This window comes from Dasypus novemcinctus, chromosome 25 (assembly GCF_030445035.2).
Source record: "Dasypus novemcinctus isolate mDasNov1 chromosome 25, mDasNov1.1.hap2, whole genome shotgun sequence".
Lineage (NCBI taxonomy): Eukaryota > Metazoa > Chordata > Mammalia > Cingulata > Dasypodidae > Dasypus > Dasypus novemcinctus.
In genome coordinates this window covers 54528483-55105198 of record NC_080697.1, presented here as the reverse complement: position 1 = coordinate 55105198, position 576716 = coordinate 54528483, and the positions used below count along the sequence as shown (strand labels likewise).

At 38.3% G+C, this 576716-nt stretch overlaps 2 protein-coding genes across 8 annotated transcripts; one reads left to right on the top strand and one right to left on the bottom strand.

The window, feature by feature from the left end:
• Positions 1-99598: 99598 nt before the first annotated feature.
• On the bottom strand, positions 99599-368052 carry MCPH1 (microcephalin 1). Of its 6 annotated transcripts, none has more exons than XM_004472356.5 (14): positions 367666-368052; positions 365726-365817; positions 360826-360947; positions 331709-331796; positions 328493-328607; positions 326293-326436; positions 324847-324936; positions 321683-322813; positions 312898-313007; positions 282171-282208; positions 279397-279559; positions 240747-240824; positions 111563-111800; positions 99599-101370 (listed from the first exon to the last, which is right to left on the bottom strand). In XM_004472356.5, the coding sequence occupies exons 1-14, from the start codon at positions 367703-367705 to the stop codon at positions 101312-101314; spliced, it is 2508 nt and encodes an 835-aa protein (XP_004472413.2). In that variant the 5' UTR covers positions 367706-368052; the 3' UTR covers positions 99599-101311. The 6 variants fall into 6 exon arrangements, with proteins under 6 accessions (XP_004472413.2, XP_058144002.1, XP_023438521.2 ...); XM_023582753.3 differs by having other exon boundaries at positions 101183-101370; positions 111503-111800; XM_023582755.3 differs by lacking the exon at positions 367666-368052 and adding an exon at positions 367238-367301 and having other exon boundaries at positions 101183-101370; positions 111503-111800.
• On the top strand, positions 188701-238712 carry ANGPT2 (angiopoietin 2). 2 transcript variants are annotated; one of them, XM_004472361.5, is made up of 9 exons: positions 188701-189489; positions 215459-215614; positions 219210-219331; positions 221712-221938; positions 224071-224201; positions 229050-229151; positions 229710-229876; positions 233845-233975; positions 237726-238712. In XM_004472361.5, the coding sequence occupies exons 1-9, from the start codon at positions 189205-189207 to the stop codon at positions 237884-237886; spliced, it is 1482 nt and encodes a 493-aa protein (XP_004472418.1). In that variant the 5' UTR covers positions 188701-189204; the 3' UTR covers positions 237887-238712. The 2 variants fall into 2 exon arrangements, with proteins under 2 accessions (XP_004472418.1, XP_004472417.1); XM_004472360.5 differs by having other exon boundaries at positions 188704-189489; positions 224068-224201.
• Positions 368053-576716: the final 208664 nt, after the last annotated feature.

The following is a 576716-nucleotide window of genomic DNA, read 5'->3' as shown; positions in this document are numbered from 1 at the left end:
AGAGATGATCAAGATCCCTGTAGACAATATTATGGCATAGGGCTGGAGAGTTGATATACCCCTGAGACAGGACAGTGAAGGTATACCGCTGGCCTTGCCAGCTGAAAGCAAACTGTTTCTGGTGGTCCTTACTAATGGCAATTGAGAAAAAAGCATTCACAAGATCAATAGCTGCATACTAGGTACCAGGGATGTGTTGATTTGCTCAAGCAATGATAGCATATCTGGGACAGCAGCTATGATTGGAGTCACCACCTGGCTAAGTTTACCATATGCTACTCTTATCCTCCAAGATCCGTCTGTTTTCTGCACACGCCAAATTGGAGAGTTGAATGGGGATGCGGTGGGAATCACCACCCCTGCATCCTTCAGATCCTTGATGATGGCGCTAATCTCTGTAATCCCTCAAGGAATTTGGTATTGCTTTTGACTTACTATTTTGCTGGGTAGGCATGGTTCTAGTGGATTCCGCTTGGCCTTTCCTACCATATTAACCTTCATTTCACAGTCAGGGATTCAGTGTGGGGATTCTGCCAGTTACTGAGTATATCTATTCCAATTATGCATTCTGGAAGTAGGGAAATAACCACAGAATGGGTCCAGGGATCCACTGGACCCACTGTGAGATGAACCTGAGCTAAAACTGACCTCCATAAGCCCCTACTCTGACTGGTGGACCACAGCGACATTTTGGGTCTCCTGGAATTAATGTCATTTCTGAGCCAGTGTCTAATAATCCCTGAAATGTCTGATCATTTCCTCTCATTAACTTTGTAACATCTGTTGGATTTGTAATGAAGCGTTATTTACCATACCTGATATTGATCATTTTTATTTTCTCTCTTTTACTTTCCTCAATTAGCCAGACAAGGTTGTTGTTGTTTTTGTTTGTTTGATCAATTTTATTATTTTCAAAGAATCAACTTTGGCTTCATTGATTACTATACTTCTGCTTTGTTTCACTGATTTCTGTTCTAACTTTTAAAATTTCCTTTCTTCTACTTTCTTTGATTATAATTTGCTGTTATTTATAGATTCTTGAGTTGAAGCATAGATAACTAAATTATTATCTTTTTCTCTACTAATATGTGAATTTAACCCATACATTTCCCACTAAGTACCCCTTTAACTGTATTTCACAAATTAGGATATTTTGTATCTCTGTTACTCATTTAAAACTTTTTTTCTAATTTCTAATGTGATATCTTCTTTGATCAAGGGTAATTTAGAATTGCATTGCTTAATTTTCAAACATTTGGGAATTTTCTAGTTTCCTTTGTTAACTTCTACTTTAATTGTAATGTGTAATAAAATAAACTATGTGATTTTAACCCTTTGAAATTTGTTGTGGTTTGCTTTATGGTCTTGTGTATCTATTTTGATAAATGTACCAAAAGCTGAGAAAAATAACCTGTTTTCTGTAGCAGTTGGGTATAATGGTTGTATATGTATAATTATGGTTGTAGATGTATTTATAGTCTCCTTTTGGTTCTATTACTTTTTGTTTTATATATTTTGAAGATATATTATTAATTGCATTAGTAGCACCTAGTTTGATCTTTCCACTGAATTACTCTTTTAATTATAATGGCATGCTCCTTTATTCTATACTTTCTGACTTAAAATTTACTTTGCCTGATATAAATATAGTCACATTAGGTTTTCTTTTGCTGAGTGTTTGAATATCTTCTTTTTTTAAAAAAAGGATTTAGCACTTTATTTATTCCCCTCCCCCCCCCCCACTGTTTTTGCTGTCTTTGTCCATTTGCTATGTGATCTTCTGTATCTATTTCTCTTTTTGTCTTTTCTTCTCATTTTTTCTCCTCTAGGATTCACCAGGATTTGATCCTGGGGACCTCTGATGTGGAGAGAGATTCCCTGTCAATTGTACCACCTCAGTTCCTCGTCTCTGCTGCACTTCACCTTAACTCTCCCCTTCATCTCTCTTTTGTTGCATCATCATCTTGCTTTATGACTCACTTGCTTGGGCACTCGGCTCACCGGGCAAGCACTTGCACAAGCACACCTTTTTTTTAATAATATCTACCAGGAGACCCCAGAGATCAAACCGAGATCTTCCCGTATGGTAGGCAGAAGCTCAGTCACTTGAGCCACAGTGCTTCCCTGAATATCTTCTTATTCCTTTTAATTTCAACCTGTATCCTTATATTTACAGTATGTCTCTTGTAAATAGCACATAGTTTGGACTTTTATTATTATTATTATTATTATTAATTGTTGTAGAAAAATGGTGCTCACTGGGACATGGAGACTGATTGCAGGCAGAAAGTTTATTGGGAAGCTCTCCCAATGAAGGGGGTCTGAAGAACAGACTTCAGGCCACTTCTAGAAACGGAGGATTTGAATTTTTACAGTACATTCCTACATGGGAAATGATAGTCAGTGGGAGGGGGTTAAGGGTCTGAGTGAGGTGCAGGGACCAATAGGAAGCCCTGGAGGTGAAAATTTTCCCTGATATGGCTAGAGGGTAGTGGGTTAGGGAGTTATGTTTTCTTGGAACACTGGAGGAGCAGGTGTTCCTTTGATCTGCAGGGAGTGAAGGTCTCTATCTCCTTTTACTCCCCTTTTCACATGGTTTCTTTGTTCAACCTTTGGGGAAGTGCCGTGCTTTCTGACACGTAGGCTTATGGGGGGGCTTGTCTTTCCTCAATGCATGTCAGGGGGAACTGAGTCACAGCTTGTTAATTATTGCAAACCTAGTGAGGGGGAACTTTTAACATTAATTCAACCTACTAATTGACATTTATTTGGAGTGTTTAGTCTATGATCTTGCTATTTTTAAAGAAAAATTTGTCCTAGCTCTCCTTTGTTTCCCTAGTCCTATTCACCTGCCCTTTCCATTTTTTAAGAAAAAGAAAACAATGTACTTTTATTAAACTATAAGTAGAACAGAGAAGTACTATATGTGGGTAACGTAACAGTCAAATAACTTAAGAATGACATTAACTATTTTTTTCAATACTTTTTAAATTGGAAAAGTCACCATAGTTGGAGAGAACAAACAGAAATGAACTTTTATTAATTAAGGAACAAAGAATTCTATAATTAAGCAACAAATAAGATAAGAAACATATTAGGTGTAAGGGACTTAGAGAAATGGCAGCACTGATTTTAAATGTTTAATATCTGTTTGGGGAAGCGGTCTTGGCCCAATAGATAGGGCGTCCGCCTACCACATGGGAGGTCTGTGGTTCAAACCCTGGGCCTCCTTGACCCGTGTGGAGCTGGCCCTTGCATGGTGCTGATGTTGCACAAGGAGTGCCCTGCCACACAGGGGTGTCCCCTGCATAGGGGAGCCCCACGCGCAAGGAGTGTGCCCCGTAAGGAGAGCCACCCAGCGCGAAAGAAAGTGCAGCCTGCCCAGGAGCAGCGGACGCACACATGAAGAGCTGACGCAGCAAGATGACACAATAAGAATAGACACAGATTCCTGGTGCCGCTGACAACAATACGACAATGGAAGTAGACACAGAAGAACCCACAGTGAATAGACACAGAGAGCAGACAACTGGGGTGGTGGGAGGGAAGGGGAGAGAAATAAATAAAAGATAATAAAATAAAATAAATAAAAATAAAATGTTTGTTTTTTTATAAAGGACATTTATTTGGGGTAGGAGCTTACAGATACTAGGCCTAAATAAAATCTGTTTATCACAAGGAATGGATTGGAAAAACCTGATAAATGAGATGAACTTCTTACAGCAAAATACCTTTTCTCTCAAGAAAAGTGTGTTTTTAAAAAAATAAAGTTTCTTTTAAATTTTGGGTTATTTTAGATTTATAAAATTGCAAAGTTAGTACAGAATCCTTATATACACTTCACTCAGTGTCCCCTAAAGTTAATATTTATATAATCATGGTACTTTGTCAAAACTAAGATATTCATATTAGCACAGTACTATTAAGTAAACTCTAGACTTTATTCATATTTCGCCAGTTTTTCCACTAATGTTCTATTTTTGTTCCAGGACCCAATCCAAGATACCCTATTGCTTTTAACCTTTTTTTTTTTTAATTATTTTTTTTCCATTTTTCCCTCTATTATATTTTTAGCTATAGAATCTAATATCATTCATTTTTAAACATCTGGCTTTGAACAAGTTAAATTCTTAGTTTATCTTCCAGAATGAGCTGGTTGCTTATACTTGGATAATGGAGTAATAATCACTGGCTATATGTGATTATTATCTAAAAAACAGTTACAGGTGGAATGTGCCTGTAACAATGACAGCATCTTTGTAAAATGATGGATCTCCAGCTCTGCTTTGGGATGGCAGTTAGGCTGCGGGGCTTGTTATCGTTTGGGGTATCCTAGCTATGTTACTCAGCCGGAGGGGTGCTGATACAAAATACCAGAAATCAGTTGGTTTTTATAAAGGGTATTTATTTGAGGTAGGAGCTTACAGATACCAGGCCATAAAGCATAAATTACTTCCCTCACCAAAGTCTATTTTCACGTGTTGGATCAAGATGGCTGCCAATGTCTGCAAGGGCTCAGGCTTCCTGGGTTCCTCTCTTCCAGGGTCTTGCTTCTCTCTGGGTTCAAGAGTCCTTTCTTTCCAGGGCTTGCTTCTTCCTGAGCTCAGGGTTCTCTCTTCCTGGGGCTGGCTTCTCTTTCCTCTGCTTGCTGACTTCCTGGGGCTCCAGCTTAAGACTTCAGCAACAAACTCCAACATCAGAAACCCTCAACTCTGTTCTTTGCCTTACCTTTTATCTGTGAGTCCCCACCCACCAAGGGGCAGGGACTCAAGGCCCTAATGACGTGGCCCAATCAAAACCCAAATGATAACTTAATCATGCCCAGGTACAGACCAAATTACAAACATAATCCAATATCTATTTTTGGAATTCATAACCACATCAAACTGCTATACTAGCTTATGATATTAAGGCTGTACCATGTGCATATTTCTAAAGAAGATGGAAAACATCCCAGACACTGCAAGTTTCCTCAAGAAGTACTGTAGGAAAGACTGTCAAAGGGTGGCCCAGCCTCCTCTTGAAGACCAGCAGGTCAAGAGCCACAGTCCTGAGTCTGTCAAGGCCACACAGCTGCCCAGCCCCACCTCTGGGGCCTGCTTACCGCTCATTTGTGCGTTCTGTCTCCCATTTAGCTTGTGTGATTAAATATGTGCTACATCATACCTTTAAATTTAGCTTCACTATGCTTCAGTTTATCTGGCAGATAAAGTAGACTTTAGAGGAAGCCTTCTGATTTCTTTCCTTGCACCTTAACTTTAATTTTATTTGAGCACATCCAGTAGGAGAAAAATAACAACTAAAGACATGATTTCAGATTAAGTTATTAATTTTCAAACTAAAGTATGGAATCAAAGGTTTAAAGCTTCTTCAATTTGCCGTCTACAGCAACTAGAGGGATGAAGGCCTAGATTTTGGTTCCAAATTTCTTTGTCAGTTACTGGGAAATTGCAGTTATCGTTGTCTTTAACACTGCCATATCTATTTCCCCAATCACAATCTATTTTTCTTTATTTCTAAGAACTGAAAATACTTCATATTTGCTAGGAACTGTGAATTTTTATATTCAATGTTTAAGGCCTTTTACACTTTAAGGCAAATGTAAATTACTTCATTTTTCAAAATTTTTTCCTTCTAAATCTCTTAGAAACTTCTGAAACAATAAGGCTCTTAAGATTCAACCAGGGGAAGCGGACTTGGCCCAGTGGTTGGGGCGTCCACCTACCACATGGGAGATCCATGGTTCAAACCCCGGGCCTCCTCCACCCATGTGGAACTGGCCCACGAGCAGTGCTGATGTGCACAAGGAGTGCCGTGCCACGCAGGGGTGTCCCCCGCATAGGGGTGCCCCACGCGCAAGGAGTGTGCCCTGTAAGGAGAGCCGCCCAGTGCGAAAGAATGTGCAGCCTGCCCAGGAATGGTGCTGCACACACGGAAAGCTGACACAAGAAGATGACACAACAAAAAAAGCACACATTCCCATGCCACTGACAACAACAGAAGTGGACAAAAGAGAACACGCAGTGAATGGACACAGAGAACAGACAACTGAAGGGCGGAGAAGGGGAGAGAAATTTAAAAAAAATTCTCTAAAAAAAAAAGATTCAACCATAGCATTTTTTCAATCTGTAATTTCCTAATAATGTCTGTCACTTGAACAAATTATTCTCTTTCTTTTTAAAGATATATACTTTGGAAATGCTCCTTTCCCCTAGGACTTTCTGTTAAGAACATGCTACCTTTGGAGACAGACCATTTGAAAGAGCTATAGCTATTTGTGACTGGACATCAATTACTCTTCTATTCTACTATAAAATTCCCACAATAATTCTCCTTCACTTCTGCCTATCCCTCCTATCAACACCTATCAACTCCTCTCGACACCTCTCTACACCTATCAATACCTATCAACTCCTATCAACACCTGTCAACACCTGTTGCAGCAGTTTGAGATTATTGATGAATTCCAAAAAGAAATATTGGATTATGTTTGTAAACTGATCTTTTCCTCTGGGCATATTAGATTATAATGGATTCAGAGGTACTTGATTAAGTAATCAGGTAGGGCATTCAGTCCCCACCCTTTGGTGGGCAGGATCTCAGATACAAAGCACGGCAAAGGACAGAGGTGGGGAGATTTTATTGTTGGACCTTTGATGTTGGGGTTTGATGCTGAAGTCTTAAGCTGGAGCCCCAGGGAGAGAGACAGAGCTGTTTGCTTGATAGTCTACAGCTGACCTTATGGAGAGAGGCAAAGCCTAGAGAGCCTCATAGTCTACAGCTGATCTTGTGGAGAAAACAGAGGAGCTGAGCCCAGAGGAACCCAGGAAACCTGAACCCTCACAGACATCGGCAGTCAATTTCTCCAAAACATGAAAATAGACTTTGGTGAGGGAACTAACTTATGCTTTATGGCCTGGTATCTGTAAGCTTCTACCCCAAATAAATACCCTTTATAAAAACCAACCAATTTCTGGTATTTTGCACCAGCACCCCTTTGGCTGATTAATACACACCTCTTGCCTTGACCCGTGGCCATTTTATGATTCAGCCTTACGAGTGTCTTTTTTAAAAAAACATTTTTTTATTGAAGTATACCATTTGGTCAGCCATAACTATCTCAAAGGACAGTTCAGAAAGCTCCCATTGTTACTGGTTATGTATTGTTGTGTATGTATTTTAGTTATGTATTGTTCACATGATATAAAAAGCTCCCTCACATCCTTTATTTTCTATACCACATGCTGTTACTATTTTTGTTATCAAAACTTTAAACCTAGCTTTTTAAATGATTTTTTAATTTTGAAAACCCATGCCAATTGCTATGGTTTTCTGAATAGCATCTTATTTTCAACTTAATCTCCTCTGCTAAGAGTTTTATTTATTATTGTTTAATATCACAACTGAGCATATTCCATTTAAGTCTTTCAAAATCCTGGTATGTCTATAGGGTTTTAGCCATTAATTAAGTCATAAGCAAAACGTATATCATTCTCACAACATTATTTCACCTTTAGACCCTACATATAATGTAGGTTAAATTCCATTTTATCTTAATCACATCAATATTTTTCTTCTTTATTCTTCTTTGACCAATATGAATCAATTCATCAATCATGATCTTACCACGTGCCACACTGGACCATGCGCCAATAATATCACATCAGAACACAGACATAGTTTTATGCCTTCATGTTGCTAACAGCCTAGTAAAGGAGACAGATGGGTTTTATTTACTATATGTACAGTCACTGATTAAAACTAAAAACTCTGAGGAGAATACAAAAAGCAATTACCTGAAGACTAGGAAAAGTAAATAAGAGAAAACAGATTGACAGGGAAGTAAAAACTTGAAAAATGACCAGTACCAATGAGTTTCCAGGATTTTTTTCTTCCATTGTTACTGACTTTGACCTCAGACTGGCAGCCTGGGTGGCAGAACTTTGCGGTGGATGCAGTGAGCAAAACACTAAGAGAAACCCTCTCTGGTCATAAAACCAAGAGAAGGGGCCCTCATGAGCTGAAGAGTGCATGGAAGTGAGAAATCTTGGCTTTCTGTTTTCCTTTCTCTTATCTCTTTTTGCCCATCCGTGAAGCCATCTCTACTCTCAGAGCTCCACGGCTGCACTGGCAACGTGGGTACCTAAAGCCCCAAGAGAAAACTATGTTTGTGGTCAGAGGAACCAGGGAAAGGAGCCTCTGAGGACAGAAGATGAGGAGGAAGCCCAGCCAGGAGTTAGAAGAAGCACAAAGAAGAGTGAGTTGGAGAAGGGGACCCCTTAATTCTGTCCATGAACCAGTACATGTCCCAAGCTCATCCAGGAGCTGTACATGCACAAAACAGATGCAAAGAGGCATAGCAAGGCCTTGGGGAACTGAATTAGGATATAAACCACTGCCCATGGTTCAGACCAACACCTGATGGGCTCGTGCATGGGGCAACTCAACAGCCTAGCAGGGGTGTGGGAAACTGAATTGAGATAAAAAACATTGCCCATTCAAGGCAAAACAGAACGTGTAGTCTGAACCTAGCTGGGCCAACTGCTTGTTAAAACAAATAAACAACAGAAGTCAGTATTCTCAAAAGATTTAAACAAGACCCAAGAGACTCACATAATATTCAATATGTCCATGACGCAGTGCAAAATTATTCAATATACAGAGAACCAGGAAAATATGATAATTTCTCAAGGGAAAGACAATCAACAATTGCCAGCTCTGAGATGACCCAGATATTGGAATTAGCAAAGTCTTCAAGTGGCTGTTATAACCATGCTTGAAATAAATGAAAATAAAGAAAGAAGTTCCAAACAGAGAAATAGAAACTATAAAAACCAAATGAAGATTTTAGGACTAAAATATGTAGTATAAAAAATTTAAAATTTCACTGCATGGGCTTAAGAGCAGAATGGAGATGACAGATGAAGACAGTACAAGGAGATCAATAGAAATTACCCAATCTGAAGACCAGGAAGGAAAAACAAATTAAAACAAATGAAGAACCTCAGGGACCTGTGAGACAATTTCAGAATATCTAACATTTGTGTCACTGGAATCCCAGAAGGAGAAGGAAAGAGATTGGTGCACAAAAATTATTTTTAAAATAATGGCATGCAACCTTCTATGGTCAATTTTTTTTTTTGACAAGGGTGCCAGCTACACTCAGTGAGGAAAAGAATAGTGCTGGGATACATGCGAAAACATGGATGCGCCTTGAAGACATCATGTTGGGTGAATAAGTCAAACATAAAAGGACAAATATCGTATGATCTTACTGATATGAATTAATTAAAATAATCAAATTCAGAGTAAAAAACTAGAATACAGGTTGCCAGGAGCCAAGGTAGGAGTGGGAAATGGGGGGTTAATACTAAATTAGTACAGTTTCTGTTTGTGGTGATAGAAATGTTTTAGTAATGGATGGGTGATAGTAGCAGAAACATTATGAATGTAATTAATGCCACAGAATTATGTACTTGAAATTGATTAATGTGGGAAATTTTAAGTTATGTATGTTACCAGAATAAATATTTGAAAGACCCCATAAAACTGTATAACACAGAGAGTGAAACCTAATGTAAACTATGGGCTAAAGTTAATAATATAATTGTAATAATATTGCTTAATCAATTGTAACAATGGTACCATACTGTATTAGTCAGGGCTCTCAAGGGAAACAAAATCAATGGGAGATATAAATGGTATAAGATTTTATAAAATTCTCTCACGTGACCTTGGGGATGCACAAGTCCAAATTCTTGGGCAGGCTGCAAACCAGGGGTTCCGATGAAGGTCCTTGATGAGTTCCCAGGAGACATTGGGTATCAAAAGTTAAGCCGGAAAATTCTCTCTGAATGCTGAAATCACTTCCCCTTTTAAGGCATTCAACTGATTGGATAAAAAGTCACTAATGGCTGATGGCCATCTTCTTGGTTGATCATAGATATAATCAGCTATCTATGTCATAAATTCACTGGTGACTAAAGTCCATAAATGTCCTTGTATGACAATTAACCCAGTGCTTACTTGAGCAATATAACATAAAAGGGGGGAGGTTAAAGGGACCAATATGGCTTTATGGCTTCTGCATTTGACTTAAAATGAGAAAATATTAACTATAAGTAGAGCATATAAGGTTGAGTAGGTACATTATAATAAATACTCAGAGCTACCACTCTGAAAAATAATATGAATAATATGAGAGATAGCCAAAGGCGGGTGGCTGAATTACAGTGGAATATTAAAGAATAACCAAGCAATCCAGAAGGCAGGAAAAGAGGAGCAGGGGTGCAAGAAAGTAAGGTGGACATGCAGAAAACAAAGAATAAAATGGTAGCCCTAAATCAACCACAGCGGTAACATTAGATGGAAATAGTCTTAAGACACCCATCAAAACGTAGAGATTGTCAGTGGATTAAAAACCAAGACTTCATTATGTACTGTGTACAAAACACCCTCCTTAAATGTAATGATAATGATAGTTTAAAAAGTAAAAAGATGGGTAAAAGTAATATGCAAGGAAAAGTCCAAATAAAGTTAGAGTGGTTATATAAACACTAATAAATAAATTTCAGGGCAAGGGAAATTACTAGGGATAAAGGGAATTACATAATGATCAATGGGCCATGTCAGCAAGAAGACAGAACAATCTTAAAAGTGTATGCCTTTGAACAGATCTTCGAAGCCTTCAAGCTATCCCAGCTGACAATAAGTGGAACAGAAATGAGCAGATGAATTTACAGATTCAAAGGCAAAATAAATGTCATGGTCTATGCAGATATTACCAGTAATAATAATAATATTGCCTTCCTTCATTTACTTATTTAATTCTTTCATGTTTGTTTAATGTCAGTTGATCTAATAAATACCTTTGACTCTCTCACATACACAGACATAGGGTACAGTTACCTTTAGTTGAATTGGGTATAAGTCTACATCCCACCCACCACACTCCCACTCCAACCTCCCCCCCGTCCCCCCAGCACTGCTGTAAAAATGGAGATTTGCAAATAGGATATCACTTTTAGAAAATAGTTACCAAAGTCTTTTTGTTGTTTTTTTTTTTAAGATTTATTTATTTATTTCTCCCCTTCCCCCACCCCACCCCTGTTGTCTGTTCTCTGTGTCTGTTTGCTGCGTCTTCTATCTGCTTCTGTTGTTGTCAGCAGCATGGGAATCTGTTTCTTTTTGCTGCATCATCTTGTGTCAGCTCATCTTGTTGTGTCATCTCTCCGTGTGTGTGATGCCATTCTTAGGCAGGCTGCACTTTGTCGTGCGCTGGGCGGCTCTCCTTATGGGGTGCACTCCTTGCGCGTGGGGCTCCCCTACACGGGGGGCACCCCTGCATGGCATGGCACTCCCTGTGCACATCAGCACTGCACATGGGCCAGCTCCACATGGGTCAAGGAGGCCCAGGGTTTGAACCACGGACCTCCCATGTGGTAGACAGATGCCCTAACCACTGGGCCAAGTCCACTGCCCCAAAGTCTTTTTGTACATTTAAGTCTTAGTGTAAAATTTTTGACACCCCCCCCAAACCTACTGCATTGCATATTCCTCTAGCTTTTCACCTATTTTCTCCTTCTGTCTTCCCCCACTCTCATCTGTTTAACTGCAGAAACAATCCTTCTTCTAATGCTGATTATTTTGTCATCTTCTCCCATATCTCTCTATCTCTAAATGTTTCATTAGCACCTATGAGGAAATCATGCTGTTGACTAAGTTGACTTCATAAAGTAAATAAATTAAAAATAAGATAAATTGAAATAAAAGTGATTTTGGTATTCTCCTGTCTAAAAACTTCCTTATAATAAGCCACATGAAAATGATTCCCTCCTTTGGGAACATAGAGTACTGTTAAATTATCATCCATTTTCTTAAATAAGATTTCTAAGGACACTGTACATTTCCTCTAAGATATTTGCAGAAAAAGAGAATGAATAACATACAAATTCCTGATTGAGGCCACCTTTTGGAGTTCTTTTTGACTTCTATGTCTTCATAAATAGACTAGGAAGAAACTCTTCCTTTGTATTCCACATAAAGCAAAAGAACGTCATAATGTAAATTCACAGAGGTTAAGTAAATTCTGCTGTGGGCCTGCCTTGTTGGCCCTGACTCAGAAACAGTGGGGGTCCTAGACCCCTTCTCTGCTGGAACGAAGGCCTCATGACTCAGCTTTCATCTGACCCCCAATCACTGATCAAACAAATCAGCTCATGTCCAGTTAAAGATTTCATCCTTCAAGGCAGAGGGCCAAAAACAACATGGGTGTTATTTAGATACTATTTTGAGGATTGCATTTGATAAGAATGAGGGATATGAACTCTGGAGTCCTAAATTTCCATCTCAGTGTGATCTTTCTGAAAGAGTAGAGATATCTCTGATATTGGCAGATCCTAAAGCATTTTTCTCTCTGCTGCCCAAGAGATAAAGTCCAAACTCATCACAATATATAAATGCTCTGCAGTATAGCCGTGACCGCTCTCTCCAGCTTCATCTCTTTTTCCTACCAATCCCACCTATGTATTTTTGGTTTAGTCATTCTGAATGTCCTGCTGTTCCTTGAACATGACCTGTAATAGTCAGGGTTCTCTAAGGAAACAGAACTGACAGGAGATACCTGTAAGTAGTATGAGATTGTATAAAATCATCTCATGCCACCGTGGGGATGCACAAGTCCAAATTCTGCAGGACAGGCTGCATGACAGGGTCTCTGATGAAGGTCCTTGCTGAGCTGTCTGAAGTGGAGGTGGGAATTCTCTTGACTGCTGAAATCACTTCTCCTTTTAAAGCTTTCAACTTATTAGATAGATGCCCCTCATTGCTGAAGGCAATCTCCTCAGTTGACTGCAGGTGTAACCAGCCATGTATGCAATCAGCTCACTCATGATTAAAGTGCATGAAGGGCCCTTGTATTACCCTTAGCCCAATGTTTGCTAGACCAGACAGCTGGGCACCATTACCTGGCTGAGTTGATACATTAGCCAAATCATCACATGGCCCACGACTTGCTCTTTTTAATCTCCTATTTATTCTGCTAGGAATGCCCTTTTCTGGCATTTCTATGTGTGTCCAGTCCCTACTTATCCTTTCCATTGCTAGCCTTTCACACTAAGACAACACTGAATATTTTATTCTCCCAGGGCATCCTGCTTCCACCTAAGACAGCACTTCTCACCTTATACTTACGCTACATACGTAGTGCTCAATAAATGGTGATTTATTGTTGCAGTTGTTAAATTCATATCTGCCTACTCATATGCTCCTTGAGGTAGGAAATTATTCATCTTTATATCCCAATGTCACAACCTATGGTTTAATTTATTAGATCTCTTCTATAATAAAATATAGAAGCATAATAAACATAACATGCCAAATGCAGGTATATATTATTGGTATTATATATACCAGCTTGGGGCTTTCTGCTTACATCAGGACTATCAGTTAAATAGAGTGAATTTCAAGATGTATATTTTTACCACAATAAAGTATTATCTAGTTTTAAACAGAAGTGTGTGGGATACCATGACATTCAATCAAATATCTTGTTCAGAGTTCAAGAAGTGTTTGCTGATTTTTGTAAATAAAGCCTCTGGCCAGGATCCCATCGTGATGTTCTCTGCTCTGCCTCCCCTCTGGCCAGCCAGTGGGGTCCACTGGCCAGGTTTAAGTGCATGAAATTCTAAATAGTCTCTTGGAAGAGACAACGGCTGACCTTGTCGGAGATGGGGCTCCAGTATTTGGAGGACAAGCGCAGACAGTGCTCTCGGTGAGAAGGAGGCTCCCTCTGAGCTACCGGGAGTCGGGAGCAGCTGCTTGGCCGAGGCCCTGGGAACGGGGAATGGGATTAGGAGACGGCTATTTAGAATATCGCATGGCACAGCATCACACAAAGTGTTTTTAAGGGCAAAATAGCACCCTCCTTTCCATCAAAGCAACATCACTGCCAGGTTTCTAAAGAGAAAGATACAATGTGCAGAAATTAAAAACAAACATGCAAAATAAAAGCCATTAACATAGCAAATAAAAATAGTGTACAACTAGAGTTGAGGCAGGAAACCAAGAAGGTGAAGTTATTCTGTTCATTTACTAATGTATACTAATGTATTAAGGAATGTAGGCTGGTTATGCTGCAGTAACAATTAACCAGTGGCATGCTGGTAACTATTTAACAGGCTATCTGGAAAAAACACATTTGTGTGTGTGTGTATATATGTATGTTTATTATAAATTTTATCGATATAAAGGATATGCAGCATGAAATGTATAAATCATATTAAAATACACAAGACTCATCCTATTTATTGTACATTGCATACAGCTAATTGATTCTCAGAGTACTTTAATTTTTGTAAAATTCTCATGCTTGTAGCCAGCCTATGGCTGCGGTGGTCTAACGGGTATAGTTCTGATATGAACGTTGTTGGCTGATATTTTCATGGATGTTAATGAGGAAGCCCAAAATGGAACAATAGAGAGTTATGTCAGAATCTCACTCATTTGTTTCCTGAATTGGACAATAGTTTTCTGGAAGAATATTTCCTCCAATTTTTGAGCTATTCACAGTGTTAACAGCTGCAGACATGACACATTTTTAAGTTAAATCCACATGATTAACATTTTCTCCATCACTTTCTTAAGTCTAGACAAGCAACAAAATAATCACTAAGCAAACTTTAGTTTGTAGTACAAGCCAGTTTCGATGGTGTAACTGCTCACACCACGGCTGAACACAAATTTGGGGAGAGGCATGGCAGCTTACCATTATATAGTATTTCAACCATTCAGACACAATAGATATAAATAACCTCAAGAACATAAGAGTAGTAATAGAACAATAAAATATTGAAATATTTTAATGTAATTGTTTCTAATTGTCACTTTGTATAATTTAACTTTAAATAATGGAGCACCAAATTCCCAGAAAATTGAATAATCAGCTCTTTTTTTTTTTAAAGATTTATTTATTTATTTCTCTCCCCTCCCCGCTTCCCCCTCCCTCCCCGGCCCAGTTGTCTGTTCTCTGTGTCTATCTGCTGCATGTTCTTCTTTGTCCGCTTCTGTTGTTATCAGTGGCATGGGAATCTGTGTTTCTTTTTGTTGCATCATCTTGTTGTGTCAGCTCTCCGTGTGTGTGGTACCATTCCTGGGCAGGCTGCGCTTTGTTTCGCACTGGGCGGCTCTCCTTACGGGGCGTACTCCTTGCGCGTGGGGCTCCCCTACACAGGGGACACCCCTGCGTGGCAGGGCACTCCTTGCGCACATCAGCACTGCGCATGGGCCAGCTCGACATGGGTCAAGGAGGCCCGGGGTTTGAACCGTGGACCTCCCATGTGGTAGACAGATGCCCTAACCACTGGGCCAAGTCTGCTTCCCCAACAATCAGCTCTTGTGAATGGGTACCAGCAGACTCCAGCTCACCACTGTGTTGGCAGTAAGTTTTCTAGGACCCTTCTGTAGCAGTTTGATGTAATTGACGAATTCCAAAGAGAAACATTGGAGTATGCTTGTAATCTGATCTGTACCTGGGCATGACCGGTTATGATTAGGGTGTTGCCGATAAAAGGCAAGGCGAAGAACAGAGTTGGGATTTCTGATGTTAGAGTTTCATGTTGAAGACCCAGGAAGTCAGCATGCAGAAGAAAGAGAAGCCAGCACCAGGGAGGAAGGAACCTTGAAGCCAGAGTAAAGCAAGTCCCAGGAACATAGGAACCCAGGAAGCCTGAACCCTTGCAGATGTGGGCAGCCCATCTTGCCCCAAATAGACTTTGGTGAGGGAAGTAACTTATGCTTTATTGCCTGGTATCTGTTAGCTCCTACCCTTTATAAAAACCAACCAATTTCTGGTACTTTGCGTCAACACCCCTTTGGCTGATAATACACCATCTCATCCATTGGGGGCATAACCACCTGTCCCCAAACGTGAAACAGCAGAGCGTTAGTACGCATGCGGTGGGCCTGCTGGGCTCACCTGGGGCGTTGCACTGCGGTGGTGCCAGCCAAAGCCGCTGGCTGCGGACCTCAGCACCCTCCAGTTTCAGCCCGGGGCTGCCGTCCACCCTCCCGCAGGGCGGCCCGCGTCTCCCTGTTGGCTCAAGGCCTCCAGCGTGGCCGCGGAGCTGCCAGGCTTCTGCAGGGGCCTAGGGCAGGCACAGCCGCAGGGCCGGCCAGGGCCCCTCCTGAATGCAGGAGCAGCTCGCGCACAGGATGGGAGGATGCTGCAGCTCTCTTTGGAGGTCATCCACCCCACTTCTCCAGCTATCTTGTTCGGGGGCGGGGGAACCCACCGCAATTTATTCTCCAACTCACAGGCAGCCTCAGCAGGTAAGCCCACGGGGCTTAGGCCGAGAAAGCCTCCGGGGGTTCTCCGTATCCACAGCTGCTTCACAGCAGGAACAGGTGATTTATCGTGTTCACTTACAATTCCAGAAGGCGGTCTGTGTATATACTTGGATCCTAAAGACAGGTGCGATAATTAAGGGACAGGCTTTGCTCCCGTCTTGGTCCACATGTCAGTTTGCAGGCCTTCCCCATCTAGGCGAAAGACTTCTCTGCCCCAGAAGTTAGGGCATTTCTTTCTCCCTCCTTGTTAAACCGTCAGAGCAATGTTTCAACGCTTGCTTAATGTTATCACATGTACAGAAGGGGATCTGAAAAGAAGAAAAAATCACAAAAACACCTCGACCGTCTGGCTGCTCACATCAATAAACCTCTCAGGTTTGAGACAGGGGCTAGGGGCAGTTGAGCCATCATCAAATAAGAAAGCGGAGACTATGGCTACAAAAATAACTAACTGCATAAATAAATGGTAGGTAAATTAAAGGTTTCACACCCAGGACTTGCCTGTTTCAACTGCGTACCCTTCACGCAATCCTCAGGATAGAACTTCATAATTACTTGGTATTAGTCAGTCACTAAGGACATTTTTAAAAATTAGCCTGTGAACGTGTAGTAAGAAACGCGACCTTTCTTGAGAGTTTCTTCTCAAGACTGAAAACTGACTGGTTTATTTTCTGTCTTCCCCACCGTTCATCATCTGGAGGCCGGAGCCTTACCTGTTGTCACCGCTGTGTCCTCAGCCTCCAGAGTCGGGCCTGGTGCACGGAAGGCACTAGGCGTAGATTTATGTGGCAGCACCAAACTCCCTTCTTAACTCTCTGCTCTTTCTAGCCCTTGCTCACACGCTTGTGTGTAGACCTGGCCTCCGTAGAAATGCTGCCAATGGCCTGAATGTTGGTGAAATGCACCGAGAGTAAGGATGTCTGTAAGACCTGGGGATATGGAAACGACGTCCTCCCTCCCTCCCTCCCTCTTTCCTTCCTTCCTTTTTCCTTTTAACTGCTGAGTTTTACTTCTCTTAAGCAATTGGTTTGCTTTTTTTCTTTTGGACACTGTGACTTGTTCAACTGATCCTTTGATGCCAGAAAGCTTGCCAGGTGGCAAGATTTTAAATCTTCCAAGCATACATTTTGCTTTCTTGTCTATTTTGGTTTCCATTTTAGGTTCCTGCCCTAGCATTCCTTTTGCCTCATCTTTAGCACTTCAAAATTTTTTAATGAATAAAAGAAAAAGTGATTTGGAGTTCTTATCTTGTCCCATTTTTATATAGTGATTTATATGATTATATGTCATGTATAAGTTTAATCGCTTGGGTCCCTGTTTTCCCACAGCATTTTATCCATACCTCTTTATTCTTGTTTACCATTCCTTGCTATATTGTGAGTTCCTTATGAATCCGGACAATGCTTATTTTATCCTGTATTTTCAGCATCTAGAACAGTGCTAGTTACATAAAAGCTACTGGCTGAACGACAGAATGACAGAAAGAAGAGAGGTTGTTTTGAAGATACCCACTATATCTATAGCTTTAAAAATCACTAATAATTTTAAAATCTTTTAAAGCCCTTTTTCTTTTTCTTTTTTTTCTTACCAAAATACATCTCAATGACATACTTTTTCACTAACATTATCTGTTCTCATTAATTTTGCTTTCTTCCAAGTCAGGAATCTTCACCAGTAGAGGTTGCTAGAAGGCAGGCTTTAGGTCAACCTCTAGAGAGATTCCCTGAGGCAATTTTGCACTGCTCTGGCTTCACTCTAACTGCCACAGGCATGTGTCATGGGAAAGCTTTTACTGACAGGAATTTTACAAAGAATTAAGAATCTTTGGGTCTTTTTTACAGGATGTTTTATGAATATTCTTTTAAACAGATGTAAGACAAATAGCCTGGATACCCGAAAACTGAGGTGAATTCCCACCCCTTTTTCTGGATGTTAATGTGAAAGGAAAATTGAAAGAAATTAATTTTTTTCACTTTGTATCCACCCACTACACAATTTAATTAGATTCTCAAGAAAATAAGAATAAATTCCAGCGAAGTTAAATCAGAACTCTTAAGCGAATGGTCTGGATTTTGGTTTCACTTTGTTTTTAGGAGAAAATTCCCAAGTAAAAAGAGAAAATGGATGAAGATACTAAAAGCCTAATTTTAAAGGTACATTTCTTAGAAATATCTGTTTAATGAATTTATCGAATCATTTTAATTTTAGTCTTTTCAGTATCTAATGAACGTTTACAGTTGCTAATTGGTTTGTTAAAGGGTTTTGTTAAACTCCTTCAGCAGAGTTCTGCATGTGATCTCACTTTATTCCCAAAGGTTATCCAAGAAAGGAAGTGGAGAATGTTCTTTTAAAAAGCATGAAGTGGGAAAATGTTTAAAAGTATTTATAGCAGCACTTAGCTATGGAAATCCCAGACTTTACCATCTATTTATAGTTATTCTTTGGGTTAAAAGGGTGAAACCAGCAATCTTGAAAACTCTGCATGCTTTTATCCAGTGGTTACAATAAGAAGCTGCCTTTTTGTGGTTATTATAGCAAGATACTTACAAGAGTAATTCTGGCAGTGACAATAAATACATCATGGTTAGAAAAAGAAAAAACCTGTTTATAATTTAAAAGAGCAATGTTTTGCCCGATTAAGTGATTATTATTTGGATTTCTAGTGTTTTCAAATTTTCTGCAAATTGGAATCTGTCTCCAGCCTGTGGGATTCCTAATGATAAATGGAAAGGATAGTGAGTTTACAAAAACTTGCAAATTGTCTAAAGAATGAATGGCCAACTCTGGTTGATTAATTGTAACAAAAAGAAGGCCGGGTAGAATTACCAATTTGAAACAGCAGATTTTAATATTCCTCTGAGAAATACCAAATGCTGAAAATGTCATCAGACTCTAACAGCAAATTCACCTCTGGTCTTGAACATATGGTCCAGAATCTGCACGTAGGCAAGCGTGAAATACATGCTGCTCAACCCCTGGTAATCTGCTTGTTAGTTTCTTAATGTATTTTTCTGGAAGCAAAAAGCCCAGTTGGGAGGTAACTGTAATGGAATATTAAGAGACTGTGAGAGGAAGGAAAGGAAGGGGGACAGCGTCATTTTGAGAAGTGCAATCACTAGGACTTGTTGAGGTTTGAATGGGTTAAGTATGAACTTTTTCCAACTGATGGAAAAACTTTGCCTCAATAATAAAGTGGCCTTTGGCTGTGTATAAAAATTTAGAGGCAATTAAGAATGGATAAACACAGTGGTGGAGAAACGACAAAAGCATGGCGCTCCCTCCATTTCTTTGCATATGCCTCATATAAAATCCTATCTAACTGGTAGAATTTCTTAAACATTACTAACGCAAAACTGTATTGTAAAACCCAATGTACTTTTGTGTCGGTCAGTTTAGACAGAAAAATCAGGTCTCTAAATTGCAATTGTATGTGCAAAATGCATGGAAGTCGTTTCATCTGCTGACCCCTCCACCCTGGCTTTTTTTCAAATTAAACTCCATTTGGCTGCCTGGAGAGCATATTTTTAACTTCAACATAAGTCTTATTTTGAATCTGGGATGTTAATGTTTTCTGAGCTGGAGGAGTAAATTTGTCCAATAACTTCTTTTCCACCCTGCTATGCCCAGTCTACCTCAGTGATGCCTTCTTTTCAGTTCCCAGAGCTTAGACCATCGTTTTGTTACTTAATTACATGCTGCCTTAGGCCACCTCTGCTGCCCTTGTCCTTTCTGTTTATTCTTCTAGCCGCCACTTCAGAAGCCCTTGTTTCATTTGCTGTTTGCACCACAGTAACCTTTCCTCTACAGCTTCATTCCCTCTTGTTAAATAGTTGAGGGATTTCATTGAAAACCACACATGCTGCTTTAATCAGAAGAATCCTAGGGTGAAAAATTAGCCTGGAGTCTTCCACATATTTCTGCCTTCAATATTTTGCATAATTCTGGACAGTCGCTTAGCTTCTCTAAGGCGCTGTATCCTCTGGGCTGAAGTGAAAGAATTGGGCCAGAGATTTTCTAAGACCCATCCAGCTCTAATGTTATTTTCTAAAAAATATCCAGCCCTCCCTGTCCAACTAGAGCAGACTCTGAGAACTTATAACCAGTGCCCAAACATGTAGATAATATCTCCACTCCCTACCCCCCCACACCACAATTTTAAGAACAGTTTTAAAGAAATTGAAGCTGGTCAAAGAAGAGATCACTACTTCCATTCAGAATCTGGGGCTCCCTCAAAGAGCCTTAGAAAGCCAGAGACCTTCATAGAAACAGCAGCTCACGAGTCGGTGCCCTTCTTGTAAGTGGACACCAAGTACTGCGCAAGTGTCTGGATGAAATAAGGGACATAAAGCACCTAGCACGAAGGGTACACAGTAGGCGCTTAGTAAACGGCAGCTCTATGAGGATGGGATGACTCTACCCCTTCTGCACCTCATCCTTGACTCTGAGTATCACTTCTGCAGGGCTGGTCAGGGGATTGGTTCTTGACAGCAGTGGGTAGAATCCAGGTTATCAACGAGCAGAATCAGACCTGAGGTGGGCTTGAGGGTAGGCAAAGACCAGATCTACAGGACCTGAGAACCAAGTTCCTACAGCTGTGTCTATTTATTTCTTCCTTGATCCCACCGGTTCTCTCTGGCAATGCCCTTAGTGAGTCAGATTCCCCAGTTGAGAGGTTTTATCAGCCAAGGTCCATTTTGGGGATTGAATCATGCCCCCCACAAAAGGCATTTTCAGATCCCAACCACGGTTCCTGTAGGTGTGAACCCATTTGTAAATAGGGCCTGTGAAGATGTTATTAATTAAAGCATGCCCAAACGGAATGAGCCCGGGCCTTACTCCAACATGGCTAAAGTCCACCAGAGCAAAGGAAATTGGACATGAAAGAAAAAGCCACAGGGAGAAGCTGGAAGTCAACAGAACCCAGAGGAGAAAGAACAAGGTGTCACTGTGTACATTGCCATGTGACGGAAAAGCCAAGGACCATTCACTGGCAGCCAGCCCCAGAATGCCTGTCTTTGGGGGAAAAGACTACCTTGCTGATGCCTTGAATTTTTACTTCTACTAGCCTCAAAACTGTGAGCCAAAAATTCCTGTTGTTTAAGACAACTCATTGTATGGTGTTTGCTTTAGCGGCCAGAAAACTAAAACAATCTTCTTGTCATCAATCTACATTTGCCATGACAGAGCCAGGGATGGTGAAAGAGGAGCAGCACCCCCTTGTTATTACTGTTAATCCCTCCTGGCACTGTTGTACCCTCCCTCCACTCCCCAACCTACTACAGCAGCTCCCTAGTCCAGCAGCTAGCCCAGGATTGGGGAGGTATATTTCCCACTTCCCAGTATACCCTGGCTGTACAGAATTTCTGGTGCTGGAGCCTAAGCACAGTATTTTGGGGGCCAAAATCTCCATAGCTGACTCTGATTCACAACAGGGTTGAAAACCACTGCATTAGAATCATGGCAAGAAAACAAGTGATTCAACTATCTATCTTCTATCCTTGGCCTCAACTTGTATTCAATGTCCCAACAAATCTTGTTTCACACTGGATTGATTTTTCCATGTTATGGGGGCCTTGGCATAACAATCTAAGGAATCATATTACTTACTGTATCTTAGATCAAACAGATTTAACAGTATGACCTATGCAATAATGAAACCATCCTCCCAATTTTGTAGGGGAAATTTGATTTTACATGGTACTTAAAACTTTGCAATGCACCTCTTTTTATATCCAGAAAAGAAAGCCACTCATTTATTAAACCAATAAGCAATCCACCAAATGTACATGTTCATTGGTAGTGATGGCTGAATCCTTTCAGAGAGTTGGGTTGAACTCTTAGCTCATATAGTGGGATGATTTGCATGGCACATCCAGTCTAACATGCCTGAATACTAGAATGCACCATAGAAACAGGGTTGGAGGGTGTGCAGTTGAAGGCTTTGAAAAATTGAATGGGGGAACATATCTCATAGCACATCAGAATAGAGAAAGAGAGGAAGATGACAACCAGTAAACAGAATAAAATAAATTATTCAGCAAATTTTTCATTGAATCAGAAAGCTGCTTGATGAGAAATCAGGGGGTTTGAGCCTCAAATAAAACATCAACTAGAACCAGAAAAGGTAACTGTTTCATGGAATTCTGTGGGGGTAAACTTAGATAAAGTTTCTGTATAGCCCTGAGACCGTGGGAGAAACCGTGAGAATTGAATAACACAAAAAAAGCAGAACACATATCTTCAGAATTCTCAATTGGAGTGATGAGTAGGTTTATGATCTTTCTGTAATTATTTGTAGAATACAAATTTAATGCAATAATCCTGTTTTCTATTCATTGAAATGCTGGCTTTGTATAGATTAAGATGCTCTTCTTGGGATTCAATCATTCAAGTGTCTACTCAATTGCCTCTAAGAGGTCTTCATTTAGACATACTACAAGCAACTCAGGTTCCTCTAGTACAAATTCAAATTCATTGTCTTTCTTCTAAACCTCTTTATTCTTTTATCTTCCCTAGTTTATGGAAGTAAACTACCTTTTTATTCATCTAGAATCACTATAATCCAAATCAGAAAATTGACAAGTCCAATTGAACCTACATCCAACAAGATTCCCAGATATCTCCCTTCCTATCCATCCTCACTGTCCCTGGGGTACCTGATGTTTGGTGTCAACCTATTTATTGGATTGCAGCATGAAAGACTGAACCAGAAAATTTGTCTGAAACAGAAAACTTGCCTGCAGGTGAAGCAGCTTGGCAGACAGCTAAAGGAGGAGTGGAGTGTGTGGGGAATGGGATATATGGGAACCTCTTATATTTTTTATCATAACATTTTGTGTGATTTATGTATCTTTAAAAAAAAAGAAACAAATTAAGTGAAGCAAAGAATTACCTGCTGTAAGACATAAAATAGAGTGTCTAAGGGAGTATGTATCTATTTATAAATTTTCATATTGTACAATATTAAAATATGCAGTATGAAACAAAGTATTACAAGACAAAAAAAAGAAACAGGAATTGATGACCCAGCCAAATGCACAAGATAAAAATTCAGAAACCATCAACGAAGAAGATAATACTTTGGACATAATGGACAAAGACTTAAAAAAACAATGTTCAATATGCTGAAGGAAAACATGAAGAGAGAACCAAAGGATGTCAGGAAAACGATGAATTAATAATATGAGAATCTTAATAACGACAGAGAAATTTAAAAAGGAACCAAGTATAAATACTGGAGTTGAATACCAAAATCACTGAAAAGAAAAATTTCCCTGGGGGGTTTTAATAGCATATTGGAAATAGCAGATGAAAGAAACTGTGAACCTGAAGACTAGAAAATTGAAATTATTTAGGCTGAGGAACAGGAAGTAAATAAAATGAAATAAAGTGAAAAGAGGCTAAGAGATCTGTAGGATATCATCAAATGTCCATCCACACATTAGGGAAGTCCAGAAAGAGAAGAAGGAGGGAAAGGGGCTGAAGGTATATTCAAAAACCTAATGGCAGAAAAATCCCCAAATTTAATAAAAGATATGCATATATACATTCAAGAAGCCCAATGAAACTTAAAGAGAACCATGCCTACACACATGGTAGTCAAACTGTCAAATGCCAAGACAAGGAGAGAGTACTGAAAGTTGCCAGAGAACAGTAATGGGTTATGTACATGGAGGCAAGAAGGCAGTGGGATGAAATATTTAAAGAGCTGAAAGAAAACAATTGCCAAACAACAATTTCATATTTGGTGAAAATAGCTTTCAAAAATGAAGGAGAGATTAAGACATTCCCAGATAAGACTAAGGGAGTTGCATCATAACTCAACTTGCCCTACAAGCAATGATAAAGGGACTTCTTGAGACCGACAGTGGATCAAAGTGGCATAAAGAAATTAAGATCTCTGGTGAATGTAACCATAGGGGCAATCAGAAAGGCCACTATGATTAAATTGTATTTTTTATGTGTGTGTATAACATCACTTTTTAATTTCTTACAGATTCTGAAGTGCAAATGCATAAAAAATAAAGATAAATCTGTGGGTTTGGAATACAAAAATGTATAAGTTATAATGCGTAAGAAGTTCACCAAAAAGACAAGGGGACAGAGAGGTATAGGAACAGTGTTTGTGTATGCCTTTGAAGTTAAGTTGGTATCAAATCAAATATTAGATTGTTAAAGATTTTGTTAAGTGTAAGTCACATGATAACCACAAAGAAAATACATGAAAAAATATATACAGAAAGAAATGAGAATGGACTAAAAATGATAAACTACAAAAAATCAGATGAATAGGGAAATAGGCTGTAGCAGTTTGGTATAGTTATGAACTCTGAAAATAGATATTGGATTAAGCTTGTAAACTGGTCTGTACCTGGACATGATTAAATTATGGTTAGGATTTTGGTTGTGCCACATCAGTAGGGGTGGGGACTCAAAGATAAAAGGCATGGCAAAGGACAGAGCTTGAGGTTTTTGATGTTGGAGTTTTGATGTTAGAGTTTGATGGCGAAGTCTTAAGCTGGGGCCCTGGGAAGTAAGCATGCAGAGGACATCAAAGCAAGCCCTGGGAAGAGAGGAATCCTGAGCCCAGAGAGAAGCAAGCCCTGGGAAGATAGGAACCCAGGAAGCCTGAACACTCACAGACATCAGCAGCCATCTTGTTCCAATACATGAAAATAGACTTCGGTGAGGGGAGTAACTAATGCTTTATGGCCTGGTATCTATAAGCTCCTACCCCAAATAAATACCCTTTATAAAAACCAACTGATTTCTGGTATTTGCCATCAGCACCCCTTTGGTTGACTGATACATAGGCATTAACTGAAAAATTGAGGGGAAAAGGATACAAGACAGCGGCACTTTGAGATTATTTATGACTCCCAAGAAAAGAAAGATTATGTTTGTAAACTAATCTATTCCTCTGGGTGTGATACCCTATGAATGTATTAAATTCAAAAATTTTCTTTTCTTTTTTCTTTTTTTTTTTTTGTGACTCAAGATTCAGCAGCACTGCCCCAAATATCCCTCTCTGCAAAACAACAATTATTTTGATAATAATTTAATTTTTAATATATTTTTACTTATTTTTCTTCTTTATTTTCTTTTAAATGCTACATTCAAAAAATATAAGATCCCCGTATACCCCCCCACACTCCTCACCCCAATCCTCCCACATCAACAACCTCTTCCATCATTGTGGCACATTCACTGCACCTGGTGAATACATTTTGGAGCACTGCTGCACCGCATGGACAGTGGCCCACATTGTAGTCTGCACTCTCCCCCAGTCCACCCAGTGGCCATGGCAGGACACACAGTGTCCAGCATCTGTCCCTGCAGCACCACCCAGGACAACTCCAAATCCTAAAAATGCCCCATCATATCTCTTCTTCCCTCTCCCTACCCTCAGCAGCTACCGTGGCCACTTTCTCCACATCAATGCTACAATTTCTTCCATTACTAATCACAATAGTTCCACAGCAGAACACCAGTAAGTCCACTCTAATCCAACAAAAAATCAGAAGACTACAAGTGCTGGAGAGGATGTGTAGGAATGGGAACACTCGTCCACTGCTGGTGGGAATGCAGAAGGATCCAGCCATTCTGAAGGACAGTTTGGCATTTTCTCAAAAAACTAGCTATAAATTTGCCATATGGCCCAGCAATTCCACTGCTGGGTATATACCCAGTAGAATTGAAAACAAGGACACAAACTGATATATGCACCCCAATGTTCATAGCAGCACTACTCACTATTGCCAAAAGTGGGAATCAACCCAAATGCCCATCAACAGATGAATGGATAAATAAAATGTGGTATATACATACAATGGAATACTACTCAGCTATAAGAACAAATACAGTACAAACACATGTGATAACATGGATGAATCTTGAGAACCTTAGGTTGAGTGAAGCAACCCAGGCATTGGAGGACAAATATTACATGACCTCTCTAATATGAAATAAGTAAACCAAGCTGTCTCAGAGAGCTAGAGACTGGATGATAGGCTTAAAGGAAGTTGGGGGGTAGAGGAAGAGCTGACACTTATGTGGTGAAATCTATGATAAGCTGGAGGTAAGTATTTGCACAGGGAGGGGATAAGATGGGGGGATACCTTTGGGTGGAGTTTTGTGGGCTTGAAGGGGTTAAGGATGGGAGGATGGATCAGATGGCCCAAGAAATTGGGGTGGGGGCGGGAACATTTGACTTAGGAGATTGTCAGGTATGTGGTTGAAATTATAATGTAGAGAAAACTCTTTAGAAAATATAATAAGGAAGGTTACCTGTTTAAGATGCTTAAGAGGGTGGGGCATCTGATCCAGGGCAAGCTTCTAATGATTCTTGGGCATCCAGATGCAAACTGCTGTGCTGACATTGGGAGGGACCCTGGTCTGTGACTCCCAGGGACCTCATCTTTCCTGAAGCTTCCACCTGTCTCGTGAGTGGAAGCAGCCAGTGAAAGGGTCAAGGGCAAACATTGCCTGGGAGGCATCGAGCCTTTGAGCAGAGAGTCAGTTCCCTATCCAGGGCAGGTAAGGGCAGGCTGTCCGGGGCTCAGGGAAGCTTCAGTCTAATCGTTGGCTTGGGTGCTTGGCAGTTTAGTGCTGGGATCCCAGCTCCATTCCCAACCAGCCTTATGGCTGGGAGAGTCATCCCATCCCTGGACCATTTTCCTCCTCTGAGAAACAGGGTGAAGCTGCATGATCTCTAAGGCAGTCAGGGCTCACTGGCTCCTATGCTTAAGAAGGGGCATCTGACACAGGGCAAGCTTTTAAGGAGTGTGTGAGTGTTCATTTTGTCATAGTGGGTTATATCATTGAGTGGAGACCCATACAGTGAGAGTGAAGGTATACCCACATTCTGGGGAGGACTGATGTTCTCAGACAGTGGGAAGTGTATCTCTCAAGAGAATTGGTGGCTCCCAATGGGTTAGGGCAGTCGAGTATGTCAAGCCCTCGACATTGTTGCAAGTATCTCTGAATATGGTCCTTCAAGTAATGAAGATTGATTGTCATGGTGGGCCCTGAGAGGAGGGGGAAAGAGGTATTGAATAGATGGATTCAATGTAACTGTGGGGCAATGGAAGTGTTCCACAAGATCCTGCACTGATGGATATAGAACATGTTAAATTACACAAAAAAATGTATAAGTCTATAGGCTGAAATGTAAACCATAATGCAAAACATAAGATAACTAAAAATTTAGGAAATTGTATAGTCTAAAATATAAACCATAATGTAAACCCAAATGGAACCATGTTTGAACGCTATTGTTTCAGTATCTGTACATCAGCTGCAGCAATTATAATATGAACATGTAAAAAGATCATTGTTTTGAAAGGGACAAAGGGTTTGATGTTGGATATGTGGGAGTACCGTATATTGTATATGTGAATTACTGTGATCTAAAACTTATACATAGACAAACTTAATAATTAGAAAAAAAAAGAAAGAAAGGATGTAGGCACTGGGGAAGAAATAGAAGAAATTGCCTTGCCACTGTACACACAGGGCAACATCTACAGCAGTGATGAAAGGCAAAACGTCAAAAACAAAGCTTTTTCATTTTTTGATACCCTAATTTATTTTTCCTTTATTTAATTTTTCTAAATTAGTATGTATTCTATATCTAACCTTTAAACCCATCACTATACTCTACTTTACTACTTATGGAACCTGGCAATATATTAGGCTTCATTTTTAAAGAAATTTTGGACTACAGAGAGGTTCAACTATGGCAGGGGAGGAACACTGGTGTGGGGTGTTATTGACAAGGGGCACATGGTTGGGAGGGAGTTCTCCAGGGCATGTATACAAGGTACATAAAAATGTTTGGATATTTTCATAGCAATTTCAGTTAAAAATGACAGCTGAGGGAGTGCCAAGTTCCTAGCCAGGGGAGTTCTATCATATTCCCCAATGGAACAGCAAAAATCCTCCAAGTGCAGTGACAAAGACCAATAAAGATGGATGGTCCAACAAAGAGCCCTTGATACTGATGGCTATGATTATGAGCCTGTGTGCCTGAAATATGAACTAGGCCTAAAGCTGCAGGGTGCCTAAGAGTTACCTCCTGAGAGCCTCCATGTTGCTCAAATGTGGCCAAACTCAGCATGTAAATACATTACCTCCCGCCCAGCATGGGACATAACTCCTGGGGATGAGCCTCCCTGGCACCCAGGGATTACTACCAAGCACCAGCTGATGATGTAACTAGAAAAAGACCTTGAATAAAAGGGTCACTTCAGACCAGCAGAATATCTCAGCCTACATATAATATGACGTGTTAAAAACTGCTTTTTTGACTTTGGATAAAAGGGGGAAATGGAAAGGACAAATGAGTTTATATGGTCATGAGTCTCCAAAAAAGAGTTGGGACGTCATCAGAGGGGTAACACTTACACACGCCTCAGGAGGGTACCAGAGACAGCCAAAGTAGATAGAAACCCAAAAGTTTTCTTGATAAAATCAAGAGGGCTTTTGATTTGACCATGTCAGTAGAGTGTGACTCAGGTTGAGTCCCCACCCCCTTGGTGGGCTGATATAAATGGGCATTCACTCAAGAAGACTTAAGAGGAGAGAGAGAGAGCGCTCTATCATGTTTGATCCTGGAGACCAGGGGAGAGATGAGCCATTTGCCTGATAGTTTGCAGCTGAAGAGAACAAAGCAGTTGAGCAGCCAAGGAGGCCCAGAAAGAAATGATCCCTATGCCAGAGACTGATATAGGAATTCCTGAGAGAACAGAGATCAGTGACTATTTTTCTTTAACATGTGGCAACTGACTTTGATAAGACAGCAACTCTGAATTGGACTTTTTAGGGCCTTGTAATTGTGAGCTTTTACCCCAAATAAATAACCTTTATAAAAACCAACAGATTTCTGGTACTTTGCACCAGCACCCCTTTGGCAGACTAATACAAAGACCTAGTGAGAACAAATAGTAAAATGACAGAAGAAAGTCCTGCATTATTGGTAGTTACCGTAAATATAGATGAATTAAACTATCCAGTCAAAAGGCAGAAATTGGCAGAATGAACAAAAAGCATGACACAGGGGGAAAAGAGAAATTGAGAGGTGAGGAATTTTCTTGTTTGTCTGTTTTTGTTTAATAGTATTATTTTGAAATAATGAAAATGATTTAATAATGGCTGAAGTGATGAGCACACAACTATGTGATTATACCAAATACCATTGATTGTACACTTTGGATAAATTACATGCTTCATTAATATGTTTCAATAAAATTGATTTTTTTTTTTAAAAGCATGACACAATTATCTGAAGTTTACATGAGACTCACCATAAATTCAAGGACATAAGTATGTTGAAAGTGAAAGGATGAAAAACATACACCATACAAATAGTAACCAAAAGAAACCTGAAATAGCTGTATTAATATAAGACAAAATAGTCAAAAGCTATTATGAGTGAAAAAGAAGGTAACTATATACTGATAAAGGAATCAGTTCATGAATAAGCCATAATACTTACAAATAAATAGACTTCTAAAGGCAGAGTCACAAAATATATGAAGTAAATATTGAAAGATTTGAGGGGAGAAATAGATGGTTCTAAATTATTAGTAGGACACTTCAATACACCACTTTCAATAATGGATAGATCAATAAGGAAATAGAAGACTTGAAGGATACTATAAACTAAGTAGACCTAATAGATACATATAGAATACTTCAACCACCAGGAGCAGGAAACACATTCTTCTCTAGGTTATATGAGTCATTCTCCAGGATAGATCAGATGTTAGATCACAAGACAAGTCTCAATAGATTTTAAAATATTGTATCTTCTCTGACCAGTATGGAATCAAGCTAGAAATCAATAACAGGTGGAGAACTGGAAAATTCACAAATATGTGGAAAATAAACACCAGTTTCTTAAACAAATAATGCACCAAAGAAGAAATCACAAGGGAAATTATGAAATCTCTTGAGGCAAGTGAAAATGACAATACAATATACCAAAAGTTATGGCATGCAGCAAAGGAATCAGAGACCTAACCTCACAAATGGAGGATCTAGAAAAAGAAGAGCAAAATAAACCCAAGGTGACCAGAATGAAGGAAATAAGAATTAGAGTGGAGATAAATAGAGAATTAAAAAAAAAAAAGTGATGGTCAGCAAAACCAAAAGTTGAATAAAATTGACAAACCTTTAGCTAGCATGAAAAAAGAAAAAAGAAATTGCAAATAGCTAAAATCAGATATGAAAGTGGAGACATTACTACTGACCCCAGAGAAATAAAAAGGATTATATGAACAACTGTATGCTAGCAAAATAGATAACTTAGAAGAAACAGGCAAATTCCTAGAAACACACAAACTACCTACACTGGTTCAAGAAGAAACAGAAGATCTAAACAGATCAATAACAAGTAAAGAGATTGAATCAGTTATCAAAAACCTCCCAACAAAGAAAAGCCCAAGACCAGATAACGTCACTAGTTAATTTTATCAAACTTACCAAGATGAATTAACTCCCATCCTGCTTAAAGTCTTTCAAAAATTGAAGAGGAGAGAAAACTTCCAAATTCATTGTATGAGGCCAAGATCACTCTAATACCAAAGCCAGATGAACATAACATAACAAAGAAAATTACAGACCAATGTCCCTTATGAATATGCATGCAAAATCCTCAATTAAATACTAGCAAATTGAATCCAACAGCACAATAATAGAATTATACACCATGATCAACTGGGATTTATCCCAGGGGCACAAGAGTTATTCAACATAAAAAACTTAATTGATGTAATATATCACACTAACAGAATGAAGAAAAAACTCACATGATCATCTCAATTGATGAGGAAAAGGCATTTGACAAAACCCAACATTGTTCCTCAGTAAAAACAATTAGGAAACTAGGAATAGAAGGAAACTTCCTCATCATGATAAAAGTCATATATGAAAAATCCACAGCTAACATCATACTCAACAGTGAAAGACTGAAGTTTCCCTCTAACATCAGGAACAAGACAAGGATGGCTATTGTCACCAATGTTATTCAACATTGTATTGAAAGTTCTAACCAGAGCAACTAAGCAAAAAAGAAAGAAAGTGTATTCAGTTTGGAAAGGAAGAAGTAAAACTTTCTTTATTTGCAGATGGCATGATCCTATATATTAAAAAATCCTGAAAAAATCTATAACTAAGCTATTAGAGCAAATAAATTCAGCAAAGTAGCAAGGTATAAGATCAATGCACAAAAAATCAGTAGTGCTTCTATATAATAGTAATGAACAATCTGAAGAGGAAATCAAGAAAATGTTCCATTTACAATAAAAACAAAAAACAATAAAATATCTAGGAATAAATTTAACCAATGATATAAAGGACTTATACACGTATAATTATGAAACATTGCTAATGGAGTCAAAGAAGGAATAAATAAATGGAAGGACATTCCCTGTTCATGGATTGGAAGAATAAATATTTTTAGCATGTCAATTCTACGCAAAGTGATTTACAGATTCATTGCAATCCAAATAAAAATTCCAAAAGACTTCTTTGCAGAATTGGAAAAGCCAATCATCAAATTTATATGGAATCATATGGGTCTCTGAGTAGCTAAAAACATTTTAAAATGAAGAATGTAGTTGGAGGACTCATGCTTCCTGATTTTAAAACTTATTACAAAGCTACATTATTCAAAACTTCATGGTACTGGAACAAGGACCAGTGGAAACCCTCACATAAATGGCCAAATGATTTTTGACAAGGATGCCAGTTCCACTCAATGGGGAAAGAGTGCTTCCTTTCCACAACTGGTGCTGAGAATACTGGATATTCTTATCCAAAAAATGAAGGTGGATACCTACCTCCTGTCATATACAAAAAATATCTCAAAATGGATCAAAAACACAAATGTAAGAACCAACACTATACAACTCCTAGAAGAAAACATAGGGAAGCATCTTCAGGACCTTGGGTTAGGTAAGAAAAGAAAAAAAAAAAAGTTAAATAAAGGAAAAAAGCATGAGGAAGAAAAAAAAAAGTAGTTAAGTAAGACTTCATCAAAGTTAAATACTTTTGTACATCAAAGGACTTCATTATGAAAGTAAAAAGAACCTACAGAATTGGAAAAAAATATTTGGATGTCACATATCTGATAAGGGTTTAATACCTAGACTATATTAGATGCCCTACAATTCAACCTAAAGGCACACAACCCAATTAATAAGTGGGAAAAAGACTTGAACATCTTTGGAGACATTTCTCCAAAGAAGATATACTTTTCATGTGGCCAATAAACTCGTGAAAAGATGCTCACCGTCATTAGTCATTACGGAAATGCCAATCAAAACCACAGTGAGAGTCTACCTCACACCCATGAGAATGACTACTATATTAAAAAGGGAAAATAACACGTTTTGGGGAGGATGTGAAGAATAGTTACGCTCATTCATTGCTGATGCAAATGTAAAATAGTGCAGCCACTGCAGAAAACAGTTTGGCAGTTCCTCAGAAAGTTAAGTATAGAATTACCATTTGACCTGGCAATCCCACTTCTGGGTATATAACAAAAAAATTGAAAGCAGAAACTTGAACAGATATTTGCACACCAACATTGGTAGTGGCATTTTCGCAATAGCCAAAATATGGAAGCAACCCACATGCTGATGAATGAAAAATCAAAATGTGATAAAGGCACACAACGGAATATTGTTCATCTGTGAAAAAAAATCATGTTCTGATATGGATGACCCATGAAGACATCATGTTGAGTGAAATGAGCCAGGCACTGAAGGACAAATGTTATATTATTTCACTGATAAATAATTAAAATAAGCATATTCATAGAATCAGATATTAGAATATAGGTTACTAGGGGTTAGGGTGTTGGTAGGGAAGGGAGAGTTAATAGTTGATATAGAGTTTCAATTCGAAATGATGGAAAAGTTTTGGTAATGGTGATGGTAACAGAACATTGTGAATGTAATTAACACCACTGAATTATATGTTTGAATGTGGCTTAAAGGGGAAATTATAGGTTGTACGTAAGTTAAGAAGAAAACAATTTTTAAAGCATACAACACAGTGAACCCTAAATAGTAAACTATGGATGATAGTTAATAATGAAAGGATAATAACGCTGTTTCCTCCATTGTAACAAAGGCACCACACTAATGGAAAGTTTTAATAATAGGGAAAACTGCGTGTGCGATGGGTGTTATATGGGAACTCTGTATTTTCTGCATGGTTTTTCTGTAAACCTGCAGCTTCTCTAATTAAAAATCAAAATCAAAATCTTCTGATAGTTCTCCAGTTCTTACCAAGTTAAGACAAACTGCATGGAACTAATAGTCTTTTCAGAAACCTCATTCTCATCTTCCTCTCTGGCATCATGACCATCTTCTCTGCATCTCACACCAGTCTATGTATATAAATAAATTGCTACTTCCTGTCAGTTACATATAGTTACAGCTCTCTCTCTGTATATATATGTCAGTGTGGTTGATTCCTCTTCACCAACTTTCCTCTGCCTAGAATCTTGCACACTTTTTTCAGAGCTAATTCCAGGGCCACCTCTCTCTAGCTCTTCCTCGGCTGATTTAATTTCTGTTTCCATGGCACTCTAAACATATTTTTATATGACAGACACAATTACAGTTATTTATTTATCCCAGTCGATGAGCTTTTCAAGTGCAAGGATTGTATCTGGTTTTTTTTTTTGAAAACTCTAAGTGTTTGTTTAATTGAACTGGGAAATTATAGGAAAATTACTTACTGAGATATGACTCACTGACAAATAGAGCCCTTGATTTTATTCCCACTTTTTTATTTGAAAGAGAAGAGTTTACTCCCAACTAAATGATTAGACACTTATCAAAAAAGCAAAGACTGTTTCTCAGGATTGCTATGCATTCAGCCCATTCCTTTATTCCTTCCACAAACAGCATGATTCAATAATGGTTCTGAGGTTTTTGAAAACAGATTCTCTGGTGAATACATTGTACTTACTAAGACAGAAAAACAAACAAAATATTTTAAAAGATTTTCAAAATGAAGGATTGAACTCAAAAGAGGTTTCTGGTTAACCATATTAACTAGTGAATTCAAAGAACCACGACATTCCAATCTCTGAACATCATGGTTAGCCGAAGATTTATTAAATTTGAAAGTGGTAAATATTGTTACTTATTTCTCAGTAGGCTGAAGGGTTCCCGTTGTAAAGCAAAGCAGGGACCTAATCTCTCCTTCTCTCACCCAATCCCCCAGCTTAGTTTACTGTATTAACACAATTCAATTTAGATAGGATATTTAATTCTTTACACATTCTTCCCCCTCCTCACTCCTCCCCCACCCCGCTGTTTTTGCTGTCTGTGCCCATTTGCTGTGTGCTCTTGGGTATCTATTTCTCTTTTTGTCTTCTCTTTCTTTTTTTTTATCCTCTAGGAATCAGTGGGATTCGATCCTGGGGACCTCTGATGTGGAGAGAGTTTCCCTGTCACCTGTGCCACCTCAGCTCCTGGTCTCTGCTGCGCTTCACCTGGCCTCTCCCGTTTGTTTCTTGTTGAGTCATCATCTTGATGTGTGACTCACAGCATGGGCACTGGCTCACTGTGTGGGCACTCGGCTCGCCACATGGGCACTCACGCAGGCACTGGCTCACTGTGCAGGCACGCTTTCTCTTTTTCTTTTTTACCAGGAGGTCCCAGGGATTGAACCCAGGTCCTCCACATGGTGGGTGGAAGCCCAATCACTTGAGCCACATCCGCTTCCCATCTTTACATGTTTTTAACCTTTCTAAAGTCTGTGATTTTTGTGTGTGTGCCTATACTTGTGACTTTGAGAATCGTATCTATTTCATGAACAATACACAGCCATTATACTTAATTCATTTTGTTAGTTTCACCCTCAAAGGATAACTTCCTGTGTTTGGCATAGGTAGCGTTATGTGCTTAGTTAATTCTAAATAATCTCCGATTTAGCATTTTGGTTTGAGAACATTCACATGGTAACAACTAAAGGTACTGAATTGACTTAAAGCCTCCCATTTTCCCTTTTCCTTTAGAAATTGCTGGTAGTCACTGTGGCTTAATCGTACCCCCTAGTGAGCCATCTCAGTAGGTGCTCCAAACAAAGAAATGGCATTCCAGCCTCCACGCAGCAGCCACTCGGCCCCAGCATATTGGTTATTTGTGATGGTGCTTTTCTGGAGCGAACTCACATGCTCTCCTCCAAGTACTTACTCTGTTATAGAGATTTCCCTGGGGTGCAAGAGCTGTATGTGGCTTTAATGCTGATCCCATGCATTGATTTCACTGGAGAAGAGAAGGAACAGAGAAAAACAAAAAACAGAAACAAAAACAAGAAAACTGTGTACCTGAAGTAACCAATGCAGAAGAGGCTTTCCGTCCATAAGGTAGCATTTCTTTCACACATTCTGTCCTTTGGAAATTTGTTTGGAAAGAACATATGCTTCGGAATGACACGGGTGGAATTTGAACCTCTAGCCTCTGAGATGGTGACTGAGGGAAAGTTAGCCCTCGAGAGCAGGCATCTATTTTTGTAGCATGATGGCAGTGCTGGCTCTGTGAGATAGCTGAGGCACCTCACAAGGAAAGGAGCCAGGCCGTTACTTCCATCCGTGTTACTAATCTCTTAAAGAGTAGTCGAGGGGGGACGTGGATGTGGCTCAAGTGATCGGGCTCCCATCTACCATATGGGACATCCAGGCTTTGGTTCCCAGGGCCTCCTGGTGAAGGCAGGATGGCCTGCACGGCGAGCTGGCCCACATGGAGTTCTGGCCCACGCAGAGAGCTGGCGCAGCAAGATGACGCAACATAAAAAGACACAGAGGAGAGACAATAAGAGACACAGCAGACCAGGGAGGTGAGGTGGTGCAAGAGATCGAGTGCCTCTCTCCCACTCCCAAAATCGGTTCCTGGTGCCACCTAAAGAGAAGACAAGCAGACAGAGAAGAACACGCAGCAAATGGACACGGAGAGCAGACAGCGAGCACAAAAACAATGGGGATGGGGCAGAAATAAATAAATAAATCTTTTTTTTTTAAAAAGTAGTTGAGGGGAGCTGATGTAGCTCAGTGGTTGAGCACCTGCTTCCTATGTACAAGGTCCTGGGTTCAATCCTCGGTACCTCCTTTAAAAAGTAGTTGGTTTCTTACCTCACTGTGAATTACTGTGATCAGACCACTCGTGAGGCCGGTCAAGAAACGCCCGTCCTGATTTGGTAGCAGGAATCTGAGCACTGCAGACTGGCCCTGGCCAAGCGGTGCTTATAGACGTGGGCCTCACAGGGCGGCACAGAAGAGCCGGTGGGAGGGAGGGTCACGGGTGGACGTGGAGAGGTACCCGGAAAACGATGCCTCCTCTGCGGTGTCGATGGGTCAGCGCCGTGCAGTTTGTGTCCCTGGTAACACCAATGCTGCCGGCTGCCAGCACGGGTGCCAGCACGCCGAGCATCTGCACTCAGTCCCCGCGTTCTTCTCTAGGCTAGTCCACTTTCCTGGATCCCAATCTTACCTTCCTTCCAGTGGAGGGAGAAGAGGAGCAAAACGCCTCCGCCTTCCCGCCCCTGCTACCTGTCTGAGCCTTCAGCACACTAGGTGGGACCTCCCTGTATCTCTGACAGACGCTGAGTCAAAGCTTAGGATGCGGTAGAAGAAAACTGCATGCAAAACATAGACGCTTACAGTATACATAGCCTTCTGTTAGTTTAGGTCTCAAAAAGGAAAAGGAAGGCAGAGTTTCTCGGAGCTGATACGGAGCCTCTCATCACTATCTTAGACTTCAAAGGCATTAGCCAACTGAACGACAAGCGCTGAGCCAGCGCCGTCCCCTGCCCTGGTGGCCTCAGCGCACCTGCCCACCGGGGCGTCCGGCGCTGCCCGGCTGCGCGGAGGCCTCACCGGGAGGAGGAGGCTCCTCCCCCCTCTCTGGCTTCCTCATCTCACGGGGGGGGGGAGACCCTGAAATCCAAAAGCTCTTTTCCGAGGGGGCAGCTCAGTGGCCGGGAGGGCTGACGAGCGTGGGCAGCGTCCAGGCGGGTCCCAGCAGGGGCTCCGCACGCCCACCGTCTCGCTCCGGGGCGCAGCGGGGGCTCTCGCCCTTCCTCCTAGGCCAGTTCACCCAGGCCCCCGGAGGCCCTTCCACGCGCCCGCAGACGCCCGGTGTGGGAGGCACCGCCCTGCCGGCGCCCGCCTCGGGGGTTCCGCTGCTGCCGCCCCCTTCCTCCGTGTAGCTGCCTGCTCCGTGGCCCCCTCGGCCCCCGAACCAGGCAATGCCCACTTGGACTCCTTCACCCTGGGGAGGGCCTGGAGGCAGCAGCAGGAGGCCCCGAGCTTCCCACAATGCACTGTGAGTACTGCGAGGACATCTCGGAGGCTGCCCGCCAGCCCTTGGTGTCCCAAGGTCTCCTGGAATCTTTCATTTACCCCCAAGTCCATCCTTTCCATGAGCCTTGGTGGAGTTTTAGGAGGTTCACATTCTCAATTTGTTTATCTGAGCGTCTTCACTTAATCTCATTTTTAGAAGCTAGTTTCACTGTATTTATGATTCTAAATTACGTTTCTAGCACATCAAAAATATTCCATGTTCTTCTAACTTCTAAATGTTAAGAAGGCTGCTATCAATCTAAGTGACATCCTTTGCCTAGTTTTAGAATCTTCTCTTGTCTTAGATGGCAAGTCACATGATTAAGAAGTATCTATGCATGAATTTATTTTTATTTCTTTCGCTTGATGTATACAGTACTTCCTCAATTATGGAAAATTCTTGGCCATTATTTCTTAAATAGCCTTTAAACATCCCTCAAATATTACTTTTCTTCCATCACCCTATCATCTTATTCAGAAACTCAAAATGGACGTATGTTGGATTGTCTTATTTTATTTTTTACTTTGTCAACTTTTCCTTTATATTTTCAATATGTCCTTTTGTGGTGTATTAGTCAGCCAAAGGAGTGGTGATGCAAAATACCAGAAATTGGTTGGTTTTTATAAAGAGTATTTATTCTGGGGTAGGAGCATACAGATACCAGGTCATAAAGCATAAGTTACTTCCCTTACAAGTCTATTTCCACATGTTGGAGCAAGATGGCTGCTGACGTCTGCTAGGCTTAGCTCCTCTGTTTCCTCCACAAGGTTAGCTGTAGACTGTCAGGTGAATGGCTCTGTCTCTCTTCCTGGGGCTCCGGCTTCAGCATCAAACTCCAACATAAAAAGCCCTAAGTCTGTCCTTTGCCATACCTTTTATCTGTGAGTCCCCACCCACCAAGGGGTAGGGACTCAATGCCCTAATGACTTGGCCCAATCAAAGTCCCAATCATAACTCAATCACGCCCAGGTACAGACCAGATTACAAATACAATGTAATATCTATTTTTGGAATTCATAACCATATCAAACTGCTACACTCTACCCTCCGAATTCCAAAAAGACATTACAATATTTTTTAAAAAATCATTTACAATGCAAGTACTAAGTCACTTCATAATCAAGTTAAAGAAATATAGTTTGTCTTGGGACAAAGCCCGTTCTGCTATAGACCTCTGAAACAATTCATCTGCTTCCAATACACAAATGGACAAAGGATAAACATTTTCATTACAATAAAGAGAAACTGGGAGGGAAACATGAGTCATGGTTTCTCTACAGTTCAGTAGACCTGCAGGGAATCCTCTGTTTGATTTCAAAGTTTGAGAGTCATTCTTAAGAAGTTGGCTTTTTCTTCTTGGGGCTTTATGGGAACCCACACTTTCCACAGGCTTGTCCAATGGCTATTTTCTGGTTCAACCCTCATCAAGCATCTGGGTGTTGACCAAGCTCCAGACCTCTCCCTCCAAGAGTGTGGGGGTGATTGCCACACCTTACCCAAACTTGGGTTAGAGTCTTAACCCCCCTATTACAGTGATGTGAAGACAACATTCCCCCTAACCTTTGGCATACAGGCTCATCCCTCTCAGAGCAATGAGTTGATCACCTGACCTTCCCTAACCTTTGGGGGACAGGTCCACCCCTCTCAGACCTGTGGGGTGCCGACCTTAACTGCCCTAATACTTGGAGAATGTGCTCCACCCTCTCTGTACCCTGGGGCAGCAAAACTCTCCCATAACAACCAACAGGAACATCCACCCTCTTCAACTGCTGGGGCAAGCTCACCCTCTCTCTACACATGGGTAGGGTTCTTCTCTTGGCCCAGGGTGATGTACTAATTCCAGATCTCAGCTTCCACGACTTTCCTCTTGAATTTGTTTCCCCTTCAGTCTCTCCTTTCCATGTCCCTTTTATTCCAGGCTGACAGTGGTTTTGTTTATATAGCTCTCTCAAAAACCTTGTTGGTTTAGCATGCAGGAAGAAGGGGTTCAAGCCATCAGACAGTAAGACTTTTCATAAGTCTTTCCAACATAACTGCATCTTCAATCCTGATTTACAAGTTCCAAGTTTAGTTAAGTCCTCCAATGGGGCACTTTCTTCTGGGAGTTTGATTTCCAGAGGCTTGGAAGTTCCAGAATCAGTTTGTGGTTTCTTTGTGCCCAACAGTTCAGTCCTCAGCTTATTTCACTCATCTAGCATTTTGCTATAAGCTGCAAGCAGAAACCAAGCTGCATTCTCTGGATTGCTTCTGAGATTTCTTCAGCTAAATATCCAGGTTTGCCATTTCCAAATTCTGCTTTCCATAAAACACCAGGAGTTAATCTTTCTAAGTTGTCTGCAACTTTAAAACATGGATCACCTTTCCTCCACTTTCCAGTAATAGTTTCATCATTTACTTTTAAGGCATCATAAAGAGCCTCTTTAGCATCCATGTTGCTATTGACAGTCTCTTCAAAGCAATCTAGGCCTTTTCCATCAGGCATCTCACAATTCTTCCAAAAAATACCTCTTACCCATTTATAAAACTGTTCCAGCATTTTGGTAATTGCAAAAGCACTTCCCCACTCCTCAGCACCAAATTCTGTGTTATTCAGCCAAAAAGGTGCTGATGCAAAATACCTGAAATTCTTTGGTTTTTATAAAGGGTATTTATTTGGGGTAGGAGCTGATAGGTACCAGGCCATAAAGCATATGTTACTTCCCTCACAAGTCTATTTTCATGTGTTGGAGCAAAATGTCTGCTGATGTCTGCAAGTGTTCAGGCTTCCTGGGTTCCTCTGGGCTCAGCAACTCTGTTTCCTCTACAAGGTCAGTTGTAGACTATGAGGCTCTCTAGGCTTTGCCTCTCTCCACAAGGTCAGCTGTAGACTATCAGGTGAATGGCTCTGTTTCTCTCCCTGGGCTCCAGCTTCAGCATCAAACTCCAACACCAAAACTCCAACATAAAAAGCCCTAACTCTGTTCTTTGTCATGCCTCTTATCTGTCCACCCCTTGGTGAGTGGGGACTCAATGCCCTAGTGACATGGTCCAATCAAAGCCCCAATCATAACTCAAAGACACCCAGGTACAGACCAGATTACAAACATAATCCAATATCTGTTTTTGGAATTCATAACCATATCAAACTGCTATATGTGGTACATTCTGAGCTATTCTTTGGGTATATTTTCCAGTTTGTTAATTCTTTCTTGAACTGTGTGTAATTTGTGGATTACATTTTCACTGAATGATTTTTCTTAACTTTGGCTATTAAAATTTTTTTGATACATTTTTTAAGTCTTTAAAATATATATGTATATGTGTGTATATATATATATATATTTCTCCTCTATCCTCTTTACTTCCTTACAATTTATCCAATTTAAGTTTTGAAGAACCCAAGTTGTTTGACCTGAAGTATTTTCTAGGATGTAGATTTTGATGACTACATACTCATGATGCAATTTGATTCCTTTCTCCTTTGCAGTTTTGGCAGCTGAATCCACAGACTGAACCACATTAAATCACTTTGGCAAGACTATCAGAGGCAGATCATTTCTGATTTTCTTTTGTGTGTGATATTAACATTCATTGATGTTTACTCCCTGGATACATTCTTTGGGGGTGCAAAGGGTTGTCTTCTAATGCCATCATTTCTTTTTCATTTATTAGTTGCAACACTTAATTAAGAAATCTCTCCTTATTCTATCATTTATTTATCCTGTTGTACAGTTTATATAGGAGAGGCCAGAAAAAATGCATTATTGTTTCCTTTACCAGTTTCAAGAAAATTAATTTGTTCCTTTTCATCCCTATCATTTTTTAGAACACTAAAACCTCATGTAATTAAATATCTTTGAGGACTTTTAGTCCATTTCAATTATTATTATTATTATTATTTTAATTATTTATTTATTTTTAAAAATTACATTAAAAAAATATGAGGTCCCATTCAACCCCACCGCCCCCACCCCCCACTTCCCCCACAGCAACACTCTCTTCCATCATCGTGACACATCCATTGCACCTGGTAAGTACATCTCTGAGCATCACTGCACCCCATAGTCAATGGTTCACATCATAGCCCACACTCGCCCCCGTTCCATCCAGTGGGCCCTGGGGGGATCTACAATGTCCCGTAATTGTCCGTGAAGCACCACCCAGGACAGCTCCACGTCCCGAAAACGCCTCCACATCTCATCTCTTCCTCCCATTCCCCAAACCCAGCAGCCACCATGGCTACCCTTCCCACACCCATTCCACATTTTCTCTGTGGACATTGGATTGGTTGTGTCCATTGCACATCTATGTCAAGTGGGGGCTTAGATTCCACATGGATACTGGATGCACTCCTCCTGCTTTCAGTTGTAGACACTCTAGGCTCCATGGTGTGGTGGTTGACCTTCTTCAACTCGATGTTAGCTGAGTGGGGTAAGTCCAATAAATCAAAGTGTAGGAGGTGAAGTCTGTTGAGGCTCTGGGCCTGGGTGTCATATTATCAGTCCAGAGATTCAAATCCCCTAAATATATCTAAAACCCCAGCACCAACTACAATTCCAATAAAGTAGCATGCAAGTCTTGTGAAAAGAGATTCCCTCTGAGTCCAATTCCATCACGCAGAAATACCAGCTCCAAAGAAGGGCCAATAGGCATGGCAGTGAACCCCATCTGCCATGACCATAGAACCTGTGGGTCTCTTTATTCTTCAAAAGAACCAATACCTGGGATTGTATCTACTTTATCTGTCTCTTAGACTCTGCTCAGTTGTGCATAAGGGCATTCCTTCTGACAACCTCCAGACTCTTTTTTAGAGACTCATAGCCTTATATTCTCATTTCTCCTTTCCATTTCCCCCTTACATTAGGTCAAACAGCATTTTGAAGTCATGTTATTATATGTAGACAGGGATATTCTGCTGATCCGTATTGAACCTTTAATTCAAGGTCATTTTCTTGATTGCATCTTCAGCTGGTATGTGGTAGTGATCCCTCGGTGCCAGGGAGGCTATTCCCCGGGTGTCATGTCCCACACTGGGGGGAATGCACTGCATCTAGATGCTGAGTTTGGCTGTGAGAGTGGCCACATTTGAGTAACATGAAGGCTGTCAGGAGGAAACTCCCAGGCACAGTGCTACTCTAGGCCTTATTCTTATTGCAGGTGTATAGGCTCAAAAGCATAGCCATTAGTATCAGGAGCCCACTGTTGGGCCCTCCTTCCTTCCTGGTTCTTGCCGTTGCACCTGGGGGACTGCCACTGCTTCCCCAGGGTCCACAACAGTGACCTCCCGGCCAGGGGCCCAGTACCCCCCCAGCTGTTGTTTTTAATTGTTTCCACTATGAGTATATCTAGACATTACTATATACCCTGGGCATATGCCCTGTATAACTCCCTGTCAACCATATATATCCTGTCAATAACATCCTATATCAGTATTCCTCCGCTGCCATTGTTGAACCACTCTGTGATCCAAAACTTCCCGTAAAGTGAATCCCAACATAATGTCAGCTTCACAAGAGTCTTAGATCACCGAAATTCATATATACAATATACAGTACTTCCCCAGATTCACCATAAAACCTTTTCCCTTCCACAGCAAATAATCTTTTAACTTGTTCATATCATATTTCCTGAGACTGAGGTACAGATTCCGAGACAATAGCTTTCAAACAAGATGACATCTGTGCTTACTATGTGGTCCATACTTTAGGTTGTACAGTTTTCTAAATTTTTTAGTTATCCTTTGTTTTGCCTTATGGTTTACATTATTAGTCTGTCATCCCCTATATGTTTTTGGTGTAATATTACATGTTTTATATTCATCTTCGTGTACTCTCACAAAACTCCTCTCTTGCCCCCATATTTACCTTGGTTCCATCCATTCCACATCCATTTTCCCCTCCCCTTGGGGCCCACAACGCCAGCCAATCTCCATTTCCCAAGAAGCCATGTCCAGAGATACTTGCAGCAGTATTCAGGGCCTGACTTTCTCAACTGCCCTAATGCCCTGGGAGCCGTCCTTTCTCACGAGAGATACAGTTCTCTCTATTTGACAGCATCAGTCCTCCCCAGGATGTGGGTAATAATAATAATAATTGAGACCCAAGAAGTGAGAGTTGGGGTGGACTCAATTATTATTATTAAAGCAAAAAAGAACTCACTTTGGCAAATAAGAGCCTCTTCAAATTGGCTTCTTAGTTTCTTTAGTTTTTTCATCTTTTCATTTTTTATTGGAGAAGTTATAGGTTTACTGAAAAATCATACAGAAAATATAGTTCCCATAAACCCACTTCAAACATGCAGGGGTTCCTATTATTAACACACAACATTAATGTGGTACTTTTAATACAGTTGATGAAAGAATATTATTATAATTATTATCATCCATGTTTACATTAGGGTTCACTGTATTGTACAGTACTATGGATTTTTAAAAAAATTGTTTCCATAACATACATACAACCTGAAATTTCTCCTTTTAACCACAATCAAATATATCATATAGTGGTATTAATTACATTCACAGTGTTGTGTAACCACCACCATCATCCATTACCAAAACTTTTCCATCACCCTGAATAGAAACTCTGCATCTATTAAGCATTTAACTCACCATTCTTAACACCCACTCCAGCCCCCTATACCTGTATTCTAGTTTCTGACCCTATGAATTGGCTTACTTTAGTTATTTCATATCAGTGAGATCATACAATATTTGTCATTTTGTGTCTGGCTTATTACTCTCAACATGATGTCTTTAAGATTCATCCATGTTGTCAATATGTATCAGAACTTCATACCTTTTCACAACTGAATAATATTCCATTGTTGGTATATACCACATTTTAATTATCCATTCATTAGTTGATGGACATGTGGATTGCTTCCATCTTTTGGCAATTGTGAATAATGCCACTAGGAACATTGGTGTGCAAATATCTGAGTTCCTGCTTTCAATTCTTTTGGGTATATACCCAGAAGAGGAATTGCTGGGTCATATGGTAATTCTAGTCTGAACTTTCTGAGGAACTGCCAAACTGTCTTCCACAGCAGCTGCATCATTTTACATTTCTTTCAGCAATGAATGTTTCTGTTTTCCCACATCCTCTCCAAAATGTGTAATTTCCTATTTTTTAAATTGTAGCCATTCCAGTAGTGTGAAATGGTATGCTATTGTGTTTTTATTTGCATTTACCTAATAGCTAATGATGTTGAGCATCTTTTCATGTGTGTTTTTTTGTTGTCATTTGTATATATTCTTGGAGAGATATCTATTTAAATTTTTAGTCCATTTTAAAAATTGACTGTTTTTTCTAACAAATCAATTTTATTGATACATTTTAATAAAACATAAAGTTCATCCAAAGTGTACAATCAATGGTATTTGGTATAATCACATAGTTGTGCATTCATTATTTCAATCATTACTGGAGCATTGGGAGGTTTTTGTTATTGATTTACAATATCTTTATTTGCTGTTGGTCTGTTGAGATCTTCTATTTCTTTATGAATCAGTATGAGTAGTTTGTGTTTTTCCAAGAATTTGTCCATTTAATTTAGAATATTTAATTTGTTGGCATAGAGTTGTTCACATAATCCTTTTATAATCCGTTTGATTTCTGTGGGGTCTGTAGTAATCTCTCCCCTTTTATTTCTAATTTTTGTAATTTGTGTTGTCTCTTTTTCTTTCTCAGTCTAGTTAAAGATTTGTCAATTTTATCAATCCTTTCAAAGAATCAACTTTTTGTTTCCTTGGTTCTATTATTTTTTACATTTTCTTTTCATTATATCTATTCTATGTTATTTCCTTCATTCTGCTTGATTTGGGTTTAATTTTCTCTTCTTTTTATAGATCCTGTATGTGTGGGGCTAGGTCTCTTATTTGAGAACCTTCTTCTTTTTCAGCATTAGCACTTAGAGCTATAACTTTCCTCTTAGAATTGCCTTTCCTGCATCTCGTAAGTTTTGGTACATTGTGTTTTTGTTTTCATTTGCCTTGTGATATTGCCTAATCTCCCATGTGATTTCTTCTTGGATCAAATTGGTTGTTTCAGAGTGTGCTGTTTAATTTCCACATATTAGTACTTTCTTAGTGCTTACATTGGGGTTTGTGTTACACAGTCTACATCTATAACCTGCTAATTTAAAAAGATAACTTAGCTTCAATAGCATTCATTTTCTTTGCTCCTCTTCCCTCCATTTCCCCTCTTTATATTATTTTGTCCCACATTACCTCTTTATATTTTGCATGTCCATTATCAGGAAATATGACTTTTTCCTGTTCAATTCTATTCTGACTCTTACAGGAATTAAAGAATAGAGTTATATATTGAGGATACAGCACTATTGGGTTTTGCATTTATCCTTATAGTTACTTTTACTGAAGTTCCTCACTTCTTCACACTACTCCAAGTTACTCTCTCCTGTCTTTTCCTGTCAACCTGAAGCACTCCCTTTATTAATTCCTTTTATTAATCCCTGTGCCTGGATATGTGAGGAGTTCTATCTTGCTGCTATGAGTGACTCTATGGTCTGCATCCATGTCAGGAAGGGCTTGAGCTATGCTTCTCTGTGCAGCACACTAAATCCATAACAAGTTAGCCTCAATAGCATACACTGTTCCTGTATCCCTTATCCCCTCACCTTTCTGTTGTACTTGTTATAAATTATAACTTATACATTGTATGTCCAAAACCATTGATTAATCATAACTTTTTATGCATTTACATTCCAGAACACATAAGAAGCAAAAAGTGGAGTGACATGCCAAAAATATAATACAATAATGTTGGCATTTATGATTATGTATAGGGTTACCTTTAGTGGAGATCTTTATTTCTTTATATCTCTTTGATCCATTGTCTAATGCACCTTTCTTTAAGTCTGAAGTATTTGCATTGCTTGTAAAGCAGGTCCAGTGGTGGCAAACTCCTTCAGATTTTGTTTTTCTGGGAATGTCTTTACCTCTTGCTCATTTTGAAAGAGAGTCTTGCCTGATGTCAAATTCTTGGTTGGCAATTGTTTTCTTTCAGCACTTTAAATATTTCATTGCACTGTCATGTATTCTTTCATTCTCCATCCATATTTTATCTTTTATAGGTTGTACTATATCTACATTGTCAGAGCCAATAGCCATGACATACTATATTCCCTTAGCTCTCATATACTTGAATATGTATAGATGTATTTATATGTGTATTGATATGTATCACATATATCAATGTATTTAAAATATATATATTGGCCTATATCTATCTATCTAATCTATCTATCTGTCTAGCTATCTAATCTGTCTCTCACCTCACCACCAGTCCTTCAGCCAGTATTTCCCACATCATTCTGTTTGTCTGAAGCTTGATCTCTAGTAGATTCCTCAAGAAAGGCTCATGGAAATAGTATTCCCTGAGTTCTTGCATGTTGATAATGGTTTGTCTATGCCTTTTATACTTAAAGTCAATTTTGCTGGGTAGTAAAATTCCTGTCTCACACACTCTTTTTCTGAGTATCTTAAATACATTATTTCATTTTCTTCTGGTGTAAGGTATTCCTGTCAGAAAGTTTTATGATAATCTAATTTTTCCCCCCTTTTAAGTCATGTATTCTTTTTCTTTTTGGATATCCAAAGGACTTTTTCTTTAAAGTTCAGTGATTTTTACCTTTCTGAGCTGAAATTGTCAGGTATGTGGTTTACTTTTTTCAATGTGTAGTTTCAAACCTCTTAAAATATTTTTTTATACTTATATATATAATTATAATTTTTAACATTTATTCTGAAATTTTTTCTTTGGTTTTCTCCAGGAACTTCTAATGTCCAATTTCCTTTATCTAATTTTCAATATTTATCACTTTTTCTTATGTCCTTTTTATCTTTTTTTCATTTCTTTATGATTATTAAAATATTCCTCATTTTCATTTTTGTTTTATTTTTAGGTATCACATGCTGTATTTATTAGCTCTTATATTCCTCCTAGTTTCATCTTTATTTCTGAAGTTAAATTTTCTTCTATTTCTAATTCTTTCCTGAATTCTGTTGCCTCATTTCTGAGTTTCTCTAATCCTGATTCATGTCTTGTATCATTAAAGTCTCAAAATAATTTTTGGTCCATTTTGTGTTCATGCCTTTGAGTATGTTTTTATCGTCTATAGGAATGCTATTCTGCCTCTTGTTCACTTTTTTCTTTTAATCATAAAATTCTCTGACAGCATATTCATAGCTGCTTTTATAGTATACACAACTGAGCATATGCTTTAGTGTGGTTGAGATCACACAGAAAGCATCATACTTTTTTACACATCATGAATATTTACCAATTCAAAGTCCTGAAGCCATAAGTTACTGTGATAACCAAGAATACATGACACCAACTTAGTCGAGGAAAAAATGGATTCCTGCCTTTCTTGGGGACAAAGATTGCACAAAAGACAAAAATGGCAATAGGTCTGTATATTATACCTGATAACGTGAGCATCTGAAGTCTAGGTTGGTCTGTCCAATTGTTTGTATATCCTAATGACTAACGGCAGTTGAGTTGGGTGGGGGTTGTATCTACGTGAATTCAAATTTATGATTCCTTTGTCTGTGAATAGTGTCAGAAGTCCGAGCTGAAGAGACATTGCTAGGAAAATATGAATTTCCTTCTTCTAAGTGCCTAAGGATGTTTCTGATAAAGAAAAATAATTCTTGCTGTCTGTCTTTGCAGAAAAATTCTCTTTCCCTCTTTTTGACCCTTTGCCTAGGATTGTAGCCCTTTCTAAGTTGCAGTTTATATGGGGTGGTATAAACCCACTTTCCCAAGACACGCAGAGTTCTAGTTCACCAGGCTCTTCGACTGCTTCCCTGTTGACCTACCTCTCCAGCTTTATTTCTAGCCCTAGAGTACCTTTTCTTGCAGGATTAGCTATTCTTTCGAGAGGAAATTCTCTATATTGCATCCTGCATTTGTAGATGTCCATTATAATATTACATTGCTGAAAATATTAGTCCCTTATTCACTTTCTAGGATACTGCAAATGGTTAAATTTAGATATCTGACAATTACTTTTTTAGGATGTCTGATAGTCCTAAAATTTAGTCATGAAACACAGTTTTGAGTTTAGTGACACCCCCACCCCGCATTTTTGACAGATATCTGCAATAAGAATTTCACTTCTTTATGACCATTGGACTCATGCCCAGTGACTAAGGCACTACTATAAATTCTTCTTCCTGTAGCTTATGGATGATTCCTATTAAAATGCAAATCCTCTTGAGCACTAATACTTTATGCCTGAACCCAGAGGCTTATCCTTCTTTTTTTTTTTTTTTTTGCTTATCACTAAGTTGTGTTCATTCCATTTCCTAAATATCTCTCAAATCCATTTCCTTTCCCTCTCTATGAACATTTACTCCAGCACTTCAACATTTCTGGCCTAGAATATTAGCAGACTCTTTGAGCAGCTGGTCTGATGGCAGCTCAGTGTGACCTGTCACATGCCCTCACCACCACTCCCTCCTGCTGCTGCAGCCCTCCCGGAGCCCAGCACTCTTCCCACACTTCCATGGAAGTGCACAGGTAGCAGCTCCTCCTCCACCTTCCTCTCACTTGGTGAACACCACACTTCCTTTAGAACCTGGCGCAGATGTCCATTTCTTCTAGAAGCATTTCCTAAACTCTTTCCCCTTCCCTAGAAAACGCATCTTCCTTGTCTCAAAGTTGGTTCATTCCCTGGTCTGTTAGTGAACTTATCTCCCTGTGTCATCATTTATTTACCCACTTGGTTGCCTAGCACAGCATCTGATATAGAATAGATGCTCAGTGTTTTAAGAAATTTGGCTGATCCTTGTTTGCTGTGCACAAACCTGAGATATTTGTTATAAAGTGAATGTTGGTAGGGACCCCCCAATGTGGGGATCCAATGTGGGGAAGCACAAGTCTAGAGGGGGCCTACAAGATGAAGAAAGAAACAAAGTTGCAAAATTCTTGGCCTTCAGCAATGGTATTGAAAAATTTCCCGAGGCTTAAAATTATAATGTTTTTCCCCTGAGGACCCTGCTAACTTAAATTGGGTCATCAAAGTTAAGAATCATACTGATCAACTCAAGATGGATCAAAGACCTAAATATAAGAGCCAAGACCATAAAGACCTTGGAAAGCAGTGTAGGGAAACATCTACAGGACCTTGTAATAGGAAATGGCTTCATGAATATCACACCAAAAGCACAAGCAGCAAAAGAACAAATAGATAAATGGGACTTCCTCAAAATTAAAGCCTTCTGCACCTCAAAGGAATTTGTCAAGAAAGTAAAAAGGGAACCCACACAATGGGAGAAAATATTTGGCAACCACATATCCAATAAGAGACTTATAACTTGCATATATAAAGAACTCCTCTATCTTGAAAATAAAAAGATAAGCAACCCATTTAAAAAATGGGAAAAAGATTTAAACAGACACTTCTCCAAAGAAGAAATACAAATGGCTAAAAAGCACATGAAAAAATGCTCCAAATCTCTAGCTATCAGGGAAATGCAAATCAAAACTACAATGAGATACCATCTTACTCCCATAAGATTGGCAGCTATGAAAAAAACAGAAGAATACAAATGCTGGAGAGGATGTGGAGAAATGGGAACACTCATCCACTGCTGGTGGGAATGCAGAAGGATCCAACCATTCTGGAGGACAGTTTGGCGGTTTCTCAAAAAAACTAACCACAGATTTGCCATATGACCCAGCAATACCACTGCTGGGTATATACCCAGCAGAACTGAAAACAAGGACACAAACCCATATATGTACACCAATGTTCATAGCAGCATTGTTCACTATCGCCAAAAGTTGGAATCAACCCAAATGCCCATCAACAGATGAGTGGATCAATAAAATGTGGTATATACATACAATGGAATACTACTTGGCTGTAAGAACAAATACACTACAAACACACGTGATAACATGGATGAATCTTGAGAACCTTATGTTGAGTGAAGCAACCCAGGCATTGAAGGACAAATACTATATGACCTCAGTGATATGAAATAAGCAAGCTGCCTCAGAGAGCTAGAGATTGGAAGATAGGCTTACAGGAAATCAGGGGGTGGAGGAAGGATGTGAGCTGAAGTCTGCAGGGGTGGAATCTATGATGAGCTGGCGGTAGGTATGAGCACAAAGAGGAGATAAAATGGGGGCAAGGGGTTGCCTTTGGGTGGGGCTTTGCGGGTTTGAGGGGGGCTGGGGATGGGCAGATGGGTAATATTGCCCAAGAAATTGGGGGGAGGGAGGCAACATACGAACATAGGAGAGTGTCAGGTGTTGATTGAGAGTAAAATGCTGAGAAAACCGTATCAAAATATAATTAGGAGGGTTACCTGTTTAGGATGCTCGGAGGGGATGTTCTGATGTGGGACGGACTCCTGGGGAATGTCTGAATGCTCATTTTGCCAGGGTGGGTTGTACCATTGGGTAGAGACCCAAGTAGTGAGAGTGGGGGTGGACCCACATCCTGGGGAGGACTAATGCCATCAAAAAAGTGGGAACTGTATCTCTTGAGAGAAAGGGTGGCTCCCAGGGCATTAGGGCAGTTGAGCACGTCAGGCCCTGAACACTGCTGCAAGTATCTTTGGACGTGGTTCTCTGGAAATGGAGATTGGCTGTCGCTGTGGGCCCCAAGGGGAGGGGAAAATGGATGTTGAATGGATGGAACCAAGGTAAATGTGGGGGCAAGAGAGGAGTTTCGCGAGAGTACACAAGGATGGATATAAAACATGTAATATTACACCAAAAACATATAGAGGACGACAGACTAATAATGTTAACCATAATGTAAAACATAGGATAACTGAAAATTTAGAAAACTGTATATCCAAAAGTATGGACCACAATGTAAGCACAGATGTCACCTTGTTTGAAAGCTATTGTCTTGGAGTCTGTACATCAGTTTCAGTAAATGTGATATGAATAAGTTATAAGATTATCGCTGTGGAAGGGAAAAGGTTTTATGGTGGATGTGTGGGAGTACTGTATATTGTATTTATGAATTACTGTGATCTAAGGCTCTTGTGAAGAGAAGCTCAATAATTAGGAAAAAAGAAAAGAAAAAGATAGGATGTAGAATTTTTCCAAATCAATATGTATTCTATATCTAACCTTTAAACTCATCACTATATTCCATTTTACTAGTATGGGAACCTGACATTATATTGGGCTCCACTTTTCAGGAAGTTTTGGATCGCAGAGTGGTTCAACAATGGCAGCAGAAGAATACTGGTATGGGATGTTATTGACAGGCGATATATGGTTGACAGGGAGTTATACAGGGCATATGTCCAGGGTGCATGGTAATGTTTGGATATACTCATAGTGGCAACAATTAAAAACTACAGCTGGGGGGTACTGGGTTACTGGCCGGGGGGGGGGGGGGAACTCTGTTGTGGTCCCTAAGGGAGCAGCAGCAGTCCCCCAGGTGCAACGGTAAGGACCAGGAAGGAATGAGGGTCCAACAGTGAGCCCCTGATACTAATGACTATGCTTGTGAGCCTATACGCCTGAAATAAGAACAAGGCCTAGAGCAGCACTGTGCCTAGGAGTTTCCTCCTGACAGCCTCTGTGTTACTCAAATGTGGCCAGTCTCGAAGCCAAACTCAGCATGTAAATGCAATGCATTCCCCCCAGTGTGGGACATGACACCTGGGGATGAGCCTCCCTGGCACCAAGGGATCACTACCAAGTACCAGCTGATGATGCAACTAGAAAATGACCTTGAATTAAAGGTTCAACATGGACCAGCAGAATATCCCTGTCTACATATAATAACAGGAGTTAAAAATGCTGTTTCACCTAAATAAAGGGGGAAATGGAAGGGACAAATGAGTTTATATGGCTATGAGTCTCTAAAAAAGAGTCTGGAGGTTGCCAGAAGGATTGCCCTTATGCACACCTGAGCAGAGTCTCAGAGACAGATAAAGTAGATACAACCCCAGGTATTGGTCCTTTTGAGGGCTAAAGAGATCCACAGGTTCTATAGTCATGGCAGATGGGGTTCACTGCCATGCCTATTGGCCCTTCTTTGGAGCTGGTGTTTCTGGGTGATGGAGCTGGACTCAGATAGGATCTCTTTTCACAAGACTTTCATGCTACTTTACTGGAACTGTAGTTGGTGCTGGGGCTTAAGATATATCTAGGGGATTTGAATCTCTGGACTGACAATATGATAGCCAGGCCCTGACCTCAACAGACTTCAGCTCCTACCCTCTGATTTATTGGACTTACTCCACTCAGCTAACAGGGAGTTGGAGAATGTCAACCACCACACCAGGGAGCATAGAGTGCCTACAACTGAAAGCAGGAGGATTGCATCCAATATCCATGTGGAATCTAAACCCCCTCTTGACATAGATGTGGAATGGACACAACTAAGCCAAGGTCCACAGGAAGGAGGAATACAGTAAGGATCAGAGTGGACTTAATGATATTCTATTCATGAATTATTGTGGTTAATAATTGAGAAAATGTGGCATTGATGTGGAAAAAGTGGTCATGGTGGCTGCTGGGTGTGGGGAAGGGGAGGAAGAGAAGAGATGTGGAGGCATTCTCAGGACTTGGAGTTGTCTGGGTGGTGCCCCAGGGACAATTGCCGGATGTTGTATGTCCTCCCATGGCCCACTGGATGGAACGTGGGAGAGTGTGGGCTATGGTGTAGAACACGGGACATGGAGTGCAGCGATGTCTGGAGATGTACTCACCAGACACAATGGATGTGGCATGATGATGCAGGAGAGTGTTACTGGGGGGGGAGTAGTGGGATGGGGTCGGTGGGGGCAAATGGGGACCTCATATTTTTTTAATGTAATATCTTTTAAAAAAATAAATAAATTGAGTAGAATTTGGAAAAATAAAACAACAACAACAACAACAACAAAGAATCACAGTGATCATTTTACTAAAAACTCTTTGCTCCTTTAGTGCAAGATGTGGGCTCTTAGTTCCTCAAACAAAGATATGTTATGAGTTAAAGTCTAATTTGGGCTCAAAGGTTATAACAAGGCTGCCACTGAATCCAATAAATCTTAAAAGGGCTGGGGTGGGAAAACAAAATGGCAGAGTTCAAAATAAATGAATTCCTACTTATATCTCTAACTGCTTTGGGAGGCTGCCTCCACAATCTTTTCTGGATTCTGTAGCCACAAGGATGAGGTGACAATCTTTCATCACTCCTCTAAAATGAGGACTGTCTTGAGCCTTCCACATCCTACTGGGCCCCTTGGTCCTGTCTTCACACAATGTCCCCAGTTCTGTTTTTGGAACAAAATTTGTGGCATTGTGAATCACAGCCCTTCTGCTGCCCTCAATCATCAGGCAGCATCACAAATTCAGGACAAACAGTCTTCTCTTTTTTCTGACTAGTTCCCAATAACTTAATGATTGGGTTTCACGTCGTTGGCTGAGTACATTATCTGGCTGATAACTGGCTTTTCATACCAGGCTCTGAGGTTTCTGGCACCCTCTTCCCTTCTCACTCTCTCTGGGCTCTCATGCAGCTATGAGCTGACAAAACAGCTACAAATGTGCTTCATTCTTGTATTCCTGATGACGGATGCCTGGGTGATCCCCAGTATGGGTTTTCTCCTGACAATTCCACTCTCCTTCGGTTTGGCAGAGATTTCATTTGCTGGTACTTGGATGGGATACTAAATTTAACTTCTTCAGTACATCTTTTCTCTGGAATATTAAAGATGAAAAACTGATCCTGGAGATAAGCTGTGAATCCAAATATAAAAAAAAAAAATGAAACCAGATTAATAAAGTGCCAACTGCGGCCATTATCTTGGAGTTTTAGTTGGAGCTTAGGCCTTTGAAGGCGCTAAGGCTTTGGAAAAATATCATCACTTAAACTGGGAACTTGAACCAAACAAAATATTAGGTTAGCCTGAAGTATATTTGTATGCTCTTGTTTAGTTTCAGTTCAATAATTTTAATTATTGTCTCTGTTAACAGTTCAAATATTAGGGGTGTAATAGTAGATATAATCTCCCTGGCACAAAAACACACTTAATAGTTTTAAATAAAGTAATAGAAGAAGAAATATTGAGAACAGGGAACATAATGTTTTAATTACAACCACAGATAACTTTAAATATATGTACTTCAGCCTTACATTATGGTCAAATTACATTAAATAACTATTAAACACATACAATACTTACGAGTTAAAAAGTTTTGTACTCTTTCCCCATTGATTTGATTGCTTGAAGTGAGGACAGTCTCCATGTGTTTCTTAACCTGTTCTGGGAATTCCTATTGACTAGGTGTTTGGAGCTCCCATGATTCACCGAAGCATTTCCTAGGATGCTCTCTCAGAAGTGCATCACCTTACCTGATCCTCATGCTATGCTCGGAGATACCAGTACAGGGATTCTTATAACTACTGCCGGTTGAAAGACTGAGAAGACAAATGCCTTGTCCAAGGTCTCAGGGTTGGGTGTCCTTGAGAATCCAATTAGTCTCTCTTAGATTTAGTGAGAGCAGTTGAAGGGGAAGTGTGGTAGGCAGAATAATGGCCCCTCAAAGATGGCCATATCCTAACCCAAGAACCTGTGAGTATGTTATGCTACAAGGCAATGGGGAGTTAAGGTCGCAGATGGAGAAAGTTACTAATCAGCTGACTCGAAGATAAGGAGATTATTCTGGTATCTGGGTGGACCCAATGTAACCAAAAGGGCCCTTAAATGGGGAAGAGGGAGGTGTGGGGGTTAGGGATGGAGATGCAACAGTAGAAGGAGAGGGCAGGGTGAATCAGTGACTGGAAGGGGCCACAAGCCAAGGAAGGCAGGCAGCCTCAAGAGACTGGGATAGGCAGGAAACATTCTCCGCTAGTGTCCAGAAAGAATGTAGCCCTGCTGACCCATCATTCTAGCCCAGTCAGATGCACGTGGTACTCCTTCCCAGCAAGGAAAGGAAAAATAAGGAGACAGACAAGAAGGAAAAGAGTTGAACATAGACAAATAAAATTTTAAAAAAGGGAAATGAGGAAGGGGGAGAATGATCAAATTGGAGTGAGTAAAAGGGAGAAAAGAGGTTGGCTTTCAGCTGGCAAAGGACTTTAAGGTCTGAACAATTGATCCCTTGAAGAAGTTCTGAGTAGGTGTTAATATGCCCGGTTTAGAGAAGAGGATATTCAGGTTTAGGGTGTTTAAGTAACTTGACCAGAGAAAACTGGACCAACATTAGACAAAGAAACAGGAAACATCCTGGTGTAATGAGGAATTGGGACTCAGTCCAAAAAGTGGAATGACCTTTGTCTCCTCATTCCTAGGAGAGAACTTCTACATCCTTGGAATTCCCCCCTGGTGATTGGAGGTCTTTGTTATTCCTGGCCTATTCTTGGACCACACCACATAGTTTATGCCAATGAGGTTACTTGTGGTGGACCCTGATAGTTTGTGCTAACAAGGTGACTCAGGATTGGGGCTGGCCAAGCCAGGAAGAGCAGCGTAATTAGAGGTTGGGGCTCTGGGCACCTGATGTCAGCCTGAACTCTGAGGGAGGGGAAGGGGGATGAAGATGGAAATCAATCACATGGTCAATGAATCAATCATGCCTACCTAGCGAAGCCTCAATAAAAACTCTGAAGAGCTTTCCAGTTTGGCCATATTCTTTAAATACTGTCATGTGTTGATGATGACAAGGATGATGGCAGCTTGGCATTTGGAACCCTCCTAGCCTTCTTTCGGCAGCTCTAATTTTGCTACAATAAAACTGTGATCGTAGGTATAGCACTTTCTTGAGTTTTGAAGTTGTTGGAGCAAATTATCAAACCTGAAGGAGTCTGAAGTGAGGGTGGCCCTGGGAACCCCCAAGCTTGTGGCTGGTGTCTGAAGTGAGGGCAGTCAGGTGGGCCCTGTTCCCTTAGACTTTGCAGTTAGGGAAACTCACGGCAGTTGGCGTCAGAAGTCTTGGGCAGATGTGGCTCTTGGAGGACCGTGCCTTTAACCTTGAGTTTTGCTAACTCCTTATAACTCAGAGTTCAACACTCAGATTGCTAAGTGAGCAATGCTTTCAATGTAATTGGTCTTCAGTATGGTGCCTACAGTTTTCTTTTCAAAATTATTAGTGATATTTCTGAAAGAACATTGCAACCTTAACAAAAATCAAACAAAAAAATTAATGCATAGTTCAGCTGCACCACCCAAATCATTTCTCTACATTACTGTGTTAACATTGAATTACAGGAAGCAGCTGTGGTTCAATCAGTTGGGCTCCTGACTACCATATGGGAGGCCCTGGGTTCGCATCCTGGGGCCTCCTTGTGAAGGCAGGCTCGCCCACACACTGTGGAGAGCCGCCCAGCCTGCAGGCGCTGTGGAGCACCTCCTGGCCCACAAGCACCACGGAGAGCAGATTCAGCAAAGTGACACAACAAAGAAGGGAGACTAGCAAGAACACAAAGGAGCATGCAGCAAATGGACACAGAGAGCGGACAGCAGGCAAACTGCAAGGGGGGAGGGGAAATAAAAAATAAATACAGAAACAGAAGAACGCACAGCAAATGGACACAGGGAACAGACAGCATACAAAAAGCTACAAGGGGGGGGAGGATGAAAAAAATACTTGCTAATTGAATCCAACAAAACATTAAAAGAATTATTTTTAAAAAATTGAATTACAGACCACAGAAAGAAACCTGTTCTTAATTTTAATACACACGCTTGTGGGTGTGAATCCACCGTAAACAGGATCTTTTGAAGATGCTACTATTAGTTAAGGTGTAACTCAACTGAATGAGCTTGGGTCTTTTACTTTTTTTAACTTTTTATTGTATTAACAGATATAGAGAATGAAATTCTTTCACCATATTCAAGTGTATAATTCAATAGTATTAATTATACAATAGTGTACAACCATCACTGTAATCCTTTACCCCTCCTTTTGCATCACCTTAAATAGAAACTACTTACCCATTAAGTTAAAACTCCCTTTTCTCACCCACCCCCACCCGTCACCCCACTCCTGGTAACCTATAAACCACCATTTGTCTCTATGAAATTTGTTTCTTCTAGGTATTTCATATGAGAGGTCATACAATATTTGTCCTTTTTCATTTAACATAATGTCTTCAAGGTTTATCCATGCTCCAACATGTATCAGAACTTCATTCTTTTTCATGACTGAATAATATTCCATTGTATGTTTATACTACATTTTGTTTATCCACTCATCTGTTGATGGACAATTGGGTTTCTTCCACTATTTGGCTATTGTGAATAATGCTGGTATAAATATCTGTTTGAGTCTCTCCTTTCGATTCTGGGTATATTACAAAGAAAGGGATTGCTGGGTCATACGGTGATTCTACTTTCAACTTTTTTTTTTTGAGATTTATTTTTCACCCCCAACTTGCTGTTTTTGGCTGTGTCCATTCACTGTGTGATCTTCTGTATCTCACTTCTCTTTTTTTGTCTTCTCTTCTCATCTTTCTCCTCTAGGATTCACCAGGATTTGATCCTGGGGACCTCTGATGTGAAGAGAGGTTCCCTGTCAATTGTGCCACCTCAATTCCTGGTCTCTGCTGAGCTTCACTTTGACTCTCCCCTTCATCTTTCTTTTGTTGTGTCATCATCTTGCTGCATGACTCACTTGTGTGGGCACTGGCTCATCACATGGGCACTTGGCTCACCACGGGGGCACTGGCTCACCACACAGGCATGCTTTCTCTTCTTTTTTTTCACCAGGAAGTCCCAGGGATCAAAATTGAGTCATCCCATATGATAGATGGAGGTCTTATCATTTGAGCCACACCTGCTTCCCACTCTCAACTTTTTGAGGAATAATAAAATTTGTTTCAATAAGGGCTGCACCATTTTTCAGTGGTACCAGCAATGTATAAGATTTCCTGTTTCTCTGCATACTTATTATTCTATGGTTTTGAAAAATAATAGCCATTCCTTATGGGTGTGTAATCCCATCATCGTTTTTATTTGCATTTCCTTGACGATCAATGATATTGAGCATCTTTTCATGTAATTATTGGCCATTTGTATATCTTCTTTAGAGAAATGTCTATTCAAGTCCTTTGCCCATTTTTAAATTGTATCTTGTCTTTTGCTATTGAGTTGTAACAGTTCTTTATATATTCTAGGTATTAAAGCCTTATTGGATATATGGTTGACAATGATTTTCTCCCATTCTGTAGATTGTTTTTTCACTTCCTTTATTGTGTCTTTTGACAAACAAAAGTTGCAAATTTTGATAAAGTCCAGTTTTTCTTTTGTTGCTCATGCTTTTGGTGTCATATCTACAAATCACTACTAAATCCTAGGTTATGAAGTCCCCTCCTCCCCATGTTATCTTCTAGGAGTTTTATGATTTTAGCTTTTATGTTTAGGTCCTTGAACCATTTATAGTTAATTTTTATATATGGTGTAAAGTGTAAGGTAGGGGTCTAACTTCATTCTTTTATGTGTGGATATTCAGGTTTCCCAACACCATTTGTTTTGAAGAGACCATTCTTTCTCTAATTAATGCACTTTGCACATGGATCAAAAATCCACTTTGCCATAGAGCTGTGAGTTTAATTCTGAACTCTCAATTCTATTCTTGTTCTATGTTTCTATCTTTATGCCAGTACCACACTGTTTTGATTACTGTGACTTTGTAGTGAGTTTTGAAACCAGTAAGTGTGAGACCTCTAATTTTGTTCTTCCTTTGCAACATTGGTTTGGCTATTCAGGTCCCCCTGCAATTTCAAATGAATTTAAGGATCAATTTTTCCATTTCTGCCAAAAAGGTCACTAGGATTTTGATAGGCATTGCATTGAATCTGTGGATAACTTTGGGTAATAATGTCATCTTAATACCATTGTCTTCCTACCCATGAATATGGGATACCTTGCCATTTTAAAAATATCTTCTTTTTTTTCCTGTGTTATTTTTTTATTAAAGTTAATAGATCACAAGGAACGTTACATTAAAAAACATTAAAAAAAACCAAAAACATAAGAGGTTCCCATATAACCCACTCCCCACCCTCCCACCTCATCATTTTTGTAAATTGTATTTTTTTTGAAGATATATACATCACAAAAAATGTTACATTAAAAAATATAAGAGGTTCCCATTTATCCCTCACCCCATTCCTCCCACACCAACAACTTCCCCCATCATTGTGGGACATTCATCACACTCGGTGAACACATTTTGGGGCACTGCTGCATTACATAGATAATAGTTTACCCTGTAGTTCACACTTTCCCCCAGTACATTCAGTGGGTTATGGCAGGATATATAAAGTCCAGCATCTGACCCTGAAAAATCATTTAGAACAACTCAAAATCCCCAAAATGCCCCCACATCACATCTCTACTTCCCTCTCCCTGCCCTCAGCAACTACTGGGGCCACTTTCTCGACCTCGACGCTAAAATTTCTTCTATTACTGGTCACAATAGTTTTATAGTAGAATATCAGTAAGTCCACGCTAGTCCATATTTTATTCCTCCATTCTGTGGTCCCTGACATGGTGATGCCCTCTCCACCTCTAGATAGAGAGGGGGCTTAGGTTCCACACAAATGATGGATCTAATTCCTCTGCTTGCAGTTGTAGGCACTCTTGATTCCCTGGTGTGGTGGTTGACCATCTTCACCTCCCTGTTAGCTGACCTGGGTAAGACCAACAAACCAGAGAGTAGGAGTTGCCATTCTGCTGAGGCTCAGGGCCAAGCTGGCATATGGGCAGTCCAGAGATTCAAGTCTCCTAGTATACCCCATCCCTAGTGCCAACCCAGGTTCAGTAAAAGTGACAGAAGAGATATATGTAGAAAAGTTACATCTGAGTCTAGCTCCATTATACTCAGGAGCACAAATTCCAAAGTAGGGCCCTCTTTAATGGCACAGAACTCCAAATCCATCTGCCATGACCTTCAGGAGAACCAGTACCTAGGGTTGTAACTACTTTGGTTTTTTTCTGGGGTCCTGCTGAGGTGTGCATAAACACAACCCCTCTGAAGACCTCCCGACTCTTTTTGGAAGACTCTTAGCCATATAAACTCATTTGTCTTTGTCATTTCTCCCATTTATTCAAGATCAAAAAGCATTTTTTAACACTTGATCCAACATGTAGGCTGAGATATTCTGCTGGTCTGAGTTGACCCTTTTATTTGAGGTGTCTTTCTAGTTGCTTCACCAGGTAGTGTTTGGTAGTAATCCCTTAGTGCCAGGGAGGCTCATCCCCAGGAGTCATGTCCCATGCTGGGGGTAAGGTAATGCATTTACATGCTGAGTTTGGCTTAGAGAGTGGCCACATTTGAACAACATTGAGGCTCTCAGGAGGTAACTCTTAGGCATGCTGCAGCTCTAGGCCTAGTTTGTATTTCAGGCACACAGGCTCCTAAACACAGTCATCAGTATCAAGGGCTCATTATTGGACCATCCTTCCTTGTTGATCTTTGCTGTTGCCCATGGGGGATTATTGTTGTTCCTTTGGGGAATGTGACAGAGCTCCCCTGAGTAGGAACTCAACATGCCCTCAGTTGCCATTTATAACTGTAACTACTATAAAGATACCCAACATATATCATAACATATTTATGTCCCTTATATACATGCCCTGGAGAACTTTCCCTCACCCAGGTGTACCCTATCAATAACACCCCACATCAGAGTTCCTCCCTTGATATAGTTGAATCTCTCTGTGGTCCAAAACTTCTTCAAGAATGAATCCTGGGAAGCAGACTTGGCCCAATGGATAGGGAGTCCGCCTACCACATGGGAGGTCCACAGTTCAAACCCCGGGCCTCCTTGACCCATGTAGAGCTGGCCCATGTGCAGTGCTTATGCATGCAAGGAGTGCCCTGTCATGCAGGGGTGTCCCCCATGTAGGGGAGCCCCACATGCAAGGAGTGTACCCTGTAAGGAGAGCCGCCCAGTAAGAAAGACAGTGCAGCCAGCCCAAGAATGGTGCTGCACACAAGGAGAGCTGACACAGCAAGATGATGCAACAAAAAGAAACACAGATTCCTGGTTCCTCTGATAAGGATAGAAGCAGTCACAGAAGAACACGCAGTGAGTGGACACAGAGAGCAGACAACTGGGGCAGGGGGAAGGGGAGAGAAATAAAAAATAAGTAAATCTTAAAAAAAAAAAAAGAATCCTAATACATTGCCAAATTAATAGGAAATTGAAATATAGTGATGGGTTTAAAGTTTAGAAATAGAATATATAGTAATTTAGAAATACTAAAATAAAGTAAAAATAAACTGGTGTATTAATAAAATGAAAAATATTATAAAACTTTGTTTCTAACATTTTGTCTTTCATCACTGTAGTAGGTGTTGCCCTGTATGTACAGTGGCAAGGCACTTTCTTTTTTTCTTTTCTTTTCTTTTCTAATTTTTTATTTTGTCTTCAAAAACATTTTAGATCACAGTAGTTCACATACACAATATAGGGGACTCCCAGGTATCCAACATCAAACCCTTATCCTCTTTCCCCAGCAATGATCTTTTTACATGTTCATGTTATATTTGCTGCAGCTGATGTATAGATTTTGAAACATAGCTATCAAACATGGTTCAAACATGGTTCCATTTTGATTTACATTATTGTTTATATTTTATACTGTACACATGTCTAGATTTTTAGTTCCTTATGTTTTACATTATGATTTACATTTTAGTTTATAGACTTTTATACAATTTAGTTGTAAGTTAACAAGTCCTATATCCATCATTGCATGATCTTGTGGAGCACTTCCATTGCCCCCCAGTCGCCCTGCTTCTATCTATAGTACACCTATTTCCCCCTTCCCTCATGGCACACCATGACAATCAATCTTCACTACTTGAGGGACCATATTTACAGATACTGCAACAATGCTGAGGGCTTGACATACTAGACTGCCCTAAATAATTGGGAGCCAGCAATTCTCTTGAAAGACACAATTCCCTCTATTTGGGAACATCAGGTCACCCCAGGATGTGGGCACACATTCACACTCATTGTATGGGTCTCCACCCAAATATATAACACTATGACAAAATGAGCACTCACATACTCCCTAGAAGCTTGCCCCTGTACCGGATGCCCCCTCCCCCCCTTAAGCACCTCAAACACGTGATCCTTCCTTATTACATTTTCTAAAGAGTTTTCTCAACAGTATAGTTTCAACCATATATCTGACATTCACCCATATTCAACTGTACCCCCAGCCCTCCCCCCAATTCCTTGGACCATCTGACCCATCCTAGCCCCCTTCAAACTTGCAAAGCCCCACCCAAAGGTATCCCTATGCCCCCATCTTATCCCTTCCCTATACAGATACTTACCTCCAGTTTATCATAAACTTCACCTATGTAGCCTCGGCTCACAACATTCCTCTCCCCCCCCAAATTCCTTTAAGCCTATCTTCCAGTCTTTAGCTATCTGAGACAGCTCTGTTTGCTTGTTTCATATCAGAGAGGTCATGTACTCTTTGTCCTTCAATGCCTGGTTTGCTTCACTCAACACAAGGTCCTCAAGATTCATCCATGTTATCACATGTGTTTGTACTGTATTCCTTCTTATAGCTGAGTAGTATTCCATTGTATATATATACCACATTTTAATTATCCACTCATCCATTTTTGGGCATTTGGGTTGATTCCAACTTTTGGCAATAGTGTATAATGCTGCTATGAACATTGGTGTACATATATCGGTTAGTGTCCTTATTTTCAGATCTTCTGTGTATATACCCGGCAGTGGAATTGCTGGGTCAAGTGGCAAATCTATAGCTAATTATTTGAGAAACCATGAAACTGTCCTCCAGAATGGCTGGATCCTTCTGCATTCCCACCAGTAGTGGATGAGTGTTCCCATTCCTCCACATCCTCTCCAGCACTTGTAGTCTTCTGTTTTTTTGATAGCTGCCAGTCTTATGGGAGTAAGATGGTATCTTATTGTAGTTTTGATTGGCATTTCCCTGATAGCTAGATATTTGGAGCATTTTTTCATGTGCATCTAGGTTCATAAGAGAAATTGGTCTGTAATTTTCCTTGCTTGTGGTGTCTTTGTTTGTTTTGGTATTAGGCTAATGTTGGCATCATAGAATGAGTTAGGCAATGTTCCTTCTATTTCAATTTTTTGGAAGAGTTTGAGCAAGATTGGTGTTAGTTATTTCTGGAATATTTGGTAGAATTCACCTGTGAAACCATCTGGCCCAAGGCTTTTCTCAGTTGGGAAGTTATTAATGACTGATTCTATCTCTTTTCTTGTGATTGGTTTGTTGAGATCATCAATTTCTTCTTTTGTCAATGTAGACTGTTTATGTGTTTCAAGGAATTTGTCCATTTCCTCTAAATTGTCTTTTTTGTTGGAATATAGCTTTTCAAAGTATCCTCTTTTGAGAGTATTTATTTCAATGAGGTCAGTGTTGATATCACCCTTCTCATTTCTTATTTTGTGTATTTGCATCTTCTCTCTTTTTTTCATTGTTAGTCTAGCTAAGGGTTTGTCAATTTTATTGATCTTCTCAAAGAACCAGCTTTTGGTTTTGTTTATTTTTTCTAGTGTTTTCTCATTGTCTATTTCATTTAATTCTGCTCTAATCTATCTTCTTTCCTTGGGTTTAGTTTATTGTTGTTTTTTTTTACTAATTCCTCCAATTGTGTAGTTAGTTCATCAATTTTAGCTCTTTCTTCTTTTTTGATGTATGAATTTATGGCTATGAATTTCTCTCTCAGTACAGCTTTTGCTGTATCCCATAAATTTTGATATGTTGTGTTATCATTTTCATTAGTTTCAAGGTAGTTATTGATTTCTGTTGAGATTTCCCCCTTGTGTCGCAGTGTGGGCTCGCCCGGAGGGCCGCTGCAGGGGCGGTGTGGGCTCGGGCGGAGGGCTGCAACACACGGAGGGGCCTTCCAAGAAGGCGCTCCGGGGCCGGCAAGGTGCGGAGGACGCGCGGTAGGAAGAAGACTACCGAGGAGACCAGGATCTGTGTGCAAGTCTGATTTATTCAGGAAGTACAGTGGTTAATATAGGGCGAAGATGGGGGAGGGGCAGGGGGCGTGGCCGGGGGGCGGCAGACGGCTGATAGGTTCGTGCAGGGGTGCATCACTGGTTGCGGGCAGAAGACGGGGTAGCCAGGGTTCTCGGCGGCAGCGAGGCGGGGCTGTCATGGCGCGGCGGTGGCCCTCGGGGGAGAGGCGGGGTTAGGCCACCGAGGGGGAAGCGGGTGCAGCTGGGCAGAGGGTTGGGCAGTACGCCCGAACCCCAAGCGGAGGGCCTTAACGCCCATTCCCGCCACCCGGGTCTGACTCGCACCGGCGCCTGGAGACGAGCCGACCCTTGCTGTTGCCGCGCTCCCACACGGTGCCACCCTACACCCTTGATCCACTGTTTTTCTAAGAGTGTGTTTTTTAGCTTCCATACTTGGTGCTAAATCTGGGTCTCTGGCCCTTGCAGATTTCCAACTTCATTCCACTGTGATCAGAGAAATTATTTTGTATGATTTCAATCTTTTTGAATTCATTGAGACTTTCTTTGTGTCCTGCATATGGTCTATCTTGGAGAATTATCCATGCGCACTTGAGAAAAATGTATATCCTGCTGAATTTGGGTGTAATGTTTTATATATGTCTATTAGGTCCAGACTCTCTAGTATATTATTCAAAGTCTTTGTTTCTTTACTGATTCTCTTTTGAAATGTTCTGTCCAATGGTGATAGTGATATGTTAAAGTCCCCCACTATAATTGTAGAGGCATCTATTCCTTCACTTAGTTTCTCCAGTGTTTGCCTCACGTATTTGGAGGCACCCTTGTTAGGAGCATAAATGTTTATGATTGTTCTTTCTTCTTGAAAGATTATCTCTGTCACTAATAGGTAGTGTCCATCTTTGTCTCTCACAGCAGTTTTGCATTTAAAGTCTATTTTGTCCAATATTAATATGGCTACATCTGCCTTTTTTGGTTATTGTCTGCCTGTAAGATTGTTTTCCAGCCATTCACTTTCAATCTCCTTGAATCCCTGGGTCTAAGATGTGTTTCTTGTAGACAACATATAGATGGATCATATTTCCTTATTCAATCTTCCAATCTGCATCTCTTAACAGGTGAGTTTAATCCATTGACATTCAGCATTATTACTTTCAAGGAATTACTTATATTAGCCATATTTTCTTTGAATTTGTGTTTGTCATGTGTTGTTCAATTTTTTTTCTCTCTTTTTGTAGTTTTATTGTTCTTACACTCTCCTCCAACTCTGTCTCTCCTGTTTTTTTTCTTTCCTCCTTCACAACTCCCTTTAGTATTTATTGAAAGGCAGGTTTCTTGTTGGTATACTCTCTTAGTTTCTGTTTATCTGTGAATATTTTGAACTCTCCATCATTTTTGAATGTTAGCTTTGTTGGATAGAGTATTCTTGGTTGGAAATGCTTTTCTTTCAGTACCTTGACTATGTCATACCACTGCCTTCTTGCCTCCATGGTTTCAGATGAGAGATCAGCACTTAATCTTATGGAGCTTCCCTTGTATGTGATGGTTCTCTTTTCTCTTGCTGCTTTTAGTATTTTCTCTTTGTCTTGTGTATTGGATAGTTTGACAAGTATACATCCTGGGGTAGACCTCAGGATTTATGCTATTTGGGGTGCATTGTGCTTCCTGGACATGTACATCCATCTCCCTCAATAGGTTTGGGAAGTTTTCAGCCATTATTTCCTCCAACACCCTTTCTGTCCCCTTTCTCTTCTCTTTTCCTTCTGGGATGCCTATAATGTATATGTTTGTGCCTTTTGCATTGTCATTCAGGTCCCTAAGTCCCTGCTGGATTTTTTCTATCTTTTTATTGATTAATTCTACTATTTGTTTGATTTTAGATGTACTGTCTTCCATATCACTAATTCTTTCCTCTGCCTCTTTAAATCTGCTGTTATTTGCTGAGTGTATTTTTAATTTCTTGGATTGTGCTATTGATCCCCATCACATCCGTTATCATTTTGTGCATGATCACAATTTCTTCTGTATGTTCTCCAAGTGTTTTCTTAATATACTTAATCACTTCCTTCACTTTACTGAATTGGTCCATGATACATGTTTTGAGAACTTTAATTAGTTGTTCAATGTTCCACTTCTCTTCCTGGTTTTTAGTTTGTTCATTGGATTGGGCCATGTTTTCCTGATTATTGGTACGGTCAGTAGATTTTTGTTGCTGTCTGGTCATCATTTTATCTTGTTGGATTTATTCTGTTGATTATATTCTTCATCTAGTCTTGGGCTTAATTAGTTGTTTGCGTGTGTGTGTTTAGTCTTCTGTCACTTTGTTCTTCTTATTCTATTTCCTTGTTGTTGGCTAAGTTCCCTTGAAGGAAAATATTAGGTCCAGAGAGAGCAAAAGGGATAAGTAAAGAAAAATATAATAGTAGTATTGATAGTGAATGTTAGCAGAAGAACCATGTGAGATCTAGGAGAATGGATATTTAACTGATTAAGCTTTGTATAGTTATAACCATAAAAAAAGTGGAGTACGTATAATGAGATAGAAAACTGAATATGGGAAGGAATATAGTATGAATTAAAAGGTCAGTGTGTTCAGGAGGGAGGGAAAAAGAAAAGAAAGGACAATAATATAAACAGTGAATAAATAATAGAAAACAGATTAGAGGTATTAAAGATAAAAAGCCAGAAATATTGGGGGCTAAACAAAGAGAGGTGGAATGTAACAGAAACAATAAATGATGGAGGAGAGAATGATGTAAAGGAAAGGGGATAGCATTGGTAGCCAAAATCAGTACACAGAGAAAAGAGGAAATGGAGGATGAGGAAGCAAAGCAAATAATAATTGTTGCCTGCAACACCTAATATAACAAAAGAAAAAAGAAAAGGAAAAAGAGAGAAGAGAAAAAAAAGCAAGCAAGAAAGAGAAAGGGGAAAAAAAGGGCAGTGGGGGGTGGGGAGGGGGGATGAAGAGGAAGGAAAAACAAGAAAGCAAACCAACAAAAAAGACCAGATAAGGTGTCAGGCAAGGAATCCTCTTTGCAATTGAATAAACTGCTTAGGAGTCTGACCTTCTCCCTTTCTCCCTTCCTCACTTTTCTCTCTCCCAAGGCAGCAGGAAGGCTGCGTGAGAGCTCCCGTAGGAAATTCAAATTGGTGCCTGGTGAACCAACCTACTGAGAAAATAATGTCTCAGTTCCTTGAGAGAGCACCCAGCCCTTGCCAGGAACCCTAAATATGCTATTGGAATCCTGTAAAACATGTCCTACTGTCCCTCTCCCTTAGGTGTGCTACAGGGGGCTGGTTAATTTTCTGACTCCACCTTCTCCCAGACCAAGTTTCCTCTCCCAGGGTGTTTAGGTAAACCAGGCTCTCTCAGCAGATTCGCCTCTCCTCTCGTCCTAGGCTCTCCTCAAGTCAGCTGGTATGCTCTTTCAAACTCAGTAAAAGATGGGGATCAGAAAAACGAACCTGCACTCCTGGGCCCCTCTGCACCTCCCACCTAAACCGTCTCCCCTCCCTGAGTTAGTCCCAGACCAGAGGGGTAAGGCAAGGCTGGATTTCCAGGAGTGCTGGGCTCGGGAAACAGAGACCTGGGAGAATGTGGACTTGGGGTATGTAGGTCTGTGAAACGTGGGCCGTGGGGGTTCAGGGGACACAGGCTTGGGGTTCACGTGTTTGGGGGCACGGGGCTTGGAAACTCCACCCCATGACTGGCAGTTCTCAGTGAACACCAGGCTCTTAGCCCTAGGGGAAGGGATTTACCTTCCCATGGCTTCCGAGTTCAGTGTTAGAAACCCGCAGTTCTACCTTGAGCAAGCACCAGTTCTGCTGCAGGCTCTCCAGATCGATGTTCAGACACCTCCCGCCCTGCAGGTTCCCAAAACAGTTGGCTCTGGCAAGACCTAAATATCTTCTTTTATTTATTTGAGCAATGCTTTACAGTTTTCAATGTAGAAGTCTTTGGTCTTCTCAGTTAAGTGTATTCGTGGATTCTTGATTATTTTATGAGCTATTGTGAATGGGATTTTAAAAAATTGCTGTTGTGGAATATTCTTTGGTGGTGGAGGTTGGGTCTTAAGATTACTGGAGTTGCTTACAAGCAGAAGAAACTTGGAAATAGAGAAAGCCGCAGGGAGGAAGTGGAAGCTGCAAGTCAATGGAACCCAGAAGAGAAAGGAGAGAACATCGCCTTGTGATGGCAAACCCAAGAACCCAAGGATTGCCAGCTAGCCAGATGCTGCTGACCCTGGGAGGAAGCCGTCTTCCAGCCTCTGAAACCGCGAGACAATAAATCCCCACTGTTTCAGCCAACGCACTGTGTGGTATTTGTCAGAGTATCTTTGGAAAAGTAAGACAATTACCTTTTTACATTTTCACTATATCTACATAATTTTGCATGGTTCTGATGACAGTATAAATATAATTTTGAATTTTTTTTTACTTTAAATTGTAACCTTTTCCTATATTATATCAGTCTTCATATTTAAAATTTGCAATGGCTGCTTGGTATTTCTCCACATTGATGTGTAATTACTTACTAAGTTATTTCTTTATGTTTGAGCATTTTATTGTTTCCAGTTTTTCTTCCATTTAAATAATGCTGTAATGAGCATCTTAGGGTACATTTCATTTGCCTTCTTTTAGAACATTTTGAGATTAATTGCTGGTATTGAGGATATGAATGTTCTTATAATTCCATGTTTATTGACAAAGTACTTTCAAAATACCTTGCACCAATTTAGACTGCCACAGCCAGTGCATGATGTATGCATGTTAGCACAGCCTTGCCAGCCTTGGATAGTAGACATTTCCCCCGTTATATCTTCTTTGAAAGCTTTTGCTTGTGGTAAAGTCTTTAAATTAGCAAGTTTTCACTACCAGTTAGCACAGGGGCAGATGACACCTCTCATGCTTTTATTTCTACTTTGATGCATTAAGTAATTGCCTCCATTTGAATTTCAGAATATCAAAAAGGTATTAAAGGAAAAAACACCACCAAAGCCAACAATTAGCTTTAGAAATCACAGAGTAAAGGGGGTAGCGATGACTTGCTTTATCCCAGCTCAATGAGCTCTAAGTATGTAGAGCACCTGTTAGTGAAATCACTTAAGGTGAAAACAGAAGAGTCACAAGGCACTCTGGCTGATCTGGCTAGAGACCTTTGAAATACCAACAGCATAACTAAAGGGATGGACCCAGAGTAAGCAAGCTCTGTGGCCCAGGACAGTTGTAGATCTGCTGCTGGGCTGCTCTGGAAATCCTGATGATGCCTGTCTTTTTATTGGATAAAATTTACTTACACCCTTATTTTGCCAGGGAAGTCAAGGTAGGCGGCAGCATTTAAATGCCCTTCATTCCCGCTCTTACCAAATGACCCTTGACGCCCTGTGTTTGGGTTTCTGGATCAGACTCTGTAAAACAAGAGCTGACCTGCCGGCACCCCCCAGCTGGCCCTGTAAGAGGGCCTTGGAGGGTCCCTGCCCTCACCCTGCCACACTGCCTGCAGCATGCCTCATAGAGGCTGCTTTCTGAGTTCCCTCAACTTAGCCAGAGTTCAGGCTCTTGCCTGTTGTAATTGACTGGCATTCCTGGGCTTTGGTTTTTAGACTTGAATTTCATAGTATTTTTAGGGACAGAAAAGAACTCTTGAGGGAGCCGCTTTATTGCCAGTGAGTCATATGGTGAGAAGATTCCCTCTTGTTGGGTCAGTGTGGTAAGTAAGTATATCTGGGGAGAGGCCTACTTAGACTCGCTCCAGGCGCACACTGCTATAATGGAAACCCTGCGGAAACTTTTAATAGATTTGGTATGAGATCGGGGGAACAGAGCAATCCAGCCCTGCTTCTGCCTCCTGACCCCCAAAGGGAAAGGAAGAGAAAGGAAACTAATATTTGCTTGTATCTATTTTGGGCCAGGTTGGCTCTTTTTGTGCCTTTCTTTACTTTCATCCTAACTCTTTGTGTTTTCACCCAGCTTCAGCTACTTTTCCCCCACTCTTGGGTAAAGGCAAAGAGTATGTGGGAAGTTACTTGTCATAAACCCTGAAATGTCATACTGGGAAGACCACCGTTCCTGCTGGGACATAATAGATCCGGGGCAGGGGCAGGGGCAGGGGCAGGGGAAAGCTTCCCTTCCCCACCTTCACCGAGTCTGTCCAGGCTCTGGGTGGGAGTGGAAGATGGAACTTGTAGAAGCTCCTGCCCTTATCTGAGCCCCACTGCATAAACCAGCAGAGAAGCCTCAGGCTGTTGCCCTCCTTGGGATCCATTACCCCACCCCGTCACCCCCGACACCTCTCGGGTGTCCTATTTAGCATCCACCTCTCCGACCACTTACTCCTGCCCTCCCCTTGCTTCAGTGCACCCTTCCTGCCACACCAGAAGGCCTCCAACCCACGGATGCTGGTGGCCTCACTTTCCTCCTTGTCCCACTGAGATTCCTTTGTCCATCATTCTATCCCTCTTTTGCAAGTTCTCTAAATTGCTGTGCCCGGTCTGACTCTACTCACCCAGGCGACACCCCTCCATCTGCTCCTCTATGCCTGCACTTAACCTGCTCGACGGTTAAGCCCATGCTTGCTTCATCTATTCTCTGGCCTCAAACATTCCATACTGTCTCTTCCATGCACGCTCTGAGCTAAGGACTTCTCCTCACACTTTAAGAAAATCAAGGGCCATAGAATCCCCCTTCCACCAAACTGAAAGCCTCCCACATGCACTCCTCGAGCACTTATCCTTTCCTCTTCCCCTCTGCTAGAGTGGAGGTAGTGGCCCTGTCTGTCAAAGGCCAGTGTCTACAGTATGTTCCAGAAGTTAGCTTTTCTCCTTCTCAAGGACATTGCTCCTTCTAACACCTCTCCCTTCTGCATTACCACACTCTCTCTTCGTTAGAATCATTTTCCCTAAAACACATGTTTTATCTAAAAGAAAACAGAAAAGAAGCCCAATCCATTAACACTTTCCCTTGACCATACCTTTCTGCTGTTACCACCCCATCTTTGTGCTCCTCTTTCAGCAAAACTCCACTTTCTTACTTTCCATTCATTTTCTGTTGACTTTTTAACTGACTTCAGATTCACCTGGTTCAAAATGCTAAAGGTACAACTAGATAAATAGAAAAGTCTCTCTATCCCTGTCGTCCAACCTACCTCCCTGGAGGCAACCAATATTACTGGTTTCTGGTATAGTTGTCTAGAGATATTTTTTGCCCGTATAAGCAACTACATATATATAGTTTCTCCCCACCCTTTCTTTTATACAAATGGTAGCATGCTCTATGCACTACTGTAGATCTTGTTTTTTCCCTACTTAATCTCTTTTCAGGATATTACTATTTCAGAACAGAGGTTGCTTTTCTTTTTATGAAACCGTGGCATAGTAGTCCATTGTGCAAATGTACCATACATTTATTCGATCAGTCCCTATTGATGGACATTTCGGTTATTTCCAATCTTTTACAAATAAGCTGAAATAATGTTAATCATTTACACATATCTATATTAAGAACAATTATTCAGGGAAGCAGACTTGGCCCAGTGGTTAGGGCATCCTTCTACCACATCCGGGTCCAAAGTTCAAACCCTGGGCCTCCTGGACCCGTGTGGAGCTGGCCCGTGCACAGTGCTGATGTGTGCAGGGGTGTCCCCCCCGCATGGGGAACCCCATGCGCAAGGAGTGCACCCCGTAAGGAGAGCCACCCAGCGCAAAAGAAAGTGCAGCCTGCCCAGGAGTGGTGTCGCACACACGGAGAGCTGACACAACAAGATGATGCAACAAAAAGAAACACAGATTCCCTTGCTGCTGACAACAACAGAAGTGGACAAAGAAGAACACGCAGCAAAAAGACACAGAGAACAGACAACTGGGGTTGAGAGGGGGGAAGGAGAGAGAAATAAATAAATAAAATCTTTTTTAAAAAAAGAACAATTATTCAGACCTTTGTGTTAGATTGGTATTTTTTTAAACAGATCAATTTTATTGATACATATTAATAAAGCATACACTCTATCCAAAGTATATAATCAGTGGCACCTGGTACAATTACATAGTTGTGCATTCATCACTTCAATCATTATTCAAGAATTTTCATTATTTCAATAATAATAATAAACATAAAACAGATAAACAAGAACATTCCTCACCTATCAATCTCACTATTCACCCTGCTGTACCTAGCTGATATTTCTGACTATTTTTGCACACTTATTTGTTTATTCAGCAGTTTTATTGAGATATATTTACACACTATATGATGTATCCACAGCTTTTTTTTAGCTGTTAAAAAGTCCTTTACTGTAAAATTGTAAAATAAATGGAAAGGTAGATTGAAAGAAATTACAAATTTTAAATGTGAGTGCAAGGCCAGGTTAGATATAATATGATCAATTATAAAAAATAGCACAGCAACGAACATTTATAAATATAAATAATTAAAATATAATAGAAATTATAACATAGTTCTAGTTTTTATATTATAGCTCTAACTAGTGGACATAATAATCTCTAAGAACAAAATTAATTATTGGTTTAGTTACTTAATTTCCACTTAGGCCATAATTATTTCTAGACATCAAATTCCTATTTGGGAATTCTTCACATCTTATTGGAATGAATTACAGCAGATAACAATCTGCCAACACATAATTTTATGAGGCAGAAAAACTCAAAATCTTGTTCGACAGTAGTCATGCTAAATCATTATTGATCCAGATAGATTATCTAAATTAAAGAGTATGAATAGGGAAAGGTTAAAGAAAAATGAAGAATCCAAAAATCTATCTCTTCTCTAGCCCTCCCCAATTAAAAGCAAGTGTTTGTGTGAAAAAAAATTATAGAATGCTGATCACAGGAACAATTTGCCAGTTGCAGTGAGTAATTATTGTTCATATACTTTAATCTTGTTATTTTACATTTATCTGGTCTACTCTAGCTCTTTTTTGGTTACTATTTGCATGGAATACCTTTTTCCACCCTTTAACTTTTAACCTTGTTGTGTCCTTACATATGAGGCGGGTCTCTTGTAGACAACATATTGATGGCTCATATTTTTAAAATCCATTGTATCAGTCTATGTCTTTTGATTGGGGAGTTCAATCCATTAATATTCAATGTTATTATTGTAGAGACATTATTTACTTCATCCATTTTGTTCTTCAGTTCTCTGTTGTCATATCGTTCTATGGTTTGTCTTCTTATGCTTTAGTATACCCTTCCTAATAATCTTTATTTCTAAATTCTTCTCCAAATTTCTCACCCTTGGTTTTTCCTTTCAGGTTGCAGCACCCCCTTTAGTATCTCTTGCAAGTCTGGCCTTTTGGTAACATCTTCTATCAGTTTTTGTTTGTGAAGACTTTGAACTCACCCTCAGTTTTGAAGGACAGCTTTGCTGGATACAAATTCTTGGCTGGTTGTTTTTCTATTTCAGTACCTTATATACTTCATACCACTTTCTTCTCTCCTCCATAGTTTCTGATGAGAGGTCAGCACTTAATCTTATCAAGTTTCCATTATATGTGATGCTTTGTTTTTCTCTTGCTGCTTTCAGAATCCTCTCTTTGTCTCTGATATTTGTCATTCTGAATAGTAGGTGTCTCAGTGTAGGTCTATTTGGATTTATTCTGTTTGGGGTGCACTGTCCTTCATAAGGGTTGGGAAGTTTTCAGTCATTATGTCCTCAATTATTCTTTCTGTCCCTTTTCCATTCTCTTCTCCTTCCGGGATACCAATAATGTGAATGTTTGTGTATTTCACATACCATTCAATTCCCTGAGACTCTGTTCCATTTTTTCCATTCTCTTCTCTTTCTGTTCTCCAGTTTGTCCAGTTTAGATGTTCTGTCTTAAAGCAATTCAGATCTGCTCTTATGTACATCTAATATATTTTAAATCTCAATCATTATGTCCTTCATTCCCAAGAGATCTGTTACTTTTCTTTGCAGGCTTTCAAATTATTCTTCATGCTCTCCCAGTGTCTTCTTAATGTCCTTTATTTCTTTAGTCATATTTTCTTTAAATTCTTTGAAGTAATTTAGAAGAGTTGTATGATTATCACTGATTAATTATATTAAGTACTATATTCTCCAGGATATCTGGTTTGTTCTTTTGACTGGGCCATCTCTTCCTGTTTTCTAGTGTGGCTTGTAATTTTCTGCTGATGTTTAGGCATCTGAATACGTTGGTGAATTTACTTTGATGGCTAATTTCTCTCTCTTGACTAATTTTTTCCCCCCACAGCTCTTCTTTGCTATTTGGTTCTATTCATTCTCAGTCTTTAAAATTTCTCAGCTTAAGTTTTCAAAATCAGGCCAGGGACTCACTAGTGGGGTGCAGATTTTTTCCCAGGGGTTGGATACAGAGCGTCAACAATTTTTGTCCATGCAATTTCCAGACTGGCCAGCAGGTGGCACTAGTCAACACACCTTTACATGGAGGTGTTTCAGTCTCAGATTTATTGTGTTTCTGTGTTGAATCTTCAGAGTGGAGATTTAAAGCGTGCTCTGTTGGCCCTGACCTCCCCTCCCTTTTCCCTTGAAACAGCTGACTGGGAGGAAAATGTCTGCTCCCCTCCCAGTAGGCTGCAGTAAGCCAAGAGTTTTAACCCAGCTTAATATCTTGGGGGTGGGGGAGGGGAGCTCTTTCTGGCTGCCACCGGGGCTTCATAACTCACATTTGCTGTTTTGTTTTTTTTTGTCTTTCTGTCCTCTCACCCTCCTGGAAGTTGTGCAGCATTGTCCTAGTCTGTTGACCCCAAAGCAGGTCCCTCCAACAACTTTTGGCTCCTTCTCCATTGTTTTTGTGAGAGCATTCAGCTCTGCCTGTTGTCTGTTGCCATCTTTCCACAATCCTCCCACTTAGTATTTCTTTTGACCTTGGTGGTTTTGTTTTGTTTCTCTTTTTTTGTGGATTTTTTAAAGACTTTTCCTTTACAAGTGATGGGTTTGTGTTATAATGAGAAAGATTTTTCATGCTATGAAATTGTTTTTGAAAATTTCCCATGGTTTCTTCTAGTACTATTTATTTACACATTTAAATCTATGATTCATCTGAAATTTATCCTGGTTTGAATAGTAAGATATGAATCCAATTTTCCTACCAGTTCCCGCCACCCCCACCCCCACCCCCGCCGCCAAAGTCATACACTCTTCAACTCTCCACATTACTGAAACTGTTCCTGATAAAGTCATCAATGATGAGCATGTTGCCAAAGCCAAACACCACTCAGATCTCATTTTTCTCAATTTCTCATAGCTTTCAACACAGTTAACCACTGACTTCTTTTTTAAAAACTTTTTTTCCCTCTTAGTTTCTGTGGCATCAAACTCTCTCACTGTAGATACATCTGAGTCTCTTTTTGGCTTCTCCTTATTCACCAGATTTAATGTTTAGAATTTCCCACTGCCCAAACTTGGGTCCCTCTTGCTTTCTCTTTCTACATGATCTTATTAATTTACATGACATAAATAGTATGCTCATTGATTTATTCCCATGAAGTTTCTCAACTCCAGATTCACATATGCTCATCTACTTGACATCTTAATTTGATGTCTCTCAGATATTTTAAACTTAATAATTCAATATGGAATTTTTAATTTCACCCCCCCCCCACCCCTGGGGATGGCTTGCATCATTCCCAATTATTCACTTCCCCTATATGAAAAAGGAATAAATATTCCAACCATTGCCATGTGGCTTGCATACCTTCCTGGGGAGGAGTATACTTGCCTATCTTCTTATCAGACTTGCCATGATACTTGGTTTGGTCACTGAAATGTGAACACAAAAGGTTCTGTGAGAAGAAGATATGAGTCATCCTTTCTTGCTCTACTTCTCTGCCCAGATGGAGATTACTTCTTCAGTCTGGATCTTGAAGTAAGAAATATGGAGCACAGCTATAGCTGATTTATGGCTACAGGTATGTAATGGGAACAAAAAAATAAACCATTAAATTAACCATTATTGTAACAGTTTGAGTTTTGTGACTGCCAGAAAAAAGACTATATTCTTGAACGAATCCCTCCCTAAGAGGGTGTGGCCCTTTGATTGCATTAAATTCAGTTAAGGGACCTTTGATTAGATCACTTGATTGGATTACTTTAGGGCTTTCGATTAGACTACATCAGTGAGGCATGACCCAGGTTGGGTCTCTGCCCTCTTGCTGGGTTTATATAAACTGAGAGCACAGAGAGAGACACACACACACAAAGAGAAAGGGAACTTTTCATTTTGACCCTGCCATGTGAGAGAGAGGACTCCAAGTTTGCCCAAAACTGCAGAAAGACAGAGAAGTCCTGAGAGGCTCAAGGAGCTGAGGGCCAGATAAGGCACCTGCCTGGTCACCCACAGCTAAGCTCCAAGAGATGGCAAACCTGGAGGGGAAGGCAGGAACCTCAGCAGAGAGCAGCTGACATTTTGCCTTGCCATGTGGCAGGATGCCAGGATCAGTAGCTGACCTGATGAGAAAGCATCTCTAATGGTGCCTTAATTTGGAGATTTCATGGCCTTGAAACTGTAAGATTTTCCCCTAAAAATATCCCCATTATAAAAGCCAACACATTTCTGGTATATTGCATTGGCAGCCCTGTGGAAAACTAAGACAATTATAATAAAGCATTGTAAGCCATTACAATGGGGGTTGTTCATTACAGCAGCATAACATAAAAACTGACTTACACATCCCCCAAATGTTTCCTTTACCTCTCTACCAATAAACCAATTTTCCCATGCCAGAAAATGGCATCATCATCATCTACCTATTCAGCAAGAACATTCTTGAGTCTTCTCTTTCTCTTACCCTACATATTTTTTTAAAGATTTATTTATTTATTTCTCCCACCCCCTACCCCCCACCCCAGTTGTCTGTTCTCTGTGTCTGTTTGCTGTGTGTTCTTTGTCTGCTTCTGTTGTTGTCAGCAGCACAGGAATCTGTGTTTCTTTTCGTTGCGTCATCTTGTTGTGTCAGCTCTCCATGTCTGCGGTGCTATTCCTGGGCAGGCTGAACTCTCTTTTGTGCTGGGCAGCTCTCCTAATGGGGCACACTTCTTGTGCATGGGGCTCCCCTGTGCGGGGACACCCCTGCGTGGCAGGGCACTCCTTGTGCGCATCAGCACTGTGCGTGGGCCAGCGCCACACGTTACCCTACATATTGAATCAATTCTTCAGCATGCCCTATCATTTCTATTTCAAAAATTCACTTTAAAAATCTTTACAGTCATCTCTTGCCTAGATTACTGCCTTAGCTTCCTACTGGTCTGCTTCTTTTCTTGCTCCCTTCCAATCCACTCTCCTCAGAACACAAGAGATCATAAAAGATAAATTTGATCACATCTTTCTTTGCTTAAAACCCTCAGAGATTTTTCATTAGCTTTAGCAAAAAATCCCACACTTCTTCTATGACCTACAAGTCATGCCTATGACCACGTGTCCCTGGCTTGTCTCTCCAACCTCATTACATACCAGCCTCTTCCTTGCTTACCTTGTTCCAGGTATGCTAGTCTCCTCTAGTTCTTCAAATACAACTGGCTCTTTTCCTACCCCAGGATCTTTGGGCTTGTTATTCCTGCCACTGAGAAAGCTTTTGCTTTCATTCTTTGAGGCCGCTTTTTGGGTGACTAACATATATACAGCCTTAATTACATATACACAAAACTGTTTATGTCACCTCCGCAGACGCCTTTCCTGACCTCCCTATTTAAAGCAGATCGCCTCTGCAATTCTTTCTCAGCTTTTTAATTTTTTTAAGAACACCTATTTCAATGTACTTATTTTATTTACCTGACTTCTCTGTAAAACTGTCTCCTTGAGGACGGCAGGCACAGCATCTGTCTTGTTCACCATTTGTCCAGGGCCTGGCATGCAATAGGTGCTTAGTAAACATCTGTTAAATGAATGGATCACTTGGTAGGGAATGGTTTTGATGCAGCGCAGGCCATGGAAAGAATTAGCCTGGCAGCTGGATAAACCTGCAGCTAGGAATCGCCGGGGTCTTCTCCAGCGGGTGCTGGTGCCGGTGCCCCCGGGGAAAGGGAGGCAGGAAACCTTCCGTCTGCAGGCTTCCACTGACCTAGCGCCCTCCTCTCCAAGCAGAACCACCTCCAGCCGCCAGCGCTGCCGAGTCCTGGGTTCTCGGCCGGCTGCTTCTCATTAACAGGGAGACCAAATCCCGGAGAGGTTATTTCCCTGCGGTAAGAAAAAGATTAATCTTGTCCAAAAGTGAGGCCACCGAAGGTTGCTCGCTTCTTGGAACAGACTTAGTCAAGTTCTCTCTGCCAAGCTCCGGGGTGGCTGTTCGGCTCCACACTCTTCTCCTCCGGCCAGCCGGGCCCCTTGATCCCACCCGTTCTTCACAGCCAGCCCTTCTCCAGGCACACGTGGTGGCCCCTGCCTCCCACTCCAAAACGTCCTCAGCTCTTTCATTGGCTCTCATGGCTTATTTGTAAATTTTCTTGGCTTTTCTATGTAAACCATTATTTCATTTGCCAGTGAGGAGAGTGTGGTGGTTTTCTTCATTACTCTTTATACTTTACTCTTTTTACTGTTCTCTTTACTGTACTCTACTTTTTTGTTTTACCTTGTTGGCTAGAACCTCCAGGAAATGAGCAGCAGCAAGGACAATGAGTACCAGGGTTTTGTTTTTGACTTTTAATGGGGTATGTATCATATTTCACCATCAAGAATATTTGCTGTGTTCCTTGTGATCTATTAACTTTAACTAAAAAAAAAAAACAAAAAAATTTTCAAAAAAAAAAAAAGAGTATTTGCTGTGGTTTCAGAAGGCACCTGTCGTAGTTCACCTGAGCTGCAGCACAAGGACTGCCCAGGGGAGCCCTCGGCCTCGGAGCCTAGAAGCCTTACTTCCCCCAGGGGCACCCCTCGTGGTTCCTGGGCTTGCGCTGCTGGTCCCAGCACATGCCCTGCCGAGTTCCTGCTGCCTCCCCCCTTTCTCCATGGCCTTCCCTGTCTAAGGCCGCCGGTGCTTTGGATTCAGACCCACCCTGGTTCAGTTAACTATTTAACTAAAAACAACTTTTTCAAAGGGTTCTCTCCGCAGTGGGTGCAAACCCACAAGGAAGCGGCCGGAGCTTCAAACACGTCTGGGAGCAGATGAACCTCAAGTGGTTGAGCGCCTGCTTCCCATGGATGAGGTCTGGGCTCAATCCCTGGTACCTCCTAAGAAATTTCTAAACTGGGATACCTAATTCATCCTGCCACAATAGCCTTTATCAGAAGATGCATCTGTTGCTGAGTTTTTATCATGATTATGCACTGACTTTTTTTCAATTTTTTCCCTTTCTTTAGAGATGAACTTAACGGTTTTCGTCTTTTAATTAATGTGTTGAAATGCAATTAGTATTTCCAATTTTATATCATGTTACAATCCATGGATTGATCACAATATGAGAATATGTGTGTTTTATTATACTATATCATATTGCCTTATTTTGTACTATAGTATTTCTTTATAGTAACATCCTTGTATAATTTTAGTATCGAGTTCATATAATCATTGGAAAAAATGAGTTGGAATGCTGTCCTCCTTTACTCCAGTCTCTGGAACACTTTGTGTAAGATGGAGATTATGTATTTCTTGAGTATTTAGAATTTGCTTGTAAAACCAAAACCACCTAGGTCTGGGATGTGTGTGTGTGTAATGATGTACTCAAACGATTTCAGGTTTCCAGGTATTCTATCTCCTCTTGGTCACTTTTGTTAAGCTAGTGTTTGACATTTCTGGCTCTCTTCCGGCTCTGGGCTGCCCAGCGAGCAGAGCCGTTCAGCTCGAGTCTGCCTAGACCGCTGCGGCCGCCGGAGCCTCTGCCTTTTTCTGCTCCATGGTTTTCTTCATGCGGTGAGCGGATTTGTTAGTAAAATAGGTAAGATAATGTGGAATTAGAGCTGCGTGATTTATAAAATATACTGACAGGGGTAAGCGGGGGAAGCATAAGGAATGCAAGCCTGTTCTCAAACGCATGTGCTTGGATTTACATAGTTATGCAAAACCACACGCGGTTCTCTCCCCTACATCCCCCCCTCCTTTCGATGCTACTCAGGTTTCCACCTAAATTTCTCTTTTAGGGCCGTGTATAACCTCCTGGGGTATCCTGACGTGCTGTCCTTTGGCTTGCTCAAATCAGGCTTTTTCTTTCACCCACTGCCAATATTAGAATATCACTGTACTATGGGGAAACGTTTGGTGTCCCAGGCTCTCTCGTGTGGGCCTCGCCAGGGCAGTTCTTCCTCAGTGAAAACATCAGTAGGGGTTCGTTTCCTTCCAGCCTGCAGGCTGTGCATTTTCCCTGCTCTTCTCATGTGCTGAGCGCGTACCCGGCAAGGATGCTGGCTTTACACGAGGGCTTTCAACTCCAGTGCCACTCACTTCACATAGGCCCTAACCCCCCGACCCGCTTGCCATTTGCTTTATTTTCCTTTTGGCTAAAACAATTACCATGCAATGGGTTGGCTTAAACAACGGGCACTTGTTGACTCACAGTTTGGAGGGTAGGAAAAGCCCCAAGTGGAGGTGTCCTCCAGGCGCGCTGGCTTTCCTTAGGGGGTGCTCTGGGGCCGCGGCCCTCGCTGGGCGCCTCCCCTTCTCTTCTGAGGTCTGCGCGCTCTGAGCTTCCGGCTGCGCCCTCCCTCCGTCTGCGTTTCATTCTGTTTATGAAGGCCCGAGACCCATTCTGACTGAGTTTTGGGCCACCTCATCCAAAGGTCCTACCTGCAGTGGGTTCCCACCGAGAGGACTGAGCAGGAGCTTGGCTTCTGGAGAGCCTCGTCCACCGCGCTGTGCCGCAGCCGCCTCGCCGCCTTCCTCTCGGCGTGCGCCCCGGGCTGAGTGTGCCCCTCTTGGTTCCTCCACCCGCTCCCCTGCTTCATCAGTAGCTCTGGAATACACTGGAAAAGAAGTTCGTAAAATTTTAGTTAGTCTTTCTAGGTGTTTTGTGGCAGAAGGGTCTTCAGGTCCCTCAGTCTACTCTGCTCTTTTTCCAGTCTATGGTTCAGCATAGACTCAGTGCCTTCCTTCCCTTTGGCTCCTCAGAATCCCATTTAAAAACTTGACTATTGGCCACTTCTTTTTCTTAGCATTCTCTCTATGACAAAACCTATTCTCCTGCATAAGACTTCCAATAACTAACAAGGGGAAAAGTCATACAAGGAAAATAAGGATGAGAAAGGACAAAATTGAATGTTTACCATAGTATTTCACTATAGCTGCAATGAAGTCATCACTTGTTATTGATATAAAAACAACTATTGGGGAGCGGATGTGGCTCAAGTAGTTGAGCGCCTGCTTCCCACACGGGAGGTCCTGGGTTCAGTTCCTGGTGCCTCCTAAAACAAAAGAAAACAAAAGCAAACCGCAAGCAAACAAGTGAAAAAACCAACTCAGGGAAGCTGATGCGGCTCAGTGGTTGAGCGAGGGCTTCCCACATACAAGGTCCCAGGTTCAATCCCAGCCCCAGTACCTCGAAAAACCTATTAATGCCTGTAAAGATAAATAAATTACTTTTACCTGCAGCTATTAGTATCCGTGGATATAATTGGTATAATATAGAGAAATTACGGTTGCCAAGAGATACTCTGTAAAGTTAGGCAATGTTATGATGTGGCAGATTAAGACACATTTTGTTTGGTTTTAGGCTTTGAATCTCACTATTTTAATTCTTTGCAATAAATACCCCTGTTTGTCCTTCCCCTTCAAAAGGCCAGCCGTGGCTTGTGGATTTCACACTCCCGGGCCGGGGTGTGAGCTCATCCAGGGGCCCTGCTTGCTCTTTCTTTCAGGATAAGGCACAGCGCCTGGAGATCTTAAACTCCAGAGTGCGCGAGAGTAACCTGGGCGCTGCGTCAACAGCTCACTCCCAGGCACGACCCCTGGGACTCAGTTTCTCTGAGATGAGCTCAGTCAGGCATTTGCATGCGTGGCTGCACTGCAGATGACTCTGGGGCAGGTCTCAGGTGGACACGCTGAGAAACACGGGCTGGAGGCTAATCAGGCAATCGGTGCTTTGGGTTTCCCAGTCGATGAATGTAAAACAGCAACTGTTAATCACTGTGCACATTTTAATAGTGACTGGCAGTTTGTGAAGATTTTTCACACCTCCCATTTCTGATCCTTATAATTATCACTGCATTATTAGGAGATGCACAGTGCAGCAACTAATAGCCTCATTTTACACATAAGAATAGTGAAACTCAGAGAGCTTAACTTGGTTTGTCCTCGTTCTACTAAATGAGGTGGGGTGAAGACTAGAACTTCGTTCTCCTGACACATTCCACTCTACTACATTACTTCTCTTTTCGGTAATGATTAGCTGCATGTCTGATGGCTTCCACTTAGGTTAAAAATTGCTTCCCAGTGCTCATCCCACTCTGGAAACCACCCTATGGAGGAGGGAAAATGATAGACTGGGCTGTGACTCCTGCTTCCCTCCCAGTCAGCATTTGACCTACCCTGGAAAGAAGCGTAGACCCTCGAAAGAACACATCCCTCTCAGTAAGACACCAGACGTCTTCCTTTAAAGATTCAAAGGGCTTATTTAGCTGTTAACTCCCTGCGGATTCAAATTCAGATTTAACAAACAATTAGGTACCTTTTGCACCCACAGGGCTAGGGCATTTTACACTTATCTTCTAAATTCTCTCAATAATACAGTCAGATAATTTTATAGGGGAATATTTTACATTGTATATACATACACATTAACTGATTATATATAAATAAATTTGCATATTTTATTAAAAAGTAAAGTAATGCCCTTGGCCTTGCAACACATCTTGGTCAATACGTCCAACAGCAATTCCAGGCTCATATCCTTTCACTTTAGGATCTCCAGAAGAATTTCTTTTTTTAATTCACAAAAATCCCTTGGCCCCAGTACCATTGCCAAGGGATAAGGATAATGTATTTGGCTAGCTATTAAAGGAAAGCTGGGTGCATGAGAGAGGGATTTTGCAAGCCAACCAAAATCCAAGCTACCAATGTCCATTCTGTAAGAAAAAAACCAAAGCACTTTGATAACCTGTGTAATTTGAACAATGAAACTTAACTCACATGTGCTTGTTTATATCCTACCTATCCTAATAGTCTGTGCACCATCTGAGAGCAGATACATGTCCTTACTTTCTTTGCAAGTACTCATAAGCCAGAGTAGTGCTTGGTACATAACAGGCATGATTAGTTAGGTATACACGCTACAACCTACAACTTTCTAGAAACCCTGGCACTTCCTGGAAAGTTGCAAACTAGAAAGACAAAGGACTCTCTTCTCTCTCAGAAAAGTAGCTGGAGGACAGTCAGAAATGGCCTGGAAAAAAATCTCCTAGGGTTTAGGACACCAGGGGAAGACTGGACACTGCCCAGAAGAGAGAGGGGCAGAGGAAAAGGATTGTGATGGCAAAACCATGAGTTAAAAGCAGCAGCTGCAACTGCCAGCCTCCTTCCCTACCCTAGAGACCCTTTTGAATTCCCAGGCCTTGAGGCTGGCAACTACAGGCAAAGGGGGCCCAGGGATCCGCTTCCCCAGGAAAGCGGGGGAGAGAGGGACACAGCCTAAGGTTGACTCGATGTGTGATCCACAAGTGTGGTCTGCTGTGTCCCAGGAGCCCTTCCCAGCTGGGTGGGGCTGGGCCAGTGTTTGCCTTGGGAGCCTGCAAGGAACTAAAGATTTATGACCCTCTCAATCTCCCTCTCTGGGACTGGTAATTGAAGATGCAGAGGGGAGTGGAATTATTTCCTAACCAGGAAAGGGAGGGGGCTGCCAGTAAGGTTGGAGAACTGCCTCTGAGAAAGTTCTAAGCCTCTAGGCAGGAACCTCTATCACATTGATCTTTGTCTGTGTTGTAACAAACACTCCCACCAGGCACTGAACTGAGAGGGCTGCCAAAAAGTGCCATCTTCTGGCAGAAAAAGGAAGTGCATGTGAGGAAATGAAAAGTGAGTAAGAGAGGCTTTTTCTGGCCTTTCAGCCTCCCTCCCCAAGACCCTTGGAAGTGGGTCTGCAATGCTTTACTGGGTCCAGGGCCAAGATTTGAGCAGCTAACAGGGACAACCCTAAAGACCCAGATCAGGTTAAACCAAAAATCAGAGAACAGCCATAATACATAGCCTCCTGCTACTAAATCCTTAGGAAAGAGAGAAAAATTGAGCATCTGAGTAAACTCAACCACTTAATCAGATGACTAGACATCAGCAAAAATGACAAGCCATATTAAGAAAATGGAAGCTATGGCCAAAGAAAAGGAATATTTCAAAGTCCCAGAATAGACACAGAATTTGAGACAACCAATCAATGAGATTTACACAAATTTCCAAAATAAATTAGTGAGTTGAAACACAATATGACTAAATAGACAAAGACCATCAAGAAGACACTGAGTGAGCATAAGGAAGAATTTGAAAACCTGAAGTAGAAAAGTAACAGAACTCATGGGAAAGAAGGGCATGATAGGTGAGGTAAAAAGCACATTAGTGGCATACAACAGGAGACCTGAAATTATAGAAGAAAGAATAAATGATGCAGAAGATAGAACAGGTGAAATTGACAGGAGAAAGAACAGAGGAGAAAAGAATAGAAAAAATTGAGCAGGGGTCGAGGTAGTTGAACAATGGCATGAACAACAACATATGTGTCATATTCCAGTAGAAGAAGAGACAGGACTATTTGAGAAAATAATGGCTGAAAATTTCCCAACTCTCATGAAAGAAATGAACTTACATATCCAAGAAATACAGCATATCCCAAACAGAATAAATCTGAATAGACCTACAATCCAAGACATATACTACTCAGAACATCAGACATCAAAGATAAAGTGAAAATTCTGAGAGCAGCAAGGGAGAAGCAAACCATCACATACAAAGGATGCCTAGTAAGACATAGTGTAAATTTCTCATGAGAAACCATGAAGGAGAGAAGACAATGGTATGATACAATTAGAATACTGAAAGAGAAAAACTTTATCCAGCAAAATTGTCCTTCCAAAAGGTTTTAAATATTCACAAATGAAAAGAAACTAAGAAAATTGGGGAAAAAATAATCTACCTTTGCAGGAAATATTAAAGGGAGCCTTACAGCCTCAAAGAAAAAGACAAGAAAGAGAGGCTTGGAGGAGAGTATAGAAGACAAGAATAGCAAGAATAGCAGAAAGGATAACCAAAAGAGTAAAGAGACAAAAATAAGATATGACATATGAAAACCAAAGAAGAAAATGGTGGAAATAAATAATGCATTTACAGTATTATTATTGAATGAGAATGGATTAAACTCTCCAATCAAAAGATACAGGCTGACAGATAAAAAAACATGTGTCATCCATATTCTGCTTACAAGAAACAACTGAAATACAGCTACAAACTGGCTGAAAGTGAAAGGTTGTAAAAAGATACTCCATACAAACAACAACCAAAAAAAATCAGGAGTAGCCATACTAATATTGGACAAAACAGATTTTAAATGCAAAAAAGTTATAAGAGATATAGAAGTTCCATTCATTTATTAATAAAATAGACAATCCATTAGGAGAAAAAACAGTCATGAATATCTATGCACCTAACCAGGGTGCCCCAAAATACATGAGGCAAACTCTGGAAAAACTGAAAGGAGAAATAGGCATCTCTACAATAATAGTTGATGACTTCAACATACACTCACATCATTAGATATTGTTCTATCTAATGATAGATTATTCAACAGAAGATCAACAAGGAAACAGAGAACTTGAACTATGTGATAAAAGAGTTAGACCTAACAAACATAAATAGAACAGAATATAACAAACATATACAAACTCAGTGGGTTATACATTCTTCTCAAGTGCTCATGGATATTTCTCCAGCATAGACCAGACATTGGATTATAAGACAGGTCTCAATAATATAAGGAGACTGAAATGATACAAAACACCTTCTCAGATTGTAATGGAATGAAACTGGAAATCAATAATAGATGGGAAAGAGGTAAAATCACACTCCTAAGTAATCATTAGGTTAAAGAATAAATTATAAGTGAAATTAGTAAATATATTGAGGCAAATGAAAATGAGAACACAGCTTATCAAAATTTATAGGATACAGTGAAGAGAGAAGGGTAGAGGAAAATTTATAGCCCTAAATACCTATGTTAAAAAAGAAGAAAGAGCTAAAATCAAGGATCTAATTGAACAACTGAAGAAATTAGAAAAAGAACAGCAAACCAATCCCAAAGCAAGCAGAAGGAAAGAAATAATAAAGATAAGAGCAGAAATAAAAGAATTTGAGAATGAAAAAAACAATAGAAAAAATCAACAAAAACAAAAGCTGGTTCTTTTTGAGAAGATCAATAAAATTGACAAACCCTTATCTAGATTAACAAAGAAAAAAAGATAGCAGATGTAAATAAATAAAATAAGAAATGAAAGGGGGAAGTTACGACTGACCACCAGAAATAAAAAGGATCATAACAGGATATAATAAGAAACTGTATGCTATCAAACTAGACAATCTAGATGAAATGAACAAATTCCTAGAAATGCACAAATAATGTACCCTGATGCTACAGGAAATACAAGAACTTAACAAACCAATCACATTTTAAGAGCTTGAATCAGTCATCAAAAATCTACCAACAAAGAAAATTCCAGGACCAGATGGATTCACAGGTGAGTTCTACCAAGAATTTTGAGAAGAATTAATACCAATCCTTTTTAAAGTCTTCCAAAAAAATTGAAGAGGAGGGAAAATTACCCAATACATTTTATGAAGCCAACATCATCCTAATAACAAGGCCAGATAAAGATACTAAAAAAAAGAGTAAATTGCAGACCAGTCTCTCTAATGAACATAGATGCAAAAATTCTGAACAAAGTACTTGCAAAAATAGAATCCAACAGCAGATCAAAAGACATACACCATGACCAGCTGGAATTTATTACCGGTATGCAAGGCTAGTTCAATATAAGAAAATCAATTAATATAACACATTAACATATTGAATGGGGAAAAAAACCCTATGTTATCATTTTGATGGATGCAGAAAAGGCATTTAACAAAATCCAGCATCCTTTATTGATAAAAAACATTTTGAAAAATAGAAATGGAAGGAAAATTCCTCAGTATTATAAAGGGCATATATGAAAAACCCACAGCCACATTGTACTCAATGGCGAGATTGAAAGTTTCCCTCTAAGATCAGGAACAAGACAAGGATGCTCACTGTCACCATTGTTATTCAACATTGTGCTAGAAGTTCTAGCTAGAGCAATTATATGAGGAAAAAAAATAGGCATCTGTGGCAGTTCGGTTTTATTTATGAATTCCAAAAAGAGATACTATGTTTGCAAGCTGGTCTGTTTCTCTGGGCATGATACCTTTTGATTGTATTAGATTCAGCTGAGATGCCTGATTAAATTAAGATTAGGACTTTGATTCAATGAAGTCATTAGAGTGTCACTTAGGCCCGTTGGGCTGATAAAATAGACTCTCACATGGAATTAGACACACAGAAGCAGATATGCAGGAAGAGAGAGTGCTCCATAGATATAGCCCCGGGAAGAGAGATGAACTTGATAGTCTACAGCTGACCTTGTGAAGAGACCAGAGTAGCTGAGCCTTGAAAGGAATGACCCCCGGGAGAGAGATGAGGCTTACGCCAGACTACAGCTGAAATCAGAAGAAGCTGGGACCACAAATCCTTAAGAAGGAGAAGGAAGGCTGAACCAATGCAGATATCACCCACCATCTTGCGACAACACGGGGCAACAGACTTTGGGTGACAAAGTACCTCTTTTTATGTTACCTTGAGTTGGACTCTTTAGGGCCTGTTAATTGTAAACTTCTACCCCAGGACAACCCCTTTATAAAAGCCAACAGAGTTCTGGTACTTTGCATCAGCACCCCTTTGGCTGACTAATACCGAATCCAATTAGGAAAAGGGGAAGTAAAACTCTCATTATTCGGGGATGACATGACCCTATATTTAGAAAATTCTGAAATGTCTACAACAAAGCTAATTGAGCTAATAAATGAGTTCAGTAAAGTGGCAGGATACAAGATCAACACACAAAAATTAGGGGAAAATGAGAGTTATGGTCATGGCCGATGGGGTTAACTACCAGGGCAGATGGCCCCTCTTTGGAAATGGTGTTTATGTGTGATGAATCTGGACTCAGATGAGATCTCCCTTCATAAGACTTTCATGCTAATGTGCTGGAGGTGCAGTTAATGTTGGGGTTTAAGATATATTTAGGGGATTTGAATCTCTGGACTGACAATGTGATAGCCAGGTCCTGAGCCTCAACAGACTCCAGCACCTACAATCTGATTTATTGGACTTACCACACTCAGCTAAGATGGAGTTGAAGAAGGACAATCACCACACCATTGAGCCTAGAGTGATTACAACTGAAAATGGGAGGATTGCATCCAGCATCCATGTGGAATCTGAGCCTCCTCTTGACATAGAGGTGCAATGGACACAACCAATCCAATGTCCACATAGAAGAGGTGGCATTGGATTGGGAAAAGTGGACATGGTGGACGATGGGTATGGGGAAAGGCAGGAAGAGATGAGAGGTGGAGGTGTCTTTGGGACATGGAGCTGCCCTGGATGGTGCCTCAGAGGTAATCACCGGACATTGTAAATCCTCACAGGGCCCACTGGATGGAATGGGGGAGAGTATGGGCCATGATGTGGACCATTGTCTATGAGGTGCAGAGGTGCCCAAAGATGTACTTACCAAATGCAATGGATGTGTCATGATGATGGGAACGAGTGTTGTTGGAGGGGGAGAGGGGGGTGGGGGGGATGGGGTTGAATGGGACCTCACATATATATATATTTTTAATGTAATATTATTACAAAGCCAATAAAAATAAATAAATAAATAAATAAAAATTAGGGGAAAAATTCCATTTACAATAGAAACTCTGGGTTCTACTTGTAAACATAATCCCCAATAAAGTAAACCACTTTGTTCTCTGATTAAATAACCACATTTATTAAGTGCAACCTTCCATAGTGAGTATCCTGGGATATAATATATGTTTAAGACAAGGTTTCTACCCTTAAGGAACTAATGATCAAGAAGGGGACGAAAATAAGACACATACACAATTCTAGCATATTCGGTATATTATATGAGCTATACGATGCCTTTTAGTTTTTAGTTGTTCATAGCAGATACAAATGTTGCAATCAGATTTCCAGGCAGAGAAAAAGTTAGAAATGGCCTCAGAGAGGTGACAAGAATTTCTCTTCACACTCCAGCACAGTGTTTCTCATCCCCGGATGCACATTAGAATTATCTGGGGAACTTTAAAAAACTATGCAGTTTCAACAAATGGTCCTGCATCAACTAGACATCCATAGGCAAAAAAAAGGAACATCAACCTACACACTTTGTACAAAAATAAACTCAAAATAGATCATGGACTTAAATGTAAAGTATGAAAATACAAAACTTTTGGTAAAAACAGGAGGTCTTTGGGATCGAGGGCTGGACAGAGTTCTTAAATGTGATACCAAAAGCATGATCCATAAAAGGAAAAATTTGTAAGTTGGAGTTCATCAAAATTTAAAGACAATCTACAGACGAAGAGAAAATATTTGCACACCACATAGCCAACAAGTTAGTAGTATAGACTATATTAAGAACTCTCAAAATTTGACAGTAAAAAAAAATAAACAATCCAGTTAGGAAATGGGCAAAAACACATGATCAGACATTTCAACAAGGAGGATATCCAGATGGAAAATAAGACTAGAGAAAGATGTTCAACATCATTATCCATTAGAAAAATGCAAATTAAAATTACAATAAGATATTACTATCCAACTATCAGAATGGTTAACATAAAAATAATGACACTCTGGGAAGGCTGAGGACTGTGGTTGATAATACAGTTGTGGGAGTGTTCCTTTGGCAGTTATGCCAGGGAGGGTCACTGGTGCAGGGTGTTGGTGGTGGGGGGATGGGTGGGGAAGGGTGCCCCTGGAGCATGCCTCTATGGAACATGCATGTGATCATGTGGTCAGAGGGTGTTATCTCAGTGGTTGGAGACCCACACAACAGCCAACAAGACATTAAATTCCCATCCTGGTGAGTTCTGCTATGTTCTTAAATAGAATGGCAAGAATCTCTAGAGTGTATAAGCAGAACCTGATAAAAGAAAATAGACCAATACACCATGCCTTCAATAGTAATGCTTGTACTTATATACTTTATTATTGTAAAATTTAAACTTAGCCTAATAATATCTATTGCCTAAGAGTTACTTCCTGAAAATCTCTTTGTTGTTGAAATGTGGCCTCCTCTAAGCCAAACTCAGCAAGTCCCTTGGTGTGGGACAGGACTCCTGGGGATAAGCCTCCCTGACACGGAGGAATTAATACCAAGTGCCAACCAGTGATGCATTTGAAGAGACCTTGACGAAAAGGGGGAAACATTAAATACATTAGAGCTTTTATGACTAAGATTTCAAAGTGAATTGGGAGGTCATTCCAGAAGTTACACTTTGCATGCCTCAGGTGGATCTCACTAACCTCCACAATAAACAAAGCCTCAAAAAGAGGTGCACCCAAGGGCTGAAGAGACATCTGGACACAATAGGCTAAGGCACACAACCCCATGAAATCAGCACCCATAGTTGGGCCTTTCGTTGGGATATATTATAATCTATCTCCCCAGTGTAACAGAGTTAGACTCATTTATAATTTCCCTTCACATGACTCTTTTACCCCTTTTATTTGAACCTATAATTAGCACTATATCCATTAAGGATGTTTTCCAAAGACTTAAATTTTTGGTCTGTTCATATGCTGGTTGAGCCCTGAATCTCAGCAGAGTTGTGGCCAAAACCTACACTCCAACTCATCAGACTTGCCCAGGACAACTAACAAAATGATGGACAACACGCAGTCCAAAAAAGCAAATGCAGGCAAGAAGTTCCTTCCATCTGCCCCATGAGATCTAAGCTCCCACTCAGTCTGAAGCAGAGCAGGCATCACCATACTCAAAATCCTTAAGATTGAGGATGGGACAAACGTAAGGGTAGAATGCAACCATGGACCAAAATACACTTATTATTATTGCAGTAATGGATGAACTTGTAACATTGATATAAAGATAGGGGTTACCAGAGGTTCTGAGGGAAGAGGGAGGAAAGAATAGGTGGAAAACGGCATTTTTAGGGTATTGGAATTGTTCTACATGATATTGCAATGACAGATACAGGCCACTGTACATTTTGTCAAATCTTATAAAATTGTATGGTACAAAGTAAACATAAAGTATACCATAATGTCAGCTATAGACCTTGGTTAGTAGCAATGCTTCAATTTGTTCAATTGTAACAAATGTACTATGGTAATGTGTTATTAATATGGGAAAATGTGAGAGCAGGAGGGGGTGGGGTATATGGGAATCCACTATATATATATTTTAATTAATTAATTAATTAATCTTCCGCCCCCCCCCCCACAGTTGTCTGTTCTCTGTGTCTATTTGCTGTGTGTTCTTCTTTGTCCGCTTCTGTTGTTCACAGCATGGGAATCTGTGTTTCTTTTTTGTAGCATCATCTTGTTGTGTCAGCTCTCCATGTGTGTGGTGCCATTCCTGGGCAGGCTGCACTTTTTTTCGCACTGGGTGGCTCTCCTTACGGGGTGCACTCCTTGCACGTGGGGCTCCCCTATGCGGGGACACCTCTATGCGGGAACACCCTTGCATGGCAGGGCACTCCTTGTGTGCATCAGCACTGCACGTGGGCCAGCTCCACACAGGTCAAGGAGGCCCGGGGTTTGAACCGCGGACCTCCCATGTGGTAGACAGACACCCTAAGCACTGGGCTAAGTCTGCTTCCCTCCACTATATTTTTGATGTAACTTTCCTGTAATCTAAAATATTTTTAAAAATAATGTTTATTATATGAAAAAATAATGACAATATCAAATGTTGGTGAGCATGCAAAGAAGCTGGATCACTCATAAATTGCTGCTGGAAATGTAAAATGGTATAGTTACTCTGGGAAACAGTTTGACAGTTTCTTAGAAAGCAAAACATGCAATTCCTAAATGACCTTAGCAAATGTATTTTTGTACATTAATTCCAGATATTTATGGATGTTTATATTCACACAAAAATCCTGCTCATAGCAGCTTTATTCATGACAGCCCCAAACTGGAAACATTGCAGTTTTTTTTTTAATCCCCCCACCCCTGCGGCTTGCTTACTGTCTGCTCTCTGTGCCCATTCACTGCATGCTCTTCTGTGTTTTTGTCTCCCTTTTTGTTGCATCACCTTGCTGAGTCGGCTCTCCTCAACGTGCAGGTGAGCCCGAGCCCGCCTTCACAAGGAGGCCCCAGGACATGAACCCAGGACCTCCCATATGGTAGACGGGAGCCCAACTGATTGAGCCACAGCCACCTCCCATAGATGTCTTTTGATAAGTGAATCATTAAATAAACTCCATACCATGGAATATTAATCAGCAGTAAAAAGGAATGAACTAGTGATACAAATGACAACTTAATGAATCTCCAGAGAATTATGTGGAATGAAAAATGCCAAATGCAAAAGATTATGCACCATATGATTCTATTTACATAATATTCTTGAAATGAAAAAATTGCAGAAATGGAGGACAAATGAGGGACATCTCAGTGAAGGAAGGGGGTGATGAGGAAGCTGGGTGGGGAAGTGGATGTGGCTATAAAAGGGCAATGCCAAGGATCTTTGTAAAGGAACTCTTCTGTATCTTGACTACATTGGAGAATTTATGAACCTACATGCATGACAAAATTGCTAGAACTAAATATACACACGTGTTTCAAATACATGGCTGCCTAGACAAGTTAAATCAGAATACTTGGGGAGGGAGGGGCTGGCATTAGTATAGATATTTATATAGATATTTAAATTCCTCAGGTGTTTCTAATGTTCAGTCAGGATTGAGCAGCACTACCTTATGTAATCTTGAAGAAATACCTTGATGAGAAGTTTACAATAGGTTTGCAACACTGTTAGAAAAAGCAATTTGTTTTCGCAAGGCATTAAAATCCCCAAATCCGGAAGCGGACTTGGCCCAGTGGTTAGGGCCAAGTAGGGTCTACCACATGGGAGGTCCGCGGTTCAAACCCCGGGCCTCCTTGACCCATGTGGAGCTGGCCCATGCGCAGTGCTGATGCGCGCAAGGAGTGCCGTGCCACGCAGGGGTGTCCCCATGTAGGGAAGCCCCACGTGCAAGGAGTGTGCCCCGTAAGGAAGGAGAACTGCTGTAAGGAAGAAAGTGCAGCCTGCCTAAGAATGGTGCCACACACAGGGAGAGCTGACACAGCAAGATGACGCAACAAAAAGAAACACAGATTCCCGTGCAGCTGACAACAACAGAAGTGGACAAAGAAGAACATGCAGTAAATAGACACAGAGAACAGACAACTCGGGGGGGGGGGGGGGGCGGGAAGGGGAGAGAAAAATAAAAAGTAAAAAAAATAAAAACTGCATGAATGTATTATAAAAAAAAGTCTAAAAAAAATCCCCAAACCATTAACTCCTGTTCAGAAGTAAATGGCAGACTATTTATAATAGCCCTTTGAATATTCCAAATCCCTGCTATTTACAAGAACTTGTTAGAAATACAGGGTATCTGGTCCTACCATGGATCTATTGAATCAGAATCTGCTTTTAACATCCTCAGAGGATTCAAATTCACAATAAAGTTTCAGAAGCTTTGGTTTAAATCATTCACAAAATTTGTATTCTCAGATTTTTTCTCAGTTGTGTTTCGGATAAAGCTGTAAGAGGCATAATTGTAAATGACTATTTAAAAATTTTATCCCTTAAGCCCTTAAATGGCATTTCTAAAAACATGAGATGCTACATGTGAGAAACGTTCTACCAAAAATGTACGCACGGAATAAGAGGAACAACTTAATAGGACACAAAAAATCTTTAGTTGACTATATCAAAAGAAATCTTATTTTAATTCATCTCTTCATTATGCTTTGACTTCAAAACAGTTTTATTATTATTATTATTTTTAGAGCTATTATTTTTTTTTTTAAAGATTTATTATTTATTTAATCCCCCCCCTCCCCTGGTTGTCTGTTCTCTGTGTCTATTTGCTGCGCCTTGTTTCTTTGTCCGCTTCTGTTGTCAGCGGCACGGGAAGTGTGGGTGGCACCATTCCTGGGCAGGCTGCACTTTTCTTTCGCGCTGGGCGGCTCTCCTTACGGGGCGCACTCCTTGCGCATGGGGCTCCCCTACGCGGGGGACACCCCTGCATGGCATGGCACTCCTTGCGTGCATCAGCACTGCGCATGGGCCAGCTCCACACGGGTCAAAGAGGCCCAGGATTTGAACCGCGGACCTCCCATGTGGTAGACGGACGCCCTCACCACTGGGCCAAGTCCGTTTCCCCAGTTTTATTATTTTGATCAAAGTTGTCCCTTATGCATAGGCAACTTCATTATGAACCTTCTTGGGGAAAATGAGTATGATATTATGGAAGAAACATTGCGGGGGGCGGGGTTTAGGAGTTGTGATATTTAGATTCTTTTCGTAGAATTACTTCTAATTAGTTGCCAGACTTTGGGGGTGGGGTCTGTTTCTTTCATTGAAGTGAGGGATGAAGGAGATCAGTGGTTTTCAAACTGTCTACAGAAGTAACTTAGATGTTATCCTCACCGGGAAAAAGGAAGAAATTGTGGGTGAGGATCTGGAGTCTCCACCTTCCAATTTAATCAGAGCAGTTCCGATGTGACCTGTTTTGTCTGTTTCACCTCAAAAGAATTTTGCTATTTAGAGAAGGCTGAAAACAACTGTTTCTTAAGGTTTCCTGCTGATGCTTTGAGTCTGCGTTTAAGAGCCATGGAGTAATGCTGAGGGCTCTTGGACACAGAACATATACTGTACTTAGGAGAGTTACCTACATGTGACAGGCACTTGGCAAACACTAAAATTGATCATTGTTTTCCATATATTCTCCCAGTGTCTTTTTCTTTCATTTTTTTCTTCTTCAAAGAAGCTTTAGGTTACAGAAAAGTCATGTAGAGAATATAGGGGGTTCCCATATACCCAACACCCTCCCCCTTTTCCTCTCTCCCCGTTAACATTTTACATACAGATGGTACATTGTTCAAATTGATGTACAAATATTGAAGCATTGCTACTGACCATGGTCAATGATTTACATTCTGATTTACATTTTGGATAGTACACTTTTATAAATTCTGATGAAATTTAAAATAGCCTGTATCCATTATTGTGAGATCGTGCAGAATAATTCGAATGTCTTAAAAATGCCCTATGGTCCATTTATTCTGTTCTTCCCTCCTCTTCCCCTTGGGATGGATGGTAACCACTAAGTTTCACTTTTTGAAGAATAAGATTCATAGTTACTTGCAATAATACTGAGGGCTTGACATATTGGTCTGTTTTCTTTTAATAGGCATGCCTTATGTTCTCGGGAGACTCTTGCCCCTCTATTTGAGAACACAGCACGACTCCCCACGATGGGAGTTTAATATTTTCTTGTATTTTGTGTGGTTCTCCACCCACTGATATAACACAATATGACAAGATGAACACTTACATATTCCATAGAAGCCTGCCCCAGGTGTACCCTGTCCTGTATGCACCCTCAACACCCTACCAGTAATCCTCCTCTGCCATATTTGCCAAAAGAACATTCCAGACATTGTAGTTTTAACCATGGTTGCCTAAGAGTTACCTCCAGAGGGTCTCCTTTTGCTTAAAGGTGTTCTCTAAGTCAAACTCAGCATATAAACTCACTACCTTCCCCCAATGTGGGGCATGACTCCCAGGGATGAGCCTCCCTGGCGCTGAGGGATTACTACCAAGTGCTAACTGGCAATGCACCTGGAAAAAGACCTTGACCATAAGGGGAAATGGTAAATACAAATAAGTTCTTATGGCCAAGAGATTTCAAAATGAGTCGGGAGGTCATTTCAGAGGTTATGCTTATGCATGTCTCAGCAGGATCTCATTGACTGCCATAGTAAACACTGCCTCAAATAGTGGGGCTCCTGAGAGCTCTAGAGACATCCAGACACTGTAGGCAGGGCAGACAGCTCAGGAATTTGGTGCCCTGCCAGTGGGCCTTACTTTGGAACTGATGCTCTCCATTGTGACAGAGTTGGACTCATTTGTGGTTTCCCTACACATGGCTCCTCTCCCTCTTCTATTTGAACCTATAGTTAGTACTATACTTGATAGGTGTATGTCCAAGAGACTTAAATCTTTGGTCCATCCATGTGCCAGTTAGGCCCTGAATCTACTCTCCAGTTCATTGAACTCACTCAGGACAACTAACAAGTGATGGTAATGGGACAACACCCATCCCAAGGACCAGAGTCAGCAACTGAAAGCAAGAGAGTTCCACCCATCTGCTCATGGCATCTAAGCCCCCTCTGAATTAGAGGCACAGTGGTCATCACTATCCCCAAATCTTCAAGATCAGGGAGTGAACAATGGACTAAAGTAGACTTACTATTATTCTACTACAGACTCATTGTTATTCTAGCAATGGAAGAACTTTTATCATTGATGTGGAAGGCAGTGGCCACCAGATTTTCTGAGGTGAGGGAGAGGGAAAAATAGGTGTAATATGGGAGCATTTTCAGGACACTGGAATTGTCCTGCATGATGTTGCAATGACAAATACAGGCCATTATATATTTGGTCATAATTTAAAAAATTGAGCGGGACAGTGTGTAAACTATAATATAAACTATAACCCATGGTTAGTAGCAATGCTTCAAAATGTGTTCATCAATTGCAATGAATGTACCACACTAATGAAGGATGTTGTTAATGTGGGAAAGTGTGGGAGGGGGAGAGAGGGGAGTATATGGGAGTCCTCTATATTTTTTATGTAACATTTATGTCATCTAAAGTTTCTTTAAAATAAATAAATGTTAAAAACTCCATTCTCCTTGTTGCTTTGTTAAAGCTGAAAAAGATTATACTACAGCACAGGGAAAAGAACACAGGTTCCAGACAGCTAGTGTTCCCATATTAATTCTTCTACCGATCAACTAGTTTATGTAACTTTGGGCAAGTATTTAATCACTGAAAAGCACAGTACCCTTAGATAATAATACAAACCTCAGAGTCTCTTATCCACAATTTCAAAATTTAAAAAGCTCTGAGAAAAAGCTTTTATAAATGCATTGGAGGCAAAATCTCGGAGACAACTGATAGTTTTATCTAGTCCATTTAATGTCATATTCGTGTTTCACTGAGGAACTATTAGGTTACAGGTTACGGTCCCAGGTTCTCCTAGGATGTTACCTGCATCATAATACTTCTATCAGCAGGGCCCTCTGGGTAGTTGACACTGATGCAGAGTTAGAGGAGCAAAAGGCTTATAGGTGGCAGGGAGAGGGTGGCTCCTGTGAAAGTTAAGGTAGGGGGAGGGGAAGCAAGATCAGATAAGGAAAGCCTTCAGGCCACCTAGGAGAGGAAAGACCATCCAGAAGAACCAGGATTATGGAGAGAACCTTAGCACCTGTTGCTGATGTGCGGATGCCTCAGCCAACCTCAACCCCGAGGAGGTCAGGAACAAGAACCGCCGGTAAGGGGTTCCCCTGACATTGGCTGGGGCTGCCCAGGAAGACTGGCTTAGCCTTGACACTGAGGCACTGCTTACAGGTGCTACCAGCTAAAGACTTCCAGCCCTTAGTTCTTCTCAGAGGGACACAGGAGAGGCACACCTCCATGGCTACCACGCAGCTCTTTTATTTTGACTGTATAATTTATGTACCACAAAATTCATGCACTGGAAGTGTACAGTTCCATGATTTTTAAGAAATGTATACCATTAGCAACCAAAATCACATTCCAGTTTTAGAATATTTCCATCTCCTCAAAATGGTTGTTTCCTGTTCCTACACCCAGCTGCAGACCACGAAACTGCTTTCTGCTTCTATAGTTTTGCCTTCTCTAGAAATTTTATATAAGTGGAATCATATAATATGTAAGAAAATTTTACTGTTTATTTCTAGATGTTTTATGACTTTAGTCCTTACATTCAGTCAGTGGTTCTCAAGTGGGGAAAGCTTTGCTCCCCAGGGGATATTGGGCAATATCTAAAGATGTTTTGGATTGTCACAGTTGGGTGGGGATGTGCTACCGGCATCTACTGAGGAGAGGCCAGGATGCTACTAATAACCCTACAACGCACAGGATCGCCCTGTAACAAAGACTTGTTTGGTCCTGAATGTGGGCAGTGCTGAGCTTGAGAAACCCTGATTTAAGTCTATGGTCAATATTGAATTAGTTTTTTGTGTATGGTATGAAGTAAGGATCTGTTTCAGCACCACTTGTTGAAAAGAATATCTTACTTACATTGTTGAATTGCTGTGGCACCTTTGTAGAAAATCAATTGACCATAAATATGAAGATTTATACCTGGATTCTCTATTCTCTATTCCACTGATCTGTCTATTGTTATGCCAGAACCGCATTTCTTGATTACTGTAGTTTCATAGTAAGGTTTGAATTCAGGTAGTATGAATCCTCCAACTTTGTTCTTTTTAAAAACTGTTATGGCTACTGGGGTTTCCTTGCATTTTCTTATGAACTTTAGCATCAGCTTTTAAACTATACAAAAATGTCAGCTGGGAATTTGATAGGGATTGCATTGATTTTATAGAGAATTGTCACTTTAACAATATTGAGTCTTCTAACTGGGTATATTTCTCATTAATTTAGACCTTTCAATTATCTCAGCAATATTTTTTAGGATTTAGGTTTCAGTATACAGGTCTTACACTTCTTTTGTTAAATTTATTTCAAAGTATTTGGTTTTTTTTTTATGCTACCATAAATGGAATTTTTTTTTTTTTTAAGATTTATTTGAGAAACGGACTTTGGCCCAGTGGTTAGGGCGTCCGTCTACCACATGGGAGGTCCGCGGTTCAAGCCCCGGGCCTCCTTGACCCGTGTGGAGCTGGCCATGCGCAGTGCTGATGCGTTCTAGCAGTTTTTCTTTTTTGGATTCCTTATAACTTTCTACATACAATATCATGTAGAGTAAGAATAAAGAGTTTAAATTCATTTCAAATCTTTATGCCTCTAATTTCTTTTTCTTGTCTTATCCACTGGCTAGAATCTGCAGTACAAAGCTGAATACAAGTGATGAGTGCCACATACCTTTTCAAAATAAAAAAAAAAAAAAAGGAATTTTGAGACACATTTAGCTCTAAGTATTTCGGGTAAGGGACTGCAGAACTTCGTCACTAACTCATAGGACTGTTGAAAGGAGTAAATGAAGCACCACTTATGCTTAGTTTAATGCAGTTTAAACAAGTGGGAACTGGAGGTTGGCACCAGCAATCAGAATTCGGCACTGAGGACCGCGCCTGGGTGGAGAGAAGGCACCGCTCTGTCGTGGACAGGGTGGAGAGAGCAGCTCCGCCCTCACAACGCGTCTGGTGACAATTTTGGTCAATCTCCTTGGGAATTTTTGGTGTTGTGGAAGTTCTGCCAAAGTACCTGAACATCTGAGTAGTCAAGCCCAGGGTGCTTGTGGCTAGAGTGAAACAGGGTCTATGACCTGGAAGGAATGGACTCAGGCCGGCTGCTCAGGTGCTGTCGGGGAATAACTGCACGAGGGATTATCTGAGGTTCACATTTTTTTTTAACTAAGAGAAAATCCTTCAGTTTTCCAGTTGTTTTGTGACTTCTTTCTCAAAAGGTTTTTCTAGATATTCATCAGTTATATTTATTGGGGACTTTAAGTTTATTTCAGGTAGGAACAGTAACTGAGATGAACTACAGATAAATAGTACGAGCGGGAGCAGTCCTGGAGTCTTAGCAGGACCTTCCGCACAGCCAGGACTTAGCGCTTCTCTAGTTCGGGGGTTCTGCACAGTTTTTGTTCCACGGACTCCTTGGCCAGTCAGGTGAAAACCATGGACTCCTTACTAAGTCCACACTCTACTGTGTGTTAATTAATAAATATATCACGCACCAACACATCCCCATGAGAATAATGTTTTTTTTTTTAAAAATTTCTATTCAAGCTCTAGTTTGAAGGTGAATCATTGAGCCACAACTCAGCCCCAGCTGCTACTTTTGTCCACTGGACTGAAAACATCAAGGCAGCAAATGTAGCTTTGATCTCTTGCAGGTGATTCTCCTCTCACCATAAATTAAGCTTGAAAAAGGAAGATAACTTAGATGGTACTCTTTATCATCGTACAACACTCCCCACACCTGTTTCATTAGTTATTTTGAGAAGACTTTCAGATACATAAAAAGTGACATTAATAACAGTTAAGGCTTTTCATCTCCAGTACATAATAAGTTGTTAAAGACTGTTAAGTCTAAATCAAGAAACTCAGGTGATTCTTGGACTGTTTTCAATAATACGAAAATTTAAATGAATTACTCTGTTACTTTAATGACAAAAGTTCTGTGACATTTTAATTATGATCATTATGAAGATATAAAAACTGACATTATGCATATAAAAAGCCCCAAATTGGGCTCTCCCATGCTTCTCTGAATTAAATATTCAGTGGTTCAAAAAGGAGTTCCTATAAAGGTACAACACACAAAGGGCAAACATGATGGTATAAGAAGTAATCTTTTACATGCTGGTTCCTTCTCTTCACAGTTTTGTTTCTCATTTCCTCATGTCAAAAGACGACTTTGCAAGCAGTTGGCAACAGCTAGGTGTTGAGTGATGTCTTCAGCATTGCAGCAATAGGTAGTTTTCACAGGGACAGACCTTGTGCTGAGTGACTGAATCTGCAGACACAGAAAAACAGTTTAGTATTCACAGTGGCCAGCCACGTGGTCAAAATATAACCTCTTAAAATATAAACAACCATTGTTTAAAACATCTTAAATGGTCCAGAGTTGTGCTGTCCCTATGTCTATAAAGCACACGTGGCTATTCAAATTTAAATTAATTAAAGTTGGGAAGCGGACTTGGCCCAGTGGATAGAGCATCTGTCTACCACATGGGAGGTCTGTGGTTCACACCCCGGGCCTCCTTGACCCGTGTGCAGCTGGCCCATGCGCAGTGCTGATGCGCGCAAGGAGTGCCCTGCCACGCAGGGGTGTCCCCCATGCAGGGGAGTCCCATGCGCAAGGAGTGCACCCCGTAAGGAGAACCGACCAGCGTGAAAGAAAGTGCAGCCTGCCCAGGAGTGGTGCCGCACACACGGAGAGCTGACACAAGAACAGACACAGATTCCTGGTACTGCAGACAATAATACAAAAACAGAAGCGGACAGAGAAGAACACACAGCGAATGGACACAAAGAACAACTGGGGCGGGGGTTGGGTAGGGAAGGGGAGAGAAATAAAAAATAAAAATAAAAAATAAAACTTAAAAAAAATTAAAGTTAAATAAAATAAAAACTCTGATTCCTCAATCACAGCCACATTTCCAGGGCTCAGCAGCCACAAGTCCTGTTTGATAAAGTGGGCATGGGACATTCCTGTCTTTTCAGATACTCCTTTTGGACAGTGTTGACGGTTTGCCAGTCTATGGTATAGGAGACGTGAGTTGTAATCTCCGTTAGCCACTTCATATACTACTTGGTACATATAGATAAGTTTTAATCATGACTTAGGTATTAGGTCTAGGCCACATCATCCTATTTGCCTAGCTAAGTATTTAACATGGCATACTAAGTTAATAAGCATGATTCTAAAAACCAGTCTCTTCACATTTCAGTCTGATAAGCTCTAAAGCCCTGTCAGTTTGAAACTCTATTATTTTATGAAAATTATAAGCAGTCACATCTGGTCTAGGATAGAGCTGTAGACGCAGCAGACTGTATCAGCCCACCTGCACTGAGGAGCTGGCTGGAAATACTTCCTTTCATCTTTCCTTAGCACTAGAAACTCTGCTGCTCCCAGTTCTAGACTGGAATGAAAAAAGAGTGCAGTGGTTTGTCAGCAATGATTATGAAACTAATTACAAATGACCAGAGGGATGGAGAATTATATTTGAAGGACCTTAAGAAACCACACTAAGTGGGAAAAGGTGGAAAGCTATAATAGTGTGAGGGACAAAGAAGGAAAATGGGTGTATTCTAGGAATATAGAAGAAAATGGAAGAATAGAAGGGCCATTTTAGTTGCAGCTCAAGATAGTGCTCCAGAACTGAAATGTAGCTTTCCCAATACAAATGCACTTCCACACGCCAAATCTGAACTAAGAAATCGACGCTCAGTTAAAATTCAGGAAGGGAGGAGCACCTGATCAGCAAGTGGCCTAGCAATTGATTGTGAAGTAGGTCTTATTATTTCTATTTTACAGTCGAAGAAACAGGATCAGAGAGAGTAAGGTCTTCTCCAGATTGACACTATCAGCGAGTGACAGAGGGAATTTTGTCTCATTTGTTTCTGGTTCCAAAGTTACTGCTGTTTCCCTTCCACATGTCACCACAACTAGATTATTTTTATATTAGAAGAAGGAAAATACAATGCATACATCAAGCTGACCATGGCCATTTAAACTACCTTTATGTATCTAAAAGCTCATAGGTTAGTAAAGGCCAGCCTGATTTCATTTTCCCCTCAACTAAAAACATTTCTAAACTGCAGGAAATTTTTTTAGTAGGACAATACACACATCCATGCCCTTTGCTTAAATTCAGCGTTGTGAATACTTTGCCACATTGGCTTTCTTCCCTCTCTCCATATGTGTATAGACACACAGACCCCTTTATTTTTGAATCATCTGACAGTTGCAGACATTGTGACACTTTATCCCAGGCACATCTCTCTAAAATTTCCCCAGTTAGTTCCAGTAATGTCCCCCCTCCCCCCATTCTAGGATTGACTATGGCATTTAGTCTTCTTTAATCCAGAAGAGTTCGCCAGGTTTTTAAAACTTTTCAAAATTTAATGTGACATTTTTGAAGAGCCTTGTCCAATTATCTTGCGGACCAGCTATCATTCAATTTGTCTTTGTCCTACTGTTCCGTCACAATTTAAACATTTTTGGCAGGAATACTACATAAAATGATGTGTCCTTCTCAGTGTATCACTTCAGGTTGTCCCTTCACTGATGATGGTAAGCTTGAGCTCTTGGTTAAGATTTTATCTGCCAATTTTCTCCAATGAAAACACTCATACTTTTGGAATAAATAAGTAGTCTTTGGGATGATTATTTGAGACTGTGTGAATATCCTATTCCCAAAGTCCTTCACCCAATGGTTTTAGCATCCAATGATTTTTGTCTGAATCAATTATTACTATGGTGATTGTAAAACTGCTGATTTTCTATTGCTTTGTTTCTACATTTACTAGTTAGCAATCTTCTTGAAAGAAAACTTTTCTCTTTCCTACCTTCCTTCAGTTTTTTTTTTAAGTATTAGTATGGACTCATGATTTCTTCTTTAATTTAATATGTCATAATCCATTCTTATCATTACTTATTTTGATGCTCAAATTGTCCCAAATTTGGCCAGTGGGAGACCCTTAGGGCAGATCCCTTTGTCTTTGCTAACATATCTTCACCTGCTTTTGAACACTTGCCTGCTTTTTGGCACAATAAGATTCCTCAGGCTCACCTCCTATGTTCTCTGCCCGAGTCTTGGAATCACCCATTTTTTTAGGAGCCCTGGTTCCTTTAAGCATAAATGGTATTAGAAACCAAGACTTAAAAGTCTTAGATGCATTCATTGCTACCACTGCACCCAAAGCTACTCATTGCTTCTAGGCCATGCCAGTGGACAGAGCTGGAACTGTCATTTTAAAAACAACAGCAAAAAACCGAAACCCAAGTTCATGCTGTTAGCACAGATTCCATTTCACTACCAGCATTCTTCCTCCCTCCTGTATTTGAATCTTCTTTCTCCTACCGTGAGAACCAGGCTCCCCACATCAATATACTTACTCACAACACAAACAAAACAGTTTTCAAACTGCCATACCACTACTATAATAACAAACTTTCTACATGAAGTTCAAGATTTCCTTGCAGGTCTTTTTGTCCTTAAAATAAATACCACATAATACTGTGTTCAAAAGTTAATTAGATTAGGTTTTTTAAAAAAATTCTCTTTTCAGTATGGTTTATACTTCTGTTCCAGTGACTCTATCTTACAGAAATACTCTCATGTCTAGGATTGGCCTGTAATAATTATAGTTCATAACAATCTCTTAAAACTTAATTCAGATTGTCCAGCTAGAACACAGAAACACACACACACTATTTAAAATAGCAGAAACAGTGGAAATAACCCAAAATTTCCTGTAATGGAGGTGTGTACATAAATTATAGTACTTCCAATGGTTAAAAAGAACAGAGCAGGAATATATTTGTTAAAATGGAAAGGTCTCCTAGACATAGAGTTAATAGTAACTATCAGAATAATATACGATCTTCTATTTATATAAAAACAAATCCCCAAACTATAAATTTATAAGCATTTATTTTCATGTAGATATATATAATTTCAAATATGAAAGATACACTTCAATCTTTACTTGAAATTACTCAAGTAAAGGTATTATCATTTTTGCTTTGGTGGGGGAGAAGAAAAAGTTGACTGCAGAAACATCACTTTTTAAATTTAGATAAACCAAAATCAAAGCTTAAAAGACGGGGAGTGGGTGCAGCTTAGTGGCCGAGTGCCTGCTGAACATGTACAGAGCCCCGGGTTCGATCCCTGGTACCTCCTTAAAAACAAGCAAGCTCCAAAGCAATTAGCAAGGAAGTCTGCACACTGTCCCTTACGTCTTGCCTGGCTCCTCCTCTGGGGCAGTCTGTGAGGTGTGACTCTCTGAGCGGTGGTACTGTGGCGCACATGATGCTGTAACTGCACATGGGGAAGGCGAGCTGGGGGGTAGACCCAAAGCGCATCTGACCACAGAATAATGGCTGACAGCCCCTCGCAGCTCTAAATTCCCCAAAGTAAACACACACATGAAAAATGATTTCTATCCCAGTTCACTTGGCATCTGAGGATAACCACATCCAGGAATTCCAGTGTCACATCATATGAATAATCCTCAAACACCCAATAAAATGTGACTCTAAGGACAGATGTTAAAGTCATGCTAGTCTCAGCCAGTGGAAAGAGATGCAAATAGGAAACTGCCCTGCCAGGAGCAGCTCCCATGACATCTTCCTTTTAAGCTGGGGTTTTTTCTTTTCTTTTTTTCTTAACAATGTTATTTATCGGGACTTGGCACATACTGATGCAAAAGTTAAACTTCACTAGCTATGATTCTGTGTGGTCTTTTGGTTATGACATCAAACTAACGTGCTGCCAACATTAATCCTTCACAGTACGGTGGACAAGTCATGTGATTTAGCTAAAACTCCATCCGCCACCTGCCAAATGTGGCCAGTGGAACCGTGGAGGGCTCAGGGACACCCAGGGCCCTGCTGGGAGTTTTATCTTAGCGTGTCAAAATAAGCCATGAATTTTAGGGCTGAGAGAAACATCATGACCATCTAGCCAGATTCCCATCCAAATAAGGCATCGCCTCCGCTGAGGAATGACGGTCACCGAGGCCCTGGGAATGCTAAGCACGGGGGCTGACTACTTCCGGGGTCACCGAGCAGCAGAGCCCAGAGATGCCCCACCATGTAAAGTTTATCCCCTGCGCCTACTTCTGTGTGGCCAGACTGAACAAGCATCTTCCCTTTTAGGCACGGTAGTCCCGTAGGCTTTGCTTCTATAGACTAAATAAATGGTTCCTTCAACCCTGCTTCACAGGTCCTGGTTTCCTGATACCTCTCTGTTCTTCCAACTGCTTGCTGGAAATACAGGTGTCATCTTCAAGTCCTCTCCTTCCTAATACATCTACTCTATCAACCGGCCCAATCAGCTCTAAAACATTTAAAATCTGACAACGGAACACTGCCTCCACCAAGATTGCTCCAGTTCTGCCATCATTCATCACTGAACCACTGCAAGAACTTACAGCACCTCTTAAACACGTGTGCCAGAGCCCACTGCTCTCCTACCCAGAACCCTCCAGTGCCTTTCATTCACTGCTAGAAGAAAATCAAACTTTGTCCTTCTGTTTGCTAAGGCTTGAATGCTCCCGGCCCGGCCCACTTCTCCAGAGGGAATTGGCGTCACTCCCCTTGCTCCCCGCGCCCCTCCAGCCTCACTGCTTGCCCTCGCCTCTCAGCCTTCACCCGTAACTGCTCCTTTGGCCTGAAAGGCCATTTCCTTAGCTCCATCCTCAAATGCAGCTTCTCAGCAAGCCCTGCCCTAAAAGACCCACCCACCCCACCCCACTGGCACTCTTGAGACTCATACCCTGTTTGCTTTCTGACATTATCACTATCGGGATTAAAAAGCAGTGCTTGTTGTCTGTCTCCTCCTGCAGCTGCCATCTTAGCTGCTATAGCTCTAGTGACTAGAATATGCCTGGACCTCCCATGTGGTAGGCAGATGCTCTATCCATTGAGCCTTGACCCGTGTGGAGCTGGCCCACGCACAGCGCTGATGCGTGCAAGGAGTGCCCTTCCTCGCAGGGGTGTCCCCCGCGTAGGGGAGCCCCATGTGCAAGGAGTGCGCCCCGTAAGGAGAGTCTGAAACAAAGTGCGAAACAAAGTGCAGCCTGCCCAGGAGTGGTGCCGCACACACAGAGAGCTGACAAAGCAAGATGACTCAACAGAAGAGACACAGATTCCTGGTGCTGCAGACAAGGATAGAAGCCGACACAGAAGAACATGGCAAATGGACACAGAGAGCAGACAACTGGGGTGGGGAGGGAGGGAGGGCAGGGAAGGGCAGAGAAATTTTAAAAAGGAAAAAAAAAATTGCTTGGCACATGATTAGGTGCCCAGGAAATATCTGTTAAGCAAATGACTGAACAGCCTGATATTATGCAATATGTTTGAAGGAAATAGCTTTGTTTAATAATGTAGCCGTTCTCAACTTTTCTTTTCTGCTCTGACTTCTGACTGGAGACGTCACATATCTGATGCTTTTCCAAGGATGAACCAAGAGTCTGGGCTGTCTCACAGACAAGATGACTACTCTGTCCCTTACGTGTGATTCCTAGCATCCCAACTTTAGCTTCCCACCTAAGATACACGAGCAGGTCTGGCATGACAGGGCTGCCCTGCACCCACTGTTATTTACTAATTTATCGATTACATTTTATAATGATTTATTACCAGATTTTAGTAAGTAAATCTTATAAAAAGCAACCTTGCTGAACCCTTGTATTAGTTATAAGAGTTTCTTGATTCTCTAAGGTTTTTCTGGGTATACAATTATTATATACAAATAAGGAAATTATGCTGGGGCTCAAAATTTTTAAAAATATTATTTTATGTCCCCACAATAGAATAAAATGTACGTCTTATTATTTAAACATAGCTCAGACAATAAAAGGATGCTGAGACTGGAAGCATGTCTTATGAGAAAAGCCAAACAATCATTAAGCGAGAACACCAGAAGGGGATAAAAGAGTGAGCAGAAATGACCACATTACAAAAAAGAGCAGACGCATTCAGTCACCATGGGCTCAGCCAAGTTACTTCAGACCCCAGAGTCTTAGTTTCATGATAAGTGAAATGGGAATTATAGTTCATGGGAGTTCTGGGGGAAAGCAAATTATAGGAAAATATGTTCATGTATAATACATTTCAATAATATCAGGTGAAGGTACATTTTACATCTAGGATCAGGAATTTGATGTTTGTTTTCCTGTTTATTTTCATATGTATTCAATGGCTGACAAGTGTTTTCTCTCTCAAAAACCCCCATTTTCCCTTCTGGTTGATGAGTCATCAAGAATCTTGGCCTAAGCTTAGTGCTGTTTCAGGAAAAAGAGGCTCTAGGGAGTGGAGAGGGAACATAATCAAGACCATTCACACAACCGCTGGAAGGCAGCGCAGAGTCTGTGAGGTTCTCCACGGAGCACATGAGTAAGGCACGGCTGACATTTCATACGCTGAGCCCTGTTCGGTGATTTCATAAATTCACTCCCTCCTCTATGCCAGCAATATGAGGCAGCCAGGAAGGCAGGCTGGTTGAATGCTAAATAGTCATCCCAGAGCTGTGTCTTTCTACTAAAAGAAGCCAGGGGTTAGAAGAAATTCTTATAAATAGAATAATCATTAGAAACTTTATGTTCATACCTAGGGGTTACTTTGTTCTGCGACAGAGATAGCAAAGGGCTAAAAAGCTTATCTGATGTGTGGTAGTGTTAGAATGTGAGAGGTAGTGTGGAAAGAGACAGTTTTTAAAATCTGCTTATCTATCCCCTGTGATTTTATTATGTCTGCAAAAAGAAAGACTAAATTACAAATTTGTAAATGGATCCCACAAGCTTACCAACTATTTTTAAGATCCTCGCACAGAAGCTGATATTCCACTGAGAACAGATTTAATTTGTAAATTTTGAGCATCGCTTTTCATAAATTACCACAAAATAAATTTTCCTTTTAAATTGGTGCTTGAAAATGGTTTGAAATATTCCTAGTTTTAATTATACAAAATTCAGAGAATAAAACAATTGCTACAGAAATATTTATAATGGAAGTTAATGAGAAGAGCATAGGTCTTCAAAAGACAAAATTTTGCTTTGTCACAGTGTGATGAATGCCTTTTCTACATTTCAAAGGATATTGTCACTCACAATATCGTTCTACCTTGTCTATTACAGATGTACTTTTCACTCTTGTGTTTTCTCATTCATTCATCAGGTAGGCAGGATGGAGAATTATTATCCTGTTTTACAGAGGCAATAAGTGAAGTCTAGAGAAACTCTGTGATTTGCCTCTGGTCAGACAGTAAGTTGGTGGTGGAGCCTGGAAGACCCAGGAAGTACAATTCTGGGTACTGTGTGTTGCAGGTCTATTCATATAAATATAGACATAAAAATAAAATCTCCTTTATTTGTGGGCAGCTGGAGCTATTGTGATTTAATTCAGAAACTAACAGCCAAGGAACTAGGCTGGAGAAAACCCTGTGCGTAATGAATCACCAGGACTCATCTCATACGGGTGAGAATTCCACCAAGCGGAGAGCCAAGTATTTCAGAACACACAATACCTGGATGTTGCCAAATGACAAATCAGAAACAGGCCAAGCTTTATGGGAAAGGAAAGAAACAGAAACTTGGTCCTCAAGTCTAGCACTGAAATGTGAAGAATTCTGTAAGCCCTGTGGAAATGAAACCTTGGATTTACGCAGGTAGACATGGTAGACATGCAGCTCATAAGCATCCAACAGGAGGAGGGCTGAGAGGCAAAACAACTAGAGGAACTCAGTAGGCAGCTGAATTGTGTATGACCTACATACAAAAACCTAAGAGCAACAGGAAAGACCGCTATAATTATCCAACCTGGAAATAATAAGAGTGCAAACCAAGACTTTGGCCCTCAGCACAGTACAAAACTTCCGAACTTCCAAAAGATTAGTTGTTGATATGGACTGTTGATATCAATCATGTGCAAAGTTCCGTTAGCTGAATGAGTATTTTGCTAAAGCACAATTCTATTCTGTAGTCTGCTCATTTTGATACATATGCTTTCCTAAAAAACAAAACAAGACTGCTGTTTCAGAACACAGTATGTTTTGAAGGTTATATTCTTGGCTTTAGAAACAAGTAAACAGTCTCTTGGCTTTTAGACTGTAGCTAAAATTACAGTTTTTTTGAAATTAGTTTCCAGGCGAATGACAAGGTACTCTGTTTCAGATAGTAAAAAAAATTATTTTTCTTGCCATACTTAAAAAATATATCAAGGGATGGCCATCGAGTATTTAAAATGTAATCATAAAACGTATGGAGATTTACAAGAATTTAACGTGGACAAACAGGGTAGACTCTTAACTATTAAAGGATAGTACCTACAAGGGGGGAGAAGAGCCAGAAGTTTAGGATTTAGAGATAAGGGGAAGTACATAGAAGGGAGACTGAAAAAGAAATAGGCACAAAGGGGAGCAGAACAACAGAGAGAGAAAGAGAGAAAGGAAACTTCTCAAGAAGCCAGGTAAAGATCTTGGCCAAAGATGCACAAACTGTAGTAATTCATCAAAGCCAAGTGGAGGAAGGACAGTTTATCTCCAAAGTTGAATCCTGAGTTCATTCTGAAATGTGTGAATCTAACACAGGATTAGTAATAATTTAGCACAGATGCTGCTACATGCTCCTCTGCTCCCTTCCAGACATCCACTGATCACAGCGGCCTTTGCTGACTGTGGCTCTGGCCGCACAATTCTCCGTAACCTATTCCTCCTGCCCTCTCACGGAGCTGGCACAGCAGAAGAAGCCTACCTGTCATCCTCACATAACCCTGTGACCGCCACGTCACCACCGCCTCTCCAGAGTCTAGTGCAGAGTTTGGCGGACATGTCTGTTGAATCAATGCCAAACCTGAAAATCATACTCACATTATGCTTACTTTTCAAAATAAAGGATGTAGCTACTTTTACACGAGGCTCCCATCTGCACATGTGGTACTACTATGAACAGAAAAGTTACTGTGCGAGGTGTGCAGGAGAATGCGTGGTTCCCATCCTAAATCAGGGAGCGGGCCGAGCCCCTTGAGACAGAACAAGAATAGGGGGAGATACTTGAAAAGCCAAGTGGGTACCCATGTGCCTACACCTTAAAATTTTGGTAACTTTGGATATATCGTTTTTTTTCACACTAGCCGGTGAAGCAAAGTGTAAAGTCTAATAAGGTTTCCTTCTTCCCCGTGAACTTCAGTGGACAAGAGAAAGCAGGAATGTTTCAGGTTGGCACGCAATAATTATGCCACTCTGTTAAAGATGCCTGGACAGTTAGAAATCAATTAGGGGGTCCCCAGGCCTCCGTGGCATGCTGGGGTGGACACGGCGGTTCCCTCTCACAGAACCCGGACGGGTCACTGAAACCACAAAATCGTGCTCTGAAAGTGCAAACCCCAACAGACGCTGAGCCCCGAGTCCCTTCCTTACCCCGGCCGCCTTTCCTACGAAAGGAGCCTTCGTTCTTCGTGTGTGCAGGGAGGTTCCTACCTAAGATCCATTTTTCTGACAAATATTTGACCGTTGCTTTCTTCTTTCCTCTGTAGGGACCAACGATGATGCTGGCGTGGCGAGGGAGCGGGCTGACTCGTCCCCCGCACAGGTGGACCAGGTCGCACAGCTTGGCCCTGGGGGGGCTGCTGGCTGGCGCGATGAACATGGCTGGCTGGCCGGCGAAGAGGCTTCCCTGGTACTGCCCCGCTGACAGGTGGCGCTCCACTCGGCAGACCTAATGGCAGAGTCAGAAGGAAGAAGCACAAAGCCACTGAAGCATTCCATTTTCAATTAAAAGCCACTGAAGCATTCCATTTTTCCATTAAAAGCCACTGAAGCATTCCGTTTTTCAATTAGCATAGGCCGACTCTGAAGCTCAGCTCCCTTTTTTGGGATAAGAACATGGCAAATGTAAGGCATCACATTCTCAGCTGAATTTTAAATTCTGAGTAATCAAAGAAGACAATGACATGACAACTAATTGGCACTTGGCATTTTTGATGCAGCCCACAAGCAAAACTCCAAGAACACCAATTTATAGGCCAAATACAAAAACAAAATATTGAAAAGTAATGAAACATTCAATACAACGAGGAGGACTGTTTCTACATATGGTGGATTCCATGCAGGTTATTTGGATGGCTTGTGTAAGCGAAAGCAGGAGCGCTTCTACAGCACCATTTAATCCAAGGAGTCACAGGGCTCTTGGCAGCAAATTACATTTACATGGTTCTAGGCAATGTTAGAGGTTCAATGGGCAAAGGGAGAATTAGGTAATATTAATGTAGAATTCCTATACCTGCTAAATATTAGGCTGGGGAGAGATAGGCATCTAGAAGTTACTTCAATGACTTACTGTGAAAATAGTTAAGAGGAGTGTGGTAGATAGTAGGAAACTTTGGATATAGGAATGTTAAGTTGCCCTTCTTTATTTGATAAAGTTACGGTCATCTGACCCATCAAAGGGACAGAGGGATCGTCCAGTTATTCTAAACACACCCTTGACTAAGGTTAATAAAGTCTTCTTTTAAAATGCAAATATCCTGTGGAGCACCTGGAGGGCTGTCATCCATATCTCACTTTGAATATTTTGACCCACTGTTTTTCTTCCAGCATCTGAGATCAATGTTCGGATCTGCTCTGAGAAATTAAAGGAAAAGGGATCAAGGAGTGCTCCTCAGAAGAGCGTGACTTGGATGGAGGTGGTACTACTTGGCAGGGAAGTCCCGATCAGTTCAAGTGCCACAGACAGAGGCCTGAGTGCCCGGACAGTGGAGGGCTCTGGGAGTGGAAAGGCAGCCAACGATAAACTCCTCAGGCTCTGTCTCTTTCAAAATGTGAGAAAAGAATGAATATTTCTTCCACGAGGTTTTCACGCTACTTTCATTTAAAAAGAAGATCCTACTATGAAAAAATAGCTCCAACCTTAATGGAATCGAGCCAATCCACTTGATATGGCCATGGAATTGTCTTTTCTTATTCCCAGCTATTGGGGACTGAATCATGTCCCCCACAAAAGGCATGTTCTGGTCCCAAACCCAGGTCCTGTGGGTGTCAGCCCATTTGTAAGCAGGACCTTTGAAGATGAAGGTACCCAAACTAAATGAGGGTGTGTCTTAATTTAGTATGATTAAAGTCCTTATAAGCAAAGCAAATTGGACACAGAAGCCGGGAGTGAGGGTGGGGAAGGGCAGCTAGAAACTGGAAGTCAATGGAACTGGGGAGAGAAAGAAGATTCTGTCATGTGCATTACCATGTGATGGAAAAACCCGAAGACAGCTGGCCAGCCAGAAGATACTGACCAGGGAGAAGAAGCAAGCTGTCTAGCCTCTGAAAGTGTGAGCCAATAAATTCCTCGTGTTCATTGTGTGGTATTGGTCTTAGGAGCTGGGGAAACTAAAACATCTGCTTTAAATTTTATAACGTAATACTTAGTATTTAAGTTTTCACCTGGCAAGAGGATCTACTTTATGCAAATGATTGTACTTACATGGTAACTTGGTTAATATTTTTAGTAATGCTTCCAACATCCCTGTGAGATAGGGAGTAGGAGAGCTGTCCATTTAATTTAGAGATGAACATACATATCAAGAGATTTGCTTGGCTAAATGATAAGCGAAGCTGCAAGAAAACCACCGCAAGCACTCATCTCCCTTAACCTGCGTAAATCACTGGACGGTACTGCATTGAGATGGATCAAGAAAGAATATTTAATATCATTAAAGTTGAATGAAACCACAAATTAAAAAAATAATTATGAAAGTAATTGATAATTGAAACAGTATAGAAGTAAAAAATGAATGTGCCTGTGTAACATACTGTTGAATCCACTCCGGTCTTTTTTTCCTTAGTGGCAGAACACCTGCTTTTTGGGAGCGGTGCTGACCTCCGCGTAGCTTTGTGTTCAAGACAGGGGCCCTTCCCTGCCCGAGGGGTAACTCATGATTGGTCCAGGCTAAACAAGGTGATTTCATTTCCCTTGCAAATGACTGGCTCAAGCTTGTGCTGTGACACAATCTTGCCCAATGTAACTGGAGGATAAATCTGCTGGTGGGATTCTGGGAGAGGTTTCCTCCCTCATATAAATAGGGCAGATAAGCAACCACTTCTCTCCTTTGCTGGACATTGTCATGACTACACACGATGCCTGGAATTACAGGAGACACCTTGAAACCACGAGGGGAGCCACTGTAAACCTGCTGAAAATGGCTCAGTGGAAATGGAAAACAGCTGGGTCCTTAATAACATTTCGAAGTCATTGGATTGATCAAACCAGGCCAATTGCCCCTTTTGGGTACTTTTTATGTGGGGAAAATATTCTTCATTCTTTAAGTTACTTGGCAGTTGACTTTATGCTTCCAGATGCCCAAAGCATCCAAATGACAAAGTTCTCATACCTCCTGCTGCTTTGCAGGGGTGACCACTGTTAGGACTTCGCTGAATATTCTTCTAAATTCTGTACAATGCGCATACAAACACACACATTTAGGTTATAATTTTTTTCTTAACAACGAAAAATGACATCAAATAATTATCTTGATCCATGGATAAATAGTAAATCAAACCTATGTTTTTAACCCTGCAGAAAAGAAAGGAAACCTTTCAAATGTTTAGAATGTGATTTCAGTAGTTAATTTCTTTGCTTGTTCATTTTCACCCTCTTCTTTCTCCCATATTTACTGAATATTTATTATCTGCCAGGCACAGACAAGGTATGACTATGACATAGTCCCTAGCCTAGGTTTAAAATGTATAATACAAAAGTCAATAAATTAAAATGTTTCATGTATTCAGCTTGAAATCAGAGGAGGCAAAGCATTGGAAAGATCTGATTCTCATGCAGTGAGATGCTTCCAACATCCCTGTGAGATAGGGAGTAGGAGAGTTATCCAAACTTAAGTACAATATTTCTGGGCATGCTTACTCAAGGTTTAGATTACTTAAAATTAAAAATTAATTCAGGAATTTATCCTACAAATATACTACTAGATGTATACAAGGACATATATGTGCAAAGAGCTCATTGGCATAGAAATTATGATGGTTGGCAAGTCATTCATATTATAAATACAAGAGGATACATATTTCTGCTGATTACTGAGCTTTAGTTAAGTTCATTCCAGTCAGTGGAAGGTCTAAGACGGTGAAACGTCCTGCAGACTCCCTGAGGACGGGCAGTTCTATTGTTCATCTTAGTATCCCGAGCACTTTCACATTATAGGGATACAGTGACTGATGAAACTGTTCTACAAACATGAGTATAATGCAGTCCTATTTGTTAAAAATCGCACTATGATTTTGAAGGCAGGTCCTCAAATTGCCTCACTACTGCAGGACACATTACCATAAGAATTTTGACCTTGGCAATTCATTTTTCTTCTGCAGCAAAGCACCACTTCTTCCCATTGAGAATTTTAGAAATAAGTTCAGAATGATTAAACCGAGACTAATATGAAAGGTTAGTAGAAAAGCTGAGAATACTGAAATATGCCAGACGGTACACTCTTACTATTCCATCATCAGGCCTCAGCCCACGGGCCTACTTTTTACTTTGAGATCAAGGAGAAAAGCTTCAGGTACACTGTTTTAAAAACAACTTGCTGTTGATTATTTTCATTGCCTTCTCAATTCCCTCTGTAATATTCATCCAAGGCAATTTGTTTCAAACTCTAGCTTCATTTCAAACCTTTCAGCACACACACATTACAAATACTGAAAATATCCAGAAAAGGGGGCCGGGCAACATGGTAGCGTGACGGGATGGTGTGGGGGGACGGATGTAAATTAGGGTGTGTACTGTTGGGATGACGACGATGGAGTATTTTGTGGTTTTCTCCGTGAGGACCTCAGAGCTAACCAGGTGTATCAATATTGACCTAGCAGTTGCTAGTCAATTTTTAAAAATAAAAAGGTAAAATCCTAACTCTCCTAGATACAAAATGAACACTTAATACATGTTCGTTTTATTTAGCTTATTATTACTGGAGGAATCAGGCAAATGTTATAACTGATTCATAGGAGAACCCAAAAACCACATTTATAGATTAGGAATATTGAAGTGAACTTGCAAATGGAAAAAAAAAAAATTAGCCTTTCCACGGGTGGGGAGGAAAAGGGGACAGAACTTCTACCAGATAGAATTCATTTTCATGCATACAGATAGGAATCACTCGCATTGCCGCCAGTTCTTCCTGACCTCTAGAGTGGTGAAATAGCACAACGGCGACGAAAGGTAGAATCAGATACCTGGAAGGGTGTGCTCAATCTAAAGCATAGTTTTCCACTGAAGCACAATTTTTCCCCTCCAGAAACCAGGATGTCTCTTTAAAAGAAATCACAGAAAAGTAGTCTCAAATAAATATGACAGGCCAGTAGACAGAGTAAATACTGGGTGGAGATCAGAAGAGCTTGCTCTTCTCTCTGTTAACAGCAACATGAAAATATGTATATACACACAGACACACACACATCACGGCAACTGGGAGAAGATGGTATTTCCTGTCATTCATGTTTCACTTGAACCCTCCGAGCTAAAGGCAAGGACCAGGTAAGAAGAGAAGGATTCCAATGGCTACTGGAAGGATCTGGGTGTCAAGCTAACTCTAGCTTTACAAAATATGCCTTTATTTGCGTTTGAGTTTTCATCAAAGAAGTTAAACTGATTTTGTAGGTTTTCGCTCAACAACTTCAAGTCTATTTACACAGCCATCAGTCAAGGCAAACTATACTGTTTACAAAGCTAAACAGAGCACAGTTCTCCCAATACTTCGAGCTTCAGAGAATCTTAGTTATTCATCCTTGGTCAAGAAGTAAAACCCCACCCAAGGGCTGATGATTGATTTACTTTACCCATGGGTGTTAGATTTGTGTTAGTAATCAATTAGTGAATTTTAGAGCTTATCTTCAAAATCACGCTTTGACTCCCTGACAGTTTCCATAGGTTCTTTATGGACATATACCGAGGTGGAGATACAAATCTCTCATTCTGCAATTTTCAAAGCAAAGTATGTTACATTTAAAAAGCGAAGCTCAGCAAGGTGTTTTTTGGTTTTTTTTTTTTTTTTTTTTTTTTTTAGTTTTTTGCCAGAGATCATGTACCAGGAAATGATAGGGTCGGGTTCTGAGTCTGGCTGGGTCTGCCAGACCCCAGAGTCCTTGCCCTGCCTGCAACTTTACACGGTCTCTGCTCCTAACCAGCAGCAGAGGGAAACACCTGCCCACACAGTCCCCACAGGGCATGAGGAGAATCAGTAAAATAATGCAATATCTCTTTAATTGGAAGGTGCACATTTTCTACATTTTAACAACTCTAATATAAGGATAGGTCTTACAAAATATGATGGGTTGGAGTTTTAATTGGCAGAATGGTTTCTCTTAGTGGCACAGAAAATACTGGTATGTCTTATGATCAATGCATCTTAGATTTGAAGTGCGGTAGACTAAAAACCTTGATGGTAGTAATTAAATAAATAAATGAGAATGCTCTTTCTTAGAGTAGAATGCCAACTAATAAATGCAGAAAGAATGGTATGATCAGAAAAATCAGTATTTAGATACAATTGTAGTAATAATTAATTTTAAAAAGGTCAAATGAGTGCTAAGATAGTGGGTGAAAATGACATAGGAGCAGGGTTTTACACAATCTCAAGGTTATCTCCTCAAAAAATATTTATTTTATACAAATGGAAACCATGTAACTTGACAATGGAGCAAGCTGGCGGACTCTCCCCGAAGGAGAGATTAAGTTAAGGCCATCAGCAGACAACAGTGTGCCATCTGGTAAGATGCAGTGAAGGACAGGGCTCACTTTCGTGATGGCCTCAGCAATCCTGAGGACGCCCTGAACACGTTCCCTTGGCGCACAGGAACCTAAGGGAAGACTGTTCTTGAAGCAGGATTGAAAGTCACATGCAGTAATGCTCCTCAGGAAGAAAAACAGAAGAGGTGGACGCCAGCCCAAGTTCTGCCTTTTCCCATCAGCTCTGGCATTGTTTGTTTATGTTTGGGGCCCTTTTTCTGGAAAGAAAAAATATAAAATGAAACCCTTGATGGTAGTAGACTGCAGGGTACTAGGGGCAGGGGTGGGGGAGTTAATGCTTAATAGGTACAGTTTCTGTTGGGGGTGATGGGAAAGTTTTGGTAGTAGAGGATGGTGGTGGCAGCACAATGTTGTGAATGTACTTAACAGCACTGAACTGTATACTTGAAAGTGGCTAAAAGGGGAATGTTGTGTTTATATTACCACAATAAAAATGAAAACAAAAGAAGATTAACAAAAAAACAACACCTAAATGGTAAAAAGCTAATTATTGAGTACAGGTCACTGTTTTTTTTCTCACAGAGTTGTACAACCATGAGCACAATCTAATTTCACATCACTTTCAACATCCTGCAAAGAACCCCCTGCCCATTAGCAGTCATTCTCCATTCCCTTTGGCACCCCCTCCGCCCCACCGTCTGTCTCTAGGATTTGCTCACACAAAAGGAACCGTACAGTACGTGGTCTTCTGCGGTTTGCTTCTCTCCCTGAGCATGTTTTTTCAAGGTTTATCCAAGCTGTAGCACCTATCAGTATTTAATTCCTTTTTTCTGCTGAATAGTATCCTCTCGCATGGCTATTAACATATTTTGTTTATTCATTCATTGGCTGCTGGACATTGACATTGTTTCTACTTTCTGACTGTTATGAAATGCTGCTGTGAATATGTGTGTCTGAGTCTTGGTGTGGATGTATGGTTTCAGTTCTCTTGGGCATACACCTAGGAGTGCGATTCCTGGGTCATAGGGTTACTCTATATTTAGCACTTTGAGAAATGCCCAACTGTTTTCCAAAGTGGCTGCACCATTTTACTATATTGATCTTAATTTTCATATTCAGATTGGCAAAAAATGTAAAATTTAGTGCATAAATTGCTACAACACTTTTCCTCTGTGCATCTCCTCTCCCCTTCCCCAATACAGAGAAGACAGCCCCTGGACTATCTTAAAGCAGAAAACAGATTCCACCATGAAGTCAATTCCATTAATAACCTCACTTTATTTAATCCCTTGGCCTAGCACTCAGGATCCTTTAAAATCTGGCCCTACTCTCCCTCTCCATAGTTCCTGTTATGCTCTTTCAAATATACTCTGCCCTAATCAAGCCTGTCATACTGTTTCCCAAATACATCACATAATTCCTTAATTTGTGGTTTGTTTTTTTTTTCTCCATTTTCCCATGCTTAAGTTGGTTATACAAATCTAACAGAACTGTATACCAAAAAAAGAGAGACAATTTTACTGTAAGTTAATTTAAAAGATAAAATAAAAATAAATTCATTTACCCTTGATGTTTCTTTCAAAGGCAATTTAAGTGTGTAGATATTACCACAATAAACATTAAAACAAAGAACAAGAACACCTAACAGTGAAGACCAGCCTTTTCTGAAGGGTTCCTCTCAAATCCCATCAAAGCATCGATTGGTCCACTGGTCTACTTATTTGAAACTTAGCACACACGACTTTCATTGTTTTAATTTCTTTTTTTAGATAGATATACTGGTAATCTGTGCGAGGCCCTGCAGTATAGGCCCCAGGCATACAGAGATAAACAAGACAATAATTCTTCTCAAGTAGCTAATATTGTAGTAGAGCAAGGGGTCAGAAAGCTGATTGTAGCTGCTATGACTGAAAGGTTTGGAGAGAGATGACACTTCAGCTGCGGTAGAAGCTGGAGGTGGCCTCATAGGAAAAGGCAGCAGGGAGTGGGCAAGGTAGTGGTATTGTTGTCAGAGGAAACAATACACTAAGGTAGGGGGTTAGTTCTAGGAGACATTTTTTCATAATACTGTATAAAGGTTAATATACATGTAAAATAACTGAAAATTTCCACTCCCAGATGGGCAGTTCCTTTCTCTCCAGTACCACGTATGTACAGTCCCTACGTCCGTCCTCTACAGGGAAGGCCGTGCTGCCTCCAAGTGTTCCATCAGCATGTGCAGGGATTTAGGGGAGAGAACTGTACTCCCACATTCCATGTGACCTAGCACTTTGGTGCTGACATCAGAGACAGAGCACATGAGAGGGCAGGGGAATGAGAAGGGAAGAGCCGAATAATGATGCTTTCATTAAACTCTCACTCTTGGCCAATGAGGACTCCATAGAAGAAAACAGAGAGTGTCTGAACTGGGAAGGATGTTGGAGATCATCTCAACCATACTCTCATTTTACAGGTGAGGGAACCTGATCTTAGATCACAGAGTTCCTGGCGAAGCCTTCCTGTGCCTCCTAAGATGCAAAATCCTCTCACCATTCGTGTTACCACCGAATTAACTAATGAAAGAATCAAAGAATGAACAGGTATAATTCTGTAGCTCCACCTTGAGTAATTCAGTTCTTCATTCATTTAGGTATTCAGCTATTCATTCATTTAGGTATCAGGCTAAGTTCTGAAGATGCAAAAATGAAAGGTCAGTCTTTGCTCCTTCAGGGCTTTCCAGCAATTGTAGTACAATAAGACAGTTGATTTAATGAGAAAGGAAAATAAGAACCCGAGGCTACTTGGATGAATTAGGGAAGACTTCACAGTGAAAGCATTTGAACTGGAGTTGAAGAATGGGTAGAAAGGTAATTGCTTAATGCAAAGCAAACAGGAGGGCACTCCAGGTAAAAGGTTTATGAAAGTCATGGCATGTTTGGACGAACAGTTCAAGATCACTGGGGTGTGACATATGAGGGATGAAGGCGTTGGCAGCCGATACAATAACAAGAGCTAACTTATAAAGCATTTAAGTACGTACTAGGTTGAGGCTGAATAAGCAGGCAACCAACTCATCATGATTACACAGTATGATGAGGCGTGCATTCAGTGCAGAGCTGGAACAGGAAGTTAGGTCACGAAATCTGTACAATAGGGAACTTAACTCTGGAGACAATACAGGGGACAGAATGGAGAGGGCTGAAACCAGCAACAGGAAGACCCAAGGAAAGGACAGCGATCATTTCAACAAGAAATGACGTGGGGCAGGGCGTGGCACATGGGCAGGTGGGGATGGACCTATTAGAGGCCTCCTATTCTAAGGAGGGCAGGTGAGCCCTGGAGAGCTTAGAAGAACTATGCGCACCATTTGCAGGAAAGCTCAGCTGTTGGGGTTATAATGTTATAAACAATATTGCTCTCTTTCTCCGGTTCAAAATCAACTGGTGTCAGATAAATGGAGATCAAAATCACTTTTATTATTCATAAAGTTGACTGGGGATTTGGGCCTTAGCTCAGTGGCCATATGAGTTCTTCTCTTATAATTTAGAAAGATCTAGTTACAAAGTTGCAGTTGGCACTGGGCATGGCAGGGCGAGCTGAGAGTACTTGAGGATGAATGATTTCTTCAGGAAGGCAATGGGGGTAACCCAGGGATGCAGAAGGGGCTGAGTCACAGATGCCCCATTCCTTCCTGCAAACTCTCTAATTTGGTAAGTCAGGCTTCCTTGTTTGGGGAGCTGAGAATGAGAAGGTGAGGCCAAAGACCATGCAAAGCTGAAGTGAGAAAGGAGGCTTCCCTTTAACATCAACTTGAGAATATAAGTATTTGAAGTACAGTACATTTGAATTAGCTCTTCACTGTAAGTCACCTGGAGGTAATCAAACTCATTTCAAAAGAGAAGGTAGACTCAAAGGCAACTGTCCAGAAATACAAACTATATTTAGAAGTTTCACTGTCTAAAAGAACTCTCAGTTTAGCTTTACACTTGACAATGTTGAATGGTTTGAGTGTATAAAAGTTAAAATTAACTGACTGCCATTAGAACTTGGTAAAAAAGATGTCTATGGTCCTAGGAATTTTTTTTTTTAAGTTAAAGAAATAAATTGAGAACATATTTTTCACTCTTCTGACATTCACTTAAATCCCATAAAAATAAAAAAGCCAAAGTCTTCAATGAAGAATACCTGAAAACTTGTAGAACCCTGCTATAAAATCTCTCAACTTTCTATTAAATACTGTCCTTGCTCCTCTTTGCAGTTTTCAAACTATTCCTTCTCTCCCCTTCTTTAACTCCACCCCCATTTTTGAATCTCATGTTATTTCAGATAATGTCTTATATTTCACCTCATTGTTACTGTCAAACACCAACCCCCATGACATTTCTTTCATCTCTTGATAATTTTATTTCCTGGATCACTGTCTCTCTCTCCATCACACCTCCTGTCCATAGGTGATCCTTCTAATGCAGGGGTTCTTAACAAGGGGTCTGTGAGCTTGAATTGAAATTCGAAAAAACATGATTTCTTGTGGGGAGATGTTGGTGTGGGTGTGATATATTTATTGAATAGTACACAGTATAGTATGGACTTAGGAAGGGGTCTGTGGTTTTCACCTGACTGGCCAAGGAGTCCGTGGAATGAAAAGGTTAAGAACCCCCGCTCTAATGCCTTTTCCTCTCACTTCCTTGTACTCCTCTTTTCCCACGATCTTGTCCTCCACCTAGCTTAGGCACACCCTTCCAGGTAACTGCATACTTTTATTCAAGTCACTTTCAAATCAAAGTCTCCTGTCTTTCTAGCCCATTCCTTCTAGTATACCACTGAGAACTCTACTCAATCGACACCACCACCTTTTCCCTAACTTTCACCTGCCTCGATGTTCTTCCTCTCTCCTCTCCTTAATCAGCTTAAATTCTATAGTCAGCCATTGTAACTATCCCCTTGTGACTCCTTCACCTTTCTCTCTCCATTAGACTCACCTGGTACTTAAATTCAACTGTCAACATGCTCCGCACCTGCGACACTGCAGGGGCGTATGGCTGGAAGGAAACGAAGCTCCCTGGACTGGTTTCATTGTAGGCTCACAAACATAACCCTCAAGTGGACCGTTGATGTTGCCCAATCATTCACACTAGTTCTAGTCCATTCATTCTTCCACTCTCCTGGATGACTATTTCACACCTTCTGGTCTTGAACATTTCATCCCTCTTTCTCCCACTCAGCTGATGTCACTGCTTCCTACCACAACGGGAAGAGTGGAGTAAAAGGAGAAATTTCAGATTCCTTCCACTGCATATCAGAACCTTCACACAGACTCTGCCTTTAAACCTTCTACTACACATGAACTATCCATATCTAAAGCCAGTCCCTGCATGGTGCACCACTAGACCCATTCCCTCTTGCCTATTCAAGAGCATCCTTCTCATTCCTCTATCATCAACTTTCTCTTACTATTTACAGGGGTGCTGTTATTTCTCCCATCCTAAAAAAGTCCTTCCCTGCTTTCTACTTCTTTTGCCAGATATTGCCCCATTTCTCTGCTCCCCTTTGAAGCAAAACCAAAACCAAAACCAAAACAACTGCTTGAAAGAGCTGTCTGTTCTCACGGTCTTCCATTCCTCTTCTCCCTTTACAATCAGGCTCTTGCTTCCACCATGCTCGTGAGGTGGCTCTTGTCAAGGTCACCACTGACCTCACGCTATGAGCCAAATGAGCACTCCTCACACCTCCTCTCATATGAACTATGAGCAAAGTTGGACAAATCTGATCACTCCCTTTTCCTTGAATCATCTTTATTCAGCTTCTAGGACACCATAGTTCCTTAATTTTAATTTTCCTTTTATTAACCATTGCTGCTTCTTCGTTGTTGTTTGACCCTTTAAAGCTAGAATGCCATAGGACTCAGCCCTTGGTTCTTTTCTTTTCCTACTCTCAACCCATTGTGACCTCATTCAGCCTTAGGGCATGAAAAACCTTTAATATGCTGATAACTTCCAAATTTTATTCCCAGCTCAGACTTCTTCCCAGAATCCCATGTCCAACTGCTTTCCTGACATGTCCGCTTGGATATATAACATACCTCTCAAACCCAATCCTGATTTTTGCTCCCCTTTCCCTCAAGCTGCTCCATCTACAGCCTTCTACATCTCAACTACTGGAAGTTTCATTCTTCCAGGTGCTCAGGCCAAAAAGTTGCAGTCATCCTTGACTCTGTATTATCTCTGTTATTTATCAGAGTATCTGGCCGATCAGCCTTACCTTCAAAATTTATGCATTATAGGAGTACTTCTTACTGCTGACCCAAGCCAACCCAACATCCTCTCTCATCTAGATTAATGACTCTGACCTGGTCACGCTACTTCTAAATTTGACTCCATTATAGACTCTTCTCAATAGAATGAGAATTTAAAAAGCATAAGTCAGATCATGTCACTCCCCTGTTCAAAACCTGGCTCATTTCTTTCAGAGTAAAAGCCAAAATGCTTGTAATGGACTACGTGGTTGTCACCTCTCGACCTCTCTTTCTACTCTCCTCCTTGCTCCTTCCATTCCCACCCCTGAACTCCCAGCTCTTCCTTGAACACGTGAGGCATACTTCTGCCTTAGAGCCTTTGCACTAGCTAGTCTCTTTGCCTGGAATGTTTTTCCTTCAGATATCCCCTTGGCCAATTTTCTCGCCTCCTTCAGGCCTTACTCAGATGTCACCATGCCAATGAGGGCTGCTCTAACTCCTCTGTTTAAAATTTCAACTCTTCTGACCATCAGCAATCCCAATTCTCATTTACCTGTGCTACTATTTCTTTTGTCATAAGTTTTATCATTTTATAACACAATGTATAATTTACTTACCTATTTTATCTACTGTTTACTTTATGCCTCTCCTGCTAGACTCCAAGGGTGGGGATCTTTGTTTTATTCAATGATATATCCCTAGCACCTAGAACAGTATCTGGCACATAGGAGATAATTACATTTGCTAAATTAATCAGCTATTTATTGAGTGATTATGGAGCTTGGGAGAGATGAGACTATAGAGAATGATTCCAAGAAAACATCTAGTCCAGATAGGGAAGCAAAACTGACTCCCATGGGGGAAAGTAGGATGGTAGTAATAAGACAAAAAGGATTTCAAAAAGGGCAGAGGTCAGGGTGGGTAGGAGCACTGGGGAGAAGCTCCACCGAGTAGTACAGCCTCCAGCGAACCGAAGGAGTAGGAAATGGAGACCTGCCGAGAGGAGATGCGGCAGCTCAAGCTGGTGGCTGAAGAGCAGAGGTAAGAGGAGATCTAGCCTGGGGACAGTGAGAGGACAGCTCAGGCAGAAGGAAGGACTCCTGCTGGAGAGCTGCACTGCAGGGACCAGGGCCCGGTGAGGCCAGCCAGATGCTCAACTGGCAGAGTGCTTGGCACATTCTCAGCCGGAGGAGCCACCGAGGTCGGAGAAGGCAGGCTCAGCCGCCTTGAACCTGGAGGGCAGCCGGTCAAGAGGAGGGCTCCTGAGGCAGCGTGAAGTTCAGTCCTGAGGGGCAGCTCACAGCTCCAGAGCTGGATCTGAACAGAGGTGACCACTAAAGCTGTGAGAGGATGAATTCATTTTCTGCTTTATTTGCAGTTCAAAGGTTCCAACTTTGAATTTTGTAACTTGAAACTATTAGTGAAATGGTTTTTGAAAAAACTTTAGGGCTTGTTTTGGGTAAGAAAAAACAGTATCTCATGTTCTTACTTTTGGGGAAATGTGCTAAAAGATAAAGAAAATAATCGTAAGAGTGTACAAAGACAGTTTTGTCAGCTCCTGGCCCAGGGAAGACCCATGGGCTCTAGGAAAGCAGGGTGATAACAAAGTATTCCTTCTTTTGGGAGTGGGTTTAGGGGTTCTGCACTTTCTAAACAGAACAGTATTCTAGTTTTTAATTCTGGAGAAAGAAGAAAGCCTTAAACCAGGGAGCTTTTTCCTTTATCTGGAATTTTCTTCTCTAATCGCTAAGAGCTAATGGCTTGAGGAAGATAATGGCTTTGACCTAGAGAGCTCATCTAGGCAGGCTCCAAAGACCAGATGCCTCCAAACTCTGGGAGCTGAACCCAAACTCTGGGAGGACTGAAACATAGAAGAAGAAAGATTTAGGTTAAGTTTTAAAGGAATGTTCTAATCAGCAGCCAAGCACACTGGTTGAAAAAGTTAAGAAAAAGTTAAAAAGCATGAATAAAGAGATCTAGTTGTTACGTAGAGTTTCTTTGTTTAATATTATTATAGCTAATGTTCTCTAAACTTTTCAATTGAAGTCGCCTCGAGAACTCTGATAGCATAGCCCAAATCAGTGTAAAGCAGGAATTTAATAAATTTTCTTCAAATCTAATATGTTGTCGTTCTACTCTATAATATATCCATTTCTTTTACAATTAAAATGTTTTACATGTTTATATTACTTATCCAGAAGTAAACATACCACACAAAAAAGACCTTGCACGCATGGCTCAGTTTAAGAAGCACCTTGTAACACCTTTTTTTTTTTTTTAAGCTGTTTACATTTAAAATGAAGCGCTCTGGCATTAGAAGGGATTATTCTAGTCCAACGGTTTTATATAACTGAGAAGCAAACCAAGGCGGAGGGAAACTAGGTGCACATGGTCACACAGCAAGTACAACAAAGAGAGCCTAGAGCAGGAATTCCAAATCTTTTCTCTCCAGTTTCCTGTGCGACCCTGAGCTTCAGTGTGCTGGTGTGCAGCACAGGCCGACACAAAGGCTGCCCAGGGTGCTGGAGTGGCACAGGGGCACGCGTGACAAGGTATTTCACATACTTAGAACAAGACTTGGCCGCGCAGGCCTTCATCCTGCTTGACTTCTTGACAGCTTTTGGCATTAAGCATGCCCTCCTCCTCGCAGATCCGCTTGTCCCCGGCTTCTGTGACATAACATCCCCGGTTTTCTTCTTGGCCCCTCCCTTCCTGTCTGGGCTCCCCTTCCCTGGCCGGCCATGAGATCTTCAGAAGTGCTCACAGCTCCTTCCTCTTCACGACTTGTCCTCACTTCCTAGGGAGGCTCATTCATGCTTACCCACTTCCCCTGGCCGCCGTGAGAGCTTCAGAATTCCTCACAAATCCTTCCTCTCCGCAACTTATCCTGCCTCCCGAGGGAGGCCCGGGCATGCTCACACTTAGAGTCAATTCCTCCTATTCACAGATGACCAACAGATTTCAGCCCTTAGCACGGAGTTTCCTTCATTCTGACCTCTAGGCCCATATGATCCACTGCCCACCAAAGTCAGCCTGTCTAAAACTTAGCGCATGTTTCATTCCCAAAGTCAATTCCATAAATAACAGCTAAGAATTATGGACACCTACTCTGTTCCAGGCACTGCTACACCCTTCATATGGATTACCTCATGCAATTCCCAAAATAACTGTACGAAAGAGGTACTCTTCGTATTCCCCAGTTTACAGATAAACACAAGGCACAGAGAGGATTAGCTGCTCCAGGCCACATAACGAGGAAACGGGGAATGGAATGGGTCGCCTAACTAGAACCCAGGCAAGCTATTCTCAATAATTACCTAATGCTGCGTTCAGAGTCTCTGTGAGTGGACCCAGCCACCCAAGGATGCAAGCCAGAAACCCAGGCGTCATCCTCAACATCTCTCTTTCCTTCACCTTCTAGATCCAATTCATCACCAAATCTTGTATATTTTATCTCCTGAATATCATTTGAAATCTCCTATTTCTCTTCACTGTCAACATCGCCCTTCTAACCAAGCTTCAATAATTTCCTGGCCTACTCAAATAGTTTACAAATTGGATCCTGGTATCTACTCTTGTGTCTCACCTCTCACATAATTTTCTTTTTTATTAAGGTACTTTTAAAAATCTTTATTCATTTATTTTTAACGTTACATTAAAAAATATTAGGTCCCCATATACCCCCCACCCCCCTCACCCCACTCCTCCCTTATCAACAATCATGGGACATTCATTGCATTTGGTGAATACATTTTGGAGCACTGCTGCACCACATGGATAATGGTTTACATTATAGTTGACACTTTTCCCCAGTGCACCCAGTGGGCCATGGCAGGACATATAATGTCCAGCAGCTGTCCCTGCAGTACCACCCAGGACAACTCCAAGTCCTGAAAATGCCCCCAGATCGTATCTCTTCTTCCCTCTCCCTACCCTCAGCAGCTACCATGGCCGCTTTCTCCACATAAATGCTACATTTTCTTCCAATTACTAATCACAATAGTTCCAGAGTAGAATATCAGTAAGTCCACTCTAATCCATACTCTATTCCTCCATCCTGTGGACCCTGGGATGGTGATGTCCATTCCACCTCTATATCAAGAGGGGATTTAGATTCCACATGGATGCTGGATGCAATTCTCCTACTTGCAGTTGTAGGCACTCTTGGCTCCCTGGTGTGGTAGTTGACCTTCTTCACCTCCCTGTTACCTGGCCAGGGTAAGTCCAGGGAACCAGAGAGTAGGAGTTGCTTTATTAAGGTATTAAATGTATACAGCTAATACCTTAACCTTTATTAAGGTATTAAATGTATATAGAGAAGTGCATAAAGGAAACTAATCTTAAAGTTACAGCCTGATGAATTTTTTACATATGCACACACCTGGGTAACCACTTCCCATATGAAGATATCAAACATTTTCAGCATTCCAGGAAGTTCCCTCAAGACTCTCCACAATGAATTAATCTCTCCTCTCAAAGATAAGTACTATTCTGGCATCTATCTCCATCAATTACTTCTATTACTGAACTTCACAAAAATGAAATCATGTGGTGTTGACTCTTTTGTATATGCCTCCTTTTGCTAAACATAATATCTGCGCACATATACTCTTAAAAGCCATCAACAGCTGCCCTGATCAAGATGGTGGAGTGAGATGTCCCAGGACTCACCACCCCCACCCCTCATAGAAGCTCTGAACAACAGGCAAGAACTAGAAGAAACATTTCTCTCCAAGCTCAGGAATGCAGTTAAAGGCTTACAGTTATAGGATGAGCTCTGAGTCAAGAAAAAGGCACTTAAAAATGGTAGGATCTCATGGTGGTGCTGCTCACCGGCTCAGCACGGAGTTGCCTCCACACCCAGGCAAGTTCTTCTGGAGGTAGGAGAGTAACCTCTGTACACATTCTGGTATGCCGGTATATTTGTGCCAGTCTGTCCAGGGACATCCTGAAGGACTGGACCAAGACACGCACTGCAGGCTTGCCATCCCAGAACTTGCCCTTTACCTGGAGGAGCGTACAGAGTTCTCCTAGAGAAAGAATGCTGTACTCAACTTGCAACTGCATGGGCAAAGGAGTGTTAGTTGTGGGACACAGCATGCTGTGCCTGTGACCATGAAGAAACACTGTTTCCTAGGGGAATTGTTAGGGCCATGCATGCTCAGGAGAAGATGCATCTGAAGAAGAGACTGGGGAGGATCTGATGCTTTTGTCACAGGGTGCTCTCTAAACCCATTGTTAGGACAGAGAGCACTTGCATGGGTCAGTCTGCAGATACTGGGAAAGGTATTCTTTTTTTTTTTTTTCTTCCTTTATTATTATTATTTTTAAATTTTACTTTATTTATTTATTTACTCCCCCCCCTCACTCCCTTGTTGTTTGGGCTTGCTGTCTGCTCTCAGCTTTCTGCGGTGGCGTGGGCCAGCTTACCTTCATCAGGAGGCCCCGGGAATCAAACCTGGGTCTCCCTTATGGTAGAGGGGAGCCCAACTGCTTGAGCGGCTTCCCCCTTTATTATTATTATTTTTAGCTCTTGGCATTCAAGGAAATCTCCATTGTAACACTAGCTGGATACAAGCTTAAGGAACAGATGCCTCAGTTTCTAAATTCCAGAGATAACATGTTATAATATCAAACTGTCCAGTTTGCCTCAAAAGATCATAAAACAAAGAAACAAGAAGTGATGACCCACGCAAAGGAGAAGATTAAAACATTAGAAGCTATCAACAAGGAAGACCAGACCTGGGCCATACCAGACAGACTTCTAAAAAATGGTTGTAGTATGATAAAAAAAAAAAAACAAAAAAACAAAAAACTTAAAGGAAAACATGGATAAAGAAGTAAAGGACATCAGGAAAAGGACAGATGAGCACAAAAAAAAGATCAATAAAGATAGAAATCAAAAAAAGGAAGCTGAAGACCACAATAACAGAAATGAAAACATTTCCTGAGGAGTTCAACAGCAGTTTGGTGCTGACAGGAAAAAGAAGCAGTGAACTTGAAGATAAGAAAACTGAAAGCATTCAGTGTGAGGAACAGAAAGATAAAAGAATGAAGGAAAGTGAACAGAACCTGAGAGACCAGTGGGACACCATCAAGTAGGAATCCAGGAGGAACAGAAAGAAAGAAAGGGGCAAAAAGAATAGTCAAAGGAAAAATGGCTGAAAACTTCCCAAATTTAATGACAGACATGAACAACACATCCAAGAAGCTCAATGAACTCCAAACAGGATAAACCCAAATAGACCCATCTTGAGACAGCTAGTAATCAAACTGTCAATTACCCAAGATAAAGAGAGAATTCTGAAAGCTGCAAGAGAGAAGCAACCCGTCATATACAAGGGACCCTCAATAAGAAAACTCTTTCAAGGAAACGGACTTTGGCCCAGTGGTTAGGGCGTCCGTCTACCACATGGGAGGTCTGCGGTTCAAACCCCGGGCCTCCTTGACCCGTGTGGAGCTGGCCCATGCGCAGTGCTGATGCGCGCAAGGAGTGCCTTGCTACGCAGGGGAGCCCCACGCGCAAGGAGTGTACCCCGTAAGGAGAGCCGCCCAGCGCGAAAGAAAGTGCAGCCTGCCCAGGAATAGCGCCGCCCACACTTCCCGTGCCACTGTCGACAACAGAAGCGGACAAAGAAACAAGACGCAGCAAAAAGACACAGAAAACAGACAACCGGGGGAGGGGAGGGGAATTAAATAAATAAAAATAAAAAAATCTTTAAAAAAAAAAAAAAAAGAAAACTCTTTCAAAAATGAGAGGGAGATTAAGGCATTCCCAGATAAAACCATACCTGAGGGCGTCTGTCACTAAGAGACTGTCACAAAGATAAATCCTGAAGAGTTATTCAGGTTGAAAGAAAAGACACTAGACAATAGATCAAACCACATGAAGAAATAAAAATCCATGAAACCACATAAAGAAATATGCAGCAAATGTAGATGCCAGTACTATTTTACTTTCGGTTTTTAATTCTAATTTTTATTTCTTACATTAAAAATGTAACTTTTAATAATTATATTATTAAAAAGTAATCAATGATATTGGACTCATGGGTATAAACATGCCATCTATAACAAGCAATATATAAAGGTGGGGAGGGAGATGTACAGGAATATACTTGTATATGTTATTGAGGTTAAGTTGGACAAACATACCAGAAAATTATACAAGAAGGAAATAAGAAAGGATGCTAAAGGGTTCACTACAAAACATGAACTATTTATAAAAAATGGTTGGTGGTAGCAGTTGGATATTATTGATGAACTACAAAAAGAAATATTGGATTATGTTTGGAAACTGGTCTTCTCCTCTGGGTGTGATTAAATTATGATTAGGGCTTTGATTGGGCCAAGTCAGTAGGACATTAAGTCTCCCCCCACTTGGCGGGCAGGGACTCACAGAGAAAATGACATGACAGAAGAGTTAGTTGAGTTTTGAGCTGGAAGCCGGGAAGTAAAGACACAGGAGAAGAACACAGAGGAAGAGAGGTGGCTCCTTAGACTGATCTTGTGGAGACAGCACAGCAGCTGAACCCAGAGAGAAATGGAGCCCTGGGAAGAGAGGAACCCAAGAAGCCTGGACCCTCACAGATGTCAGCAGCCTTCTTGCTCCAACACATGGCAATAGACTTTGGTGAGGGAAGTAATTTATGCCTTATGGCCTGGTAACTGTAATCTTCTACCCCAAAATAGATAGCCTTTATAAAAGCCAAGTGATTTTTGGTATTTTGCATCAGCACCCCTTTGGCTGACTAATACAGTTGCTAATGGAAGAATTGAGGGCTAAAACCAGTATAGGACTTACAAAAACCAAAGAGTAAAATGGCAGAACATAGTCCTGAATTATCAGTATGTGTAAATGGGTTAAACTCTCTAGTTAAAAGACAAAGATTTGCAGAATGGATAAAAAAGCATGACCCAAATATATGCTGTTTACAGGAGCATCACCTTAAATCCAGAGACACAAGTTGGTTGAAGTGAAAGGACAGGAGAAAATATTCCATGCAAATAGTTATCAGGAGAGTGGGAATGCCTATACTAATATTAGGAAAATGGACTTTAAGTAAAAAACTGTTAAAAGGGACAAGAAGGGCACTGTATATTGACAAAATGTGAATTTATCAAGAGTATATAATGGTTTTAAGCATATAAAATAGCTAGAATATGCAAATTTATAGACAGAAAGGCTGGTTGGGAGGGGGAATGGGGAATGATTGCATAATGGGTATAGGGTTTCTATTTGTGTTAATGAGAAAGTTCTGGTAATGGATGCTGGTGAGGGTAGTACGACACTGTGAATGTGATTAGACCCACTGTATGGTATGTTTGAGAGTAGTTGAGATGGGAAAGTTTATGTTGTATATACATTTCCACATTAAAAACAAGAGTGACTAAAGAGACAATGACAATTAAATGCAATTCATGATCCTAAACTGTATCTATTAATGGAGGAGAAAAGACTCAAAAGGACATTATGGGACATATGAGAAAACTGAAATATAGATTTGTAAGTTTTACATCAATGTTGTATTTCTTGAGCATGACAATTGTATTTAAGGTGGCCACATATATGAATATCCTTGTTTTTAGGAAATGTACATGGAAGTATCAGGCATTCAAGGGGTATGATGTAATCTATTCTCAAACATTTAGAAAATAGGTAGATGGAGAGAGATATAGAATGACATGGCAAATAAGGCAAAATGTTAGAAGTAGGCGGATCTGGATATCTGGGTACAGGGTATGTTGGGCTTCTCTGTATGGGTTTTATATTATTTTTGCAAATATCTTGAAAATTTAGAATTATTTCAAAATTAAAAGTTTAAGAATAAAAAACAAAACAAATCTCTAACAGCTTTCTATCCCTCTGTGAAAAGTCAACTTATTAAATGACCTACAAGACCTTCCACAATCCGATTCTCACGCTTCTCTGCAGTTAATCTCGTGCCTCCTCTCCCTACACCTCTCTGCTCTAGCCACACTAGTCTCTTGCCAGGATCTTACATTATTGCTACTCCTTTCTGGCTTCATGGTTTAAACATGCTAGTTCCTTTGCTTGGACTACAATTCAACCTTTTTTTAATTAGGTTAACTCTTTTCCATCTTTTTGGATTTTTGTCAATTGTCATCTCTTCCAGGAAGCTCTCCCAGATTCCTTGACTAAACCAAATCTGTATTTTGTTTAATAAATATGTAGATAGCTTTTATTAGGTGCTAGCTACTGTTTTAAATGTTTTAAAAATATTAACTTATTTAATCCTCATAAAATTCTATGAGGTAGGTACTATTATTACTTTTTTTTTTTTTAACCTATATGAGAAACTGAGACACAGAGAGTGAAGTAAATTACCTAGGGTCACAAAGCTAAATAGCGATGGACTCAGCCTGGCTCAGATGACCTGCTTGTCCTTTGAGGGTCCAACGCCTCTCCATGAGATCTCTAACGCCTCTCCATGAGATCTCTAACACCATAGAAGTCTCCTCTCAACGCTTGTTATAGCTATACCAGGTGTAGTTCCTGACCCATAGAAGACTCTAGAAAAGGTTGAATTAAAGAATGAATGCCAACTGTTATTTTAGATGGTGTCTTCCAGGCATTTAAGAGTTAGCTGGTGATTTTATACACATACACACATTGTGGGGCAACAGTTTGTGTTTGTGTGTGACAGACAAAGAGAGAGTCACTTGGAAATGGAATCTAAAAAAATAAGGTGTTTTGTTACTCACTCAACTGAACCACTGTGGGACAAGTCCAAGGATGTCTGACTTAATCTATCTAACATAGAAATCATCTGCCTTTTCAGTTTGGCTCCAGTTTCTTGCTTCTCTTACTGTTTTAGGCCCCCAGTCTTGAAGCTTCAAAAGCATCTTTGATTTCTCCCTTTACCTTGCACCTATTTGTCATATTCTGTAATAGCTCACGCATCGGCCACCTTTTCACTCTTTCTGTCCCAGAAGAATGATACGGTGGAAAGAGGGCAGGCCTTGGCTCCAGATAGAACAGGGTTCAAATCTCCGCCCTGCCACTGAGCAGCTGCACGGACCTTGGATAACTCCTTCAATCTTTTCAGCCACAGTTTCCGCAGGTGTATGTGAGAGCATCTACTAGCAGACGTGTTGGAAGGAGTAGTGAAAATATATGCCAACCATGGTGCCTGGTTCCTAGGGAGGTGCTAAATAAACTCCATCTGCTACATTCTAACCATAATTCTGACACCTTCTCCCCCCATGCTAATCTCTATGTCTAAACTCCCTAAGAGGATGATTATTGGGTTTCTGGCATGCATAATTTGATAGCTAGTGGTTCCGTTTATTGAAATTAAGAAGGCAGTATAATGGGCTGGTAAAGTTACCAATTAAGATACTACATGATAACATTTACTAAGCACTTGTATGCAGCACACACGCTAAACTACATACTAGGTACTTTCAGTGAAATACCCAATATTAATCACTACAAAAACCTGTGACTAAAAAACAAAACAAAACAAAACAAAAACACCCTGTGAGGTAGGAACTATTATTATTCCTGTTCTACAGTTGATAAAACTGATGTTCAAAGTAATTTCACCATGCTGCCACGTTAACTGTTGGCCCAGGAATTCAAACCGGGCCTGACTTACATACAGCCTACAACCTTAAACGCACAACACACTGCTTCAAAACACACAACTGCCAACCCAGGAATGACCAGCAGCCTGTGTATTTCAAAGTGCAATCCTTTCGTATTTACTGATTCCTGCGGTAGTAATTATCTGAAGACATCCAGGTCTACAAATTGTATGCCTTCCATTCTGGAACCATCTTTCTCTTTTGAATAGATCTAAATTCATTACATTTATTTAATCAAACATCAAAGTTGATTTCCTTGCTAATTTGAGGACTGAATTTTATGAATAGCCCATACTGAGTCCTGGCTTTTCCATCAACTAGTTATGTGATCTTGAACTAAATAACCTCTTTAGATCTTGGCTCCCTTCGGGGTGATATACAGATAACTACCTCACAGAGTTGTGGATCTCATCTCTCACCTTGGTACTCTCACCACCAAACTCTTCTCTAACACTGCTGAATTCATCAGAGAGCTTGGTCAACTATGGATCCGTGTACAACGCTAGAGCTGTGCAAGGAACTGGTAGAGGAGCTACGCATGATGCAAAGATGAATCGAGAGACAGGGCCTGCTCTGAAGGAAAATTACAGCATCTTTGGGGAGTTAAAAAATTATACGATATACCTACATACACACACTTAAAGAATTCTTCACCCACAGCGGTAAGAACTGCAGAGGCAACTGCCCAGCACCTCTCCACGGCCATTTGCCTCAGGTGGGAGCACCTACAAGCCTGAAGACAGCCTTTTGTTCCCTTCCCTGGGGTTAATAAAGCAGGCAGGAGCCTGGTGGCGACTCAACCCAACACATCTGCATCCGTTTAAGAGGACTGGAAGCACGCAACATTTAGCAGTTTGACAACGGGGAGACAAAAGTATGTCAGAGCAAAGAGACCCCAAAGACCAGTAAAAAGGGTGCAAGTGATTTAGGGGATCCTTATGGTTTCTGACAGTAAAGGCCTTAGGTAAAAACATGTGTTGGCCAGCCCGGGAATAGGGCTTATACAGTTGGCACTGGTGTTAACACTACAACGTCTTAAAGTGTTTTAGCAGTCACAGCTGAGAGAAACTCCAAAGAACTTATCCAGAGAAAAATAGGGCAAGGGCAGGCGAGAGGGCTGAGGCAATCCTTCGACTGGCTTTTGATGGAATGTGGCAAGTAAAATGCCGTCCTTCCTGCTGGGGTCCATGGCAAAGCAAGGGTGGATATCAGTCTGATAAGGAATCCTCCAGTAAAAGGAAAGTCCATGGTGTTTTGAGAGGGATGAAAGGAAAGGCCTGGCAAATGTGAGGAGTTTCACCCTCCCGAGACATTTTCTTCAAATTCTCACTTTATTCAAAAAGTAAAATAAAAGGCCTAAGGAGAACACTCCAGCTTTGCTTTTCTAAACGCTACATACAAATGAGACCTTCTGTTCTCCATAACCAAGTTGAAATTTAAGCAAAGGCAGAATGCATTTTTTTTCCCCTTATTTTTGCTAAATGCTATTAAGACAACCAGCATTAGAACTCTGTGTGTGCCAAACTTGAATATTTTTAAAAGCGTCACTTGAGTTTTAAAGGCTACATAAGTGATGGGAACATAATCGTCTTGGGAATCCACAAATAACTTTTTAAAAAGTCATAAATCTGGATTTCATGCCTCATAGTTTTCAACAACTTTGAGAAATATGTCAAAACTCGAACATTGTAGGTTCTTTTTCTCTTTAGTGGTCTAAAGGCTGACTGGTCTGGATCTTTTCCACAAACTTCAGTGATAAACTATAAAGCAAAATTTGGTTCTGAATTGCCTTTTGTTGCTTTTATATATATTTTTTTCAAAAATCATAATAAAATACATATCGAAATAACTTCTTGGTTTTATAGAACTTTTTATTTGATCCTCTGAAAATTGTCTAGTAGGTAGCAAGAAATTTGTAAACTTCAAAAAATAACAGAGCAGGTCTGTAGTGTAATTTAAAGTTGGGAGTTCTAAGCCAAGTTTTAGAAAGGGCCACACTCCACCGGGTGTTCTCTAAGCTTCTTTCCTTCAGAGGAGTTGTTCTTCTCCCTGGCTGCCCATCAGAATCACCCAGGAAGCTTTCAGAACTGTTGCTGCAAGGACCCTACTCCAGACCAATGAAATCAGAACACCTTGGGGTGAGGTCTGGACAGCAGCAATTTTTAAAACTCCCAGGTGAATCTAACATACCACTAGGGTTGGAAAAGGGTAACGGTGGTTCTCAAAGTTGACTGCACATTGGAATCACCTGAGTTTTTTTTTTTTAAATCCTGGGCCCAGGTGCCAATCCCAGAGGTTCTGATTTAATATATAGGGGGTGTGGTCTGGAAAGCAGGAGCTCAAAAATCTCCCCAGCTGCTTCTAATGAGCAGCAAAGTTTGAGAACCATTGAATTAAAATCACCGAGGCTTTGCATAGCTGAAAGTCCACCCTGGACAGGCCATGGCCAGGTCTCCCGGTCATCAATTTAGAAGATATCTGCAAGTACTTTACAAGTGGGTACTGTTTGTCTTGCATGGAACCATCTATCAAAAGAAGAATTAAATACTCTCTTTTAAATAGCTTGAAAGATGAGGAAAATTGGGTGAAAGTAAATTAGTTCGGCGAAGGCAATTTCAATTCTAAAACAAATCAGCTCCCTCATTAAAAGAGTTGCTTTTGTTTCTTATGAATGTAGTCAGACAATTCTCGCTGAATTATTCTCTCTGGCTTACCTCTAGGCTGCCACCTGCCTCTGCTGTCTTATGTCCGTAGGCGCCTCCCAACAGATGGGCTCCCCCTGCCACCAGCGGCTGATGTCTGCCATTGTGCCCACTGCCCTCGGCCCCCATCGTGTGTGGAGCAGGCCCTTCCACCCTAGCATGTGGGCCGAGTGCCCGCTCTTCCTGGACTGGCCCCTGGCTCTTTTGCCGAGGCTTGAGGATGGCTTGAGCTCCGTCTTAACTGGCTGGTCATGGGGACTGCACGATACCAATATTCTGGCCCATCTGCCTTCCTCACCAAAAGCCCTGCTAAGCCGGGCAGCCCCCGCCTCTCCAGGTCTCTTGCAGGTGTACTAGTGTTTTATTGCCAGGCACATCCTAGTAGGCCCTGGCTTTATGAGTTTCTTGGTTGCCATCCCCCCCTTTTTTTTTTTTGGCCTCCCCACTGGCCTCACATGCTTCTCCTTAAAGCATCTTTCATTCGACACAGTAATTCTCAGGAAGGGAGGAGGAGAGAAAGGGAGAGGCATTTCCTCTTTCCCCTCCTCTGGTTGGCAAGCCCCAGGCTGATGAACTAGGGAAGGTGCTCTACCTGGGAATGAATCTTCTGTTTAATAGGCCACACGACCATACACATGTCAGTTTTAAAAAATGAAGCTTTTACTCAAAACCTCATTTTGGTTCAAGACACTGATCATTTTCAAGTTTGAATTGGGATGAATTACTTTTGATTTCTCAAAAGCTTTTTTGCACTCCTTTTGATTGACGGTTGCTAAATGTTTTATTTTATTTTATTTTAGGAGGTACAGAGGATTGAACCCAGGACCTCACACATGGGAAGCAGGTGCTCAACCACTGAGCTACATCCACTCCCCAAGGGGGGTTGGGTTTTTTGCTTGTTTGTTTTGTTTTTAGGAGGTACCAGGGATCAAAGCTGGGACCTTGTACACGGGAGGTAGGCGCTCAGCTGCTGAGCTTCATGTGCTCTCCAGCTAGATGTTTTAGATATTTCATTCTCTATATGAAGTAAATGGAAACAACTTTATTATTTCATGATTTCAAGAGTTTGTTTTTCCTTATAATCAGGCATATTCTTCAAACTTACTATGAGAAAAGCACTCTCTGGAATCATGTAATACATTTGGACTTAGCAATTTGTTGGTGGCCCATAGGAGCCACTGAACTTAGCAAATGTTTAAAAACTTGTTTACAAATATTTTGTTTATTAAAAAAACTTACCAATCGATTTATTTTTTTTAAAGCAAATTAGCATTTTCTTATTCTACAAAAATAAGTTCTTTAGTTTCTAATGCTTAAAAAAAATAGATTCACTTCCTTCTACTCTTATACAAAGATGGCACGAGGCCAGTGGCAAGCATTGTGTCTTATTTGTCTTAGTTTCCTCTTCACAGTCTAGCATACATAGTCTGGCTACACAAACCATAATGTTACTATTTTAAATGATAAAAGAGGTTTACAGTGTTATGTCTTGTTAAAGACATATTGTTTACATCTAAGATTTATCTGCTGCTCAATCTTTGGTCAGAAATGCAACCTCAACTGTTACAGTTTTCTGATGATGTGCTGCTTTATTGCATGGTTTCTAGGAACACATCCTAGTGAAAGGCAGGAGATTTGCTGCTCTTTCAAAAAATTTTTTTTCAAAAATACTTACCATTGGGGGAAGCAGAGTTGGCCCAAGAGATAGGGCGTCTGCCTACTACGTGGGGGGTCCAAGGTTCAAACCCAGGGCCTCCTGACCCATGTGGTGAGCTGGCCCATGCACAGTGCTGATGCGCGCAAGGAGTGCTGTGCCATGCAGGGGTGTCCCTCGTGTAGGGGAGCCCCACGCGCAAGGAGTGTGCCCCAGGAGAGCTGGCCAGCACGAAAGAAAGTGCAGCCTGCCCAGGAATGGCGCCGTACACATGGATAGCTGACCCAGCAAGATGACGCAACAAAACAAGACACAGATTCCCTGTGCCGCTTAAAAGAATACAAGCGAAATGGAAGAACACACAGCGAATGGACACAGAGACCAGACAACTGGGGTGGGGGTGGGGCGGGGAAGGGGAGAGAAATAAATAAAAAATAAATCTTAAAAAAAAAAAACAAAAAACTTACCATTGGGTGAAACTGTTTAAAGTTGTTTAAAGTTCTTTTGCAATAAATATGAAGTCCCAGAAAACTGTAACAGTTGAGGTTGCATTTCTGACCAAAGATTGAGCAGCAGATAAATCTTAGATGTAAACAATATGTCTTAAACAAGACATAACACTGTGAACCTCTTTTATCATTTAAAATAGTAATAGGGGCATTGAGAAGAAGGAAAAAAAGGGCAAGTGACAAACTCCCAAAAAGGAAAGAGACTACTTGATGTCAACATTTATAAAAAGGATGAAAAATGTCAAAACATAAATGACTCGTCTAGATTTAGAAGCGTACGAAGAATAGTGGGCTGGGAGTCCGCAGACTTGGGTCCTTCCTTCTTTGCCACTGGCTACGCACAACTGACCACTAAGATTTCATTCCATCGCTACATGCCTTACAGGACTGATGGAGGGACTCAAAGGAGTCACTGATTCTTCATGAAGTAACGTAAGGTATTATTTGTACAATGTAACTTCTCTAGTCCTTAGTTCTTCATCTCTAAAATGAAAGGAAGGTACTCAAAAATTCTTAATTTTCTTTCCATTTGAACATTTTTTGATTCATGGTTCTTCCTGATCTGCTTTTTTTGCTCTTTACCCTTAATACACAGCAACTCGATGTTCTCCCAGCTAATTTCCATGGCTTCTGTTGTACTTAAATTTATAATTCTGAGAATCTTTGTCCATATTATAAAACATGTTTGAGTATTCAGACATTGTAAAATTTCAATGTATTTTAATCTACCCAAGTAAATAATCCTGGAGGTTACTAGGGAATTTGTTAAATTGTTGGTATGTCTGTCTATCTATATCCCATTAGATTACTGAGTCCAAAACAGAAACCAGATTTGAATGATCCTGATTTCAGCATCTCTTTAAAAGCCTTTTATTGGCTGAGAAGATCACATGCCAACAGGTAAGCAAATCCTCTGCCTCAAGTGGCTGCTCTCTCCTGGGGCTGAGATTAAGCTTGTGTGGAGGGCTGTCACTGAGCAGGCAGAGTGAAGAAGCAAAGGAATGTGTGGAAAAACACTTCTCTTGGGTGGTAAAGCTATGACCTCAGTGAACAAGCAGTGAGTCCTGAGAAGAGTGTGAGACTAAATAAGGGTTCTAGTCCCAGCTCATCAACTTACCAGATAGGTGCCTTTCAGTTTACCATGGCCTTTCAGAGACCAGAGCTGTTAGGGGGATCAAAAGAAATAAATGCCAAAATGTCTTTCAAAAGTAAAGTGTCAAATAAATACATTAAAAAATCAAAGTTAATAAAGTAACGTAGAACACTGATTTGTAATCTTCTAAATGTCCCTATTTTAGCCAGTTACTAAAGCTGACACACATATCAAGCATATTTATTTTCATGGAAATTGATTACCTTAATTGTCCTACTTTTTATATAGTATAGAATTACAGCATATGGAATATTGAGTTTATTTGAATTTCAGAGAGTGAAAATGACTAGTCATGGTTTTAGAATTAGTCCTAGTTTAGATCTTTCCTTACAACCTATACAAACTACTTTCCATTTATTTATTTGAACCAAGGTTAACCTTATGAATAAGTAGCATTTATATAATTTATTGAAGGTGGACAAGCTACTCCCAACCCTAAACTTGTATTGCATACCCTACCCGCTTGCTGATGCTTTAACATTAGTTATTTTCTGAACTCTTGATTCAATTTCACTGGTCAGTCTATTTATCTTTATGCCAGTACCATGCTGTTTTTACCACTGTAGCCAGAAAATAGGCTTTAAAGTCTGGAAGTGAGAGTCCTCCAACTTCGTTCTTCTCTTTAAAGATACTTTTGTCTATTCAGGGACTCTTATCCTTCCAGATAAATTTGATAATTGGTTTTTCCAATTATACAAAGAAGGATATTGGAATTTTTATTGGGATTAGGTCTGGAGATCAGTTTGGGTAGAATTGACATCTTAATGATATTTACTCTTCCAACCCATGAACATGGAATATGTTTCCCATTTTAATTTAGATCATCATTGGTTTCTTTTTTTTTTTTAAATTATTTATTTTTTAAAATTAAATTAAAAAAATGAGGTCCCATTTAACCCCACCCCCCCACAGCAACACTCGCTCCCATCATCGTGACACATCCACTGCACCTGGCAAGAACATCTCTGAGCATCACTGCACCCCGTAGTCAATGATATCATTGGTTTCTTTTAGTAAGGTTTTATAGTTTTCTGAATATAGGTCCTTTATATCTTTGGTTTAATTTATTTCTAAATAGTTGATTCTTTTAGTAGCTATTGTAAATGGCATTGTTTTCTGACTTTCTCCTCAGATTGCTTGTTAATGTTTAGAAATGCTATTATTTTTACATATTAATCTTGTATCCTGCTACATTGCTGAAATTGTCTATAAGTTTTTTTGTGGTTTTTTTTCCTGAATTTTCTACGTATAAGATCATATCAGCGAATAATGAAAGTTTTACTTCTTCCTTTCCTATTTGTGTGTGTTTTATTTATTTTCTTGTATAATTGCTCTAGCTAGAACTTCTAGCACCATATTGAGTAAAACTGGGGAGAGTAGGCATCCTTGCCTTGTTCCCAGTTTCAGTGGGGAAGCTTTCAGTCTTTCATCATTAAGTATAATGTTAGCTGTGGATTTTCAAACATGCACTTTATCATATAGAGAAAGTTTCCCTCTATTCCTATCTCTTGGAGTAATTTTTTTTTTTTAATCAAGAAAGGATGTTGTATTTTTTCAAATACCTTTTCTGCATCAATTTTTTTTTTTTGAAAGTTAAATTTTTTTATTAATATATCTGTGTATCATTTGGTTTTTTACAAAATCATACTACTTTTACAATTTAAAAAATCTAATAAAGTTCAAGAAAGAAAAATACCAACTAACGTTGCTTCTCTATTTTCATATTACTACTGACAAATAATCATTTATATCATTCCGAAACTCTATCATATTGCACTTTAGTTGTTTGAATGACTGCCTCTTACTAGATCATAAACTATAAGAATGCAGGGCAGAATTTTATTCATCTTTGAATCTCTGGGAACATTTATCAATAATTTGTTGATTGCTAACTCAGTGTTAGCTACCGGTCAAGTAGTAGACATGTTTTCCTGTACATGAAAACATTGCATGGCTTCTTTTTTTTTTTTTTTTTTTTTAATTTTTTTATTTTTTATTGACTTTGTAATAATATTACATTAAAAATATATATGTGAGGTCCCATTCAACCCCACCCCCCCACCCCCCCTCTCCCCCCCCCCCAACAACACTCGTTCCCATCATCATGACACATCCATTGGATTTGGTAAGTACATCTTTGGGCACCTCTGCACCTCATATACATTGGTTCACATCATGGCCCATACTCTCCTCTATTCCATCATGTAGGCCCTGTGAGGATTTACAATGTCCGGTGATTACCTCTGAAGCACCATCCAGGGCAGCTCCATGTCCCGAAGACGCCTCCACCTCTCATCTCTTCCTGCCTTTCCCCATACCCTTTGTCCATTATGTCCACTTTTCCCAATCCAATGCCACCTCTTCTATGTGGACACTGGATTGGTTGTGTCCATTGCACCTTTATGTCAAGAGGAGGCTCAGATTCCACCTGGATGCTGGATGCAATCCTCCCATTTTCAGTTGTAATCACTCTAGGCTCCATGGTGTGGTGGTTGTCCTTCTTCACCTCCATCTTAGCTGAGTGTGGTAAGTCCAATAAATCAGATTGTAGGTGCTGGAGTCTGTTGAGGCTCAGGATCTGGCTGAACCACCCTTGCATACCTAGTATAAAGCCCACTCAATCATGATGAATAATTTTTTTTTAAAGATTTATTTTATTTCTCTTCCCACCTCATTGTTTTGTGCTTGCTGTCTGCTCTTTGTATCTGTTCATTCTATACTCATTTTCTTTTTTTAGGAGGCACCAGGAACCAAACCTGGGACCTCTCATGTGGGAGAGAGGCACCCACTAGCTCTGTTCTCAATGATACCTAACTTTTTAAAATGTGTTTTTGGATTCAGTTAGCAAGTATTTTGGTGAAGATTTTTGCAGTTGTATTCTGTAAAAAAAATTGTCTGAAATTTTCCTTTCTCATAATTACCTTTGTTTGGCTTTGGTATTAGAATGTTACTGTCATAGAATGACAGCAAGGAACTCTGTCAAAGAATGAGTCCCTTGCTGTTCAATTTTTTTGGAAGAGTTTGAGCAAGATTGGTATTAGATCTTCTTTAAATGATTGGTAGAATTCACCTGAGAAGCTATCTGGTCCTGGACTTTTCATTTTGGGGAGGTTTTTGATGACTGTTTCAATTTCTTTATTTGTGATTGGTTTGTTAAGGTTGTTTATTCATGTGTTTCCAGAAATTTGTCCATTTCACTAATGCTGTCTAGTTTGTTGGCATACAGTTGTTCATAGTATTCTCTTATGACTTCTTTTATTTCTGCTGGGTAAGTGGTAATGTCACCCTTCTCATTTCTGATGTTATTTATTTGCATTTTTTTCTTTGTTATCTTACTAAGGGTTTATCGATTTTGTTGATCTTCTCAAAGAACCAACTTTTAGTTCTGTTATTTTCTCTATTTTTTCTCCATTTCATTATTTTTGTTTTTCCTTTCTGCTTGCTTTGGGATTGATTAGCTGTTCTTTTTCTAATTCCTCCAGGTGTGCAGTTAGGTCTTTGATTTTAGCTCTTTCTTCTTTTTTAATAAAAGCTTTGGGTGCTATACAATTCCCTCTCAGCACCGTCTTTGCTGTATCCCATAAGTTTTGGCATGTTGTGTTCCGTTTACATCTGTCTTGAGGTATTTACTGATTTCACTTGTAATTGCCTCCCCCACCCTCGATTATTAAGAGTATGTTGCTTAATCTTCAAATAATTATGAAATTTCCCTTTTTTCACCTGCTATTAATTTCCAACTTAATTCCACTATGATCAGAGAAAGTGTTTTGTATAATTTCAGTGTTTTTAAGTTTACTGAGATCTGACTTATGCCCCAACATATGGTCTATCCCAGAGAAAGATTCATGCACACTTGAGAAGAATGTATATCTTCCTGTTTTGGGGTGTAATGCTCTATAAATGTCTATTAGATCTAGTTCATTTATCATATTATTCAAGCTTTCAGTTTATTTATTTATTCTCTGTCCAGATGTCCTATCTAATGCTGAGGGTGGGGCCATGAAGTCTCCAACTGTTATGCAGAGACATTTATTTCTCCTTTCAGTTTTGCCAGTGTGTGTCTCATGTATTTTTGGGCACCTACGTTAGGTGAATATATATTTATTATTGTAATTTCTTCTTGGTGAATTGTCCCTTCTTTAATATGTAGTAACTTACATCATCACTTCTAGCAGTTTTGCATTTAAGATCTATTTTATCTGATATTAGTATTGCTTTTCCTGCTCTTTTTTTGATTGCTATTAGCGTGGAATATCTTTTCCCAACCTTTCACTTTCAGCTGGATTGTGTCCTAGCATCTGAGTCTTCTGTAGACAACAAATAGATGGTTCATGTTTTTTTTTTTTCATGCAGTTTATAAATCTATGTGTTTTAATTGGGGAGTTCAATCCATTAATGCTACTGTGGATATTATTTACTTTGTCCATTTTTATGCTTTAGCTTTCTGTTGTTATATCTTACTATTGTCTGTCTTTTAACCCCTTCAATTTCTCTTACTTGAGTTCTTCATTTCTACTCCCTTCTCCAGGGGTCTCTTCCTTGTCCTTTCCTTTCAGGCTGTAACACACCCTTTAATATCTCTTGTAGATTCAATTTCTTGGTAACATACTCTCTCAGTTTTTGTTTGTCTGTGAAGGCTTTACACTCATCTTCATTTCTGAAGGATAGTTTTGCTGGATAAAGAATTCTGGGCTGGTAGGTTTTTCTCTTTCAGCACTTTCAATATATCATACCATGCATTCTTGTCTCCGTAATTTCTGAAGAGAGACTGGCACTTAGTCTTGTTAATGCTCCCTTGTAAGTAATACTCTTCTTTCCTCTTGCTGCTCTCAAAATCTTCTTCCTAACTTTGCCTTTGAAAAACTGAATAGTAGATATGTTGGAGTAGGAAAATGAAGGAACTTTTGGAGATAATTTTTTGCATTAAAAAAATTGTGTGGTTTCATTCCTAGGGAAACTGGGACAATACAGGTTGTAGACAAATTCTTGAGGAGAAGAGCAGTGATAAGAGAAAGCATTAAAATCAGGGGATTGACAACACACTGGGGAGCTCTCTCCTCACTATCTGGACATAGACACACACACACTGTATATTGCGTCCTTATTTCAAGACCATACTTGCCAGGCCACATTTAGTTTAAGGTCACTCTTAAGTTAGTAAAAATTGAAAACACAAAACAAATATGCTTAAGGGACTGGTGAGAGGTCATATCCAGGAGCAGAGTTTAAAAGAGTAAAATATGCAGAGCTGGGCCAAGAGGTGACTAAGAGGGAAGGAGATAAGATCTGTCTACAAATACCTAGAGGTTGTAAACAACAAGAAAAAGCGACAAACCAAACCAACCAACGACAAAGCCCATCAGGAATTTATTGCGTATTAAGGAAAGGAAGCGAATTGAAAAGCAAGGAAACCTTCCCCACTTTCAGGGTTCTCAAGAGGATGACTCTGTAAGTTGGAGAGGACAGCCTTGCCTTCTCCTCCCTCAATCTCCCTTACCAGTTCATTCCTCACCAAGTCTGTTGATTCTTCCCTTACAATGTTTCAAATCTGTTTCTTTGTTTTCTTTTCACGGCCACTATTCTAGCTCAGGGTTCATGTCACACATCTGGTGGCTGGAGCACCTGCTGTCAGGGCTCTTAGTTTTAGTTACATCTGCCTTTACATCATTGCCATATTCATCATCACAAAATACTGAGGACATGGCAGGCTCTTACTCAAAGGCCTTCAATGGTTTCTTTTTTTTTTTTATCCCTCCCCCCTTTGCGGCTTTTTGTGTGCTGTCTGCTCTCTGTGTCCATTCGCTGTGTGTTCTTCTTGTCTGTATTTATTTCCCCTTCCCCCTTGTGGCTTGCTTGCTGTCTGCTCTCTCTATCCATTTGCTGCACACTCTTCTGTTTTTGCTTGTCTCCCCTTTTTTTGTTGTGTCACCTTGCTGAGTCAGCTCTCCGTGGCCCTTGCGGGCTGGGTGGTGCTCCGCAGTGTCTGTGGGCCGGGTGGTACTCTGGGGCGCTTGTGAGCTGGTGGCTCTCTGCAGTGTGCGGGCAAGCCTGTCTTCACAAGGAGGCCCCAGGAGCCCTGGGACTCCCACATGGTAGATGAGAGCCCAGCTGATTGAGTCACAGCCGCTTCCGCCTTCCATGGTTTCTTAACACAAGTTGAAATAAGGTCTAATTATTTTACTTTGGTTTTTAAGGCCCTCTTTGATCTGGCCACTAACTACCTTCCATCCTTATTGCCAACTACCCTCTTGGATCTTTCTGCTTAAGAAACTAGTCTTCCTAAACTCTATCCATATAAGCATTTTTTATCTTGTTACCTCCTTCCAATTAGATTCAATTTTAACTCAAGGTGTTTATTGAGTTCTTCAATGTGTCATGCAGGGGATTGAAAAATAGTAAAAGAAAAATGTACGCCTTGGCTGAGTGGGTGCAGCTCAGTGGTTGAGTGCCTGCCTTGCATGTGTGAGGTTCTGTGTTCAATCCTCAGTTCCTCCTTGAAAAAAAAAAGGACCTGGCCTTCAAGAAGCTCATAATCTAGCAGGAGACATACGTAAACAGTTAAACTATTCCATATTAATTATCCTTTTTATACTATATATACACTGGTGGTATAAAAGCAATACTACTATGAAACCACAAAAGAGGGTGGCATTAATCTCACCTGGGAGGTCTGGGGCATAATCAAAGAACAGCTTTGCCCTTGGTTGATAATTAGGATATATTCAGGTGGAAAAGGAAGTGTGTGTGTGAGGGAGAGTAAGGGATATCCGTGTTCATGATGGTGGAGCCTTGCGAAAGAGAGAGAAGGACCCAAACACTTGATTTCAGGAGTGGTAAGGAGTCCTGTGAAACCAGCTAGCATTTAGGGATGGGATAGATAGAGAAGGGGAAGAGGCAGGCAGTAAAGCCGGTTCAAAGTAAGTTGAGACCAGTTTTTGTGAGGGGCCTGGAATGCCTGGCTAAAGGGTTTGCACTTGATCTTGAAAGCAAAGAGAAGTCACTGGGAATTTAAAAGCAGAATTGGAACAGGATCAGCTCTGTGTTTTATAAAGATACATTTTATAAAGATAACTCTGAAAGCACTGACAGTGGCCACGGAAGGAAGAGACAGTTGGAAAATAAAACTGACAAGCACTCTACTCTAGGAAGGCAGTAAAGATGACTCTAGGTTTTCTAGTTCTTAACCAGGGGTCCATAAGCTTGAATTGAAATTAAAAACAATATTATTCCTGTGGGGATGTGTTGGTGAGGGTGTGATATATTTATTAAATAATACACAGGATAGTGTGGACTTAGTAAGGGGTCTGTGGGACGAAAAAGGTTAAGAACCCCTGTTCCAGTGCGTGGGGTTGCAAGTTTAGTGATACTATTTCACAAAGACGCTATGTCGTAACCATAGATTAAAGATTTAGTTTCACTCTCTCCTCTTCTGTGATGCCTTCCTGGGCTGCGACAGTCCATCTCCCTTCTTTGCCTCTGACGGTCCTTGTCATCTGTTTTCATGGACGCCCTCACCAGTTCTGAACTCACGCTATCTGCCTTGTTCACAAGCTCTGCATTACACGTTTTCCAGGTGATACATTTACTCAATGGTTTTACCTAATGTCAGATTAGGTCTCATCAGTGCAGACTCACCCTGTAGGTGCAGGTGCCTGCAGCAGGACAAGTAACAAAAACACTTCTGGAGGCGGAGCTTACCATGTATTGCCTTGCAGTAGTTCTTGAATTACCTTATAGATTTCTTGCATTGTTAACCTATTCAAATAATATATTAAAAAACATCTCCTGTATTTGTACATATCCACAGAGGTTCAATTCTTTTATTTCTTTATTTCAAAATAATATTGGGTTTTCTTCCAGAGCTGTTTGCTTAATGGGAAAAAGACACTAACTGGAAGAAACCTTGCAATACAGAGCCACACGTGTTTGCTTCCTGACATTTAGGGTCCCTGGGCAGACTGAAGCGGGAAGCGGTCGCTGCCAGCCTAGGTCTTCCTTCCGGGTGGAGGCTGGAGGCAGGCCTGGCGTGGCGGCGCCCCGGGCCTGCTGCCGAGCCTGAATTAAACGCCCCTCCCCGGCAGCCCCCGCAGAGCAGAGCGCGGGCAGGCTCCCCGAGCCCCGAGCAGGGCCCACAGCTGCGGGGACGACGGAGGCCAGGAGTGGCACCCAGGACGGTCGGCAGTCAGGAGGGCGCCCAGAGTCACGGGTCTGAGACGCCGGGACAGGCGCTGCTGCTCTGGGTGGAGCAGGTGCTAACCTGCCCTTGTTCAGCCCTTCCAGCTTCTCAAAGCCTCCTCCACATTCACTTCTCATTCTCTTTTTGGGTAGTTCTACTCTTAATTCAGCAGAGGGGTGAAATGGCTGGGCCAGGGTCACATGACAAGTTGGAGGTGGGTGATCGATAGGGGACCCCCAGTTCCATGCAGGGCTCTGTGCACCCCACTGGGCCCTTCCTGCGGCTCCCACGAAGGTCAGTGAGGAGCAGAGCCCTGACCTGTGGGTGCACAGGGACTGCTCAGAACACTGAGCTCTCGCCGGGGAGAGGGTTTCTACGTATTTCCCAGCAGTGCTCTGGCCTAATTTGTTGGAAAACAGGAAATCCAAACCTAAAGATTTCTGTCTATACCAATTCATCTCAAAAAATTTCTAAAACTTTTTATTATTACAAATTAAACTATTCTCTAACATCTATTAGAAGTTTACTTTATTAATCACTTAATAGGAAATAGAATATAAAAAATAAAACAACAGAACTTTTCATCCTTATTGATCTCAACTACAATTCCCTTGACTAGTGGTTGCTTTTGAAATAGTAATTCAATTGAGCAAAATTATTGTTATACTTTGGTTTTCCTCATTTTGTACATAGGTAATTACATACATGCATATATATGTATAGGAATGACTTCCCACTTGCTTTATTTAATCTTGACAGATATTTTATAAAATGTACACAATCTCTAACTGCATCTCTCTATAATTTCCTACCTTTACTGACCCCTACTACTTTCAAAAAAAAAAAAAAAAAAGATAAAAAGTAAATCAAGGGGAAAACTACCAGGAGACTATTTCCAACAACAGATGACTCAACTAGCACCTGAGAATTTGTTGTACTTGTGTGTACTAAGGTTTTGAACTTCCTGTTTCAATAAAATACCAAACAAGTTGTGTTTCCTTTACAAATAAGCTATTACATCAAGCCCTGTTCCTATAATTTCAGGTTTTTGTCTCCATTCCAACATTTTCTTTGGCAAATGTAGAAACATTCTAATTACAGTGGAGAGGAAAACAAGCATCATTCATCACGATAAGAATAATGCACAAAAGAACATCCTCATTTTTTCTTTCTTTCGCTAAATTCTGCTCTACTTTAAACAGTTTGGTGACTGGCGTCATGCAGTCCCTGACAAATTCCTAGGTAATGACTTAAAAATGCTTGAGTCACTTGAAAAAAAATTCCAAAGGTATCAATAATTCCTGTCACAAGTTTAACATTCTCTTAAAAATATCCTTCCGGTCCTAAAAGGAAGAGATTACTTTTAGGTAATCACGTAACGACATCCAGGTTTCTTTTTAAGATATTAAGATTAGGAAAAGGGCTTCCTATTTATAACCATGTAGACCTGAGTTGAAAGGAATATTCTCACTTCCTAGGGGCTCTTTACATTTTCACTTTTATTGAAACTTTTAAAAGAATATATTCACTTCAAGAAGTACCATTTGTATACAGATAGTGCTTTTTAAGATACACGCTTCAACTTATTGGAAGTAACCAGAATCTTTGCATTGCTTTCCCTCTCTTCTCCAGTTAAGTAGGGGTTACACATTTTTATGTGTGTATATATTTATTTGTGTACATATGCATGTATTTCAGTACTGAGTTCAAATGAGAAAAAGCTTCTTTTCTATTAATTCAGGGTTTCTTAATCTTTTTGGTTCCACGGACCCGTTTGCCAGTCATGTGAAAACCATGGACCTCTTACTAAGTCCACACTATACTGTATATTATTTAATAAACATATCACAACTGTAACCAACATGTCCTCATAAGAATAATGCTGCTTTCAATTTTCAGTTCAAGCTCATGGACCTCCTGGTTAAGAACCCCTGTATTAATTTAAAAGCATTGCATTTTGAAGAGTCACCTTCTAACGTGTTTCCAACAGGAAGGCCACGGTTGCAGCATCGCTGCAGTAAGAAATCATCTGACCAGTTCCAGTAAGTACAAGGCTTCCAGCAGGTTTGCTGGTCCATTTCCGACCCCAGGTGGCTTTTCTCGGGTCACAACAGGCAGGGAGGAAGCCCACTGTGGAAGGATCAGTGCTGTGCCCTCCTCTGAATAATGAGCTATATCATCCACCCCACTTCTGCTTCTGAAGCCACAGGAAGTCCTACAGCTTAAATAGATATGTGTTTTAACTGAGAAAGAAGAGCAGAAACAGAGTCATAGAGGGTTTTAGCAGCACCGATTACCTTTTGAAAAAAACTTACTGTCTATTAAGGGAGAAAATCCTGCTTTGAACCTACAAGAGAACTGACTTTTGAAAACAGTTTTTCTCTGGGAGCATTTATCTTCCCCTTCTATTACTCTACTTGCTTACGCACTTTCCAGACTGATGGGCATGGTTAGGGCCTCATCAAAAAATTAATCCCAATCCCTGACTCTCTCATGGCGTCCTTTCTCTGCTTGGCATTTGATGTTGAGGGTTGCTCTTTCATAGGCTCCTTGTCTCGGATTTCTGGTACTTCTGGTTTGCCTCCAACTTCTCTGACCCCTCCATTCCCTTCAAAAATTCTGCTCTTTACTGTGGGATGGTGAACAGCTCATTCCAGTGTCCCTTCCTAGACTTGTTTTAGAGATTCATTTTCCTAAATCTCACCCCTATAGTCTAGTCCAGGAATCGACAGTACTTCAGGGGTAGCCTGGAGAGTCTTTAATCATTGCCTGTAACTGGAGGCCACTGGATACTGGAGCTGTCTCCCTTTTCTCCTTCCTGCCCCACTGCATGTTCTGTGCACTGCGAGCATTCTTGTTTCATGGCAGAGGACTTAGGTACAATTACATACTCATAGACGGGCTAGGCTCATGTTGACTGGAAAAGGACAATGCCATCTGGAAATTAAATATACAAATATTTATTCAGCGCACGCTGGTAGGCATTTACTACTTCTGAGGCTTTATGTAAGGTGCTAGGGGTAGAAAGACCAAAAAGCAGAGGTCTTTGCCTTCAAGGACTCACACGAATTCTAAAGAAGCAGATAAATGGAGGGCAAGCATCTTCTGAGAATGGTGGCAACGTGGGGGAGAAAGACGTGGGTTCATTAAGGTAAAATATGGAGATTTTAGGAAAGTAGTGAGTTCAGAAGTAGGATAATGGATCTAGAGGTTGAGAAAAGTAGGAATATCTTGAAGGCTATGTTTCCAGAGACAAATTAGGAAAGAGAAAGAAAGTCCTTCTCCTTCACTCCCTCTCCCATTCCCAGTGCAGTATGCTCAGCTTGCTGGACTGTCCTGTCTCTGCACTGCCTTGGGGCAGCTCCTCAGGAGAATTCGGCATTTCCAGCCGAGCTGTGCATGCTTCTGGCCTGGCAGGCAGCTCCTGAGCAGGGGCTGCTTCACGTTACCTCTGCATTGCCTCTGGTATCTCCAAGACAAAGCAGCACTTGGTAAAAGTAAAGAAAAACCATCTTACATGTCATTTGCCACCTGTGACCAAAGCAACTAGCCCCTGCTTTAGCGTCTATATTTTAGCCGTGACTTTAGGGAGTCTTCTTCTAGAGGTTTAACCTCTACCTAAGGCATAATATTAATAAGACAATGGTAGAAAACGCTGTAGCCTGCCTTTGCTTGCTTGCTTTCGCTCTTTTCTCTGTAGCGATAATGACCATGGTAAAGGAGCATTACTGAGCCTTTATGAGGTTCAGGCATCCCACTCAAGACTAATGCTAACACAGTTGTTCATTTGATTTTTAAAGCAAGCTTGTAGGCTGGTGATATTATTAGTCTAATTGGGGCTCAGGGAAATTGCATAGAATACTCAAAGTCATGCATCATTAACTAAGAGTTATGGTTTGAACCGAGCCTTGTGGGCTCAGAACCCTGTGCTTTTAACCACTGTGCGATATTGTTCCTTTCCTAGCCTCTAAGTGTGGTCTAAGGAATTATTTTAGATTCCCTGCTGATTTAATTTACCCATAGAACCAACTGGCTGCTAAATCTTACCATATTGTCTATGTAGTGGTTTTCACATTTATTCTTTTATCCTTCTAAATGTTTTCTAAATTGGGTCTTAACCATTTTATGATTATTCTCATCTCAATGTATTTTCTACATGCAATGTATTACATTTTTAGCAGCCTATGAATTCCAATGCAAGAGATTTACTTTGGCATTGATCTGACTAGGGCATTTCAGTCTACAGTTGGTTGGCATCTACAGTGTTCCAAGCTCTGTGCTAGTTGATGGAAATACGGAGTCAGATGCCATAATCCTGCTTCCTAGGAAGGGCCTGCCAGCCACAGCCTCCCCTGTTTATACCCTCTTCCTCACACACTCAGACCCCTGTGTGCTGCCTGTCGTTCTCCACAGTGGCTCCAAGCTTCTGACTTCTTCGTTTGCTTATACATCTCACTGGCTCATCTCCTGTTTCTAATTACTAGACTTCCTTAGCTATCATGTGTGTACGCATACAAACAGCCTAATTTAGAAGCAATTCAGCCAACCATCTTGACTGGTGATGTTCTTTTCCTCAACAGATCAATAGCTTCAGTTTCGTTATTGTTTATAGCCAGGGATGGTGCAATAAAGAGCACCAGGCAACTTAGAGGCACTGAGCCGCTGTCTGCAGGCTGAGCTACGGAAAGAGCTTTAGAGTTCATCAAGTCCTTTCCTCTACCCTGCGAGTAAACTCAAAGTGAAGAAGCGACTTGCTGAAGGGACAGTGACAGTGGCAGTGGCAGTGGCAGAGCTAAGAGCTGAGCCCAATGAAACTAGCAAAATATCTTCCAAATATCATCTCACTTAGACACAAGATGTGATGTTTAGGACGTATTCTTTAGAGTGCGGCCGACACGGGCAGGGGTGGCATTCCAAGCATTACTGCTATATGAATGTGAAAACTTGAGAAGGAAAATTACCTTAAAAGACACAGAAAGGTATTTTTTGTAGAAGCAAACAAACAAACAAAAAAGCCTTTTCCGTGTGACCATGGTTATTTATTGCTTAAATTCTTCATCTGACTATTATAGGCTTTTATTGGGGGGATTAATCTTCTCTTCTGTGAACTGAAAATAATCATACCTATCATTTATAGGCTCCCCTGCCACTTGTAAAATGCTCTTACCTACGTAATTTTATCTGATTTTCCTACCAACTCTATTACTATCTATTATTACTTACATCTACTCTTCCTCCCTGACAGTCTCTGCTATACAAAGCGGCAAGAATGATTTTTAAAAACCCGTCAGACCCGCCACTGTTTACTCAACACTTGCATGTGCCCATCCGGCCCCTAATTTATCTTTCCAACCTTGCTGCCTCCTCTTCCTCCCTTACTTAGTCTGCTCCAGCTGGTCAGGTCTCCTTGAACACACCATACAGGCTTCCTGAACCTTTTGGGCATTTGCTTCAGCTTTTCTTGGTTTGGAACCCTCTTTCCCCAGACATCTACTTGGCTAGCTTCCTCTCCTCTTTTAACCCACTCCCCTTCTCAGTGAGGGTTTCTCTGAACATCCAGTTTAAGACTGTAACCTAACTTAAACTCCCTCTTTTGATTTTTCTCACGCGGTTCTGTTGTGTTTTTTTGTACCTATCTTATTTATTCTATTCATCGCTCACTTTCTTCTCCACTAGAATGGAATCCGCGTATGGCTTTTGCTCTCTGATGCCTCCCAAACACTAGAACTGTGCCTAGCACAGAATAGGTGCTCAACTGATTTTCTGAATGAATGAACCATCTCTACCTGACTGTGGAGGGAGTAGGGATCAGGAAGGTAAAGTGATTTGTCCAAAGTCACTAAACTAATTAAAAAGGTTTTTGTTAAATCTTAACATTTAAAATCATAATGGAGCCACCAAAGAAAGGAAGCTAAACTTTCTCTTTTGCTTCTTTCAAATTAGGTCCTCCTACAGCCTTGTCATATAGAGCAGGGCCACTCTGAGTACATTTCATAAGCTTAACTCTGCCGCGTTCACGCATCCCCTTCCCTCTCATCTTAGAAACGCGAGGCGGCGGGTTGCAGGCAATACGATCATTCCCCCCAGTCCTCCGCGAGAGAGCACCGAGGGTCAGTGTCCAAACTTCTAGAGGAGGAAGCCCCCGTCGGTCACGCTGCACACGCGCTGCTCCAGGGAACTGGCGTTGCAACAGCAGGCGCCACGCCAGGAGGCCCTGGGCAGTAGGAATGGATGGAATCATACATTCATTCTTTCCCCGAATTTACTGGATAAGATCAAAGACTATTTCTCGGTATGTCATGGGTAGTTTCTATAGAGGGACCATGAGTGAGTCTTTTGGAAAGGCTGAATTGACCTAGGGAAGCGGAGTCCTTTTGGTATTCTATCCTGAGGTCAGTTTGCTATGAAAATACCAGTAAAATTCCATAAGTGTGACTCCCATCCTAATGAGGTGCTTGGGATAAAAACACTAGCTCCTGTGTTGTTACCTGGCTCGTGGTGCTCTGCGGTTTCACGTCAGTGGATTTTCTTAAAACAAATAATCCTTTACAATAAACACTCTCCAGGATCCTGCATAAGGAATGCACCTGATGATGTACGTCCAGAGCACAGCAGCAGGGGCGCCCTGGGAGAGGCCAGGGGAGACTCCAGGTCCACCCCCAACACTGCCTCAGGCAGACTTCAGCTCCTGCTCAAGCAGGGCAGCAGGCCTCGCTAGAAGAGCCAGCTGCTGAAGCCCCAGCTAAAGGGAAAGGGAGCCTCTCACACGTGCAGTCAAGGAGCGCACAGGAGGGGAGACACAGGGAGCCTGCGTGCTCCGCATCGTCTGTCGCTTCTCTCCATGGCGCCTGTGACTTGATTCACTGCAGTGCCCGGTGATTCCTTCCTACTGGAGGGTGGCCCATACTAGTAAAAGAAGAAAGAAAACAGACGTCTGTTTTTAACTGGTTTCCATCTCTGTGAAAGAGAACCACTCAGAAGGGAAAGGCCACGCTCCTCCTCGAGAAGCTCTGTGCACCAATTTCTTAGCATTACCTGCACTCGATTAAAGTGTACTGACAGTATTCCCTTGCGGCCCGGGTTTCCTAAAGTATCTGAGATCTCATCTCAATCTGAGCAAAAAAAGAGACAAAAATCACTCAGTAAAAAGTAGTGTCTGGGGAGCAGATGTGGCGCAAGCAATTTGAATAGGCCTCCCACAGGGAGGTCCCGGTGCCTCCTAAAGATGAGCAGACAACGAGCAGACAGACAAGGGAGCCATCCTGGGGCGCGGGAGGGGAATAGAGATTTAAATAATTTAAATAATTTTTAAAAAGTAGTGTCTGAACCACAGCCTTTAAGCAGCAATTTGACTAAGAGGACAAGAATAAACCTCTTTTTCCCCTCCATATTTGAAAAAACATATGGAGAAAAAAGAAAGCCTACATCACTTTTGAAAGAAATAAACCTAAACATTAGAGTGACTTTGTTTTAAAGAGAAAAAAAAGATAAACTGATTCCTGCAGGAAAACTATTATATGTTTAAATCACAATCAAGTGAAGTTAATAACAAATCTGTACACCCATGATATGGAGTACCAGGTAACCTATGTACAGGAGCCTGCAGGGTTTCCTCAGACGTCTTCTTGAATTGCAGATGGGAAGGGAAGAGCCCTGAAGCTGGGGTCACGGCCAGGTCCTGCTCTATCAACAACCAGATCTGAGTCAGGCTGAGCTTTGTAACTTCTCCTGGGACTCCCGCTCCTTAGCTGCAATTTGAGATGACTGGTCTTCACTACAAGTCCTCTGATGAGGTTTACAGTTGAAGGATTCAGTTAAATTATCAAGATGAGTTACCATTTAGGATTCATACGTGGTCAAGAGTCAGGCTGCCTTTCTATTCCATCTCCATGGCTTGGTTCTTCCACTTCTTAGTGGGAGCTTGTTATCTGCTCAGATCTGTGCACAGGGCTTTTCAAATGTCTCACTTAATCAACACATCAACACTGTAAAGCAGGAATTATTACCCCCATTTAAAAGATGAAGAAACTGAGACCAATAGGAACTTTATCAGTTTTCCAAGGCCATGTAGGTAGAGGTAGAAAAGTCTGGATTCCGACACAGTACATTTGACTCTAAAACCAGTGTCGCTTAACCCCTAGGCCTATAACATTCATTCCCCTATTCGAAAATTTCGCATTAAAATTTATGTGACAAATTCAGGGCGACTGTTCCCTTTAGGGAACGAGTAGTAAGAATGGAATTCGGTAGGGAAGGATATGAATGGTGCTTTATCGTTGTCGTATTTTATAAAATCTGTAATACGTTTTACTTATGAAAAACCAACTAAAAATGGAAGTAACTCTAATAAAGTATTAAGATTTGGTAAAGCTGAGTGGTCAGTAGACAAATGTTATATATTTTTTATTGTTCACTGTATGCTTGAGAAGCACTTCATAAAATATATAAGGGAAAATTATTAGTGAAGATACTCTAGCAAAATTTCACATAGTTTTCTTTTTTTTCTTTTGTCTCATATTTCTTTCCCACTTCTGTCTCATAACTTTCCCTGACATTTTTTTAAAGACTTATTTATTTATTCATTTCACTCAATCCCTCTTTGTTTGAACTTGTTGTGTCTTTAGAAGGCATTGGGAGCTGAACCCAGGACCTCTGATGTGGGAGGGAGGTGCCTAATCACTTGAGCCACCTCCATTCCCCTCCTTTGTTGTGTCTCTCCTTGTTTTTTCTTCTTGTGTCTCTTGTTGTGTCATCTTGCTGTGCTTGCCAGTCACACCAGCTTGCTGTCTTCTTTAGGAGGCACCAGGAACCGAGCCACAGACCGCCCATGTGGTAGGTGGGAGTTCAGTCGCCTGAGCCATATCTGCTTCCCTCCCCTAACATTTTAATATGAAAAATTTTAAGCATATAGCAGAGTTGAAGGAATTATACAGTGAACTCAATACTGTATACCCACTACCTAGAAACACCCATAAAATCACATTTGTCTCATTCTTTTTTACTCAATAAATACAGAGTTTGCCTGCGATCAAAGTAAGAAATTTTATGGGTTTGAACCAAGTTGCCTCTAGTACAATTTGAAGACCTATTCAAATGCAATGTAGAAGCTCTTGGTGCTGCTTCTATAAAATTCAACATTCAAAATTTACCAATAATGCTGAAGCAGGAGGTAACAAAATTATTTTTTCTCTAAGACCATATATCCTAGAATACAGATATACAGATGTAGCTTTTTACCCAATTGACACATCATGCTGGGAAAAAAGCTACAAATATATTTCTAAAGGTATCTTAAAATATTATTGCATTTAAGGATAGTTAGGTTTTATAAAGCTTAGAGGACAAAATACCCATGGCTAGTCTAATCATTTCACACGGGGTGATGTCAATAGAAAAATTCCACTATTTAGTTTCTCCATGCATAGTGTCTTTGCATGGTAGCAGTGAACATTGGTACCAGATTTATCATAATATATCACTAAATATTTGATAATCTACAAACACCATGTGAAATCAAGACCTTAATAAACAAGAACCACAGAATTCAACTCTGACGTAGCCAAAAAATAATAAGCAGGGTTACTACAAAATGTAGGGATGCAGCCGGTGGGAATGACTTTTAACTAGTCGTTGAGCTGAGAGAGAAGTTTAATAGTGTAGTCGAAAGAAGAGAGCCTTGGGGTTAGAAGACCTGAGAGTGAAGTTGTCTTCTCTGCATTTTGAGGAGGTCACCGTTACCTCACTCAGCCTCGATTTCCTCAGTTATGAAGTAGAGATAACAACACTACCTTTCTCTTAGAATTACTTTGAGTCAAACAAATTAATGTATGGGAATGAATTTTGAAAACTCTAAAATGTTCTTCAAAGGTTATTATTAAAATTTTTTTTTCTTCTTCAAAGGTTCATTATTTATCAGAGGAATAAACAGTCTTTTACAGAAGATACTTTAACAAGAGGCCTTTTCTATCAGTAACTTTAAAAGACTAAGACCTACTAGTAGCAGCACCAGTATTCTTAGATATCTTTATTCTCCTTTGGTTTGCCTTGTAAGTTCCTATGTTAAGCTAGTGCTTATCGCAATGTATCAATACAGATTGGCATTCAATATACCATACAAGTAAAACTAATTTTAAATTCAGTTTCCAGATTAGTTGCCTTGTCAATTTGAACCTAGAAACCAATCGATTCTCCAGTGGTTAGTTGGAAATTAGATTTGAATTTGAGTGTCAATCTCTTTAACTCTTACCCGGAATTTCTTAATTTTGTGTTCGTGGCTTAGTCTTTGGTTATACTGGCTTATCATACATTTCAGAAAACATAAATGGAATTTCTCACTTTCTTCCTGCATGAAGTGACTACACATAGGGCTGCTATATATTTAAAAGTGTTATTCCCCTTCACACCTAACTCTATTACATTCTAGCTTTATCTTTCATTTTATTTCTATGTGTTATAACAAAACGGGAACCTTAAGCACTCTCCGATGCTATGCAAATTCTGTGTAAAAATAATTTTTCAATCCTACACAATTTACTCAATCATTCTTCTATTACTAAATGTTCCTTTCTCCCCCACTTTTTGTTATCATAACCGACTTTCTAATACACAAAGTTTTTAACAGAGGTTAGCATTTGAAATGCAAATAGAACAAGAATATTTCTGGAGACAGTATATGTCTTTTTATGTTTGTCTTTTAGATATTTTAAAATAAAAATAGTCATTTATGAGTTAAGGCTTCTCTTTTGAATTATATTCATTTCAATAAGCACAGATATATTGAATTATCCAGTATATACCATACATCTTCACATTTCATTGATTCTATGAAAATATGATATAAGAGCACTCAAATGGCTATATAATGACTTAAAAAACAATAAAATATTTGAGACTTTACCCATAATTTATTTAGTGTGCCATAGCAACATTTGAAATCATTTAGGAAAACTGGAAAAGTTTTGATAGGGTGTTTACTTCTTATTGCACAGGTTAGTAAAACATTATTATGAGATGAAAGATGAAAATGCCTGGCACATAGTAGGTATTCAATGAATTTTAAGTTTCCTTTCCCTTTCCCACCAACTTGTCTTCCTGAAAACAAAACTTTGTTGTTCAGGATTTCATCATTTCCAGATGCCTGCTCTTCAAATGACATTCAAAGCAATACACATTGATGTCACAGCCTGGAATTTCTGGTGGGAAATCAGATGAACACATTGGACACAAAGATCCTGTTTTCATGTCAATATCCTTAGTAATAAAATGTGAGGAAAGAGAGGAAGTATAACATATAAATAGTCCTCACTCAATTTACACTGAAAAGGACACTTATAAATTGAGGTATCAGTTGCTCTTCAAGAAGGGGGGAAAAGCACTCTTATAAGTAAAAAGTCCATCATTTAAGTCTGAGCTCCAAAAAATGACTTTATTTCTATGTTACTACATTTCTTGAATATCTATCATTATAGAATACTGAGACTACAGAATGATGATGTCTTAGAAAATGCTTGTTTTAGATGTATTAAGTTATTTTGGTTAGTTTTCACTCTAATTTTCATATACTGATTAAGAAAAATTTATAAAAGTAGAAGAATCTTTTTAATGACTAACATTTCATTCTTTCAAGGTTGTAATTTATGTCCTCTACCTTTTTGATAATCTTCCTCATGGTCTATCAGTATCAACTGGATTATAAAATATATAAAGTCACCCATTCAAGTGTTTTCCATTAGAGTTGGGATTCCAATCTATCACGGTGCTAGCAGCCCAGGCAACAGTACACTTCTCTGGATTAAGACAGCTGGGGTGATGGGCAGATTTATTAAAGATAAGCACAAGGCTTAATCAAGACTTTAAAGTATCCTGGATAGGTTAATAGTTCAGTAACATTTAAAACTGATACTATTTTGTTCAACATTTCTTAGAGGGTAGAAGAGAGCCAAATGGGAAAGCGCAGGGGAGGACTACTAGTGACAGGGCTTGGTGCCTTTAAAGTCTGCTAAACTATTCAGCTCTGCCCCCAAATCTTCTATATTTCACTCCACAAAACAACTGAACGAGACCTGCCCTTCTTAGGAAGCCTCTTAGTGACCTCCCTTGTAATTGCAGCATGCCCCTCTGCAGAAGCTTGTCTCATTCTGCTCTCAGATAGTTCATCAAAGCAGTCCTTCCAACCACTAAGTTAGTTTTCCGAGGCACATTCTCATGAATACAGTTTTCTTTTTGTCACTTTCCTTTTTTGACCTTTTTCTTTAAAAACATGCTAAGTGGATTGTTAGTTCTTGTTCCAGTAATGGTTAGCACCTGTTACAGGCTGATAAGTTGCCTGTTGGCCCATTCCTTCTCCTTGCTCTTGAAATACAAAGTGCAACTGAAAGCTGTAGCCTCCTCTTCATGGACAATGACTACTGTGGACATCAGTATGAAGTCCTGATGCTCAATCTCTGATTCTGATCTTGCAAATACTGTAAATATCGTCAGCCACTCTCTTCCTCACCTGTCACAAACATCTCACCCTTAGTTCCTCTACATATCCTCATTTGGCAAAGAAAAAATCCTTTCACTTGTTTTTCCAAAATTATCAGACTTTGGATGGCTTAAGCCAAAATGGTTCAGAGATGCCCACAACTGAAGTAAGCCTTAAATTTATGGAACTCTGTACTCGGAGGCCTTTTTTCCAGCGGTGCTATCCTCCAGCACATCAGTCAGGGAGACTCACTTGCCCAGGCAGCTCAGATGTATATTACAAATTATGTCATCAGCACATTGAAGAAAGAGAAGGATCTGCTGCAATATGGTTCTGAGTATTGTTAATTCATGGTCCTTTGATTTGGACTATGAATGGACTCTCTGGACAGAGTCTTCACTTGCTTTCTTATTTACCAAAGCTCCTTCGCAAGTAATAATATATTCTTATAGGGAAGAACTGGTTGTAACCTTATTATCTAGAACGTTCTGAGACTACAATAACCCATCTAGTCTCCAGGACTGTTATTCTTCTGAAAAATTACTGAATGATATAAAACTATATGTAGATCCATGCCAAAAATCCTAATCAGATTCATAATAATCAGAAACTGGAAACAACTCAAATGGTCATCAATCACCAAATGGAGAAACAAAGAGTGTTCCATATCTTGACTGCAATGGTGATCATAAAACTGTACATGATTTCCAAAACTCATCAAACCATGCACTGAAAGTGTTGAATTTTATTGCATGGAATTTTACCTCAATAAAGATAGGGAAAAATCATGAGCTGAAACCAGGAAAAAAAAAATCTAAACCAGAAATAAATCTTGTAATAGAAAAGTTTGAGGCCATCCAGTTGGAGTTCAACATGACCAAGTTAGAAGTCAGATCAGAGGACTCTGGCTGCCAGACATCACTGACTCATTTTTCCTTTCAAATTATTTTTATACAGACTCCAGATCTATATAATTCAGACCACCAGAGATGTTCAAGCATATTCACATAAAATCAATATACATCATTAACAATAAAAATAAATGGCTATTGCCAACACTTAGAAACTGAAACAGATGTCCCCAGCTCTAGGTTGATATGAAAAGTGCTGGACTGCAAAGATAAGGCAAGTCCTATTCCCATATCCTGTACTTTGTTAGTGAGCATATTTCTTTTAGATAGGAATCATCATGGAGGATTTTAAGTAAAGATGCCTACATTGTAGAAGGTTTTGGTAATAAAAGAAGCGTGTCAATTGAGACTAAAGCCAATTATGGCATTCAGAAGTTATGTTTTCAAATCTCTCACCCCTTCAACCTGTCCTAAATAGCACTACCAGAATAATCTTCCTAAGAAAGAGTTATACTCAAGAGCTTTCCTTGTTCCAAAGCTTTCACTGGCTCTGCATTGCCCACAGTAATTAAAAACGCTAAGACTTGGCATTCAATCTACCTTTTCCAGTTTTATCTTGAAGTTTCCCAGCTATGTCCCATGAATGGTGTATATACCTACATCTATATCTATATATCTGTGTATATTCCCTGTTATTTCTTGTTTGACTTGATTTTGTGTTTCTGTTGCCAGAAATCCTCTCACATGTGCATCCTAAACCCCATGACTGGTATACAGCAGATGCTCAGTAATCATTTACTGAACGAATGATGGACTCATTCCACAGGAAGATAAACTCTCCATGAGGACTGAGGAAGTGTGGGCCTGTAGCATGGAGAGGATTTGCAATGAAGAGTGGGAAGGTGGGAAGATTCCAGCAAGGTAGTAGTAAAGAAAATAAGAAGGCCCCTGGGATCCATTTTTAAATGCAAGAGAGTTAGCAAGGAGTACAATTTGTCTAGGGTAAACTATCTTCCTGAAGTGGCTTGAGACATTTAATTTGTCCCCAGTTGTATAACTGCCCAAATGTCTGGTTTTAAAGAAAGGATGCCTTCTCTGCTTTGAGAAACATTTTTACAGTTAAAGCTACTGGTGAACGTCTGTTAAGATAAAGATGTGCAATTAGAAAAATGTATGCCATCACTGTATTGTCAGCGAGCTTCCATAGCATAAAAACAGTATATATTGTTTAAAAAGATCTGCCCTGCAATATGTCATAATTGATCATAAAGAATGAACTATAGGTTAAGTTTGCCAGCAGACTTTATTTTATAAGGAGAGGAAAAAAGCAGTTAAATGAAATTTCTCTCTTTTTTCATGTACAGTACAAAAAGGAGAGATATTTAAATGTTTGGGATCCAACCAAAATGAGGAGAAAGGGATGCCTAATGTCATAAGTAAACATTTAAAAATATATATATATTTACAGTACTCTCTTGCTGTGTGACATTTAGGGAGGCAAAACTGGGAAAGAGAGACAGGGCAAAGCTTCCAGAGCTTTATAATAATACATTTTAGGAGTACAAGTAAAACTGCAGCAGTAAAACGTTAGCCTGACTCAGTATTCGTAAATGGCATCTCAGATAGCTTGTGACTGCTTTAGGCCACATTCCAGTTGTGGTGACATCGTCAGCTTCTATTTCCTGGTAGTGTTCACCCCAACTGCCTTGTTTAACAGGAAATCATGGGACAATTGCAATACACATTGCCATGGATAGACAAAGCTCTCTCTTCACATAAAACTCAAAATGTATCTCACTATGGAAATATATTACTTAAACCTAAACTTCCTTTCCCTATAGAATCCCAATTAGGGAGAAGTAAGTTTTTCTGCATTGCTGACAAGTCATTTATTACCACAGAAATTTCAGGAAATAGACATTGTGTACTAGTCTGAAAATATCAGAAAAATAGTTTTACCTCCAACACTCGAACTGAACTGCGGGGGAATAATTACAAAATATTACTATTACAGTGCTGTCAAACTGCTGGAAATGGCTGGTATGGAGATGGGTTACCTACTGATTTATTTAGCCCTGATAATCAAAATTTGTAATTAGACTCAACATGAAAATTCCTATATATTTTTTGGGCTTTTGGGTTCTTAGGTACTTCTGAGATTGTCTCTGTTTTGCCATTTGTTTAATCAGATACAGGATACTTGTGTAATTAGGGAATCAGGGAATCACCATTTGACCCAACCTGTTTAGGGGAAGAAATGTGTTTGTAAGCATGGGTTAATTCTTGTCAGAGTGAGTTGACTGTACATGGAAAAGGCAAGCAGGCCAGGGTCATTTTAGTGTAAAGTCACTTAAAAAAGTCACTAGCAACTGCTTTGTATGTTGTTAAATTTTGGAAAAGATTAAGTGAAGCTGTAGCCAACACTGAGAAATGCTTTATAAGATAACCCCCTGGCTCCCAACCCCAGCTATAATGGTCTGAAAGAGTTAGGGCTGGAATGGCTTGTGTTCTGGTAATAAGTTTACTATAGATTTGAGTGTATCAGTATATGTAGCTAAAAGGATTGGGGTAAGTAGAGATTAAAATGAAAAGGAATTTAGTCCAGAAAGAGTTCTTTTAACAGTAATCTCCATCTGCTATGTCTCCTTCTAAATCAGTTCAAACACGTGATGTGGGTAATTTTTGTTTGCATTAACTTATAACTTTTTATGGTTCACTAAACTCTAGATTGTGATATGAATATAAACATTTAAGAGGAGGAGGAATGCAAATCTCAGTTGGGTAGCTGGACCAGATTAACTTTAAAGTCCCTTCCTCCCCAAAGTCTAATTGTATAGTATTATTTTAAAAGTGTGCTTTGATTTTTAAATTCAGTTTGTGATTTTTGATTACAAACTCAGTGTATAAAGATGAGGGTTTCAATTACAAACAAGCCTTGGCATGAGCAAAAGTATCCAAGGAGATACCATGGCAGGAATGTAGGAAGGGAATAAAGTGATCGCGGCAAATCCTGCCAAACAACCAGTGCATCCATCAGATTGGCGAGATTGCCAAATACAATCAAATTTACAGTGAATCTCAAAACAGCCACCAAAACAAAGTGGATTTGGAGTAAGAACTCCAACTTTAGGGCAGCAGAAGGTGCAAACAATGAGTGAGATCAAGTGCCAAAGAAGATGGTGCTTAAAAAAAAAAAAAAGCCAAAAAACCTACAGAGAAAAAGGACCCCAAGACACTAGAGCTACATGTGACTTCTGCTCTTCATTCAAATTAGCCTCTGGGACATTTAACAGAGCAACCTGCTTAAGGTCAGTTTAACAACTATTTATAAAATATGGGAAAGGTCCTTTTGTTGCCTTTTGTTGCCGAGGGCTCCCTTCTTACCATGTCATTCAGTCTCAGTCATTCCCTTCCAGGCATGTGGTGCTCGTGCTTTCCTCCAACAAGCTTTCTCAGAGACGTCACACTTCCTGATGCTCCACGGGCTCACGTCCTTGCTTCATTCGGGGTCTCCCCTGAGAGACGGCCGACCACCCCATCTCAATAAGCTCCACCTTCCATCGCTTTCTGTTCCCCAGCCAGCTTCATTTTATTGTTAAGACCTTATCATTCTTAACATCTTACATATTTTTCATCTCTCTTCCTGAACTAATGTAACATGTATATTCCATAACAGCAGAGATTTTATATATTTTATTCAATACTACATTGCCAGTGCCTTGCAGACACTGAAAGTGTCCAATAAATATTTATGCATGTTTATAACATCTAAGGAATCTTTCACATGACACTGTCAGTTATTATTTGTCTCAGCCCTTTCTCGTTGAATTATGCTTAACACAATTGTTGGGCACCTGCTATCCACCGAGGCTTTATGCTACATTAGATGGGGTTTGTCAAGATGATAAAGTAACTTTTACCCAGTGAGTTTTAATTTACTGGAGAATATGACACATAGGCCACAGCTCAATTTCAATTCAACAAACACTTGAATATGTGCCAGTGAGTAAGTGCAGAACTTCAGAAGAGGGAGAGACTACTCCCCAAGAGCTGTGGTTCTCTGGGAAGACTCCACAGAAAAGCACTTAAGTAGAACCTTTAGAGAGGGGGAGGGCTTTGAAAGGCAGGGAAACTCATGTGTTACCAAAACAAAAACAAAAACAAAAGACAAGGAAAGTAGGACAAGAAGTTGGGAATTGCCAAGTCATCTTGAAAACACAGTGTTTGTAATGGGGAAAAAAATCAGAAAAATAGAAGGCTGGAAAGATCCATACCCCGGAAAGGCTTGAGTGACAGGATTCCTGACACTGGTTTCCTTGGATGGGCAGCTTAGAACACATGGTTAGAGGTTAGTTATCAGTGCTCTAGTTCTTGTGTTGAGTGGTGATTTCATAGTATTTATTATACTTTTAAAAACTAACAAACAATTAAAATTAATAGATAGAATAAGGACATGCATGGAGCAATGAACATATCATGAACCAAGGACTATGATTAATCTGATTCTGTACATTTGAGGTTAAATAAACATATATATAAAAGACAGATTGATTGGGGACTCTGAAGTCAGATTATGTTTTAACTCTAGCTCTACAAGGTTCCTTAACTTTGCTAAGCTTCAGTTTCTTCGACTGTAAAATGAAGTTACTTACCATGAAGGGTTATTATGAGGATTAAAAGAGATAATGTAAATAAAGTAGGCTGATAAAGAGTCAAAATAATTAACAATATAAATTACATATATTAAGCAATTTTTCTATATGCAAGGCATTATTCTAAGTGCTTTACACATACAATTATTATAGCTACAATTTCTGTTTCATAGCATGCTGACATGATGAGATAAATGGCAGATGTAGTCTGGAACCCAGAATCTCTGATTTCCATTCAGACGCACTTTATACCATACATTTTCCATAACAGCAATCACTGAACTTAGAGCTGAATGTCATTTAAGACAAAGAGGACTCAGATCAAAATCAATGCTGATCAGTTTAGAAAAGTTTCAGTATAATTGGAAAACCGGTCCTAAGCATTTAACTGCTTATACTTTGTGGTGTTTTTTTCACACAACTTCCTGGCTTTCTTGTAAGAATGTCTAGTATTTTAAGAATGTCAGAAGATACCATTCTATTTTGACTTGAGATCTTGATGTTTAAGTTATGAGATAGTGATCAAAAAGAAAACTAATGGAAGAATAGAGTATGACTGTTTCATCCTTAATCTTGTTCTCTTCTTCATTATATTCATCATGTACATTTCAATGGCCATTCTTGATTCCACAGTAGTGGCACTGGATTTCTGGCCATCTAGATAATAAATACATTCTAGTATAATAATCCATCTCCTGTTTAAAAAGGAATATAGTCATTGTGTGTAGGTCAATAACATTAAACGTACAAAAATATTAAATGCATGTTCAAGGAGCACAATATATACAATCTATTCTCAAATGTTTAGAAAACTGATAGATAAAATAGAATGATACAGCAAATGTGGTAAAATATTAAAATTGGTGGATGTTGGGAGAATATGGAGTTCTCCATATGGATTTTGTATTATTTCTACAAAATGTCCCGTAAGTTTTAAGTTATTTAAAAATTAAAAGTCTAAGAAAGATATTAAATGCACAATTATTTATAGGTATAGGAATCAGAGGACCTGTGCTCAAGTGATATGCTAGCTAGAATCCTGACCCTGGGGAAGTCATTTAGCCTCAATGCCTCTGTTTTCTTATCTGTAAGATGAGGAGGTCTCTCTGATCATCTTTTTAACTCTGAGACTCTTTAAGTTTAATGCAATAAAGGGAAACAAGTTGAAGCAAGAAAGTATCAACACTTGAATTAATTCCAATGCCTGCATTATAGTGCAATATATGAAGAAATGTATTGACAGACACTGTAGAACTTTCATTAGGATAGGGGTAGACTTTTTTGTTTGGTTGGCTAGCACTTGAATGCCATTTTATGTATGGAGAATTCTCCACCTCATGAGTCTTGGTGGGACACAGAGCTGCTTTCCCACCATTAAGCCTAAAAACATTAAATTATCAATTTCCCAGTTCACTCAGCTGCTAGGAAACAGTTAACTATTAATAACTAGACCAAGCCAATTAGACCTATCCAGCTTTGGTACTGAATCTTGCCCTAGTGAAAGAAAGAAGCATGGATGGGGAAATGCCTTGTGCCAGTGGCAGCAATATCCAGATGGAGGAACTAAGCCTTAGAGAAAAGGGCTACAGGCTACAGATAGGTAATGCTGAGACAGAGGAAGGAGATGGTGAGAGTTTTAGAGAAAATGAAAGAGGTTCTCCCTATTCTCTGGAGAAAGTTTAGCCTGGGGCAAGTCCCAATATTCTGGAGGATCCTTGGTCCAATGGGTCCTCAGAATTCTGTTCTGATCTGAAACATCCCTAGACCAGATTATCAAGCTCCTATGTTAGTTCTAGGATGGCCCAATGCTAGGATTTCTGGGTCATTTTGAAAGAAAAAAAACATGGACTCTGCCCTGAGAGGTAGCTCTAGAAATAACCCAAGTCTATGGGAAAGAGAAGTCAAACTACTCTCAATATCTAATGCAGATATTAGATTTAGAATGTAGAATTAGCTCTGCTGAGACAAGCTTCTGAGTTTGAACCATTTTAAGGTATTACCTATTGTATTAGTCAGCCAAAGGGGTGCTGATGCAAAATCCCAGAAGCCTGTTGGCTTTTATAAAGGGTATTTATTTGGGGTAGGAGCTTACAGATACCAGGTCATAAAGTGTAAGTTACTTCCTTTACCAAAGTCTATTTCCATGTGTGGAGCAAGATGGCTGCTGACATATGAGGGTTCAGGCTTCCTGGGTTCCTCTCTTCCCAGAGCTTGCTTCTCTTTCCTCTGTGTGCTTACTTCCCAGGGCTCCAGCTTAAGACTTCAGGATTAAAACTCCAATATTAAAAACCCCAGGGAAACGGACTTTGGCCCAGTGGTTAGGGCGTCCGTCTACCACATGGGAGGTCCGCGGTTCAAGCCCCGGGCCTCCTTGACCCGTGTGGAGCTGGCCCTTGCGCAGTGCTGATGCGCGCAAGGAGTGCTGTGCTACACAGGGGTGTCCCCCGTGTAGGGGAACCCCACGCGCAAGGAGTGTACCCATAAGGAGAGCCGCCCAGCGTGAAGGAGGGAGCAGCCTGCCCAGGAATGGCGCCGCCCACACTTCCCGTGCCGCTGACGACAACAGAAGCGGACAAAGAAACAGACAAAGAAACAAGACGCAGCAAAAAGACACAGAAAACAGACAACCGGGGGAGGGGAGGGGAATTAAATAAATAAAAAAAATAAATAAATCTTTAAAAAAACAAAAAAACCCAATGTCAAAATGCTCCAACTCTGTCCTTTGCCATGCCTTTTATCTATGAGTCCCCACCCTACTGATGTGGCCCATTCAACACCCTACTGATGTGGCCCAATCAGAGTCCTAATATAACTCAATCACACCCAGGTACAGACTAATTTACAAACATAATCCCCTATTTATTTTTGGAATTCATAACGATATCAAACTGCTACATCTGTTTTTCATGTTTATCTCATCTGTCTTTCCTGAGAAGTGGTACATTCACTCAGGCCCTGTTGGGGATTGAATAATGTCCCCCACAAAAGGCATGTTCAGTTCACAAACCTGGGTATGAACCCATTTGTAAACAGGACCTTTGAAAATGTCTTTAGGTAAGGTGTGCCCAAGTAAAGGGGGAGGGGGAGGGACTAACCCAGTATGGCTGAAGTCCTTATGCACAAAGGTAGTTGGACATGAAAAGGAGAAGCTGTGAGGAGCATGGGGCCTGGTCACATGCACTGCCATGTGGCAGAAAAGCCAAGGACCAAGGCTCACCAGCAACCAGCTCCAGAATGCCACAGTCTTTGGGGAGAAAGCATCACCTTGCAGATACCTCAACTTTGGAATTCTCCTAGGCTCAAAACCTTGAGCCAGTAAATTCCATTTTGTTAAGCCAACCTGTGACAGTCTGAAGTTGGATGGACCCAGAAAATTATGTTCTTAGAGCTAATCCATTCCTTGGGTGGGACCTTTTGATTATACTTCAGTAAGGCATGGTCTAGGGTGCATCTTAATCCTTTTTCTGGAGTCCATTAAAAAAGAGGTGAATACTGAGAGAGAAAGAGAGAAAGCTGAAAGCCAGAAACTGAAGCAATGAACGGGGAGAGAAGGGAGAGATCAGCAGATGCCACCATGTGCCTTGCCATATGACACAGTTGTCCAGGACTGCCAGCAGCTGGTCTTTGGGGAGAACGCGTTGTCCAATGATGCCTTGATTTGGACCCTTTCATGGCCTCAGAATTGTAAGCTTGCAAGTTAATAAAATCCCCATTGTAAAAGGCAACCCATTTCTGGTATATTGCATTTTGGCAGCCTAGCTGACAAATTGTATGGTATTTGTTTTAGCAACTGAGAAACTAATACAAGCCCTTAAAACAAACCTATGTTTGTTACTGAGAAACTTTTAAGAGGGATCTGCTTAGCCTTAACATGGGCTTTCAAATACTCTAAGTGAACTCTTTGTGGATGACTGTACTTTTGAAATTGTTGCACATCATCTCTGGGTTCCTTTCAATGATCATATATCAAAAGTATACATCTTTCATGTAGAGTTTTATATTGTTTAAATTAGATTTGATCCTTTTCTATTTTCTCCAAATTACTGACATTTTGGTAGAGTTAAACAGTCTATTCTGAAAAAGAAGGAAAAAACCTAATTACATAGTTAATGGGATTTAAATTATGCTTACAAAAGAATCAAGAAGTATTTTTCTCTTTTAATCATTAAAACATTTAAAATGTTCTAAAAGAGTAAACATAGAGAAGTTGTGTATTAGTTCATATGTTCTGAAAACAGGCATATTTTTAAGCCCTAAATAAGCACACTATGGAAAGGGGTTTCCCAAAGTTTTAGGCTTCATGCCTTATTGTTTTCTCACTTTTCTTTTGCCAACTAAAATGTTGTTTGGAATTGATATTGGATAGCGAACAGCTGCAAGTACTGGCTGAGTGTTTTGCTAGAAATACCAGTTTAGGAAAGAATTTCCACCCGTTTCCCTCTCCCATGAACAGTGTCTTCCATCATAGTGGTTCAAATTTATTCTTCCAGATTATAATCCAAATGGTTATCAGGACAGTCAAGTGTCTGGGAAACAATGCCAGGCTATTATTTTTAGCTTTTGGTAAGGGAGAAACCCTTTTTGATCTACTGAGTAGGTGAGTGATGCTCTTCCCAAGCATGGCTGGAAAACCACTCATTTAAAATTCAGAAATATAAGATATTTTGTTTTGCTGTCTCATTGGGTGGGGGGGGAGGGAAGGGGTCAGACAAAGGAAACCATGTTCTTCATTACACTCAATCTCAGATTGTTTGATTTTTCTTAGGATCACTTTGGAGATGGGAAAACATGGAATCTAGATTAATTAGGCTCTGAATCATTTAGAACTGTGGGGACATTAAAGAGGATCAACCTAAACTCTTTCTAGACTATAAGATCGTTGAAAAGTCCTTAATTTGCATCTCTTGTCCAACTAGCACAATGTCTTTACATTTGTTGAATCAAATGAAACAACACTGAAAATTGACAAGAGTAAAAATGTTATAGTATTAAGCCCAGTCTCCTAAATCTAACATATAATCACACTTTTGGGGTATATTAAAAATCATTCTGCTTTTAAAGAATGAAACTTTACTATCATGGAAGATATTAAAATGCAAATTTTTTATATGGGCATTTTATACCTCATGTATGATGTTTCTGTAAGCACACAATTGTCCTAATAAACTTCTTTTTTCAAAAAGCAAACCTTTTGGCTTAAAGCAATTTTCCAAAAGAAGTTCTAATAATATTTTGAAAATGAGTAATAAAATAAGTGTATATAATCTCATAAAATTACTTTAAAGGATAACATTTTCTTTTAGATGTAAGTTCTAGTATGTTTATTAGACAATCAGCTATGCTTTGTAAATTCAGAATGTTCTGTACATGTGTTTATCTGGGGACAATCTATTCTGTATCAGGTACTGTGCATTTGATAATTTAATTCCATCTTGAGTTGTTTACCTACGTATTTAGTGACTTCATTCAAATGCAACTGGCTCTAGGGCAAATGAGGTGATAGAACCAATTTAAAAAAATCCATCAGCAACAGTTTCAAAGAATAGAAACCTCACAGTAAGAAGGACAAGGCATAACCACAAGGCATGCTCTGGGTGGGAGGAGGGGGGAAGGACATCTAACTACCTAGAAAAGATTTAATTAGCCCAAGAGTTGACATCTTCACAGCATCTTGGTTACCTCCACAGTAGGAAACCAAGACAGCTGTGACTGATGGGAGTATCTTGCAACTAGTCCAGAGCACAACTCCAGTGGCAGTAGCTCAGGTCTGATGAGGAAGGGGACCTTGCCCCAGCAGAGAGTGCTAAGATTAAAATCTTTTGCAGAATCAGAACCCTGAGTTGGTGGCTCTCAGATTTCATCAAATAGGTTTGCTGCCTTTGTCTGAGCTACCTGGACTTTTCCTTCTTGGGCCAATAGGAAGTATAAGTATTAAATGGTTACAATGTTTGGTGGAAGTGGAAAGACAGCAACATATTTTAGTTCCATTTTTATTACTAACTCTTTTGAAGACCTTTGAAGAAATGACACATTTATGAAAAGTTACCATGCTACTAATTAAATCTGGCAGACTGTATTCCATTCTTTATCATTATTATGTATCTCTTTTATTTTTATTTAATTTTTTTTTTTTTTTTTTTTTTTTTTACTGTTTCAAGTTTCAACCATCAGCCTGCTTGGTCTTTCTCTGACTTTTTAATTTTTATTTATTTTTTTAATATTACATTTAAAAAATATGAGGTTCCCATATACCCCCCACCCCCCTCACCCTCCTCCTCCCCCCATAACAACAACTTCCTCCATCATCATGAGACAGTCACTGCATTTGGTGACGCAGAAATACAGAGACTAGGATTATAACCCAGAACCCACAGAATCTTTTACCAGTGAAATTGTTGTCAAGGGTCACTACTAGTTGAAGAACTTTGCTATTTAACTTTAGAGGAAACCAAATTGTTAAGAATTTATGTAAATTTGCCTAGCTGTTCTTCTTTATTCATTCATATACTGTTTAATATTAGTTAGATTACTCAGGCCGTCATTGATACCATTGCTCTCTTGAACTACAGACCGATGTATTCAATTGGAGACTCTATTTGGATGTTTTATAACATGAAAAATGAACTTAAACAAGGCTGCATTCGCCATCAGCCTGTCTAGCTTTCCTCTCCCCTTGTGTTTTCTAATAGTACTACCCATCCAGGTGCCAAGTCAGAACCTTGATAATCACTAATTGACTCTTCCCTCTTACCATCTTACCCTAACTTTTTATTTATGCTGTGTGGTAGGTTGACTCATGAACCCCAAGAAATTCGTGTTTTTAATCTGAGTCTCCATGGGCATAAGCCCATTGAACATAGCAACTTTGAAGATGTTATCTAAAGTGTGACCCAATTGAAGGAGGTGGGTCTTAAAATAGAGACTGGAAACCTTGTAAGGAGAACTGGAAGACACAGGGGAGGGAAAGGAGAGAACAAGGTACCCAGGCTTGCTGGCAGCGGGCACCAGAACATGAGGCTGCAGGGGAAAGCAAGCCTTGCCAATGTACTCACTACTGACTTCCAGCTTCAAAGTTACAAGCCAATAAATTCCGTTATTTAAAACAACTCATTTGTGGTGTTTGTAATAGCAGCCCTGGCAAACTAAGACACCCTGTTTGTCATTCATTGGGATTCTTGAATCTGTAAAATGGTATCTTCCATCACTTTGGGAAATTTTTTATCCATTAACTCTCAAATACTGTCTATCCCATTCTCTCCTTTTGGAATTCCAGTTAGACTTTTGTTAGACCATCTCACTTTGTCCTTCATATCTTTTAACTTCTTTCTTAGTCTCTCTTGGTCTATCAGTTCTGTACTCTGGGATAACTGTTTTCACTTATGTTTCAGGCCATTAATTCATTCCTCAGATCTTAAGATGTATCTAATTTTTTGGGTTAAACATGACTTTTGTGTGTAAATGTCAGTTATTGAATTTTTTTTTTTTTTTACTTCTGTAAGTTTTCTTTTTCAAATTTACAAGTATTGTTTTGTTTTGTTTTGCTTTCAGTTTCTGTCCCCTTTAGGTGTTTTCAAGACTTTATTTTGGATCTTTAATCATGGTAAAGAACTTTTACTTTATATACATTCAATGTATGAATTTTGCTATTTCTTCTTTCTACTTGCTTATGGTACTGTGTCTTCCTGTGTGCACGTTTATTTTTATCCATGGGTTGCTCATTTTCCTTGGGGAATTACCTGTGAGAATTATTTGAGACCTATGATGAAGATGTATTCTTGCATAAAGGATCTGCATTTGCTTCTGCCATGAACCTGTGCAGGGAGGTAATATTATCAGCCTGGGATGGTTTTAGAATAATTCACCACGGCTTGAGGTGTTCTTCAACCACCTAATTTGGACTTTGAAACTAAAAAGAGTGAGCTGGTAAATTCTCAGGGATGGGCTCTCATTTTGGGTTGTGCTTAACATCAAGGTAAATTTTCCTGAACTCTTCTGGAGATGGGGGATGGATAGGTTAACCTCCGTTTCACCCTGACACTGAGGGCAGGGTCCCAGTCTAAGAAGAGAAGGCTCTTATTCGACTCTCCAACTTGTTGGGGCCATGGTCTTTGTCTTCTGTGCCCACCCACTCAGGCCTTGGAAAGGGGGGTTCAAGTTTGCCTGGTTTGGCAGATGCCTTCAGGATAAAAGCTATTTAATATTCCACTTAATTCCCTGGGTTGCTGTCTTCACTTAAATTTTGGCTGGTTATTCTCTTATCGTCTTGTCAGTTCTTTGATACTTCTTAAAAAGAGCTTTACGTTCCTTTAACCAGCATTTTCAGTTGTCTTAATTGGAAGAGTCAATCTCAACACAGTGCCAACCAAATCACTGGGACCCCTATCTCCATTCAATTTAGAGTTCTTATTGCTTGTCACTCTTAAAAACTCCCGGGCCCTATGTTAATATTCTCATACAGGCCTTCAGAATACCTACCCTGAATTACTGTAAGTTTTTCATCTGGTTTTCCTTCCTCTAATCCTGTCTTCTTCCAACCTTTTCTCCACATAGCATGTGAGTGGCCTTTCAAAGTCAGATTAGGCTACTCCCCTGCTTAAAACACTTCATTGGCTTTATATTTCCCTCAGGAAAAAGTTTAAATTCTTAAACAAGACCAGTCATGAGTTAGTTTCTGATAGTATCTCCAGGTTTATCCCCTTTCTTGAACTCTTTGCTCACTTACAGTTAAATTTCCCACCAGTTCCACTGTCTTTTATTTATTGGACAAGCTATTTTTTTCCCTCTGCCTGGAATATAATTTCCCTCACTTTCAGTTTCTCTCTCATTTTGGGTAGGGGGGGTACAAATAAGTTAAAAAAATTGGATCTAAACAAACACTGAAATCATTCCATCTCTTGCTGTTTCCCTTAGCCATTATGCCCTGTGAGAAGCCTTTCCTTGGCTCTCACTGACTGCCAAAGTACACCTCAAACAGGGGTGCTCCCGAAGGCGCGAGAGACATCTGGACACTACAGGCAGGGCACACAACCCATGAAATCAGCACCCCATAGGTGGGCCTTACCTTGGAATATGTGATAATCTGTTTCCCCAACGTAATGTTAGACTCATTTATAATTTTTCTTCACATGATTCTTCTACCCATTTTATCTGAACCCATAATTAGCACTATACCTGTCAAATATATGTGCCAGAGGCTTAAATCTTTGGTCTGTTCATATGCCGGTTGAGTCCTGAATCTCAGCAAAGTTGTAGCCAACACTTAATTTCCAGTTCATAGGACTTGCCAAGGACAACTAACAAGATGGTGATGGAGAACCCCCATCCCTAAACACAGAGTATCTATAGCTGCAAGCAGAACAGCTCCTTCCATCTGCCCATAAGATCTAAGCCCCCTCTCAATCTGAAGCAGAGCAGGCAACACCATCCCCAAATCCTCAAGATTGAGGAAGGAACCAACTTAAGGAGAGAATGCAACCATGGACCAAAGTAGACAATATTACTGTAGTAATGAAACAACTTGTAACGTTGATATAAAGTCAGTGGTTACCAGACATTCTGAGGGGAGGTGGAATGAAGAATAGGTGGAACAAAGGACATTTTGAGAACGGGAAACGGACTTGGCCCAGTGGATAGGACATCTGCCTACACATGGGAGGTCTGCGGTTCAAATCCCGGCCTCCTTGACCCGTGTGGAGCTGGCCCACGTGCAGTGCTGATGCGCACAAGGAGTGCCCTGCCATGCAGGGGTGTCCCCCGCATAGGGGGGCCCCATGCGCAAGGAGTGCACCCTGTTAGGAGAGCCGCCCAGCGCAAAAGAAAGTGCAGCCTGCCCAGGAATGGCGCCGCACACACGGAGAGATGACACAGCAAGAGGACGCAACAAAAAGAAACACAGATTCCCGTGCCGCTGACAACAGCAGAAGCGGACAGAGAAACAAGATGCAGCAAATAGACACAGAGAACAGACAACCAGGGTAGGGTAGGGAGGGGAGGGGAGAGAAATAAATAAATCTTAAAAAAAAAAAAAAAAAAAGGACATTTTGAGGATATTGGAATTGTTCTGTATGATATTGCAATGATGGATACAGACCAGTATACATTTTGTGAAAACCTATAAAATTGTACAAAGTATAAACCATAATGTAAACTATAGACCATGGTTAGTAGCAATGCTTCAATATTTGTTCATCAATGTATAAGAAATGTACCCATGTAAGATGTTATTAATAGGGGAAAATGTGAGGGCAGGAGGGGGTGGGTTACATGGGAATCCCTTATATTTTCAGTGTAACTTTTCTGTAATCTAAAACTTTTTCACAAATAAAGGGAAAAAAAAAAAAAAAAAGAAGCCCTCCCTGGGCAGTGCTCCTACCTTGCAATATCACAGCACCTTCTAGAGTACCCAGTGATGCTCACTGCGTGTCTGGCTGTTTATTTGCTTCATTAGACTGTAAACTTCCTAAGCGCAGGTTCAGTTCTCTAAATACATTTCTTATTGAGACAAAGTACAGCTCTCTACTGTTCCTACTGTCACAATAGTATGGCTTACTTCATTTGGATAGTAACTTTATCACCAATGATACAGCAATAATCTCTAGTTCTGTGTGTGCAAAATGAATGCTTAAAAATATTTCTCAGTGTGTTTGTGTGTGCGTCCATGTATTTGATTTCTGCATATGGTGTAGTCTTTTTATGCTGAAACTAGATAGACCCTCCCAGCAGCCAGCCTACACTCCCCTTGTGGGTCCCTGTCCTGCTCCAGGGGGAGCAGAGTGACCCTAGGTGCGTACTGGGGTGGCGTCTGTGCCAGTCTATGGGTGGCAGCCTGACAGACTGAATCAAGAAACTTGTCTCTGGCTTACCCTCCAGAATATGCACGTTTAAGAAAAAAATAAAAGTGAAAAATACAAAGCTAGACTGAAAGCGTTCTAAGTTGCACATTACTTGCTATTAATTTATATCCTAAATTGCACACCATTTCTATTCATGACTAATAACAAATGTCAAGAGTTTTGCCTGTTGCCTGTTGTGAGACCAGCAGAGGGAGCAGGTGAGTATTACAAGAAGCTTTGATCTACCTTCCTTCCTGTACGGGTACCATCTCTGTTGAGGTTTTCTTGGTTTCTTAATTTTTTATTGTGGCCAAACAAGACTTTTTGACCTATAAATTAAAAAAGATCATTGAAATATGCTTTAGGATATTGGGGAGAGTACATAGTATTTTCTGTAAATAGTTCACCAGTATAGCTTTACGGCTTTTAAAAAACATTGCTGAAATTGTTTTCTTGAGGGAAACAGATGTCAGGAACTAGGCACCTTAATAGTGCTATAAATGTCCTCTCTTTACAGTCTTTGTACAATTTACTTCCTTTTATTTTCTCTTTTATATCAGTCTTTCTTTGAATTTGGATCCTTACCTTAAATGGAATATTTTGGGGAAGTACAGTTTATTATTAATGAAGTATCAAACAAATTGCTTAAAATAGATTTTAAAAGAAAAGGTTGAAAGTACATGTATTAGATTATGAAGGGCTTGAACTGACATTAGACAACTGTATATAGTTTCATGAATGAACAGGAATGATATTGAGCATTTTTATGAACTTAAATGCAAACATTTTATGCATAATTATTTTTATAATGCTAATATAATTATTGAAAATTATATATAATTTCACAAAATTTCTTTTTGCACATGTAGTTCCATAACCAAGCCTAATTTCCCACAGGAATTTTTTTTTTATACCAAGTAAGTTGGATGGACAAGAACACCAAAAGGGGGTCATGTGCTTTTTTTATTTCTTTGACATAAGCAATTTTATTTATGTTAACCTATAACCAAGAAAGATAATATATCTTAATGTAAATAATACATATGACATTTTTATCTCTCTCATTTTCAAAGGTCTCTCAATAATTGAGACAAAATTTTTTATAAATTTAGGTTAAACAAAGATTAATCTATAGATGACATTTAGCTACTTTCAAGTGAAAACTCATTCTGTGAGAAAGTCAGATAGGTCTTAGAATGATTATGACAAAAGAGTGGGACTAAATTTTTAGAAGCAAAGGAATTTGAATTCCCTGCAACTTCGGTGAAATGAATTAAGAGCCCTTAATAAAAAATTTTAATTAATAAACCTGTTTAGAAATCTCTATTGATATTTTTTGTTAGTCAAAGAAAAGATTTTGACTTAACATAGGTCATGGGTAAAATAGTAATCACACATCTATCCACTGAAATAAAATGTTTAGCCTTTATATCCATGAGGTAGAAAAACAAGACACAGAATGATTGGCAGGAAAATTATTAGGCTGATGCACTTATCTATTGTTATACTATTTCATTCACTGCCTTTTTAAGTTGTGACTTATCTTGACCTTTCTGGCATTTTCTTGATGGGAAGATTAAATATTCCATAAAAATATTGGAAAATGAAAATAATATCTAAAAATTAATCAGCATTTGAGGTAACTTTATGTAATATAACTATTATATAAACTAACAACAGAAAACATTCTAAAAATTCAGGGAATTTGTGGTGATATCTTAAAAAAAATAATTACTTGGATATTTCCCAAGTTTCTAGTAAATAAAATACTTTTACTTTTCAAAGTGCTTAAGGCTATATATTAAATACAACATGGCTTTCAAATGTTCTTTAGCAGGTGATATGTTGGTTCATGGCAGTATAAATTGTAAAAGATTAAGTTTCTTTAAAAAAAATCTGTACTCCATGTTTTTTCAGACACAAGTTTACAGTAAATTTCAAGAAAAGTTAGAATGAATGAGTGTTTCGTACCTTAAGTGAAACTAAAAATTTTCAATTGAGGTCTATTAAGAAGGACAATCACTTGAGAATCCACATGAAAAATAAAGATTTTCTCATATTCTTAACTCTGATTCTTCCTCCAATGCCAGCTTGCTAACAGTTTCTATGGCTGTCTGTCTAATAGAAGTTACACAGCTGCAAGAAGAAAGATAATTGTCAAAGATAAGGTTGATGATATCTAGGCATTTGTCCTTTAAAGCAGTGCACTTACTCTATCTACTCCACGGAATAAAAACATAACTGGTAGTGCAGGGGAAATGCCTGTTTCCCAGGAAAGGAAATTGCCTGAAAACACATCTGGCAAAGAGCTTTTTCTCCTCCTTTGGTAGTTAGATACTTACTTTAACAAAATATACATTTCCTCACCTTTTACAAAGGTGAATACCTGTTTCTAAGTGGACACCATTTAATTTATACTCTAAATATATTGGGTCAGCTATTTTCTGTCAAACGATATATATATTATTTATAAATTACAACTAAAACAGGAAATTGTGCTAAACTAGGCATCACACTTCATTTCAAAAATTGTTCATAGTCTAGAAAGCTCATCAGACTCTTCTAGTTATCTATCTCAGATGAAATTAAAGAGGTAAACAAAGAAAACAGAAAAGAACTGTTAAAGCCAAAAAACTGAAAATGCAGCTTATATATACACATATATGTATACACACCCACATATATTTAACTTCTGTATTCAGACAATGACCTGGATTGCCAGGATTTTATCCTATGCTAGAGAGTAACGATTTGATCTGAGGTGGCCATTAGTGAATTATTCTGCACGTGCAGCATGCCTTTTCCTGTTTACAGAGCCCACAGATCCACGAGGGTGAGGACCGCGCGTGGTGGTCCTTCCATAGATCACGCAGCTGCTCTGGCTCAAGACGACCAAAGGCCACAGAAAGTCTTTGGCAGTGAAATGGATTCTGCCACTAGGGATACGTGTTTGTGCTGCAGAGGTGACAGCCAGTACTTAACAGTGATTCTGTATTCTCTCCATAGAAGGTCGAATTCTGTCAGGTTAAAATAGAAGTAAAAATTATTGCTTTAAACTCTCCTTAAATTCATCACCATCAATGCAAAAGAAAGGCGCACAGATGTGCTTGGCGGATTAAATTACTGAGGGTGGTCATTTCCCCTCACTGAGTCTTGATTTCCTTATCCACCTAAAGGGACAATATCTACCTTACGTGGTTATCTAGGTATGTGTGTGTGCATGTGTATGTTTGTACTTATAATTTTTCTTTTTCTTCTATCTTTACAGCAATTGTAAGGAGCTTTCCCTTTGGTACTTTTTTCAAATCCCAGGAAGGTAATCACCTTTCACAGCGTTCCAGATTCACGGTCGAGTATTAGTTCAATATGATTAGCGGCTCTGGAAAGTGCTAACAGTAGGTGCTCCAAAGTTTTTGCAAAATGGCTCTACATTCCATTTGTGGCTCTTCAAATTCAGTTCAACTCATATTAAAATGGAACAGAAATGGTGATCTTCCATGAAGCATATAGAGGAATTACTATATAGGGAGAATGCGTTCAGGAAACAGTTTTATATATATATATATATTTGCTTGTTACAGCTTCTTTTTTTAAGCTTTCATTAATGAGTGCATACAATTTGGGAAAAGAGAAGCTGAAGTAACTTTTTCCCTAACAACAAGTTTACATTCAATGAACTCTCTAGGGGTTTTCCCTGTACAATGAATATTATGTTGTGTATAAATGTGGACTGAACTCATTTCTCAATTTTGAAAAGGTCAGGGCTAGGAAATGAGGAAAGAAGGACAAGATATACCTAATGTCTCTTCCAGCTCTAACATACCAGGCACCAAGCGTCCTCAAGTGTGCCCATCCATCCACAAACGGCTAATAATCAAAACAGTGTTCCATCTTCATTTGTAGGATATTTAGTATTGAGAGTTCCTTGCATGCCAACACAGCACACTCTCCAAATATTAAGGCCATGCTGGTCAAATAACCAGCACCAGTTATTATCTCTGGAGACTGGAGGCACAGATGCCATACTTTAAAGTAGATTATAGCTAGAGACTTTAGAAAGGGCAAGCATGAGACTGACATGGTGCAGATATGTTGGAAAAAGAATCCAGCATTAAATCTATTATAAATATAGGAGATCAATGTGTCTTTTAGTGAGTTTGAATACTTTCCACTTATTTTTCAATTAGGAGTGGCTTTTTCAAAGCTTACCTTGGATTTTAACAGGTATGAAAGCAATACCACCTCTCTCCCCAGGTCTAGTTGGTGGAGTCTCATCTCTCGGTCCCTCTTCCAGCCCTTGATTTGTCTAAATACTATTAGGGTGAATAATGAATATTAAAGTGACTTATTGCACTTTATGTGGAGTATGTGGCCCTCCTGCAAGTTTTATTTGACTCTCTTGTGCTTGGGGGCTACCCCACTTCGTATTCATTTAAAGCTGAGGTCCTTTTTTTGGTTTCAGGCTTCCTGAGACACCATTCACATAGTGTAGAAAGGGGGACAGCCTCACAAGTTGCCCTAGGCCCTCTGAAAAGTGGGGATCAATCTGATTCCAAATCCAAACAGAAGGAGATCCCTGCCACAACTTACATTTCTGGAGGCGTCAGAGAGGCCCAACCAGCAGATCCTTTAGGTTTTTACTCATGTATTAGGGCCTTTGTTCAACAGAGCAAATTAAAACAAGAGGCAAATTATAACTAGAAAGGGACAGTTCTACAGACAATGAACGGGAGCCCCTGAAATTTCAGCTGGTGACAGAATACGGGGAGAAAACAAACATGATTAAGAAAATAAATAGCAATGTGCACAGCTGTTTGGCAGAAATGTTAGAAAAAAGAACTGGTTGGGCAAGCAGACTGATTTTGGGAAGCCTGCAATAATATTTCTCATTTTATAGCCTCATCTGCCTTTTGCTATCCTGTCAGCAAGTCATTGAAGAAAACTCAAGATTCTCTTTGAAAATGAACAGTTCTGAGAACCCCAGTCAAATCTATGTTGGAGAGTGGAAGAGGATCTGGACTATGTTTAACCTCTAATCCCAGAAAAACAAGTCCTGGGCCAGGGGATGGAAGTAAACACAACACTCTTCTTTTGCTATTCCTCCAATAGCAGGAATAGCTATTCCTGACTGTGTAAAACCATCCGTTACATCTAGTTTACTAAACAATTACACTAGGATAAATATGACCAATGAAATAGGTTTAACGGTTGGCTCCTTTGTCCCCGTTGGCTAAAGGCACAACCCCAGCCCTGTCTTCCTTTGTGAGGCTCTACACCTAGATCTGCTTTGTCTTCTTCCCGGGCTCATGTTGGCTGTCACTGGGCTTGCATAGCTTCTCTTAGCTCCTCAGTGATCAGTTATTGCAGTCAAGTTTGCAGCACTAACTACAAAAAAGTCTCTGCAGCTTTTAGCGTTGTACTGCCTACGGATGGCCGGAGCACATGTGATGTCCTCCTTTGTATTGGAGTCATTTTTTCTAGTACTTCTTCTTTCTACTACATTTGATATCCAACTTTCAAAGCTGCCTTTCTCTTTGGGTAAATGTTCCTGCCCCTTTCATAAGTCCCTGTTCCCCAGCTTGTCTCATGCTTCTCGAATCTTTAAGAATCATTTCATGATCTGAGGGATCAGAGATTCCAGTTTTAATTTGACTGCATTTCGGAGTGGCTTTACAGACTTCACATACCCCACTGGGAGGATGCCCTGTGGTCTAAATAGAGGCCAGCAAACTACAGCCCAGTGCCGGTGTTTGAATGGCCCTAGAGCTAAGAATAGTTTGTACATTTTTAAATGGTTGAAAAAATTCTAAGAAAAATATCTCTTGACATGTGAAAAGTATATGAAATTTAAATTTCAGTATCCATAAATAAAGCTTTATTGGAACACAGCCATGCCCATTCATTTATATATTGTATAGGGCAGCTTTCGTGCCACAAGACAAAGTGGAGTAGTTGTGACAGAGACCACATGGCCGACAGAGCCTACAGTGTTTACTATCTGATTCTTTACAAAGGGACTCTGCTAACCTCTGGTCCAACTGGAACCTCCCGGACTCTGGGCTTCCAATAATCCTACTTAGGAATCTCCAAAGAGCTACTCATTTCATGTTCAAGCCAACCAGGTAGGAACAGTGTCCCCCACAGAAGCAGCATGATTTTTCTTCTCTGTGCACTCACAATTCTTTGTTTTATCACATCTGATCTATTTATGGGTCACTCTTCCTTGCAATACAATTAGCTTCTTTGAATCAGAAATCCAGTTGCATTAATCTCTATGTCTCCAGTGTCTACCAGAGTGTCTGATACAAAATTGGTTGGAAAATTTTCTTCCCAGTTTTTCTTTCTCCTGGAAGATAAATGATTATTAAAACCACATATTAATACCATATAATATACTTTTTTCAAGTGAGGGATAAATTTATCAAGAAAACAAAACAAAAATCCCACCACTCTATACTATCACTTCACATTCAATCAGAGAATAGCAAATGTATAATAGTCAGTGGTGAAAGAAGTGATTCCCATTTATTGGAAAGTGCCAAGAGGGAAATATATTTATATTCCTAAATATAAATTTTAATCCTGAAAATGATACAGAGACAGAATTATTTCCATTTTATAAAAAGGGAAACTGAGGCTTAGTGAAGCTAAAATTTGTTCAAGGCCACACGGAACTGGGTTCTAACACAGTCCTTATCCGCAAACCTATATGCTTTCCTCTACAGTTCACTGTCTGAAAGGGTACACTTTTCTTTAATTTTTTCCTCTAGTGGAAACCATGCACCACATCTTGATGGAATCAAACTACCTTTTCTATTAATGAGACCCTTCTAGAACTGGAGTTCTAGCATTTTTTGTGCTCTTGGGAACTTTGGTAGTATGGTGAAGCTACAAACACCTCAAAAAATGATAAATGTTACTGTATTCAGATATTACACAAAAATATCTAGGGACAGATATGAGTATAATTGATAGTTTTAAATATCTATAATAAAAATAGTTATGAATTTTATTAATGAGAAAGTCACAGATATTCCTCATACTACTCTTGTCTGTTGATTATTGATAATTATAAAGCCTACATTTCAGTTAAAGCTTAATGAAAATTAAAGATTTTCCCCTAGCCAAGTCCATGGACCCCATGCATTCTCTTCATGGGCTTGAGGCTAAGAACCCTGCTTTAAAGGTACTTTGGGACTCATTATATTAACAGAATGGGTTTTTTAAAGTTCTATTTAGGTCTCTTGAAAACAGATTCCACGAATACAAAATCCACTGTACAAACTTCACAGTCACCTAAGAATTAAAGGATAATTCTTTCATCTTCTGAAAGTTTATCAGGTGTGATTATAGATTGGTATCTGCCATTCATGGTTAGATGTGGTCCATTAAGTCAGTGTACCAGTTATTCTACCCTAACGGAATAATAAATCTTGTGCTGTGATGTAAACAGGTTATGGCAGAGATTATATATATTTTTTATGGACAATTTAGCTAGTAAGTTAACATAATGCTAATTTCTGAAGTATTGAGTATTAGCTTATTAAAGGAAGTATAACCTGTAGGACTTACAGAGTCACAAAACTGAAATAGAAAAATCTTGGAAATTAGTGTAACTCCTGAATTTTACAGGTAGGGACATTAGAGATTAATTACAAAGGGGAATGATTTGCCTAAGTTGAAAACCAAGTGGGACTAAATTGATCCTGGATAGCATGTTACGAAATGATAGGTTTTGAGCAAATTCTGATTTAAAAAAATTTTGTTTCTCTACCTTTTGTAATTTAATGAACTGTTAATCAGCCCCAGTATACTTTAAGTTTATTTTGGATATTGAAGTAGATGATATTTTGTTAAAAGAGTGTTAGAGCTCAAAAACTGATCTTCTTAGCATGATTTGATAAAGCAAGATCTTCCTAACAAGCTGTTTTAAAAAGAAAAGTTTGTATACTTAGAAAAGAGTTCAAAGGACAAGTAACACCAATGAAACTATTTTCCTATGAAAAGGCACAGAGTTTATAAGAGCAAAACTTATTCTTCTTTATTTGTAATAACAAAAATAAACCAATGTCCTGACATATTTGTCATATTTTTCTTCCTAAAGGAAAAAACAAGAATTTTCATTGTACTTTAAAATTAAAGTTATTACCTCAGCTCTTTTATCAGCTTCACACTGTGAAGTCAGTTTCATACAGAAGAGGAGAAGAGGAAAGAACTTTGCCATGTGACAGAAAGGAGAAGGTTCAAACAGTTGAGGCCCCAGGGAGAGACAAGTCATGAGCCTGGAAGTTTGCAGTGATACAGGAAGCCTGAGAGACCAGCCCTAACCAGGAGACAACTGGAAGCCCGGAGGGAAAGGAGAGCCCAGGCGGAGGTCAGCGACCATCTTGCTTCAACACGTGGCAACTGACTTTGGTGAAAGAGCAACCTTGAGTTGGACTCTTAACAGCCTTGTAACTGTGAGCTTTACCCCAGATAAAAATACCTTTTATAAAAGCCAAGATTTCTGGTACTTTGTGTCAGCACCCTTTTGGCAGTCTACTACAGAATATGGTACCAGGAGAGTGGGGTCATGGTTTTGCAATTACCAGAAATGCTGGAACAGTTTTATAATTGGGTAAGGGGTATGTTTTGGAGGAATTGTGAGATGCTTGATGGAAAAGGCCTAGGTTGTTTGAAGAGACTGTTGACAGGAATATGGAGCCTGGTAAGGCCTTAGAAGGAAATGATGATACTTTTATCATTGACTCCCAATGTTATACAGCGGGTGGAATTTGAAAATGGTGAGCCTGGACATTTAGCTGAAGAGCTTTCCAAAGTAAAGTTGGAGTTGTGGCCTGGCTTCTCGAAGTTTATAGCAAAATATGAGAGGAAAGACATAAGCTGAGAATTGAATTGTTGGGTACAAAGAAACCAGACACTGATTCTGGAAATTCTAAGCCCCTAGAATTCAAGACCCCAGATGATAGTGCCCCATTTGAGGCAATTAGAACTTGTAAGCAGGAGTGAAAATGCAGGATCCCAGGAAGACTTGTGAAAAGCCTTACTGTCTAATGGCTTGGACCCTGCTTTGTACATGCTAAACCAACAAGCTTTTTGTGAGAGATATATGAACAAAACCATTGTCAGCCTGGACTGAAAGGGACATAGATAGGAGAGATGGAAGGGAAAATGGCTTTAAGAGGGAAACCATGGAAGCTGAGGTCTGGAATTACAACATCCCAAGAGAGGGCCCCCACCCATGTGTATGGAGAAGATGAGTTTGCTTTGGCATTTGAAGAAGGTGGATGTTCCATCCATTGTTCAGGGAAAATTTTGCTACCCCAGGGTACAGAGAGGGTAGAGCACATTCCCCAGTGGCTGGAGAGTTAGGTTGCTACCCCACTTCTCTGAAGGGGATGGGCCTGTTCCCATAGGCTAGGGAGTGTGAAGTTACTACCCATGTCTCTGAGAGGGGTGGGCTTGTTCCCCATAGATTAGGGAAGGCCAGGTCACTACATCACTGTTCTGAGGAGGTTGGGCCTGTGTGCCAGAGATTAGGGAGAATGTTGCCACCACCTCCCTCTACTAAGGCGGTTGAGACTTTACCCCAGAGACTGGGGGAAGTGTGGCTATCACCCTAATGTTCTTGTAGGGTGAGGTCTGGAGCTTGGTCACACCCAGATGCTTGATAAGAGTGGAACGAAGAAAACGGCCATTGGGCAAGCCTGTGGAAAGGCCCCAAGGAGAAGAAACCATTATCTTAGGAATGCCTCTCAGACTTGGAAATCTAACAGAGTATGCCCTGAAGGTTTTGGAACTCTTGGGACCTGTGACTCATGTTTTCCTCCCAAATTCTCCTTGCAGTAATGCAAATGTTCATCTTATGTCTGTCCCTCTATATACGGGAAGCAGATAACTTATTTTGTAAGTTTCACAGTTAGACAGCCAGAGGGGACTTCGCCCCAAGACATACTGTATTCCTGTAACTGATTGTGATGTGATTTTGTACGTAGTATTACTACTGAAAGGATTTAAGTTTTTTTTTTGAATATTGTAATGTCTTTTTGGGATTCAGAGGGTAGAATTTGGCAGTTTAAGATTATTTATGAATCCCAAAAAAGAGAAAGATTATGCTTGTAAACTTATCTATTCTGGGTGTTGTACCCTTTGATTACATTGGATTTAGTTGAGTGGCCCTTGATTAAATTACCTGTTAAGATTAGGGCTTTAGGGGACCAGATGTAGCTCAACCGGTTTAGTGCCTGCTTCCTATGTATAAAGTCCTGGGTTCGATCCCCAGTACCTCCTAAAAACAAACAAATCAAAAAATAATTCTCATTGGAGAGCAGCTATACTCAGTGGTTGAGCACCTGCTTCCTATGTACAAGGTCCTGGATTTAATCCCTGGTTCCTCCTAAAAGTAAGTGAGTAAATATATATATGAGCATACTAGCCCCATGGGTTTGTTGTGCCACAGAATTTTTTTTTTAAGAAACAAAAAAAGGTTACGGCTTTGATTCGACCATGTCAGTAAGGTGTGACTCAAGCTGAATCCTCATCCCCTTGATGGGCCTATGTAAATGGACACTCAAGAAGACTCATGAGGAAAGGAGAGAACTTTGCCTTGTGACAGAAAGGAGAAGGTTCAAACAGCTAAGGCCTGGGGAGAGACCAGCCGTTCGCCTGATAGTTTGCAGCTGATATAGGAAGCCCTGGGAGACAAGCCCTTACCAGGAGAGAGAGGACAGAAACTTGGACAAAAAAGGAGAGACCAGGCAGAGAGCAGCAACCATCTTGCTTCAACATGCAGTGACTTTGGTGAGAGAGCACCTTTGAGTTGGACTCTTTAGGGGCTTGTAACTGTGAGCTTTTACGCCAGATAAATACCCTTTATAAAAGCCGAGACAAAGAGAGAGAAAGAGAGAGAGAAAGAGAAGAGGGAGGGGGGGGAGAGAGAAAGAGAGAGAGAAAGAAAAGAGGGAGGGGAAAAGAGAGAGAGAGGAGAGAGAGTGCTCTCTCTAGGAAATACTTAATTAGGGTGGTGCCTGTGAAATACCCAGGGGTCCTGTAACTAATCAGTTTTTCCCAGAGGCTTTCTGCAGTATGTAGTCCTGGTTGGACAGCAAGCATTATGCTCCGATTTTTCCTGTTGCCTGGCTAGTGACCCCCCTACAGGAAGATAACGGATAAGCCAGGAGGGCGGAGCAGCTAGCTACACATGTCTGGCTGCTCTTATCAACTTATCATATAAGGAAAGTAAAGTGATTGATTCAGATACAGACACTGTAGAATCTGGGAAAAGAGAAACAAAGAAACATTAAAGCTGATCTGTAAAGCTAATAGAGCTCTCACAAGTGAGCAGGATTATTCTCCCTTCTGGACTCTGACAGTTTACTGGATGACCGGAGAGAAGACAGCAGTGAAAATCAAGCTTGCTACTAGAAAAGGAGAAAAAAGACAACTTTCATTGATGGACCTTAAACCATGGCAGCATAGCCCTGCATTTTAGAGGGTGGCTGAGTACTCTGGACTCCTACGTGCCTTGAAGTTTGCTAAGCTGGTGGTTTCACCAAAAGAAAGCATGTGGCAGATTGTTTTCTTTACTTTGGGCTGTGATCTTGTCCTAGCGGCAGCCTACAACAACTTTCGGAAAAGCATGGACAGCATGGGGAAAAAGCAGTATCAGGTTCAGCATGGATCCTGCAGCTACACTTTCCTCCTCCCAGAGATGGACAACTGCCGCTCTTCCAGCTCCTACGTATCGAATGCTGTACAGAGGGATGCACCGATAGATTATGATGATTCAGTGCAGAGACTGCAAGCACTGGAAAACATCATGGAAAACAACACTCAGTGGCTAATGAAGGTAGGAAAATCATCAGTTTTACTTTTTGAGAAAGTGAAGCTCTTAAGACCTGCTTTGTTTTAACAGGATTAGGGCAGGAGGGTGATGCTTGTGGGTACCTGTGAATGAATTAGCCTTTTTAAACGTTTATCACAGTGTGTAAAATTAATCATGGGTGAAAGGGATTATTAGAAGAAGAAAAAAAAGCCAGAATGAAGAGAGAAAATCTCTGAAGTTTGAAATCTTTATTAATAAAGTGAAGGAGAGGAAGTGCATATCTCTGCAAAACTTCTACGCTGTTTTGTTTGTTTTAGTTTAAACTCAGTAACACCGATTCCCAGAGACATTATAAACTGGTCACAGGCATGTGAGGGAAGCTGAAAGCAACACAGCAGTGCCAGAGCCAGGAAAAACGTGACAGTCATGTTAATTACTGATAAATAACGGATGGAGCAAAGTGCTTTACCAATTTCCTGAATTTATTTACTAAAATAGATTATGACTCTTGGTAAAAATGAGAGGAAATTAAATAAAACAGCCCTTATGTTTCTCAGAATCTCAGTGCTTTACCCACCCCCAAACTTGCCATTTGTAAACGGTGGTAAGTTTTCCACGGGTCCCGAAGGGATTCAGTGCTGCAGCCACATTTCAGTTTCAGAAACCAGCTTTGAAAATATTCTCACATGGGACGAGTGCTCAGGGCAGGTATGCTGAAGTTATGCAATGACAAGACCGTCTGATGGCTTGCACTTGGGGCTATGATTATTCCACTGTTTCACAGACTTTTTTATACAGAGTTTAACCAAAATAGGATATTGGAAGCTCTATTTTTCTTTCACATAAGATCATTTTCACATGCAAACCTGGGAACAATTTATACAAAAAAACAAAATCACCCTGGAATTTTTCTTTACATGAATTATATATATTCCAAAGAAGTTTAAAGAAAATGCGTATATAAAGTGTTAAAATGGTGACATTACATTAGAAAATTGTTACATGATAAAGAATGTGACTATTTAGAACCATATAAAAGTGGTGAAAAAGTTTATTAGCCTCATTCAACATTTTCCCCCAGAAAAGTATAATTATTTTCTAAATCTTTCATTTCAACATAGGCTTTGTGTTAGGACACCTTATCTTAATCTCAGAAAAGATCCTGGATCCTATCTGTGTTTCTCATCAATTCCCCTGCCATCAGAGAGAAAACAACTACATCATTACTTGAGCCATAAGCCAAAATGAATGAATGCTGTCCCCACTACTGGTCACTGCAACAAGTCAAAAGAGAAAACAACAAAACTTATGTAACTGATCAAAAAGACCTGTCAAATATAGACAATATAATATAAAAGTCACTAGTAATATCTTTTCAAGCACTGTCCTTTCTGGGTAAGTTCTCCAGTAAGTTTTTTTCCTTTCCTAAGAAAGTCAATGTAGTATGCCCCTTTTAAATCTAAAAGACACAGACATGCAAATAATAATGATAAACTTTAAAAAGTATGTGGCAACACTGATTCAAATATTTGAATGACAAATTGTATCCTAAATATATGTGAAATTCTCATTTTCTATTTCTTTCTAAATTGTTATGCTCCCTACATTTACTGTGGCATGGTTAATGGCCAGTGCTAACAGCCTCAGTGATGGATGAAAGAAATACAGTAGTAAACATTCTAATCTGCTCAACTGGTAAGTCATTTCCTAAAATAAACAGTGAAGAAGCATAAAAGAATGTTTTGCCAAATTCAAGACTGTTAAGTTATATTTGCTTAATTAAGCACTCATCAGGGATACCTGAAACTCTATTAGCAAAGCTCATATTTATTTCTTAAATTATCCCCTTCTCTTGGGGCTTTGAAAAACTAAAAAAGGAAAAGGACAAGGAATGCCACATTAGGTAATAAGACTTCTTCCTTCCCAGGATCAATTAGTAAATATTTGACCAGTAGAACAATGGTGTTTCTAAATTCCTCCTTTAGTTATGTAGCTAAGTATCACCAAGAATGACTTAGTAGTTTACCTTTTCATCTGCTCAGCACCTGTTCTCTCTGGCCTAGCTCAGTAATTTAAGATGTGCACCTGAGAAAGTCAATTTGTACTCTCATTAACTTAGCTTACTGGCTTCTGGCTTAGGAACGAAAGCAAAAAACAAATACAAAGCTCACTTAAAACGGTAACCTCTATTTCGTCTGTTTTGTCACCTGTGATAATAAACTTTTCTTCACATGGAAGAAAATAACATGTAATGAATGATAGGTAAGCCACATAATTAGATTGATCAACCTTACAATCTAACACCTATTGATAGATTACCCCAGAAAGAAAAAGCACTGATCTGTGTTTTTCATTATGTTTTATATATTTCCTTTTCTTTAGGCTGTTTATTGTTTATGTTTGCACATTTCCTGTCTATTCATGACTAACAATACTGAAAATCAAAGAAGGAAAAAAAAGCCTTTAAACTTAAAACTTGTCAAGAAGGAAAATAAGATCAAGTTTACTGGTTAACTTTGAAGCAAATGGATAGCATGTTCAACTTCTGTGTGGGTGCCATAGTCTAAGGAACTTAGACTAGAAAGCTGTTTTGCACATCATCAAAAGATCTCTCACTGCCCCTTTAATCTGTCAGCCAAAGGAAGTGTCAGACTTCTGAATGAGTGCAGGGGAACATGAATGGAACAATACAGAGAAGGTTCATTTTCCGCTCAGTGGTTAAACAAGGATGAGATACATTCATGATCATTAGTACACCAAATACACCATGATGACTTAAAAAAACACTATGTGCACATTTCCCGTGCTAATCCTACAGCTATTCTAAACTTCTGTCCCTGTGATATTAAACATGCTTTATAAAAACTGACAAATAACTTACCAAAATGGATTGTATTTTGCTATGAAACCAAATATACATTTTTTTCAATTAGAGGAAATATGGAAAGGAAATAAACAACTATTTCACACGGATGAATACCTTACGTTTTATAAATAACTACAAACTCCATTGCTACTTCAAAACAGAATGATTTGAAAATAAAAGTGCTTACCAAACTCATGTAAAAATTTCTTCTGTCATCTTATATATTTTTAGTGCCACTAGTATAGATTGAGAACTGTGAATCTGAATTACTACCCTTTTTTTCTTTAAAAGCAAACAAGAATATATCCTTTCAACATACCTTATTGAAGAACTACTACTTAGTTGATGTATAGTGAACAATGTAGTGATGCTCTTAAAAAAATAATTGCTGTAAATGGAAAAAACGGATGATGACAAGTTGATAGATGAACTCAGCCTTCCAAACCCTCCCTGCCAGGGATTTTGTACGGGTGGATGTGTGTGCTTTATCATGTGTGGCTGCAAAACACTCCTTAGCTGTAAATTCAGAAAAGAAAAAAAAATCTCATACATAGCCAGGGATCTACTGCAGTACTGGAGGGAAAAATCCATTCCTGTACTCAACATTCTATCCTGAACCATGAAATAGGGTGATGGGCAGTATCAGAAGTGAATTTTGTGCATTCAGGTGATTAAACCCTCTAGTTAAGATTGCAAGAAAACACTTACTATATTAATATCATAGCAAGGGATGAAGAGATGATAAAAATTTCACTGTGGTAGGGAAGTACAGCATGTTTAAGTTTAGGAAGTGTGAATATTATGCTTATAATATATTATGCAATATGCATAGTACCATATGTTTACTATATACAATATTTAAAGTATAATATATATTTCATATATAGATATTATATATATTGGATATATAATGTTTAGTTTCTACAGTCAAACAGCCTCTGCTTTTTAAACTGGGCTGTCTGATAACTCTTTTTTCCAAAGGTACTGGGGATTGGACCGCAGGCCACATACATGCAAAGCAGGCCTTCAGCCACTGAGCTATGATTAACTTGTAATTAGATTTACTATTTAGGTTTCATACTATGGTGAGATGATCATTTGCCTGCAGAGTCTAGAACTAGGAAATGGAATTGTATATATGACTTACATAATACGTTACTTCCTGTTTAGACACTAGATAATATATATAGATTCAATACTGAAATTTGAAAAATCCTTTGTTTCCTTAAACTTTATACACTGGTTGTAATCCAGTTAACCTGTAAGCCAGTTACTGTACACAGAATTTTAAAATCATCTTATAAATGGTGATTAGATGCTTAGACAGGCCCACAGTGTTTCTTTTAATCCTTTAACAAAAATGAAATTTTGTTTATCTAGAACTGAAAAAAAAATGAAATCAAACGTATCACCATATGAATAATTTAAAAAATAAAATACAATGAAAATAATATATGGGCAAGCTAAAAACAAAAACATCAAATAAAAAGGTAGAAAATAGGAAGTAAATTTTCCTTTTACCTAATCTTCCAAGTCCCTTTTCTCAAGATTAGGATTTAGAGAGTCATACTAATCCTTTATTGTGACACAATTAGTATAAAAATTAATGACTTTCCATCTTCTCAAAACATTTACAGAGGCATTACAGTATCATTATACTATGATCAGAATCTTTTTTAGCTCACAATTAACATGAAAAGAGGTTGGTAGAAAGAGATTTTATTTAAGGAAAAAGAACAAAATTTGGAAGACTGAGATAAAGTAGAATATGGATTAAAGCTGTGTGTGTGTGTGTGTGTGTGTGTGTACGTCAGAGACAGAGTAAAGGGACTCCCTGAGAGATGGAAAACATCAAGACAAGGTAAAGGGGAAGTATATGGCATGATTGTTTTGACAGGGAAGAAAGAAGGTGATTTATATAGTTCCATATTCTGGCTACCACATGACATCAGGCACCTGGACAGCTTTGTAGATTTCCTGAGTTTAGATTAAGAGAGTTCTGAAATACACAATGAATCATTAACATGTGCAGGTTGCATGTGCATCAGGTGTCCATAATTTGCAGAATATCTATATTACCCAATGATAAGGACAACTTAATAGGCTATTCTCTCTCTTTATCTCTGTATACACACACTCACACACATTTGTTCTGTAAAATGGACCATTTAAAACAGACTTCATCTGGGCAACCAATGAGGTCTAAACTAATTCAGCCGGGGCCTATTTTAAGTGAAGCAACTCTTCTTCCTTTCACTACATGCTTCTTCAACGTGAAGGAATCTGGCAATGAGATTTTCCTCCTGAATTATCCTAGAATTCTTCTGGTATAAAGTCAAGTTTTTATCACTAAAGTAATTAGTAGTAATATAATAACGGGGCAGCAATTGAGTGGCACTTGATAACTTTAAAGCACTTTCTACATTTTACCACATTTTGCCTTAAAAATATCTCTAGAACAGGTACAGTAGATATAATTACATCTCTTTTTTATCACATATCAATGGGTCATGATAATATCAATGAGCTTTCAAGCTTAGAAATATTGCATCAATTGCCTAAAGAGAAAAAAACAAAGAAAATCACATATATCCCCTCCTCTGACAAAAAGAATTTTCCAAAGGGCTGGAAAAATTGTAGAAAACTGTTGAGAGAAGTGTTATGGATATGGATATGTGTTGAAGTATACTGTTATTTCTTGGTTCATTAAAGTAAGTGAGTGAATACCCCTCTATCTTTCCCACCCTTTTTGGGGGTTTTGCAGGACTCATTAGAGTTCATTTATTTATTCAACAAATATTTATTGAGGGCCTATATGTATCCAGGTTGTGTTCTAGGTGCTTGGGATAAATCAGTGAGTGTAAAACAAAAAAAAAAAGATTCTTGCCCTCATAGGGACATACTTTATACTACTATATTCTAGTCAGAATATGTGTGACAGACAGAAAAAAAAATAATTAAAAGGAGAGAAAAGACACGGTAAGGTGACCAAGAGTGCTAGAGGTTGGTGGAAAGTAGTAATGTAATCATCACTACATTAAAACCTCTTTCATAAAAAATAATTTTCAATTAAAACTATTTTTGAATGTCAATTTTTCCTGATTACCAAAGTATAATACAAGTTCACTGTAGACAAGTATACAAAAAAGCACAGAAAATAAATGTGTAATTCCACCATTCTGAAATAACCATTCTTAATATTTAGTGCATGCAAATACCTATATTATGTATAATTAATCTAGAATATACTGTATATACTCTAATACTTATGCACACCTATATACAGCCTGAAGTCAGGTGTGCTGTCAGTCTTAAAATTAATATTTCATTTAAATTAGATATTTCCCCATGAAATCACCTTTCTTTCTTATCCTAATCCTGGCATGCACCAGCTGACAAAAGATGTGAAATCTATTAAAAATCTCCTAAGAAGTGGACCTAATCCTCTTAACATCATCATTCTTTGAACAAGCTAAGATCATTATCTTTGCAATTAAAATAGAACCTAATTAAAACTCTAAGATCCTCCCTGAGGGGTTGTCATGGTAATTACTTTGCTCCAAAATCAGCTCATTTTTCTTTTTGAGCAACCTTTCAAGTTTATGAATTACTTTTTATGAATCTTTGTAATTATGCAACAATTTAACATTACAAAGTATTAATATTCAATATTTTAAATCAACAATCAAATTAATTACTTATATTAAAATAGAGCCTGCCATCTTTTAAACATGTAATTTTATAATTTTTTCATGGGCAATGGAGATTTTTAAGGGAAGATTATTCAGGTGCAGAGGTCTTGGGAAATACTTTATTTTATCATGCTTACATAATCTAGAGAATTGATCATTTTATATGCGTTGACTAGTTATAATAGTTACTGATCTTTTAGATAGAGAATATTAATAAAGTATTAAAAGGAAGCTAGCATCTCTACTTTTCCTTTCTCAATTTTGTCACATTCCTTGTCTAGAGCAACTGGGTATAGATTAGCATTTCCTCCTACATTAATACTCCTCTTGATGTAAGATGGACTAGTCAACCAGGGTGTCACAAATCTGAGGTCAGAAGACCTACCACTTCTATCTCCTGTATTAATTAGCTGAAATTCCAGGACGTACATTAGAACCTTTATTATGATTGTTTCATAAATTCAAGGGATGAAGGTTAAACCAGAATTATGAGTTAGCCTTTGAATGTCATCAGTTAACATTTAGTGTCGGACAAAACATACTATGCACTGAAGATTTCTATTTTGACTGCCAAAAGCACATCTTCGTAATTATGTTCAACAGCAAACGGGAAAAAACACATAATGAAAAAATTCTTATTTCATAAACTTTTATCCAGGATGCCATACTCCTTGAAATAACTGGCTTAATCATGTGTAATGTAATAAGTTAGTCTGACAGTCTTTCTAATCCAAGAGGGGGAACTAAGAAAGAGCTGCCCATTCTACTCTGCCATAGGGAGATGTAAAAAGGAAGAAATGAAATTATTAAGTGGGCTTTCATTTCTGGCCCATGTCAGCCTGGGAATTTAGCTAAAGGAGAGCAAAGGGGGATAGTATGTTTGTGTTCTACCATATTTCAAATAAAGGCATTAATTCTCAAAGAAGAGATAGTTCAGACACAATTGATCAGATTCAAAGGAATCTAAATAGAAAATAAACTTTGTTTACCTAGGAAGCGCATGCTCTATTAGACTGAGCATGCCTCTGAAGTTATTTTCTTGGGGGTTGGCATTTCGCATGTTTAACTCTAGTTAAAAACTGGGAGACCCTAGTGAAAGCTGGCTGGGATTACCAGTGAGATCCAAGTCATATGATGTCAGTCTTTGCTGTGGATTTATTTGTTCATCTTTATATACACTAAATGAGTTTTTTAAAAGCAGGAATAACTGTACAATTGTTTCAGTGATATTTTGACTTATTCAACTAAATTAACTGGCTGAAACCATCACTGTGTGTCTTTAAAAAGGCAAGTGCAAGTTTTCCTACCTAAATTGGTGACATCTTGAGATTACTATGAGCTTCAAATACAATGACAGATGCCAAAGTACTCTGGAAACTATAATAATACCAGAAACAACCTTATCAAGATGTATACTGTATCTCACATTCATTAAAGATTATAATTTCACTTACTCTTATTAGGTTAAATGATCTAACCAGAATTATCTGGTGGCAATAAACACATATTTCCTTGAAAAAAGGTGAATCTAATTTCCCATAGTATCTTAGAGTTAAGATTTCTCAAAGGTATATATCTCAAAGCACATCTCCATGCTAAAAGATAATGAATTTCATTGAACACTGAAAAGAACAATATAAGTGCATGTATAAAATGCTTTTATTCTGTGTATTACATGACTCAATGCCTCTCTCTAGAAATACTGTGCTCTAAAATAATTTATTACGTGACACCGAAATGAACCTACTTTCCTATGCTCCTATGTAATGTAATAAGCCTATTAAAATGTTTACATTAAATTAATTTTTATCACATCAAGTTTCAGTGAGTAATCAGCAATACTGCTCTTCTGCATATTCTGTTTTTATAGCAGAAGAAGGCAGGAACTAAAGTGAGGATTACAGCATAGCTCAAAAACTACCTCTGAGCAGGCATTTTGGGGTTAACTAGTCAGCTCACACTTCTTGGTAGAACAGATTCAGAACTACTAGGAGGTACCATTTCCTTTGATTTTCTCTGGGTTCCTGAAAGCATTTTCTCTGCTATTAGATTTTTGGAGTCAACAGATGATATTATTGACTCTTGGTTATCGACTAGATAATTATAAACAATAGTCTGAAAATAACTGAAGTATTATTTTGAGTTTTATTAACTACTATCTAGGAGTTGGAATCTTGAAAAATTATTACATAAAGATGTACCTTAAAATTGGTCTTCTTAATGGGAAATTTTGGTGCAAAAATGTAGCTAGAGAGAATACATTATTATGTTTTGTTGAGTAACATAAAATCATCAAATTTAGACCATAAGCTAATTAACTATGCTAAACATTTGGTGTGTGTGTTTGAATTCCTTACTATTTTTAACTACTAAGGAATGGATTCTTAAGTTTCCTAAAAACAAACAAGCAAAAAGAATTATCAGACTTACCTTAATAAAGTGTTAATGACAGGAATTCCTGACCAGAATTGTTTTGAACTTAACTGTAACAGTAAAATGTTCTTAAAAACAGTGGTGGTTGGGATAATTATATTACAAGTTTTATTTTAAAACTTTTAAAAGACTAATCAAAACACCATTCCCTCAAATAACAATTGGTACTTTGTGATGTGTAATTAATTGTCCTTATTTCTAAATGTGGTTCCCTGCTAAGTAATAACAAACGTAATGACTCCACTTATGCTTTTTCCTTTAATTAGACAATTTAAAAAATACATGTAATTTATTTATTGCTGTATGATTCATTTGCCCCATGCCACAAAGGTTTTACAGCTGCAATGTATAGAATTAATTGATGATATGTTACTTTTCCTTTCCCCTTCTTAATTCCAAAATACTACTACCATTAAAATAAACCATTCTGGATGGGAATGAAAGAAGAAAAAAAAAGTATGATAAATATTTGATGAATTAAAAACTCTGTACTTAAATGGGATACTTTCTCTAACTGTTTCAGTTTTAATTGATTCAAAATCCTAAATTGGAACAAAGGTCAACACAGAGTCAGCAGTCAGAGCAGCTATGGAAGATAACTGCAAAAAACCACATCTAACTAGCTCCACTCTCAAACCTCCTCAAAAACAAGTGTACTCAACTCACTACTGTGAAGCCAGTGTCATTTGTTTGTTTAAAAATTCTACCGAGTTCTTGTAAAAACTCATTATGACAGTATCACTAGAGGTCAAAATAGAGGAAGGTACTTTCTGCCACTTGTCTATATGTAGTTGTTGCAAAATGACCACAGTGATGATGCTGATGATCATGATAGCAACTGACACTTGCCAAGTGCATACTGTATGCTGCTACATCATCTCATTTAATTTTCATGATAGCCCATTTAAAGTATATATTTTCTTCCTTTACAGTTGAAGAAACTCAAGCTCAGAGAGGTTAAACAACTTATCAGAAGGTATATAGCTGGCAAAACTACCATAAAATGTCTTACTTTCACTGTTTCTTACAATAAAACAGATTTTTTACAACATTTAAATAAAAATCTACACATCTTTTTTTGTGGTTCGGGAAAGCTAACGCACTTCACCACACTCCCCACGTCTGCCATTCTAACTCTACACACAAGCGTCACCACATCCCCATGTCGCCGTTCTAACACTACACACAAGCGTCACCACATCCCCACGTCTGCCATTCTAACTCTACACACAAGCGTCACCACATCCCCACGTCTGCCATTCTAACTCTACACACAAGCGTCACCACATCCCCACGTCGCCGTTCTAACTCTACACACAAGCGTCACCACATCCCCACGTCGCCGTTCTAACACTACACACAAGCATCACCACATCCCCATGTCACCACTCTAATACTGCACACAAACTGCCACATCCAAAGCCTGTCCATCACCATGAGTAAGAACAATGGGAAACAGTCAGAAGACTAAGTCTGGTAGATATTATTGTCTCCATTTTACCCCTGAGGAAATGAACTCTGAGATGTAAGTATCCTTCTAGGACATAGAGATAGTACACAATTTCTGCACATATTCTACTATAGAGGAACATTTGAGTTCTTTTATAGAAGTCAGCACTTCCTAAGTGGACAAATCTTGTATTGTTTTTCTTGTACTATTTATTATCTTTGGAATCTTTATAGTTGGATTGACTTAAAGTTGCCTTCCTTAAGTGAGTCCCAAGACTATCTACCTTACAATGAAATCCACTCTTTAGGAATGGGATTGGTCTTGGGTGTTTATTCCTGGGACATGCAAAAAAAGCTTTTAAGGAATAGTTAGACTCAATTACCTTAAGTACTAGTCAAACATAACGTAATTCACCTAAGGTTATAATCTGTGGTTAACAAGGAGATATTGAAGTAAGTACAATGGATGACTAAAGAAAGAGGAATTGTATAAACATTCAATGAGGAAAAAAGGGTGGGGATAGGGGGAAAGGATCTGATAAGTATCAATCCATGAAGCATTATGGTCTTTCAATTTTCACCCTTTTGACGGCAACCTTCATTTTCCAGCATCAGGAGAGAGACGTGTTTGTTAGACATAATTTTCGAGATCAGAGCTTCTTTCTGTGAGCAGCACTAGGAATTTTCTTTCTTTTTTTAAGTCTTTCTAAACAGTTTGATACTTCAGCTTTTATGGCTGGGGATCACCATTTTGAAAACCCATTCTGCGTTCCTTCTGTACTATGGATCCCGTCAGCTCCTCTCTCAGTGTCAGGTTATCTGATCTTGCTTCTTAAGTTGTCACTGAGCCTAATAAGATGCACAATAAAGCTGCCATAAAAATCAAGAGCTGCTTCAGTGAAGCTGGCCAGAGGAGTAGAGCTATTGGTCACTGGGAATAATAATTTAAATTAGGATTCAAATCCCAATTTCAAGTTTACCACTGTCACTTTCAGGGCATTTCTAGGCTAGCATGGACTTTTTTTTTAATGAATGTGCCAAGCTCAAGGGGACTAATGGTTTCGCATTCAGGAGCAAGTAAAAGAACAGTTAGATCTACAAATACCACCTTGCAAACACTGGCATGCAGGAAAGGCATTTTAGACAAAATCTTCACTTATATTCTAACTGTGGCCTCCTAAAGCCAAAGTAACTCCAGAAGAGGGCCAAGATTCCAGTGGACGCAACTAACTCATAATTTAAATCCCAAAGAGCAGCCAAAGCCCCAATGTTGGTCCTTCTGCCAAGGAGATTCAATAAAGATGCTAAACCACAAAATTTAAGCTGGCATTTAGACCAGTTTAATTTGAAACCAGATTTCTACAACTGGGGGAAGCTTTCAAGAATTCACTACCACTGATAAAATTAAACTGGCTTGTAGGAGTCAAGACAGAAATCATAGCAGTAACCACAGTGATTTTTGGTCAAAAAATGGGGATAAGATGACTCATGTTTTGATTTAAAAACACACATACACACACACAAAAACAACCCGAACAACAGGAAAACCTCTGCAACTGCTCCTCTCTTCCTGTGCTTACCCTTACCCCTCATTCTCACTGGCGTGTGAACTGTTTGTTCCCACTGAGTGAGTCAGTTAAATGGGAATCTTAAGTGACTTGTGTGACTGTCATTTTGGCCTGAAAAAGAGGTGCTGATATAATGCACTGTCACATACTATCACTCAAAAAACTCAAGTTGATAAAAATATTTGCCCCCTTAAAGCTGAAGCAATCTGGGCCATCCATTCTACGGTGGCCCAAAGTGATGCCGTGGTCCCTCGCACCATTGATAAAGAAATCTCTCGTGAAATGATTTTTTTCCCTTCAAGTTGCGAGTAAAAATTCAAGTATGCAAAAGAAAAAGTCAATTCTGAATGACATGCTTTTTATAACTCGCAGCAGTGGAGTGAAAGGGGATAGGAATTTTCCACTAGCTTCCACTGGACTAGACATGCATGCAAGGCAGAAGGGTTAGGGAGAGGGGCAGACCTCCAGAACTGAATTTAATTATGGGAAAATGATTCAAGTCCCTTGTATTTTTACCACAAGCATTTGGAGAATTACATTGAAAATTTACTTCCCAAATTGCTTTAGTATTCAAGTAAACTTGGCTTTTCTTTCTACCTTACTGTTATAAAACTAGTTCAACTTAAAACAAATGGGGAAGGCAAATATGCAAACTAAAAATTATATGCAGAAATGGACCGCATTAATTTTGCAAAATGGCCACATGGTCTATGCTTTCACTATACTCCCAGAAACATCAGCCTGGAGGTGACCGTGATATTCCACAGAACACATGCATGTTGCTCTGAGAATGTTTCTCCTGAAGTACACTAGGCACATAAAGGTTGTTAGTCTAAAAGGAGACTAACAGTGCTAACCAATTAGCTTGCAAGGAACATAGTTGTTTTTCTTATTGGTTTAAAAAGTTGTTAATGGAAGTCTTGTACAATTTACTAGTTCTTTTTTTTTTTTTCCTTTTCTCTCTTACTAGTCCTTTTTGATTTACTGGTTTTCCAACAAATACATCAAATCATAGAGATTACAATTAAAGACAATATATAGAGTAAGGGAAAAAGAGGGTCGCCTGAATTTATGTCCTACTAAATACAAAGTTCTAAGCAAGATATTCTCAACTTTATGTTTACGGTGCCCTGAGGGTCTCAGAGATTTTTTTCACAGCACCTCTAGAGCCAGAGAAATACCTAACAGTTACATTTATTAAGTACTTACAATCAAACAACGTAAGTATTTATGTCCTGACAGTTAAGTAGCCATTTGAAAACAAATCACATGTAAATTGAAAGAAAAATAGAATGTTTTCATTTCATTTTTAACAACCACAATATGAATGGAATATATATGCCTGTTAGGCACTGCCCAGCTTCTCAAACCTGAGAGTCAAATGGATGGATACCACCGCCGTCCTCGTTCAAAGTTCCATGCTGATTTTCACGTTGTACTTGCTTTTGAGCACAGCCTCCATCCAAAACCCAGCTTGCCATAGTATCAAGATCTAATAAAGTCGAAAGTTTGAGCCACTTGAAGGCACTAACTCTTTCAGTGCCTGACAGGTATTAAGTCGTGTTGGCTTTCCCTTGAACATATAAAATACCTGACTGCTCCCATAGGCTTGCTGCAGTGACACAAGGTGACTCAGCACACAGTCTGGGAACCAGGCTAATATATTCACTTCATTGTCACATTAACAAGGCACAGCTGGCATTTGCCTACCCATTTTCCAGGTGAGAAACCTGAGGTTAAAAATGTTCAGTTAGTAGCTAGTTAGTATGGAGCCAAGCTAGAATTCACACCCATGTGTGTCTGATTCCAAAACCTGTGCAGGAATGACTACTCGATAACGATTTCAAAAATTACAAAGAAACAAACATTCCTAAAAATTTAACATCTTCCCCACCTTAATTCAAAACACAGCTACTTTATTCAGGTTTCTATTATGCTGCTCAAAAGCAAGAATACTTGAGTTGGAGTAACTCAAAATATAATTAAATTGAACAAAGCAATTCATTTATTTTATTTTTCTTTTAGAGTAACTTTGTATTCATTGCAAAATGGGTAGAACAGCTATTCATTGTGTAAGTCATTTTGTTTCTGGACTTGAAGCCACTGAATTCCAACAAGATGCAATACATGACTCAGACATTTATTTATTTATTATTTATTTTTAGACTAATGGGAACTTCGTGAATTCTTTCTTGGTTTTCCAAGAGCAAAGGCCTTTTATGCTTGATCCGGAAAGAACAGTGTTTCAGAATGTTAGATTACTATTTTACCTAACTGAATACTTTTAACCCTCTTCAGGAGGCTAGAATGATTTAATCCATAGATCGCTAAAGACAGTCACTTTAAAATTACTTTTCCAAAGTTAATATCTTCAGGCAGTATTTTAGTCATTCCCAGTTTAAAGTTGCAGAGGTAAATGAAGTTACCCACAGTAACTGTGATCATAGTGTTGCATCAAAATTTGTTAAACATTTCATTTTAAAAATAGCTTTTCCTTTTTAAAATTCTTTTTATTGAGGTATAAAAGACAGAAAGTGTATAAAGTATACTAATCTTGAATTTACAGCTCATTGAACCTTTTAAAAATTTGACTTCACTCATTTAACTAGCTACGAGACATACAACTTCCCCACCACCCTAGAATATTCTCCCACTCTCCTTCCCAGTTAATAAGCTCTCTGAACCTGCTTCCCATTCCCCTCCCTAAAATCATTATTCTAACTTCAATCACCATTGATAATTTACATACATGGTGTTGCTCAACACAATGTCTGTGACAGTATTTAATTTTAACAGCAATCTACTGAACATTTTTTTTTTAAATTGAGTTGCAGTGTTTTAACATTCCGTATCAATCTCCATGGAGCAACATTTACAAATCAAAATAATGATTCTATTGTGAAAAACGAATTAGTGAGATGAGCTTACCAAAAATGATATTTAATAGTTTCAATTTGGTATCATATAAGTGATTTGCATAGGTCAATAGATTTTGTATAAAGCAAGTTAATATGCAGGAAACATTTATGACATATAGATATCTTCAGTTTAAATAAATTCCTTTTTACCATCAAGTTTTATAAAAATGACTTTAAGATAAGTAACAGTAAACCTTATAGAAATAAAATAATGTGTGTTTTAAACTCCATATGGAGGGAATGAAACCTTAATTTTATGGTCAAATTTGTGCCCATCTGTTCCTATTCAATCTTCGGTGAGAAAATGCCCCCCTGAATACATGAATAACACAAACCCTGAAACAATGTTTGAAATAAACTCCTCCTAAAAATGAGTCATAAACAGCATCATCCCTAAAACTTCTATTTTCTAAAGAGAAGTTTGATATAACATAATACTTTATGTAAGGGTCCATCTCATTTAGGGTCATTGGAAGACATACTTAGAAGTTAAATGATTTGCCCAAAGTCAGAATCACTGTTTACAGTTCCCAGTTGGGTTCTCATCTTAATAAATTCAACTACAGTAATCCACAGAAAACAGTGCATGTGGTTTTCAAAACAGTTTTGCTCAACTGCAGTAAAGTCGTGGACACATAGAATATGCTCAAGAGTTTTTCTAGGAACTTTCAAAGAAAATAGCCCTCCCAGCTCCCCTACTGAAATTTCAAATGGTGAATTGTAAATACTTTGATATATACTTTACACACTTATATTAACAAATTTCAGGCCAAGAAATAAGGTAAGAAAAGAGAGAGAATTAGTTTTAAAAAGTCCTATTTTATGTCTTACCACATAACTTGTTTTGACTATCACAGAATATTGTTAACAACAAAATTCTGATTAACAACAAAATTTTACTATTGATCAGTTTGAAATAAGTTTTGTTAAAATGCTTGCTTAAAAATTCATTTCTGCTTTAAAAATTAATATGCAAAATATGGCCCAATTAAATAATGTACATTTTAATATGTTATAAAAATTTGATCACTTCTAACTTTTGCAAAGCACAGGCAGAGGCACAATTCCTTAAAGTATATACATGAGAGGACTGAAATTATGTAAATAAATATGAAAATATGAAGAACTTGTTCTTGCCAGAATGGGAACTGAATCGGAGGTCAAATCAGAGATAATTTAATACAGTAGAAAAGGTAGATTTTCCCTCCTAAATGATTCAGCAAAGCATGAAGTTTAGCTGTTATAAAATAATTAAGCAAATAAAGCTGCAATTTAAATTATATGAACATGAAAATCAAAATGAAAAGAACTTGTCTGAATTGTTCCCAGCATTATACTGTAATAACTACCATTTATGGTTTGGGAAGCTTCACTGAACTGACAAGAGCCTGATGCTAAATGAAGTTCATGGAGTTCTTCCTCCACCATGCACAATGCATCATTACACATTGTTCACAAAAATCACAATTCTATAGAGACTGTATAAATAGATGCTTGTATGCATCTGTTGCGACTCAGAATAAAATAGATACAATGGTAGTCAGGCAAGAGAATAAGAACAATTCTTAACTGAGCTATATTCATGCTGAATAAATAACTTTACACACTTATTTTCCTGAAAGTGGGTCAGTAGTACATCTTAGTATACAAAAGATGGCATACTTTATTGCTAAGTTTTCGTGTAAATTAATTGTAGGTATTCTGAGCATCTTCTAATATTTCAAAAAATTCTGACCACTGGAATTCGTTCCACCTTTTGGCTTGCTAGCAAAAAGAGGAGGTACAGAACTAGAAAAGCTTAGGGGGGAGGGTCTGTCTGAAGACAGCAGTACTCAGCAGGGCAGGCAAGGCCCAATGCTGTGATTTCTCAAGCATTTCCATCTGCATTCTCAAGACCCTACCCCCTTCCCCTCCTTTTCATAAAGAAACAACATAAGCTTCCTGCCATCTGTATAAAAGACAGCAAACTGTTCGAGAAGATCTTTAAGACAAAAATCATCTATTTTTTTTCAGTCTTTTCCTTTCTTAACTATCTAGTTATGGTAATTGTGATAGTGTAAAATTAGTTTATTTTAAAAAGCAAACAAAAAAACCTACTTCAAAGATATTACGCTATCTTGTTCCTAGAAATCAACCCAGGATTTCAGCAAACACATAAAATAGATATGGTAGAAAAAGGACAGACAAAATATAATAATGAATTTCTGGTATCTGCATACTTAATCATAAATGTGAAAAAGTAACAATGTTAGCACTTAGATAGCAAATTTTTAATAAGGTAGCAAAACAGGTATCTCAGCATAGAGTTAAGAGTAGGAGATCAGTTTTCATTTATGTTCTGCTATTAGCTAGCAACTGTGATCTAGGCCCCATATCCTTAGTCACAAAATGAGAGTTCAAGAGTCTTTTCTTTTCCTCCAGTTTTTGAAAATCTAATGTTCCACAGAGAATTGAGGATCTATGGACATAGACATAGATGTAGATAGATATTATTAAGCACATGTGTAGCCATAAATATATATGCATGTATGTATGCAAATAAGACTATAAATGTACTTATGTTTCAATGATTCTTATGGCACAGAAAGTCTTTGAAATATTTGCTCCACTTATTTTTTCTCTCAGTGTACCTTAAATTCAGAGATGGTGAGAATACTTGTTTCGTTAAAAAAGAAATCCCTAGTATACTGTAGCCTAAATTTATCAATCTCATTATTAGAGCTCAATTGAAAACTGCTTCTATTTGAAATAATTTATAATTCAGTTCATTAAAAAAAACAAACAAACAGAAAAAGAGTTTTATAATTCTTTTCTACTTCTGTAGGAAACAACCCAGCATCTCCTAAACTTAGAACTTAACAAAATACCCTAAGAACCAGACAAATGGCAGAAGTCTAGAGAATACCTGATATATAATTGGGTATTTGTGAATGTTAAAAGTGAATCTCTTCTCAGTTGCTGTTGCTGTTACAACTTTGTTCAGCTTACATTACTTATCTTCCTCGTACGGTGAGTTTAGCCTGGTTTCTCTTCTTTGGCCCCGTCCTTTTCTCCAATCTATTAGAATAGTTATTTTTCAGAATGGTTGCTATTATGATGGCACTCTCCTCCAACAAACCTAGCAGGGATTAGTTCCCTCTTGCACCAAATTCCTGACCTAGGGCTTTCAAGCTTTTACATAAGATCCCATTTAGCATGTGGTACTCAATACCACTTTATTTCAGCCTGTGCCTTTTGTCACAGATGGGCGACTATGGTCCACCTGACTTTGGGTAAAGCATTTAAGTTCTTTAATCCTCAGTTTTCTCATTTATAAAATAGGCTTTTTAGTATCATCCATCTATTTTGGGGAACACCTCTTGTGGATGACTTCAAATCCTTTTGGTCCCACCTCTTATCCCAGCCATTTCCAGTGATCAGCTTCACAGCTCTGAGGTACAACCTGATAGAGCCAGCCTTTGGCAATACCCTATACCCTTTGCTCCCTGCCCAGGAACTTTTCTGACTCCAAGCTCATTTGGGACCTCGTGGGAACCTATTCAGCACTCCTGCAAGGAGTTAGCACCCCTGGAGCACTCCTCTGGAGCCCCAGGACAGTTCTAGACCCATTTCACAGGGCTTCTCAAGGTCTTGGAGGATTTTTTTAACCAGTTGCCACAGTGGTGGCTAACCAAGTAACATCTTTTTTTTTTTTTAAAGATTGATCAACTGATTGATTTTTCCCTTCCCCTCCTCCCGCCCTGCTGTTTTTGCTGTCTGTTTTGTCTTCCCTTCTCATTTTCTCTCCTCGAGGATTCACTGGGATTCGATCCTGGGGACCTCTGATGTGGAAAGAGGTTCCCTGTCAATTGCGCCACCTCAGTTCCTGGTCTCTGCTGTGCTTCACCTTGACTCTCCCCTTCATCTCTCTTCTCATGCGTCATCATTTTGCTGTATGTCTCACTTGCGTGGGCACTGGCTCACCATACAGGCACTTGCGTGGGTACTGGCTCACTACATGGGCACTGGCTTGCCACATGGGCACGTTTTCTTTTCTTCTTTTTCACCAGGAGGCCCCAGGGATCGAACCCAGGTCCTCCCATATGGTAGGTGGAAGCTCTATCAATCACTTGAGCCACATCTGCTTCCAGTAATGCTTTCCCTCCCTCCTTGTTTCACTCCCCTTTCCTTCACTAATGTCAGGGATCACTTCCTAAAGAAACTTTCTGCACGAATACCTTGTCTCAGACTCTGTTACTGGGGAAACGCAAGCTAAGACAGTGTGAGAATCTAATGAAATAAAAAAATGTTGAAGCGTTTTACAATTGTAAATTTCTATTATTATTCTTGTAGTATAAGTGGCCTTACAATGTGGGACGCATTTTATTTACACCTTAACTTACAAATACCTGTGAAGATCATCCTAAAGCAGGGATTCTTAACAAGGAGTCCATGATCTTGAACTGAAATTCAAAAAACCGTTATTCTTGTGGGGACATGTTGGTGAGGGTGTGATATATTTATTAAATAATACACAGTGTAGTGTGGACTTAGTAAGGGGTCTGTGGTTTTTACCTGATTAGCAGAGAGGTCTGTGGAACAAAAAAGGTTAAGTACCCCTGTCCTAAAGCATTGTGAGTCATTGATTTAAGAGATATAAGGGTAAGTAGAGCCCTCGAAAAGAAACAAATGTGTAAAATGTTACATTTTGCCACGTAAAATCTCCAAACAAATTTATATGAGGTTACTATACCAGTTTCATTAAATTACATATATTTAAAGTGTCTGCTATTGATGAAAATAACCATTTTATCAGTCGGAAATGATAATGGAATATTTCGAGTGGAAAAATATATTTCCTTCTTGGACGTTGGAGGAATAATAAGGGACACATATACAGAGAGGCAAAGAGATGGGAGTGTATGCAATAAACATCCTTTAATTAATTACAAGGAATGTGTAGTTACCCTCACAAATAAAGGCAATGGAGCACAGTTTGAAAGGGCACAGTTGTACTTACATACTTAAATTATTTAAAATTATATCTGTCACAAGAGGAAGGGGGCAGACTACTAACTTTAGTATACCATCAGTTTATTATTCCTTAATAAGTCTTCAAGTTTACAGAGGTCATAAGTAAACTGTCTCTTTTTTCTTGGAAATAGGAAAAGCGTTATCTAGATATCGTACCAGATAACAGAAAGTCACTCATAAGTTATTTACAGAAAGAAAGGAAAAAGGATAGATCAGAACAGATTATTTACACAAAGTGCTTGAACGATCCCTAGGCCACCTAAGTTCCATCTAGTTATGGCAGATGAGGGCAGGTTTGCTTATTATGTGGGAGGTGTGGGGAGCAGGACATATGGGAATCTCCTATATTTTTTATGAGACACTTGTATAATCTAAGTATCTTTAAAAAATTTTTTTTTAAAAAAAGAGAGAAATCAGTTAACTACCTAGATAATCCATGCCTCTATCTCTAGGACTTTAGATTTCTCCTGGATTTCCTGTAGTATATTATAATCATTGAAGGTGAAAAGCAAATGCCAAAATTATAAAGAGAGTCACTGGAAGGCAAGTATCTTTGATATGGGGCTTTTGAGGCTATATAAATTCAAGCAAAAGAGAAAACAAGGGAAAACCTACTCCCCAGCTCCTCTCCAACCCTTGGGCAATGCATTCACCCCCAGGGGCCTCCAAGTGTTTAGAAGGACAGAGGTTTGCCCAAGACATACATGTCCTTGTTCTTCCGATTGAATCTCAACATCTCTTACTAAAGGCTGCTGAGTACACAACTGCTTAGGCAGCAAAATCTATAGCTTAAAAAGAAAAAGCAAAATCAAAACAAAACCCTATAAGAAAGGACAGGAAAATCTAGTTTTGACACTTTCCTGTCTGGAGCCCTCAAAAGATGTTTCAATGTTTCCTCATAACAGGGAACCAAGAACATTAGGTCAAAAGCTTTCAAAACTGAGTATCCTTGGATTGCATTCAAGTTTTCAAGCCAATTATAAGAACAAATGGTTCACTTGTTACTAGGGTATATATGTAGAATGGCTATAAAATTCAGCATCCCAAGTAAACAAGAGCATAAACCTATAGTAGTAGGAGACTAAAAATAAATGAAAAAAAGATAAAATGTTTTTGGTATGCAGGAGGTAACTGATGACAGGGGGCAAGGAGACGGAGTGTATAATCCCGGAAGGGGAAAGGACCTCAGGGAAGAGAGAGCAGGACCTCAGGAGAGAGAGCACAGGGGGAGGGAGGTATGAGGGAGCAGTAGTCTGGGGCGGCCAAGAGGCAAGGTGCACCTGGCGTGCAGGTGCCGCTCATACAGGTGTGCACGTTCCTAAGCCAAGGAACCTGGAGTTGACTTACAGGCAAAGGTGCAAGGGCATCATCTGAGCTGTAAAGTGATCACATTTACATTTAGAAATCATGACTCTAAAGGTGGGATAGTAGGAGAGCAGGCACATTGTGACAATCCAGAAGGCAGAATAGAATGGATGGGAAGGATGACTGAGAGGGAAAAAAAAAATGTGTTTTCTTTTTTCTGGTGCTTAAGAAAATACTTAGGTGATCTATTTTTTTTTTCCCAGCCAATTTCAAGAATGCTTTGTTATGGGTAGGAAAAATAATGATGATAATCTTGGTGAAAGGAAGATAGCGAGAAAAACATTTTAATGTGTTAACAACCTGACAGAGTTGTCTCCCGAATTGACTTATTTTTTTCTGTCAACTTAATCATTCATATTGTTGGGGAGTAGTAAAAAACTTCAGGACATATTTTACCTTAAAAATATATGTATCTATATGTATGTATGTTTTTAAAAAATATTTTATTCTGGTTATCTTATACTTCAACGTGTGACCAAATTATAAAGACAATGTCTAGAGTGTAACTCTTTTGTAGTAAATCAAAATAACACTGAGCGAAAATCTATGCAAACATAATGATAGCTATTGCCTTAAAACATTAATTAAATTTGGATAATTCATTTGAATTTCAAGAACAGAGAAACAGTCCAAGGATCCACACTTTATAGAGTGCTTAAACCATTAAGAAGAGGACATAATTAATGCCTGCACTTGTCCTTTGAGACTTGGATATGAGAATCCCTTCAAAGGCACTTGAACCCACAATCACAACCACTGTCTGCATAATTATCTTTAGATTTGAAGGCAATGTCAAACGTTCCTGTAAAATATGAATATGTGAAGTCACACATGTAAAATTAGAAAAACCATGTCCCCTCTCTTGGGAGGTTCAAGTATCTTGGAACTGTTTTTGAAAAAAGCAGTTAAGTGCAAATGACAAGGATGGGAAACATTTGCCAAAGGAGAGGAGGGTATGAAGCTGCAGAGGGGAGGAGAGCTCTTACTTACTCAATGTTTTTTTCTTGTATTAAGACTCCCAGACACTATAAAGGCATTTAATGGGCTGATTTCTATATTTCTGGGTTTCAGTCACACACAGTAAAAATAATAAAAGATAGATATTGAACAGAAAGACATTTTAGGGCAATAAACTAGAAAAGAACTAACTTATCAAGGTCAAGAGAAAGCAAGACTCTAAGGTACATCCATTAATGTGGATCAGCCAAATGAACTTCATTTACAGATTTCATCTTGTACTCATGGAAGGTAGCAATATATCAAAAGGCTATATTAAATGGGGAATTTTCACTTTGAGATGTTCATTTTTATACTACATTATGAATATTCACTGCCTTTTGATCTCTGAAAATTACTATTAGCCATTAGAGGGGAAAACAGATTTTTTTTTTTTTGTTATGACACTCCCAGGGGTTAAATCAGCAATGGTAATCTTTAATTCTTTCTAGGCTTTTCCATTGGTAAAAAAAGTCACCCCTCACCTCTTTTTCAAACTGAGTGGTAGGTGGTCTGTTTTTAAAGGATTGTGAAGCTCAGAAATTGGAAGGCACACACAAGCCGATTTTGGGATCTGTCGCGGTTAGCAGGTACAAGGCAGGGGAGCTGTGAGGCAGGCGGAGGGGTGCCCGCCGCCAGCCAGCGCCCAGGCTTGGCCTGTGCAGCCACCTGGAGTCCTCCGAAGAGCATAACAAGGGAAGGGGTGAGGCACCGCTGAGCATCACCGGCCAATACTGTGACTGTTCGTGTTTCTAGGGTTTCTAGGGCTAAAAATATTCTTTGTTCTTAAAGAGAACAAATACTATCCTTACCATACATTTCTCTTAAAACCTTAATTTCATTGCTTCAAAGGTAAGAATAAAAATCTTTTAAAATCAAGACAAACTAATACTTAAAATTTCTGTTTCTGCTCCATTTTTCTCCTAAAGACTTTATTAGCAATTTGGTATCATACAGACCTTTGCTTTCTTTCAGTGATACATGTTTTCAAAGCTGTATACACACATCACATACATACAGGTTTTTGTGATTTGCTTCAGTGCAAGATTAACAACATGTGGCCACACATTCACCATATACATATACATATACTTTGTCATCCTGAAAAAAATGAAAAGCGGTGACTTAGAAAGGACTTGGCATTCTATCATTTTCAAACTTAGAAAAAGATATGGCAGTGATAAAGTTAAGAAATTACGTTTTTTGAAAATTTGGACTTTTACATCTTCTGAAGTTCCGAAATCTTATTTTAAGTTGAAACTTTAAAATTTCAAATTATAAATAATCCTTTCATGTCTTCTGATAGTTATGTTTGACTCAGCATCTCTTGAAATGCAAAAAAGAAAAAGAAAAAAAAAGAAAAAAATTCATTTTCCTCCTTTAGTTATATGGTTTAGACTGATGAAAGACAGAGTAACTTTTATTTAGCCCTTAAGTACTGAAATCAATATGAGGATTAAGACTTTTATTTATACTGGTTTGAAAAGTATTATTTCAGAGTATGGGTTCAAACCAAACTCCAGCTAGAGTGTATCTTTAAAGTTCCAAACTTCCCAGAATAAATCTTTCTAAATATTATCTTTGCTGGGTGTTAAGAGTAGCTAAGACAACTCCTCTAGATGACTTTTATAGTTTTAACTTTAACCTCAAAAATTCCATTATTCCCATGGTAATGAGAAAGACAGAAGAGGGGGAAGAAATATAAACTCTTATCTATGAATTTTTAAAATAGTGTGTTTCACTCATAAAAGTTACAATTAAATAAAAAAAGGTTGGGGGGGGGAAGGAAGGAAGGCTGGGAGGGTGGGAAGGAGGGAGGGAGGGGGAAGGGGGGGGAAAGAAGGAAAGAACACAGCCACTAAAAAGCCCTAGGTGGTCAGGACTAGCTCTGAAGAAGGGTTCATAAGGGTACCAGACTCTTCAAATTGTATGGAGCCTGTCCTGGAGATGTTTGTTGGACCGCTGAGTAATAGTATCTCGTTTTTAATAGTATTCCAATCTATTTTGATTCATATAGAGAAGTAAAGGATTCAACTACAAACAAATTATCAGAGCTCTAGTAATTGTCATATTTCATGCAGATTTGATCTGCCCAATAGTCAAGAGAGAACAATCACAGGTAGTGACCGTTAAATAGCAAGATAAATAAGATGGAGTGAGATGGGAAGCAGAGAGAAATTGGGAGAAAATCAATGACGAATAATCAGTGGAAACAGTAAATTTATAGCTCCAATACGAATTATAACACCACTTAGTACCAATCGCTTGAACTTTAAGGGAGAAATACTACCCTTTCATTCTATTTTCTCACTCTTAAAGGCAAGATTACAGAATTACTTAATAAACATTTTAGGAAGACTAATGTTAGATGACTGGCTCTATGAATGGATTCTCCATAGAGAATTATGAATTTTAAAGAAAGGCATTAGAAGCAGTTTTACAAACAACTTTTAATTATTCAATTTAATAAAAATATTTTTGAGTTACACTCTGTGAAAAAGGAATAAAAATATGGTTTCTGCACTTATGACCTTCTAATGAATAGAATAACGAGTCCCCTCATGAGAGCATTACAAAAACAAAGAAGAAAGGAAGTTAAAACTTTTGATACATAAAGCTTTAAAAGTATATCTTAGTTAATCCTGAAAACTCTCTTCTGACCAATCAGAAACTCTATTTTATATATGGGGAAACTAAGGCCCCCAAAAGTTATATAACTGTAAGTCCCAGGAGCAGACCTCTCTGGCTCCAGGTCCAGGTGCTCTTTCCCAAATACCCTGCTATAGTAAATTAATATTTAATTATCTGATTTTACTGCCACAGATCTATAGCAATAATTTTATAGCCATAGATACAGATATCTGTATTAATGGCAGTGAAATTAGTGTCTTTGCCTTCTTGTACTTAAGCTGTTAAAAAATTAGTTGCCAAACCCATTATCTTCCAAAATGACGGGGAGAAGAAACAATCTTAAAGCATGCTGAATGATGGATGAAACCCATGTAGGATTAAGTTTGAGACATCTGATATAAAATATGATGAAATTGTAAAAAAATGCATATATTTTAGGAAAAAATAAGTTTAATGTCTGATGAATTCAACAAGAGGAAAGTGGAGTGGAGGAAGCAGAATGGGGAACTAAGTGGTGATTCTGTTAGCTATGGGGAAAACCCAGAGGAGTTCCTTTCCTCATAATCTATCTCAGCGAGTCTTCAAAAGTCTGTCGGCATTTTGACAAAAAGTCCTAAAATGTGGCAGAAATAGTTAAGTTTCTTAATACCAAATTTTCATTTTCTGTATGACATGGATAGAATTTAAGCTTGGTAAAACGGACAGAACATAGCAAAACCCCCAGTGGCTTTTCCTGCTGCATTCTGCCGCTCCAACTTCCCACCTGAGAGTTGTGGCTCAACTATCCTCTAGCTCTGCCACAACGTGGACTTTCAGAGCTAAACAAAAACAATGAACAGTTTGTGTTTCTCTTACACATGATTCCAGATTTTGAATTAAGAAAAAATAAAACTATATTTTACTGCGGGTGTAAAACAAATAGCAAGATGTCAAAACTAGGACGAGGCAAAGGTTTTCAAATAGATTTTTTTAAAAGACAGGGAAAAGATGACAAATATTTAGGAATAAGGTTTCTGATCATTTGACTCATGACTGTCTTTTTTATCTCTTCTTCTTTTCTAGCTTGAGAATTATATACAGGACAACATGAAAAAAGAAATGGTAGAGATACAACAGAATGCAGTACAGAACCAGACTGCTGTGATGATGGAAATAGGAACAAACCTATTAAATCAAACAGCAGCGCAGACGCGGAAGTTAACTGATGTTGAAGCACAAGTAAGTAATGAAATATAAAACATACAATGGTTCAGCCTGCTAAAAAGATTCATACTAAATGGTGCTGTATAGTTACTTAATAACATAAAATAAAATATAGTTCATATAGTTCCTATAAAGTACTACAATATAAAGGTTCTTTCACTTCACTGCTATTTTCTGGAGCCTTGGTACACTTTTCATTTCTAAGAACTAAACTTTTTGTGCACTTGAGAAATGGAGAGTGTGGAGGCACAGCTAGAACGAAGCCTGTTCTTAAGCCTAACTGGAGTTAAGAGTGAAATTAGCTCTCAAAGAACTGTTAAAACAATCTGGACTATGAGGTTATATAGACAGAAACAAATGGAACAGTGAGAACTATATTGTAGCACAAAGAGTGCTTAACCAATAGTCAAGAGACTTGAATTTTGTTGTGGTTCTAGTTCGACCTTGAACTGAATGGATAAATTTGAGCAAGGCACTTATCTTTTCCGGGTCTTTGTGTTTTCAACTATAAAATGAGAGGCTGGGCCAAACACTGATTGTTAACTTACCTTTCAGCTTTAAGATTCTATTAACTACTGATTAAAAACGGTAGGAAAGAGGAAGAAGAAATAGGGAAATATTAAAAGAATAACATCAAAACTTTTAAAACAGCAAAACCTTTTTTAAAAAACATCATCCAGAGTCATCCTAAATGACACACAACAGGGAACCCAATAAAAATAGTACAGGTGGGGAAAAAATGCATCTGGAGGAATTTATGGAGATGCTCCAAGTTTAATTCTGTGGGCCTGCCCTCATAATTGGTGACTCTGCTTTCTGGCTCCTAATCCTGGCTCTTTTACAGGTTTTTGAAGTTAGTATCTTCCTAATCTGAGCCATAAAAAATGTTCTAAAAAAGGAGACTTAATTGTAAACAATTCCTACTACCTGTTATTTCTACTTCAGCTAAGAGGATCAAGAAATGCTAGATATCAACCAGGAGTGGATGTGAGATAACAGAAACAAACCTTTCAAATTTCATAAGACAACTTCCAGAATGGTACAGAGACTATTTCATTGTTTTTTTAGAAGCTGTTGGATAAGGTCAAGAAAAGAGGAGGGAAAGTGGTAGAAGGATAAAGGAATTTTATATGAGGAGAGAATAGCAAGTATTTGATCATCACATCTTTCTACAATATTAGAACAGTTTAGGAAAAAGATAAATAAATATTTTATGCAGTGGATCACAAGGTACTGAAACTTGTAATCTTAAGAGGCAACAAAAGCTAAAAATGAAAAGAGCGAAAATTTAAAGTAAATGCATCACTATATGCAAAAAATAAAATTAGTAATGTTTCAGTCATTTACCCCGCTTTTTTTTTTTTTAAAGATTTGTTTTCTCTCTCTTGCCTGTTCCCCCTGTTGTCTGCTCTCTGTGTCCATTGGTTGTGTGCTCTTCTAGTCTGCTTGTACTCTCATTAGGCGGCTCCTGGGACCTTCTGGAGTGGGAGAGAGGCAATTACTCTCTTGTGCCACCTCAGCTCCCCTGTTCTGCTATGTCTTCTTACTTTTTCTCCTCTGTGTCTCTTGCGTTATCTTGCTGAGCCAGCTCTCTGCATTGGCCAGCATTTCTGCGTGGGGCAGCTTTTCTGCGCTGGGCGGTGTTCCCATACAGGGCGGCTCTCCTGCGTGGGGCCGCATTCCCACATGGTCCGGCACTCCACGCAGGCCAGCTTGCCCTCCCCAGGAGGCCCTGGGCATTGAACCCTGGACCTCCTATATGGTAGATGGGAGACCAATTGGTTGAGCCATATCCATTTCCCTACCCAACCTTTTTAACCCCACCTTTTGATGGTAAAACTGGTAGGCAACAAGTGCATCCAAAAAAAGTCCCATGAATTTTCTTACATAAATGTAACATTTCTTATATTTTCAGGTAACAGTAATTTATGTAAACCTTTACTACATCTGATTTGTCAGACTTACTAGAATTTAATGTACATATGTTAAGACACTTGATTAAAAAACTATAAAGAAAGTAGATTTGAAACAACCTAGTATAAAAGGAAAAGAGGAAAATGCTGTAATGAGAATGGCCTAAAATGTCCATCTAAAGACATTAAAATTACTCAGCCTAAGGGAAGGATATCAACCGAGTTATGTGTCTAACCCCTTTTAAGGCATCTGATAAGCAGCTACTGTGAGAAATAGATATAAATTCAAATATGAACAACTGTGATTTGAAGCAAGATTGTTCCAGCCTGTCCCAGGGACAGAACATTAAACTGGCAACAGAGGGTGGCTCGAGGGCTTAGCAATCGTAAAGAGAAAATGCAATCTACCTGACCTGGGTCCATTAGACAGTCACCTGAAGACTGAGGCCGTGAGGCCCTGTCTAACTGGATGATTCTCTTCAGAAAAGTGAGGTCAAAAAGACTGCAGTTACTCCATGGGTCAGTATCAGGACTTGTATTCCATCCTTCTCCACCCTCCTCCCACCCACAAATTTTATAGCCCATATAAGTTAAACAGAAGACCCAATTTTCCACTTCCTTTTAGAAATAACCAGCACAAGATGTTTGGGCCCAAATAAGATGCAGATCGAATCTATACATCAGTTGTTAATATTAAAATCATAGCATTATGCTGGATAATGCCTTAAGTCATTCACAGAATGGTTTTCATGACAAGAACTCAATCGGCTTTGATTAAGGACCAGACCATTCCGAAAACCTACACAGCCTGGATGCGATCAGGTTAAGGCTTTTACTAAGGACATGAAGGCATCAAGCAAACAATTATTCTTTCAAGGACACTTATTCCTTGGCAACGGTTTTGACTTACATTTAAATGTGACATCACATCCTGCATAGCCATTACCATGGAGGATGTGAGTAATCAATTCTTCCTGCTAAAAGGCAGCCAAAATCTAAAGAATGAGTCTTAAAAGTTATTTGAATACAATGAGAAAAATGATACTGCACATGTTATATATAAGAAAGGCCCGCAATGCAAAAAACTGATCTTCCACTTTATATTAAAATTTATTGTTTCCTAATTGGATTTTTAAAATAGGATTTTTAAAATAGGAAAAAGAAAAATGGAAAAGAAAACTAAAAGGCTAAACAAATGAGCACAATCTAGGAAATACCAGGAAGAAAAGAAATGAGTTTTTAATATAATGGAAGCACATACTTTCTAATCACTGCCTTAGTTTACTGACAATTATGAGAACAGCTTTTTTTTCGAGCAGAAGGAAAGTTTTTTTCATTTACCAACTTTTGATATATTAAATATGAATATTTATTTTCCCATTCTCACTACAAAAATAATTGAAAAATATACGGCAGAACTAGAAAAATAGCATACTATCTCACACAAAAACTATAGTCCAAAACTATTAAGAATTTCCCCAAATAAGGATATAATGAAAAAAAAATTAACACACACCAAAGAAATCCATGACATTAATTAAGCCTTTTCTGTAAATGGAAAATATTCCAAGAAAAAAAAGCTGGGTAAATGAAATATCTTTTAGCTATGTCTTACCATAATTTGTATAATTTAATTAAAATGAAGTTGTATCTAATAAAAAAATAACAAATAGGAATTTCATTTTGTTAACATTCAGGTATTAAATCAGACAACAAGACTTGAACTGCAACTTCTGGAACATTCTCTTTCTACAAACAAATTGGAAAAACAGATTTTGGATCAGACCAGTGAAATAAACAAATTACAAGATAAGAACAGGTAAAATGTACAATAATAATAATTCATACTTGTCCACTTTTCAGATACAAAAGCCTGTGTTATGTGACTATTATTTATAAGCACAGCATCCAGAATGCTGAGTTTCTAAAGTATAATATAAGGATCAGAAACTTTGTGAGGGAAATGTGTGGAGGGGATTTGGAGAAAACCATTGAAATGAGTGGACCTTCTAACACAGCTCTCAATCTTGTTTTTCATTCTTTGGTACCTTAAAGATCTTTTGGTAAACTCCAAAACCATGTAGCAGTATTATGCATGTCAATTCTATTAAATACATACTTCTGGTGTGTGGAGGAAAAGGCTACTGGCCTAGGCATTTTAGTATTAACTTTACCAAGTTTCTTTGCATTTGGGAACTTAGTTTCTTCCAATGCAAAATAATCTACAGGAGGTAAACTACAAAAACTGTAAAGAAATGCATAAGTAGATGTAAATTTCATGGTACAATACTTACTTTTAAAACATACAATACAGTAAAAACAAGTTATGATTAAACGTGATTTTATTAATATTTAAATACAACATCGAAAAAAATCTCAAGATAAAAGAAAAAACAAGTCAGGATTGTTTTCATATGTTCACTATAGTGTGGAATGTGTGACGGTATTTTTTTGCACATTATCTGGCATACTACTGAGCATCCTTTTTTGTTTTCAGTAAAGACATGTTCACATATGGCAAATGGTCATAAAATCAATATACGCTTTCTATTTTAAAATTTAAATCATTCTTAAATTGAAAATGATGGTAAATATTTGTCAAATGGTGAATCGTATTCCTGAGTTCAGACACACTACTTAATATTTCCCTTCAATATAGGCAAATTTAGCTATACAATAAGTCTTTTAAAAAGTTAGCTTTTCAGTGAGCAGCTTTGAAATACATCAACTTTCACTGTTTTTCAATCATCCCCATAAATTGGTAAAAATTTTTGAATGTCAGAGTTTCACGGTATATAAAATGTGATTCCAAACATTAGTGCAACATGCTCTGTTTGCTCACCACACTTGTTACTCTGCCAATTAAGTCTTTTACATTTTTTTCTCAGTTTAATTTACATTGACCAAAAATTTACTTTTCCCAATAATTATAGTTTTGTGTGAGATTAAATTTAAACATCACAACATTCTCTCCATAAATAACCTTTTCAAACACACCTAACAAACTAAAACTGTTGCATGACTTAAACAGCAGTGTATTGTAAAAACTAAGCAGGACTGTAATTGTAGGAGAATTACTTCTGAATATCCTTCCATAGTACAGGAACCATTTTTAATTTAAAATCAGTGTAATTTTATTAATACTTGAACATATTTATACCAACATCTTTGTAAGTCGAAATTAGAAAGATACAAATATAACCATTAATAAAATCTTTTAGAAATTATACAGCATAAATTTATCAGCTATTCAAAATAATTTTTAAAAAGTTTTTCAATGGACTAGCTCACATTTTAAGTAAGTATGAAGCATAGGAGATAGTGCAGGTTAAATTCCTTAGAGAAGAAAGGGGTATAAATTAAAAGAAAGATGTGGGTCTGAAATGCTGCAAGTGTCAGGTGTGATTTTAGGTGTGTAATTTATAGTTACAGTGTTTTCATCAGAAATGAAGATAATGCTAATATTAATAATAACTAATATTAATGAGTGTTGCAGGGTCAGAAACTAAGCTAAGCATTTACATTTATTAACTTATTTATTCCTCAGCAACCCCATGATGTAGGTAATATTATTCCCATTTTACAGAGAAGGAAATGGATGCACAGAGTGATTAAGAAATTTGCCCAAAGCCACAATCTGAACCTGGGCAAAGTATTACTCCTCTCATGGAGAATCTTTTGCTATATAGCATTAAAATATTAGCAGTTATTATCTTTATTATTAAATTAATTAATACTAAAATGTAATATATAGTTTAGGAGAATGGTAAAGCCTGCCCAAAAGTCTGGCTCAAGTGTAAATCTTCCTTCTCACAAAAAGTATTTCATGAGCACGAGAGCATAAAATAATAATGCCCCTTCTTCTAAACTCTTATAGTAGCTAATGTCTGTTACACTCATGTACCACTTATAGCCCAGAATGAGGCATCTTTTTTAATGTGCATGTTATACACACACACAGACACACACACATGATCTTCTCACCAAGTCTGTGGGTTTCTTTAAGGTTGGGGCAACACCGTGTTCCTTTGTAACTCCTATAACATATTAACAGAGTGTCTTGGAGAAGTAGACATTCAATAAACATTTAAAAATCATTAAAATTATGATTTTAATCAAAGTTAAAAAGCACTTGGCTTTAATGATAATCAGATTTTTATACAGTAGTTCATTAATTAACAATTGTTTTCCTTTACCAGTTTCCTAGAAAAGAAAGTCCTAGATATGGAAGACAAGCACATAGTTCAACTCCAGTCAATAAAAGAAGAGAAAGATCAGCTCCAGGTGTTAGTATCCAAGCAAAATTCCATTATTGAAGAACTAGAAAAACAATTAGTGACTGCAACTGTGAATAATTCAGTTCTTCAAAAGCAGCAACATGATCTGATGGAGACAGTTAATAATTTATTGACTATGATATCAAGCTGTAAGTAAAGTCTACATATTTTTCCGTAAATTTAATAATAGCCTTTAGACTGTGAAACTCTCAAAATTCTAAGAAAAAAAAACTTATTATAAAAGGCACTATTTCCCTTAGATATGTCATATAAAAATTTTACATGATCTTGATAAAGAACCAATGAAAAAGAATAAGAAGGAAACAGAGGAGGTGGGGAAAGGAGACAGAAAAAATAAGCCAATGTCTTAGAAAGTTCTAACTTTGCCAAACATACATTTTTTTTTTAGTTTTAAAACCTGAACTTACTTTTATATATATTTATTTATTAATATATTAATTCACATTTATTCATACTAGTTAATTATTATGTGCAAAACACCTCAAACTTATTTTTGATTCATCGGCAGAGCCTACATTGAGTTAGCTCCATCATTTACTAGAAATATGAGACTGGGCAAGTTACCAAACAATATTGGATCTTAGTTTCTTTATTTTTTTAATGGGAAAAAAAATACTAGATCTATAGGATTATTTTGAATATTAAATGAGGTAAGACTTGCAGTGACTGGCATAAAACTGATACCTATGAAATGTTAGTTCCCATCTTTCAATTCTTTAAATATATCTTGCTTCTTTTATTATTGTTTCACCTTTCACCTTTTCTGAGATGTTAGAGGTAAGAAGAGATGTATTTTCAGTCATGAATCAGAAACAAATTTTTATTTATATGTCCTCCTATTTTTCTTGAGTCGCGCAGTTACCTCAGCTTTTTAATTTCCAAACTTTAACAGAAACATGAATTTCTACTAAAACAAACAAAAAAATAGTAGCACAATCTTGGTGATAAATGGCAGATTTGACAGCAAGTTGCCAGTTTGCAACATATGCCTTCCCACTAGGATTTCATTCTCTTAAAGCTTAGAAAAATCACTTTTTACACATTCATAGAAAAGGGAAAAGCAATTATCTGATGTTGTCTGGTGGGAGCAAGATATAATGAGGTGCCCACTTTGAAGAAGTGAGGTCGAGAGATGTGGCTCATTCCTGGGAAGAAGGGAGAGAGTGTAAACTACAATGTAAACTATAATCCATGCTGTGTTGCAGTGCTCCGAAATGTATTCATCAAATGCAATAAACGTACCCCACTGATGAAAGAGGTTGACATGGGAGGAGTTGGGGGTAGGGGGTGGGGAGTGGGGTATATGGGAAACTCATATTTTTTAATGTAACATTTTGTGTGATCTATGTATCTTAAAAAAAAAAAGATAAAAAAAGATAGAAAAAAAAGATTTAAAAAAAAATGAAAGAACTATACAGCAACAACACAACAAAGAGCAGCATAACAGGCTTTCTTCTTCTCCCTCATGCCTCCAGCTTAAGTGCAGATGTGATCTCTGTCTACCTTTGGCACTTACCCATGCCATCTAGTCCATAGAAACCTGTGCTTTGGTAGGTCTCTAATGCAAAATATAAATAGTTCCAGGAACACACACACATTTTTTTTTTAATGTGACAAAAAAGTTTAGGAAATCTAAGCGCTGAGAGCAGACTAAACTTGGAAGGAAGGTCACAGCCCTAGAGTTTTTTAGACTGAGGAAGAATTTCAAAGACACAGATAAGTAAACATTATATTCTTCTTTAGCACAAACTACCATAGTACAGTTGTTAAAAATCCAAAGAATACTGACTGTCTTCCCCCAAAATCCTAAAAAAAGGTAAAGACTTGGCTTCAGATACATAAAAAGAAAGGAGAAAAATACGTACCCAGGTACGCACTGGCCTAAAGGACTGTGCAAGGGAGCCATTTTAAAAGCACACTCTTTCGAGGTACATTCTTTTTTCCTTTTTCTTTAGTAGGAAGTTTATTTGATTCTATTCAAGATGGAAGATTTAAAAAAAAAAAAGTTTCTTAGAACCAATTGTGAAATCCTTGGACTATATTTATGAGTAATATTTTTCCTTTTTTGGAAATATGGATTATTGTTAACTATCTTTAATAATTCACAGGAAAACAGGCTGAAAGAGTAAGGTTTTGGAAAAGCTGAAAAAACAGCCACATCCTTTGATTATAAGAATTCACACATAATGCATAAATCTTGAAATAAATATTTATTGTTTCATGAACTCCATTTAAAATGCTTTAATATATTTTTAAGCAGCTAAGAAGAACTCCTTTGTTGCTAAAGAAGAAAAAATCATTTTCAGGGACTGTGCTGAAGCATTCAAATCAGGACTTACAACTAATGGCATCTACACATTAACATTTCCTAATTCTACAGAAGAGATAAAGGTAAGGCATTTGCCCCATTTTTAACTCCCAAGTTTTAAGTAGTCATTGTAGAGGCAGAGGAACTCACAGAATGTATCTCATACATCATGGCTCTTTCCCCAACTTTACTTATTACAAAGCAACAAACATTGACTGTCTACCTCAGATAAAGCATTTGCAAAGGGTTTGAAATTCAATCCCTAGGCATAGAATATGGCTGCTGCATATTAATGAAGTGGAAATAGCCATCCTATTTTCTTTGAATGTCCTTGCATGACTGTGAAGAATATAGTGATCATTACTACAAAGTGATGCCACTGCCGTGACTCACGTGGGGGCTACAGCAGGTCTACCCACGATTGCTTTTTGTGCCATCACTGTAACATGAACACAGAGCTAAAGGCAGCTAACATCTCTATGTTATTATGAAAACAGCCTTGACCTTGGAGACTTGTCAGTGAGTCTCAGGTACCCCCAGGAGCCCACAGGCTGCGTTATAAGAACTGCTGGGGCAGGCTACTCTCTCCTCATCTAAGGCTCTTATCTGTCTCAGCTAAGGAAAGCCTTGGAAAATATCATCAGAGGAAAATGCTTTCTCCTAAAGGACACGGGGTTTACTTCAAAGCATGTATTCATTTACTGCATGTAAAGTGAAAGAACAACCAGAACTTATCATGAGAAGTTAGACTATAGCTTAATTCAATTATTCTTAGTTATTCTAGATTTCTCAGGGAACACTTCTTTTGAAGTTGCTTTTGTGAGACACAGAGCTCTGGATGGGGTGGGGAGGAATCACTTTCCCGGAGAAATTTCAGTGTGACTTCTTTCTAGAAGCTTGATAAGGTACATTAATATTATACAAGAATCAGTATGAAGTGCATAAAGATTGGATGACTGTATACGTTAAATATCTATAAATATATCTGCATCTAAATAAGCAGCTATATACTGAATCAAAGTAAAAACCCACAGAAATGCAATTTCCATCAAAATGGAAATTTTGAAGGCTCTTAGAATTATTATGTCTTTGAACTCAGATCATCCTCAAAATTTAACCTGGAAGCAAAGAAAAACAGTTTAAAAACACAAGCACTAAACTTGTAGCATAAACCACACTAGCATAAACAATAAAATCAAATAGTAATAAATACTTTAGGAATGAAAAAAAATATTGTGCTATTAAAGATGATGCTTTCCAAATAAATCTAATTCATACATGCTGTTTTAAATCAACCTTGAAAATCAGTTGCTATCACTAGCACTGAGTCCCTTGCAGATGAAAAAGGAGAAAAAACAGAGTCCCTTGCAGATGAAAAAGCAATCAATAGGTTATGTGCTAAACTCTTCAATCCCAGTGATAACTGGTTTTCATGACCATTCTTTGCATGCTATTGTCTCTTGGTCTAGTAATAATAGGAATGGTAGTGGCAAGAGGAGAATGATAGAGAAAATTAGTAAAATGTGAATGCTACCAATGCGAATCCAGAAAAAAAAATCACTAATACCTTCATACTACTGTATAAACACTTTTCTGAATTAGTGTAATGTTCCTACCCCAAGGGCTTAATTGAAATGTTCTTCAGAAACATGGGATTATATGAGTTTCAAGCCATGGTTTGAAACATTAGGATTTAAATTCCTTTTAAACACTTGCAATAAAAATGACTCATTTACACAAAAGGGAACAATAATCTTTCAAAACCTCAATTTTCTCATCTCTAAAATAAGTAGTCTAGATTAAGTTACCTCTAAATTCCCTTCTAGACTCCATCATTTACAATCTGATCTAGGACAGAAAAATAAGATAGGCTGGAGTTTAAATTCCAGTTTGGCCAATCTGTAATTCTGGGCCAGTCATTTTACCTTTCTGAGCCTTCAGTTTTCCGATCTATAACAGGATGGTAAGAACCCAAGCCTTAAAGTGCTATTCTGAGGTTATGATGGTGAACAAAATGGCATTCAATACAGGACTTGATACTTAGCAGGCAGTCAGTAAATGGTGGCCGTTATCATTTTGACAGCCACCAACGACTCCCAGACAGCTTCTCTTCATGTCAGAGTACTTAATTTTGTTGTTTATTTAATTAAAAAAAAACAAATGTTCAGTTTATCTTAAGGCAGATCTTTTTCCAAAAGGCCTAAATATTTCTACTTTATTTTAAAAAGTGCATTAGGTTTTTGTATAAGATAGTCACTGAAAGATGGCATTTATTAGAAGCATTAGGGTGTGCTTTTGCTAGTTAGAGACATAATAGTTTCCTTCCTTAAATTTAACAGATGGACTCTAAATGTTTATCTGTTTGCTATTTAATCCTTTACCATGGTCATGGAGCTGAAGCATAATATTTAAATCAAGCACTATTTGCTGAAAAACATCAAGTTTTATAGAACGATATCACGTTCCCAAATCATGCAACACCATGCTAATCAAAAGTATCAGGTGCCCTCGGGTTTGTTGTCCTTGGAGAGGCTGATGTCTTTGGCATCACTGGAGGACTTCTGCTTTTCTGATCCTGACATAATCTATTCCATCCTTTTCATTCAGTACTTCATGGTTATGTGGGTAACTGTATTTGAAAAGTATCTTTCTCTGAAAGTTTTAAAACCAATTAACCATAACACTTCAGTTTTTATAAATCCTCTGTTCTTTTTTTTTAAAATTCTGGACAAAGTATTAAAACGTTTCAGCGAGCCTACCATTGTCAGTAATGGAATCAGAGAGAATAGGGACAGTTCAAATTATTTATGCGCTGACAATCAGGAAAGCAAAACTCTCAGTCACTTGAGAATTTTGACTCTGACTTCCACAACAAGACTAGACAAGAAAGAATATGCATTTAAATATCAGTATCTGCAATTTTGACACTGAAGAGTAAAAAATTCTTGGAACAGGGATAAGCTCACTAAGAAACTTACCAGTATGCTCCTTTAGGGTACAGGAGAATTAACTTTTATGTACACTCCTGAACCCTTCCCAAACCAATGTAACTTATTCATCTAGTTTATAAAATAGATTAAAAAACAACAGCACATTGATGGAAGTGAACAACATTGAGCATTTTGTGGACGACAGGCAAATAAGAGGCAGCACTATTCACAAACTGCTATCCAACTTGGAGCTGTGTGGAGGGATTTTGGCCTTAACAAAAGGGTCAAGCTTCTTTGTTTTTGGCAGGATGAAGTAGTAGAAAAACATTACATAGCTGGGAATTAAGGAGCTCTTGTTCAAATCCTATATACCATTTAATAGTAGGGTGACTGACCAATAAGGTGTTACTTTAAGCATATCAATTGTATATGTCCAATTGATTTAAAATGGAGAAGCCATGTTATTATAACTTAAAAAATATTAAAAAAAAAAAAAAGAACATATCTTTCCAAACATGAGGATCATTGGGGAAAGCAATAAATGGATAAAGTAAAATTCATGGAGAGTGGGAATAGTGGTAGAGAGAAGTGTATATATGGGAGCTGGTGTGGCTTAATGGTTAAGTGCCAGCTTCCCACATACAAGGTCCCAGGTTCAATCCTTGGACCTGGTACCTAAAAAAAAAAGAAGTGTATATGAAAGCGGGAAGTGGGGTTCTAATATAACTCTCTGTTCCATTAGCAATGAGACTTCAGGAAAGCCACTAAGCTTGTTTGGGTCATCATTTCCTCATTTGTAAAATGAAAGAAAGATTTAGGTTCTCTCTTAGTTCTCTTTTAGCCCAAATTCTCTAGGATTCCAATTTGTAAACACAGAATAGTACACATTTACACTTACCCTGCCAAAATTTGCTCCAATATTCTCAAAAATATTATGGAAAACTTTAAGTTAATACCATCAAAAAAGGTAAAGGAAGAATAATTATAAATGGTTTTGAACCTTAACTTTAATATCTACTACCTTGTATGTTGTAGAGAAAAATTATCTTACTTTCTGGAAAACTTTTTTGTTCTACTATAATCTTATTATTTAAAACTATTTATGTAATCCTATTTTCAGCAGTTTTAAATTTCATAATAAAACCCCAGCTGAGTTAAAATTGAGCATGAATACTCCTAGCCCAAGAAAAAAATTTGTGTTCTGAACAAATTTTAAACCCACTGAGCCAGTTTAAAAACAGAAATAAAATGAGTTGGGAAGAGAAATACCATCATGGGCAGAGAGCAATAAGCAAAGAAACTTGAACTTATGATCTGTGGGGCAGAGCTGCCAGGAGAAGCTCGGTTCACACATATCACACTGGGAACACTGGAACCCCAAGTTCCTCATACTGAGGCATAAACTGAGAATCTGATTTTTATTCTACAGAGAGGAATCCAAAACAGCTTTGTTGCTTAACATAAAAGGAGTCCTGGAGACCCTACAATGAAAGAGCATTCCTTTTACATAACTCTCTGTAGAGCTTGACAGAGACTGGCAATTTGTGAAAAGTTTTGAGGTTGTGAGGATGAAATGATTTTCTATTGGTTGAAGACAGGAGGTTAGGAACCAGTATGCCAAGATGTCACATTCATAATGAATCCTTAAGAAACAATATTTGGGTTAGCTACTGGAGTGGTGTCTTAGCCTGACAATGATGACAATGACAATTAATGAAAATAAGTAGGCAAGAAAGCCATATTTTCATCAGCACATCATATTACATATTGTGTTACTGTTTATTTTTTAATCATCATTTTAAATTCATGGTTTTCAACTTTTTAAAAGTTTTCTATTTCTTAGAAGACCACAAAGACTCCCCCATCCCTTATCCCAGAAAACACTATCAGCACAAGTCTTATTACAAGTATCTAGATTTTTTTTCCCCTGTTATTTAAGCCAAGACCTAAGTCCCTGAAATTTCACACACAGTCCATCAATTACGGTTTTTCTATTGACAGGCTTACTGTGACATGGAAGCAGGTGGCGGAGGATGGACAGTTATTCAGAGACGTGAAGATGGCAGTGTTGATTTTCAGAGGACTTGGAAAGAATATAAAGTGGTATGAGTTTTTTCTTAAACATCTGGAAATAAGTAATTTTCTTTGTGAAAACTAATTTTCAAGATCTGTAGAACCTTAACCACAAATCCAAAACTAACCTATTCTGACATAATTTTTTTTTTTTAACCAAAGAGTTCTTTAAGACTGGTATTTCATCTTATTAAAGAATTGTCATGCCAAAGTAATGCAAACTATATATCAAAACAAAGACAGGTAAGAATTCTGCTTGTTTTAAAGGTAGGCTCAACATTTTTTGGTAAGCCAACTATTTCATAGGGCTTCACACAACTACAAACTTAGTTGTTATGTTTCCACTTGATAGTTCCACAAATAGCTCTAATTATTTGAATATTAATTTTCTTACAGTAACAGCTTAGTTTCTTAAAATTGACCTTTTTAAAATCTATTTTTCTTTGGGAAAGACCCAAACTTTTATAGCACATGAAGTTATTTCTGCTAAAAAGTTTGATAATTATTCTATGCTAAATTGTTAGACTGTTGATTTCAAATACATAAAGAAAAAAATTAAGTAACTGAATTTTACAATTTGGATTACAGGGATTTGGTAACCCTTCAGGAGAGTACTGGCTAGGAAATGAGTTTGTTTACCAACTGACTAGTCAACAACGTTATGTGCTCAAAATACATCTTAAAGACTGGGAAGGCAACGAAGCATACTCATTGTATGAATATTTCTCTCTCTCAAGTGAAGAACTCAATTATAGGTAAGCAAAGTATATATAACTAAAGAAATGTAAAGGATTTGATGGGTGATTATACCAGAAAGTGAGAACTATATTAACCAGAAACTAAACTACTCTTAGACTACCTTAACCAGAAAAGCATCTTGACTTTCTTAGAATTATTATTGTCATTAGGTAAAATTTTCTAGTTTTAAAATCCTAATTTTGGTTATAACATTGATAGAAAGGAAACTTCAGGAGGACAAAGAATTTGTCTGTGGTGTTTGCTCCTCTATCTTCAAAGCCTAGAAGAACCCGCTAGGCAGATAATGAACATTCAAAAACTATTCGTAGAATAAGTGGATGTTAAGCTTCCCAGCTAGATTATGTTCAAATCAGTACCATAACAGATGTAAATTGTGACCATAATATTTCTCCTAACAGGTTTAAAAGTTTAATTAAAAAAAAATATTTAAGCATATTTAATTGTTAGGTTCAATCCCAAGGTCAGGATCAACTGCCAAGTTTAAAAATGGTAGAGTTGGATGGAGTGGTTACTCTATTCATCTACTCCGCTATGGAAAGTATACCAGATTCACAGTTTTGGCATTTTCCTTGTGCCCACCCCATCTGGTAGCTATAACCTTGACTGTTCCAGAATACAACAGGCAATTTTGGCTAGGAATTCACTTTCTAGCTCTAAAATGCTATGAGCATAGAGACTGGAAGCAGCAAAGGTTCCAAAAGACCAGGACCTTGATAATTTACTGTGTAAGGTAAGTATGATAAAGCCACACACATATATGCCATCACATAAAGTACACAGAGCTACTTAGAAATGCACAAGCAGTGGTAAGCGCAGAGAGAGGCAGAAGTGAGATTATATGCAGGGTGGCACCAAGGAAGTGATTTGAGGAGGCGTATCAGAATGGTTAAGTCACCAACACAGCTTTGACGGAGCACAGACTGGTAGTATTTGCTGATCACAGAGCACACATTACTGAAACCCTCCTCTAAGGTCAGAAATAAATGGCATGAAACTCCATAGGAACTTCACAAACTTCATCATCCGGCCTAGAGCACCGTTTAAATCTCATTAATGTCCGACTTAGACCTGTTGTTCCGTAGAAATTTAAAAATCTGAAGAGTTTGGAAATTTCAAGGTCCTTGAGCTGCCTTCCTAGGAGAGGATCACAACGGACAGCACAGGGAAACTGGCTGAAATCATGTTACCTGAACAACTGCTGTGAACTATATAATGTCCAGTATGTCTACGGAGTCAACAGTGGATTAAAATTCAGAAGCATGTTAAAAAAATCCAGTTTACGAGCATTGATAAGATTTTTAAAAACTTTTTACTTTGAAATAAGAAAGTTGAAAAAAATAATATAGAATCAATACATGGAATTAATTCCTCCCTCCCTTCCATCTATTTTCTCAATGTTTGAGAGTTAAATAGTCAGTGACACATATTTCATCGATTTTCATTATAGAAATACAATAGCAGATTTCTCTTGGAGAAGCAATAACTGATATGACTGAATGAATAGACAGGTGTTGGACCTCACTGTATTTCCAAATTTATTCCAAAGAGATCAAAATTTCAATGAATTTTGAGATAAAAGTGGTCTGTCATTGTTTTACCTCCAAGTTAAATATTTTTTCAACTGGCAAGACTTAGGAATCTATAATAGTGGAATTAAAAAAAAAACACAAAAATTAAGGATTAGAATGCTTGTATAAGAAGATTTTGCACAATGGGCCATCATCCCTGTATGCTGACATTATGAAAGTATTTTAAACAGAGACCGTTTGTAGCAGATCTTTCTTTCAGAAATGCAATCAACTTCCAGATATACCATTTTAAAAAGCCACTAGTTTAAAATTTAGATTAATTTACTTCTTAATATAAAAGAGAAATTACATCTAAAAGTTATTCTAATAAATAAAACATGATATAACTGTGATAAGAGAACTTTGAAGTGGTTAAAACTTTTAGTTGTTTCAGAAGATCAACTGTATATAGCAGCATTTTTTTGTTCTAAAAAAAATTTGTCCCCCAAATGCTGGAAAACTGAAAAATACACATTATAAGAAATGGAGAAATGGACAGAATATGATTCTTTTTAATAAAAGTAAACACTATTTGCACACTAAACCCTAAAAAACCATCACTTTTCATACATATTTCAGCAGTTACATACAAACACTGAGATTTAATTCTTAAATATTGGACTTATTCTTTCTTCACTTCACTGTTATATAAAAAGCAACTGATACCTATTTAAAGCAATTTCAAGAATGTTAGTATTTGTAATAATCAATTTTTTAAAGGAAGTACTTTAACCTAATGGGTCATAGAACAGAAAGATCTAAAATTATACAACCTATCTAACAGAGACTGATCTATAATAGTATTCTCCCTTACTAGGCTTACTCTCAGGGGGATAATGAATTCCATGAATAATGAAATTGTTCCAAGGAGACAGGTGGGTCAAAAGAGAAAAAAAGCAAGGAAAACAATTCATCTCAATCCTAACTATGATTAATGTAAGGCAACTAGAAAGAAATTTGTTTCAACATAGCAGAGATGATTAGTACTTACCATATTCTTTTTGCATTTGTTACAACTGATGAACACATATTGAAGCACTGCTGCTAACCACGGTCAACAGTTTGCATTACAGCTTACACCACACATTTTTATGGGTTTTGACAAAATGTATAATGGCCTGTGTGCACCAGGCTAGAACATAACAGAGGGCTTGGGCACATCTGGTATAAATCCTAACTCCTCCACTTACTAGTTCTGACTTTAGACAAGTTCGTGTCTATGAACTTCAGTAACTTTGTACATAAAACCAGGGACAACACCTACCTCTTAGGATTGTCACGAGCATTAAATGAAATTATATCTGCGAGAGCACCTGGCACAGTTTGGCTGGCAGATGCTCCATAAGTGGTTCTTTCCTCTCTTCTGCCCTCCTTTCCAAAATTAGTTCTTGAAAATCCTATTACTTACAAGATGGTGATAAGCACATTTTAACGTGCTTTACATAGATGAACAGTGTTTTTGGACTGAAAGTACAATTCTCCTGCCAACATTGTAGGACTTTATTTTGCAGTTTGGGTAGCCATACATACCATCAGGCTGTGACGGTCAATGGTCTAGGGTGCGAGAGGGTGGCACGCAATTATATTAACAAGTCACACCACATTCCACATGTTCACACATTATAACATGAAAGCTTGCTCTGATCTGTATTGTACCAATCTGGCAATGGGTTTTATTATTTGTTTATTTGTCTCAAACATAGTTGAGAGAAATTTAAAACAACAAAACATACCTTCTCCTCCATTCCTTTATATTTTTGCTGGTTCAGAGATCACTGAGGCAAGTGACATCTTTGCAATATTCTACAAGTACAGGATATTAGCTAATGTCTAACTAAACATCACATTTATTCCTTTCTCAATGTTTATTACACAAATATAGAAACAAGGCAAAGCAGGCATAGAATTTATTTTCTACATATTTCAGTAGACTTCTACTTAAAACTCAATGATCATTCCTTATTGCCCCCACCTCCTGCTCCCCTACCAAACATGGAAAATAATTACATTTGATGTTTTCCAGTCACTTAGGACTCTCATTTTAATAGAGGAGGAAGACTGGAAACCTGGAAAAAGGTTCCTCACATTGTATTTTCCCATTTCTGTTTATCTGAAAACTGCAGGAAAATAAATTACAGCGCTATAGTCCTTGCTGATACTGGTGCAAGTGATATGCACTGAAGGTTTCATGAAAACATCCCTCTTTGCCTAAGGATTTGATGATTAGTTGGTTCCTGTTTATACCAGTGCAAAATATTTTGCCAAGAATATGCATTTGAACACTAATCAGTACTGGCGTGGTTTCTGTGAAATAGAATTCTTTGTTATAAAAAAATTTCCACTACAGTAAATTAATAATCCAAGCCAATTACTCCCCCCACTTTGCTTGTTTGCAGGATCCACCTTAAAGGAATCACAGGGACAGCCGGCAAAATAAGCAGCATAAGCCAACCAGGAAATGATTTTAGCACAAAGGATGCAGACAATGACAAATGCATTTGCAAATGTTCACAAATGCTAACAGGAGGTAGGAATGACTTTTCTTACTTTTCCTATTTGTATTGGCAAGGAAGACTTTCATAGAGTAAAAAGTTGGCAACTTGAACTTCAGAATGTGATTGGTGACAATGCCCACAATTTCATAAAAAGGTATAATAGTTTGATCCAGGTAAATTTTTCTTTTCTTTCTATTTTTTTCTTTCTTTTTTCCCAGTTTTAAGCAAGAATTAAGATATTAAGAATTAATATTGGGAATTGAGTTAGAATTGTCATTGGCCAACAGTACCTCTTTAGGACCTGCTCCAGGCAAGGAGGGGGTCATATGATATGCAACCAGCTCTCCTGAGTCTGTGCTTACAGAATACTAGATGTCAGAGAGAAAAAAGTTAACCTGCCATTAAAATGGTAACCAAAACAATTATCTACATTCATTACCACAGAAATACTTACAAAACCTCCAATTAATAAGTAATTGGTCAAACAAGGAATTTGGGTTGTTTCACTGGGAAAAGATTTATTTATTTTTTTAGGATTTACTTAATATATAGAAAAAATATTTAAACACAAAGAAACTAACCTACTTCATTTTCTAGTGCATCAAATTAAAATGCATCATTGTCTACTCTAGATTAAGGGTTTTTCCAGGCCTTGTTTTCTATCTTTCATGTTAGAATGCTTTAAAAATGAAAATGGAAACCATATCCATATGCAAAAGACTGTTGTAAACAGTCACTTAAAATGACTAAGTTGGTATTCAGAAACATTTAAGAGTTCACTGAAAGGAACTAACTGCTGGAAAATTTATCCTATGGATTATTAAAAAAGTTTAGAAACTGAAAAATGGGAACAGTTAGCAGTGATTGAAACAAGAAAATGTCCAACAAATATTGTCAAGTTAGAACTTGAAAACACTGAAAGATTTAAAACAGCAGCAACCATTCTGCCAAGAGTAAAAACTGAGTATAAAGACAAACAAGAAATTGGCAGGGTTTAATTTCTAGAGGCCATAAATTGTATTACCAAAAATTAATTCATTATTTACCCAGGAAAACCAAAAGTAAGAGCTGTGGTCAATATATTTATAAATACAAAGTATTGAATAAACAAGTAAAAGACCCAAAGTTATAGTAAATAAACATAGCCTTGAAGAATCTTTTATAGTGAAAAGAATAATTTATTTATGAAAATAATTTGAAATTCAGTAATTTTCAATTACTTTGAAATAATACTGAAATAATTAGGCTCCATTAAAAAACCTCAATTATATGGTGTCTTAGAGAATATAATTACTATTTGGTAATGCAGGGCTCTCCTATTAGCCATGATTATTTCAATGTGAGAAAGCTATTATGACTTTGTAAAAGTTGCTTGTTTCCCTTATTCTACCATAATAATCCTTTTTAAATCCAACTGAAAGGAGTAAAAGGGCGGGGGGACCAAATACAGCTTATCTTCTTTTTCTTTTTCCAGTTTGCCATTCCCATACACTGAGCTCAGCTGTCTGTTTTAGAGGGCGGTGGTTTTCAGACCACCCATATATTATGAACTACTCAAGAGAGTAGGAGAATTTAATTAATAACCAAGGAAACAATATATTTATTTACCCAAATCAAGATTTAGGGTCTGAGAATGGTACTACAAGTCTTGGGAGAAGAAAAGGCAGCCCAAGAAAAGAAAATGGAGAGTTCTAGACTGTAAAAAGTCAAATTCCAACCAATGGTCAGGATCACAAATACAGTAACCTAATGATCAGCGAGTTGTTTTGTTTTTTTTAAGATTTATTTTTCAGTTCTTTCTCTCCCCTTCCCCGCCCCGCCTCCCCCCCCCCCAAGTTGTCGCTCTCTATGTCCATTTGCTGTGTGTTCTGTGTCCACGGCACTGGGAATCTGTGTCTCTTTTTGTTGCCTCGTCTTACTGCGTCAGCTCTCCATGTGGGCAGCACCACTCCTGGACAGGCTGTGCTTTTTTCACGCTGGGCGCCTCTCCTTATGGCGTACTTCTTGTATGAGGGGTTCCCCTATGGGAGGGACACCCCTGCATGGCACAGGCACTCCTTGTGCGTATCAGCACTGCACGTGGGCCAGCTCATCACACGGGTCAGGAGGCCCTGGGTTTGAACCTTGGACCTCCCATGTGGTAGGCAGATGCCCTATCTGTTGGGCCAAAACCACTTCCCTGAGTGGACAGTAAGTCCTATATTTGTCAGACAACCAGCTCCAGAATAGACAGATCTATAAATCTGTAATGTAGATTGCTTGACTATTTTAAAGGATTGTGAAAAATACACAATGTTTTAAATTGGAATCAAATTAAGTCATGGGGTTGTTACCACCAGGAAAGACTTTAGGGACCAGATGAAATAATTGGAGATCACAGTTCAATGTGTAAACATAATATATATATGTATGTATTGATTTTTGCAAAAAAGTTTTTGAAAACTGAAACATGGCAGATACAGCTAAAACTGCCCAACCAATGCAGTTCCTTTCCTTCCCCTGACGTACTCAGTTACTCAGTGAATTAAGGTTCATTCATATTATGTTTCTTTTACTACAGGTAGATTTCAATAACAATGTTTATTTTTAATTGTTTCCTGTATTTTAAAAAGTTATCTAATTTTCCTTTCAAAATAATGTTTTTGAGATTTAATCAGATTAATATTTGAGCTCTAGGTCATTCCTGCCTCTCAGAAACACCAGTACCGGCTGCTCCTGGGTTTAAATCTCAGGCCAAGGCATGCAGGTGTCCATGTGGATCCACGCCCCCACCTTGCTAAGCTGCATGTCTCCTTTCTCCCCCACGGCTTAAGCTATGAGATCACCATTCAAGCTTTATTTTTTTTTATTTTTTTATTTTTAAAGATTTATTTATTTAATTCCCCCCCCCCCCCCAGGTTGTCTGTTCTCTGTGTCTATTTGCTGCGTCTTGTTTCTTTGTCCGCTTCTGTTGTCGTCAGCGGCACAGAAAGTGTGGGCGGCGCCATTCCTGGGCAGGCTGCACTCTCTTTCGTGCTGGGCGGCTCTCCTTACGGGGTGCACTCCTTGTGCGTGGGACTCCCCTACGCCAGGGACACCCCTACATGGGGTGGCACTCCTTGCGCGCATCAGCACTGCGCATGGGCCAGCTCCACACGGGTCAAGGAGGCCCCGGGTTTGAACCGCAGACCTCCCATGTGGTAGACGGACACCCTAACCACTGGGCCAAGTCTGTTTCCCATCCATTCAAGCTTTAAATTTCCTTTTTGTCCCTGTAGATTTCCTTTCTATCTAGCTCCACTGAGTAGTTAAAAATTTGGATCATACTGTAAGAACATAAATTATTTTGTTAACACGAGGGAGAGCCTGAATTAGTCCAGTCCATCATGCTGATGGATCTGGAAATTATTCATGGCAGGTGTGATAAGTCATCAAACAATTCTTTCGTTTTTTATTTTTCTATACTTGTAATCATATTTATGTCTATCAGATTAGGATTGTGAAGGATGGTTCACTTATTCATATCTATAGATAACTGCCCTATACACACAGTACAAGTGAAAAAGGAGGATGAAAGTTGTAAAAGACATTTGCAATAGTGGAACTATGATTTAATCTGCGTTAAGTTGGAAAGCCATATTTCTCAAGGGCCAATGCAGCACGCCCTACATTCACAAATATTTACATACGCTTACTTTAAATGCACAGAATGTGATTAAAAGATTAGTTGACTATTTCTAACTCTATGGTGAATTAGTTAGCATTACCTAGTTCCTAATTCCTTTTGTTTTTCACTTTCTCAGGCTGGTGGTTTGATGCATGTGGTCCTTCCAATTTGAATGGAATGTACTTTCCGCAGAGGCAGAACACAAATAAATTCAATGGTATTAAGTGGTACTACTGGAAAGGCTCAGGCTACTCGCTCAAGGCCACCACCATGATGATCCGACCAGCAGATTTCTAAATGCCAGCACACACCTGATGACTGGTGTTTTCGACTATCTTCAAAGACTTAATTCCAAAGTACTAAAAGGCACCACTGCATATTGTTTCTTTTTCCACCTCAGACAGCATGATAGTGGGTGCTGAAGGGACCAATGTGCTCCAGATTAGAGCACAGTGATCCTAATCACTTAAGCCTCCATCACTTGACAGAGTGAACTACAGCCCAAATCAAGCCACAACCTGGTTACACGATCTGGCAGAACACCTACGTGGAAAACACACTTTAAGATTGAGAATTAGACAATTTACAGACCCTGCTGTCACAACCAAGAATGTTATGTGCGAGTTTATCAGTAAATAACTGGAAAACAGAACACTTACAGATAACCTTGGAACTGCATTCTTCTAAGCACTGTTTATAGACTGTGTGAATATCCATATGTTTGAATTCAATATCATTATCATAATTAAAAAGAAGAAAAAACTCATTTTTAAAATTCTCTAAGCCATAAAAATATATATCCAGGGGTTTTCTGAGAAGTGATTATTAGCAATTTATTATTTGAAAAAGGAGAAAACATGGTTAATGCATTTTTGCTCCTCCTCTTAGGTGCTTAAAATTTTGATTTTGAAAATGGCATATTTACCTATGTGTTGAAAACTTAATTTTAAGCTAATGTCCTAATATATATTTCAAGTATATATGGTGAAAACTTCCAGGATCCCTAAAATTATTAATAGAAACATGTATCATTTACTTTATGTGGAAACTGTGCTATTTTTGTCTGCCTGACTGTTAAATATATAAAGGTATTTTTAGTAATTAAATATAACTTATTAGGTGAGATGACTATGTTTAACTTTTATGATAATATTTACAATTTTGTAACTTGGTTCTGAAACAAACAGATTTGCCTCATGACAAGGAAAATAATTTTTAAATATGAAGAAAATTATACATTTAATTCCATGACAAGCAGACTTTAACTATCTTCCAGCAAAATATATTTTAGAGAACTAGTAAGTTAATTTGTGGTTGAGAGAAACCTTCCATTTAAAATATTACAAAGCTGTACTTCTCCAACACGTTCACCCCTAAAATTACTTAAGGCAAAAAATAATTTACTCTAAAATAAAAAGTTTTTGTGTGTGTGTCTGTAAGCAAGCAAGCAAACAAAATATTCTGTAGTACAAAAAAGTCCCAATATTTACGGAATATTCAAATGTTTACAGAAAATTTTGAGAATTCAGTTTTAAGCCCAGGATTGTAAAACCAAACTCTTAAGAGTTTTAACTCCTTTTGAAGTTTTGATAGTATAATTAATTGTAACAAACATTTTTTTGTGCTTCATATAATTTAGATGCAATTTCTCATATATTCATTTTTCAGTCAGCTGCTAGAAAGCACAGAGCCAAATTTGCAACCAATCTCATTTCAGTCTTCATCTTACATTCTTCTACCATTATTCTTTCTTTACTCCAGGTTTCTTAATTTATTTTATACTTACATTACCACAAGACTTGGTTTTAGAACACCCATGCTGTTGCATGTATTGAGTCAATATATGGCTTCAGTATACGAGCTACGTACTCTGTTCTTCCAACCATGTTATGCTTTCCTAACCAGTTTACCAGTTCAGCAAAGAAATTCCCCATCCTAAAACAGTTTCTTTTATTACATTAAAGGAGGTTTTAATAAATTCAACAGAGGTATAATGTTTCGTATCAAAAACCATCTGATAATAAGAAAATATCACATTTTCAAAAGACAACAATAAATTTCTATGATATCTTTTTTTTTTTTATTCTTTTTTTTTTTTCTATGATATCTTAATGACCACCATGACAGACACTGAAGTGGGAAAATGATAATACAGGAAATACTGGCAAAAACATACATAAATTATTGACATATACCAATTCCCTAAATGTCCAGGAAAATGAATTTCAAAAACAAACTTCATTATTCAGTGTTAGACATAATTTCATGACAGAGAATTGGGAGGACTTGTGTTTTTAACTTTATACTTTAATTCCTTACACAGAATTTCAAAGAGTCTTACTGAGAGGAATTTTTACTCTCCTTAAGAAAATATCTGTAAAGTTGAAAGGAAATCAAAATGGCCATCTTAAAACAAAACAACCCAACAACTTAGACACCTACAGTGATGAGAGAGCAGAGCTCAGCTTGGTGTTATGTTTTAGTCCTATGGCTTAGTCAAACAACTAAAGAACAAGAGGGAGGACCTGTTGCAGACAGAAATCATCACCTATCGTTCAGATATTATTCTTTTGAAATAATAATAATAATAATATCAGCTAATTTTTCTGAAAATTCAGGTCAACTTCTGCATAATCCTTGAATTATCTACATAATTATTAATATTACTTAATCTCTTAAAATAATTAGAAACTTGAGTTTCTCCATTAAGCATTTGGAATCCTCAAAAGTCAGTAAAGTTGAGGCTGAGTTAAAGGAAAACATCAAATTATAATGACCAAGTAAAATGTTTAGCAACCCAAAATTCTTTTATACGTATTAGTTCTATCTGTATTCATAGTAAAAACATTTTTTTAAAGCAGCAAGCAAGATCTAATACCACCTTTTCAAGAATGTGGTATTTTTTCAGTTTTGTTTTTCTCAATCCTGAGGAATTTTATAACTAAAATTTTTTATGAGATTGCTTTAGACACTAATTAATTTGCAGAATGTTCTCACATTTGTTCTCACAAATAGATACAAGTATTGAGTTTTGTGAATTTTAATTATAGGAGTAATGGCTTCTGGTTTAATAAAAAATTCATCTATCCTTATACTTATAATAAATTCCCTGATAATACCAAATTGTATTTATAACCATAAATAACATCTGACTTACCGGAGCTGCAGGGAAGTAGCCAGAAAGTTCAAATGGCTCCTCAGAAATCCACTGACCCATTTCCAAAGACCATAGTACCTACAAAAGATATAAGAATACTTACTATGAGTTTATTAGGCTTTAGTAGGGAATAAACAAGAACCACTTTGAAGTAATAGCAAAAACAAAACAAAACAAACAAGCAAACAAAAGCCAACAGTAGCTACACATTCCATAGTTCTAAGATACATGTTTTCTTGAACATCAAAGTGCCTACAGATTCTTTATATTGCATAAATGTTATGAATATTAATAAATACTTTGCTAAGAAAAAAATCTCATGGTGATTACAAGTCTGGACTATTACCCAAGTGATGTCAAATATGTAACAGGAAAATGTTACTAAACATATGCAGTACTATATTTAAAAAAAAATTCCAAATTCCTAATTTATGCTGTCAACTATAGACATTTTTTAGCCAAAATTCTAGGACTTAAGTTTTTAAAAAGTAAATTAGAAAAGAGATCACAAACCCACATTGAAAAAATGAGCCTTTGACATGTGACTTTGTTTCTAGCACTGGCTAGAATTTTCAGAAGTTCTCCATAATTCATTTGAATACTTACTAAAGGAGAAAATCTTTCCCAGTCTCTAAAAGAGTAAAATGTCTCACAAACAAGCCTTTATTACTGCTACTATTACTACTATTATGACTTTAATCCATGCATTTAAAAATGATCAGTGGCAGCGGATTTGGCCCAATGGATAGGGCGTCCGCCTACCACATGGGAGGTCCAAGGTTCAAACCTGGGGCCTCTGACCCATGTGGAGCTGGCCCATGCGCAGTGCTGATGCGCGCGAAGAGTGCCCTGCCATGCAGAGGTGTCCCCTGTGTAAGGGAGCCCCATGTGTAAGGAGTGCGCCCCTTAAGGAGAGCCGCACAGCGTGAAAAGAAAGTGCAGCCTGCCCAGGAATGGTGCCACACACACGGAGAGCTGACGCAACAAGATGACGCAACAACAAGAAACACAGATTCACGGTGCCGCTGATAAGGATAGAAATGTTCACAGAAGAACACGCAGCAAATGGACACAGAGAGCAGACAACTGCGGGGGGGCGGAGGGGAGAGATATAAATAAATATAATTTTAAAAAATGATCAAATGCCTTCATTTTTATTTCAACAATCTCCCTTAATGACCTGATACCCTGAAAAATCTGCATGTTCCTATATAACATATAGAATTTTACAAGTAAAATAATCAAACTGAATTACATAATGGATTTATTTTTCACCTGCAATTTTGTTACCTTCAGTGAATCCATTTTTTTCCCCTGTGGCTCTTACATAAAGCTTAAATTCATTTTGCTGAATTACCAGAATGAAGCCTACTTCTAGCATTTTTGGTAGGTTTTTAAAAAATTCAGAACCATCTCTGGGATATCAGTTCTAAATATTTCTTTATATAATTAAAGGAGAATCAAGATGAGCTGCCATTTTAAGAGAAAGATACCGGGGAAGAGAGAGGGTATTCCACCACAGAGAGAGTACCACTGATATGGTCTGTGTGTGTGGGAGGGGCAGGGGCTGTGTGTTTCTTCATAAATAACCTGGGCTGTGTGTGTAAGCCAAATGTGTTAATTCATGCTTACGTGGAATATGGGAAATATGTGTTTAATTCAAGTTTGCCTGGAATGTAAGGGGTGTGTGTTAATTCAGGCTTACCTAGAGAGTATGTATTAATTCAAGACCTATCTGATACTCAGATGAAACACTTGAAACTCTACGAAACTAACAAAAAGTCCTTTTGCATATAAGCACCATTTAACTCCCCACTTCTATATCCTCTGTTTAAAAGAAACCCAAAAATCCTATTCAGGGCTTGGGGTTTTTGAACAGAAGTCTCTGAGCCTGGCCGGTTGTAAATAAATTTTCCTTCCCAAGAATATTACTAAGTCCTAGACTTCCATATGTGATCACTGAATCTCTCTGCTTCCACAGCACCACGAGTAGAGGGTTATAAGTAGGTTTCCTTTTCTCTTTCATTAGAGTAGGGGGTGCTCTGGAAGAAGTGCTGAGAATATGGTTGGTTGAATCCAGATAGTAAGGTATACAAATGCAGTCTCTTCCTATCCCTGTGTGCTCAGTGGCATTAGGGCACAGCAGAGGAAGTGCTTGTGAAAATCAGAAAGCAAGCGGATGAGACAGGAGAAATGAGAAAGCTTGGGGCCCAGATGATAAATGGCAATGGAGTACATGTGGAAAAGCACTAAGAGACCCTGTTCAGTGTGACTATTTAATCTCCAATTAGAGCTGTGAATCCATGTCATTTAAGCCTCTCTGTTTTCTTCTAATTTTACTGCCTAAATAACATTACCAAAAAAAAAAAAGGGCATTGTTAATATGTTCAATGAAAGAAAATATTAGAGAACAGGCAATTCTATGCTTAGATTATGTTTCTATCTGGGTGGTTAAAAACAATTAAGTTATAAAATGTCTTACTTTACTTTTCTCAATATGTGTTGCCAGCAGTATGTGTGGTTCCCTACAATTATGTGTGATTCTGTATAAACTCGTATAATTAGCTCAGGAAATACAATGTAAAAAGCTTCAAATTCCTATTCATTTCACAAACTAACAAAATGTAAAAGAAACTACAGCAAAAAACATAATGTACCAATAAGAGAATCCAGGAAACTAGTCTTTAAAATGCATGCGTGCTTGGGTTCAAAAATAATCCACATTAAAATGTCAACCAAATTTAAACATTTTAAGAAAATTTATGTTCACTGATTTTGTCCCATTTGCTAAGAAAATAAAACCATAAGGCATCTACAGTAGAATTGCAGAATTAAGTAAATTAATAAATTTAATTTATATAAGTATCCTAGGAATTAATATTGTACAGATATAACAGAAAACACTAATTTGATTATAATAAAATCATCAGATCAGAAATTATAGTGTATTTTGCTTTTGTACTTTGATTAGCCAAAGTAATCTTTACCTTAATAGAGTGTTCAAAATAGGGAAAATCTACTTTGCAGAATCACAGGTAAGTCTGTATTTGAACTTAAGAAAAAAAGATTAACCTGATATATTTCACATAAAATATGCTACAGAACAAAAATAATTGAGAAGTTAAATAAAGCAAGGAATGGGGTTCTATGAATGCAGATGATCCAAAGCCGTGTTTACTGCACTTAAAGGGAAGGAAAAGAAGTTTTTTCAAGATCAATTGCTGTAGAAATTCAGCATTTTGTATATAATAATACACCATATAATATTATATTTCTGATATTCTTTATCATTCACTAAATTTAGAATATTTCTTGAGAAATTTAAATAAGGAATCATTTTCTTGCTCTACTCACTGAAGCTGCTGATGAGATGTTTCATGTAGGACTGACAACCCAGTTAATTCCACACCAGGAAAACCACAAAAGGTCTTTCCTTATTTTATACATATTTAATCATCTATTTGAGCAATGTAGGGCAGTGTATCTTTTTAAAAGAACTCAAGTCAGAAAGTGTCATTGTTATTAAATGCAAGTGCATAAATAGCTGATTTTAGCATCACATTGAATGAAGAAAATGCAATTGATTTTTGGTTGAGACATCACAAAGGGAGTATTCATTTATCTCCACTATCTCCCAATACTCAACTAAAAGATGGGATTAAAAGGAAGGGGAAAATAATCCAAGTAGATAAAATACAATGACACAATTTGGGAAGTTGCAAAGCATACAGATGAAATGGCAACTGACTTGGACAAAAAAGCACTAGAACCTATGTCTAGAGAAGGAAGTCAACAGGAAGCAACTGAACTCCCTTTGCATGCACAGAAAGGCCGAGAAATGACTGGTACTAGACACCTCCAAGGATGTGTAGAACTAAAAAGAAGTAAATCTATCCTCCCCCCCTCCACTATGCTCTGGAACAAGACAAAAGTAAAACCAGAGGCTTTTCTGAGAGCTGCAGTGAGAGGCCACAGTGGAAATATGTTCTACTACAGTCCCCTGAGGCAGGACACTGACCATTCTTTTCCAGGGAAACTTGTCAGCACGAGAACAAAAGATTTACAAATACTGACATTTGGAACTCCCTTGTCAATATCTCCATCCACATCAGACTGTCCACAGTTAAAAAGAACATAAATACCACTCAGACTTTTCAATCAGTATTTCAGCACCTCATCATTAAACATTATTCTGTACATATTTGAGAAAAGGGTTTAGTATGAAAACATAAACCAAACCAAACAAAATTAGATGAACCAGAAACAATACAATGAGAAGAAAACTTTTTAGAATGCATATTTTGTATCTTCAAAGAGAAAAGTGATTACATCTATGAAATAACAGGATGCTAAAAAAAAAGGAATATTAGAGGACTAAAGAGACTTCTTAGAAATTAAAAAGATAGCAAAACTAAAATTCAATGGAAGACCAATTGAAGTTGAAATTTCTCAGAACTAAAACAAAAAAAGACAAAAAGAGTGTGAGAGGAAAGAAATAAAATTAAGGGATCATTCCCAGAAGACCCATGTCTAACAGAAGTTGCAGGAAGACAACAAAGAGAGAAAAAACTATTTTTTAAAATAGGAAATTTTCCCTGAGTTTATGAGACATAAGCTTCATATTAAAAGGGTTGTATGTGCAAAGAATAGACTACACAGAGACATATCATAATGAATCTCATAACATTAATAAAGAGAATAACTTCAAGAAGTAAAAGCAGACCAAAAAGAAATGGCAATCAAAATTCCATTGATTCCTCTACACATTAATAAGATATAATAAAAAGCTAAGACAATGTAGAAATGATATTCAAAGTAGTATTCCGTAACCATCCACATCATCAATCAATTGGGAAACAGAATAAAGACATTTTCAAATGGGCCAGTTCTCAAACTTTATTTCCTATTCATCTTTACTCCAAAACGAGGGGGCAAATTAGGAGGGAGATGTACATGGGATCTGGGAAACAGGGATCAAGAAAGAAAAGAGAGACAAAGGGAATTCTTGGGATCATGCTGATGAGCAGTTCCAGGATAACAGCTGTGCTGTAGCCCTAGCAAGAACCTGCTCCAGTGAGCAGGACAAGAGGTCTCATGAGAGGTGTCTCCAGGGAAAAGAAATGGAATTGAATGATTACATGATCTCTAGATATATCTGAGAGGAGATAATATTTTGGATACTTTGCAATGAATTAGTAATAGGTTCATAGAAAACTAAGCAATCAACATAATTGGCAGTTACTAACTCTAGAAAAAAACAAAAATAAATACCAGAAATGAAATATAATCATAGTACATTATATGGCTCAACTCAGTTCTTAGTCATATATGTATGAGTCTGTATAAACACACATGTATATGCACACATACATACACACAGAATGCTGGATGAAAAATTATAACCATATTAGGCGGGTGGGGGAGGGGAAGTATGGATAGTAGAGAAAAGATAGCTGTATCTTTTTTGTGTGTGTCTTTTCCTTTTTTTATTTTTTAAAAGATATTTAGATTACATGTTACAGAGAGTATATAGGGGATTCCCATATGCCTCACTCTCCATACCACCCACAGTTTCCCACATCAGCAATATCTTTCATTAGTGTGGTACTTTCATCACAATTGATAAACACATTTTGAAGCATTGTCACTAAGCAAGGATTATAGAATAACTTGTAGTTTGCACTCTCTCCCACTCGGTTTTGCAAGTCATGGCAAGATATATAATGGTCTGTATCTTTCATTGTAATGATATTCAGGACAATTCCCAAGTCCTGAAAACACCCCTGTATTATACCTTTTTTCCCTCTTCCTACCCTCAGAACCTCCAGTGGCCACTGCCCCTAAACCAAAGATATTTCTTCCATTGCTAGAATTACAATAAGTCTACAGTAGAATACCAGTAAGTCTACTTTAGTCCATAGTTCATACCCCAATCCTGAGGATTCTGGGATGGTGATGCACATTTCACCTTTAATGAGGGGTGGGTTTTGATCCCATATGGCCAATGGATGGGACTCTCCTGCCTGCAGCTGCAGATACTCTCGGTTCCCTGGCATATTGTTTATCCATTATCTCCTCCTCATTAGCTGTCCTGGGTGAGTCCAAAAACTGGCAAGTAGGTGGTGCGACTCTGTTGAGATTCAGGGCCTAGCTGGCACATGGACAACCCAAAGTTTTAAGTCTCTGGACGTACTAATTATAAGTTCACATAGGACATAAGAGCCAAGTGTAGGGAAACACAACTGAGTCCAACTCTGTCACAATGGGAAGCATAAAATCCAAAGTAGGGCTCACTGGCAAGGGATCAAATTCCTAAGCTCTCTGCCCTGACTAGAGTGTCTGGATGTCTCCAGAGCCCTCAGGAGACCTGCTATTTGGAGTAGTGTCTACTTTGGCTGTTAATGAGAGCCTGCTGAGATGAGCATAAGCATTACCTCTGGAATGACCTCCTGACTCACTCTGAAGTCTCTTAGTCATATAAACTCATTTCTTTACTTTTTCCCCTTTTTGATCAAAGCCTTTTTATTTTCCAGATGCACTGCTTGTTGGTGCTTGGTAGCAATCCCTTGGTGGCAGGGAGGCTCATCCCCGGGAATTATGTCCCACACTGGGGGGAAGTTATTGCGTTTATATGCTGAGTTTGGCTTAGAGAGAGACCACATTTGAGCAACAAGGAAGCTCTCAATAGGTAACTCTTAGGCACCCTACAACACTAGACTAAATTTCAATTTTTTTTTTTCACTTTAAAAATTTTTTAAAAGCTACTTCAATTACATAAATGTTTCAGAGAATAAACAGGGGATTCCCATATGCCCCAGTCCCCATACCTCCCACATTTTTCCACTTTAGCAACATATTTCATCAGTGTGGTACATTCATTGCAACTGATAAATACATTTTGGAGCACTGCCACTAAGCATAGATTATACTTTACATTGTAGTTTATACTCTCTCCCATTTGACTCTGCAGGTTATGGCCAGATATATAATAGCCTGTATCTGCCATAATGTCATTCAGGATGATTCCTAAGTCCCAAAAATGCCCCCATATTACAACTGTTTTTCCCTCTCCCTAACCCCAGAATATCCAAGGGTCACTGCCTCCACAACAATGGTATTTCTTCCATTGCTAGAATCACAATAAGTCTATAGTAGAATACTAGGAAGTTTTAGTCCACAGTTCATTTCCCATTACTGAGGACTCTCGGATGGTGATGCCCATTCCACCATTAATTGATGGGGGGGGAGGGGGCTTCAAACCCATATATCCAATGAATGTGATTCTCTTGCTTGCAGTTGTAGGCACTCTCAGTTCCTTGGTATGCTGTTTGTCCATCATCTCCTCTCCGTTAGTTGTCCTGGGTAAGTCCATTGAACTGGAGAGTAAGTGTTGCAACTCCATTGAGATTCAGGGCTCAGCTGGCACATGGACAGCCCAAAGATTTAAGTCTCTTGGATGTACACCTACCAAATCTAGTACTAATTATAGGTTCAAAGAGAAGGACAGAAAAGCCAAGCATAGGAAAACCACAGCTGAGCCTAATTCTGTCACACTGGAGAGCATAAATACAAGTTTAGGGCCCAGTGGTAAGGGGCCACATTCCTGAGCTATCTGCCCTGACTATAGTGTCTGGATGTCTCCATATCCCTGAGGAGCTTTGCTACTGGGGTAGTATCTACTTTGGCTGTCAATGAGATCCTGCTGAGATGTGCATAAGCACTTTCTCTGGGATGGCCTACCAACTCACTTTGAAGTCTCTTAGACATACAAACTCATTTGTCTTTAGCTTTTCCACCTTTTGGTCAAGGTCTTTCCACCCCTCCGTCCCCCAAATGTACTGCTTGCTGGTACTTTGTGCCAATCCCTTGGTGCCATGGAGGTTCATTCACAGGAGTTATGCCCCACGCTGGAGGGCAGTTATTGCTTTTATATGCTGAGTTCGGCTTAGAGAGAGGCCACATTTGAGCAACAAGGAGGCTCCCAATAGGTAACTCTTAGGCACCCTATGCCACTAGGCTAAGTTTCAATTTCAAAAGCAAAGGCACATAAGCATAGTCATCAATATCAAGGGTCCTTCAATGGACCATCTTCCTTCACAAGTCATTGTCTTCGTACTTGGAGCATTCTTGTTCCATTAGAGAACGTGGCAGAGCTCCCCTAGATGGGAATTTCATATTCTTTGGGCTATTGTGTGACTCTCCACCCACTGTGGCAATGCCCCATGAACTTTTGAGCATATTTAAATACCTTATATGTATGTCCAGGTGAACTTCCTCCCATGTATTCCCCCATCACTGGGGAACAATGATCCTCCCCTGCCACAGCTGTAACTCTTCTGTGGTCCAAAACTTCTTCAAAAAGGAAAACCAATAAAATAGCCAATATACTTAAAAAGAAAATGAAATAATGATAGTTTTAAACAAAAGAAATAAAATACAGAAAAACTTTTAAAAATTAAAAACAAAATAAAATAGGAAAATTAGGATATTAAAAAATAATGAAAAGTATTAAAAATTTTTGGACATTTTGCCTTTCATCACTGTAAGATCTGTTGTCCTGTATGTACAGTGACATTCAACATGAAAGTGGAGGTTGATAAGCTGGAACTGATGTTTCAGAAAGCTGACTCTGATCTGGATTACATTCAATACAGGCTGGAATATGAAATTGAAACTAAATCCTGATTCAGTAGGTGAGAAAAATCCAATTACTCTTTTTTTTTTTTTTTACCAAAACAAAAACCACATTTAATTTTTTTCCCCCAAGCCAAGACCCTGACACTAGACTGATTTCTCCATACAATGTTATTTTCTACAACAGAAGCTGGAGACACAGATACAAACAGCCTGCTGAATCTGGGGGCAGTGGTGGCAGCATCTGTTAGAAAGGAGCGGAAGTTTAAAAAACAAGTGATGCCCCTCCCTCATCTCCCTGCTCACCTCCCTAAAGGAAGGAAAACATGGATATTCTTCAATTACTCTATTAAAGGAATTATGAATGATAAAGTTACGATATCAGACTTTACATGCATGTTTTAAACCAGTGCTGCTGAGCAGAAAGAGACTAAGAGCCACATTTGTGCTACTTTCAATAAGACTATAACCATGATACAAGAACTACAAAAGCAAACAGACCTGAAGCTGTTAACCACTGACTGAAGAAGAGAAAAGTGCAGCAGAGCAACTAAAATCTCAAATACCAGACTTGTGAAGAAATGGACTTAAAAAAGGGAAGTCTAATGGAGATGAGATCAATTCCAGAGAGACTTAGGAAGGCGTCTTGTTAGCATTTGCTGACTGAGGTCAGGGGATACCAGGGAGAAGAAGGTTAGTCTTGAGTGACTGGATAAGAATGCCTTTCACAAAAGAGGAGAAAGAAAGAGAGGTAGGCATTATATAAATTCAGTTTTATGAATAAAATTATTTTTAATGTTTTTTTTCATTTTTAGGAGGTATCAGGTATTGCACCTGGGACCTTGTACATGGAAGGTAGGTGCTCTACCACTGAGCTACATTTGCTCCCCAAAAGTTTATCTTAATAATGTCTAAAAGTGAAAAATGAAAAAATGCCAGGAAAAGCATTTTATTTAGAAATATGATGGTAAATATCAGAAACAACAGTTACAAAATTGAAAAAGTTTTGAAGAGTGAAAATCAGGGCTGGGAACCAACAAGGTAGAAGAGTGCTATTTTTCATTATTAGCCCATAAATTATACTTGATTTTTTAAACTTTTGATTTTGGATCATTTTAGTCTTAGGAAAGAGTTGCAAGAATAGCAGAGGTATTTACTATTCACTGGGATTACCCCAATGTGTGAAGACTTCAATTTTGTTCTTGTTTTTCAAAATTACTTTGTCTATTCCAATTATTTTGCAATTAGGATCAATTTGCCAATAGATTTTTAAAAAAGCCTGAGGGATTCTGATTGGAACTGCATTGAATATAGACCAAAGTGGGGAGAATTTATATCTTTTTTTCCCCCTGACTTCTCTAAGACTTTATTTATCTACAAATATGTTATTATCGTTGTGGTTGCTGGAAGACATTTAAAAATTCCAAGTGTGTAGGGTGAGCAGATACACAGCTCCCGAGTTCTCCCGTCTCCCTTCAACAGGTTCTTGTTACCCTGTTTGCGGGAAGGCCCCTGAGGCCATCCTTTCCTGGGGCTCGAGCCCTCCAAGCAGCTGCCGTAGTGTAAGGAGCACTGTTCTTCAGGCGCGCAGGCAGAAGCAGGAGGGCCACCGAGGGCAACTGCACGAGGTGATCAGGAGAGCTCTTCAGCCGTGTGGGGGCAGAACTGGCCGGGGCCGGACCTGCTGACAGACCTGCTGCTCCCCCCGCTTGAGGCTGCTGGGATTGATTTACCCCTCAGCACCTACCACCCTCGTCTGTGGTAAGAACTGCAGCCGAGGACCGGCAAGCATAGCATGGCTTACTCTTGTCTACTCTCACGCCAGGGACTTCACGTTCTCAGGAAGGGCTGCTTGTTCCGTGCCGCTCTTGCCTGCACTTTAATATGGGTTCCAGGAAGCCAGGGGCCCTGTCTGTGCAGCCCGGGGCCCGCAGCCCTGGAAGACTTGCAGAGACACGCGAAGCTCAGCAACAACTTGCGGAATGACTCGTTCAGGGGCTAAGCCCGCGGGGGGGAAAACGGCCCATGGTGAAGGGGGAGGGCGCCAGGGCGTCGGGCGGGCAGGCCTCTCGGAGACGAGGGTGCTGGGCAGAAGCCCCGGGGCTGCGGATCCCACCCACCAGGTCCTCCCAGCAGTCGCCGCCCCGCCGGGCGCTCCGCCCGGACACACCTCCCCCGCAGCGGGAACCACAACGCGCGGGGCACCCGCAGCCGTAGAGGGCTCTCTGCGCCGCGCCCCGAACCACTCGCGAGAATTTAAAATACTGAGTTTTCGAATTAATGAACACAGTATCACTTTTCTTTTACTTATATCTTTGCTGACTTCCTTTATAAGAGCTTGCAGGTTTCAGCATACCAATCCTGCGAACATTTTATTAGATTTAAACAACAGTATTTCAATTTTTTGCTGCTACCGCAAATGGCATTTAGAATTCCAGTTATTGCTAGTATACAGAAATACAACTGAATTTTGTATCAACCTTGTAGCAGGTGAACTAGCTGAAGTCAACTTACTGGTTGGAGTAATTCTTTGGCATTTTCTATTTAGAAAACCATGTATTCTGTGAATAGTGTTTCTTTTTTTCCTATTTGTTCACATATTTTTTATTGTCTATCGTACAATGCAGAATAGTGAGGGCATTAAAATTGCTTAATTACTTTATGAGGCAGATTAATTTGCTTTATTTTAACAAAAGGATACTATAAAGCAAATTGTTTTGTGTATGAATTAATGTATCTAAGGAAAGTACAAATTATTTTTAAAGTGAAAAAGCTTATACTGTTATCCAGAACTGGTGCTGACTAGTGATCACGGTGTTTTAATAGCTGCTTCCACTTCCTAGTCCCCCCCGAAATAAGTAGAAAATTCGGAGTGATCAGAAGTACTAAGACCAGCACATGCCACTTTCCCAACAGGGACTGTATTAGTCAGGGTTCTCTCGGGAAACAAAATCAACAGGAGATATCTGCAAATAGTGTAAGATTTTATAAAATTCTCTTACGTGACCATGGGGATGCACAAGTCCAAATTCTGCAGGCAGGCTGTAAACCAGGGGCTCTGATGAAGGTCCTTTATGACTTCCCTGGAGACACTGGCTATCCAAAGTCAAGTTGGAAAATTCTGAATGCTGAAATCACTTCCCCTTTTAAGGTATTCAACTGATTGGATAAAATGTCACTCAGTGAAGATGGCAATCCCCTTGGTTGACTGTAGATGTAATCAGCCATCTATGCAATAAACTCACTGGTGTCTAAAGTCCATAAATGTCCTAGTATTACAACTAGCCCAGTGCTTGCTTGACCGAACTGGGCAAAATTACCTGGCAGAGTTGGCACATTAGCCCAACCATTACAGTCCATCCCTTGTCAACTTGGCAACCACACACATCATCTTAAATCATACTTAGTCTCTAAATAAAAACAACACACATGCATATATATTTCAGCCTAACAATATTCAACTGTCCTATGTACCACCAGAAATGCATTAATTCCCTACAGAATCAATAAGGTTTAGCAAGCACCTCAGTTGGCCATGGTTCTTTGCCTGGTGGGGTGATCCAAAAATTCATTCCTCAAGACTCTGGGCCACCTGCTTGGATTGGGTTGTTGCAATTTTCCATTGACTTTAATCACAGGGCATGGTGGCACTAAGTGATACCCTAGAGGATCTCCTGTATTTCAGGCAAACTCTTCTTCAACCTCATTATGTAAATGTAGTCCTATTTCCCCTTGATAGTCAGGATCAATCATCCCAGCCAGTACAGTAATTCCCTTCTTTGCCTGTTGATTCAGAGGCATGAGGAGCCCAAAGTGGCTAGGTGGCAGTATTAACATCCAGTTCAAAAGAATCATTGTTGTGTTCCCTGGTGGAAGTACTCCTCCTTTTGGAACTAAGACTCATAGACCAGCAGAGCTTAAGATTGCAGTGACAGTGGGTCACTAGGGGTAATAGTGAGTGGTGCCACTCTCATTTCCACCCCTTGATTCTGGATCCATGAATCCTGGCTATGGGAGAAACAGCATCATAGAATGGATGCTGATTTAGAGCATACACAGCCTCCTGGAGAAAACTGCCCCAGTCCTGCAAGATATTGCCATGTAGTTGGCACCGTAATTGAGTCTTCAAAAGGCCATTCCACCATTTTATCAATCCAGCTGCTTCAGGGTGATGGGGAACATGGTAAGACCAGTGAATTTCACAAGCATGTGAAATTCTATACATTATTTGCTATGAAATGGGTTCCTTGATTTTAGAAGCAATGTTGTGTGGAATGCCATGGCAGTGGATAAGGCATTCAGTACATTCATGGATGGTAGTTTTGGAAGAAGCACTGCATGAAGGGAACACAAACCCATATCCAGAGTATGTGTCTATTTCAGTTAAAACAAATTGTTGCCCCTTCCATGGTGGAAGTGGTCCAATGTAGTCAACCAGCCACCTGGTCACATCGAGGAATGGTGCCATATCAGTGTGGGTCTCTGCTGCTGGCAGATTGGTCACTCAGTTGTAGATTGGTCAGTAGCTGTAGCCAAGTCAGTCTTGATAAGGGGTAGTATATGTTTCTGAATTCATGCATAATTTCCATCGCTACCTCCATGGCCATTTTGTTCATGAGCCCATTGGGAAATGACAGGAATGGCTAGGGAAAGAGGTTGAGCATTAGCCACAGAGCAGGTCTCCTTACCCACTTATTAAAATCTTCCTCTGCTGAAGTTAACCTGTGGTGAGCATTCATGTGGGACACAAATATTTTCATGTTTTTTGCCCACTCAGAAAGATCTATCCACATATCTCTTCCCAGACCACTTTGTCACCAATTTCTTAATCATGTTCTTTCCAAGTCCCTGACCACTCAGCCAAACCAATGGCAACAGACCATGCATCAGTGTACAAACGCACCTCTGGCACTTTCTTCCTCCAAGTAAAATGAACAACCAGGTGCACTGCTTGAAGTTCTGCCCACTGGGAGGATTTGCCCTCACCACTGTCCTTCATGTCCCACTTTCAGGTGGTATATGGTGCAGAAACATCTGTAACCAGACCTGAGTTTTCTCTTCCTCAGTCAATTGATTGTATGAGACTCCCCAAGAGGCCAAAGTTGTGACTGAGAAAGAAGATAACATGGCAGGGTGGTGACCATGGGCATTTGGGCTACTTCCTCATGTAACTTACTTGTGCCTTCAGGACTTCCTCAAGCCTTATCTCATATATATCACTTTCACTTTATTATGGAGTGCAGCTGTGCATGCCCAACTTTAAGGTTTGGTGGGTCAGATAATACCCAGCTCATGACAGGCAACTCAGGTCTCATGGTAACTTGATGGCGCATGGTTGAGTGTTGAGTCTCTACTAAAGCTGAGTAGCAGGCCAAAGTTGTTTCTCATAAGGAAAAAAAAGTTATCTGCAGGCGATGACAGGGCTTTGCTCTAAAATCATAAGGGTCTGCATTGTGTTTCTCCTATAGTAGCCTGCCAAAGGCTCCAGATGGCATCACTATTTGCCACTGAAATTTCTAGCACCACTGGATCTGCTGGATCATATGGCCCAAGCGGTAGTGCAGCTTGCACAGCAGCCTGGACCTGCCACAGAGCCTCCTCTTGTTCTGGCCCCAATCAAAACTAACAGCTTTTTTGGTCACTTGTTAGATGGGCCAGAGTAGCACAAACAAATGAGGAATGTGTTGTCTCCAAAATCCGACAAGACCAACTAAGCGTTGTGCCTCTTTTTGGTCACAGAGAGGCCAGATGCAGCAATTTATCCTTCACTTCAGAAGGGACATCTCAACATGTCCTGTGCCTTTGGACACCTAGAAATTTTACTGAAGTGGAAGTCCCCTGTTTTTTTGTCGGATTTATCTTCCATTCTTTCTCATGCAAATGCCTTACCGATGTAAGTCTAGAGTCTTTGGTATTTCTTGCTCATTAGGTCCTATCAACATGATATCATCAATATAGTGGATCAGTGTGATGTCTTGTGGGAGGGAGAGACAATCAAGATCCCTGTGGACAATATTATGGCAAAAGGCCGGAGAGTTGATATACCCCTAAGGCAGGACAGTGAAGGTATACTGCTGGCCTTGCCAGCTGAAAGCAAACTTTCTGGTGGTCCTTACTAATGGCAACTGAGAAAAAAGCATTCACAGATCAATAGCTGCATACGAGATACCAGGGGATGTACTGATTTGTTCAAGCAACGATACCACATCTGGGACAGCTGCTGCAATTGGAGTCACCACCTGGCTAAGTTTACAATATTCTGCTGTCTTCCACCAAGATCCACCTGTTTTCTGCACAGGCCAAATAGGAGAGTTGAATGGGGATGTGGTGGGAATCACTACCCCTGGATCCTTCAAATCCTTGATGGTGGCACTAATCTCCGTAAGCCCTCCAGAGATCCAGTATTGCTTCTGACTTACTATTTTGCTAGGTAGAGGCAGTTTTAGTGGCTTCTTGGTCTTTCCTACCATAATAGCCCTTACTCCACGAGTCAGGGATCCAATGTGAAGATTCTGCCAGTTACTGAGTATATCTATTCCAATTATGCATTCTGGAGCTGGGGAAATAACCACAGAATGGGTCCAGGGACCCACTGGGCCCACTGTGAGATGGACCTGAGTTAAAACTGACTTCCATAAGCCCCTACTTTGACTGGTGGACCACAGTGACATTTTGGCTCTCCTGGAATTAATGTCACTTCTGAGCCAGTGTCTAATAATCCCTGAAATGTCTGATCATTTCCTTTTCTCCAATGCACAGTTACTCTGTTAAAGGTCATAGGTTCCCTTGAGGAAAGCTGGGAGGAAGATCAACAGTATAAATTTTTGGCAGTGTAACAGGATCCGTCTCCAAGGGGACCTGGCCTTCCCTTCATTCAAGGGGCTCTAGGTTTGTAAACTGTCTCAAGTCTGGGAAGTAATTAAAGGGCTGTGATTCTTAGGGTTTTGTTCACTTGACCTGGAACTCTTCTGTTTATAGAGATCAAATAGGAATTTAGTAGACTGCCCATCTGTTTTACTTCTAGGTACTCCACAATCTATTAGCCAACACCATAACTCTACGAGACTCAGACTATTTTGACTCCTGGTTTGAGTCTGCCTTTCACTGTGGTAGCCACGCCCACCTTGTCTTTGGCAATTAACTGCTGATACTGGACGACTGCTGATGCCTGAGATCCAATCATCCCCGTAATGTTTAAGGATTCTAGTTCCATTATAACCCTCCCTATAGTAATATCTGGACTGCAGAGAAGAGCAACCACAGAGATCTTCAGGGAATATGGAGTTAGTATTACAAATGTGTTCCTCACAGTCCTGGTTAAAGGTGTGTCTTCTGGACATTTGTGGGGTGGGTGGGCAGGTTTTAAATGGTAAATCCATTCCAGCATTCCAATCTCTCTAAGCCTTTATATTCCCTCATCTACTGAATACCAGGGTAAATCAGGTAACTCAACCTCAGACAGGTTAGGCCACCTTTTGGTCCATATTTTAGTCAGCCACTGGAATAAACTGATAGAGCCTTTTCTAACCCTCAAGCTACAGTGTTGAATCCAGAAATTTCTGCTTAGTGGGCCCATGTCAATAAATTCAGCCTGATTCAACTTTATATTCCTTCCACCATTATCCCATACCCATAGTAACCATTCCCACACATATTCCCCTGATTTCTGTCTATATAAGTTGGAAAACTCATGCAGTGCTTTTAGAATACAGTGTATTTCTTCATGGGTTACACTTTGTATTTTGCCTTTGGGGGCTTGTTGTGATTTTAGTCTAGTAATAGGTCTCTAAGAGCAGAGGGGTGGTGGGAATGGGTAAGGAGAAGGATTAAAAATGCCTTGCAAGCTACTGACCTCAGGGCACTCCTTTGCATTTTCATCTGCTGAGACAAGATTAATCTCTTCAGGCAGGGGCTGGAAGGCAGATTATTCAAGGCAATGTTGAGGTTGGGCAGTGCATGCTGGAGTTTGGCTGGTACCTTCCTCAGGGCTAGGAGGAAGTCTGGAATTTTCTAGTTTTGTTGCCATCTTGTTGAATTGTAATGTATGAGAAAATAATCTATGTGATTTTAACCCTTTATAATTTGTCGTGATTTGCTTTATGGCCCTGTATATCTAATTTGATAAATGTTCCGAGAGCTGAGAAAAATAACCTGTTTCCTATAGCAGTTGTGTATAATGGTTGTATATAAGTATAATTATGGTTGTATGTGTATTGATTTCTCCTTTTGGTTCTATTAATTTTTGCTTTATATACTTACAAATGTATAAAAACCAAGTTACAAATGTTTCTGTCATCAGATTTTCATTATTAGGGTAATTGATTTTCTCAAACAACAACACATTGAGAGAATTTGCTAATACACACATTGTTTGCTTGTTTTTTTAGGGGAGGAATAATAATGTTTGCTATTCTTCCACAACAAGACAGTATAGTTGTACTGCTTAAGAGTGCAGAACACATGCAACTGGGATTAAACCAAACTTCAACTCTTACCAGCTTTGTGACAAGGAGCAAGTTACTTAACCTCTCTGTCATATGAAAACATTATACATCATTATAAATTACCAGAGTATCTATGTAGTTAATGCAGTAGTTGTGGCAACCGAGTTATTTCTTAGTTACACTAAGCATTATGAGAAAGAATGGGGGTGCCAATTGGTATAATTTTTAAATAACAAAATCATATGGTAGTTATGTCCTGAACACTTTGGATCAAGAAGATAGAATCAGTCTAGTCGTCCAAAGGGACCAACTTGAACTGGCAAAGTTTCAAGGCAATAATATTTGTTCCAAAATAAGCCATTCCAATGCATGTCCAAAACAGTTCATAACATCAAGAAATGCTTCCTATAATTCAATAAAGTTCTTTAAAAAGCGAAGTGTATTCTGTAGATAGAATGACTGTCTTAATGAGGCAATCTTTTACATACACTTCTTAAAATTAAGGTTAAATTCTTATATTAAAAACATAGCATTAACCATTTTAAAGTGTACAATTCAGTGGCATTTAGTATAATATAGTCACAATATTGTACAACCACTACCTCTCCCACTACCTCTCTCTAACCTTTTCATCATCCAGAAAAATACCCCAACCCCTTTTCCCCATTGCTTAGCACTCATTAACTGGCGCACACATGGAAAGCTGACACAACAAGATGACGCAGCAAAAAGAAACACAGATTCCTGTGCCGCTGACAACAAGAGAAGTGGACAAAGAAGACGCAGCAAAGAGACGCAGAGAACAGAAAACTAGGGTGGGGGGGGAGGGGAGAGAAATAAATAAATAAATCTTTTTAAAAAAGAACTCTTTTCTCTTTGTAAGAGACAAAATCTGATAAAGATTAAATATATTGTTGAAAATGTCATACGATGAAAGGAAAAAAGCTGTACATTGTTACATGCTTGAATAGTCTTAATAAAAAGGTTAGCTATATAATATACAGGTACTTAAGTTAGTCAGCTTATATTTCACCCAAGTTTTTTCAGCTTCCCATAATCAAAGTCGATTATTCTCAGACTTTAAAAATTAACTGTTTCACTTTTAGGCCTACAATCTATTTTGAGTTAAGTTTGGTGAGAGGTATAAGGTCTATGTCTAAATTTACTTTTATGCCTGTGGTTATTCAGCTGTTCCTGCACCATTTGTTGAAAAGATTATCTGCTCTTCATTGAATTGTCTTTGTTCCTTTTCAAACATCAGTTGACTATATTTGTGTGAGTCTGTTTCCGGAGTCTTCATTCTGTTTCATGGATCTACTTGTCTGTCCTTTTGCCAATGCCACACTGTCTTGACCACTGTAACTTTACAGTAATTCTTGAAGTTGGGTAATTTCAGTCCTCCAGCTTAGCTCCCCTTCAGTATGTGCCAGCTATTCTGGATATTTTACCTTTCCATATAAACTTTAGGATCAGTTTAACAATATCCACAACTTGCTGGGACTCTGATTGGGAATGCTTTCTAACCATTGAATTGAAGGAATTAACATCTTAATAATATTGAGTATTCCTATCCATGAACATGGATTACCTCTCTATTTATTTAGATCTTTTATTTCCTTCATCAGCATTTTCAGTTTTTTTCATATAGATCTTATACATATTTTCTTAGAGTCAAAGCTAAGTATTTTGTTTTTTTTTTTGTTCTAGTGTAAATGGTATTGCATTTTTAATTTTAAATTCTAATTGTTTACTGCTGGTAGATAGCAACATCCCTTTGAAAGACTAACCTTGTATTCTGTAACCTTCCTATCATAACTTATTAGTCCCACAAGGTTTTTTAGTGGATTTTTGGGATTTTCTGCATAATTATATCATCTGTGAACAAAGACCAGTGGTTACCAGGGGCTCACGGGGAGATGGAAAAAGTGACTAGGTGGAGCACAGGACACAGAGCAGTGAAACTATTTTGTATGATACCGTAATGATGAGTCCATGACAGTATGAGTTTGTCAAAATCAATGAAACTGTATGATTCAAAAAGTAAGCCTTAATATAAACTTTGGACTTTAGTTAATAATAAGCTATCAATATTTGCTCATCAATTGTAAAAAATGTACTTCACTAAAGCAAGATATTAATAATAGAAGATACTGTGTTAGTGGGGGAGGGGAGAAGGGACAAATGGGGTACATGGGAATTCTCTGTACTTTGTGTAATTTTTCTGTAAACCAAAAACTGCACACACACACACACACACACACACACACACACACAAAAGATTGCTCAGGAAGGGTCACTTTTTAAATATTGCTAAGCAATGACCAGGGTGACCCAGCATTTCACCACTGTACTTAAATGTGAAGTCCAAACATCTTTATAAATAACATGAACTTGTACTTCTCTTATCAAAATGAAAACAAAGAAATAAATATAACAAATTCCAATATAACTAAAATAAATGCTAGAAACATCACTTCATTGTGTAAAAACAAAGCAGAAATTATCATTACAGACCATGAACAAAATATTATGGCTATAAGAGCAATCAGTGTTTTTTAATTTTCTTTGTGTGTTGAATTATAAAGATTTTTCTTAAATGAACACGTCATCATATTTTAATTAATTTTAACAGGAAACACAAACTACATGGGTACTTTTGTAATTCATAATGATGTATAATGTTTTATGACATTTTTACCCCATCAGAGGCAAGAAGAATATCTAAGATTTTAAAAAGAAATAATAGGGAAGTTAATGTGGCTCAAGTGATAAGGCCTCCACCTACCATAGGGGAGGACCCAGTTTCAATCCCTGGGACCTCCTGGTGGAAAAGAAGAAGAGAAAGTGTGCCTGCGTGGTGAGCCAGTGCCCACGCAGTGAGCCGAGGACCTGTACGAGTGCCCGCATAGTGAGCCAAGTGCCCACATGACTGCCCATGTGTTGAGCCGGTGCCCATGCAGTGAGCCAGTCCCTGCACCAAGAGTCAAGGAGCAAGGTGGTGACTCAACAAAAGAGAGACGAGGGGCAAAATCACAGCGAAGTGCAGCAGAGACCAGGAACTGAAGTGGTGCAATTGACAGGGAACCTCTCTCCACATCAAAGGTGTCTAGGATCGAATCTGTCTGAATCTTAGAGGAGAAAGATGAGAAGGGAAAACAAAAGAGAGAAATAGGTACAGAAGAACACACAGTGAATGGATACAGACAGCAAAACACAGCAGGATGGGGGTGGGGAAAAATTCTTAAAAAAAAAAAAGAAATAACAAGTATGTTTAGTAAACCATTTACTCATTAGTTCATTCAACAAATAGTTACTCAGTTCCTTGTTCTCTTCTAGGTTCCAGGGTCCCATAAATAAAGATAGGTAGGCACAGACTCTGTCCGCGAAGAGCTTGTAATTGCTAAATAATCAACATCAACTAAAGAGGTTATGTTTTAATCTTTGAAAAATTCTGTCTTTGTTTTGTTCTAGTGCCTGTAACAAGGACAGCATGATTGTCTTCAAGTTATACTATCAAAAATACGGTTTAAATTTACCAATTGAAATAAATATTCCATTACAATAAAGTGTACACAGAACATTAGAAAGACCAAAAAAAAACAACAAACCTGTGTGTTCATTAAGTATTTGTTTTATCAAACAAAATCCCAACCAAAAAGAATCACATAAAACAAAGTTCAATGGAAATATATTTCTCTGCAGGAGACAAGGCAGTGGTGAGTAAATAAGGCAGAGTGTTGAGCAGAGGAAGGGGAAGAAAGACAAAGCACGTCATTCTGCCTTAGCTTCACTAGAGTCAAGAAGAAGAGATCATAAAATGGCATTTATGCATTAAGTCTGTCCATATGAGAACCATTAATATCTGATAATTAAATTAGGCAGAAAGTTGATATTCAACAAGACAAAGTTTCTTTCAGAAGAACAAAAATCAGTTAAAAACAACTAGGAGACAGATTTATTGTGAACCTAAGGCAAACTGTTATTTCCGCTGATAAAATCACCATTGGTTATGTTTCTCATTCTCTGGTAAAGAAAAACCTAAACATTTTTTGGTAGAGAAGCGTCCAAGGAAATGGATTTTAGGAGAAATGCATTGTTTGGATCTATCTCTAAAAAAGTAACAGGAAGCAAAATGTACAATGTTTTCAAGGCAAAAATACAAATTTCGAAAAATCCAGAATTTCTTGCATCAGCTCTCTTCAAAAGTTAATATTATCAGTAAAGGTTAATTCATAGAGGGTACTTATAGAGAGCCTAATATAGATCAAACATAATGTTCTTTGGCAATCTATATGAACCCAGTGATAGAGCTTAGAAAACATAAAGGAATGGATAGTTAAAAGGTTCCCACTATCACTGATGGGCATGATATCTAAATGATAGCTAAGAAAACTTCTGAATAGCTCCAGATGAATCAAATTACAGCTGAATCTTCTGATGAGTATCTAAAGTTAAGATATACTGTGCTAATAATTGAAGAGAAAACTGCTTGACTGATATATTTCCAAGAGAAATGAAAATTTAGGAACCTGAGATAAAGTTACAAAAGTTAAATGAAGACGTATTCAGGTATAGCTGCATTTTTTTTCTAAAAAAATAACTCTGAATTTGTGATACAATGCAACACAGACTAAGTTGAGGTCCTAGAGTTTTCAAACATAAGGCAAGGAAGGGATAATTTGAGGTCTCAAAAAAATTAAGAACTGATGTTATTGTTATTACTCAGTTGCCCCAAGTTGAAAACAAAACAAAATAAAAATTCACTGTCAACCCTAAAGAACATAATTTTGAAAAAGGTGGGGCAGCAAAAAGTACCCAACAAAGATGAAACACTTTATTTGTTGATTTTTAGCCTTATCCATTTAAGCTGTTTTGCCAAATACAGCAACTTTTGTTTTTTGTTTTAATACACATAAACTTAATCTAGCCGCCCTCCCACCCCCTTGCTAACCTGGCCCACAGATTCAGGTTCTTAGCAAAGCCGCTCCCAATTTATCACAATAAAAGCAAATTGCCCAGCACTGGGGATATTATTTGTCTTTCAATTGGCAACGGGAAGCTTGAATCATATTTCATATTGTTCCATCTAGCTACCAATTGATATCTCTGATCCAGTCATAGTACTATATCTAGAAAGAGTTCTACACATTTATTGCTTTTTTACGTACCATTTAACACTTCAACCACCCTCATAATTCAATGAAAATTTATTTTTTCAAGATCTCAAAAAACATCCATATAGTGAAATCCAATAGTCACTTTTCAGTAGCATTCACCATAGTTAAGCTCTCCCTGTTTCTTGAAACAGTTCTTTTGACTTAACAACATATTCTCCTGTTATTCCACCTATGTCACTGGCTGATTGTTCTTGTTTCCCTCTGCTTGCTTGCTTTCTTTCTCCCTGACTTCTCAACGGGGCATAACCCAGTGCTTAGTCCTAAACTCATTTCTGTTCTCTTTGCATATTGGCTCTTTCCATATCAAGACTGTAAGTATCATTTATATGCTAATATTCCCTAAATGAATATTTATAATCCTGACCTTTCCCCCTGAACTTTTATATATAATTTGATTCTGATATCTCTACTTGAATGTCTAATAGGAATCTCAAACATATTATGTCTAAACCGTAATTTCTTATTTTACTCCAAATACTGCAATTTTTTCTTCTGGTATTCTCCATTTCAATAAATACCACTGCTATCTACAGTAAAAAAATCTATCTTCTCCAGTAAAAAATCTAACTAGGAGTTATTATCCTTGATTTCTCCATTCCTACATACTACATGCAGCAGTTTGAAATTATTTTATGAATCCAGAAAGTAAAAGATTATATTTGTGGGCTGGTCTACCCCTGTGGGTGTAAGACCTTTTTTCAACTGAACACCTCAGTGAAGCCTGATTGAGTCTGGGCCCTCTTGCTGGGTGTGATTAAAAACAGACACATCGTAGAAGAGAGCTCTGCCATTTTTGATCCTGCCGTGTGATAGAAAGGAGAGGCTCAAATAGCTGAGGCCCAGGAGAGAGACGAGCCATCTGCCTGATAGCTTGAAGCTGAAATTAGGAAGAAAGCGGAATGGTCGCCTAAGAAAAGAAGTACAGTAGAGACCAGCCCTATGCCTGGATGCCCTCAGATGAGATATGGGAGTGATAGAGACTGGAGGGGAAGGCTGAGACCAGGCAGAGATCGCCTGCTTGAGCACATGGTAGCTGACTTGGGCGAGAAAGCACCTCTTCTGGTGCCTTGAACTGGATGTTTCAAAGCCTTGGAACTGTAAGCTTTTCTCCCAAATAAATATCCTTTATAAAAGCCAACACATTTCTAGTATTTTGCATCGGCAGCCTTTGGCAAACTAAAACACTACATACGTCATCAAATCCTGTTAGATATTCCTAAAAAGTACCCCAATCTGTTCTTTTCTCATTCATCTACCACTACCCTAGTCATGGCCATTACAAATTTTCACCCATATTATGAACTCCTTAATGGTTGCTCTGCTTCTGCTTTTGCCTCTCTACAATTCATTTTTCACAGAGAAGCCAAGGTGATAAAAGCATGTCACTTTCCAGTTAAAATACTGCAGGGTGTCCCAAACTTCTGATCATGACCTACAAAGCCATGATTTGGTCCCTGACTGCAGCTCGAGAAGGAACTCATTCTCCTCAGTAAAAGTGCCTCAGGTCTTTTTCTTCCTTGGAAAGTTTCAGCCTTAGAACTTTTGCACTTGTTTTTCTGTGCAAGAGTATTAAAGTAGCTCTGTTCAGCATGTTTACATAAGTAAAGAACAAATTATTAATGTAAAGACATCAATTTCAAAAGGCAGTGATTGAACCTCATTCACAATAAAGGACATGGCTACTTTCCAGGGTGATTGCACAACATTCTCACTCTAAAAGATTAACTTTCCATTCCTTTAAACCCTACCATTAGTCATTCCTAAATGACAATCATAGTCTTCTTCACACAACTTTTTAAAAGTGAATAACTCATGAAGGGCAACACCAAAACCTCAACTTTGCAGTGAATCACTTTTTCGTATATCTGTTTTCAAGCATGAAATTATGAAATTGGGAGAGCATAGTGCAACCAAGGTAGAAAAAGCACAACCTGAGGCCTTGCCAGAATAAAAGGTATGGAAAAGGGAAGGCAGAGGACTCCGAATAAAGGTACCTATTTCTTGTAATTCCAAGAGTCAATTCTACTGCAGCTTATATGAGGTTCTGCAGAGAAACATGCTGGGTATTTTTCAGTAACTATCTCAAGTAAAAGGAACAAATGAACTATTACAAGTTATATGTTACAAGTCTACCCAAAAACAGAATCCATTATTTTAATGATGAAAACTTATAAATTTGGTGTAATCTGAGATAATTATTGACAAACTCTGCCTTAGAACAAGGCTTTCACCAAGACTATTTCAAAGACCCACATTCAAGTCATAAAAGCTCTTTTTACCTAATGTCTCCATTACTAAACATAATTTTAAAAAAATCTCCTTAGCTATGGCAAAAATTTTCTGTAAGGTGAATGTAAAAATGCTTTGTAGAAGTATAACCTACTTTATCAAGATATAAGCTATAGCAGAGTAAAAAGAACTTTGGAATCAAGTAAATGAAAGTTCAAAAACCTGAGCTTGAGATCTTAGTGTGGTTGGCAACATCAGTTCCTAAGCTCATGGTTGCAGTCGATAAAACCATACTGGACAGAACTTATGAAAATAGTTAAACAATACTGGAGACAGATGTGGTTCACCAAGGAAAAAATGCCTAAAAGATATTCTTAGAATATGTTAAGAAATCAATCTGGGAACATAAAGTAAATACAGATAACAGTTTACAAGAAAATTTCTTTTGAATAGTTTTGGGAGGGCAGTGATGTACTAGAATACAAGTTTAAAAAAAAATCCAGGTCTGGTTCTAACAGTGACCATAATTTTAGCAAAATGTCTTAGCTTTCTTCATTGTAAAATGAGACACACTGGATTCCATTAACCATGCAATTCATTATAATTCTAATATTTGATTCTATGTTCATGCCAATAAAATGTACTTTGTCACACTAATTGCTTATTGAATTCAAGAAGAGAAAGCCAAAACTCAATCACATATTTCAAGAACATTAACTTATTATGACATCATTTTTTGATTTATGAAACATTTGATTAATCTGCTCATAGCTAACTCCCTTGAAATTTTGCTGTAGAAACTGTTAGCTTTAAACCCTATATTTGCTTTCACAACACTTTAGCTTAAAAACACTGTATTATGCCTTGTTTATAAGCCGTTCAGAATTAACCTTTTTAAACCTGACTATACACTAAATTATCGACCATTTACCTGTAGTCTTTAAAAGGAGGACAAAGCTACATGTCAGAGTAGATGGAAAGGAAGAAAAGTAGGCCACAAGGACATTTCACTTATCTTTTAGTGAAGACAAAGTGGTTTAAGTACAAATAGGATTGTAGAAAGTCACAGGAGAATATAGAAATCATCAAACAGTGAGATAAGACAAGAGTTTCCAAAGAATTAAAATGGCAGTAAGCTCGAACAAAGCAAAACAAAAAGCTTGAGCGTAAGGGGCACTTTTTTCAAATCAATTTCTTTATATACTGTTGTGTTACTTCCTATCTTCCATGCAAGGAGAGGCCTGGCATGGCTTTCTCTTTCTATGTATCTATTACAGTGTAAATATGTAGAATAGTCAAAATAGTTCTCAAAACAAACAAAAGGATTAAAAAAATTCAAACTAATTTCAGTTACAAAACCACCAAAATATATGACTGACTGAGACACAAACAACCATCTTATTTTGAAGAACTGCTAGAGCTCTCCTTTACAAGAATTTCCAGAGGATACCATACAAACCCTGAAATAAAAACATTCTCAATAATGTTTTTTTTGGAGACAAATTTATTCTGCTAGCCAAAATGAATATTTTAATAATCCCCCAAACTGCATTTTGGGGACAGGAATAGGAGGAGGAGCACAGAGAGAGTCTTTCTTTTTGCACTCATTTGTAGCCCACATTGCAAAGACAATGTGATCCTTACAGTATATAACAAGGAAACTTCAAATCTTGGCCCTAAAAGAAAATGCAGCCTGTGAATTCCTTAAGTTATATGCGTGTCGTAGATGAGTATTAAATTGGGCATTAAGCTTTAGAAATTATGTAAAATGACTTTATTAATGGTGATGGCAACTATCCTCTCTCAAAGAAGTTTATTATTAGGCTTGTTCTATTAAATACCTTGCTATCTTTATTTTATAATTTTTATGTTATTTAAAACTGAGATAAATGGGAAAGATCCACTTCTTTCTAAACTTTCTGTAGACCTGTCCTTATAGAATTTGGGTCAGTAAAACATCATTAACTTGAACACAATGAACCACCTTATATTGCTCATATGGAATTAATGCATTTGAACTTACAGTAGGCAAAAGGATCTTGAGATGGAAGAGTATCTGGTATTATCTAGGTGGGCCTCATGTAATCACAAGGGTCCTTATAAGAGGAAGGCAGGAGGGTCAGTAATGAGGACAGAAGCAGAGACTGGAGTAATGCCATTCCTGCAAGGGAGCCATGAGCCAAGGAGTATGGGCACCTCTAGAGCTGCGAGTCTACTCCAGAGCTTCCAGAAGAGCTGATACCTTGTTTTGGCTCCACGGGACCTATTACAGACTTCTGTCCTCCAGAACAGTAAGATAATAAATCTGTGCTGTTTCTAAGCCACTAAGTGTGTAGTGACTTGTTACAACAGTTCTACTGATTTTACATATTCATCTTTATCCTGCCTCTCTGTTGAAAGTTTATTAGCTCTAGCAACGTTGTTGTATATTTTTTGGGACTTTCTAGGTATAGGATCATATCATTTGTGAATAGCAAAAGTCTTACTTCTTTTTTTGGATGCCTTTAATTTGTTTTTCTTGCCTGATTGCTCTAGCTAGGATCCTAGTACTAACAGTGGTGACAGCAGGCATGTCTTGTTCCTGATCTCACTGGGAAAGCTTTCAGTCTTTCACTACTGAGTACAATGTTAGCTGTGGGATTTTCATATATGGCCTTTATCAAGTTGAGGAATTTTCTTTCAATTCCTATCTTTTGCAGTATTTTTACCAAGGATGCTGTATTTTAACAAATGCCTTTTCTGTGTCAATCAATATGATCATGTGATTTTCCTTCTTCAATTTATTAATGTGATGTATTACATTGATTGGTTTTCTTATGTTTGAACCACCCTTGCATGTTTAGTATAAAACCAACTTGAAAATGAATAATTCTTTTATTGTGCTGTTGGATTTGATTAGCAAGTATTTTGTTGAGGATTTCTGCATCCATATTCATTAGGGAAATGGGTCTGTAACTTTCCTTTTTTATAATATCTTTATCTGGTTTTGGTATTAGGGTGGTATTGGCTTCAAAATATGAGTTTGGCAGCATTCCTTTCTGTTCGAATTTTTGGAAGTGTTTGAATAAGATTTGTATTAAGATTTGTATCTTCTTTGAGTACTTTGTAGAATTTACCTGTGAAGCCATTTGGTGCTGGGCTTTTCATTTTGGGAGGTGTTTGAGGACTGTTTCAATCTCTTTATTTGTGACTGGTTTCTTCAGGTCTTCCATTTCCTCTAGGGTCAGTGTAGGTTGTTGTACATTCCTAGGAACTTTTCCGTTTCATCTACAATGTCTAATTTGTTGGTGTACAGTTGTTCACAGTATCCTCTTATGATCTCTCTTATTTCTGTGGAGTCAGAAAAATGTCCCTGTTTCACTTTTTATTTTATTTATTTGCATCTTCTCTCTTTTTCTCTTTGTCAGTCTAGCTAAGGGTTTTTGATTTTGCTAATCTCGAAAAACCAACTTTTGGTTTTGTTAATTCTCTCTTTTGCTATTTTGTTCTCAATTTCATTTCTTTCTGCTCTGATCTTTGTTATTTCATTCCTTCTGCTTGCTTTTGGCATAGTTAGCTGTTATTTTTCTAGTTCCTCCAGCCGTCGAGGTAGGTCATTGATTTTGGCTCTTCCTTCTTTATTAATGTAAGCATTGAGGGTTATAAATTTCCTTCTCACCACTGCCTTTGCTACAACCCATAGGTACTAATATGTTGTGTTCTCATTTTAATTTGTCTCGAAATATTTACTTCTCTTGCAATTTCTTCTTTGAACCACTGATTAGTTAAGAGTGTGTTAATCTCCATATATTTGTGAATTTTCCCATCTCTTGTTGATGTCCAGGTTTATGCCATTACGATCATAGAAAGTGCTTTATGTAATTTTGTAATTTCAGTCTTGTTGAATTTATTGAGATCCGCTTTGTGACCCAACATATGGTTTATCCTGGAGAAAGATCTATGAGTACTTGAGAAGAGTATATCTTCCTGTTTTTGGGTGCAATACTCTGTAAATATCTATTAGGTTTAGTCCATTTATCATATTCTTCAAACTCTCTGTTTCTTTATTGATCCTCTGCCCAGATGTTCTAGCCAATGCTGAGAGTGGTGTACTGAAGTCTCTAACTATTATTGTAGAGACATCTATTTCTCCCTTCAGTGTTTGCCTCATGTAATTTGGGGTATTCTGGTTAGGTGCATATAGATTTATGATTTCTATTTCTTCCTGGTGAATTGCCCCTTTTAATATATGATGTCCTTCCTTTTCTCTAATAACAATTTTGTTTTTGAAATGTATTTCATCTGGTATAAGTAAAGCTACTCCAGGTTTTTTGTTTGTTTGTTTTTTGATTACTGTATGCATGGAATATTTTTTTCAATTTCAATCTATTGGTATCCTTAGGTCTAAGGTGAGTCTTTTGTAGAAAGCATATAGATGGCTCATATTTTCTCATCCATTCCACCAATTTGTGTGTTTTGCTTGGGGAGTTTAGCCCATTAACATTCAATGTTATTACTCTAAAAGCAGTTCTTCATCCATTTGATCTTTGGGTTTTATCTGTCATATTTTATTTTCACCATTCTTTTACACTTTTAGTTAATTTTACTGATACAGTCTTCATTTCTAGACTCTCTTCCAAGCCTCTCTCTCCTGTCTTTTCTTTTCAGGCTGTAGTACTTCCTTTAGCATTTCCTGCAAAGCCAGTCTTTTGGTTACAAATTCTTAGTTTCTGTTTATCTGTGAGTTTTCTAAACTCGCCGTCACTTTTGAAAGACAATTTTGCCAGATATAAGATTCTCTGCTGGCAGTTTTTCTCTTGAAGTATCTTACGTAATATCATACCATTGCCTGCTTGTCTCCATGGTTTCTGATGAGAAGTCAGTACTTAATCTTATTGGGTGCCCCTTGTATGTGCTGCACCATTTCTCGCTTGCTGCTCTCATTATTCTCTGTCTTTGGCATTTGACATTCTGATTAGTATGTGTCTTGGAGTAGGTCTATGTGGATTTATTTGGATGGGAGTATATTGTGCTTCTTGGATATGGGTATCTATGTCCTTCAATAGGGTTGGAAAATTTCCTACCATTATTTCTTCAAATATTCCATCTGCCCCTTTTCCCTTCTATTCTCTGTCTGGGACCTCCAAGACACAATGTTTGCATGTCTCTTGAGGTCATTTAGTTCCCTGAGACCCTGCTCAATTTTTTACATTATTTTCTTTTTCTGTTCTTCTGTATGTTCATTTGTGGAGGCCATGTCTTTACGCTCACCAACCCTTCCCTCTGCTTCCACAAACTTGCTGTTATATGCCTCCAGTGTGTTTTAAGTTTCATTTATTTGCCTTTCACTCCCATGAGATCTGCTATTTTTCTATGTATGCTTGAAATTCTTCTTTGTGCTCACCCAGTATCTTCTTAATATTCTTAATCTCTTTAGCTATCCCATTGAATTTATTAAGGAGATTTGTTGGGACATCTATGATAAGTTGTCTCAACTCCTTTACCTTCTCTGGTGGCTTATTTTATTCCTTCGACTGGGCCTATTCTTGGTGTGGATTGTAACTTTTTTGTTGATGTCTTGGCATCTGGCTTACCAAATATATTTATTCAGGGCACAGTTTCTCTCTTTAGTTTAGGGCTTTTTTGCCCTTTCTCCCTTGCTGGTTGTGTAGTAGGACCCGAAGATGTAGTTGGTAGTATAAGCTGTGGAGGGTGAAGTTGTCTGCATTTTCTCAGGAACTGATGAAGCTTCTCCCAATGTTCTTCTCTGCCAGGAGAAGGGACAGAGCTGCAGTCGTGTGTTGTGATCCAATCTGTGCAGGTCAAGACTGTCTATATTTGCCTGGAGAGACTAATGAAGCTTCACATTCCTTCCTCCCCTGCCTGGGCAAGGATGGAGCTGCAGGTATGGGTAGCAAATTAAGCTGCATGAGACAAAACCAATCACAGTTGACCAGGTAGATTAACATAGCTCCAGACTCCCTCTGCCCCTGCCAGGGTGGTGAAGAACCTTCTGGAGTAACCAACAATCTAATCCATGTGGGCTGAAAGTTCTTGCAGATGCCATGAGACATTGAGGGATTACTGTCCCTTCTACCCTTTAAAGGGTGAGGATGGAACTACAAGCACCCAGCAAACTAGTCTATGTGGGCCAAAAGGACCTGTAGTTGCCCAGAAAGGCTGAGGAAACACAGCTCTCCTCCTATCTCACTGGGGGGCAGGAATGGAGCTACAGGTATTCAAGCATGCAGTCTGTGTGGGATGGAAGCGCCTGCAATTGTCCAGAGAGGCTGAAGAAACACCAGCCCCCTTCTGTCCTATGGGGGGGGGGATGGAACTGATGGCGTTCAATAAACCAGTCCGCGCAGGCTGAAAGTACTTGCAGTTGCCCAGAAAAGCAGAGGAAAGAAACTCCTTTCTTATTGTATTGAGAAGTGGGGATGAAGCCCCAGGTATCTGTGCCAATTAAAAGTGCCTGCAGCTTCCCAGGGAAGTTGGTGCATTTCCCCCCACTTCCTTCCTTTTCGAAGTGGAGCCAAGGTCTAGGCAAGGGCTGCAAACCAATCTGGGTGGAAAGAAGCCAGTCCCTACCAGGACTGTGATTTTCAATCAGCCCTCCTTTCCCTTAAGCCAGGGGCAGAGTTAAAATGGTGGCTACTGGTCTCTTTCTAACTTGGACAAGTTCAAACTTTAGCTGTTCTTAGCATCATATTTTAGCCAGTGGGATTTACTAATCAGTAGCTGAAGCTGGTGCCTGGCTGTCTCTTCTTCCTCCATTTTTGGGAAGTGGAGCTTCCAACTCCAGCCAGGAAATAGCTCCTGAGGCAGTTTGTGCCACCAGTGCAGAATGGGCACTGGCCTCCACGGCATGGAGTGCTCTATTCAAGAATCTTCATTGCAGATGGGCAATCTCCTTCTTCCATTGTTTCAAGGATGTTGCAGGATGCTCTTTTGTTCTCCTGCCCCCGCCAAACAGGTGCTTTAGATAGTTCTGGGTGATTAATAACCGCCCTGTAGCATGAGCCGACTCTTGGCGCTCCTTACTCTGCTGTCACCTTTGATACTAAATTAATTTTAAGAATTCTTTCCTTCTTTCACCAAATACCACATTCAAAAACAGTACAGTAATACAGTACACATATTTCATACTTCCTTTTTTGTAATACTTCTTAAATGCATAATATATAAAGCATATGCTTATTGTAACTAAAGTTACCTTCATTGCCAACTATTATTATTTAAAATATTTAATGATATGAAGTAACCAGTGCATTAACTGGTAATATGGAATGCAACTCATTCCTTATTCTCATGGCTTTAGAAATTGACCCCAGCTTGGATTATAAAACTGAATCAAACTGTATACTTTATAAGCAACCAAGTTATCAATTATAACACACAGTGTTTTAAAAAGATAGGATTTCCAAAATTATTTGTAATATAAATGGCTTATAAGAAGGTTGTATATTGAAAATGACCTACAAATCTGAGAATGAAATTGACTACATACCAAACAATTATTATATTAAGGAGGCTATTCCCGTTTTAAAGATGAGGAAAGTGAGGGTCAAAAAGGGTAAGTAGCTAATTAAGAGTCTGGGAACTGAGCCAAAAATAAATGATGCTCTCTTCTTATGATATCAATTTTTTTTTTCTATGATACCAATTCTGAGGATCTATAATTTTATAGTGTAAGGAGCAGAAATCAACTCTGGCAGGCAACAGAGTGGGTTCCATTTGTTAATTTAGTATCTGAATACAATTAATAGACTTGGTCTTAATTAATAAGGCAAATAATCTGAAAAGTAAGATGTTTATAGATTAAGTTGCTAAAATATAGGTATTATTAGTATAACAATAGGATCTTCATGAAAAAACTGATAATTTTCTGCATTTATTTGATAGCTTCAATGAAAATAAGTTCTAAATATCCCATTGTTCTTAGCATCAGAATTTAGCATAAATACTTTGGTACAAAGATCTTTCATATTAATTACTGGAATTCCACACAACACCAAAAACCTGTAGTGACATATACGACAGAGCCAAATTAAAGGGGGTTAAAATTTCCAATGAGAACAAAAGTGAAAATTACTTACAGGCAAACTTTTTGTGAAAATCATTTATATTTCCCCTGAAGATTAATATGTATACATGGCTTGTGTAATTTATAATGGTGCACAATAATTCTTATACATTTTAAATTTGAGACTAGATTAAAAGAAAGAAAATCTGCAAGTGTCTAAGTGTTCAAGTCAGTCTGCCTTTAATAAGATAATTAAATCACCCCACTAATTGGGGGCAAGTAGAACATTCTAAAATGTTCCTAGTGCCAAGAGTGTTTATCTCATAATTTATTGCTATTAATCCTATATAGTCTCACTATATTAAGGATCTTTCTTTAATGTTCTACCCACTAAACTATGTCTGAGATATAACACTCATAACCTATAATTTAACAGTTATAATAACTGATAAAATCATAATTATACTGAAACAAAAAATGCACATGTACACGAAAAGGGAATTCAAGATGGGGGAGGAGTCCATTACAGATATAATATGGTATTCCTTATATGAAATCAAATTCTTATTAAATATTCCTTCCCTTAGATTGCTCTTTTCCTGAATTACTCCTTTACTCCAAAAACAAGGAGCAAGGGATATAGAGGTGAATAAAACAGCCTTGGTCCTGGTCCTCATATAGCTTCTAGTCAAAAGGAAGAGAAAGATGTTAAGCAAATAGTTACACAAATAAGATTAACAGCAGTTTTGGCAAATGTTACCTAAAAATGTACAAAGTGTAGTTTAAGCCTTTATTGTGGCAGAGGTGGGGTGGTCACAGAAGATTTTACTGTAGAAGAAATATCAAGTGAGGCATAAAAGACAAGCAGAAGTGAGAGTGAAAAGGCAAAGGATCTACGTGTAAAGGTTCTTACAGGGAAAATGGCTTGGTGTATTTGAGGCTCAGATGGAAGATCAAAGTGGCTCAGGGAAAATAAGGAAAAGTGAGGGTAGAGAACAGATAAACGTAGAAAGACGAGCAAGCAAGGTGTTTCAAGGCATGCTAGGAACTGAGAGCTTCATGCTAATTACAAGGGGAAGCCACTGAGGGAAGTTAACCAGCAAAATACTAAAATAAGATCTAAGTTAAAAAATAACATTGGCAGCTATGTGGGAAATGGGTTAGAATATGTTTAACTCCTAATTCAAACAAACCATCTGGGGTAGTTTGAGTCCTCTGTGAACCCCAGAAATTAATCCATTTCAAATAAAAAAAAAAAATTAATCCATTCCTGTGGGTGTGAACCTACTGTAGGTAGGACCCTTTGATTAGTTTACTTCAGTAAGGCATAGCCCAAGGTCAGTCTTAATCCTATTACTGGAGTCCTTTATAGACGGGGTGAATATACACAGAGACAGACAGAACACCCCAGGAGCTGACAGTCCCAGAACAGAAGTTGAAATCAACAGAATCAGGAAGTGAGAAAGCCACAAGTGCAGAGAGAAAGCTGGAGGAGGCCAGAGGATGAAAACGTGATCTGGAGGGGGAGGGAGCAGCCCATCAGAAGCCTCCATGTGCCTTGTTATGTAAGAGAGGATGCCAGGACCACTGGCAGCCAGTGCCAATGAAGTCTTTATTTGGAAATTTGTCTTGGCCTCAAAACTTTAAGTTTTTAAGTGAATAAATCCCCACTGTAAAAGCCAACTCATTTCTAGTATATTGCCTTGGAAGCCTTTTGTAAACTAAAATGCCCTCTATGAGAAAATAATGAGGTAATGGGGGAAATTTGAATGCTGATTCGATATCTGATGATATTAAATTGCTAAATTTTTTTAGGTGACAATAGCATTACAGTGTTCTTTCTTAAGCCCTTAGCTTTTAGAGATATATGTTGAAGTATTTTTGGATAGAGTGCTGTGTCTGGAATTACCTTTGAAATAATCCACTACTGGGGAAGAAGGAAGTGAGAAGATTAGACTTGTGAGAAGATTAACAATTAGTTGCTAACTGTTGAAGATAGGTGATGAGTAGACGGATGTCCATTATTCTCTCTCTTCTTTTTGTATTATTAAAAACCAAAAAGAGGAGAATAAAGGGAAGCTGGGAAGTCCTGGAGAGCAGATGGTTACTTGGACAGGGTGGCAGTAGTGGAGATGGACAGTCAGGGACAGATTTGAGCATTATTTTGGTAGTAGAAGTGATGAAATTTGATGACGGTTCAAATGTATACAATGAGGGATCTCTTGCTAATTTATGGCAAGGCCAAGAGGCCAAAAAGACAAAAATGGAAGATGTATATATTTGAGGTAGGGCAAAATCTGAACATCATTTGATGAACATCATTTTCATAAGACATTCAAGTGAAAACTCTGTATAAGAAAGCAGCTGGACATGAGGACCTAGGAGGGCTCAGAAGAATGGCCTAGGCTGCAATTTTAAATGTGGCCGTCATAAACATATAAATGGTACTTAAAACCATGGACATAGTATTTCAATCTAGATGCCTACGTAATAAGAGCCTGTGTGACAGGATCAAAACTGATATGGTTTTATCTTTTAAATAATTTAACGTTTTTATATGGAACATACACACCCTAAGTCATCAGAATCTTCTGTGTTCCTTATGCCAGTAAGTTTACCTCACCTGCTTGACTCCTGCAGGCATCTGAGTTTGTGATTCATAATGAACCAGGTATAAGTGAAACTTAATTAAATGAGACTAGTGAAAGGAGAGAGTACAGAATAAGAAAAGGAACCTAAGGAAAACCTATGGAAACCCAGCATTTGAAAGTGGTGGAAGAGGAAAAGTCAATGAAAGAAAGAGAGAAGGAGCAGCTAAGTCAGAGTTGTAGTGGACAATATGGCAAGTGTGGTATCACTGAAGTCAATGGATGAGAATATTTTAAAAAGAAGTCACCAGCTTTAAAAATTGGTGCTGAAAAGTCAAGTGAGAAGACTTGCCAAAAACTGTCCAATAATACAACACTTAAAATAATAGTGTGGATCAAAAGAAGCCAGATAGTATTGTTGTCACAGAAGGGGGCTGTACGATACTGATTCTTGAAATTTGAGACTTATTTTAATAAGATTCCTTTTGTATTAAAAAAAAAAAAGCAGCCAGATACAAAAAAATTAAACCCTTGTCATGCTATATGGATCCCATTTGGATCTCCTCCTGTCATACACTAGAAAAAAGGGCAAATTCCATTTTGTCACATAATATAGTTAAGGAATAAACTCTATTGGGGAAAGAGAAAACTAACAAGGACATGTCAGGAAAAAAGAAGGCAAGGTGCAGGCAGAACACCAGTTCTCTCTTTATCCCATATCGAAGCAGTCCAGGACTGCCAGGCCCAAAATGACTCTTCACTTTGGAGGACAGCTTCCCCTGATCTCTCTCCTTCCTTAAAATACTTGTAATACAAGCAGAGCTAGCTTGTCAGTTGAGAGGGAAGGATAATTAGCAGTATGGCATCTTACAGTCTGGATTTGGATTGCCAACTTTATAGGAGCTATCTGAGAATGCCAATAGCCCAATACCTGGAGGCCTTGGGTCCTATGGGGAAAAGCAGGAGTGGGAGAGGCAGGTCTAGTGTGAATCTGCTTTGGGGTAGAGCTCCTCCTATTGGAGAAGAGGGCCACCCTACCCTAGTCTCAACTGGCTTATTGACAGGTAGCCCCTATGAGATTTTACCAGGGTCATTTTTGGCAATTCCATTCATTACAACACAATTCCACACGATTCTGTTAATGAAAAGTACAAACAAAACAAAACAAAACAATAGTTCTCAAATGTTAACTCTGTAGGGAAAGCAAATTGATTCCCATAAAAATCAAGATAGTGATTTCCTTTAAAAAGATGGAGGAGACTGGGGGCACAAAGCACCTGTACAGTATTGGTAATGTCCTTTTTCTCTGAGTAACAGTCATATGGGTATTGGCTTTAAATAACTGGTTAAACTGTATACTTAAGTTTTGTCAACTTTTCTGTACGTGTAGAATATTGTACATTAATGAAAACATGTAATGGATATTGGTGACCTTTGTAAGAATAGTTTTGGTTTATGAGAGTAGGATGTAGCCAGATTGGGATTCACTGATGAGTGAATGGGAAGCCAGGATGTGGGGACAAGTAAAGACAAGTTTCTGAAGTTGCACCATGATAGAAAGGAAAAGCATAGCACAGAAGGCTAAGAGAAATCCAGGGAATTTTTTATTTTTAAAGATAAAAGAGACAAAACTAAAGCTTAAAAGCTTATGGGAAGCACCCAGAAAAGAGGCAGAGGTTGAACATACAGGAGAAATGTAAAAAAGCGTAGCATGCAGAGGTAAATCTGGCTATAAAACTTAGGTGGATAAACTGGCAGTACTAGCACAGATCTCAAACATGTTAATTCAGAAAGCCATATTAGATATACTTCTTTTGTTAAATTTATATACAGTCAAATTCACTTGTGTGTGTGTGTAGTCCTGTTTTAACACATGCACAGATTCTTGTAACTGCTACTACCAACAGAATACATAACAATTTTAGCACCCCAAATAATTCCCTAGAACTACCCCTTTGCTGTCAGATGCTCCGTCTACCCTTAACTCCTGGCAACCACTGATCTGTTTCCTTTCCTTACCATTTCCAGAGTTAACAAAGAAACGGAACCGTGCAGTATATAATCATCTGAGACTGGCCTCTTTCACTTAACATAACGCAAGAGAGATTTTCAAAGTTTTTGATATATCAATAATTCATTTCTTTTAATTGTTGAGTAATATTACATTGCATGCATGTACTAGTTTATCCATTTGCCACTGAAGGACATCTGTGCTGTTTCCAGGTTTTTGTGATTACAAGTAAAGCTGCTTTAAACATTTGTGCACAGATTTTTGTGTGAACATGTTTTTAGTTCTCTAGGATAAATACCCAGGAGTGGGATTTGCTGGGTCACATAAGTATGTATTTTTAGCTTTATATGAAATTGCCAAATGTCTTTCAGAGTGGCTATACCATTTTGCCCTCTCACCAGCAGGATATAAGAGTTCTAGCTGTTCTGTATCTTTACCAGAGGATTGTTGTTAATTTTTTAAAGCCATTCTAATAGGTATGTAGTGGTATCTCTATGTGGCTTTAATATGCATATAACCTTTAGAATTATCTAGAATAAATTTTGTCTATTCGTCAAAGAATCCTGCAGAGATTTTTACTGGAAACACATTAAATTTGTACCTCAATTTGAGGAGGAATAAAAATCTATACATCATTTTAACTATGTCGAGTCTTCCAATCCATGATACACTATGTCTCTCCACTTATTTAGATCTCCTTTGAATTTTCTAATCAGCATTTTATAGTTTTCGGCAAACAGGGTTAAATTATGACAGAAAAACAACAATGGCCATTCTTAAAATCCACATCTGCAATTTATTTGCACAGTAGAATTCTACTGGTTTAAATTAATGCAGTTTTAATATAGTAGGTTCTTCAAGGGGAGGAAGGTAGGGAGGTTGTTTATTTGATGGATGCAAAATAGTAGCACAAGTAATAAATGCTTCTACCCTAGTCAAAGAGCAATGATTTGGAGTGACCAATGTAAATATAGAAGGAAAAACAGATAATACCAAATTTTTATAAATAACAAAAACAATATATTTTAAAAACTACCTTAAATCACAGAAGGGCAAATAATATTACAGATAGGTATGCATAAGATAAAACATGCCTAAATGGGATTAAATGAACATGTTTCATCCTAAGTAAATCCATCTGTAAAAACAATCATTGAATTCTTTTGGTTTTTAAAACAATCAGTAACATAGGTCACAGTATTTCTTAGTCAAACAGGGAAGAAAGATCATGTGACTGTGAGAACACTTCTTTTTCATTTTCACTCCAAGCCTGTTCTAATCTATTTCTGCCAGTGACCATAAGGTCTTTATCTTGAAAGACTACTCATTTCCTTGCTCTTCATCCTCACCATACTCCTGTTCCCCAAGGGTTTAGCACTGGCTGAAGGCTGACAATCCAAAGGGAGAGAAGTTCAAGGAAAGAATGGTATCAAGTGCTCACAGGAAAATGTGCAGATTAACAAAGATGTACATTGGCATGAGTCTTAATGTCATCACCTCAGAATGATCAAATCCATCAAAATGTCTTCTGCTTTAAAATAAGTATTAAAATACAGGCTTACCCATTCATAAGAAAGAATCCAGCAGCCGCGCGCGATTCCCAGCAGCACATTCAAGGTTCGAAGAGGCTGTCCTGTGACCACATGAGTTGTAGTTTCACATACTTCCCAGGAAAATGAAAAGCCTTTCAATTTATTCACAACCTGAATGATGACATTCTGCTTTCTACAAAATAGAGGGGGGATAATCAACAAAATGAGTATGCACATGAATACCCAGGTTATTCCTTTAGGGGAAAACAAATAGAAAGCTAAAATTTTAAATTGATTTCTGCTATGGTGCTCATGTCTTAATTTATTTACATTCAATGAGTTGATATTTGGGAAAGAAGAAATCTTAAGATCTCAATTCTTGCTATTTTAGTAGATAAGAAAGCTGAGATCCCAGGGCTTTAAATGGCTTACCAGTGGTCACTGGACTGGTGATTAACAATGCCAGGATTAGAAACCAGACCTCCTAACACTAGCCCAGTTCTCTTTCTGCTATATCAGTTATTAACTTTTCAGATCTATTTGAACCACTTACATACTTTACTTTGAAAATATAACATTAATGACTGCCAAATATATAGTTTTCCTACTAAAAGGGAATAAAGACCCTTTATAAAAATCATCAGATGAATTCTTAGGGGAAATTTGACCCAGGCTCCTTATTTTCACAGATCTCATTATTTTAATCTTCTAGTCTCTCATTCTCTTCATGGTTTAAGCACCTCTGCTCTACCCATCCCCCCACCTCCCTTTTTAAAAAATATTCTTCCTGTCCAACTAATTCTCAAATTCCCATTTCGTCCTCTCTCCTTTTATAATCTTCTTTCTAATGTTTTTAGTTATTGATATAGTGTGTTTCTCTCCTCCCTCCATCCCACCTCCCCAAACAACTTTTGGAAATCCCCAATGAAATATAAAGGTATTGAAGGCTGCCTAAGCCACATAATGGCATACAAAATGAGTTAAATGAAATTTTGGGAAGTGGACTTGGCCCAGTGGTTAGGGCATCCGTCTACCACATGGGAGGTCCGCAGTTCAAACCCCGGGCCTCCATGACCTGTGTGGAGCTGGCCCATGAGCAGTGCTGATGCGCGCAAGGAATGCTGCGCCAGGCAGGGGTGACCCCAGCGTAGGGGAGCCCCATGCACAAGGAGTGCGCCCCATAAGGAGAACCGCCCAGTACAGGAATGGCGCTGCACACACACAGAGCTGACACAACAAGATGACGTAAAAAAAGAGACACAGATTCCCATGCTGCTGACAACAACGGAAGTGGACAAAGAAGACACAGCACATAGACACAGAGAACAGACAACTGGGGCGGGGGTGGGGTGGTGGTGATGGAAGGGAGAGAAATAAATCAATCTTAAAAAAAAAAAGGAAATGAAATTTTTTCCTCTCCAAGGGAAAGAGGCTATTATGATACTCTTCCCTGTACATTATGCTGTTTCTTCATTTTAGTGATCTTGGGTATGTCATATCAAGACCCAAGTTTTTTTATTTGTAAAATGAAAGGGTTGAACATTATCACAGTTAGAAACTCAAATATTAGAGAACGTTCTGGTACAGAAGCTGAATGGGTCAAGACCTAGGCTCCCACCACCACTCAACTAGAGAATCTGTGGTTATTGGGGTTGTAGAAACTATTCAATTAGGGGGAAAAAAGGCAAAAAGAGAGAAGGGAAAACCTCTAAACTGGATGCCCTTGAGAGCACTTTATTTCTGAATATCTATGATTCTCTCCATTCCAATTCTGGCAGCTGCCAGATATTAGTTGAAGGTACTATCAACAAGTGTCGTTTCAAAACACGGTAAATCAATATGGCATTAGAACATCCAGGTCTTGTTCTTAACTTCTGACAAGAAGTGTTTGTGGGGGAAAAAAAATAAGAGAATATAGCCTACATGCAAAGTTTTATTTTTAAATCCCAGATTGAGAAAATAACAAGCTATTAATGTTGTTCATTTTGGGTAAAAATTTAGACAAAAAAAATTTGACACCCATATTCAATATTAATTTCTGTTTTAGACTATTTGGAATGTTCAATATATTTTATAAAGCATTTACAACATTTTGAGTGAGTTACTTTTTAACTATATAACTAGTTGTGCTTGAATTATTAAATTCTTTAATTTCAGGCCCTGGGCAAGAAAAAGAACCCTGCTACAGAAAGCATTCTAAACATGCATTCATTTTGCAGCATATTTTTCATAGGAATGTCCCAATGTTTTGATGAATGCCTTAAAACCTAAAACAAATACATGATTGATATAAAAATATGGTTTTCCTCTTTAAACAGGAATGCAAAAATCTGTTACAAAGAATATGGAACTATATTTTTGTTGGATGTTCTTTATTGTGTTAAGTGTTTAAGGAAGATGATAAGAGCATGCCATCAAGCTATTAACCCTTCCAAAAATATGTAGACAGCTGCTTTAGTACTATTGCAGAAAGCTGTCTACCAAATTGTTTCTTTAAGAGCTTTCGGGGCAATGTTTAAGCCTGTATCCCTCCATTTTTTGGGAGGGGGATGAAAAGATTTTTGAGCAAAAGGAATAGTAAAATACTGTAGAACCTCTTAATGCTGTCTAAACAACTTTAAAGGTTTTCAGGGCTAAATTGTTCACATTAACTGCATTTTTACTTTCAATGATCTTCTAACTCAAATATTAATTATATAAAGAAAGTGACACAGGATAGGTCTATGAATTATTTATAAGCATGGTATTATATTTGAAAAAAATTTTATACTGAGTAGAAAGTTATCAAAACAGCTAGTACTTACTCAGATGGCATGCTTGTCATGACTAATGTTCTTGTTGGCTAGAGGTTTCAAAAGAGAAGGAACAAAAAACAGTCAAATATATAAAAATATTTTTCCCACAGAAATAAATTTAATAAGTTTTTTGAAAAGCTACATCGTTTAAAAATAAACATCTGAACATATATCAAAAAAAAAAAAGGCTTTATATTTCTGGAACAAATAGCCAAAGAGAGAGAAACTCAGATACCATCCCAAAACCTTTCCAAAATAACGTGGGATAGGAGGTAGAAGAGCAAAAGAAGGCTTCTCTCCAGAAGACAATTCTACTAGTTATCTAGTTGGCATCTAAGTTTGTCAATATCTTACATATACTTTAAGGAAGAAGAGGATAATTTTTGCAGGTTTAAGAATCATTTTCCCAAAAAATAAAAAGAAAAACAACAACAAAACAAAACAAAACCAAGGACTATTTTCCTAAGGCCACTAAACAATCATATTCCCGTGTCAGACACATACACAGTAATGCCTGTGCTTCTGCTGCATGGGTCAAGCTAATTCCTTCCCCCTTATGTATAGAAGCCTAGATAATGAAATTGCATACTGGTTGTACTGGTATCTGTTATTAATTGGAATTGTAAATTTTTTTCTAATAAAAGTTTTAAAATATTTTTTTACTTACATAAGAAATACATACTGACTGCAAAAAATGTAAATGCTATAATAATATATAATTAGAAATATAAATTCCCCCAGCCATAAATGACTGTTGTTTAACAATTAGGTATATATTCTATAAACTGTTCTTTCTCTGGGAGCGTGTATATAGAAAATTCATTTGTTTAGAAAATATATTTAATTAGGAATAAACCTCATGTCTAAAAACTGAAATAAATGGTTATTGTGCACTGCCATTGAAAATTATTTGGCTATCTTTTCTTATATCAGAGACTACAGAGTAATTTTGCACTATAGTTTTTTTTTCATTCCTGAAAAAGCACACTTGTTTGTTTTTTTTGGGGGGGAGAAATTTCAAATAAATGAAATTATCCATTTTTAAGTGAACAATTCAGTGGCATTTAGTACATTCACAATGTTGTGCAACCACCACCTCTATTTAGTTCCAAACATTTTTCATCACCCCAAAAAGAAATCCATTAAGCAGTTATTCCCCATTCTTCCTTCCCATGACAACCACCAATTTGCTTTCTGTCTCTACAGATTTACCTATTCTAGATATTTCATATAAATGGAGTCATATAATAAGTGATCATCTGTGTCTGGCTTCTTTTACTTAACATGTTTTTAAGATTCATCCATATTGTAGCATGTATCCTTTTTATGGCTGAATAGTATTCCACTCTCTGTATAGACCACAATTTGTTTATCTTTTCATTCCTAGATGGATATCTAAGTTGCTTCTACCTTTTGGCTGTTGTAAATAAATACTGCTAAGAATATGAATGTACATGTATTTGTTTGAATACTTATTTTTAGTACCTTTGAGTATATATCTAGGAGTGGAACTGTTGGACCCTAAGGCAATTCTATGTTTAACCTTTTGAGAATATTTAACTTTTTAAATAAAAATGGATTCATATTATTCAAATAGTTTTGTAACTGATCCAAGCTATTAATACTTAAAATTCAACAAGTGGATAGTATAAACATTACCTAACCATGGCACGCTTATTCATGTTTTGAATGGCCTATGTGAAGTAAATGAGAATGAGGAACAACAGGCATTCAAGGGGTCTCAGGTTGACAAAAAATGATGGTGTTGAAGGGTCATCTGTTCTATCAAAGTTTTTTAGCAAAGGTGGAGAAAAGAGAATGAAGAGGTAATAGGAATAAAAAATGCATTTAAAGGCACAACTCAGGGAACTGACAGCTAACTAATGGATAACTGTTACCCTGCTTTTTAGTTATTCCTCCATTATATTCTAAGATTTGCTCTTACCTATTTCTGATAACCACAAGTGGAATAATTATAGTACAACTCCTTTGGTTAAGTCTGGAGACTAGGTCTTTATGTGGGAGCCTTCTAAACATCAAAAAAGTTAATCTTGCTTTTGATGTCATCGTTGAATGGAAAACTATGCAGGTCCAGTGATATGACCAGCTCTAAATTAAATCTAAGAAGAGTCCATTCCACTCCATCTAGTTTTTCTTCTGAGGAACTATGAAGCCTGTAGGGTTTCATCTGTGGGAAGAACCCCATCTCTAGGATCAATGGGTAAAAGAGAAAGGAAAATGATTGTGACTACTACTTGACTTCTACAATGATAAGTTTTCACTTGAAAAGCCTTGTGTTTCAAAACTGAAAACTCAATCTCCAATTATTTCAGTCATTCTATGACTTAATCCTCAGACCTCTTATTAACTTATAATTACTCCCTAGGTTATCTCTCAAGCAACTTTGTAGTTTTAAGTACAATCCATATGTTGACAATTCCCAATTTCCTATCTCTAGCATAGACCTCTTCCCTGGCCTCCAGACTCAAATATTCTACAACTACCTATTTGACATCTCCATTTTGAGGTCTAATATTACATATATAAGGATATCAAATTTAACATGTCCAAACTAAAGTACTGATTTTTTTCTCCCAATTTACTCTTCCCATAGCTTAATATTAATTAATGGAAACTCTATTCTTGCTCAGGTTTAAAAAAATAATAATCATTGGTTTTCATTTTTTTCTCAAACTGCACAATCCAGTGACATATCCTATCAGTTCAACCTTCCAAATATACAGACTTTCATTACTTTTTACCACCTCCACTCCTAATATCCCTTCATCTTTCACACTGATCACTGCAAAAGCCCCGAAAAGAGTCTTTGTTAAAATCCTTGAGACGTCAATCAATGCTGAACACAGAAGCCAGTACCAGCCTGCTAGAACACTGGTTAGATCTGGTCTTGCTCTGCTCAAAGCCCCTGCTCCAGTCATTGCTCCTTGAACATGACAAGCATACTCCCAGTCCAGGGCCCTTCTGCCAGGAAGACATACAAATAAGAGGGTGTAGCAGTTTGACATAGTTATAAATTCCAAAAATAGATAATGGATTATGTTTGTAAATTGGTCTGAACCAGCATGATTAAGTTATGATTAGGGCTTCGATTGGGCCATATCATTAGGGTGCTGAGTCCTCACTGCTTGGTGGGTGGGGACTCACAGATAAAAGGCATAGCAAAGGACAGAGTTGAGGGTTTCTGATGTTAGAGTTTTGATGTTGGCGTTTGATGCTGAAGCCTTAAGCTGGATCCCCGGGAAGTAAGCACACAGAGGAAACAGAAGCCAGCCCCAGGAAGAGAGGAACCCAGGAAGCCTGAACCCTTGCAGATGTCAGCAGCCATCTTGCTCCAACATGTGAAACTACACCTTGGTGAGGGAAGTGACTTATGCTTATGGCCTGGTATCTATAAGCTCCTACCCCAAATAAATACCCTTTATAAAAACCAACCAATTTCTGGTATTTTGCTTTAGCACCCCTTTGGCTGACTAATACAGAGGGCTACATTAAGAGCACACTAGAACAGAAATCAATGGACCAGTCTTCAATGGACAAGAGAATAGTTGAAGAGTTCTTAATGAACTAGCAGAGCAGCCTTCAGACTACCTGAAATGCATATGCCTGTGTCCTGAAGACATAGGTCTCCAGGATGCCTATCATTTATAATCCTAATTTAAACTACTAATAATTTAAAATCCCAATAATAAAATCCTAAGTACTTGAGGTTACGAAGTTATGTTGTTTTTTGCAACCAGAAACCTATCTAAAAAGTGCTTAAGCAGTTATTATAATCCATTTGGACCTGGACTTCTTTAAGGCTTTTATTCTCTTTCTTACTGAACACACAGTACCAGATTTTGAGGGGCTAAGGCATTCATATCAAAGAGGGCAGAAGTAAAATACTCTTCACTTTAATGTTTATTTTAAAGAGAAAGAAAAACATTTAATACCAATGTGTGATAACAAGCAGGATTGGCATTTTAGAGAATGAGAAAAGGAGGCTAAAATTTAATGGTTTGCTTATGTGAGGTTTGAACAAGATTCAGAAATTCCAATATTTATTGCATTTTTTATCTATATGGAGTTTTATTTTGTGAAGACTAATGCAGTTACCAAGTAGAAATAGACATCTAACGAGAACAAATTTCTTGGGAGTAGAATTTTCCTGTTGAAAATGTGATTGTCCTGGAGTCAGGAATTCTCACACTAATTGTCTTACCATCTATTAATATCTGTTAATATCATTCAAGAAAAAAAGAAACATATGACCCCTATTATTGTCTGGGCAAAGAAAGGATTACATGATTTCAAGTCAACAGGAGACTGGATAGTACATCCCATCCTAGGCTGAGGGAGAGAACTGTTTGGAAATTCAAAACCCAAAATGGAAGTCTAAATGGAGAGGAAAAATATACAGAAGGCAAGAAAATAATTCAAACAAAAAAATATTGTTTTTCTATATCCCTCTGACTTGTATATGTCTGATAAGAAATCTAGAAGACTAGAGGCTCATTTAGGCAGTCCAGCCACAGAACCTAAGAAAGATAAATACTCCCTAGAGTACGTTAACAAGTGCCAGAATAGATAGCACGTATTAAGACTGGTATGCCAAAAGGATCCTGGTCTGAAATGCAGTGATGAAATGAAAAGAGCAGTCTTTAGTAAGAGTAAGCATATAATGTCCTGTTTACATGATAAGATAGGAATTGGAAAGAATATCCAGTATGACTCTCTTGTTTAACCAAAGAAGTTCCTAAGAAGATGACATGTATTTATGCATGCAACTTACTTGGAAATATAAAACAAACAAACAACTAAGAGGGCTGATGACTGGAGAGATGGAAAGGTATATGATAAAGCAAAAATAGCAAAAAGTTAATTGTGGAATCAAGGCTATAGTGAAAAATTGTGAAATACTTTTTAAAAAACTCATGTAATTTAGGATATCACAGCTTTACTGAGCAATTCATGAATAGGGCAGCATCTCATTCAGAAAGCAGAAGGGAGCGCCACTGAGGGTGTGGAAGAAGTGCATATAGGTTGAATGCAGAAGCAACTGAGGAAACAATGCATTGTTTAGCACACATACCCTTCAGGGTTATCTGCTTCTATGGGGTTTGTGCCTTCTACAGTCTTTGAGGCATTTTATAACTCTTTATAAGTGTAAAAACTGATAGTAGTACAAAGAATACTTGTAAAGATTATCAGAAAACCTTTATAGCATCTGCAAAGTCTGCTGAGTATCTCAATCCAATTCAGTTCTGAATCCAGCCACCCAGAGTTAGGACAGCCCCCCAGGTTAAAGGCAATATCCGACAAGCTGTCCCTACAGGCACCAGTTGCATGTTTGGGGCCCAGGCAATAACTCCATTTTCTGACCAACTGGTTACAAATTCAGTGGTTCCCACTACCCCCTTAATTTTAATAATTCACTAAAATGACTCATAGAACTCACTGAAAGTGCCATACTTATGGTTACAGTTTTAATATTATAGTAAAAAGACACAAAGAAGAAGCCAAAAGAAGAGACTCATAAAGCGAGGTCTAGGAAGATCTCAGACAAAAGCTTCCATGCTCTCTCCATACAGAATTAGAATGCCTGACCCTCCAGGCACCACGACAGGCAATGTATTTTCTCAGTCATGGAAGTTCATCTTGGCTTTGAGGGTCCCGAGTTTACACGGGGTCTCAATACCTAGGCATGATTGGTAGATACAGTATCCATGTGGTTATGCTCAATCTGCAGCCCCCCTCTCCACCCAAAGGTCAGGGTGGTGGGCTGGTATAATCTGACACATTCATTTTGTATTAGCAAGAAAGTCACAACTGTACCTTAAAAAAAAAAAAATCCTAGTTTTCTTTGTGAAATAGAATTTACGATCTTAATTAAAAATTTTAAGTGTCAGTTTGTCCCAGGATATGAAAAGGCATACTGAAGATAAAAATTTGCAAAATAATTTTATATGTGTTAGTTTATGATACCTAGGTTGAAGCCAAAGCTACAAAGGGTGGTAAAATTTTAGAATGTGCTTAATGTTGATGGCCTTAGTTTTTGGGTTACTAATGTAACTGAAGGTTAAGAAGTAATAAATGATTTAAGATTATCAAATCATTTTATAGATGCCTTTTTACTTTCTAGTATATTGTAAAATGGCCATAAGTAAATATGTAAAATTATTGAAACTTGCCGAACTAGAATTCAGATGCCTTGATCTCTGACGACTGTAAAACTATATAACCTTTATCTTGTGATTGTAAAAACCTTGTGACTGACTCCCTTTTGAACTCCCTTCCCCTGTCCTATTTTACAACTTTGAAATCTTATGATGACTAGACAGCCCCTTAATATTTATTAATGAAGGAACCTGAGCCAGTCCAGAACTAAGTCACCCCAATTACTCATTAGCATAAACTTGCCTGTCTTTGGATACTATAAAACTATCAAAAGTACTACAGTTCAGACAGACAGATTTGAGGCTGGTAGGCCATTTGTTCTCCTTGCTATGTACTAGCAATAAACTCTTTCTCTCTTTGAAACCCCAAATGTCTCAGGAATTGGTCATTATGAAGTACACTGTACAGAGAACCTCGATTTACTTGGTAACACTAATTAACGGCTTTGCTTACAATACAAAAATATTTTTTACTTTCTAATTTGCTTAGATAGAAAAGACTGTATATTAACAGAGTAATTTTTTGTCCTTTATTTATGCCTGATTGTTTAAGAAAAGCAACCGTTACTCACGTGTGTGTGAGCATCTATGTTTATTTAATGTATTTTTATCACTTTGTATTTTTAATGTATTATCATCACTTTGAGTAATCAGGTATCTAGTATTATTTCTTAGGCACCCATGATTCTTTTTTTTTTTTAACTCGATATTTATTTATTTATTTATTCCTCTCCCCTTCCCCACCCCCCACCCCAGTTGTCTGTTCTCTGTGTCTATTTACTGCGTCTTCTTTGTCTGCTTCTGTTGTTGTCAGCGGCACGGGAATCTGTGTTTCTTTTTGTTGCGTCATCTTGTTTTGTCAGCTCTCCATGCTTGCGGCACCATTCCTGGGCAGGCTGCACTTTCTTTCGCGCTGGGCGGCTCTCCTTACGGGACGCACTCCTTGCGCGTGGGGCTCCCCTATGCGGGGACACCCCTGCATGGCACGGCACTCCTTGTGCGCATCAGCACTGCGCATGGGCCAGCTGCATGAGGATCTCCCATGTGGTAGACGGACACCCTAACCACTGGGCCTGATTCTATCTTGATGTATTGTCCAATACTCCTCTGATTATATGCTTTATGAAAAATCCCTGATATTGTTTAATTCCCTTGCTACCCATAATCATGTTTTACCTTCATGGAAAACATTAATCAAAACTCTTAACTAAGTTCTGTTGAGCTTTCTTATATTTAGCAGAGTCCTAGTAGTACTTTGCTGGTATTAGACAACAGTAATATTGTGTTACCAGTCATAATTTCAGTTAGTCTTACTTCTATAATTTGAATCTAGCACCTTCTAGGCCAATAGCTTTCAAGTGCTGATGTGCATCAGACTTATCTATGAAGTTTTATTAAGCTATAGATGTCCAGCACCTAATTCAGGCTTATTGAGTCTTTTATGTGATATTCTGGTATATCCTTATTTTACTCTGTCAGTTGTACCTCAGGGTTAATATGCCATACCTTAGGATGTTTATCCTCTATAAAAATTACAGCGATATTTTTGTTAAGTAAAATAAAAACAGCTGCCTGCAATGCGCATTGCTGACAGGGACCCCTTTCCAAAAAGGGTTTTTCTAGAAAACAAAAACAACTGACCTGCAGGAACTTTTGGAGAAAACTGAACACATACCACAGAAGTACAAATTAGCAACACATGGTGATAAAACTAGTCTTGGTCGGGCAGAGAGAGCTCATCAAAATGGACAAACAGGACCAGATGTAGCTCAGTGGCTGAGCGCCTGCCTCCCACGCACAAGATCTGGGGTTCAATACCTGGTACCTCCTAAAAAAAAAATGGAGAAGCACACCAGGCTAATCAAAGTATATGTGCTCCACACTTGGTAAGACCTGTCCCCCATGTAAAAATGGAAGCTTAATGGCAGCCAATCAGAACATTTCCCCTTGCTTCTGTGTCCACCCTAGATGAGCTTCCCCGTTTCTCCCCTTCTACTGAGCTCCCTTCTTTCTGAGTGGAATGCTGCCAGACTTGCGAATCACTCAATAAAGCTGTGAGAGCCATATTTGTTTTAGCGTGAAGTTTTAAACACTTCTGCAAATAATCTTTTTGTTTTTTATAAATCATAGTTAACATTTAGTGACTTCTTTGAAAATGGGCTTTAATTACTGTCCTTAAATTTTATTTTTTTTTTGTAATGGCTGTATTATTTTGTTTTGCTTGCCACACACAGAAACATAAACAAAACAATATCTTTGTTAGTAGCATTTTCTCATTAGGGACTCTTATCAGACATTTCACCTTTGAAAATTATCAGTGGTAAACCATCTATGACCATTTGAAGTCTAGATAGTTTTCCCTCTGATGCTTGCCTAAAGGCTCTGTAATCAGCCACAAGTTAGAGTTTGTGTCATCAACAGAGGAGGACTACTTCCACGGACAAGAAAGGTACCGAGTAATCCCAACTATTGAGGCTTCAAAGAATAAACTACTGGGTACAAGCTTCTGAGAGTATAGCTTAGACAACTTTCACTGTATCATTGGGTTGAGTCAGGATTTCCAGAACTCTTTTTAATCAATATGTAGACAACTTTAAGAGACTATTAATTTAATATCAAGAATAACAAGAATTACACTGAACTAAATAAATTGATTAGGGAAATATTGTTTACTAATTTTGGTTACTGATATTGTTTAATGTTCTTTCTATAAAAGTTCTTTCTTCCTAAGCTATCTGTAATTCATAATATAGTATTTATTGCTTTTGTGAACTAAAATAAAATATTTTTTAAAAATATGATTACAAATGACCCCCTCATAATTTGGAAACTCTTATTCAGGCAGGTTAGTATAGGGAAAGGGAAGACGTGGGTCACAGCAGAGGCCCAGCAGACCACATGGCCACGAGACCACATGGCTGTGAGACCCCGTCCGGGAACATCCTGAGGGGTCCCAAGTGATTCCGGCTACAAGAATCGCATCTGGAATGAGAATCCCACTCAGGTCAAAGGAAAGACCTGGATATCCTCAAAACGCCTCACTGGTGGCCCCTGAGAACTACAGGTGGGACAACCAACCAGAACAGCAAACAGCTGGGGCCCGACCCCACATTACCAAGGGGGAGGAGGAAGGACTTTAAACAGGCCTGACCTGGGGCCGACGCGTGCACCTCCTTCTGCAGCACGCCAGCAGTCCGTGCCTTGAATCATGTACATTTCTCGTTTTCTTGTTTCTTAAAAACACTTTACTCCTTTGCCGACCCTATGGTGTGTCCTTAAATTCTTTTATGTGACATAAGCCAAGAACCTAGAAGCCCAGAAACCAGAGCCATCCAATAACATTATTAAGTCTCTTACTTTTTGAAGCAATATAGTTATTTTTATAGTTTAAGAATATGGCCTCTTTCTACCAGGATATAGCTGGAAAAACTGGTTATACAACCAAGCTCATTTAATCAGGTGTAAAAAGCCACTTTTAAGGACCTAAGAGTGACTTTAATTATGGAGCCTATGCCAACAAAGTCCTCCCAGAAAAGCTGTCCTGGTAACTGGTTTACAAAATCCTAACCTTATAGTTGCTAAAGAAGGTTGCTTCTGAAAGGCTAGGAACCCAAGGATATTTTGGAGACCTCAAGATAAGAAAATCCACCCAAATTTGTAGGTGCTGCAAGTAAAGTCTAGTGGAGAGATTGAGATTGAGATTGAGATTGAGGTTTTTTAGCCCTGGCGTAACAAATGATAAAGGGTTCCACAAGTCCAATCAAATTCCTTATGAAAATAGAAGTTAATTTTGTAATTTTCAGTATGGCTCTATTTTCCTTCAAATACTTAAGCCTACAAACACCCTTGCTGCCACTATGTAAATATCTAATGCAATAAATAAAATAACCTGCCTTCTTTTGTAATCAGAATAATCTTTCTTTGATTATTTTGATCACAAGGGAAAAGAGACTATAGGTGAAAATTGTGAACAAGATTTTTAAATGGAACAAGAGAAAGGTTTGTGGCTTATATTATTTCTGAGCAATTTTCACATAGGTAAACTGTGGTAAAGTGATAGTATTGCAAGTAATTCTTGTTCATAGAAATGCAAAATCTGCCCAGTGTAGGTTCAAGTGACTTTCCATCCCCATTGTGAGAGAAGCCAGTTTTATACCTATTCATCAAAGTCATTTCAACATTCCTAATCGTCTATCAATGTATTTACTCTTTGGATTCTCCTTTAAACAGAACATAACACCCTTCTATTTTCCCCTATTAACTAAGGAGTTAAATAAATCCTTGCTACTTATTTATGTTAGTATGAGAGCCATAATAGTAACTTCCTAAAAATAATTATCCTTTAAAGAGATAATGGGTAGATGGGTGTCCACTGTTTTTTTTCCTCTATGTTTGAAAATTTTTATAAGATAAAAAAATTATCCAAATGCATATATCATTTAATCAGCAAAACATGACAACTTTTGCAGACTCAGAGGGTTAAGTTATCGCACTTATCCCTTATAGAACTTTAGCCTAGCTAGCATTCTGCAAGTTCTTTTGAGTTAAATAAAATTTCCTTATAAGAAAGTTAATGTATTTTTTATCCTCTTAGAAGGCTACCACCATTGAAAAATCCTAAAAAAACACTTTAATAACAATCAATTATACAAAGAGAATATATGAGGCATGAGAAATACAACCAGCTGCTATGGATCAAGAACAAGATTGTATTTCAGGAAATCTTTTTACAGTTTACTTGTTAGTGATTTTATATTTGACAGGCCAGCCGGCCTTTCCTTATCTCATGTGTCTCATCTGAAAAATGAGATGCTGAATTACTCCCAGAGTGTGACATGATTAATAATTTTGGTCGAAGTAAAAATTGATACAAGTAGTTTTGCAAATTATAATCTTCACAGAATGTAATTACATGAAAATATGAGCCATTTTTAAACCTAGGCATTTATCTTTGTAAACTTCACATCTGTGTCATATTTCACTGATGGGTTAATAAAAAAGCTGAGAGGACCTAATCTCTTTAATGATGGCGACTGTTTTAGTTTCCTTGTTGAAAAGCAAATACCATGCAAAGGGTTGGCTGAAACAATGGGAATTTATTGGCTCACTGCTTTGAGTCCAGGAGAAGTCAAATCAAGTCATCATCGATATGATAATTTCTTCCCAAAGACTGGCATTCTGGGGCTGGCTGCAGGCGATCCGTGGTCCTTGGCTGTTCTGTCACATGACAATGCAATTGATGGCACCATCTCCTTTCTCTTCCTGCCTCATTGGCTTTCAAATTCTGGCATCCACGGCTTTCTGTATCTGAATTTCATTCTGTTTATAAAGGACTCCAGTAATAGGATTAAGCTTCATCCTGATTGAGCTGGGCCACACTTTAACTGAAGTAACCTCATCAAAAGGTCCTATTTACAGTAGGTTCACACCCACAGGAATAGATTAAGTTTAATATATTTTTCTGCAGTACAAATCTCCAAACCATCACAGTAACCAACCCTTCCTTTTCCATGAAATCTGTACCTTAAGGTGATTATTATAGTGAACAAATCTAATGAGAATCAGTAAACCTCTTTTCCATTAATAGAAAAGACCAAAAAGACCAACTAACATTAGGACCAGTCATATTGGGTATTGAAAAATCATAGTCATTTTCAATTAAGACCTGAATGTACCTGTCCAATAATATGCATTTCCATTTTATCAAAAGTTTATTCTCTATGACAATATTGAACTTTACCTAAGCCCTGAGCTCCCAGAAAACAGTGCTGATTTAAAAATCTTCTCACCCTTTTATGTTTTGAGAAAAGGCTAATGGCAAAGGACCACTCTGCTTTCACATATTCCAAGGTAAAACCCACTACCATCCTTTCCTCAGTGACTCAGACAAGACCATCGCCATCCCTCCTCATGATTCCCATAAAACTTGCTAGTGACTCCTTAATCTGCCCCTGCAAAACTCAAGGCCCCTTCCTTTACTTTGAGACATTCTTCATTAATGCATATTCTTCTTAGTACAAGTCTTAATAATACAATCATCTCCTTAATTGCATGGTGCAGCTTGTCTTTCACAGTTTTGGTGCCATGACTTGGATGAGATTGGCCCTCACCTTCAGCTCCCCATCTCCTCATCCAGGTAATGAACACTCCCAAGATTTCTTTGTACTCCATTTCTGACTGGCAATCCATCAACCCAATGTTGAGTCCACCTGTTGATCCTGTTCTGGATGTTTGTCTGTTAGTAGCATGGTAAGAATTTGATTTTGAGTCTTCATGAGTACTCCCCTGTTTTCTGTTTCCGACTTCTTTTTGTTTTATAGTCTGACCAAGCAAATTTATGGTTTATACAGCTCTTGTCTCCACTGGGTAAAGATGACAGAGAATCTGATTGGTTAGTTTTTCCTGTTTGCTTATTTTTTATTTTGAGCTCAAATCAATAAAGAATCTTATGCTTCTGGGAAGTAGATAAATGATGTGGTTAGTTCTCTATTTCTTTTTTATGCCCGTGTGGCAGTTTGATATTATTTATGAATTCCAAAAAGAGATAAAGTCTGTAAACTGGTCTGATCCTCTGGGCATGATAACTCTTTGATTGTATTAGATTCAGCTGAGTCATCTGATTAAGTTATGGTAAGATTAGGGCTTTTATTCAACCACATCATTAGAATACGACTCAACATTGAGTTCTAGTCCCCTTGGTGGGCTGATAAAACAGATTCTCACATGGAAGTAGACAGAAAGAGAAGAAGAACATAGCGGAAGAAAGACAGCTCATTAGGCACTGCAGAGGCCCTGGGAAGAGAGATGAGCCTGATAGTCTAGAGCTGACCTTGTAAAGAGAACAGAGAAGCTGAGCCCTGAAAGAAGTGAGCCTCGGGGAGAGAAACAAGCCTTATGCAAGCCTACCTCTGAGATCTTTGCATTAGCACCCCTTTGGCTGACTAATACAATCTGACTCATGGCTGAAATATCAGAATTGAAGCTATAAGCTGTGTCAGTCACGTTTATATGTATACAATTCAGAAGGACTGTTACTTTGCATTGTATACATATTTATTACCTCTAGAACAGAGGTTCTTAACCTTTTTTTGTTTCACGGACCCCTTTTCCAGTCAGGTGAAAACCACGGGCCCTTTACTAAGTCCATACTATACTGTGTATTATTTAATAAATATATCACACCCACACTAACATGTCCCAACAAGAATAATGTTTTTTTTTTTTTGAATTTCAATTCAAGCTCATGGATCCCTGTTAAGAACCCCTGCTCTTGAAGGCAGGAAAATTGAATTATAAACTCTTTTAAAGAAGCTTGAGTCTGTCTTAAAAATAATTAAGTACTTATAAATTTATATTCCTAAAATTCCCAGAAATTAAGGATACTGAACTTCCAGTAATATTTTCAAATGTGATAAAAAGAAAAGCATTCTTACAGAAATGAACTGTTTTATGAATTCAAGTTCATATAATTTAGGTAAATTTTGGCAAATAATACTAGTCAAATATTTTGGTTTAATAAAAACAGCCATGTCTTCTCTGAGTCATCAGTGTTAAATATAATAAAAGCATATCTTTTCTTTCTACTTTGGTATGCTCTTCTTAAACTTATATAGATTTACTAATCAAATAAGCTAACATAACTTCTACTCAATGTTTAAGATCATGACGAAGACAAATTTGTGTTTAACCTAAGTGATTTGTTTTGATAACTTATTTCAAGAGTGTGTTTTATATATGAAAGATTAAGGATAATTTCCAAAATTTTAGGTAACCTTACATTTTGAACTGATGATAAACTAAATTAATTAGTGGATACTCATTGGATACCTACATCATTTCTCACAAAAATAGAATACAGAAACACTGATTACTAAGTGTAATTTTAAGTAAATATGCTTTGTTTCTTTTTTATATGCTATGGAGAGACCATATCTTTGAGTCTGAAATGAAATCTTCATTTCTATCATTTTAAGAATTGCAGAAATGCTGTTATATAAAAGACAGCGCAAAATTACCTAATTCCAGAAGTTACTTTGGTTAAATGTTATATGGTTTACATATATTACATATGGTTTACATATGGCTATAATTAGCAGCAATAGTTTCAGAGAAATTTGTTTACAAACTCATAATTTTCAAGGATAAGAGTAATTCAGTCCTGAAGTCCCCAAAGAACTTTCTTTGTGGGTTAAAACTATCAATATTTTTATAGTTTTGGACATTGAAACTGAGAGATTTTTTTAATGCTTACTTATAAATCCATTTGAAGACAGCAACAATCAAGCACTGCATACTAGTTTTGACCTTGCAGAGCTCCTGAAATCAGTCTTCAAGTGTCACTTTGTTCCAGAATATGAAAGAGCATAAAATAGAAAATAGACCAAATTTCACTCAAATATATACCTGAAAATATAATACCTGAAAAATAAAATTTTATTTAAATACCTGGAAAAACTCAAACGTTTTGAAAGGTGCAGAAATTTTAGCAAAGTTTGCTCAATATTGATGGGCTTGTTTCCTTGGTTTACTGTTTATTGTTTTTCCCTAAAATATCAATTGTTATTCTTTTTAATGGATAACCACCTTAGATAACAAAGAATTCTTGTCTTAGCCAGATAACCTCCCACGGTTTATGCAGGCTTTATGTGCCTAAGTATTTAAAGAAAACTGGTTTCTCACTTAGGAAAGAGCTAAGCTTCTTAACAATCATGTTAACCTCTATGTTTATTTTCAAATCTTTTATTTTTATTTTTTAAAAGATTTATTTATCTCTCCCCTTCCCCCCCCCCACCCCGGTTGTCTGTTCTTTTGTGTCTATTTGCTGCGTCTTCTTTATCCACTTCTGATGTCAGCGGCACGGGAATCTGTGTTTCTTTTCGTTGCCTCATTTTGTGTAAGCTCTCCCTGTGGGCGGCACCATTCTTGAAGAGGCTGCATTTTCTTTCGCGCTGGGCAACTCTCCTTATGGGGCACACTCCTTGAGCGTAGGGCTCCCCTACACGGGGGACACCTCTGCGTGGCAGGGCACTCCTTGCGCACATCAGCACTGCGCATGGGCCAGCTCCACACAGGTCAAGGAGGCCCTGGGTTTGAACCACGGACCTCCCATGTGGTAGACGGATGCCCTAACCACTGGGCCAAGTCCGCCGCCTTCAAATCTTTTATTGTCACTTTGATTAAATAGGTAGCCAAGAATTGTTCCTATCTTAATCAAGTGTTCAAATTCTCCTGACAACTTTTGTTATTTGGCAGTCCCCAAATCAAAACCTAATAATATCTTTTACATCTAAAATTATTTTTGAGATTTCCCAGATGGCACTTGGAAAATAACAAAGATATGTTTTTCAACCTTATAAAAATTGATGTGCTAAAAATAATTAGATTAATTTGATATGCTACTAACAATGAGTTGAATGGTTAGAGTTGTCAAAAATCATAAAAAATGCATGGGTAGAATGTCATTAATACCAAATGTTCTGGACCTACTCCAGATTTACTGAATCTCTTTACTTATTTTAAAAAAATATATTCTAACTATATGCTTGGTATATTCATGACATAATATGTTTCAGGATGTTATATGTGAAGTTTCTTTTATAAAGATTATGTTCTTCCCTTTTTATAAATTAAATGCAATATCCACTGGTCTTAAAAAACAGGGCTAATTATTATGTTTACTGATATTCTGTCTAGAACTATTTTGGATTGACTTTGTTTTACACACCACATCCAATTTTCCTTATCAATTGCATTATTTTGAAATGAACTTTTATCAGATCTTTTAATTCTGAAAATCATCAGCAATCACTTAACCAGAACCATTTAAAATCTTTTTTCATCTACAGATTTTTGTTTTACTCTGATGCTTCCTAAAAACACTTTCAATCAGCTGTAGGTCAGAGTGATTAGTCTTCAGCAAAGGGCTGTCCTAGAGCCCTGAAGAAAAGGATGATGCCAGATACTTTTGGGTACAGACTTATGAATGTATTATTTAAATGACTTTCAGATCATATCAGTGAATTGGGCCAGGATTTCTAGAACCCTAATGGGGAAGTATATGGATTCATGAGACTGCTAACCCAAGATCAAACAGAATAAAGAATTAATTACAAAGGACTGAATTAATTATTGAAGGATGTCTGTGGCTTCTGATTGGCTATAACTGATGTTTTAATGTTCCATTTTCTGGACTTATAAGGAAGCCCTGCCTCTTCTTATGCTATCTATAACTTAAAACAATTTAGTAAAAATAACAAAACAAAACAAACCACAAATAAAAAACAAAAAAATGAAACAATTTAGTAGACCATGTTTTTGTAAACAGAAATGAAACATTTATAAATGATATCTTATTCTCTCTGTCTGACCCTGCTAGATATTGGAAACTCTTATTGGAAATTCTTATTTTCATGGCAATATAATTATTTGCATAGATTCAAAAAGAATCTTTCTTGTTACTGGGATATAATATCAAAACACTGGTGATTCAACCAAGACCTTGCCTGGAATTTCATATTTGAGAATTCTGCTCATTTAATCAGATAGCACCAGACTTTTTAAAAGAACTAAAATTGACCTTATCAAAGTTTTAAAGCCCCCATTGGCTTTTCTATAAATTGATTTACAAATAAATTTATAGAGACGGAAAACTGATTAGCAGTTATGTATGGCAGAGGAAGGATAGAGGGATTGACAAGTGACTACTAAGGGGTAGAGGGTTTTTCTTTTGGGAGTAATGAAAATACTCTAATATTGATTGAAGTGATGAATGCACAACCACAAGCTAACAACTGTACACTGTAGTTGGACTGCATGGTTTATGAATATATTTCTATAAAATTGATTTAAAAAATAATCTTTCTTTGAGATTACCTTTGATTAATAGAGAAGGGATTTTAGACAAAATTTTGTGTTTCAACAAGAAAGTATTTCTTTAGTACACCTTTCTGGGTTATCAGATTCTAGCCCTGTTCAATGTCATTGAGTTATTTTGTACCTCTTTGTATGTTGTAGGTAACTGATGGATATAAAAACTATTATGTTACCTAAAAATTTAATTCACTGCCTCTCCTCCTATGCAAAACCCTGTTTTGGTACCTACCTGCAATTTGGAATGGATCCTGTTACCTTTCCTGAATTGTCAATCCTTACCAAAAAGTCGGCAAAACACTCAGATCATGCGCGCCTTTATCCCACAGTTAAACAAGACATCACCACCAAGAAAAGGTTTTTGCTCACTCTGAGTTGTTTATTGTGGAATGATCTTTGTTTTGAACAAAAGGTGGGAATAAAAATATTGAACTTGAACCTGGTGCTTCTAGAAAACAGTGCTGGTTAAGAACTGCAGCTGCCCTCCATTCCATTTATGTTCCAAAATACCCCCAATCTTTTGAGGTCTAAGAAAAGGCTGACAGCAAAAGACTATCCTGCTCTGTATATTTCAAGATATGACCCAGCACCACCCTTTTTCAATCACTCAGATAAGACTATCCTTGGTCTTTATTTCCTTAAGACTTGCTGAATAGTCCCTTATTTACCTGACTATAAAACCCCTGGTCTTTTCCTCTTCTTTGAGAATTCCTCATTAATGAATGTTTTCCCTATTACAATAGTCTGAATAAAATCATCACCTGGCTTGTCCAGTACATTTGTCTATCACATCTACTATACCTTTGATTTAAATGCTTGGGAACAGAGTTTGATAAAAACTGTTAATACCCAAGAAGCAAACGGCTCATTATCTAACTAAAACCTTAAAACATAAGCTTAATGGAATAAATTAATTTCAAATTTTACCTTCTTTGGTCAGTTTTGAGCAAAAAGAGATTAAAAAAAATAAGGAAGCCCTTGAATAACGGAAATAGAATCACTCAATCTATAAAAATGAATAGTTAGATACTAAAAACTTACTTAGTCATTAAATACTGAATGAGCCATGACCAAAACATCAAGTACAAACTAGTCATTAGGAGTACAAAAAACAAGGACCCCTGCCCTCAACTTAAAGTTGGGTTCACTGCAGAAACTTGGGGCTAAAACTTCTAACTTTCTTATATCAACAATTTTATAACATAATTGTCCTTCCTTGTATCTTTTTTCCTTAAGTGAAATTTGGTTTCCATTAGGAAAATTAAGAAACTGCTTTAATACCCAGGTTGTTTCTTTCTACAAAATGTAACATCTTTTCAAACTGTCCTCAAATAATACAATATTAGTAATCAGTACAGCATTCTTATATCAGTTTTTTGAATATTCATTACATTGGATAGCGATAAATTTTTATAGTAAAACAAACATAGAGAAAATGTACATCCAAGTTATTCATCATTAATATCTAAATTATTTAAAAATACTACATATCAATGCATGTGTTAAAATATTTTCGTAAATAGCAAAGATTGAAGAAATGGTGAAAAAGACTCCAGAGCAGTCAAATTAGACGGAATATAAACCAAAACTCTCATTTGGTATATATATATATATATATGTATGTCTTCCAGCTCTGAATATGGAGAAGGCCTAGAAGCAATGACACAATAAGGATACAATAAAGGCACAATGACAAATCTTGTTTTTTTAGAAACCATTCTTCACTGAACAGAAGAGGATTCCATAGAGAAATAGGGAGGGGAAAAGAAAAATGAGCCTGAAAACATCTTTATATTCTAAAATGGAAGGAAGCATTTATGGAATAGTAGGATGTGTAGAAAGGACAGCTGAAAGGTGGCTCCCACTGGCCAAATCTAGGACATTTTAAACATCCCATCTCCCCCAAAGTGACAGTAATAAATGAACGGCCCATTGGATGTAATAAGAATCTATGAATCCACAGGGATATAAACTGATAAACTAGGGGAGGTGTACTATTCCCTACATGAGAATCTCAACCAATAAATGTAGAATGATGTAATTAGAAAATCACCTTTAGCAATCAGCACAGTGACAACTGCTTCAGGCAAGAATCATGAAATGCATGTTAAAACCAATGGAAGAAAGCTTCATAAGCTGGATACTCATATAGTTTCAAAGTATTTCTCTATAAATTTCTTATTAACTATAAAGGGAAAAATAGGAACTTTTCATACTTTACAGTAGGGAAACTTGGTAAATACCACCTTAACGGAGTGTCAAGGATAGCATCTACATTTATGGTATACATTGGTGTCATATGATTCTAAATATGATGTATTTAGAACAGTATCATTTCTAGGGTTTTCCTGTTAAAAATCCGTAACTTCAATCTGATCTTGAGGAAAGACCAGAAAACTTAAACTGCAGGACACTCTACAAAATAAATAGCCTATACTCAGGGCATTGTATCTGTAACCTACTTTCAAATAGTTCAGGGAAAAAAAAAATTAAAATGCATATATATTTACTACAACTGTCTGCCCAGGGGTCGGGATGGCCAAGTTCTGGCCTCAGTCGTTCCCCAGAAAATGTCCCCAGAAGAAAGAGTGGAGAACTGTGATCACAGTTAGTATGCCTTTTCTGTTGATTGCTCTCAGCTTAGGTTTCATAGTTGTTTCTAATGGAAGGGGAGGGCAGTTGATGATATCATTTTTGGTTTACTCCTTTAATTTGGTGGACTAACTTCTCCAGTGATTTCCTGAGAAAAGGTACATGGGAAATACATATTTTGAGACTGCATACATCTGCAAATGCCTTTATTATACCCTGCCATTTGATAATTTGATCATTTCAAGACAAAATAAGTTCCTCCTAGGATTCTGAATTTTGAAGACATTGATTCATGGCTTTCTAGATTTCAGAAACTGCTTCTGTGAATATCACTGCCATGTGAATTCTTTTTCTATGTGTATATTTTCTTGGTAAGCTTTTAGAATTTTTGCCTAGTCTCTAAAATTCTTAAGTTCCAAGATGCTAGCTGTTGGTCTGGGGCTTTTTTTCATCCCTTATATTGGATATACAGAAATCTCTTTAAATCCGGTAACTCAACTTTCTGTTCTGAGAAATCTTATCAAATTACTTATTAAGCAGTTTTCTCCTCCTATATTTTCTGTTGCACAATCCCTTTTTGTATGTTGGAGCTCCCAGACTGAGCTTCTCATTTTATTTTCATAGATTACATCTCTTTGTCTTTCTGTTCTACATTCTGGGAGATGATTATTCAGCTGTTTCTTCCATCCCTACTATTCTGGTATTTCTTTTTGCCATTATATTTTAAATAACTCATTCTCTGTATTTTCATTCTACTTCTTCTATGGATAAAATATCTTCTTTTAAGTTCTCTGGGTACATTATTTTCTTGTAAACATTTTGACTTTTCATTTTGCTCTTTTCCCCACAAGTCATTTTATTTTCCTATCTTTTTCATGTTCTCTGTTCTTTCAAGTTCTTTTCTCTTTATCTTTTGGTCTCTTTTATGGGACAGGATTTTTTCCCCCCACATTAGTTGTTTTCCACTATAGGTGCATACCAGGCTATCTGGAAGGCCCATAACTATAACTCAATGTTGTTCTCAAAAACTGACAAAAAATTAAAAGGGAGCTTGTGAGAAGAAATAAACAATGTGGTCAGAAAAACTGATTTCAAGGTGACACTGGCATTTTCTCAAAGGAATTACAATGTAATAAAAAGGATCAAAGGCCCTAGTACACTGCAGGGAGAAGAAAAGAGGGCTACAGAGTGTAACAGGGTTGGGGGGAGGGAGAAGTGGAGGGCCGGCCCAAGTCACACACTTTCACCATCTGCAAAAGAGAGAAGATACTTGGATATAAAAACGACTGGCTTCTAAGCTTTAAATCCTTCGTTGTAGGGCTTTTAAAAAAATTGCTCAAAACGCTTAAGTTCAGGTGTAGGGCAGAGACTTTTCTCTGACTACTTCAATAATCTAAATTCATCACGTCTGGCCCTTAGGGAATAATGGGCCAAACTTGGGGAAAAATATGCAAATACATAGGATTTCCAGGCTAGTACTATATTTTGAGATATAAACACAGGTCTTTATCCTCTTCTCCAACTCATCCTCCCTCAAGGGTTATACTACAAATTTCAACCCTTCTAAACTGCTTCTGAGTCCTCGTTTCCTATAAATTGTCCCTCCTTTTCGTTAAAACTTCACCTGAGGAACTGGAATGATGTAGTAAAAAATACCAAAAGCAAAATATGAAAGAAGGCACAATTCTTTCAATACTGAGGAAGATTTTAATGCCTTTTTAAATGAATAGAATTAGATTATGACTAAATAAATAGAAATTTAATTTAAGAATTAAAAGCAGAAGACATTTCTATGAAGGATAACTTTAATCAAAATGTTTTCAAAACTGAAAGTCTCTGATAATGAGGACAAGAAATAGAATTGCCTCAAACCAAGTTGCTACAGTTTAATATCCATTGTATATTATTTTTTATGAAGATTCACAATTGATAACATTAACTGAATCTTAATTCATATCCAAAAGCTACAAGTTATGCCAAAATATATTTGAAATGCCTAGTATTTTACTATTTTAACAAAGTATATAATTATGGTTCATTATTTCAAGCTGTGGTTTTATCTAAACTCTTTTTTTTTCTTTTTATTAGGAACTTAATATTTCTTAAAACTAGATTAATAACCAGTAATTCACGTACCTAAATATTTGGAACAAATAACTTTAGAAAAGAGTAAAGGCAGTTGAAAAAAACTTAATACCCACATTTTAAATGAAATACAGCCCTTTTGACAAAGGAATATAGCTCTATATTTGTACATGTACAAATACATTTATATATGTGTCAAGAGAAATGTAGGGCCTTACACTGAAGATGAGCAACTGGGGAATGTAACCAATGAAGCGCCTTGCTTCTTATTAAAACATCTCTCTGATGTCAGAGGAAATAAGTTTAAGATATTCAGGTCCTCTTTCCCTCTTCCCTCCCTTCCTCCTCCCTTGTTTTTGGTACATTCTTTTGGCTTCATCCTCAGGCTGCAGCTATTCCAGAAGCTATATCCAGCCACAACAAAAGCTCTAAGGAAGAGAGAGCGTTTCTTCCCAGTGAAAGAAAACTTATTCCAGAAACTTCTCAGTAAGACATCCTTTTGCATCATATTGGACAGAAATGAGTCATATTCCCAAACTAATTATTGGTAAGAAAAAATGAATCACCGGGATTAGCTTATAATAAACATCTGAGAACAGAATGGATATTGGCAGAGGTAGGGTCAGTGCAGGAACAAGTGTGGGAAATGGGGGGTTAACACTTAATATACGAACAGTTCCCTCGAAAGCAGTTGCTCAATAAAGAATGTTGCTTTTACTGGGGAGATACAAAATTGAGCAGCTTTCACTAATCTCTAGTTCCTTTACTAGCACAGAATATGTTTTTGGGTGTTTTCCCCTTAACATAAGGATTCAGGTTTGCTGTATCAGTAAGTTATTTGATATTTCTAAACCTGGTTACCATGGTATAGCTAACATCTCAAAAACAGTATATTTAGTAAACTGGACCTCAGAAACCAGAAGCTCTAGGAATTTAAATTAGGCCTGCACATTTCCATTTGCCTAGTGCATGTAATGCCTATCAGAAGATCTTAAATAGATTTCTTCAAATAGTTCTTCTCTGTCCTTTGTGGGCTCTCCAGTTGGTGAAGGGACTCGTATCTTGACTTTGGTGGTCCAAGGCCACCACTAGAGTGTAAGAGAATGTGACACAGAACCATTGTCACTGGCCTACATGTATACCACCTCTAGTTCAAAACATATTTAGCTATTCCTGAACCACACTTTTTATAATGAATGCAAAACCAGCCACTCTCTATCAAATGTAGAAAACATTAAAGAAAAGATAAGGCTCTTTTAAGATTCTACTGAATTTTTTAAAAAAATATTTTTCTCTTATACATAAGAAAAAAAATAACATGCTAATGGAATTTAAAGCAATTGTTATGCCATCAAGAGGCAGCTGGTTTTTCAGTGGATTCATAAAGTAACATCTGTTGGCAGACTCATCACCTGTTAAAACTAGCACATTCCCGGCATTGCCAACTTTTGGAAAACTTTGCCAAAAGTGATTTATCAAAGCAATTACAGATCATTTAAACACCTGTGTTAGAAATCAAGGGCACTTTCAATCTTTGTAAACTTATCTATCAAGCTATCTACATTAAAAGGACATACACATGAGATAGGGCACTATCTTACTGGGTACAGAAAATCTGAACAATGGGAAATTATTTACATGGACATTTATAAAGAGTGTCATCCTCGAGGAAGTGTGACAGTTCCCCTAAATGTGTAATAACAGAATTCATACTAAGAAAAAAAATAAATATCACCTGTCATTTGGGTGAGTCACTGCTATTCCAACTTGAAAGTTAAACTAAAAACAAAACAACCCACAAAATTATATGCTTCCAGCCAATTATACTATTTAATGGCAAGAAGCCAAAGTCCTGGAATTATTACAAATTGTTAAAGTACATTCATAAAACTTTAGACTCTTTATTTTAGCAGTGGGGTACTCATACAGGGATGTTTTTCATATTGAAGAGAATATATTAGACAAGATAATCTGTTTTGCACAAAAAAAGTGGCTCAAATGCCCTATTTTCTTTATTAAAGAGGGCTGCTATATCTGCCCAGCTCTTCTTACCTGCTCCCAGCTAAACTATCCAAATTGTAGCTGTGTAAGATCTTTCTATTCCTTTTTTTTCTATTTCTTTTATTCCTGCCATTGATATCCTTCTATCTACTCTCCACCTGAAGGTTCCTTCTTTGGAAAAACTAGAACAAAATTTGCTCTAATTCTAAAACTACTGCTTCCACAATAGGGTTATGCTCAGAGCTCTCTAAAGAATCTTTTCTTTCTTTCCAGCACCATGATGTGACTAAGAAACAGAAAACTTGACCTAAAAGGAGATCGTAGTGCTTCATAAATGACACCTATTTGTAGTAATAATATATAATGTACAACTTAATATATTATACATAACTTAATATATTATGTACAACTTACACAGAAACCAAAATAGATCTGTTATTGTAAGATGGTATTAGAGACAAGGAAATTATTTATCATGGATCTGTGAGGAAACAAATCTCCAAAGTGGGGATAACTGACAACAAAACCCATACCTCCTGCCTCCTGGGGGAGGTGCTAAGATACAATTTTGTGCTGATGGCCTAAAGAGATGTAGCTCCATCTAATCTCTACAAGACTGGGAGGATGATGATTATTTCATCTAAAAATACAGCTCTGCTTTCCCTTCCCCTCTGTCCAGAGATTCTGTTTTGGCCTAGATAGGACAGCAGTCAACAAATCCAACAACAGGCATTTGGACCATCCTGGAACTTTGTGGGCCCTTTTCATGAAAGCTATCACGGCAGTCTCCATGGCGCAGGGAAGGGAGGAGGAAGAGGGAAAAAAATCCAAGTTTTACATATAGTTGAAAAACAAAGGACAATCTATAAATGGACATGATTTTAACCCACATTTGTTTATACTAGTATTTATTGGTATAAACACTTTGAAATTGGTTACTACATTTCTGTTTTATACATGAAGAAACAGAACTGCAGAGACACTAAATAAATTGTTCAATACAATGCAATTAATAAGCTGGGACTTGAATCCAGGTAGTCTGGTTCAAGAGTCTGTTCTCACAGCAACAACATGCTACAATGCTCAAATCTTGGGAAAACGAAGCCATATTTTAGTGATACAAGACAATTCCATGAGCTTAGGAAGAATATTAAAAAATAAATGAAATATATGATGACAATTTTAATACTATCTGACTGTTAAGAGCACTGTAAACGGTATAAACATTCACTCAAAAAACAAAAGGGAAATGAATAAATCATTTATTCAGCAAATATTTATGGACACCTAAATAAAGTGTGGTACTGTATTATGCTCAATATTAAAAGATGATAGCACACAGTCTATTACCTTAAGGACTTATTTCCTAATAAAAATGTGAAAGCAGGCAACTATTGGAACATAAAAAAGCTATTAGTCATCATTTGTTTTCTACTCAAGAAACTTCTAGAAATTTAACTATTCTGTCTGGTGTATAGTTCTTTTTTCTCTCTGTCTCTCTCTCTCTTCATCACAGTCAAAATGAGTGGACTGTATTTGGTCCTTTATTTCTGTCTAAGCCTCTAAGCTTATAAAATCCATCTGTAAACATTTCATGCTCTCACCCACAGCCAGCCCTCTCACAGAACAATCTTGCTTGGCACAGATGTCCAAAATGAAATTTAAAAGCATAGACACGTATGAAAAGTTCTCTAGTTGATGACTTACCTTAAAAGAAGAATTTTGCTAAGGATAATAATCATATTTTGCAACACATTTTCATATATTTTACCACAGAACTAGCATTAAGCTTACAATTAGTATTTATTGGTGCTACGTCTAAGCAAGTGAAAAAGGTAAGTTAAAATTTGTCATGGTAACATTTTACATTTCTCCATCTGAAAAGATGTACAACTCACTGTCCAATGTCCCACATATTATAAGCCTATATTATGGAGGTGAGGAAATTTCTGGGAAGCGGACTTGGCCCAATGGAAAAGGCGTCTGCCTACCACATGGGAGGTCCAAGGTTCAGACCCTGGGCCTCCTTGACTCATGTGGAGCTGGCCCATGTGCAGTGCTGATGCGCGCAAGGAGTGCTGTGCTACACAGGGGTGTCCCGTGCATAGGGGAGCCCCACGCGCAAGGAGTGCACCCCAGAAGGAGAGCTACCCAGCGTGAAAGAAAGTGCAGCCTGCCCAAGAATGGTGCCGCACATATGGAGAGCTGACACAAGATGATGCAACGAAAGGAAACACAGATTCCCGGTGCTGCTACTAAGAATAAAAGCGGTCACAGAAGAACACACAGCAAATGGACACAGAGAGCAGACAACTGGGGGTGGGGTGGGGGGGGTAATAAATATAAATAAATAAATCCCTAAAAAAAAAGTAATTTCTAAAGTGAATCCTCAAAATAAAAAAAAATTCAATAAATTTTTTAAACATATTTTTAAAATAATAAATGTAAGAAAGATGGTTTCCCACTGCTTTACAGTAATATTTCCGACCAACTTTGGTTACTAAACCAAATCCTTTCTAATGGAAATTTTAGCTCTGAGATTCTATAATTCTTTATTGAATTATATTTGATTTCATTCTTTAATAAAGTTGAATTAGTATCATTTTAGCTGTTTAGTGTATCTTTTGCAACCAATGACTTCCAAGTTTTTCTTAAACATCCTTTCTGCGCACTTGGTTTTTCATTGTTCTTTTCTAAGAAAAGGATTTATACAAAAATGCTAACTTTGTTTTTTAATGGTCATTAAAATTTACCAATTTCTTCCAGTAAAGATGGAATAAATAATTTGCAACAACCTACACATGGTGAACAATTAGAAAAGCTAGACAGACACAAACACACACACAGATTCACAAAACAGACATTGGAAGACCCGTGACAAGTTAAGACAATGGATTATAAAGAAGGCAGAAACCCTCCAGGGTGAACAAGCAACATGCCCCTGGGTATATTAGCCTCACAGAGAAGTCAAGGTTCATATCACCTTAGTTTTGATTGGAGAATTTAGAAGATCCAGAATTCCTACCGCATGTTTCAGCTTCCCAGCAAGCATAAGTAAATCCTTTCCAAAGGCTGATAATGCTAGGCTTCTAATTATTATTTTTTTCAATCTTATCTTTCATAAAAGTAACCAGGCTCATTAGAAGAATACATGATTGAAAAGTAAGAGAAACAACATATAGTAAAAACAGAAACTACAGGGGAGCCATAAAATGGAATTAGGTACAGATTTAAAAATAAAAATGCTAAACATGTTCAAACAAATAAAGGACAAGATTAAGAATTTTGATAGAGAACTAGAAATAATTATAAAAGTCAAATAAAATTTCAAAAACTTAAAAACAGAATAAATGAAATTTTAAAATACTATAAACTTGCAGGTTTAAGAATAGACAAATAGTGAGTAGTGAAATGGAAAAGAAGTTAATAGAAAATAACCAGAATGAAAAAAGACCATGCAAAATGATAGAAATATAGAAAAATCATGAAACATGGGATGTAGAAGACAAAAGACTAACATATAAAATTGAATGGCCAGAAGAAGAAGAGTAAGACCATATGGCAGAAGGAATATTGATGGGAAAAAAGCTGAGAATTTCTCAAAACAGACATGAAACCTAGATTCAAGAAGCCCTACAAACAGGTGAACAGTGAACATTATATTTAGGTATATGAATCTCAGTAAAACAGTAGAAAACTCAATGATGAAAAAGAAAAATGAGAAATATCCATACTCAGAAGCTGCTTAGTCATCCTTTAGCTTTCTTTTAAGATACTGCATCCATCCCCAGGCCGCACCTTCTAACAAGACTGTGCTACTCTTTCCACAAGTCCAAGCACTCCCATCATCCTGACTTTGATTCCTGTACTTTGCACCATTATATCTCACTTAATTTAGGGTAATTTCATATAAAAAACTCTCATCAGGCTTATTCTGCAGGGCTTCCCAGATATGATGTTAACTATAGATGGTACTTCAAGTTGAAGATTAAAAAAAAAAAAAAGATCATTAGGACCATGAGACAGGTATGAGTTTCAAACCATTTTCATAATCAAAGAAACAGCACTTAAACAAGCTCTTATATGAAAATCTAAAAATGTCAATTCTATACTCTGGACATCAGGGTTTTCCATTTCAGTAGAAGCATGTGTTACAATAATTAGCTGATGAAAGATATTTCCTACAGACTTTCTTTTTTCAACATTAAATTGAATTATAAGATATTTTTAGGAAATAGTAAAAATTCTATGCTTAATTGAATCAAATACTCTAATATACATACATAAAAACATAACTATATTAAAAAGTCTAAAATTTCAGTTTAACACAGATTGCCTTGAAATCTAATAAGAAACAAAAACAAGCAGATGAAACTTCAGTTTCAGTGGGGAAAGTAGGTGGCAAATGAGATGCTATAATAGCCCTCAAGTCTAATATACTATATGCTATAGACCAGAAACTACTATGTAATTCACAAGTTCATTTCTTCTACAACTCCATGTAATACTAGGCATGTAAAAACAGAGTTTTTGTTGACTCATTATAACATAAAACATCAATATAAAACTCTTCCCACCCCCACATTCAAGAACTTCAAACTGCTGAGAAGTTGTTTCTTAAGATAGTAAAATTACATTTTAAGTAATTTTTATCACTTTTCATTCTAACTTGTTCAATGATAAACCAGGAAAATTGACCTCTGTATTGCTCTCTAAATTTATACTTCTAAACCACTTACTTAGGCCATATACTTTTGTCTAATTGAAAAAAAGAGTTTAAACAATGAAGTAAGTTTAAGTGAGAAAAGAGTAGGGAAAAACAATCTCTTTCAGGATAAATTCTTTGTCCAATCTATCTAGATGAAGTCCCAAAGGCAGCGGTTTCCAATATTTGCTTCACATTAGAGTCACCTCAGGAGTTTTAAAAACTCCTAATGCCTAGGTTGCACCCATATTAATTATATCCGAATGTCTAGGAGTGTAACTCCAGGGATCAGACATTTTAAAGACTGTCAAGGTGATTTCAATGTGCAACACAGTTTAGGAACCACTACCTTTGAAAGCATTAGAAGTTCTCGATAAATTAGAGAAAAGGCTGTGTGGTGGTGAAGTGGAATAAGAAATGGACAAAGAAGAATGTCATGTGAAAGACATGAAGGAATCTAGGAAATCTAGATTCTTATTCCTTCTACTATTTGCAAGATATGATAAGTATTTCTCTTCTCTGAGAGTTGGCTTACTCCCTGTTAAATAAGGAAATTGAACTAGCTCTGTGGTTTCAAAAGCTGGTAGGCAGCTCCTTCACTGATTATGCATAAATAACATTAAGAGATGCTGATTCAGAGTCTGAAAAAGGGCCAGAGAACCTGCATATTTAAAAAGTTCTCAAGGTGATTCTTTCATATAGAACTAGAAGTGATAGATCCTTTTCAGTACTAATATTCAATTATTCTAAATTATGAGGACAGAAAAGTTTACTAATTCATTTAGAAGATTTTCAAAACAAAATTAAAACAAATTCGAGCAAATCAGGTAATAAAATTTATCAAAATATTTTTGTTCCTGAGCATATTTGTTGAAGACAGATATATATATACGTGTGCATATGTTGTTTTGTATTTTGTTTTCTTCTTTGACTACCTATTTTTTATTAATATTCAATGGCAGTAATACCAACTTACATTAATGTAAAATTTATCAACTGATCTATAGAATAATGTTGGGAAATGAATCAAACAATATTAGTCTCCCATTTCATGTGTCATTTAAGGTAAAATGTTTAATATAAAAGAAGGAACAATATTCCCATCCAGGATACGTTTATTGGATCTGTGCTCTTCTACAAACCCAGCCCATTAGATAATAGATTATAATAAAAAAGAATGTAGACAATGTCAAATATCTGAAATATTAACTTTAATAGTGGGCAAATGAGACAGTTAATCTTCATACTTTTTGATCACACAGAACCATTTTTAGGAGTGCTTTTATGGAGAGTAGCAAGTAATTCAACAATAAATAATTACGGTACCTTGAAATTTTCTTTCTCTGCACATCTGTTGCTCTACCTAAAATGAGGTTCCTTTCTATTTTTAGCTGTCACCCCATTTTTGAGACAAACCAGAAAACATTGGTAAAGAAATCTAAGTTTCTAAAAGCTACAACAGACTTTCATGGAATCTGTGTGATTTTAAACTTCTTTTAACCATTAAAAGGAATCAATTTTTCTTCTTCAGAATACAGCCATTCATTTGTTCGTGAACAAATATCAGAGTTGGATATCCCAATGTAGACTCTATTTATTATGATTGCTATTTTTTAATATGTTACTTGTTTTCAGTATTGTTTTTCCTTATCAGTTTGAATTCAGGTTTCACTACATTATACTTTGTTGGCCTCATAAAACTGAGGAACAAGACAAAGTTTGATGACTAATTTTAAATTTAAGCAATAATAGTAGATACACAAGTCTAAAAAAATTTAAATCATCATTATATTATTCATTTAAACCTACATTGTGATGGGAATGATACAGTTTTAGAGAAAGAATTATGGTTTCAAAGCACAAAGGAGTAGGTATTACACAGTATTAGCAGGCAAACCTTTCACTCTGATGGCTTGAGTTCAAACCTAGATTAATTCACAAGCAAAAAATGTTTGGGTTCTTAACCTCCTCCCTAGTGAATGTTTATTCAATTTATAAAACTACACAACAAATGCTGGCACAACCAAAATTCTCTGCTCAAGAGAAGCTGTGGGCACTTTTACAAGCCAGAAATGCACTGGCAAAGTAATATGAGAAAGCTCGTTCTAGCCATAGTAACACTGTGTCCTGAATGTGACCAGGGTTTGCAGTTTTATTACCAGAGTTTTCCACCATTCACCCAAATTGATTTTTAAAAATAAAGTCCAAGTTTGATAGAGAAGTTTATCTTTCATAAACCCAGAGCAGAACGTTTTGATGTAGTAGCATTTGAAAGTTTATAATAATATTTTCATAAAAGAGTACCAACCTTTTTGACTTTTCCTCTTTTCTTTAATTCCTTGTGAGGTTTGATGAGTTCCTTAACGCTTTCACACGAGCCATCTAAAACATTATGCCTTGTTTGTCCATTTTTAACACCTAAAACCCAAGTGGAATGATGATTAATTAGGACCAGATCTAATGCACTTGGAGAAAAGCAAAAATTACTTACTTATGCAAAACGTTATATGAACTTATCAGCCCTTTAAATAAACATTGCATACCTGTAACTCTTTGAGATTTAAAACTTTGTTTATTCCACAATTTTGTCTGTCAGGTTACAATGCACTAGCACTACAGGATTACATTTATCCATTTGGTAATGCAAGAAAATGTGTATCTGTACTTTCCTATTTAAACTTCAAAAACCAGCTCATCAGAAAGGCAGTTACACATTAGGGAAAATAAGTAATCTTAGCTTTTGGATAATTTTGAGTTTTCCTAAGGAAGAGTTTTCAAGACAACGTTTCATGTTTCAATTGACATATAATAAATGTATGGTTCTTTTCCCCCAAATTTTTACAAGGTCAGCTTCTCATCATGAAGACACAAACCAACAAGAACATACCCATCAAGTGAAACATGGTTTCATTAGATGTTAAACTATGTAGAAAGCCTGAAGAACTGACAATGAAGTGTGACACTTTTACTTTGAGTTGACTCATCTACTCCCACTGCCTTATATGGTGTTTTTCATTTCCAATATAATTCCACTCACTCATCAATTTGCATATCCAACAAATATTTAATGACTGCTGGTTACTTACCAGAGATGACAAAGTTACATGAGATACTGTCCTATTAAGGATCTTACAACCAATAGACGATGCAGATATAAATATGATACAAGGCAAAAATAATTTGTGCCATCAGAAATTAAAAATTAAGACCTGAGAAGGACTGCTTTATAAATATTTCAAATAAATAGGATGCTGTAATACAGGTATATTAAGTTTTGAGCATCTGTTTGGAAATTTTTTAAACTTCTTTCAACAACAGTGTTTCAGGTAAGCAAGACAAAAAGGCAAAATAACAATGGTTAAATTTTCTTGAATGCAAACTAATTATTTGCAACCTAGGCCCTATCAATGTTTTAAGGTCAAGCTTTGAAACATGAACCCAAACTCTGCTTATAAATCCTAATAGTGAATTCTTTTAGAGACTTAATCCAACCAAATGCTGACCCTAACCCTCAGTTACCAACTTTCTTCGTGAATCTTTTATATTTTACTTATATTTCACTTCTCTTCCATTCTAAATATATTTGACTTCTATTTATATTTAGCTTCTCTTCCATTCCTACCTCAGAAGGAGGGTGACTGCCCAAATCCACAAACAGCAACTAGCAGATGGGTGAGTAGACTGTTAAGGAGTATTCTGCAATTGATATTTTGTTTGAAAATCTAGCTATGAAAAGCTTCTCGCTTTAATTCATTTGGAAGAATATATATATATATATATATATATGACTATGTATAATACATATGCACATTCTACTACATTCAATGATCACTTTTGAAAACCATTACGGCAGGGCATGAATGCAATCTTTCTCATCTTTAAGATTCAATAATAAAATTAGAAGTAATGTTGACTGTACCCACTTTGTATTTATTTTCCTTTTTATATACAAATACCTACTTAAAGTAAGAGTACATCAAAATAAGCAAAGCAGAGGCATAATATTTAATTTAGGATTCAATGTTCTCATTATAGAACTGTGAACAAGCTTTCAGCTTCCTACTGTACTGTCGAAAAAGGATATAAATCAGCCACTTGCCTCAGTTCTTGTACTTTTCTATTTCCAGGTAGGAAAAACTGATATTGCTAAAGACATTTTCACAACTTCACAAGTCATTTAGTCATAAAATAAGCAGATGCTTTCTTTAGTTATGGTTAAGTGTCACAATCCCACCTACTACAGTAATTGCCTAATGTGTCTTCTTTAAGAACTTTGTCAGTAAACCAAAAGCAGTTGAAAGTGCAAAGTAATTCTGGATACACTTTATGGAGACAGCAGTCAGATTTTATCCCTTGCTTGCAGTATCCAGTAAACAAATGTTCACTCCCCATCTCCTGGCACCCCTCCCACCTGTCAGATGACTCTCCTTTCTGTTTGCTCCTTAAATTTTGCTGTTTCATAGACTGTCATGAAACCACTTCATGTTGTCCAAAGGTGATTTCATCATATGTCACTCAAAGAGTCCCAAATCTGTCTCCTGTCCAGACCTCTTAGGTGAGGTACAGCTTGATATATCCAAACAATTAATGGACATCTATTTTTAACGTCTTATAGAAATTTCAAGTAACATGAAATCCACCCTGTACCTGTTCTCCCTCTTCTAGAAAAGGGAGAAGGATGAGGAAATGGATATTGAAAAAAATCTTAAGAAAAACTGCCTGGGCAAAAGCATAATAAACTCTTGTTTCTAGTATTTATCCTACTGCATACTCTAATTTCCTACTTCCAAAACACAGAATTAAGACTAATAAAACTAATGCTAATACTACATTTAAACAATTCATATGCATATGTACTAGGCATGCTGCAAGATCAGCTAAAATATATCCCGGGTTAAAAAGACTTCTGTAGGTTAATTTAAATTTTAACATAAAAAAGCAAACACTATATCTGAACATATTCCAATGGAAAATTTCTTCTGAGCACCCAAAATCTGAGTGAATTATTTGAAAATAATGTAGAATGCAGAATTTTGAGATTGTAAAGAGCCTTAAAAGACACCTAGGAAAAACTCTTATTAAATATATACTTTTGAGATATCTGCAAATTACTCACAGTTCTAAACTTCTAGGACTTATCAATAAACAGCAGTTTTATCATATTTATATGATAAAATATCAAGTTTACTTTATTAACCATGAACAAAAGAATCTAATAATGATCTTCAACAAATGATGTGTAATTTTCTCCTAAAAATCATTGTAGAGATAACTAAATTATGGATTTTAAATGTTAGTTCATTTTAAAATTATATAAACATTTCCACTGGGAGTACTCTCTTCCTTTTGAATTCCCGGATATCTGTATATGGATTATCTTGATTATATCTTCCTTACTTGTCTAAATTCCTTAACGGAATTGAATAGAGCTTTTATAGTAACCTTATCTCCCATTGTGTTTATGCCTGTACCTTGGACATAGTAGGTGCAGAAAACATATAATTAAAAATGAATGAGGGAAGCAGACTTGGCCCAATGGATAGGGCGTCCGCCTACCACATGGGAGGTCCAAGGTTCAGACCCCAGGCTTCCTTGACCTTTGTGGAGCTGGCCCATGCACAGTGCTGATGCACACAAGGAGTGCTGTGCCACACAGGGGTGTCCCCCGCGTAGAGGAGCCCCACGTTCAAGGAGTGCGCCCCGTAAGGAGAGCCGCCCAGCGGGAAAGTGCAGCCTTACCAAGAATGGTGTCGCACACACGGAGAGCTGACATAGCAAGATGATGCACCAAAAAGGGACACAAATTCCCGGTGCCCCTGGTAAGGATAGAAGTGGTTACAGAAGAACACACAGTGAATGGACACAGATAGCAGACAACTGCGGGGGTGGGGGAGGGGGGCATTAAAAAAAATGAATGAAAAAGTCAATCAGTCAAATAATCATTAGGCTTTTAACACCTATGTCAGCCTTCATGCTAAAGACATACAAGGAGCTGTAAAGACTGCTTACCTCCAGAGTGGGATGGGAAGTTCTGGGGAAGAGGTTGTAAGAAACTTAATATACTGTGTATTATCTGAATGGTCACAAGTACAATAATTATTCAATTTAAAAGATTTAAAGAGAGGCAGGGAGGGGGAAAAAAGATACAAAGAATTTACCGTACATATCTATTTAGTTGCTAAAATATTCACTCACACTCTTCAATGAGGAAATATTTAGACTTATTACATTGAATCCTATAATTGGGTGGGTTGTTCTTACAAAGCATATACAAAATGTTTTTAATTAAATCAATTTTTAAAATGGTTTACCTCCTGATAATTCCCATGAGATGTATCCAATACATCAATTAGTGTGTCAAGCTTTCTTATATGGCTGTAAAATAATTATGAAATTATAAAAGTACTTCTCTGCTTTAGGATTGTGAATTATGAGGAAATACGTAGACATATGCACCTTTTACAGAAAACTACTATAGCATTTTTGCCTCTAATTTTCCATCAATTAAATAAAATCCAGATAAACCCCATAATGAAATATAGTGTTCATGTCCAAAAAAAGACACTATTACGTCCCTTTTTCCTTTAAAGCCAGGGTGCTGCCCTTAATCCTTCCAAAACCAGCGCTCCAGGCAGTGACCACCAACCCAATGATGTCAGCACAATCTTCACTTGTAATTTTTATCACAGGGATTGATAAAGTAAGACAAAATAAAAATGTTCATGATGTCTGTAATGCAGTTTAAAACACTTTAGCATAAACTGTATGATAGTAAATGTGCATTAGTTTGTCCTCATTAAGATTACACATTACAGGACTAGTCAGCTAACACGGTAACAGAAACAGTACACTACAGGGGCAACCAAATGAGCAATAGCTGATGAAATGACTCTTACTAATCAGCATTAAGACACCAGAAATAGCTTCTTATGGGTTAAAGTCGGGATTCAGGAAAATGGAGTGGTTAAAATATTATAGGGGTGTCCCCACCCACACGTGAACAGGACCTACAAATCTAGCACAAGCTATAGCTTGTATCCCTTGGGAAATAAAAGGCTTGATTCTTAAGTGGTTCCATGGTAATATTTACAGGATCAAAGCATAACTGGTAATCTGATGCCCAGAAGTTTAAAGAAATTTACTACGAGAATATTGTCTGTTTCTAGTAAATCTTTTAGATAAGGTATGGAGAGGTAATCTGAAAGGACAGATAACTGGGATTTCTGCATACAGGTCTGTTTTGTGAAATTTTCCCCATCTGCTTGCCAATGTGTCTCAGACTTGCTTTCAATAAAATCTGGTATATAGAGCTTATAGAAGAGCAAATAGCCATCATCAATCTCTAATAACTGGTGACAATTACCTACAATTTGCTTTTGCTCTTGCTGGTGACCACGTGGAACCAGAGGGACTTTGGTTCCTTTTCATTATTAAGAAGCAACTAGGGGTCAAACCCTGAGACCATTCAGGATAACAAATAGGCTTAATCTACCTGGTAATTAAAATTAGACTTACTTCAGGTGGTAGTCTGAAGAACTATTGTCAGCAGTGTCAGGGGTGGGAGAGAAGTCATTGTGACAATGAAGTAATGTCAAAATACTTTATACACTTCCAGTTCAGTCAAAAGTTAAAGCAAGAAGTAAGGATCACCAGTCCAACAAACATTTGCTTTGGATCTTTTCTGAGCTCAAACTACAATCCTAGCAATGTTTTTCAGACCCTGATCCAAGTACAAAGGAAATTTTGATATTTCAAAATCTATTTAACTGCACAATTAACTGGAGCTCACCTAACTTTCAACTAGAAATGATTAATCTGTGGTATGCAGAAAGGCAAATATCAAGAGAAAAATCTAATAAAATTCCATAAAGGTCTTTCAAGCAAAGATCATGCTCAATGAAAATCACGACTGCAGACTGACTTCAGTATCTGCCAGTACCTATCTGTGCAATTGCACCTCAGCATTAATAAACATTTGCAATCAATTTGAACACCAATTAAAAGTGTTATTTACTTCTAAAGTGAGAAGTTATTCTTCCCCAAAAAGAATTTGATTCCACTCATTAACAGATCAATAGTATGAAAAGTGTACTCAATTTTTATATTTTGAATTGTATCAAAAATTTTGTGAAAATTTGTTATTGTTATATAATTACCTATTGTTAATTATATTGTTATATAATTACCTACATACCTTACGTAACTCCATAAGTACTTTACATACCTTCATTGTGGCTCTTGGCCCACAAAGCCCAAATTATTTATTATCTGGCATTTTACAGGAAAATTTTACTGACCACTGATATATAGTTTTTAAAGTGAAGTTGATCTACTGACACTAACATGGAAATATCTCTTCAAGTGAAAAGAAGGGGGGGGGGAGGTTTGATGAAATTTAAAAGCAATAATATATAGTATGTATGCCAAAATTCCCCAAAAATTATGTCTGCATTTGCATGTTGGTACACATACATATATACATACAGAAAATGTCTGGAAGGAAACACATTAAATTTTTCAGTAACAGGTTCTAGCAAACAATCACTCTAAACCACAGTTAATTCTCCATAAAATATCCAGTGTTACATTTACATCAAATCTTGCTATTTCCCTGTTTAAAAACCTCCAATGGTGTCTCATCACACTTTAAAACAAAATCTAAATAAAAAGCTCCAAGCCGTTATGATGGAGTGAAGGTCCTACTGATCACTTCTGGCTACCTTTCTAATCTCATTTTCTACCAGTCTTCCTTCAGCTCATTGAGCTGCTGCTACCCTGGCCTCCTTCTTTGCTGCAATATTTTTCTACTTCATAATATTTGTATTTGCTGTTTTCTCATGAGAACACGACTCCACCAGACACTTACAAGGCTACCTATACTTCATTCAGGACTATGATCAAATATCATCTCCTCAGAGCTTTTAATGACCGCCTAATCTAACTAACTGCCATCGCTTTATGTCCCACGTGATTTTTCTTCATCTCACTCCTTACTCATTAGCTGACATTATATGTTTATTGTCTATCTTCCTCACTACAATAAACCTTTATGAGAGAGGCATACTTTGCTGTATTCACTTCTATCTCCCCAAAAATTAGAAAAATGTCTGGGACATAAAAGGTGCATAATAAATAGCTATTACATAAGTTAATCAAAAAAGAGGAGGAGGAGGTATAAAATTAGAGAAAATTGAAAGTAAAAATTATTGGCTAATATGATTTCCAAGATTATTTAAAAATAATTAAGTCTCTCAGTTCCTGTTCTTTTAAAGCTTATTACTGAACCTCTTTGTAACTTGTTCTTGCATCCTTTACTACACATTAAGATAGCAACAGCAAGTAAAAGGGAGTAAAAAACAGAAATTGAAACCAGACTTTTATTTTCAACATAAAATATTGGGAGAGGTTTAGTTCAATGTACAGAAATAGTTTTTATTGCCCCACAAATTCAGTATGTATGGAATTTCCAAATTAAACTGAGGGCTACATGGTTTTATCTATGGTAGAGTTCCAAAGAGAACTGATATACCAGAGTTTCAGCTGAACTTACTACGGATGATTTAAAACATCAATGGGTCTTAAATAAATCACTATAAAACAAAGGGATTTTATTTAGGCTAGACAATATTTAAAATCTTTCCCTGTCCTAAAATTCAATGATTTTTTTTGCTTCTTCAGAATGACTTGAAATAAGACAGGTGACTAGTATTTATAGATATCATTATATCAGGGTATAGAAAATGTTACATCAGCATCTTATCTGTATACCACTGTGCAATGGCACATATCCTAGGATCAATGAAATCTTAAAAATCTCTTTATGTTTCAGTGAGTTAACCAGAGCCTGTCTCTTTTCCTCTTTTAATTTATCCCAAGACCCTGAGAGGCTATAGATTTTGAGGATAAGTCCTTGAACAAATAATATATCTGCTTCCAAGGAAGACTGCACTTTTTTTATTTTAACGGTGGGATTTTAAGGTACACCATACTGGCTGAAATTCAGTGCTTTCCCACTTAATTTATACCTTCATGTCATCAAATATTTTTCAAAAATTTAAAAAATACACAAGATAGAAACCAAAATAATAATAAGAATGCAAATTTTAAGAACAGCACATGCTTACCTATCAAAAAAAATTCTATACTTCTACTGTTTCATACTAACTTTATAGTTGACATGATTTTAAAATAAATATATTGAAAAAACATACTAAGCCTAATATAGTATTTTGCCAATTTTAATATATGTATGGAAAACCAAGTAATAAAGAGTAGGTTAAAAATACATAAAAAATATCTTGTTTTTGTGAGATCTAAGGGAGTTTATACTTGTAGAAAAGATATGCAATACACCTGTGATTATTTCAACTTCCATAACTTCTGTATCTTGAAAGAGGTGGTTAAAACCACTGGAAGAGTAAAGATGGTCAAAAGTCAGGATTTCCTCAATTTTGATTGACCTATTTGTACTTATAACCAGAAAGGGCACAATGTTTTTTATTGTTGATATTTTTGCTAGAAATTTCAGTCCTATGTTGTTCACGACATAATTCATTACTGTGGTTACAATTAAATTACAGATAAGAATAATTCTGTTTTAAATATGACTGAGGCAAAATAAATAGAAAACAAAGCCCATGACAATGAACTTCTTACCTGAGCAAAAACATGTTAAGTGCATATTTTTAAATAGCTAATATCACAAAGTTTCTTAAAAAATGGATATTTCCAAATTTATTTTTCACACCTCTTTCTAGACAGAATCAATGTCTCATGTCACCTTAATTTTCTTTCTAAAATGAACTGTCTCATCGTTACAAACTTAGATTTAAAATAACTATTAAGTATGCCTCCTCACACAACAATCATGTTACAGTGACATATAACAGAACAAGGAAAAGTATGTGCTCTCCTAAATTATCCATACTAGGTATTACTTATTCTGAATTTATCATTGGGCAATATCAAACACACATTTTTAAAAAGAACAAAAAGAGAAATAACTTTAAATTATGAAAAAGTTGTTACATTTAAAATATGGATGTACTATTATATATTCCTATAACACGGGTATTTGGAGAAGATTCACATACTTTCACTGTATTTTCTGGATAAGTTTTCTCTTTCTTCTGTGGATTTTCCCTCATTACAATCATCTACAAAATTTAGTTTGTAATCATTTTGCATTCGACCTTCAGAAATGGTATCTTCTTTCTGCATGCTTTTAACATCAATCAATTCTTTATTTTCTCTAGTGTTTCCTTTCAAAGGACTTAAAGTACCATGGTGTTCTTTCTCTAGGCATTCTTTTGGAAGAACAAGTTTTGGGTATGTGTCTTCTCTTCTCTGAGAATTAGCCTGTATACAATACACTGGAGGTGCTTCAGCTGCAGACAATTCTGTAGGAGTCAAGCAATGTAAAGTTGTATTTCCTTCATAATTTGTAGGTTTCTCAAGACTAGAACTAGTTTTTGATGCTAATTCAGTTATTTTAACCAATTTGGATTTTTTACCAATACTGGAAAAATCAGACATTTCCAATGCACTCATTCTCTCACTCTTAGAAAGACTTCTTCTGCAGTTGAACCGAACAGGGCTTGAGGCAGATGGTAATTCAGAATGATTCCTTTCCTTAAGATTATCAGGTGAAAAATAATCATCATATGAGGACTCCCCACAATCAGGAGTTTCTCTAACAGGCTTGGTCATGAACTGTGGGTTGTTTACCAATGTAAAAAGCTGCAATTTTGGCATGGGAGATTTCACACTGGAACTTTTTTTTGGTAATTTTTCTTTTGAAGATGAATATAAGCACTCTGACATTCTTTTTCTCTTTGCCGACAAATCTTTGGGAACTGAATTTAGGAAAGGGTGTTTTTTTGCTGTAGATAAAGTAGGAGACAAAATATATCTCTCATCAAACATTTTCTCAGATATTCCTTCAGTTTGTTTTTTGTCAGCAATGACCATTTCACCTGTAATATCTCTTTGCTCATTTATATTTTCCTCTGAAATATTAATCATGGATTTCTGAGGAGTTGGTTCACTAAGGTAATTGTAAGACGCTGAAGAATGAGTACTACTTGTTTTCAATACAGGTGAAGAAATACAAATATTTTTAATTTCTTTATTGAATTCTCCCAATTTCATTTCTTCATTTCTACATCCAGAGTTTCCATAAACATCATCAAAAGATGAATGTAAAATATCAGTAAAGGATTCATCTGGAAAATATTAATAAAGAATTAACTTTTAAGAATGGTTTAAATTATCATAAAATATATTTAAATTGACCAATAAAGCATTAATTTTTAAGTAAAGCTATTAGACAAGAAGAGTATTAACCACATCCTGGTTCTTCTCATTCCCATTTAAGGACACCTTTAAGCGAGGATTTTAACTAGGGAAACTGGACATTAGTGTTGGGGGTAGGTGGTGGCTAATGGACCTCTAAAATTTCTGGCAAATTCTTTGGATATTCATATGCATGTGCACTTTTTTCAGGCAGAGTACCCAAAGCTCGTCAACAAATTCTGAAGGAGGTAAAAAATTCTCAAGTTAAGAACTACTGCTTTAAGGTCTAGGTCAAGTTCTAGTCTTCCATGAAACATTTCTCAAAAATATAGCTCACCTTTATGTCCTGTCTCCTATTGAAGTCCTCATATTATTATACCTATATTTAGTAATGAACTATCTGGTATTTAGATCTTATTATTTTGATTTCCCATATAACTTATACATTTTTTTCAGACTAATGCAAAGCTGTTACATAGTTCCTGAAAACTCCACTTCTACACCTCCCGGCCTTGCCTTTCCTCCCCTCTTTAATCTGGGTAAATATCACTCATCAGCCAAAATCCATCTCAGCTGTCAGCATCTGTGAATCCTCCAACTAAGTTCACCTGGTCAAATTAGACATGCCCTCTTTTACACAGTATTTTGCCTACATTTATAAAGGTATATATCACATTATTCTGTGGTTATATCTATATCAGTCTCTATTACTAGACTATAAGCTACCAGAGAATAGAAACTACTTGGTGCTCATTTTGGGATCTGAAATCTCTAGTCCAGTTGTGGCACCCTCAAGATGGGCACAGTGAATGAACAACTTTAACTTCATAGTACTTACAGAATACTATAAGCAACATGTGTTAAATTAGAACTTTCTGCCTGAAATTACTAAAGTTGTACTTTGTAATTGTGTGACCTTGTATAGGTTGTTTAACGTCTCTGTCTCAGTATTCTAGCTGCAAAATGGGGATAACAAGAGTAGGCACTTCATAGAGTAATGGGACAATTAAATGAGATACTATAAACAAAAAAATTAGAATACAGTAAAAATGCACTAAAGGTTAGAAATAATTATCACCTGTTTCCAACTTAAAGGAAATGAAAGTATTACATATAAAAAACATGGTGTTTTTTTTTTTTTAAAGATAAATGGTAAATAATTAAAAAAACACACACACACACACACAAAACACCAAAGAGATTGTAAGAATAAACCATGCATGGAAAGAAGTTTTAGTTTAAGCTTCTAATATTTTGATATAATTTTGATTTGTCATTAGTATGGTTTTCATAATAAGATACTACATATCATTTTACCCACTTATGAACATAATTCTTTTAGGGGTTACTGCTGCTTAATTTGGGTGCTCCCATGGACTAAATGAGAAAATTATAAGAAATCTGTTAAACCAAATAAAAGTTATAAATGTGAAAAATTATTATCCAAAGTGAAACAAGGGCCCCACATTTAAAAACAATACATGTATGATATATGTCTACTTTTATTAATTCTTAACACCAGTTTTTCTGCTTCTAACTAGAAATCCTCTGTTTCTCTCTTAAATTTATAAATGACCTTTACATACTTCACTGACCCAATTTATAACCTGTTCCATATGTTCACAACTCCTTTGGTGAAAAAAATTTTCCTTAGCTCTCTTACTGTTGTCAGTGCATACAGATTAATTCACAGAAGATCATAAGAAGTTTGTTTTAAAAAATGAACAATTGATTCTGTGCCATCAAAGTAAATGCCTGGGAGAAAAACCATAGGAACCAAAAAGGAGGTTTAACTCATATTTCTCATGCCTAATTTTAATTCACTAGCAGGAAAACATTCATGAGTTCTAGATTTTAATTAATTGTTTTACTCATCTGAAATGTGTATATGCAATTTTAAATGAGAAAATCATAATATTCTTAAAACTCAAATATATTATGGCAAAGAAAATAATAATTTTACTTGAATAAGAAGTGTCACATGAAATGTCCAAAGGTGCTTCACACAGAGAGTTAGCTGGAGTATCATGAATCTTTTCAATCATTTGGGAAGCTGAAAACATAATTAAAACATTTCATTAGATATAACTTAAACATTTTTTATAGAAGCCATTATTAAATCCATTAATTCTACCATTATGTTATCATTCACATATCAACTCATTCTTCATAATGGCTATTCCAGACTAACTGTAAAACAATAAGCACAAAAAATCATTACTCAAATCTATTACAGATGAGAACCATAAAAATCATCTATATAAATCACTTTATTTTTAAAAGCATTTAATTATGGAATCATAAAACTTAGAAGGGGACTTAAAAAGTCAATTTGTTTGTCTGTGGGTAGGAGCTCAAAGAAGACAAATATTTTTAGTCTTACTGTTTGATAATCATGGCTTTTTCTTCAAGGATAGTTATAATAGATACCTCTATAATTAAGCAGTGTTTCTCAATTAGGGGCAATATTGGCCTCCAGGGGACATGTGGCAACGTCTGGCGACATTTTCGGTTGTCCAGCTGGGTGAGGGAGGGGTATTGGTGTATTGTGTGTAGAGGTCAGGGATACTGCTAAACATCCTACAATACACAGACCAGTCCCTACAGCAAAGAATTATGTGCCCTAAATGTCAACAGTGTTGTGATTAAGGAACCCTATAGGTTTCACAGAAAACATCCAGGATATCACCAATTTAACAAAGAAGGTCATAAATGCTTTCTTCAAATGCTTTGATAGTCTTGTAAATTGGTCCTAATTTTTGGAAGAGAAATTTGACAATATCAACCCAAAATTTAAAATTCTTCCTATTTGAACTAATATTACAGAAATACACAAAATACAGAATAACAATAATTCACATAAAGTATGTCTACTACAACACAGATTATAATAATAAAGAATCATGGTTAAAAGCCTTATGTTTATAAACAGGAAAATGGTTAAATAAAACAAAACATCCTACAATATGGTTAAAAGAATAAAAATGTAGCACCATTTTCAACAGAGAAAAATAGGGAAAAAACCCCCACAAACCCATCAACAGATAGATGATCCAATAATAAGCTGTAGTATATATTTAAAAAAACAAAAGAGGTAGATCCACACCTAAGTAAAAAAAAACCTCTAGACACTCTTAAGTAAAAAAAAGAAACTGAAAAAACATATTATTTTCTAATTTAATAAAAAGTATTTATGATTTAAAATAATCCAATTTAGTAAAAAAGAAATTATACCTCCATATAAAAAACAAATCTTAATGAAACATAAGATTTTCTAAACAAATAACTAAATCTGCCCTGAAAAGATCACAGGAAACAGTAAGTAAAACATCTAAATCAAGAAAAAATACTTTCTCTTACAATTTAACCATTTGTTTAATATTTACTTTTATAATCTATAATCACTTACATGTAGGGGAAAGATTTTCCCTTTTCTCCTTCATCTCCTGTAATCTCTTCTCCATTGCACTGTGATGACTACTAATGATTTTATTTGTTGGACTATACATTAATGAACCATTAGATTCAAATAAAAGAACAGGTATATCATTATCTGGAAATAAAAACAGAATTTTAAGCTCAAAAATGCATTCATGCCAACAATACAATCTATCAATATTTCCCCTTATAGTTTTCTACTTGTCTTTCAACATCATTATCTACTACTAACATTGTACTAGAAACCATCACCACCACCAAGATCAGTAACAATACCAATACAACTGCTAGGTAACATATACTGAGCTTACTACATGCCAGGTATTGTGCTAAGCACAATACATGTTTATCTTAGTTAATCTTCTGTCAACTCAATGCATTAGGAATCAGTACTCTCATTTAAAGATGAATAAACTGAGACATAGTACTTGAATGACTTCGCTAAAATCACACAATTAGTAAGAAACTAAGGCCAGAATGCAATATGGTTCCTTACCCTAGGTTCAGTAATCACCACCACTAAACCCTACCCCCTATAGATACACCAGACCCACAAATGAACTTGAAGGCATGAAGTAATATTCAGGGTGTGTATGCCAATGTCCCTGAATCATGAAATTATGGAGTAAACTGTGTGTGGGCAAAGATACGTGCATTTTCCTAGAACCAATAGCTTGCATATGCCCAAAAATGACTTTGACACCCTCCCACCCTTACCCCAAATTATGCAGTATCTTTTCTTCTGCAACTTTTAAGTTTGAACAACTCTCACTGGACTCCAACAACATCCAAATATACATCAGATATCCCTATTTGTAGTTTTTACAAGGCAATTTCTATTAAGACAATTTCATCTATGTAGTTATCATTAACATTTTCTCAAATTCTTTTCAAATACATTATGTATCACTGATAATAGGAAAGAAGGTCTAAGTGGCAAAAGTATAAAGAATGACAGGAGTGGTGCAACACTGTTTTGAGGCTGGAGGAGGATCATACAGGATCTAATAGGTTGTCAGGTTAAATATAAGAGGTCCTCAAGAATTTTCAACACAGAATTGGGGGTGTGTGTCCATTAGACTTCAAATTTATATCATTCTGACCGAAATGTGGGAAACAGATTGTAAAGGCACAAGAGTGTATGCAAAGAGCCAGTCAAGAAATCGCTGCAATGATACAGGCAAAAAGGTGACACAGGCTGGGAACAAGAGAACAGAGAAAAAGAAACAATGATTCAATTTATTACTTCAGAAGCAGGACCTAAAACGTTAGACCAACAATAGAGATGTCAATGGTAATTCCATGTTTCTGACTTAAGTAGTGAGGTAGATCAGATAGTACTGGTTTCTTAAGGAAGGACCAAAATACCAATAGAAGAAACTTGATGACTGAGCAAGAAAATAAATGATACAGGTAATGTTATGGAAACTCATCTGATGGCAGTGTGCAGGCTAAATGTTCTATTCAATTTTGTTGCCTCATCAACAGACTTAACACAAAATTTAATCTTATTTGAGTAATTAAAAAATACAAATAGAGAATTTGTGGCATAGGAATATAAACTAAAGGGGAAAACTGCAGGAATTAGTGCTTCCTATTTCTTTATTATGCATTTTATAGTTAGGAAAATTGCATATTTGTATCACTGACACATCAGGATTAGTCTCAAATACAGAATTTAGATGACAGTGAAGAAGGTAAAAAAAAGAAATAAAAACATACAAAATACATTAAAAGTTTCATGACATTCTAAAATATTTTCTAAATCATGAAAGAAAGATGTCATTTAACATTTGCCTGTTCTGGATAACATAACAAAAAGTCCAAGTATTAGGTAAAAATACAGTTATATATAAAATAAACCAAATAGTGATTTATTTTACTTCAACAGGGCCTATTAATTAAAGATCATTTTTCTTCTATTATCATTCCTGAAAATTAAGTTCCAACAATTTAATGAATGATTAAGACTCTGGTCTCAATTATATGGCCTTATTATGGCTTGTTGAATCTCTTGTAGGCTAGTTATATTTTGTTTTCTACTTCCTAACCAAAAACGAATACAGTCCCAATTAGCTATTTCATCCTGAAAGCCACTAGTCTTCAGGCAAATTAAACAAGATATAGGAAAACAAACGCAAAGATCGGCGTTGTTATATTTCTTGGCTTACCCAGAGTTGTTTTTTGTCTTTGTAGCTCATTTGCCATTTTCTCAAATTTCTTTTGAAGTCTTTTATCATTTTCTGGTGTTTTGGGAATAAAATCTTTGGGTTGCATACACTTACGCTGTGCAAAAAGGAAATAATTAATAATACTGTACTGCAATTGTTTAAGACAGGAAAACAACCCTTTTACACATTTCTGATATTACATAACATCAACAATAAAAACTTATTAAAGAGGTCTTTCTTGCCCTACATGTGACTTGGCAGTATTTATTTCTTTTTGTACAACTGTTTTAAAAAATGGGCTGAATTTTAAAAGACTGAATAAAGGACTCTGTACTAAATAACTCTTTTCTGAGGCACTTCAGCATTCTTCTTTGCATTTTCTTACCACCTTCACCTCAGTCCCTTCCAAAAAAATAATGAGACAGTAATATAAAATGCAAAAACAATTATTTTATAATTACTAAGGAAAAGAGTCACTTATTTATTCTTGTCTTATTATCCCAATAATTCCATTATGTCAGGAAAAAACACACTACAAGAAAAAAAATAGGGAAACTTCAAACACATGAATCTTTCTAATCTTATCATCCACAGATAAAAAGAGGAAAAAGGTCTCTTTCAAAATTATTCCTTACATTCACAGCCTTTACCCACCTTCTCTTCTTCAGAAGGTCCCCATTTCTCGTCTTTAGCTCAAACATCACCAGAAGTACAAAACTGAACTTTACATCAAAATTACTTATTACTACTTCTACACCTGAGATCTTTCTTCAAGGGCTCTAGAGAAACAGAACTTTTCTGTTTAGTCTCTTGGTTTTTGAATTGAAGTTACCAGCCCAAATTTATGTATATTAATACCAAGTATAACCTTCTTTGTTCCAGGCTTAAAACTTCTCAGCAAAGAGGTTAACTCCTACACTTGTATTCTAGGTCCTGGATCTTTCTCTATCAGTTATTTATTATAATAAAAATGTTCTGTGTCAGGTAATGGTCTTGATGTACATCAGTGAACAAGATAAAGATCTTTGCCATCATAGAGCTTATACTCTAGTAAGAAAATGATAGAAAATAAACACAGTAAATAAGTGAATTATATAGTATGTGTGCTAAGAGGGAATTGGCCTCAACTGTTTTTGCTAAATTACCTCTACAGCAGAGATCCCTGGTCAGGGCATGAACCATGGCTCCAAGGAGTCTGAGGACAGTCTGTGTCAGCTTGTCAACACTGCTTGTAAACAGTGAGCCCTCCAGGCTGGTTACGTAGCAAGAATATGCTGTGCACATGACCAGCAGAGTAGTTAAACCCCAGCTGAGACTCCATTTTGTGTTCCCTGGTTCCGAGGTGTTCTGTGTACATATCCACGGTTCCTAATCAAGAAAGTGCATCTCAGCAGGCCTTGCAGGGGGAGGACAACTGAACTCCCATGGTCCCACCAGCTGTCCTGCTGTGAGGCAGCCTTTGGCTGTGATACATATCTTTACTTTAATGCTGTTGCTATATAGCATCTTTTTTCCAGTAATACACTATAGATTTAAAAAGCATTGTTATCTTGGGGTCTTATGAATCATTTTCAGAGAATGAATCCTATCTAACTGCCACCATTAGTGTAGCATATTAGAAAAGGATAAGCACCATAGATAAAAGGGAAAAACGGAGGCAAGAGGGATCAGGTCTGCTGACAAGGCAGGAAGAAACTGCTTAAAGAACCTAAAATAAAAAGGTCTAGAGTCATGTTTAATTTGTAAAAGGGAGGCAGCAGGAATATTTTTTTACACAAGTAAAAATTAAACTGGTGATATGTATGAGTAATCATTACTTATACTTCAGATTAGGAAAAAATTTAAAAGATTAATAATATCTAGCATTGGTAAGGGTCAGGAAATAGGTATCCCTGTACATTATTAATGGAACTGTTAAAAAGCAAAATGTGTTTACATTTTGACCCAGTACTTTCACTTCTAGATACCAACCTAGAGAAATAAAACTGAAATACATTATATAAATAAAGTATTTAGCAAAATCTGACAATGGTCTAAAGCCCTAATAATAGGAGAAAGATATATTCATGTTATATGACACAATGCAGAAAAATGAAGTACATTTATACATACAAACATAAACAATTTTTTTTTAAATAACATAAAAAGGTCAAAAAAGAAGAAAAAAAGAGTAATTTAAAAAACAATACATATAGTAGGGCTCCATTCATGTAATATGTGTGTGTGACTATGAAATGTAAATTTACTGAAAACAATCATCAAGAAGGACACAAGTTGAGTTCTAGACCACTTACATTGAGGGAAGGAAGGGATAGATATTCTTGTGGAAATCAACGGGGATTTTTGCTTTATTAACATTTACTAAATGTGTTTGTACAATAAAAATGTACGTTTTTATCGATATCATTATTTTAAATACTTTAAAAATACTTATTTTTTAAAAAGTAGCCATTCCTAATCAGTCATTACTTAGTGTGAAGAGATCCTTTTGAATACTCTTTCACACCTATAATCAGACATGAAGTTCTCGTTAGAGACTGAGGGAACTTTTTCCATTTTATGCAAGCAAATTCTGGCTTCTTGCCAGAGGTGAAATGTAATAGAGATAACGTGATATACTATTTTCAAAAAATCTGGAGAAGTTCATAGCTTTTCCTATTTTAATCTACAGAGAAAGTCTAGTTCTAGTTTCCCTAATTTCATCAACTAAAAACAAAGTAACTTACAGATATTTCATAGTAATCAAGTCTACCCTCAAATAAAGAAATCACAATTAGAAATTTTAACATACATTAAAAACTGAAAAGGCTGTTGTACAAATGTGAACTCAACTTCAAATGACAGCAGTGTCTTTCTATTTGTAAAGCAGAATTTTTGTAATAAATAACTTTGCACATTTGGCTCTATCTGCTTCAGACTTTTAGTTAAAGCCATTTTACTAAAGATATTACTAGAGTACCTGAGTGCTCGGTTGTTGCCAATTTTTAATTTTCCCTTGGCTAATCATACTTTCTTCTATTTCCTACAAATTGCATCAGAGCATTCATAGGATACAATAATCTCTATACTTCATGAAAAATATGCTATCTGAAAGGAAAATATCATCATCATATTTACTATAACTTTTAAAAATATTTCTAAAAGTTTAATTTCTAGGAACAAAAAGAAAGAATAATTTCATAATTGCCACTACCTTTACTGAAGTCACATACTTACTTTTTTTTTAATTAGGCATGGTAATTGTTCCTTATTATTAGCTGCAGGGAATAACGACTCATCAACATGTACTCCAGCTGTCCTGCATCTATAAAATTGAAATGAAGTTGTTTAATGAATATTTATTTGTTACATGCACACAGCATTAAATCTGCATGTGTATGAGTTACAATTTAAGAAATCTGTGCTTAAGACATTTCTATTATAATAAATACATTTATATCAATAACAAAAGTCATTATCAATTAAATTTCCCAAAACCTTCTCTATAAAAGTTATTTTTAAAGATAAGAGCAAAAGTGAGAGGCAGGGAAAAGTATAATTTCTATGTAACAATTTTAGACTTGAAAAACACTTAAAAATTATCAATTCATTGCAATCATAAAGCTATAAGAATATGCTGTTACGTGCTCTTTGTGCATAAACAGGCCATAAAATGGATAATTTAGAGCTAGAAAGGGCCTAAAGAAACTGAGGCCTGAGAGACATGTCATCTCCAAAATTGGGTACTCCTTTTTGTCTCCTTTTGTCAAGGCATCACCACCATCCCAGAAGGCAAGATGTGAAAACTCCACTATTGTTCACTATGAACCCCCACCTCCTCCCATAATCTATCATATCCTCTCATTTCTTCTTTCAAAATACCATTCATGTCAATCTTTGGCTTTCCTCCACCAAATATTCTTGTACTGAGCACTCATTAACTCAAATTTTAATTATAACATTTTATACAGGATTTCCTTTCCTATAGTTTCTCCTCTACTAATTAATTCATATTTTATTGAAATACTATTTTAAAGCAATGTTATTTTTTTCACTTTGCCTTCAAATAAGCTTTATTTTTTAAATTTTTAAAATTAAAGTTAATAGATCACAAGGAATGTTACATTAAAAAACATAAAAAACAAGAAATATAAGAGTTTCCCATATAACCCACTCCCACCCCCCACCACATTTATGTAAACTTAATTTTTTTGAAGATATATACATCACACAAAAAAATGTTACACTAAAAAATATAAGAGGTTCCTACATACCATCCACCCTCCCACACCAACAACCTCCCTCATCACTGCAGCACACTCATTGCACTCATCACACTCGGTGAACACATTTTGGGGTACTGCTACACTACATAGATAACAGTTTACCCTGTAGTTCGCACTCTCCCCCAGTATATTCAGTGGGTTACGGCAGGATATGTAAGTTCCAGCATCTGACCCTGCAATATCATTAAGGACAACTCAAAATCCCAAAAATTCCCCCACATCATATCTCTTCTACCCTCTCCCTGCACTTAGCAACTACTGTGGCCACTTTCTCACCTCGATGCTAAAATTTCTTCTATTACTTGTCACAATAGTTTTATAGGAGAATATCCATAAGTCCACTCTAGTCCATATTTTATTCCTCCGTTCTGTGGACCCTGGATGACAATGTCTCCTCCACCTCTGGATCAAGAGGGGGCTTAGAGTCCACATGGATGATGGATACAATTCCTCTGCTTACAGTTTTAGGCACTCTCGATTCCCTGGTGTGGTAGTTGACCATCTTTACCTCCCTGTTAGCTGACCTGGGTAAGACCAACGATCCAGAGAGCAGGAGTCGCCACCCTGCTGAGGCTCAGGGCCTAGGTGGCACATGGGCAGTCCAGAGATTCAGGTCTCCTGAGTATGGACCATCCCTAGCGCCAACCACAGGTTCAAGTAAATGTGACAGAAGAGGCATGTGTAGAAAAATCACATCTAAGTCCAGCTCTCTCACACTCAGGAGCACAAATTCCAAAGGAGGGTCCTCTGTCACAGAGCATAGAGCTCCAAATCCATCTGCCACGACTATATACCCTGTGGATCTCCATAGCCTTCAGGACAACTAGTACCTGGGGTTGTATCTACTTTGGCTTCTTCTGGGGTCCTGCTTAGGTGTGCCTAAGCGCAACCCCTCTGATGACCTCCCGACTCTTTTTGGAAGACTCTTAGCCATATTAACTCATTTGTCTTTGCCATTTCCCCCTTTTATTCAAGGTCAAGGAACAGTTTTTAACACTTGATCCAACATGTAGGCTGAGATATTTTGCTGGTCTGAGTTGACCCTTTTATTCTAGGTCTCTTTCTAGTTGCTTCTCCAGTTAGTGATTGGTAGTAATCACTCGGGGCTAGGGAGGCTCATTCCCAGGAGTCATGTCCCATGTTGGGGGGAAGGTAATGCATTTACACACTGAGTTTGGCTTAGAGAGTGGCCACATTTGAGCAACATGGAGGCTCTCAAGAGGTAACTCTTAGGCACCCTACAGCTCTAGTCCTAATTCATATTTTAGGCACACAGGCTCCTAAGCATAGTCATCAGTATCAAGGGCTCATTGTTGAATCATCCTTCCTTGTTGATCTTTGCCATTGTACTTGGGGGATTATTGTTGTTCTACTAGGGAATGTGATAGATAGTTCCCTGGGTGGGAACTCAGTACTCCCTCAAGTTGACGTTTGTAACTCTACTATAAAAATACCCCCATATACCCTAACATATTTATGTTCCCTATATTCATGTCCAGGAGAACTCCCCCTGCATGTGCCCCCAATCAATAACACCCCACGCCAGAGTTCCTCCTCTGCCATAGTTGAACCTCTCTGTGGTCCAAAACTTCTTCAACAATGAATCCTAATATACTGCCAAATTCAATTAATAGGAAATTGAAATACAGGGATGGGTTTAAGGTTTAGAAATAGAATACATAGTAATTTAGAAATATTAAAATAAAGTAAAAATAAATTGGTGTATTAATAAAATGAAAAATATTATAGAGCTTTGTTTCTAGCACTTTGCCTTTCATCACTGTAATAGGTGTTGCCCTGTATGTACAGTGGCAAGGCACTTCCATTTCTTCCTCAGTGTCTACATCCTTTTTTTTTCCTCTAATTTTTGTCTTCAAAAAAGTTTTGGATCACAGTAATTCACATACACAATATAGGGGACTCCCATACAACCAACATCAAACCCTTTTCCCCTTTCCCCAGCAATGACCTCTTTATATGTTCATGTTATATTTGCTGCAGCTGATGTACTAATTTTGAAACATAGCTATCAAACATGGTTCCATTTTGGTTTACATTATTGTTTATATTTTAGACTGGACAAATTTCTAAACTTTTAGTTTCCTTATGTTTTACATTATACATTTTAGTTTATAGACTTTTATACACTTTAGATGTAAGTTGACATGTCCATCATTGCATGATCTTGTGGAACACTTCCACTGCTCCCCAGTTCCCTGCTTCCATCCATGCTATACCTCTCTCCCTCCCCTCAGGGCACACTGTGATACTCAATCCTCCTACTTGAGGAATAAAATTTACAGATAGTGCAACAATGCTGAGGGCTTGATGTACTAGACTGCCCTAACTAATTGGGAGCCAGTGATCCTCTCGAGACACAATTCCCTTCTCTTTGGGAACATCAGGTCTCTCCAGGGTGTAGGTACACCTTCACACTCATTGTATTGGTCTCCACCCAATGATATAACACACTATGACCGAATGAGCACTCACATACTCCCTAGAAGCTTTCCCCGGTACCAGATTCCCACCCACCCACCCCAAGCACCTTAAACATGTGATCCTTCCTTACATTTTCTAAATAATTTTCTCAACAGTATAGTTTCAAACATATACCTGACATTCTCCCATATTCAATGGTTTCTCCCAGCCCTCCCCCCAATTCCTTGGGTCATCTGACCCATCCTCCCAACTCTAGCCCCCCTCAAGCCCACAAAGCCCCACCCAAAGGTATCCCTTTGCCCCCATCTTATCCCTTCCCTGTACAAGTATTTACCTCCAGCTTGTCATAGACTTCACCCATGTAGGCATCAGCTCGCAACCTTCCTTACCCCCCCCCCAGATTCCTTTAAGCCTATCTTCCCGGCTTTAGCTCTCTGAGTCAGCTCAGTTTGTTTGTTTCATATCAGAGAGGTTATGCAGTATTTGTCCTTCAATGCCTGGCTTGCTTCACTCAACATAAGGTTCTCAAGATTCATCCATGTTATCACGAGTCTTTGTAGTGTATTTGTTCTTAAAGCTGAGTAGTATTCCATTGTATGGATATACCACATTTTATTTATCCATTCATCTGTTGATGGGCATTTGGGTTGATTCCAACTTTTGGCAATAGTGAACAATGCTGCTATGAACATTGGTGTGCATATATCGATTTGTGTCCTTGTTTTCAGTTCTACTGGGTATATACCCAGCAGTGGAATTACTGGGTCATATGGCAAATCTATAGCTAGATTTTTGAGAAACCGCCAAACTTTCCTCCAGAATGGCTGGATCCTTCTGCACTCCCACCAGCAGTGGATGAGTGTTTCCATTCCTCCACATCCTCTCCAGCATTTGTAGTCTTCTGTTTTTTTCATAGCTGCCAATCTTATGGGAGTAAGATGGTATCTCATTGTAGTTTTAATTTGCATTTCCCTGATAGCTAGAGATTTGGAGCATTTTTTCATGTGCTTTTTAGCCATTTGTATTTCTTCTTTGGAGAAGTGTCTGTTTAAATCTTTTTCCCATTTTTAAAATGGGTTGTCTTTTTATTTTTGAGATATAGGAGTTCTTTAAATATGCAGGATATAAGTCTCCTATCAGATATGATTACCAAATATTTTCTCCCATTGTGTAGGCTCTCTTTTCACTTTCATGACAAACTCTTTTGAGGTGCAAAAGGCTTAAAGCAATGTTACTGAAACATTCACAAACCATACAAATCCATCTGAAGTGTACATTCAATAGCTTTTGGTATGACTGCAGAGTTGTGCATTCATTACCACAATCAAAATTTAGCGCATTTTCATTACTCCAAAAAGAAAACCCCCCTACTACCGCTTAGCAGTCACCTCTCAATCCCTCTATCCTCCCTTGCTGTAACATAGTCACTAATCTAATTCCATCTTGCTAGACTTATTTATATTTACATTTTGTATAGATGGAGTCAAACAATATGTAGCACTTTGTGCCTGGCTCTTTCACTTGGCATAATTCTTTCTTTTTTTCCACTATTGATGGAAAAATATTATTATATTGACACTGCTATTCGACATAGTCCATAGTTTGCTTTAGATACCTTTTTGCCCATATATCAGTCTATTATTAACATTTTATAGTACTAACATACATTTGTTCTGTTTCATGGAAAAGTATTCTTATATTTGTACTGCTGATCACACACACTGTCACAAGTGTGTTAACTGCACTATAAAGTCCCATGTTTCTTCCTTTAGTGTTCCTAGTGACATATATGACCTTAAACTTTCCCTTTCAACCACTGGCATACATATATTAGCACTGCTAAATACAATCACTATAATATGCTATCTTTACCCATTCCCAAACATTTACAATGAACCTTATTATGAAATTTGCACATTTAATATGCCTGTGTATGCCTCAGCTCCCCATTCTCTATCCTCATTTTATCTTTTGGTTACTTTTATGCTAGCTACTAATTCTGTGAGTTTGCTCATTATAGTTAGTTCATATTAGTGAAATCATACAGTATTTGTTTTTTTTTGTCTGGTTTGCTTCACTCAACATAATGTACTCAAGATCCATCCACATTGTCATGTGCTTCATGATTTCATTTCTTCTTACAGCTGAATAGTATTCCATCTTATGTATGTACCCCAATTTGTTTATCCATTCATAAGTTAACGAACACTTGGGTTGTTTTCATCTTTTGGCAATTGTGAATAATGTTGCTATGAACACTGGTGTGCAAATGTCTGTTCATGTCCCTGCTTCCAGTTCTTCCGAGTATATACCTAGTAGTAAAATTGTGTCATCATATGACCAATCCATATTTACTTCCTTAGGAGTTGTGAAACAGTATTTACAGTGGCTACAGCATTCTATCTTCCCACCGATAGCAAATAAGCATTCCTATCTCTTCACATCCTTTCCAACACTTTCCGTTTTCTGTGGCCATTCTAATAGGTATGAAATAATATCTCATTGTAGTTTTTTTTTTAAAGAGATTTGTTTTTTATTTATTTCTCTCCCCTTCCCTGCACTCCCCTCCCCCCCAGTTGTCCGCTCTGTGTCCATTTGCTGTATGTTTTTCTATGTCTGCTTGTATTCTTGTCAGCAGCACCAGGAATCTGTCTCTCTTTGTTGCGTCATCTTGCTGTGTCAGCTGTGTGTGTGGTGCCACTCCTGGGCAGGCTGCACTTTTTTCGTGCTGGGCAGGTCTCCTTATGGGGTGTACTCCTTGTGCATGGGGCTCCCCTATGTGGGAGACACCCTGTGTGGCACAGCACTCCTTGCGTGCATAAGCACTGAGCATGGGCCAGCTCATCACACGGGTCAGGAGGCCCTGGGTTTGAACCCTGTACCTCCCATGTGGTAGGTGGACGCTCTATCCATTGTGCCAAATACGCTTCCCCTCATTGTAATTTTGATTTGCATTTCCTTGATAATAGCTATGTTGAATGTCTTTTCATGTGTGGGTTTTTTTTTTTTTTTGAAATTTGTATTTTCTCTTTGGAGAAATGTTTATTCAAGCCTTTTGCCCATTTCTTAATTGGGCCATTTATTTTTTTTATTGTTGCATTGTAGGATCTCTTTATGTATCATGGATATTAAACCCTTACCAGATTGGTGGTTTTCAAGTATTTTCTCCCACTGATTAGACAGCCTTTTCACCTTTTTAAACAAATCAATTTTATTGATATATATTAATAAAGCATACAATTCATCCAAAGTCCTCTGAAGCACAAAAGTGCTTAATTTTGAGGTGGTTGCATTAATCTATTTTTTCTTTCATTATTTGTGCTTTGGGTATAAGGTCTAAGAAACTATCTCCTACCACCAGATCTTGAAAATGCTTTCCTACAGTTTCTTCTAGGGGTTTGTGTTGTTGTTGCTATTTTGTTAGTTTGCTGAGAAATGGGAGAGAAAGACAGAAATACACAACAAGATTTGAGGTGGGCCTCTCTAGGCAGGGAGAGCCTTCTAGGAATTGTATAGTCCTATCTTTTATGTTTAGATCTTTGATCCACTTTGAGTTAATATCTGTATAGCATATCTTTGAATATGGATATCCAATTCTCTTGGCACCATTTGTTGAAGAGACTATTCTGTCCAGATGAGTGGATTTGATAGCCTTGTCAAAAATATTTTTTCAATCCTCCAATCCAGCTCAAAAACCTTCAATAACTCCCATTTTTACAGAATAATCTTACACATCTGTTAAGTCTTTTTATGAAAGGGCCCATATTTACATTCCTAGTTATATTTCATAAGACTATCACTGCTCAAAATCTAAAATGTAAAGTAGGGTTTTGTAAAAAATAATTAAAATACAGTACAATTAAAAAAAATAAGGGGAAATGGATGTGGCTCAACCAACTGGGCTCCCATCTACCATATAGGAGGTACAGGGTTCGATACCCAGTGCCTCCTGGTGAGGGCAAGCTGGCCCATGTGGTGAGCTGGCCCATGCAGGGAATGTCACCCATACAGGAGTGCCGCCCTGTGTGGGAATGCTGTCCCGCACAAGAAAGCTGCCCTGCGCAGGAAAGCCGGCCGATACAGAGACCTGGCGCAGCAAGATGACACAACAAGAGACACAGAGGAGAGAAAATAAGGAGCAGAGGTGGCATAAGAGAGTAATTGCCTCTCTCCCAATCTGGAATGTCCCAGGATCAGTTCCCAGAGCTGCTTAATGAGAATACAAGCAGACACAGAAGAACATATAGCAAATTGAAACAGAGAGTAGACAACTGGGGGGGGGGGGACGGGGGGGAAGGAGGGGGGAATAAATAAAAATAAATCTTAAAAAAAAAAAAAAAACCAGAAAAAGAAGAGGCTAACTGAAAACTCCTTGTGAACTGATATAACAAAAATCTTTTAAAAAAAGAAGGCAAACATCCATATTGACATCAACAATTCTAAAATATATTGTTAAGAATGAAAAGGAAGTTTTAGAAATACGTACATGCATATAGGGGTGTGTGTGTGTGTGTGTGTGTGTGTGACATAGTATGGTATATAATAGCATGGCAAAGGATTTCTCATTTTTAAAGAAGTCTGGAGAATTACACACCAAATTGACAATAGTAGTTATCACTATAGCAGCAATCTCAAAGAATGGTCAGAAGACATCTGGGATCTTGAGAGAACCTTTTAGGGGGTTGCAAGGCTAAAATTATTTTTATAATGATATGTAGAAATTATTTGAATTTTTCATATCTCATTCTCTCATAAGTATACATTGGAGTTTTTCAAAAGCTAAATGGCATATGCCATTCACCTTAGTTTGAATACAAAAGCATTTACAAGATTATAGCTGATTTCTAGTAAGCCAGAGGTAAAAGAAATTTGCAAAAATGTTTAAAAAAAGGATACAGTATAATAATTTTATCAATAGAAGAAAAACAAAGTAGAGCAGGAGCTAAGGAAAAAAAGTATAATTGATAGTGATAGAAGTCAGGGAAAGCTTTAGGTTAGAGGCCATCACTAGACTAGAATTCTGATGAGGAAGCAGATTTGCGAGAATGGATGATATTTTAGGGAAACCATACACCAACTGCTATGAATGAAGCGAAGGAATGGGAGTTAGGAGATTAGTGACAAAAAAAATTATTCAGGTAATAAATAGTACTCAGATATCAAAAGAAATGAGGGGAGCGGGTATAGCTCAGTGGTTGAGTGCCTGCTTTGCATGTACCAGGTCCTGGGTTCAGTCCCCGGCACCTCCTAAAAACAAACAAAAAAACGAATAAAAAAGAAACGAAACTACATACAACTTGGATGACTTTCAAAAAGCACCATGCTAAGTGTAACACAACAGAGTACAATGACTCCATTTATATGAAATTCTAGAATAGCCAAAGCTATTCCATATTGGCAGAAATCAGAGAAGTGGTTATTTTGGGAGGGGGGCAGGGAAAATGACTGCAAAAAGATACAAGGACATTTTGGAGGTGATGAAACTTGGGATAATGGTAAACACATTTGTCAAAACGTGGGGAACTGTACACTTATAATGGGTATATTTCATTTTAATGTAAATTATAAGTCTATAAAGTTCGTTTAAAAATCAAAATAATCACCTAAGCCTATAGAAAGCCTACAATTAAGGTGTAGGCAGAATAGTGGATCTAATAAGAGACATGAGAAATGGGCAGAAAAGATTAGAAAACAAGGAAAAAAATGTTTCTTAGTTGAGCCTCTTTTTATAAAGGCCTTTTAATTACTATTACTTTGAGCAGTGTTTACCCAACTGCTTCTTACCCAAGCAAAATATTACTTACTTACCATTGTAAAAACAAAAAATGGTAGCTCAGACGCATTTGGATAGATAACACAGTTGAGTAGAACTGGAATAACTGTTTTACAATATACTTAAAATTTTAATTATCATTAAAATAAAGTTTAAGGTGCTCTTAACTAATGCCAACTCATTAGATGTACCACACCAAGCCTGTTAGGTAAGTACTATTATTTTCTCCCATATTACAACAGAGGAAATTGAGGCTCACAGATGATGATTTGCAAAAGTTTACAGAACTAGTAAATATCCTTTAAGAGTAAGGAGTTTTTGGAATGGCTTGACTCAATCCAGTAAAATGTGTACTTGACAGAGGGGACATAGTTGTAGAAGATATGTTTGGTCCTTTTTGGGAATAGCTTCCAAACAATTTATCGAGTGATAAGAAGTGAAGATGCATTAAGGCACACAATACCTGAATTCAATGTACTGGGGTTTAACTATTATTTTTCTCAGTGAAGAAAAGAGTTGTACTTAATGCTGGTAATTCTAGTCTATGTATGCAAACCTGTGTTACACTTAGTAAAATATTGAAGTGACTACATTAAAATGCATATTTAGCAGATAACAATCAAAATTTTCTGAATAAACAATTATCACCAATTGGATTTCTGTTTTTCTTCAGAAAAGTAAAATGATAACATTATCTCACCACCTAGTGGTCAAGAAGAAAAGTGTTTCAAGGATGTCCCTAAAAACATTTCCAACTTTTTTACTTCATTTTCTAACTGCTGCTACTTCAGAGCCAATGGAAAAAAAGGAGTAAGTTTTACCCTTCCTTGTGGGAAGTCTTACCTAGGATCCACTCTGCCTGATGACTCTCTCTTACTGGAAAGCTAATTAACCACAATATTTCCCACAGCAAACCTACCTCTCACTCTATCCTCAGGACAACTGTTTTTCATGTACCAACCCCTCAACTCTATCTGGACCAACCCTGCTGCTTCTATTCTGAGACCAAAATGCCTATGCCACCACCTTACTGCCTATACCTAGTCAATAAGTAACTCAGCAAAACTATATCAATCTCCTATGTAGAAGGGGTGAGTTAGGCACTATGGGAAATAAAAAATGAATAACATATTTTTGAAGGCTCCGACCTTCAAGCATACAATCATAACAAAAGAGTCAAAGTCAATAACTCCCTGTAACACAAGGTAGAATGCAACAAGGGAATCACTGCAGTTTAGATAATGCTCGAGCACAGAGAAAGCAAAGATTTATTTAAATTGCGGGTTTGAGAGTGGAACACCTGTTGTGTTCCAGGCACCGTAACCACCTTGAAACTTAGGTTTATGTTTTGCACAGGAAACCAGGGGCCAAAGGTTAAATAAATTGTCCATGATACAGAGCTAGACACCATGGTCCAAAATTGTGTTCCAGTCAGTCTGGCTCCAGAGCCTGTATCTTGACAAGACACCATCCTATTTCCTGCAAAAGCTTTCATAAAAGAGATAGTATTTGAACTAGACTTTAAGGAACAGTAAGAATTTTAATCAATCATTCTAAAGCTCATCATCCCTCCCTCTTTTTTCTTATATACCTATTAAAAGCCAAATAGCTTTCCCTTACCTTTTTACATGTTATGCAACTAAGGCTCAGCCCACCTGATCAATTTGCTGTCCTTTCTCTGCAGGAATCATATTATGTTCAATCGTTCTCAGTGATCCTCCAACTAGAGGACGTATCCCTCAGGAAGACATAAAAACTCTCCATAAAGTATCCAGAGAAGGATACCAATAAATTTCTTGATTAACAACTTGCACTATGTTTTCTTTTTGAGACCTGGTCCTTCTGAGAACTGCCAACAGGTTCATGCTGGTTCTCGCTTCCTGCCATGTCCGCCTCCCTGACTCTGCTTGTCACACTGACATCCCCCGTGCTCCTCAAACACAAGTCCAGGTCCTGCTGCAGGGCCTTTGGGCTTGCTGTAAAAAGGCCTATTGAATCCATCCAAATTTATCATGGTACAATGCCAGGGTAAAAAAAAACCTCAGGAGCAACCAAAAAGGGACATCTGCATTGCTCTGGTGAAACATCCTTTAATAATTCATGAAATCCTACTAAATTTGCCTTGTCCTATTATAAATATTTCTTTCAGGAATGAAAAAAAGTCTTAAACCCAGGGCATTTGGGCCTGTATTGAAATTTCCCACTCCACTGTAGAGTGGAATGGGGAAATGACTTTGCCTTTTCTACCTCCCAACTACTGTTCAATGTTAAATAGCTCTAGAGGGAGAGATCCATGAGACAAAGCACAGTTCTAATGCTAAAATGGAACTTTTTTGCAAATTTAAAAAAGCAAAAATTTCAACAATCTCAATACCCATTCATAGGATTTATCATTAGCTGGCTGAAAAGCACCATTAACAAGTGGAAGCCATTCAAATCTTGCTCGTTATTAGAAACCCAGTGCCATTCTGTTACTGATTTAAGAAGCCTGTCAGATTCATATTACCTGTACTTACTACTGCTTCAAAAACTCTAGTTTTTATTATTTAGGGCAGTGTAAGATACCTAACCTTCTGTGGGATGGCGACTTCTTTAAAAAATAAAAGACAATTTGAAGTAGCTCCACAAGATGATAAATGAGAAAAATGTATATGTGAAAAGAAAACAAAGCAAAACACACAGTAAGAGATCATATTTGGGGTGTTGAGGTAAGGGGACAGTCTACAGGTTGGAAATCACTGACACAAACTAGTCTTTAAAGCAGCAGTTATCACACATTTTGGTCTCAAGATTCCTTTACACAATGAAAAATTTTGAGAACTTCAAAAAAGCTTTTTTATAGGAGTTGTACTTAAAGTTTTCTTTTTCAGAATTTGGCAGACTTTAATATTCAAGAAAAATTAAATCCATCATATACATTAAAAATATAGGAAATTTTATGCAGATATGAAGCTTCCAATTCCACCTTTGAGGTAACTTTCAGAATGAGCATTAAAAAAATACAGTACATTTTATAGTTCTCAAACTTCATAATTATATAGTGATTTATACAGTTTCTTTCTATTTTATATATCCCACATTGCTCACTTGATTAACAAAGTCTAACCTGCACTGCTTCAGTTTATGGAAATAAAAATTTAAAAATAAAAATATCGGTATTGGGGAGCAGATGTGTCTCAAGTGGTTGAGCACCTGCTTCCCACATGAGAGGTCCTGGGTTTGGTTCCCGGTGCCTCCTAAAAAGAAAGAAACAAAACAACAAACAACAAACAAAAAAACAACTCGAGTTTTAATGTAAAAGTGTAGAAATATATAGAATGGATAGTAACAAATAGTGAGTAACAGCTAGTTTATAAATGGTGATGTGGCTGAAAATGGTGGTCTAGGGATATAAATGCCAATTGAGAGAATGCTAGAGAATATTCTAGGAACAGAATAGCACAGTAAACCAAGGGGTGGATGAGAATTGTGGTTGATGGTACAGAAGCAAGAATGTCCTTTGTGAGCTAGAGCAAATGTACATCACTACTGCAGGGTTGTGGGAATGTGGAGAAACATGGGAAAAATATAACCAGAGTGACCTATGGACTGTGGTTAGCAGTAATAATAATATGCTTGCGTCTATGCCAAAGATGTACTGTGCTGATAATGGGACAATATGGAGAATGTGTGCCAAGTGTACACTACGGAGACGTGGTAACAATCAGACGATATTATTTTATCTGTAACAAATGTTCTACCACAGTGTGGTGGGATAATAAATGGATATTGTTTGGGAATTCTGCACATGTACATGATTATTTTGTAAGTTTACAACTTCTGTCATAAAAACTATATTTAAAAAATAATAATGGGGTGAGTTGCGGGAAAAATACAACAAATGTAAGATAAGGACTATACTTAATTAGTAGTAAGATTTTGACAATATTCTTTCATAATCTGTGACTAATGTCTCATGACAATGCAAGGTGTTGGTGGAGGGTTGATGCATAGGACCCTTGTATAAGTTATGCATGTTTGCTTTGTAAGTTCACAACTGTTACTATACATTTACTGTTTATATATGTTCACATACAAATAATATAAAGATAATAATAGGGTGGGTTGGGGTAAAATACTTTGGTTAGTAGTAATATTTTAACTATGTTCTTTAATCATTAGTTTAAAATGTTTAACACAACACAAGGTGTTGGTGGTAGGGTGAGATATGTGAGTCCTGTATGATGCTATGTATGTTTGCTTTGTAAGTTCACAACTATTACTATATACTTATTGTTATTTAATGTTTATGTGTGTGATATACTTCAATGAACTTTTTTTTTAAATGAAAAAAAAGGAAGACAGACACAGCAAGTGCAAACAATGAGGATGTGAGGAGAAATATAAATAAATCTTTAAAAAAAAAAATCACACAATTCAGGGGATCTGATGTGGCTCAATGGTTGAACAACAGCTTCCCACATATGAGGTCCTGGGTTCAATCCCCAGCACCGGTACCTCAAAATAAATAAATGAATAATCAATTAAATTGAATATTAATATTTATTATAGCATTTAAAAATGTTAATTCATTTATAATAAAAATAACAAGCCCATTACATATAAACATAAATAACAGCTTTTATGAAAAAGAACTCTTATCTTCCAAAACACAAAAAAGTGGAAAAGTGACACAGCTGTACATTTTTACAAATCTCTTTAATATCATCTGACAATAAATAGCTGGATTCTCATATCTGCTTCAGCATTCAGTATGTTATGACAACATACATCATACGGCCTCTGAAAAACTTACTGTACTCTTGAGAGAATAAAGGCAAATGGTATCTTAGTACTATTATGGAAATAGTTTCAACTTTGCTGCCCCACTTAATGGGTTTCAGAAACCCTCAGGGGTCCCTGAATCATACTTTCAAAATTGTTGCTCTAAAGCTTTAAGAAAAGCATTATTCTGATACTACTAAGTGATTTATGAACATTAGGCTTGTCGTCTCAATAAACGATGCAATTTGAAAGGGAATATGTCTTCTTACTTTAACAGTAGATACGTGTGTGTTGCTTTGCTTTGTTTTTAACCAAAACAGGAACACTAAAACCTTGCTACAAACAGAAAAATCTAATTAGTTGTTTTAAAAAACACTTTTCCTTTTAAATCACAAACAGCTTTTAATCTTTTAACCAAGGATGAGCTTAACAAACTTTAAAAAAAGACAAAATTTGAGCTCTTTTGATCCCAATTCCTACCATTCTGGCAATCATCCCCATTTGCCCACTATGTATTTATAAACAGGTAATAAAAATAAATCTCTCCCTCCCTGCATGCCAGTTCCCTTCGAAAAAGGAAGGCAGACATCTGCAATGTGTATACATGGGAGGGACGGAGTGGCAGTAGCACAAAGTAGGGTGTAAGGGCACGAAGAGTGAGAAGGAAAAGCTTTCCAGAGCCTGGAAGGAGGGCATCCACATGCGGGAGTGCCCAGTGTGGGGTGTCACAGACCAAGCAGGGTAAAGACGGTGTGACACAGGAGGGTGAAAATAGTGTTGAGGGGATCTATGCAAGTGGACAGCCTGTTGCAAAACGCCAGAGCCCCACACAGGATAAGGAGGCGCAGGGCCTAAGCAGTCAGGCTGCAACAGGGTGAGAAGGGCATCCCTCTGGGGGAGTCTGAACAGAGTGAAGAGAACATCCTGCCGAGAGGCAGCCTAGCATGGGGTGCCAGAGCCCACGCTGGGTAAGGAGGGTGTGCATGCAGGGGGAGAGGCATGGTGTCAGAGTCCATTTACATGGACAGGAAGGCTGGCATGGAACAGGGAGGCAGCACCCAAAGGGGGTCTGTGCAGAGAAAGGCATGACAGTGGTGATGACAGCTTGGCTACCAATGGTTTGATTAATCTCCCCTTGACATATAAAGGACAATGGAAGCCAGGTTTCTCACTGCCTGAGGAGGGAGTTATAAATATGGAAAGGCTGAAGCCTAGATTACTAAATCTAGTATATCTATTAATTACAAACATTACTAATAGAGAAACCAGTGTCACACCAAATGGAAACTGCGTGCCACCTGAGAGAAAGCAGTAAGAACACATTATCCCTTCTATGGCATTCCTGCAGAAGATGCAGAACCTAAGTAATCTCATGAGGAAACATCAAACAATTGCAAACTGAGGGACATTCTAAATAATAGCTGGTCCGTAATCATCAAAAGTATCAAAGTCATGAAAGTCAAAGAAAAACTGAGCAATGCCTCTAGACTAAGATTAATGAGGCATGACAAGCGCACACTATGTGTATTTCTGAAGTGGATCCTTTACTATAAAATATATTATTGGAACAACTGATGAAATTAGAATGGAGTTTGAGCATTAAACAGTAGGAAGGTACCAATGTTAGTTTCCTAATGTTCATGATGTCTATTGTGGTTTGCAAGGAAATGCCCTTGTCTGTAGGAAGTTCTAAATGAACGGGGCATCTAGTCAGTAAGTTACTTTCAAATGGTTAAGGAAAATAAGCTTAGGAACTATATTTCCAAACCTTCTGTTAAGTTTGTGATTGTTCAAAAATTTTTAAATTTATAATCAACTTTCTTAAAAAGAACTTAGAGATGACAGCAAGCTGATCTTTATTTCTTTCACCTATATTTCTTCTTGCTTCAATATAAAAGTCTTCTGTCCAAAAGAAATGTCAGAATTTAGTGGTTGCTGTTGTTTGCTCTTAAAAAGAACGCTCCCAGAAATAACTCAACAAAATGTGATTCTAGTGACACCTAGCGACTTTATGCATTTAATGTTCACACTTTCAATAGAAAACAAGAGCAGTGGCCCATGATAGACAGTTAACAAAAAATAACAGACATATGATATATGAAATAAAAGTCAGCTTGCACTCACGTAAGTTCTGCTGAAGAAAGTTCAAGCTCACTAAAAATCAGGAAAACACAACTGAAAATAATATTTTATATTAGGAAAGATTAAAAAGACTAATAATACATTTTATGAATAAAGGTATTGGGAAACAGGTCTTGCTTTGCACTGCTAGAAAACATGCTAAAGTGGTATAGTGTTTTCAGAAGGTAATGTGATAACACCTACAAAAAAATTTAGATATCCATACCCTTTTAAGTCTTCAGTCCACTTTTGGGGATTTAAACCCATGGAAATACTTACACAACTAGAAAAATATCCAAGTACACCACAGCTCAATATAATACTAATCATAAAAAAAAATAAAGAAAGAAAAAGAAAAAAGGAAAAGAAAAATGCCATAGCCATCAACAGGGAATTGGCTACATAAATTAGTGGATTGATGACAAAAGAATGTTATACCATGTTAAAAAATGGGACATATCTCTATCACACATGGAAAGACATTTCCCAATATACTGTTAACTAAAGGGACATGTATGCATCCCACTAAAAAAAACCTACTCATTTGTATGGATATATACATAAACATATATGTATATGTATGCATTTTTTATGTGTGAAGTAAAAAGTCTAAGGTACAGGCATAACTTGCTTTATTGCACTTCAAAGACACTACTTTTTTTTTTTTTTAAATTATGGCAACCCTGTGTTGAGCAATTCTATCAGCACCAATTTTACAACAGCATGCACTCACTTTGCGTCTCTGTGTCACATTCTGGCAATTCTTATAATATTTTAAACTTTTTCCTATTATTGTACTTGTTATGTGATCTGGGATGTTTGATGTTACTCTCACTTTAAATCAAAAGCTAGAAATGATTAAGCTTAGCGTGGAAGGCATATTGAAAGCTGGGACAGGCCGCAAGCTAGGTCTCTTGTGTCAGTTTCCAACTTGTGAGTGCAAAGGAAAAGTGCTTCTCCAACGAACACACGAATAACAAGAAAGTGAAACTACCTTATTACTGATAGAGAGAAGTCTGAATAGTCTGTATAGAAGATCAAACCAGCCACAACATTCCCCTAAGCCAAAGCCTAATTCAAAGCAAGGCCTCTGACTCTATTTAATTCAATAAAGGGTGAGAGAGGTGAGAAACCTACAGAAGCAAAGTCTGAAGCTAAAAGAGGTTGGTTCATGAAGTTTAAGGTGCAAAGTGCAGAAGCAAGTGCTGATGTAGAAATGCAGCAAACTATCTAAAAGATCTAGCTAAGATCATGGATGAAATTGGCTACACTAAACAACAGATTTTCAGTGTAGAAAACAGTCTTCTATGGGAAAAGATGCCTTCTAGGACTTTCATAGCTAGAGAGAAGACAATGCCTGGCTTCAAAGTTTCAAAGGACATGCTGACTCTCTTGTTAGGGGCTGATTCAGCTGGTGACTTTCTAAGATGAAGGCAAATGCTCATTTCCCATTCTGAAAATCCTACTACTTTGTCTGTTTTCTGTAAATAGAAAAATGAAGCCTGGATGACAGCACAATATGGTTTACCGAATATTTTAAGCCCACGGTTGAGAACCACTGCTCTGAGAAAAAGATTCCTTTCAAAATATGACTGCTTGTTGACAATGTACCCAAGAGCTCTGATGGAGATATATAATGAAATGAATGTTGTTTTCATGCCCATGAACACACCATCCATTCTGAAACCCAGGGATCAAGGAGTCATTTCAACTTTCAAGTCTTATTATCTAGAAACACATTTTGTAAGGCTAAAGCTGCCATAGACAGTGATTCCTCTCATGGATCGGGGCAAAGTCAACTGAAAACCGTCCATAAAGGATTCACCATTCTAGATGTCATGAAGAACATTTATGATTCATGGGGGAGATAAAAATATCAACATTAACAGGAGTTTGGAAGAAGTTGATTCCAACTCTCATGGATACCTTGAGGGGTTCAAGATTTTGGTGGAGCAAGTAACTACAAATGTGGTGGAAATAGCTACAGAACTAGAATTAAAAGTGGAGCCTGACTCAGCTCCAGGCTACAGGTCTTGGTAGTTGGTGGTGTCCAGGCTTCAGCAGCCAGGCCTTTGGGGTGATGGCTGTGGGTCCTCAGATGCTAGGCTGCCTTGAGCTCTATGTCCTGGAGATGTTGGTCATTCCCAGACAATGGACAGAATTTTGGTTTTATGTTCATGAGACATATTTGAGTTATTGGGTGGAAACTCCCATGTAGGAAGCGGGCACTCAACCACTTGAGTCACATCAACTTCTAATATTCTAGATATCAGCTCCAGATATTCTAGATATCTGTTCTTTCTTTGTCATAGTTAAGTTTGCAAACATTTCCCTGTCTGTAGTTCGCCTTTATAGTTTGTCTTTTGCAGATGAGTAGTTTAAAGTTTGGTGAAGATCATTTTATCATTTTTGTTTATTATGGCTCTCATTCAGTGCACTCTCCCTTAGGAATCTGTTTCCATGTTTTCAAATATCAAATAGTTTTGATGATGCCCCAGTCTTTCTCTTGCCTAGACTGACAACTCCACTGATTCCTCTGCTTCTATGTGACAATTAAAAAAATTTTTTTTCCTTTTATTTGTAAAGGAAATTTAGTGACATAAATTTCCATCAAAAATAGAGGGTTTTGTGTGATCTGTTTATCTTTTTTAAAAAAGATAATAAAAAAAAAAGAAACAAGAAAAAATATATAGGGAATTTCCATATACCCTATCTCCTCCCCCTAACATTCTTTCCCCCATGAAGAACATTTTTCATTAGTGTGGTCCATTTGTTACACTCCTACTACTCTGTATAACCCACCATATCTCTTGCCTGAACTACTACGATAGCTGCCTAACTGGTTTGCCTTTGACCTGCTTGCCACTGAGGTCCATTCTCATCTAACTGCCAGAATGAACACGTTTTAAAGCCTAAGTCAGGCCTTGTGCCTTGTTACTCTTTACTACAACCCCCCATGCATTCCCAGCTTACAGTAAAATTCAAAGTTCTTATACTGGACTATAAGGACCTCCACAATGTGTGTCCCAAATTTTAAAGGCAGTTTTATTGAGATATATTTACTTACACTATCCAAAGTGTACAATGACTTCAGAGTTGTGCATTCATCACCACAATCAAGTTTAGAACATTTTCATCACTCCAAGAAGAAAAGCCCCATACCTCAATCCCTCTATCATTCCCCAGCCCTACATAATGTCTAATCTAATTCTGTCTCTATAAATTTATTTATCCTTACATTTTTATATTAATGAAATCATAAAATATGTAGTAATTTGTGTCTGGTTTCTTTCACTTGGCCTAATGCTTCTTAAGTTACTGCAATTTTTAAAAATTAGTGAAGTTGGATGTTTACAAAAAATTCTTATAAAATATGCAATGTTCCATGTTTAAAAAAAAAAAAAGTGGTGCCTGAAGTTGAGATTGAATTGTTGTAATCTCATGATAAAACTTCAGCAGATGAGGAGATGCTTCTTAAGGATGAGCAAAGGAAGTGGTTTCTTGAAATGGAACTTACTGTTGGTGAAGATGTGGTGAACAGTGGTGATATGACAACAAAGGATTTAGAATATTACATCAACTTAGTTGATAAAGCAGAGGCAGGGTTTGACAGGATTGACTCCAGTTCTGAAAGATATTCTACTGTGGGTAAAATGCTATTAAACAGCATCACATGCTATAGAGAAATCTTTGTGAAAGGAAGAATCAATTATGTGGCAAGTGTCACTGTTGTCTTATTTTAAGAAATTGCCACAGCCACCCAAACCTTCAGCAACTACCACTGTACTCCAATGAATACACGAATGATCAGTCAGCAGCTGTCAACATAAAGACAAGACCTTCTACCAGTAAAGAGATTACAACTTGCTGAAGGCACAGCTGATGCATTTTTTAACAATAAAGCATTTTTTAATTAAGGTATGTACATTGTGTTTTAGACATAATGCTACTGCACACTTAACAGACTACAGTATAGTGTAAACATAAATTTTATATGCACTGGGAAACCAAAAGATTCATGTGGTTTGCTTTACTGTGGTTGGTCTGGAACTAAACCCACAGTATCTCTGAGGTATGCCTGTATATGCTCCAAAATCTTAATGGTAGGCACCTCAACTCAGGAAGGAAGATGAGGGAAGAAGTAGATTAGGTGGGGATTTTCCACTTTAAAAATATGTATATATTTAAATATAGATAGATTTAATTCAAAATAAACTTATTTTTTCAAGATAGCAAAAGATGTAAAAATCATTAATTAACTGTATAATTAAAATCTGACTGCAATATAACAAACAATAATAAAAAGGCAAGAATTTGTATTAAAAATACAAAGGAATCATAATACACTAAATTCACTTTGAAAGGACCTTAAAAGTTTGCCTTTGGATAGTAAAGTTCAAGTATTTTGAAGTTTCCATGAATCCTCTGAGAAACTGGGGATGGGGGACGAGGGAGGACAGAAGTAGAGGAATAGAGGATAAGGAAAGAGAGAGGGGGCAGGAGATGGAGCAGCAAATAAGAGCAGGAGAAAAAACTGTCAGTGAAAAATTCTCAGGATAAGGACAAGTTGAGAAGTCTTACTGATATACAGGAATGCCTAATAGTGTTAAATATATTTTTTCAAAACATCTTTAAGGTCGACTTTTTCTGTATACCCCCATCCTTCCTCCACAAATTTCCATACAACCTTTAAAATTTAGCTCAAGTTACTTCCTCCATGTAATTTTCTCTAATAACTCCAGGCCAAATTAATCTGTTCGTTTATTTGTTAGAACAAATATTTACTGAGCACCTACTATGAGCCAGGAATGTGCTACTAGAAATAAAATCATAAACACATCTAGTAGACAAGGCCATTGCCCTTCCATAGTTTACATTATAATGGAAAGAACCAAGATAGATAGTTAAACAGAGCTAGTTTTAATAGTGTTAAAAAGGACGTGAGATAGAGAAAAGCAAAGATGGATCTATTATAGATTAGAGAACAAAGAAAGCTGTTCTGAGAAGGTGGACTTGAAATATGACACACAAGAAGGATCTGAGTACAAATGGGAATTAAGGAGGTCCATATATATAATTGGAGACCCTGAAAAACAAATCTCTTGAAAAGAAAGAAGTGGGGAAAATTGACCTGAAATGATCAATTTGAGACATATCATATACACACAAAAAATCCTTAAGAATACACCCAGGCTTTAGAGGAAATAATTTACAAGGGGAAAAGAATTAGATTGGCATCACAAAAATAACTAGTTTCCCCTTCTGTTTGCTCCTAACAAACAAAACCTGTCCTAAATACACTACAAATTATTTACACAAAACCAAAAAGACAGACCAAAACAAAAAACAAACAAATCAAACTGAAAAAAAAAACAACAACCCCACAACTACCTGAAGGTTCTGGAGAAAAAGCAGGCAAATTATAAAAGCAATCCAAAAATCTGTCTTTGCCCTGAGGCCAGCCAATGGCTATGAAAGTAGTGATGCTGAGCAGCACAAACTCCAATAGAAAACCTGCTGACTTTCTGGTCAAAGAAATGTGGGGAAGGAACCTTGCAACCAGGGCTACCAGAGAATGAGGTTAAAGATCAAGGAAAGGAAAGAATCAGAGACGGGAACCTAAATTGTGTATAAACTTAGCTCAAGTTTAGAATTGAGCCATTCTGAGCTAAACAATGCACACCTCAGATGTGACAATGGGCGTTTTCAGTTTTATCAAGTTAAAACCAAAAACAACAATACTTAGGAGCAATGTCAGAATCCAGAGTCTATAGAACATTCACAACGCTCATAACACAGTCCAAATCATTCACCATATGGGGAACCAAGAAAATGTGACACATTGTCAAAGGGAAAAAAAACAATCAACAGATGCCACTGAAATTATCAGACAAAATCATTAAAGTAGCTAATACAATTATACTCAATAAAGGAACAAAAAATACACTTGTAATGAATATAAAGATGGGAAATCTCAGGAGAAAAAATCATATATATAAATAAATGATGGGAAGCGAACTTGGCCCAATGGATAGGGCATCTGCCTACCACATGGGAGGTCCGCGGTTCAAACCCCGGGCCTCCTCAACCTGTGTGGAGCTGGCCCACACTCAGTGCTGATGCGCGCAAGGAGTGCCGTGCCACGCAGGGGCGCCCCCCACGTAGGGGAGCCCCACGTGCAAGGAGTGCACCCTGTAAGGAGAGCAGCCCAGTGCAAAAGAAAGTGCAACCTGCCCAGGAATGGTGCCGCACACACGGAGAGCAGACACAACAAGATGATGCAAGAAAAAGAAACACAGATTCCCGGTGTCGCTCAGGATAGAAGCGGTAACAGAAAGAATACACAGCGAATGGACACAGAGAACAAACAACTGGGGGTGGGGGGAAAAGGGAGAGAAATAAATAAAAAATAAATCTAAATCTAAATCAATCAATTAATCAATCAATAAATAACCAAATGAAAATTTGAGACCTGAAAAATATCTTAAATAAATTCACCCAATAGACATAAAGCACGGGAGTTGATGGAGAAAAGAATTAGTGAATATGAAGATAGGCCAATCTGAAGAAGAGAGAGAAGAAAAAGACTGAAAAACAACTAATGATAAACAGGGCCTGAAGGATAGGTGGGAAAATTTCAAAAGGTTCATTACACAGGAGACAGTGGGCTTATTTTCCATAAGAGCAGAGCTGCGTAGCTGAATAAACACTACATGGCCTGCAAATCCTAATATATTTACTATCTGTCCCTTTACAAAGAAAGTCTGTCAATCCTAACACACAGCTAATTAGAGTACAAGAGGAAATAGGGTAGAAATGATTTTTGAAGAAATAATAAAAACTCATCACATATAGTAAAACACATAGGTTTAAAAATAAAGCCCAGTAAAGTCTAAACAGAATTAATCCAAATGATCAACATAGAAACAGAAGGATTCAACAAATGTATAAACCAACCAAATTTAAAAGACATCTTTAGAACACTTCACCCAAGTACAAAGTGAATCCAAGACCATGCTAGGCCATAAAACAAACAGGTCTCAATAAATTTGAAAGGACCAAAATTACACAAAGTATATTCTCTGACAAAAACAGAATATAAACGATACCAAAAAAACAGGTAGAAATTTGGGGAATTGACAAATGAAAGAAAATTTAATAAGAATCTCCTAAGTAATCGATCATGTCAAAAATAATTACAAAGGAGATTAGAAAGTACTTTGAGATGAGTAAAATCAAAAACACTATATGTCAAAATTATGAGATTAGCATCTAAAGCTGTGCTTAGGGAAACGGACTTTGGCCCAGTGGTTAGGGCGTCCGTCTACCACATGGGAGGTCCGCGGTTCAAGCCCCGGGCCTCCTTGACCCGTGTGGAGCTGGCCATGCGCAGTGCTGATGGGTACAAGGAGTGCCGTGCCACACAAGGGTGTCCCCCGCGTGGGGGAGCCCCACGCGCAAGGAGTGCGCCCGTGAGGAGAGCCGCCCAGCGTGAAAAGAAAGTGCAGCCTGCCCAGGAATGGCGCCGCCCACACTTCCTGTGCCGCTGACGACAACAGAAGCGGACAAAGCCGCTGACAACAGAAGCGGACAAAGAAACAAGACGCAGCAAAACAGACACCAAGAACAGACAACCGGGGGGGGGGGGGGGGGAATTAAATAAAATAAATAAATCTTTAAAAAAATAGCTGTGCTTAGAGGAAAATTTATAGCTTTAAACATCTACATTAAAAAGGAAGAAAAATCTCAAATTAAAACCTAACCTTCCGCCTTAAGTGGCTAGAGAAAGAAGAGCAAAGTAAACCCAAAACAAGGAGGAACTGAAGATTACAGTAGAAATAAAAAAATAAAAAAATAAAATAGAAAATGGAAAAACAAGAGAAAACCCAACAAAACTAAAGTTGGAGAAAACCACCAAACTGACAATTAGAGCCAGGGAAGTCACTGCCACCCCAGGCATCTCCCAGCCCTTTCCTACCTCGGGCTCCTTTTCTACTGGGTTCAGATATTTCAATGTTTGCATTCCATAGCCTGGGAAGATGTTAGGGCTAATGGAACACCCTGACCATACCCTAAACTGAACTGGGTAAAAGCAGCCTTAACTGTTAATCAGGCCAGGAACTTCCGGTGGCAGGGTCCCCTCCCTCGGGGGGCTTATAAATATCCCACCCTTGAACAGCACAGATTTGTCTCTACTCTCAGATGCAAAGTGGGGCATGAATGGCTGCTATCCCCTGCTCCTGACAAGAGCCAGTTGGCCTCCCTGGGAGACGGATCACAATGGGCTCTCTTCTCTTGTTCTTTTGGACTCTTTGTGCTGTGTAATTAATAAAGTGGTCATTTGCTCAAAGTTTCTGTTGTACCTAAGTCTGTGTTCCCATTACCCATCATCATACAATATTTCACTCCATATTTAGCTGGGCTGACTAAGAAACAAAGAGAAGATTCAAATTGCTAAAATCAGGAATGGGTAACTACCAAGTTTACAGAAACAAAAAAGACTATAACAGAATAGTATGCTGAAAGGACATTATTGGAGTCAATTGACAAAATTCTTACATAATCAAGGCAGAAGGATTTCCTAGAAACATTTTCAGATGAAAATGAAAATTTTACTTGCAGATAAAAAAGATCTGTTTCCTGCTTACTATAGTTGTAAAATAGCTTCTTTTCCCGAAATTAATCACATATGAAGGCCCCACTCACTACTCACCCATGACCATATAGTAACAATATTGTTATAATAAAATAATTAAATCTTTTTACATCCTACATTAACTTGTAGGCGTTAGAATACCATATTCAAAAATGTACAGACTATCTAGACAGAAGATCAATGAGGAAATAAGAGGACTTGAAGAACATCCTAACCTAACCATTCCAAACACCAAATTAAAAATGAACAAAGGAGTTGAATAGACATTTCTCCAAAGAAGATATGCAAATAGCCAATAAGAACATGAAAAGATAGTCAACATCATTAGCCACGAGGGAAATGCGAATGCAAATCAAAACCACAATGTGGTAACCTTATGTCCATTAGAATGACTATATTATTATTTTTTGCTTATTTAACCATTATTAATAAAAAGACAGAAAATATCAAGAATAGGTGAGGATAGAGAAGAAAAGGAACTCACTTGTACTGCTGGTAGGAATGTAAAATGGTGCAACCACTATGGAAAATAGTTTGGTGGTTCCTTAGAAAGTTAAGTATAGAAATAACATATGACCTGGCAATCCCACATCTAGATATATACCCAAAGGTATTGACAGCAGGGACACCAACAGATATTTGTACCTCTATTTTCATATCAGCATTATTCACAATAGTCAAAAGGTGGAAACAACCCAAGTATCCATCAATGGATAAATGGACAAACAAAATTGTGGTATATACATACAATGGAATATTTATTATTCAATCATAAAAAGGAATGACTTTATGATACATGATTACAACATGGACAAACCCTGAAGACATCATGTTTTGTGGAATAAGGCAGACATAAAAAGACAGATAACGTACGATCTCACTTACATGAAATAATTAGAATATGAAAATTCATCAAGACAGAAAGTAGATCATAGGTTATCAGGGGTGGAAGGTGGGAGACGGGGAAAAGGCAGTTATTCCTTAATCGGTTCAGAGTTTCTCTTTGGGGTGACAGAAAAAGTTTGATAATGGATAGTAGTAATGGTAGCAGCACAACACAGTGAATGTAATTAACGCCACTAAACTGCATATTTTAAAGTTGTTAAAATGGGAAATTTTTTAACATGTTACCACCAGAAAATTTTTTAAAAATCCCATGGAACTGTATAACACAAAGAATGAACCCTAATGTACTATGGACATTAGTTAATAATATAATTCTACTAATACTGGTTCATCAATTATAACAAATGTAATACATGAAAATGCAAAATGTTTATAATAGGGAAAGTTGTATGTGTGTGCGTAGAGCAAGAAGTACATAGGAACACTGTCCTTTTGCATAATTTCCCTGCAAACAAACAAATGCTCTAAAAACATATATATAATTATAATAATTAGAACTTCTGTTTTGGGGGTTTTATCTTGCTCTATTTTCTGACTCTTTGGTGAAAGGTAAACTATGATAAATACCTTTGAAGAATGGACAGGAATTACCCTGAAATCTACAGATGAAGAACAGTTATACTGCTGCCTTTTTAGGAATCTGGAGTAAACTTAGTATCTTCTAAAGTAAACTTCTCCAAGGTGATGTTGCACAGTTAAGTGGTAACTTCGGGAGTTGTCACAGCGGGTCTGACCACTCCACCCTTGGTATTTCACTTGCCTCTCTTACTTAGGTTGTAAATTCTTTAAGGTCCTGTTTCACATTCATTCCAGTTTTCCAGAGCACCTAGTGTGTACGTACTGTTTGTATGTTGAATAGAGAACTGCAATCTAACATATCTAGATGAAGGCTTTACTTAAGGTTAAAGGACCCTAAAATGAAAGTGGATCACTTAAATTAGGAGAGTATATACTATGGATTTAATTCTATTTTCTTAGCATATCCCCCATAATCTAAATTTTAAGCATCACACTCTCCAATCATATACTCTGATCTTTCCAAACTTATAGCCTAGCCTCTTGTACAGCTCCAGTAATACTTCTACCCAACTAAGATCTACAGTATGTTAATCAAACTATCTTTCCACTATCCTTCGCTCCTTTTATATCTCCCTTCCTTCCTTAACCAAGCTTGGATTCCACGATCTATCATTATAATCAGTGCTTTGCACATCCCCTCAACTCCCTTGGCTCCCTTCCCAACACTAGTTAAATCTCCTGTTCTGCCTACTTCACACCTGAACGTTGCTGAAGAAACAACTGGTCTTTTACTCTGGTCTCACTTTAAATTTATATCCACCAACCTCACATGAGCTAATAGTACTGCCCAATGATTCTATGACATTTCCCCAGTCCATTTACTATCCCACAGTCCTAGACAATGATTTTACATGTTCTTGTCAAACCTCTAAAACCTCTTCTACTCCATATACCCTTTTCCACTACTGCCCCATTTCTCTGTTCCCCATCAAAGACTTGTCTACACATATTGTTTCTAATTCTACTCCTCCCAACTTCTCTTAAAACTACTCCAACATCTTTTGCTCCTACTACTCCAAAAACTGCTTCTCAGGTTCACCAGTGACTTCCATGTTGCAAAATCTAGTGGTAATCTTAGACCTAATTTTACTCCATCTATTTAAGCACCATTTACTATATCTGACCATTATTGCCTCCTTGAAAAACTTTCTCTACTTGACCTCTAGACCCCCGTTCCCACAAAATGTCCTCCCATCTCACCGGCTGTTCCTTTTCAGTCTCTGCTGCTAGTTCCTCCTTGACTTCTAAACACTGAGTGTTCAATCCTGGATCCTCTTTCCTTCTCTATCTATACACACTCTCTAGGAGATCTCAATAAGTTTCGTGGCTTTAAATAACATCTATACACTGAGAAGACCACATTTTTATTTCCAACCTAGACCAAACCTCAATTCTAGATACATACATCCAACTGCATACTTGACATTTCTACACGGATGCTTGCATAATAGATACTTCAAATTCAGTATATCTAAAACTGAGCTGATTTCTTCCCCAAACTATGAAGCCTTAGCCAATCTCAGTAAGGCTTTATGAAGCCTTAGCCAATCTCAGTAAGTGGCAAATCCATCTTTCTAGTTCCTCAGAGCAAAAATCTTACAGCCCATCCTTGACTTCTCCCTTTCTCTACAAACTCACATCAAATCCTCAGGAACTGTACTTTAGCACTACATTGAAAAATATATCCAGGATCTGACTATGTCTCACCTCTGCGCTGCTATTACCTCAGTCCAAGAAACATCGCTAGCCTGGATTATCCACCAGCCTCCTAACTACTCACTACTTCTGCCCTTGTCCCTCTCCTGTTCACACTATTCTTCTGCTTCACACTCTACAAAGACTATGCCGTCTGGTCCTACTACCTATCTGACCTTAATCTCCAACTAGTTTACCCCCCAACCACTTTGGTTCACTGCACTGGCTCCTTCATTTCCTGAATACGCCAAGCATAACCCTGCCTCAGGGCCTTTGCACTCATTTCCTTTTGTAGCATAAATGGCTTTGCAATTTTCTCACGACCCTTCTAGTTCTTTCCTTCTAGTCACATCAGCATTTCATTTCTTAAAAGTTATACAGCAAGTCTTGAGAAATAACTGTGAGGTTGTGACTGATAAGTAAATCATATATGCTTGGACTTCTCTCCCAGGAACCCTAAGAATAATCTGTTTTGTGAACTGCTTGAAGAACTTCATATCAATAATAGATCCCTTACATAGTTACTGTAAAGGTGTAAATTTACAACTCATTCTCCACAGTTACAGTAAAATTGTAACTTCTGCCCTGCTGAGAAACACTGTGAATGTCTGTTCCCTGGTTATCCATCCTGAGCACTGTACTTTTTAATCATGCTCTCCCCTCATGTGCCTCCCCATCCACATGTAGACATATGGTATAAAAGACCCCTCTTGCTTTGTGGCAAGTGCGGGTGTCGAGCCTTGAAATCACCACGCTCCCCTCTTGCCAGCAAGGACAAAGATTCTAGGTTATGACCAGGCTCGGATCTACTGCTTTGTGAAGAACTTCCCTACATAAGCCCCCTAATAAATGTTCACTTGCTCACCAAGCTGGGCTTGTCCGCGTCTTTCTTTGATCTGACAAATCCCTCTTAATTTGATGGGAAACACCTTTCTAGACAGAGTTAGGTATTCTATTGCTATACCCAATTTCAGTGGCAAAAACTAGGGCTTAAAGACGTTAATTTACTTGCCCAAGTAAAAGGCAGAGCAAAGCTGGAAAGAAATCAAACTTTCTGTGATCCATACAAAATACCTCTACATTTTAATAATATTAGGTATGTAAGAAAGAAAATAAAAAAGAACCTGCTTACTTTTCAACCCAGAGCACTGAAACAAGTTTTACCCCTTTCTTCTTCTGTGCTTTATCCCAAGTGCTCTGGTATCCATCTTTGAATACAACATGAGTTACTTGCTTGTTAAAAGTTTTTGAAACCTGTAGACAAAATGCAGAAAACAAAATGTAAATTACTATGTAGATGCAATTGCATAAGTAAAATAGATCAAAAGGGATACTTCATTCAATATTCATCAAAAGAAAAATGTCCAAAGCTCCTACCCCAGCAATTCCATTTCTTAGAGTCTGTCATACAGAAATACTCTAACAAATACAGAGAGAATAGGAGGGAAAAATGGACAAGAGATGGCAACAGATTTCTAGAATGTAAAGAGTGATAGCTGAGTCAGAAGACAAATCATAGCCAATAAAAAAGGACATTTAAGGAATGCTTTGAAAAAAGACATAAACCAAAACAAACAAATGAAATTCAAAAGACACAGGTGGATGGTACAGAGAACAAAACTTAGAAAATGAAAACACTTATTAAAACAATATACAGAACCAAAGAGTTCTTGGAAATTAAAAATATGACATAAATGAAAACACTTCAATGAAAATTTTGAGCAATAAAATTGAGAAAACCTCCCAGGAAGTTAAAAAAAAAAAAAAAAGATAAAGAGATGGACACAATAGGAGATAAAAGCTAAGAAAATCAGAAGCTTACTCTAGGAGGCTCAAAAGCCAAGTAAGAGGAATTCAACAGATGTAGCAAGAGAGAAAATGCGAGGAGGAAAAAAAAATCAATGAAGAGTTGTAAAACTGAAACACAGGAATTCTAGATTAAAAACAGTTTCTACACAATAAATGAAAACACTACCACACCAAGGCATATCATCATGAAGTTTTAATACAGCCAGAATAATGATATTTAAAGAGTGCTGGGGGAAGAGGATAAGAAGAAGTCACATTCAAATAAGGAGAAATGAGAATGGCATCAGATTTCTCAACAGCAGCCTGGAAATCGGAAAACAATAGAGAACTGCCTTCAAATTTCTGAGGAAAAATAACATACAGCCTAGCATTTTATAATTAGTCAAATTATCAAATAAAGGTAATGATATAATAAAGGCATTTTTAGATATCCATGATGTCAAAAAACTTACCTCTTATGTACCCTTTTCAGAAATAGAACTTATCTAACACATAATTTTTTAATGCTTAATTTTATCAAAGTAAAATATATCTAGTGTTTAGAAATATGAAGGTAAATACTAAAATGAAAAGATAAAAGATTTGAAAGTAACTGCTTTTGAAATACAGAAAAGGAAATATCAAAGACTTGCTCGTTTCTATTTTGTTTCCATTATGAATTTCATGGTAGTATTTGTCTTTATAAACAATGTAGATGTTACACTTCCATAAAATTAAAATAAGACACTGTTTACATAGGGCAACTTCTACATTATGATTATTCTAATTTGGACCAACTATCTTAGTGAGAACTGAAAAGGATAAGCAAATTATAAATACACACACTTGAAGGCTTTGGAAAGCTATCAAGGCAACGAAGAATTACTGGGTCAAATTCTTGAAGATTGACACTCAGAGAAATGAGTCTAGTATTTGAGGACACTTTTTTCCCTCTGGGTATCTGTCAAATTTAACAAACACTAAACAGCACCAAAGACACAAAACTGGAATACAAGTCTCCAAATGGAAGAAGGGGATCTGTAAAACCTCTACACCCTAGGTTGAAACCCTATGGGCTGCAAGTAGAATTAAGGGTGAGTCAGAGGTTACATTCGACCTCACAAGTCTGCTGTCAAGTTTTATATCATCTCAACTTCTTAAATGCTCAACTTAAAAAAAACAACAACAACAAGCATATGAACAGATGAGACAACAATAACAAAAACCACTGGATAAAGCAGAAAATAAGAACAGATCTAGATATTACCATTTAGCAGACATAGACTTTAAGGCCAGAAATTAATAAAATAGAAAATAAATGTACAAGAGGATCAACAACACCTGAAAATGATTCTTTGGAATGACTAATTTTTAAAAAAATCAATAAAAACAAGGCAAACATGATCAAGAAAAAGAGAAAAAAGGCAAAAATAAATGATATCAGGAATGAAAAACAGGTCATCATGACAAATCCTAAGATACCGAAAAATCCTAACAGGATAATATGAAGTTTTATGTCAATATTTGAAAATTTAGAGGAAATGGACAAATTTCTTAAAAAAGTCAACTTTCTAAAAACACTCATAAGAAGAAACAGAAAATCTGAATAACTCTATAATTATCAAATAAATTGCCAAAAAAAAAAAAATAGCTATAACGGCGGAAACAACCGAAGCGTTCCAAACAGACTGAAACCTAACATTGCTGATTCATGAAGTTTGGTTAAAAGAAAGTCTTTTCAATGAAAGGTGTTAAGTGAATATTCATATGGAAAAAAATAAAACTTAAATATCTCATACCAAACACACAAATCAAGTCCAGATGGATTGTTAATGTAAATATGAATGGCAAAACGGTAAAGCTCACAAAAGATAACACAGGAGGAGGTCTTCATAATGTTGGTGTACGAGCAGACATTTTTAAACAGGACACACACGCAAACTTACCATAACGGAAATGATTAAAAATTGAAGTGTATTAAAATTATCAAAGAAATTATTAAAAAGGTGAAAAGGTAAGCCTTAAAGTAACAGAAAATACTGTGATTCACATCAATGACAATAGGGTCAATTAGAAAATATAAACAATACTTACAAATCAAGAAGAAAATGTAAAGCCCAATGGAAAAATGAGACAGAGACACTGAAGAGGCATTTCAAAATAAGTAATTGAACAGGTACAGGAAAATGTAAATTCAAACCACAATGAGATATCACTAGAAACACACCAGAATGGCTGAACGTAAAGACTGATAAAAGCAAGCATATATATATCAAGGGAACTTTCAGACATTGGTAGAAACTGATTCATCCTCTTTAGAAAATTGCTAGGAAATTATTCTTAATTTTCTTAGATGTGATAACGGTATTTTTGTTACACAGGAAAATGTCCTTATTATGTGATTCATAATAAGTAGGGGTGAAGTGTGATGTCTACAATTTACTTTGAAATAGTTTATAAAAACTATGTACCAGGGAAGAGTGTGAATTACAGAGAAAACTATTATCCACGTGGTGCAGAAGTGCCCCAAAATGTTTTAACCAAATGCGATGAGTGTGCCACAATAATGGGGGAGGTTGTTGGTGTGGGAGGAGTAGGGTGGGGGAATGAGGGGTATACAGGAACCTCTTATTTTTTTTTATAATGTAACCTTTTTTGTGACCTATGTATCTTCAAAAAAATACAATTTACAAAAATGATGGGGGAGGGGTGTGGGGGTGTGGGCTAAATGGGAATCTCATGTTTTTTTAATGTAATGTTCTATGTGATCTATTAACTTTAATAAAAATAAAATGAAAAAAATACAATGGAACAAAAAAAGTTTATAAAAACACACACATATATAAACACACTCTATAGAGAAACAGAAATAAAACAAGTAATCAAGATGTTACAATTGCTCAATTTATGTTTACTATTCTTTCAAGTCTTCTAGTTAAAAATTTTCAAAATCAAAGGTGCAAAACAAAAAGTCTAAGAGATCTAAGACAAAAGTCATTTTGTCAACTCACAAGGGTTTTTTTATCAGCTAATATAACTTGTCTTTACCCCAAGTATATAAATATCATAGAATGGCATTACCTCCATTTTCTATATTCCAATATATCAGTAAAAAGGTGTGTCCTTTTTTCAGGTCCAAAACTAATTTCTGTACTGATATTCTGATTTCTCTCCACTTCAGTCTACTCTCAGTCCTCTTTCGATTTTTATGCCCTGAGTGCCTCCTGTTTCACCCTAACCTTGCCCTGCCTTTACCTTCTCACCCATTTATCCCTTTCACTCATCTTCTCTGTAATCCCACCTAAAAAACACACAAATACACGGTTCATAGTTGAACAGGAATGTAAGAATAGTCTTTGTTCACTATCTCCATTTCCTCATCTCTGAATGATTCCTCCAGTAATTTCCACCTGGCACTGATTTACCATTTCACTGAAAAGTGCACCAGGCTAAACAATGATCTTATAGTTGTCCCAGTTAAAGTATACTTGACAGTCATACCTTTCTAACACTCCCGCAGTGTTTTAGAATTCCATCTTTCAGATTCTTTCTTCCTTGGACATGTAGGGACATGTTTTTCTGATTCTCTGCCTTTCTTCTCTTTGACAGTGGGCTCCCCTGCCTTTTCAATACTGAATAGGGTTCCATCTTCAGCATTCTTTTCATTCTAAATATCTCCCAAGTGGGACCGCATCAACACCTAGGGCTTAGCCCCTAATCTCTAGCCTGTCAAATATTATCTCCAGCCTTGACTATCTCAAGTTCTAGAATGTATACGCAAATGTCTATCAGACATTTCAAATATGCCAATGTTCACAATCTTTCCTTTAAAAATGTGTTCATTTTCCTCTATTCCTCACTTTTATCATTAGCAGCATACACTCAAGTTAATGTTTGGATCCAGCAGATTTTCATCTTAGATTCCTCTTTCTTTATCGTCTATAATACCAAATGTTCTACAAGTCCTATTGTTATGAATTCTTAATATCTTGGTTCTTTTCTTTTTTCTTCTACCACTGATCCATTGCCTTCTTTGTTCTTCATGTTCTAAGTAGCAATACCCAAAATAAGAAAATAAAAATATATCTCATATAGCTAAGGACTCTCATATATTTATCAAAGGTAAAAACGAACATCTTGGGGAGCAGGAGTAGCTCAGTGGTTGAACTCTTGCTTTGCATGTATGAAATCCTGCTTCAATCCCCAATGCCTCCTAACAACAACAACAACAACAAAAGTCTTACCTTTGCCCCCATATCTGCAAGTTGGTTTGTAAATGTCTTTGAATAATTTTCTGTTCCATTGGATGACCACACTTCAACATATGCTACTACATCTGGAAACATAAGATATTACCGTGAATTATATACACTTCCAGCTCCCACAGCCAAGGATTTCAACAGATGTATCTCGTTTTTCTATTAAAAACCTTTTCAAATGTAACTACCCATCAATGTTGCTATGGTTCTTAAAATTTTAAGCAAAGAACAACTTTACTCATACACACATCACAGTTAACAATCTAATGCTCTTCCTAAATTCCTAAACTAGGCTTAATCTTTCTGTTTCAGCAATATTTTTCTATAAATATTAATAAATATTTTAGGATTTGCAGGCCATAGGTCTCTGTCACAAACTACTCAATTATTGTCCTTGTAGGACAAAAGTAGCCATAGTAATATGTTAATGAGTAGGCATGGCTGTGATGCAATAAAACTTTATGGAAACCAAAATTTGAATTTTATGTGATTTTCACTTACTCTTTGGATTTTCTCCAACTACTTAAAAATACAAAAATAAATAAATATTCTCAGTTTGAGGGCCTTACAAAAACAGGCCATATTTGGCCTGTGGAGCCGTAGTTTGCAGATCCTATTCTAGTACACACCTTTTTTCCTTAAAACCTGATGTTTTAAATGTATTTGCCATGTCTGTCATTGGTCAATAATTGTGAGCAAAACAAGGAAAGTCAGGTTAATTTAACACAATACTAACATTAGAAAAAGAGGCGAAGTCTATTTTCCAAAGGACCATATCTAGGCTAAATTCAACTGTGCAAAGTCTGATTATAGAGTTCATATAAAATCTTCAGTCTTTTTCTCCTTTTGACCATAAGGTCTTTACACTACTCCAGGTCCCTAAATACAGATTTTTACTACCCATCACTCCTTTTCTCCAACACCGAACCCTCCTGAGCTCTGCCGGCTGCACCCGTGATGTAACCAGGGACTGTGAAGCAGTATAATGAGAGCAGGCTCAGGTGTTCAAATCCTGTCTGCACTTATTAGCTGGGTGACAGTGGGAAAAATATCTAAGCTCATACGCCTTAGTTTCCCCATGTAAAATTAAGTAAAATAGTGTCACAGGAACCGTTAAAAATAAAAGACATCATAAATCAAGCATTCAGCACAGTGCCTGGTACACAATAATTATTCAGTAAAAAGTTTCCACTATTATACCAATATGCACAGACGTATGGAAGAGTCTGTACTACTTTTTAATTCCACAATTTCCCTATGCTCCTAAATCCACCCAAGTATTCAAAATAAGACCGCAAAGGAAGCTTAAACATGCGCATGTCTACCAGCAAAAGTCGACCTCCTCCTCTCCCATCACCTGCCCCCAACCCCGAGGCCGACCCTGTCTTCTCCAATCATCCCCAGCAGCCTTCCTTCGCCCCCACCTACTTCGCCCCTTTCCCAGGGGCGTGGGCAGGAACTAAAAACTTGGGAATGAGGGCCAGGGCTTGTACCGACCCGGGAGGCGGGCCGCATCCAGCCCGGGCAACGCCGGCTCCTGGAAGCCCGAGGCAGGCGCCGGCCGCGGCCCCGGAGCCCCACTTCCGGGAACCGGCGGTTCCGACCGCGGACTCGGGGCCGCGGCCCCCCGCGGGGTCAGGGCCCAGCGCGCTCCCACGCGAGTTTTACTCCACTCGCCGCACGTGCCGAGGAGAAAGGGCGTGGCGACCCCGAGGGGGCGGCGGGAACCTGTTTCCACCCAACTCCGCAGCGAAGGCGCCGCCCGGGGCCGCCCAACTTCACGCCCGGCCCGCGGCGGGAGACCCCACACGACCCCCGGCCCCGCAGCCCGCGCCGCAGGGGCTTCCCGCGCGCCCCGCGCCCCCCAGGCACCCGCCCCTCGGGGCCGGCCTCGAGCCGCCCTGCGAGCAGGAACTCCTTCCTACCTTTCAGGATGGCGCTCCCCGGGGCCCCAGGAGCCGCCATAGGGCGCAGGGGCACCAGGTCGCCGGCGCGGTTGGGAGCCGAGGCCCGGCCTGGCCGCGCGGAACCGAAGGCTCGAACCGAGCCGCGGCCCACGGGCCCCGGGGCATGCGCAGAGCGCGCGCGCGCCTTGGCGCTCCACGCCCCGGGAATCCTCCGATCCGCGTTTTCTAAGCAGCCCCGGGCGGCGGGAAAAAAAAAAAAAGCTCCACAGACCCGGCCGCAACCCTTCGCTTCAGAGTTAAGAAAAACGGCTTTGCCTGGGGCCCCAGCTCACACTCGCGGCGTTTCTCGACCGCGGACCAACCGCCCTTCTCCACAAGCCTCTCTCTCAGGCCTGGGGAAGTGGCGTAAAAACCCAGGTGGAGCCCGGCTGGCCTTAAGCGGCTTCCGTCAGCCTCGCCCAGCTGAGGGCGCAGGGGAGCCCGGGGAAGGTGGAGAGTCCCGGCCTCGCAGGTGCGGACAGGAGCGCCAATTATAGTTGTGCCCCAAATGTCCAAAAATAACCCTCCGGGAACCCCCTGCCCTGCGGAATCCCCTCTCGTACGCTCGAAGCCCCCCTGCGCGTCGCCCAGGCTCGTCAGGCGCGGGATGACAGGGAAACCTCCCAGCCCCTCGACGCCGGAGGGCAGAGCCCGGCGCCCGCCCCGGCACCCGCGCGGCCCCCGCTGGCGAAGCTCCGCGGACCCGGGCCGCGCCGTCGAGCCGCCCGCCGCCGCCTGGAAGCCCCTCGCCGAGGCCGGCGGTCTCCTCAGCGCCCTCGTTTTTCGGAGATGACGCTTGGGTCGGGGCAAGGTTTTGCTTGACTGTTTGTAAACGTTCTCTGGTTAATCTCCCGGAAACACGGGGTCGGTCGTTCCCTAGTAAGGCATGGGCACTGTCCATCAGATGAAGGGTTTCGGTGCCATCTTTGTGTTTCCTCGTAGAGGGCATCTTCCGTTCCCAGGCTTCAAGAAAAGTAGTCTGACAAGATAATGGGTGTAAAGTCCAAGAAACCGTCGGCCTCACGCAAAGGTCCAGAAGATGCTCCGCTACATTTCCTTCTAGGAGATGGCTAGTTCTGGAACTTATATTTTGGGCTCCGATCCCTTTTAAATTGGTTTTTTTAGATGGTGTGAGGTATTGGTGCACCGTCATTCTTTTGCAAGTGGAGACCCGATTTTCTCAGCATCCTTTGTTGAAGCTAATATTCTTTCCCAATTGAGTGGTCTTTGATCCCTTGTCAAAAATCAGTCGGGTGGAAGTGGCTCAAGCAGTTGAGCACCTGCCTTCCACACGGGAGGTCCCTGGTCGGTTCTCGGTGCCTCCCAAGGAAAGGAACAGACTGACCAGGGAGTCATCTGGGGGTGCGGGTGGAGAGGATAAAAAAACATTGCTTAAAAAATTATCAGTTGGCCATAAATGCGAGAATTGTCTTCGTGCCAGATGTGGATTTTTTTCAGGATTTTCTATAGCAGAAGTTTTATTTCTTCCGTTCTAATTTGGATGCCTTTTATTTCTTTCTCTTGCCTCATTGCTCTGGCTAGAGCTTCCAGTACAACAACACTGAGTAATAGTGGTGACAATGGACATCATTAACTTGTTCCTTATCTTGGAGGGAGAGATTTCTGTCTTTCACCATTAAGTGTGATGTTAGTTGTGGGTTTTTCATATATGTCCTTTATCATGTTGAGGAATTTTCCTTCTATTCCTAGTTTTCTAAGTGTTTTTTAAATTATTATTAACAGAAGGGTGCCAGATTTTGTCAAATGCCTTTGCTGCATCAATTGAGATGACCGTGTTTGCCTTTTTCCCTTCAGTCAATTATATGAATTCATTTACTTATTTTAAGTCACCTTGTATACCTGTGATAAATCTCACTAGATCCTGGTGAATCTTTTTTTCTAATCTGCTGTTATATTCAGTTTTCTAGTATTTTCTTATATTGATGATTTTTGCATCTATATTCATAAGAGACATTGGTCTATAATTTCCTTTTTTTGTAGTTGCTTTATCTGGCCTTGAAATGAGAGTGATGGTGGCCTCGTAGAATGAATTAGGGACTGAATGTGATATATACACACAGTAGAATATTCAGCCATAAAAAGGAATGAAGTTCTGATATATGCGACATCATGGCTGAATTTTTAAGACATCATGTTGAGTGAAATAAGCCAGGCACAAAAGGACAGATATTGATGGTCTCATACCAATAAGAAATAATTAGAATAATTAAACTTATGGTTAGAATTTAGAATATAGATTACCAGGAGATAGGGTGGAGGTAGGGAATAGGATGTTATCTTTAAATCTACAGAGTTTCTATTTGGGATGATAGAAGATTTTTGGTAATGGGTGGTAGTGATGATAGCACAACATTGAGAACATAATAGCACTAAATTATATATGTGAATGTAGTTAAAGGGAAATTTTAGGTTGTATATATGTTACCTGAGTAAAAAAATTTAAAAAATCCGTGTAACTGCACAACACAAACAGTGAACCATAAATTAAATCATGGACTATAGTTAATAGTATAATTGTAAAAATGTCCTTTCATCAATTGTAAGAAAAGTGCCAACAATAGGGTGGTGTGGTGGTTTAAAACTGTATATACCCTAGAAAATCACGTTTTTAAAGCCAATCCATTCCTGTGGGTGTAAACCTATTTTAAGTAAGACTTTTGGATGCGGTTACTTCAGTTAAGTCACGACCCACGGTGGGTCTTAATCCTTTTACTGGCGATCTTCATAAGAGAAGGCAATTCAGACAGAGTCACAAAAGCAAAAAGGTAAAAGCAAAAAAACTCAGAAGAGAAGGAAGAGACCAGCAGATGCCACCGTGTGCTTTGCCATGTGGCAGAGTCATCAAGGATCACCTGCAGCCAGACTTTGGGAAGAAAGCATCACCTTGATTTGGACATTTTTCTCAGTCTAAAAACTGTAAGCTAATAATTTTCTATTGTTGAGCTAACCTATTCATGGTATCTGCTTTCAGCAGCCTATGAAACTAAAACAGGTGGTGTTTGAGAATGCTGTGTTTTATGCATGAGTGCTCTGTAACCTCACAACTTCTCTAAAAATGAAAAAGTTAATGGATTTTATTTATAACTAGTACTTAGTAGTGCAAATTCCATTTTGGAATCAGACGGGACCTAGTTGAAGACTTATATTAGCCACTAACTAGCTATGAGATGTTGATGAACTACTGAAACTCTCCAAGTTTATTTTTTTGTAAAGTGAGATTAATAGTAGTGCAATAATAGCTAGCATTTATTGAGCACTTTTCATAGACTTTATTTGTATTATCAAACTTAATCCTACCTATGAGATGGGTGTCCTTAGTACAATTTATAAAGCACTTACAAAAATTTTTTTTCCTCCTAGATTTTCACGAGCACTCTAAGTTATTTATTATTGAAATCTGAGAGTGGTAGCAGTGGCCTCCTCCTTTCCCTACTCTTTACAATTATTTAAAAAAACAACTTTCTCTTACATTATTATTCTTTATGTCATATGATCTTTACAACGCTGTTAGATTTTTTTTTTAAATTAGCAATATTATCCCATGTATAGAAGAACAATCAGGTTTAATGGAGATTACCTGATTTGTCAAAGGTTACACAGCTGGTAACTGATAGAGTTGGATGGAACTGGGACCCATGTTTTATTTACTAAATTCAGTGGCAGAGTATATGTACAAGACTAATCGGTATCATTTACTCAGATATTTCTTTGATTCATTTTTTTTTCATTCATCATCCTGTTGTTAGCTATTAAGAAGAGGACTTGGTGAGCCCACTCTGGTTCTGAAGAATACCTTAGTAAATGCAGCCCCCAAATCCCACTTTCTAGGCTCAGATTTCTGATCAATAACTAACTCTACCATGATCACAAATTGTTGAGCTAATAAATTTTACCCTGAAGAAATGGTAACACAGTTTGCTTGAGAGTGTGTGCCAGGCCCATCTAAGCAGATAACCCAATTTCCTTACTGAATAAATGGGAATGCAACTCTGAAAAGATTTAAAATTGAGTAATGAGATGATGAAATATAATGAAGCAATTACTTTTGGTTAAAATCATGGAAAAATGTCTATGTTTGGTAAATTCTTCTTCTCCAAGGTTACAAATATTTTCTACCATATTTTGTTCTAGGAGCTTTATAATTTTAGGTTTTATGTTGCGGTCTAGGATCTATTTTCAGAAAATTTTTGTATCTCATTCCAGGTATGGATTGAAGTTGTTTTTTTTTCATGTAGATATTCAAATGTTCCAATTCCATTTGTAGAAGATTTTTTTTTCTTCACTGCATTGCCCTTTCACCTTTGACAAAAAAAAACAGTTGTTCAGATATGCGGGTTTATTTTTGAAGTTCCTATTCTCTTCCATTGATCTATTTATCTAACTTTATGCCAATACCATACAATTTTGATGGTATTTGTAGCTTTATAAATAAGTTATGAAATCAGATAGTATCAACTTGGCAACTTTATTCTTCTTTTACAAAGTTGTATTTTATATTCATTCTAGCTTCTTTTCATTTCCATATGAATCTTAGAATCAGCTTGTCATTTTCTACAAAAATGCCTGCTGTGATTTTGATTAGATTTGTCTTGAATCCACAGGTGAATCTGGGGAAAACTGACATCCTTACAACTGTAAGTCTTCTGATTCATTTAGGTCTTCTTTAATTTCTCTTAGTAATGTTTTATAGTTTTCATTTTGTTTTGTTTTGTAATCTTTGACAACTTTTATGATTAAAACCTATTTCATATTTTTGTGATATTGTAAGTAGACGTGCTTTGTTTCAATTTCTGATTGTTACTAATATATAGAAACTCAACTGTTTTTAATATATTTTCATCCTGCAACCTTCCTAAATGCACTTATTAGTTCTAGCAGCTTTTTGTACATTCCATACAATTTTCTGCCTGCAAATAAATGCAGCTTTGCTTCTTCATTTTCAATCTTTTTTAAAAATAAGTTTAAAAAAAATACTCTGGATTACATAAGTGCAAGAAGAAAAAATATAGGGGATTCCTATATGCCCCACTCCCTAGCCCTCCCACATTTTCCCACATTAACACCATCCTTCATTAGTGTTTGTTAAAATTTGTTAAAATTGATGAAGACACGTTGGAGCACTGCCACTATGTGTGGATTATAGTTTTCACAATTTTATAAGTTATGACAAAACATATAGTGACCTGTATCCATCATTGTAACATCCTTCAGTGTAAGTCCAATGTCCCAATCTTTTTCTTTTTCTTTCCTGATTCTACTGGCCAGAACCTCTAGTTCAGTGGCTTTCCACCAGAGGGTGATTTTGCTCCAGGTGACATTTTGTAATGTCTGGAGACTGTTTATCACAAGTTATGGAGGTGGGGCAGGGCGAGGATTCCTTTGGCATCTGGTGGACCAAGGCTAGAGATGCTGCTAAACATTCTGCAGTACATAGGACAGCCCCATAACAAAGAATTAACTGGCCCCAAATGCCAATAGTCGCAAAGTTGAAAACCCTGTTTAGTACCATGTTGAACAGAAGTGGTAAAAGCAGCCATCCCTGTCTTGTTCCTGATCTTGGGGAGAAAGCATTCTGTCCTTCAACGTTAACTCAGGTTAGGTGTAGATTTTCACAAGCGATCCTTTTTCTATTTTGTTTTATATTGTTTTTGGTGAAGCATAAATAAATGTTAAATTTTGTCAGATGCTTTTCTTGCATTTACTGAGATGATCATATAGTTTTTTAAAAATAGTTTGTTAAATAGAAAGTTACATAGACTGATTTTTCAATGTTAATACAAACCTGCATTTCTAGGAAAAAGTCCACTTGAGCATGATGTAGTATCCCTTTAATATAGTGTGGTTTTCTTGGCCAAAATTTTGTTTATAATTTTTACATCCATTTTCATGATGGATTTTTGTCTGTAGGTTTCTTTCTTGTAATGGAAACAGAGATCAAATAAAAAAATAACAGAATGGTAAACTCTGGGTCAATCTAAAGGAATATTGATTGTACAAAAAAACAGTAACAACTATTGGTTGTTAAAACAATAGTAACAAAGTCTTATAAAGTTAAAATACAGTGTTTATAACAGAAATAATTCATGATGATAATAGTATCAGTCAGAAAGCTTAGGTAGTTACAGGATTTTTTTTTAAACTTTATTTTGTACATTTAATAATTGAAAATATATACAATTAAAAACTAAAAAGAAAAAATAGTTCAATAAAAACATACATCCCTCATTTAAATGTACTGGATACATATACATTTTTTAAAATCATATACTATGTTACACAGTAAATTTGGTTCATAGTAACACAATCAGTGGGAATCTGTGTCTCTTTTTGTTGTGTCATCTTGCTGCGTCAGCTCTGTGTGTGCGGCACCATTCCTGGGCAGGCTGCACTTTTTTCGCACTGGGCGGCTCTCCTTATGGGGCACACTCCTTGCACGTGGGGCTCCCCTACACAGGGGACACCCCTGCATAGCACGGCACTCCTTGTGTGCATCAGTGCTGCGCGTGGGCCAGCTCATCACATGGGTCAGGAGACCCTGGGTTTGAACCTTGTACCTCCCATGTGGTAGGCGGATGCCCTATCCATTGGGCCAAATCCACTTCCCTGCTGGGAGGTTTTAGATGACAGATTCAATCTCTTTAAATGTGATTGGTTTGTTAAGTTCTTGTATTTCTTGTAGTGTCAGTGTAGGTCAGTTGTGCATTTCTAGGAATCTCTCTACTTCATCTAGGTTGTCTAGTTTGTTGGCATAGAGTTTCTCATAACATCCTCTTATGATTCTTTTTATTTCTGTGGGGTCAATTTTAACTCCCTCCTTTCATTTCTGATTGTATTTATTTGCATATTCTCTCCTTTTTCTTTGTTAGTCTAGCTAGGGGTTTATCAGTTTTACTGATCTTCTCAAAGAACCAGCTTTTGCTTTTGTTGATTTTCTCTATTTTTTTTTGTTCTCAGTTTCATTTATTTCTGCTCTAATCTTTATTATTTCTTTCCTTCTGCTTGCTTTTAGATTGGTTTGCCATTCTTTTTCTGGTGTTTCTAGTTGTTCAGTTAAATCTTTGAATTTAGCTTTTTCTTCTTTTTTAATATAGTCATTTAGGGCTATAAATTTCCCTCTCAAGACTGCCTTTGCTGTATCCCATAAACTTTGATAAGTTGTGTTCTTGTTTTCATTTGTCTCAATATATTTACTGATTTCACTTGCAATTTCTTCTTTAGCCCACTGATTATTTAGGAGTATGTTGTTTGGCCTCCATACATTTGCAAATTTACTTTTTTCCTGGACATGAGTTTTTAAAGTAATATTAAGTTGCCTTTCATCTGTAGTTTATTTTTTGGAGTTGAAATAAAAGCTTACTTGAAAGAAAGAGAGAGAGAGAACAGAAAATGTAGCAAATAAGAGGGTAGATTTAAACCCAGTTTCAGCAATAATTATATTAAATAAAAACACCTGGTCCTGATGGAAACACTCAAGAAAATAGGAATTTATTATTTCTTAACATAAATATTTATACATATATACTAATATATACTCTGCTATATATTATATATATGTATATATATCCTAAGCCAAACTATTACTCAGTGGAGAAACACTGGAGGAATTTCTACTAAGATCAAAACAAGGCAAGAATGCCCTTTATCTACATGACTATTCAACATTATACTGGACATATTAGCCACTGTAATTAGACAAGACATATGAATAAACTTAAAATGGACTGGGAATCTAAACATATGTAAAAAATGTAAACATGTGAGTTCTAGAAGAAAATATGGGTAAATTCCTCCATAATCCCGATGTAAGAAAAGACTAATTATGACTCAAAAATCAGATGCAATGAAAGAAAAGGTTGTTTTAAAAAATCACTATGTCCAGAGAACTACTCAGCATAGCTGGTGATGGACCCAGCACTGGGCTTTGGTCTGCCAGAAACAAAGGGATCCATTCCAGATACCTTGACACTAGCAGAAAGGGAGCTCCATTGAATAAAAGGAGAATGAAGTGCAAAATAAATAAATAAAAACAGACAGAAACACTGTGACCAAAGTCAATAGGCAACTGACAAGTTGAGGAAAATATTTACAAAATTAGTGTCTTTAAAAAAAAAAACCTCTTAAAGACAGAAAAAAATAAGACCGAAAGACCAAAAACTTCTCTAGAAAAATGGGCAAAAGACATGAACAGGCTAGTAACACAAAGAATATAAAAATGACGTTAAAAATATGAAAAGATGTTTAGCCTGACTCATAATTAGAGAAATGCAAATTAAAACTACACTGGGACACCATTTTCCTATCAAATTGTCAAAAGTGTAAAAGCTGGGCACCACATTCTGTTGGAAATGCTGTGGGTAGAGAGTGATTCTTATACATTGCTGATGGAAATAAAAATTATTGTGACCTTTTTGGAGGGAGAAACAAAACTGTACTACATTTACTTTTTGACCCACCAATCTCACTTCAAGAATTTTTCCTGAAGATACACTTCTAACAATATGAAAATACACACAGGTTTTTTTTTTTCCCTTGCAGCATTGCTTGTAATTGCAAATACTGGAAACAATTTAAATGCTCTATATAAAGGAGTAGTTAAATAAACTATGTTACATCTACACAATGTTGTACTTTGCAGCTGTGAAAAATAAAGAATAAGGAGGATTTCTATGAACTGATATAAAATGCTTTGCAGGGTATGTTAAGTGGAAAAAAAGCAAAGTGCAAAAGAATATTCATAATATGCTACTGTTTGAGTAAGAAATAGAAAGGAAAAGAAAATAGTATCTGTTCATATGTACAAAAAAAATCACACAGGAACTAGAAACCCAAAATGTATGAGATTTGTTACCTAAAAGGAAGTAGAAATGGAGTGGAGAAGAATGGAGATGGGGTATAAGGGATTTGAAAGGAATACTTATTATAATATACCTTTTGTAGTTCTTGTTTTTAGAACCATGTTAATGTTTCATATGCTTAAAAAGTAAATTAATTAAATCAAGAAGGATGGGGTTAAAAAGCTCAAAATACCCAAGTGTATTTCAAGTAAATAATCACACTAAACAGAAGAGAAAAAATAAATTCAAGTACTTTTGAGAACAGTAGTGAAAGTAATAATACAAAATAAATATTAAAATATAGCTAATTTATTTTTCACATAGGAAAGAGCTAGGAGTTTTGAAACTATAATTTATGCATATTCTAGAATTGTGCAAATAAGTAAATATACTGAGGATAATGGGAACAGTTCAGAGAAGGGAGTTACAAATATGCAAAGGGAGTAGGTGGTGCTAACAGATTTGAAATGATTTGTAGTTTTAGTAGATATATAGAAATAGAAATAGATGGTTTAGATATATAGATATAGATATACAGAATTGAATATAAATATTGCTATGTGTGAGGATACATGTATTTCCTAGCTCTGTCCTCTTAAAAAGACTATGATGCCCTACTAATAAATATAGCTAGGGCCCAGATCTTAGTTTCCGAATACCATTTTCTGCTAAAAGTAAATTAGAGTTTGTATTTTTATAATGGCAGATTCCATAGCTGAGTCAGGGAAATTACAAGATGAATCTCAAGCATTGTTTTGTACCAAAAATAAGAATGTGCACAAAGAATAATGACATGTCAAAAGGATACAGGAGCAAAAGGACACTGGTAAAATAAGGGACAATTTTATGATCAAAATAAATCAGATAGTAACATACAATACAATCATCCAATAAAATAAAAAGCCATGGGGCTATACTAACTCAAATGAACAAACAAATGAATGAATGAATGGAGACAGGAGAGCTCTTCATTACAGTAATAGTCTAATAAATTTGAAGGCTTGTCTGGTTGCCAGGAGTTTAGGGGAACAGAGGAAGGGATGAACAGGTAGAGCATGAGGCATTTTTAGGGCAGCGAAACTATTCTGTATGATACTGCAATGCTGGATACATGACGCAAAGAGTGAGACCTATTCTAAATATTGGACTTTAGTTAAAAATAATTTATCAATATCGGTTCATCAGTTGTCATAGATGTACCACACCAATGCAAGATGTTAATAAAGGAAACTGCATGGGGATGTGGGAGGCAGCAAAGGGGGTATATAGGAGCTTTCTGTGCAATTTTTCTGCAAATCTGAAACTGCATCAAAAAATAGTCTTTAAACATTTGAAGGAATGATATAATTTAAAAATTCCCACTTAGAACTATTATAGTAACAATAGTTTCAGATAATCATTTATTGATGTGAAACCTTGTGAGTGAAAGCATGATGAGAAACAAGATATTTTCATACTCTCAAAGTATCTCACCACAAGGTTTGTATTAATTATAGGGGAAAAAATACAATAATTTTACAGTACAGAAACTAGCACACACTACTTTAAAAAAGTGATCGAGGGAGCTGATGTAGTTCAAGTGATTTAGGAAGTCCCGGGACTTTCTAAAAACAAAACAAAGTAGAGGCTCCGCGCCATCCTCCACTGGAGGCACAAGCCGTCTCAGGAGCTGTTCCGTGACTGGAATTGAAAGCTCCACTTCCCCAGAAAGGGGGAGGAAGAGATGGTTGGGCACCAATTTCAGCTACTGATGAGTAAATTCAGCAGGCTACAGTATAATCCTGAGAACAGCTAAAGCTTGAGCCTGTCCAGGTCAGAAAGAGGCCGGGAGCCACCATCTTAACTCTGCGCCCCACACTAGGGGAAGTGAGGTGGACTGAAAATCCCAGTGCTGGTGGGGACTGGCTCCTTCTCATCCCGATCAGATTGCAGCTCCAGCCTAGGTCCCCATGCCACCTCCAGCAGGGAGGAAGCTGCAGGAACCTGCCCCAGCCTCTCCAGGAAATTACTGGCCAAGCTGTGGAGGCTGGTGATCAATCCTACTCTGGCGGCAGGAGTGGCCCAGGAGCTGTTCTGTGAGGGGAATTGGAAGTTCCATTTCCCGGAAATAGGGGAGGAGGAGAGAGTTGGCTGTTGATTTCAGCTACTGATTGGGAGAATGGCTGGTAATAGATAACCCTGGGAACAGGGGTGTGTAAACCAGCCCAGTCAGAAAGAGCCAGTAGCCACCATTCTGACCCTGCCCCCAGCCTGAGGGGAAGCTGCATTGACTGAAACTCTCAGTGTCTGCGGCAGGAACCAGTTTCTTTCCCGCAGATCAGCCTATAGCCCTAGCCTAAGCTTCAGTCCTGCTTCTGACAGGGAGGAGGCTGAGGAGCCCTGCACTAGCCTATACAGGTAACTGCAGGTAACTTCAACTGGCATGGACTGAAAATCAGAAGTCTACCAAGTCTACCAGGGCAACTGCAGTCATCTTGGACCCGTACTGCATAGACTGCTGCCCACATCTGCAGCTCCTTCCCTGCCCCAGGCAGGGGAAAAAGGGATGTGAAGCTTTATTGGTTTCTCTGGTCAACTACAGTCTAGGCCTACACGTGGATTATTCCACACAGCTGTGACTCTGTCCCTACCCCTGGCAAAGGAGTAAGTTGGAAGAAGCTTCATTGGTCCCTGGTGCAATGAAGGCAGATTACAGCACCAACTACATGTTTGGCTCCTACTACACAACCAGCAAGGGAGAAATGATAGGAAGCCCTAAACTAAAGAGAAAAACTGCACCCAGACTAAATACTCTAGTAAGCCAGATACGAAGACACAACAAAAACACAATCCATACCAAGAAACAGGAAGCTATGGCCCAGTTAAAGGAAAAAGATAAACCTCCAGTTGACATAAAGGAGTTGAGACAACTAATTATAGATGTTCAAACAAATCTTAATAAATTCAATGAGCTGGCTAAAGAGATTAAGGATATTAAGACATTGGATGAGCAAAAGAAAAATTTGAAAGCATACATAGAAAAAGATCAGATCTTATGGGAATGAAAGGTGCAATCAATGAAATTAAAAAAACATTGGAATCATATAATAGCAGATTTGAGGAGGCAGAAGAAGGGATTGATGAGCTTGAAGAAATGGCCTCTGAAAGTGAACATATAAAAGAACAGATGAAGAAAAGAATGGAAAAAATTGAACAAGGTCTCAGGGAACTAAATGACAGCAAAAGGCATGCAAACATACATGTCATGGGTGTCACAGAAGGAAAAGAGAAGGGAAATGGGACAGAAGGAATATTTAAAGAAATAATGTTAGAAAATTTCCCAACCCTACTGATGGACATAGATATCCCTATCCAAGAAGCACAACGTACTCCCATCCAAAAAACTCCAAACAGACCAACTCCAAGATACATACTCATCAGAATGTCAAAGGCCAAAGACAAAGAGAGAATTGTGAGAGCAGCAAGAGAAAAGCAATACATAACATATAAGGGATATCCAATAAGATTAAATGCTGATTTTTCACCAGAAACCATGGAGGCAGGAAGACAGTGATGTGATATATTTAAGATACTACAAGAGAAAAACTTCCAGCCAAGAATCTTATATCCAGCAAAACTGTCTTTGAAAAATGAGGGTGAAATTAGAATATTCACAGATAAACAGAAACTGAGAGAATTTCTAAGCAAGAGACCAGAATTTCAGGAAATACTAAAGGTGTGCTAGAGCCTTCAAAGAAAAGACAGGAGAGAGGGGCCTGGAAGAGAGTCTAGAAATGAAGATTATATCAATAAAAGTAACTGAAAGTGTCAAAAGAGTGGTGAAAATAAAATATGACAGATAAAACTCAAATAGTCAGGAATAAACTTAACCAATGAGGTAAAGCACTTGTATTCAGAAAACAGCAGCTCAGTGTTAAAACAAACCATAAAGCCCTAAATAACTGGAAGAACATTCCATGCTCATGGATTGGAAGACCAAATATCATTATGATGTCAATTCTACTCAATTGATATACAGATTTAATGTAATCCTGATAATTCCACCAGCATTAAAGAAAAAATTGAAAACACGATCAGTAAATTTATTTGGATGGGTAAGGAGTCCTGAATATCCAGAAACACCATGAAACGGAAAAGTGAACCCTCATCTCTAGACTTTAAATCATAATACTTACCTATAGTGGATAAACAGCATGGTACTGACCTAAAGACAGACACAATAGACCAATGGAACCAAATTTATAGTTCAGAAACAGACCTTCAAAGGTAGGGTCAAATGATTTTTGACTAGCTTGTCAAACTCACACAGTTTGGGCAAAACAAACCACTCAACAAATGGTGCTGAAAGAATTGGACTTCCATAGCTGAAAGAAGGAAAGAGGACCTCTATTTCACACCTTATTCAAAAATTAACTCAAACTGGATCAAAAAGAAAAAATGAAAGCAAGAACCATAAAACTTCTGGAAGAAATTATTGGAAAATATCTTCAAGACCTGGAGGTAGGTGGTGGATTCTTAAAGGAGATAAGAGAAGGACTGAGTGGACTACTGATAAATGTATGTAGAAGTTTTAATTAGCTTTATTGTAAAAAAGTGGATATGTATAGAGTGGATGGTAACACATAGTGAGTAACAACTAGTTTATAAATGTGGATGTGACTGAAAATGGTAGTCTAATTATGTAAATGCCAATTGAAAGAATGCTTGAGAATAATCTAGGAACTGGATAACACAGTAAACCAAGAGGTGGATGAGAATTGTGGTTGATGGTATAGATGCAAGAGTGTCCTTTGTTAGCTAGAACAAATGTATATCACTACTGCATATCACTACTGCAGGGTATTAAGAATGTAGAGAAGCATGGGAAAATACAGTTAGAGTGACCTATGGACTGTGGTTAGTTGTAATAATATAATATTCTTGCATCTATGCAAAAGGTGTACTGTGTTGATACTGAGGCAGTATGGAAAATGTGAGCCAAATGTACACAAATGAATACGGTAATAATCAGATTATATTATTTTATCTATAGCAAATGACACACCACATTGTGGTGTGTCAGTGGAGGGCTGTTGTGGAATTCTGCACATGTGCATGATTGTTTTATAAGTTTACAACTTCTGTCATAAAAAATATATATTTAAAAAATAATAATAGGATGGGTTGGGGGAAAAACACACCAAATGTAAGATAAGAACTCTGATTATTCTAAGATTTTGACAGTGTTCTTTCATAGTGTGTAAAGAACGTCTCATGACAATGCAAGGTGTTGGTGGAGGGTTGATGTATGGGATCCTTGTATGATGTTATGCATGTTTGCTTTGTGAGTTCACAACTTTTACTACATACTTAGTTGTTTATGTATGTTCATATATAAATGATACAAAGATAATAATCAGATTGGTTAGGGGAAAAATACTTTAGTAGTAATTTTTTTTTAATTAAAATTATTTATTTTAAAAAATTACATTAAAAAAATATGAGGTCCTAATCAACCCCACCGCCCCCACCCCCCACTCCCCCCACAGCAACACTCTCCCATCATCATGACACATCCATTGCACCCGGTAAGTACATCTCTGAACATCACTGCACCCCGTAGTCAATGGTCCACATCATAGCCCACACTCTCCCACGTTCCATCCAGTGGGCCCTGGGGGGATCTACAATGTCCCGTAATTGTCCGTGAAGCACCACCCAGGACAACTCCACATCCTGAAAACGCCTCCACATCTCATCTCTTCCTCCCATTCCCCAAACCCAGCAGCCACCATGGCTACCCTTCCCACACCCATTCCACATTTTCTCTGTGGACATTGGATTGGTTGTGTCCATTGCACATCTATGTCAAGTGGGGGCTTAGATTCCACATGGATACTGGATGCACTCTTCCTGCTTTCAGTTGTAGACACTCTAGGCTCCATGTTGTGGTGGTTGACCTTCTTCAACTCCATGTTAGCTGAGTGGGGTAAGTCCAATAAATCAAAGTGTAGGAGCTGAAGTCTGTTGAGGCTCTGGGCCTGGGTGTCTTATTATCAGTCCAGAGATTCAAATCCCCTAAATATATCTTAAACCCCAACACCAACTACAATTCCAATAAAGTAGCATGCAAGTCTTGTGAGAAGAGATCCCCTCTGAGTCCAATTCCATCATGCAGAAACACCGACTCCAAAGAAGGGCCATCTGCCATGGCAGTGAACCCCATCTGCCATGACCGTAGAACCCGTGGGTCTCTTTATCCCTCAAAAGAACCAATACCTGGGGTTGTATCTACTTTATCTGTCTCTTAGACTCTGCTCAGTTGTGCATAAGGGCATTCCTTCTGACAACCTCCAGACTCTTTTTTAGAGACTCATAGCCTTATAATCTCATTTCTCCTTTCCATTTCCCCCTTACATTAGGTCAAACAGCATTTTGAAGTCATGTTATTATATATAGACAGGGATATTCTGCTGATCCGTATTGAACCTTTAATTCAAGGTCATTTTCTAGTTGCATCTTCAGCTGGTATGTGGTAGTGATCCCTCGGTGCCAGGGAGGCTCATCCCCAGGTGTCATGTCCCACGCTGGGGGGAATGCACTGCATCTACATGCTGAGTTTGGCTGTGAGAGTGGCCACATTTGAGTAACATGAAGGCTGTCAGGAGGAAACTCCCAGGCACAGTGCTACTCTAGGCCTTGTTCTTATTGCAGGTGTATAGGCTCAAAAGCATAGCCATTAGTATCAGGAGCCCACTGTTGGGCCCTCCTTCCTTCCTGGTTCTTGCCGTTGCACCTGGGGGACTGCCACTGCTCCCCCAGGGTCCACGACAGTGACCCCCCGGCCAGGGGCCCAGTACCCCCCCAGCTGTTGTTTTTAATTGTTTCCACTATGAGTATATCTAGACATTAGTAGTAATATTTTGACAATGCTCTTTAATCATTAGTTAAAAAGTTTTTAAAACAATACAAGTTATTGGTGGTAGGGTGAGATATATGTTTGTTTTGTATGTTCACAACTATTATACATTTATTGTTAATGTATGTTTATATATGAGTGATATATTTCAATAAATTTTTAAAAAATAGGAAAAACAAAACAAACGAAAAAACCAGCTCTCATTGGGGAGTGGTTGTAGCTCACTGGTTGAGCTTCTGCTTCCCATGTACAAGGTCCTGGGTTCAATCCCTTGTGCCTTCTAAAAAAAAAAGTGATTGAAGTTTACATCACCAGTAAAAGGACAAATAGGTACTGTGTGCCTCCTGAAATGATGCATTTGAAGGCCACAATGTCATTTCTAGAGTACTTCTGTCCAAATTAAAATAACTGAATCTAATTCTGAAGAAAAACCGGATAAATCCAAACTGAGGGGTAGACTACAAAATAACTTGCCTATACCTATCAGAAGTGTTAAGATCATGAAAGACAAAGCAATGCGAGTAACTGCTCCAGGCTGAGGGAGACTACAGAGACATGTCAACTGTATATTATCCTGGATTGAAATGAAAATTTTAAACTTTTTTATGAGGAGTTAGTGGGACAATTAGTCGAGTATGTAAAAGGTCTGTAGATTAGATAATATTTTATAAAAATGTTAATTCCTTGATTTTGATCGTTATAAGGTGATTATTTAAGAGACTGACCTTATTTTTAGGAAATGCACACTAAACTTTTTAGGGGTAAGAAGAATCATATCTGCAACTTCCTCTCAACCACATAAAGGAAATTATGTAAACACATATATATGTATAAATAGAGAGATGGTAATGCAAATGTGGTAAAATGTTAACATTAGGAGAATCTGGGTGCAAGGTTTATGGGGATTCTTTGTGCATTTTAACACTTTTTCTATAAGTCTGAAGTTATTTCAAAATGAAAAGGTAAAAAAAATAAATTACTGCAGGAAAATATCTGGTTGCACTAGACCATTAGCCTTGTGGTCCTCAGGATATAGGCAAAATATTAGTGATTATGAAGTCATGGTCTCACTAGGCTCGGAGCATTTCTAACCAGCAAGACTACTCTTACTTATTAGACACATAATAATAGCAAAAAGTAGATCCAAGAATATGCAAGAAAGAAATCAAATTAGTCATTTAATGTATCTTACCCTACATTTCTTTCAAGTATGGGGTTAATTTAGTATAAAAAGTTAAATATATGGGAAAATACTGATTTTTTTATCTTTATAAATTGGTTTATATTTTGTATAAATGCAATAATACAACATTACAAAGTATGTTTAATTCATAGTAATGCAATCATACAGAAATACTGATATTACATATTAAAAATAATAGTTTTCATATAAACTTTGAAAAGATACTTATTCTGCTCAGAATATAGTCTCAAGTGTAAAGGTTTTTGATTCAATGCTGTTTCAAGGGCAGTTTCACAGCTGTAACAAAAAACCTTGTTTTTTCTTTGTTTTTTTTAAAAAGGCTTAAGCGAGCAACAGCATATTGAAGAAGACCTATCCCGAAACAACAAAATGCTAAATATGATCATGTGATATTATGACAGATTTTAAAAATTAAAAGCAAGTTTCAATGTTGTAATTTCCAATCCAACCTATTTGTTTTACAGATTAGATAAATAAGTCTAACAATTTTAGAGCCACTAAAATTACTATCAGTTCTAGAACACAGTCTCTTTACATCAGGTCCAGTTCATTCATTTTTACCTTCTACATTCATTCATTAGAAACATAATGAATACTTTCTATGTGCCAGGAACTGTGCTAGATTCTAAAACTACTGTGATGCACCTCTTCTCATTTTATTCACAACCTTTTCATATTAGAAGGAGAATCTATCATCTAAACCTAAGAGCTACTAATCCAATTTTAAGAGAAAACTTAGTTAAAATTAATGAACTTAAGAAACCTAAACTTTGCCCTGATACACTCTAGTTTTATTTTATTTTCGTTATATTTCTATTGAAGGATTCTAATAACATAATTTTTTCTAAAGAAAGGACCTAGCAAAGTCTAAATTACAGCAACTTGGCTTCTTCATTTTACTCTCCATAGAAGGATAAAAGATGAAAGCTATTTTCTATACTAATACTCACCCAAAATAAAAGGGATATATACTAGCAAGCCCTTTTAAACACACTTAGGGCAAAGGAAAACTGAAAATGCAGTCTTTCATGAGACATACGCTTTGGCTAAACAGGTGGCAGGTTTCAGAGGTTCTTGCCTAGCAACCTGACATTACTTGGACAGGAATCAGGACGTGAAAATCTCAGAAATCCTGGCAAACAAGTCAGATGAAAGGTTCAATGCTTTAGAAGGAAAATCCTGGTGCCGTAAAGGCTGAAGTTTAACTATAGACCCTTCCATTCTCAAGAGCACCATCCAGGGCAGAAGTGGATCTGGGTTTCCTAGTAGTTCATGAATTTCAAGGATGCATAGCAGAATACTCAGTTATATTTCCCATTATGGTGTTTGTATAAAACAAAACAAAACAAAAAAATGACAGTAGAGAAACTTTACTGGTATAAATTCAATCTAACAAAACTTTATTATTTTCTAAGGAAACTATAATTCTTTAATTGTTAATATTAAAAGTTAATGTCATTTTTTAATATTAACAGCAAGAATACCTTCCTCTCAAAATTAAAAATATAACACTTATAATTCTATATATAATACACACACACATATATATGTGTATATATATATACTTTTTTTCCCCTTTCTTCAAGGTACTGGGGCCAGGAATTGAACCTGGGACCTTATATGTGGGAAAATGGTGCTCAATCACTGAGCCACATCAGCTCCCCTAAGTAGGTTCTTCCATCTGTTTGCTTGTTGTTTGCCTTTGCTTTTAGGAGATTCTGGGAACTGAACCCAGGATGTCCCATGTGAGAAGCAGCATTCAACTACTTGAGCCACATACACTCCAATATTTTAAAAATAAAAATAATATTTGATGATATAGAATAACTGGGTTGCTTGCAACTCACAAATATCCAAAAACTTTAAAAACCATGAATACATGAACTGAGTTGAGTAAATGACTAGAAGAAGTCCCAAAACAATGAGTATAAAGAACCAAAGAATTGAAGTTATTTGCAAGAAAGTAATGAATTATTTTAGTTTCATATCTTGGTAATGTGTTAAAGCAATAAAAAAGGAATGTAATGGCTAACTAAAGAAACTGAGGTAGTAGAGATCTTATCCTAATGAAGACCGTAATTCAAATAGGAGTTCCAATAAGATAAGGATTTCTTATGAGGGAAGTTTTTACCCTCACTAGTTATTTTTTTTTAAAGACTTTATTATTTTTATTTATTTCTCTCCCCTCCTCTCTCCCATTGTCTGCTCTCTGTGTCCATTCGCTGTGTGTTCTGCATCCGCTTGCATTATCAGGCAGCACTGGGAATCTGTGTCTCTTTTTATTGTGTCATCTTGCTGCATCAGTTCTCTATGTGTGCAGTGCCACTCCTGTGTGGGCTGCGCTTTTCTCACGTGGGGCGGCTCTCCTTGTGGGGCGCACTCCTTGTGCGTGGGGCACCCATGTAGGGGTGCCCCTGCGTGGTACAGCACTCCTTGCATGAGGCAGTACTGCATGTGAGCCAGCTTACCACATGGGTCAGGAGACCCTGGGATCGAACCCTGGAGCCTCCATATGGCAAGCGGCCCCTCTATCAGTTGAGCCATGTCCTCTTCCTCTCACTAGCTATTTAACTTAAGTGCCAAGAAATACATAGCCCATTATTTTTCTTTCTACTAGGAACCAAGTGGCATCATTTGGGAAATAAGGCATCATGGCATTAGTATGGACAGGAAAGGAGGGTTCTATCTGCTGTAAAAGGAGGGGCTGGGAATAGGGAGCGGCTGTAAAATGCATGGAAGATATGAACAACTAGGCCAGGTTAGTAGAGGTCAAAGAAAATCTGAAATTACTGCCCTTTTGTGCACTGAAAAATTGAAACACAGATTGCCAGGGTCTTGGTTCTATTGTAAGTGCTAATCTTTTGTTGTTTTCAGTTACCTGAATAATAATTATAAAGTGAAAGTATCTTCCTCATTGTTGTTCTTTAGTATATACTCCTTCCTTCATTTTTTTCAGTAGATGTTTATTTACCACTGTGGAAAGATCTAGAGATACAGTAATGAACCAAATAGATGTTTCCTGTCCTCATAAAAAGAAGAATACTCTATTATGAAGCAAGTTTGTTCAAAATAATTTTCTGTGGCTTAAAGCAATTGCCCCTCAAGACTCTTACTCTAATTCAAAGCTAAATTGCCTTAAATCGTTTTTGGAAACAAATAGATAATCATAGAAAGTGCCCACTATGGGAAAATGCTCACAATACAATGTTAAACTGAAAAAAAAGTAGGTCACCAAATTGTATATGGTATGACCTTGATTGTACTAAATATTCAAGCCAGGACATGTTGGTATCATACTGGTTGTTAAAAAAAATGAACTAATTCTGAATCAGCTTAAAAATAGCTACTACCTCGAACCATCCTAGGGTTCGCAGCCCCAGCTATCCCTACTCCTTCCCTGGGTCCTACCCTGCTTCCCAGTGATCCAGCAACCAAAGGGTTAACAACTGGCCCAGCGCTTCAGGAGCGGAGTTAATGCTCTGCTTTGTCCAACTCTTAGCTGGTGTCCATCCTGATTGCTGGCTGCCTATGCCATACTGACTGTAAAATATTTTAAACATCATCCCTATTTATATACAGAATTATATTTTTTCTAATACCCAAAAGTACTGCAGTTACTCTTACCTCCTAAAACAGGTTTTACATTTTTCTCTAGAGTAAAAATGCTTTGTTTACTTACTCACTGGGACTTGCAAGAAAAACTGGGAGAAGAACTTTCCAGGAAGAGAAACAGCATGTGCAAAGGCTGTGAACCAAGAAAGGGCCTAGAGAGTTAGAAACTACAAGGAGCCAGTATGACTGCAGTGTAGTGTGGCACAGAAAGAAGTCAGCAGGGTCCGATCACAGAACTCCTTAACTGGACTTCATTCTAAGGTCAACTGGAAGCTATTGAAAGGTTTTAATCTGAGTGTCAAAGTTACACTCAGGGTAACATCATTCTGTGTGGAGGTTGGATTGGAAGAGGCTTAGTGGAATTGAGAAGGTCAGTTAGATGTTTTTTGAATGATGCAGACAAGAGATAATAGTGTTTTGGAAATAGATGGATATCAGGAGAGAAATGAAGATGGGCATTCCAAGCCATTTTAAAAAAATCTCCAAGGAGAGATGTAGCAGATGCTGTTGATATCTGCCTAAATCTCTTGGGATCCTTTTTACTGTTTTAATTGTAGTGTCCATCATCTGATACCACAGGTGCTGTGGCTAATGGCCACATTTGCAATCTTTTCCAAAGGATTGCTCCTGTGCAATTGTCACCCTTACTGGAGTTACACCATCTACTGCACTCATCTACTTGGTTGATGACTATCTCTTGCATAGGGAAAGTGAAGAACAACAGCTCTGCTCCCTTGTTTCAAGGAAAGTAGAAAACTACAGAAAAACATCCAGAGCTCCATATGGAATTCAACCGAATTTAGACTTTACCTGCCCATTCCTGGTTAGCTACTTTCCTCATCTTGCTTCTTTGTGCCTATTATCCACTGCTGTGTAACTAACCACTCTTAATCTCAGTTGCTTAAAACAACAATTTACTATGGTGTCTGATGGTTTTGTTCATTGACCTGGTTCAGCGCACATTTCTCATTTGGGTTTTCTAATGCACTACACTCAGATAATAATTGCAGCTAGTTTCATCTGAATCATCTGAAGGATTCTTCACTCACATGTCTAGAGTATGAGCTAGCATGGCTGAAATAGTTGGTTACTTTTCTGGAGTCTTTTTTTTTCCACTCAGTCTCTCTATGCAGCTAGTTTTGAGCTTCCTTAAAGCATGTTGGAGTCAAGGTTGTTCAACTTATTAAATGACAGCTGGCTTTCCCTGGAGCAAGTGTTCCAAACACAGAGGTAAAGCGCAAGTCTTCTTATGACCTAGTCTCAAAAGTCACACACTGTTACTTCCACCATATATTATTGGTCAACATTGATTCAAAGAGCTGGCCCAGATTCAAGGCAAGGGGATTACACAAGGGTGTAAATATGTGATAGGGAAGGAGTTAAGACCTGAAACTTGGGATGGCAATATCTGAGTAGATATACCCTCTAGGCCTATATCAGGAACTGTGCAGCACATGGTATTTTACTCTGATTGCAAGCTATCAGTTAGCATGTACAATTTCATGGATGCTGACAGAAAACACAGGACTCTAGAGTCAGAGACAAAGGACGTCTTTATTCATGGCAAAAGCAGTAGCTAAAACTTAATAGAAAAGCTAAAACCACTATGGTAGACTGAGGAAGAAGAAAGCACAGGCTCAGAGAAATTAGCTTGCCAGACTGAGTAAGTAATATTAGACCTGAAAACTCATCATTTGTCCACATACTTTAGAAAGTTAGTAGGGCACTCCATTTACCAAGATAATAAAGAATAGTATACAGTGAGATAGACACCAACATCATTCAGAAGCTTAGTAGTTGCCATCCCTTATAGGTTAGACCTGGGAACCCTAGGGGTATGCTAAGGATATATATAATTCTGTTTAATACATAACCAGAAAGAATAATAATGGATGAACAGAAAACTGGGACCAGCCACCACTATGTAAATTCATGATCCCTTGCCTAGTTTCCAGATCTGCACCCAAGCAGAACCTATCAATAGAAAGAAAGGCCAGATCCCTTTGAGGAAAAGCCCTGTAATTAAACAGCCAGTGTATAGAGAAGTGATTTCCCCAGTCCTTCCACAAAGGGATTTGTAGTCATTTTCATGGGTAACTAGCTATAGTAAGGGAAACAAAAACAGATCTTTTGATGACGTTTGGATACAGGGTACAAACTGACACTAATGTCCTAGAACCCAAAGGACTCTTATGGCCTCTTGTCAGGATAGGGACATCTGAAGGTCAGGTTATAAACAGTCATGGTTCAGATTTATTTCACAGTGGGTCCATGGATTCACTTTGTAGTCATTCATCCATGTTATAAATGCATGCTCAGAATGTACTTATTTATCAGTTTGCGAAAACCTCGTATATTCTAGTCCTGTGAAGTAAGAGCTACTGTAGTAGATAAGGACAAGTGTAAGCCTGGAAACTCCTGAGTAAATAAGAAAAAAGATGTGGCATAGAAAAATTAGTGCTACTCTCAAAGATTTCAAAGGCCTAGGTGTAGTGGTCTTCATCATATTTTCATTTAATTCACTAGTTTGGTCTCTGCAAAAATCAACCAAGTCGGGGTAGAAGACAGCAGATTGCTGAAAACTTAAATCTGATATTTTCCCCAGCTGCTAGACTGAATGTGGGTAGCTTTTCAAAATCAAGGTAACATGGTCTCTGGTATCTGGTTTATGTTGTTTAACCTAGTAAATGCATTCTTTTCAGTATCCATTAGGAGGAAGATTAGAAGCAGTTCATGAATGTACATTGACTTGCCCCAGGTATATGTTAATTCTTGATATGCCATGGAACATTGCACTGTTTTAGAGATTCATTAATCTGGAGCTTGTCAGGATATCCCCTTCAAGATACAGGGCTAGTTATTGTATTTTGTGCCTCCTCAAGTAAGAAAGAACTGCAACACATGATAGGCATGTTTGGATTTTGAAGGCAACATTTCCCACACTTGAGAATATTTTCTGATCCATGTATCAAGTGATATAAAATATTGATAGTTTTGAGTGAAACCCAGAAAGAGAAAGAACTTTGCAGTAGGTCAGGGCTATGGAAAGCAGCCCTAACACTTGAGTCATAATACCCATGAGGTTTCATGGTACTAGAGCTATCTGTGATTCTGTGGTTGAAAAGTTTCCATGTCAAGTCTCTGACAAGAACCCACAGGATAATCACACATAGATCCCAAGGATTCTGGAACACAGTCTTGCCATCTGCAGCTGGAAATGTACACCATTCAGAAAGTGACTTCTTATGTGCTACTGGGCCCTGGCAGACACTGGGTATGTGTGGGACAATCAAGTAACTGGATGATCAGAGCTGCTCATCATGAAGTGGTGTGGTGAGACCCATCAAGTCATGAGGTTGTGAGCCCAAAGATAGTCCATTGTAAGATAGAAATGGTATACCTGGAACCAGACTTTAGGAGGTCCAGAGATCGCAAACTTCATGAATAGCTGTAGTCACCTCCCTGGCACCTCTGAAGTTGTAACAAAGCTTGTTCCTCAACTCATATCTATGGCATCATGTCAGGTCCCTGTGCCAGACTGATGCAGGAGGAATTGTTGCACTATGGGTCATGGATGTGTCAACTCATTGCATTGTGTGAGCCAAAACTTCTGCATTTCAGGGGGAAGGATGTCTCTGAAAGACAGTAGTAAGGAGAAATCTTACAAGCAGGTAAAATTTTGGTCATTCATTCTGTGATAGAAAGATATGCAATGGCAAATAGGTTAGCTGGTAGGACAGGATCCTGAAAGGAGTAAGAATGTAAGATTAGGGACAAGCAGTTTTGGGAAAGGGCATTAGTGGAAAAAACTAATAAAATCTGAAAAAATCTTTAATTTAATAATGATGTAGAAATGTTAATTTTTTAGTTTTGACAAATGCAGTAAGGTTACATAAGATGGTCACATTAAGGGAAACTAGGTAAAGGACACAACTGAACTCTCTGTATGTCTCTGAACTATCTATAATTATTCCAAAATTAAAAACTATTATCCAAAATACTTAGAAATCATGGGAATGAGAAATATAGTCACTGAATTTTTAAAAAAAAAATTGTTGAGATGTAGATTGTAGATTATATGCAAAGAATGAATTAGTGAAATATGCAAAGCAAAAATTGACAAAATTAACAGAAATCATGGTGGGAGAATTTAATTTATCTGCATCAGAGATCCCATCCAGCATTCTGCATTACATTTAGTCATCATATCCTCCTTATGCTCCTCTTATCTGTGAGTCTCTCAGTCTTTCCTTGTTTTTCATGACCTTGACGCTTTTGGAGAGTAGAAGTCAGTTCTGTAAAATGTCCCTCCATTTGGTTTTTTCTTATGCTCGGATCAGTGTTAAAAGTTTTGGGGAAGACTACCACAGAGGTGAAGTGTCTTTGTCATCACACTGTATCAGACATACATGTCATCAACCTGACTTATCATTGGTGCTATTAAACTTGATCCCTTGGTTTGTCTGAAAATGGATTAATTTCTACTGTTTGTTATAGTTTCTTCTGATTCTTTTCTGAAGCTTTGTTCCCTCATGTGCTTAATGATTTTTAATAGTGTGTAAAATTATTTGTCAAACTCCTTTAAGGTCTGGAAAAAAATATGTCTTCCAGAAAGGATTTGAATGTATGTCTGTCAAGGTCTTGGGTATACCTTCAGCTTCAGATTAACTTTAAATAAATTCTTAGGTTTATATTACATACAAATCTGTTAAGGGCTGCTTTGTGATTACAACTTCTCAAGGTTTTCTCCTTACCAGACTATTCTCTAGTAAGTCAAGGCAATTTTCCTTGACATTCCTCATGGGTTGTGGTGGGGTAAGTTTACTTTTGGTAGCTGTATAAGGTCCCAATTTTATGGCAGAGAATTTCCTGTTAGACTCCCTAACTTGGGCAAGGTCATGAAAATTGAAGTTCAATAACCAGATTCAGTTAATGATCTCCAGGCAAAAGAAGGTTCCATATGCTGCTTACAGAGATTTTTGTCTGGTCATTTCTTGCTGTTTTCCAGCTCTTCACAGTTTTGCTTTTTAACATTTTATATGGAATTTCTAGTTTATTTTCTATAGGATATTTGGTCTATCATATTTATTGAAAGCAGAATAAGTTATAATTATTCAATTGTTCATCAAAAGCAAATAACTGATGATAAATGATTGTCTTAACTTTAAACTATACCCATTGTAATGTTTTTTGTGGCAAAAGCAACGTTGGTACTATATTAATTCTAAAGATTAAAAAAAAAGAATATGGGGTTTGGCTTTGTGAGATATGAATACGATTAAGCTTTTTTTTTTCTCATTTTTTTCATTAATAAGGAGACCTTGACTATGTCATTAAAGTAATCTGTGTTCATGTGTTTATCTTTCTGAATACTAGAGGAACAACTGAGTTAGCAGTTGGAATTAGATGAGATAAATGTGACTGAAAAAGAATTTTTTTAGGAATAATGCTTCTATAACTTGTTTAGCTGCCTTTTTCTTTTTTTTCTTTTTGAGTTTTAAATTAAGTTGTTAAATTAGGGGGAAAAAACAACATACCCAGGTATTTGGTTTTAACTTAAAAACCATATCCAGGTATCTAATTCAGTTGGAAGCAGAACATACAGACCTAAATGAAACTATTTTAATTCCAGAAATTCTGAGTTATCTGTGACTCAGACAAAGGATAATGTCACATCTAGAAAACCCCATGTAACTTCCAAAGAGCATTTAAAAGTGATTTAAATCTAGGTTGCCATCTAAAGAAAGTGTGAGGTAGGAGATTTTAAGCATAAAACATGAAGCATTCTCTTTATTAATTTAATTCCCAAAACTTCCTGCTGTGCCTCTCTCTCTTTGTCCTTCAAAATGCACCCCCCACAAAATCACCTTTAAATTTTAATTTTGTCTATTTCACCGCTCCTTTTCTCATCTGCCAGTGCAATTCTGTTTACTTCCTTTAGAATTACTCATCTGTCTTTGTATAAATAACCAAGTTCTAGTCCTCATCAGTTATCCTCAATCTAACCAACAAAACTCAGAAATGAGCTGCCAAAGACAGAATCTCTCAGAAGTTCAGGATAGGCTGTAAACATTTGCTTTTGCCACCTGATATTGTAAAAATATTTTTAAAAAATGATATGTTTTCTACATACTCCAATAGTTGATAAATAAAATATTATCTGGGTAAAACAAAGAAACCTGAAAATGATGACTTAAAATACAAGTACCATTATTATATTTTTGTACTCTTCTTTATCCAGCCGCTTCCATTTGGCCTCTTTACTCCTTAACAATTCAGTCACAAAAAAAAAAGATATAAGTCAACCAGATAAGAGAAGTACAAATATGATACCTCAGAGAGCAATATTCAATTTCATAGCCTTGAAGAACTGAAAACGACCAAATAAAAGGCATGTAGAAAGCGGAAAGATTTGAAAGAAAAAATTTGAGAGAAAATGAAAATACTTTCTTTAAATTGTGGAGGAAAGTGTTTTATCTATATTCCCATATAAATTTTTAGGTGACCTTTCATATAAAATCTGGATGAAAAAGTTAAATAAAAATGCTTTAAAAAAAACTATGCATGGAGTTCCCCCCCAAAGCATTTATTTGATGTGCCGCTGCAGATTAATGGCTGTCTTCATTTTCTCTTTTGACCGGAAGTGCTGAAGAGTATATAAAACAAGACTTATGTTTTATATAAATGTAAATATTTATCCTTTTATACTTTCAATTTCATTTGTTAGTGTTTTCATTTTTATTTTCTAGAAGGGAAATTACTTACATATGTTTCAATATCAGGTCTTTTAAAAAAATTCTAATTGGAAAATTACGACAGTAAAATTTCCTTTTTTTTCTTTCTTTTTTTTTTGAACTGTGTGAAACAGCATTGGTTAGAATGTTAGTGGAACACTCTGGTTCTGGGCTTCTAGGTTCTCTGCTATGTCACATAAAAGAATTTAAGGACACGCCATAACATAGACAAGGGAATAAAGAGTTTATTAAGAAACAAGAAAAAAACAGTACACAGTCTAAGACACAGATTTTGGGTGTGCTGAAGGGCAGGACATGCACAATTTCATTTTTAATAAAATGTATAGTCAAAAATTTTTCCTGATTATAAAATCTTTATAATTTATAATTTAAAATAAACAAAATCTTTAAAAGTTAAGCTAGGGAAGTAGATGTGGCTCAAGCAATTGGGCTCCCATCTACCATACTGAAGGTCCAGGGTTTGATTCCCAGGGTCTCCTGGCGAAGGCAAGCTGGCCTGTGTGGTGAGCTGGCCCATGCAGAGGGCTGCCCTGTGCAGGAGTGCTGCCCCGTGCAGGAGTACTGCCCCATGCAGGAGTGCTGGCCCACACGGAGAGGTGGTACAGCAAGATGATGCAACAGAAAGAGACACAGAGGAGAGATAATAGGAGACACAGCAGACCAGGGAGCTGAGGTGGTGCAAGAGAATGATCGCCTCTTTCCCACTCCAGAAGTTCCCAGGCTCAGTTCCCAGTGCTGTCTAAAGAGAAGACAAGCAGATACAGAAGAACACACAGCAAATGAACACTGAGAGCAAACAATGGAGGGTGGGGGGAGAAGTAAATAAATGAATAAATCTTTTTTTAAAAAAAAGTTAAGCTAATCAGGTCCTGAGACATCCTGTCCAAAGACAGCAAGCAGGCAGGTGTAAACAGACAACTCCTACCACGAGTATGAGAGCAGCTTCCATGGCTCTTCTGCAAGAGGACACGACATGCCCTTTCAGAGAGGGAAGGATTCCCTTGTGCTAACTCTCCATCTGATGACCCCTCTCCCTTGTCCGCTTCAGTTCCAGTCCTCTTGCCTCTGGCCCCTGGTCTTCATCCATGCCAGACCCCCATACCTTCTCCCTGCCCTTCACCCTCATCCTTCCAAAGGCCAGGTCCTCTGCCTCTCCCCTTGCTCTTTTCCCTTTGTCTTCTTTTCTTATTTCTTATTATTTTTCATTTTGTGGAAGTTATATATTACATAGTTTTAATATCAAGCAGTGCTTCAAGGTTTATCGCGAAAGACAGTAGTCTCCTAATCATTCCTGCCTCACTTTCATAAAGGAGACACTTTGGAATGTTTTAAGTTTCTTCTTTATTTACCTCCATATATCCAGTTTACATGCTTTTATGCTATTTCTTCATTTTTCCATTTTAGACTGAATTATTGACATCCTATTCTAGAATATAAGGATTTATCCTTCTTACATCACCATACATACTGCCCCCTTCTCCATCCTCCAAATATATGTATTACAATATTATCATTATAGCCCAACTCCTGAAGGGCATGAGCTGGTGAGACCCAAGACCAAAGAACACACCTGGCATTTTGTCAGTGTGGCAACATGAGATTATTTATGAATTTCAAAAAAAGATATTGATTATGTTTGTAAGCTAGTCTGTTCCTCTGGGCATGACACCCTTTGATTGTATTAAATCCAGAGGTTTTACGTTTACTTGATTAAAGCAAGATTAGGGCTTTGATTCTACTATGTCAGACTCAGGGTTGAGTACCCGCCCCCTCGGTAGGCTATATAAACAGACGCTCAATCAAGGAGACAGAAGCAGATATGCGCGAAAGGAGAGAGTGCCCCATAGACATGAAAGAGACTCTGATCCTGCGGGCCAGGGAGAGATGAACCATTCACCTGATAGTTTGCAGCTGAAGAGGACAGAGCTGCTGAGCAGCCGAGAAGGCCTGCAAAGAAAGGAACCCAAATCATTTGTTAGATTTTCTTAGGAAGCCCCAAAAGACCAGGCAGAGTGTGCCTGGTTAGGTTGCAAACATAATATCTTGATTATACATATCTATATATATTATAATATATAAGGAGAGACCAGACCTGCCATCCTGCTTCAACACCTGGCAACTGACTTTGTGTGATAAATCACCTTGAGTTGGACTCTTCAGGGCCTTGTAACTGTAAACTTTTACCCAGATAAATACCCTTTATAAAAAGCAACAGATTTCTGGTACTTTGCATCAGCATTCCTTTGGCTGACTAATACTCTCAGGCATAAGCTTTATTAGGACTTACGGACAGGAGAGAATCTTTGATGTTGGCCAGTCAAAGAATGAATGAACTTAGTGCTCCACAAAGAGACAGGAAAAATGAGGGGTGATATAAGGGTCTCAGAACAAGGACATTCCATAGGGGTGATAACAAGGACATTCCATTGGGTTGAGAACAGAGTTCCTGCTAGGGTCCCATGATGGCACACATGGGGTTTGGTGATTATTTTTACTATGCCCACTTTTAGCATGGACACTTACTACGTTGGGAAGATCATAGTTTATGATAACATCTATACATTCTCTCCCCTCTGGGGAGGGTTGTTAACCTTTAACTTAAGCCGAAGTCACACAGCCGGCTACGTATTTAGCACTTGGGGAAGGGGACTGGGTCCCCACAATTATTTGAATCAATATTCTATATATAAGTAATGTTTAGCTGAGCCACATACTATATATTGTGGCAACATTTCTTCCTTATACAACTTTTTCTAAAGTTAATGCGTCTCTTTTTCATTTGCTTAATTTTCTACATGCATACAAATGATGCTTCATTAAACTCTACAAGAGAAAGGTAAAATTTACTAAATATGGTAGAAGCTGTTTTAATATTGTCAAAGACATCAAGTAATCTATCAGTTCCAATTTTTTTTTTCTTGAGAATATCCCTGCTGGAGTCCTTGACCCTCCTCTCCAGTCTGAGGGGATTTCTCTCTAGCTCTATCAAATGACCATCGCCGGGAGGGTCCTCTATCTCAGTGATGATGGGAGTGTCAGCTGGCTCTCTCCTGTGCTGGAACCCCTGTTTTCTGGATACAATGTCTTTCTCTTGTTTTTCCTCCTTCTCTGAGTAGTGCACACCCCTCAAGAACTTAAGAAAGGATACGTAGGAGGTAAGATTTTAAAATCTTGTGTGACAGAATCTGCCCTTATTTTACCCTGACGATTGATTGACATTTTTTTCTAGGTACAGAAGTCTACATTGAAAATCATTTCCCCTCAGAAATTTAGAGGCAATGTTCCATTGTCATATGGTTTTCCATGTTGCTCTTGAGAAGTTCAAAGCCATTTTTTATTCTCATTCCTTTGTATGTTATCTGTTTTTACTGAATTGTAGTTTTTAGGGTATTCCCTTTATCTGTGACTTATTAACATGTCATTATGATGTTTGCTGTGGTTCTTTTTTTCCCCAAGGGATTGATTGTATGGTTTATTTCCAAACAGGTAAACACACTCAGACAGAGGGGAGTGGCTGGGGGGTTCCACCTGCCCTGTGCTGTCCACCTCCCCCCATTTGTCCCCCACGTCCCCCACATTTGGCTTAATCCAGAACTTCTCTCTCTTTCCCCCAAATCCCTGGGGTGCAGAATAGACAAGGTATGCCTCCCCTCTTGGCCATCAAGAGGGCAGGTGGGGAGTGCCAGGCAGGGAGGGGTGGAGTTCTAGTATTCAGTTTCCCCACCCCCATCCCTAGATTAAACCGTGGCCAGGCCAGTAGGGGCCAACTCTGGGATTCCATCCTAGTGGGATTCTCCCACTCGGAGATCTCCAGGTGAGCTCCCCACTCCATTACCCTGAAAATCCCAAACCTCAGGGCTAAACCCAGAAGTCAGCAAGGAGGGGACCTCACGCTCCACTGGCCCAACAGCCCTGCTGACACGGAGGGATGGGGAGGCCGCGGCCCTCACCGGTGGTGAATGGGTTGGGAGCAGGGGGATATAAAGTGAGGGAAAGGGGGAGAACTGCAGACCCTCAGGGCCAGGGCAGAGGGTCCTGGCAGATATGTTCAGGCAGCTCCTATCCTCCCCACCCCACCCCATCTCCCACCCGGGGCCTAGAATCCCTGAGAGTCCAACCCAAAGGCAGTACAGTATGGGGGGAGCTGAGGGGCCTGGGAGGAGGCACTGAGCAGCACCAGGACCCCTCCCCCAGCTGGCCCTGCTCCGGGAAGAAAGGGTGTGCAGGGAGGGCTGAGGCTGGGCTCTGTCCCAGCGCTCAAGCTGACCTTCCGGAACAAGTCTAGTCCTGAGGACCCCAGAGGAGGGAGCTAAGGCCCACTCCCCAGATGCCCTGGCCTTGGGCAGAGTGGTGGGAATGGGGAAGGAGTCTCCCAAGGGTACTAAAAACAGCCAAAAGCATTAAAAACATGCTGGAGAGAAAGTGGCTCCCAGCTCCTTGTCTGCCGGTCACCCAGCAGGCAGGGCTGGGGAGCAGGGTGTCCCCAAGAGCTGAGGGAGGGGGCTGCAGCCCCTGTCTGACAGGATGGGGGCCCAGAGAGGGGGCGTTAGCACCCTGTCATGTTGGGATGCCCATGCAACCTGACTGGCCCCTGGGCAGGGCCCCCAAAGCTGGAGTGCTCCCTTGTACCCTTGAGGGGTGACCCCTGCAGGGGAGGGGAAGGACGGGGAGGAAGGTTCCCCTGAAGTCCAGGCAGGGGTCTGGGAGGATCCCGAAGGGCCCTGCACGAGTCAGGACTTGAAGAATCTTCCCACCACACACTGGCCCAACGTTCCGGATCCGGCCATGGCCCAAGTCCACGGCTACACCCAGCTGCCCCTCTGCGGCCCTTGGGCAGCAACGCAGGGCAGCACGGAGCCAGCGGGGGGGCGGGGCGGGCCGCGCTGCTGGACGCCTGGGGCCAGGCAGCAGCCGATGCCCCGGAGGCCGCCACCCCCGCTGACGCCCCTCAAACAGACGCAGGCGCTCTTGGGCAGTGACCGTGGCCGTTCGCCCTGGGCGGCAGGTGCTGCGGCGAGGCCGGGCCCCAGGGCGCCGCTTGTGTCTTGAGTGGCCGCCCCCTGCCCCGCGGGCCGCCAGGCTCCAGGGACCCGGTGGCCACCTCCGGATCTCGGAGCAGCCGCCCCTCGGCCTCCCGCGCCTGCTGCCGGCGGTCTAGCCCCCGGAGCCCCCGGCCGCCTGCCGCCCCACGTGGGGGGCAGGAGGGCGGGCAGGGCCGGGGCCTGGCCCTCCTCGAGGCCTCGTCCCGGGCCTCCTGCTGGTGCTCGGGGGGCCTGCCCCTGACCCCGCGCCTGGGGCGCCCGGGCCGGCAGCGCCTCGCAGGTGCGTCTGGGAGGGGTGCGGACCCAGGGCAGGTCTCGGTCTTCGCGCGTGGCCGGCGGCGGGCAGTGCCCCTCAGCGGGCAGGCATCCCCCGCCTAACCACCACCCCCTTTTCGCCTTTGGTGAGACATTTCTGAGCCTCCTTTGCCCCGTGCTGAAAGGCTTCTGCTTGGCCGCTTTCTGATGCGTTGGCCGGGCTCCGGAGAGGCCCGGGGCTGCGCCAGGGGCTTCCGGGGGGCAGCGCTGGAGGCGCCCCTGGCTGCGCGGCCCGCGGGGTCCAGCTTTGCTTGGGTCTTGGTAGCGGCCGCGGGAAGACCCACGCGCAGAGGACGGGACCCCATTCCGCCCCACGTTCTTCTTCAGTGCGCTTCTATTATGTTTTCATGAGTTACTATTTTCTTTCGCCTCTCTAATAATATCATTTACAGCAGGTGTTTTTTTTCTCTTGGTTCCAGCATGGCCTTTTCCCTTTGGGTGGTTTTTCTGTTTTCTTATTTGGGGATCTCCTTTTTATGTTGGAAGTTTTCCTTCGGCAGTCCATCCTTATGTAAGACTGTGGCACTACAAGACTGATGAGTTTTGGGTGCTTGGTCAGGGCCTCTTAACTGGCAGGATTCACAGTGGGATGATTAAGCAGAAGTTGTTATTTCATTAAAGTAACCCAGAAGTTACTGTTGTCTAAGACTGGACAACTTGAGGGCCGGAGTCTGGTGCCAGCATCCTAGGACCTGGGAGCAAGCCTGTTCAGTGCACAATTGCGGCTATCCCCTGTTTTCACTGACGGCCTCACCCCTGCTCCCTGATGGTCCTCTCATATCACGTTCAAAGACGCTGGTGCATTTTCTTCCATCTTTATTATTGTACGTCCTCTCTGCTCCACCTCGAGTCTAGTTTGGAAGGAAATATATTTATTCTCCCGTTAAATGTTCCTAAGAATTCCTCTCAAGGCCACACACATGCCTCAGGTTGGCCATGGGAAGGGTCTGGAGGTATACGAAAGTAAAACACAGAACACAAACATTACTCTATCAGGTTCTGACCTTGCTATCCTAAGATGTAGGCAAGATAAATGTTTCTAACATGCTAATATGTTGGAGAATTTATAGTTTCCTCCTCCTAACTACCACATCAAATTTTAATCCCTCGAAGTACTTCTCAAGATCCATGAAAATCCGATGCCACTCTGTTCTGAATTTTCTCAGTGGAACTGCACCATAAATCCTTTAGTCTGCATATGTTAGGCTCTTAAATATTCTCCTACACATGTGATATATACCCACATACACACTCACTCATACATTATACCCATTTCTGCCTTGATTATCTTGCTCAATCTGTTTCTCCCATTTGTAATGACCCTTATCTAGTAATGTATCATATTTTATTCATGCTTTAGGACCCAATATACATCACAAATAGCCGTTAAAACTTTTTCATGAAACTTTCTTCCATTCTCTGGATTCCAGAAGAAGGTAGGCTTAAGAAAGGATAAGGCATAAAGAAAGAAGTCAAACACTTATTGACAGTATACTATGTGTATCTTTTCTAACACCTTGTGGAAGTAGTAGTATTCATTTTTACATGAGAAACTGTAGCCCTGGAAGGCTAAGGAATATTTCTATCTTCCTCCAGCATCAATAGCAGCACTAGGATTTGATTCAGGTCTGACCAAAAAGCCCATACTCCATCACTAATATATAGATAACTAAAAAAATACTATATTCTTTTCCTTTAACATGATAGGTTCTTGATATTTTTCTTTCTTAAAGTCCTGACATACTTCTATGTAATTAATAATATTGGGAGTATTTGTAGATGTAGCAATAGAAAGCTAATGATGAGAAGCTTTTTATAAATCATTCATCTCACCTCCTTTTTATTTCTGAAGAATAAAATGAATCTAAGGCCCAAAGAGAATAAGTGACCTGTGTAAAGTCATATATCTCATTAACTTAGACTAGAACCCAGGTCTACAGCATTTATTAACTAATATAGGAATAATTGTTTGATTTAAATGCTGTATTCTTATACAGATAGTTTTCCATGCTAGTAAGGATTGTGTTGTTAACTGTATTAGACATGCAGTAATTATAGGAATTAAAGGGGAATATAAGGCATGGTTCTTCACGTTTTGATATAAAGACAGTAAAAAAAGTAATAAATAAAATTAATTTTGAAGAATAATGTGAGAGTCTCTTTAAAATGAATCTTTAGTATACTTAAAGAATCAAATACACATAACCTCCATTTTTTAAAAAAAGTATTACATAAAATGGACAGAAATATTAATAAAAGAATCCATTTTAAGACAAGGTACTTGCATGCTGTAGCATATGTCAGTACATCATCCCTTTCTGTGACTGAATAATATTCCACTGTATGAATAGTCCACATTTTAAAATTTATTCATCAGTTAATGGACATTTGAGTTATTTTCACATTTGGGCAATTATGGATTTTGCTGCTGTAAACATTTGTGGAAAAATTTTTGTAAAAGCTTATGTTTTCATTTCCCTTTAGTATACACCTAGAAGTGGAATTGCTAGGTCATATGGTAAATATAGGGTTAATTTTTTGAGAAACTACCAAACTGTTTTCCAAAGGGGCTGTACTATTTTACATTCCTACTAGAGTATGAGGGTTCAATTTCTTCATATCCTTATTAACACTTGCTATTATATGACTTTTTGATTATAGTCATCCCAAGTGGAAGTGGAATGATGTTTCATTATAGATTTGATTTTCATTTCTCTGATGACTAAAGAAGTTGAGCATCTTTCTATATGTTTATTGTCCATTTGTTTTATCTTCTTTGGAGAAATGTCTATTCAAACCCCTGTCTGTTTTTTAAATGGGTTACTATTCTTGAGTTATTTGAGTTCCTTATATAGTCTAGATATAAGTCCCTAATCAGATATAAAATTTACAAATATTTTCTACCATCAATGGATTATCTTTATACTTCCTTGATAGCATCATTTGAAGCACAAAATTTTTAATTTTTATGAAGTCTAACTTATCTATTTTTTCCTTTGTTCCTTATACTAAGAAACAATTGCCATATCTGAGGTTATGAAGATTTGCCTCTATGTTTTCTTCTAAGATTTCTCTAGTTTTAGTTCTTACATTTAGGTAATTTCTATTAAAAGGCAACTGACATTTTGATATGGATTTCACTGAATCTGTAGATAAATTTGGGTAGTGTCAGCATCATAAGAATATTATTTTCCAATTCATGAATCATGGACTATCTTTCTATTTATTTAAGGCTTCTTAATTTGTTTCATAATTTTCAGTGTACAGGTCTTGTAATTCTGTTAAATTTATTTCTGTGTTTTATTCCTTGTGATACTCTTGTAAATGCAATTGTTTCCTAATTTCATTTTTGGGTTATTCAATTGCTAGCGTATAGAAGTACAATTAATTTCTGTATATTGATCTTGTATCATGCAAACTGTTTTTTTTTTTTCATGCAAACTTGCTGAACTTGTCTATAACCTCTACTAGTTTGTGTATGTGTGTGTGTGTATGTGTGTACATTCCTTAGGATTTTCTTTATACAAGACCATGTGAATAAAAATAGTTTTACTCCTTCCTTTCCAGTTTGGATGCTTGTTATTTCTTTATCTTATCTAATTGCACTGGCTAGAATCTCTAATACAATGTTGACTAGAAGTGGTATGAGTAGACATGCTTGTTTTATTCCTTATCTTAGCAGGATATCTTTCAGTATTTCACCATTAGGTATGATGTCAGCATGGGTTTTTGTAGATGCCCTTTATCAGCTTGAGGAAACATCTTTATATTCCAGGTTTGTCTATTGTTTTTATCATTTAGTTGGGTTTGTCAGACACTTTTTCTATCTCTATTGTGCTGATCATGTGGTTTTTGTCTCTCATTATGTTAATATGGTGTATCATATTGATTCCTTTTCATATGCTGAGTCAATAATGAATTCTTGGGTTAAAACCATTTGGCCAAGGTTTATAATTTTTTTGGTTGTTGCTGGATTTGGTTGACTAGTATTTTGTGAGATTTTCACATCTATATTCATAAGGGGGGTTGTTGTGTAGTTTTCTTTTCTTGTGATGTCTTTTTCTACTTTAGGTATTAAGGTATTACTGTTATAGAATGAAGCGGGAAGTGTTATTTGATCTTCTGTTTTTCTGGAAGAATTGGTGAAGTGTTGGTGTTGATTCTTTTATGAATCATTTGATAGAATTTGCTAGTGAATTCATCTGGGCCTGGAGTTTTCTTTTCTGATTACAACTCAGTCTTTACTTATTATTTGTCTATTCTAATTTTCTTTGAGTCAGTTGGTAATTGATGATGTTCTAGGCATTTGCCATATCCTCTAGATTCTTCTTATTCTGTTTTAGTCCTTTTTACCTCTTTGAGATCAGTAGTAATAAACTCTCTTTCATTCAATTTTAATAATTTGAGTTTTCTCTTTTTTATCTTAGTGTAGTTAAAGATTCATCAATTTTGTTGAACTTTTTTAAGAACAAACATTTGGTTTTGTTGATGTTCTCTGTTTTTCTACTTCATTTATTTATGCTTTAATGTTTATTATTTCCTCTCTTTTGCTTACTCTGGGTTTAGTTTGATCCTCTTTATCTACTTTACTGAGTTAAATGTTCAGGCTATTTATTTGATATCTTTTTTCTTTTTATTTTATTTTATTTTTTTAGGAGGTACTGGGGATTGAACTCAAGACCTCATAGATGGGAAACAGGCACTCCATCACTGAGCTACATCTGCTCCCCAATAGAGTTTTTCATTTGTTTGTTTGTTTTTAAGAGGTACTGGGGATCAAACCTGGATCTTTGTACGTGGGAAGCAGGTGCTCAATCACTTCAGCTGTATCTGCTTCCCTCTCTTTTTTAATGTAGGTGCTTATAGTTATATATTTTCCTTTAAGCACTGATTTAGCTGTACCCCATAAGTTTTGTGTTTTTGTTTTCATTCAGCTCAAATTTTATTCTAATTTTCCTTGTTATTTCTTCTTTGACTCATTGGTTATTAGGTGTGTGTTGTTTAATTTATACATATTTGTGAATTGCCAAAGTTACTTCTTTCAATTATTTCTAATTTTATTCCATTGTGTTTGGAGAAAAGATTTTGCATGATTTCAATTTGTTTAAGTTTATTAAGATTTGTTTTATGGTCTAACATATGGTCTATCCTAGAGATATCCTACAAAATGAATATTCTTCTGTTGATAAGTGTTCTGCTGTTGGTAAGGGGAGTGTTCTATAGATGTGTGTTAGGTCTAGGTCTAGGTTTTTTTTTTAGGAGGTAGCAGGGATTGAACCTGGAACCTTGTACATGGAGGCAGGCACTCAACATCTTGAGCTGTATCTGCTCCCAGTTTATATGCTTTTCAAGTCTTTTATTTCCTATCTAGTTCTAGCCATTATTTAGGGTTGTGTACATTAGTCTTTATCCATTATTGTTGAATTGTTTATTTTCTCCCTTCAATTCTGTAATTTTTGCTTCCTGTATTTTGGGGCTCTGTTGTTAGTGGCATATATGTTTAAATTATTATGTTTTCTTTACAGATTGACCCTTTTATCAATATAAAATGTCCCTCTTTGTCCCTTTTTTGTCTTCAAGTCTCTTGTCTGATATTATGATAGCCACCCAGCTCTCTTTGATTAGTGTTTGTTTGGTATATATTTTTCCATCCTTTTAATTTCAACCTATTTGTGTCTTTGACTCTAAAGTGTGCCTTTTATAGACAGCATGTAGTTGGATCATGTTTTTAAAATATTCATTCTAGCAATTCTGGCCTTTGTGTTTATATTTAAGTTCATTTACATTTAATTTACATTTGCATTTAATTAAAAGCAGGATTATGTCTGCTCTTTTGCTATTTGTTTTCTGTATGTGTTAAGACTTTTTAGTTCCTCTTTTTCTCCATTACTTCCTTCTTTTGCATTAAGTAGACATTTTCTAAAGTACCATTTTAATTTCCTTGTTTCTTTTGCTAGTTTTAAAACTTATTTTCTTAGTGGTTTTCCTGGAGATTAACATTAACCTCCTAATTTATAGCAATCTAGTTCATATTAATATTACCTTAATTTTAATATTATATGAAAACTTTGCTCCTATCTAATTCCATTATATCTGCCCTTTCCCTGTATTGTCAAAGAAATTACATCTTTTATATGCTGTATACTCATCAACACAGAATTATAATTATTACTTTATGTAGTTGACTTTTAAAGCAGCTAGGAGAAAAAAAGTCATAAATACATTTTATTGTGTTTTATATTTACTTGTGTAGTTTATATCCTGACTTGTGCTTTCTTTTTTCATGTGCATTTGGATTAATATATCATTTCATTTTAGACTGAAGGACCCTGTTTGTATTTGTCGAGCAGGTATGCTAGTGATGAATTCTATAAGTTTTTGTTTATCTTGGAATGTCCTACCTTTTGCTGCTGCTGCTTCTTTTTTTTAATCTGGTTACCTCATGTCATTTTTTTTTGGTGTATCACTTCACCACATGGGGACCTGCATTTCTGGGCAGGTCTGGGATGCCTTTTTCTTTTTTTTACCAGGAGGTCCAGAGATTGAACCTGGGTCCTCCATATGGTAAAAGAGAGCTCAATTGCTTGAGCCACAAATGCTTCCCTCTGCTTCATTTTTGAAGGATGGTTTTATCAGATATAAAATCTGTGGCCAACATTTCTTCTCTTTCAGTATCTTGAATATGTCATCCCACTACCTTCTGGCCTCTAAGTTTCTGATAAGAAATTAACTAAATCTTATTGAGGACCCTTCATACATGATAAGTTACTTATCTCTTGCCGTTTTCAAGATTCTTTGTCTTTTGACATTTTTGTTATGATATGTCTAGGAATGGATCTCTTTGAGTTTATATTTGTTTGAGGTTGTTGAGCTCTGTGCATGTATAGATTAACGTGTTCCATCAAATTTGGCAAGTTTTCAGCCATTATTTCTTCAACACTCATTTCCTGCTGGGACTTTTGTTATTGTATATTGGTATGCTTGATTATGCCCCACAGATTTCTTAGGCTCTGTTCATTATTCTACATTCTTTTTTCTTTCTGTTCCTCAGACTGGATGCCAGGTCACTTAACTTTAAGTCTTCTGACTCTTTCTTGTGCCTATTAAAATCTAAATTTTTCGTTTCTATTATAGTAATTTTCAACTCCAGAATTTCTACTTGATTTCTTTTTATGATATATATCTCTTTATTGATATCTCTACTTAGGGAGACAGTATTGCCATGCTTTACTTTAGTTCTTTAGACATGGTATCCTTTAGTTGTTTGAACATATTTAAAATAGCTGATTTAGAGCTTTTATATAGTAAGTCCAACATCTGGGCTTCTCCAGAGACAGCTTCTATTGAGTGCTTTTCTTCTGTGTATGGACCATATTTTCTTGTTTCTTTGGATGTTTCATATATTTTTTTATTGAAACTGGACATTTTAAATTATATAATGTAGACTTTGGAAATCAGGTCTGTCCCCTTCCCAGGACTGTTCTTTCTCTTATGTAGTTGTTTTTTTAGTAACTTTTCTGAACTAAATCTGTAAAGTTTGTATTCTTTGTTGTGTTTGGGCATGTAAGTCTCTTCTTGGTGAGCTTAGTGGTCAGCTAATGATTGGACAGAGATTCCTTTAATGTCTGCAACATTAAATGCTGACAGGCATTGTGGCAATTTAGGGTATGTGTTCAGCACTCAGCCAGACAGCTTACAATTCTGCTTTAGTCTTCACTTCCTGCTTGCAGAGAATCTCAAAGTCAGGGGTGAGGGCTTAGGGCTTTCTTGGGTCTTTCCTGATATGTGCACAACCTTACAGACTCTCGGGATTATTGTCAGAGCTTTTCAAAGTCCGTTATGGATATCTCATTCTTCAGAATGTCCTTTTAAGTGTTTTTGTTAGCCTCTTGTTAGCTCCAATTGGTTACACAACCTCAAGCAACTGCGTATTAAAATTTTGCTCTGATTGCTTTCAGCAAAAGTCCAGAACCAGGTCTAAATGAGGTCAAATAAAGATAAACCCTGCAAGTAAGAAACTACCATACATGTCAAATAATAATAATTCTACTTCCTCTAGGGGTTGCTAGGCTGCTGTTTTCATCATGACTGGGGCTTTCATTTTCAAGGCTGCTACAGAGTTGGAGAGAGGGAGAGGGTAATGGGACTAATTATAATACCACAATGCTCATTGTTCTTACTGAGTTTTTGCCATATTTCTTGAGTAAATAGCCCTCAGGGGAATAGGCATAGCTCAGTGGTTGAGCATCTTCTTCCCATGTATGAAGTCAAGGGTCCAATTCCTGGTACCCCCTTAAAAAATACACTTTTCAGATTGTTGCAAACTTTTGGTTAACTTCTTGAGTTCTGAACAAGTTGATTTGACAGTTTTTGCCAATGTTTTCACCTTTATGGAGAAGAGTATTTTCAGAGATCCTTGCACTACCATTTCTGCTCATGATGCAAGCATAATGTTTCTGCATTTCATCCATTGTTCATTCATCTTTATTGCTGAATAGTATTCCATTATATGGATATACATTTTGTCTATTCACTTACCAGTTAATGTACATTTAGCTTGCTTCCAATTACTGGCTATTATGAAAAATGCTGCTATGGGCATTCATATACAAGTCTTTTGTGACCATACGTTTTCATTTTTCTTGGTAAGTACCTTGAAGTTGAGTTGCTGGGTCATGTGTTTTATGTTTAAGTGTTTGAGAAACAGCCCAACTGTTTTTCAAAGTGGCTGTATCATTTTATATTCCCACTAGAAATGTATGACAGTTCCTATTTCTCCATATCCTCATCAACATTTGTTTTTGTCTCTCTTGTTTTTAATAGCCATTCTAGTGGGCATAAAATAGTCCATATGTGTTTTTAACACTTATGTGGTTATGTGTCCATTTTCACAACAAAAATGTTTTTGAAAACTGTACCTTTTATAGAACTTTAGTATTTATAAGACACCTTCCCTTAGGATTTGATTGTGACAACAACAATGAAAATTGGGCCAGACCGTTATTCCCATATGAGATCTAGGGAAATGGAGACAATAAAATTAAGAGACTAGTTAAGTATCAGGTGGCTCCTAAGTGACAGAACTCAAAATATGGATGACTAATCCTGTGCTCTTTCACAACTCCCCAAATAGAAGTCTTTAAATTTTGAAAGGAAGAGATATTTTTTTTACATTTCCCAGAATCCTGAATTCCTTAATGGGTATATAAAAATGAAATACCAGGATAGAATTGAAGAAAGATATCCCAACAATAATATAATCAGAGAAATGTCCTTAGCTACTGAGAATATGACAATGTATGTGGTGGTAAGTGTTGGTAGTGATAGAAACAGGTGGGGTGGAGCAGAGAAAAAGGAAAAAAATGAAAAAAGATGGTAAATTGACACCAACAATCAAGGGAAAGATTTACCCACTTATTTATATCCACTACAAATATTTGTGCGTGCATCCAGTGTGCTAAGCAGTTTCTAGGCACTATGGATATACATAAGTTAACAGACAATAATTCTTACGCTTGTGGAACTTATATTTTAGCCAAGTGGGACATGATTATCAAAATAAATAAGTGAAATATATCATATTTAGTGGGTAATAAATCCTATGGAAAAATTTTAAGCAGGGAAAGGGGATAGAAAACATTTGTGATGCAGGGTGGCAGAAGGAGGCTGCAATTTTAAAAAGACTATAAGCATAAGCTTCATTGAAAAGGTGACATTTGAACCTAAACTTGAAGGAAATGAAGAAATTAATTAAAAATATATATATTTTTAATTGTTTTTAAAGATACTTAGAGTACACAAAATGTTACATACAAAAATATAAGGGATTTCCATATGCCCCACTTCCCATACCTCCCATTGTTCCCCACATTAACAACTTCTTTCATTAGTGTGGTACATTCATTGCAATTGATGAACACATTTGGAGCATTGCTACTAAGTATGGATTGAGGTTATGTTGTAGTTTACATTCTCTCCCACTGAATTCTGTAGGTTATAGCAGGATATCTAATCACCTGTATCTTTCATTGCAATGTCATTCAGGACAATTCCAAGTCCCAAAAATGCCCGCATATTACACCTCTTTTTCCCTCTTCCTGCCTTCAGCAACTCCAGTGGCTACTGTCTCCACGTCAATGATATAATTTCTTTCATTGCTAGAATCCCAGTAAGTCTATAATAGAATACCAGTAAGTCCACTCTAGTCCCTATTTTATTCCCTAAATCTGAGGATCTGGGATGTTGATGTCCCCTCTACCTCTCAAGGAGAGGGGCCTTGGTCCCATATGGCTCATGGATGGGACCCTTGCTTGTAGTTGTAGACTCTCTCGGTTCCTTGGTATGGAACCATCCTCACCTCCTTGTTAGTTGTCCTGGGTGAGTCCAAAGAACTGGAGAGTAGGTGTTGCAACTGCACTGAGGCTCAGGGCCAGGCTGGCACATGGACAGCCCAAAGATTCCAGTGTCTTCGACGTATACCTACCAACTCCAGCACCAACTATAGGTTGAAATAGAAAGGACAGAAGAGGCACGTGTAGAGAAGTCCAGCTGAGCCCAACTCTGTCATACTCGGGAGGACAAGAAATTAACTTTTAAGGCAGGAGTCCTGTTGAAACTTAGAAGGGAGTAGCAGTATATGGAAAGAGAGGTCTAGGAAGAGCAAACAGACACAGTGCAGTCTCTGTGGCAGGAACAAGCCTAATTTGTTGAGAGAAACAGCAAGGAGGTCAGCTGGTTAGAGCGTAATGAGCAAGTAGAGCAAACTGTAGAAGAAAATGTCAAAGGGGAAACAGAGCCAGATCATGTGGGACCTCATAGGCCATTGTTAGAAACTCTCTAGCTTTTTCTTTGAGGGAAATGGAGAGTCATCCAGGGCTTGGAATGGAGAACCGACAAGGCAAGACAAGTTTAAACAGGATTTTTCTGTTTACTAGATTGAGAACAGACTGCAGGGGTCAAGGGTTGATCATGGAAACCATTTATAATGCTATTGTAGATCCTAAAAGTTGTGTCCAAACAATGGTGGTAGCAATGAATGGACAATTGGTGTACATTTCAGTGATAAAAATAAATAAATGCTTACTTTTTGAGTGTTTATTGAGTGCCAGGAATGCAGCACATTGTACCCATTATCTCATTTAATGTAACAATAAACTCATACCATAGGTATTATCATCACTGTTTCAATAGATAATGAAACTGGAGCCAAAGAGGTTAGATAATTTGACCAAGATTGCATGGTGTAACAAAGATTAGGTTTGATCTGTTTAACCACAAACCCATTGCCTAAATAACTATGGTGTATTAAATTACATGAAATTAAAGAAAATTTGTAGATTAATATGAGAGATTTAATAATGTTGCTAAGTTCTGAAGTCATCAATTAGACACTAAATATATTTTGCTAAATTATCCAGTATGTGTATTAACTAGATTATTTTGGAGTTTTTAAAGGCTGTAACCAATATGGCAGGTAATCACTTCATTTTTAATTTTCTCTGAAATGTTTTTTATATGCGTTTAAAAAATGTATTGGGATAAGGATTGTGGTAGGCTAAATAATGCTCCCTCACCTCAAAGATGTCCAGGTTTTAATCCTTGGAACCTGTGGATATGTTACTTTACATGACAGAAGGGGCTTTGCAGATGTGATTAAGTCAAGGATCTTAAATTGCAGAGATTACCCTAATATATCTGGGTGGGCCCAGTGTAATCACAAGGGTCTTTAGAAGAGGGAGGCAGGAGAGCTAAGCCAGAGATGATGATATAATGATAGAAGCAGAGAGTAGAGCGATACAACCATGAGTGTGGAATGCCTCTAAAACTGGAAGAAATAAGGAACTGATTTTCCCCTAGAGTCTCCAGAAAGAAACAGCCCCACAGACACCTTGATTTTAACCCTGTAAGACTCATTTTGGACTGCTGACCTCTGGAACTTAAAAGAATATATTCTTTTAAGCCACCAAGTTTGTGGTAATTTTTTACAGTAACAATAGGAATCTAATATACAGATATAAAAACAGACTAATAAATCCTGGCTGATAGAGCAAACCCTCCACTCTGGACTATTTTGTTTTCTTATAGTTAGAAATGGAGAACTGCAGTTCTACCTGCTTTGCATTTGTAGTCGTGGTAGTAGTAGAGAGCGTTGGATGGTGATAGTAGCTTCATCAGCAGTAACCATCCTCCGTTCATAAGCATACAATATCTTTAGAGAGAAACCTGATTTTACCAACATAGTCCAATAAATTGCAAAAGGATTAAGAACTTTTAAAGGAAATACTGGATACATGAAACTACTTATGAAAAGTTTTGAGGTTTTGACATTTTTACATCTTTTATAAAACTTGTATCACTAGTAAAAACAGAAATTTAACTATATAATTGTCTTCTCAATATAGCAAAGGCAGGAATGAGGATCTATTATTTAGTCACTGTAAGTGTTGGTAAGACCGATACTGAAAAGGAAAAAGGAAGCCAGCAGTTCTGGTTTGTACAACTAGATGGTGCTACTTAGCTTTGAAAATCCTAAGGACTGCAAAGCACATAAAACATTGACCAAGAGTTTCATTATAAAGCAGCCAAACCATCAGCACCTTTTATCTGTGAAACATGTGCTAGACAATCAGTGACGTGAACATTTTTGCATGTTACAAGTTCAGATTATTGTAAAAGTGTCTCAAGCAAATATTTCTTTATTGTCAGTTTTTCTATAGATAGATACTCTACTCATAGAGGTGTTAGGATACATGTAAGATCTAGTAAAATTATCCTGAAGTGAAGCAAGAAAACATTGGACCACACAATGCTTTAAAAATAGTATACAAATGATCTAGGTTTAATTTAGAAAACTTAGAAAATGCATATTATCAAAAATATTAAAGTGCTTAAAATATTTCAACACAGCCTTTATAAAAGCAAGACTAGATTTTGTGATATTGGAAATCTAGAAAACCAAAAGGGTCATCAGCGCTTTATGTTTTTAACTGTTTGTCCTTCATAATGTTCTGTGGAAGTACTATTCTTTCTAATTTTTCCACTCTCTCGGCCTTAAGTCCTGAATTTCATCGATTCTGTGATGCAGGCATGTTTCACATTGTAATTACCTGAAATTGGTATACTTTCTACCACTGATGTTGCCTTACTGTCTCTGGGGGCCAGGTGGAAGTTGCGATGTGGCTGTTGTTGCCTGAGCTTGGCAGAGCACTGACAGCGACGTTTATTGGAAAGAAAATCTCGTTGCCAAATGACCCTTTTTTTTTTTTTGAAGTCCTGGAAATCAAATGGTTATGGGGAAAAGGTGGGAAAGGAGGTGAAGAAGATGCATTTAGCAACATTCCTGAAACAGTCAAAAGTAGACCGGTGCTCTTAATTGAAAAGCTGGCGTCAAAACCCAGCAGTAATAACTTTTAGTTAGATTATGAATTCTCTTAAGAAATGCTGCATTACTAATGCTTTAAATGATACAAAGGATGAGGGGTAAAAAAATGTGGATATTGAGATCTCTGAGACAAATGCGTTTCAGAAGGTTGGATTCAAATATGAAAAGGTTTTAGAAAATTAATATATTTTTTATAATATATTAATACATTATAAATTAATATATACTTTGCTTGTGTTTTCCCTTTTTATGTTAAAATTAATATATGAAACAAATCTGTGTCTAATTTAGTCTACATGGGTTATTTGAAGCACTATATAAATAATCCAAGTGATAATTGTATCACGGTTTAATTGGCAGGAATTTTTTCTTTTCTAGTGGTACATAAAATGTATGTATCTGTACATACATACATTTTATATGTATTTATGTATGTACATAAAATGCATGCATCTTATAATTTTAAGATTGTAAATTTTAAGATGATGCATCTTGGATAGACTAGAGGTAGTAAGTATAAATTATTCTTATACTGAGAGTAGTGTAGTGTGGTGTAGTGGTTAAATTTCACCAACTTTAAAGTTATAAGACCCAGATCTCACACTTACTGTCTATGCTGGGAGCATTACTTAAGCTCCCTAGTCTTTAGTTTTCTTACCCGTAAACTGTGGATAATGATAGTATCTATCTTTTAGGCGATAATACATAAAAATCACAGCATTGTTTCAGGCATATATTATATAACCAATAAATGCTAACAACTCATTGATAAATAGGCACTGTAGAAAGCAGACATCATGAGAAGTGTTGCTAGTAGCAACAATCTATTCTAAAAAATTTGAACTCTATTCCATAACATATCCATGGCTATCTTATATAAAAATCCTTTTTTAAAATTAATTATTTTTAGGAGGTACTGAGGATTGAACCCAGGACCTCATACATGGGAAGCAGGCACTTAACTACTTGAGCTACATCTGCCCCCAAAAATCTTTTTTTTTTCTCTTTTCCAAATCTTCGTGTAAGAAGATAGATTCTCTATCTACCTTCTCTAACTAGGATTAATCTTATCTGTTCCCGTGGTCTCAGATACCATCTATTACCCCATGACTCTCAAGTTTATATCTCCACACTAAACCTCTTCCCTGGGTTCCCAAGTTATATACCAAACTGCTATCTCAGAATTTACATTTTAATAACTTTTTAGCATCTTAAACTTAATATGTTCAAAACAGAACTGATTCATTTTCATTTCCCTTTCCCGAATCTGATTCCACCTAAACAGCCGCTTCTCAGCAAATGGCAGCATTATCCAAGTACTTCGGAGACATCCTTGATTTCTCTTTCCCTTCTCTACCCATGCAATCGGACATTGCTCTTCCTTCTGAACATACATTGATCCTGAACACTTCTCAACATCTCTTTAAAACACTTGTCTATGCCATCATCCTCTCTCCCCTGCGTACTCTAGCAGCCTCTTCTACGATCTCCCTGCCCTCATCATGCTCCTTTCAGGTTGACCTCATAGAGCAGTCAGAAGCCATCTTTCCAGAGTATAAATCAGATCATCTTTACCCTGCTTAAACTCCTTCAGGGGCTTCCCACACGACACTCAGAATAAAGCCCACAGACGTTGCACAGCGTGTGAGGTCCTCCCTCTCTCTCCAAACTCGCCTCTGCTTTTCCCTTGTTTACAGTGTCATCCTAGCCTTCTTCTGTATCTTAAACACATCTTCAGGCCTTTGCATTTTCTGTTCCCTTTGTTCTTTGTTTATACCAATTTATCCTTTTGGTCTACATTGAAATGCCACCTTCTTATAAGGGGGCCCAAAGTCAGTCATTTTCCCCCCAGATGGCTTCCTTGCTGTCAATGAGGGAATATCGATCTGCATATATGTAATCAATTGAATTTTGACAAAGAAGTCAAACTAATGCAATATGAAAAGGATAGTCTTTAAATCAAAAGGTGCTATAATAACTGGATATTCATGTGGGAAAAAATGAACCTCAACCCTTACGGCATACTGTATATGAAAATTAACTCAAAATAGACCACAGACCTAAATGAAAACTGTGAAACTATTTAGAAGAAAAATACAGGAGAATATCTTAACCTTAGGGATATTATTGAGTGAAATAAGCCAGGCACAAAAGGATCAATATTGTTTGGTCTCACCGATATGAACGAAATACAATGAGTAGACTGATGGAGTTGGTAGGCTGGTGGGAGATGGCATGTGGGGTGAAAAGGAGAAGATGATGCTATATGTATATAGAATGCTTAATAAGATCAAGTGTAAAGATGGGGTAATGGTTGGACTTGATGGTAACACACTATAATGAATGTAACAAACACTGTTAATTTATGTTCATTATTGAGGCTGAAACAGTAGTCTAGGAAGGTTAATGTTAGTTGGAGGACAGCTGGAGGCTAATATAGGGAATGTGTAACAATGATTTTGGTAGTAGATCAGGATTAAAAATAAGAGACAACATAAATGCCTCAATGGAGAAGTGATCAAATAAATGTTTTTATTAAAATATATGTATTATCTCACCATTAAATTGGTCATAAAATGAAAAGTTTAACAACATCAGAAAGCTGCTTATAATAATTTTAAGTGAAAATTTGATTCAAAATAAAACTACCTGATTATTTCAATGACATAAATTTTATGTGTAGATGAACAAAGACTTAAAATGGAAAAATCATAAAATAATATTTTGGGATTATGTGATATCTTTCAAATGCTTTTGGACCAAATCTGTGAAATTCAGCATAAAGTGATATATACATGAGTAAAATATGATTTGGGTTATAGTGTTATTAGTAATTATATACCAGTTTTAATTCATAAGTGGAGAAGCTCAGTTTTCTAAATAACTGAGTAATGGGATAAAATCAAGAGTAAGGTAAAGAATAGTTTCACTCCATTATAAACTCCAGGTATTATCCAAACATTTGTTTTGTTAGGATTGTCAATGAGGGTGACATCCTCAGGCATTGGCAAAATTCAAAATAGATTTTCAATAGCATTTTCCACCCAAGATTCTTAAGTTGCCAGGTAAAATAAACAGAAAAATTAGTGATATTATTTATGAATATTTTCTTCAGACTGGATTCTTTAAAACTTTTAATGTTTTCTTATATTGGAATAGTGTTTTTCAAATTCCAAGGCCTGCAAATAAATAAGTAAATATGTTTATGTGTAAAAAAAATAATATAAATACAGGAATGTTCTACTACAAGGTATTAATGTGATGACACATGGGGAAATTATAACTAATGGAATATATAGACTATAGTTAACAACATTGTAATGTTTTTGTAGCAAAAGCGAAGTTAGTAGTATATTAATGCTAAAGGTAAAAAACAAGAATCCGGAGTTTGGTTTTGTGAGATTTGAATATGATGAAGCATTTTTTTTCTCTTCTTTTTTTTCATTAATAAAAAGACCTTGGCTATGTCATTAAACTAATGTGTGTGCATCTGTGTATGTTTCTGAACACTAGAGGAACAACAGAGTTAACATTTGGAAGTAGATGAGCTAGAAGTGCCTGGACAGAACATTTTAGGAATAATATTTCCATAACTTGTTGACCTGCCTTTTTCTGTTGTTTTATTTTTTTGAATTTGAAATAAAGTTGTTTTTTAAAAAAAACATCTTAGGGAAATCTAAGATTTCATGGGATGGAAAAAGCATGAAATATTAAAAAAAAGATAAATTGGGCATCATCATCAAACTGAAAATATTCAGTTCTTCAAATGATACCAACAAGAAAACAAAAAAGATAAGCCACAGACTAAGAGTACATATTCACAACATATGCATCGGACAAAGGACTTCATCAAATGTTTAAATAACTTAAAATGTTTTAATGAGAAAACAAATAATCCAATAAAGAGAAATGGGCAAAAAGACTTGATACAAAGTAAATGAATGACCAATGAAATATATTTAACATTGTTAGTCGTCAGGGAAATGCAAATTAGAACCACAATGTGATAACATTTCACACCCACTAAAATGACCAAAATTAAAAAGACTAACAGTACAAAATGTTGACAAAAATGTAGAGCAATTAGAACTCCTGTCCATTTCTGGTAGGAGTGTAAAATGGTACAACAACTTTGGAAAACAGTTCTTATGTAGTGAAACATACATGTACCATACAATACAGAAATTTCACACACAAGTGTTTACCCTAGAGATATCAAAACGTTTGTTCACACACAGGCTTGTCTATGACTGTATACAGTATTTTAATTCACAAAAGTCCCAAATTGGAAACAAACAAAATGTCCCCCAACAGATGAATGGATAAATAAAATATATTCACGCAATGGAACACTACTCAGTGATAAAAGAAATGAACTGCTGATAGATGGAACAAAACATGGATGAACCTCAAAAACATTAGACTGAGTGAAAGAAATGAGATACAAATGGCTTCATACTAAATGATTTCATTTCCATGAACTTCTACAAAAGATAAAACTAATTTATGATGACAGCAAGCTGATCAGTGGCTGGCTTGTGCAGGGTGCTGGAAGGAACTTTGGATTGATGGAAATATTCTGTTTCTTGGTGTGTTGGTTACACATCAAACAGGATGTCCAAAATTGATGCATACTGTTTGTATGTAAATTAAGCCTCAATAAAGATGATTTAAAAAGAGAAAAAATTGAGAGTACTCATCATCCAGAATTATTGTGAGAAATTCTGTAAGAACCAGACTTTTTAAAAATGTGCAAAAACTTAGCTGAATCTGAATCTAAATCTCTCCTTTTGGGGAGAGCTGTCACCTCAATTGACTTTCTTCCTCATAAGGTCGCAGGAGGTTGCCTTGGGTTCAGGATGGTGGAAGTTAAGTTGACAAAGAGCCAACATAGCTCATTATGCTGAGTGAAGGATGCAGGGACTCAGCTTGGTCTCTCCAGCATGGCTGGGAAAGAGATTAAGAATGGAGTGCTCATTGGGAAGTGGACTTGGCCCAGTGGTTAGGGCGTCCGTCTACCACATGGGAGGTCCATGGTTCAACCCCCAGGCCTCCTTGACCTGTGTGGAGCTGGCCCATGTGCACTGCTGGTGTGTGCAAGGAGTACCATGCCATGCAGGGGTGTCCCCGCATAGGGGAGCCCCACGCACAAGGAGTGCGCCCCGTAAGGAGAGCCGCCCAGCATGAAAGAAAGTGCAGCCTGCCCAGGGATGATGCCACACACACGGAGAGCTGACACAACAAGATGACGCAACAAAAAGAAACACAGATTCCCGTGCCGCTGAACAACACAGAAGTGGACAAAGAAGAAGATGCAGCATATAGACACAGAGAACAGACAACGGGGTGGGGATGGGGGAATAAATAAATAAATAAATCTTTTAAAAAAAAAAAGAATGTAGTGCTCGCCGAAGTCTCACTGTAATGGATCCCTTTCTCATACCTTATTTTCCCTTTTGATATAAAGAATCTTAGGTTGTTGAGTGGGAAGAAACCTTGGAAATTACCTATTTCAACCTTAAATTACTTGATCATTGCCATAATCTCTGACATGCTTTCTCATTAGTGCCTCCCTAGGATCTAATGAACTCCTGCTTTCTTTCTCTTTTTAAATCTTCCAAGAGTCTGGCAAGGTCTTATTTATTGGCTTTCCCTTTTCCTAACCCATGCTCGACTCTGCTGCTTTGACTTTTGTGTCTAAATTTCATGTGCCCAAAGTTGAAGGTTAAAATTTATTATGCAAAGTCAAGTGAAACTCATCCTGAAGGTACTGATGTAAATCAGGCTTGTTTATCACCATTTACATAAACACATACATTAGGAGATGTGTAAAGTGTCTCTCTGTAGTGGTATCGAAAATATTCCTGGACTAATTTACTTCTCAGGAGTTTCTTTTCATTTAATGATACTTGGAAAATGGCAGACACTAGATACCTTCTTTCTCAGTAGGGAACTGAGCACGGGCAGACAGTGGGCTGAAGGAGACTCACCAGCTCTAGATCAAATTCTTGATCTGTCAGCTACTGCTGCTGTGATTGTGTCTGCCGTGGCCAAGTTATTTACCTTTTCTGAGTCTCCAAATGCATTAACCACTATCACAATCAATAGCTTTATCAGCCTGGGGGCTGGGATCAACTTTCTGAGCAAGGTGCATGAGGTGGAAGAAGCTGTTACCAATCTAGAAGATTGTTTTTCTTTTGTGAAAATTCAAAAATAGAAGCAGTTTGGGACATAATAGATATAGAAAAAAAAAGTGCTCATTTCTTAATCTTTCCCCCATCTATCCCTCTTACCTCCCAGATTCTCTTTTTCGTTTGACTCCCATAGGAAGTCTCTCTGGTGTAATAGTTGTCAGGGGAGAAAATTTCTGGGGTGTGTTAAGATAGGGTAAATGTGTTTATTTGTGAATTCTCTAGTTTAGCTTGAATGATTGGCCTAGACACTGGATATAAAATAGTAGCTTCTTTTCTATCTTTTGTACCAGAGCTTTGCAGGCAAAGGAAGGGCATTGCAGTCTCTTTCTACTTTTATACTAAGTTTTTGATACAAGAGAATTCTTTTCTTTCCTCCTTGACTCCACAGGGTGAGCCCTCCTAGCTTTCCCCTGCTCATTTGTCACTTTGTATAACTGGAAAGAATCATATCGACTATATTAATTAACCTTAAATTATTGAGTTTCCAGCCTTTCCAAGTGGATGAAAATTATTTGTAATTTCATTTAAAATTTGTAAATATATATAGACCAAATGTTTCAAGGCTTTTGCCTTCTGCTAATTATGACTCCAATTTTTTTCACTATTTTGTGTATAATGTGGTAGACAATTCATTTCTGTTGGAAGGAGGGGCAGGGAGGGACCCTGTTAGTGGGAATAATCATGAGCCACATTCTCTCCTCTCCGGGGCAGAGTAGCAACACCAAATCACAGGGAATTCTTTTGGAGGAAAAAAGGCAGAGACTTTAAGGGAAAAGGTTAAAGAGCAGGAAAAGGAAATTTCAATATTTCAAGAGAGTGGTTGGAGTGACAAATCCCACGGGAGCTTTGTCATTTAACAAAATGACAAGAGGATGACAGAGGAAAAGGAGGGGTCAGAAGGTCAGAGGCTTCAGCAAGGCTGAAGAACTGCCACTGTGGGACTCAGTGAGTGTGTAACCTGGAGATAGGCATCACACTGTGGAATTCCTGAAACTAATTTCAGAGGTGGATAAGTATCTAGTGATCAAAAATTAGTATGTGGTTTTGGGAGGAGACGGCAGGACAGGATCATGTCTTGGTACTTGGTGAGTTCTTTTTATAAAAATTTAACTTAATTTTTTTATTTTTAAAGGAGCTTTAGATTACATAAATGTTACATAAAAAATATACGGGATTCCCATATGTCCCACCCTTCCCCCCTCCCACACTTTCCCACATTAACAACATCCTTCATTAGGGTGGTACATTTGTTACAATGGATGAGCACATATTGAAGCATTGCCACTAACCATGGACTGTAGTTTCCATTATACTTTACACTCTGTTCTGCACAATTTTGTGGTTTATAACAAAATGTATAGTGACCTATACCCATCATTCCAATGTAGTGCAGGACAATTCCAATGTCCAAAAAATGTCCCACGTTATACCTGCTCTTCCCTCTCTCCCCCCTCAGAACCTCTGATGGCCAATGCCTTTATGTCAATGATAAAATTTCTTCCATTGATAGAATTATAATAAGTCGATAATAGAATAATAATGTCTACTTTAGTCTGTTGTTCATTCCCCCATCTTGAGGATTTTAGGATGATGATGCCCACTCTGTTTCTAATTGAGAGGGGCCTTAGATCCCATGGGGCAGATGAATGGAGCTATCTTGCTTGCAGTTGCAGATACTCTCTGTTCCTTGAGATGGGCATTGTCCATCATCATCTCCTTGTTAATTGTCCTGGGTGAGTCCAATGAACTGGAGAGTAGGTGCTATAACTCTGCTGAAATTCAGGGCTTAACTGGCACATGGATGGGCCAAAGGTTTAAGTCACCAGGACATATATTTAACAAATATAGTGCTAATATTAGAAATAGGGGAGTGGGAGAGCACCTAGTGCTCGGTGGTTGAGCACCTGATTCACACGTATGAGGTCCTAGGTTCAATCCTTGGTACCTCCTTAAAAAAAATAACAAAGAAAGAAAAAAGAAATAATTGTGTAGCAGAGGCCATTGTTACTAGAGCTTAGTATAGTTGTGTTTTGATGTTGTATCACAATATTAGTCTAGAGTTGTTAAATCTGAATATTGACAAATTATATCCTGAACCAGAGGAAAAACTGAAATTTCAGGTCAAGAATAAATGGTAGGTTTTGTTATTTCATGTGCTGCAGGTTGGAGGAAAATGTCCTCAATAAATGCTTCCCTAATTGAAGGGGATGGAAATTAAGAGTTAGTGTAGAAAGAGGTTTCTCCTCCTCCACTGTTGTGAATCCGTAAGTGATGTATTCATGCACTTTTGTCTCTAGAATTCTAATGCCCTCTAGAGTTTAAAAAAATAGAAGCAACATGTTTTTTTTTAAAAATTCATATATTAATAAGGTATATTATTACTCAATCTGTATTCTTTATTGTGAATAAAAAGTTGAAATGAATTTTCTCTGTATTATAGACTCTGTTTTCAATGATTTGTTCAAAATGAATCCCTAAGAAATGACTCCATTTTCTAAAAAAATATTATGGAGGAATACAAAAGAACCACTTGGCATTATTACTTTTTAAAAAAGATTTTATGCATTGAATATTTTCCTCATGCTATAATTTTATTGTTATTTGGCTTATATATAATTTTCTATCCTTCCCATCTTGTTATTTTAAAAAAATTTTTCTCTATACAACAGTTGACTTTAGCTTTGCTTTCTTCTTATTATGTTCACCAAGGTCTTTAACTTCTGAGCACAAAGTAGCATGATTAGGAAATAATTTGCAGAAAATAATAAAATACAAATATGCTTCACCCTAGAAAAATGTTTGTGTAAGGATTTTATCTTTTATAAAGATGAAAGTTTTGACCCTGATGACAATCTTCCTTTCAATTCTGGGTTCTGTCCTCTGGAATTTGCAGCTTCCCTATTAATGAACCTCTAAAGTTTTGCTATTATAGTTCTCGGACTTTTTAAATTCCAATCACCTTCATCTCTTCCCTAACTCAGACACTCAGCAAGGTGAGGCCTCATTGCTTGTTCTCTTTATTTCGCATATTCAGACTTGGTTGTAGCTAGGCATGTGTTTTAGTTTGTAGAAGGGCTGCCAATGCAAAGTACCAGAAAAGTGTTGGCTGTTATAAAGGGTATTTATTTGGGGTAAAAGCTTACTATTCCAAGGCCATGAAATGTCCAAATTGAGATTCCTTCTCACCAAAGTCAGCAACTGTTGATCCTGGCACGTTGCCATGTGGAGAAGCAAGATGGCTTCCAATCTCTGTCTAGGTCTCTTCGTTCCCCCACAGGCTCAGGGTCTGCTCTTGAGCTGCTCTTTGAGCCCAGCCTCTTGGGGACTTTGTGTTTAAGCAATCCTCTCTCCGCATTGCAGAATAAAAATTGCTGGCTCCCTCTTTTTTTCTGCTTGTGTAAAGCAGCAAGGGGACAGGGACTCAGCCTGAGTCACACCTCACTGGCAGAGTCCAATCAGTCTTAGGAAGTAATCTAATCAAAGGCCCCTCAACTCAATTTAATACAAAGAGTATTACTCCCAGAGGAATAGATGAATTTACAAACATAATCTTTCTCTTCTTGGGTTTCATCAAATAATTTCAAACTGCCACCACATGTAACTCAAAACTGCCTTCCTCTGAGGTCTTGAGCTTAGACGTTTTCCTATTTGACAACAGCCTTTTACCTTTTCCTTTGTTTCACTGCTCCAGCTCTTTGGTTTTGTGGGGCTCTCCAGTTCCTTGCTGGGGCCCAAATTTTCCAGTCCATCACTCCCTATATGGTTTCATTTGCCTCTCAAACTGGCCTAGTTTCCACTATCAGCCATTTCTACCAAGCTCTAACTACTGCTTTAGAATTTGTTGGTTCTTTGTCACGATCTCTGTTCCATCCCTGGGACAACATAGCGGTAAGTGGGACTTGGTGAGGGACAAGAAAACAAACTGGCTAACAGAAGTTGAAGAGAGGGACTAGTGGATTTGTCTTAAAGGTGTACTGTATATCAAGCACACTCTTTTTTAATATATATTGTATGGTACAGATAAATACAAAGGCAAATATTTGTAAAGATTTTTTTCATTTGTTTGGTAAGTTGTTTTTTTTTATTAGAGAAGTTGTAGGTTTACAGAATTTGTTAGCTATAGTAACTTGGTTGCAGGTTCTTCAGGATTTTCTGTGCATAGGATCATGACATCTGCAAATAGCAAAAGTTTTATGTCCCTTTCCAATGTGGATGCCTTTATATCTTCTTCTTGCTTAATTGCTCTGCCTAGAACTTCCAGTACAATGTTGAATAACAGTGGTGACAGTGGGCATCCTTGTCCTGTTCCTCATCTCAGAGAGGGGCTTTCATCCTTTTGCCATTGTGTAAGATTAGCTGTGGGTTTTCCTTTTATACCCTTTATCATGTTGAGGAAGTTTCTTTCTATTCCTACTTTTCTAAGTATTTTTAATCAAGAATGGGTGCCAGATTTTTTGTCAAATGCCTTTTCTGCATCAATGGAGATAATCATGTTTTGTTTTCTTCATTCAATTAATGTGATATATTACAATAATTGATTTTCTCATGTTGAACTACCCCTGTGTACCTGGGGTAAATCCCACTTGATAGTAGTGTATAATTCATTTAATATGCTGTTGTATTTGGTTTCTAGTATTTTGTTGAGAATCTTCACACATATTTTCATAAAGAATATTGGCCTGTAATTTACTTTTCCTATATTATCTTTATCTGGCTTTTATATTAGGATGATGGCCTCATAGAATGAGTTAGGGAGTGTTCCCTCCTCATCAGTTTTTTTTGGGAGAGTTTGATCAGGACTGGTGTAATTCTTGAAATATTTGGTAAATGTACCAGTGAAGCCATCTGGCCCTAGGCTTTTCTTCTTTGGGAGGTTTTGGTTACTGATTGTTTTATTGAGATAATCTATTTCTTCTTGTGTCAGTTTAGGTAGTTTATGTATTTCTAGGAATTTGTCCATTCCATCTAGCTTACCTAGTTTCTTGGCATACAGTTGTTCATACTACCTTGTTATAATCCTTTTTATTTCGGTGGTGTCCTTAGGAATGCCCCCATCCATTTCTGACTTTACTTATATGCATCCTCTCTCTTTTTTTCAGTCTGGCTAAAGGTTTGTTGATTTTATTGATCTCTTCAAAGCAACTTTTGTATTCATTGACTTGCTCTATTGTTTTCCCATTCACTACTTCATTTATCTCTGCTTTATTTTTCTTTTCTTTTTTTTTTTTGTTTCCTTCCTTGTCCTCACTTTGAGTTTAGCTTGCACTCCTTTATCTATGGATGTTCCAGTTGTGAGGTTAAGTCTCATTTGGATCTTTCTTCTTTTTTAAATTAGGGATTTAGAGGTATAGATTTCCCTCACAACAGTGCCCTCTCTGCATCCCATAAGTTTTAATATGTTGCATTTTTATCTTCATTTTCCTCAAGACATGTCCTAATTTCCCTTGTGTGGTAGTTTGGAGCTGTGTGTACCCAGGACAAAACATAGTCTTGAACTTAATTCTTTCGTATGGGTATGAGCCCATTGTGAGCAGGAACTGTTGATGCGGCTGCTTCAGTGGAGGTGTGGCCCACCTCCATCAGGATGGTCTTAAGCCTATTCCTGGAGTCTCTTAAAAGTGAGTGTCAGACAGATAGCGAGAAAGCAACAGAAGGAGCAGCCAAAACTGAAATCAACGGAACCCTGACGAGAAAGGAGGGGCCAGGAGAGGGGTGTTTGGCTTCTTGAATGTGTATATTCCTGTGTTTCATTAAGTTCTGGTAAGTTTTCTGCCATCATTTAATTTACTCAAAGAACCTAACAGATTTACAAGAGCTGTCATTTCCTCTCCCTTCCAGGGAAGCAATTTGGCAATCCCACTTCTCCAGAGAGTGCAGGGCTTTCTGTCTCATAGCTTATTTTTGAACTTCCACTGTGCACCCTGCTGTAGGACATGCACCTTCTTTTAAAAACACCTTGCAGTCTCTGGAGGTAGGAGAGATACATGCTTGAGCATCATAAGAATGTGTATGTGTGTGTGTGTGTGTGTGTAGCCTCAGTTCCTTTCTGCAAAGAAGCAGTATAGGAGATCAGAGCACATTTTTCATGAAAGAAATAAAACTTCCGGAGAAGGGTTGAATTTTGGGGGTAGGTCATGATGAGAGGGGAGGGCGTTCCAGAAAAAAGGAGCATGAACAGAGTTTCAGAATTGTGTTTTAGTCATTTTTATCCTCCCCACTAAGTATAGCATCTGACGGGAGCAGATACTTTATACAGACATATATATATGCAGACAAATGCATGTATATTTGTGAATAAATATAAGCAAGCGTGAATTAGTGAAGGTAAGAGTGAGAATTGCATTTTTAAGTGGTAGTGAATAATTAGATTGGCTTGCCTAATTAATAAGCTGCACATGACTAAAGTTGGGTTGGTAGTAAGGTGATATTAGGAAAGACAACAAGTAATAAGAAAAGTCATTTAATTTAATCTGCAAGTAAATCATAAGGCATTATAGCTTTTTTGTTTCTTTGTTATTCTTAGTGAGGGTATAGAATTTCTTTTTTTTTGATAGCCTTCTTTTTTTAAAGATTTATTTATTTATTTATTTCTCTCCCCTCCCCGGTTGTCTGTTCTCTGTGTCTATTTGCTGCGTCGTCTTTGTCTGCTTCTGTTGATGTCAGCAGCACGGGAATCTATGTCTCTTTTTGTTGCGTCATCTTGCTGTGTCAGCTCTCCATGTGTGCAGCACCATTCCTGGGCAGGCTGCACTTTCTTTCATGCTGGGCAGCTCTCCTTACAGGGTGCACTCCTTGCACGTGGGGCTCCCTACGAGGGGAACACCCCTGCGTGGCAGGGCACTCCTTGCGCGCATCAGCACTGCGCATGGGCCAGCTCCACACGGGTCAAGGAGGCCTGGGGTTTGAACCGCGGACCTCCCATATGGCAGGAGGACGCCCTAACCACTGGGCCAAGTCTGCCGCCTTGATAGCCTTCTCATAGCCATAAGACTTAAAATTAGAGACATCGCTTTTGTTAAGATTTCATAAGAGATGAAAAGAAAGCTATCTCAAATGTGGTCTTCTTGTTTCTTTTCTTTTGCTGGCACTTGCCCAGTCCTAATGGCTCACATTTTATTGATGGTCTGCTGTGCCTGGTGTTTTGTAATCCATGCAATTGTCTAACAATGGCTTTCCGCTTTGTATTTGTGGATGTTTTTAGGTTGTATGGAAAGGCAGGGAAAAGGCTTGGGTGTCTCTCAAGTAATAAGCAGGTTCTCAAGGTTTTGCTCATTAACAAAACATAATAGCAAAAAGCTTATAGAAAATTAACTAGAATATGCAATTGACAAGGGTCATATAGGAAAGCTGGGACCTCACGACACTGAAGAATAAAGACTAAATCCAAGTTTTCTCTTTAGATTCTGATTTAAATTTTTCTCCATTGAGAATGTTATCTTTTGTTTTATTTTATTGTATATTTACTAGGATTTAATATTGAGCTCTCCTTCAAAGACAGCTTTTTCAGCAATATATCTGAATTTGATTTAATTTTATGCCTCAGCTGTTATTTGAAACATCTAAAAAGACATTGACTATCCAACTAGATTCTGGTAATAAATGCTTTTCTGTTTTTATTGCATTCAGGCAGGCATGTGCATTTTTAGCTAGCTGATGCCGCATTGATTGTTTTAAGTCAATGGCCATTTCAAAATTAACCTTTATTAGTTAAAAGTAGATTTAAAATTTTAAAGACTTACATGTAATATAAATGAAAATGATTTCTAAGATTTTCAAAAGGAAACATCAGTGGTGGGAAATGATTATTTTGGCAGAGATATTACTTAAAATAACACTTGGATTTTCAAATTGAAGACTGTCAACAGGATAATTCATAAATGAGCTCATTTCCTCCCTGCTGGTTATTCGCCAGGAATATAATACAGCATATGGCTTATTATTCTTGTAGTTGGAAAGAACAGAATTAAATCCCAAGATGAATGACTTTTTCTTCCAATTTCCAGTCCTTCCATATTTGCAGGAACAGGGTGATTTTGGTATGTGGTCTGCTGTGAAATTGCAGGCCAAAGTAGAGGTAGGAGAAGGACATACCCATGGAGTCATCTTCATTGAATGTAGGACATAAGCTTGACTAACCTTCAGTCCTGGTCAAATAGAGTCCCCCAAGGGCATGCTGGCTTTTGGGTTAGCCCCTGGTTTCTGGAGATAAAGTAGAAGTGCTTTCCCCTACTCCTCCTATTAAGTTCTACTAAAAAGCCTGGAGCATTATGTGTAAAACAAGGATACAATGACAAGGTGGAGACAAGGCAGAAGAGCTAAGGCCTTTAGGACGAGGGATGTCAGGTGCCAGGTGGTATCAGCCAAGGCTCCGTGGGGAGCTGAGACTCCCACTTCCACCCAGCAGTAAAGAGCAGGCCAAGGGGGCCAAAGGGGCACGTAGACTTCTCCTCCCACCTGGCAGTAAAGAAGCGGCGTTCCCTTTCTTGCCATGGGATTTTACACTTGCTCCCTGGAATAGATTATGTTAGAGGTATTGAACTGGATGTTTCTCTGTTCTGTTCTTCAGCGAAACTGATCTCGGATTTCTCAAGATGGTTTTTGACTTTGTGGTAAGAAGTTGTAAGCCCCTATAAAAGACCGTGGTTTCCGATGAACTCTAATTAATCTTATTCTTGCAACCTTAGTATTTGTGCCCTCGACATTTAGTATAGTGTCTAGGCACACAGGTGCTTGAAAAATGTTACTTGAATTAATGAAAGTATAAGTTTTGCTCAAGCATTAGGGGGAGATCTCTAAATAGACGTCTGCAAATATATTTTATAGAGATTGACCTAGACAAATGTAAAGTCGCAATTGCTTTATTGCGAGGAAGGAAAACTGCTGTAGAGTGATGAGAGCTGCCATTTAGAAACTTTCATAGGCCCAGAAACTCTGTTTTGTTTGAGTACCCCCTGAGTCAGGAGAATGACTCTTGGTGATCAAGCCAGTAAGAAGGTGGTGAATAAATCAGATGACCATTTACTAAATTACCATGAAAGCATTAGTAATAAAAGGATTGGGATTTTTCCCTGCTGGAGGAGATATTTTGGAAGTAACATTAAAACAGAATACTTGGTGTTCAGGGAAACTGAACAAATGATGACCCTAATGGCTAACAACTTCCAAACTCTGATAGCTTGAAAACTCCAATTTTGTGATAGAGATTTAACTGCTATCAGAATTGGAAATTACTACTGATAACATCCTTTTCTCTGGACAGTATTGAAGACATTCAGAATTCTTACTTATCCATATAAAGTTTATGGGATTTAGAATCAGACTTTAATTCAAATTTCAGCTCTGTGTCTCGAGCAAGGTCTTATATATGAGTTTTCTCACCTGTGAAACAGATTATCTCCCCAAATTATTGTGGAAATTAAATGAAAAAAAAATGAAAATATCTAGCATGGTGACTGGTCCATAAATTAATGTCTTTATCTCCTAATACCACACTAGACTTCAAATTAGGTACAATGAGCTTTAAGTTTTCTTAAATAATGAGCAATATCTTCCAGTGACTACAAATGATCACTTAGGGAAGGTAATTTCTTCTACTGATGACTGGGTTTATTTATCACAAGCCCTTTCCCCTAATTTTATTAGGGAGAAACAGCTTTTAATCTCAAGTTCACATTTTAGGGGTACTTGCTGTTAACCTGCCTACAAATATATACATATATTTGAAATAAATAAATAATTATAATATGAAAGTGTTCAATATTGATCTGTCTTTATTTCAACAAATTTGTGAAAACAGTAATTGGCAGAAAAGCCGTATTTGCAAGGTAATATATCCTCTATAAGCAGACTCTTAAATTTCATATCATGTTCATGAAAATTTTATTAAGATACTGGACTTCATGTGAGGTCAGCCAATTCTTGTCCTCATGCATTTTATTTCCATAGCTAGAGTATTCCTTGTCTCTTATCCATCTTCTTATTGCAAAAGCCTGGATTTAAGATAAATGACTCTGTAAAGTAAGTAACCACCCTTAGAAGAATAAAGGGCAACTGATAAATTACGGTGAATATGGAAGCTTGATGACTACAGTCTGTTAGCCGGCTTATACCTGCTTCTCGGTGTTTAGAATGACAGGGATCAAGTTTGCTTACTTCAGCTTGCGGTATCCTAGAAAGAACACAGGCTTTGGAGTTAGACTTTCTTTTTGATCTTGGCTTCGACGCTTATCAGCTCTGGTACTTTGAGGAAATAACCTATTTTCGCTGAGCCTCCATTTCTTTGTTAAAATAATAAAAATAGTTAAGAGGTATTGATGTTTACAATACACTAGGGGCAGTGTTTGTAATCTACATGTGCTGTCATATTCAGTTTTCACAAAGTCCATGTAAATTTGTGATTAGTATAACCCATTTTTCAGATGAGGAAGCTAAGACCAGAGAGATTAAACAACTTTCTCAAGGTCTCACAATTAGTAAATTATGGAATTGACAATGGAACCAAAGTGTGTCTGGCTCTGAAAACTGTACTCTTAAAATGGCACCATAGGAGGTAGATGTAGCTCAAGCAGTTGGGCACCTGCCTCCTACATGGAAGGTCCTGATGTGGGAAGTCCTGGGTTTGGTACCCAGTGTCTCCTAAAGAAGACAAGCTAATGCACTGAGCAGACACAAGGAGCAGGGATTGAATGTGGTTCAAGCAGTTGGGCACCCGCCTCCCACACAGGAGGTACTGATGTGGTAGGTCCTGGGTTCAATTTCCTGTGCCTCCTAAAGAAGATGAACAGACAGATGAGGGTGCCATCTCAGGTGGGGAAAATCTGCACTATTTCGTTTCATCTATGAATTGGATAAAAATAAGATCAACCTCAAAGGGGTTTAAAATGATGTATGTAAAATATACAGAGCAACATTTAGCTCCAAGAGCATATGTTCAATGAAGATAATTATCATGTACAGAATAAGCATGAAGAGAAGTGGCATATAATAATATATTAATGGATTACCACTTATTAAGCACAGTACATGTCAAAATTTCTGTTAAAGGAATATATGTACTATTGCATTTAATGTTCATAAAACTCTATTATATAGATTTTTAAAGTTATTTTCCTTTTATAAATGAAAAATTAATGGTTTAGAGAGATCAAGTATCTTGTACAAAGTCACATATGTAGCATTGAGGACCCAAACCAGGTCTGCTGCCTCCAAAGTCCTGTTTCTCTATTTGTTGGCTTTTGTCTTTACCACTCTGCGGTATGGCCTTCCTAGAGAAGAGAAGCTTCTCATCCTCTAGAGGAAACATGGATCTTGGAAGATATATGTATGAATTTGTGTTAGAACACCTATGTGAGGTAAGCTTGTGTAGTAAGGACAGAGAAAGAATAATACAGAATTTCAAAGATCAGAAGAGCAGGTAAGGAAATGTTTTAAACCAAGAAATGGTGAATGAATTAATCTGAGGGTAAAAAAACCAACAAATATATATTCAACAAAAGCGAAAGCTTGGAAGTAGCATAGTGAATCTTGTTGGAATCATTGATTTTGACTTTCTCCTGTTCTGTTCATTATACCTGAATAATCACTATGATCTAATCTATAAATGGTAAAACTCCTAAGTCAGATAGGACCTAAATCTCCATTTTGTAAACTCTGAATTAATTCCGTGAGACATTTTAGTGTCATGCAACGTTATTAGTGTCACATTTAATTCCATTGGTCTTTACATGAACCATCACGTTTGTCTTGCTTCTAGAGATAAATGCCATTGTAAGTTTTCAGGATTCTCCAGTGTTTCAGTGGAGTTTTACTCGAGGGCTGTTGCCTCCCGCCTAACCTTGTGCAATGCCATCTTTCTAGTCCTTGTGACTGCTTCCTCCAAGCCCTTCTGCAGGTGGATTGCTCAGCCCACAAAGCCCTCCACACCCTCCTCCTTCGGCTCAGCCAGCTGTGCTCATCCTTCTGAGCCCAGCTCCCACATGACTCCAGAGAAACTTTCAACCCCAATGGAATGTTTCCTGTTACCTGCCCTAGTGGCAAATCACATGGGATAATTGAATAATGAGTAGTATAACAATGAATAATGTCTATTTTCCCTGCTGTATCCCCAGAGCCTGGCCAGCTTTATTTCAGGCTGATACACATGAAATCCCTGATAACTATTTTTTACCTTTAGTAGTGGCAATTGCGAATGGCTTTACCAAATACCTAACATCTAATAGATGCTTTTCCATACCCTTTTAAAATTTCAGCCACCTGCCTCCAGCCCCACCTTCTCATTTCTCAAAAAGGAGAGGAGTGGGTGATTTAAGAGACAATTGTCTTCCTCTTCAATCTACCTTCCAAAGTCATTTTCCAGTTCCTGGAACTAAACAACTAAGGGTGGGGGGTTTTGACAAGTACCAGGGCAATCAGTCAAACTGACCTTGGGCTGAATCAGTGCAGATCCTCATTATAAACAAAAAACTGAAGTGATTGAGGGTTAATCATTTAGCTGCAGTGTACTAACTGGAATAGTAAATAACTGGTCACGTGTATTTATTTTCTTCAATATCTTGGAAAGAAAAAGAAATTGCTAATTATTGATTTTTTTTCCTCTAAAATTTTACTGATCAATAGAAACTTAAGCAATTCCCAGAGTTTACTCATTTGCTGTAGCCAAACAGTCTCAACAAGCAGCATTCGATAAAACAAACTCCACAACAATGCTTCAAACAAGGAAAAAAATGAAGCCAAAATTAGAAGTTATTGAAGGTCATAAGTAGGTCACAAGCACATAAGAAATGGAGACTTAACGATGATTTCGGTTGGGCCTGCGGCTTCAATCAATACTGAGTATTGCAAAGCTAGGGTTGCCTGATGCTTTCTGGGGGAAAAAAGTGGAAAAAACTTAAGCTCTGAAGTATCCTGACATTCTGAAAGCAAACTTTCCAATGTTACACAAATTAACCCAGAAAATTCCACTTACAAAAAAGTGTATTATCAAATTAGGAACTATTGTTACAGAAATAAAGCCCCCAAGTTTAGGTAACCATGACATGTAATGGGAGGGTAGACACAATTAAAGAAAAGAAATATATTTCTTTAGGTTTCTATGGCACAAAAGCCTGAAATCCTCTAAATCTTGATATTTGTGCAGAAATTATCAGGAGCATCCTTACTTGACTTAAATATAGATGACAATGCTGGTTACCACCACCACCACTGTCATCATCATCATCATCTAAGTTTCATTCAGAAAAAAACAGTCAACATAAAAACATATTCCCCTTTCTATTTCTTTTCTATGTAAAAGGCTATAAATAAATAATATTAACCTTGAGTATTGCACGTATGTGTGTATGTATTTTTTTATTCCCCCTACCCACCCACACCTAAGTTTCCTTTAGGGAAACTAGTTGTGGCAGTTTGGTATTGTTTATGAATTCCAAAAATAGATATTGGATTGTTTTGTAAACTGGTCTGTTCCTCTGGGCATGTTAGATTGTATTAGATTCAGAGGTTTCAATTTACTTTATTAAATCAAGATTAGGGCTTTTATTTGACCACCTCATTAGGTAGATACTCAGTCAAAGACAGGGGAGTAAATACACAGAGAGTTTAGTTTTGGATGCTGGAGCCCCAGGGAGAGAGCTGAACCATGCACCTGATAGTTTGCAGCTGAAGAGACCAGAGCCCTGAACAACTGAGAAAGCCTAGAAAGAAACAAGCCCCAGGAAGAGATAAACTTTATGCTAGCCAACGGCTGAGATTGGAAGAAGCTCGGACCACGGAGCCTTGGGAGGAAGAGGAAAGCTGAAGCCGCGTAGAGACCGGCAGCCATCTTGCTCCAACACCTGGTAACATACTTTGGTGAGGGAAGTATACTTATTCTTTATGTAAGTTACTTCTTCTTCTTTTTTTTAATTTATTTATTCCCCACCCCCCAGCCCCCAATTGTCTGTTCTCTCTGTCCATTTGCTGTGTATTCTTCTGTGACCGCTTCTATCCTTATCAGTGGCACTGGGAATCTGTGTTTCCTTTTGTTGGGTCATCTTGCTGTCTCAGCTCTCCGTGTGTGCGGCGCCATTCCTGGGCAGGCTGCACTTTCTTTTGCGCTGGGCGGCTCTCCTTACGGGGTGCACTCCTTGTGCATGGGGATCCCCTACACGGGGGACACCCCTGCGTGGCACGGCACTCCTTGTGCACATCAGCGCTGCGCATGGGCCAGCTCCACACGGGTCAAGGAGGCCCGGGGTTTGAACCGTGGACCTCCCATGTGGTAGGCAGATGCCCTATCCATTGAGCCAAGTCCACTTCCCGTAAGTTACTTCTATAACTTACAGTCACACGGGGTGTAAGCTTCTACCCCAAATAAATACCCTTTATAAAAGCCAACAGGTTTCTGGAATTTTGTATCAGCACCCCTTTGGCTGACTAATACAGTAGTCTTCCGACATTTTGTGCAGTCATGGGAGTACATTGAGGTGCTTTTTTTTCCATTATTGAAACTGAAGTGGCCAGATTCTTCTTCTTTCTACCAGGTAAAGCTCACAAGGATCAGGTGACCTGCACTTTACCAGCTGGATTGCCTCCCAGCATGTGGCTTATTGAACGAGTGGCTCCAAGACGAAAGAAACAGCTGAAATGGACTCACTCTAGTTCTGGTGTTCTCTTAGGTCTGTTTTTGCTCTGAGGTGGTTACCATGGTTCTTGTTTCTTTGTTTCTTATGGTGGCCCAACTGGTAGATGTTGTCAGTTCTCAGCACTTGTGAGGAATCCTTTTTGCTCAAGTTAGTCTGAGTCTGTTTCTGTTGCTTGTCACCAAGGAGCCCACCCTGAAATACTTAATGCCACTTGGACTAAAAGATAGGAAGAAGAGTCTAATAGCATGGCACTCTTGATTTGCTAGAGCAAATTCTAGAATTGTGGGAAAGAGTGACTGACCATTCTTTACCATGTCTGGGTTCTAGTTCCTTATCTGCCAATTAATAACAGTGTGTCCTGGGGTGGTCTCATAACTTTTCTAAACTTAATTTTTGTTTTGTTAGAATGGCCATAATATCTTCCTTTTGTTGGAAAGGCTAAATGGATCCGTGTATATTCAAATGTATCGTAAACTCTACATTGCTATGTAAAAGGTTCCTGTTACATACGTGGAGAGGTGACCACCTCATAAGCTTCACTGTACAGTGCAGGACTTCAGAAAGCAGTTGACAGCTTTCAATTTTTCATTTGTTCAATCAACAGATATTCACTGAGTGTTTCCTACGTGACATTAACTGTTCTAGGCTATTGTGAGACGAAGATAAAAGAGACAGTGGCTCTGGCTTCAAAAAGGTCAAACCCTGAGGGAGGAGTCAGAAATGTAAGCAGACAATTGCCATTCACTGTGATTAGAACAAAACTGAAGGAAAGCAGCAGTAGCTTCAGCAGTGGCATTAAAGAAAGAATCATTTATTTTGCTTGAAGGGGTTGAGGAACCCCTGTGCTTTCCCTTGGAAGAAGACTGGATTTTCATCAGAGGGACAGCAGGAATGGATACTCTAGGCAGAGAGAGTATATGCTGCATCTGGGGACCCATAGGAATTTGATATGACTGAAATTTAAAGTACATCGAAGTACTGCAGGAGATGGGGCATCCGGGACTCTTTGACATACCAGACTGCATGTCAAGGGGTAAAGGACCCAGAATGAATGCCTAAGTGGGTGAGTTCTCCTATGGCTCTGCCCCATTCTGCTCTCACTCTTTGTTGCTCTGTTGTTGTGGATATGTTTAGTAGGCACAGTGAAAAAAGCCACAGGGTGTGTGGTTGTTGCTTCCATAATTTGCATCCAGCAGCCCACCTACTGGAAGGGGATTAGGCTCACTCATGAAGGTTGCTCCTATCACTAGTCTAGAAGGAAGAAATACTTTTACACACAATTTTGCTTTTAGCAAGGATTGTTTTCATGCTGAGAATTCAATAAAACCAAATTCCACTGTGACAGTCTAAGCAAATCAACAAACAAGCCTGAGATTGGATTCACAATGTGGAGAAGGCAGGGGAATCTTGGGAAAGACAAAAGAAAAGAAAAACCACAGTAGCATAGAAATATGCTATGCTTCCCTGACTTCAGTTTTCTATTTGTTTTTCTTTATATTCTTATCACTTACTTTATTTTGCTTATTTCTATTCCCCATACTTTTTCTGTAAGTTCCAAGTTTTTAGGAAAGAAGAGTCTCAGGTGTGGATTCTCAGTCACTTCTTGGCTGAGGATTTGGGCTTGCAGGTGCCTGCTGGATTCCCCAGGTGGCCCCACCTGCTCTGGAAGGAGAGGAGCTGGTCCTGACTTAAGTCAGAGTCTGCATCAGAGGTTCCAAAGCTCGACAGTTTAGTGGCTTCTTTAGTATAGCAGTAATTTTTTCACAGCATCCTTAAGGCCCCAAAATATATCTACATGTTCTGTTTATGAAGAAGGGAAAATCAAATAACTTAATAAACATGTATGTCTACCAATGTAGTAGACATTTGAAAAAATAATTCACATAAATGAAATATTTCTTAAAGAACCACAGTTTCTCAGTTAGTGGAATCAACTTGGACACCAACCCCTTCGTTTCCTTTTCCATATTGATTTTCATCTGTATTTGCTTTATATCCAAACAACAATCAATTGTAACAAATGTACCATACTACTGAAAGGTGGTGATGTGGGAAAGCATGGGAGGGGGATAAAGTGGGGCATACTGGAATCCCCTGTATTTTTTATGTAACATTTATGTAATCTAAAACTTCCTTAAAAATAAAAAAATTTAATAAAAAAGCAAAAACAAAATGATTGCATACAGTCAAAAATAAAAAAGAATATATTTTTATAAACAGTACACCTTGATCTTTGCTACAGTGAGTAAATTGCCTTTCCATCAAAAAATAATAAATAAATAAAAAATAAAAAACCTACCTTCACAAAGATACAATGTCACCAGATGTTATATTCTTTTAACTTTTCTTCATTCTTCCTTTTAATGCAGGGGTCAATAAATTGTGGTCTGTGCACTGAATTCAGTCCAATGCTTGTTTTGCATGGCCTGTGAGCTAAGAATGATTTTTATATTTTTAAATAGCTGGATAAAAAAAGAATAATAATATTTTGTGACACATGAAAATGAAATAAACTCCAAAGTTTGATGCCCTTATATAGTTTTATTAGAACAGCTATGCTCATTCATTTATATGCTGACTATGGCCCTTTGGAGCTCCAGTGGCAGAGGTGGGTCACTGTGACAGGCAGTACATGATCCTCTCTTTGCTTCATACTGCTGCTCAGCACCCTGTGAACTCAGTCACTCATAGTGTTTCAAGGGCCATATGTATCACCTATCATCCCATTTTATTTTTTCCTACACAGTGCATTCCTTCATATCCAAACAAAGATGCAAAGAGTAATGAAAAAGCAGACTTTGAATGGCACATTTCTAAGGCACAGTGGAGTGTCAATTATTTTGTTATTGAATTAGATGTGATTATTTTGGGTATGTTATTGAATATGACACTAGGACACTAAATATATACTGTTATATATGATACTGAAGTTGTGCTAAAAATACAGTAGGCACTGTGATGGTTAGGTTCATGTGTGAACTCGTTTAGGTTGTGGTGTCCAGTTGTTTGGTTAAGCAAGAACTACCCTAATTGTTACTGTGAAGATAGTCTGTGAATTTAAATCAGCGGTAAGTTTCCGCATGTATGGCTGAAGACATCTACAATGAATTAAGAAGACCGCCTTAACACCAAGAGAAGTTTCATCCGGTCAGTTGAAGGCTTTAAAAGAACTGGTGACTCAGCAGTCAGAAAACAGAATTTCCATCTCTACTTCAGCCAGACAGCTTCTCTTAGGGAATTCATCAAAAACCTTCGGAGTTCCCAGCTTATAGTGTGCCCCACAAAATTTGGACTTGCCCATTCCCACAGAGTGTGAGCCAATTCCTATAATAAAACTCATTATATGTGTATCCTGTCAGTTCTAGTTCTGTTTCCCTGGAGAACCCTGCTACAGGTATCAACATTGCAACAATACAATGCATATTTACCACAATTTTCCTAACTTAAAGGAAAGCAATTGTCAAAAAAAAAAAGAGAAAATTTAATGCAGAATATCTTACTACAACAGAATTACTTCACACAAATTTTTTAAAAAAGGAAAAAATCAGACTGTGTCCTAAAGTATGTTTACAAGTGGCTCATTTATTAGCCAGGCAAGGGAGGTGGTTTACTGATGACAAATTAATTAAATCATGTTTGATTGCAGTAGCCAAAGAAAGGTGTCCACAGAAAATAAATTTGTTTAAAACTATCAGCCTTTCTGAAAGACCAGCTGCTCAAAGAGTTGAAGAAATTGATAGCCATATCATTTAGTCTGTGTGGAACAACTACTGATGAAAATATGGTCAAAGAAGTTGAGAAAACTCAAATTTAGTATAATCTGAAGTAGAATCTGTTAAGATGTGTTGTAACTAATATTGGGGAAATATATGTAAAACATACAAAGTCTTGGACAAATTTACAGTTTTTGAAAATATGAAGCGTTTAAAATCTATGATTGTTTATTATTCATAGGCAGATACTATGTGGAAAATATTTGAATATAGCATATGTTATTAAACTAGTAGTGTCAATGATGACTTTCATTCACTCTCATTGACTTGCCTATTGTCAGTTACATAAAATGTTAGCAATAGGAGCTATCTTGATTAATCTATCACAGTAATTCAGTGGCTCAGGGTGGTAAAGATTTTTTTGTTTTTTTTTAAATTTTGAGCTCAGGGTTGAGACTGAAACTTTTCTAAATGCAAAGAACTATTTTCAGTCACTATAATAGAACAATGTTCCATTATACTTTGGAAATTAGCTTTTGCTGCAGACTTGCTAATATTTTTAAAATTAATTCAACCTAAAATGACAAGGCAAAAAGTGCTTATATGTGAAACTTACATTATAAAATCATTTTAACAACAACTAATGCTGTTGAATCACAAATAATGTCAAACTGTTTATACTCTTCCTCTGCTGTCAAAAGTTAAAGCAAGAAGTGAGATCTCCATTCCCATACTGTTTTGCTGCAGACGTATTTTCCAAGCTCAAACTAATGTTTCAGTGCATTTTTTTGGACCTTGATGGAGGTGCAAAGGAAATTTCCATATTTCAAAATCTGTTTAATTGTGCAAGTGAGGTTCTTCTACCTAACCTTCAGTGGAAGTTAGTAACTGTGCAGTTGAAGAGCATCCACCTAACTACAAGTGATGCATCTGTAATATATTGACCTGCTAAAACCCAAGAGAGGATTCCAAGAGAATCCTAAAATACTCAGATTAACACTTGTTAATAATTTGCTTCAGGTCTATTTTTCTTCCTGTTTTATGAGAAAAATACTGTAGAGTATGTGCTAGTTAATTTCATGTGTCAATTTGCCTAGGTTGTAGATACAGTTATTTTGTTAAGCACTGGCCTGCTTGTTGCTATGTGGGTATTTTATAGATGGGAATTGCATCTATAACCAGCTGATTGCATCTACAATCAACGAAGAAGATTTCCTTCTGAAATGTGGGGAGTCTCCTCATCCAATTAGTAGGAGGTCTTAAAAGCCAGAACTGTGGTATCAGAGGTCAGAGAATTTCTGCATTGGTTTTGCTGGAATTTCCAGCCAGCCAGCTTCCCTTGGGAATTCAGACTAAAGACTTCAATATCACCTTTATTGGAGTCCCTAGTTTGTGGCCTTCCCTAAAGAGTTCAGACTTGCAGGCTCCCATGGTCACACGAACCAGTTCTTTATAAGAAATATCTTAGAATATGTATATCCTGTTGGTTCTGTTTCCCTGGTGAACTCTGGCTAATCTACTCACCCATTTCCTTCTCACTGCCTGCATCTCAGAGTTAGTCATCAGCTTGAAATTGGTATGTCCCATTCTGTACATGCTTTTGCAGTTTTCATATATGAATAGGTCACTATTTTACATTTAAAATATGCATAAATGCTACTATATGGTGTGTCTATATATTTTTTCAATTCACTAAATTGCTTTTGAGATTGTTTTCATGTTCTTAAATATAGATCCAGTCAATAATTCTGACTTCTATATAATATACTATTGTATCAATTTTTTTACCCATTTTCCTACTGAGGTGCGACTAGTTTCCACTTTTTTGTTGCAGCAAATCTTCTGATATGTGTTTCTTGGTATAAATCTGGGTGTTTTTCTAGGAGTAGGAATTGACAGGCAAAGGGTATGCTAAATGTCAATCTACTAATATTTCCAATTGTTCTACTAAGTGTAACAGTTTGCATTCCACCAGCCATGTATGAGAGTAGCGTGTTCTTCACATTTCTTGTAACTAATTGGTATTGCTAGTTTTAAAAATGTTCTTCAATCTAAAGAATCTGGAATGTTTTATCATCATTTTAAAGTGTTTTTTCCTAAGTATTAATAAGGTGGAACTCTAATTATATGTTTACTGATCATTTGGGTTTCTTTTTCCATGAATTGCCTGATATATCTTTTGCCCATTTTAATATTGGGTTTTATCTCTTTCATAATGATTTATATATGAATTATTAATATATTCTACATACAAATCCATTGTAGGTTATATGGATTACTTAGAGATTTTTCCTAATCTGTAGCTTCATTTCCCTTTGTTCATGAAGTTGTTTATATATATATATATATATTTTAAATTTTAATGTAAATGTATTTTTCAATCTTTCCCTTTAAGCTTTTTGCTTTTTTGAGAATATAATTTAAGAAATCATTTTTTCATCAGAAAGGCACATGCTTTCTTCAGGAATTTTAGTTTTTCTTATAATGCTTAAAGCTTTAATGAACCTTGTGTTTTATTTATGTGGTGATTGAATTTAATACATTTCCATTTTGAAAGCCAATTATTCCAGCACAATTTGTAGAGTAATTCATCTTTAGCTTGCTGATTATTAACAACATATAGCAAGGCTAATAGATTGTTTTTTGGTAAGTGTTGCATGGGCACTTAAAATATAAGTTTGTTTCCTATTATTAGGGTACAGAGTTAAAATATATAATAAAATATACCTTATTAATTATGGAATTTAGACTTTTCTATATCTATTATAATTATTACTTTTGGTTTATGTGGTCTGTTTTGCACTGAGAAAGGTAAATTAAAGTAACTCACAGCTACTTTTACTATTCTTCTTTGTGTCTCTTTAATTTGGGTTTATAACTGTTGCTGATTTATTATTACAACTGTTACATCTTCATTGTGCATTTTACCCTATACCATTATAAAGTGCCTCCTTAGAACACTCATTTAACAGACTTTCATTGTTTGACTTCCACCTCGTCTGGCATTGGAACTGTGGTTCCTGAATTGTATGTATTCAGTATAATTTGCCTAATTTTTTTGTATTGTTCTTTCTTGATTTTACTATGAGATACAATCTGAAAAATCTTTTTTCTCATAACAGCTGAGATAAGCCGTTTTACATTTACTAATATGAAAATGATGTTTGGTTTTATATCATATTGTTTAATGTTTTGCTGTCTGTTTTATGTTTACAAAATAGCTGTGGTTTGTTTGCTTGGTTTCTTTGCTGAGTTTTAAAAAAAATTTTGGTCTTGTTTTTGCTCATTATTGCTGAGTACTTTTCATAATTAATAACACTTGGATTTATACCACAGAGCTCTAGTTCTTTAAATATCTATTAATTCCCATCCATGAACAATGATAAAATTAGCTTGTTTTCTTTTTCCCTCCCTTTGCACCCCTCTACTACCAATTTTATATTTATTATTATTCATAATTTTGTCTCAGTACTATTTCATATGTTTAGTGTTTAACTGCTTTATTCCTTTAAATTATATTTTTAATCTCCCAGATACTTTGGATTAAGCATTCAGTGAATTCACTCTAATTTCTACTCTTTCTCCTCTTCCTCCCACATGTCTGTTAATTGAGTCCTTTCTACAATGTCAGGGCATATGACATATATATTATAGTCTGTCATTATAGATTTTTTTTATATATTTATATAAATATATTTATATATTTATATATACATTTATATATAAATATATATATTATATATTATAAATATATTTATATATTATAAATATATAATCCTTATGTATTTTAAGTCTTAGTTTTATATTCAAAGGTCACAGCCATTCCTTCTGCTGTTATTATCCTAACTTGGTTGGCTGAGATGCATCCTTTATTAATTTCCTCAGGAAGGCTCATGAGAACCCTGTCCCCTGAGTTCTTGTATGTTTATTTTTCATGATATAAAGTTTAACTCTTCAATAATAAAGAACAATTTTAAACATGTAAGAATATAATAAATTACCATAAGAAGCTAAAAATGATAGAATGACAGGGAATCTAGTTAGGTCTAGCTTCTAACAACAATGTCCACTAATCTATAGATCAAGCAGACAAATTAATAAATACATAAAGGATTGAAACAATGAAAATCTTTTCCATAGACAAATAGGTTTTTGTGTCCTGCAAAGAAAAACTATACATTTTTCTTAAGTTTCTGTGGAAAAGTTACAAAGAAACCCTGGAACTATTATGTACTAGTCCATAAAGAAATCCTCCACAAATTCCTTAAAAAATTTTTTTTTCTTGTATGTTTTTAACAGTTTGTCTGTAGTATTCATACTTGAAAGACTGATTCTGGCTGCCACAGAAGCAGACTGCTTCCAGCAAATATGACTTATCCATGCCATCCTGCCTTTTCAGTTTACTGAGCCATACAGGAGGCTAGGGGAGTGTGGCAGTTTATGAATTCCAAAAATAAATATTGGATTGTGTTTGTAAACTCGTCTGTTCCTCTGGGCATATTAGATTGTATATGACTCAGAGGTTTCAATTTTACTTTATTAAATCAAGATTAGGGCTTTTTTTTTTGACCACATCATTTGGGCAACTCAATTTGAGTCCCCAGCTACAGCTAGTCTACAGCTGTGGCTATGTAAACGGATGGTCTATCAAAGACCAAGAAGTAAAAACATGAAGAACACAGAGGAACAGAGACAGCTTCACAGACACTGCAGATGCCCTGAGAAGAGAGATGAGCCTGGAGAGCAATGAGTCTCTGGGAGAAATGAGCCTTATGCCAGCCTACAGCTGAGACTGGAAGAAGCTGGGACCATGGAGCCTTAAGAGGAAGAGGTAGGCTGAACTCTCACAGATATTGCCCATCATCTTGCTCAACACTTGGCAAATGAGTTTGGGTGAGAAAGTACCTCTTATGGTACCTTGAGTTGGACATTTTAGGGCCTGGTACCCTAAGCTTCTACCCCAAATAAAAACCATTGATAAGGGCCAACAAGTTCTGGAACTTTGCATCAGCACCCCTTTGGCTGACCAATACAGAGAGCTTCTGCCACTACCCTCGCTTGCCCCAGTTTCCATACCCAAGGTTGCAAATAAGCCCTTAGTGCCCTCAGTGATCCTCTCATCCTCAAGAAGTGTATTTTTGCTGGTGTTTTTCAGATAAACTGCCACTGTATCCTCTTCTCTTCAGTTCCTCTTGAGTGGCTTTTGACCCAAATCATTGATTTTTGGCAACCTTTATAGATACAGTCTGTGGGTTGTATCTGCCTCCCAGTTTCACTGAAAAAGAAAAGGGGGGTTTGCAAAATGGTTTTTCTTCTCCTTATTGCTTTTCTATGATTTCCAGGAGGAGACTGAGAAATATGCTGACTCACAAAGCCTTGTTTGTACTTACGTTCAGAAAGCTTTTAAGTTCTAAATATATTGCTTTCTTTTGGTTGTAATTTTAGATATTTATTTCTTACCTTATTGCTCTCTGATCAAAGAACATGGCCAGTATGATATTGATTCAATTATATTTATTGAGAATATCTATATGTTAGTGCATAGTAAATTTTAATAAATGCCCCCTGTGCACTTGAAAAGAAAATGTATTTTCAATTTATTGAATACAGGGTTCTATATATACTTATTATATTTATCTTGTTTACATTTTTAATGCCATTTTAATTTTTTTCTTGTTTGTTTTACCATTTGATAAGAGAGGTTATATTAAATTCTCCACTATGACTGTGGATTTGATCAGTATCCTTGCAATTTTTTCCATTTTCTTTTTTTAAAATTTTAAAAAATTTATTGAAGTTTATCACTCATACATAAACATACATAAGCAATAAGTGTATAGTAATAGTTGGGAATTTACAAAACAAACATACAAAACATCGTACAGGGCTCTTATACCTCACCTTACCACCAATACCTTGCATTGTTGGGAATCATTAATGATGAAAGAGCATCCTCAAAATATTACTACTAACCAAAGTATCTTATATTTTGTGTGTTTTACCCTGAGCACACCCTATTATTGTTATTTTTGTATCATTTATGCATGAACATACATAAACAGTAAATGTATAGTAAAAGTTGTGAACTTACAAAGCAAACAAGCATAACATCATACAGGGGTCCCATTTATCAACCCACCACCACTATCTTGCATTGTTGTGAGATATTTATTACAAATTATGAAAGAATAGCATCAAAACCTTGCTACTAATTATAGTCCATATCTTACATTTGGTGTAATTTTCTTCCAACCCACCCTATTATTATTTTTTAAGCATATTTTTATTACAGAAGTTGTGAACTTGCAAAACAATCATGCACCTGTGCAGAATTCCCATAATACCCCTCTATTAACACACCACACCATGGTGGAACATTTGTTACAGATTATGAGATAGTATCATCAATCTATTACCACTAAACATGGTCCATAGTGTACATTGGCACACTATTTCCATATTCCCTCATTATCAATACAGTACATCTTTGGTATAGATGCTTGAATATTACAGTATTTCTGTTAATTGCAGTCCACGGGTCACTCCAGTTGTATTTTCCCCCTACTTCTCCACATTCCTACCACCCTGCAATGTGACATACATTTACTCTAGCTCACAAAGGACACTCTTGCATCTGTACCATCAACCAAAATTCTTATCCACCTCTGAATTTACTGTGTTAATCAGTCCCTAGATTATTCTCTTGCTTTCTTTCAATTGACACTTACATCCCTAGACTACCCTTTCCAGCCACATTCCCAGTTATAAACCATTACATTATCATTAACTCTATACATTTCCACACTTCTACATTCAAGTTAATTAACACTTCTACATACATTAAGCATCAGTAGTCCATCTCAGCCCTTATCTCCTTTAAGAATCCACTTACCACCAGGTCTTTAAGATGTTTTCTTACATTTTCTTCTAGTAGCTTTATGGTTCTTGCTTTTAAATTTAGATTTTTGATCTATTCTGAATTACTTTTGTATCAGGTATAGATAGGGGTCATCTTTCTTTCTTTTGGCTATGGATATTCAGTTATCTCAGCACCATTCATTGAATGGACTGTTCGGCCTGAGGTGAGTGGGTTTGACAGGCTTGTCAAACATCACTTGACATAGATGTATGGGTCTGTTTCTGAACCATCAGTTTGGTTCCATTGCTCTATGTGTCTGTTTTTATGTCAGTACCATGCTGTTTTTACTACTGTAGCTAGATAATATGGTTTAAAGTCCAGAAGTGAGAGTCCTCCAACTTCACTTTTCCTTTTAATGGTGTTTCTGGCTATTCAAGACCACCTCCTCTTCCAAATAAATTTGATAATCATGCTTTCCATTTATTTTTAAAATACTGGTGGAATTTTTATTGGGGTTGCATTGAATCTGTATATCAATTTGGGTAGAATTGACCTCTTATAGATATTTAGTCTTCCAATCTGTGAGCACGGAATGTTCTTCCAATCATTTAGGTCTTTATTTCTTTTAACAATGCATAGCAGTTTTCTGAATATGAGTACTTTACATCATTGGTTAATTTTATTCCTAAATATTTGTTTCTTTTAGTCACTATTGTAAATGGAATTGCTTTTTCATGACTTCCTCCTCAGATTGTGCATTGCTAGTGTCTATAAAGTCTATTTCATCAGATATAAGTATAGCTACTCTGGTCCTTTTTTTTTTTTTTGTTACTGCATGAATGGAATATCTTTTTTTTAGCCTTTCATTTTTCAATTTATTGGTATCCTTGGGTCTCAGGTCTCTTGCAGACAGCATATAGATGGCTCATATTTTCTTATTCATTCCACCAGTCTGTGTCTTTTGACTGGGGAATTTAATTCATTAACATTTAATGCTATTACTGTAAAGTTAGTTCTTATTTCACCCCTTTTGACCTTTGTGTTTTATCTGTAATATATTATTTTTACCACTCTTTTGACAATTTTAGTTACTTTTACTGATAAAATCTTCATTTCTAGAGTCTCTTCCAAGCCTCTCTCTCCAGTCTCTTCTTTTCAAACTGTAGCACACTTTTCAATATTTCCTGCAAAGGTGGTCTCTTGGTTACAAACTCTCTCAGTTTCTGTTTACTTGTGACTATTCTAAACTACCCTCATTTTTGAAAGGCAATCTTACCTGATGTAAGATTCTTTGCTTGAAGTTTTCTCTTGTAGTATCTTAAATCTATCATACCTGTGTCTTCTTGCCTCCATGGTTTCTGATGAGAAATCAGCACTTAATCTTATCGGGTATCCCTTATATCTTATGCATTGCTTTTCTCTTGCTGCTCTCAGAATTCCTTCTTTGTCTTTGGCATTTGACATTCTGATTAGTATGTGTCTTGGAGTTGGTCTATTCACATTTATTTGGATGGGAGAAGAATGTGCTTTTTGGACACAGATATATATGTCCTTCAACAGGGTTAGGGAATTTTCTACCATTATTTCTTCAAATATTCCTTCTACCCCTTCTCCCCTCTATATTCATTCTGGGACACCTTTGACACATATGTTTGCACATCTCTTGCTGTCATTTAGTTCCCTGTGACCTTATTCAATTTTTTCCAGTCTTTTCTTCATCTGTTCTTTTGTATATTCACTTTCAGAGGCCATTTCTTCAAGCTCACCAGTCCTTTCTTCTGCCTCCTCAAATCTGCTGATATATGATTCTGGTGTATTTTTAATTTCATTTATTGTGTCTTTCATTCCCATAAGATCTGCTATTTTTCTATGTATGCTTTCAAATTCTTCTTTGTGCTCATCCAATGTCTTCTTAATATCCTTAATTTCTTAGCCATGTCATTGAAATTATTAAGGAAATTGTTTGAACATCTATGATTATTTGTCTCAACTCCTTTATGTCACCTGGAGGCTTATATTATTCCTTTAACTGGGCCAAATCTTCCTGTTTCTTGGTATGGATTGTAATTTTTTGTTAGTGTCTTGGCATCTGGCTTACTAGAGGTATTTATTCTGGGTGCAGTTTCTCTCTTTTTTTTAGGACTTTCTTGCCCTTTCTCCCTTGTTGTTTGTGTAGTGGGAGCTAAGGATGAAGTTGGTGCTGTAAGTTGTAGGGCTCAAGCTGCCCTCATTGCCCCAGGGACCAAAGAAGCTTCTCCCACCTTTCTCCTTTGCCAGAGGTAGGGACAGAGTCACAGCCATGTGAAATAATCCAAGTCATGCAGTTGCCCAGAAAGACTGATGGAACCTCATGCACCTTCCTCCCCTGCCTGGGGTAGGGATGGAGCTCCAGGTGTGGGCAGAAATCTATGCCATGTGGATCCAAAAAGACTGCAGTTGCCCAGGTAGACTTCTGACTATTCAATCTGTTCCAGGTAAAGGTACCTGCAGTTACCCAGATAGGCTGGTGTAGGTTCTGCCAACTTCCTCCCTGCTGAGGTGGGACTGAAGGCTAGGCTAGGGCTGCAGGCTGATCTTGGTGAAAGAAGCAGGTCCCTACCATCACTGTGATTTTCAGTCTGCCACACTTCCCCTCATGCGGGAGTGGAGTTAAAATTGTGACCACTGGTCTCTCTCTGACTTGGACAGGCTCAAACTTTAGCTGTTCTAGGATTATACTTTAGCCCACCAAATTTACTAATCAGTAGCTGCAGTTGGTGCCCAACCCTCTCTCTTCCCCCAATTTAAGGGAATGGAGTTTCCAATTCCAGCCATGGAATAGCTCCCAAGGTGGCTTGTGCCACCAGTGGAGGATGGGCACTGGCCTTCATGGTGTGGAGTGTTCTCCTTATGAATCTTCTCAGCAGATGGGCAGTCTCCTCCTTCCATTCTTTCAAGGATGTTGCAGGTTGCTCTTCTGATCTCCTGGAGCCCCCAAACAGGTGCTTCAGGTAGCTCTGAGTGATTACTAACTGCCCTGTAGCAGGAGCTGACTCTAGGAGCTCCTTACTCTGCCACCATCTTGTTAGTTGTCCTATTTATTTTCACTGTGTATTTTGAGGCTATATTGTTAGGGTCACACAAGTTCATGCATGTTGTATTTTTCCTAATAAACTGATTCTTTTTTCTTTGTACAATTCTCTTTAACTCTACTATTGCTTATTGCATTAAAGATACTTCTTTTACATAATTTTTAAAAATTTAAATATATATATCACTTTAAATCAACCTATCATTTTACTTCAACCTTTCTTAGTCATTGTGTTTTAGGAGAACTCTCTGTTAAATGGCATATGGCTGCATTTTTTTTTTTTACATTTAAAATTTGAGTCTGTTATTTAACTTGTAAGTGTAGTCCTATTATCATGATAAATATTTGGATTCATTTGTGTTTTCTTTTTATCATACTTTTATGTTGCTTTTTTACATGTTTATTTTTCTTTTGTATTAGATTGGTTGAGTTTTCTTTATGTACCTCTTCTCACTATTGATTTGGATTTTACCTATTGTGTTTCTTTTCTTTCAGTGATTGTCTTTATATTTTTAATATGTACACAGTATTTAACAAAATAGTTATTTGCTATCTCTATCTTTCTACTGAATCATACGAAGACTTCAGAATATTTAACTCTGATTGATAACTTCCTTTCTTACATGGCACTTTCTTCAATATTTTTGACCCAACATGTTTTTGATTTTCCCAAATTTTTTACTATTATTGTTTTAAATAGTCCATGTTTATTTAAATTTACCCACATCCTTATCAATTCCTACTCACCATTACTTGTTGTTCTACTCCTTCCTTTGGATTCAGTATCCTTTCTGAAGTGTGTCCATTAAGAGTTAATTCAGAAAGATTCTGCAAGTTGGAAATAGTCTTAGTCTTTGTCTGAAAATGTCTTTAGTTTCCCTTCACGGTGTGATGATAGTAGCTGGATATACAGTTTTAGATGAAAAGTTCTCTATCAGTGTTTTATTGGTCCACTGTCTTCTTGCTTTTTAGAGTTAATCTTCATTTTTGTATATAATCTTTTTCTTTCTAGTTGTCTTTAATATTTTCTCTTTGTTTTTTCTGTATAAACATTTCACTGAGAAGAGGCTCAGTGGAGGTTTATTTTTATCTAGTGGGGTGCATAATAGTTATCTTTTACTACATAACAAATCACCCAAAAATTTAGTGGCTTAAAACAACTCATATTTATTACCTCACAGTTTCTGTGGGTCAGGAATGCTAAGTCTGCTTCAGGGTCTCGCACAAGGTCACAATCTGGATGATAGTCAAGGATCCCTCTGTCAGTCAGGGTTCTTAAGAGAAACAGAACCAATAGGATATATGTATGTACATAGATATATGTAGAGTTATATATGTCTCTTTATACATGTGTGTGTGTGTGTGTATATATAATAAAGAGATTATTTTAAGGAATTGGCTCCCATAATTGTGGCAGCCAGCAAATCTGAAATTTGCGGGGCAGGTCGGCAGGCTGGAAACCTAGGCAAGCACAGATGTTGCATCTTGAGTCTGAAATCTGTAGGGCAGGCTGGCAGGCTGGAAACTCACACAGAAGTTGAGGCAGAATTCCTTTATCTCCAGGAAACTTCAATTTTTGCTCGTAAGACCTTCAACTGATTGCATGAGGCCCACCCACATTACTGAAGGTAATCTCTTTTCCTTAAAGACTTTACTGATTGTAGATGCTAATCACATCTACAAAATACCTTCACAACAACATCTCACTTTGTGTTTGACCAAACAACTGGATGCTATAACCTAGCCAAGTTGACACATAAAACTAACCATCACAGCCTCTCACTAGGCTGCAATCAAGTCTTTGTTGGGACCACAGTCATGGCAAGGCTCCACTGGAACAGGGTCTGCTTTCAAGCTCACTCATGGGCTTTTGGACTTAGAACTTCTGTTCCTCGTTGGCTCTGGGCCTAACGCCACACTCAATTCCTTGCTAAGAGCCCTGTCCCATCAGAGCAAATGGGTGAAAAGAGCTAGAGAGAGAATGTCAGCAAGACAGAAGTCATAGTCTTTTATAACCTGATTTCCTACATGGCATCACATTACTTTTGCTCTATTCTATTTGTTAGAAATAAGTCACTAGCTTCAGCACACATTTAAGGGTAGGATCTTATACAAGGATGTGAATACCAGGAGGTTGGTATCATTGGAAGCCAATTTAGGAGACTATTTTATATAGGACATGTGATTTTTAAAAATCTGAATATTTATGTTTTTCATTAATTTTGGAAAATATTATTTTATTTTAATTTGTTGTTTTTTAAAATTTTCTTTTCCCTTCTCCTGTCCTTCAGGATTTCATGCAGGATAAATCTTGGGACTTCCTTTTCTATAATCCCTTTGGCTTTATCTCTTTTTCATATTCCAACTCATTTTCTGTCTGTGCTGCATTCTGAGTAATTTCTTCAGTTCTGTCTTCCCCTTTACCAATTCCCTCTTAAGCAATGTGCTGCTTAACATATTAACTAAATTTTTAGGCATTTACCATTTATTTTTTTAAAGTCCTATTTGGTTCTTCTTTTTTTTTTTAATAGTATCTGCAGTATCTTCTTTTTTTTTCTTTTTTCTATTTGGTTATTTGTAGTGTTCTCTTTATATTTTTCAATTCCTTTAAAAGAATATTTAGTTATTTAATTTTACTATATTTTTTTAGATTATTGTTCTATTAACTAATGTCCCTGGTAATAGTTATCCTCTATTTGTGGTGGTGTTTTGTTCGTGGTGGATTTTTTCATCATATATTTGTAAATTTTGATTATAAACTATCACTAGTGGGACTTAATCTGTGAATTTCCCCCTTGAATTATTTTGTGTTTGCATCAGCATGGATCCCGGTGACATCAAAATTTTGTAACCAATTTTTGCATGTTAATTTCCCTCTTTTCGTATCCCAAAATAACCTAGGCAGAGTAAATTGGAACACGATATTTTAGTTCCATGATTGCCAAACTTTGTTTGTAAAGGGTCAGATAAATCTCTCAGGCTCCGTAGGCCATACAGTCTATTACAACTAATCTTTCATTGTAATGAGATAGCAGTTATAGACATGTAAATAAATGAGTGTGATAGTTTTCCAATAAAACTTTGTTTACAAAAACAAGTGGTCCAGTTGATCCCTAGTCCAGTTAGATATAAACCCAGTTTTGCAATTTCTCATGGCTGACTTTTTTTAAAAAGCCAGATCTCAGAGAGAGACAAAGTTCATTGTTGTATTTTTGTATCCTGTATTTTGTATATTTGAGTTTTCTGACTAACCTCCTTATTAAGTGTTCAATCTTTTTACATAGGTCTCATTTCTAACTCCATCCTTCTTTCAAGTTTCAAATCCTCATTGCCCTTTAGAAGATGGGATGGATTTTCAAATGCCATTCTTCAGAATGTTTCAGGTATCCTTAAGCATTTGGCACAATTTTCACTGAAAAAAAAGTCAGTGATTTCTTTATCTTTAATATTTTTTATTATTTATTCTTAAGAGAAAAGTCTTGATATGCCAATGTATGTTAGCATTAGGGAATTCCCAATTTGGGTCAAAGCAACTCTGAATATCATTTACAAAGTCCATTTAACCTCTGATAAATTGCACAAACATATATTATATAACAAGTTTTATCACATTGGAAACCAGTGATGTGTGCACTTTTTAAAAGAATTAATTTTTTTTACCCCCCTTGTGGCTTTTTGCATGCTATCTGTTCTCTGTTCCATTTGCTGTGCATTCTTCTGTATTTATTTATTTATTTATTTATTTAATTTCCCCTACCCCCTTGCGGCTTGCTTGCTGTCTGCTCTCTGTGTCCATTTGCTGCGTGCTCTTCTGTGTTTTTTTGCTTGTCTCTCTTTTTTTGTTGTTGTTGCTGCATCACCTTGCTGAGTCAGCTCTCCAGGGTGCCTGTGGGCCAGGCAGCAGGCCACAGTGTGTGGGCGAGCCTGCCTTCACAAGGAGGCTTTGGGACGCGAACCAGGGCCTCCCATATGGTAGACGGGAGCCCAACTGATTGAGCCACAGCTGTTTCCTGATATGTTCACTTTTTAATGTCATTGATTATTTTATAATAAGTAAGTATGCAAATGTGAAATGGAAAATTACTCTTATTTGAAACTAATAAAATGATGTTTTTATCTATTTTCATATTAGGTTTTCATAACATTTTATTTGAAAATTGGTTCTGTTGGTTAATAAAAGGTTTGAAAACCACCACTTCAGAGGAGACCTGAGACCTCTGTCCTGCCGTCTAACTGCACTGTTGAGGTGGAGGCATATTGATATGCTGTCAAGGTCAAGGACTCTATGTGACTGTGATGTCAAAGGGAAGAGCCCAGGGTGAAAGAATGGTGTGCTCTCCTGGAACATTCTGTTTGGATTCTATTTTTTTATTTCCTCTCATCCCCTCTTTTCTTTATATTACGAGAGTTGTCAGGGCTCATTTCTGTTGTGAAGAAGCATCATCATCTTCTTTAGGTGGCCAATTTGAAAACAAAGTGGAACCCAAGGGAAAGGAGCCTTCCGGAAGCCATCTGTCCTCATTTATCCTTCTTTTAATTCAGGCAAAGGTATTTTTTTGATGCCTAAAATGGTTCACTTCACTTTATGGAGTAGGAAATCACAGAAAATGGGGTCATTGTGGGGATAACAATAGGCCATTCATTTACCTGTGTTTGTTCTTTGCACTTGTACCCTTGGGGTTCTAACAGGGTTACTGCATGCATGATACTTGACTGGGCAAGTTTCACAGGTTTAGGGTCCTGACATATATCATAAGACCTTACATGCAGTTTGAAGCATTATATATTTTGTCTTTTTCCATTTTCTTGCTTTCTTTCCAAGCAGCTACAGTTCTGCACAGATTGATCTATTTTTCTCAATTTCCACCATATAAAATTTTCCTGTCCCAGTTACAGTTTTGTCAGATTATATCTCTCCTCAGTGCTTCTCTCTGAGATCCTTTGAAAGTTCCAATAAAACTGTATGTATTTATATGGAGTGAATAAGCAAGACTCTAGTCCTTTTAATGAATGAAATTTTTCTCTTTATAATGTTACTCGTTAATTTGTATGGCAAAAACAGTGAGAGAAGGTCGATGTGGTTAAAGATAATTAGCAATTGAATAGCACCTGAGAAGCTAAATAAAGCGATACATTTTCCCACAATGACTTGAATTGATAAAAACAAGAATTCTTGTTTGGAGCAAGACATGGTGTGCAGGACTGTGATGGAGAAAAATCTCTACATTAACATAGGCATGAATCAAGGTGAACATTTATTTGGGAAAAGAGACAGGAATCATTTCCAAGTATTTATTATAATATATTTTGTTAAAGAATATCTGTCACCAGAAATCTAAAATCCTTACAATCATTTAGTTGCAAAAAATTTTGAAATTCTAGTATTGCAACACCAATTAAGCCTACTTCTCCCCCACTTGTATTCAATATTTTAAAGGAGGCTCTTCCTTTTCCTGACCTTTTTCATGTAGACTCACAGAAATTCAGTTCTTTGGAACTGGAAGTAGGTATGTGCAAGTGAGTAGAGATAGGACTACTGATTGCTGAAATGTGGAGAGTAACCCCTCCCCCAGACTGCAAGAGCCTGCATGTAATCAGAATTTCATTCGTAATTGTCTCTCTTGGGCCTTACACACATCTGAACAATATGGATGCTGAATAAGTCCTCACTGAAAAAAAAAAAGGATTCAGAGTTTTCTGATTCATTTTCTTTTTGTGCTTCCTGTTCCTTATCCTTCTCATTCTCTTTCTTTCCTCTTGCACTGGGTGTTTGAAGGGACCTATAGTAGTTTCTACATCAAGTGGGTTGAAAATGTTGGAGGGCTATAGGTATAACATTTTTTAAGGCTAAAATTGCTTTAAACTGAAAGGAAGTTAGAGGCCTGATCACACATTGTGAAGCATAGACAAACAGTATCCTTCTTCATTTTTGATTATAACAAAAGTTTATGGAAAGTGGATTTGGCTCAATGGATAGAGCGTCCACCTACCACTTGGGAGATCCAGGGTTCAAATCCAGTGCCTCCTGACCCATGTGATGAGCTGGCCCACACACAGTGCTGATGAACCCAAGGAGTGCCCTGTCATGCAGGGGTATCCCCCATATAGGGGACCCCCATGCATAAGAGTGTGCCCTGTAAGGAGAGCCACCCAGCACGAAAAAAGTGCAGCCTGCACAGGAGTGGCGCCACACACACGGAGAGCTGACACAGCAAGATGATGCAACAAAAAGAGACAGATTCATGGTGCTGCTGACAAGAATATAAGCAGACACAGAAGAACATGCAGTGAATGGACACAGAGAGCAGATAACTGGGCGGGGGGGCGGCGGCGGGAGTGGTTGGAGGGTGGGGAAGGCGAGAGAAATAAATAAAAAATAAATCTTAAAGTTTATCAGAAACACTTTAGACATTTTTACATTTCTACAAAAGCACTTTCTTGCTTTAAAGTGGGCATGCAGGTAGAAATTTTGTATAAAAAAAATAGAGGATTGTGGGAAGATGATGGAGTAGGGATCCAGGATCTAGTCCTACCACCAAAACAACTATTCAACAGGCAGTAACTATCTGAAATAGCTAATTTGAAGTCGTGGAGGCCAGGAAAACACTGCACAACATCCAGGGAAGATTAGGAGGAAGAGACTGATACATTTTGATAAAGAACAGTAAATTGCAGTCTCCATGCTGCAGCTACTGGAGCCCATCCTCCATGCTCATGGCAGGCTGTCGTGGAGCCAAAACCCTACCTAGTTTGCTGGTAACAGAAAGAAAATTCTTTTCACCAAAACCAGAGGTGAGCACAGTTGATTGTGTTTTCATTAGCAAATTCAGATCCCTGGGAGCTTGGCTCTGAGGAAAGCTGTTGTTTCAACTGCCTGGACAAAGGCTGTGACAGCCATTGTTTAAACTAACCCCAGACAGGGGCGGTGACAGTGGAGACTTGAAGTCATTTTACTTCCTCAGTGTTGCAGAGGACATTTATGAGAAGGGCTGCATATCCTAGGCAGGTTAGAAAAGCTCACCACTGGGGGGTCATCAGAGAAGCTCTTGGCATCCTTCCTGATCCCTCCCAGGGTACTTTGGAGCTGGTCTGCACCCACTTTGTGGCTCTGTGGCCCTGCTTTGGCTGGGAAGGACTGACTTGGGAATGTCCTCTGTGATGAACTCTCCTCCCAGAATTTGCCCTCCAGGCAAAAGTAGCTGGAGACCACAAAAGGAGGGTAAAAAACTATAGAGACAGTCTGGGACAAAGGCCTGACATCTTCAAATCTTCAAACACTAGGAAGAGGGACATCTGTCCTTGGGAAACAGAGGAGACAATCAAACTCCTGTAAACAGGGGAACTTCAGAACAACTAAAAAGCAAAAGTCCAGAACAAGGCAGAAGCTGAGAAAGACAGGAAACTCCCTGCATACTGTATTTGCTTTGGGCAGAACTTCCTTACAGAAGGGCTGAAACTTAAGAAAATGTGTTGTAACACAAGCTGGTTAAAAACAAAGAAACAGACAACTCAGGGAATAAATCCCAGAGTTAACATTTTAAAATATTAAAATGTGTAGTGTACAACAAAAAAGTACAAGACAAAGAAACAGGAGATGATGGCCTATCCAATGGAAGAGAATAAAAATACAGAAAACCTAATGAAAAAGACAAGAATGTGGGCATACAAAAAGAAAACAACTCCAAAAAGGATCTTAAAATGCTCGAGGAGATGAAGGAAAATACAGAGAAAGAGCTAAAGGATATCTAGAAAACAATGAATGAGCAATATGAGAGTCTTAGTAAATAGATAGAAATTTTAAAAAGGAACCAAACAGAATTACTGAAGTTGATGACCACAATAACTGAAATGAAAAATGCCCAGGAGGTTTACAAGAGCATATTGTAATGGTAGGGGATTTCGGGGTATAGGAAAACTATACATGCATGTTATTGAGGTCAAGTTGGTATCAAACCAAATATGATTGTTCTATCATATAATAAATATGTTGTCATATCATGTAACAATATGATGTTATTTCTTGTAACAATATGAAAAAAGTCTGATTCATTTCAAGTTAACAGATTCTTTCTTCTGTCAGCTAAAATCTGTTATAGGATGTTAAATTTTAACCCCCTAGGTAATCACAAAGAAAATAGATGAAAATAGATCCGTATAGAAATGAGATGGCACTCGATATAGTACAACACAAAAAATCAAATATAAAAGTAGACATTGATGGAAGAATTGAGGGATGTGAAGATATGAGACTTAAAAAGGCTAAATAACAAACAATAACAGCAGAAAGTCCTGCATTATCAGTAGTGAATTTAAATGTAAATGAATTAAACTCTCTAGTCAAAGGACAGAGATCCATAGAAGGGGTAAAAAACATGACCCAACTATATTCTGACAAAAGACACCCATCTTAAATTAAAAAATACAAGTAGATTGAGGGTGAAAGGAAGGAAAAATATATATACCATACAAGTATTAACCAAAAGAGAGCTGAGGTATCTCTACTATATCTCTAATATCAGGTAAAATAGATTTTAAATCAGAAGCAATTATGAGGAGCAAAGATGATCATTATATACTGATAAAAGGGACAATTCAGCAGGATAATGTAACAGCTATAAATATATATCCTTCTAACACTAGAGCCCCAAAACATATGAAGCAAATATTGACAGATTTGAAGGAAGAAATTGAGGGTTCAACATTACTAATAGGAGACTTTAATAAACCACTGTCAATAATGGAAAGAATATCTAGTCAGAAGATTAATATGGAAGTATAAGATTTGAATGATATTCTAAAACATTTAGACCTAATAGACATATATAGAACACTTAACTGAACAAAACAGAATTCACATTCTTCCTAATTGTACACGGAACATTCTCCAGGATAGATTATAGTTGGGTCATGAAACAAGGCTCAATAAATTAAAATTAAAATTCTACAATGTATATTTTCTGACCACAACAGAATGAAGTTAGAAATCAATAAAAGAGGGAGAATTGGAAAATTCACTGATATGTGAAAATTAAACAGCATACTCTTAAACAACAAATGGGTTAAAGAGGAAATCCAAAGTGAAATTAGGAAGTGTCTCGAGGCAAATGAAACAAAATACAACACATCAAAACTTATGGAAGTATGGATGTGGCTTAAGTGGTTGAGCTCCCACCTGTCACATGGGAGGTCCTGGGTTTGGTTCCCAGTGCCTCCTGAAAAAACAACAGCAACAGAAAAATGAATGAACAACAAGCAAAACAAACAAACAAAAAACCAACAAAGGGAAGCTGATGTGACTCAGTGGTTGAGTGCCAGCTTCTCACATACATGGTCTTGGGTTCAATCTCCAGGCTCTGGTACCTCCAGAAATAAAAATAGAAAATAAAAAACTTATGCATACAATGAAGGCAGTTTTGAGAGGGAAATTTATAGATCTAAAGGTTTATATTAAAAGAAAAGAAAGACTTTGTCAGAGACTTTACTCAAAACTGGAAAAACTAGAAAAAGAAGAACAAACTAAACTGTAAGTGGACAGAAGGAAAGAAATAACAAATACTAGAGTAGACATAAATGAAACAGAACAAAACCTAATAGAATCAACAAAACTGAAAGATGGTTCTTTGGAAAGATCAATACAATTGATAAAACTTTAGCTAGACTGACAAAGAAAAAAATAATGGACACAAATAAATATCAGAATGCAAAGGGGGACATTTCTAGCAACTCGACTGAAATAAAAAGGACTATAAAAGGATACTATAAACACCTGTACACCAATAAATTAGATAACCTAGATGAAATGGACAAATTCTTAGAAACACACAAACTACAAACATTTATTCAAGAAGATATAGAAGATCTCATCAAACCGATTGAATCAGTCAACAAAAACTTCCCCAAAAAGAAAAGCCCAGGACCAGATGGCTTCCTTAACAAAATAATTCAATCGAATTACAAAATAATTCAAACTGAATCCAATACCATTATTAAAAGGATTATACACAATGATCAATTGTTTTTTTCCCTGGTATGCAAAGTTGGTTCATCACAAGGAAAGCAATGTAATATAACAGATGAACAGAATTGACGGAGAAAAAATACATGATCATTTCAGCTGATGCAGAAAAGGCATTTGACAAAATCCAGCATTTCTTCATGATAAAAACCTAGAACAGAAGGATAGAAGGAAACTTCCTCAACACGACAAAGGGCATTTATGAGAAGTCCTCAGTTAGCATCATTAAGTTAATGGTGAAAGAATGAAAGCTTTCCCTCTAAGATCAGAAACAAGACAAGGATGCCAGCAGTGGACTTGGCCCAGTGGTTGGGGCGTCTGTCTGCCACATGGGAGGTCTGCAATTCAAACCCCACACGTGTGGTGCTGATGTGTGCAGGGAGAGCTGTGCCATGCAGGGGTGTCCCCCGCATGGGGGGGGGCCCACACGCAGGGGGTGCGCCCTGTGGGGAGGGCTGCCCAGCATGAAAGAAAGTGCAGCCTGCCCAGGAATGGTGCTGCACACACGGGTTAGAACTGACACAACAAGATGATGCAACAAAGGGGAAACACTGATTCCCTTGTGCTGACAACAACAGAAGCTGACAGAGAGGATGCAGCGAATAGACACAGAGAGCAGACAACTGGGGTAGGGGTGGAGGAAGGGGAGAGAAAGAGAAATAAATAAATAAATCTTAAAAAAAAAAAAAAGACAAGGATGCCCACTGGCACCACAGTTATTCAACATTATATTGGAAGTTCTTGCCAGATCAATTAAGCAAGATAAAGAATAAACAGCATCTGTATTGGAAAGGAAGAAGTAAAATTCCCTATTTGCAGATGATATGAACCTATATACAGAAAATCTTGAAAAATCCACCATAATTCTCCTAAAGCTAATAAATGAATTCAGCAAAGTGGTAGGGTACAAACTCCACACTTAGAAATCAGCAGTGTTTTTATATACAAGGAAATAAGAATTGGAAGAAAAAATAAAGAAAAAATTCCATTCACTATAGAAAGTAAAAAAATAAAATATTTAGGAACAAATCTAAGCAAAGATGTAAAGGACTTAAACACAGAAAACTACAAAACATTGCTAAAAGAAATCAAAGAAGACCTAAATAAGTGGAAGGACATTCCATGTTCATGGATTAGAAAGGCTAAATATCATTTGGATGTCAGTTGTACTCAAAGCGATTTATAGATGCAATGTAATCCCAATCAAAATGACAATAACCTTCTTTGCAGAAATAGAAAAGCCAATCATCAAATTTGTATGGAAGGGTAAATGTTCCCCAAATAGCTAAGCCTCTCTTGAAGAGGAAAAATGAAGTTGGAAGACTCATATTTCCCCATCTTAAAACTTTTATTATAAAGTCACAGTAATCAAAGCAGCATGATACTTGCACAAGGGCAGATCTATAGACTAATGAAATCAAATTGAGAGCTCAGAAATAAACCCTCACATTTATGGCCAACTGAATTTTTTTAAATTTTATTTTTAAAGAAGCTTTAGATTACACAAATGATAAATCAAAAATTTAAGGGGATTCTCATATAGTCCAGCCCCTCCCCCTCCAAAAATTTTCCCATTAATAACATCTTTGATTACTGTGTACATAACTTACAATTGATGAACACATATTGAAGCATTGCTACTAACCATGGTCAATAGTTTACATTAAAATTTACACTTTGCACTGCACATTTTTATAGGTTTTGACAAAATGTATAATGGCCTGCATCGGCCATTACAATGTCATTCAGAACAATTCGTATATCCCCCAAATGCCCCATGTTACACCTATTCTTTGCTCTCCTTCTCACCAGGGCCTCTGGTAGCCACTGCCTTTATTTATTTATTTATATTTATATTTATTTATTTATTTGCTATGCAAAAACATCTTTATTCAATCAAATGAGTTTCAGGTTATATCAGATGATTTTTTATTTTTGTCTTTATTTTTTAATGTTACATTAAAAAAACACGAGATCCCCATATACCTCCCACCCCCTCACTCCCCTCTTTCCCCCATAACAACAACCTTCTCCATCATGATGAGACATTCATTGCATTTGGTGAATACATCTCTGAGCACCGCTCACCTCATGGTCAATGGTCCACATTATAGCCCACACTCTACCACAGTCCACCCAGTGGGCCATGGGAGCACATACAATGTTCGGTAACTGTCCCTGCAGCATCACCCAGGACAACTCCAAGTCCCGAAAATGCCCCCACATCACATCTCTTCCTCCCACTCCCTACCCCTAGCTGCCACCATGGCCACTTTTTCCACACCAATGCCACATTTTCTTCAATTACTAATCACAATAGTTCATGAATAGAATATCAGTAAGTCCACTCTAATCCATACTCTATTCCTCCATCCTGTGGACCTTAGAATGGTTGGGTCAACTCCACATCTATATCAAGAGGGGGCTTAGATTCCACAAGGATGCTGGATGCAATTCTCCTGCTTTCAGTTGTAGGCACTCTTGGCTCCCTGGTGTGGTGGTTGACCTTCTTCATCTCCGTGTTAGCTGAGTATGATAAGTCCAATAAACCAGAGTGTAGGAGTTGCAAGTCTGTTGAAGCTCAGGGCCCGGCTATCACATGGTCAGTCCAGAGATTCAGGTCCCCTGGGTATGCATTAAACCCCAGCACCAGGTACAGTTCTGGTAAAAGTAACAGGAGAGACTTGTGGACAAAGATCACATCTGAGTCCAGCTCCATCACATAGAAACACAAACTCCAAAGTAGAGCCAACTGACATGGCACTGAATGCCATCTGACATGACCATAGAATCTGTGCATCTCTGTAGCCCTCAGAAGAACCAATAGCTGGGGTTGTATCTACTTTATCTGTCTCTGGGACTCTGCTGAGGTGTGCATAAGGGCAACCCCTCTGATAACCTCCCGGCTCTTTTTGGAGACTCATAGCCAAAGAAACTCATTTGTCCTTTCCATTTCCCCCTTTTATTCAGGTCAAAAAGCATTTTTAACTCCTGTTATTATATGTAGACTGAGATTTTCTGCTGGTCCGAATTGACCCTTTTATTCAAGGTCATTTTCTAGTTATATCATCAGCTGGTACTTGGTAGTAATCCCTTGGCACCAGGGAGGCTCATCCCCGGGAGTCATATCCCACACTGGGGGGAAGGCAACACATTTACATGCTGAGTTTGGCTTCAAGACTGGCCACATTTGAGTAACACTGAGGCTCTCAGGAGGGAACTCTTAGGCACCCTGCAGCTCTAGGCCTTGTTCTTATTTCAGGTGCACAGGCTTACAAGCATAGTCATTAGTATCAAGGGCTCATTGTTGGTCCTTCATTATTTTTGGTCTTTGCTGTTGCACTTGGGGGATTGTTGCTGTTCCTTTAGGGACTGTGATAGAGCTCCCCTGGCTAGGAACTCAGCACTTCTTCAGTTGTTGTTTTTAATTGTAACCGCTATGAAAATATCCAAACATTTTTATGTACCCTAGATATATGCCCTGTAGAACTCCCTGCCAACCATGTGTCCCCAGTCAATAACATCCCACACCTGTATTCCTCCCCTGCCATTGTTGAACCTCTCTGTGATCCAAAACTTCTTCAAAAGAGCCACTGCCTTTATATCAGTGTTACAAGTACTTCCATTTTTAGAACAATAATAAGTCTACTTTAGTCCAAAATTTCATTCCCACCTTATGTTTGTTCATTCCTCAATCTTGAGGATTTCAGGATGGTGATGGCCTCTCTGTTTCTGATTGAGGGGGAGCTTAGATCCAATGGGGCTGATGGATGGAACTGTCTTGCTTTGCAGTTGTGGATACTCTCTGTTTTTTGGGATGGGCATTATTCATCATCATCATTTTGTAAGTTTTCCTGGGTGAATCTGATGAACTGGAAGGTAGGTGTTGGCTGTAACTCTGCTGAGATTCAGGACTCAACTGGTGTATGAAGAGCCAGAAGATTTAAGTTTCTGGTATGTATATTTAATGGGTAGAGTGCTAACTATAGTGCTAATTATAGGTTAGCACTCTACCCATAATTGAAAAAGGGGGCAAAAGAGCCATATGTAGGTAAATTATAAATGAGTCTATCTCTGTTACATTGGGAAACATATATTCCAAGGTAAAACCCAGTGACAGGGTGCCAAGTTCCTATGATTTTCTGCCCTGCCTATAGTGTCTAGATGTCTCTAGAGTGTAGCCAACTGATTTTGGACAAGGGGACAACACCACTCAATTGGGAAAGAAATCTGGAACAAACGGTGGTGGGAAAAATGGATCTCTATTTGCAAAAAATAGAAAGACCCTTACTTCACACCATATATACACAAAAACCAAATAAACTGGATCAAAGACCTAAATATAAGAGCTAGAACTATCAAACTATAGAAGAAAACATAAGAAAGCATGTTCAGGACCTTGTGTTTGTTAAAAACAAATTCTTCAACTTAACAACCAAAACCGCAAACAACCTGGTTAAAAAATAGGCAAAAGTCTTGAATAGACTTCTTTCCAAAGAACGGATCCAAATGTCCAGAAAACACATGAAAAATGCTCAGCATCATTAACCTTCAGGGAAATTCAAATAAAAATTACAATGAGATACCATTTCATATCCGTTATAATGGCTGCTATTTAAAAACAGAAAATAAGTTTTAGAGAGGATGTGGAGAAATAGGACCACTGATTCTTTGCTAGTAGCAATGTAAAATGGTGTTGCCACCGTGGAAGATAGTTTGACAGTTCCTCAGAAAGCTAAGTATTAGAACCACTATGTGACCCAGCAATCCTACTAGTAGGTATAATATACCCAACATAATTGAAAGCAGAGGCTAAAATAGATAACTTCACACTGATGTTCATAACGGCATTAATAATAATTGTCAAAAGATGCAAGCAACCCAAGTGTTCGTCAACGAATGGATAAATAAAATATGGTATATACATGCAATGGAATGTTATTCACCTGTAAAAAGGAACAGAGTACTGATACATGCAACAGCATGGATGAAACTTGAAGACATCATGTTGAGTGAAATAAGCCAGACACAAAAGAGCAAATATTGTATGATCTTACTGATTTAAAACAATTAGAATAAGTAAACTCATAGAGTGAAAATTTACAATATGGTTTACTAGGGGACAGGTTGGAGATAGGGGACAGGTTGGAGGCATAAAATATGGATTAGAGTGGACTTATTGCCATTCTTCTATAGAACTACTTTGACTCCAACAATGGAAGAAATTCTGTCATTGATGTGACACAGTGGCCAGTAGTTGATGAAGGCAGGGAGAGTGAAGAAGAGAAGTGATATGGGACATTTTAGGGGTTTGAGGTTGTCCTAAATGATATTGTAGGATCAGATGCTGGACATTATATATCCTGCCATAACCCGCTGAATGAACTGGGGGAGAGTGTAAACTACAGTGTAAACTATAATCCATGCAGTACAGCAGTGCTCCAAAATGTATTCACCAAATGTAATGAATGTGCCACAATGATGAAAGAGATTGTTGATGTGGGAGGAGTGGGGGTGGGGTGAGGTGTGGGGTATGTGGAATCCTCTTATATTTTTTCATGTGACAGTTTTTGTGATATATGTATCTTCAATAAAAAAAGACAATAAAAAATAAATGGAGTTAAAGAGAAATACACAGGCAAACAGGAAAGGATTTGAGTTTCAGCTTCGACTCTCTCTCAGATTTCTTCCCCTTTCTCTGCTAAGGATCTGACAGTAATTTCTTAAGGCAGAAGATCCTTAAATGTCCAAACATTTACTAAAGATTTTGTGTGTGTCTTCTCTTATTTCACTTAATTACATGATGTTTTACAAGAATCTTTCAGAAACCCAGACTCTGCTCCTCCTGTCTCCCTTCTTTAAAGTCCAAAAAATTCAGATTGGCTAAACATGAGCAACTATAAAATTCCAAATTAAGGTGAACCAAGTATAAAGAGGGGCTTCAGTACAAAGCCAACCAAATAAAAAACCCTAGATTAAAGAGAGAAAAGGGGTCAAGAATAAATACATCTAGTAAATCAGATGTTGAGACACCAACAAAAAATTACAATCCATACCAAAAAAAACAAGAAGATATGGCAACATCTGTGGTTCCATCTCCTTAGTGGACCAACCTAAGCTACCAGATAACATAAAATATCTCAGATAACTAATAAAAAATATTCAAACAAATCTCATTAATAGAGAAATTTACATTCCTCAATGTTTACATTTAAAAAGAAGAGAGAGCTAAAATCAGCAACCTAACACAAAGCTGGGGAACTAGAAAAAGAACAGCAAACTATGTCCAAAGCAAGCAAAAGAAATGAAACAACAAAGATCAGAACAGAAATAAATGAAATTGAGGACAACCCCCCCCCCAAATAATAGAATTAACAAAACCAAAATTTGGTTATTTGAAAAGATCAACAAAAAGACAAACCTTTAGCTAAACTGACAAAAAGAGAGAGAAGATTCAAATAAATAAAATCAGCAATGAAAATGGGGACATTACTACTGACCCCACAGAAATAAGAGATCATAAGAGGATATTAGGAACAATTGTACCTTCACAAACTAAACAATGTAGATGAAATGGAAAAATTACTAGGAAAATATGAACAACCTACACTGACCCTAGAAGAAATAGAAGACCTTAACAAACCAATCACAAGTAAAGAGATTGAAACAGTCATCCAACAACTCTCCAAAATGAAAAGCCCAGGACCAGATGGCATCACAGTTGAATTCTACCAATCATTCAAAGAAGATTAAATATCAGTCTTACCCAAACTCTTCCAAAAAATTGAACAGGAAGGAACACTAGCAATCTCATTCTATGAAGCCAATAACACCCTAATACCAAAGCCAGATAAAGATATTACAAAAAAAAAATTACAGACCCATTTCCCTAGTGAATACAGGTGAAAAATCCTCTACAAAATGCTCCCTAATTGAATCCAAAAACACATTAAAAGATTATTTCTCATGATCAAGTGTGTATTATCCCAGGCATGCAAGGCTGGTTTAACACAAGAAAATCAGTCAGCCTCAGATTAATAAGTCAAAGGAAAAAAATCACATGATCATATTGATTGGCAAAAGGCATTTGACAAAATCCAGCATCCTTTCTTGATAAAAACACTCCAAAAGATAGGAATCAAAGGAAACTTTCTCAACATGATAAAAGGAAAATATGAAAAGCCCATAACTAAGATCCTACTCAATGATGGAAGACTGAAAGCTTTCCTGTTGAGATCTGGAACAATACAAGGATGTCCCCGTCACCACTGTTATTCCATATAATAATGGAGTTTCGAGCTAGAACAATTAGGCAAGAAAAAGACATAAAAGTCACCCAAATTGGGAAGGAAGAAGTAAAACTTTCACTATTTGCAGATGGTATGATCCTATACTGAGAAAATACCAAAAATCTACAACAAATAAACAAATTCAGCAGAGTGGCAGGATACAAGATTAATAAGCAAAATGCAGTAGTGTTTCTATATACTAGTAATGAGCAATATGAAGAGAAAGTCAGGAAAAATATTCCATTTACAATAGTGACTAAATGAATCAAATATCTAGGAATAAACTTAAACAAGGACATAAAGTACTTATATTCAGAAAACTACAGTGCATTGCTAAAAGAATTCAAAGACCTAAATAAATGGAAGAACATTTCGCGTTGATAGATGGGAAGACTAAGTATCATTAAGATGTCAGTTCTACCCGAACTGATATACAGATTCAATGCAATCCCATTAAAAATTACAACAGCCTTAAAAAAAAAAAAAAGAAATGGGAAACCCAATTATCAAATTTATTTGGCAGGGTAAGGGTCCCCAAATAGCCAGAAACAGCTTAAAAAGGAAAAACAAAGTTTGAGGACTCTCAGTTCTGGACTTTAAATCGTATTTACTGGACACAGTGATAAAAACAGGATGGCACTGGCATAAAGCTAGACATATAGACCAATGGAACCAACTTGATGGTTCAGAAACAGACCTTAACTTCTATGGTCAAGTGATTTTTGACAGTGCTGTCAAACCCACACAGCTGTGGCAGAACAGTCTTTTAAACAAATGGTGCTGGGAGTACTGGATATCCATATCCAGAAGAAAGAAAGAGGATCCTTGCCTCAAATCTTATACAATATAACTCAAAATGGAGCAAAGACATAAATATAAAAGATAAGGCCATAAAACTAGAAGTATATGTAGGGAAACATCTTCAAAATCTGGTGGTAGAGTAGTGGTTTTATAAACCTTACACTGAAATCATGAGCAAAGAAAGAAAAAAATGGATAAGTGAGACCTCCTTAAACTTAAACACTTTTGTGCTTCAAAGGACTTTGTCAAGAAGGTGAAAAGGCAATCTACTCAATGGGAAAAAATATTTGGAAGCCATGTATCCAATAAGGGTTTGATTTCCATGTTATGTAAAGCAATCATACAATTCAACAATTAAAGAGCAAGCAATACAATTTAAAGATGGGCAAAAGACTTAAATAGATATTTCTTCTGAGAAGAGATACAAATGGCAAACAAGCACAGGAAAAAATATTTTATATCACTAGCTGTTAGGGAAATGAAAATCAAAACTACAATGAGGGAAGTAGATGTGGCTCAACTGATAGAGCGTTCACCTACCATATAGGAGGTCCAGGGTTCAGTACCCAGGGCCTTCTGACCTGTGTGGTGAGCTGGTCCATGCACAGTGTGCCATGTGCAAGGAGTGCCATGCCACGCAGGAGTGTCCTCCACATAGGGGTGCCCCACGTGCAAGGAGTGCATCCCTCAAAGAGAGCCACCTTACGTGAGAAAAGCACAGCCTGCCCAGGAGTGGCCCTGCACACACGGAGAGCTGACGCAGCAAGATGACGGCATCAAAAAGAGACACAGATTCCTGGTGTTGCTGAGAGAACACAGAAGAACACACAGCAAAAGGACACAGAGAGCAGACAACGGGGGGGGGGGGAGGGGAGAGAAAGAATAAAAATAAATCTTTAAAAAAAAACTACAATGAGATATCATCTCACACCTTACAGAGTGGCCATTATGAAAAAAAAATAATAAAACCAATAAGTGCTGGAGAGGATGTGGAGAAATAGGAACAGTCCTTCATTGTTGGTGGGAATGTAGAATGATGGAGCCTCTGTGGAAGATAGTTTGGAGGTTCTTCAGGCAGCTGAATATAGAACTGCCTTATGATCCAGCAAGCCCTCTACTAGGAACATATGTAAAACAACTGAAAGCTGTGATGCAAACAGACATTTGAACACTGCTCTTCACAGTGACATCATTCATAGTTTCCAAAAGATGGAAACAACCCAAGTGCCCATTAACCAATTAATGGATAAACAAAATGTGGTATGTGCATACAATGGGATACTATACTGTAGAAGAAATGAAATTGGGACAAGTATGATATCATGGATGAAACGAGGACATTAGGCTAAGTGCAATGAGCCTTACACTAAAGGAATATTGTATGGGTTCACCAATATGAACTAAATACCAAGAAGAAACACACGAAATTAAAACCTAGACTCTAGCTTACTAGAGAAAGAATGAGGACTGAGAAGGGGTACCGATGCTTAATGTATGTAGAATTTTCAGTTGGCTTGACTGTAAAAGTATGGGAATGGATAGAATTGATGGTAACACATAGTGAGTATAACTAACATGGTTGGTTTATAAATGGGATTGTGGCTGAAAGGGGTTGTCTAGGAATATAAGTGTCAATTGAAAGAAAACTAGAGAATAATCTAGGGATTGAATAACATAGTGAACCCAGAGGTGGATAAGGATTGTGGTTAATAATACAGATACAAGAATGTTTTTCCATGAATTATAACAAATGAACATCCCTATTACAAGGCAGTAAGAATACAGTGATGCGTGGGAATATACAATTAATGTAACTTGTGGACCATAGTTAAAAGCAATATTGTATTTAATATTCTTGCATCAATGCCTGAGAACATTATCAATGCTAAGGGTCAATAACAGGGAGGTATGGGATTTTTTTTTTTTTTTTGGACTAAGGAAAACATTCAGAACTTTCCTGGGTGATGACTTCACAACTCTGTGATGAAAGTGAGAGCCACTGAGTGTATACTTTGGATAGAATGTTCAAAGCATGAGACTATGACACAGTGAACCATATGGTGGAAGATGGACTGGTTAACAGTAAAATTATGAGAATGTTCTTTCATGAACCATAACAAATGTACAATACTATTGCATAGTTTTAATAATAGAGGATGTGTGGAAAAATATACCAAGTGTACATTCTGGACCATGGTTAGTGGTAATAATCTGAATCATGTTCTTTGTAACCTATAACAAATATTCCACAACAATGTAAGATGTTGGTGGAGGGGTGATGTATGGGAATTCTGCACATTATGCATAACTGCTTTTTAAGCTCACAACTTCTTCAATAACAACAAAAAATTTTCTTCTTTCTGCCTGCTGAAATTCTTAGTTCTCCATATAAAACAACCAAATGGACTGAATGAGGGGATTTCTCTTATTGTTGAAGGCACTCTCCTTTGTTGATTGTACATGCAATCAGCCATGGATATGATCGACTGAGTAATGATATAAATTGATGAAATACCCTCACAGTAACAATCAGGCCAGTGCTTTCTTGACTAAACCTAGCCTTGTGGACACATGAAATTAGCCATTGCAATTCACCCTTGTCAACTTGATACCACACACATCTCCATAAATCATACTTAATCTCTAAATAAATACAACAACATAGTCATACTTTGTCCTAACATAATTCAACTGTCCTGCATACAACTGGAAATTCAATAACCCTTTCTCCAGAAGAGGATGCAAGTCCTTGGGAAAGATTCAATCTTAAACTTGATATCCAGTAACTTAAACACTGTGACATAAAGTTAATATAACACATGTTATATGATAAGGGGATATGAGAGGGAAGAATAAAAGGATTTTACTTTATGTATATATAAGCATATTCATATCAAAGCAAAGAAGAAATATTCATAATCATTACAGTTTTCATTTCTATAATCATTCACATGGTTGTAGTTTATAAGTATCTTCTTCTACTCCCCATTCCATATTCCCTTTATTTATTTATTTTTTTCCATTGGAAAGTATTTATATTTTTGTTTATTTTTTATTCATTAAAAAAAATATTACATTAAAAAAATATGAGGTCCCCATTCACCCCCACCGCCCCCACCCCACCACTCCCCCCTCCATATTCCCTTTACCCTCAGCTGTTCATGGTTCTCTATCTGGTGAGGTGACCCAAATGGACATTTCTGAATGACTTGGACCCTTAGTTGTCCTGCCTGGATTGCATTATTGCAGTCTTCTATTGACTCTAATCACAGGGCATGTTAGTACTAAGATATATCCTAAATTATTTCCTGGATTCCAGGCAAACTCTTCTTTACCTCCATTGTTTAGTTGCAGTTCCATAGCCCCTTGATAATCAGAATCAATCACCCCGGCCAGCACAGAAATTCCTTCTTTGCCTGTTGACTCAGGGGCATGAGAAGACCTCTTAATTCACAGTTCAATGAAGTCATTGTCGTGTCTCCTGATTGAAGCACTCTTCCTTTTGGAACTAAAACCTCTAGGCCAGCAAAGCTTAAGGTCACAAAGACAGGAAGCAAATAATTTTCTAGGGGATCATTAGGGGTAATAGTGAGTGGTGCAACTCCCATTTCCACCTCTTGATTCCTGGACCCAGGAAAGAATATTGGCTATGGGAGAAACATCACTGTACATTTGGACATTGATTTAGACCACAGGCTGCCACCTGCAGAACATTGCCTCACCCCTGCAAGGTATGGGTATCCAGTCGGTGCCATAATTGAGTCTTCAAAAGGCCATTCCACTGTTCTATCAATCCAGCTGCTTCAGGATGATGAGGAACATGGTAAAACCAGTGAATTCTATGAGCACATGCCCATTTCTGCACTTCATTTTCTGTGAAGTGGGTTCCTGATCAAAAGCAATGTGGCTATGTGGAATGCCACAACAGTGGATAAGGTATTCTGTAAGTCCATCGATGGTAGTTTTGGCAGAAGCATTGCATGCGAGGTAGGCAAATCCATATCCAGAGTATGAGTTTATTACAGTAAGAACAAAATGCTGCCACTTCCATGATAGAAGTGGTCCAATATAATCAACCTACCACCAGGTAGCAGGCTGATCACTTTGGGGAATGGTACCAAATTGGGCTGAGTGTGATCTCTGCTGCTGGCAAATTGGTCACTCAGTAGTAGCTGCAGCCAGATCAACCTTGGTGAGTGGAAGTCCTTGTTGCAGAGCCCATGCATAACTTCTATCCCTACCACCATAGCCACTGTGTTTGTGCACCCATTGGATGATGACAGAAGTGGCTGGGGAAAGGAGCTGATTGGTATTCACAGAATGGGCCATCTTATCCACTTGATTATTAAAACCATTCTCTGCTGAACTCACCCTTTGCTGAGCATTCACATGGGACCCAATTATCTTCGTGATTTCTGCCCATTCAGAAAGTTCTAAATATAAACCTTTCCCAAGTCCTCTTTGTCATCAGTTTCCCGATCATTGTCCTTCCAAGTCCCTGACCATCCAGCCAACTTGTTGGTCATAGCCCAGGAATTGGTGTACAAATGCACCTCTGGCCTTTTTTCCTTCCAAGCAAAATTAACAACCAAGTGCACTGCTTGAAATTCTGCACACTGAGAGGATTTCCCTTCACCACTGTCCTGAACATCCCAGAAAGGACCTGTAGGGTTGCAGCCCTCTACTTTTGGATAGTAGCTCTCTATCATGAAGAACCATTTATAAACTAGGCCTGGGACTTCTCTTTCTCAGTGAACTGATTATAGGGAAGTGCACACAAGGCCATAGCTTGGGCTGGGAAAGATAAGGTAAAGTGGCAAGAGTATGGGCCATGGGTATTTGGATCACTTACTTGAGTAATTTTCTTGTGCCTTCAGTGCCTGCTTGAACCTAATCTCATATACCACCTGTATATGATGATGAAGTTTTACTGTGCATGTCCACCTTTATGGCTTGGTGGATCAGACAACACCCACGATGGACAACTCAGGTTTCATGTTAACTTGATAGTTCACGGTTAAGCATTTGGTCTCTACTAAGGCCTAGTAGCAGGTCAAAAGCTCCTTCTCAAAATGATGATAGTTATTTAAGGAGGGTGGTAGGGCTTTGCCTCAAACACTTAAGTGTGCTGTGATTCTCCAAACAGCATCTCTATTTGCTTCTGGCACTTTCAGCCCTGTTGACTCTGCTGCATTATGTGGCCCAAGAGGCAGAGCAGCCTGTATGGAGGCTTGGATCTATTGCAGAGTCTCCTCTTTTTCCAGTCCCCACTTGAAACTAGCAGCTTTTCGGGCCACTCAACTTATGGGCCAGATTACCATACCCAAATGAGGAATGTGTTACCTTCCAAATCCAAAGAGGTCAACTAGGCATTGTGACTTTTTTTTTTTAGTTTTAGTTTTAGTTTGGGCCAAATGCAACACCTTAGCCTTCACTCAGGAAGGGATGTATTGACATACCCCATACCATGGACACCTAGAAGGTCCCTGAATTTTTGTTGGATTTATCTTCCACCCTATGACTTGCAAATGTCTCTGGAGTAGTTGCTACTTCTGACTTACTAGATCCAATCAGCATAAGTCATCAATATAATGGACCAGTATGATATCTTGTGGAAGGAAAAGACAATCAAGTTCTGTGAGTGGTGCATGACATAGGTTTGGAGAATTGATATACTCCTGAGGTAGGACAGTGAATGTGTATATTGGCTTTGCCAGGTGAAAACAAACTGTTTCTGGTGGTTTTTGTTAACAAATATTGAGAAAAGGCATTTGCAAGATCAATCACTTCATACCACATGCAGGGCATGTGTTGATTTACTGAAGCAATGATATCACATCTGTAACAGCAGCTGCTATTGGAGTCACCACCTCATTAAGTTATTTTTTGATCAATATACCAGCTATAACTTGTAAAGATTCTGTTGGGAAAGATGCTGGAATCTCAGTAGTGGGCTGACGGCATAAGAAAGCAAGATGAGACTAGTCATACACAGAGCTATGGTATCAACTTGGCTATATATCTGGCTGTCTCATAAATTAGTAGGCCAAACTTACGTTCAAAGGTATGAGGAATTAAGTTTTATTTGTCTTGTGTTCATACTCAGGAGGATCTGGTCTGGTGGGTTTGCTACAACACATACTTCTGAAAGCATTGGTCGCTGATATATTTGTAATTAGTTAAGTTTCACTGTTAGGGTTGTGTTAGTTATTCCAGGCTTGGAGGAGCACCTTAGTCATTTTTTAAAATTTGGGGGTGAGGCGGCTCTAAGCATGTTCCAGCTGTTCTGAATTACATTGAGTCACTTTCAATATGCAGGGTGGATTAAAGTGAGCTATGTTCATAACATGACTCATTCTAATTCGCAGTAAATAAGAGAAATTAGATATATTTAGGGACTGTGAAAATGTGATTGGAAGGAAGAGAAAGCTGCAGTTTAGCAGGTGTGTAAGTGTTCAGGGGTTTTTCTTGCTTGCCCGCAGCTCACTAATTTCAGCAAGACTAACTCTAAACAGCCGTATTTCAGCTTTTATCTGAACGCCCTAGAACAGTAGAGGCGTGAGTCTACAGGCTGAATCATTGTCCACAACAGAATGACGGCACCGGAGAGAAAACTAGGAGGTAGAAAAACTGTTTTGTGACTTCAGAATTAACTTGTTCTGCATTATCTCGTAAGCTCGTTCGCTGAGAATAAACCTTACTGGCTTTCCTTCTGAAATTAAACCAATCTAAACATGGTAAACTGATCACTACAAGTTTAGGAAACAGTGAAAAACCTACTAAAAACAATTGATTCATTATGTCTTTTTGTACAAAGCTAGATTTTTTTTCCCCTAAGAGCTTTGTCAGGTTTTTATTTTTTTCTGGCTGGGCTTTCCTTTGAATTCACTATTTCTCGGAGAATATTAAATAATAATGAACTTCTTGCTGACTCTCTTTTGAATTATAAAATGCATACTAGATAATTTTTAGTAATGTGTTCAATCAAAATGGACCAAACAAAATGCATTAGAAAATTCTAGCTTTAAGGAGTACCTGGTTATATCTTTTGTTGTGTATAAGTGGCTCTTTTCTGGGAAAAAATATGTGATTTTAGAGCTACACTCAACTATATTAGAATAGTCCACAGAATATCTTGACCTACAGTAAAATATCACATCGTGACCATGTCTGTTGATTCTGGAACAAGGAGCCAGGGGTTAGAGATGATGAACTGCCAGATAAAAATGACTGGTGTACGTGGCATTTGCCAAAACTGGGAGATCAAATATACAGAGGGCAGATGTGTGACTGGTTCAGCTTGGTTGCCCTAATGTTTCACACAATATTTGGCACATAATATGTGTCTGATGAGATTTTATTAAATCAGTGAATGATTCAGGAATGCAGGGTCAAAATTCTATTGCATCTAAGGATTTTGAGGGTCAGGAATTGAGGCATGGCTCGGCTGGGTGATTCTTCTGCTACAGGTGGCATTGACTGAGGTTCTTTTTTCATCTACAGATGGGTTGATCTGGAAGATCCAAAATGGTTTATTTGCATAGCTAGGTCCTCAGCTGGGAGAACTGGAAGGCAGGGCTTAGCTGGCACTGTCCATTGGAATACCTACATGTGGACTCCCCAGCATGGCGGTCTCAGCGAGCAGTCCAGGAGTCAGGGAGGGGAAGTTGTCAGCTTTTTAAGTCCTGAGCACAGTTTTATTTCTGCTGTATTATATCCATCAATCAATCATGGAGCCCACTCACATTTCAGGAGAGGGAACTTCAAACCCTCCTTTGGATGCAAAGGAGTATCAAAGAATTTGTGACTATCTTTAAAATACTATAAAGAACACCAGATTAAAAATGTGGCAGTTCTCTATTCAATGTTTGATTTTCCCAAAGGTCTGAGGGACTCCATAAAGATTTCTTTTGGATTCATCAAATGCAGTGAATGTACCACACTAATGAGAGAAGTTGTTGAGTTGGGAGGAGTGGGGGGTGGGGTGGGGAATGGGGATATGGGAACCTCTTACATTTTTTAATGTAGCATTTTGTGTGATCTATGTAATTAAAAAAAAAAGAATAGAAAAAAAGAAAAAAAATCTGAAGGGTATCTGAAAAAACAAACAAACAAACAAAAAGATTTCTTTTGGGACTGGGAGTATCTTCATAACCTACCTCTGAGTGTTTGGTACCTAACCTGTTCTTTCTTCATACAGGATACTGTAGTCTCACTGAAGTAAGTGGAAACGCAGATATTTCCAATCTTTGTACCAACGGGGATAAAGCAATTAGATGATTTGTGAGAATGTCTTAAGTAGTAAGTCCACTGAAGACTTTCTTATCCCCAGGAAAATTTATTTCTGAATTATTAATGTTGTTTTGTTACCTTATTAAAATATGTAGATTAGAGTAAGTTAGAGTTACTAAGAAATACTTAAACTCATCTGTCAGTATGTGTCAGCAGTTAACATATGATGCCTCAACAACCTTGCTTACTTGTTGCATGCAAATTATTTCAATTTTATTTTGCAGGGATAACTGCTACATGACAGAATGACAGACCTAGTAGTTGAAGGGAAGCTATAGTAGTAATTTATCTTAACATTTGAAGGGTTTTCTGTTGTTTTTTTCCCTCTTGGAACAAATATTTTATTCCCCTGCATTTTTCTATAATGTTTGTTTTGTTATTTCAGAAAATGTAAAATATAATACATATATAGAAAGGTACACACATTATAAATATAAAATTTGATGTGTTTCCATGAAGTGAGTACAACCGTGGAACCTAGAGTAGATCAAGATAAAGAACATTTCCAGAATACCCGTGACCCCCCCTTACTGTCAAAAGCCATCACCCCAAGAGTAGCCTCACTTTTGACTTCTAATACCATAGACAAACTCCCCCTGCTGTAGAGCTTTTTATAAATGGAATCATACAGTACATACTGTTGGGTGTTGGCCTCTTTTGCTTCACATTATGTTGGTGAGATTCACTCTTGCACTGCCTGTGGTTGTAGATAATTTAATTCTTGTTGTTTTATAGTATTCAATTTTATTAATATGCCACAACTTATCTATCCATTCTGCTGTTTGGGCTATTTCCAGTTGTTTTGGTTAATATGGAAAGTGCTGCTATCAACATTCTTAAACAAATCTTTTGATACAGATGTGCCTGCCTATCTGTTGGAGAAATATAGAGATGTTGAATTACTAGGTCACAGGGTATATAAATATATTACCTTAATTGTATATACTGAACAATTTTCCAAAACCAGTTCTACCAATTTATACTCTTACCATTGATAGGAACTCCGTTTTTTCTACATGCTCTTCAATCTTGGAATTGCTAGTCTTTTCATTTTGACCATTCTGGTAGTGGATAGTGATATCATACTGTGGTATATATATGCCATTTGAATAACCACTTTTATGACGTGCCTGTTTAAGTAATTTCCCATTTTCATGTTGGTTTGTGTCTCAGTTCCCTGGTTATGATGGCCAATACCACAAAATAGGTTGGCTTAAACAGGAATATATTGGCTCATTGTTTTGAGGCTAGGAGAAGTCTGAAATTGAGGCAGAAGCAAGGTGATGCTTTCTCCCTGAAGACTGTGGCTTTTTGAGGCAGGCTGCTGGCAATCCTTGGGTGCTTGGCTTTTCTGTCACATGATAGTACATGCGGTGGTGTCTTCTTTCTCTTCCAGTTTCCATTGATTTCCCGCTTCTTCCCATGGCTTGCTTTCTGTATGTCTGAATTTTATTTTACTTATAAAGGGCTCCAGTAATCTGGATTGAAGTCCGATCTCACTAGCTGGCCACACCTTACGTAAAAAATAAGATCTTCAGAAGGCCCTTTTTACCTCAGGCTCACACCCACAGGAATGCATTAAGATTAAGAACACCCTAAGAAGACACAGCAGAACAGGGAGCCGAGGGGGTGCAAGAGAGTAATCGCCTCTCTCCCACTCAGGAAGGTCCCAGGGTCAGTTCCCAGAGCCGCCTAATGAGAATACAAGCAGACACAGAAGAACACACAGCGAGTGGACACAGAGAACAGCCAACAGGAGGGGAGAAATAAATAAATCTTAAAAAAAAAAAAAGAACACCTTTTTTTCTGGAGTGCATTATTCAACCTACCACAGGTCATCTTCTTTTTTCTTACTGACCCATAGGAGTTTTTTTTTTTTAGTATCCTCTGAATATGTGTACTTTATTGGATGTATTTATTGCAAATATAGTCTCCTACCCAGTGGCTTTTTTTTTTTTTTTTAAGATTTATTTTATTTATTTCCCCCCACTTGCCACTTGCTGTCTGCTCTCTGTGACCATTTGCTGCATGCTCTTCTGTGTCTACCTGCATCATCTTGGTGCACCAGCTCTCCGTGGGCATGGGTCAGCCTGCCTTCACAAGGAGGCCCTAGGACGTGAACCCAGAGCCTCCCATATGGCAGATGGGAGCCCAACTGATTGAGCCACAGTCGCTTCCCCCTGTGGCTTGTTTTTAACTCTCTTAATTTTGATTTTTGATAAACAGAAATCCTTAATTTTTCTGTATAGTAGTATAAAACAGTTTTTCAAGTTTTTTTCTTTCTGCATAGCACTTTTTTGTGTGTCTTTTGTTTGACATCTCCCTATGACAAGGGCATGGAGATAGTCTCATGTTTGCTTCTAAAAGCTTTATTGTCTTTTTTGTCAGTTTTAGATTTGCCATATTATGATGTGAGATAGAGTTCAAGATACATTTCTCAATGCCCTGAATCAACGGAATTTAACCCCAGGGTTCCCTGAGATGTCCGTTAATAATATTGGTAGATGTAGATGTATCATTCACCGCCTGCTTTAGCTGTCCATTTTTCCTTCCAGGCAATTTGAAGTCACTTAGCTTGGGAATGGCATCAGAATGGGAAAGACTAGTCCCATCACCAGGCACAAAACAAAGGGTTGCTGAAGTTGAAAACTAAGTACGGACTCTGTGCTTGCTCCCTGCTTTGTTTAGAGTCTGAAATGTCAAAGAAGGGGTCAGTGAATAAGAACAAGATCAGAGGAAAAAGATGAGGAACAGGAAAGTCTGTGTTGCCTCCAGAAAGATGCCTGGTCCAGTGAGCGGGGGAGGGAGCTTTTTTGAAGGATGGCTGTGTCCCCAAACAGCTAGATCAAGGTCATCGCCTCTGTGGCCCATTCACACACTCTGACTCTGAATCTTATGATTTGGTGTACTTTAGCGTTTTCAAGTCTGTCTATTGGAGTGCATCTCCTTTAGATTACACTCGTTTTACCATGTTAGTCTTTCTTCCCTCTGCTGTAGAGAAAAGAATTCAAGAGGAGTAAGTGGTTGTTTGTAAGGCATAATCCTATTCAAACAGTAGTAAGGACCAAGGGGGGGAGGTGGGGTGGGTGAGGAGGAGGAAGAAGAGGTGGGGGTAGGGAGAGGAGGAGACATTCAGAGTCCTTACTCTCAGGGCTATTTCATTATGTGCAAATCTGCCCTTTAGAACCTGCAGGCACCTCAGGGGAAACTATTATATCAGGTAATGAATTTTTATTATCCTTTATCTTACACCTGAGCTATCTCATTGAAGCTGTGGTTTATTACATGAATTGTATGGGCTTTTTGGAGCTATTGATTGTAAGTTCTGAGAAATAGTATCTGCATGGCATGCACCATTGCAGGTATTGGGATTCTGGAGGATGCTTCTTTGAGGTTTAATTCAGCCAAGAAGTCTTACGAAATTTTTCATCAAAGGCAAGTTATAAAGTGTACTCTTAAATAAGATATTAGCATTCATCTCTGTGCTTGATTCCTTGAAAGGCAACAACTCTGCAGGTTTTAAATGCTAGTCAAGTATTCTCTCAATAATTGCCCCCCTCTTTTTGTTACGTAATCCAGTGTTGATTAAGATGATGATGAGGATTTTCTAATTACATCATTTAAGACTAAGTTTTATGCATGATGTGTATTCAGACAGACTTAGGAAAGGCATATTTATTTTTGGCTACATACAGAAGATACTAAATATTTATTTGTTGACAGAATGAATAAAGCTACAAGTATTACTTTAAAATGACATGTTTCATTTAAACTGTATACTTTTTCCCCAAGTTTTAAACCCTGGAAAAAAAGATCCCTTTAGTAAATAGCTAATTTTTCACACTTGCCTTCTGTCATTATAATGCATACATATTTTTCAGTACAATTAAAGTGTTACTGTTGTAGAATTTGAGAGAGATTTAATTTTTTGCATATAGAAAGGCCAGGACTCAGGAATGATTTTGAGAAGGAAAAATGATTCATTGATGGCTGGCCAGACTCGGGAACTTTCTGTTTCAAACCCGAGCCCTGAACAAGAATTTTGAGTTCCTTTTATACAGAGAGGAAGGGTCAAATTGTTCTTTGTTTCAGTGCTCAATAGGCTTGAATTAGCATATATCATCCACATCCTAGGTAAGCTTTTAGCATGGACTTTATACATCCTAGATAAGCTTCTAGCACATTTGGTTTGCATTTTCCTTGAATATTTAAAGTTTATAGTGTTTGTATTGCTAAACTGTTTCCTGGGACTGGAGTCGTTGCTATGGTCACCAAGGGCAGGACTGCAGCCTCTTACCTTCCGACACCCACAAGTCACAGGCAGCTAGGTTATCTATACAGAGATGAAGAGCCTCCCACCCAGAGCCCGCATCATTATGAACCCAATGCCCTGCTCACCCTAATGAAAATTTATCTCATTGTGACTATAGCTAATGTAGCAGTTTGATATTATTGATGAACTCCAAAAAGAAATATTGGATTATGCTTGTAATCTGATCTGTACCTGGGCATAATTGAGTTATGATTAGGGCATTGAGTCCCTACCCCTTGGTGGGTGGGGACTCACAGATAAAAGGCACGGTGAAGAACAGAGTTGAGGGTTTTTGATGTTGGAGATTTGATGCTGAATACTTAAACTGGAGTCCCGGGAAGTGAGCTCACATAGGAAGGAGAAACCAGCCCCAGGAAGAAAGGAACCTTGAACCCAGAGAAAAGCAAGCCCCAGGAACATAGGAAGCCAGGAAGCCTGAACCCTCACAGACGTCGGCAGCTGTCTTGCTCCAACATGTGACAATAGACTTTGGTGAGGGAAGTAACTTATGCTTTATGGCCTGCTATCTGTAAGCTCCTACCCCAGCTATCTATAAGCTCCTACCCCAAATAAATACCCTTTAGAAAAACCAACCAGTTTCTGGTATTTTGCATCAGCACTCCTTTGGCTGACTAATACAGCTACCCAAGTACAAACAAACAAACAAACACACAAAAATCCTCTCTGTGGTGAAGAAAAAAAATGAGAGCATTGGAAAATCTTTGAAGCACTGAAATTCTATGTAAAAGCATCCTTTTATAGGGCTCCTTTCTTCTGACTCTCATCTTCAGAAAGGACTACCAGACTGTCATTTCAAGGATGTGCTGCTTATTTATATTGCTTGATGCAGAATATTACAAAATGGACAACCAGAACCTTTGCTGCTTAAGCTATCCACCTACTAGATGCTACTGCAGCATGTTTGAATTCAAATAAGTAACAGATATGAGAGTAACAAGTGTGAACACAATGAGAAAATTATATACAACAGCATATAAAATGGTTCCTAGGAATTTACTTAATCTTTTTTAGTATGTCTAATTGCTTCATCCTGTTTTATGCAAGATGGAATATCAGCATAGCCTAGGTTAGATAAATGAGGTGTGGGCCATCACCAAAGCAAAAGCTGATCAGGATCTGACTTAGTTCATGGGACAAGATAACCGAAAGACATAGATTTTGTACGAAGATTTTAATCTAAGATTGAGGTCTGCAGGAGTTGCCAAGAACACAAAGCAAAGGAATCTAGAAAGTGTGTGTGGTAGGTCCAGATAATATACTTTTTAAAGATGGAGCCCATCTTCCATAAGTACCCTTCCCCTGGTTTTAATGTAGAGCGCAGTGAATCTGCTTTCTCATAAGAATGTTTACCTGATCTGTATGTTATATATTGTATTATGAATTCTCTAAATTTATGTCAGTTTGGCTAATGTGTTATGGTTGGAGAAGTTGGAGAAAGGAGAATCACTTTTCTGTGGCAATGGGGAGGCAGAACCCCTTGTCAGACTGGCATGATTCCAATACGAGGCATATTGATCCAATCCTCTTCTTTGTTGAAGGGGATAATCTAAAGGAAGATTCTTCTGTCCTTTATGTCCATATAGTGGGCCTTTGTAGTGTAATCTATTAGGAAAGAAACACTGATAAGAGTGATCAGCTTTTATGATCGGTACTGAGAATGAAAATACATATCCTGGGAAGCCTCATTTGATTATGATTTCAATCTTTTAATAGATAAACTCTTAAATTGTTTGCCTGTCTCCAGTCCATGGGATTCCAGTGTTGCACTCATCTCCATTTCCCCCAGGTTGTGGCATCTTTCCTGTGAGTGGGACATTTCTTGGGCACCACAAGAAAAAGAGAAGAACAAAACTCACAGGGCCCTGCTTGCCCTGTGTCTCTTGAGGCTGATCCAAATGCACAGCTGCCACTTACATCAAAGGAAACAGCTCACAGGGATGTGAAGAAAGAGCAGACACTGGCACTTAGCATTTTCCTTTTATTTTAGCATGATAATGAATGCCAGTGCTGCATAGGAGAGGGATTCATTTCAACAGAGACAGAGCTCTCTTCTAAGAGTACTCATGTTTGTAAAGGACAGAAGCAAACAAATGCCTATAAAGACATTTGTATGCATATCTAGATATATTTTTATAATAATTTAATTTTCTGCTTATGAAAAGAATCATGTTCTTAAAAATGGAGGAAATAAAAATAATAAAGGAAAAGATAAAATTTCATCTAACATTAAACAGTCAACTAATACTGAACATTTATCATGGGCCAGGTACTGTGCTTGAAATAAATACTATTGGGGATTGAATCAGGTCCCACACAAAAGGCATGTTCAGGTTCCAAACCTTGTCCTGTAGGTATAAAGATGATCTTGGAAGATGCTATTAGTTAAGGGGTGCCCAAGCAGAATGAGGGTAGGTCTTAATCCAGTATGGATGAAGTCCTTATAAGCAAAGAAAATTGGACACAGAAGAAGCCATGGGGAGCAGCCAGATGCTGGAAGTCCACAGAACATGGAAGAAAAAAAGAGGATGCTGCCATGTGATAGAAAAGCTAAGGAACCCCAAAGATTGCAAGCCAGCCGTCAGAAGATACTGTTTTAATTTTCTAGGCTTCTGAAAGCAGATACCACAAAATGGGTTCGCGTCTAACAATGAGAATTTATTAGCTTTTAGTATTTTTTAAAAAGATTTATTTATTTATTTATTTATTTATTTATTTATTTATTTATTTATTTATTTATTTCTCCTGGCCACCTTGTTGTTTGCACTTGCTGTGTCTGTTTGTCTTCCTATCAGGAGGCACTGGGAACTGAACCCGGAACCTCCCATGTGGGAGGGAATTGTCTAATCACTTGAGCCACCTCCACTCCCTGCTTTGTTGTGTCTCTCATTATATTTTCCTCCTGGGTCTCTTGTTGCATCATCTTGTTGTGCCAGCTCGCTGTGCCAGCTTGCCATCTTGCTTGTCTTTTTTAGGAGGCACCAGGAACTGAACCCAGGACCTCCCATCTGGTAGGCAGGAGCTCAATCCTTGAGCCACATCTGCTTCCCATTAGCTTACTGTTTTGAGGCTGGGAAAAATGCCCAAATCAAGGCATTATCACAGCACTGCTTTCTTCCCAAAGACTGGCTGCTGGCAATTGCTGGGTCCACTGCCACATGACAAGGCACATGAGCAGCATCTGCTGGTCTCTTCCTCCTCTTCCAGGTTTCATTGCTTTCAGTTTCTTGCTTCTGTGGCTTTCTCTCTCTCTGTCTGAATTTAATTCTCTTATAAATGACACCAGTATGAGGATTTAGACCTGTCCTAGGCCTTAACCTGAAATAACCTAATTAAAAGGTCCTACTTATGACAGGTTTACACCCACAAGAATGGATTAACTTTAAGAACATGATTTTCTGGGGGTGTATACAGTTTCAAACCACCATACTCCACCCTCTGGACCCCAAAATGATGTGTTAATTCCATATGCAAATACGTTAATTCCATCACAATATCCCAAAAGTCTTAAATCTTTTCAGTAAGAATACTAAGTAAAAAGCCTCATCAAAATAGGCTATAGATGTCACCTGTCCAGGGGCACAATTCCTCTCTGGTTGTAAACCTGTGAAACCTAGAGACCACTTTATCTGCTTCCAATATACAATGGAAGGACAGTTATAGGATAAACATTCCCACTGAGAAACTGGAAGAAAAAGGAGGTCACAGGTCCCAAACAATTCTGAAAGCCTGCAGGGCACACTCCATGAGATTTCAAGGTCTGAGAGTCATCCATGGAACAATGTTTCATCTTCCCGGCTGATGGCACTGCAGCCACACCCTTCCAAGGGCATACATAGTGGCCATGCTCTCCCCAAACACTGGGGTAAAGGTTCCAACATCTTCAGGCTTTGGGGTGATGGCCACACCCTTAGCTCCACCTTCGTCAAGGATTGGGGTAGCAGCCAAGCTATCCACAATACCTTAGCCATCTGAGAAAGCTGGGATGGTGACACTCCTTCTGAACAAAGGGTCAGAAGGCCCGCACTCTCCAAGCTCTGGGGCATACACACAGTTTCCATGCACACGGGTGGGCTTTCTCTCTTGGCCTGAGAAGATGTCTTCCAGACCGCAGCTTCCATGGTTCTGCCTTCGAAGTCCCAAGCTGTCCCTTTTCTGTTCCTTTCTGTCCAGGCTCACACTGGTTCCGTTCATACAGACCTTGCAAACAACTTGTTGGTTTCACATCCATTACCCAGGGGTCCAAAGCATCAGACAGGAGGACTTTCCACAAGTCCTTTCTGGATAACTGCACCTCCGGTCCTGACTTGCACTGATGGCTTGACTGGATCCATGTTCACTTAAATCCTCACATGGAGCGCTATTCTCTGGGGACTTATTTCCCAGAACCTTAGAATTTTCCAAACCATAAACTTCTGGTTTCTTTGTGCCCATGAGTTCAGTTCTCAGTTTATCCCTTTCCTCTCGAGTTTTACTATAAGCTGACAGGAGAAACCAGGCAGCACTTTCCACATTTAGTTTTTGGAAATCTCTTCAACTAAATATCTAAACACATCACTTGCAAATGAGCTATCTCTCTTCCTCTGTGTTCTTCTCTGTGTATTTGCTTCCATGAGAGTCTGTTTTATCAGGCCAAGGGTGCAGGGACTTGAAGCTGAGTTACACTCTAAAGACATGGTTGGATCAGAGCCCTAATCTTAACAGAGTTTAATCAGACATCTCAGCTGAATCTGATACAATCAAAGGGTTATCATGCCAGAGGACCTGACCACTTTATAAACATAATCTATATTTCCTTCTGAAATTCATAAATAATAAACTGCCACAGTGGGGGAACAGATATTTGGAGAGCTCTTTTCTTAGACTGTCTGCGGGGAGAAAGAGAAACAAAGTAGGAGAAGTAAAGTCACTGGAAGTGCTAAGGAAAAGAAGCATCCGACTAGCAGGTAGCAGGAACGGGATGATTAGACTAAAGGGAGAAACACCTGTCCTAGAGGATAGTTACTAAGTACTCCACAGGCAGAGGGCCTGCATTTGAGTAATGTATGACCTTGGAGAAGTTACGCAACCCTTCTATGCCTCAGCTTATCAACCAAAAGGTGGGAATGACAAGAATACTCACTTCATGGGACTTGGGGGAGGATTCAATGAGTTTCTACACGTTAAGGACTTAGAATCATGTCTGTCACATAGTGATCCCTGAATAAATAACTATTAGCTGCTCTCGTACACAGTCAGACACATCCTTCTAGCGGCAGGTTCTCAAATGGATCAAGCTGTGTTGGACATCATGGTCTCCTGAAGAAACATTGTTGGTAGAGTATTTCCAGAGCTTTAATGGTTTTGCAATTTCCACCTACCCTCTTCACATGGACCTTCTTATCTCATCTTTTCTCCTTCTCCCCTCCCTCCTTCTTTCCTTCCCTTCCTTTATTCTTTCCTTCCATAAGTATTTCTTGAGTATTTACTATTGCTAGGCACTGTCCTAGGCATAAGGGCAAAAGCTTTGAATGAAGAAGACAAAAACTCCTGCACTATTGGACCTTAAAATCTAGTGTACTGTCTTAGTTTGCCAAAGGGCTGCCAATGCAAAGTACCAGAAATGGGTTGGCTTTTACAATGGAAGTTTTAGATAAGGTAAAAACTTACTGTTCTGAGACCATGAAATGTCCAAATCAAGGCGTCAGCAGAGACGCTTTCTCACCAAAGTCGGCTACTGGCTACCCTGGCATCCTGCCATGTGGCAAAGCAACCTGGCAGCTGATCTCTGTTGAGGTTACCCCCTTCTCCCACCATCTCCTGGGCCCTGGCTGAGGGTGATCGGGTACATGGCCTGTCCCTTCAGGCTTGAGCTGCTCTGTGGGCCCAGTTACTCGAAGGTCTCATGCTTAAACTTTGGCTGCTAGCGATTCTTGAGTCCTCTCTCACATGGCAGGGTCAAAATGGCAGCTTCCTTTTCCTGTGTCTCTCTCTTTCTGTGTCTCTGTTTTTATCAGACCCAGCCTAAGGGTAGAGACCCAACCTGAGTCACATCTCACTCACATAGCGCAATCCAAAGGGCCCCACGCCCACAGGGATGGATTAGTTCAAGAGCATAATCTTTTTCTTTTTGGGATTCATAAAAGAACTTCAAACTGTCACATGTACATTTCTAGGTTTATATGTTCCATGCTTTATTTTTCTGATTCTGGGTCTTTATTAATGTGTTCCATGGAATGCTATTTTCTCTCATTTGTCATTAAGTAATTACCTCACTTCTTTTTAACACCCAGTTCAGATTGCACTTCCTTCTCCAAATCATCCTTAACCCCTTCAATTGAAATCCAAGTTTATACATTTATGCATTTATTAGACATGTGCTCTGGAGTAAGCACAATATTGATTTTCCTATTTTTTAATCCTGTGGAAGTACTTATCACTGTCTACTTTGCACTATGGTTATTTATGTTCATGGCTATTCTCTCCTATGAAATTTAAAGTCCTTTTTAGTTAATGTCCAAAGTCTTAGTCATCTTTGTCTCCCTTGCATTTTCAAATATAGGGTCATGAATATAATTGATGCTTAATAAATGTTTTTTGAAGAAAATAAATGAAGGAGGCAGCTAGCCATGACTAATGTTTTATATGGGCACATACCAGACACTCACCAACTTGCAAAAGAAACAAAATATTGTCCTTAGTACAAATAGGTCTGAGTCCTTTTCAGTGAAGTTTGGAGACAGGCCATGCTTAGAGCAACTACAGTGATTTTCACAGATTGTTTGTATCTAGTAGCATTTCAGATAAATGTGAAATTTGTTTGTGCCAAGCAAAATTTCCAGAGGACTACTATCCAGCTGAACTTCCTTGGGCCCTCAGGTATTGTATTAGTTTCCTATTGCTGGCATAGAAAATTACCACAGATTTAGTGGGTTTAAACCAACACAAATTTATTATCCTACAGTTGTGGAGGTCAGAAGTCCAAAAGGGGTTTTCCTGGGCCCACCTCAAGGTGTTGGCAGGACTGCCTTTCTTCTGGAACCACCAGGGGAGAATCTGTGCAGGTGGCTTTTCCATCATCAGAGGCTACCCACATCCTGGGGCTTGTGGCCTTCTAAAAGTAATCACATAAACCAGCTTTTGCTTCCATGGTCACCACTCCTTGTTCCTTCTTTCACTGAATAGAAGACTTGAGATTGCATTGGATCCATGTGGAAATCTAGAATAATCTCTCCATCTTAAGGTCCTTTTCTCTGTAAGGTCACATTTTCACAGGTTCTGGGTATGAGGATGTCGGGGGATTTTTGGGGGGTGGGGGTGGGCAATACTTGGTCTCCTATAGATGTTATTGTTTCCACATCCTTGGTTTGCAGGCCTCCAAACAAGTTTGGAGTTGACAGAAGGTACCCGTGTCTATGGCTGGTATTACAACCTAAGTAGAGAATGAGGGCCTGTAGATACCTGATTCAGAATAGCTGGTGCTAACACTCTATAGGCGCATCCTTCCCAGTCCAGCAATTTACTATTTAGAGCACCCCTAGGTTCTTTGGGACCTACTTCTTTTTTTTTTTAAAGACGTATTTTTTATTTATTTCTCTCCCCCCACCCTGTTGTCTGCTCTCTGTGTCCATGTGCTGTGTGTTCTTCTGTGTCCACTTGGATTCTTGTCAGAGGCACTAGGAATCTGTGTCTCTTTTTGTTGCATCATCTTGTTGTGGCAGCTCCCCATGTGTGCGGCACCACACCTGGGCAGGTTGCGCTTTCTTCGCACTGGGCGGCTCTCCTTACGGGGCACACTCCTTGTGCATGGGGCTCCCCTATGCCGGGGACACCCCTGCGTGGCAGGGCACTCCATGGGCCAGCTCACCACATGGGTCGGGAGGCCCTGGATTTGAACTGCAGACCTCCCATGTGGTAGGTGGACGCTCTATCCATTGAGACAAGTCCACTTCCCGGGACCTACTTCTCGAATGTTCTTTTACCCTTTTTTCCATAGTCACCTCCCTACAGCCTGGACCAATAAGAAAACAGAATAGTGAGGCTTTAAAATCATTTGTGATGGTCCTGGAGGTGGCAATGTAGGAATATCAGGGAGGAAAATGAGGGATGGGGAATAATTAATAATTAGAGTATTTTATTTTTTTGTCCAGGTAATGTAACATCTTGTTAGACTAGTTGGCTCAAAAATTTGGAAAAAAAAATTTGTACCCAGAAAATCCCTGATTTTTTCTTAATATTTTCATATTCTGATCTGTAGCATTTCTTTTCTATTTTGTTTTTTTTTGGCCCAGAAATGTAGCAAAATATATTATTTGCAAAAACAGTAAAAGATCATCTACAGACAAGTTATGTTAAAATAAAAGTTTTGAAAAGCATGCATAAATCAAAACCAAAATGGAATTCATTTTTTATTTTTCTTTTCCTCACAATGCTTTTTTCTGTTAACTGAAATTTTTCTCTTGTGAGATCAGTCATCACTCAGAAGCTAGTGAAAGCACAAGAAGTAATGTCACATGAACTATTATATAAATATTAAATTAGGAACTTCAATAATACAGAAAAATCCCATTGTCAATCTCATGGAGATAATTAGAAAGTTTACAGGCAATCAAGTGAGGTAGAGGAGAGACAGAGTCTCTCTATATTATTCTGAAAGCATAAATAACATTGTTTTGATTTTATTTAACAGAAAATACAGAATGAAGATCACGTTTGTTCCTCTTTCAAACTATCATATCTTGCAAGTTCAGGATAAGTTTAAGAAACAGAGAAATATGATAACTATGCTTAATATAATTGCTAAATGTCCAAAGAAATTTTATTTCATTGCTGTTTAAAAGTGAAGCTCACTGTACTCAGTAGGGATTTAATATCTGAGAATTAAAAATTAATTTGTAATATTAAATTCAATCAAGATTATTTAATTTAGTTAGATAATATATATAAATCAGAGGTGGTATCCTAATTGTAAATAAGCAGCACAGGCTATATTTTTAGAAATAATTGGATTATTTTTCAACTCTTTGTATTTTCTTTAACCTTGAGAAATATATTTCAGTAAAGAACATATTTTTCCTTTGGTGTGTGTTGGAGAAAAAGGGGGTGCTCACGGTGACATGGAGACTGATTGCAGGCAGAAAGTTTATTAGGAAGCTCTCCCAATGGGGGGCGTCTGAAGAATAGACTTCAGCGCCCCCCCACTGGCATGGTGGGGGTCTGAAGAGAGACTTCAGCCTGCTTCTGGAAAGGGGGCATTTGAACTTACACAGTACATTCCTAGGTAGGGAAAGGATAGTCAGTGGGAAAGGTCGAGGGTCCAAGTGAGGTGCAGGGGTCAATAGGAAGCCTTAGAGGTGAAAATTTTCTCTTGTATGGCTAGAGGGTAGTGGGTTAGGGAGTTATGTTTTCTTGGAATGCTGGAGGAGCAGGTGCTGCTTTGATCTGCAGGGAGTGAAGGTCTTTATCTCCTTTACTCCAATTTCTTTGTTCAACCTTTGGGGAAGTGCCATGCTTTCAGACATGTAGGCGATGGGGAGGGCTTGTCTTTCCTCCATGCATGTCGGGGGAACTGAGTCACAGCTTGTTCATTATTGCAAACCTAGTGAGAGGGAACCTCTGACAGTGTGGTACATGGCAAAGTTGTCTAAAATAATTTCACCTATCTTCTCGACAAATGGACAATATAAAAATATTGACTTTTGCGACGGTTTGCTCGGTCGGTAGAGGTGGGGTCTGGCTGCGGACGAGGGGTCGGTCCTGCTTGGGACGAAGGGTCGGTCCCACTTGGGACGAGGGGTCAGTCCGGCAGCAGACGAGGGATCGGTCTCACAAGGGGTTGCGCGGTTCGGCTGACGGGGTTGCCCGGCGAAGCCGGCGACGAAGGGGTCGCCTGGAGAAGCAGGCGATGAAGGGGTCACCCGGAGAAGCAGGCGACGAACTGGGGACAAGGGAGGCCAGGCCCTTGTCGGGGGCTCTCAGGACTGGAGGGCGCACGGCAGAAGAACTACCGCGGAGACAAGGTAAACACGCAAGTCCACTTTATTGAAGGAGAGGCAACAGTTTTATAGGGGCTGGGGAAAGCTGATTGGTTGAAGCCACGCCCTGTTCTGATTGGTTGCCGGCGAAAGGTCAGTGGGCGGTACCGGACGGGGGAGGGGTGGTGGTTAGGGATTGGCTGTCGCTGTTGCTGGGGGAAGGGGCAGGGTTTAGGGATTGGTGGCTGCTGTTGCTGGGGTGGAGGGCAGACTGGAGTTTCCCGCCCACGCCTGGCTGTTGCTGCTGTCAGGGGAGGGAAAAGGGCAGACTGGAATTTTCCGCCCTGCGCCTGCGCAGGAAGAAAGAAGAAGAAGGGTGCCGCCCCATAGGCATCGTGTGGCGCCATCCGGGAGGAGGGGCGGCCGCGGAAGCATGGCTGCCGAGAAGGGGAGACCCGAGGGCACTCTGCGCCCATGCCGAGCTCCCTTCAGGGGTGGCGGTGAGTCCGACCAGCCACCCTATTATGGGGGCAGCGGCTTGGCCTGCCGCGGCTGCTCCCCCGCCAGGCCAGCAAACCACACTTCAGCCCGAGGGGTGACCACAACTTTTAATTGGTTTCTGACCTCTATTTAGCAATGACTTACAGCTTTTTAACTAAGTGGGCTGGCTTTTATATGTGTGTAGTTTTCAATTTAAAGTGGGTTATGATCTAAAAGGCTGCTTATAAATTAGCTGTTTTGAGCTTAGGAATGTTGTTTGTCAATCATGGCTGCATTTTGCAGCTCGCCCATTCCGGTAGCAGGTGTGGGGAGCACTTTTCAGAGGAGCCTGCAGGGGAGGGCAGGCTGCCGTGCTAAAGGCAGCACAGGGGAAGGAGAGGGCTGCCTGCAGGAATGAGCCCACTGTCCTAAGGTTGTGCCTGAAATCGCTGCCTCTCCTTACGATGGGAGTCCCTGCCTGGCAGCGCTTGGCTTCTGCTTTCATCTCTGTCTTGGCGCCTCTTCCTGCCTGGCTCCCAGGACTTCCCAGTGGCCTCCGTCTTCTACTGTGACTGGGCTCCTGGACTTCATGTCTTGGGTGACTGACCCTAATATCCATTCAGTGCTTTGGGTTAACAAGTCAGACCCCTCTAAAATAGGTATTTCCCATTGCAGTGGGTGGGGCAAAAAGCCTCTGTAACCCATGATATATCGGAATTAGAGTGGAAACCAGAGGCATGGAATCAGACTTGGATAAAATCAAGTCCTGGTTGTCTCCTGCAGATGAGGAAGTTTCCACCCATAATTGGTTTCCAGTGCACCAGGAACTAGACTCTGCGGTTACAGGCATAGGTTCATTCAATTTTCAAATCCAACTTAAGAGGCAAGAATTGTGAGCCCTATCTGACAGCTAAAGAAATTGAAGCTTAAAGAGATTAAGTAACTTGCTCAGTTTGTGAGTGGTGGAGTTGGGATTCTAAGGCAGGTTCTTACTAACTCATGTCCGTGCTGTTAATAATGACAGCTACCCCAAATCCTGCTTCCTGGGATCCATCTGTTAATCTAAACTTTCCACATGTATTAACTAATTTAGTCCTTATAACAAAAGACTCTAAGAGAGGTATTATTACTATCATCATTAACAGTCCTATTTCAGAGATAAGAGAAATTAAATCCTTGCCCAGGGTCCCCCAGGCAGCCAGGGACAGTGGCAGTGGCAGGATGGCATAAAACCCCAAGGTGTACTGTCCCTTAAGGCACAACACTTAGCATTCTTTTAAATGCTTTCCATATATTAACTCCTAACTACTCTGTGCTCTTTCTACTGGAGATACTACCTATTTCATATAGCTTGTGTTCAGAGAGAATGATCAGCCAGCCTGGTTTGCCCAGGACTAAGGCGCCACCCCAAGATGAGGACTCAGTGCTCAGAGCTCAAATGCGTATGCTCCAGTCCCTGCAGGATGAGTTGGCCCCTAGCTGAGCAGGAACCAGCACCTTTCTTGTCTTCAGTCTCGTGACATTTTCTTTACACCATATTGTTTCCCTCATCAGATTGTTCTATGGGTTAGTTGAGCCCATTTCCGTGGTGCTTTTGTGTAGCTCCACCTGTCTAGATTATTGTTTCTCTTTTCCTGTGCTTCTCCAACCCTTCAGTGCTAACCCAAGTCACATTTTCACTATCGTTACTGTAACAACCTTCAAAAATAATACTGCCTTGGGAACCTAATGGATTCCACAGACTCGCCAGGAACCCAAGTACCACAGATAATATTGATTCTTGGAAAATGTATTTCCTAGTGTTGAGCGAGAATGGGACTGCTGCAGTAATAAAAAATCCATATGCTCTCCCACTTCCTAACCCTTCCAGCCGTTATGAGTTACTGTGGCCATGGCGTGAGGTACCAGACCATGATAAGAAGCTAATGAAGTAGCACTTTAACACAACTTTTTAAAGCTGCCCCTTTACTTAGTTTCTCCCAGCTGCCATGCAAGATTCAGGCATTAGCTATTAATAGAAATATGGAGAGAAAATGCACAAATCTTGCTTTTTAAGAGGAACTTGCCTTTTCCTTCTAACAGGAAGGCCATAAATGTGTATGTGTATGTATATAGCTTAAGCACCAGGGCACAGAAAAAACTAGTATGTTACATGAAGTTTCCTGCACCTTCCCAAAGCCTAGAAAAGAAAGACATTTTTCCATTTTCTACCACTATGATATAATGTATTAGAAGAAATTTGATAATGACAAGAAAAATTAATGCCAGCTGAATTCTCACAGTGTCCCTTCCTGGGTGTTTTCTAAGATTACTTACTGCCTCTGGAAGGAATCTGACAGAATCTAAGTTTCTACTTGGTATTTATAGCTCCCTAACCTAGGCAGATATGATTATTCTGCCATGTCGTTGCTCTAAAGATATAGAGCAACTGGCAATTCAATTCTGTGGTCTGATCACTGGTCTCTGTTAGGACTTCTTGGCTGGCAGGCTTTGCAATGCTTTTTAATTTGAGGTAGGAAGAAGCCGAGTTGTGAGGTCACTGGGATTGCACAATCAGGAAAGGAAAGAAGCCATGCATGGCAACCAACAAACAGGAGGTATTCTGGATGATTCTGGAAAGGGGCTATAAAAATCCATGGCTGGATTTGCACACATTCATTTGAGAAGATTTGATTCATTTGTTGGGGCCCTATAGTGGATGACGTTGGCTCTCTGCCCAGACCTCCTCAGGTGCATTTCATTTTACTGTTTTTGTGGGTTTGATTGTGTAGGACTCTGAGCAGCAGCACATGTGACTTTTTGCTTTTGGCGCCATCTTTGCCTGCATGTGCAGAGCCAGAAGTACCTCTGGGTGACTTCTGACGGGTGGGTGACTATGAAAATTCCAGCATCCTTGCCTTGAGTTGGGATGCCTCTGAGGTGTCATTTTTTCCTGAGGGATCAGCCTTAAGCTTCCCTCTTTGGGGCTTTGCTGAGATCATTCCTTTTCTCAGCTCCTTCCTTTTCCACGTCATGTTTCCCCAACTGAAGTTTTCTTCCCAGAGTTCTTTCCTATCTCAGGATCTGCTTCTGGAGAACACAATCCAAGACAGAACTAGAACGGATTAAATAAAACGTGGAATCCCCAAACACAGGAAATTTGCTGTCACTAAAACTAATAACTTAGTATAATTCCAACTATATGGCATTCTGGAAAAGCCAAACCTATATGAACAGTAAAAATATCTGTGGTTGCCAGGGGCTTGGGGGGAAAGAGGGAGAGATAAGTAGGTGGAGAACAGGGTATTTTTAGGGCAGTGAAATTATTTTATATGATACTGTAGTGCGGCGGCTTGCTCAGTCGGTAGAGGTGGGGTCTGGCTGCGGACGAGGGGTCGGTCCAGCTTTGGATGAGGGGTCAGTCCCGCTTGGGACGAGGGGTCGGTCCGGCAGCAGACGAGGGGTCGGTCTCACAGGGGTTGCGTGGTTTGGCTGACAGGGTCGCCCGGCAAAGCCGGCGACGAAGGGGTCGCCCGGAGAAGCAGGCGACGAACTGGGGACAAGGGAGGCCAGGCCCTTGTCGGGGGCTCTCAGGACTGGAGGGCGCACGGCAGAAGAACTACCGCGGAGACAAGGTAAACACGCAAGTCCACTTTATTGAGGGAGAGGCAACAGTTTTATAGGGGCTGGGGAAGGCTGATTGGTCGAAGCCACGCCCTGTTCTGATTGGTTGCCGGCAAAAGGTCAGTGGGTGGTACTGGACGGGGGAGGGGTGGTGGTTAGGGATTGGCTGTCGCTGTTGCTGGGGGAAGGGGCAGGGTTTAGGGATTGGTGGCTGCTGTTGCTGGGGTGGAGGGCAGACTTGAGTTTCCCGCCCACGCCTGGCTGTTGCTGCTGTTGGGGGAGGGGAAAAGGGCAGACTGGATTTTTCTGCCCTGCGCCTGCGCAGGGAGAAAGAAGAAGAAGGGTGCCGCCCCACAGGCATCGTGTGGCGCCATCCGGGAGGAGGGGCAGCCGCGGAAGCATGGCTGCCAAGAAGGGGAGACCCGAGGGCACTCTGCACCCATGCCAAGCTCCCTTCAGGGGTGGCGGTGAGTCCGACCAGCCACCCTATTATGGGGGCAGCGGCTTGGCCTGCCGCGGCCGCTCCCCCGCCAGGCCAGCAAACCACACTTCAGCCCAAGGGGTGACCGCACTGTAGTAGTGGATACATGACATCATTTATTTGTCAAAACCGAAAGAACTGTATAGCACAAAGCATAAATGCTAATGCAATCTGTGGACTTTAATTAACAAAGTAATAATAATGTTTTATCAATTGCAACAAATGTACCACACTAAAGCAAGATGTTAATAACAGGAAAAACTGTGAAAGAGGAGAGGGGAGTAAATGGGAATCCTTTGTACTTTCTGCTTAGTTTTTCTGTAAACCTCAAACTGTTCAAAAATCTGTTAATTCTTAAAAGTGATTATTTAGAATTATAATTATGGATTCACAAAAATATACAATATGTGTATGGTTAGGTAGAAAATATAGTTAACCAAACAGTATATATGCTATTTAATTTGTATAAGAAAAATGTCAGGATCAATATACCTGAAAATGTTTTAAAAGATGCCACGTGACAAAATGGATGAATCTTAAAGGCCTTATATTGAATGAAGTAAGCCAGTACCTAAAGGGCAAATATTGCATGATCACATTGATATGAACTAAAGATAATGAGCAGACTCACAGAGGTAAAAATCTGGAAGATAGGTTACCAGGACATAGAAAGGGAGTAGAGAGTGGTGAGCTGGTGCTCAATCTGGGAAGAATCTATGATAAGGTGAATGAGGGTGGTTTGACAGTGAATGGGGGTGATGGTGGTGCAGCAATGTGAGTGGGGTCATTGATGCTGGAGTGTGAGTGTGAGCAGGATTGTAGGAGCTCTGTCCATAGAGGTAAGTGGAAGGCTAGAGGAAGGAACAGGTGAACTCTGGAGAGGTTGAGGATTGTGGTTGAGAATACAATTGTGGAAGTGTTCTTTTGGCAAATATGGCAGGGCAGGGTCACTGGTGCAGGGTGCCAGTGGTGGTGGGATGTATGGGAGAGGGTGCACCTGGGCATGCTTCTGTAGAATATGAATGTGTTCATCTTGTCATAGGTTGTTATTTCAGTGGGTGGAGACCCACACATTACCTAACAAAATATTAAACTCCCATCCAAGGGAGTCCTGCTATGCTCTCAAATAGAGGGACAAGAATCTCTGGGGTACATAGGCAGTGCCTAATGAGAGAAAACAGACCAGTATGCCAAGCCCTTAATACTAATGCTTGTACTTTTGAACCTTATCCTTGTAAAATTGAAATTTACTCTAATAATAACTATTGCCTAAGAGTTACCTCTTGAAAATCACCTTGATACTCAAATGTGACCTCTCTCTAAGCCAAATTCAGCATATAAATGTACTCACCCCCATACCCCTGTCCTGGCATGGGACATGACTTCCTGGGTTGAGCCTCCCTGGCACCGAGGGATTAATACCAAGCACCAACCAGCAATGCATTTGGAAGAAGACCTTGACCAAAAGGGGGATATATGAAATATAAAAGAGCTTTTACAGCTAAGAGACTTCAAAATGAGTCAGGAGGTCATTCCAGAAATGACGCTTATACGTGTCTCAGGAAGATCTCACTGAATGCCATAGTAAACAAATCTCAAACATGGGCACTCCAGAGGGATCTAGAGACATCCAGACATGATAGGCAAGACACATGAAATCAGCACCCTGTTGTTGGACCTCACCTTAGACTATATGCTAACTCTGTTAAGACTCATTTATAATTTTCCTACCCATTATTTTTCTACCCCTTTTATTTGGACCTATAATTAGCACTATGCCCATTAAATATATATCCCAGAGACTTAAATATTCAGTCCATTCATATGCCATTTGAGCTCTGAATCTCAGCAGAGTTGCAGCCAGCACCTACTCTCCAGTAATGATGATGATGGACAACCCCACCCCCCAAAAAACAAAGAATATCTACAATTGCAAGCAAAACAGCTCCTTCCAACTGCCCGATAAGATCTAAGCCCCCTCTCAATCTGAAGTAGAGTGAACACCACCATCCCCAAATCCTCAAGGTTGAAGAATGAACAAACATAATGGGGGTAAACAGCCATAGACCAAAGCAAACTTATCATTATAGTAATGGAAGAACATGTAACATTGGTATAAAGAGAGTGGTTACCAGAGGTTCTGACAGAGAGCGAGAGGCAAGAATATGTGGATCATAGGGCTTTTTAAAGCATTGGAATTGTTCTGCATGATATTGCAATGATGGATACAGGCCATTATACATTTTGTCAAAAACTATAAAATTATACAATGCAATGTGTAAACAATATGTAAACTATAGACCTTGGTTAGTAGCAACACTTCAATATTTGTTCATTAAGTGTAACAAATGTATCACACGAATGTAAGATGTAATTAATAGGGGAAAGTGTGAGGGGAGCAAGTGGTGGGTTATACGGGAATCCCCTCTACTTCTGATGTAACTTTTCTGTAATCTAAAACTTCTTTAAAAAGAAAGTTTATTATATGAAAAAAAATTTTAATAAGTTATTTTCAAGATAAAGCATGCTTTTAATTTTATTCCATTTGTTTGCTTGTATTTTTAAACTTTTCTGAATTCAAAATAACAGTCAACATTTATTGATTGTTGATTATGTGCAAAGCTCTGTGATAAGCCATTTCTATTTGGTGTCCAGTACTCACAACAATGCTCTGATTCAAATTAGTCTGACCTCAGAGCTGTGCTCTTAAGCACTACAATCTCCCACCCTCCAAATGAGCTTCTATTACCCATATTACTAAGTTTTAAAAGTTTAAAGTTAAGAGCTCATAAAAATAAAGATCCTGAGTCAGGATGGACAGCCAGGAGTCTTTCAGATCACTTTCAGTTCCTACAGGGAAAATCTAGCACATCACACCTCTCCAGTGACTTCCACTCTCTCCAGCAGGACCTATAATTTTCTAGGCCCCTTTTGTGCGCTGCCCTATTTACATGGGACAGCTGGGGGGATGGGACAAGGGTATTGGTTGACATGACTCTTTGCATGACACTGCGACCTTGAACAAGTCATTATGTTTACAGAATGCTTAGCTTTGCTTCCAGAAGCAGAGTTTTTTGAACCAGGTTAATATAGCCTACCATGTGTATAGAACGATCCTATCTGTGAATTATTTTTTTAGTTTTCTATAGACAGTTGCTATTACTCTTGAAAATTTCACTGAAGCTGAGGTAATGAATGTGATGGTAAAGATTTTGAATATAAAAAAAGATGGCTTCAGAATGGACAGTTTTAAACATGTCTTTATGTGCTAAGATTTGTTTGGTTCAATTTTTCATTACTGAATTGTTAGCTACATATTTGTTTTCTGCTTACGGCTTTGTCTGATCTTATCTTAAAAAATAAACAAACCCTTTATTAGTCCGATATTTCTGTGGCCAGATGGCACCAGTTCACTCCCAGCTGAACTGATGCTGTTTGACCACACTCCACGCTGACAAATAAGATTTAAAGATTCTCTTGCGTGGTATGAAAGTGTTTAATATCTCAAAGAATTTTCTTCTAGAAATGGAACTGCTGCTGATAAATGTGATATTGAACAACGGTGGACCAGATTTTTCCTTATAGTAAATGTTTAATTTAATTTCCCATTAGTCTTCTGCTTCTGGTGTTATCTCATCATCCCTAAATGTAAAACCATCCCCAGAACTCACATTAGTGTAGAAAGTTGTGCTCAGGAAGCTCAGCACAATGAAAAATAACAACTTAGGAATGGAAAGGACTAAAGGGGGCCTCGCTGGTTCTTATTACCTTTGCTTATACTCAGTTTGCCAATTTTTTTTTTCCTGGGGCTGCTTTAGTGATAACATACAGGGCTTTGGTACCGTAGAGCTCATGCCAATTTGGTTTACAAATCTTGGCAGTGGAATTACCCTAAACACACTTTTGAGGGTTATGATTAGAATCCTTACAAAGCACTGTATATAGCTGCAGGAAGGGAAGATAATTTGATTCTAGGGATAAGACAATGACCTTTTCCAGGTGAGAAGTGTTATTAGCACAGAAACCATCTGACAGTGATGAATTAGCATATCTTGACCATATTTTCTGAACCCCAATACTAGAGTGCATGGAGTTAATCTGAATAATCTGAGATGTATGGTAATGAGTCCTAGGATAGCAGCTGTTTTATGATCCTAATTCTCATTCAGAAACTTTCCTTTTGTCAATATTGCCTGGAAATTTGAAGATTTTGCTTTTTCCAGCCATTATTGGTCACATTGGAGTTATCTTGGATGTATTTGACTCATGGGCTGAAATGATGACAGCGTTGAAGAGTATACATGGAGAAAATGTTCCAGACCACACTTGCCTACTCTGGTGTATGCTGAAGGGATGTAGTTCTCTGTGTCAGTTGCATTTGGAGACTGCTTGCACCTAGGATCAAAGAGAGACTCTTGAGAAGAGGATAATAAGAATATAACAGGTACTCTTCTTCTTCAGTGCAATCGTAACCTAATTATTTTTTATGTAACTGCTACTTTGATTTCCCTAGGACCTACTGGTGTGAGTACACATGGGATATTATGTTTTTCTTTTTTTTAAAGATTTATTTATTTATCCCCTCCCCTCCAGTTGTCTGCTTTCTGTGTCCATTCACTGTGCATTCTTCTGTGTCTGCTTGTCTTCTCTTTAGGCAGCACTGGACAGTGATCCTGGGACCTTCTGGAGTGGGAGAGAAATGCTCAATCTCTTGCACCACCTCAGCTCCCTGGTCTGCTGCATCTCTTATTGTCTCTCCTCTGTGTCTCTTTTTGTTCCATCATCGTGCTGCACCAGCTCTCCATTTGGGCCAAGACTCCTACAAGGGTTAGCACTCCTGAGTGTGGCAGCACTTTGCTCAGGCCAGCTCACCATGTGGGCCACCTTGCCTTCACCATGAGGCCCTGAGAATTGAATCCTGGATCTCCCATATTTTAGACAGGAGCCCAATCACTCAAGCCACATCTGCTTCCTTTCCTTTCTTTTTTATTTGAGAAGTTGTGAGTTTACAAAACAATCATGCATACCATACAGGATAACCATATATTACCCCACCACCAACACTTTACATTGTTGTGACATATTTGTTGAAACTGATGAAAGAACATTGTCATAATATTACTGCTATCTATAGTCCATAGCTTATATTTGGTGTGTTTTCCCACAAACCATCCTATTACTAACACCATGCATTAGTATTGTATATTTGTTATAGTTCATGAAAGAAATTCTCGTATTTGTACTGTAACCACAGTGCGTCATTCATCATGGGGTTTACTGTGTTATATAGTTCCCTGCTTTTACACACCATCCAAAGTGTATCCTCAGGGCTCTCAGTTTCATGACATAGTTATGCTGTCATCAGCTCAGTTCATTTCAGAATGCTTTCATACTCTAAAAAGAAAAATGCCATACCCCAATATTGACCCTCAGCATTGGTATAGTAACTTCTTTGCCATTGCTGTAAATATATTACAATATTACTGTTAATTATAGTCAATACATTACGTTAGTTGTATTTTTCCATGTGTCTCCATTTCCTTAACACCTTGGAATATAGGAACATTCTTGTGTTTATAATATTAACAACAATCATCATCCACCACCAAAATCACTATATTATACAGTCTCTAGATATCTCCTAGCTTTCTTTCAATTGTCATTAGTCCCCTGTATTAGTCAGCCAAAGGGGTGCTAATGCAAAGTACCAGAAATCTGTTGGTTTTTATAAAGGGCATTTATTTGGGGTAAAAGCTAATAAGGCCCTAAAGAGTCCAACTCAAGGTCCCATAAGAGATACTTCCTCACCCACTCTGTTGCCATGCGCTGAAACAAAATGGTGGGCCATGTCTGCCTGGTCTCTTGGGACTTAGCTGCTTAGCTGCTCTGTTCTCCTTGGCTGCAGACTATCCAGTAAATGGCTCATCTGTCCTCTGCTGTGTCTTTTTCTGTGTTTTCCTGTGTATCTACTTCTGTGTGTATCCTTGATTGAGTGTCTGTTTATATAGCCACTAACTGAATCACCCTAATGACATGGTCGAATCAAAGCCCAAATGTTAAATAATTTAATCAAAGTCATCTCAGCTTAATCTAATACAATCAAAGGGTATCATGCTTAGAGGAACAGATCAGTTTACAAACATAGTGTCTCTTTTTTTGGAATTCATAAATAATCTCAAACTGTCACACCCCTAGACTACACCATTCTACTTACTATAATGTATCGCCATCAATTCTATCCATTTCCTCACCATTTTAATCCTCCTTCTTAAACATCCAATATACATTCTGTATCAGATCCCCTTTCTTAATGCACATCCTATCTCCTAATATCTATCCTATACTCTAAAATTTAACTTGTGAGTTTACTCATCTTATCTAGTTCATATTAGTGAAACCATACATATATTAATATTTGTCCTTTTGTGTCTGGCTTATTTCACTCAACATAATGTCCTCAAGGTTCATCCATGTTGTCATATGTATCCCAAGTTCATTTCTTCCTATAGTTGAATAGTATTCCATTGTGTGCATATGCCATGTTTTGTTTATCCATCCATAGGTTGATGAGTACTTGGGTTGTTTCTGTCTTTTATCAATTGTGAATAATGCCACTATGAACATCAGTGTGCAAATGTCTGTTCACATCCTTGCTTTCACTTCTTCTGAATATATTCCTAGTAGTGGGATTGCGGGATCATATGACAGTTCCATATTTAGCTTCACCAAGAACCGCAAACCTATCCTCCACAGAGACTGCTCCATTTTACATTCCCACCAACAGTGAAGGAGTGTTCCCATTTCTCTGCATCCTCTGCAGCACTTGTAATTCTCTATTTTTTTTTTTTGTTTTTGATTTTGATTTTAATAATGGTCATTTTGTAAGGCATGAAATGGTATCTTATTGTAATTTTGATCTGCATTTTCCTAATAGCTAGTTACGCTGAGCATCTTTTCATGTGCTTTCTGGCCATTTGTATTTCTTCTTTGGAAAAATGTTTGTTCAAGTCTTTTGCCCACTTTTAATTTTTTTTTTTATCATTGAGTAGTATGATCTCTTTATATAAGATATATATATATCAGATATGTGGTTTTTGAAAATGTTCTCCCATTGAGTAGGCTGCTATCTCACATTTTAAACCAAGTCATTTGAAGCACAAAAGTGTTTAATTTGAGGAGGCCCCATTTATCTAATTTTTTCTTTCATTCTCATGCTTTGGGTGTAAGGTTTAAGAAGCCACTACCTACTGCAAGATCTTGAAGATGTTTCTCTACATTTTCTCCTAGGTGTTTTATGGTTTATAGTTATAGCTTTTATATTTAGGTCCTTGATCCATTCTGAGTTAATTTTTGTATAAGGCATGAAATAGGGGTCTTTTTTTTTTCCTTTTAGCTATGGATATCCAGGTCTTCCAGAACCCTTTGTTAAACAGACTGTTCTGACCTGGCTAAGGGAGTCTGACAGCCTTGTCAAAACTCACTTGACTCCAGTAGTGAGGGTCTATTTCTGAATTCTCAATTCAATTCCTTTGGTCAATATGTCTTTCTTTATGCTAATATTATGCTTTTTATACCACTGTAGCTGAATAGCCTTTAAAGCTAGGGAGTGAGAGTTCTTCAACATCATTCTTTTTTTAAAAGATATTTTTGGCTATTCAGGGCCCCTTAACCTTCCAAATAAATTTGGCAATTTGCTTTTCTATTTCTGCACAAAATCTGTTGAGATTTTTGTTTTACATTGAACCTATAGTTCAGTTTGGGTAGAACTGCCATCTTAACAAGATTTAGTCTTCTAATCCATGAACACAGAAGGTCCTTCCATTTATTTAGTTCTTTCTTGGTTTCTTTTAGCAATGTTTTATAATTTTCTGAATACAGGTCCTTTATGTTCTTGATTAAGTGTATTCCTAAGTATTTATTTCTTTTAGTCACTATTAAAAATGGCGTTTTTTCTGACTTCCTCCTCAGATTGCTCGTTAGTAGAGTATAAAAAGACTATTGAATTTTACCATAGTAATCTTGTATCCTGCCACTTTGCTGAACTTGTGTATTAGTTCTAATGCTTTGTTGTGGATTTTTTTAGGATTTTCTAGTTAAAGGATCATATCAATGAAGAGAGAGAGTTTTACTTCTTCCTTTCATGTTTGGGTGCATCTTATTTCTTTTTCTTTGCCTGACCTAGCTAGAACTTCTAGCACAATGTTGAATAATAGTGGTGACACTGGGCATCCTTGCCTTGTTCCTGATCTCAGGGAGAGAGCTTTCAGTCTTTCACCATTGAGTACAATGTTAGCTATGGTTTTCATATATGCACTTTACCATATTGGGAAAGCTTCCTTTTATTCATATCTTTTGATGTGTTTTTGTCAGGAAAGGATGTTGTATTTTGTCAAATGCTTTTTTTTTGCATCAGTTGAGATAATCGTGATTTTTCTTCTTCAATTTTAAAATGTGATTTATTACACTAATTGATTTTCTTGTGTTGAACCACCCTTGTATACCTGGCATAAAATCCACTTGATCTTGGTGTATAATTCTTCTAATGTGCTTTGGATTAGGTTTGCAAATATTTTGTTGAGGATTTTTGCATCTATATTCATTAGAGAAGTTGGTCTGTAATTTTTCTTTTTTGTAGTATCTTTTTCTGGCTTTGGTATTATGGTGATGTTGGCTTCATAGAATGAGTTTGGTAGTGTTCCTTCCTGTTTTGTTTTTGGAAAAGTTTGAGCAAGATTGGTATTGGATCTTCTTTGAATGATTGGTAGGATTCTCCTGTGAAACCATCTGGTCCTGGGCTTTTCATTTTTGTAAGTTGTTTGATGACTGTTTCAATATCATTACTTGTGACTGGTTTGTTGAGGTCTTCTTTTTCTTGTAGGGTCAGTGTAGGTTGTTTGTGTCTGTCTAGGAATTTGTTCATTTCCCTCCATGTTTTCTAGTTTGCTGGCATGCAGTTGTTCATACTATCCTCTTCTGTTCTCTCTTATTTCTTTGGAGTCAGTGATGTCTAAAGTTCGGTGACTCATTCATTGGCGATGACACAGAATAACAATACTAAGAATCCTAAGGCTCATCTCACATGCAAACACAAAGTTGCTTAAATTCTTCTAATTAGCATCTGTAGGAAAGTCCTTTGCCTGTAAATCATTTCAGTCAGGTGCTTTGGCTTTGCCAATTTTACTCATGCTCTGCGAAAATGTTGCATCCTTGTGAGTTCTGTGAGATCTTACTATTATCTCATAGTAGGATTCCTGGGTAATCCTTGGTAGAAACTAGGTGTGTTGGATAAATGACCCCCCTCAGCTTTGGACTGGCTTTTGAATATAACTGATGCTGTTCTCCAATTTTCTGTCCTCCTTTTATCTTCTCCTGTTTCCCCAATATGTCAAAACAAAGGCTCCATATATCTAAACACATGCACATTGGTCTCTAGAAAAATGCTGTTTTCACACACAAATCTCACCACCTATGTTATCTTATGTGAGTTTCAAAATCCTGTAAAACATTAGTGTTTCCAATTTAATAGATATGAAAAATTGGTTCAGAAATATCAACTTGACTTGGAGAATGTCAAGCAATTTAATACAAGGTAGAGATCAAAGTTGAACCCAAGCTATTTGTCTCCAGATCTATGCTCTTGTCCCCTCGTGTTATGACTCTAGTGGTGAGCCAGGCCAAGCTATATTTTGATTTAGGCAAGCCTTCTGGTTTCCTACAGTCCCATCAGACATCCCACACATTTAAGTATTTGGTAGCTTAGGCACTGACGTGGACCTCTAGAAGAGACAGGTGAAGTTTAAAATAATAAGCAATATCCAACACAGAAACAAATCCATCTTTACAGTGCATGTATTAATAAAAATGATATACAAATGTGCAAATAATACATGATCTGGTAATTTTAATTTGATTGTAAAGGAGGTATAAGAACCTAATTGTGTGCCTTATTCCTGATTCTAAAGCTGTTTTTCTAAACCCAGCTGTCAACAACTTTTCATTTTCCTTTCTACTGGTATTAAATCTTGTGAGGGCAAGAGGAACCAGGAGCAGGATGGTTATTTCTGTTTATGATTAGCATAAAGATGTGTCCTTGTTATATCAACAGTGATCCATCAGTCTGTTTATTTAACCTCTGCCAAAACTCAGTGTCAATACTTTCTTCAGATTCATAAACGATTTTCTTCATTCAGGAAATGTATCACATGTTGTGGTTGTCTGTGCAAATGTTAAAAAAAAAAGAAGAACAAGAAATTTTAGAAAATAAATAAGGTAACTACTGTTATCTAACCTACTAGATGCATAGCATCTACTTGCTGATAAGAAAAAATCAGGCAAGCTTAGCTGTTAAAGGAGCCCAAATTAGGAAAGAACATATTTTCATTGCAGACTTGACTAGAAAATAATTACGTATTCTGTTTCCTTTTTGGATCAGTTGCAACAGCATCATACTTAACTAATGTATGGGCACATTTATGGGCATATCAGAAACATCAAGGTGCACCCACAATTAAGATATAACTTCATTTTAATTGAGTTTATATGGTTATGAGTCTCCAAAAAAGAGTTGGGCGGTCATCAGAGCGGTCGCACTTATGCATGCCTCAGCAGGGTCCCAGAGACAGCCAAAGTAGATACAACACCAGGTACCGGTTCTCCTGAGGGCTACAGAGACCCACAGGTTCTACAGTCATGGTAGATGGCTCTGGAGTTCAGTGCCATATGAGTTGGCCCTACTTTGGAGTTTGTGTTTCTGAGTGTGATGGAGTTGGACTCAGATGTGACCTTTTACACATACCTCTTCTGTTTCTCTTACCGGATCTGTGGTTGGTGGAGTTGGTGTATACTCAGGAGACCTGAATCTCTGGACTGTCCATGTGACAGCCAGTCCCTGAGCCTTAGCAGACTCGAAACTCCTACCCTCTGGTTTATCGGACTTACCCCAGCCACCTAACAGGGAGGTGAAGAAGGTCAAGCACCACACCAGGGAGCCAAGAGTGCCTACAGCTGCAAGCAGGAAAATTGCAGCCATCATCCATGTGGAATCTAAGCCCCCTCTTGATATAGAGGTGGGGTGGACATAACCATCCCAGGGTCCACAGGATGGTGGAATAGAGTATGGAATAGAGTGAACTTACTGATATTCTACTATGGAACTATTGTGATTAGTAATGGAAGAAATTGTGCATTGATGTGGAGAAAGTGGCCATGGTAGCTACTGAGGGTAGGGAGAGGGAAGAAAAGATATGATGTGGGGGCATTTTCAGGATTTGGAGTTGTCCTGCGTGGTATTGCAGGGACAGATGCTGGACATTGTATGTCCTGCAATAGCCCACTGGGTGGAATGGGGGAGAGTGTAAACTACAATGTAAACCACTATCCATGTGGTACAGCAGTGCTCCAAAATGTATTCACCAAATGCAATGAATATGCCACGATAATGAAAGAGGTTGTTGATGTGGGAGGAATGGGGTGAGGGGGGTGGGGGATATATGGGGACTTCATATTTTTTTAATGTAACATTTAAAGAAAAAAACAAAGAGAGAGAAAAAAAGATATAACTTCATTTTAATTTGGTAAGCTATCCTCTTCACTTTCACGTTTATTTTCTTGAAATAAATCACCAGATAATGCCTTTGATGGTTGAAGGGAAGAAATTAAAATTCTAATGGCAATAAATGACAAATAGACAATATGTCTACAGTAAACCTTCATGTCTTTCTCTCTCAATTACCTTTTACAATCAGTAGACAGCACTTGATTGAAAACTAAAACAATCAGCTAGTGCCTTTTCATTTTGGGTAGCAACAATACAGCAAAAATGATCAATATGTAACTGTCTTGGTATTTATGATCCCATGACATATTAAAAATGTATTACATTGAATTTTATGACATACAATAATGCCTGCATGCTATTTTGCTTGGATTAATTGATATTATGTTATGAAAACAGATGCACAGCATTAATGTTATTGTACTAAAGGTCTGTAGAAGTGGAAGTGAGGCTCCATTTCTTATCAGGAAGGATTCATACAAACCAGGCACATGGACCTTTCAGTAATAAAACATGGGAAATCCTGGCGTGGTGGCTTCAGCTTCATTTTTCATGGACCGGATGGAGAGAGATAACTAAATTGGCTAACAGGGAGCAGTGAGTGGCTGTCAGTGAAGTAAACCTTGTGCATATTTTCAACTTGCATACATAATGATGCAGACTTCTGTTTTTCTGGTACTCGTTCAAGCATTCAGTAAGTGAAGTTCCAATGAGCTGGAACCTCTTCCTTCAACAGATGTTTCAGCAAATTATTTTCCTACTTCATAAGATTTTTCTAACTCAGTAGATGACTTAACTGCCTGTAAGGCTTATATGTTCCCCTTAACTTATTTTACAATCTCTTTTGTCATGCAAAGCATCATAGTTTGGGTCATCTTTATAGTAGGAGTAGAAAATCAGGCTAAACTATACTTTTCTCACTTTTCTTCGAGCTCATAGGTCATTAAGTTCACAACTGCACTTCCCTGAGAGACTTATGTTATAAACATTAAATTGAACTCTAATCTACTTCAATTTGTAAATGGGATACATGTTTCTATCACAGGAAATTCTCCTAAGTGACACTAAAAAGCTGCCTAATTCTAAAGCTACCTTATATTTGTTGTTTTGACATATGATTCTTAGCTATTGTTGCATGTATCTTGTTGATGTAATAACTGAGTTTTTCCCTGGTTTTCAGACCCCTTTTATGTTTGTTAAATAGAGCCTGAACATCATTTCTTTGTTGGCTATATATTACCATTATCTGTTGACTGAATGAAAAGAAAATGTTTAAGGAAGTTGATATTAATCCAAGGGTTATTGCTAGATCAAACATAGAGGGAGTAGACAGTCTTATGTTCTATTTCATATAAACTTCTGTATTGTGTTGTCATAGTATGCACAATTTAAAAATCTATATAAAAACTTAAAATCCTGTCACTATCAGAATGACCCTATCTTCAAATTAAAAATAAAACTAACTAATGAGAGACTGTAGCTCTACCTTTGTGCAGATCTTCCCAACACTTTGGGCAAATCATTTTTTGGCAACCCCACATATGCGAAGATTGCAAACCACCTGAGAGGCAATGATCATTTTAGAAGCTTTTTGACCCAATGAGTACATTAATTAGGTTATTTTGGTTAGGGTGATAGAAACTCCACTAACATGAACAAATAGAAAGGTAATATATTGGCTCATGAAACTAAGTATGTGGGGATATGTGTGACTCATTTCAGGTATGACTTGTTCCCAGGGGTTCAGACAATGTCATTGGGCCCCTGTTTCTCTCTCTCCTTATCCTGGTTCTGTTTCCTCCATATTTTGGATTGACTGTCAGGCGTGCTCTGTTTGCAGGATGGGAAAAATGACCACTGGCCACCAGTAGTCCCAAACGTGTTCAAAAAGGAAGAGAAAGCTATTCTTTTTCCCAGAGTCCACATAGAAAATCCCAAGAAAATATTAACTGACCCTGATGATATCATGTGGTCGTCTCTGCCAAGGAGACGGAGTTCTTTGATTCGCTGGGTTGGATCATGTGCCCACCAGGGTGTTGGGGAGATGGGACCTGATATTTAGCAAGCTTGCTATGGTGGAGTGGGAGTGGGGTTGTCTCAGAGTAAAAGTCACTGGATAGATCAATTACAAGTCCACTTCCCTAGGAGCTGGTAAATTTAACAGCACTTAGGTTGATGCCTGAAAGGTAATTAACTTTAGGCATTAGATAATTAAGTAAATATCATTTTTTCTTAACTTTTAGTACTAGCCAAGCAGTTGTAAAAAAATTCATTTAGTCATAATTCACTTTGAAATCTGAGCGGAAAAAATAATGCTCAAATAAATTTGTGTCAGCTTTGTTGAAAATGCACCTTGATGACCATTGATTCCCAAATCTTTTCGACTTCTCCAATTCAGTGAAAACACCCTCTTCCCATCTTAAATTCTGGGACTATCATGAAATAATTATAATTATGGTGATGATAATTATGATAAATGGTATTGTTCATGGAATGATTATTCTGTCAGACCCCATGTAAGCCTTATCAAATGACATCTCTTACATAGTTCTTTAAAAAATCCTGTGAGATAAGTTTAAAATATTCACTTTTATAAATAGACAAATAGGTTTGGAGAAACCAAATAACTTAGCTGCTATCACTACTATGGAGTGGAGAGAGATTTGAACCAGATTTTTCTAATTCTAAATCCTTTCCTCTTAACCACTATACCATAATGCCTTTGCTGTACAGGAGCTTGCCTATGCAAATAAAGTAAAATAACAAGTTAAACCAGTTATTCATATAGCTGAGCATGGAGGTTGGGTGAAGAGTGGCTCTTTTTTGGAGAGGGAGATTTCAGGTCTTACATGACTTAGGAGTATAATTGCTATGTCTAATCTTTTTTATTTTATTTTTTACACTTTTTAAATTAAAGTTAATAGATCACAAAGAACGTTACATTAAAAAACATTAAAAAAACATAAAAAACATAAGAGGTTCCCGCATACCCCACTCCCCAACCTCCCACCCCATTATTTTAGTAAATTGTAGTTTTTTGAAGATATATACATCACAAAAAATAGTTACATTAAAAAATAAGAGGTTCCTGTATACCTTCCCCCCCCAACTCCTCCCACACCAACAACCTCCTCCGTCATTGTGGCACACTCATTACACTCAGTGAACACATTTTGGGGCACTGCTGCACCACATAGATAATAGTTTCCCCTGTAGTTCACACTCTCCCCCAATACATTCAGTAGGTTAAGGCAGGATTTTTATTCAGATTAACTATATTTTCAATCTAGGAACATACTTTTAATTTCCACATGTAAAATATATAAAATAATCATCAAGGAGATTGTATCCTTAATGAAATTCCAATATATTTTTTACTCTTTTATTGCTCCAATTGAGTTTTTGAAGGATAAAGTCATAGCAATTAGTAATAGTAATTAGCAATTAGTCGTATGATGTTTCACAATTTACTAAGCATTTTCCAATTTGTTGCTTGTAATGTAGACAGATCAGACACTAGCATCTCTCTTTTACTGATGAGGAAACTTAAATTTCAAAAGGTTATGTGACTTCCACCAAATCTTCTGACTCCAAATCTTATGCTCTATCAATTACAATCTTTAAAAATCCATTTCCTTTCTGGTAAAGAAAAGCTTGTTCTTGTTTGTTTCTTTTTATTTGTGGTTTTGGAGAGAGGTGTTTGGAGGTGGCAGTGGAAGGTGAGCAAAACTGTCCCGTAATCAAATAGAGATTATCATTTATAATGGAGGTAAAACTGCCACAGGAAGAAACTGTAATGGGGTTAATCAGAAGCTATTACTGATTTCTACAGGGCAGTCGTTTACAGACTTATTTTTACCAGTAGTGTGGGTGTCATCACCACTTCCCCCTAGCACTTCTGTGCTGATGATTATTTCCTTTTTCTTTTATGCTCTTAGTGTGGAGAATTACATTGATCAATTTTCTAGTCTTAACACAATCTTGAATTCCTGAAATAAATATATCATTATTATGTATTACTGAATTTGATGTGCTAGGATTTTATTTATTATTTTGCACTTATATTCATGAGACTAGCCTGTAATTTTTCTTTTTGGCAATATCCTTATTAGGTCTTAGTGTCCAGGTTATGTTGGCCGAGGAAACCTTTGATTCAATGAATATATTAATAAGACTCTTTTGGTTAGAGGTGATGGAAACTACACTAAAACAATATTTTCCTTTTTTCCCTATCTTCTGAAAGATTTTATGCAAAATTGATATTATTTCTTTCTTAAATATGTGTAGGAATACCCTGGTGAAGCCATCTGTATTTGCAATTTTTCCTTTGGGGCAGGTTATAATTATGAATTAAATTATTTTAACATACATGGTTTTCAAATTTTCTATTTCTTCCTGTGTTTGTTTCGGTAATTTGTGGTTTTCAAGTAATTTTTTTTCATTTTGTCTCAGTTTTCCTACTTAACAGTACGGAGTTTTTAAAATTATATCTTATTATCATGTTAATATCTCTAAGACCCTAAGTGATGTCTATCTTTCATTTCTGATCATTGTATTTAGTTATATCTTTCTCTCTTTTTTTAATCAAGATTGCCAGGGTTTATCTGTTTTATTGGTCTTTTCAAAATTTCATTGGGAAGCAGACAGGGCTAAACTGATAGAACATCCACCTACCATATGGAGGGTTCAAGGTTTGATCCCCAGGGCCTCCCGACCCATGCGGTGAGCTGCCCACGTGCAGAGCTGCCGAGCACAAGCAGAGCTGTGCCATGCAGGGGCATCTCCGCGTAGAGGTGCCCCACGTGCAAGGAGTGTGCCCTGCAAGGAGAGCCACCTCGCGTGAAAAAACTGCAGCCCGCCCAGGAGTGGCCCCGCACACACGGATTGCTGACGCAGCGAGATGAGGCAGCAAAAAAGAAACGCAGTTCCCTGGTGCCACCAAGGGTGCAAGCGGACACAGAAGAACACACAGCAGTGGACACAGAGAGCAGACAAGGAGGGAGGGCAGGGGGGGAAGGGGAGAGAAGTAAATAAAATAAATCTTAAAAAAAAAATCACTATTTGACATAGGTGATTTTCTTCTATTATTTCATTATTTCATTATTTTATGGTTTTATATTTATTATTTTCTTCTCGTTAACATCTGTGGGTTTCATTTGTTGTTCTTTTAACTTTTTGTGATGGATACCTAGATCACTGATTTTCCAGCTTTTTCTTTGTATAAAATATGTATAACTTTTCCTTTAAATATGACTTTAACTGCGTTCTACATTAGTTCTGAAATATCATATTTTTGTTAAAATTAGATAAAAATGTTTTCTAATTTCTATTTTGATTTCTTCCTTTGACCCATGGGTAATTTGAAACATTTTGGATTTTTAAAATTATCTTTTTATTAATGATTTTGCTATAATTTCTAATTTCACGCTAATAAAAGAACAGGTGTGTAATTCAAACATTTGATATTTATTGAGACTTGTTTTATGACTCAGCATATGGTCAATTCTGGTAAATGTTCTAAATGTATTTGACAATTATATATATTCTGCTGTTATTAAGTATAGTGTTCAATGTATGTAGGATTAGATCAATTTTGTTAAATGCATTATCACATATTTCATATTTCTACTTCTTTCATTTATTGAGATATATATATATTAAAGTCTTCTTTGATTGTGAATTTTTGTTTGTTCAGTTTTTGGAGCCATAGATTAAAATAAAAGTTCTTGGAGTTATGTTGTAGGTGCAAGGAAATTTAGGATTATTTTATCTCCCAGAGGGTAATCCTTCTTTATTTCAATTCATGCTACTTGCTGTAAAAACTACTTTAATTTTAATATAGCTATATCTGCTTTCTTTTGATTAATGTTTGCATGTTATATCTTTTGCAATCATTTTACTTAAGTTTTACATAATTAAATATGTAAGCACAATATCTATTCTACTAATCATTTCCTTTAATTGGAGAATTTAGTGTACTTATATTTACAATGGCACAATTATTTAGCTCATTTATACAATGCAGTTATTGAAATATTTGGGTTTGGGGTTTGAATCCACCATCTTACTATTTGTTCCATCTCTTTCTTGTTTTTTACTTTTTACTTTTCATTGCTAGGGGTCTGTTTAATCTTCCTGGTTGTAGCTACACTTTCACCTATACATCATAGGATTCTCATGCATGTCTCCAATTCCCAAGACTTTCTTAGGCTTAGCAATCTGAATCATAAATAATAAATTTTTTTTTTCTTTATGAGGTACTGGGGGTTGAACCCAGGACCTTGTACATGGAAAGCAGGAGCTCAACCACTTGAACTATATCTGCTTCCCAATAATAAGCATTTTATTATTCCATTTCCCCTCTTAGTTTGCTAGTTACCATTATATGCTTTTATTAACTTTCTTGTATTTATTTTAGAAATTAAAATATGCATCTTTGACCTTTTACAGTCTATCTAAATTATGCTTGTCTGTATTTTCCATCCTTTAATCTTTCTGTATTCAAAGTGGATAATTTTTTCAGACCTACCATACTTTTCACAATATTCTCTTTTACTGGACTTACTCTGTTCTTATGTCTATCTATTGAATTCTTAATTTCAGTTATTTATTTTCCAGCACTAGAATTTTCATTTGATTTAAAAAAAATAAATTCCTGCCAAATTCTTCGTCTTGCTATCTATTTTCTCGAACATATTCATTGCAGTTATTTAAAAATCCATGTGTAACACCTGTGTCTGTTTTCCTTATCTACTTTTTTCTTGAATTTCAATAATTTGATGAAACTTGAAATTTTGTGTATAAAGAACTTTATGAGCCTTAGGTTAAATGTTATCTTCTTCCAGACGGATTCCTTTTCTTCTGGCAGGTAGTTTGGAAGAGTGGTAGATCACTGATCTAATCGGTACTGAGATGATTTGAAGAAGTTCAGTCTTTTCTTTCTGAGGCCTGATTTATTTCCAGTTTACCCTTACTCCTAAGGCTTATCCTGGGGTGTTTTTGACTGGTCTTGAATTTCACATTTTTTTCCCCAATGCTACAAGACTGCTGAACATTTTTGGCTTTTTATTCTATTGGTTACTACTTTCTGCTTAGTTGCTAGTCTCCAGGAATACTGGACTCAGTTCTCCACAAGTTCGTTTTTCCCCCAAGATCATCTCTACTAAAATCCTGGCTGCCTGGATAACTTGATCAGTCTTTGTTTCCCCACCTCAGAGACTATTGCAAGACTTGAGCAGTGACCATCTGCTTGGTTTCTCCAGGCTCTCACTCTGTGCCTGTGATTTGGCCTGTGCTTCAGAGGAAGAGGGGTGCAGAGTAACTATCTCGCCTTCAAGGGTTCTCTTTTCTCTCACCTTCTCCTCTCAAGTCTGTGGTTCCTTTCCTGTGTTTTCAGGCAGCATCTTAAAAATCATTCTGATTTGAGAGTTGTTTTTCCTGGGAGAGTTTGATCTTATAAAAATTATAATCGTTCAAAACAGAAGTCTCTTCTTGATTTGATTTTTGGATACATCTCTGAGATCCGTTTTCCCCTTGTTTTTTGTTTGTTTATTAAGTGTTTTTGCTTGGTCTTCCATGGTATAGATTTCCTTATACAAAGTGTGAGAAAAACAGCATCTGCGTGGGTGGGCAGGGCTTCATGACTTGGCTTCTGTGTAAGGTGATTATGATGGGCAGTGTCTCTGGGTCTCCCTAATGATTTCCATCTGTTGGTCTTTTCAGTCAAGCTAATGTCCAGGGGGAGAAATCCCCCAGTCTCTTGCCTGGGGGCATTACCCTGACTACAGGTGATGTGAGGGCCAAAAGGGAGAATCTTGGGGTTCCACTTAACCCTTAGTTTCTAGTATTGTAGTGTCCCCTTCAAGCCCTGCGGGGCACGGGCTACTGCTTCATCCTCTCCACAAAATCAACTTCGCATCTTCTAGAGGATTGAGGGGGCGCCTGCAACCTTGGGCAAACTTTCAACTAATTCTGCTGATTTCAGCTGCACTTCCCTCTGCTTCACAGGTGCCGCGTGCATGCCTCTAAGGCCTTGGATTTTCTGGGGTTTAGCAATATACCAATATACCAGCCCATTTCTGGGTAACCCAAACTGAGAAGTTATTTGTCAAATTTGTCTGATCTGCCAGGCCAAGTCCCTTTCCAGTTTCCACAGTTTTTTGTTTGGTAGTTTGTTTCTAGGAGGTGCCAGGAATTAAACCTGGGGCCTTGTACATGGAAAGCAGACACTCAACCACTGAGCTATGAACACATCAGCTCCCCCCAGCTCCTGCAGTTTTTGTGCTGCAATCTTCTCTCCTCTTCTTTTTGAATGTGTGAATTGGTGTGTATTTCTGGTATCTGCTGACTGTCATATTAGTGTGACTTCAGGAGGAAATTACATTAATGCCTGTGTTCAACCTATCGTGTTTCCCTGGAAGTTTACAGTGCTCTTAATAACTAAAAGCATTTCTCTAGAAACTTTATCACTGGGTCCTCACTAAGGAATTGATGGGTGGGGTAATCAATCCAAACAGCAAACAGCAAACAGCCCCTGCCATTCAAGGGGGCGGAATAGTTAGCAATTTAAAACCAAACCAGGAGCCTTGCGTTCACGCTCTTGCCTTACTCTTTTGCCTGCGGACCTGTCCTGTCATCTGTGCGCCGTTGTCGCCATTTTTCCTCTGCCAGGTGGCCACACCAGTAACCCTGGGGAGTTATACTCTATAATGGGGACTTGTAGCTTGTAAATCAGCCCTCTTCATCCCCTTTCATCCCCTTCCTCACTACCTGGGACCCCTGCTCTGTTATTTTCTGTTATTTTTCTTCCATTTCTCTTCCCTCCCTACCTGAATAAATTACTGGCCTAACTCAAAAAAAAAAAAAAAAGAATGAATAGATGTGCTGTCCTCATGATATAAAAAAATATTTACTTAAGTTTCCAACCCAGAGAATTTTTCGTAGACAAACACTTTAATTACTGGCCTATTAGCATCAGAAACCTAAATGTAGTACAAATTTGCCTATTTGACCATGACAATGTCATTTAGTAAAACAACCCAAATCTAGGGATTATTTTATGCGGGTTGAGGGAGGGACTTGGGATATTAGGTTAAAGGGTTTTCATTAGAAAATTATAGGTGAAACAATTTTTGCGTACTTGCTAGGGCAAGAATATGTCTTAGCTCAGCTTCTTCAGTCAAACACTTTTTGAATGTGCCCTGGTGTGAATTTGTTACACAAGCAACTGATAATCATTCCAAAAAGTTTCATTCATTGCTAGAATTTTGATTTGACCTGGTAGAGCGTGTCAGTGCCTGTTTAAAACAAGAGAGAACATGGACACTGAGAGTGTGGGCAAGAGAGGACTAGTAAATATCCTCTATCTGAAGTTACTCACTTTCTTTAGAAATTCACACTGGAAATAGCTAGTGACATTGATAATGCATTTGCTATCATGAAGGAGAAGATTGGGTTCTTATCTGGACTATAGTATCATGGAAAGAGTTATGATTCCTTTATTAGGAAAGAGCTGCAGGGAATCAACTCAGGGACATACGGGAAGTTGGAATTTCATTGAAGTTATTTATCTCAGAGAGGAACAGAAGAGACGGCTGAAACAGAAAATAACTGTGTGCTAAATTTTGGAAGGTGAAGGTCCTCAGGGGAACAGGACCCAGTTTGAAATGTCAAGAACTCACGGCTGGTGAGCGGAGGTCTTTCAACATTCTTCCTTGCTCTGCTGCCATGATTTGACCAAGGAATCTACAACTGACTATTCACTTTTAATTGAATGTAGATTAATTTCTGAATACTTTCTCTCTTCCTTATAACCTGTAACATCTTTGCTTTCTCTACATTTAAATATAATGGTTTCACACCTCTTCTCATTATGTTTACTTTATTCAATAAGCATATAGTGAGATTATTCTAGGTGTGTGCAGCCATGTATTAGCTGGTCTTCCCTCAGGACTTCGTCCACCTATGGACCTTATTTGTGTTACAGGCATTCCTTACTCCAAATGTCATACCCACCCATACTCCAAATGTCCTTATATTAGTAGAACTATTTTGTCATCAACAAAAGAATCCCAATTCAAATTATCTTATACCATAAAGGGGATTTATTGCCATACCTAATTAGGAAATTTGGGGTACAGATGTCTTTAGGCACACCTGGATCCAGTAGATTAAACATGTAATCAGGATTGGCTTACCCTCTCAGTAGCCTCTGGGTCACCTTTATTTTCAGGCAAGCTTTTCCATATGGTTTCTAAGGTGGCCACCAATAGTATATGTTTATACCATAGCACAATCAGCAGCCCCAGTGGAAAGAGACGCCTCTTCTGGGGTATCCAAGATAAGTTCCTGTGATGTCTCCCAGTGGCATGTCCTGGCCATTTGCCCTTCCTGACCCCAACATTCTGCCTCAGGTAGTGGAGTGTTTGACTGACTGGGCCTTGGTCACATGCTTTTGGAGTAAGAGGGAAGATTAAAGTGTCCTTACTACAAAATTTCTTGTCGTGAGTGGTGGTTTGGAGTTGTATATATCCCAGAAAGATAAGTTCTTAAACTGAATCCATTCCTGTGAGCGTGAACCTATCGTAAGTAGGACCTTGTGATAGGGTTACTTCAGTTAAGGTGGCTTTTAATCCAGTTTACTGGATTTCTTGATAAACAGAATGAAACTCAGAGAGAGAGAAAGCCACAGACAATGTGAAGCTGAAATTCAATGGAAACTGGAAGGGAAGGGAGTGGCTAGAGAGGCCACCATGTGCACTGCCACGTGACAGAGGAGCCCAGGACTCTAGTCTTCAGGTATAAAGCATTATCTTGGTGATGCCTTGATGTGGGCTTTCTCTTATCCTGAAAACTGTGACCTGTTAAAAGTCCCATTGTTTAAGCCAACCCATTGTATGGTATTTGCTTAATTGGTCAAGAAAGCAAAAGCAGCATGCAAAAAAAAAAAAAAAGAAGAATCCACTGTACTCCTGTAAGTAAAACATTTCATCCCCAATTTTTTCTGAAGCGATTAGATGCTCCTGTCCATTCTATAATTGGTTTATAATTGATACAAAGAAAGTTCTCTACCCATTTTTTTCTTTCTCTAAAATTTTATGCCGCTGAAAGCTCAGAGCACAGTTAAGTCTAACCCAGTCACTCTCTTTCTCACTCATACATGTTTAAATCATACTAGATACACTAGAATCCTTTAAGGTTCAAAAGTACCCTTCAGAATCTTCATAAAGTCCTCCTTCATTTCAAATCATGGTCTAATTTAATATGTTTCTACTCAATTATTAACATTTAAAATAAGCTCTTTCACAGTAAATTTTCCTTTAGTTTTGTTTAATTATGGGTGTTTCAAAACCATTGCCAAACTTGCAGTTACATCATAGGCTAAATAGTTCATGTATTAAACTGGAAAACTAATAATGGCTTATAATTCTTCTATACAAAAATGTATTTTCTTTTCTTCCATTAAACCTGCTGTGATGGTTAGGCTAATGTGTCAGCTCAGCCACATAATTGTGCCCAGTTGTTTGGTCAAGCAAGCACTGGGCTAATTGTAATACAAGAGCATTTATGGATTTTAGTCACCAGTGACTTTACTGCATAGATAGTTGATTACAGTTACATCAGTCAGGGAGATTTCCATCAGCAAGGAGTGATGCTTTAGTCAATCAGTTGAATGTCTTAACAGGGAAAGTGTTTCCAACTTTCAGGGAGAATTTCCAAGCTCATCTTTGGACAGCCAGTGTCTCCCAGGTGCTCATCAAGGACCTTTGCTGGACTTTCATTGGAACCCCTGGTTGCAGCCTGCCTGCGGAACCTGGACTTGTGCATCCCACAGTCATGTGAGAAACTCTGATAAAATCTCTTACTATTGACAGATATGTCTTGTTGATTCTGTTTCCCTAGAGAGCTCTAAGTAATACAGCTTGGTATGAGGAATGGAGTAGTGCTTTTGCAATTACCAAAATGCTGGAATGGTTTTATAAATGGGTAAGAGGCACTTTTTGGAGGGATTGTAAGATGCTTGCTGGAAAAGGCCTAGATTGCTTTGAAGAGACTGTTGATTGCAATATGGATGCTAAAGAGACTTTTTATGACATCTTAGAAGTAAATGATGAAACTATTATTGGAAACTGGAGGAAAGGTGATCCATATTTTCAAGTTGTGGCTTAGCAAGATTAACTCCTGGTGTTTTATGGAAGGCATAATTTGAAAATGGTGAGCCTGGACATTTAGCTGAAGAACTTTCCAAAGTACCTGGAGAATGGGGCGTGGCTTCTCCTTGCAGTGTATAGCAAAATGCTAAATGAGAGAATTACACTGAGGACTGAACTGTTGGGCACAAAGAAAACAGAAACTGATTCTGGAAATGCCAAACCTCTGGAAATCAAGATCCCAGAAAATAGTGTCCCATTTGAAGGCTTAACTAAACTTGGAACTTGTAAATCAGGATTTAAGATGTAGTTATTTAGGAAAGACTTGTGGAAAGTCTTACTGTCTGATGGCTTAGATCCCTCCTTCTTGCATGCTAAACCAACAAGCTTTTTGAGAGCACTGTATGAATAAAACCACTGTCAGCTTGGACTAAAAGGAATATGGAAAGGAGAGACTGAAGAAGAAACAGCTTTAAGAGGAAAACCATGGAAGTTGAGATGTGGAATTGAGACATACTTTGGGACTGTCCCCCCATGGATTAAGGAAGGCCAGATGGTCAACTCATTGCTCTGAGAGGGTTGAGTCTATATGCTAAAGGTTAAGGAAGATGTTGCCTTCACCTCACTATACTGGGGGGGGGGGGGTGCTAAGACTCTAACCCAAAGATTGAGTAACGTGTGACAATCACCTCAATGCTCTTGGAGGGTGACATCTAGAGCTTGGTCAACACCCAGATGCTTGATGAGGGTGGAACCACGAAAATGACCATTGGGCATGCCTGTGGAAAGGGTGAGTTCCCATAAGTCACCAAGGAGAAGAAACTATTGTCTTAAGAATGACTTACAGACTTTGAAATCAAACAGAGGATGCCCTGCAGGTTTACTGAACTATAGAGGACTCAGGACTCATGTTTCCCTCCCAATTTCTTCTTATTATAATGAAAATGTTTATCCTTTGTTTGTCCATTTGTGCACTGGAAGCAGACAAATTGTTTTGTAAGTTTCAGAGGTCCTATAGCAGATGGGCCTTTGCCCCAGGACAAACTATTTATTTAAATTGATTGTGATGTGATTTAGTGCTTGCATTGTTACTGATTTAAGGTTTTGTTTTGTTTTTTAATATTGTAATGTCTTTTTGGAACTCAGAGGGTGGAGTGTAGCAGTTTGATATAGTTATGAATTCCAAAAATAGATATTGGTTATGTCTGTAAACTGGTCTGTACCTGGGAGTGATTAAATTATGACTAGGGCTTTGATTGGGCCACATCAGTAGGGTATTGAGTCCCGCCCCTTGGTGGGTGGGAACTCACAGATAAAAAACATGGCAAAGGACAGAATTGGAGTTTTTGATGCTGGAGGTTTGAGCTGGAGTCCAGGAAGTAAACACATAGGAGAATAACATAGAGGAATAGAGACGGCTCATTACACATGGCAGAACCCCCGGGGAGAGAGACAGAGCCATTTGCCTAATAGTCTACAGCTGGCCTTGTGGCGTGAGCACAGCAGCTGAACTCAGAGAGAAATGAGCTCCAAAAAGAGAGGAACCCAAAGATCCTGAATTCTTGGCAGACATTGGCAGCCACCTTGCCCCAACACGTGGTAATAGACGGGTGAGGGAAGTAACTTACACTTTATGGCCTAGTAACTATAGGCTTCTGCCCCGAATAAATACCCTTCATAAAAGCCAACAGATTTCTGGCATTTTGCATCAGCACCGCTTTGGCTGACTAAAACACCTGGCATACCTCATAAAATAAAAATTTTGACTACAACTTTTTTTGAGACAATTCAAGAAATGTGCATTTATTAAGACTTGCTTATAACAACCCTGTGTTATGTGTTCAGTAGGGTCATAGTGCTGGATGTGGGGAAGGGGTAGAGGAAGGATAAGGTTTTAAAAATTAATAGGATATTATCTCTGCCCTCTGGGAATTTATAGGCTTGTAAGGAAATGAAAATGGTGAGAAAAGGTCTCTCAAGAACGAGGCTGCTGGGATCTGTCCTCAGTTTCTCCTCTACGGAAGGTAAAATCTGCTTTTCAGGCTCCTGTGAGTCTAAGCTCCTCGATGTGGCAAACAAAAGTGTTGCTAAATATAATGTAATGGCCTCAGTACAGAGAGTACATTTGTGGTTTTGAACGCCTAATGTGTTTGTACTTCTTTGAGTCTGTACGGAGACTATGAGTCATTGTACTATTTAGTGTTGCCCCTAGAATTTCCATCTCTGAAGTCTAGTGTGAGCCCAACTTCTGATTACTTTATAAATCAAAAAGACTTCTAGATTCTTTACAAATGGGATGGTGAATTTTCCAGAGAGGAGGGAATATTCTCTTGCTATAGGGCTTGCTTGCTACTTGCTTAACTCTATAACCTACAAACATGTGCTCTTGTTTTTCTCCTAGCTCAGTCTGTTCTGCATTCTTCCTTTGCTCCGAAAAGCTTCCCCTCAAATTAATTTCAGGAAAGTAGGGGCAAGAGAATGCCTTGGCCCAAATGCCTTTGTGTGAAACACTTCTCATTTTATGCCCATCTGAATTCTGCTACAGAAAATTTCAGAAAGCCGACAATGTAAGTGAAGATCTTCACTGAAATACACGGGGGCTTGTTTGTGGGGAAATTAGACAGGATGAGTGTAATTATCAAAGCAAATTGGTCCCTAAGGAGGGTAAGACTCGAGCCGGGCCTCTTCCTCCTGCATTTGCCATTGAGTTAAGAGGAGACATGCACACAACCAGAGAAGCCGGTCTAGCAGTTTCAGTGTAATAGCACATCAACAGCTATAGAGATGTGATGTCATCATCAGTTAGTGTTAGGCCTGTGCTTATTGATTGGTGGGTTGTAACAAAATTAATTAGTTGCTGAGGCATAGGGTTGTCAACTCATGTTAAAAGATTTTATATCCAATATGGAAATCTAGATCTATTAATTGGATTCAAGATGCAATGCCGTAATTATGAATATTGAATTAAAGATTAAATTAAATCCATAGGATGGATTATCATACAACTTTTAAAGTTGTTGTTTTTTTTCCCCCAGAAGAATGTCTGGAAATGTCTACTGCTTTTTTGTGCGTACATGTATATCAGGAATTTAAGAGCTTACTGATTTTTAAAAAATAGTGTAGGTAAGTATGTCCTTGAGTAGGCTTATGAGGAACACAGACTCTTTTCAAACCACAAGAGAACAAGAATTGTAAAATAGTAATAAAAATGCAGTATTCACCTTTAGAAGGTGAAGGATTCTCAATACTATCTCCCGAGGAAATTACTTTCTGTTTTAAATCTGTAAAAAAAAAAAATTCAAGTAGTTGGAACAAGTAGTGGAACCAAATTATACCTTTAAAGGCTCTCAGTCTCTAGAACACGGTGTGTATGGCAGCACTGGCACTGCGGCAACATGCTATACCAGTGCCTACAGGATGAGCAAGACTTGAGGACACCAGGAGACATACAGGTCTCTCTCTTCCTGTGCCCACTACCTTAGGGCCTTATCACCATTCTGTTGAACTCAACGAGGGACCACTATCAACTACCAACTGATGATGCAACTGGAAAATGACCTTATACGGAAGGTTCAATGCGGATCAGCAGAATATCCATGTCTACATAAAATACCATGACTTTAAAATGCTGTTTGACCTAAAGTAAGGGGGAAATGGAAAGGAGAAATGAGTTTATATGGCTACGAGTTTCTAAAAAAGAGTCTGGAGGCTGGCAGAAGGTTTGCCCTCATGCACAACTGAGCAGAGTCAGAGAGACAGATAAAGCAGATACAACCCCCAGATATTGGTTCCTTTGAGGGCTAAAGAGACCCATGGGAGTTATGGTCATGGCCGATGGGGTTAACTACCAGGGCAGATGGCCCCTCTTTGGAAATGGTGTTTATGTGTGATGAATCTGGACTCAGATGGGATCTCCCTTCATAAGACTTTCATGCTAATGTGCTGGAGGTGCAGTTAATGTTGGGGTTTAAGATATATTTAGGGGATTTGAATCTCTGGACTGACAATGTGATAGCCAGATCCTGAGCCTCAACAGACTCCAGCACCTACAATCTGATTTATTGGACTTACCACACTCAGCTAAGATGGAGGTGAAGAAGGACAACCACCACACCATGGAGCCTAGAGTGATTACAACTGAAAATGGGAGGATTGCATCCAGCATCCAGGTGGAATCTGAGCCTCCTCTTGACATAAAGGTGCAATGGAAACAACCAATCCAGTGTCCACATAGAAGAGGTGGCATTGGATTGGGAAAAGTGGACATAATGGACAAAGGGTATGGGGAAAGGCAGGAAGAGATGAGAGGTGGAGGCGTCTTCGGGACATGGAGCTGCCCTGGATGGTGCTTCAGAGGTAATCACCGGACATTGTAAATCCTCACAGGGCCTACATGATGGAATAGAGGAGAGTATGGGCCATGATGTGAACCAATGTATATGAGGTGCAGAGGTGCCCAAAGATGTACTTACCAAATCCAATGGATGTGTCATGATGATGGGAACGAGTGTTGTTGGGGGGGGGGGAGAGGGGGGGGTGGGGGGGTGGGGTTGAATGGGACCTCACATATATATTTTTAATGTAATATTATTACAAAGTCAATAAAAAATAAAAAAATTAAAAAAAATAAAAAAAAAATATGCTAAAAAAAAAAAAAAAAAAAAAAAAGCCTCTTAACTGGTCAAGCCACTCCCAGTTACTCCTCTTTTTGTCTCCCACCATGCTCAAAGAATGTTTTTCCTAAATTACACGTCAGCTTTTGAGGCCATGGGTAGTCACATCTGTGCCCACATTGATTAATCTAGCTAGCTGGCCCCCTTCTATCCTGTGTTTGTGGATTGTTTCTCCCAGCCTGCAAGCTTATTTGATAAAGAGAGAGAGATGATGATGCCAATCCCTTGCTTTAAGATCTTTGAAGCTGCACCTTGCTGAAGTATTAAGGGCACACCCCTCCGCAGGGCACTCCAGACCACCCGCAATCTGTACGTAGCCCATCTCTTATCCTCACCGAACACTTTCTCAACACCTCACCCTCACCCCTGGACCTGAGCTGTGTTAGATACCATGGCATATCTAGAACATGCTGTTTCTTTTACTCCTCCTTTTTGCTAAGTAGTTTTCTCTGTTCAGAGTGTTTTTACAGTACTTCTTTACCGAATAGTCTTCTTTATTCTTTAGTATCCAAAGCCTCGTTTGTGAAATGTTTTCTGAACACTGATCCACAGGAAGACCTCAGTTCCTGGTGCTTTCTCTGTTCCTACAGAATTTTACCTCTTTCTATTCTATTTCTTATTACAATCTAGTAAGTGGATTAGTTTATGTGTTTAACTCTCCAGGAGGTTCTGGTAAGGTAAGAAGCATATAGTCATATAGTGTGGCAGAGAATTCTACCTCCTCATTTTTTGTAGCACAGTCCTGTAAGAGCTTCTGTTTCTGTATGCAGATTGACCCCAACTTAGTTCTTAACAAAACTACCTACCTCATTTGTCCTTTAGTGCTTGAAAAGAGTTGGGAAACATTAATGGAAGGAATGAATGGGAGCATGCCATGATGATTAGGGAAAGTATTAACATCTTGTACAATTTGGGGAGCAATGGAGGTAGGGCTATGAATCACAGGAACTAGAAGAATTCTGTGGGAGTTCTCACTCTTAACCCCTGCATTATTTTCAGACCTCCAGGGGCCAGGAATGTCACCTGGTTCTTTTGGTGGCAGGTGATAGAAATCCAACTCAAACTTGCCTGAGTGGAAAAAAAAAAAGAATTATTGTTTCTGGTAACAGAGAGTTCCCTGCTATAATCACAGTCAAGTTGAAGTGCTCAAATCATGACACCAGAACTTTCTTTGTCTTTCTCCAGCACTCAACTCTACTTTTTTGGAGATTTGCTTCATTCTCAAGTAGACTTTCCCCACAGGGTGCCAAATACAGCCACTAAGAATTCACAGCTTACAATGCCTTTAAATCCTGCAGGTCCAGATAAAAGTGATCTCTTTCCTAGTATCTCCAGCCATCCTAGGGATGACCTGGCCATTCCTAAAGAAATCCCTGTGTTTGGGGAGAGAGGAGGCTAGTAGGCTCATTGTCCCGTTTTACATAATAGACACACTCCTGTAGATATGAGGGTGGGGTCAGGCCCACCCAAACCACAGGAAGGGGTGGTTTCCCAAAAGGAAGTGACGAGGAGAAACAAAGGAGAGGAGCTGATGTCAGTTATGCCTGTAAACTAGATGCATGCAAATGAAAAGGGTGGCCTTGTATATGATTGAAAATATTCATAGGAATAAGGTAGAAAGAAAAATATGACTTGCTGAAGTGATCACTGTGATAAATTTCAATTGCTTGCAAACAGAAAAAGAAAAAATAAAATAGCAGCTAGGGTAATACTTAAGCATTTGAACTAGAAATATATTTCATATGAATCACCACGAATATTAGCATTAAGGGGGCACTTATGGAGTGGGAACAATGTGATTCCTAAGAAAAAAAGGAAGAAGCATCACTCTTATTAAATGCCATACTCATGCCGCTGTGAATGCGTTATTGCAACCTTGAGTGTCTCCAATCAGTAAACCCAATGACCTGCCTGTGTATCAACGGCAGTCTCTTTGTTTGAAATAGTAGCATACTTTGCCCTAGATGGTTATAATAATGGAGTTTAAATTGGCGGATACACATGCTATAATTTTCACTAGGTTGTTATTCTTGTGGAGAAATTTGAAGAATCAATTCAAGACACATTTCAGGGTCTATCGAGGAAGGTGGTGAAGACTACAGATGCACTGATTTATCTTGTCTCTTAGATCAGTTTCTTCCCCTTGAATCCATTCTTCACGTTGCTGCAAGAGCTGTCTTTCTAAAAAACAATTCTCATCGTGTTTCTTCCCTGCTTAAAATCTCCTGATGAGTCTCGGTTGGCATCAGACTTAGATGAAGTCTGGAATCCTTAACAAGACATTCAAAACCTCCTTTTACTTTCCACATTTGCTCTGTGTCCTCCAGTCCCATCTCTGCTATAGACACAAGACCACTTTATGATTCCCCAAATGCTCTGCTTGTCCATGCCTCTGAGCTTCCCTCATGTCATTCCTCTAGGATGGAAGCCACTTCCCTGTCCTTTCTCTCTATGGCTAACCTGAATCTACTCTCCATTAAGCCTTCTAGAACAGCCAGAGCACAATTCCGTTCTTCACAGTGCTTTTATCTTCTCCATTATCACACGTATTGAAATAGCACACATACTCTCTATTTTCCTGACAGATGTAAGCCTTCTACAGTGTCTTTTTGTCTTCTGACTCTCAATTGGCAAGTAAAATACTTACAACCTATTAACGTTAGATGGGCATCCTGGTCTGAGGAAGAAATGAGATACCTAAAGAGAGGGATGGAAGTGGGATGCGAGGAAGGGATGGAGAAGGGTGAGGAACGCTCTAGAATAATGTTTAGCCACCCTTTCCTTTGCTCTCAACGCAATTCCCTTTACCGTGTGGACTTCAACATGACCTAAGCCCTGGCTATCATCTGACAGCAACATCTGGATGGAAGAGTGTCAAAGAATTTTCAGACAATTTTTAAAGCCACCACAGCACACAATGACTGGTGATGCGAGATGATGGCGAACTAGCTGCAGTCAGAAGCCAAAAATTTCACATTTCATGCAGCTGAGCATAGAACACAGGCGACGGGACCCTGCCGCCTCTTGAATTCTCTCGCTCATCCTGGGCAGAGGCCCCTCTAAACTGCTTGGAGATTTTGGAACACACCAGACTGCTGGATGCTTGTTCTCTCTGATGGGATTTTCCCGTTCATTGGTAAACAGCTACTCCCCACCACATTTGACTCAACTATCGGCTCTTTTCTGAAGTCTTGTCTGTCTGCTCACCTATATGCGCCTTCTGGCTTTCTCACCTGCCTGCTGACTATTCTTGTTCTTGTGTTCGCACTGTTCCTATATAACATAAGAGGGATATCTTATTCCTATAATAACACTTCAACACTTCAGTGCATGCATTTGTTCATCTCTCTCTCTCTCTTGCTGAGTTTGCAGGCTCTTTGAAGACAGGGACTGTTTGTGTTCTGTTTTGTTCATTCTTGTATCCCCAGTGTCTGGCACAATGTTTGGACAGGCGAGACAATTAATTGTTATAAAAATAACTGAATAAACTTATGAATATACTAAGTTATGTTATTAGTGATTTATACTGGCCTATACTCAACAGAGGATGGCAGAAAACTGGCCACTGGAGAACCCGAGCTTTCCCAAGTGTTTCTGCACATTAGGCTGGGTAGAAGTTGCAGGGCTCGGTTATGGAGTTATTGTCTTTGCTATGCTGTGGAAGAGGTTGGCTGCCCAACTTTCAGGGGGATAGTCGAAGATCAGAGTTCAGCTGTGAATTTCATATGTAAGGATCTTGGAAGATAGTTCATCAGGGAAGATGGCATGAGAGTTGGAAACCAGGAAAGGACGCCAGATCCACACCTTTTTATGAAAACTGTATTGCTCACTTCTTTGCTAAAGTGGGGGGGGGACCCAGTTGGTGTCTGCATTGCTTTGCGTTCTTACAGGTCACAAAGTGAGTGAAAAAGAGGCCTGAAGAGATCACCAGTCAGAATTGCCTTTAATAGATAGGTGCTTTGGGCAAGACCCTTAACCTGTCTGTAAAAGGTAATTGTTGGACTAGATCAGTGGTTCTCATCCTTGGGAGTTTAGCACATTTGCAAGTATTAGAATCTTACTTGAAGCCATTAAAAGTTAGACACTAACTTAAAATAAAAAAACGAGTTTTTGTATCCTTAAAGAAATTATGCAGTTATCAAATGGTTGCTCTTTGGGTCTACCTGGCTTCCGTTCTGACTGTGGTATTTTCTAGTGTTGCTCTTGCATGGTCCATTAAATTTGCAACCCTTCATTGACCCCAGCTTGAAGTTGGCCTTGCTCCTTCTCTTACTTGTAGCGGGTTGTTCCCTACTCAGTATCAGCATGCAGGACCTTCTCATTTCCACCTTCTGTCTAAAGGGCATTGCTGAAACAATGTTTGTCCTTAGTTGTAGCAAAAATAACTTTCATCCACTAACTGAAGTTTGAAGGTGTGTGTGTGAGGAGCTTGAGGTTCCCCAGACTCTAATATCTCAGAGGTTGGCAATGACTGGAAAGTATGATCTCCAAGGTCCTTTTTAGCTCTTGCACTTCTGAATGAGTCTCTGATCAAGTAAATCTTCACTTTCATTTTTTCCATCAATGGAATCCATAATACTTTTAAAGGGAACTTTTATTATGGCCAACTATATTGAGTGTATATGAAATTTGGCATTTGAAAGCATTAAATGTAAGGTGCATTGAATCTTCAGGAAGTTGATACCAACTTTCAATCTACCAACTAACATGGAAGAAAATTAATATGTAAACTCGAATTTGGAATAGGTTGTATATTTGGGAAAAAATTGACACCATCTGGACAATGGGGAGCGTAAATTGTCCTGTTTAGGTAAAGGTATGTGAATTCAAAATACAAGCAGTCATTGTGAGAATTAATCGATGGCGGGAAGGAAAGGCCACCTGCCCTTGCAGATGGTGACAATCATAAAAGGGTACTTTAAAGTGCCATGAAGAAATTTAGTCTTGTGAATGACATCAACAATGACAAAAAGAGTTGTCTGATTCCCTGTATATTGAATATACTGCTTTTTATTCATAAAAATTTCAATTTGTTTATAATGTGAAAAAATGAAAAGTTCCCGTGATTTCTAGTATTCATTTTTAGAAAGTCAGTTTATTCATGCCTACATGAGAAGAAAAACCCTAAGGTGATTGAGAAAGTTAAGAGAATTCCAAAACCATCCTGGTTAGGAACCATTAACAAGTTATATAGCTCTGGGCAAGTTACTTAACCTGTCTCTGCTGCCTCAGGCCTCAGAGGATAATATAGCACCTGACTGGGTCATTCTGAGGATTAAATCAATTAATGCATATTAATAAATTCTTACAGTAGGACTGGCCACATAGTGAGCACTAATAAATGCTGGAAATTGTTACTATATCAGCCTGAAGAAACAATTGTGTGGAGGAAGTACATGGGCATTAGAAAAAGACAGGTCTGTATTAAACCCCAGCTTTTCACCAGTGATTGCATAGGCTCATTAAACTCTCCAAAGCTTGCGTTTTGCACATGTAAACTGGCAGTAATAATAATTACCCTTTCAGGTTAAATGGGATCATAAATGTTTATAAAATACCTGGTGTGAATGGAAAGACACACAGTTGGTGTTAAATGTGTTTCTACTGCAGATTAAGAAATGCAGGGTAAGGAACTATTTCCCTACTATCAACTACTATTTAATCTACCAAGTGTTTTTTAAGTGATAGCTATTTCTAATTATAAAAGTAATGTACAACCATTGTAGAAAAATTGGAAAATAAGGGAAAGCACAAGAGGTTAAAATCCAAAATTTGAGATATAACGCTCTTAATGTTTGGCATATATCCTTTGTCATTTATATGTATATATATCTATCTTCTCTCTGAATCTGGTAAAGTGTGAAGCACTGGGTGTAAATCAAAGGAACATAACTGTGTTCTCATATTCTCCTGAAAGACAGGGGTGGTAATACCAAAGAACTAAATGATAAGTGAACACTGCGTATAACATACCAAGTAGAGTTCATTTTAAAAAGAGAATATAAGAAAAGGGGAGAGAGATGTAGACTTGGAAGTTAGAAGAGGTGGGGCAGTGACTGCAAATTGGTCCCTGATGTTCTCCTCTTCTTTCTTTTAGTAACAGAACTCCTTTTCAGGGTGACAGATCATTCTGGTCTGCCCAAGTCTGTGGTGCATCCTGAAACATGAGACTTTCAGTGCTAATACTGGGAAAGCACGCTATCTGAGACATAACTATAATAAGGCTGCCCAATGTAAGTTCTGAAAATGGAGACATGAGCAGAAGTGATGTGTGTAAATTTTTGGTCACATCCTTTGACAAGGAGGGTTGCCCCACTCTCTTTCTTTATTCCTTAAAGCAGGAAGGTGGCTGTGGTGCTTGGGAGTCAGTGTCCACGAAGTACCATTAGATGATTTCACTGACTTCAAAGAAAAGCACTTGACACTCTGGCCCATTAAAACACAAGTTTTTAAAAAAATAAAACCTAAACCATGTAAGCAAACCAGTAAAGCTAGAAAGAAAAAAGATATCTAAGCCAATCAATATAGTAAACTTTTTAAAAAAGAATCTATTTTTACTTTTTAAAAATTTTATTTATCCCTCGCCCCCCTGATGGTTCTCTCTTCTGTCTGCTTGTTGTTTGCTTGCCTTCTCCAAAAGGCATTGGGAACCAAACCTGGGACCTCCCACATGGGAAGCAAGTGCCCAACAGCCTGAGCCACTTCCACTCCCTGAGGGCTGTGGCATCTGCTGGCTGTGGCATCTGCTCGTTTAGGCACCTGCCCATCTTCTTTAGGAGGCACTGAGACCTCCCATGTGGCAGGCGGGTGGGCAACTGTTTGAGCCACATCTGCCTTCCGACAGTGCACTTTGAGCCCACATTTATAACATCCAGAGAGGCAAGAGCCACTGGTGCCTGCTGGGTAATCACCCACAATGAGCAGGTGATAGTGCATACTCCCCTTTCCCAGAGGAGAGGGAAATGCTAGCTCCGACATCCTTGTACTTGGGGTCCAGAGGGGGGCTGAGAGCCAAAATAGAAGGAATTTGGGTCCCTGGATAACTTCATAGGCAGAGTCACTTACCAGCTCTGGAGCATTCATTTATCCCTGTACACTAACAATGAAGAGAAATAGCAAATATTTTTTGAGCAACAGTATTTTTGGACCTCTTTCTAATAGAAGTTTGGCCTGTACTCTGAATAATATGAGACGCTTCACGGAATAAGTGGTCCTTGCAGAGGACATGAAGAAGGGCACTTGAGATCTGGAGAAAGTTGCATAATCAAGGTAGAGGTAATATTTTTGGTAGCATCACAGATTATAAAGGAATACTAAAATGTTCCTTCATAGAGGTCTTAGTAACTTCAGAATATTTAGGAATTTCCTATGTTCAGAATAGAAAATAAATGTCTTTAAAAATTCCTTGTAATGATGGTTCTATTTGCCTCACTCTTTCCCAAGAGCTAAGTGCCCTTATTAGTTTCTGAGGAGAAAAATATTACTCTAGGGTATTACCTTACTATGGACTACTTTTTTCCTGGTAATTGAAGGAGTCACAGTATGCACGAAAAAGATTAAGGCTGTATAGGTAGGAATTAGAGTGTTTTTATTTTTTTTATTTTTTAAGTATTGTGCTCTTCTGTGGTGCTATTGAAGTAACATTCTGTACTGATTTCTTAGCAGCGATCTTGAAAGAAACAACTCCTTTATGAACTTGTTCTTTGAGGCCACAAAATAAATGAAACCTCTCTGCATGGGATTTTTGAGCAATACATGTTTTGCAATATTTGCTAGTTGGAATGTTATAGTTATTTGATTATACAATAATTAGTATTTTTACATATAGGTGCACACTGAAGTAGGTACCTTGTAAACTAATTAGTGAGAATATATTAGTTGCTTGGAATGCAAGTAGTTTGAGGCAAGCTTTGTTCTTAATAAACTTACATGACCAAATTCCTTAGATGACTTTGGAAACTTTTGAGAGGGCATCTGAAAAGATGACACTGTGTACCCTCAGTTTATTGAATACAAGTCCTTCTTAAATGATTATTTTTAAAGTATTTAGAGTCTTATGTGCTAGAGTAAACACCCTTGCAGACTATTCTCCTCTATTAAATGGTTGCAGACCGGGATCCATGAAGTGGCATGGGGTTAGAATGCATCTCATAGGCCGTGTAATCCAAGTGCTGACAGAAATGCTGATCTGTACAGCTCCTGAGGTGACAACATCACTCTCGGAGTGCACCCTTAGTTAAGGCAAGACTGTCATGAGCAGAGGCAGTGATGCAGCACATGAAAAAATTTCTTTCAGTATATGAAATACCACTCATTGATGACTTAAGGTAGACATTTCACATTGTCAACAAATATTTATCAAACATAAAATACGGATGAGAAAATGTTCCTAGCCTCTGTGAAGCATTCCAATACAATTATGACAAAGTTCCTGCCCTTGGTGAACTCACAGTTTGAGTATGTGATATTAATGAAAACATGTCAGCTTCGACCAGCTTCCATGAGGCAAGGACATTCACTGAATACAGGAGCTTATATTTAGAATTCTCTTAAGGGAGCAAAGGCCAAAAAAACTCTCCTTTGCAGAATGGGAAAGGGGTCTACTGTAAGTAGATGATGTTACAGATATTTTTCATACTTAGTGAAATAAAATATGGTTCCTCATTGTTTGGTTACTTCTCATGGAAATACCAGCTAACTTTGGGAGAGGACTGGATTCAGATAAGATTAATCCTGGTGAAGTGGCCTATTAAACCAGGTATTTATCAAAATGTTTTATGAGGCCAGTGGTTCATTATTTTCTCTGTTCGCTGTTCTACAGGGAACATTAGCTTTCTGGATAGGTCATTTTGAAAGTACTCTCTGTGATACGACTAAGACTTTATAGATTGCCTCCAGTGACTTTGGCTGTTGCATGCTTTCAATTTAGAAATAAAGCAGCCCGTGGCCTCATATCCAATTCATAGGCTTCTAGGCTGAGGCCGAAGTTCTGCATTATAGAAGCACCTTACTGCTCGGAGCAGTTTTCTTTAAGCAGGCAACTTTTAAAGTTGCCTATTGATTGAACAGTTAGTTATAGCAGCACAAAACTCGACACTGGTAAGCATTTTCTCTTTCTGTCATTTGAAGCCTTGGAGAAAGAAGAGTATACAGTATATTGAGAGATATTTATAAGTTATCTTGAAGGGGACAAGGGAAAATGGGGAAAGGAGTATTGATTGCTTCCCATGGCTTTCCCATACTCTTGGGGAGTGTTTCACAGGCCATTAAACTTGGTGAGCTTTAGGTGACTGATGGAAAAACAAATGAGGGTCAGTAGGTGTCAGTTTCATCTTTTAAATTGCACTTTGACTTTACTACATAGCAAGAGGAATATAATTAATGTACGATTTCATATAGAAAACTTGGGTCATCAGTGCTATATTATTCTCTTGAACTCTGCTGTGATTTGCAAATTGGAGATTATGATCAGTGTTCTAAGTCTCTATTTAAAAATGCTTTGATTCACCGGTATAAAAATATATGTCTTCAAAATAATAGATATTCCTTTACTTCCATGCACACATGCAGACACACACCCATACACACACACACACATATTTGCATGGCAATATTGCTAATGCAGGGAAAAATGGATTGTACCTACATAATTGATTTCTTGGGATAGAAATTTAAGCTGAAAAAAAAAAACCTCACAACCCCTGCAGGCTTCCTCTAGATAAGAGAGAATTTTTAAACCAATTCTTCCTTTAAAAAGTTAATTTCCATTTTTTTTTTTTTTTTGGTTTGTACCGTTTCTTTGTGCAGAATATTTGGAGAGATGAAGGAGGTTGTTCTTTTGTTTAATGAATGACTTTAGTGAACTTTTAGGTGAAGTTTTTTTTGGGGGTGTGATGTTTCAAAGAGAAAATTGTTCTGCGAAATTCTCAATCTTCTTCCTTAAATTTGCTCATTTGACATTCTGCCCTGTCTCAGAAATGGAAACTTCATCTTCCCAGATGCATAAGCTACAAAACCTTGAAATTTGTGACATTTTTCTTTTACTCCCATGTCCAACACATCAGCAAATTCAGTTGGTATCACTTCAAATTATATATAGGATCTGATCACTCTTACCACCTCCATCTGTTACCTTCCCCTTTCCCAATGTGTTACCAACTACCATCAGCTCTTTCCCAGCTTATTGCAGTGCCTTGTAACTGATCCTGCTCTGCCCTGTCATCATCTCCCTTCTCATAAGACGATCATTTCATCCTCTGTTCAAACATAATCATGCCTTCCAGTCTCACTCAAAGTCAAAGGTAAACTCTTTCCCATGATCTGCCAGGACTTACAAGATGTGGTCTCTTCTTGACTCTCTGACGCCTCCTACTTCTCTCCTTCTTGCTCATTCTCTTCCAGTCACATGAGTCTCTGTGCTTTCTTTTAAAACCCAGACGCTTTTTTTGTTTTGTTTTGTTTTTTGCCTGAGATTGTCCAGGTTGCTCTTTGCCTGGTCTAGTCTTCCCCTTGATATCCACATGGCCCACTTACTCCTTCACATTGTTGCTCAGTTGCCACCCTTTCAGGGAGGTCTTCCATGACCGTGCTGTTTAAAACTGTACCCCTCACTCTCCTTTTCTACTTTATTTTTTTCCATATCACTTTTCACAGTCTGGTATACTATATACATTCTTAATTGTTTGTTGTCTATATTGATCCTCTTGACCGTAAACTCCAAAGATGCAAGTCATTTTGTCTCTTTTGTTCACTGCTTACTCCCCAATGCCTAGCATAGTGCCTGGCCTATAGTGTTTCAGTCTACCAGGCTGCTGAAAGCAATATACCAAAAATGGGATTGGCTTTTACAATGACTTGCAAACGTAGTCCTGAGGCCAAGAAAAATGTCCAAATAAAGCATCATCAGGCAATGTTTTCTCCCTAAAGATTGGCTGCTGGCCATCCTGGACTTCTCTGTCACATGGCAAGGCACAGGGTGGTATCTACTGGGCTCTCCCTTTTCCCCCTGGCTTCCTTGCCTTCAGCTTCCTGCTTCTGTGTATCTCTCTTTGTATTCATCCCATTTATGAAGGACTCCAGTAAGAGGATTAAGAACCACTCTGGGCCATGCCCCAACTTAAGTAACCCAATCAAAAGGCCCTACTTTTAGTAGGTTTATACCCACAGCAATGGAATAACTTTAAGAACATAATTTTCTGGAATCTATTCAGCTTTAAACCATCACAGTGCCCAGTTAGAATTTGGTAGGGGTCTCATTCCAGCTCCAGATGGAGAAGATTTTGAAAGTCTTGGAAGATAAGCCCAAGTGGAGATAGAGAAGAGAGAGGGAATACATGAAAACAAAGCAATCATAGTCAAGAATTTTAGTTTATGCTCATTTTTGTCTTTGTTCCTCTTCTTGGTAATAACCCTCAGTGTCATTGTCTACTTAAATGGTTGAAGAGCAATAATCCATTGGTTAATATTTTAGAACTATGTCCTAATATGTTTACATGGGTATATTTACCTATATTTTATATATACTCCTTATTTTATGTATCTGGATTTAATTGAATTATTTTCCAATCTCAGAACATTAAATATCATATGATAATCTAGTTTTCAGATGAATACATTGAGATGAGTTCATTAAGACATATGAATAATTTTTTTCTTATCATTATTACTTTTGAAGAAAATAGGATATATGGTAATGATAAATGTATATGTTCTGTATGGACAGGCATGGAGTAACAAGCGATTAATTAACTCTCTGAGCTGATAAAAGTATCTTTATACTTTGAAGTAAAAAAAGATCCCATAGCATTTTCAATCTCAAATAAATTTAAAAAGACATTAGTACAAAAGAGGATATAAACATCATTGGAGAAAAAAGATAAAAGACAATATTACAGAAGAATTCAACAATCCTTATTGTCTATAGGCACAATACTTATTGTCTTTGAGGACTCTCATGTGATTAAGGAAAGATTTGGGAGGGTTTGAAAGAGCTTTATTGGGAAAGAACAAAAACGATTTTGCCAGAGGGTCAATGAGAAATCCTTTACTACAATAAAATGAACAATTATACATGTAGTTTACTTATATTTGTTTAATATTTTCATGTAGTCAGCGTGAATATTACCTGTAGGCCATTAGTCAAAATTCTGGACTATACTTTTGGGGCACACTAGTGAATAAAACATTGTCATTCCATTTTGAATTATTGGATGATATTATGTCTTGATTGTTCAAGTACTTGGAAATGCACGTGTTGTTGTAAAAAACTGAAATTAATCCTTTTTTGATCAGTGATTGTGATTGATATGCCATGATAGATCAGTGATTGAAATGACATTCAGTATTAGAGTCAAAAATCAGAGTCTGGAGTGGAGGATACATGGGACCTCATATTTTTTGAATGTAAAATTTAAAAGAAAATAAAGAAGAAGAAGAAGAAGAAGAAGAAGAAGAAAATTGCACCAGAACCCAGAGATCACTCTCCCATGCAAACCTACCAGTAGATGTGTGTCTCAGGTTATATGACTTCTATTTATGGATCACGAAAATATGGATAATAAGGGTACCTATGAATGTAATATAAATTTGCCTCAGCACAGAACTCCCAAACCCAGTCAGATCCAACCAATATATTTCTTGCTTGATCCTACGGAAATTTCATGTGACCCAGAGTACTGGCTTCCTCCACACTCGTTCACTCTCACCTCAGATGAGCTCCCAATAATAGCTAATGTTGATTGCTTCTTCCTTCTCTATCCCAATTTTCAGAGCTTTTTTGTACCTTTATTCTAAACTCAACATCTCTCAACAAGGGATTTGGCTTCTAATTGCTCTAAAATAAAGAAAATTATATATATATAAAAAATAAAGAGCATATGGGTTTAAAAACGTTAAACCTAGAATATGTACAATATAAATAGGCATGCAGTTTTTGACTGGAAAGGAGGAAAGCATAGACAAAGCAATGTTTCAGTTATTTTTTTTTTCAGTTATCTATTGTTTTCTGGTAAAATATCTCCAAATTTGGCCACATAAAAGCAACCATTTTATTATGCCTGTGGATTCTGTGAGTCAGACAGGATACTAATGAGATGGCTGGTCTCTGGTCTCTGTAGAACTTAACAGAAGCACTTACATGTGATATCTCTAGTTGCTTGGTCTTCTTCACAATATGGTGGCCTCATCTATCCCTAGTGTTATTTTTAATCATCAGTGGATGACACATTTTGACAGTGCTTTTCCACATTTATTAAGATAATCATATATTTATTCAGATTTTTCTGTGGAGGTGGTAGATTACATTGATTGATTTTCAAATATTGAACCATCCTTACATTCCTGGGATACATTTTACTTGGTCATGGCATATTATTCTTTTTTATATGTTGTTGGAGTCAACTTGCTAATATTTTGCTAAGGATTTTTATAGTTATGTTTATGGTTTATAGTTTTCTTCTAATCTGTTCGCTAGATTTTAGATAGGGTGATGTTGGTTTCACGTAATGAATTACAAAGTATTTTTTTCTCCTTTGTTTTCTGAGTATGTTGAATTGATATTTCTTCATAAAATGTTTAGAGGAATTCGTGAGTGAAGTTACCTGGGTTTATTTTCTTTGTTGTAGGGTTTTAAAACTATTAATTAAATTTCTTTAAAAGATATAGGATTTTTCAGGTTATTTTTCTTTTTGAATAAACTTTTGTAGTTTGCCTTCTTCAAGGAATTTGTCCATTTCTTATATGTTATTCAAATTTTTGGCATAACATTGTTCATGATATCTCCTTATTATCCTTTTAATGTTTGTAAGATCAGTATGAATGTCCCCCTTTTCAGTTCTGATATTGGTTATTTGTATTTTGTGTCCCTCTCTCTGTGTCTTTCCCTCTCCCTCTTTCTGTATTAGACTAGCTGCAGGTTTATTAATTACATTAAGTTTTTCAAAGAATCAGCTCCTGTTTTCAATGACTTTACTTTATTGCTTCTCTGTTTCATTGATTTCTACTTTCATCTTTATTATTTCCTCGATTCTGCTTTCTTTGGATTTAGCTTGCTCTTATTTTCCAAGTTTCTTTAGGTGAAAGCTTAGATATTGGTTTGAAATCTTTCTTCTTTTCTTACACTAGCATTTAGTGCTATAGATTTTCCTCTATTCACCCATTAGTATGGTACCTTTGTTACAATTGATGAAATTATTTTATTATAATTATACTTTTATATTATATATTAGGGTTCACTGTGCTATATTGTCCTATGTTTTAAAAAATATTTATTCTAGTAATATATATCCAACTAAGATTTTCCTTTTTAACCACATTAAAATATGCAATTAAATGGTACTAATTATATATTTACCACCACCATCTATTACCAAAACTTTTCATCATCCCAAATAGAAATTCTATACTGATTAAACCTCAACATACCATTGCCTACAACTGCCTCAGCCCTTGGAAAACTGTACTCTAGTTTCTGACTCTATGAATTTGCTTTTTCTAATTATTTCATGTCAGTGGGATCATACAACACCTGTCCTTTAGTGTCTGGCTTATTTTACTCTGCAAGACGCCTTCAAGGTTCATCCATGTAGTCGCATGTATCAAAGCTTCATTCCTTCTTATGGCTGGTTATATTCCATTGTATGTACATAACACATTTTGTTTATCCACTCATCTGTTGAATAACAGTTGGGTTGTTTCTACCTTTTGGCTATTATGAATAATGCTACTATGACCATCGATTTACAAGTATCTGAGTTCCTGCTTTTAATTCTTTTGGATATATAAGTTGGAGTGGAATTGCTAGGTCATATGGTAATTCTATGTTTAACTTCTTGAGGAACTGCTAAATTGTTTTCCACAGTGGCTATACCATTTTACACTCCCAGAAGTGTGTTTTCTCAATTTCGAAATATTTGGAATATTTAGGGATTTTCCAAATATCTTTCTGTTATTCACCTGGATATTTTTGTAGTTTCCATGTCTGATTCTTCTGCCCTGCTTTCATTGACAAGAATGTTTGTTGGTTTATTGAAAATAATTATTAAGAAAGCACCCCCATGGAGTATCTGAGCTTTAGTAAAAGTTTAAGTTACATGGTGTTAAATCTTTTCCCTAATTTCTCTGCACACATGCCCACTGAAGCAACACTTCTGATGAGGAAGCATGCTAGATTAAGGACTAGCCAGTTCTACTGCTAAGTAAAATTTGACCTTGGCTAACTTACCTAACTTAATGGAGTCTCAGGTTTTTTTTATCTATGAAGTAGAGATAATAATTCTTGCCTATGTCACAGGGTTTTTGTAAAGATCAAATGAGATAATTAAAACTCTTGATAAATTGTTAAGCATGTAAAATGTAAGATATTATTCTTGTGGGACATTTCCTTTATGTAAAATTATTTATCATGCTATTCTTTAATAGAGCTATGTTTGACTAGTTAAATAGGTATTTATAAAAACCCTTGTAAATTAACAGAGTTGAATGAAAATATTAAAATATGAGATTAAAAGCAGTATTCACTTCATTAACCTCTAATGACCAAATTTATAACTAAGAAGTGTGTTTATGTTCAACAGCTACCAGTTTGAATAAGAATATGAATATAATTTTATGGATATTTTCATTGATGAACAAAGTAAGCACTTTTGGGAAATCTATGCTGAGTAAAAGGTGAATTGAACAACTCTGAAATGAGATTTTTCATTATAGGCATTATTCTGGAATTTCTAAAGTACATTTTCTTAATCTTGCCAGCTCATCTGATACCATCAGTGTGATGGATAGTAATTCAATTTTTCCTTTTTAGGAGGAACCAGAGATTGAACCTAGGACCTCATATATGGAAAGCAGGTGCTTAACCACTGAGCCACATCTGCTCCCCAATGAGAGTTGGTTTTTCATTTTTTGTTTGTTTTTAGGAGGTACTGGGGATCAAACTGGAGATCAGACCCGGGACCTCGTGCATGGGAAGCAGGCACTCAACCACTTGAGCTACTTCTGCTCCCCTGGTTTCTAATTCTTAATGTCTTACTGGACCATATTCTACGTCACGTAGAAAACCCGAGTTGGATAAATTTTAATGTTTGATATTTAGGCTTCAAACAACAGAGAGAACTACAAAAGGAAAAGCTGGGGAGACCCCTATTCTTGTGACTCATCCTACTGGCAGCAATTCAGTGGCTTTCACATTCATTAGGGTCCAAGTATCCTTTAAAAGGAGTAACAATTTGAATTCTAATAAATGTGATTCTGAGCAGAGTCTGTCTGGGGGAATCTTTGGACGTATGGTCTGCTCTGTTATATTATATGGTCTTACCGAAGTAAACCAGAAAAATTTTCAAGCTTTTACAATTAAAACAACAACAACAACCTTTCTTTAAAAAAAAAAAATTAACCACAGTCTGCTCTCTTTAAAAAAAATTATTCAAAAATTTTGGCAGTATTTTAGATAACTGAGAAATTACACTGAATAAGAGAAAAAGAGAGTCAAAGTTTCCCCTCACAATTCCCCATGGGGAGGCATTTAATATACAAGAAAACAAAGAAGAAAATCTCCAAGAGTGACAAATGCTCTGAAGGACTCGGCTAATGATATGGGAAGGAGTTGTCGACCACAGCCTTCGGGACACACCTGGCTCTTAGCCATCTAAAGTTATACTGGGTCACAGCCACACTCACTCATTTGTACATTGTCTCTGGCTGCTTTTTCACTGCAAAAGCAAAAGGTGAGTGATTTCAGCAGAGATTGTTTGGCCCACAAAGCCTAAAACATTTACTATCTAGCTCTTTACAGTAAGAGTTTGTCAACCCCTGGAATGGAGAATGATGGAGGGAGAGGCCAGGAAGTTTTCTCCGCGGAGGAGACTTTGATCTAACACTGGGATGATGAGAAAGAACTAACCACGCCAAGATCTGGTAAGTAGCCTTGCTGGCTAAGGAACAGGAAGTGCCCAGCTCGGACGGGCTCGGGTGCAGAAAGAAGGCTAGTGGCTAAAGTGTGGAAATGAGCATCAGTGGTAAGGGATGGGTCAAGGCCACCCAAGGCAGGCGTTCCTCAACATTTCAGTGCCTTGGAACCCTGCAGTAGTCTGGTAGAATCTGTGGCGCACCTCCCAGAGGAATGTTTTAAAGTGTAAAGTAAAAGGAGTAGGGTTACCAACGAAACTGATTATAATGAAATGAAGCTATCAAAATATTATAAAAACATATTTGAATTACGTTAATAGCTGTGCTTCATTAACACATTAAATTGCAAGATCTAGAAGCAGGTCTAATAACTACTGTAAGTTTGTTGTAGAGATAAGGATAAATGTGATTTTGAGTTATCGGCAACTCTAATGTATTAAAATATCTGTGAATTTCTATTGGTGAAAAAGTCACAGGTTCTGCTAAAACCTCCTGATTGGCTGCCTATGTTCATAACTGGAGGATATGCGAAATTTCAAACTGAGGTAAAATTTTCCTCCATGTAAGTTCTTGGGCCCCTGGGACCAGGTTAAATCCCCCTGATGTACAACCTTGATTTATTCTACTCACAGTATAGCCAATGGAGAGTTTTTTTTTGATTACATCTTTTTTTTTTTTTAATTGACTTTGTAATAATATTACATTAAAAATATATATGTGAGGTCCCATTCAACCCCACCCCCCCACCCCCCCTCTCCCCCCCCCAACAACACTCGTTCCCATCATCATGACACATCCATTGGATTTGGTAAGTACATCTTTGGGCACCTCTGCACCTCATAGACAATGGTTCACATCATGGCCCATACTCTCCTCCATTCCATCCAGTGGGCCCTGTGAGGATTTACAATGTCTGGTGATTACCTCTGAAGCACCATCCAGGGCAGCTCCATGTCCCAAAGACGCCTCCACCTCTCATCTCTTCCTGCCTTTCCCCATACCCATCGTCCACCATGTCCACTTTTCCCAATCCAATGCCACCTCTTCTATGTGGACATTGGATTGGTTGTGTCCATTGCATCTCTATGTCAAGAGGAGGCTCAGATTCCACATGGATGCTGGATGCAATCCTCCCATTTTCAGTTGTAATCACTCTAGGCTCCATGGTGTGGTGGTTGTCCTTCTTCAACTCCATCTTAGCTGAGTGTGGTAAGTCCAATAGATCAGATTGTAGGTGCTGGAGTCTGTTGAGGCTCAGGACCTGGCTATCACATTGTCAGTCCAGAGATTCAAATCCCCTAAATATATCTTAAACCCCAACATTAACTGCACCTCCAGCACATTAGCATGAAAGTCTTATGAAGGGAGATCCCATCTGAGTCCAGATTCATCACACATAAACACCATTTCCAAAGAGGGGCCATCTGCCCTGTAGTTAACCCCATCGGCCATGACCATAACTCCCATGGGTCTCTTTAGCCTTCAAAGGAACCAATATCTGGGGGTTGTATCTGCTTTATCTGTCTCTCTGACTCTGCTCAGTTGTGCATGAGGGCAAACCTTCTGCCAGCCTCCAGACTCTTTTTTAGAAACTCGTAGCCATATAAACTCATTTCTCCTTTCCATTTCCCCCTTACTTTAGGTCAAACAGCATTTTAAAGTCATGGTATTTTATGTAGACATGGATATTCTGCTGATCCGCATTGAACCTTCTGTATAAGGTCATTTTCCAGTTGCATCATCAGTTGGTAGTTGATAGTGGTCCCTCGTTGCCAGGGAGGCTCATCCCCGGGTGTCATGTCCCATGCTGGGGGGAAGGCATTGCATTTACATGCTGAGTTTGGCTTCGAGACTGGCCACATTTGAGTAACCTGAAGGCTGACAGGAGGAAATTCCCAGGCACAATGTTGCTCTAGGCCTTGTTCTTATTTTAGGTTTATCAGCTCACAAGCATAGTCATTAGCATCAGGGGCTCACTGTTGAACCCTCACTCCCTCCCGGTCCCCGCCACTGTACCTGGGAGACTGTCGCTGCTCCCCTAGGGACCACGACAGAGCACCACTGGCCAGGAACCCAGTACCCCCCCTGCTGTGGTTTTTAATTTTTGCCACTATGAGTATATCCAAACATTACCATGCACCCTGGACATATGTTCTGTACAGCTCCCTGTCAGCCATATATCACCTGTCATTGGTATCCCATACCAGTATCCCTCCATTGCCATTGTTGAAACACTCTGTGATCCAGAACTCCCCGAAATTTGAAGCCCAATATAATGTCATGGTCCCTTACTAGGGAATGGCATATAGCGATGGGTTTAAAGGATAGATAAAGAACTTGGATAAAGTTAGATAAAGAACTTAGATAAAGAATGTTGACTTGAAAAAATTCCACATCCTATCTTTTTCTTTTTTTTTTTTTTTCCCCCCCTAATTATTCAGCTTTTCTTCACAGGAGTCCTAGACCACAGCAATGTATATATATAATATACAGCACTCCCACACATCCACCAGAAAACCTTTTCCCTTCCACAGTGATACTCTTACGCCCTATTCATATCATATTTACTTAAAGTGATGTACAGAGTCTGAGACATTAGCTTTCTAACAAGGTGACATCTGTGCTTACATTATGGTGCATACTTTAGGATACACAGTTCTTTACATTTTTAGTTATCCTATGTTTTACATTATGGTTTACATTATCAGTCTGTCATCTCCTATATGTTATGGTGTAATATTACATGTTTTATATCCATCCTTGTGTACTCTCAAGAAACTCCTCTCTTACCCCCCATTTACTTTGGTTCCACACATTTAACGTCCATTTTCCCTTCCACCTTGGTGCCCACAGTGACAGCCAACCTCCGTTTCCTGAGGATCCACTTCCAGAGATAGATGGAATAGTGTTCAGGGCCTAACTTGCTCAACTGCCCCAATGCCCTGGGAGCCACCCTTTCTCTCGAGGGATACAGTTCCCTCTATTTGATGGCATTAGTCCTCCCCAGGATGTGGGTCCACCCCCACTCTCACTACTTGGGTTTCTACCCCATGGTGTCACCCACTCTGGCAGAATGAGCATTTAGACATTCCCCAGGAGCCCGTCCTGCATCAGACCCTCCCCTCTGAGCATTCTAAACAGGTAAACCTCTTTATTATATTTTGATATGATTTTCTCGGCATTTTACTCTCCACCAACACCTGACCCTCTCCTGTGTTCGTATGCTACCCCTCCCTCCCCCCACTTTTGGGCAACGTTACCCATCCGTCCCTCCCCAGCCACCCTCAAACCCGCAAAGCCCCAACCAAAGGCAACCCCTTGCCCCCCTTTTATCTCTTCTTTGTGTTCATACTTACCACCATCTCATCTTAAATTCCACCCCTGCAGACATCGGCTCATGTCCTTCCTCCACCCTCCGATTTCCTGTAAGCCTATCGTTCAGTCTCTTGCTATCTAGGGCAGCTTGTTTATTTCATATCATTGAGGTCATGTAGTATTTGTCCTTCAATGTCTGGGTTGCTTCACTCAACATAAGGTTCTCAAGATTCATCCATGTTATCACATGTGTTTGTAGTGTGTTTGTTCTTACAGCCGAGTAGTATTCCATTGTGTGTATATACCACATTTTATTGATCCACTCATCTGTTGATGGGCATTTGGGTTGATTCCAACTTTTGGCAATAGTGAACAATACTGCTATGAACATTGGTGTACATATATCGGTTTGTGTCCTTGTTTTCAGTTCTGCTGGGTATATACCCAGCAGTGGTATTGCTGGGTCATATGGCAAATCTATGGCTAGTTTTTTGAGAAACCGCCATACTGTCCTCCAGAATGGTTGGATCCTTCTGCATTCCCACCAGCAGTGGATGAGTGTTCCCCTTCCTTCACATCCTCTCCAGCACTTGTATTCTTCTTTTTTTTTCATAGCTGCCAATCTTATGGGTGTAAGATGGTATCTCATTGTAGTTTTGATTTGCATTTCCCTGATAGCTAGAGATTTGGAACATTTTTTCATGTGCTTTCTTGCCATTTGTATTTCTTCTTCGGAGAAGTGTCTGTTTAAGTCTTTTTCCCATTTTTTAAATGGGTTGTTTATCTTTTTATTTTCAAGATATAGGAGTTCTTTATATATGCAAGTTATAAGTTTCTTATCAGATATATGATTGCCAAATATTTTCTCCCACCGTGTGGGCTCCCTTTTTACTTTCTTGACAAACTCCTTTGAGGTGCAGAAGGCTTTAATTTTGAGGAAGTCCCATTTATCTATTAGTTCTTTTGCTGCTCGTGCTTTTGGTGAGATATTCATAAATCCATTTGCCAATGGAGAGTTTTAAGCAGGGCACTGACAGGCAAAAATTTCAAGTATAAATTTTCAAAGCATTTATACTGAACAATGATCTCTTTTGCCGCTGCGTGGAGAATGGATCCTAGGGAAGCTAGAGTGAAAGCAAGAAGACGAGTGATTGGTGATTTTCATTACACTGCATTATGTTTTGCTTTGCTGTTGGGGCCACCCTCTCCAGAAGTTGAAAAGTGAAGTTTAAATCACAATAAACTGGAGAGTCAGTGGGTCAAGGTCAGCTCTACCCAACTGGTCCTTTGCTCTGGGTCTCAGATCATCTGAAATTGATAGCGTTGAATTAGATAGCCTTTAAGGCTCATGCCAACTTTGATACTTTGATTTTACATTTTGTATTTTTTATCATACATTGCCATCAGTAAGTGTCCTCACTCATAAATAGGTAAAATGAAATAGAATGAACTGTTTAGAGTGTGTTCATGACGTGTTCTATTTATCATTGTTTAAGAGGCTAAGTCACAGCAAGGAATACAGAATGTTGTCATTTTTAACTGAAAACAGTACCAAATTATCACAATATTCAGCTGGAATAAAATCCAACATTTCCAGCCTTGCTCCATACTCAATTTCTGCTTCTGGTTCTATTGCCACCACTACCTCTGAAGTCAATATTCTTTAACTGCTTCTAATGTTTTCCCATCTACAATTAGATGGTCTTGTGTTAATTCACATTTGCAGTGAAATATGGATCTTCTTCATATTCAGTCTAAATACATGAACTTTAATTGTTATGTTGAGCTGTTTGATCAAGGTCATTATTACACTCTCTAGCCTAATTCTATTTTTAGTTTGCAAAGTAAAAAAAAAAGCAGCATACTTCCCTAAGATTTCAATTGAAACTAAAGTTCACGCTAAAGGTGATGTGAAGAGGGAAAAGTACCATACTGCATTTGCCTTTTCCAGTATGCCTATGGTATTCGGGTATTACCTAACGATTATAGTTCTTTAATTATATAATACAGATGTGCCCAGGAAAACTGGAACATATTGCATATGTACAAAATGATGACTTTTACTTGCCATGTTTTGCAGAGATTCCCTGAAGAAAGATTCACATAATAGATGGGCAGTTTTTTCATTTTTGAGACCTTGGCTATCACACTGGACTGGTTGGGAGTGTGTGAGCAGAAATCACTTGACAAGGAAAACTCAGCAAGTTTCCAAGGAAGATTCAGCTTGCTGAGAATTGATCCTTTTTACCTTGCTTCTTGGTCCTGACTTTCTCTACCTCAGGAGGGCCTTAGGAGGGTTCTCCAGTTTCCTCTTTGTTCTTTCACTTTCCAGAGAAGTCAGGAGATCAGTCTGCTCTGACTGTGCTGAGTTGACCCATTTTTGCCTTTAGCTTCCAAATACACTAAGCAGGCCAGGAAATGAGAGACAGCTGTGGCATAATGGTAAGAACATTTGACTGGGTATCAGGAGACAAAGGTAGAGTCTGAAGAGCCCTGCAGATGGAAGACGTGACTACCGTTGAAAGCAAATACCTGAGATAAAAAGAGAGGTGATATACTTATTCTTCTTTCTGTTTATATTTTTTCTCCATGGCTGCAGTTAAAGGAAAAGAGAAGCACCTGGAATATTTGTAAAGTTAAAAAAAATATTAGTCTTTGAATCATTATTTTGTAAAATATTGAAAAAGTGAACATTTTGTGACTATAATTTGAAAAATAATTGTTTTCTGGGAAATTTAATATTCTAAGTTTTATCTTCAGATGTGGTAGAATGTGTGAGTCTATATGCATACACATATGTTGTACATAGCTTTTTATATGTGAGTACATTCAATAGTTTTGTGAGACCTGATATTCACATCCCAGAAATTTTTTGAAGTTGTGTTGTAGATAATCAGATGGAAGGAAACCACTACAGTCATTAGATATTACATTAAATTTCACCCAAGAGATTGTAAATTTTAGTGGGAAAGAAATGTTGCCTAAGAAAGTATATTTTTTAGGAAGAGTGTCATAATTTTAACTATTATCTAGATGACCCTGAGAAGATAAAAGAGAACACATGGCCCTCGTATCTTATCAGTTAGGACACCATTCTTTCAACAAAGCATCAAGGAGAAAATCTGATGGAGAATCACAGTTTATCACCTCCCCCATGTGTGCATTCATGTCCAGTCTCGCTTCACTCTTTCTGGTTTCGTAGTCACACTGATTTCTTCAGTGCTTTTTCATTCCACACGCCCTGTTCCTTGCACCTTCTCTCTGCTAGGAATCCTGTGCCCTGTTTCCTACTTAACTCTCATTCATCCTTTGTAACTCAGCTCCAGTCACTTCCTCACTGAAGCCTTTTCTAACCTCCATTAGTTAGATATCCATATTAGAATTTCCCATAGCCTGTGCAACTTGTAACTGTCCTTTAAAAGTACCTAACATCCTCTCTCTTTTATAGTCGTTGCTGTTTAGGAGATGTATGGCTGTGGAATTTGGCAAAGCCCTTAGTGGATTTAACTTTCCATTGGATGTATTTTATGCCTGATTTTAGTTTCTCTAACTTTGAGTACTTTACCAAATGTTGGGGGGCAGGGGACGTCTCCAACTTTAAAGTGTGTGTTTTGTTATACAAATTTCAGGTAAATAACTTCCTCCCATCTCTTGAGACTTAGATAACTACTTAGAAACATTCTCTCTCTCTCTTACCTTCTCCTAAAAGACTGAGGTTTCCCCAAGGTGCAACATTTATGGGTTTGTTTTTTTTTTTTTAAAGATTTATTTTTATTTATTTAATTCCCCTCCCCTCCCCTGTTTGTCTGTTTTCTGTGTCTTTTTGCTGCGTCTTGTTTCTTTGTCCGCTTCTGTTGTCGTCAGCGGCACGGGAAGTGTGGGCAGCGCCATTCCTCGGCAGGCTGCTCCCTCCTTCGCGCTGGGCGGCTCTCCTTATGGGTGCACTCCTTGCGCGTGGGGCTCCCCTACGCGGGGGACACCCCTGTGTGGCAGGGCACTCCTTGCGCGCATCAGCACTGCGCATGGGCCAGCTCCACACGGGTCAAGGAGGCCCGGGGTTTGAACCGCGGACCTCCCATGTGGTAGACGGACGCCCTAACCACTGGGCCAAGTCCGTTTCCCACATTTATGGGTTTTTGAATTCTATATTGCCTCTTTTGATACCAAGAGTATCAGTGAAGTCTGAGTTTCCCAACTCCCCTCAATGAATCAATACTGTACTCATGGTTTTGAGGTTTATACTTGTCCCTTTTGCCTTCAGCCAAGCTCAGTATCCTGTGTCATTGACCTTTGTGGTCAATATGACTGAAGATGCTCATTCACTCACAATATAAGCTCAGTTAGGTTAGGGAGAAAACCCATTTGGTGTCCCACTTGCCTAAACAACTTACTGCAAGAACCAGAAAAATATTTGTGGAAGGAATATAAAATGAATTAATGTATAAAATAAAAATAGCCGTTTTTCCTTGGAAAATGTTGTATGATGACATCATGACAGGGCCACTTACAGTGGCATGATAATAACAATATCATCTACTGTATTTGCTTAGCTCTATTCATTTATAAAGCACTTTCCTGTATTGTTTTATTTAATTCTATTAATAATCATGTAATGGAGATTCAACAGATTTTATCAACTCTAATTTTCAGGGGAAGATACTTCGGTCAAGGTCAGACATGTTTCAAGCCCACAGCTGGGATGTAAATTCAGGTCTTCTAATTCCTAGCCCAGTGCCCTCTCCACTGTACCAGGGGCTGCCTCCTGGCATGATCTGAGTGCCTGCACGTTCTTAATATACCTGAATGTTGAAGCCCTCCTGTGTCCTATGAGGAGAGTTTACCTTGCAGAGTTGGGTTTGGATTCTGGGGTTGGTTTGTGGGGAATAAGAGCCTCATTGTGCAGAGGCTTTGCGTCAGCATGCCTGCCCTTGGGGAAGCCATGCCCGGCATCTTCTTCTTTGTATTAGCTTCCCTTGACTTTTCAAAACAACAAACGTGACGGGTGTAGGACAGCTGCCAAGACCCTCGTCCAGGCAGGAAGGGAAGAGGGAGGCATTTTGCTGCCTGCTGTTTTGCTGAAATGACATCGATTTTTTTTTATTTGAAACCATGAGAAACATACAGATTAAAAAACCAAACCAAACAAAAACAAGAAGAATAAACCCATGGACACACATAGGCTATCCATAATAGCAATTTTCTTTTCTTTACTAACCTGTATGGAATTTTTAAGCTGTCCTCTTCTCTTGGAACATGTTCCTACATGCATTTGTCCATCATTCTGGAAGGATTCGGGAAATTATAGACGTTACTGTCTGTGTCTGAGATGTATTTGTAAGGTTGGGTCATAAATGATGTCTGTTTATTGGCCCATCTGAAATAGCCATTACTTGTTTTCTTTTTAACCACGCTCAGTAGAAGAAATACTGTCTTTAAGAAGAAATGAAAAACAATTAAAAAACATGGAGAAAATAGGTTTAACAATATTGCTTTGATCTACTTTGTTTAGATGAAATGGGCAGCTTGTATAAATCACAGAAAGATTCCAAAACTCACATGTCTCTTACAGTTTTGCACACCTTTTTTTCCAAGGGAAGAGAGGATTACAGAATGGGGTATGTTCTGTGCTTACAATTAAGTGAATTACTTGCTGGCTCATCTCTAACTTTAATTACTTTCTCTTCCTCAACTTTGCAATTAGCTGATGTTGCTACAAATTTTTGTCACATACTTAATCTTTATATAGCATTTTTGGCCAGAGTGCAGTTAAAATCTATGAGTTACTCTGATATCTCTATCCAGAGGTGAGGCTCTCAGGGTGATAGTGCCTAACCAGGTACAGCCTTGCAAAGAGTTGCCTGGCTAGGACAGTAAAGCAGGTGAAGTTTATTTTTGGTGCTCTGTGCCCCTACCTGAATCTAGCAGGTGCATATCATCCTTCGGGCTGCACTTTGCTCTTACCCTACGCTCCCCCGTCTACTTCATAAGTATTTATTTTGCACCAGGAGCTTTGTATGGACTACATCAGTTCTTTGCAAACATGCAAATATAATTCCATCCAGTGAAAAGATAGTAAACTGAGTCTCAGAAAGGTTAAGTAGCCTAGCTAATGGCAGGGAGAGCTAGGATTTTCACTCAAGAATGGTGAACCTTAATGCAGTATAACTAAAGTCCTTATAGACAGAGAAAATTTGGGCATAGGGATTAAGAGAGAAACAGGAAGAGAGATGGCCATGTGATGGAGGCTGATATTGGGCTAGCATCGCTGGCAACAGCCTCCAGAATGCCATAGACCACAAAGAAAGCATTATCCTGACAACATCTTGATTTTGGACTTCTAGTCTTCCAAACTGTATTATTGTGGAAGCAGAGAGATTCAGTGATCACGGATGGAAGGCCAGGACTCAGTAATAATTTGGGGAAGGAATATTTATTAATGACTGGCCAGGCTCGGGAACTTTCTTGTTCAAAAACCTGAGCCCCAAGTAGGATCTTTGGGTTTCTTTTGTACAGAGGATGTAGGAGTCGGGAGTCAAACTGTGGTGTTTATATGCAAAAGGACTTTTTGTTAATTTCTTAGAGTTTCAAGTGTTTTTTCTGAGTATCAGATCGGCCTTGAATTAACACATACTCTCTAGGTAAGTCTGAATTGAAACAATCCCCCCGCCCCCATATCTTCCACAATTCAGGTAAGCTTGAATTAAAATATTTAGCTTACATACACAGCCCAGGTTATTTATGAAGAAATATACAGCACCCTCCCCCCTACAGAGCCCATATCAGTATGATAACAAATTATTGTTTAAACCAACCAGTCTGTGTTATTTGTTATAGCAGACCTGGCAAACTAAGCCACCTGTGAATATAAATCACTGCAGTGTTGTATGATGCAATTGAATGCTGGAAGGAAGGAGGAGGTATTGGCATTTTAGAGGGAAACAGGATAAACCACAGCTCTGAGTTGGGAATTAGCAAGCTCATATAGGAGACAAGCCAAAATATTTTGTGGCCTGCCTGGTGAAAGAAGAAGTGGATCATAATCTCCAAGTTTTAAACTTTGGCAATTTGGAAAGTATAGGAGAGTTCACTTCGGTGTTTGTTCATACTGAGTAATGTGAAATTTGAAAGACATTCTCTTTGAGGGATTTAGATATGCTGTTTCAAATGTCAGAACATATGCAAATATCCTGTAGACATCTGGATATACATATTTAGTGAAGAGTAAAGTAAGCAGTAAAACATGTAGAATTGAGTTACTCACATACAGGTAGTATTTGAAGTCAGAAGAATGTAAACTACCTAAAAAGTCTTTACAAAAATCCGTCAATCCATTTCCAAATGTATGGAAGAAGACACTAAGGCTTAGCATGATTCAAGGAACTTGCTCAGATTTACTTAGAAAGTGGTGGAGCTGGATTAGAATCTAGCTCTTTCCTTAAGTAGAGGGAAGGAGCATTGCCGGGCAAGAAAGCGCTGAATTCTCCAGGAGAGGGGGTAGGGAGGGCTTCCCTGCTTTTGTCCAGTTGGAGCCTTAGAACATTAGCATCATCTGGTCCAGGTAGCAATATGCAAAAACACCGTTGAGTTCTTACGATGGATGAACCTTGTGAATCTTTGTGTCCACGCACTCAAGGATTAACAGTATACTGTTTCCTGTGCCTGATTACACAGATCAAATTATATAGACCACACGGTGGCTTCAGGTAACTGTCTCCAGTTGCTCTTCACTGACACACTGCCGATGATGTTGAAAAACTTTTTTAAATGAACTTTTAGAAAACTAGAGCAAAATATAAAGAAGAGCACCCCAAGTGACTGACCATATACATCTGTCCATCGGAGTCTCCAATTCTTAATATTTTGCCATATTTGCTTCGTTTCAATAACTTTTGCTGAACAGTAAATTCTTTTTATTTTAATTTTTAAAAAATTAAAGTTAATAGATCACAAGGAATGTTATATTGAAAAACATAAAAAAATAAAAAACATAAGAGGTTCCCATATAAACCACACCCCACCCCCTACCACATCATTTTTGTAAATTGTATTTTTTTGAAGATATATACATCACACACAAAAAATGTTACACTAAAAGATATAAGAGGTTCCTGTATACCCCCTACCCCACTCCTCCCACACCAACAACCTCCCTCATCATTGCAGCACACTCATTGCCCTCGGTGAACACATTTTGGAGCACTGCTGCACCACGTGGATAATAGTTTACCCTGTAGTTTGCACTCTCCCCCAGTACATTCAGTGGTGAACAGTAAATTCTAACTATCATGACACTTCATCCCTAAATATTTCAGGATGAGCTCCAAAAATTAAAAACTTTCTTCCTAATGACTCCTGTCACCTGTAGTAAATGGCCTCTAATCAGGAGCTGGGTGGAGCAGCCTCCGCTGCGTTCATCTGGATGCTTTTCTGTGTTTTGAACTGGGCTGCTTGGAGACATCGGGCTCTACCTTTGGTGTCCTTGTGCTGTATGAGTGAATTCTCGTGGGATAATGGGACATGTCTAGGGCTTGGAGCTCGAGGATGGGTTCTTGGCTTCCCACTCCACTGCCCCTACCCAGCAACTGCTGCCACCCTCAGCGCTGGGTGGATGCCTGGGCTCGAGCTTGCCGAGGGTAGGGTTTGGACGTGCCAGCCTCGTGTACTCGTCTCTCCAGGCAGGCTCGGGCACCCGCGGGCATCCACCCTGCTGTACCTGCACCATTAAATAGCAAGCAAAACCACACCATGACAGGGCAAGGGAGAGAGGAAGATAGAAGAAAAGCTTTCGTGCTTTTTCAGCAAGAGGTTCCAACTTCTCATTTCACTTGGGGCCCTGTAAGTTATGTAGCCAGCTCTGCTTCTGACACCCAAGTAGCTTCACGGACCCTCAGGAATTTGGCTATAGATCAGAAATAGCTTTTGATTTTATGTAGTAGAGGAAAGTCAGAAGTGTTCAACTCCTGCCTGGGGAGAAGAGGAGGGTTATATTAAGCTGCAATTTCTGGTAATGGGACAGCAGGATTTGGCAGAGGTGGAGTCAGAGTGGGAACATGGCCCTGGCATCTGGAGCACGAATTTTAGAGGCAAGCTGCCTGAAGAATGGAGGAGAGTCAGAGGGCAGCTGGCTCATGCAGCCAGGGCCTGAGCTGCTCCAATGGCAGAGGCAGAGAACCCATGTAAAATGGGGGTGATGGAGGAAGCAGAACAGGATGAGATCAACTAGTAATAGAGGCTGACCCAGCACCTAAGGCCCAGGGCCTCCTGTGACAGCTTTAGGTGGAGTAACTCTTAACTTCAGGAGTCGGGTGTTTTCCCAAGGCAAAAGTAAATTGCCCAAGGAAGGGAGTGGTAGAGCTGGGATTTGAGCCTTAGGGGCTTAATCATAAACTCTACAGCTTCTCAGACAATTCCATCACCCACGGTGTGGCTCTAATCGGAAGGCATAGGAGCCAGCGAGGCTACGCAAGAGCGGGCATTTTCAGGCCAAGAAATGTAGTTGGAGCATTTTACCTCATGGAGGAGGCTGTTAGTTCAACTGACATGTCGGATGATTTTAGTGGCTCTCCCCTCAGGGGGACTCCAATGCATTAAATGGCTTTTGACAGAGAATTAGAATTAGGCTGTTGGGGCTTTTTCTTTCTGTGTTTGTTGATTACGGGTATATTCTCTGTTTGAAGGACTATCTCTTCTGAACTGGAAGGAAAGATGAGAGGATAGGCTGGGAGCAGGGAGGTGCTGAGGTGGGAAGAGACCTCTCAGAGCTGACTGAGCCTCCTCAGCAGTTGTGTTGTTCTTCATTTTAGCCCCTGAGGTGATGAGTGATTTGTGGGCATCAGTGAGAAAGGGGAAGTATATTTCCTAGAAAATTCCTTGAAATGTGGGAGTATTTCCTTAAGAGGCATATGAATATGGTGAATAGTCAATCAGTGGTCACAGAAATTTGAAGCTGGAAACTGAGTTTAGTTTCCTTTGTTAATTTAGTTGTTTGTCTATGCCCAAATGTTCAAACACTAGAAGCTAGTCAGGTTCTTGTTCAAAAGGATTCGCCAGGTTTTCAGACTCCTTAACTATGATTATGGCAGAAGCAATAGATCTGCCTTTTTACTGTTCATATCTCCAGGGGAGTGTCGACTGTGTAAGCTTGGCCCCAAACAAAACTGATTTAGGGCCTCATAGCACCTCTCATCCCCTGTCTAGCCTTCGCCCTCCCTCTTATTTTATCTAGTACCTTATTGCTCAAAGAGAATGTATCCCATGCTTTATTTTCTCAACGTCAATCAGTTGTTGCTAACCTGATAAATTAAACTTTTAAAAATAAATTTTATTGAAATATATTCACAAACCATACAATTCATCTAAAGTGTACAATCAATGGCATTGGGTATAATCACAGAGTTGTGCACTCATCACTTCAATAAATATTAGAGCATTTCATTACTCAAAAAAAAAAGAAAAATTAACCAAAAAAAACCCTACCCCTTCGTAGCCACCTCTCAATCTCTCTACCCTTCCCCTGCCATACATAACTGCTAGTCTATTTCTGTCTCTGTAATTTACTTGCATTTATATATTTTTAACAAATCAATTTTATTGATACATATTAATAAAGCATAAATCTATCCAAAGTGTGCAATCAGTGGTATTCAGTGTAATCACATATTTGTGCATTCATAACTTCAGTCATTCTTAGAGCATTTTCATTATTGCAATACTAATAAACAAAAGCAAATAAAATTCATCACCTCTCAATCTCTCTGTGCTGTACATAGCTGTTATTCTTTTTCCTTTTCTCTAGTATATTTGTATTTATACTTTGTAAAAAGTTTTATATATGCAATATCACCCATATTTGTGTTTTACATGAGGTTTTACTATCTTATACAGTCCCATGCAGTTTTTAGCATTCCTTCTATATATGACCCTAGACATTCTCTTTCAACCACTGTCACACCAATATACCAGCACTGCTAGTTACAACCACCATAGTGTGCTTTCACCCTTTCTGTTTATTTCCAAAGATTTACAAACAACCTTTTTTACAAATTCTGCACAGATTAACCCTCAACTTTCCATTCTCTACTCTCTATTTTTTGGCGACCTGTATTCTAATTATTAACTCCATGAGTTTGCACAACATATTTTGTTCATAATATCACAATCATACAGTATTTGTCCTTTTGTGTCAACATAATGTCCTCCATGTTCATCCATGTCGTCATATGCTTCACAACTTCATTTCTTCTTACTACTGCATAATATTCCAATATTTGCATACACCACAATTTGTTTATCCATTCATCAATTGATGAACACCTGGGTTGTTTCCAACTTTTGACAACTTTTGAACATCATTGTGCAGGAGTCCTTAGTGTGAATCTGCTTTCAGTTCTTCTGAGTATATACCAAGCAGTGGCATTGCTGGGTCCATGTAAATCTATATTCCACTTCCTTAGGAACTTCCAAACAGTCCTCTGCAGTGGCTGTACCATTCTACATTCCTACCAACAGTGAGTAAGCATTCCTATCTCACCACATCCTCTCCAGCATTCACAGTTTTCCAAATTTTAATAGCATCCAGTCTAACAGGTGGATCTAAAAGATCTAAAAGATCTTCTTTTTAAAGATCTTTTTGGCTATTACGGGCCCCTTACCCTTTCAAATAAATTTGATAATTGGTTTGTCCACTTCTGCAAAAAAGGTTATTGGCATTTTTATTGAAATTGCATTGAATCTCGAATTCATTTTTGGTAGAATTGGCATCTTAAGGATATTTAGTCTTCCAATCCATGAACACAGAATGTCCTTCCATTTATTTAAGTCTTCTTCAGTTTCTTTTAGCAATGTTTTATAGTTTTATGAATACAGGTCCTTTGTCCTTGGTTAAGTTTATTCCTAAATATTTGATTGTTTAGTCACTATTATAAATGGATTTTTTTCTGATTTCCTCCTCCAATTGCACATTAGTAGTGCATAGAAATGCTATTGATTTTTGTATATTAATCTTGTCTCTTACTACTTTTTTGCCCTCATCTATCAGTTCTAGTAGTTTTGTTGTGGATTTTTCAGGAGATTCTAGATATAGGATCATACCGTCAGTGAATAGTGAAAGGTTTTACATCTTCCTTTCCTATTTGGATACATTTTATTTCTTTTTCTAGCCTAACAGCTAGAAAACTAGAACCTCTAACTAGAACCTCTAGCACAATATTGAATAACAATGGTGACAATAGGCATCCTAGTCTTGTTCCTGATCTCAGTGGGAAAGCTTTCAGTCTTTCACCATTGACTACAGTGCTAGCTGTAGGTTTTTCATATATGCCCTTTACCATATTGAGAAAACTATCTCCTATTTCTTTATTTTTGAAATGATTTTTTTATCAAAAAGGGGGCTGTATTTTGTCAAATGCCTTTTCGGCATAAATTGAAAGGATACTGTGATTTTTCTTCTTCAATTTATCAATGTGGTATATCACAATACTTAATTTTGTGTTGCAACACTCTTGCATATCTGGGATAAAACCCACTTGAACCCACGGTGTACAATTCTTTTGGATTCTGTTTGCAAGTATTTTGTTGGCATCTATATTCATTAGAGACATTGGTCAATAATTTTCTTTTTTTGTAGTATCTTTATCTGGTTTTGATATTAGGGTGATGTTGGCTTCATAGAATGAGTTTGGTTGTGTTCTTTCCTGTTCAATGTTTTGGAAGAACTTGAGCAAGATTGGTATTAGACTGTCTTTAAGTGATTGGTAAACTTTGCCTGTGAAGCCATTTGGTCCCAGGCTTTTCATTTTTGGGAGATTTTTGATGACTCTTTAAATTGCTTCACTTGTGATTGGTTTGTTGAGGTCTTCTATTTCTTTAGGGTCAAGGTAGGTGGTTTGTTTGTTTCTAGGAATTGGTTTGTTGAGGTTTTCTATTCAGAGTCAGTGTAGGTGGTTTGTGTGTTTCTAGGAAACGTCTCCTCTGCATTGCCTAGTTTTTGGCATATTGTTGTTCATAGTATTCTCTTATGAGTTCTCTTATTTCTATCGGTCAATGGTAATGTCTTCTGTCTCATTCTTGATTTTATTTATTTGTGTCTTCTCTCTTTTTTCTGTGTTAACCTAGCTAAGGTTTGTCGATTTTGTTTATCTTTTCAGAACCACTTTTGGTTTTGTTGATTCTCTCTATTGTTTTTTCATTCTCAATTTCATTTATTTCTGCTCTGATCTTTACTATTTCTTTTCTTTGACTTGGTTTGGGATTCATTTCTTGTTCTTTTTCTAGTTCATCCAGGTACAAAGGTAGATCTTCAACTTTAGCCCTTGCTTCTTTTTAATGTAAGCATTGAGGGCTGTAAATTTCCTCTCTGCACTGCCTTTGCAATGTCACATGGGATTTGATTTATTGTGTTTTCATTTTCATTCTTCTCAGGATATTTGCTGAGTTCTTTTGCAATTTCTTCTTTGACCCACTGATTAAAAGTGTGTTATTTAATCTTCATGTATTTGTGAATTTTCCTCTTTCCATCCAGTATTGATTACCAGCTTCATTCCATTACAATCAGACAGAGTGTTTTGTATAATCTGAATATTTTTAAAGTTTTTGAGACTTGTCTTGTGACCAAACATATGGTCTATTTTGGAAAAGGATCCAGAAGCAAAAAAGAGTATATCCTGCTGTTTTGGGGTGCAAAGCTCTATAGATGTCTGTTAGATCTAATTTATTTATCATATTATTCAAATTCTTTGTAACTTTATTGATCCTCTGCTCAGATATTCAATCCAATACTGAGTGTGGTGTATTGAAGTCTCCAACTATTATCATAGAGAGATCTATTTCTCCTTCAGTTTTGCCAGTATGTGCCTCATGTATCTTGGGGAACTAAGGTTAGGTGCATAAATATTTGTTATAGTTATTTCCTCTTGGTGCACTGACCCTTTTATTAATATATAATGACTTTCTTCATCCCTTATAACAGTTTTGCATTTAAAATCTATTTTGTCCAATATTAGTATCGCTGCTCATCTTTTTTTTCTTTTTTTTTACTATTTGCATGGAATGTCTTTTTTCAACCTTTCACTTTTAACCTGGTTGTGTCCTTACATCTGAGGTGAGTCTCTTGTAGACAACATGTAGATGGCTCATATATTTTATATCAGTTCTATCAGTCTGTTTCTTTTGATTGAGGAGTTCAATCCATTTGGCTCTCTGTTGTTATATCGTTCTATTGTCTGTCTTCTTACCCTTTATTTTACCCTCCCTGATATCTTCATTTCTCCACTTGTCTTCAAATCTCCCACTCCTGTTTTTTCCTTTCAGGTTGCAGTACTCCCTTTAGTATCTTTTGCTAATCTGGTCTTTTGGTAACATATTCTATCAGTTTTTGTTTTACTGTGAAGACTTCAAACAAACCCTCAGTTTTGAAGGACAGTTTGCCTGATACAGAATTCTTGCCTGTCTGTTTTTCTCTTTCAATACTTACATACATCATACCACTTTCTCCTCACCTCCATGATTTCTGTTGAGTGGTCTGCACTTAATCTTATTGACTTTCCCTTGTATGTGGTGCTTTGCTTTTCTCTTGCTGCTTTCTGAATCCTCTCTTTATTGTTGATATTTGTCATTCTAAATAGTAGGTGTCTCAGAGTAGGTCTATGTGGATTTATTCTGTTTGGGGTGCATTTTCCTTCTTAAATATTGATATTTATGTCTTTCATAAAGGTTGGTAAGTTTTCAGCCATTATTTCCTAAAATATTCTTTCTGCCCCTTTTCCATTCTCTTTTCCTTCTAGATAGTGATAATGCAACTGTTTGAGGATTTTGCATTTTCATTCAGTACACTGAGACTGTCCATTTTTTCTGTTTTCTTCTCTTTCTGTTCTCCTTTCTTTTCCAGTTCAGATGCCCTGTCTATGAAATCACTAATTTTGTCTTTGAGCAATTCACATCTGCTCTTACGTGCCTCTAATGTATTTTTTTAAAAAAGATTTATTTATTTATTTATCACACCCCCTTGTCTGTTCTCTGTGTCCATTCCCTGTGCATTCTTCTGTGCCTGCTTGTCTTCTCTCTAGGTGGCACCAGGAACCTATCGTGGGAACTTCTGGAATGGGAGAGAGGTGGTCAGTCTCTTGTGCCACCTCATCTCCCTGGTCTCCTGCATCTCTTATTGTCTCTACTCTGTGTCTTTTTTTGTTGCATCATCTTGCTGCACTAACTCTCCACTCGGGCCAGCTTGCTGCATGGACCAGCATTACTGCACAGGCCAGCACTCCCCTTGCGCTAGCTTGCTATGTAGGGCAGCACTCCTGTGTGGGCTAGCACTCTGCTCGGGCCAGTTCAGTGTGTGGGCCAGCACTGTGTGTGGGTCAGCTCTGTACTCAGCCCAGCTTGCCACATGGGCCAGCTTGCCTTCACCAGGAGGTCCTGAGAATCAAACCTTGGACCTTCCATCTGGTAGACTGGAGCCCAATCACTTGAGCCACATCCACTTCTCCTCTAATGCATTTTTAATCTCATCCATCATGTCTTTCATTCCTGTATGGTCTTCAAATTGTTCTTTATGCCCACCCAGTGTCTTCTTAATATCCTTTATTTCTTTAGTCTATTTTCTTTAAATTCTTTGAAGGGATTTAGGAGAGTTCTGATTATCACTGATTAATTTTCTTAAATCCTTTACCTTTTCAGGTTATTTGATTTGTTTTTTTGCTCAGCCATATCTTCTTGTTTCCTAGTAGGGCTTGTAATTTTTTGCTGCTGTTTAGGCATCTGAATATGTTGGTGAATTTACTTTGATGGACAATTTCTCTCTCTTGCCTGTTTTTTTTCACAACTCTTCTTTGATATTTGGTTGAACTTATTCTAAGTGTTTAAAATTGCCCAGCTTAAGTAATCAAAATTAAAGAACCCATTAATGTGGTCCAGATTTTCTACCAGGGGTTAGGATACTACGAGAACTGAAACGTTTTTTGCCCATGCAGTTTCCAGACCAGCCAGCAGATGGCATTTGTTGACACACCTTTCCATGGAGGTGTTTCAGTCTCAGCTTTCCTGTGTTCCTGCATTGAATCTCCAGAACCGAGATTCAAAGCATGCTCTTCTGGCTGAATTCACTGAGGAAAAGCCTCCTGGTCCCCCCTTCTCTTTCTTTTGAAACAACTGACAGGGAAGAAGATGTCTGTTCCCCTCTCAGTCAGCTGCAGTGAGCCAAGGGTTTTACCCAGCTTAATATTTGGGGTGTAGGGAAGCCCTTCCCAGCTGCTGCAGGGGATTGGTAACTCATGTTCATTTTTCCCAGTTCTTCATATCTTTGTCCCTCACCCACCTGGGAGTTGTGTAGCACTGCCCTGGTCTGCTGACCCCCAAAGTAGGTCCCTTGATAGCTTTTGATTTTTCCTCCACTGTTTTTTTTTTGAGCATTGAGCCCTGTGTATTAATCCGAAGGCATCTTCCCATAATTCCTCCTGATAAATTAAATTTATTGCTCTTTTCTTCATACTTCACTCTAAAAGTTTTTGGATTTGTTGAATGGAAGAATGTGAAAAAGCTACATAGCATTCTTCCCTTCTAGATTTAAAAACAAACTGCCATACTTAAAAAAGATGTAACCATGTTGTAGTGGTATTGGGTAGAGGTGTTGACCCCTATTCCAGAATCTGAATCCAAGTTTAGCCAGAAAAAATTTTAGATTATTATATTTCATGATAAATAATTGATTATCAGGTGTTCCCATTTATTGAAAAGTTTCAGGTACAATGTTAAGGACTCCAGAGGCCTTATCCCATTTTTTATTCTCACAAATCTCCCTGAGGTATGAATTTTATTACAACTTTATAAATTGTGAAACTGAGGCTTAGGAAAGTTTAAGTAAATTACTATCTGTAAATATAGTTGCTGTAACCAATGAAAGCATACTGAAATTGAAAGTAAACTTAGCATTTGAAAGCAGATTCCACATGACTCCAGTTTGAATGCTCAATGCAATTCATCTGCGTTCTTAATTGCAGCTTCCAATACGACCAGTGCACGATAGCCAGGGTGAGGCACACAATACACTTAAAGATGGAGGGTGTGAGTTCTTAAAGTTCTTCAGTTTGAGATCCACTGGACAGGAGACAACTTACCTTTTAAATAGTGAACTTTGGAGGCAGGTCCAAGATGGTGCCAGGGGAGGATCGAGAGCCAAAGGCAGCAGGCAATGGTCTGATCACAGGATGTCAGCAAGAGCAGCAGCAAATCTACAGCATGGGCATTGCAGTCTGGGCATCAGAGACCTGAGGTCAATCTGCCTCAACCTGATGCTCACCAAGGCAGCATCTGTAATGGAATTTTATGGGATGCCAGTCTGGCTAGTACATATCATTTCTTTGCATAGATATCTGGTTATCACTTATTACAAAAACACATTTTTCTTAACTTGTTTACGTTTTATTTGTAGTCAACACGTTCACAAGTTTTTGGGATTCAAGATTATTAATATCACTTCAATACACAAGTTACCTATGTGAGAAGTTTCCTTTCTTAAGTTTACTCAATAACAGAAAATTCATGCATTTTAATGCATGCATAGTAGTTTATGTCAATATTACAAATTCTCTCTTTTAATATGTAAGGCAAAAGAAACATTTATTGAGCTTATTCTAATATCAGGCACTGATATTATCTCATTTTAATTTTCACAACTGTCTTTGCATATGGTATTGTATTGTCTTCTTTACAGATGGAGAAACTGAGTCTCAGAGTAGTGAGATAACTTGTCCAAGGTAAAGCAGCTAGTGAGATGTGATGCTGAGAGTTAAATCAAGGATGGAGATGGAGAGGAGAGACGAATCAATCATCTATAATTGCACAGGACTTGGGGGCGGGGGTTGTGGTGGTTCTCAGTGGAGGTGGTAGGGAGCTTCTGTCCATTTCTCTCTGTAACAATTTCCCTCCATTCCCACTTCCCTGTGAGATGAAATATTCAACTTTCATCTAGAAGTTGTCTTCTCCTGGTGAGGGATGAAAACTTGTGTATTGCTCCCACCCATATTCTTCAGCCCTCTAACTGAACCCTAAAGGCAAGGTTGAATCCAGACAAGTTCATTCTTACAGAAACTTCACAAGGAGTAGGAGGTGGGGGTAACTACTTCACCGTGGCCTGCCATTGTAAAAGGTTTAGTCCCTCCCAAGTAAGAGCCCAACTTGACGTGGAGTGGAGCATGGTCACACACAGTTCAGGAGATAATGCAGACTGTCTTTAATGTAGACATCAGGCCAACGCTTGTCCCTGTGTATCTGTCCCTGATGGGGACGCATACGTCCTTTCCCTTTTATTTTACATTCCTTTCTTCCCTCCGTTTCTAATGCTCTCCAGTTTTCTTCTGTTTTCTTTCTGTTTTCTGTTTTCTTCTTACCCCTTTTAGCCAAGAACAGAGTCCTAATTTCCTTGAATCTTTACATTTTTCAGAGCAGAGCTCTTCCAAGACCTTCAACCCCTTTGAAGCCAGCATTAGTCCGATCTCATTGTCCTTCTGAGAAGTGTTGCTACACTATGAGATCTCCTGATGTGCCAAAGTGGGGGAAGAACATAGACAACCTTGTCCAGGGTTAAGGGAGGACATGAAAAGAAATCATCTATGGGGGTTAGACACAGCCTACTAAAAGCTGGAACCAAGAACCTCAAAAGTTAAACAAAAATTAGAAAAGTCAGTGTTAGAAAATGGCTTGTTTTGAATTGCTCAGATGAGGTGTGCCTGAGCTCTAAGGACTGTGGTTTAGTTTTCATCCTTGAGCTGATTGTCCACTGGACAGTCCTTGCCCTGAATTCCTACTTTACTCTGCTTGATTATATGACCATAAATATTGTTCTGTAGAACATTTTAAGTGACCCCTGCCAAGGAAATGGCTTTTTAGCTAGTGAATCACATCTTTAGGTGACATTTCTTTCATTTTCATTTCTTTATTTCCATGTAAAATATGTCAGAAGACATTAAATGTGCCCAAAATTGTCACAGAAAAAAACCAAACCAAGTGCTTAGAAATATCTGCATATTCAGGAAAATCATTTGCCAAGTATTAGCACACAAGAGTGAGTAAATCACGTGGAATAAAGGAAAAGGTTACATTCCAATTTTATGAAGCAACAGCTGCCATAGCAGAAAAAAGAGAAAGCTCAATAACATACTTGATTTTAAAGGTGTAACAAAGCAGAAAGTTTCAAATTACAGTTCTTTGTCCATGTCCCAATGTTCGTTTTTACATAATTGGTTTTTGATTGCTTTTTCTTTCACAGCATCTTTCAGAATGGTTCACCCATAGTTGTGTAAGATTCAGTATGAGGTTTCAAAGAAGTATGGGAGTAGGAGTCTGTGAGATTTAAATTTATGGTCTGGCTGGCTCTGTCAGTCAGGATAGGATATGAATGTGAGTGACCAAAACTACAGTGCCTTAAGTGACATAAATATTTATTTCTCTTCCACACAAAAATTCAGAGATGGACAAGCCAGGGAGCATATATTTGCTCCAGGGGTCTAGACTCTTTCTAGCTCATGTTTCTATTTTGTCTAGTTTGACTCGTCTTCATGGTTCAGCATGTTAGCCAGGGCACAAGCTGTCTCAAGCATTTGAGATAGTAGGATGGAGGAAAATGAGAAAGAAGGAGCAAAGGGCATTTGCTGGGTGCCCTCTTTTAGATAAAGCTCTTATAATCGGCATATAATGCCCATATAAAAATGTACAGCTTAATAAATTATCATAGAGAAAATGCCTATGGCATTACCACAGCATGAAGAAATAAGTATTGCCAGCACTTTGGAAGTCTTTTTACTCTATTATGCCATCTCTAAACCAACACCCCTTCTTCCTTCTCAAAGGTAATTATTTTCCTGACTTCTAGCAATATAGCGAGTTTGCTTATTTTTGAATTTTATTTAAATTGCATCATACAAGATTTAATATTTTAATTCACTTTCTTTTGCTTAAAAATATTTGTGAGATCCATCCATGCTATATAGTAGCTGTAGATAATTCAATTTCATTGCTTTGTACAATTATTTGCTTATTCTACTGCTGATGATTTGTATTGTTTCTGATTTGGGGCTGTTAAGAATAGCGCTGCTATGAAGATTTTTGTGTTTATCTCTTGAGGCACCTGTGTTAGTATTTCTGTTGGATATATATATTTGCATAGAGAATGAGTATGTTCAGCTTTATTAGAATATGCAAAAGCATTTTCTAGATAATGTAAAAACAATTTACCATTTAGAGAGTTTGAGAGTTTTCACTGCTCCACCTACTTTTCAACACTTGGTATTGTCTTTTTTTGTTTTAGCCATTCTCATGGGTATATATTGGTATTGTATTGAGTTTCTTATTTTCAGTTCACTGATTATTAATGAGGTGGAACAACTTTTATGTATTTATGGCTTTTTGGATAGTCTCAATTGTGATGTGCCTATTTGTTAATTCTATTTTCTTTTGGATTGACTTTTTCTGATTTTTAGTCACTTTTAATATATTCTAAATATTATTCTATTGTGAGTTAAATGTGTTGCAAACATCTTTCCCCACTCCATGGCTTGCCTTTTATTTTCATGAAGCATCTTTTGATGAACAGAAATTCTTAATTAATTTTAATGGGATCTAATTTCTCAATTTTTCTCTTATGGTTAGTGCTTTTTTTGCATCTTGTTTAATTTTTCCCTACTCCAAGGTCAAGAATATATTAATTTTCATTATGTTCTAGAAATTATTGTTTTAAATTTCACATTTATATTTAATACCTTCTTGTGGTTAATTTTAGCAAATGGTAAGGAAGAGATATCTAGTTTTGTTTGGTCTTTCCATATGGATACATATTTGACTAAGAACTATTTGTGGAAAATAACTTCTTTCCTCTTTCCTGCAATGCCAACTTTTTTTCTAAGTCATGTTAAGACACTGAAAGTGTTTCTCAAATTTGTATTCCGTTTCGTTTGTTCATTTGCTTAAACTGTGATAATACAACACTGTCTTTGATATATATATTGTAGCTAAATATCAAATCTTGATATTTGGTAAATCCACCTTGATCTTCTTTATCAGGTGCATCTTGCTGAATTTTGGCTTTGTACTTTTCTATATAAAATTCAGAACCAACTTGTCAGTTTCCATAGAAAAATCTAATGGGAATTTGATTTAAACTGCATTGAAATTATAGGTCAATTTAGGGAGAATTGCCATCTTTACAATATTGTTTTATTTTTAATAATATTCATTTTAATTTAAAAAATTTCTCTCAATAATGCTTTAAAGCTTCCTGTGTATTAGCCTTGCATATTTTTGTAAACATTTATCCTAGACATTTTATATTTTTGGAGATACTGTAAATAGCATCCTTTTAGAATTGCATTTTCTTAATTTTTGTTGCTAATGTATAAAAATAGAATTAATTTTTGCATATTGACCTTATATCCAGCAACCTTATGAACTCACTAATTTTTAATGGTTTTATGTAGATTTATTGGTGTTTACTTCTTACACTTCATATGGTTTGCAAAAAATGACAGTTTTACTTCTTCTGTTTCAATCTTAAAACATTTTAATATCATTTTCTTATATTATACCACTGGCTAGAACCTCTAGCACAATGTTTTTGTCTTATTTTGGAACTCAGAGGGAAATTTCACCACTGAGTATGAAGTTTGTAGTAGGTTTTTGTAGACATCTATCAAACTAAGAAATTCCCTTGTATTCCTAGTTTTTAATAAGTTATTTTATTATTATTTTAAAATCTTGAATTTTATTAATTTTTTGCATCTGTTACAGTTTCTTTTTTATTCTGTTAGTGAATTAAGTGATTGATCTTCTGATATTGAATCAGTCTATTAATCTAGAGACTAAACCTATTTTGGTCTTGAGAGATTATGCCTTTTATATATTCCTGAGTTTGGCTTACAAATACTATGTTTAGAACTTTTAACAATATTCATGAATGAAATAGAAGTATCATTTTTCTGTCTTGTAAGGTCATTATCAGGTTTTGGTAATAAGATTATGGTGGCTTCATATCATTAGTTGGAAAGTGTTGCTATTTTTCTATTCTCTGAAGAATTTGTATAAGATATAACATTTATTTCTTCCTTAAAATTTTGGTAAAATGTGCTGAAGGTTTATTTATGGATTTGAAGTGTTTGATAGTTTTAAACTCTTCAGATTTTCTGTGTCTCTTGTATCATTTTTGATGTTTCTTTTTAAATATTTTATTTTGAAATACCGGTAGATACACCAGAAGTTGCAAAAAATGTATTCGGAAATGTTATGTCCCTTCATCCAGTTACCCCCAGTGGTTATATCTTGCATAACTTTGTATAATATAAAATCCAGAAAATTGATAATGATACAATCCACAAGGCTGACTCAGAGTTTACCAGCTTTACATGTACTTCTGTGTGTATATAGTACTAGACCAATTTGATCATATGTGAAGATACTTCTCTTTGCCTTTTTGCCTCCTTGGTTTCTGATGAGAAATCTGCATTTAATCTTATGTATTCCTTGTACATGATACATTACTTCTCTCTTGCAGGCTTCAGGATTGTCTCTTTTGTCTTTGCCATTTGACAGTTAATTATAATGTGTTTTGATGTGGATCTCTGAGTTTATACTGTTTGAAATTCATTGAGCTTCCTGGATTTTCATGTTTTATTAAATTTGGAAAGTTTTCAGCCATTATTCTTTCATTATTCTTTCTGCCCCTTTCTTTCCTCTCCCTCTGGGACCCCCATAATTCAAATATTGGTATGCTTGATGGTGTCCCACAGGTCTCTCAGACTCTGTTCATTTTTCCTTCATTCTTTTTTTTTTTTCTCCTCTGACTGAATAGTTTCAACTGTCTTCCCTTCAAGTTGTATGATTCTTTCTTTTGCCAGCCCCAATTGATTTTTTTCTCAGCACACATTTACTATTTATTATCAGACCTGTTCTTAAAGGCTAAAAGGGGGAAGTCAGGACCAGCTACTTGTACAATCCAGAGGCACCCTATTGTGTGATAAATTTTTAAGCTATTGCTGCAGCTTTGTTTAAAAAAATTGCTGAGATATTAAACTATCAACCACTATGCAAATTTTTGTGCACGGAAAAACTCAACCCAGGGAATTTAAAAGCCACAGTAGGGTCAATTCTATTTGAATGGGTAAAATTAGGTGAGGTGTTTAGGAATTCTAATTTTTTTAGCCTATATTTTTCATACTGCCTATCCATTTTTATCCTCTGTTTCCATCTTCCTGGATTAAATTTTATATTTTTCATCCACTACAAAAATTGTGCTAAATTTATATAAAAGATTGATTGTAATGTTCTACTATTCATATGTGGAAATTATAGTAATTCTTTTCTTAAAATTAGGTCATTAATTTATCAAGGTAGGGAGGGAAGAGAAATGGAAGAAAATAACAAATCATGTGTCCCAGGTAAAGAAGAAGGGACTGAAGAGTGATTTAAAAAAAGGCCAATTTACAGACTATAATTCCCCATTACAGATTACAAATGCCCAGGTTTTACTTGCGAGCTCATCATGGCGGGGATGGGGGCAGCAAGAGCAGGTGCAGAAGGCAAGAACAGGGCACAGAAAGCAAGAGCAGGAACAGGGTAGGAACAGGGACAGGGATAGGTCATTTAACTTCCTGCTTGCCTTTTTTTTAATTTTAAATTTTTTATTGAAGTATATTGTTCATACACGAGCATGCATAAACAATAAGTGTATAGTAAAGATTGTGAACTTACAAAATAAACATATATAACATCACACAGGGGTCTCATACATCACCCCTCCACCAACTCTTTGCATTGATGTGAAACATTTGTTACAAACTATGCAAGAGCATCATCAAAATATTACTACCAACTATATCCAATTGATTTTGAAAGCCCCTAGACATTTTTTTTTGTTTGTTTATGAAGTCTTGAGCTCATTTTATTGGCTTTGTTCTTTTCTATATAAAATTTGGAATCAACTTGCTGATTTCCATAGAAATTGATAAGTTGTTTGGATCCATTTTATGCTTGGTATTTCTGTTTGGTTCCATTTTATGCTTTCTCTCTCTATTGAAATTCTCATCATTTGCTTTATTTCCTTTAGTTGTTTTTCCAAGTTTTCATTTAACTCCTTGAATGTATTTAAGAGACCATTTTAAAAATCTTTGCCTGGTTTGTCCAAAGTTTGATATTCTTCATTGATGACTTCTAATATTTTTTCTTGCTCCTTTGCATGGGCCATCATCTCCTGTTTGTGTGCCTTGTAATGTTTTGTTGTACACTATGTATTTTAATATTTTAATATATTATCTCTGAAATTTAGTTAGTGAAGTGTCTGTTCCTTAAACTTGTGTCTAGCTAGTGTTATGACTGAGATTTCCTTGAATTTCAGGAGCTAATCAAAGAGAGAGAGAGAGAGAGAGAAAGAGAAAGAGAAAGAGAGAGAGTGAGACTGCCAATACCTTGATTTTGGACTCCTAGCCTCTAAACTCCTGAGCCAGTAAAATTCTATAATTTAAGCGAACCAGCACGCTTGGGGCCTCCTTCCAGCTGGGACACCTCAGCCCTGCACCCAGAACATCAGGTCTGAAGTTTCTCTAAAGACAGGTGTCAGGAGAGGTCAGTGCTTTGAGGGCACTGGAGCTTTCCCATTTGGGAGGTACCACCTTAACGAACCACATGTATAGATAGATGCCTGGAGCCCCACTTGCCATGGGCTCCTGCATCTTTTTTTTTTTTATTGACTTTGTAATAATATTACATCAAAAATATATATGTGAGGTCCCATTCAACCCCACTCCCCCACCCCCCCCTCTCCCCCCCAAAACACTCGTTCCCATCATCATGACACATCCATTGGACTTGGTAAGTACATCTTTGGGCACCTCTGCACCTCATAGTCAATGGTCCACATCATGGCCCATACTCTCCTCCATTCCATCCAGTGGGCCCTGTGAGGATTTACAATGTCCAGTGATTGCCTCTGAAGCACCATCCAGGGCAGCTCCATGTCCCAAAGACACCTCCACCTCTCATCTCTTCCTGCCTTTCCCCATACCCATCGTCCACCATGTCCACTTTTCTCAATCCAATACCACCTCTTCTATGTGGACATTGGATTGGTTGTGTCCATTGCACCTCTATGTCAAGAGGAGGCTCAAATTCCACATGGATGCTGGATGCAATCCTCCCATTTTCAGTTGTAATCACTCTAGGCTCCATGGTGTGGTGATTGTCCTTCTTCAACTCCATCTTAGCTGAGTGTGGTAAGTCCAATAAATCAGATTGTAGGTGCTGGAGTCTGTTGAGGCTCAGGACCTGGCTATCACATTGTCAGTCCAGAGATTCAAATCCCCTAAATATATCTTAAATCCCAACGTTAACTGCACCTCCAGCACATTAGCATGAAAGTCTTATGAAGGGAGATCCCATCTGAGTCCAGATTCATCACACATAAACACCATTTCCAAAGAGGGGCCATCTGCCCTGGTAGTTAACCCCATCGGCCATGGCCATAACTCTCATGGGTCTCTTTAGCCTTCAAAGGAACCAATATCTGGGGGTTGTATCTGCTTTATCTGTCTCTCTGACTCTGCTCAGTTGTGCATGAGGGCAATCCTTCTGCCAGCCTCCAGACTCTTTTTTAGAAACTCGTAGCCATATAAACTCATTTCTCCTTTCCATTTCCCCCTTACTTTAGGTCAAACAGCATTTTAAAGTCATGTTATTTTATGTAGACATGGATATTCTGCTGATCCGCATTGAACCTTCCATATAAGGTCCTTTTCCAGTTGCATCATCAGTTAGTATTTGATAGTGGTCCCTCGTTGCCAGGGAGGCTCGTCCCCGGGTGTCATGTCCCACGCTGGAGGGAAGGCATTGCATTTACATGCTGAGTTTGGCTTCGAGACTGGCCACATTTGAGTAACATGAAGGCTGACAGGAGGAAATTCCCAGGCACAATGTTGCTCTAGGCCTTGTTCTTATTTTAGGTTTATCAGCTCACAAGCATAGTCATTAGCATCAGGGGCTCACTGTTGAACCCTCACTCCCTCCAGGTCCCCGCCGCTGTACCTGGGAGACTGTCGCTGCTCCCCTAGGGACCGCGACAGAGCACCACTGGCCAGGAACCCAGTACCCCCCCTGCTGTGGTTTTTAATTGTTGCCACTATGAGTATATCCAATCATTACGATGCCCCCTGGATATATGTTCTGTACAGCTCCCTGTCAGCCATATATCACCTGTCATTGGTATCCCATACCAGTATCCCTCCATTGCCATTGTTGAGACACTCTGTGGTCCAGAGCTCCCCGAAATTTGAAGCCCAATATAATGTCATGGTCCCTTACTAGGGAATGGCATATAGAGATGGGTTTAAAGGATAGATAAAGAACTTGGATAAAGTTAGATAAAGAATGTTGACTTGAAAAAATTCCACATCCTATCCTTTTTTTTTTTTTTTTTTTTTCCCCCCCTAATTATTCAGCATTTCTTCACAGGAGTCCTAGACCACAGCAATGCATATATATAATATACAGCACTCCCATACATCCACCACAAAACCTTTTTCCTTCCACAGCGATACTCTTACACCCTATTCACATCATATTTACTTAAGGTGATGTACAGAGTCTGAGATATTAGCTTTCTAACAAGGTAATATCTGTGCTTACATTATGGTGCATACTTTAGGATACACAGTTCTTTACATTTTTAGTTATCCTATGTTTTACATTATGGTTTACATTATCAGTCTGTCATCTCCTATATGTTATGGTGTAATATTACATGTTTTATATCCATCCTTGTGTACTCTCAAAAAACTCCTCTCTTGCCCCCCTTTTACTTTGGTTCCACACATTTAACGTCCATTTTCCCTTCCACCTTGGTGCCCACAGTGACAGCCAACCTCCGTTTCCTGAGGAGCCACTTCCAGAAATAGATGGAATAGTGTTCAGGGCCTAACTTGCTCAACTGCCCCAATGCCCTGGGAGCCACCCTTTCTCTCGAGGGATACAGTTCCCTCTATTTGGTGGCATTAGTCCTCCCTAGGATGTGGGTCCACCCCCACTCTCACTACTTGGGATTCTACCCCATGGTGTCACCCACTCTGGCAGAATGAGCATTTAGGCATTCCCCAGGAGCCCGTCCTGCATCAGACCCTCCCCTCCGAGCATTCTAAACAGGTAACCCTCTTTATTATATTTTGATATGATTTTCTCGGCATTTTACTCTCCACCACCTCCTGACCCTCTCCTGTGTTTGTATGCTCCCCCTCCCTCCCCCCACTTTTGGGCAACGTTACCCAACCATCCCTCCCCAGCCACCCTCAAACCCGTAAAGCCCCAACCAAAGGCAACCCCTTGCCCCCATTTTATCTCTTCTTTGTGATCATACTTACCACCATCTCGTCTTAAATTCCACTCCTGCAGACATCGGCTCATATCCTTCCTCCACCCTCCGATTTCCTGTAAGCCTATCGTTCAGTCTCTTGCTATCTAGGGCAGCTTGTTTATTTCATATCATTGGGGTCATGTAGTATTTGTCCTTCAATGTCTGGGTTGCTTCACTCAACATAAGGTTCTCAAGATTCATCCATGTTATCACATGTGTTTGTAGTGTGTTTGTTCTTACAGCCGAGTAGTATTCCATTGTGTGTATATACCACATTTTATTGATCCACTCATCTGTTGATGGGCATTTGGGTTGATTCCAACTTTTGGCAATAGTGAACAATGCTGCTATGAACATTGGTGTACATATATCGGTTTGTGTCTTTGTTTTCAGTTCTGCTGGGTATATACCCAGCAGTGGTATTGCTGGGTCATATGGCAAATCTATGGCTAGTTTTTTGAGAAACCGCCATACTGTCCTCCAGAATGGTTGGATCCTTCCGCATTCCCACCAGCAGTGGATGAGTGTTCCCCTTCCTTCACATCCTCTCCAGCACTTGTATTCTTCTGATTTTTTCATAGCTGCCAATCTTATGGGTGTAAGATGGTATCTCATTGTAGTTTTGATTTGCATTTCCCTGATAGCTAGAGATTTGGAACATTTTTTCATGTGCTTTCTTGCCATTTGTATTTCTTCTTCGGAGAAGTGTCTGTTTAAGTCTTTTTCCCATTTTTTAAATGGGTTGTTTATCTTTTTATTTTCAAGATATAGGAGTTCTTTATATATGCAAGTTATAAGTTTCTTATCAGATATATGATTGCCAAATATTTTCTCCCACTGTGTGGGCTCCCTTTTTACTTTCTTGACAAACTCCTTTGAGGTGCAGAAGGCTTTAATTTTGAGGAAGTCCCATTTATCTATTAGTTCTTTTGCTGCTCGTGCTTTTGGTGAGATATTCATAAATCCATTTCCTATTACAAGGTCCTGTAGATGTTTCCCTACACTGCTTTCTAAGGTTTTTATGGTCTTGGCTCTTATATTTAGGTCTTTGATCCATCTTGAGTTGATCTTTGTATAAGGTGTGAGATGGTAATCTTCTTTCATTCTTCTACATATGGCTATCCAGTTCTCCAGACACCATTTGTTGAATAGGCCACTCTCTCCCAATTGAGAGGGTTCGGTGGCTTTATCGAATATTATGTGGCTGTATATGTGAGGTTCTATATCAGAGCTTTCAATTCGATTCCATTGGTCTATGTGTCTCTCCTTATGCCAATACCATGCTGTTTTCACCACCGTAGCTTTATAGTATGTTTTGAAGTCAGGTAGTGTGATTCCTCCAATTTCGTTTTTCTTTTTCAGTATGTCTTTGGCTATTCGGGGTCTCTTTCCTTTCCAAATAAATTTCATAGTTAGTTTTTCTAGTTCCTTAAAGAATGCTGCGTTGATTTTTATTGGGATTGCATTGAATGTGTAGATCAGTTTTGGTAGGATAGACATCTTAATAATGTTCAGTCTTCCTATCCATGAACAAGGAATAGTCTTCCATTTATTTAGGTCTTCTTTGATTTCCTTGAACAATCTTGTATAATTCTCGTTGTATAAATTCTTTACCTCTTTAGTTAAATTTATTCCTAAGTATTTGATTTTTTTATTTACTATTGTGAATGGTATTTGTTTCTTGATTTCCTCCTGATCTTGCTCATTATTGCTGTACAGAAATGCTACTGATTTTTGCGCATTGATCTTATAACCTGCGACTTTACTAAACTCATTAATGAGTTCTAGAATCTTCGTTGTAGATCTCTCAGGCTTTTCTATGTATAGGATCATGTCATCTGCAAATAATGAAATTTTGACTTCTTCCTTTCCAATTTGAATGCCTTTTATTTCTGGTTCTTGCCTCAGTGCTCGTGCAAGTACTTCTAAGACAATATTAAATAGGAGCGGAGACAGTGGGCATCCTTGTCTTGTTCCTGAGTTTAGAGGGAAGGAGTCTAGGATTTCTCCATTGTAAACAATATTGGCTTTAGGTTTTTCATATATACTCTTTATCATGTTCAAAAAATTCCCTTGTATTCCAATCTTTTGGAGTGTTTTTATCAAGAAAGGGTGCTGTACTTTGTCAAATGCTTTTTCTGCATCAATAGATATAATCATGTGATTTTTTTCCTTTAATCTGTTTATATGGTGTATTACGTTGATTGATTTTCTTATGTTGAACCATCCTTGCATACCTGGGATGAATCCCACTTGGTTGTGGTGTATAATACGTTTAATGTGTTGTTGAATACGATTAGCAAGTATTTTGTTAAGTATTTTTGCGTCTAGGTTCATTAGAGAAATTGGTCTGTAATTTTCCTTTCTTGTGATGTCTTTGTTTGGCTTTGGTACTAGGGTAATGTTGGCATCATAGAAGGAGTTGGGTAATGTTCTTTCCGTTTCGATGTTTTGGAATAGTTTCAGCAGGATTGGTGTCAGTTCTTTCCGGAATGTTTTGTAGAATTCACCTGTGAAGCCATCTGGCCCTGGGCTCTTCTTAGTTGGGAGATTTTTGATAACCAATTCTATCTCTCTGCTTGTGATTGGTTTGTTAAGATCATCAATTTCTTCTTTCGTCAATATGGGCTGCTTATGTGTTTCTAGGAATTTATCCATTTCCTCTAGATTGTCATTTTTGTTGGAATATAGTTTTTCAAAATATCCTCTTATGATAGTCTTTATTTCTGTGGGGTCAGTGGTGATATCGCCTTTCTCATTTCTTATTTTGTGTATTTGCATCTTCTCTCTTTTTTTCTTTGTTAGTGTTGCTAAAGGTTTGTCAATTTTGTTAATCTTCTCAAAAAACCAGCTCTTGGTCTTGTTTATCTGTTCAAGTGCTTTCTTATTTTCTATTTCATTTAGTTCTGCTCTTATCTTTGTTATTTCCTTCCTTCTTCTTCCTGTTGGGCTACTTTGTTGTTGTTTTTCTAATTCCTTCAAATGTGCAGTTAGTTCTTCAATTTTTGCTCTTTCTTCTTTTTTGATATATGAATTTATGGCTATAAATTTCCCTCTCAGTACTGCTTTTGCTGCATCCCATAAATTTTGGTATGTTGTGTTATCATTATCATTTGTTTCAAGGTAGTCATTGATTTCTTTTGAGATTTCCTCTTTGACCCACTGTTTTTCTAAGAGTGTGCTGTTTAATTTCCAAATCGTGGTGTGAAATTTGGGCTTCTGTCCCTTGCAAATCTCCAGCTTGACTCTGCTGTGGTCAGAGATAATGTTTTGTATGATTTCAATCTTTCTGAATTCGTTCAGCCTTTCTTTGTGGCCTAGCATATGATCTATCTTGGAGAATGATCCATGTGCGCTTGAGAGAAATGTATATCCTGCTGTGTTTGGGTGTAGCGATCTATATATGTCTATTAGATCGAGCTCCTCTAATATACTATTCAGATGTTTTGTTTCTTTGGTGATTCTCTTTTGAGATGTTCTGTCCAGAGTTGATAGTGGTGTATTAAAATCCCCCACTATAAGTGTAGATGTATCTATTCTTTCACTTAGTTTTTCCAGCGTTTGCCTGACGTATTTAGAGGCACCCTTGTTAGGGGCATAGATATTTATGATTGTTCGATCTTCTTGACAGATTTTCCCTTTCACTAAAATGTAGTATCCTTCTTTGTCTCTCACAATTGTTTCACATTTAAAGTCTATTTTGTCTGATATTAATATAGCTACTCCTGCCTTTTTTTGGTTATTGTTAGCTTGTATGATTGTTTTCCAGCCATTCACTTTCAATCTCCATGCGTCTCTGGGTCTAAGATGTGTCTCTTGTAGACAGCATATGGATGGGTCATATTTCCTTATCCAATGTCCCAGTCTGAATCTTTTGATAGGTGAGTTTAATCCGTTGACATTCAGTGTTATTACTATCAAGGAATTATTTGTGTTAGCCATATTTTGATTGGATTTGTGTTTGTCATATTTTGTTTGTATATATTTTTTTTTGTCTTTTTTGTTGTTGTTGTTGGTCTTATACTCTCCTCCAACTTTGCCTTTCCTGTTTTTTCCTTTCTTCCTGCAGAACTCCCTTTAGAATTTCTTGAAGGGGAGGTTTCTTGTTGGTATACTCTTTCAGTTTCTGTTTGTCTGTGAATATTTTGAACTCTCCTTCATGTTTGAATGCTAGTTTAGCTGGATAGAGTATTCTTGGTTGGAAGTTTTTTTCCTTTAGTACCTTGACTATATCATACCACTGTCTTCTTGCCTCCATGGTTTCAGAAGAGAAATCAGCACTTAATCTAATTGAGCTTCCCTTGTATGTGATGGTTTTCTTTTCTCTTGCTGCTTTTAGGATTTTCTCTTTGTCTTGAGCTTTGGATAATTTGATAAGTATATGTCTTGGGGTGGGCCTGTTGGGGTTTATGACTTGTGGAGTGCGCTGTGCTTCTTGGATATGTACATCTGTCTCTTTCAGTAGATTTGGGAAGTTTTCAGCCATTATTTCCTGCAGCACTCTTTCTGACCCCTTTCCCTTCTCTTCACCTTCTGGAATGCCTATAATATGTATATTTGAGCGTTTTGCATTGTCATTCAGGTCCCTAAATCCTAATTGGATTTTTTCTATCTTCTTATTGACCCCTTCTACTATCTGTTTGATTTCTGATGTACTGTCTTCCACATCACTAATTCTCTGCTCTGTCTCTTCTAGTCTGCTGATATTTGCTGCAAGTGTATTTTTGATTTCTTGAACTGTGGTGTTCATTCCCATCATATCTGTTATGTTTTTGCGTATGTCTGCAATTTCCCCTCCAAGTGATGTCTTCATGTTGTTAACCTCTTTCATTACTGCATCAAATTTATCGGTGATAAATGTTCTGAGTTCTTTCATTGCTTGTGCCAAGTTTTGCTCCCCTTCGTGATTATTGGTTTGTTGATTGGATTCAGTCATGTTTTCTTGATTATTGGTTTGGTTTGTAGATTTTTGTTGCTTTCTGGTCATCTCTTTATTTTGACGAATTTAATCAGTTCCTTAGCTTCTTTGTCTGCTTTTGGAGGTTAATTAGTTGTTATTTTTGCATAGGTGTTATATCTTCTTTTTGTCACTTTTTTCTTCTTATTCAAGTTACTTGTTGTTGGTTAAGTTCACTTTAGAAGAAAGTATTAGTGTTGGGGAAAGGCAATTGTGTCAGCAAGGGAAAAGTGTAAAGTAGTATTAGTAATGTATGTTAACAAAGCAAGAATATGAGATCTGGGAGGATGGAGGTTAGATTCATGTAGATTGTATAGAGTTATAGTTGTAGGTAGAGTACCTTTTATGAAGTAGATGACTGAATATGGGCGGAATATGGTATGAACTACAAAGCTATTGTTTTCATGAGAGAGGGAAAAAGAAAAGAAAGGTAATAGTTTCAAGAGTGGATAACAGACAGAAAACAGAACAAAGGTATTAGAAATTAAGAGTTAGACACTTTGTGGATCAAAGAATGGGAGGTGGGGGGTGGAATATAGTAGAGACAGTAGATGATAGTGGATATCAAGATGCAGGGGAAGGGGGATAGTGTAGGTAGCCTAAATCAGTTCACACAAAAATGAGGCAGTGGAGGATGGGAAAACCCAGCAAATGTGAGGTGTTCCCTGTAGCACCTATTGTGTACTTGAATTAAAATAAAATAAGTGGAAAATGAGGGACAAGAGGGAAAGAGAAAACCGAAAAAAAACTAATTATAATAAAGAAAAAAAGAAAGACAAGAAGAAAGGAAGAAAGAAAAAGAGGATAAGCAAACGGTGGGGAACAGATAGGGGGAAGAGTGATACAGGTATACACGTGTCACAATTGCAACACTATCTAAAACAACAACCAAAAAAACCCCTAAATAACTGTATAAAAAAAAAAAAGGACTTTGGGGGACACGCTAGGAGAAAAGACTAGGGGATAATGCAATATTAGCAATCAGGGCATCAAACAGAGTAAAAAATAAGATAAAGTGAAAATAAAAACAAAACAATATGAACCAATATAGATAAAACACAAAGGTTAAGGTCCAGAGCACTCAAGGATCCCAGGTAGAGCCCAGAGCGTGATGGATACGGGGGTGGAAAGTCTGAGACACTGGAGACTCAAGAGGCGTGAGTCTGGGGTGTGGACCGCCAGAGTCCAGGGGACCCAGACCTGGCAGCCTCAAATCTGGTCCACGGAAAGCTTAGGAGCCCCGCAGTGCAACACAGCCCTCAGGGATCCCCGTAGCTGGGTGCCAGCCCCGTGGGGGAAGCCAGATCCGCGAATTCTATATTGACTGTCTGATCCCTGAAATTCACCTACACCTCAGGGCATCAGCCTTTGGACAGCTCGCTCCCTGTGCTCCCACGCAACGGCCACTTGAGGGCGCCTCTACACCACAGCCAGTTCAATGACCCAGATCCCAAGCCCCACCGGGTGGGGTGGGCTTCAGCTGGAAACGCGGAAAACAGACTCTAAGATCCGAAATCCCAAACTTCGCAAAATATTCCCCAATCAGCTTCCAGACGTGTCCTCCTCCCTCACTGCACCCTACAACAGTCTCCCAATTGTGTCCCCTTATTGCTCAAAATCCAATTCCGTTGCAGATCTGCAGCCGGACCTGTGGGGATGGGGCTCCAGGCGGAAGCGCTTCCCCCCCTGTCCGGCGACCAAAACGTCCCCCACTTCACAAGAAAACACCGTCTGTCTCCCCAAATCAATCTGCTAAGGAGTCTTGTCCCAACAATCCCTCACCAGCCAGCCCAGTATCCGTGAATTTCTCAGCACCGCAAAACCTCCAGAAAGAGGAAAAAAAAACCAAAAACCCCTGGCCGCCACGGCTCCGGAGCTGCAAGAGCGCCCTCTACCGCGGCTCCGCCCACCCAAGGAGGGAACTTCCCGCGCCCAGCTGGGACCTCCGTTTATATATTATAGACGTATCCTCTCTGTTACCTTCCCACTGAATTGACTTCCAGACACCTTCCAACCAGCAAAAATCCCCGAAACAGCGCGGTCCTAAAGAGCCTTCAACGCTGCCCAGCCGCCCCCTGCAGAGACACTACCAGGCAAGCTCACGCAGCCACCATCTTGCCTCTCCTTCTCCTCCTGCATCTTAATGTTCAAGTGCAGTCCTTAATGGTCAAGGTGTCCCTCCCTGACATTCCACTCCCACATCGCCCACAGTGTGGCCGCTTGAAATTATTTGATGAATACCAAAAAAGAGAAAGATGATGTTTTTGAAGTCATCTATTCCTGTGGATGTGATCCACTTTGAAATTCAGTAGAGAAGTTCAAAGCATGACTGTCAGTAGAG

What these genes read in the sequence shown, in the direction of transcription:
- MCPH1 (XM_023582753.3), bottom strand. Translation starts at nt 367,705, where the DNA reads ATGGCGGCTCCTGGGGCCCCGGGGAGCGCCATCCTGAAAG. An exon ending in GGAAAATCTTTCCCCTACAT is followed by an intron (nt 324,937 to 326,292) that starts GTAAGTGATTAT and finishes TTATGTTTTCAG; the next exon opens with CTTCCCAAATGATTGAAAAG. An exon ending in ATGACAAGCATGCCATCTGA is followed by an intron (nt 279,560 to 282,170) that starts GTAAGTACTAGC and finishes TCTATTTTGTAG; the next exon opens with AAAGCAGAATGTCATCATTC.
- ANGPT2 (XM_004472360.5), top strand. Translation starts at nt 189,205, where the DNA reads ATGTGGCAGATTGTTTTCTTTACTTTGGGCTGTGATCTTGTCCTAGCG. An exon ending in CTTGGAAAGAATATAAAGTG is followed by an intron (nt 229,152 to 229,709) that starts GTATGAGTTTTT and finishes TTTGGATTACAG; the next exon opens with GGATTTGGTAACCCTTCAGG. An exon ending in AGTGAAGAACTCAATTATAG is followed by an intron (nt 229,877 to 233,844) that starts GTAAGCAAAGTA and finishes GCTTGTTTGCAG; the next exon opens with GATCCACCTTAAAGGAATCA.